We start from the raw sequence: 576,716 nt of genomic DNA on the forward strand, positions 1-576,716 counted from the left end.
ACACAAAACACATCAAATAACACTTATTGTAAACTCACAGTATCAGCTTGGGAATCGTAAATAAACTGTCGCAACGCAGCAAGCCGTAATGGAGAGCTTATCGTCTTAACATTTAGGGTAAGAAAGGTATAGACTTGCATTAATTAATACATGAAAGTAGAACTAGAAAAAACTGTCCGTATCACGTGCTGTTTTTCACAGCAGCGGCAAACGGCAGAGACGAAGGTACAAGATTTGAATTCTCTCCACCCGGAAGGTGCAGATACCACGCTCCTATTTTATTTATTTATTTACGCGACGCTGCACGCTTACGTTGAAAACGTTGTTTCACACCAAAGTGACAACATAACTTCTTGACGCGGAAGGTTAGGGGGCACATCAAGCTCCGTTGCGGGAAGGGAGGCTTCCACATTCCACTCAACGGAATGCGAGAAACACAACCGAGAGCGATGAACGTCATCATCAGATAAATAAGAGACAGGCAATGCAGCCACGGAGGCCGTCTGCATCGTCTGACTACCTGGAAGAGAATGCGCAGTAACCCGTTGCTCCATCTTATCAGATAGAGGAAGGGATGGCATTTCAATAGAAAACAGAAAAGGCAGAGCAGCAGACGATGTTTGTCTTAAATCGTCGGAACCCACTCGAACAGATGTTCCTACGGGTGGAGGAGAGGACACACATGAAACATTCATTTCAACAGCAACAGAACCATCCACGTCAACCCTGGCGAAACGGAATTATCGTCGGCATTCAAAGAATCACCATAGAAAGAAGCACCTTCCACCACCACCTTGTCAGAGAGCCGAGATTGGGGAGATATGACTTCAAACTATTCGCCATACTGAGTCCGCTGGTGTTTAAATTGTGCTACCGGTGCCGGCGCGTTAACGACAATAGGGACCGCATCTGAACGGCCGAAACTCGGGCGAAGTGGTGGACAATGTCCCCCCCCCCCCCCCCCCATAAAGTCCTCTTAAGTTGGAGAAATACTAACATCAGACTGCGAAGACACTAATTCAGGGGACGCCGTTCTTCGTAGAACGAGTTTAAAAACGTAACACGGCGCGTTCAATTGGATCTGAGATGGACACTTTTCATTACAAAGAAAGCGGCCTCCTCCTTGCCCTGCATACGGAACATGAATCCGGTAACTGCAGAGTTTCAGATGTGAGGGAATTTTCTTTTGAACGCACATTTCTACGGTTCGGATACCAACTGTAACATTGCAAGCGATATTAAGCAGACCAGCATTTTCGCCGAATATGCCGAACAACTGCATAAGAATGAGATTTCCACTCTGCAGCGGAGTGAGCGCTGATATGAAAATTCCTGGCAGATTAATACTGTGCGCCGGACCAAGACGCGAACTCGGGACCTTTGCCTTTCGCGGCCAAGTGCTCTGCCAACTGAGCTACCCAAGCACGACTCGCGCCCCATCCTCACAACTTTATTTCTGCCAGTACCTCGCCTCCTACCTTCCAAAGTTTCATATCAGCGCACACCCCGCTGCAGAGTGAAAATCTCATTCTGGAAACATCCCCCAGGCTGTGGCTAAGCCATGATTCAGCAATATCCTTTCTTTCAGTAGTGCTAGTTCTGCAAGGTTCGCAGGAGAGCTTCTGTAAAGTTTGGAAGGGAGGAGGCGAGGTACTGGCTGAAGTAAAGCTGTGAAGAGGGGGCGTGAGTCGTGCTTGGGTTGCTCAGTTGGTAGAGCACTTGCCCACGAAAGGCAAAGGTCCCGAGTTCGAATCTCGGTCCGGCACATAGTTTTAATCTGCCAGGAAGTTTCAACTGCATAAGAAGCAACGCCGCCTTAAGAAATGAATCGTCCAATTCATGATTGTGAACTCTAACCGGAATAAAGTCCATCGCTGTATTTGAAAGAAAAACTGGACGTCACGACGTGTAAACATCACCTGAGAACCAACGCGAGAGAGAAGCCGGTCTACTTGCAAAGGATCTTGAAAATTCACAAAAAATGCGTACAAATCGGAATCAAAATAAGCAGTAACTACCTGATCATATGTAACTCGATTCGTATCGACCAACCAGTCGTGAATTTCTAGAGAGCTTGGTTGCAAATGAAGCGCACTCTTGTCAAAATCGAAACGAACGGTACCCCGACGAAGAACTTTCTTGGAGGACTCAACAGACATCATGGCGCGGGCTGAGAACGCCACCGCCAGAGAACAAACCAACAACAAATTCCGCTAGGCAAGAGCAATGTGACACCTGCCGATATACGCAAACAAAACTGAGTACACAGCAGTTCGACATACGCGGCGCTGGCATGCAGGCGAAAGTAAGAACAACCTGCTCGCTCGATGCTCGAGGTGGAACTGCCGAACCGCTTCGGCTATCCGTGCACAACTCATGACTCAGGGCCAGATGCAAACTTCCATATGTCGTCGTTCCTGCGTCGCAACCTGTGTTCGTAGACGCATTATGTAGTTCCCATACAGGGAGAGGCGGTGTGGCGTTGCTGGGTTAAAATTCGCGTAACTGCTTACTGCTTCTTTAGTCGTGCTGTCAACCACTGAAGTACCACCTACGTCAGTAAGGCGGCTGGTCACCAACCCGCTTCTCTGCAACGTAGATACTGTTCTGACGATGTTAAAAGCAGCGTTGACGAAAAACATCTTCAATACTTACGTTAGCACAGTCCGCATTATCTCTGTAGCTAAATGTCATGTAAATATACTTCTGCCCATCAAAATTGCTACACCACGAAGATTGACGTGCTACAGACGCGAAATTTAACCGACAGGAGGAGGATGCTGTGATATGCAAATGATTAGCTTTTCGGAGCATTCACTCAAGGTTGGCGCTGGTGGCGACACCTACAACGTGCTGACATGAGGAAAGTTTCCAACCGATTTCTCATACACAAACAGCAGTTGACCGGCGTTTCCGGGTGAAACGTTGTTGTGATGCCTCGTGTAAGGAGGAGAAATGCGTACCATCACGTTTCCGACTTTGTTGAAGGTCGGATTGTAGCCTATTGCGATTACGGTTTATAGTATCGCGACATTGCTGCTCCCGTTGGTCGAGATCCAACGACTGTTAGCAGAATATGGAATCGGTAGGTTCAGGAGGGTAATACGGAACGCCGTGCTGGATCCCAACGGCCTCGTATCACTAGCAGTCAAGATGACAGGCATCTTATCCGCCTGGCTGTAACGGATCGTGCAGCCACGACTCGATCCATGAGTCAACAGATGGGGACGTTTGCAAGACAACAACCATCTCCACGAGCAGTTCGACGACATTTGCAGCAGCATGGATTATCAGCTCGGAGACCATGGCTGCGGTTACCCTTGGCGCAGCATCACAGATAGGAGTGCCTGCGATGGTGTACTCAACGACGAACCTGGGTGCTCGAATGGCAAAATGTCATTTTTTCGGATGAATCCAGGTTCTGTTTACAGCATCCTGATGGTCGCATCCGTGTTTGGCGACATCGCGGTGAACGCACATCGGAAGCATGTATACGTCATTGCCATACTGGCGTATTACCCGGCGTGATGGTATGGGGTGCCATTGGTTACACGTCTCGGTCACCTCTTGTTCGCATTGACGGCACGTTGAACAGTGGACGTTACATTTCAGATGTGTTACGACCCGTGGCTCTACCCTACATTCGATCCCTGCGAAACCCTACATTTCAGCAGTATAACGCACGATCACATGTTGAAGGTCCTGTACGGGCCTTTCTGGATACAGAAAATGTTCGACTGCTGCCCTGGCCAGCACAATCTCCAGATCTCTCACCAACTGAAAACGTCTGGTAAATGGTGGCCGAACAACTGGGTCGTCACAAAACGCCAGTCACTACTCTTGATGAACTGTGGTATCGTGTTGAAGCTGCATGGGCAGCTGTACCTGTACACGCCATCCAAGCTCTGTTTGATTCAATGCTCAGGCGTATCAACGCCGTTATTACGGCCAGAGGTGGTTATTCTGGGTACTGATTTTTCACGATCTATGCACCCAAATTGCGTGAAAATGGAACATGTCAGTTCTAGTATAACATATTGGTCCAATGAATACCCGTTTGTCGCTCCATTTCTTCTTGGTGTAGAAATTTTAATGGCCAGTAGTGTATCTTATAACAATTTTCGGGTGGAGGGCGATTGTTTCATCTCTTAGAAAAATGTCAAAATTCGGCAAATAGTTCTTTATTTGCTTTAGATGCCAAATCAAATAGGTGCCATCAGCCCACATTTAAAACTAACAGCTAATATCATTGTTCTCATCTCACAGCTCATACCATCTAGTACACACGCAAGACAGCCAGAAATGTACCAAAATTCAACCCGAACTGTTACGCGATTTTCACAGTTTATACTCGGCTACAACATGAGATTTACATTCGGTCCATTTCACTGGATTTCTTTAAAAGAAGTTGCTCGCCAACTATTCCGTACACGATTACGAAATATGCCACCCGGAAATCTTCACAAAAGCCGAGAGTTCACACGCATTTATCTCTGCAACTAATTCCTTCACGAAGCTCAAATTTTCAGTCTGCCCGTAAATCATCTGCTTTCACGGAAATATAAGCCGGACGCGAAATAACAGTACCTTCTTTCTTCATTTTACGTATAACTTTTTCGGATACATACAATATGGCTTGGGCGTCCGACAGCGAGACTACGACTACTTTAATGCCGTTGCTCACAGCGTATATACTACTTGATAGAGCGCGGGAAAGACTTCACTCTGATTGGTTGATCAAATGAACAGCCAATTAGACCAATATTTCAAGATCATATTCGTTCCAAAACTGTTTTACTCCAGTTAACATTCATAGATGCATTTACGTCATTTTATGTTGCAAATATTTATAAAATGTTCCACCAAACCATACCAAACGAAAACTAATCTTGAAATAACTTTAGAAAGACATAAGATTACAAATAACTATTCTGGCTGCCTTCTTACGAAAACAAGCACACTCGGACATACGTCATCAGCAAGTAAGGGAAATTACAGCTTGTTGCACACTTTCCCATGATCAGGTTACATAACGTTTAACAGGAGATAATATTGAATATTTACGTATGTCCTGCATACACACTCTCATTTACTCTCATTTATTTACACAACAAAACAAATAGTTATTAAATGAATATTATTTTTTACTGAATTCTGTATTACGAAAACGAAAAGTAGTGAACGTTATTTAAGTATAAAAATTCGAACATACTGACCTAACATTTTGTAAACTTCAATAATGATTCCAACTGATAGCAAAGGACAAACTGTTATGCATCCGAACTGACTTTAACCTTACTAGTGTCGGTTTTTGGTAATTTTCTCTAACTTTGAAAGCATCCCAGCCAGGAAGCTGAGATTTTGCAACCACATTTTTTTGTAAGAAAAGGCTAAATATAATTTCTTTTTCGAAATTGAATAAGATTTAGTATAATTTATTTAGATTCTTAAGGGTTTGAATATTCTGTCGTTGGAACTGACACAAGTAACGCTTCCCACGGTCGCGCTTGCGACAGGTGCGAGAGAATCACGCCGAGATACAAGCGGCTGTCACCGCCACCGACTCCAAAGCTACGAGCCCGTACTGCAAGGTAGGTTACTTCAGTAAAATGCTATTGCGGTTTGACTCGCGACGTTACAGGGGGAATTTTCAATTGAAAGTCGCTGTCTGGTATCGGCGGATAAATACAATATCTACATCTACATCTAAATGGATACTCTGCAAATCAAACTTAAGTGCCTGGCAGAGGTTTCATCGAACCACCTTCACCATAATTCTCTAGTATTTCACTCTGGAACATAGCCGGAGAAAACCAACACCAATATCTTTCCGTGTGAGCTCTGATTTCCGATATTTCATTACAATGATCGTTGCTCCCTATATAGGTCGGCGTCAACAAAATATTTTCGCATGCAGAGGAGAAAGTTGGTGATTAAAATTTCGTGATAAGATCCCGACGTAACGAGAAACGCCTGTGTTTTAATGATTTCCACCCCAATACTGTATCATGTCTGCGATACTCTTTCCACTATATCTCGATAATACGAAACGTGCTGCCCTTCTATGAACTTTCTCCATGTACTCCGCCAATAATGTCTGGTAAGGATGCCACACCGCGCAGCAGTACTGCAGAAAAGGAACGACAAGCATAGTGTAGGTACTCTCTTTAGTAGATTTGTTGCATCGTCTAAGTGTTCCGTCAATAAAACGCAGGCTTTGGCACGTCTTCCTCACAACATTTTCTACGTGTTCTTTCCAGTATAAGTTTTTCGCAGTTGCAATGTTTGTGTTGTTAAGAAGAACGATGCATACGTGTCCGAAGGAACATTACACAGTTCTTCTAAACAACACAAGCACTGCAGTATCACAGCTAGCACAAAGGTTATGTGTAGGGAGTTAAAAAGGACTGGGTACAGTAGTCGATCAGCTCCTCATAAGGCACACATTTATAAGCCACCCATTTATAAGCCACACATTTATAAGCCACACATTTCCGTACTCATTGCTAAGCGACACATGAGAAGGCACAAAAAGCGAAGCCACTGCACAGTGAATGATTGGAAACCAGTAATTTGGAGTGGTGAACCACGCTATACCCTGTGGCAGTCCTATGGAGTGATTCTGTTTTGGGGAATTTCTGAAGAACGTTACCTGCCATCAGCTGCTGTGCCAGCAGTGAAGTACTGAGGTGGTGGTGTTTGGTACGAGGATGGTTTTCGCAGTTAGAATACGGTTCTCTTATTGTGTTTAAGAAAATGCCAAATGCGCAAAAGCATGAAGTCGTTTACTGCATTGTGTACTGTGCACATTAGGAGAATAGTTTGGAGGCAATGATGGTTTGTAGCAGCAAGATAATGCACCCACCCATTAAGGAGCATCTGCGATGCAATGGTTTGTGGACGGTAAAATTCCTAAAACGGACTGGCAGACTGACCTGTCCAGAGACTCGACCTGAACTCATTGGAACACCTTTGATATGAGTTAGAACATCGATTTTGCTGCAGTTCCCAGCGTCCAACATCATTACTTTCCCTGACTGCGGCTCTTGATAATGGATTGCTCCACAGACGTTTAAACACATCCCCAGCAGAGTTAAACTTTCATAAAGCGAAGGGTGGACACATCCCATATTACTGTTCATTAGTAAGTGCCTGGATTCTTTTGATGAGATAGCATATTTGTATGAAGTCTATCGTCGTACATAGTTGTAATGTGAACTATAAGCAGTTCAGAGAAGAACCGAATAGAGGCTTTTGAAATTTAGTTGTACAGAAGAATACTGAAGATTAGATGTCATGATTGAATAGTTATGGGAAAAGGGAAATTTACGACACAAGTTGACTAAAAGAAGAGAAAGGTTGATAATACACAGCCAGAGGAATGTACACAGCCAGATAACAGAAGCAATCATGAAAGACAGATTAATGAATTATCTCAATAAATACAATCTTTTAAGCGAATCACAGTTTGGTTTCCGAAGTTGCAAAAATACGGAGTAAGCCATGGCAGAATTCACAAAAGTTGTACTTGATGCTCTTGATAAAGATGAGTGTGTCACAGGCATACTTTTGGATCTTTCTAAGGCGTTTGATACAGAAGACCACAAGATTCTACTAAATAAGTTAGAAGCATAAGGAAGAGGAGGGGTAGCTAATGACTAGTTTCGATCATACCTAGCAGATAGGGTACAAAGAGTAGAGATAACACATACTTCAAATAGATCTAAACGTTTTGTAAAACACTTATCAGAAGCAAAATACATTAATATAGAGGTTCCGCAAGGTAGCATATTAGGATCAATACCCAGAATGAGATTTTCACTCTGCAGCGGAGTGGGCGCTGATATGAAACTTTCCTGGCAGATTAAAACTGTGTGCCCGACCGAGACTCGAACTCGGGACCTTTGCCTTTCGCGGGCAAGAGCTCTGCCATCTGAGCTACCGAAGCACGACTCACGCCCGGTACTCACAGCTTTACTTTCTGCCAGTATCTCGTCTCCTACCTTCCAAACTTTGCAGAAGCTCTCCTGCAAACCTTGCAGGACTAGCACTCCCCTAGGCTGTGGCTAAGCCATGTCTCCGCAGTATCCTTTCTTTCAGGAGTGCTAGTTCTGCAAGGTTCGAAGGAGAGCTTCTGTAAAGTTTGGAAGGAGACGAGATACTGGCAGAAAGTAAAGCTGTGAGTAACGGGCGTGAGTCGTGCTTCGGTAGCTCAGATGGTAGAGCACTTGCCCGCGAAAGGCAAAGGTCCCGACTTCGAGTCTCGGTCGGGCACACAGTTTCAATCTGCCAGGAAAGTTTCAGGATCAATACCATTCCTGATATACATCAATGACTTTCGCAGTAGTGTTGTTGTTGTTGTTGTCTTCAGTCTTGAGACTGGTTTGATGCAGCTCTCCATGCTACTCTATCCTGTGCAAGTTTCATCTCCCAGTACTTACTGTAACCAACATCCTTCTGAATCTGCTTAGTGTATTGATCTCTTGGTCTCCCTCTACGATTTTTACCCTCCACGCTGCCCTCCAATGCTAAATTTGTGATCCCTTGATGCCTCAGAACATGTCCTACCAACCGGTCCCTTCTTCTCGTCAAGTTGTGCCACAAACTCCTCTTCTCCCCAATTCTATTCAATACCTCCTCATTAGTTGTGTGATCTACCCATCTAATCTTCAGCATTCTTCTGTATCACCACATTTCGAAAGCTTCTATTCTCTTCTTGTCCAAACTATTTATCGTCCATGTTTCACTTCCATACTGATGACAGCAATACTATAGTCACTGAGAAAACAAGAGAACTCCTTACCGAGAAAGCAAATGAAACTGTCAAGGAAGTTTAAAATTAGTCAATAAGCGATAAAGTGACTTTGAACATAAAGAAAACTAATGCCATGAATTTCAGTTTGAAGAGGAAAAATGACAATGTTAAATTAAATGTAGATGGCACCTCTATAGACTGTGTAACAGATGCAAAATTTCTTGGAATGAAAATTGATTCTCAGTTGAAGTGGTGTGAACACACGAAGGTACTTGCAAACGGAATGTCATCAGCATGTTATGCCCGTAGAAACCTATCATCAGTGTGTAAAATGCAGTGTCTTTAATTACATATTATACATATGTACACTCAATTCTTAGCTATGGCATTCTTTTTTGTGGAACAAACGCACAAAATATGAACACAATTTTCGAACTATCAAAAATAACGTTGGTAATTACTGCACGAGCAACTCTGTCTATGACCATGCAACAAGAGATAGACTCAACTTACATTTACCAAGAAAAAATACACATAAAACTGAAAACAGCATTTTCTGCTAAGGAATAAAACTGTACAATAAATTACCAAAAGAGATTAAAGAAATTGCAAAAATACACTTATTTAAAAAGGCAGCTAAGAAGTACCTGTTATGCAATACATTTTATGCATTGAAGGATTACTTTGATAAAACAGAGTAGGGGTTTGATAAAAAAAATTTTATACAAATAAATAATAATAATAATGATTATAAAACATCCAACATTCCACATAACACATTCACTTTATGTTTTTTTTCTTCTTTTTTCCTTTCTAGAATACTTATCCCCAAGCTATGCATAGCACAGTACTAACACCTCTTCCTCTTTCTGAGCTCAACATCTCACTCATTATGGAGGGATGGTGACTCAGTTTTTGAGGATAGCAAATGGGAAGTTGCGGTACAGGAAATGGCCCAGAGATCACGAGTGTGTGTGTGTGTGTGTGTGTGTGTGTGTGTGTGTGTGTGTGTGTGTGTGGGTGTGGTGAGTGAAGTGTTATGAAACAATGTGTGAGTAGTGTGTGCAGTGAATGATAGTGAGATATGAGTGAACAGTGTGGTATTACATTATTTAATAAGTTAGTTGTAAAAAATGTATTGCATACCAGGAGTAATTCTAATTATTGTCTCTAACTAGAAGGCTGTAAATATATGTGTATACGAATTAGCTTATTTTAAATTGGTCTAAACTTGTAAATACTTTGACATGTCCTATATCCTTGTAAAAAGAGATCTACGGATGAATGAAGCTACTACTACTACAGAAGAAAAGTAGAATTGGTCTAAACTTGTAAATACTTCGACATGTGCTATATCCTTGAAAAAAGAGATCTATGGATGAATAAAGCTAGTACTACTACAGAAAAAAGTAGTAAAGACAACGTCGATTTGGATCCGATGACAGCAAATGCAATCTGGTGGATAGCAGATGACAGAAGTAGTGACAGTGATTTCAACGTCGTCCACCAACAGATAGCGTAGTGGCATAGATACCGGAGCATCATCTGTGTTTGGCATGTGACAGGGAATTCTCGCAAACAGAAGGCTTAGTGTGGTGTAAACGTGTGAAGCAAGCAGGAAAACCTGCCAGGGAGGCGCACTCGTGCTACTTACAGCCAGCTGAGTGAGTTTGAAGGGGTTACTCTTGTGGCCTTCCTAGTGGCGGCATAGTCCTATTGGAGAACCGTCACACGAGTTGGACGCGCTGCGTGAGTTGTGCAACGATGCTGGTATCAGTCGTCATCTGAACATTCTTACACCCGTAGACCAGGTTCTGGACGTCCACGCGGCACAGATGACCCCACCGGACTGTCGTACTGTAAGGACAGCAGTGGCAGACCGTACAGCTACCACAACACAGAAAAGAGGGCTTGTGAGTCGTGTCAACACGAACTGTTGCGAACTGTTTATTAGAAGTGGGAATACGGGCACGCACACCTCTAGCCCATCTTCCACTCACGCCTCGGCATCGATGTGTACGGCTCGACAGGTGCCGTCAGAGGATCACTTGGAAGATGGAATGGCGCGAGCGATGAAAGTAGATTCTGGCTTCACGCAAGTAATGGTGGTTTGCGCTTAGGACGCAGACCTGGTGAACGCTGTCTCGTAGAGTGCATCCGTTCAAGACACACTGCCCCAATCCCAGGTGTTCGGTCTGGAATGCATAAGCTAGAACTCTCGTTAACCTTTGGTATTTCTGGAGGGGACGCTAACCAGTGCTCGGTACGAAACTTCTTGGCAGGTTGAAACTGCGTGCCAGGCCGAGACTCGAACTCGGAACCTTTGCCTTTCGTGGGTAAGTGCTCTACCAACTGAGCTACCCAAGCATGACTCTAGACCCGTCCACACAGCTTCTATTCTGCCTGTACCTCGTCTCGAGCCTTCCACGGTTCACAGAAGCTCTTCTGCGAACCTTGCAGAGCTAGTACTCCTAGATATTGCGGAGACATGACTTAGCCACAACCTGGGGGATGTTTCCAGCATGAAATTTTCACTCCGCAGCGGAATGTGCGCTGATATGAAACTTCCTGGCAGATTAAAACTGCGTGCCAGGCCGAGACTCGAACTCGGAACCTTTGCCTTTGCTGCCCGAGCTCAGTTGGTAGAACACTTCCCTGCGAAAGGCAAAGGTCCCCAGTTCGAATCTCGGTCCGGCAGGCAGTTTTAATCTGCCAGCAAGTTTCATATCAGCGCATACTCCGCTGCAGAGTGCAAATTTCACTCTGGAGTGCCCGGTACGTATTGAATGTTCTTAGACCCGTTCTTTTGCCGTTCTTACAACAGGTAGATCATGTGTTGTTCCAACACCATAATGCTCGACCATACACTGACCGTGAAACTCAGTGTGCTCTGCAAGACCTGCAGCAACTTACATGGAAGCACGATCTTTGGACTTGCCTACAATCGAGCACGTTTGGGATATGTTGGGACGAGAAGTGACTAGTGTGACTCGTCAAGCAACAACTCTTGCAGAACTACGTGAACAGGTCGAGCAGCCGTGGCATAACGTATCCCAGGAAATTGTTCGCCATCTATACGATCGACTTGATGCCAGAGTCAGCGCCAGCACTGCCGCCCGTGGAGGTTACACCACGTACTGATGTGGCTGTTTCAGCATAGGTCGATACCAAGTACCTCAGAACCGCTCTTGCTATTGATGTTGTTGTTGTTTGTTGTTTTGGTCTTCAGTCCTGAGACTGGATTGATGCAGCTCCATGCAACTCTATCCTGTGCAAGCTTCTTCATCTCCCAGTACCTACTGCAACCTACACCCTTCTGAATCTGTTTAGTGTATTCATCTCTTGGTCTCCCTCTACGACTTTTACCCTACACGCTGCCCTCCATCACTACATTGGTGATCCCTTGATGCCTCAGAACATGTCCTACCAACCGATCCCTTCTTCTTGTCAAGTCGTGCCACAAATTCCTCTTATCCCCAATTCTATTCAATACCTCCTCATTAGTTATGTGATCTACCCATCTAATCTTCAGCATTCTTCTGTATCACCACATTTCGAAAGCTTCTATTCTCTTCTTGTCCAAACTATTTATCGTCCATATTTCACTTCCATACATGGCTACACTCCATACAAATACTTTCAGAAACGACTTCCTGATACTTCAATCTATACTTGATGTTAACAAATTTATCTTCTTCAGGAACGCTTTCCTTGCCATTGCCAGTCTACATTTTACATCCTCTCTAATTCGACCATCATCAGTTATTTTGCTCCACAAATAGCAAAACTCCTTTACTACTTTAAGGGTCTCATTTCCTAATCTAATTCCCTCAGCATCACCCAACTTAATTCGACTATATTCCATTATCCCCGTTTTGCTTTTGTTGATGTTCATCTTATATCCTCCTTTCAAGACACTGTCCATTCCGTTCAAATGATCGTCCAAGTCCTTTGCTGTCTTTGACAGAATTACAATGTCATCGGCGAACTTCAACGTTTTTATTTCTTCTCCATGTATTTTAATACCTACTCCGAATTTTTCTTTTGTTTCCTTTACTGCTTGCTCAATATACAGATTGAATAACATCGGGGAGAGGCTACAACCCTGTCTCACTCCCTCCCGAACCACTGCTTCCCTTTCATGTCCCTCGACTCTTATAACTGCCATCTGGTTTCTGTACAAATTGTAAATAGCCTTTCGCTCCCTGTATTTTACCCCTGCCATCTTTAGAATTTGAAAGACAGTATTCCAGTCAACATTGTCAAAAGCTTTCTCTAAGTCTACAAATGCTAGAAACGTAGGTTTGCCTTTCCTCAACCTGTCTTCTAAGAGAAGTTGTAAGGTCAGTATTGCCTCACGTGTTCCAACATTTCTACGGAATCCAAACTGATCTTCCCCGAGGTCGGCTTCTACCAGTTTTTTCCATTCGTTTGTAAAGAATTCGCGTTAGTATGTTGCAGCTGTGACTTATTAAACTGATAGTTCGGTAATTTTCACATCTGTCAACACCTGCTTTCTTTGGGATTGGAATTATTATATTCTTCTTGAAGTCTGAGGGTATTTCGCCTGTCCCATACATCTTGCTCACCAGATGGTAGAGTTTTGTCAGGACTGGCTCTCCCAAGGCCGTCAGTAGTTCTAATAGAATGTTGTCTACTACCAGGGCCTTGTTGCGACTCAGGTCTTTCAGTGCTCTGTCAAACTCTTCACGCAGTATCGTATCTCCCACTTCATCTTCATCTACATCGTCTTCCATTTCCATAATATTGTCCTCAAGTACATCGCTCTTGTATAGGCCCTCTATATACTCCTTCCACCTTTCTGCCTTCCCTTCTTTGCTTAGAACTGGGTTTCCATCTGAGCTCTTGATATTCATACAAGTGGCTCTCTTTTCTCGAAAGGTCTCTTTAATTTTCCTGTAGTCAGTATCTATCTTACCCCTAGTGAGATAAGCCTCTACATCCTTACATTTGTCCTCTAGCCATCCCTGCTTAGCCATTTTGCATTTCCTGTCGATCTCATTTTTGAGACGTTTGTATTCCTTTTTGTCTCCTTCATTTACTGCATTTTTATATTTTCTCCTTTCATCAATTAAATTCAGTATTTCTTCTGTTAACCAAGGATTTCTACTAGCCCTCGTCTTTTTACCTACTTGATCCTCTGCTGCCTTCACTACTTCATCAATCAGAGCTACCCATTCTTCTTCTACTGTATTTCTTTCCCCCATTCCTGTCAATTGTTCCCTTATGCTCTCCTGGATACTCTGCACAACCTGTGGCTTGGTCAGTTTATCCAGGTCCCATCTCCTTAAATTCCAACCTTTCTGCAGTTTCTTTAGTTTTGATCTACAGTTCATAACCAATTGATTGTGGTCAGAGTCCACATCTGCCCCTGGAAATGTCTTACAATTTAAAACCTGGTTCCTAAATCTCTGTCTTACCATTATATAATCTATCTGAGACCTTCCAGTATCTCCAGGATTCTTCCATGTATACAACCTTCTTTTATGACTCTTGAACCAAGTGTTAGCTATGAGTAAGTTATGCTCTCCCTTTTCCTACTCTCGAATTCCAATTACCCATGACTATTAAATTTTCGTCTCCCTCCACCAGCTGAATAATTTCTTTTATCTCATCATACATTTCATCAATTTCTTCATCATCTGCAGAGCTAGTTGGCATATAAACTTGTACTACTGTAGTAGGCATGGGCTTCGCGTCTATCTTGACCACAATAATGCGTTCACTATGCTGTTTGTAGTAGCTTACCCGCACTCCTATTTTTTTTATTCATTATTAAACCTACTCCTGCATTACCCCTATTTGATTTTGTATTTATAACCATGTATTCACCTGACCAAAAGTCTTGTTCCTCCTGCCACCGAACTTCACTAATTCCCACTATATTTAACTTTAACCTAACCATTTCTCTTTTTAAATTTTCTAAACTACCTGCCCGATTAAGGGATCTGACATTCCACGCTCCGATCCGTAGAACGCCAGTTTTCTTTCCCCTGATAACGACGTCCTCTTGAGTAGTCCCCGCCCGGAGATCCGAATGGGGGACTATTTTACCTCCGGAATATTTTACCCAAGAAGACGCCATTATCATTTAACCATACAGTAAAGCTACATGCCCTCGGGAAAAATTACGGCCGTAGTTTCCCCTTGCTTTCAGCCGTTCGCAGTACCAGCAAAGCAAGGCCGTTTTGGTTAATGTTACAAAGCCAGATCAGTCAGTCATCCAGACTGTTGCCCCTGCAACTACTGAAAAGGCTGCTGCCCCTCTTCTGGAACCACACGTTTGTCTGGCCTCTCAACAGATACCCCTCCGTTGTGGTTGCACCTACGGTACGGCCATCTGTATCGCTGAGGCACGCAAGACTCCGCACCAACGGCAAGGTCCATGGTTCGTGGGGGGTTGCTATTGATATGTAAATGTAATCACATCAAGTACTCCATAAAGACTGTTGCAATCTTGAGTGAATTGGAAACCTTTGAAATATTAGCAATAGTCTGTTTTATGATGGAAGAAAGCTTGGAGAGCTGAACCAAACCAGTCTTAGGACTGAAGACCATAACAACATGTTTCCATTTTTTCACCGTGAGATAAAAACTGGCACCTAGACGCTACGGCTGGACCCGCAGCTAGCACTGTACGACAGTAGTGCGCAGGCTTCGGCTCGGCCATCGGCGGCAGTGCAGACGAGCCCCGGAGAGAGCGACCGCGCTACGCCGGCTCGGGAGCCGTGGCGGCGTATAACGCGGCGGCGGCGGCGGCGCTCCTCCAGTGCCGGCCGCGCAGCCGCCACGAGCAGACGCGACCGCCGCCACCGCCGCCGCCGCCAGCGCTACGACGCCGACATGCCTTCCGCGGGAGCCGCTTCCACGCACCTGCTGCTTCTGCTGCTGCTGACGTCCGGCGTCTCAGCAAGGCCCTCGACAGGTAGGCCTCCGGCGGCTCTGTCTTTCCCAAGTCTGCTCACCGCGAGGGCTGATCAATCAATCTCTCTTCTCATACGACTGATCTGATCGCCGAATAATACAGTGACGTGATCCCACACAAATAATACTGCTGCAAAACTCATCGTGGGCGTGTTTTGAACTCACACTGTCATTTTCTCCGTGACTGCGAATTAAGTTCAGTTTTCAAGAAATACTTGCCGGCCGCGGTAGCCGGTGAGCCACAAATTAATGTTACAGATCTTTGCTAAATCAGCTACATTTCATTTCGCATCACCCTCACTGTGACAATGGTTTCGTGTATAGCTGTCAGCACGAAATAGTTTTCGTTGGTTGTGTTTCACAGCTCTGATAAATCTTAGAAATAGCATACTGTAACACGTGGAGCTGTTGAATAATTCATTTTTATCTGTGCGACCGCTTTCAGTCAGTGGCGATTTACCAGTACCTGTTTTACAACGTTATGGATACGGGACAAGTTTCACGCAAAAAGCATCTTTGATAATTATAGTAAGATATACACAATACTTAAATACTTTGTTAAGAATGTACAACATTTTTGCCGGCCGCTGTGGCCGAGCGGTTCTAGGCGCTTCAGTCCGGAACCGAGCAACTGCTACGGTCGCAGGTTCGAATCCTGCCTCGAGCATGGATGTGTGTGATGTCCTTAGATTAGTGAGGTTTAAGTAGTTCTAAGTTCTAGGGGACTGATGACCTCAGCTGTTAAGTCCCATAGTGCTCAGAGCCATTTGAACCATTTTTTAAAATACTCCGCCCTTAGAGATAGTTGGTGGAGAAGGCAACCAGCCACGCGAACATTTAAAAAGCTCTATTTTGGTGCCATTACCGGTTTCGCGCTCTCTTGCCCATATTCAGATGGCTAACTCGTCTAACTACATTAATATATTCATCAACAGCATGCTCTACGCTCCTGCGCTGCATTACATTATAGTGGACTTCGGTTTAATGGGAGAGTTCTAGGAAAGTGTGATTCACCTGTAAAGGAGACCACATGTAGACCGTTAGTGCGACCTATTCTTGAATATTGCTCGAGTGTTTGGGATCCGTGCCAGGTCTAATTAAAGTAAATCAGTTCAGAAGTGGGCTGCTAGATTTGTTACCGGTAGGTTCGAACGACACACAAGAGTTGCGGACATGCTTCGGGAACTCAAATGGGAATCCCTGTAGGGAAGGCGACGTTGGCTCTGAGCACTATGGGACTTAACATCTGAGGTCATCAGTCCCCTAGAACTTAGAACTACTTAAACCTAACTAACCTAAGGACATCACACACATTCATGGCCGAGGCAGGATTCGAACCTGCCACCGTAGCGGTCGCGCGATTCCAGACTGAAGCGCCTAGAACCGCTTGGCCACACCGGCCGGCGAAGACGATGTTCTTTTCGAGGAACGCTACTGAGAAAATTTAGAGAGCCGACATTTGAAACTGACTGCAGAACGATCCTACTGCCTCCAGCATACATTTCGCGCAAGGGCTACGATATAAGATACGAGAAATTAGAGTTCATACAGAGGCGCACAGCCTGTCGTTTTTCCCTCACTCTGTCCCCGAGTGTAACAGGAAAAGAAACGTCTAGTAGTGGTGCAAGGTACGCTCCACCGGTGGCTTGCGCAGTAGCTTTGTAGATAACAATTACTGACAAGTTAGCGCCACTTGATCCATTGTATGGATGAGTTAAATAATTCCGAAAAACATGACAAGGTGGCAGCAACTGATAAAATTTGAGTGCTGTATTTCGTGACGTTTTGGTCCTTGTGTTGTTCAGAACACTGCCCTAAGTCAGGATGAGATTTTCACTCTGCAGCGTAGTGTGCGCTGATATGAAACTTCCTGACAGATTAAAACTGTTTGCCGGACTGAGACTCGAACTCCTTTCGTCCAGGAGCGCTAGTTCTGCAAGGTTCGCAGAAGAGCTTCTGTGAAGTTTGAAAGCTAGGAGACGAGGTACTGGCAGAATTTAAGCTGTGAGGACGGGGCGTGAGTCGTGCTTGGGTAGCTCAGATGGTAGAGCACTTGCCCGCGAAAGGCAAAGGTCCCGAGTTCGAGTCTCGGTCCGGCACACAGTTTTAATCTGTCAGGAAGTTTCACTGCACTAAGAGTTTACGTGTAAACAACTCACACATATACTACACAAATCACTGTGGCACACAATATTCCTTGTTTCAGTTGCAGCCTCAGACATCTCTTCAGATGTAATATTTTATTTTACAATCCAAAGGTTATTAGAACCAGCGTGGATAAAATGCCTTTTAAATTCTGTCTTCAGCATAACACAAAGATTTCCTTGTTATTTACCCATACGTGTTCAGACATCTTAAGTGTCACCGTTCGTAGGTCTCGTTTCTATTTCTGGAACATATTATACGAACATTTTGTCATACTTTGTTTTTTACATTTTTCTGCCTTTAACATATTTGGCATTGGATAAGTTATCTAACGACGAAGTTCACACCAACGTATTTTAAGACTCACCAATTACTAACAACATGTGATACAAAGCTTGAATATGCCACTCTTTACGTCCGCTCACGTACATTTCAACCAAGAGAAGCCAAGTTACATCTGCATTTTTCATTCATTTTTAGACAACTGAAGATGGGACGGTAGCAGAGAGAAAACTGCTCAAGTGAACGTCTAATCGACAATAAACGATACTTTACGATGAAAGCGAACGTGAAAAAGTTTATAAAAGCACGGCACTAAACGAAAAGAGGAATGTCGCAACAATGGGAGGTGCGATGTATTACAATCAGACGATCTGTTTTGTAAGAAAGAAAAGGGGAGGGGAGGAGTAAAACGTAACACACTAATTGCAAAATAAAACTAACTTCTACACACGACTATACGCTCTTGAAGTTAATTAGATACTTTAATTTAGTTTCTTAATATATTACTATCCCACTTTTTCTTTGTTTTTAATCAGATTATCTGATGGTGACTCGTTAAAAAGTCCAAACCAATAACGATACTATTTGTGTGAACTCAGAAATTTCGTAAAACGTTTGCACTTATTTTGTTGTTATTGCGTCCCTTAAGCTGCATTAACTAAAGAAGGCGATTGCACTGGATGGCCTTTTGTTATGGGTTTTGCGGCTTGTCACCATGCCGCCTGCAAGTACTCGAAAGAAAGACTCTTTGCTCAAAAAGTAGTGGTCTCTGTTCCCAAGAGTAAGTGTAGTGACAAACAAAAATATAAGTACAGAACACTCACTATTTGGGTTTTCGTTCTTTGTATACGATGTGCGTAGCCCAGTACCTTCAACGATTTCTTGACGCAATTCAATCTGTATCTTGGTTGTGTCGCTGTAACCGTCGGTCTTGCCATATTATCTGTAAATGCCCAGTCGCTTATTATTTCAGATATGCGTAATGTTTACCCAGATTTAATTTACATAATTTTAATTATTTATTTCAAGTAGTGTAAAGCGTATGTGTCCTTCAACATCACGTCTGCATGTGTGTTGTTCTGTATGTTAGTGCAGTCATTCTCCACATTTGCACAGAAACCATATAATTCATATAATTCGCGAAATTCTTACTGTAACAGAAAGCTTGCTATGTGACACAGACTGCATGATACCTTGCAACTACATACAGATCGTGTGCCTCTTTACGAGCAAGGAACTCAAGCACCACACAGGTCTCTAATTTATGGCGTACTTTATGCAAAAAAGTTATATAAGTATTCTTATATACACACAACTATCTCAAACTGCTTCAACATGAGTTACGCTGAATACTTTACACACGCCGTTATTTCACAAAGTCAGTCATATCGACACATATACAAATCGCTGAACACAGGCTAAGCAGCCTTCATTTAAGTAAGAACTCGTTTCATTTGATCTATGAGGGTATAAGAAATATATAAATTCTAAAGCACACTTAATCTCTGGTCGGCGATGTTGTCCTAGCACCTTTTTATTGTGGTTGTCATCTCTTTACAAATTATTGTTAATATTCGTATTGTGTCAACTTCTGTGTAAGGAAGGACCAAGAATATCTGTAAGTAGATGTAAAATACGTTGCAATTTAGGTTACACTCTAAGCTTACCGATATATTTAATTTTCTGGGTCGTTTGCGACAACTGCACACAAGACGTACAGAGCCACAAGTACGTATATGGTATTTTTAGAACGTGTAGTTTCTACAGAACTTAAAATTTGAAAAAGTTTAACAACGTGTTATATTTCGTACAAGAAAACGTGTAAATAATTTAGGAATTTAGATCTTATAAATTTACATCTACACAATTGTATAGTTTCAACTTCATTTATGGTGGATAAACGGAAGATAAATACGACTACGTCCAGTTCTTATGAATTAAGAGACCCTATTTCAGTTTCGTATTTGTGAGCTAGAAGTTTCGATGTTAAGTCCTCTCTAGTGGCATTAAATGCGCTAGCTTTACGTTGGTACGCACACTATTTGTGTCGTATTTTGTGTTAAACTATATCATTTGTTCTTCAGTCGGCGTATTCTCTATTTGGCCGAATCTTGGGTCATGTCAACGCTGACTTTGCACGCAAGTGCTCCACAGCCGAGCTGACAGTGCCGACTGGCTTCTGAGTTGACACGAAGAATCGAAATTATGAGATTCATTTCAGGGAATCTCGTAACTAGATTTGTTGGAACCGCTAAAGATGTGTGCAGAAGATGTCACTTCGTAAGGTGAACTTTACCTTGGTGGAAAAAATTCCAAAAACTACTTCGACGAAATGCTGTATACGCAACAGTATTATTAATTTCAGTGATATTTGTCTGTGCCTGCATATAGTCTCACCTGGATGAGTACTGCCCGCGAAATGCGAGTGACTGTATTCGAGACGTATTCCTACTCAACAAGTTTTTTTTACTTTCTGTTACAAAAATTAAGTTAGAAGTTGGTTAACTGATTAATTTTTCCTGGCGATCTATCAGTACCAACCTATCTAGTCCTGAGATTTAATACATACCTAACACGTCGACTTCAAAGTACTTAACCTATTGATCTGATACGATTTAATTTTCCACGAGTTATTTCAGTCTCACCTTTATCTGCTACAGTGATGGAAGCTGAAGAAGTGAATGAGACTCAAATATCTCGAGGAAGATTTAATTGTTGCAGATTTATAGATCACCTACACCTGAAGTACTGGCAGGGTTTCCGCATGTCCAACACTGGGGTGCTATTCCAGTACCAGAGAGCCGTAGTGATGATCTAACACCGCGGGACTGCTACGGTCTCAGGTTCGAATCCTGCCTCGGGCATGGGTGTGTGTGATGTCCTTAGGTTAGTTAGGTTTAAGTAGTTTTAAGTTCTAGGGGACTTATGACCTAAGATGTTGAGTCCCATAGTGCTCAGAGCCATTTGAACCATTTTGATGATCTAACAAGGGGAAAATAAGCTGAATGTGTGAACTGAAGTTCGTGTTAGGGAGGGCGCTGGACTAGGATGGTCCATGCAGGCGTTTTAAGTATAACGCTGCAGTGGTATAATGGCTGGCATACCTACCTAGTAAGCAAGGAGACCAGGGTTTAAGTCCTGGCCTTGGCACAAATTTTAATTCATTACTTCAGCTTCTATCACTTAACCTATTGCTGACAATGGATTACTTATGTCGGAACACACTTCTGAAGAGATACCAAGTATACAGGCATGACTACTTTCGCTTAGAAAGCGATTTCCATGATGGCTCTCTCCAGAATCCTCGGCGCTAGAGTTCTTTTAAAGATGGTTATTTCAAGTATAAGTCCAAGTTTTAGCATATTCTGCAGTCAGTATAATTACGTTGCCCCACTATGCGAGGGACACGAGCATCAGGAATGAATTTAAAGGCCGCATGCACGTTGAACGAAGTTAGCCAAGGGGAACGGAGCGGAACTCGTTCGTGTGACATTGGGAGCTTGAAGTGCCAAACTCGCCTTGCAGGTTTCGGTGTCCGTCAACCACAGTGTAGTGGTCACAGTGCAGTAACTCCGACCAGCGTTTGCGACTGTTGCTGAAATACTGTCTGCGGCGCTGCTTTATAAAAACTGAAAGTAAGGTTAGAGTTTAATGTCCTGTCGACGGTGTGGTCATTAGAGGCGGAGCGAAAGCTCGTATTACGAAAGGATGGGCTGTGTCCTCTCCGAAGGAACCATCACGGCATTTGACTGGAACGATTTAGGAAAACCTCGGAAAACCTACGTTTGGACGGTCGGACGTGGATTTGAACCGTCTTCCTCCCGAATGCGAGTCTTCTGTGCTAACCACCGCTTGGTTTGTACTGCTTAGGACTGAAATGCTACTACTGCGACGTTTATTACGATAGTTAAATTCCGGAATGGACAGTAGGACCTCCAGCACCATTTCTTGAGTTTTTCCAAAGTTTTGTCGCCGTAACGATTCCAGATGCTATTCTTTTCTGTTGCTAACGTTGCACTAAATACCAGAAGTTGTCAAGCATATTCAATCGTCCTCCCACAGTAACCTGTGCAGAAACTGTAATTAATGGCCTAATAGCCTCTATCAAAAATGTATTTTAACTCAGTTAAACCAAGTAATGCTCGGTGATTGGCTTTAGATTAGCACATTCCAATGTAATTATTTTTCACGGTTTCTATTTGAAGTTTAATAGCTGAAGTAATGTTACAGTTGTTCCCGTTGCTTACTTAAATCGATTAAGCCAAACGCCAGGATGGTTCCTTTGGAAACTACAGCGCTAAACTCCTTCCTCATACTTGTCCAGTTTGAGATTGCCCTTGCCTCTGATGACCCGGGGCGTTAAACATTAATCTCCGTGTTTTCGTTTGGTAGCACCGAGTAGTCACGCAGGGTGTTTGTAAATTGCCATTACAAACATCTAAAATATGTAGATGGTAAATTGTATTAGTCGTATTCCACGGATCCTACAGAGAGAGGTCTATGAGGTGTGGTCAGAAGTAAAATATGTACATTTTATTTAAGGGCAATACAATGAAATGTCTTAGGTTTACGAAAGAATATTGTACTACTATGTTATTATTGGTTACAAAATGACCTAAGGTGTTAATCCGCAAAGTTCGTTAAAAATTCTTCAGTAGTGTTAAGGAGCTGCCCGAAAGAGACTTCATTAATTCTGCCGTAAGCTCCTCCACACTGCCCATAAGACATTTCATATGTACGCTCTGACAGCTTGTTAAATAGATGTGTTATCATGTACCTGACTCCTTTGTGTACTAATGTTAGTAAGTATCTGAAGTTGGTTTCAGCGGTAGCATTAGATAGATAGTGTGCACTATTTTTTTAAAACGTCATTGAACATAACAAATATAACCGTTGTGAAGCAGCTGTCAAGATATTGTGTTTTTTGAAGCGGTCTTTTCAGAATGTTCTAGATCTAAGAAAAGATACAATTCGTATATTAAAGTGCTAAATTCTGAAATATTGTCCCTGCACGTTCCCCAAAAAGTTACTGCGCAACTCATTAATGAGTACAAACATCCATTAAAAACTAGTTTTACAGTTTTTAAATCTCCTATAGCAGTAGGGGCCTAATACATGACGCATTTATGCGTAAACAAAGGGGCTTTATCAAAGTTTAAAGATAATTTTCTCTTACTCAACTGTTAATATTTTTACATTTCCATTAGCTGCCTTTTCATTAAGAGGGCTAGTATTCTTTCTTACTCTTATACTTGTAACATCGGCAAAAATAGAAAAAATCCCTATCTTCGGTCAAGGCAAACTAGTGTAAATCAGAAACTACGGAGTACTCAAAAAATAACCCTTTTTGATTGCTTCAAATTCGGAGTGTGTTTTTCTATCAGTGTTACATGGAACTCGTGCACTTTGCATTCTGTCAAGCAGCTAAGAAAAATACCATTCATCTACTGTTCCTTAATATCTTACCTTTTGCACGAGGAAATAATTGTCCTCACAATCCAAAGCCTTGCAACTGACAAAATATTTCCAATGGTAATAATTTCTGATTTATTATTTAGGATATAGCCTATCCCAAATTAAATAAAATCTTTTCAGCATCTGATCTGACAGTAAAACTGTTTGTAAGTGAGTATATTTTTCTGTAGTATGTGTTTATAACTTATGGAGTACACGGCATCGAATTTTTTTGAAAATAGAGGTAAAATGAGATTGCCCCCTAATGCTTTACTACTTTTTTATCTCCGTTTTTGTGAAGTGGTTTGACGACAGCATATTTACGTTTGTCTTGGAAAATAATTCTATGAAAAATTAATTAAACAAATAACTTAATACATTGACAAGACCTGCTAAATATCGTTTTATTATTTTACCACTGATTTCATCACAACCACTTGAACATTTACGAGTATGAATACCGAAGAAAATGGCTCGAGTAAAACCAGCATGGGGAGACGAAAAGTTCCCTAGCTATAGGGAGAGGCATATGACGTGTTTCTCTGTCCCATTTACAGCGGGTCACAGAGCGCTATTAATTATGATGATGATTATAGTTTTAGGGCGCTAAATTGCAGTGTCCAGTAGTAATTTACTGTGAGCCCGGTAACTGCGGCATTTGTAAGCATCGTAATTACAATGGCTCACACTAATAGCTGTTGTAATGGTGGAGTGGCATGCAGACCGGCAGCTAAAGAACACACAAAAGAGTTTCCACCCTTGCAGGGTGAAAGAACTACTTAAACCTGACTAACCTAAGGACATCACACACATCCAAGCCAGAGGCAGGATTCGAACCTGCGACCGTAGCAGCAGCGCGGTTCCGGACTGAAGCGCCTAGAACCGCTCGGCCACAGAGGCCGGCTGACTGCAAACCAATACTGGTAAAGTAAAATGATTTGACTAGTTGTAGGACAATATTTGGCAAAAGAAATAGGGGAGACTCTAGAAGTAGGATAAAGCATTGTATGTCTGTCTGGTCTAACACTAAAATTGCAAAAGGAGACAGAAACGTTAGTAGTGGGGGAAGCAACCACAAGACGGCCATAACAAGACAAATATGCATATGTTCACATCATTTGCGGAAAGCACGGTTACGCTTATAGGTCAGATGTGTGAAAATTAGGTGGAAAATTAAAATGTTGAATGTTACAGTACAAAGAAGAGATCCTAGAGGTGATTTGACGGCGGTACACTACATTATAATATAATATAATAATATCGGAAGAAAAAATATGGTATCAAGATGGCGCATGTCTAGTCACTTAGAAGAATCAGTTATCAGTGTTACCTGAAGAAAAAGTCCCACAAAGAGCTTACTGCTTGAGCCTCGAAAACGTAAGAAATCCTGAAGAAACCTTTTGATAGGGCGGAAAAAGAATTATGGATGCTTGAGGCCTACAAGAATAGGAATACAATAATTAACAGTTTATTGTATCTTTACTCAATAGTCACATCACCTGAAGGTAACGAGAAGTTTCTTCGTCTAAACAATTGAGTGTTTTAGCCATATCATTTGATTCAACGCCGAGAACCGCAGCAACATTTATTAATTCGAGACAGACTGAAACAGCATCGGATGGGAAGGTACTATCCTAGAACAACGCTGTGCAGCTATGGAAAGGTGGTCAAGTATGTGTGTTTATACGAATTTCGCGTCCAAACTTTTGATAATCTTTCCGTTTTAAGTACCTGACAAATTAGCGACCTAGCTTGTGGGAGCAATTGAAAGCGAGAGTATTTCGCTACGAATTATTGAGAACGTGAAATACGAGTCTCAGTCTTTAAGGAAGAAATATAGAATTATTGTACCACAAGTTTGACTTACTTGCGATTCAGAGTGGGCGGGAACTCTGGCGATGCGTACGTTAATGGTACGGCGGCTGTGTGTCTGCGGGGCAGCTGCAGCGCGACCAGAAGGAATGCGCCCGACTGACACTGACCTTGGATACGGATGCTGCTAAGTGGAGCTCAGACCAGCCGTTTCAAAGTGATCGTCGCTCCTTTTGCTTCCCCCCAGAAGCGTTTTAACAAGCATCATCAGTACCTGTATGGCTCGAAACTACTAGAAGATCGTGAGTTCTGCAACCAATCCTGTAAGGTATCTGCTCAGTGACGACTCTTGAAATCTCTCTGTTGCTTTACATCGCTACTGACATACATGCCTTCGTAAGTTCTTTGATAGCCCGGACGGGCCTGAGGCACGAAACATCTCTTCAGTCAGAGTATCTTCGCCTGTAAAGACCGCGAAAAATGTGTATGCACCAGTTTCGACAGAGAGTTGAGTCCGAACTGGAGTGTTCGATCATTTTCCTAAATAGCATGTGGCAAATGATTCACCCATCCCGTCCTGTCCCAACTTGCATCTCGTCTCTAATGACGATGTGTGTCGGTACGATATTAAATCGCCACTGTCCTTCCTCCTTCTAGAGCTATGGTGTGCTAAAGCTAGTGAGATTGTGGAAATCAGATATGTGTTAGTGGTAGTTATGTGTTTCACAAGAAAACTTACATTGGAGACGGAGATGGAAAAAACATTACGGCAAGGAAACACAATTTAAAATTTACAGAACGATGGCACTTCCATGTCTCTTGCATGGGAATGAAATGTGACTATCAAAGACAAAAATGAGTTCCAGATGCAGGCTGATGAGATTTCTACATTCTGTACAAGGTTATTCCAAAATATATCACACAAGAAATGGTGCCATTAGAAGATAATTGCTCACCGGTTATCGAGCCTCCGCTCTCACATGATGTAGTTGCTGAACAGTTCAAAATAGACTTAAGTCTCATTTCAAATAGGTACCCCACTCATACAGTTATAGTTCGTGGTGACTTCAGTCTACCCTCGACCTTGTTCGCCCACTGCCTGAATACTGCTCAGCAGTGTGGGATCCGTACCAGATAGGGTTGATAGAAGATATAGAAAAGATCCAACGGAGAGCAGCGCGCTTCGTTACAGGATCATTTAGTAATCGCGAAAGCGTTACGGAGATGATAGATAAACTTCAGTGGAAGACTCTGCAGGAGAGACGCTCAGTAGCTCGGTACGGGCTTTTGTCAAAGTTTCGAGAACATACCTTCACCGAAGAGTCAAGCAGTATAATGCTCCCTCCTACGTATATCTCGCGAAGAGACCATGAGGATAAAATCGGAGAGATTAGAGCCGACACAGAGGCATACCGACAATCCTTCTTTCCACGAACAATACGAGACTGGAATAGAAGGGAGAACCGGTAGAGGTACTCAAGGTACCCTCCACCACACACCGTCAGGTGGCTTGAGGAGTATGGATGTAGATGTAGATGTAGATGTAGATGTAGATGTTGGCGAAAATACATGTTTAAAGTTGAAAGTGGGCATCAAACGTCGTCCGAAATCGTTCTGAATGCGTTCTCAGAAAATTATTTTGAACGGTTAGTTCAGGAGCGCACTCGAAGTGGAAATGGTTGCAAAAACATACGTGAACTTTTAACAACAAATAATCGTGAGCAGATTTGGATCATCGTGATGGATACAGAGATCAGTGACCATAAGGTTGTTGTAGTGAGACTGAACACCGTAAAATCCAAAAAAAGCAGATAAAAATTCGCTTGAGGGCTTCCCAAGAGGCAGTCTCCACTCCTTCCAATCTGAATACATAATCGTACGCCAGATGTGGTTTAAATTCCAAGAAATACGAGTATTATCGACGGTTGTTGAGAGACACATACCAAATAAATTAATCGGAGGTGGTACTGATACTCCATGTTACACTAAACACGTCAGAACACTGTTGCAGAAGCAACGAAAAAACCGTGCGAAATTTAAAAGAACGCAAAATCCTGAAGATTGGCGAAGCTATACAGAAGCTCGAAATGCAGTACGAATTTCAATACAAGATGCTTTTAATACTTTCCACAACGAAAATCTTTCTAAATCTGGCAGCAAATCCAAAGACATTCTAGTCGTATATAAGGCACACCAGCGTAAAGAAACGATCTATACCTTCCCTGAGCCAGCGACAATAATGGCAATGTTACTGATGACAGTGCCACTGAAGAAAAGTTATTAAACGTGGTTTTCCGAAATTCCTTCATCAAGAAGATCAACTAAATATTCCGGAATTCTAACCAAGAACAAATACCACCATGAGTAACTTAGAAGTTGTAAAGCAGCTTAAATCACTTAATAAAAGCAAGGCCTCCCGTCCTGATTGTATACCAGACAGGTTCGTCTCAGAGTACAATAATTCCATATTTAGCAATCGTATACAACCGATCGCTCGTTGAAAGATCCGCTCCAAAAGACTGGAAAGTTGCGCAAGCCACACAAAATGGAAAACGAGCGTACGGCGTGGTGGGCCGGGAGTACCCCATTCTGGGAACTTCGGCCGCCGAGGGCAAGTACTTATTGCATTCGACACCACATTGGGCGACTTGCGCGTTGGAGATGAGGATGAAATGATCATGAGGATAACACAACACCCAGTCCTTGTGCGGCGAAAATCTCCTGCCCCAGCCGGGAATCGAATCCGGGCCCCTTGGCGTAGCATTCCGCGGCGCTGACCACTCTGCTAACGGGGGCAGACGCGCCAGTCACACGAATACCTAAGATAAAAAGCAGGAGTAATCCGCTAAATTACAGGCTCATATTGCTAACGTCATTTTGAAGTAGGATTTTGGAACATACAGGGTGTTACAAAAAGGTACGGCCAAACTTTCAGGAAACATTCCTCACACACATGTGTCCGGAAACGCTTGCTTTCCATGTTAGAGCTCATTTTATTACTTCTCTTCAAATCACATTAATCATCGAATGGAAACACACAGCAACAGAACGTACCAGATACATGCATCCACCCTCCGTCGCATGGAATCCCTGATGCGCTGATGCAGCCCCGGAGAATGGCGTATTGTATCACAGCCGTCCACAATACGAGCACGAAGAGTCTCTACATTTGGTACCGGGGTTGCGTAGACACGAGCTTTCAAATGCCCCCATAAATGAAAGTCAAGAGGGTTGAGGTCAGGAGAGCATGGAGGCCATGGAATTGGTCCGCCTCTACCAATCCATCGGTCACCGAATGTGTTGTTGAGAAGCGTACGAACACTTCGACTGAAATGTGCAGGAGCTCCATCGTGCATGAACCACATGTTGTGTCGTACTTGTAAAGGTACATGTTCTAGCAGCACAGGTAGAGTATCCCGTATGAAATCATGACAACGTGCTCCATTGAGCGTAGGTGGAAGAACATGGGGCCCAATCAAGACATCACCAACAATGCCTGCCCAAACGTTCACAGAAAATCTGTGTTGATGACGTGATTGCACAATTGCGTGCGGATTCTCGCCAGGCCACACATGTTGATTGTGAAAATTTACAATTTGATCACGTTGGAATGAAGCCTCATCCGTAAAGAGAACATTTGCACTGAAATGAGGATTGACACATTGTTGGATGAACCATTCGCAGCAGTGTACCAGTGAAGGCCAATCAGCTGCTGATAGTGCCTGCACACGCTGTACATGATACAGAAACAACTGGTTCTCCCGTAGCACTCTCCATACAGTGACGTGGTCAACGTTACCTTGTACAGCAGCAACTTCTCTGACGCTGACATTAGGGTTATCGTCAACTGCACGAAGAATTGCCTCGTCCATTGCAGGTGTCCTCGTCGTTCTAGGTCTTACCCAGTCGCGAGTCATAGGCTGGAATGTTCCGTGCTCCCTAATTCGCCGATCAATTGCTTCGAACGTCTTCCTGTCGGGACACCTTCGTTCTGGAAATCTGTCTCGATACAAACGTACCGCGCCACGGCTATTGCCCCGTGCTAATCCATACATCAAATGGGCATCTGCCAACTCCACATTTGTAAACATTGCACTGACTGCAAAACCACGTTCGTGATGAACACTAACCTGTTGATGCTACGTACTGATGTGCTTGATGCTAGTACTGTAGAGCAATGAGTCGCATGTCAACACAAGCACCGAAGTCAACATTACCTTCCTCCAATTGGGCCAACTGGCGGTGAATCGAGGAAGTACAGTACATACTGACGAAACTAAAATGAGCTCTAACATGGAAATTAAGCGTTTCCGGACACATGTCCACATAGCATCTTTGCTTTATTTGTGTGTGAGGAATGTTTCCTGAAAGTTTGGCCGTACCTTTTTGTAACACCCTGTATACTGTGTTCGAAAATCATGTGTTACCTCGAAGAAAACTATTTGTTCACAAACTGGCAACAAAGGTTCAGAAAGTATCGTTCTTTTGAAACACAGCTAGCGCTTCATTCTCGCGAAATAATGTGTGCTTTTGACGAGGGATGTCAAATTGATTCAGTACTTTCACATTTCCAAAAGGCTTTTGCCACTTTACCTCACAAGCGACTTCTAAGCAAAACGCGTGCCTATGCACTATCGTCTCAGCTGTGCGACTGGATTCACCATGGTGACAGAGCTGTCATCACTTCTGTCTCTAAGCTGGTCGTAGGTTGTGTTCCAAAAATGAACAACATAGAGAAAGAAGTGATGACACATTCTGCAGTACCTGACCATCATTTTGCAGGACAATGCTCAAGCACGTACAGTGCAAGGTGTTACTGATTTGTTTGTCTGATGAGGCTGCTAAGTGCTATACCACCTCCTGCACTCCCCTGACTTAAGCCCTCGTGAGTCCAACTCGATTTTAAACTGAAGGAAACACTTCGTGGCATTCGCTTAGTATTGCTACAAATTCGTCGGGCAATAGACCGCGCCGCTCGAATTGTCAACACAACTGGCACTGCTAAGAGTATCCTACGACTTCGACATCGCTGGCAACGGATTATACACAATGCTGGTGACTACTCTGAAGGTCAGTAAAACTTTGAAACGTATCTATTTTGTACGAGCTGTAAATAAATAGTTGCCACTATTAAAGTTCCAACCCTCGTACGAGGCTACTAGATCCAGGAAACTCTCTCTCGCACTTCTGTGCAGATTAGCCTAACGATATACGTAATATCGAGAACGAGACGCAAAAATACGTAAACCTGATGTTGCATAGTATTTTATGTGTGGCTGCTTTCTTATAACAACCAGAAGAACACGTTTTTATGGTGCTCCCCAGATGGCAGAAAGGTAACTAGAACATCGACTACAGCTGCGCTTACATCGTACAAATAGCAGAGATACCAAATACACTAGAGGAAAATGAAAATTTAATAATCTAAGGCAACAGTCGCCCTAAGTGAAGATCTGCTATTATATCATATAACTTGTAAAACAGTATATTCCCATACTCACACGACCATACACTTATGGAGGAAATTACATTGAAAAAGATTTTGAGTATCTTGTATTTTCACCTCTGAGTCATTTAACCGTGTGTTGAAGCGAGCAAACAGGGACTGGATGTCATCTGGGAAGTTAAATGAAACGATTATGTCGATAATGTAGACGGGAGTGGCTGCTGCCGTATCATAACATTCGCATGCCCTATGGAGGACAGTAGTGGTAAATATTCCGGTTGGCGGAACAGACAGGCATCGCGGAAGGAGCGTTGCATAAAGCGAGATGAGTGCACTCGGGCCTTGCTCCAGCGGATGAGCACATTTCCCTTTCAACAAACAACCCGTGCACATCCAGGCTAACTTTCACTCACTTTTGTTAGGAGCAAAGTAACAATCTACGCGTCGTCCTGATTTTGTGGAACAGAATGGTCTGGATTGCTGCACTGCCCAGTCTTCACAGTTTTTTTGTTATTATTTATTTATTGGTGTTTATGTACATACAATAAAGCTAGCATCACATTACATAAGTGTCCCACCGATGATTATATCATGTTTGTGTAAAACAAGTATGGAAAAAAATACTAAACCAAGATCTTAAATTTTCTTTATTGATTAACGGTTTCTGCTCATTAACAAGCCATCTTCAGATGTAAAATGCCGAAAATTTCATACAAAAAGTGAACAACAAAAATAAATTCATACCTTCCATTATTCAATACATACCAATCTAAAATGTTGTTCATTACACACCGTCGTATTCTTAGATCCAAGTCACCCTAGTTAAATAAAAAATCATATAGGCTTAACGGGAAAAACATTAAAACACGACACAATAAAAACATTAAAACATGACACAATAAAAACATGCAGAGACATATGGTGTGCAATATGAAGAAAACCTAACCTAAAATTTTAAAAAAACCGTAGTATCCTATGTAAAATTGACGACGTTAATCACTAATCAAATATTGTTACAGTACCTATATTGCCACAAATCTGTACAAACGATCTACAGCAATGATAATTGCATCGCCCCTGAGTGGATGTAAACGAGACATCACTTCTAATATTGATAACAGGAGAAGGATGTCTCTGTGTGACAGCTGCTAGCAATTGATTGTCTCACGTTTTAATATTTTTGCCGTACCTTATTACCAATTCGAAGTAGTTGTGGTATAATACTTTCTTTATGTTCATGTTGGTAGCAATATATAAAATCATCATTGTAAATTCCAGGCTATTAAATGCATTTGCAAGATACTGTATTGCAGGTTACAGTTTCTTAAAAATTCGTGGTGATTTTGTAAACTAATTCCCTCTTAGCTTCTGCCTCGGGTTCTTCGGCCGACGTTTGTTTGATGGTTTTTATGACGCTTCGCCAAAAGGAGTGATTGGCATTTTCAAAGCTTCAGCCTGCACTGCTGGTGGCGAAGGTGATATAGGTTGAAACTTTATCAATACCAGCCACTCATGTTGGCGAAACGTCAGAAAAATAATCAAACGTCTGCGGAAGAACTCGAAGCACAAGCTACGAGGTAATTTGTCAGCAAGTGGCCACAATGATGTTGTAAGTTGTAGTTTTAGATAGGAGAGTAGTGGCCACATTATTGGGAACTAAGCGTATCAGTTTCCTAAGTATATTTCTCGGAATTACTTACTGATCGCAAAGTACATACAGACGAAAATAGTACATGTTGTTATCACATTCACGTCCATATTTCAGTTTTATAAAGTTTAGCTGCATATTTCACTGTTACGATGTGCACTCTTGAAATACACTGTGTTTACAAAAGTGCAACTAAGTGGAAAAACTGTCACCACAGCGTAATTATAATAATGATGCTTCATCTTTATACATCTCCAGCAATATAAATATGTACATGAATGTATAAACACCCGAGGATGGGCACAAGCCCGAAACCGGCCGTGTGACGATTAAATAATCTTTTATTGTGACTGGTTGCGGAAATTTTTTACACACTATAAAGGAACAGTCACAGAGTTCATCATGGTCCACTGTGGATAAAATTAACTTCACACGTTTTTTCAAATGTTTAAATAACTGTTTATTCCTGACTATCCCACACAAAACGAGAAAAGCTTGTCGCTTACTATATTTCGCTGTTCATGTAGTAAAACTGACGCACGAAGCGTGACTTTTTACGTTTTTTACCTCTTTACTACTGACTGTATTCGTGACACATTTTACAGACGGTATTCGTATATACCACTAAATGCACTATAAAAGTTACATCATTGTATGGCACTTAGTTCAGGAGATATGACGTCATAAACACTGAGAAGTGCGTAAAACTACCGCATAATACAAGACATTTCAGCTTATTACTTCGTTGCTACTAACTCTATTCATAGCACATTCAGACAGTAGCCATATATAACACTGGACGTGCCTGCAAAATTATGTCATTGTACAGGACATAGCAAAGGAGATACGATGTCGTAAACGTTGAGCTACCTGAAAATGAAACTGCAGGGCTAAATTCTCTGGACATGCAGATGAAGTATGTGTACAGATACGTGTTGAATTTATTTGAAATGTGCGTATGCGGGCAAAGTCACGGGTAAAAAGTTCATTCTTAACCAGTGGGATCATTCGAATTTGGTACACATAGTATTTACAGTCTGTAAAGAAATACTGTAGGGGTAAGAAACACCAGCCTCCTATTGGGATGAGCGTGATAATGAGGAGAGAGAAGTGAGGAGGAGGAGATAGATAGCGAGGAGGAAGGGGGAGATATAGATAGGAGAAGGAGGAGATCGAAAGAGATAGGGGAGGGGGAAATGTAGGGTGAAAGAGGAGAGGAGGAGATTGACAGTTAAGGGGAGATCAGGAGATGGACAGATAGAATGGAGAGGAGGAGACGAACGGATAGAAGGGGGAGAAAGAAACTAACAAAGATAGTAGGAGGAGGAAGTGGAATTAGAGGGGGAGGAGAAGATGGACAGAGCAGATAGGAACAGTTTGACAGAGGAGGGAGGAGCAGATTGACAGAGACTAAGGGAGGAGGAGATGGAAAGAGAAACAGGAGTAGAGAGAGAAGAAGGAGGAGATGGAGAGAGAGAGGGAGAAGGAAGAGATGGCCTAATAGAAGAATGGAATAAACACATGCCCGGGCAATGTCGGGTACTCATCTAGTAAATGTCGTGTGACTAGGGCCTCCCGTCGGGTAGACAGTTCGCCGGGTGCAAGTCTATCGAGTTGACGCCACTTCGGCGACTTGCACGTCGATGGGGATGAAATGATGATGATCAGGACAACACAACACCCAGTCCCTGAGCGGAGAAAAACTCCGTCCCAGCCGGGAATCGAACGCAGGCCCTTAGGACGGACATTCTGTCACGCTGACCACTCAACTAGCGGGGGCGGACACTCATGAAGTGTACTCATGCAGTACGATACTCGCCACTACAGAGCACTTTCGTGTCAGGTCAGATAACATTGTTGTGGGCTCTACGATAATATGCTCATTACATGGTTTCAGCGACAGACTTTGTACCATAGCCTTTGGGAGGTTTTACCGGACCCCAATGTAAATATGATACACTACTGGCCATTAAAATTGCTACACCACGAAGATGATGTGCTACAGACGCGAAATTAAACCGACAGGAAGAAGATGCTGTGATACGCAACTGATTAGCTTTTCAGAGCATTCACACAAGGTTGGCGCCGGTGGCGACACCTACAACGTGCTGACAAGAGGAACGTTTCCAACCGATTTCCCATACACGAACAGCAGTTGGACCGGCGTTGCCTGGTGAAATGTTGTTGAGAGGGCTCATGTAAGGAGGAGAAATGCGTAAAATCTCGTTTCCGACTTTGATAAAGGTCGTATTGTAGCCTATCGCAATTGCGGTTTATCGTATCGCGACATTGCTGCTCGCGTTGGTCGACATCCAATGACTGTTAGCAGAATATGGAAGGGGTGGGTTCAGGAGGGTAATACCGAACGCCGTGCTGGATCCCAACGGCCTCGCATCAGTAGCAGTCGAGATGACAGGCATCATATCCGCCTGGCTGTAACGGATCGTGCAGCCACGTCTCGATCCCTGAGTCAACAGATGGGGACGTTTGCAAGACAACAACCATCTGCACGAACAGTTCGACCACGTTTGCAGCAGTATGGACTATCAGCTCGGAGACCATGGCTGCGGCGGTTACCCTTGACGCAGCATCACAGACAGGAGCGCCTCCGATGGTGTACTCAACGGCGAACCTGGGTACACGAATGGCAAAACGTCATTTTTTCGGATGAATCCAGGTTCTGTTTACCGCATCATGATGGTCGCATCCGTGTTTGGCGACATCACGGTGAACGCACATTGGAAGCGTGTATTCGTCATCACCATACTGGCGTATCACCCGGCGTGATGGTATGGGGTGCCATTGGTTTCACGTCTCGGTCACCTCTTGTTCGCATTGACGGCACTTTGAACAGTGGACGATACATTTCAGATGTGTTACGACCAGTGGCTCTACCCATCATTCGATCCCTGAGAAATCCTACATTTCAGCAGGATAATGCCCTACCGCATGTTGCATGTCCTGTACGGGCCTTTCTGGATACAGATAATGTTAGACTGCTGCCCTGGCCAGCACATTCTCCAGATCTCTCACCAACTGAAAACGTCTGGTCAATGGTGGCCGAGTAACTGGCTCGTCACAATACGCCAGTCACTACTCTTGATGAACTGTGGTATCGTGTTGAAGCTGTATGGGCAGCTGTACCTGTACACGCCATCCAAGCTCTGTTTGACTCAATGCCCAGGCGTATCAAGGCCGTTATTACGGCCAGAGGTGGTTGTTTTGGGTACTTATTTCTCTGGATCTATGCACCCATATTGCGGGAAAATGTAATCACATGTCATTTCTAGTTTAATATATTTGTCCAATGAATATCCGTGTATCATCTGCATTTTTTCTTGGTGTAGCAATTTTAATGGCCGGTAGTGTAGTCCTAGGTATAGATTTTATAGGGATATATTTTTCATTTTCCCCTTGATACGTCAAGATACGTCGGTGCAGCTCAGATATGCTGAAATTTTTTCTGCTGGTCGCAGCACTGACGCCTCTCTAGAAACTGGACCTTCTCTCTAGGGAACTGACGTAAATTAGACGGCCTGGGAAACGGAATGCAGTAGTGAAGGTCCGGCAGGAACAGGCGGCGGCCGGAGAAGCAGCGGTGAAGGGCAGCGTTCCCCCGTAGGTTCGTCGGCGCGAGACCGCTGCTCCACTTGGTTCCAGTGAAAGCAGAGTGACAGCAAGCCCAAGAAGAGACAGACAGGATCCGCAGTTTCGTGAAATGTGCTCCATCTACACTGGTATAAGTTAGCTTAAATATGAGGGACAAAATGCAAATGGTGAGTTAATAATTGGTCAGTCACTGTAAGTAGCATTCAACAGCTTCTCACAAGCCAGACTTGTGCTACCTCAATACGGCAGGTGTAATCTATGCATCGAATAATGAGTGCGCCAAAGATCACTAAAAGCGGTGTTTTAGACTATTGTCCTAGTCGTGTTTGTGCTTTCACTGTGAGCCGAGTGTAGTCTTACGTTTACGACTTAATATCACGACGCCATATTGACAGTTCGATCTCTGCAAAACCCCAGGAAGCCTATACATAGGTCTGATATAGAGAGGATTCTCAACAGCGCTGAAATTGTCACAGAGTGGTATCTCAGAACCCTTGGTCTGTGGATCCTTTAAGAATATAGAATTGGGTTGCACCTAATTTTACAAAAACACATATTCTTCTAAATTATCTTGTACCAACATGTTTCAAGCACACTAGTACGATCAACAGTGGGTCCTTATTTTATTCAGTATGTTAATTAATAGATCGTTAGCTTTTGTAGCATTCATTAGATTACTGGATAGAAAACTCCGACCGTACAGGCCTCGGACAGCCCGACTGTACCGACCGACCGCCGTGTCATCCTCACCCGACAGGCATCCCTGGATGCTGATATGGAGGGGCATGTGGTCAGCGCACCGCTCTCCCCGCCGTTGTTAGTTTTCGTTACCGGTGGCGCTACATTCCAATCGAATGGTTCCTCAATGGGCATCGCAAGGGGTGAGTGCTCCACGCTTACCAACAGCGCTCGGCAGACCAGATGGTCACCCATCCAAGTGCTAGCCGAGACCGACAGCGCTTAACTTCGGTGATCTAACTGGGAACCGGTATTACTACTGCGGCAAGGCAGTTGGCCGTTTACTGGAGAGCTAGACTTTTTTTAGATGGTGTGAGTGTTCCTCACGTGAAGACGGAGAGTTAAAAATACTGCGCACGCTATTTATTTATGATATCAAGTTCGTTAAGCACAAGCTTCAAAACGAGTACCCGAAGCGTGATTAACATTCGCATTAAAATAAAGATCTCCTAATGATGGTACTACTGTGCATATTTAGGCACCGAAAAAGAAAATATTATGTTTTTGCAGGCCGTATCGAGCTCTATAGCCTGTGTGGCCGAGCGGTTCTAGGCGCTTCAGTCTGGAACCGTGCGACCGCTACGGTCGTAGGTTCGAATCCTGCCTCGGGCATGGATGTGTGTGATGTCCTTAGGTTAGTTAGGTTTAAGTAGTTCTAAGTTCTAGGGGACTGATGACCTCAGATGTTAAGTCCCATAGTGCTCAGAGCCATTTGAACCATTTTCGATTTCTATAATATGTCAAGGTTTTGTCTGCCGGTTCTCAGACAGGAAATCTTCGTCATAAGCAATACATAGTGGACCAAAAGTAAACACTCCACAGCAGAGACGATAAATGGTCTCTGACGAAAGTCAACCATTTCCACAAGACAGGATGTACCCATAAACCAGAATCACGTTATCTGTATGGATAAAATGTTCAGTCGTCGAATAGGGACGACGTTCAAGACTGCAATAGACAGCTGTCTTAGTAATTTCCTAGCATACTTTCGGAGGCTCTGACCAGTTTTTTATAAACCAGAAGATCCGTTTATCGAAGAATCATTAACATAAAGATAGTACTATGAATGAGTAAAGGAATTTGTTCCTCTCAAATAATGAAAATGATACTCATTCCACATTCTTCTGGTTGGAAAATCTTAGCGCGTACAATTAGGAGCAGTTCGGTAGCGATAGTATTGTGCTGTGGCATCAGGCTACATCAGGCGGTGATTGGGTGCTGATGTAGGATAACGTCACCTTAGATCATCGTACGTTGCGACATATCTTCGGATATACAGCGACGAGCTGCTACAACCACAGGCCTTAAACATCATCGCAGCTATTGCCGTTCGCAAAGGGTTGCTCTGGTGGATTAATTTCTTGCAAGAGCAGTAATCCACTATATGGAGAGGTTAACTCATTCTCTGAATACATCTATTGGCACTAAGTACTCTTCCAGAACTCCAAATAGCTCTTGGTAATGTCGATTGGCTATAAAAGTATTGCACTACCTCACATATTTGTGGTATTTTTCGAAAATCATATTCTCGTTACTTATTACAAAGAGAATTCCCCGTGTTGTTACACTTTCGTGAGGTTTGTATTTTCACCTTGGTAAAATTTCTAATTTTCTAGAATGAGATTTTCACTCTGCAGCGGAGTGTGCGCTGATATGAAACTTCCTGGCAGATTAAAACTGTGTGCCCGACCGAGACTCGAACTCGGGACCTTTGCCTTTCGCGGGCAAGTGCTCTACCAACTGAGCTACCGAAGCACGACTCACGCCCAGTCTCACAGCTTTACTTCTGCCAGTATCTCGTCTCCTACCTTCCAAACTTTACAGAAGCTCTCCTGCGAACCATGCAGAACTAGCACTCCTGAAAGAAAGGATATAGCGGAGACATGACTTAGCCACAGCCAGGCTGTGGCTAAGTCATGTCTCCGCTATATCCTTTCTTTCAGGAGTGCTAGTTCTGCATGGTTCGCAGGAGAGCTTCTGTAAAGTTTGGAAGGTAGGAGACGAGATACTGGCAGAAGTAAAGCTGTGAGACCGGGCGTGAGTCGTGCTTCGGTAGCTCAGTTGGTAGAGCACTTGCCCGCGAAAGGCAAAGGTCCCGAGTTCGAGTCTCGGTCGGGCACACAGTTTTAATCTGCCAGGATGTTTCACATCAGCGCACACTCCGCTGCAGAGTGAAAATCTCATTCTGGAAACATCCCCAAGGCTGTGGCTAAGTCATGTCTCCGCTATATCCTTTCTTTCAGGAGTGCTAGTTCTGCATGGTTCGCAGGAGAGCTTCTGTAAAGTTTGGAAGGTAGGAGACGAGATACTGGCAGAAGTAAAGCTGTGAGACCGGGCGTGAGTCGTGCTTCGGTAGCTCAGTTGGTAGAGCACTTGCCCGCGAAAGGCAAAGGTCCCGAGTTCGAGTCTCGGTCGGGCACACAGTTTTAATCTGCCAGGAAGTTTCTAATTTTCTGTTTACCAAATATTTGTAATTAGAGTTTATCCTATTACGTAACGTTCCCCATATTCTGTTCAGGATATCTTCTCCTATTCAGTGATTGTACTTGGCGTTTTTGCTCAAATGTTTCCATTGAACCAAGTCTGGGGTAGCTCATACGAAGTCGATAATTAGCTGAGAGAAAGGAAATGAATTACGCAGGGCCTTACAAATCTGAATCTAAATACTGAGAACGCAGAATCGTTTCGAAAAAATTTATTGACTTGCTTCCTTTACTGATAATATAGCTGCAATCTTCATTCTAAGAAAGCAAAGATCAGAAAAGAAGAACATTATTATTTCGTATCACAAGTCCCAATTTAAAGGCTCTTCTGTTGTTTTCTTGCATTGAACGAGTCAGAAAAAAGGACTTGACTAGTATATTAAACTAGCGATCCGCCTTGGCCTTACACGCGTAGCTCTAAGTATCTACGGCCAAATGATTTGTTTATAATTCACTCGGAAACATTGAAATAGCGCACCAAAAGGATAGCATGGGATTAAAATGAAATTTATTAGACGTAATGATACAAATGAGAGATTTACTCGATCCCAAAATAAAGACAAATAAACAGGCACAGAGGGTGCAACATCAGTAGCACGATGGACCACCTTCTGCTACAGTACACGCCTCAACATGATACGGTATCGAGTTGATTAGACATCTAATTGGCCCACAGCCATCTCAGAATCATGTAAAGAGTGGCACGGTGGCATCTGTCGTTTCAGCTGGTCCCACACGTAGGGAACAGGTCCAGGGAGCACGCTGACCATGGAAAAGTCGGAACTTGACGCAGGAAGTCTTGAGCAACTCGAGCTGTATGCGGAAGAGCATTATCATGCTGTGAAACTGCCACTGGTAGACTATGTACACTACTGGCCATTAAAATTGCTTCACCAAGAAAAAAATGCAGATGATACACGGATATTCATTGGACAAATATATTAAACTAGAAATGACATGTGATTACATTTTCCCGCAATATGAGTGCATAGATCCAGAGAAATCAGTACCCAAAACAACCACCTCTGGCCGTAATAACGGCCTTGATACGCCTGGGCATTGACTCAAACAGAGCTTGGATGGCGTGTACAGGTACAGCTGCCCATACAGCTTCAACACGATACCACAGTTTATCAAGAGTAGTGACTGGCGTATTTTGACGAGCCAGTTGCTCGTCCACCATTGACCAGACGTTTTCAGTTGGTGAGAGATCCGGAGAATGTGCTGGCCAGGGCAGCAGTCTAACATTATCTGTATCCAGAAAGGCCCGTACAGGACCTGCAACATGCGGTCGTGCATTATCCTGCTGAAATGTAGGATTTCTCAGGGATCGAATGATGGGTAGAGCCACGGGTCGTAACACATCTGAAATGTAACGTCCACTGTTCAAAGTGCCGTCAATGTGAACAAGAGGTGACCGAGACGTGAAACCAATGGCACCCCATACCATCACACCAGGTGATACGCCAGTATGGGGATGCCGAATACACGCTTCCAATGTGGGTTCACCACGATGTCGCCAAACACGGATGCGACCATCATGATGCTGTAAACAGAACCTGGATTCATCCGAAAAAATGACGTTTTGCAATTCGTGCACCCAGGTTATTCGTTGAGTACACCATCACAGGTGCTCCTGTCTGTGATGCAGCGTCAAGGGTAACCGCAGCCATGGTCTCCGAGCTGCTAGTCCATGCAGCTGCTAACGTCGTCGATCTGTTCGTGCACATGGTTGTTGTCTTGCAAACGTCCCCATCTGTTGACTCAGGGATCGAGCTGTGGCTGCACGATCCGTTACAGCCATGCGGATAAGATGGCTGTCATCTCGACAGCTAGTGATACGAGGCCGTTGGGATCCAGCACGGCGTTCGGTATTACCCTCCTGAACCCACCCCTTCCATATTCTGCTAACAGTCATTGGAACTCGACCAACGCGAGCAGCAATGCCGCGATACAATAAACCGCAATCGCAATGGGCTACAATCCGACCTTTATCAAAGTCGGAAACGTGATGGTACGCATTTCTCCTCCTTACACGAGGCATCACAACAACGTTTCACCAGGCAACGCCGGTCAACTGCTGTTTGTGTATGAGAAATCGGTTGGAAACTTTCCTCATGTTAGCCGGGCGGATGGCCGTGCAGTTCTAGGCGCTACAGTCTGGAGCCGAGCGACCGCTGCGGTCGCAGGTTCGAATCCTGCCTCGGGCATGGATGTGTGTGATGTCCTTAGGTTAGTTAGGTTTAATGAGTTCTATGCGACTGATGACCTCAGAAGTTAAGTCGCATAGTGCTCAGAGCTATTTGAACCATTTCCTCATATTAGCACGATGTAGGTGTCGCCACCGGCGCCAACCTGGTGTGAATGCTCTGAAAAGATAATCAGTTGCATATCCCAGCTGCTTCTTCCCGTCGGTTAAATTTCGCGTCTGTAGCACGTCATCTTCGTGGTGTAGCAATTTTAATGTCCAGTTGCGTAGTAAAAGTCCGTCTTGGGGTGGAGGAATGTCATCAGTATAACGCCGACCCGTTTAAATTAGACTTACCACAATCAGAAGGGGCCGTCTATCGTAGCCTATGCTCCGCAGATCATTACGCCTATTGTGCGGACGGTGTGGCGCACGACAGCGTGGGCTGAACTGTACCGTTCACATGGCTGCCTCCACACCCGTATGTGATTATCATCCGTCCCCAAAACGAATCGGTACCCGTCACTGAATACCACGTTTTGCCATATGTGGCAGTCCACGTCGTTCTAGCTTGACACCACAGTAGACGGGGTTGCCGATGTCTCGGTGCTAACGGCCGTCCGTTGTGGCCGAGCGGTTCTAGGCGCTTCAGTCCGGACCCGCGCTGCTGCTACGGTCGCAGGTTCGAATCCCGCCTCGGGCATGTATGTGTGTGATGTATTTAGGTTAGTTTGGTTTAAGTAGTTTTAAGTCTAGGGGACTGATCACCTCGGATGTTAAGTCCCATAGTGCTCAGAGCCATTTGAACCATTTTCGGTAGTAACGGCAGTACACGAACGGGCGCCTGGATTACAAATTCGAGCCCCCAAGGCGTCTTGATATGGTTTGTGGGACACCTGCACCCGTATATCTGCTTGTGTCGTGGAGCGAGTCACTGTAGAATCCCTCATCGCTTGCCTCACAACCCTTCGATCCTCTCGCCTCGGCGTCTTCCTCGTCGCTCCAGACCCTGTAGGTCACATGTGGGTGCCATCTCGTGTCCACTGCACCCAACATCGTCCAACGGAACACTCCGAAAGACCGACCTGGCGAGCCACACAGTGTGTCGACTAGCCTGCGGTTTTCATGCCGATCATTAGGCTCCTCTCAAACTGGCTTAGCTGAGTGAAAAGTCATCTAATACCTGCCATTCTGCGCCTACTAACGCCCTCCGCGAGTCGGGATATGATCTTCACGTGTATGAACCGTCTACTAAACGCCGTTTAAACAGGATCTCCTGTTCGATTGCAGCGCCACTGTACGGTCTATGGGCATGTGTATTGACGCCAAACTTGGATCTCGCTGTACTTATTTTCGAAATTTCACGTTTGTACCTTTCTTCCCTCCGGGTGCTCTATTTCCAGTGTCGCTGAGTGTACATAGTGACATACACGAACCATCCTAGTGGTGAATACCGCGTCGAAATCCCTACGCCGGCCGTGGTGGCCGAGCGGTTCTAGGCGCTACAGTCTGGAACCGCGCGACCGCTACAGTCGCAGGTTCGAATCCTGCCTCGGGCTTGGATGTGTGTGATGTCCTTAGGGTAGTTAGGTTTAAGTAGTTCTAAGTTCTAGGGGACTGATGACCTCAGAAGTTTAGTTCCATAGTGTTCAGAGTCATTTGAACTTTTTCAAAACCCAATAGTCGCGGCCTATTTCCTGCCTATCCCTTGTCCAGCGGAGCGTACGTTGAAACATAATAAACGTGACGCCGACGTGACACTCAGCTGTTTTCGCTTTCCTTTACCGCTTCTCCATTCTACTTCTTCAGTTTTCTTCCTCTTAAGGGTTTCGGTGTCAAAACATTTCTTCACTAATTGTTCACTAGTTATGCTTTCTAGAGAGGAAGTGGATTCAAAATCGAACAGGAAAAGATGTAGTGAACTAATATTTACTACCAAGGGCTCTTTCATTTAAAGTATCCAGATAGATGTGTATTTATTCTGGTTCACGTGTTTGTCATACCTACTGTTTAATGTTGAGTTCAACGATTTCCGGAAAAACTAACTAGAAGTAGAAATATACGTGGCATAGCAGCAGTCTGAAATAATTAGGATGTCGAGTACTTTACGCTGCTCATACAAAAGGTAGAATTAACAAACGTCACGATATTCGTTATTTTCTTTTGTTATCAACATGATTTTCTGTTTAATCCAGAAGTTTAGTACATAAAATTCTTACCGAACGACGTTAACACCTAAGCTAGCCGGACTTGCAACAGACATGGCATGACAAATATTTTGATTTGCCTCCTTCGGGAAGAAAGAAGATGTAGATCGCAAGAACTCATTCGGTAAGCAACAGATAATGAGATAAACAGCCCAGTAAATCGATTAGCCACTTTCACTGATGGTACTCTGTTCAATGCCGCTGATGTCAGCTATTCTGAAATGCTAGTACCTACCGCGAAGTTGACCAGTTTCCTCTCCCTCGTTCCACGCGGACACAATATGGTGCAACGCACAGGATTCCGCCACGCCAGCTAAATACCCCAACATAAGAGTCAAAAAATTTTGTTGGTGAACCACAATCGGCCTCCCTCTCGTGTATATTAAATGAAAGATAACATTAACGTTTCCTAAAGGACCTGCGGTACCTTGCGATTTCAACTTCCCTGATGTAGCGATGCCTGTACAGATTTCTCTGAGCATGTGTGGATTGATATCGAATTTGTACCGAATGGCATCAAAATTAGCGTTTGTCCACCATGCCACTGAAGAGTGCAGACTGCCATACTGCGGCACTAAGTATGCACCCATCGCTCTTGGAGCATACCTAATGATTTGATGCTACATATCCGGCGCACAAATTAGCATTTGCACTCAAAAACTGGCCAAAATTATTTTCGCAATAGGATAAAATAAAATACATTTTTATCTTAATTAACTTAACGTGCATACTACTCTTGATCACCTTTATTCAGTGTCAAACTGTTGGACATCATTTCCTCCGTCATCTTCGCCTTTGTCTATAATTTCGTCTCTATCATTTTCGTCTAGAGATAAAGACGGTGTGCTTGCAACATTGGACTGATTGCGTCCTGCGAAAATGGGACGCTTTTCTTATGATACTTTGGTCTGCTACAGCTTAAATAGGGGTATAAATTTAGTACAATCGGCGAAGTACATCTCTTTTACATCGCACACATGAAAATTTACGAATAAAATTTATTCTGTATTGTCGTATGTGCTTGTTGCGTGTCTCATCAGCTTCCTCCGACAACTGGCCTGTAGGTAAAATTGCTTTAGATATAACTTCGGCACCACACATTAAAACTTTGTGAAGACTTAATCCATTGATCGTTTATTTGCAAGAGGTATTCGTGTTTGTAACTAGCAGTCCACATTTTTTATGTCACTTTTGAAGTATCTCAAAGCACATCTTGAAACAGTTGTTTGATCAACTGGATCTTTTAACATTTCTGCTAGTTTTTCTTCCATGAACGAAAGCTTCTCACCAATTGTATTCTCTTTAAACTGCCTCGAAATGTCTCTCAAAGCTCTTCTGGTAAATTTCTTGACTTTTCCCAAAGAGTCTGCAACAGAAAGAAGAAAAATTTCTATGTTTCAATAGTTTAACTAATTTAACATTTCACTTTGAATGATAAGAAACTAGATGGTAGATGAGGGCGGACAGTATTACGTGTCAAACAATTGTCGTCAGTCTAAATTTCGTACCATAACAAGAAATATAGCTCGACAAGATCCGACAGGTAACAAAAACCACTGGAATTTCAAGATTTTGAAGTAACAAAAATACCCATAGAAATAATATCTATAAAGGTAAAATTGAAAGAATGAAGGAACGATCTAAGATAAAGTACATACCTTCGATTTCCAAATTCAGTAGCTGTTTTTATTTAAACTTAACCGCAAAAAGCGAGAGAAACAAATGTCACAAACCAGAGCGCACGGACGAACACATGTATTTTCCATGCTGTCTGATATGGGACTAACTTTGAAATAGGTGACGTGAGCGTGGAGGAAGGTTCAGGCTGTCGAGAGACGGGCATGTTATCGACCTTGAAGAGCAACACGTTTGAAAGGATTTTAAAGTAACATGGCGACTGCGATCTTTGGCCAGTGCAAATAGTCCTACATGCGGTGTAAGAAGACCCCTAACAGCTAGCAGCGCTGCTGCCAGCTTCCAGTTGCGAGACAATATAGCCTTCCACACCTGTCAACACTCGAGGCTCTGCTATAGAGAAGTTCACAGAATCGCATTACGCGATTGGTTGAGGCAGGTGCGCGAACCTGCCGTGCACAGCCCACTGCAAATGTCAGGGGTCTTTTATAAATGAATGAGTGATGTCCGCCGGCCGTTGTGGCCGAGCGGTTCAGGTGCTTCAGTCCGGAACCGCGCTGCTGCTACGGTCGCAGGTTAGAATCCTGCCTCGGGTGTGGATGTGTGTGATGTCCTTAGGTTAGATAGGTTTAAGGGGACTAATGACCTCAGATGTTATGTCCCATAGTGCTCAGAGCCATTTGAACCAATCCACCACCTTCAGTGCGGATGCACAGTTACGTTCGGCCTCCGGTGGGAATTTCAAAGTAGGGATCATGGAGGACCTGAACAGGGACTGCAGATGGATGGTGCTAGGTCGGAATGTGGGTCGGCCAAGAGACGTGTCGAGGTAGTCCGCGCAACTGAGATCAACACTGAGTCTGGATGGCGCAGTGATTAACGTAACTGCCCAGTAAGGAGGAGATCCTGGGTTCGAATCTCAGTCCGGCACACACCTTCACTCGTCGCCGCTGATTCCGCATGCTGACTTCAACAGTTCATCGCCTTTCCTTTCCTTGCTCTGCTTTCCACCTTTCATTTGCATAAAACGCCAGGGATCTCCTTGACTTGGCTTCCTCATACCACTCAGCCTAGCGTAGACGTGACGCGGACATTCCCACTTGTGCTGGATGTCTGCACCACCAGACAGTTCCCACGGGGCAGAGACGACACGAGAGCCACAATAGCCGCGGTGTCAGCACGCCACGTGTCGTAAGCCACGCTATTGTTCGCCCTGGCGGGCCTGCATGTGTAGTGTCGTATCGTGTTGTGTGAGAATACGTTACGTATGGCGTGACTCGCTAAAGCGCCACAAGTAGGCCATCGCGGATGAGCCGCGCAGTGTGAGAAGCGAGCAGGGAAAGCCCGCCCCGAGTTCTGCTCCGCCGCTGGAGCGTCCTAAGGCTGTCAGCACACGGACCGCGCTTTCGAACGTCAACGTTTTGCGTGCCGAGTTCAACGTGCGGCTGAACACTCCGAAACGATGCGGCTTGTGCGTACTGTATGTGTGCCGCAACGTGGGATGCGCGATGGCAACACGCTTCATCATTTAGCTACAATATAGCAGGTCAGCAACTGGAAGCAGTTAATTCCATAAATTATCTAGGAGTACGCATTAGGAGTGATTTAAAATGGAATGATCATATAAAGTTGATCGTCGGTAAAGCAGATGCCAGACTGAGATTCATTGGAAGAATCCTATGGAAATGCAATCCGAAAACAAAGGAAGTAGGTTACAGTACACTCGTTCGCCCACTGCTTGAATACTGCTCAGCAGTATGGGATCCGTACCAGATAGGGTTGATAGAAGAGATAAGATACAACGGAGAGCAGCGCGCTTCGTTACAGGATCATTTAGTAATCGCGAAAGCGTTACGGAGATGATAAATAAACTCCAGTGGAAGACTCTGCAGGAAAGACGCTCATTAGCTCGGTACGGGCTTTTGTTGAAGTTTCGAGAACATACCTTCACCGAAGAGTCAAGCAGTATAATGCTCCCCCCTATTTATATCTCGCGAAGAGACCATGAGGATAAAATCAGAGAGATTAGAGCCCACACAGAGGCATACCGACAATCCTTCGTTCCACGAACAATACGAGACTGCAACAGAAGGGAGAACCGATAGAGGTACTCAAGGTACCCTCCGCCACGCTTATCTGGCTCACAAATCACACTGTTTACGATATGGACGTTAGTTCTGTTAAAACACACATTTCCTCCCTTCTCCATTTGCTAGTCATGTTCTTCCGTCTGTAGTACACGTAAGTAAAAGCTTCAATATCCGTGAAAATATTATAAGTCCAAAAGGAAAGTACCGTGCCGTGTCAGTGACATCGGCTTAAAAAAGTTTCATTATAAATAGCTACAAACATACAGTAGCTCATCATTCTCACTTTTTGGTGCAACCATTAGATCAATCCTACCTGATCATTCATTCCTATTCCGTAGCAAAATCCTCACAACTTGAGAAATACAAAACTTTAAATATCTTCCTGCAAGTAGTGCAACATTACGTGTAGATTCAGCCAGTCGAGCGAACTCACTCCCCAGAATGAGCGCACTTACACACTACTAGCCATTAAAATTGCTACACCAAGAACAAATGATGATGATAAAGTGGTATTCATTGGACAAATATATTATACTACACTCCTGGAAATTGAAATAAGAACACCGTGAATTCATTGTCCCAGGAAGGGGAAACTTTATTGACACATTCCTGGGGTCAGATACATCACATGATCACACTGACAGAACCACAGGCACATAGACACAGGCAACAGAGCATGCACAATGTCGGAACTAGTACAGTGTATATCCACCTTTCGCAGCAATGCAGGCTGCTATTCTCCCATAGAGACGATCGTAGAGATGCTGGATGTAGTCCTGTGGAACGGCTTGCCATGCCATTTCCACCTGGCGCCTCAGTTGGACCAGCGTTCGTGCTGGACGTGCAGACCGCGTGAGACGACGCTTCATCCAGTCCCAAACATGCTCAATGGGGGACAGATCCGGAGATCTTGCTGGCCAGGGTAGTTGACTTACACCTTCTAGAGCGCGTTGGGTGGCACGGGATACATGCGGACGTGCATTGTCCTGTTGGAACAGCAAGTTCCCTTGCCGGTCTAGGAATGGTAGAACGATGGGTTCGATGACGGTTTGGATGTACCGTGCACTATTCAGTGTCCCCTCGACGATCACCAGTGGTGTACGGCCAGTGTAGGAGATCGCTCCCCACACCATGATGCCGGGTGTTGGCCCTGTGTGCCTCGGTCGTATGCAGTCCTGATTGTGGCGCTCACCTGCACGGCGCCAAACACGCATACGACCATCATTGGCACCAAGGCAGAAGCGACTCTCATCGCTGAAGACGACACGTCTCCATTCGTCCCTCCATTCACGCCTGTCGCGACACCACTGGAGGCGGGCTGCACGATGTTGGGGCGTGAGCGGAAGACGGCCTAACGGTGTGCGGGACCGTAGCCCAGCTTCATGGAGACGGTTGCGAATGGTCCTCGCCGATACCCCAAGAGCAACAGTGTCCCTAATTTGCTGGGAAGTGGCGGTGCGGTCTCCTACGGCACTGCGTAGGATCCTACGGTCTTGGCGTGCATCCGTGCGTCGCTGCGGTTCGGTCCCAGGTCGACGGGCACGTGCACCTTCCGCCGACCACTGGCGACAACATCGATGTACTGTGGAGACCTCACGCCCCACGTGTTGAGCAATTCGGCGGTACGTCCACCCGGCCTCCCGCATGCCCACTATACGCCCTCGCTCAAAGTCCGTCAAGTGCACATACGGTTCACGTCCACGCTGTCGCGGCATGTTACCAGTGTTAAAGACTGCGATGGAGCTCCGTATGCCACGGCAAACTGGCTGACACTGACGGCGGCGGTGCACAAATGCTGCGCAGCTAGCGCCATTCGACGGCCAACACCGCGGTTCCTGGTGTGTCCGCTGTGCCGTGCGTGTGATCATTGCTTGTACAGCCCTCTCGCAGTGTCCGGAGCAAGTATGGTGGGTCTGACACACCGGTGTCAATGTGTTCTTTTTTCCATTTCCAGGATTGTAGAACTGACGTGTGATTACATTTTCACGCAATTTGGGTGCATAGATCTTGACAAATCAGTACCCAGAACAACCACCTCTGGCCGTAATAACGACCTTGATACACCTGGGCATTGAGTCAAACAGAGCTTGGATGGCGTGTACAGGTACAGCTGCCCATGCAGCTTCAACACGATACCACAGTTCATCAAGAGTAGTGACTGGTATATTGTGACCATCCAGTTGCTCGGCCACCATTGACCAGACGTTTTCAATTGTTGAGAGATCTGGAGAATGTGCTGACCAGGGCAGCAGTCGAACATTTTCGTTATCCAGAAAGGTCCGTACAGGACCTGCTACATACGCTCGCGCATTATCCTGTTGAAATGTAGGGTATCGCAGGGATCGAATAAATGGTAGAGCCACGGGTCGTAACACATCTGAAATGTAACGTCCACTGTTCAAAGTGCCGTCAATGCGAACAAGAGGTGACCGAGACGTGTAACCGGTGGCACCCCACACCATCACGCTGGGTGATACGCCAGTATGGCGATGACGAATACACGCTTTCAATGTACGTTCACCGCGATGTCGCCAAACACGGATGCGAACATCATAATGCTGTAAACAGAACCTGGGTTCATCCGAAAAAATGTCGTTTTGCCATTCGTGCACCCGGGTTCGTCGTTGAGTACACCATGACAGGCGCTCCTGTCTGTGATGCAGCGTCAAGGGTAACCGCAGCCATGGTCTCCGAGCTGATAGTCCATGCTGCAGCAAACGTCGTCGAACAGTTCGTGCAGATGGTTGTTGTCTTGCAAACGTCCCCATCTGTTGACTCAAGGATCGAGACGTGGCTGCACGATCTGTTAGAGCCATGCGGATAAGATGCCTGTCATCTCGACTGCTAGTGATACGAGGTCGTTGGGATCCAGCACGGCGTTTCGTATTACCCTGCTGAACCCACCGATTCCATATTCTGCTAACAGTCATTGGATCTCGACCATCGCGAGCAGCAATGTCGCGATACGATAAACCGTAATCGCGATAGGCTACAATTCGACCTTTATCAAAGTCGGAAACGTGATGATACGCATTTCTCCTCCTTACACGAGGCATCACGACAATGTTTCACCAGGCAACGCCGGTCAACTGCTGTTTGTGTATGAGAAATCGTTTGGAAACTTCCCTCATGTCAGCACGTTGTAGGTGTCGCCACCGGCGCCACCCTTGTGTGAATGCTCTGAAAAGCTAATCATTTGCATATCACAGCATCTTCTTCCTGTCGGTTAAATTCCGCGTCGGTAGCACGTAATCTTCGTGGTGTAGCAATTTTAATGGCCAGTAGTGTATTTACATAACATCGAAAATTACATAGTATGGATTTGTTAAACAGGTAAGGAAGTATCAGAACCTATTAGAAAACGCGAAGGTTAGTAAAAAATGTTTGGATCCAGTGAGACGCGAATCAGTAACACATCACATATTTCAGCACCTCACATGCTTCACAATTCTGAACCTCTACTCTTTACACCACTGCTACCATGAGCGATTTGTGACCAATCTTTGCACCTAACTTCTTCTAATAGCTTTAAGCAGAGATATGTTATCAATTGCCGTTTAATTATAACAATTTGTTCCACGAAAAAATCATTTTCGATTGATCCTCAGTGTGCTGTTGGCTTCAAACTGCATACTTTTATAACACGCAAATTAGCAAATTACAATAATTCTTTAACCACCAACATAAGATCCCTGGTCATTTTCTTAGTACGAATCACACAGTTAACGACACAAGCGAGTTGGTGCAGTGGTTAACACACTGGACTCGCATTCGGGAGGACGACGGTTCAAACTCCCGTCCTTATTTAGGTTTACCGTGATTTCCCTAAATCACTTCAGGCAAATGCCGGGATGGTTCCTTTGAAAGGGCACGGCCACTTACTTCTCCATCCTCCCCTAATCTGATGGGACCGATGACCTCGCTGTTTTGTCCCCTCCCGCGAATGAACCAACCAACCAACAATGAACGACTGATTTTCGGGAGTCCTCCGTTTGCTGGTGTCTAGAAACTGCGGATATACACTCCTGGAAATGGAAAAAAGAACACATTGACACCGGTGTTTCAGACCCACCATACTTGCTCCGGACACTGCGAGAGGGCTGTACAAGCAATGATCACACGCACGGCACAGCGGACACACCAGGAACCGCGGTGTTGGCCGTCGAATGGCGCTAGCTGCGCAGCATTTGTGCACCGCCGCCGTCAGTGTCAGCCAGTTTGCCGTGGCATACGGAGCTCCATCGCAGTCTTTAACACTGGTAGCATGCCGCGACAGCGTGGACGTGAACCGTATGTGCAGTTGACGGACTTTGAGCGAGGGCGTATAGTGGGCATGCGGGAGGCCGGGTGGACGTACCGCCGAATTGCTCAACACGTGGGGCGTGAGGTCTCCACAGTACATCGATGTTGTCGCCAGTGGTCGGCGGAAGGTGCACGTGCCCGTCGACCTGGGACCGGACCGCAGCGACGCACGGATGCACGCCAAGACCGTAGGATCCTACGCAGTGCCGTAGGGGACCGCACCGCCACTTCCCAGCAAATTAGGGACACTGTTGCTCCTGGGGTATCGGCGAGGACCATTCGCAACCGTCTCCATGAAGCTGGGCTACGGTCCCGCACACCGTTAGGCCGTCTTCCGCTCACGCCCCAACATCGTGCAGCCCGCCTCCAGTGGTGTCGCGACAGGCGTGAATGGAGGGACGAATGGAGACGTGTCGTCTTCAGCGATGAGAGTCGCTTCTGCCTTGGTGCCAATGATGGTCGTATGCGTGTTTGGCGCCGTGCAGGTGAGCGCCACAATCAGGACTGCATACGACCGAGGCACACAGGGCCAACACCCGGCATCATGGTGTGGGGAGCGATCTCCTACACTGGCCGTACACCACTGGTGATCGTCGAGGGGACACTGAATAGTGCACGGTACATCCAAACCGTCATCGAACCCATCGTTCTACCATTCCTAGACCGGCAAGGGAACTTGCTGTTCCAACAGGACAATGCACGTCCGCATGTATCCCGTGCCACCCAACGTGCTCTAGAAGGTGTAAGTCAACTACCCTGGCCAGCAAGATCTCCGGATCTGTCCCCCATTGAGCATGTTTGGGACTGGATGAAGCGTCGTCTCACGCGGTCTGCACGTCCAGCACGAACGCTGGTCCAACTGAGGCGCCAGGTGGAAATGGCATGGCAAGCCGTTCCACAGGACTACATCCAGCATCTCTACGATCGTCTCCATGGGAGAATAGCAGCCTGCATTGCTGCGAAAGGTGGATATACACTGTACTAGTGCCGACATTGTGCATGCTCTGTTGCCTGTGTCTATGTGCCTGTGGTTCTGTCAGTGTGATCATGTGATGTATCTGACCCCAGGAATGTGTCAATAAAGTTTCCCCTTCCTGGGACAATGAATTCACGGTGTTCTTATTTCAATTTCCAGGAGTGTAGATGTGGGCATCAAATGAAAGCATGTGACCACGCGGCGCTGTTCCATCTCATTGGTCTTCGTTCAAACGACGTTCAGAATATCTGACATGCTAGATATTGTTCTGCGCATTCGAAAAGACTCCCCAAAGTGCTTTTACCAGATTATGACTTCGGAAACTCGTCACGCTTAACGCTCAAAGTTCGAATGGACATTCCGTGTACCGACAGCTTGACATAACGCACCTGGAGCTACCAGGCAGCCGTAATTTCATCAAAATTGACCCATACTTCGTACTTGATTTGTGATGCCTTGTCTTTCTTTCAAACAATCGAGTAGACATCTTGCAATGTTTTCTTTTTCACTTCTTTAGGCGCCACAATAGTACTGTATTTATGAAATGACAACATTTGCTGCCAGTCGACTATTTGTGGAATGATATTCAATTTGTTCCACTATCGATATCGGCCTGCATCATTTTCAGGTGGTTTTGAATCGCCGTAGCGCATGTCACTAAGTAAAACGGAACAGCCGATGTGTCAAATACTTGACATCATCAGCGCTCATAGTGCTACAGAGCGGAAACAGTTTGCTGAGCTTACCGTCAAATGATTCTGTGTCCTCGCTTGTAACTTTGTGCATACCATCCCGTAAGCACATAACTCTACCGCTAGCGCCATTGTCAGAATACTGTATAAAATGCGTAACACACAAATGCTGACTTTATTTATATGTTATTCCGACCGGTCTCCGTCATAAACAATGCTCACGGCCCTGTACGAAATTCAAAACAAAAAGCATGTCAAAATGCGGATAAGAAATGACCTACAGGGCCACAAGATTATTTCGAATGTAACAATAGAAAAAACAGTTACGTCGAAAAATTAATATGCAGCCAACATTAGATATCAAAACCAAAAGTATTGTTCGTTTTGAACATTACAAATGTGAAGAGCAGCTAACTGAGGAGAACGGACATGAGACATGCACTGGCAGTACAGGGTCACAACTCATAGCAAACAATTCAAAGGTCAAGGACTTCCAAGATATTACATTCGTAACCAGTATGAAGATAATACTATCCACACATCTCGTTCTCTCAGTTAGTCGCTCTTGACACAGATATCACAAAAAAAAAATGGCTCTGAGCACTATGGGACTCAATTTCTGAGGTCATTAGTCCCCTAGAACTTAGAACTAGTTAAACCTAACTAACCTAAGGACATCACAAACATCCATGCCCGAGGCAGGATTCGAACCTGCGACCGTAGCGGTCTTGCGGTTCCAGACTGCAGCGCCTTTAACCGCACGGCTACTTCGGCCGGCTATAGATATCACACTTGTAATGTTCGAAATGAGCGATACTTTTTGCTTTCATATGTAATGTTGGTGCCGGCCGCGGTGGTCTAGCGGTTCTGGCGCTGCAGTCCGGAACCGCGGGACTGCTACGGTCGCAGGTTCGAATCCTGCCTCGGGCATGGGTGTGTGTAATGTCCTTAGGTTAGTTAGGTTTAAGTAGTTCTAAGTTCTAGGGGACTGATGACATCAGTTGTTGAGTCCCATAGTGCTCAGAGCCATTTGAACTCTCGCCTCCGTCTCGTCCAAGTATTTTAATCCTATTGTATATATTTTGGATCTCATAGAGGGAGATGTGCATGCTTTGGGCCCAGTTTTTTCCAGTCCCAGTGAGTTGTGGGCGGAAGTCGAGCTGTCGTGGAGCAGGATGGCTCCCCAGAAGTTTTCGGTGTCTCCCAGTGTCCATGTCACGACGCTTTGCCACCTTTACCCGCGCGAATGAGACAGCTACAAGTTACTTAGTTTGTGCCATTCAGTTGCTCAGATGCGCATTTCAGTTGCCCTTTGGTAATGGATAATAATGAGCGTATGGCATTGGTGGTCGGGGACCCCTCGCGGGGCGGTTCACTACTATGGCGAGTGAATAAGGATGAAATGATGATGAAAGACACACAACACCCAGTCATCTCGAGGTAGAGAAAATCCCTGACCCCACCGCGAATCGAACCCGGGATCCCGTGCGCGGGAAGCGAGTACGCTACCGCAAGACCACGAGCCGTGGACGGTAATGGATGATGTTACGTGGATAACGGACTCCACTCTGCAGGGGCGAATCACTCAGGCGAAGCCGCAGCAGGAAAGGAACTCCTCAGCAAGGCGTTCCCATGGCGACGAAACGGGAGACCAGGGTTGCGCGGAGGCGTCGCCACAATGGGGCGTGTTGGTGTCGGGGTGTAGCTGCCGTCGTGATATGTCAAGGATGAGCAGGCCGGCCAAGGGCGGCGGGAGGGGCCCATGTGTTCTGTAGCACGGGTTCCGTCGTGAATACCAGCAATACAACCAGACGCTACACAAACCGAGAACAATGTGCTTCTACCTAGGAATACCACATGTGTTCTGTCACACTCATATGTGTTTTACGAATACTTAGTATATTTTTTAGACAGCATGACCTCATCTTCAGCTGTTTTAATTCAGCAGTCATGAAACGGATGTTGTCTTCAGCGAGTGAATCTATCTGAGTATATTCGCGTAACACGATCGCAGACTCGCTAATCTACTGACACATGCCACTAAAATTGCTACACCAAGAAGAAATGCAGGTGATAAACGGGTATTCATTACACAAATATATTATACTAGAACTGACATGTGATTACATTTTCACGCAATTTGGGTGCATAGATCCTGAGAAGTCAGTACCCAGAACAACAACCTCTGGCCGTAATAACGACCTTGATACGCCTGGGCATTGGGTCAAACAGAGCTTGAATGGCGTGTACAGGTATAGTTCCCCATGCAGCTTCAACACGATACCACAGTTCATCATGAGTAGTGATTGGCGTATTGCGACGAGCCAGTTGCTCGGTCACCATTGATCAGACGTTTTCAATTGGTGAGCCGGCCGCGGTGGTCTCGCGGTTCTAGGCGTGCAGTCCGGAACCGCGCGACTGCTACGGTCGCAGGTTCGAATCCTGCCTCGGGCATGGATGTATGTGATGTCCTTAGGTTGGTTAGGTTTAAGTAGTTCTAAGTTCTAGGGGACTGATGACCACAGCAGTTGCGTCCCATAGTGCTCAGAGCCATTTGAACCATTTTTTTTTTTCAATTGGTGAGAGATCTGGAGAATGTACTGGCCAGGGCAGCAGTCGAACATTTTCCGTATCCAGAAAGGCCCGTACAGGACCTGCAACATGCGGTCGTGCATTATCCTGCTGAAATGTATGGTTTCGCAGGGATCGAATGAAGCGTAGAGCCACGGGTCGTAACACATCTGAAATGTAACATCCACTGTTCAAAATGTCGTCAGTGCGAACAAGAGGTGACCGAGACGTGTAACCAATGGCCCTCCATACCATCACGCCGGGTGATACGCCAGTATGGCGATGACGAATACAGGCTTCCAATGTGCATTCACCGCGTTGTCGCCAAACACGGATGTGACCATCATGATACTGTACACAAAACCTGGATTCATCCGAAAAATGCCGTTTTGCCTTTCGTGCACCCAGGTTCGTCTTTGAGTACACCATCGCAGCGTCAATGGTAACCGGAGCCATGGTCTCCGAGCTGATAGTCCATGCTGCTGCAAGCGTCGTCGAACTATTCGTGCAGATGGTTGTTGTCTTGCAAACGTCCCCATCTGTTGACTCAGGGACAGAGACGTGGCTGCCCGATCCGTTACAGCCATGTGGATAAGATGCCTGTCATCTCGACTGCTAGTGATACGAGGCGGTTGGGATCCAGCACGGCGTTTCGTATTACCCTCCTGAACCCACCGATTCTATATTCTGCTAACAGTCATTGGATCTCGACCAACGCGAGTAGCAATGTCACGATACGATAAACCGCAATCGCGATAGGCTACAATCCGACATTTATCAAAGTCGGAAACGTGATGGTTCGCATTTCTCCTCCTCACATGTGGCATCACAACAACGTTTCACCAGGCAACTCCGGTCAACTGCTGTTTGTGTACGAGAAATCAGTTGGAAACTTTCCTCACGTCAGCACGTTGTAGGTGTCGCCACCGGCGCCAACCTTGTGTGAATGCTCTGAAAAGCTAATCATTTGCATATCACAGCATCGTCTTCCTGTCGGTTAAATTTCGCGTCTGTAGCACTTCATCTTCGTAGGGTAGCAATTTTAATGGCCAGTAGCGTATTTATGGAGTAACGGAAACATGGGAATGATAATAATGTAAGTGAGACACTTCCACTGTTATTTAGCTACTTCCTAGAACAGTCTCCGGCATACAGAGCCATCATCATGCAGTCACTGATTATTACTGTCAAAGGCAGAGAAAGGAGCTTTGAATTTTGGAAATTAGCAGGAGCATTTATAATGCTATAGGAAGAGAAGCTCCTAACTTGAACATCGAGATTTACAAAAATAGAAAAGAAACAAATCTCTCTCGGTATTCGGAACCGGCTCTGGTTACAGTGTAGAGTCCCGACAGAATTGGCTGCAGCTCTATTTATTCGTTCTTTAAGACAAGATGCATGATACTTAAAAATACACTGATGACCCAAAACATTATGACCACATGCTTAATAGCTTGTCTGTCCGTCTTTGGAACGAAATATATCACTGACTCCGCGTATCAGGAATCCGAAAGTTTGTTCGTACGTTTGTGGAGGTATGTGGCATTAGATGTCTACGCACAGATCATGTAATTCGCCTAAATAACGGGCCGCTGATTTACGTACGCGTTGATCGCGCCCGATAGCGATCCAGATGGGTTCCATCGGAGTTACATCAGGCGAATCTGATCGCCAAGACATTAACGTGAGTCCACTATAATGCTCCTCAAACCACTGTAGTATGGTTCTGGCTCCGAGACACGGACAGCTATTCTGCTGAATGATGACATCGCTGTCTTGAAAGACATCAAGCATGAAGGCTCTGGCTCTGAGCACTATGGGACTTAACTTCTGAGGTCATCAGTCCCCTAGAACTTAGAACTACTTAAACCGAACTAACCTAAGGACACCACACACATCCATGCCCGAGGCAGGATTCGAACCTGCGCGGGTCCAGACTGTAGCGCCTAGAACCAACGGCCACCAGGCCGGCCAAGCATGAAGGGATGCAGATGATTCGCAGCTGTCAGCGTGTCTTCGATTACTACCACAGGTTCCATGCAAGCACAGAATGTCTCCCATAGCATGATGCTGTTCCCGCCGCCGTTCACCTCCGTGACAGCGTTTATGGAGACGACCATCGACCTAGTGTACCAAAAATGCAATCCCCCCGAAAAGCCGACGCGTTTACATTGGTCTATGGTCGAGTCCCGATACTAATGTAATCACTGCAATCGCAATTGACGATGTCGGTGGGTCAACATTTGAACACATAGGGGTGGTCTGCGGCGGAGCTCCACGTTCATCAATGTAAGATGAAGGATGAGCTCCGAAACACTTGTGCGTGCACCATAATTGTGCTCTTTCGACAGAGGTGTCACAGATCACCATCAATCCTACTTTGCAGAGCAGACAAGCTTCCAATCCCCACGTTCTGTGAAGAGTTGTGAACGTCCGACCATTTAGCGCCTAGTGGTAGTTCCACTGTTCTACTTCTTACCGTAGATGCTCACGACAGTAACACGCGAACATTCGACCAGTTTCGCCGTTTTCGAGATACCCGTTCACAGGTTCTACATAATAATAATCTTTCCTTTGTTAAAGTCGCTTATCTCAATGGATTTCTCCATTTGCTGTTCATATCTTCGCAAGTGTGATCCCCGGCCGTGTCTGCTCCGCTTACACACTTTTGTTACCGCGTCACACGCCCGCAACGCCACCAGGTGGCATCCAACGTCGAAGGTGGGCCTTAGTCATAATGTTTTGGCTTATCAGCGTAATGGTACAGGAATAAGTCTCTTAAATATGGGTTATTTATTATGTGGCAGGAGTGCCTAATTTCTAATACACTACTGGCCATTAAAATTGGTACACCAAGAAGAAATGCAGATGATACACGGATATTCATTGGACAAATATATTATACTAGAATTGACATGTGATTACATTTCCACGCAATGTGGGTGCATAGATCCAGAGAAATCAGTACCCAGAACAACCCCTCTTGCCGTAATAACGGCCTTGATACGACATAGATCCTGAGAAATCAGTACCCAGAACAACCACCTCTGGCCGTAATAACGGCCTTGATACGTCTGGGCATTGAGTCAAACAGAGCTTGCATGGCGTGTACAGGTACAGCTGCCCATACAGCTTCAACACGATACCACAGTTCATCAAGAGTAGTGACTGGCGTATTGTGACGAACCAGTTGGTCGGCCACCATTGATCAGATGTTTTCAATTGGTGAGAGATCTGGAGAATATGCTGTCCAGGACAGCAGTCGAACATTTTCTGTATCCAGAAAGACCCATACAGGACCTGCAACATGCAGTCGTGCATTATCCTGCTGAAATGTAGGGTTTCGCAGGGATCGAATGAAGGGTAGAGCCACGGGTCGTAACACATCTAAAATGTAACGTCCACTGTTCAAAGTGCCGTCAATGCCAACAAGCGGTGACCGAGACGTGTAACCAATGGCACCCCATACCATCACGCCGGGTGATACGCCAGTATGGCGATGACGAATACGCGCTTCCAAACTGCGCCAAACACGGATGCGACCATCATGATGCTGTAAACAGAACCTCGATTCATCTGAAAAAAAAACGACGTTTTGCCATTCGTGCACCCAGGTTCGTCGTTGAGTACACCATCGCAGGCACTCCTGTCTGTGATGCAGCGTCAAAGGTAACCGCAGTCATGGTCTCCGAGCTGATAGTCCATACTGCTGCAAACGTCGTCGAACTGTTCGTACATATGGTTGTCTTGCAAACGTCCCCATCTGTTGACTCAGGGATCGAGACGTGGCTACACGATCCGTTACAACCATGCGGATAAGATACCTGTCATCTCGACTGTTATTGATACGAGGTCGTTGGAATCCAGCACGGCGTTCCGTATTACCCTCCTGAACCCACCGTTTCCATATTCTGCTAACAGTCATTGGATCTCGACCAATGCGAGCAGCAATGTCACGATACGATAAACCGCAATCGCGAGAGGCTACAATCCGTCCTTTATCAAAGTCGGAAACGTGATGGTACGCATTTCTCCTCCTTACACGAGGCATCACAACAACGTTTCACCAGACAACGCCGGTCAACTGCTGTTTGTGTATGAGAAATTGGTTGGAAACTCCTCATGTCAGCAGGTTGTAGGTGTCGCCACCGGCGCCAGCCTTGTGTGAATGGTCTGAAAAGCTAATCATTTGCATATCACAGCATCTTCTTCCTGTCGCTTAAATTTCGCGTCTGTAGCACGTCATCTTCGTAGGGTAGCAATTTCAATGGCTAGTAGTGTAGTTTAGATGCTGAAACGCACCTCTTCAACCATAGAAGACCCCCTTCCCACCTCCCACTCCCTCCAGCGATAAAAATCACTGGTTCCAGTTCTTGAAAACTGGCGATAAAACTTACATCGAGAAGCCATTTCTTACAAAATACTTTTCTGAAACTGAGGTTTTTAAAGTATAATTTCTTACAATCAAAACAATAAAACTACCAGATTTCATACAAAGAACAGGAGCTACCGCCTGTCCCAGCAGCAGTGTTACTTTTGGCTCTGAGCACTATGGGACTTAACATCTGTGGTCATCAGTCCCCTAGAACTTAGAACTACTTAAACCTAACTAACCTAAGGACATCACACAACACCCAGTCATCACGAGGCGGAGAAAATCCCTGACCCCGCCGGGAATCGGACCCGGGAACCCGGGCGTGCAGTGTTACTGTGCTATCTAGTTCTGCTCAATACATATAGAATCAAAAGGCTGCCAACTTTTAGCCATGCGTGCGCCGTGCGCTCAGTTAATCAGCAGCTATGGCATAAATTAAGACATAAGAAACAAGATTTCGTGGAAGCACATTATACAGACTCTCATTTCAAACACTGCTTACGTTATTTATTTGTCATTGACATAGACAATCCGAGACATCTACACGCTGCTAGATCGCTAAGGTTGGCGTCCGTCGTAAACAAAAGACAGTCGACACGAATGTTACCGATACGTTCCGATCACAGCTTCGGAACAATTTCACTAGCCAGCGAAGGGGGAAATTATTGTTACGTTGCGATTTAATAACGTGTACTACTTTAAATCTCCGATACCGACTTGTTTCAGTGAGTCCAAAACAAAAACAAAAAAAGCAGAAACTCGCCTCGTACTGGAGCTTTTCTGGCGACGTCGACTGGCCTTTGTTTCAAGCCCCGGCGGCTGCGATCGGCCGGGGAAGGCGTGACGTCCGCCACCCGCCGTGGCAGCCATTTCCTGCCGGAAGCAATTGCCTGGGAAATCGCCATTTCCCGTCTCCACCTGGCTGCTGCAGCCCGATCGAGCTCTCTCTGCGTACCGTCTCCGCCTCTCCCCTTCTCGCTGGCGCGATCACTCATTACGAGCCTAATTACGTTCATTCGCAATATTATGCGCTATCACCGCTTCCGTAATTCCGTTCCGTTGCCTCACGCCGCAAGCGAAATGCCGCTGAGGTATTTCTGTGTTTAGAGATTCGTCTTCTTCATCGTCATCATTAGCTATTGGACACCCACAGCTACATAAAGGCCTGCTCTAAACGCGTCCATACATCGCGGTGTTAATCAGTATGCAGCTCTATCATTCTTGTATGTCTTCCGACGTCATGTATCCACCCCCAATAGGTCACCGTCTCGGTTCTTTCCTCTCTCTCGGAATCCAGCAAACAACTTCCCTGGAGCATCCATCATCCTTTCCTCCTTCCCAACACCATTACATTTTCACTGATATGCCAATCAAAAACCGTGAAACACCCAGAAGGGAAAGGGGAAACGGATTAAGACTTTGTGGGTTGAGATGATATGTGATGTTGTACATCTACAACTTCATATATACTCCGCTAGCCACCAAGCGGTGTGTGGCGGAGGGCGCAATTCGCGCCAAAGTCATATTTCCCCCCATCTGTTCAACTCGCGGATCGCGCAAGGGAAATACGACTGTCTGAACGCCTCAGTACGAGCTCTTATTTCCCTTTTCTTTGAATGGTGATCATTGCGCGATTTGAAAGTTGGTGGTAATAATACATGCTCTACATCCTCGGCGAAGATCGGATTTCGGAATTTAGTGAGCAGCCCCTTCCACTTAGCGCGCCGTCTATCTGCAAGTGTGTCTCACTTCAAACTTTCTATGGGGTTTGTAACGCTCTCGCGATGGCTAAATGTACCAGTCACGAATCTTGCCGTTCTTCTTTGGACCTTCTCAATCTCTTGAATCAGACCAAACTGGCAAGGGTCCCATACAGACGAACAATACTCTAAGACTGGACGAAGTAACGTATTGTAAGCTATTTCCTTTGTTGAAGAACTGCATCGCTTCAGGATTCTACCAATAAACCGCAATATAGAGTTCGTCTTGCCCGTTACTTGTGTAATCTGATAATTCCTTTTGAGATCATTTCGAATGTTAATTCAGCGATTGCAAAAACGAATCAAATGTACAAAGGACATGGCAGTATGAGTCCACTTATCATTAGGACGTTCCAACCCCGCTCCCCTGGATGCCTGCACTGATTCGGTTGCGAAGGGTGTCATGAAGCCATTGTATCCTCTGCTGAGGCAAGTTGACCCATTTTTGTTGTAAATGGTCCTTGAAATTCTGGATATTGGTACTGGGAGGGATTTGACGTCCGAGTTTGTTCCACACGTGTTCTATTGGGGACAGATCTGGGGATCTTGCTGGTCACTGGAGTACCGCAACATTACACAGACAGTTCCTAGAGATAAGTGACTTGTGCGGACGAGCGTTGTCCTGTTGGAGAATGGCACAACGATACTGTCACATGGGAGGTAACGCCTTAGGACGCAGCATGTTCGTGTCATACCGCTGTGTCGTCAAAGGTCTCTCAATGACCTGAAGTCATAGCTTATGTAGCTTGTAGCTACCTGCACCATGACACGTGGAGTGACATCGCTGTGCCTCACCAAAACATGCGAGGAGTGGGGCATCTCCGCAGTTCGCCTCTATACTCCCCGACCACAGTCCACTGAGATAGTACAGTACAGTGATTCATCGATGAACACAACGCAACTCCATTCATCAGCAGTCCATGCTTCCCCCTCACGGCCCCACTCCGAACGCAGCCGTTTGTGTTGTGGTGTTACCGGCAGCCCACACACGGGGCGGTAATTCCGTAGTCGACTCTGCTAATCTCCGAGCAATGATGTGGGATGACACAGAATGGTGCAGGCATTTCATTACTTGTTCTAGGATGTGTGTCAGATGAGAAAGCGTTACGATGCGTTTGGTGCATAGTACGGAGATACTCTCTTGTAATGATCAGACGTGATAAACTGGGACCGTGACAATGAGAATTTCTGCCCCTCAAGTTCCCATTCAGTCCATCATCGCATCCGAATGCCCAACAAATCTGGATGTTGTACGAGTCGACCAACCGGCCACATGGAGATTCACAACGAGGCCCCTTTCAAAGTCCGTCAGTTGCTGATAACGCTGTCTCACGTGGGATCTTTGTGATCACTCTACATCCGACGATCTCTATGTCGCTTGAATACCCGACCAGGACTGGTAACAAAACTGACATGAACACCACTAATGCGCTCTGGAGGCCGTTCTGCCTGTCACAGAGAGTTGCAACTGTAATAGTTTATACGCATCTGCCAAGGGTGCGTATGTGTACGGAATTACACATCCGATCACGTCCTCTGGGTATCTCACATTTTTTCTCTTGCAGTATAATTACGACTTCTGTTCCAGCCTGTTCCCCTCGCCATTCGTTTTCCTTCCCTAGTAATTACAACGTGCATCATTTCATAAACTGCTAAGCTGTCATCAAGTTCTGGATGGTTTTCACATTAAAAGATCATGTTACTTTGCTACGAGTGAAAACTGGGAACGCACACTGTTTGTCAACTATTTATTTGATACAAATGGGAAACTTAATTTTAAAAACCCTGTTCACCTTATGAAGCCAACGGCCTTGCCGCGGTAGTAACACCGGTTCCCGTCAAATCACCGGGCCTACCGAGTACTGTTGGCAAGCGGGGTGCACTCAGCCCTTGTGAGGCGAAGTGAGGAGTTGCCTTATGGAGAAGTAGTGGCTCCAGTCATGAAAACTGACAACAGCTGGTAGAATGGTTTGCTGACAACATGCCCCTCCCTATCTGCACCCAGTGACGCCTAGCGCCTGAGGAAGACACGGCGGTCGGTCGGTCCATTGGACGTTCCGCGGCCTGGTCGGATCGAGTTTTATTCTTCTTACGAAAAGCACTTCAGGGCATTTTTACTCCCCTGTTTTTTTCTTGTCCTAGAGAAGATCGATAGAGAATTTTCTAAACCCAGTCCACAATGGATCCAGCTACAGGATGTCAACATTACAAGACTTGCCTATGCAGATGATGTAGCACTAATAAGTAGTTCCAAAAGATAATTAATTAATCAGAATGATGCAAAATTACTACAAAATTGCTGAGAAAACAGGATTACATGTTAATGAAGAAAAAACAGAATACCTGCCCATAAGTAAGAAATCCAGAAAAGATGCACCTGTGACTGTAGATGGATTCAATTTCAAGACTGTTGACAACTTCAAGTACCTAGTAAGTCTTTTTAGTAATACCAACAGAACAGATATAGAAATAGATGCCCGTTTATCAACAGCAAACAAGACACTTTTTAGTTTCATCAAAATTCTAAGAAAAAGATCACTTATCAGAAACTTCAAAATCCGCTTACATCAATCGACCATTATACCTGTGATGTTATATGGATGTGAAACATTAATTTTTAGAAAGAAAGGTGAAGAAAAACTGTTAATATTCGAAAGAAAAGTACTAAGGAAAATTTTTGAACCTGTATACGACGAAAATAACATGAAATAGAGAATAAGAAGAAATGAAGAATTAAGAGGGCTGTACAGTCACCGTAACGTCGTCGAAGTGCTCAAGAGGAGAAGGTTGAATTGGGCAGGCCATATAGCAAGAATGACAGGAAATAGACTACCTAGAATGGCATTCAGCAGAACAATAGATGGAACGAGAGGAAGAGGGAGACCCAGAATCAGATGGCGGGATAACATTCTGGAGGACACAACTAGGATGAACAGCAACAGCAACTGGACAAACAGCGCATTGGACAGGCAGAAGTGGAAGAGGCTCATAGAGCAGGCGTATGGTCGATAAGGCCCTTCCCACATGTAAAGTAAAGTAAAAAGCTTGTTTCTTTTGCTGTCCGCCTTATCACTGTCTTCTGCTGCCCCGTCAACAGTTTCTGTGGGCTCAAGTTAGTTTCCGTCGTATTCTCTGTAAGTTATTTTAGTCTTGTTTTAGTTGATTTTCAGGCCTATTTGCGAGTTTACTGTTGTACGGTCTTCCATTCAGCGTTAAAATTTATCTCCTTTAGAGAAATGGAGGTGCAAAGACATTTCCAGAATGAATTTTCACTTCGTGCTAAGATGAAACTTCCAGTAAGATGAAAACTGTGTGACGGACCAAGACTTGAACCTGAGGCCATTGCCTTTCGCAGGTAAGTGCTCTAGGCTATCAACTCAGCTACCCAAGTACGACTCATGACATCTGTGACGTTTGGAAGGTAGGAGATGAGGTACTAGCAGCAGTAAACCTTTGACGACGGGTTGTGAGTTGTGCTCGGGTAGCTCTGTTGGCAGAGCACTTGCCCTCAAAACGTAAAGGTTGCAGATTCGAGTCTTGATCCGGCACACTGTTTTTATCAGCCAGGTAGCCCCGGAAACACATATGCCTTCTTTTTACCAGTTTAAGGAGTGCAGAGACGTGAATTATTATTTTTTTTTAACCCTAGAAGTAGAGTGGGCTGTTCCAACTCTGACCCGTTGTGAGTTCTGATCTTTTCAGCCAAATACCAGGCGAGCGGTTAGTGGAATAGAAGAAACCCCAATTGCGGGAGTCGATTTCAGGTTTCGGTATTTGCATTACAACCAAGAGAAAGCCAGGGTGTTGGACCGTTCCTTTCAATCCAACACCCTGGCCACCACACTCTCCAGACATTACGTCCCTTGACTTTTTTTCTGTGCCTATATCAAGGACATTGCCTTTATCATACCAGTTGCTGACGTCGACGAACTGAGGGCTAGGATACAAGCTACTGTGGGCACTGTGACAGAACACATGTTACGAAACACCTGGCGGGAACTGGAATACCGCCCCGACATTCCCCGCGCTAACACGGAAACACCCTTTCAGGTTTACTAACGTAAGTGGTCTTAAAAATAAAAGTAGTATCACTGACCTATGTAACGACATCAAATTTAACTTATTATATCAAACGGTTATTCTGTTATAAATTTTTATAATCAGGGCAAGACTTTGTGCTCACCCCGTGTATAAAAAAAACTCTCTCATAATAAAATTAGCTGTATCCTCAATCCGGTGGTTGATTTGAACACGGTGCTGCTTTACTAGGCACGCTTCTATTGGAACAGGAAACGATAAATGAGTTCTCCTAAATTACACCCCAGAATGAATTATGACAACATGATAGAAGAGTGAACGTACGGGCGTGAACGAACTTTCTGCCTTTACTCAGCAATCGAATGGAACGGGACAGAAACTCGCTAACACTGCTAAGAAGACCGTGGCTTGTGGAGTGTATGCGTTGCTTTAAATGTACGGCTGTTATATATTCATCTGAAATTAAGGAGGAAATGCCTTGAAGTGCGCGTCTGGAGCACAGCCCTAGACAGAAGTGAAACATGGATCATCGAAAACCAGAGACGAAGAGAATGCTAATATTTGCAGTGTGCCGCTATATAAAACGGTAATAATTAACTGGACAGACTAAGCACGAAATGGCAAAGAACTAAAAAGACTAGGTGAGGAAAGTAATCTAAAATTGTCAGAAAACGGAACAAGTTTGTAGCTGATCCGCTACAACGTTCATGAATAGTTAAATTGGCAGTGAAAGGAGCAGTAAGGGGCAAATGTCGTAGCACCTGAAGAACACTAAATTATGCAGAACAGACTACGGGGGATGTAGTAGTTACGTAGAGATGACGAACAAGAGAGGAAAAAAGGAGAACAGTATCAAACCAATCAAAATCAGATCGACGTTTCTCGCGACTACATTCTGTGTAAATGATTCTCAGTTTACTTGTCCCTTCAAATCAGGATAAAATCTCGAGCGTTCGACGAAATCATCCATTGTCAAGACTGCTGTTGTGGTAACCATTTGCAGTTCACAGACGCTTTGTGACTGATCGGCGTACCTCAGCATTACGTCATGCTACCAATCACCGGTGTCACCAGCGCCCTCGTAGCTACCTCAATAAGTCAGCTGATTTCTCCGTGTCTTCTCAGCGTAGAGAGCTCGCTTCCACGCACCACTAACAAGTAAACAGGTCCAAGGGAGACACTTCGATTTTGAACGGCTTTGAATATGTTTTAATGTAGAAATCATATGATCGTTAAAGGGGTGAAATACTCCTCTTGAAAAAATTTTAGTTTAATATTTCTGAATGAGTACCGTTGAAACGGTTGTTGTTGTTGTGGTCTTCAGTCCTGAGACTGGTTTGATGCAGCTCTCCACGCTACTCTATCCTGTGCAAGCTTCATCATCTCCCAGTACCTACTGCAACCTACATCCTTCTGAATCTGTTTCGTCTATTCATCTCTTGGTCTCCCTCTACGATTTTTACCCTCCACGCTGCCCTCCAATACTAAATTGGTGATACCTTGATGCCTTAGAACACGTCCTACCAACCGATCCCTTCTTCTAGTCAAGTTGTGCCACAAACTTCTCCCCAATCCTTTTCAATACCTCCTCATTAGTTATGTGATCTACCCATCTAATCTTCAGCATAATTCCTACTATATCTAACTTTAACCTATCCATTTCCCTTTTTAAGTTTTCTAACCTACCTGCTCGATTAAGGGATCTGACATTCCACGCTCCGATCCGTAGAACGCCAGTTTTCTTTCTCCTGATAACGACGTTCTCCTGAGTAGTCCCCACCCGGAATATTTTACCCAAGAGGGCGCCATCATCATTAAACCATACGGTAAAGCTGCATGCCCTCGGGAAAAATTACGGCCGTAGTTTCCCCTTGCTTTCAGCCATCAGATATTACAATATCTTCAAATAAAAGTTCTATGTTTCTTAATGTATTCGTAAATTTTACAACAGTGCACCCGTATTTGTCGAAAAAGTCGTTTTTTTGAAATCCCCTCACCCACTACTCCATTTTTCATATCGACATTTGACTAATAGCAAAACGTACAGCATCGTTAATACCAAGTCAAATATTATGTAGTTTCATTACAAAGAGGCATTTGCCAGAACATTACAAAAATTGGCTTGCCGTATATGGTCTCCTTGTGAGATTATCACACTTGAAACTGTTCTCGCACTTTCTGATTTCTACAGCTTCTTTAATAACAGAATACTAGTATGCAGAGTGTGAGACAAAAGTTTAGTCCCAAGAAACATTATTATGTGTTTATTTGTTATTAAAGAAGCAGTAGAAATTACAATGCGCGAGAACAGCTTCAACTGCAATAATCTTACAAGAAAACCACACGGCAATCGGATTTTTGTAATTTTTTGTATTTATGATACGTGAAGTTAGGACTCAAATATCAGTTCTACAAAGCATGTAAATGCAATTCTAAAAAATCTCCATAAAATCTACGTCGAAGTTTTCCAGGCGTCTTTAAAATCCTAAAGCAAGGCCAAATAGGCAACATGGCTCTCCGCTAGAACGCTCGCCTACCACTGGTGTGGCTCGGGTTCGATTCTTGGCTGTGGCTGTGCGGCTGGTCCCGGCGGACTTTCGAGTCCTCCCTCGGGCATGGGTGTGTGTGTGTTTATCCTTAGGATAATTTAGGTTAAGTAGTGTGTAAGCTTAGGGGCTGATGACCTTAGCAGTTACGTCCCATAAGATTTCACACACATTTGAACATTTTTTTCTAGGCTGTGGTAAATTTTTAAGCAAAGTTGTATTTTCCACTTATATTTCCGTACAGAGTAAATTACATAGTAATGGGGAAAAATCTTAATCTCTAATGTTTTATCTTTTAACGTAAGCGACTTTGATAATCTTTTATAAAAAACCGGTAATTAAGAATTTATATTTGCAATGAAAATTGGATTTTTGTGTACAATATACACTCCTGGAAATTGAAATAAGAACACCGTGAATTCATTGTCCCAGGAAGGGGAAACTTTATTGACACATTCCTGGGGTCAGATACATCACATGATCACACTGACAGAACCACAGGCACATAGACACAGGCAACAGAGCATGCACAATGTCGGCACTAGTACAGTGTATATCCACCTTTCGCAGCAATGCAGGCTGCTATTCTCCCATGGAGACGATCGTAGAGATGCTGGATGTAGTCCTGTGGAACGGCTTGCCATGCCATTTCCACCTGGCGCCTCAGTTGGACCAGCGTTCGTGCTGGACGTGCAGACCGCGTGAGACGACGCTTCATCCAGTCCCAAACATGCTCAATGGGGGACAGATCCGGAGATCTTGCTGGCCAGGGTAGTTGACTTACACCTTCTAGAGCACGTTGGGTGGCACAGGATACATGCGGACGTGCATTGTCCTGTTGGAACAGCAAGTTCCCTTGCCGGTCTAGGAATGGTAGAACGATGGGTTCGATGACGGTTTGGATGTACCGTGCACTATTCAGTGTCCCCTCGACGATCACCAGTGGTGTACGGCCAGTGTAGGAGATCGCTCCCCACACCATGATGCCGGGTGTTCGCCCTGTGTGCCTCGGTCGTATGCAGTCCTGATTGTGGCGCTCACCTGCACGGCGCCAAACACGCATACGACCATCATTGGCACCAAGGCAGAAGCGACTCTCATCGCTGAAGACGACACGTCTCCATTCGTCCCTCCATTCACGCCTGTCGCGACACCACTGGAGGCGGGCTGCACGATGTTGGGGCGTGAGCGGAAGACGGCCTAACGGTGTGCGGGACCGTAGCCCAGCTTCATGGAGACGGTTGCGAATGGTCCTCGCCGATACCCCAGGAGCAACAGTGTCCCTAATTTGCTGGGAAGTGGCGGTGCGGTCCCCTACGGCACTGCGTAGGATCCTACGGTCTTGGCGTGCATCCGTGCGTCGCTGCGGTCCGGTCCCAGGTCGACGGGCACGTGCACCTTCCGCCGACCACTGGCGACAACATCGAGGTACTGTGGAGACCTCACGCCCCACGTGTTGAGCAATTCGGCGGTACGTCCATCCGGCCTCCCGCATGCCCACTATACGCCCTCGCTCAAAGTCCGTCAACTGCACATACGGTTCACGTCCACGCTGTCGCGGCATGCTACCAGTGTTAAAGACTGCGATGGAGCTCCGTATGCCACGGCAAACTGGCTGACACTGACGGCGGCGGTGCACAAATGCTGCGCAGCTAGCGCCATTCGACGGCCACCACCGCGGTTCCTGGTGTGTCCGCTGTGCCGTGCGTGTGATCATTGCTTGTACAGCCCTCTCGCAGTGTCCGGAGCAAGTATGGCGGGTCTGACACACCGGTGTCAATGTGTTCTTTTTTCCATTTCCGGGAGTGTATAATTGGAACTAAGAAGACGTGCATTTTACACAAAAATGAGAGTTATATATGTGTTAACTGGCATATTTGACGATTTTTACAGTTAAATGAGGTTGGTATTAGGAATGAACGGAAAGCAACAGAAGAAAACAATGGTCGGAACAAAACTGGAACGAGCGATCCAACGATTTCAGTCTCGAGCGCTACAGTTTTCTCCCCATCTTCATATATTTCACGCTTCACGTAAATGCTCGGAGAACATCTACCTTCGGCTAAAATTTGCACCTGTCAGGAATCAATCCCAGGCCACCCATTTGGCAAGCGAGCACTCCACAACATAGCCACGGTGCCTTATTTTAGGTTATTTAAGACGCTCGGAAAATTTCGAAGCTGATTTTCTCGATTTTTTTTAAAGATAAGTCAAAGAGCTTTGTGGGATTGATAATTGAGTTCTGAACTCCAAGTACCATAAACATAAAACAATTATTTAAATAAAAATCTTTTTACTATAACACGTTTTTAAATCGAACTAAAAGGCAAAATGCAATTTCTCATAACCCCATACAGATTCACAACCCCATGCAGATAGTCTTGAAAATTTGTCTGTGTAAATTTTTTGTAGGCGTCACAATTCTTTTCAAATTTAGAATAAGAAACGTGCGGCGCATGCAGTGGGTGACTGATGCATGAGTAGTTCAACGAAGTCACTAACAGTCTTATTGCGCTGCAAATGATATTTACTGTTCTCCGATTTTCCTCAATGACAGCTACTCTCTACATTCGTTACTATTACTATGCGCCCCAGGTTTCTCCTTTAAAATTTTACGTGTATTTTCGCAGCTTTTAAAAAGTCACAAGCACACATTTTTAGGACCACCTGTATCATGTCAGGAATCTGTATGGGGTACGAGAAATTATTTGTTACTCTCGAGTCCGTTCTAAAAACGTCTTATGTTAAAAAGTATTTTGTTTCAAGAACTATTTTTTTATTTCTAGTCTTGTGTATATGAAATTTTTTCAATAATTTCCACAGTTATGAGGAGATTACATTTGAGATTTATTCCAGTTCCTCTTGACCTGAGTATTGCTTCCTCCTAGGTATATCTCGCGAAAAGACCGTGAAGACAGAAGTCACAAGTATTCGAGCTCACACGGAGGCTTATCAGTAATCGTTGTTACCAAGCAACATTTGCGACTGAAACAGGAACAGGGCAAAATAGCGATGGTACACGAAGCACCCGCGGCCACACATCTGACCAGAAAGGGGATTAATATTGCATTGTCACACACTTCTGAGGTATGTTGAGGGTCTCAAGTCTCTAGCTTACCAAGAAGTTAGAATGATATCAGTTGTAAAACTTGTACCAAACAGACAGACAGACAGGAAAACAGAAGTACCTTTCGCCACACACCAGTTATGAAAACTAGTTAATACTGCAATGTCATCCAGTTCTCAGCTGTGGTGAAATTTTCAGGTCTGTATCTCATCTGGAACTTAGCTTGAAATCAATTGAAAAATTCCTATCGAAGAAACAGAAACGGAAGCGACTTAATAAAAACGTGTTAAAATGGCAGAAGTCCTGTTGCCATGCGGTCTACTCGTTAGTGGTGAGTGGAAGCGATCTCTCGACGCTGAGAAGACACAGAGAAATGCGATGAACTGTTAACGTTCCTTCGAGAGCATTGAACCATAGATGCAGACATGAATAACATTCTGGCAGCATAACATAATGACTACGTACTTCGTTCAGTGCTAAGTAGAGCTGTAAAACATTCGTAGGGTACCGTAGACTACCGTAAGTAAGCCTAGATTAAGGTAGTTTTCCCAGTAGTTTTGGTCAGTTAAAGTCTTACCTGCGTTACCTGTACATTGTTTTGCATGTCTGTCGGGTGTTACCGCATAGCGATCGCTTTCGTTACGTATGCGATCAGTGTTTTACTAGATTCCCTTAAAAACCAGAAGATGTGAACTGTCTAGAAACTGAGTGAGGATATATAAAGGACCAGGATCACCTACGCCACATTTTTGTTGTGTACAGTCGCCCTGTTACTTAAAAGTATTTATAGCATAATGGAAATTGTCAGTGTTTAATTGAGGTTTTATACAGCGCTAGGAAACAGAGTTTCCTCAACAAAAAGAGAAATAAAAAATAACACAAAACAAAAATATATCAAACATCGCTTCAATACTTCGTCGAACTTATATAAAAAACGTTTCTGTTATTCATAAACAATTTTCGCATTTATCAGTAACTATGAAACTCTTCTCTTTGATCGTTATGCGCAACGTTCTAAAATTGTTGTTATTTTGTACTCATAAGAACGTTGTTCATCACTATCGAAGGGAAGAGTTTCCTGCAGTTATTGATAAATGCGAAAATTGTTTATGGATAACAGAATCGTTTCTCATATAAGTTCGACGAAGTATTGAAGAGATGTTTGATATATTTTTGTTTTTAGTTATTTTTTATTACTGTTTTTGTTGAGGAAATTCTGTTTCCTAGCGCTATATGATAAATTTATATTATTTTCTTCATTTTACTACTACAACCCCTTGTTTTATGTTACAGATCAACAATTTTCTAATAAAACCTCAATTAAATACTGACAATTTCCATTACGCTATAAATACTTTTAAGTAACAGGGCGACTATACAGATTAAAAATGTGCCGTAGGTTGATGATGATGATGATGATGAGCCCCCATAGTCCGAGGAACGTAGGGGACGATGCGGGAGACCCGCACCGCCGTACTAGGCAAGGTCGTAGTGGAGGTGTTCAAATGGCTCTGAGCACTATGGGACTCAACTGCTGAGGTCATTAGTCCCCTAGAACTTAGAACTAGTTAAACCTAACTAACCTAAGGACATCACACACATCCATGCCCGAGGCAGGATTAGAACCTGCGACCGTAGCGGTCTCGCGGTTCCAGACTGCAGCGCCAGAACCGCGCGGCCACTTCGGCCGGCCTTAGTAGTGGAGGTGGTTTGCCATTGCCTTCCTCCGACCGTAACGGGGATGGATGATGATGATGAAGACGACACAACGACACCCAGTCACCTGGCCCATAAATATATGTATTGCAGTACTGATCAGCACCCTGAAACCTTCCCCGTTTTGTATGGTGTTTTCTGCGACGTTAAGTTTTCTCACGTCCTTACTTGTCTCTTCCAGCCATCTCGTAGAGTTCTTTAATTTGGAAATTAAGTTAAAAATTTTCTTCGTTAGCCTATTGTCATTCATACTGTACATATGATCGTAAAATTTTAATCTCCTCTTTTTTATTGTGTCAGTGCTTGTTCCTATGTTTCTATACAGATCTTTATTTCTTCTCTTTGCCCAGTTGTTATCCTTGTTCTTTTGTGCTCCTAAAAAATTTCTGAGTATTTTCCTTTCCTTCTTTTCCAGTTCTTCTTTTTCACTTCTTTTATTCATTGTTACGCATTCGGATCCGTGGAGTGCTTCCGGTTTAATTATTCTTGCGTAGAGTAAGTTTTTTGCCTGCAATGATACTGATATTTTATTATATCTGTTGTGGGTGAGTTTGTATGCCAGTTCCATATGCTTCGATAATTCCTTATTTGTTGTGTTGTCTAACGCATTTGATTGTATTCATTCTCCTAAATACTTAAACTTATCGATTCTTTTGATGTTTCCGTGTTGCGTTTGTATAAATTTTTCTCTGTAATGTTTATGTTGAATATATTCCGTTTTCTCATGTGATATTAGTAATCCTGTATTAGGTGCAGTATTGCGAAGTGTTTCTATCATTATTTTTGCATCTGTTTTGTCGTTAGAAATTAGAGCAATATCGTCAGCAAAAGCGAGACATTTCACCTCAAATCTTCCTCTTCCTTATCCTAGATGGATTCTTTCGATGTTTCTCTTTTGTAGTTCTTTATCCCACTCTCTCATGATATTGGCTAAAGCCAGACTAAAGAGAATCGGTGAGAGCATATATATACGGGATGGAGAAAAATTGTGACACGAAATTGTAACCCTGTATAGCTGATGCCAATAGGAACCAAAATTACTATGTTGTGTAGCTTGACAACGCACCATTTTTAAGCTACGGAAACTTGGCGCCACGCGCTCCGATTGGCCGTGGGATTACCCTGTTGCCGTCCATCTGTTGACGGGCAGTGCTATGGTTGTCGGTTCACAGATACAAACGTCCCTCGCCCCGTCACTACCCGCAACGTGATACGCGCACGTGTCGAATAGGTAGGCTTTGCTTCGGAGCACACATACGTGACCCGCGATTTGTTCACACAGGAAGCATGGCGCCACAGTATTCGTTTTAAGAACAACGAGATATTTCTTTTTCTATGGACTAGCCGACGGTAATGCACATGAATCTCGAGAGTTGTAGGAGGAACGGTACCCAGCAAGACGTCACCCACACCCGCAAACGTTTACAGCAATTCATCGGCGACATGGCAAAACAGGCTCGTTAGCGGGATACCATGGTGATGCTGGAAGACCTCGAACACGACGGGGTGCTGCATTTGAAGAGACTGTTCTCGAGCTTTACGGTAAGCACCTACGACAAGTACTCGAGCGGTTGGACGCGACATGGGGGTTACTCATCGGTTAGTCTGGGAGGTTTTGAGGGATGACGGCCAGCTTCCATAGAGTTTCCACCCTGTTCAAGACCTAAATCCTGTGGCGGACTATGAACACAGACAAGGGTTTTGCCGGTGGTTTCTGCGACGTATTGCACGCGATACCGACTTCCCCGCCATTGTGTTGTTTACCGAAGAGTGCACCTTCCATCGGGATGACCTTTACAACACTCGAAACGTTTATTACTGGGCAAGGGGAAACCCTCACGTCACGTACGTCCATGGACACCAGCAACGACTTTCGGTCAACATTTGGGCGGGCATTGAGGGTAACCAGCTGACTGGGCCGGTCCGTCTAGCTCCTCGACTTACCGGGGCAGATTACCTTCACCTTTTGCAAGAAACTCTACCCGGCTTGCTGGAAGATGTTCCCCTGGACATACGGCTAAGCATGTGGTTGCAGCATGGATGTTTAAATGAACTGTTCGATGGCCGCGTAATTGGCAGAGGTGTTCGTAAGACATGGGCCCCGCGATCGCCAGACCTCATGCCACCGGACTTGTCCTGTGGGGATTCATCAAGGTCCTAGTTCACCCATCCGGACGCGAATCACCTACCTAGAAACATGCCGCCAATCATATCAGGACGATGCCACGAATCTTTTAAAGAGTTCGGCAACACACCGTTCGACGTTACCAAGATTTTGTCGTTTCAGAACGTCGCCAATTCTAGCACCTGCTTTAAGTAAATAACGTCGTAGCTACAAAAAAGGCCCTTTTCAGGGCCGACACAATTTGTAAAGGACTTTCTGTACGCGGACTAAGAGCAGTTGACGGGTTTGTTCCCGGTACGTCTTATCATGAAACTACAGTGGATGAGGCGGGACCCCGGCGGATTCGCCACCAGAGTGAAAGGCTGGCTCGCTACCACCCAGTGTGGGGGCAGCCTTAGGTACATCGCCATCTCCGGCAGGCAAAGCATTCGCGGTCATGCGTTGTCCAGAGCATCCGGCAACAGGGGAATCCCGCGGCCAATCGGAGAGCGTGGCGCCAGGTTTCCGTAGTTTAAAAATTGTGTTCTGTCGACCTACACAACATCAGTAATTTTGGTTTCTGCTGGCATCAGCTATCCAGGGTAAAAATTTCGTGACACAGCTTTTCTCCACCCTGATGTGAGGTAACAAGGTGAAGGGCACGCTGCGCGCTCACGTGGACGTAGTGGCGCTGGGGCCAAGTTGCCGCTGCGACGGGCGTTAGCGGTGGAGGGAGGGGAGCCGGGCTGACAGCGCGTGTGGTGAGTGTCGGCGGCGCGGCTGTAGGTCAGTGTGCGCCTGGCGTGCCGGCCGGCCTTGGCTGGAGACAGCACAGTGTGGTGTGGCTGTACCTGGTCTCCCCTAAGGCTGTAGGCTGTCCGCACAGCGAGGGCCCCAAGGCCCTCCGCCGGCTCGCCTTGCAGCGCCGGAAGAGCCGCCCATCCGTCACCAATTGTCCCACCTCCGTCCTTCACTATCAATCACCAACCGCACCACCGCACGGCGTGCGGACGTTGGGCGACTTAGGGGTTTTTTCGCTGTTTCTTCTCTGCAATGGCGTTGCACCGTCCACTTGGACTTTATCCAGCCAAGTTCGCAGCTCGTGGTCGTGCGGTAGCGTTCTCGCTTCCCACGCCCGGGTTCCCGGGTTCGATTCCCGGCAGGGTAAGGGATTTTCTCTGCCTCGTGATGACTGGGTGTTGTGTGATGTCCTTAGGTTCGTTAGGTTTATGTAGTTCTAAGTTCTAGGGGACTGATGACCATAGATGTTAAGTCCCATAGTGCTCAGAGCCATTTTATCCAGCCAAAAGGAAGGCCTCTCTGTAAACTTTTTTTTAAAAAATTATGTCATCTTGAATGAGATTTTCACTCTGCAGCGGAATGTGCGCTGATATGAAACTTCCTGGCATATTAAAACTGTGTGCCGGACCGAAACTCGAACTCGGGACCTTCGCCTTTCGCGAGCAAGTGCTCTATCATCTCAGCTACCCAAGCACGACTCACGCCCCGTCCTCACAGCTTTACTTCCGCCAGTACCTCATATCCTACCTTCCAAACTTTACAGAAGCTCTCCTGCGAACCTTGCAGGACTAGCACTCCCCCGGGCTATGGCTAAGCAATGTCTCCGCAATATCTTTTCTTCCAGGAGTGCTAGTTCTGCAAGGTTCGCAGGAGAGCTTCTGTAAAGTTTGGAAGGTAGGAGGCGAGGTACTGGCGGAAGTAAAGCTGTGAGGACGGGGCGTGAGTCGTGCTTGGGTAGCTCAGATGGTAGAGCACTTTCTCGACAAAGGCAAAGGTCCCGATTTCGAGTCTCGGTCCGGTACACAGTTTTAATCTGCCAGGAAGTTTCATATCAGCGCACACTCCGCTGCAGAGTGAAAATCTCATCCTGGAAACATCCCCCAGGCTGTGGCTAAGCCATGTCTAAGCAATATCCTTTATTTCAGAAGTGCTAGTTCTGCAAGGTTCGCAGGACAGCTTCTGTAAAGTTTGGAAGGTAGGAGACGAGGTACTGGCAGAAGTAAAGCTATGAGGACGGGGCGTGAGTCGTGCTTGGGTAGCTCAGATGGTAGAGCACTTTCTCGACAAAGGCAAAGGTCCCGATTTCGAGTCTTGGTCCGGCACACAGTTTTAATCTGCCAGGAAGTTTGATGTCATCTTGCTTAGTGTTTTATTTTACGATTGCAGTTTCCGCGGTGTGCCATTTTCAACCATCTACAAAACAATGTAGAGCGCGATTGCCACACAGACGTATATTACTAGACTGGCAAAGGCCCATCTTTTACTGAAGCATAGCGTTTGCTGAGGTGAGATGGCGGCGTTAGGAAGTTTGTGTATGGTATACTACGATTTTCTGAAAAAAAAATACATTGTAAGCTTTACCTCCTGGTCTGAACAAGTTCTGCAGCTGGGTAAATATTTGCGTACTAGCTAAGTTTAGCACAGAAATTGTAGAATCGTGTTATGAGAAGAATATCAGGTTGATGGTGATCATGATAAAGTCCCGTACTCCTTGACAGAGCGTAGGGGAACGTTGCGGGGGGACCCGCACCGCCGTACTAGGCAGGGTCCTAGTGAAGGTGGTCTGCATTGCCTTCCTCCTACCGTAATGGGGGTGAATGATGATGATGAAGACGGCACAACAACACCCAGTCATCTCGAGGCAGGTGAAAATGCCTGACCCCGCCGGGAATCGAACTCGGGACCCCGTGCTCGGGAAGCGAGAACGCTACCGCGAGACCACGAGCTGCGGACATATGAGGTAATGAGAAGAAAATCAGGTAACATATACACACATCTGTATATTGAGCAAGCAGTGATGGAATCAAAAGAAAAATTCGAAGTAGGAATTAAAATCCATGGAGAAGAAATAAAAGATTTGCGGTTCGCCCGTGACATTGTCATTCTGTCAGAGACAGCAAGGGGATAGTGTCTTGAAAGGATGATGTAAGATGATGGAATGTAGTCGAATGAAATCGGTTGATGCTGAGGGAATTAGATTAGGAAATGAGACGCTTAAAGTAGTACATGAGCTTTCCTATTTGGCGAGCAAAATAACTGATGATGGTCGAAGTAGAGAGGATATAAAATGTAGACTGGCAATGGCAAGGAAAGCGTTTCTGAAGAAGAGAAATTTGTTAACATCGAGTATATATTTAAGTGTCAGGAAGTCGTTTCTGAAAGTATTTGTATGGAGTGTAGCCATGTATGGAAGTGAAACATGGACGATAAATAGTTTGGACAAGAAGAGAATAGAAGCTTTCGAAATGTGGTGCAACAGAAGAATGCTGAAGATTAGATGGGTAGACCACATAACTAATGAGGAGGTATTGAATAGAATTGGGGAGAAGAGAAATTTGTGGCACCTCTTGACTAGAAGAAGGGATCGCTTGGTTGGACATGTTCTGAGGCATCAAGGGATCACCAATTTAGAACTGGAAGGCAGAGTGGAGGGTGAAAATCGTAGAGGGAGACCAAGAAATGAATGCACTAAGCAGATCCAGAAGAATGTAGGTAGCAGTAGGTACTGGGAGATGAAGAAGCTTGCACAGGATAAAGTAGCATGGAGAGCTGCATCAAACCAGTCTCTGAACTGAAGACCACAACAGCAACATACACACTTTTGAAGAAGACTGTACTTTTCGTAAAAAAACTCAAATGAATAAACACACTTGGTATCAATAAAAAAACTGCACGTTCTACTTACAGGAGCACTTCCATATCGAGCTTACTATTCGAAAAAACGGAATCTGATCAGAATTGCTTAAAACGCATCATTAAGCTAAATCTGTTAGTAGTAGACTTAACAAACCCCTCAGAACATACAGGAACTTTTTAAACGCTAGAGGCATTTCAGATAATACAAACTGTAAAATAACTATTTAGGCTTACGTGCAGTACAAATGCAAAAATATGTAAGATGCTCCTGCCTGTGCTTGCACTGAGACATGTTCCTGTCCTTGTTTCTTCCATTTGCTGTACGAAAAATTACAGCCAAACACGTTGCATGTATTGACCATAATGTCAAAACTCTAAAGGCAAAGCAATTATATCAGTATATCCCATTTCATTACGTCTGTTTTATTAGTAAATAACAGCTGTTTACACGTCCTTTGCGCTCGCCACCATATTGCGATTCTAAGGTGCTGGCTTCAGTGACACCAATGATACTGTATAGCTTATTGCCAATCTAGTAATGTATGCTGTGGTTTCACAGTACGTACAACCAATTTTGTAGTTTGTTGACATTAAAATGCTTGACATGCAGGTTTACGTCAGGCAGAGATAACAATGTAATACGCACATTAAACAACAACTAGTCAGTGATACTAGTCTATATTCCATTTCATGAAATTTTGAGTGAATTGTATACGTCAGGTTGACACGTCTAAAAGTCTGCAGTTATAATATAGTAGAGGAAATGTCTAAAAGAATAGCGAAAATTTTTATTTTTGGCGTTCGCTTGTTCATTGAGTATGTATTGTGATTCTTCTTTGAAGGCACTATAAATTTCAAGTTCTTCTACAGCGTTCATTAATTTACCTTCCTCTTCCCTATGTAGTATTTTTAAGTATTCCTCGATGCTCGATGATGATATAATTGTAGCTTCTTAGATTATTTATAGTGCCTCCAAAGAACAACCACAGTACATACTCAAACAGACCTCAAAAATAAAAATTTTCTCCATTCTTTTAGACATTTATTCTAATATATGTTGTAAGTGTACTACTTTAGATGTGTCAATCTGATATATGTATACAGTCCACTCAAAATTTCAGTAAATGAAAGGTTAAATGGGATATTGACACTGACTACTTGTTCTTTGAAGTGCATATTACGTTGTTACATCTGTCTAACCTAAACCTATACATCAAGATCTTGCAAGTATGTGAATGACAACAAACTACAAACTTGGTTGTACGTCAACTTAATTCTGCTTTACATTGTTCTCATTATGCTGTATTATGTTTTGTAGATGCTTGTAGTTTCCTAGGTGAGCACTAAATGCAATCGTAAAATAAAACACTCCAGCTGAAAGTAAGGTGGCATCATTTAACAAAATTTATAGCAGTTATGGATCCATATTAAAAGAAAGTACTTGTAAACAGTCCAACCTGTGCCCAAACGTACTTACTTGTAGGTTTATCCGCTCCCGCTCATAAATTTAAGATTTAGTGTTATCTGCTGTCTCATTTCTCCGGTGTCCGCCTGTCTGCGTTTCCAGTACCACACAGTCGTGCTACGGGGTTTACACGAAGAACACAAAATTGAGAGTTAACTGTCATTTTAATATTTTTCGTCGTTATTACTGAATTCGTCTGACTGAAGCGTTCACATAAATTCGAAAGAAAAAGGAAACGCTACCCCTATACCTCGCATCACCACAAACGTGCACATCCACTTTCACTTCCTGCTGCACTATCCGCTTATGCACGACACTACTCGGCACCATCCCAACGTCCAAAGATATTCTTGCGAGTTCTCGACTGGCTGAGAGTGGGAAGTATGAATGGCGCATACTGCCTCTATGGTTGTCGTCCATCCGGATTTTACTGGACAAGCCTGGCATTTTGAACGCATCTTTTCACGCCCAGCAGCCATTTTCGTTTTTCAAGAAACGTTAGAAATTTTTCTCCGTTACTGCCTTGAAAGTGACATGTAAATTTTCTACTCATAGGACCCTAGTTAGATTCTCACACCACTACAACTAAGTGTGGAAGCGATTGTTACGTATCAATGATTGATAGTTAAACGGTTTCCATTTTTGTCAAGGTGTTAGTTCTGTTTTGGTAATCGATAGCTCTTCGTGACGTCATGGTTTCGCAATGAAGCTGCGCCTTTGCTCAATGACTTTGAAAAACCACTTCGTTTTGAGTTTGCAATGACGTAAACATCTTATTTATTTTATTAATAATCTGTTGATGTCCAATTAAATATGTCATTTTCAAAATTGCATCATTCGTTTGTAAAGGAGTGTGTGCTGTAACTGAAACCTACTGGCAGCTTAGAACTGTGTGCCTAGCCCGGACGCGATTCCGTCACCTTGTTTCTCTGCTGACTATCCAGGCACCAGCGTTCACAGCCTTAATTTCGCAAGTACCTCTACCCCAGCTACCAAACTTAAAATCTGTGAGTCGCGCCTGGATAGCTCAGTCGGTAAAAGCATAGACTGCCAAAGGCGAGGTTCTGCATAAAAGTCCAACGAAGAAGGAAGGATACATTCTTTGCATTAATTGCGCTAGAAATAAACGTATTTTAAAAGCGAACGGAGGAAGTAGAAGGAGAAATGCATGATTTGTGGTTCTTACATTACTGTAGCCCAGAATGCTGCCAGGTGTTTCAGTAAGCAATGGAAAACAAGAACGATCTAAGAAGTAGCTCAAGTGAGAGTAATATAGAATCTTTTTTTAAGCATATCCAAAACAACTTTGCATCGTAATTCACAATAACACAGGCATTGCAATATCGTATTTATCCGCCGACACCGGGCAATCGACTTTCAAATAAAATGTTTCGCCTGTACAGGAACATACATGATGGATGTAAGAGTACAGGTTGTAGGCGCATGGTTGACGTCATATGGGAGTTTGGTTGTGGCCGTGAGTCGTGCACGAATAGTCAATAAGGCGACCGTTCGCGATTAGCGGGAAATCCGGGTTCCAGTCTCGATCCGAGACAAGTTTACACTGTCGTCATTCCATTCTACAGCTGGTTTTTGTCCATATTTGCGATTGCGAACACATTTAATGTAGTCTGTTTCATAACGGCTGTAGTCGCCGCACTGGCTGTAACTTTGGACATGCATGCATGTCCAAAGGAACTTTGCATCGTAATTCAGAATAACGCAGGCACTGCAATATCGTATAGAAAACAACACTTCGCACATTTGAGAAAGCCTAGTGTACCATTTTCGACAAGTTTTACTGATCTTATACTAAGTTCTTAGATGTCTGACTAAAGGTGTCGTCACCAATTTCAGATTAATTAAAAATATTTATATCTCAAAGAGTATTGATTTTACAAACCTATTTGTAAACATTTTTGCAAAGAAGTATTCAATTATTAATTCTGTGTTTAGAAATTAAGAAATTTTACATTTTTACTAATAGTGAAAAAATAATGTTTAGCTATTATAAAGCGGGAAAGGTGAGCTAGTAATATGTATGACATTTGATGCCCCAACCGATATTGAGAACGGAATAAAAAATTCGGAAGCATTACTTTTCAGCACGGCCTCGTATAGTGAATATTTTTTTAAAAATAAAAGTAAATTATTTTCATTTCAACTACAATCTGGTTGGATTCCTTATCTGTCTACTGGAACACAAGGATAAATGAACAGCCGCTGAATACTCAACCCGCTATGCAGAGTTCGATCAGCACTATGGAAATTAAAAAAAAATTACGACTAATGTTTATTTTCTGCCTGACGTTTGGTGCGGGCGAGTACTCGACTTGTACGAATACTGGACTGTACGTCTTTGCCAGGTGTACAGACGACTTGGCTGCTACTGTGGCGAGACTACAGCTGGCCTTGTATGGTAACAACGTATTTCCTGTAAACACCTCTCCTGCCCCGGAAATCTGTTTTCTTTCGTATAGCCCTCGGATCAATGACCTTCTAACATACTGCTCTAGTTAATAATCGAGCTGGCGTTTTCCGTTTTTTGAATCTTCAGGATACTTTTGTCGGTGTTCGACATTCGAGACTGTATAGTCTGTATGAGATACCTTACACATTCTATGCCTATACTTCTTGCTCTTTTCGCATTCATCACTTCACGTCGTTCCTACTACTTTCGCTAGCCGCAGAAAGGACGGCGACCATCGGTGTGGTCACGTGACTCCGCAGTGAATGGAGCGTCGCTGTGTGCAGGCAGCGCTGACCTTGGCGACGAGTACAGTGCCGCTCCCCGACCCTGCGTAGAGCGCACACGTCCTCCTGACCACGGCGTAAGCTACTGGCCTCTGCCTTCTACAACTTGTCTTCCCTAACGGAGAGCCGCCGTTCTCTGCTATAAATCTTACCTTCATTACAACTGTCAGTGTGCTGCAGTGAGAACGAACATATTACTTACAAATTCACGAGCTCAAGTTCGATAACTCGTTTCGCTTTAATCCATATATATTGTAAAAATAGATACATGTATGTTTGCATGTAAGTACCAGCTGATCAAAAAGTCAGTATAAATTTGAAAACTTAATAAACCACGGAATAATGTAGATAGAGAGGTAAAAATTGACACACATGCTTGGAATGACATGGAGTTTAATTAAAAGAAATAAAATAAAATAAAATAAAAAAACAAAGTTCACAAAATTTCCGACAGGCGGCGCTGGACAGCAAAACGTCAGTGACTGCGCATGACAATCGTGTATAAAAGCATCTGTAGTGAGAGAGAGAGAGAATCAGATGCACCAGCAGTCGCAGCATGTTGACGTTACCTGAAAAGGCGCTTTTAGTGAAGCTGTATTATCAGAATGGGGAATGCGCTATTTCAGCGTTACGATCCTATCGCCATAGGAAGGGGATTCGAACGGGTAAAAGTCCGTTGACAAATGCAGCTGTGGCGAGAATGATTTCGAAGTTCGAAGTCACGGGTTGTTTAGACGATAGACCCCGTAGTGGCCGACCGAGCACAAGAGGTAATGCTGCTGAGACAGTTCAGGAAGAAATGGAGACTGTAGCGGGTTCGTCTATGCACGGGGAAGTCAGCGCTCGTGCAGTCGCACGTCGCACCGCGGCATTCCATACACTACAGTTTGGTTGGCACTTAGGCGTACCCTCCGATGCTATCCGTACAAAATCCATCGGCATCAAGAACTGTTACCTAGCGATTTAGTGAAGCGGAGGGTATTTGCGGTGTGGGCGTTTCAAAAGATGGCGGAAGATGACGATTGGTTGAGTGACGTGTTGTGGACCGACGAAGCTCATTTCACACTCCGAGGGTCTGTCAACGTCCACAACTGGACAATTTGGGCTACCGAAAATCCTAGAACTGTCGTGGAAACTCCATTGCACGACGAGAAAGTCACGGTATGGGTTGGATTTACCACATCTAACGTTATCGGGCCCTTTTTCTTCGAGGAAATGCGTGATTCTAGTTTTGTAACTGCTACCGTGAAGGGTGAGAGGTACGCCGGTATGTTACAGAATCGCATCATCCCCAGCCTGGCTGATAAACACCTGCTGGAACGTACGATGTTTATGCAGGATGGCGCTCCACCCCATATTGCTAGACGCGTGAAAGATCTCTTGCGCGCGTCGTTTGGTGATGATCGTGTGCTCAGCCGCCACTTTCGACATGCTTGGCCTCTCAGGTCCCCAGACCTCAGTCCGTACGATTATTGGCTTTGGAGTTACCTGAAGTCATAAGTGTATCGTGATCGACCGACATCTCTAGGGATGCTGAAAGACAACATCCGACGCCAATGCCTCACCGTAACTCCGGACATGCTTTACAGTGCTGTTCACAACATTATTCTTCGAGTACAGCTATTGTTGAGGACTGATGGTGGACATATTGATCATTTCCTGTAAAGAACATCATCTTTGCTTTGTCTTACTTTGTTATGCTAATTATTGCTATTCTGATCAGATGAAGCACCATCTGTCGAACATTTTTGGAACTTTGGTTTTTTTTTTTTTGTTCTAATAAAACCCCATGTCATTCCAAACACGTGTGTCAATTTGTACATCTCTGTCTAGATTATTCCGTGATTTATTCAGTTTTCAAATTTATACTGACTTTTTGGTCACCCGGTATATACACGGCTTTCCGGGCGGGAACGAGCACCTGGTCCCCGGCACGAATCCGCCCGGCAGATTTGTGTCGAGGTCCTGTGAGCCGGTCAGTCTGTGGTTGGTTTTTAGGCGGTTTTCCATCTACCTCGGCAAATGCGGGCTGGTTCTCCTTATTCCACCTCAGCTACACTATGTCGCCGATTGCTGCGCAAACAAGTTCTCCACGTACGCGTACACCACCATTATTCTACCACGCAAACATAGGAGTTACACTCGTCTGGTGTGAGACGTTCCCTGGGGGGTCCACCGGGGGCCGAACCGCACAATAACCCTGGGTTCGGTGTGGGGCAGCGGAGGGGTGAAGTGCCGGCCGGTGTGGCCGAGTGGTTCTAGGCCATGTAGTCTGGAACCGCGTGACCGCTACGGTCGCAGGTTCAAATCCCACCTCCGGTATGGATGTGTGTGATGTCCTTAGGTTAGTAAGGTTTAAGTAGTTCTAAGTTCTAGGGGACTGATGACCACAGATGTTAAGTCCAATAGTGCTCAGAGCCATTTGAACCATTTTGGTTTGGCGGGGTGAAGTGGTCTGCGGTAGTCGTCGTGGGTTGCAGACCACTGCGGCTGCGGTGGGGACGGAGCCTCTCCGTCGTTTCTAGGTCCCCGGTAAACATAACATAACATAACATAAAGTATATACGCTGCCAGAAAAAAAATTAGCACACCTGGAAACATGACGTCGATTTTGATCCGAGGACGGCATATATCACCCGGGGGGATAGCAGATGTACAAATAACGGCTTCAGCATCGTTCGCTAACAGACAGCGTAGTGGCACAGTTACCAGAGCGCCATCTGTGTCTACCGTTTAATAGGAAAAGCTCACAGTCAGAAGGCTCTGTGTGGTGCAGACGTGTGAAGCAAGCAGGCAATCATGCCACAGAGATGCATTCGTGCTTCCTTCAGCCAACTGAGCGAGTACGGAAGGGATCAAATTGAGGCCTTCCGAGTACCGGGATGGTCCTTGCTCCGGCGTAAAGTCAAGCGCCGGCACGCCGGTTAGGAACGTCACAGCAGAGAGGGCTGCGGAGAAGACGTCAACCAATAGTACGCTGACCGAGCCTTCTCCAAGACGACAACGAGACAGCAGCGGCCTCTACACGAAGAGGACGTAAGCACCGCGCCGCCTGACCGCGGCCCAGTTGAACACTAGCCGTTCTACGGCGGCGACTTAGGAGCTGTATTATTTCACTTGTATTACGAATTGTACGAGGATAATCCCAAAAGTAAGGTCTCCTATTATTTTATAAGTACATAGACCTGTTTATTTCTACAAAGGTGTACATCAGTTTACAGCTTGAACATTTAGCTATTTTTCGACATAATTACCATTTCTGTCGATGCATTTTTGTAAATGCTGTATGCCCATGTCATGCCAGCTCGCCGCCATGTCGTTCAGAAAGTTACGAACCTCTTCTTTCACCTCGCCGTCGGAGCTGAATCGCTTTCCGGCCAAATGTTCTTTTAACCTAGGGAACAGGTGATAGTCACTGGGCGCCAAGTCAGGACTATAGGGTGTGTGGGTGATTATGTTCCACTGAAACTGCAGCAGGAGAGCAACGGTTTGCCGAGCGATATGTGGACGAGCGTTGTCATGGAAAATTTGTACGCCCTTGCTCAACATTCCTCTTCTCCGGTTCTGAATTGTCCGTTTGAGTTTCTTCAGAGTCTCACAGTACCTGTCAGCGTTAATTGTGGTCCCAGTGGGCATAAAGTCGTCCAACAATACCCCTTTCCGATCCCAAAACACGTTTGTCATGACTTTACCGGCAGACTGTGTTTGTTTGAATTTCCGCGGCTTTGGCGAAGAAAGATGCCGCAACTGGCGTGATTGTTGCTTGGTCTCAGGTTAAAGTGGTATGCCCAGGTTTCGTTAACCGTGACAATTGAGTCCATAAATAGCATGGCGGCGAGCTGGTGTGACATGGGCATACAGCATTTACAAAAATGCATCGACAGAAATGGTGATTATGTCGAAAAATAGCTAAATGTTCAGGCTGTAAACTGATGTAAACCATAGTAGAAATTAACAGGTCTACGTACTTATAAAAATAGGCGACTTACTTTTGGGATTACCCTCGTATAATACTGAAGAGACTTCTTATTTGTCTGTCAACCAATGCTTGGGACACATCTGCTTTTCCCAAAGTTAAGTATTGTAATCATTTCCTTTTGTAATAAACTTCATTAATACGATTTGCTTGAATTGTTGTCTAGCGATCTGAGGAAGCACGTTTGCTAGGTGCCTCATATTTGACGAGTAGACAGGACACAACAGTCGGTTCGGAGAACTGACACACATGTTGAACGTTCTGCGTCAGTTGTGCAACGACGCTAGTATCAGTGGTCATGTAAACATTAGCCGGCCGCTGTGGCCGAGCGGTTCTAGGCGCTTCAATCCGGAACCGTGCTGCTGCTACGGTCGCGGGTTCGAATCCTGCCTCGGGCATGGATGTGTGTGATGTCCTTAGGTTAGTTAGGTTTGAGTAGTTTTAAGTCTAGGGGACTGATGACCTCACGTGTTAAGTTCAAAAAATGGTTCAAATGGCTCTGAGCACTATGGGACTTAACAGCTGAGGTCATCAGTCCCCTAGAACTTAGAACTACTTAAACCTAACTAACCTAAGGACATCACACACATCCATGCGGTCGCTCGGCTCCAGACTGTAGCGCCTAGAACCGCACGGCCTCTCCGGCCGGCACGTGTTAAGTTCCATAGTGCTTAGAGCCATTTGAACTATGTAAACATTCTCACACCTGTAGACAAGGTCCTGGACGTCCATGCAGCACAGATGGCGGCAAGAATCGTTGTGTTATGGTCAGCAGTGGCAGATCGTACAGCTATCCTAGCGCAGATAAGAGGGCTTGTGGGATCAGACGTGTCAACGAACTGTTGCGAACCGGTTATTAGTATTGGGACTATGGGCACGCACACCTCTAGCCTCACGCCACAACGTCAAAGTGCACGACTCCACTGCTGCCGTCAGAGTATCACTTGGAAGAGGGAGTGGTGCACCGTAGTCTTCAGTGACAGAAGCACACTCTGTCTTCAAACAAGTGTTTGTTGTGAACGTGCACAAGGTAGACCTGATGTGCACTGCCTTGTGTAGTGCATTCGTCCGAGGCACACTGCCTCCACTCCAGGCCTTATGGTCAGGGGTGCGATAAGCTACAACTCTCGTTCACCTTGGTTGTTTCTGGAGAGAACGATAACCAGCACTCTATACGTGCAAAATGTTGTTAGACCCATTCTTTTGCTATTCTTGCAACAGGAAGGTCATGTGTTGTTCCCAACAGCATAAAGCTCGCCCACAAACTGCCCTTAAAACTCAACGAGAGCTGCAAGACATACAGCAGCTTCCCTGGCAAGGATGGTCTGCGAACTTTTCTCCAACCGACCACGTGTGAGGTATGATGCGACGAGAAGTGACAAATACGACTCGTCAGGCAGCAACTCTTACAGAACTAGGTGAGCAGGTCGAGCAGGCGTGGCACGATGTATCCCAGAACAGTATTCGCCATCTGTACTATCGACTCGATGCCGGAGTCAGTGTGTGCATTCCTGCCGTGGAGGCTACACCACGTACTAATATGGTTGTTTCAGCATTGGTCGGTACCTGGTACCTCAGAACCCCTTGTGCTATTGATCTACAATCACTTTATGTATTCCATAAGCACTGTTGCACTATGAAGGAGGTGGGAGTGAGCGTGGAAAAGCAGTATAACCCATGACGCGCGAATATCCATAACTTAGTCATCCAGTATTTGACAGTGAGAGCATTTAGTGACTAGCAGCAAACATTACGTATGATTTCATACCATTAAGAAAATTTTCCTCGCTGGAAACCCCCACAGTCTTACCGACTCAGCTATTCAGGCACATTAACGACCTGTCCTACTTCTACTAGGAAGTCTTTTACTGGCATACACTCCGCTGTGCCTGAAGAATCTGTATTGAGCTGACCAGAATGATGTCAGACACATAGCAAACTAGAATATCCAGAGAACTTCAAAGCAGTGGCATTCACTTGAAGATGTTAAGCAGGTGACTCGATGAAACATTGATGAATCAGCAAAATCTGATCCGCAGCTACTAGACAATCCTCTATTTAATAGATTTGCCGAGAAAACATGAATTCTATTTGCTTATTTGACTGTTGCTATATGGTCTACTGACGCATTATGCCCTTGTGCTCACTATGTGTTAGGTTTTACAGTCATTTCAGTGCAAAGTAGTTATGCAGAACGTATAATCTTAAATTTGTAACACTTATTCACCCGGTTTCGTCTCCTTCACTAGCAATGAAAAGACTCTTCTCAGAAGGAGATATTTCAGCTTATGTGACTGCTCATACTGCACGGGACGTTTAAAAGTACGGAATAGCTGTCTATGTAATATAAGAGGCACAGAAATTCCAAGAACATTGTCTTTTACGATTGAGTAGCTCCATTTCGGCCTCTCTGCAACGAGACAGTGTTACTGATTCGGTGAAGAGTCGATCTGGATAGGCTAAATACAGTGTATTTGAGAGTTGATCGAACTTGTGATTTTACTCCCGTACATCTATACTTCAGCCTACTAATACACAGGGTGCGAGACAAACAATGGTTCATGCTTCGAAGAGGTGTCTCTGGTACCAACAGCTCAAAGGAATCTGTACAAAAATTTGCTGCAATACCCCAGTATTTCGATATGATAGTTTCTATATGCTTCATTATATTCTGTTTCCATGCTTCTTTCACGGTCACAGTTTTGAAGTTGCGTTAAGAATGCATTTTATCCGTTCCAATACATGTTTAGTCGTGGTACTGCATTGACTTATTTACTCTTTCCAGTTTTCCATATTCATAACGAATCCCTTTAAACACATGACTAGGGCGATCTTGCAGACCACTCGCATTGCCCACGGAAGCAGCACAAACCAAACACCCGTAAGCCCCCACAAAAAAAGGTCTTGTGGACTGAGCTCCGGTTAGCGCGGTGAACATGCTCAACTTATCCACAGCTCACTGAGAGTACCACCTAGCTGTGGTTGTACATTATACATGAAATTGGCTTGACGTACTCCACAGTGCATGAACTTCGTCACATCAGTTTTGCGATATATTTGCGTATGGTTCAACTGTTATCAAAATTAACTACATACGTCGATCATACTTGGCATGTGATCGCAGATGGTTTGCTACCTGACTCATTCTGACTGATTCAGGAGCTTGTTCATAGTCAAATTGCACACATTTATAACATTTTCTCAAATAAAGTTCAGTTATGGTACAATGGTCACATAACTATACTTTGTAAATTGAAGAATTTTGGACCATGTGTTTACTGATAATTTTCTTCTCGGATTCGAGGAAAACCCAACCAAAGCTTATATGTATGATGCTCGTTCTCTCGGACATGTCAGAAGGGATAGACATCATTCGTGATCCTGCAGCTATGTACATACATGACGAAACTGAAATTCCGAGATCAGCCAAGATCGGCCATTAAAATAAATTAAGTGGCGAGAAGTGACGATTTGTGACTTACTGGAACTCGAACCCGAGTTTCCAAATGTACACGAGTTGTGGCCTCAATCACGTCGCCTATCCGAGCACGCTTCCCATCTAATCCAAATTTCCAGCTTGTCGCACCTTACATATGTTGCGTCCCTTGTCCATTATCCTCATTGCTCGCAGCCTCACGCTGACAGGGGCGCTACTTACACAGGGTGGTCCATTGATCGTAACCGGGCCAAATATCTCACGAAATAAGCATCAAACGAAAAAGCTACAATGAACGAAACTCGTCTAGCTTGAAGGGGGAAACCAGATGGCGCTATGGTTGGCCCGCTAGATGGCGCTGCCATAGGTCAAACGGATATCAACTGCGTTTTTTTAAATAGGAACTCCCATTTTTTATTACATATTCGTGTAGTATGTAAAGCAATATGAATGTTTTGGTTGGACCACGTTTTTCGCTTTGTGATAGATGGCGCTGTAATGGTCACAAACATATGGCTCACAATTTTAGACGAACAGTTGGTAACAGGTAGGTTTTTTAAATTAAAATACAGAACGTAGGTACGTTTTAATATTTTATTTCATTTGTTCCAATGTGATACATATACCTTTGTAAACTTATCATAACTGAGAACGCATGCTGTTGCAACGTGATTACCTGTAAATACCAAATTAAAGCAATAAATGCTCAAAATGATGTCCGTCAACCTCAATGCATTTGGCAATACGTGTAACTACATTGCTCTCAACAGCGAGTAGTTCGCCTTTCGTAATGTTCACACATGCATTGACAATGCGCTGACGCATGTTGTCAGGCGTTGTCGGTGGGATCACGATAACAAATATCATTCAACGTTCCCCACAGAAAGAGATCCGGGGACGTCAGATCCGGTGAACGTGTGGGCCATGGTATGGTGCTTCGACGACCAATTCACCTGTCATGAAATATGCCATTCAATACCGCTTCAACCGCACGCGAGCTATGTACCGGACATCCATCATGTTGGAAATACATCGACATTCTGTCATGCAGTGAAACATCTTGTAGTAACATCGGTAGAACATTACGTAGGAAATCAGCATACATTGAACCATTTAGATTGCCATCGATAAAATGGGGCCAATTACCCTTCTTCCCATAATGCCGCACCATACATTAACCCGCTAAGGTCGCTGATGTTCCACTTGTCGCAGCCATCGTTGATTTTCCGTTGCCCAATAGTGCATAGTATGCCGGTTTACGTTACCGCTGTTGGTGAATGACGCTTCGTCACTAAATAGAACGCGTGCGAAAAATCTGTCACTGTCCCGTAATTTCTCTTGTGCCCGGTGACAGAACTATACACGACGTTCAAAGTCGTCGCCATCCAATTCCTGGTGCATAGAAATATGGTACGGGTGCAATCGGTGTTGATGTAGCATTCTCAACACCGTCGTTTTTGAGATTCCCGATTCTCGCGCAATTTGTCTGCTACTGATGTGCGGATTAGCCGCGACAGCAGCTAAAACACCTACTTGGGCATCATCATTTGTTGCAGGTCGTGGTTGACGTTTCACATGTGGCTGACCACTTCCTGCTTCCTTAAATAACGTAACTATGCGGCGAACGGTCCGGACACTTGGATGATGTCGTCCAGGATACCGAGCAGCATAAATACCACACGCCCGTTGGTCATTTTGATCACAATAGCCATACATAAACACGATATCGACCTTTACCGTAATTGATAAACGGTCCATTTTAACACGGGTAATGTATCACGAAGCAAATACCGTCCGCATTGGCGGAATGTTACGTGATACCACGTACTTATACGATTGTGACTATTACAGCGCCATCTATCACAAAGCGAAAAAAGTGGTCCAACTAAAATATTCATATTTCTTTACGTTCTAGACGAATATGTAATAAAGAATGGGAGTTCCAATTTAAAAAAAAAGAAAACGCAGTTGATATCCGTTTGACCTATGGCAGCGCCATATAGCGGGCCAACCATAGCGCCATCTGGTTTCCCCCTTCAAGCTAGACAAGTTTTGTTCTTTGTAGTTTTTTCGTTTGACGCTTATTTCGTAAGATATTTGGCCCGGTCACGATCAATGGACCACCCTGTATAGTGTGCGATAAGTTGGTAACTTGGAATGGACGAGAAGCGTGATCAGACAGCTGAAGTTGTTAAGTCGACCACTCGCGAAAAGCGGGAAATCCGGGTTTGAATCCCTGTCCAACATAAATTTTCACTCGCCATTGAATTAGTTCAGTGCACGATAGCAGCCAATGATAAAGTTTGTACCATCATTTATATGACATCTAGTATATTATGTGGCAATTTTTTGTCGCTGTCTGATAGTTCCCAACAAGACGCAACAGAAGGCCGCTGCGAGCTGAGATCACTTGGAAGTGGAGAATGAGGGTTTCGCGGTGTCGTCTCGACCGCCCAACGTTCCAGACGTTTTTTCTGGAGTCAGCCTTGTTCCAGTTCGTCAGCGTCTTACGATGACAGTCTGTGAGAGCGGACCTTGATATGTTCCCACCTCAACTAGGTTCAGTTCAACGCGCTTATGTAACATCGCGTCAATATAAACACGAGCACGTGGTAGCGCAGCTGGCAAGGTCACTTCCCAGGCTTCTATGACTCGAGGTCTGACCCTGACAGCTGTCGTATTGTGGAGACACGAGGTCACCGTCTAAAGTTATAAGCTGAAAGGTGCAGGGCAATAGTAAATTGACGCGATAAGATCTGTCACTATTTTAACTCCGTTGTCATGGAGCTGGTTCGAGGCTGCAAGGACAAGTAATAGTCGCAATTACCGCCTTCGTTCGTATTTACACACGGCTAATTAAATGCCTTCGAGAATGTGCTTACACTGAAAGTTTATTACTACATTCCTCATCATGAAATGGCGACGTTTTTACTATCCGAAAAAAATCCAGAACGTGGTAAGAGTAAAAAAATCGTAGAAAATTTGGAAACCCAAACGAAATATAGCTTTGTTCGTACCCTCTTTATAATTCTGTTGCCACTAAATCATTCGTGACATAACACAAAAGGGCGAGACAGAACATGAGAACAGAGGTGCGAATTTTTATCGTGACTGTGCAAAAAGATCTGTGAAGCAACAAATGAGTGAAGATCGCCAAGTTAGCTTGTAATGGGAAGAAGGACTGGTAATGGGTACATGAACGAGGCTGTGTACGAGGCATTGATCGAACATTTGACGATTTCCGTTGTTTTCTTGGTTGCTGTCATAGAGAATGACACATAAGGACAGGTATACGACTAATACGCAAGTTGTGTCTGAAAGATGTATTCACACAAAGAGAAAGTTGCAGCCTCATCCTTAATTCATTGCAAAGGTCGAACATTGATAACAGTAATGGCTTTTTATTCGGTAGTCGTCAAGTGTGATAGTCTGACGTTTATTACGACGAGGTCAAAGTTCACCAAGGGAATGAAGGAAGACTGCCAGGTGGTATTTATACGGCCACGGTCATGTTCAGTAGACAGAGGCTGCTGAGACGTTTAAAACATACACGTCATTCACGGTACTTTCATTGTGCCTACGGATACGTACTACAATAACACCAAGGTTGTGGTGGAGGTCCCACATCTGTTTCAGTTATACACGTTCAAAAAACGACAGGTATCTCTGCGAAGTCTACAAAGTCTCTCCATCGTCTTTTGTTTGTGTTTGCATTACATCCCTTCAATCTGCGTTGTCTTGAGTAGCGTTATCCGAGTTGTGTATTATCTTTCAGATACTTCCACAATATACTTATCTGTCTCCTTTTTACCCAAGTTATAGTATACTACACTTCGTTCTACTAAACCCTTTGTACTTCAGTGAAGTTCTTTTTAATATTCCCGTTATAGGTCTGTCCTGTTTTGATTGTATTTTCTTTGTTTCCTTTCTGACTTTAGTTGTCTGGCATCTCAGTTACGATTCTTCCTCGTGAATGGCTGCTGTGCATCTTCCGATCGAGTGCAAAATACAAAAACAAAAAAATCTTTAATACCAGGGCATACAAAACATTCCTCTTACCGTTTCCATGTAACAGATTTCTGTTATACGCTGTTTTCGAGATGTTGCTTGTCGAGTCTCCTTTTAATATATGTAAGCGTTTTGTATTTTTATCCGGAGTAATATGACGTTCTCAGATATTCTTCTGTAAATTCGGTTCTTCATTTGTGCTTGAACAAGATTATCCAGCAATGTTTTGTTTGTTACAATATGTAAGTGGGGTGCTTCTGTGTTGGCAGCGCTGTGTACCGCTTTGCATTGGATCTCTGACTGCACTTTGTAAGAGTCTCTGTGGCTGGTCGATCTCGTTGTTGGAAGTAAATCACCAGTACTGCTGGGCAGTTGGAAGTTAGTCGTCAGCAGTGACGGAAATACTGTTGGGCAGCTGGAGCTGAACAGCCAGCAGTGATGGATGTTAAATGTGAGGAGTTAGAATTGATGGAGGGTAGAGGTCTGAAGTAGGCTAACGATCTGGAACTATCCGATTTGGAGATTGAAAATTATTCATGATTATATACACTCCAGGAAATGGAAAAAAGAACACATTGACACCGGTGTGTCAGACCCACCATACTTGCTCCGGACACTGCGAGAGGGCTGTACAAGCAATGATCACACGCACGGCACAGCGGACACACCAGGAACCGCGGTGTTGGCCGTCGAATGGCACTAGCTGCGCAGCATTTGTGCACCGCCGCCGTCAGTGTCAGCCAGTTTGCCGTGGCATACGGAGCTCCATCGCAGTCTTTAACACTGGTAGCATGCCGCGACAGCGTGGACGTGAACCGTATGTGCAGTTGACGGACTTTGAGCGAGGGCGTATAGTGGGCATGCGGGAGGCCGGGTGGACGTACCGCCGAATTGCTCAACACGTGGGGCGTGAGGTCTCCACAGTACATCGATGTTGTCGCCAGTGGTCGGCGGAAGGTGCACGTGCCCGTCGACCTGGGACCGGACCGCAGCGACGCACGGATGCACGCCTAGACCGTAGGATCCTACGCAGTGCCGTAGGGGACCGCACCGCCACTTCCCAGCAAATTAGGGACACTGTTGCTCCTGGGGTATCGGCGAGGACCATTCGCAACCGTCTCCATGAAGCTGGGCTACGGTCCCGCACACCGTTAGGCCGTCTTCCGCTCACGCCCCAACATCGTGCAGCCCGCCTCCAGTGGTGTCGCGACAGGCGTGAATGGAGGGACGAATGGAGACATGTCGTCTTCAGCGATGAGAGTCGCTTCTGCCTTGGCGCCAATGATGGACGTACAGTATGCGTGTTTGGCGCCGTGCAGGTGAGCGCCACAATCAGGACTGCATACGACCGAGGCACACAGGGCCAACACCCGGCATCATGGTGTGGGGAGCGATCTGCTACACTGGCCGTACACCACTGGTGATCGTCGAGGGAACACTGAATAGTGCACGGTACATCCAAACCGTCATCGAACCCATCGTTCTACCATTCCTAGACCGGCAAGGGAACTTGCTGTTCCAACAGGACAATGCACGTCCGCATGTATCCCGTGCCACCCAACGTGCTCTAGAAGGTGTAAGTCAACTACCCTGGCCAGCAAGATCTCCGGATCTGTCCCCCATTGAGCATGTTTGGGACTGGATGAAGCGTCGTCTCACGCGGTCTGCACGTCCAGCACGAACGCTGGTCCAACTGAGGCGCCAAGTGGAAATGGCATGGCAAGCTGTTCCACAGGACTACATCCAGCATCTCTACGATCGTCTCCATGGGAGAATAGCAGCCTGCATTGCTGCGAAAGGTGGATATACACTGTACTAGTGCTGACATTGTGCATGCTCTGTTGCCTGTGTCTATGTGCCTGTGGTTCTGTCAGTGTGATCATGTGATGTATCTGACCCCAGGAATGTGTCAATAAAGTTTCCCCTTCCTGGGACAATGAATTCACGGTGTTCTTATTTCAATTTCCAGGAGTGTATCTTTGTACTAGACGTGAATCACGATTTATATTAGTGTATGAACTGGATGTCACATTATTAAGGTAAAAAATCATTTTTTGGTTTGCAATAAAATCTTTCATTTGCTAACCACATGCCTATTAGTAGTTAATTGCTTTAGTAGTTACAATCTTTTACTTAGCTGGTAGTATTGACGCTCGCTGTTAAAAAAAAATGGCTCTGAGCACTATGAGACTCAACTGCTGTGGTCATCAGTCCCCTAGAATTTAGAACTACTTAAACCTAACTAATCTAAGGACATCACACACACCCATGCCCGAGGCAGGATTCGAACCTGCGACCGTAGCAGCAGCGCGGCTCCGGACTGGAGCGCCTAGAACCGCACGGCCACCGCTGCCGGCCGATGCTCGCTGTATTGCATAATTTCACGTAATGAAGATTTTTGTGAGGTAAGTGATTAATGAAATGAATAGGCTATTGTTAAGATTTCTTTTTAGTCAGGGCCATTCTTTTGAATTAATTATTTGAAGTCAGGTTGTAATTTTTTTGAGCAGTCAGATTGCGTTGCGCTAGAATGTTGTGGGTCAGTGTTGACACGATAAGAAAAAGTAAAGAGAGAGTAGGCTCAGTACGTTCAGTTTCACTCAGCTGTTTAAGAATCAAATAACGTAGAAGTTTCATCTTCTCAGTCATTCCGCATTTAAGTACAGACATACACATTTAAATAAAGAAGTTTCGAATTCTTTTCGTATGTTAAGCACATCCGCAATAGCGAAACAGGGAAGTTAATAATCTCCCAAGATTTCTTCACGTACTGGCATTCTGTTAACTGTGTAGGAAAGCTGTACATCGCTCTGTGAATAGGCATGTGACGCAAAACTAAAGGAAGTCAGTGTTTAAGGCTCATAATGTCTCACTACTGTTTGTTATTTCCGTTGTGAACAGAACGTACTCTGGATCGATTTTTAACGTAAGGCTATCATCGGTCTTTTAACTCGGTGTTTTACAGTTGGATCTTCGGATTCCTTGAGTCAAATGAGACATAGCAGAAAACTCAGCAACATGGTATGTGCCAAAAATCGAAATCTGAACGCCTCTCGAGGAAACCACCAACGGACACTTCGTCCAATAATATCATCACTTTGACCACCAAGCGACTGATCGATATAGTGATTTCAGTTCTACAGCAATGCATCGCGGTTAATACCTAGCTCCGTACCTTTTATGACATCCTCTGTAGAAAATGTACTCCCAGTTTTTGATTGTGGTTAATACACTAGTGCTGTAGTACGTTCCATATTGACAATAACCTAAAGCACAAAGAGCTGTACACGAAAGTTTATTTGTTTTCATTTTCGTGACCGATTCTCTGCGTCCGGTTGGCACACCTTGTATAGCTTTTTTGGGATATTTCCTATTTTAAACTTAATTTTCTATTTCTGCACAATGTGACGTCATATTTTGTTGTTTACTCTCGAACCATTGCAAAGACGTAGAGCAGCCAAATCACGTAGACTGGAGCAACGTGATATCACAGATCGATAGCGGCTTTTGTCTTAAGATTTTTCGAAACCGCATCAAGGTAAGCAGTTTTCTCTGCTCTCCACTTCCTCCGATAAAATGAGAGCAAACATTCTTCAATGTTTGCGAGGACAGATCTGTGTTAATGTTCAGTGCTATTCGACTAGGTACAGGGAAAAGGAGTACAGCAATTGGAAATGAGATATTTTAGGAGGATATTAAAAATTAATTGGTCATTTGGAGTAATAAATGAAGAGGTTCTAGAAAGAGTAATGAAGAAAAGAATCTCTTGGAACTTCCTAGTGAGAACTAGGCACAAGTGAATCTGAAATGTACTTGGACCTCTAGGAATAGTTAACATGGTACAGGATGAAACAGTAGAGGGAGAAAAGTGTATGTTCAGAGTAAGATTAGAAAACATACAACAGGTTATCGAGGATGTTGAGTATGGTAGATAAGCAGAGAAAAAAGTCTGGAAGTGATAAGAAAAGGAGAGTGACGTCGGACCTGTCTACAAAGCAAAAATTGTGGTGTGATTAGTGTATCCTTCCTACTGTTGTTTCTCCGTGGCAGCGAGGATTGTTGGCCCTCTTTGCCTGTTTCTAATAGTCTACACCTTCCGCACCAGGAGTGTTGCCTAACTTTCAAGTCGCAGTAATAATGACTGCCCCTTCAGGAAGCGCAATTCGTGTGTTTTCTCTCCGTAGCCATTACCTCCTCTCGCATGGTACGGATAGCAGCTTTCTGACGCCGCCATTCTCACGTGTGCTTATTAAGACGCACGTGCCTCGCAGTGATCTCACCAAACGATACTTCGCAGCCTGTGATGACTAATGCAATGACACCACTCGTGAGATCATAATTATTGGACAGAAAACGAATATCATGGAAGGATCATGAGACTGGCCATTACGAAATATTCGTACAAGATTTCTGAAGGCATATGAATCACTGACAGGTGAATGAAGTACGCACTAAAGCCTGAAGGCCTTCGTAAACGATTAAACTTGTTTGTCAAATTGGCTTTTATCTAGCCATGGATTTGTCAAACAAGCCCGCATACGTACCAACAAAGTTTTTCAATTGAAACTCACTTTTGAAGCAGATGCCGTTCGTGTGCGCTGTATTTTGACTCTAGTTGAAATGGCAACAAATATAGATAAAACATTTTCTAACATTGACTCTGGCACTGTGTATAAAGAATAAGTAGAAAATAACACGCTGCTTGTCCAGTGAACTGTTTGAAATAAGAGAGAATTATACACAGGAAAACCTGCGAAAAGATATGTTACACTCTGTACCTGATTACATCAACTTTCTGCGAATGGACAGTGAAATTATTAATAACTAGTTGAGAGTTATTTTACCCTCAAATTGAAAAAGAAGGCACAAGCAAGCGAAAATTTATGCTCTTATATCAGATCGCCAATCCGTTCTGAAGCAAGCTTGGCGATTATGCTTCCCACGTTCGGGTCATGCTGTGTGGCAGTAGCGTAAAATGTTTTGGAGTTACATCGGCGCCGCATTTGGATCTTCGGGTCGAGATGCTTTAGTGTCACAAAATCCTAAGTCTACAAAACGAGAGAAGCTTTTAAATATGCACATATAACTGTCGTTCACTAGCTGGAGACGACAAATGGACAGAAACGGAAGAGGAATTAGAAAAAATTAACTGGAGCATTGTTGAAGTACGTCGTAAAGGAGAGAACTGTCTTCGACTGAATTCGGGAAATCTCCTCTTCTGATGCTGTGGAGAACCAAATGAAAAACTAAAAGGAATCGGATGTTTAGTAAACAAAACCGTAGTAGACAAGATAGCAGTATTAGAAGGAAAGTCAAGTAGAATTGCACCTTTGGTCAGAAAGGTGTAAAATCCAAATAGTTCAAGCATGTGCACCTACTTCTAATCACTCGGATCGGGATATACTATTCTTCTACGAGTGTCTGAAAGTAGGGAAAGACTGCCTTTTATAAACTTATAACTGTTGACTTTAATGCCAAAGCTGGAACGTGCAAGGAAGCTGATTCAGTTATTGGCAAACATGGATTAGATAAAAGAAATAACAGAGGTGAGAAACTAGCTAGATTTGCAGAATGTATGAAGACACCTATTACGAATAAGTTCTTCAAGAAGCATCCTAGTCGCAGATGGAATTGGAGGGGTCCTAACTTTAAGTGAAAAATGAAGTACATTTTATTCTTACCAAAACGTTAAAGATGTCTCTGTGCTGAACAGATTCAACATAAACAGTGATCATGGATTAATAGGAGAGAGGTAATAATTTTAGTACAAAAGATGAAAGTTCGAAACTAATTAAAGGAGAAAGAAAATTTTTAAATTTGAAAAAATCTCGAAGGCCAGAAAGAGGAATTTCAAGAAAGAACTGAGAGAAAATTAAAATAGTGTGAAGCAGAAGCAGTAACAAAGATACCAATCACAACAGCTGAAGAAATGGGTGACTTGTGTTAATCTCAAAACCGACCAAAGAAACTGACAAACAAAATGATAATGTGTTGGACAAGAGAAGAAAAATGGAAGTAGAAACAGATGAAGATACGAGGGAATATTTAGAACTGTGCAGGGCTCGGAGAAATAGCATGAAAGATAATATCAAAATTATGAAAAAGATATGCTAAAAGCCAATCTTGAAAATAAATCTAGTTAAAGATAGCCATGCAAAAGCTTGTGGTTGGAAGGAATCTGCTAATGGCGAAACTTCCTGGAAGATTAAAACTGTGTGCCGGACCGAGACTCGAACTCGGGACCTTTGCCTTTCGCGGGCAAGTGCTCTACAAACTGAGCTACCCAAGCACGACTCACGCCCTGTCCTCACAGCTTTACTTCTGCCAGTACCTCGTCTCCTACCTTCCAAACTTAACAGAAGCTCTCCTGCGAACCTTGCAGAACTAGCACTCCTGAAAGAAAGGATATTGCGGAGACATGGCTTAGCCACAGCCTGGGGGACGTTTCCAGAATGAAATTTTCACTCTGCAGCGGAGTGTGCGCTGATATGAAACTTCCTGGCAGATTAAAACTGTGTGCCGGACCGAGACTCGAACTCGGGTGACGTGGACTGGTGCGCCATGGTCTTCAGAGATGAATGCAGATTCTGCTTGCAGGCAATTGATGCTCGCTTACGTGATGAGGTAGACCTGGCGAGCGCTGTCTTGAAGAGTGCATCCGTCCAAGGCACACTTGCCCCACCACAGGCGTTGTGGTATGGGATGCGATATGCTACATCTCTCGTTCACCTTTGGCGTTTCTGGAGACGACACTAACCAGCACTTGTTACATGTAGAATGTTGTTAGACCTGTGCATTTGCCGTTCTTGTAACACGGAGATGATGCTCGCCCACACATTGCCTGTGGAACTCAACATGCTCTGCTAGATGTGCACTAACTTCTCAGGCCAGTACCATATCTGGAGTTGTCTCCAATCGAGCATGTATGGGGTATTATGGGACGAGAAGTAGCTAGTGTGACTCCTCTACCAACAGCTCTTACAGAACTACGTGAATAGATCGAGAAGGCGGGACAGAACGTATCCTAGGATAGTATTCGCCATCTGTACGATCGACTAGATGCCAGAGGCAGCACCTGTATTGCCGTCTGCGAAGCAGGAGGAGGAGGAGGAGGAGGAGATTAGTATTTAACGTCCCGTCGATATCGAGGTCATTAGAGAGGGAGTACAAGTTCGGAGTATGGAAGGCTGGAGAAGGAAAGTGGCCTTGCCCTTTCGAAGGAACCATCCTGGCATCTGTCTAAAGCGATTTAGGGATATCACAGAAAACCTAAATCAGGATGCTGGACGTGGGTTTGAGCCGTTGTCCTCCCGAATACACCCGTGGAGGCTACATGACTTACTAATACACTGAGAGCTAAAGAAACTGGTACACCTGGCTAATGTCATGTAGTGCCCCCGCGAGCACGCAGAAGTGCCGCAACACGACGTGGCTTGGACTCGACTAATGTCTGAAGTATTGCCAGAGGAGATTGACAATGAATCCTGCAGGCTGTCCATAAATTCGTAAGAGTACGAGGGAATGGAGATTTCTTCTGAACAGCACATTATAAGGCATCCCAGATATGATCAATAATATTCATGTCTGGGGAGTTCGGTGGCCAGCGGAAGTGTTTAAACTCAGAACAGTGTTCCTGGAGCCACTCTGTACCAATTCTGGACGTGTGGGGTGTTATATTGTCCTGCTGGAATTGACCACTTCCGACGAAATGCACAATGGACATGAATGAATGTAGGTGATCAGACAGGATGTTTACATACATGTCAGAGTCATACCCAGACATATCAAGGGTCCCATATCACTCCATCTGCACACGCCCCACACAATTACAGAGCCTCCACCAGCTTGAATAGTCCCCTGCTAATATGCAGGTCCGTGGATTCATGAGGTTGTCTCCGAACAAATACATGTCCATCCACTCGATACAATTTGAAACGAGACTCGTCCGACCGGGCAACAAGTTTCCGGTCATAAACAGTCCAATGTCGGTGTTCACGGGCACAGGCGAGGTCTAAAGCTTTGTGTCATGCAATCATCAAGGGTACATATCGATGATGTTTCGTTGAATGGTTCGCACGCTGTCACTTGTTGATGGCCCAGCATTGGAATCTGCAGCAATTTGTGGAAGGGTTGCACTTCTGTCACGTTAAATGATTCTCTTCAGTCGTCGTTTATCCCGTTATTGCAGGATCTTTTTCCGGCCGCAGCGATGTCGGAGATCTGATGTTTTACCGGATTCCTGATACGCAGTGTACACTCCTGAAAGGATCGTACGGGAAAATACCCACTTCATTGCTACCTCGGAGATGCTGTGTCCCATCGCTCGTGCGCCGACTATAACACCACGTTCAAACTCACTCAAATCTTGATAACCTGCCATTGTGGCAGCAGTAACCGATATAACAACTGCGCCAGACTCTTCTCTTATATAGGCGTTGCCGACGGCAGCGCCGTTTTCTGCCTGTTTACATATCTCTGTATTTGAAAACGCATGGCTATACCAGTTTCTTTGGCGCTTCAGTGTACGTGTGTTTCAGCATAGGTCGATAGGTACTTCAGAACCGCTTGTGCTATTGATCTGCAAATGAAATCATTTCATGTACTCTATATGCACTGTTGCAACACTGGATCTTGAGTGAACTGGAAACTTCTAAAAGTTCAAAAAATGGCTCTGAGCACTATGGGACTTAACATCTTAGGTCATCAGTCCCCTAGAACTTAGAACTACTTAAACCTAACTAACCTAAAGACATCACACACATCCATGCCCCAGGCAGGATTCGAACCTGCGACCGTAGCGGTCGCCCAGTTCCAGACTGTAGCGCCTAGAACAGCTCGGCCCCTTCGGCCGGCTAGGACTGTTGATATGTTCAGAAATATCTGGGACCCGATATATCGATATTTAAAAACCACATACACGGCTCTCAGTATATCGTGAGGGAGTGTCGATATATAAGTATATAGACGGAAGAAATCAACGTACCAGCCCATACAAATATCGGCCTTACATTGTAAACATATTGCCGGTTCTATAGCTGTAGATAAGTATTAATTTATCATTAGATATTCTGTACCTCAACGAACTAGCAGCCTGCTTATCCCCCTTACAGCAAGAATTGAAAGGAAAACGATGCACGTTCACGCCTGGCGATAACCACTTTGCTAACAATAGTAACTGTATGTAAGTGGCCCAATAAAAGGTGTCCGACGCGGCCATCGCCCTGTTTTTTCACATATTAAATTCTTGTCGACTTCCCTGTTTTCTCGTCTCTGCCAGTGCCAGAGACCTAACAGTTGTAGTGTCAAAATTGCGCGGTGAAGTTAAACGTTGCTGCAGTATACAGTAGGACTGTTGAAAATGGATCAAATGGCTCTGAGCACTATGGGACTAACTACTGAGGTCATCAGTCCCCTAGAACTTAGAACTACTTAAACCTAACTAACCTAAGGACATCACACACATCCATGCCCGAGGCAGGATTCGAACCTGCGACCGTAGCAGTCCCGCGGTTCCGGACTGAAGCGCCTAGAACCGCACGGCCACCACGGCCGGCCTTCTAAAAGTGTGTACTATTTTTTCCCAGTTATTATTATTATAATTAAAGTGCAGTTAATCACGGTGGTCCAGTGTGGGCTGTAATTGCTGTACAGTAGCGAAACTTGGCACATGTTCTAATGCGTTAATGTGGAACCGATATACGCTGGAAAAAAAATTTACTCCAATTTTGGCCACCTGATGCAAATCTGTCGCTGTGAATACAAGAAAAACATTGTCTTCAATGTAATGGATTAGGAATGGGAAGTGGGTAGAAAACGTTTAAAGTAGTGAGAAAGGCATAATGTTGATTGTATTATTAACCGTCACTTACACAACGTATTCAGTATGAGCACTGAAGACGTCGACGTGATGCTGTTCTGCACCAGGAGACCAAAATTGGAACTAATTTTCCAGCATAAATCGGGCACTGAAGACGTCGACGTGATGCTGTTCTGCACCAGGAGACCAAAATTGGAACTAATTTTCCAGCATAAATCGGTACCGCATTTACGCAATGGCGTATATAACAGGTTTCGATATCATACAGTAATGACAATCTACACTGGAAATGCAGTTTAATTGTAACTAAACGGTTCAACATGCAGCTCCTTCGCCAATACTACGTGGTCTTATTTCATTATTGCCGTATATTGCAGCTACAATGCAGCAGTGTTGAAGGCAATGCCATTTGCGACGATACATTGGCGTGAAGCATGGCTCGTGTACACACATCTTTCGAAGAAGACAGATGCTTCTTCGAGCGAAATAATCGTTTCTGTTTGGTTTGTTTCCCGCTGCTCTCGTCTGCAGCAGCGAGAAACCTTGGTACACGCAGCAGACGGCACGCTTCCCACTGAGTCGTGTCGCGTACCGGCGACAGCGGCGTGCCCTTGGGCTGACCTTGAACCTGCCGCCTCCGCGAATGCCGCAGATGGGCGCGGCGCAGATCTGCCGGTGGTCACGCGGCCCCAAAACCCGACTGCGTCATTAACGCCTCTGTAACTAACTAGCTGAATTACGTTCGCTGCGACACTCCTCTGCACCACTCTGGGAAACGCTATGTCGCTGCGAACAGACTCACACTCCAAACGAAATCCGATTTGCAGATGCTGTGATGCTGACAGAGACTGTTCCGCATCTGATTTTCGTGTCAGATAAACAAAACGCTCTGCAGACACAATCTAAATTTTCAACGACGAGCACTACGCACGGACGCTAAGAAAAATCTAAATGGAAATAATAAAGGAGAAAGTATTGGACATCTAAATGACGTAGAAGTAGTTAGAGACATTATATATACTTCTACATATATACTCCGCTAGCCACCAAGCGGTGCATGGCGGAGGACACAATTCGCGCCAAAGTCAGATTTCCCCCCTCTGTTCCACTCGCGGGTCGCGCGACGGAAAAACGACTGTCTGAACGCCTCAGTACGAGCTCTAATTTCCCTTATCTTTGAATGGTGATCATTGCGCGATTTCAAAGTTGGTGGTAATAATATATGCTCTACATCCTCGGCGAAGATCGGGTTTTGGAAATTACTGAGCAGCCCCTTCCGTTTAGCGTGTCTTCTATCTGCAAGTGTGTCCCACTTCAACCTTTGTATAAGATTTGTAACGTTCTCGCGATGGCTAAATGTACCAGTCACTAATGTTGCTGCTCTTCTTTGGACCTTCTCAATCTCTTGAATCAGACCCAACTGGCAAGGGTCCCATAGAGACAAACAATACTCTAAGACTGGACGAATTTACGTATTGTAAGCAATTTATTTTATTGAAGGACTGCATCGCTTCAGGATTATGCCAATAAACCGCAATCTAGAGTATTCCTTACCCGTTGCTTGTGTAATCTGATCGTTCCATTTATCATTTCGAATGGTCACACCCAGATACTTGACGGATGTTACCGCTTCCAAAGACTGGTCATTTATTTTGTACTCGAACATTAAGGGGGATTTTCGTCTTGTTATACGCAGTAGGTTACACTTATTAATATGGAAAGATAACTACCAGTCATTACACCACGCATTTATTTTCTGCAAATCCTCATTGATTTGTTCTCAACTTTAGTATGATACTACTTTCCTGTGGACTACATCATCGGCAAACAGTGTAATGCCGCTTCAATACCATCAACCAGATCGTTTATGTAAATCGTAAAAAGCAGCGGACCTATTACACCTGAAGTTGCGCTTGTTTCTGTTGGAGTCACCCCATTCAGGACGACATTCTACTCTCTGTCTGTTAGAAAACTTTCTATCCAACCGCATATCTCATTGGATAGACCGTAAGCGCGCACTTTTTGGAGCAAGCGACAGCACGGAACTGAGTCGAACGCCTTTCGAAAGTCGAGAAGTATGGCATCAACCTGAGAGCCGGTATCTAGAGCCTGTTGTATATCATGCACAAAGAGGGCCAGCTGTGTCTCGCACGACCGCTGCTTCCTAAAACCGTGCTGGTTTCTGCAGATAAGCTTCTCAGAGTCTAGCAAGGTCATTATTTCTGAGCACGAAATATGTTCCATGATTCTACAACAAATCGATGTCAGTGAAACTGGCCGGTAATTATGTGCATCCGATTTTCTCCCCTTTTTATAGATTGCTATGACCTGGGCCTTCTTACAGTCCTTTAGAACTTTCCGCTGTACGATTTTCAGAAGAAAACTGTATTGGTCAGTTTCATTTTATTTTTTCGAAGCTTTTCTCTAAAATATGTCTATTTTCAGTTACGAATACCTAGTACGTTCACCAGGTGGAAGCAGATGTCTCCCTTGTACGAACTGTGATACTTTGGCGTTAGATTTACTGTAAGTAGACGAAATGAGAATCGCAGATGCAGATCCAAGAGGGAAGGGGGTGTGAGGGAATTATGACGGGACCCCCGTCCCCCAACAATATTTTAGTACAAGTAATTTCTAAACTTAACAGCTAACTTTTGGAGAATTAAGGAGCGTGAAATCTAAAATGGCAAGATATTTTGGGGTATCGTCCAGAGATCGCGGTGCCACACCAAAGTCGGAACACGAGTCGATCCCATATTCATTAGTGACGGCTCGCTGCAATCCGCAACGACCAATGGGAGACACTGTCTCAGTATAGCAGTGTCATCGCACTGGGGTCAATACAGTGTCGATCACGCAGGACCTCACGCCAATTAGAGACCTCAGCACAACAGTCAATGTTATGGAGTAGGACGAGAGAGTAGGTAAAGTGTCAGATGACTTAGTACTGTTATAAAATGTTGCATTTTCTACTGCAAGAGAATGGGTTGTTAATCAGTGCATCATATGATGCTTTCATACTCGATGACGGTTGTAAATTATCAAGCAATTCTGCATGCAAAGACCAGTGTCATTATTAAGAAACTCTTTTATTCTTTTTTGTAGTAAAGTGAATTAATATGTTATGTGTTCTAGTTTGATGAGTCTTCTCCCAGAGCAATGAAAGAACCCACAGTCACGGCCAGACGATAGTAGTTTTGACTGGTCAGAGCAGTACTACATAAATTATAGGTTACGTTCGACACTGCATACTTTTCTGTTGCCTGAGTGAGTTCTTGTCCACGTGGATGGGCCTGCTCAGTATAATTTCAGCCAGGCAAGGCATATATTTACCAGCTGACCGTACCTCCTGTAAACAACAACTCTTATACTGCTTATGAGTCTAAATGTAGAGTCTGTAAACCACAGTAAGTTGAGTAGTGGTACACAGAAAGGAAAGACGTTCCACGAAGGAAAAAAGGAAAATATCCCAGGTAGACTGATTTCCCAAATGTAGGTGGAGACGACTGAAATGGATGCCATTCTCCTCATTTCCACTGCCGCTTGTCCGCAGTCTGTTCACAATCATAGTGTGAAGTGAATTACTCACATGGGTGAGTGGACTCTTCCATTATATATTCGTAAATTACGACATCGTCATTATTGTGATCATTTATTACTATCATAATTCTTAAATCAACTGCGTGAAACATGTAGGGTATGTGGCGTTAAAACAACAAATTTTTGGTTTTACTAAATATTTAGAAAATTTTTGTAGCAATATTATACCAATTACGCATGCAGCACCTAGTTTGACAATTTGGAAACATTGTGTAAAACTTTCATTGTTATCCATTTATTATTAGAGAAGTAAGAAAAGTTTTGCTAAAGAACAACTTTGCGTACTTTTAAACCATGCTGTGGGGAAAGAGTATAAAAATGATGACAAATTAACACATGGAAAATACAAATCAGAAACTCTTTATTTTTCGGCGAAATCAGTAAGTAAGTGTTGTAATGATCTGAGAGCAAGACCGAAAAAACTTTTATCAGGGGAAATGTAGTACTGCACCATTGCAAGTTTCTCTACCAATGGAAAAGTTTTTATGTACTTTTTTTACGGATAAATAAAAAACTCTAATTCCTCTCTCAAACACCACCCTATGGGGAGAGAGGGAGAGTTTTAGTTTTAGCAAATCAAAATTTACGAAGTAAATAAGTATTTTTTATTTATCCGTAACCAATTTCCACGCAAAAATGAGAACATGGATTTTCTTGAATTACAGCGCCAACTACCAAGAACCAAAACAAATGTTTAAGACAAAATGTGCGTAGTTTTTCATGTAGAATCTGATTCTGCAATAAAAAATGGGGGTTCCCATTTCAAATTTTAAAGTTGCCTCCCGCCCCATCCCCGGGGGCTGGGGTGGCGGTCTAATTTTAGCGCCATAAGATATCCCTCTCGAAAATAATCAACTTTGGATTCTACACATTTTTTCGCGTGAATCTTGTTTTTCGAGTTATTCTGGTTTGTCAACTTAAAATTTACACCCTGTATACCCTAGTCGTAGTCGAGCTGGGTTGCACGTACGCTGCGACAACGCCCTAAAACGGAAGCTTCTTGTTAATAAATAAAACTGCAAACAGTCACTTTTTTGAATAGCTATTTATTATTCTATGAACCGGTTTTTCGAACCTTTTCACGTTCATCTTCAGATGGTTTTCTGGATGTTAGATCATTATTTCTAGCATAATGCATAATTACCAGGGATGGAAGGAGCAAGGCAGAAGTGAGAAGTAGAATTGCTCAAGCAAAGGCTGCTTTTAACAAGAAGAAAAACATTTTAACATCTAAGAGCATCAGCCTTGAAATCAGGAAAAGATTTTTGAAATCATATGTGTGGAGTGTGGCATGCTATGAGTGTGAAACATGGACTCTCAAAAAATGGCTCTGAGCACTATGGGACTCAACTGCTGTGGTTATCAGTCCCCTAGAACTTAGAACTACTTAAACCTAACTAACCTAAGGACATCACACACATCCATGCCCGAGGCAGGATTCGAACCTGCGACCATAGCAGTCCCACGGTTCCGGACTGCGCGCCTAGAACCGCGAGACCACCGCGGCCGGCAAACATGGACTCTCGGGACAGAGGAAGACCAGAAGCTAAATTCTTTTTAAATGAGGTGCTATAGACGCATGCTCAAAATAAAATGTATCGACAAGGTTACAAACGAAGTGGTTCTGGAAAGAGCAGGTGACAAGAGAAGCTTCTGGAGTTTCATTGTTAAAAGAAGAGTGCAATTTACAGGCAATGTATTAAGACATAAAGGACACCTGATCACAATCATAGAGGGATATGTCGAGGGAAAAAGACCAAGAGCAAGACCACGACTGAGGTACATGGATCAAATCGTGAAAGATGTGGGATGTAACACCTATAAAGAAATGAACAGAAAAGCTGAAAGACGCACAGAATGGAGACAAGCTGCCACTGTAGCTGTTGCAAACCAATCCTTGGATTGACCACTACAGAAGAAGAATGCTGGGTGCTGGCTCGCGACAGTAAGATTCGAAACCCAGTTCATGGAATAATAAGTAACTATTCAAAAAGTGACTGGTTACAGTTTTATGTATTTACATTCAATTAACAGTCACGGGTTCTAAAATATCCGTACTGGATAAGCTTAATCGGAAACTCTTTGATCGCTCCTTTTGTAAATATGTCTGTGTAAACGTAAAAATGCATAATAAGACGTAATATCAGGGTTTGGATACATTTAGAAAGTCTTTACTCACTGATAACAATCGCTCTATAAACATAACCAAAAAATTTATTGTGGCCAGTGGCCTACCGAAGAACATAATAAACATATTTTCTTTGTGTCTTTAGTTTTCCTTGTTTTACCACGCCATTCATTGAACGTTTTAGACACACCGTGCCTATGCTCTCAGATATACGCTATTGGCCATTAAAATAGCTATATCACCAAGAAGAAATGCAGATGATAAACGGGTATTCATTGGACAAATATATTATACTAGGACTGACATGTGATTACATTTTCATGCAATTTGGGTGCATAGATCCTGAGAAATCAGTACCCATAACAACCACCTCTGGCCGTAATAACGGCCTTGATACGCCTGGGCATTGAGTCAAACAGAGCTTGGATGGCGGGTACAGGTACAGCTGCCCATACAGCTTCAACACGATACCACAGTTTTCTGTATCTAGAAAGGCCCGTACAGGACCTGCAACATGCGTTCGTGCATTATCCTGCTGAAATGTAGGGTTTCGCAGGGATCAAATGAGGGGTAGAACCAAGGATAGTAACACATCTGAAATGTAACGTCCACTGTTCAAAGTGCCTTCAATGCGAACAAGGGGTGACCGAGATATGTAACCAATGACACCATACCATCACCGCTGGATGATACGTCAGTATGGCGATGACGAATACACGCTTCCAATGTTCTTTCACCGCGATGTCGCCAGACACGGATGCGACCATCATGATGCTGTAAACAGAACCTGGATTCATCGGAAAAAATGACGTCTTGCCATTCGTGCACCCAGGTTCGTCGTTGAGTACACCATCGCAGGCGCTCCTGTCTCTGATGCACCGTCAAGGGTAACCGCAGCCATGGTCTCCGAGCTGATAGTCCATGCTGCTGCAAACGTCATCGAACTGTTCGTGCAGGTGTTTGTCTCGCAAACGTCCCCATCTGTTGACTGAGGGATCGAGACATGGCTGCACGATCCGTTACAGCCATGCGGATAAGATGCCTGTCATTTCGACTGCTAGTGATACGAGGCCGTTGGGATCTAGCACGGCGTTCCGTATCACCCTCCTGAACCCAATGATTCCATATTCTGCTAACAGTCATTGGATCTCGACCAATGCCAGCAGCAATTTCACGATACGATAAACCGCAATCGCGATAGGCTACAATCCGACCTTCATCAAAGTCGGAAACGTGATGGTACACATTTCTCCTCCTTACACGAGGCATCACAACAACGTTTCACCAGGCAACGCTGATCAACTGCTGTTTGTGTATGAGAAATCGGTTGGAAACTTTCCTCACGTCAGCACGTTGTAGGTGTCGCCACCGGCGCCCACCTTGTGTGAATGCTCTGAAAAGCTAATCATTTGCATATCACAGCATCTTCTTCCTATCGGTTAAATTTCGCGTCTGTAGCACGTCATCTTCGTGTTGTAGCAATTTTGATGGCCAGTAGTGTATTTTCTCGCCACAGGATGTCGCCGCCTTTGTTTCGTGGTATTCTGAGTTGGCGCCTCACCGCGTACCTGGTACCTGCTAGGAGAGTACTTGGTTGCTGTGCCGTTAGCTCGTGCCACCGCCCCCTGGAGGGATGAGTTAGCAATGCTCGCCTCCCAGGCCTTCAGCCACTTCTCCGTCAAGTTCATCCTTGGCATATTCTTCGTGCAAAAACCAGGCGCCGGCTGGCAGCGCCCAAGGTCTTGCAGACGACACCTGCAGAAACTTCCTGCTTCTTTACCGGATACGTCACGTCTCCCAGTTAGGCGCGTTCGCCTGTCACATTGTTCTCTGGTAACGCTATGTGAGTCATGTGAAAGTTCACATCATTGTACTATTAGTTATTTTCTGCATGGCTCGAAGTTCAGTGTACGCCTTTACGCATGACATCATTTTCGCCCGAGCGAGGTGGCGCAGTGGTTAGCACACTGGACGCGCATTCGGGAGGACGACGGTTCAATCCCGTCTCCGGCCATCCTGATTTAGGTTTTCCGTGATTTCCCTAAATCGTTTCAGGCAAATGCCGGGATGGTTCCTTGGAAAGGGCACGGCTGATTTCCTTCCCAATCCTTCCCTAACCCGAGCTTGCGCTCCGTCTCTAATGACCTCGTTGTCGACGGGACGTTAAACACTAACCACCATCATTTTCGCAGCCTGCATGTCGGATGCGTGACATCCGTTAATGTGAAGCGTCAATGGTCACGATGTGTGCTTGGAGAATGCAGCGACGAGTTCATGTTTCTGAAGATGATGAGAGTCAAGGGAGAGTCATAGATCTCCACCAGGTTAATGTCTCCAGCTCACGCGCAGACCACTATCGATAGCGTCACTAGCCGTTGTGGTGGGACGCCCAGCCTCAGCACAAGTCCACCTACCAAGTGTAATCCAAGGAGTGAAGTTCCGTTCAGTGCAGCAACAAAACGTCATACTACATCCTGTATACACACGTAACCCAAGCAGTGAAGTACCTCGAAGAAAACTATTTATTGACACGTAGTCAGCACGGACTCAGAAAATATCGTTCTTGCGAAATACAACTAGCTCTTTATTCTCATGAAGTAATGAGTGCTGTTGACAGGGGATGTCAAATTGACTCCATATTTTTAGATTTCCAGAAGGCTTCCGACACCGTTCCTCGCAAGCGTCTTCTAACCAAACTGGGTGCCTCAGTTGTGAGACTGGATTCGTGATTTCCTATCAGAATGGTCACAGTTCGTAGTAATAGACGGAAAGTCATCGAGTAAAACAGAAGTAATATCCGGCGTTCCCCAAGAAAGTGTTATAGGCCCTTTATTGTTCCGCATCTACATTAACGACATAGGAGACAATATCAGTAGCCGTCTCAGATTGTTTGCAGATGATGCTGTCATTTACCGTCTCGTAAAGTCATCACATGACCAAAACGAATTGCAAAATGTTTGAAATAAGATATCTGTACGGTGCGAAAAGTGGCAATTGACCCTGAATAAAGAAAAGTGTGGAGTTATTCACATGAGCACTAAAAGAAATCCGCTAAATTTCGATTACGCGATAAATCACACAAATCTGAAGACTGTAAATTCAACTAAATACTTAGGGATTACAATTACAAATACCCTAAATTGGAACGATCACATAGATAATGTTGTGGGTAGAGCAACCCAAAGACTGCGATTCATTGGCAGAACACTTAGAAGGTGCAACAGGTCTACTAAAGAGACTACTTGCACCACGCTTGTCCGCCCTATTCTGGAGTATTGCTGTGCGGTGTGGGATCCGCATCAGGTGGGACTAACGGATGACATCGAAAAAGTACAGAGAAGGGCAGCTCGTTTTGTATTATCGCGAAATAGGGGAGATAGTGCCACAGACGTGATACGTGAATTGGAGTGGCAATCATTAAAACAAAGGCGTTTTTCGTTGCGACGGGATCTTCTCATGAAATTTCAATCACCAGTTTTCTCCTCCGATTGCGAAAACATTCTGTTGGCACCCACGTACATAGGAAGAAATGATCATCACGATGAAATAAGAGAAATGGGGGCTCGCATAGAAAAATTTAAGTGCTCGTTTTTCCCGCGCGCCTTTCGAGAGTGGAACGGTAGAGAGACAGCTTGAAGGTGGTTCATTGATCCCTCTGCCAGGCACTTTATTGTGAATAGCAGAGTAATCACGTACATGTAGATCTAGATGAATTACTGCACTGATTAGTCAGTGTTATGCTTGATAATCTGTTTGGACAGTGTTTCATCTGAACTACAAACAGTGGCAACAGTCCAAATGTGACTAGATTATTGAAATATACTGTTCCTTAAGCAAACAAAGAGCTTCCACAGAAATCATACGAAAATAGTGAAGTTGCAGTGATCATCAGGTTAACACAGACATCAATCCACAAAAGTTGAAGAAAGGTGATACTGGATGGTTATACAGGGTGATCAAAAAGTAGTATAAATTTGAAAACTTAATAAACCTCGGAATAATGTAGATAGAGAGGTAACAATTGACACACATGCTTGGAATGACATGGGGTTTTATTAGAACCAAAAAAAAAAAGAAACAAAGTTCACAAAATGTCCGACAGATGGCGCTGGACAGCAAAACTGCTACCGTGACGGGTGAGAGGTACGCCGATATGTTACAGAATCGCATCATCCCCAGCCTGGCTGATAAACACCTGCTGTAACGTACGATGTTTATGCAGGATGGCGCTCCACCCCATATTGCTAGACGCGTGAAAGATCTCTTGCGAGCGTCGTTTGGTGATGGTCGTATGCTCAGCCGCCACTTTCGTCGTGCTTGGCCTCCCAGGTCCCCAGACCTCAGTCCGTGCGATTATTGGCGTCGGGGTTACCTGAAGTCGCAAGTGTATCGTGATCGACCGACATCTCTACGGATGCTGAAAGACAACATCCGACGCCAATGCTTCACCATAACTCCGGACATGCTTTACAGAGCTGTTCACAACATTATTCCTCGACTACAGCTATTGTTGACGAATGGTGGACATATTGAGCATTTCCTGTAAAGAACATCATCTTTACTTTGCCTTACTTTGCTATGCTAATTATTGCTATTCTGATCAGATGAAGCGGCATCTGTCGGACATTTTTTGAACGTTTGTATTTTTTTGGTTCCAATAACACCCTATGTCATTCCAAGCATGTGTGTCAATTTGTAGCTCTCTATCTACATTATTCCGTGATTTATTCAGTTTTCAAATTTATACTGACTTTTTGATCACCCGCTATTAGAAGTGCAGCTACTCACAGAGGTTTGGTGTGAACTGTAATTACCGTATGGTAGCGAAACTTTGTAGATATTCTAATGCGTTAATGCGAAACTGAATTTCGCTGGAGAAAAATTAGTGCTCATTTTTGCCGCCAGGTGCAATAAAAAACAAGACGTATAGAAATGTTTCCATATGTAATGGATCAGGAACGAGACGGGGAAGGAAAGGTCAAACAAGTGGGGAAAGGATAATGTTGATTCTATTATTAACCACCGCTAACAAAGTTTTATCAGTATGAGCACCAGGAACGTTGACAGATGCTGCATCCGTAAAATGACGTGATCAACGTTGCTCGCAGTAGTTGCTGCTGTATCTGAGCAACGTATTCCCGTATACTGACCTTCAGGTTAGGTAGAGACCGAATGTATCCCTGGTAAACGCGCCATTTTAGATATCCCCAAAGCCAAAAGCCACATGGTTTCAGATAAGTTGATCTTGGAGGTCATGTGCCTCGAAAACGTTCGTGGAAGGTTGTATTAAGTAGATCTTTCACTGGGCGAGCGATATCAGGCGTTGCCCCATCTTGCATGAAAACAGTGGTTTCCACACACTTCCGATCTTCCAAAACAGGGGCGCGCGGGATTAGCCGAGCGGTCTAAGGCGCTTCAGTCATGGACTGTGCGGCTGGTCCCGGCGGATGTTCGAGTCCTCCCTCAGGCATGGATGTGTGTGTTCGTCCTTAGGATAATTTAGGTTAAGTAGTGTGTAAGCTTAGGGACCGATGACCTCAGGAGTGAAGTCCCATAAGATTTCACGCACATTTGAACATTTTGAATATTCCAAAGCAGGAATCACAGACTGTATAAGGAAGCCTCTATAACGTGCAGACGTCACGATACATCTGACAGGCTCTCTGGGTGTATTCTCTTCAAAGATGAACGGACCGAGAGTAAATGTACTGGTGAATTCACACCACACAGCCACATGGCTCTTCGTACACAACACGCGGTTTAACAGTAGACCAAATTCGACAGTTCTGTGTATTCACTGCACCCTGTAATGTAAAATGTCCCTCGTCACTCCATAGAATATTGTCCGGCCAAATGTCATCAACTTCCATCCGTGCCAGAAACCGAAGGGCAAATTCAGAACGTTGCTGCTGATCGTGAGGTTTCAGTCGCTGCACCGTCTAGATATTGTACGGAGGCCGGTGTAAAATAGACCGCAAAACTTTTCGTACTGTTGACCATGGGACGGACAATTCTCGTAACACTGCACGAGAACTAGCGTTACCCAGACCACATGCCGCATGATCAGTTACAACAAGAACAATCTCCTCAATAACTTCCACGGCATAGGACGCCTTCCTCTCCCAAGGTGACACACCAAGCTCATCCGTATTTCCAAACTTCATTATCATCTTCTGTAAACCATTTAATAACATAGGGTCTCTCCTCCGACATTTCAGTTGGCGATACTCTCTTAAAACACCAGTGTAATTGCTGCCATTCACGTAAAACAATTTCACTAACAGTTCACGGTCTTTCTTCTCTACCGCCACACAGTTCACTGTTGTCAAATGACCGCGTGGGTGTTGTAACGTACAGCGCCAGATTTGCAACTGGTGGCCAAATTTGGAACTAATCTGTTTTCCAGCGTAAATTGTTTCCGCATTAACGCATTAGCATAACTACCTTATGATGATTACAGCTCACACCGCACCTCCGTGACTAGATGCACTTTAATTATAACCACCTGGTATTCTCTGGTATTTAGGAAGATCCTGTAGGGTTAAGGCGAGCGAAAGAGAACTCTCAGCACAATGCGAAGCGACAATGCAACACGACTGCGAGTTAGCTAGCCTGTAGGCGATAAAATCTCGACGTGTAACTGCAGATAGTTCATCTCTTACGAAGGTAATTTAATCCTCGTTAACGGTAAACGCTGTGACCTGTATTAGAGCCTCTTACTATTCCTCTAAGTGCGAGAAATCTTAGCGAAACGTTTTCACCAATATCTCACGTAGCACGACGTCCATTATAGCGAGGGGGGGGGGGGGGGGGGGAAGGGGAGACACTGATAGCACGACACGGACACTACTTGTTGCCTATTCCATAAAATAGACAACAAACATCCTGAATGACATTGCTGGCTCCTGTTCAAGGACTCGGTATTAGCAAGAAAGTAACATAGTGTCGTATATTTTGCAGTATATTCTATTGTTACTCTAAGTGGACGTTGCGAAAAGAAAGATCCGAAGAAACTCTACAGATCTTCCACGTGCTCACTATCTGTCTGGAGCTTACTCTCAGCTTTCGTCAGAGGTATCCTAGCGCTCTTGGTGTCTTCCTTCGAAACACTGAAATCCTCATATAAGTTAATAACTATAAATTAAAAGTACAAGCAAGAAAATTAAAATATCTCAAAATACACCAGTGCCTAATGAATCACATCTTACATTCGTCTCTCTCTCTCTCTCTCTCTCTCTCTCTCTCTCTCTCTCTCGCCTGCGGAACACAAAAAAATCCTTCGTTAATGAGTTAGCGACTAAACCAGATACAATACTTTAAATTTATCAAGTGTCCTTAGATTACAAACCATACAGCAACAAAAATCTACGCCCTTTCCTATGTCATTCTACATCACCTCCCCGTAAGATGCTACGGGGTAATTTGTTATTTAAAGCAGGACGTTTGCCTGCAGCCCGCTGATCAGGAACTACATGCCACTATTTCTTTCACATGTGATGAAGAGCCGGGCGTTGTGGCCGAGCGGTTCTAGGCGCTTCAGTCCGGAACCGGGCTGCTGCTACGGTCGCAGGTTCGAATCCAGCCTCGGGCATGAATGTGTGTGATGTCCTTCGGCTAGTCAGGTTTAAGTAGTTCTAAGTCTAGGGGACTGATGACCTCAGATGTAAAGTCCCATAGTGCTCAGAGCCATTTTTGTGATGAAAATGTCTTACGTTGATTACATCGGTTGTGGATAGCTTACTTAAAAATGAATTTCGCAAAGTGAAATGCGATGTCTTGGGAGCAAACATGATCATTTGGAATGTATTGGTGCGGTGACGACAAGAAACGGAATATATACACTGAAGCGCCAAAGAAACTGGTATAGGCATGCGTATTCAAATACAGAGATATGAAAACAGACAGAATACGCCGCTGCGATCGGCAACACCTGTTATAAGACAACAAGTGTCTGGTGCAGTTGTTAGATCGGTTACTGCTGCTATAATAGCAGATTATCAAGATTTAAGTGAGTTTGAACTTGGTGTTATAGTCGGCGCACGAGCGATGGGACATAGCATCTCCGAGGTAGCGATGAAGTGGAGATTTTCCCCTACGACCATTCCACGAGTGTACCGTGAATATCAGGAATCCGGTAAAACATCAAATCTCCGACATCGCAGCAGCCGGAAAAAGATCCTGCAAGAACGGGACCAACGACGACTGAAGAGAATCCTTCAACGTGACTGGAGTGCAACCCTTCCTCAAATTGCTGCAGTTTTCAGTGTTTGGCCATCAACAAGTGTCAGCGTGCGAACCATTCCACAAAACATTATCGATATGGGCTTTCGGAGCCGAAGGCTCACTCGTGTATCCTTGATGAGTATCGTTTCAAATTGTATCGAGCGGATGGACATTTACAGGTATGGAGACAACCTCATGAATCCATGGACCCTGCATTTGAGCAGGGGACTCTCAAAGCTGGTGGAGACTCTGTAATTGTGTGGGGAATGTGGAGTGATATGGGACCCCTGATACGTCCAGATACGACTCTGACAGGTGACGTGTACGTAAGCATCCTGTGTGGTCACTTGCATCCATTCATGTCCATTGTGCATTCCGACGGACTTGGGCAATTCTAGCAGAACAATGCGACACCCCACACTTCCAGAATTGCTACAGAGTGGCTCCAGGAACAGTCTTCTGAGTTTAAAGACTTCCGTTGGGCACCAGACTTCCCAGAGATGAACATTATTGATCATATCTGGCTGGTTCAAATGGCTCTGATCACTATGGGACTCAACTGCTGTGGGATCATATCTGGGATGCCTTATAATGTGCTGTTCAGAAGAAATCTCCATTCCCTCGTACTCTTACGAATTTATGGACAGCCGTGCAGGATTCATGGTGTCAGTTCCCTGTAGCACTACTTCAGACATTAGTCGAATCCATGCCACGTCGTGCTGCGGCACTTCTGCTTGCTCGCGGGTGCCCGACATGATATTAGGCAGGTGTACCAGTTTCTTTGGCTCTTCATTGTATATTTGTGGAAAAACATAGCTATCGTGTTACATAGAGTTAGACATATGCCTTTTACAGACATGATGTATGTTAAGATCTGTTGTGAAAGTAGCCGTAGTTATGATATTGGGCGAGCATTCAGGAGTAGCGAGAATCAAATCCCTGTCCCATCTTCCAGATGTAGGTTTCTGTGGTTCGCGTATTTCTCTGATTAGTTCACGGTCGCCGCCTTTCGCTATTCGTATCCACACTCTGTGAGTTGAAGCCGGTGTCGGCCAATGCTTTCGTCTTGTAACTCGTTGCCACTAGGGCAACGTTTATCTAACGACGCTCGCGTCTGACGAGCGACACCGATCAAAATAACTCACACCTATGACTGTGCTCTGTATTTTTATTCTCATCCAGTTCAGACAGTTCTCGGTCTATAAAGCTCGACCGCCAACTGTGGGTTATCTTCAACCTTCCTTTTCGAAAAAAAAAAAACCTTGTGTGATTCATGATAAACTGTTCTTTCAAGCCACTATTTTCGTCCACACGAACGGGGTTCCATTCATAAAGAGCATGGATTTCTATCAGACTGTGAAACCCATGTACACGGTGAACTGTTTTCAGTTCGACAGGTCCCGCTGGTCCCGTTCTAGTGTGGTCTGCGTAGTACCGTGACGCAGAAGTTCAGATGTCAAGCGCTGGAACGCGGGCCACTCCTGCTCGTGAGGCCATATGAGGAACTCTCTGTACAAAGGGGCGGCGACATTTACTAGCAAAATGCAGGTGGCATCAGATTGCAACTCCCACACAAGGACGTAGTTTCCCTCTTGTATCATGGTGGCTGAGTTTTGTAACAATATTATGAAAGGGATATCTGCTACTCAACATACAGCAGAGATGCTGAGTCGCAGATAGGTGCAACAAAAACACTGTGACAACATAAGCTATGGGCCAACAAGGCCTTCGTCAAAAATACATGAGCGACGCACACACACACACACACACACACACACACACACACACACACACTCATGCAGACACAACTCACACACACAAGACCACAGTCTGTGGCAGCTATTTGTGTGTGTGTCTGTGTGTGTGTGTGTGTGTGTGTGTGTGTGTGTGTCGGTCGGTCGGTCGTTTACTTTTGACAAAGGCCTTGTTGGCCGAAACCTTATGTTTTGACAGTCTGTTTGTTGTGCCTAAACTGCCACAGACTGAGGTCATGTGTGTGTAAGTTGCGTTTGGAGTGTGTGTGTGTGTGTGTTTGTGTGTGTGTGTGTGTGTGTGTGTGTGTGTGTGTGTGTGTGTCAGTCATCTATTTTTGGCAAAGGCCTTGTTTGCCGAAAGTTTATGGCGGGACAGTCTTTATTTGTGCCTATCTGCGACTCAGCACCTCCTCTATATGGTGAGTAGCAACTATCCCTTTCATAATATTTTTACAGTCCATCCTGGGTTTTCCAATGTGTAGTAGTTGAGCAAAACTGACGCACTCTAAAGTAGAGACTATCTAATCAAACGTTGATGTAGTTTGAAACTTCCTGGCAGATTAAAACTGAGTGCCGGACCAGTGCTCTAAACTGGGACCTTTGCCTTGTGTAGCCGGCCGCGGTGGCCGTGCGGTTCTAGGCGCTCCAGTCCGGATCCGCGCTGCTGCTACGGTCGCAGGTTCGAATCCTGCCTCGGGCATGGGTGTTTGTGATGTCCTTAGGTTAGTTAGGTTTAAGTAGTTCTAAGTTCTAGGAGACTGATGACCACAGCAGTTGAGTCCCATAGTGCTCAGAGCCATTTGAACCTTTTTTTTTTTTTTTTTTTTTTTTTTTTTTTTTTTTTTTTTTTTTTTTTTTTTTTTTTTTTTTGCGGGCAAGTGCCCCGCAGTCCGAGTTGTCCAAGCACGACTCACGGGCAGCTTGACTTCCATCAATACCCATCTCCTACCTTCCCAAATCAAGGCAAGGTTCCAGGTTCGAATCCCGGTCTGGCACGAAGTTTTAATCTGTCAGGAAGTTTCACATTCCGCAGCAGAGTGAAAATTCATTATGGTTGTAGTTATTTGCAGAAATTATTTACTTTGCATTTGATGTCCTTTGACAATCAATAGTACAGCAACAATTAAGACAAAAATGTAGATAAATAGTAAAATAACTAATTTAGACTGATGCTACTGTAGGAGTTACCACAATATATGCACTGCAGAAAATCCAGTCGCCAGACTTGGCAATACCTGTGGCAGTGGCGGCGAATAATTATGAGAGAATGTGTGCAGGCAGAACTAGACTTGGACCTAAAGTATGAAAACTAAACCAAATGTTTAGTGGCCACAGTAAGCAGTACTATTTGTTCCAAATTATTGCAGCGCCAATAATTTGCATATCACACTATTTGTCGCAAAACGAGAAAGTATTGCAATAAATTGGTTTGAGAGAAACAAATATCAAATACACAAAATATGATTATCTATTGACATAAAGCTATCTCTTATTGGCAGGACCATATTCATAGTAATCTTAAAACTTGACTAATTGCTATCATCCAACGATGACTAAAGTAGGAAAATAGATATTCCTTGACATCGCCAATAATCTCCGCATTTTTATACGAATTGTACTACATGCAGTGCTGTAATAGCAATCTATTAGTTAGCCAGATAACAAGCTACAATTCCTGATTTCTATTTTTACTTGTAATACTTAGTTAGTATTTATAACTCTGAAATATTTTTCTACGCTCAGCCATTGCTGTCCTGATTCATTCACTTATTCATTCCCTTCAGTCCGTTAGAAACCACACGCACGTGGACCTAGTTGTACTATACATTAGCAGATAGAAACAGTTCCCAGAAGCTGCTCCTGTTAGATGTACTACCAATTAACATCATTATAACATGATTTAATAGACAATATCTTCAGATAAATCCTTAATCAAGCGTCCGGTACGTGTCAAATCTACAGTGCTCGTAAGATCTATATTATTTATGGACTGCTTTGAGCGCTGATTTAGAGTCCCCATTAAAGTATCTCAACTCATTTCATGTTTGAGCAGCTGATCATTCCTTTAAATATTTTTAATCACTTCATAATATTCGTCCTTATCCATTTCTATGGAATGTGTGACTTAGATCGTCTAAGAAAAGTGCCAACAAAAACTGCACGCTATGTATCTTCGAAAGCTTGAAAAAACACTTTACACGATTCGTGCTCCGTAACAGGCACGCTACTTAGAAAGTTTCTCGCTATATTACAGATACTTCGAACAACAAAACCTATGTACGGTAGTTCTTTTCATCAAAATACACTTTAACAAGCAGTAAACAAAACTGACAAAAACTAATTCAGTGTTTCGTTTGTTTTGCAGGTAAGGACTCGCTGATTGTCGACTGTTTGGAACTGAAGATGCATGGGCAGTGAACTAACAGGTAGGAAAACCACCAGTAGGAAGCCACAGCCGAAGGAGATCAATCAGATCCGGTGTGGACGATACGGTCTGCTCACCTCAATGACCCGGATTCTGTTCCTGGTCGTTACCACACGTTCTCTTTTACTTTCAAAATGTGACAGCTCCATCACTTGGAAAATGGTAGCAAATAGGATAACGGACAACGTTAGCTCTTGCTTTACACAGAGCGCATTGTCATATAACTGCAACATATTCTGCTCACAGATTCTGATGCTAGCCTCAATCAAACTATTACAACTGGTGTGCAAGATTTATGTGACTGGCGAAATGCCGTCAGACTTCAAGGGGAATGTAATGATTTCAGTTCCAGACAAAGCAGCTGCTGACAGGTGTGAATATTACCGAACTATCACTTTAATAAATCATTGTTGTGAAATATTGACACCAATTATTTCCAGAAGAATTGAGAAATTGGTAGAAGTTGACCTCGGAGAAGATCATTCGGGGTTCCGAAGAAATGTAGGAATATTCGAGGCAATACTGACCTACAAGTTACCTCATAAGATGAATAAATAAAAGTGAAACTTACGTTTATAGCACTCTCATATTAAGAGAATCTTTTGACAATGTTGATTAGCATACCTCTTTGAAATTCTGAAGGTTGCAAGGATAAAGTACAGGAAGCGAAGGGTTGTCTACAACTAGTACAGAAACCGACTGCTGTTACAGGAGTCGAAGAAGATGAAAAGGTAGCAGTAATTGAGAAGGGTTAGCAGCAGGGCATCCACGATGTTAATCAGACTGTAAACTGAGCAAGTATTAAGGGTAATGAATGAGAAATATGGAATGGGAATTTCAGGTCAGTGATAAGAATTCAAAATGTTAAACTTTGCCGATGACACTTGAATTATCTCTGAGATGACATCGTACTTAGAAGAGCAGCAATTGACCCGGAATGTACTGTCTTGAAAAGAGGCTGTAAGAGGAATATAAACAAAAGTAACGCAACGGTAGTAGGATGTAGTCGAATGAAATCAGGCGATGCTGAGGGGATCAGATAACGAAATGTGACACTTAAAGTTCAGAGAAGGAGAGAATAGAAATGTGGCAACAGAAAAAAATTGAGGTCGGTAACAACTGAGGAGGTACTGAGTCGAATTGGGGCAAAAATTATTCCACAAACTGAGTAAATAAGAGGTCGGTTGATAGAAAACGTTCTGAGAAACCTAGCGATCGTTAATTTGGTACTGTAAGAAAGTGTATAGGGAACATATTAAGCAGGTTCATATGGATGTAGGTTACCGTAGTTATGCATAGATGAAGAGTCTTGCACGTGATAGACTGGCTTAGAGAGGTGTATCAAATCAGTCTACACATTGTAGACCAAAACAGCAACAAGACGTTTCTTCAAGTAAATAAACTGGACGAAGTTTCCTCAAAAAATTATAGTGTCCGTTCCCGCCCATCCTCCTTCTAAAAACAATGCTAAACATAACCTTTCACCCAAATTCTGTACCCGTCGGAATATTCTGGAGCAAATTGTGTGTGGGAAGCTCACGAAGGTTCTCTCTATGACTTCAAGTGTGTAGTATTAAAAGGTTTACTTTCACCTGTAGACACCGCATTCCTTGTTGCAGAAAAAGATGGGGGGTAATTCGAAGCGATATAAGCCACTGCATGCACGGTTCCATTCACTTACGCAACGAGTAAAAACGGTCTATCAGTGTGCCCCTGTGGGCTCCCTAATCTCAATTATCTTACTCCCGTGATCCCTACCCGATGTATACGATGAAAGAAGCAGACCTGTTGCATATTTTACTCAAAAGGGTTTCGTGATAACTTATCAATCTTTCCAGTGGTTACCTTATACGTTCCCAGAGTGCCACCACGCTCTGTATCGATCTGTTGTGATGCTGGACCGCATCTCTAGATTCCTGCGAAGTCCGCTGTCGTACTTAAATAAGGCTACAGCAGCACTTAAGAATGGTGGTTTCCCTAATAGATGATTTGCACATTCCCAGAACCCTCTCAACAAATCTGTGTTTTTCATTCGCATTTCCGATATGATTTTAATATTTTTGTTTAGTTTCATATCATTCCGTAGTATTGGCGATAGAACGTGAAATGATGTGAGGGTTCGAGGAACTAACGACATCTTCAGATGGCGATTGGCTATACTGAAATTCGATGTGGGCTGTAATTAACGTATGGCATCAAAACTTGGTAGATATACTAATGCGTTAATTTGGAACCGATTTACGCTGGGAAACAAATTAGTTCCAATTTTGACCAGCATTTGCAAATCTGTCATTCTACACTGTAGACGCAGTGACATCCACGCTGTCATTTGACAAGTTATTAGGTGAATGAACGGTATGGCTATCGAGAAGACAGATCCTACGCTGTTAGTAAAACTTTTTTACATGAATGGCAGCAATTACAGTGCTGTTTTGCGAGAGTATCGTCGATTGGAAGGTCGGAGAAGAGAACCGATGTCATTAAATGGTTTAAAGAAGATGATAATGAAATTGGGAAGTACGGTTGAGCTTGTTGTGGCACCTGGAAGAAGGCGTCCTATCCTGTGGAAGTTCTTGAGGAGATTGCTGTTGCTCTAACTGACCATGCAATCCATGCCCATGGTAGTGTCAGTGCAGACGCAGTGTCACGAGAATTGTCCGTCCCATACTCAGCAGCACGAAAAGTTTTGCTGTCTATTTTACAGTGGTACCCGTACGAGATGCAAAAGGTGCATTAACTGACATCTCACGATCAGCAGCAACATTCTGAATTTGCTCTTCGGTTTCTGCTATGGATCGAAGTTAATTACACGTGACAGAGCAAAATGGTTCAAATGGCTCTGAGCACTATGGGACTCAACTGCTGAGGTTATTAGTCCCCTAGAACTTAGAACTAGTTAAACCTAACTAACCTAAGGACATCACAAACATCCATGCCCGAGGCAGGATTCGAACCTGCGACCGTAGCGGTCTTGCGGTTCCAGACTGCAGCGCCTTTAACCGCACGGCCACTTCGGCCGGCGTGACAGAGCAACGTTATACGGAAGGACGAGGAATATTCTACACAACAAGATACAGTGAATACACAGAAATGCCGAATTTGGGGTACTGTTAAAGCGTGTATTGTCCACGAAGAGCCACCGCACTCGTTGATTGTGACTGTGTGGCTGGATTCGTAAGCACCTTTTCCCTCGGTCCGTTCTTCTTTGAAGAGAATAAGCTCAGAGGGCCTGTCAGCTGTAGTGTGAAGACTGTTTCTTATAGAGGCCTCCTCGTACAGCATGTGATTTCTGCCTTGGAAGATCGCAAGTTCGTGGAAACCATAGTTTTCATATAGTTGGGGCAAGATCTCATGTCGCTGCTTAACGCAAACTTTCACGAACGTGTTATCTCCAGTGGTTTCTCAGGTGCACGGGCAGCAAGATAACCTGATCTGAATTCATGCAACTTTTGGCTCTGGGGATATCTAAAAGAATGCGTTTACTAGGGACACGTTCGATGTCTACCTGATCCGAAGGCCAGTATATAGGAACACGTTGCTCAGATTCCACCGGGGCTTCTGCGTATAACTGTCGATCACATTGTTTTACCGATGCAGCATCTCGTCGACGTCTCCTATACTCATACTGAACAAATTGTGTTAGTGGTAATTAATAATAAAATCAACATTATGCCTTTCTCACCTGTTTGACCTTTTCTGCCCACACCCATTTCCTAATCCATTTTATACGGGAACATGACTATACCTCTTTCTTTCATTCGCATGGGCAACGGCCTTGCCGCAGTGGCTACACCGGTTCCCGTGAGATCACCGAAATTAAGCGCTGTCGGGCGTGGCCGGCGCTTGGATGGGTCACCATCCCGCCGCCATGTGCTGTTGCCATTTTTCGGGGTGCACTCAGCCTCGTGATGCCAATTGAGGAGCTACTCGACCGATTAGTAGCGGCTTCGGTCAAAGAATACCGTCCTAACGGTCGGGAGTGCGGTGTGCTGACCACACGCCCCTCCTTATCCGCATCCTCCTCGGAAGATGACACGGCGGCCGGACGGTCCCGGAAGGGCCACTTGTGGCCTAAAGACGGAGCTTTTCATTCGCATCACCAGTCATGCACCTGGTGCCCAAAACTGTAACTATTTTTTTCCAGCGTAAATCACTTTCGCATTAATGCACTAGAATATCTACAACGATTCCCAGCCATACGATAATTACAGATCACATTGGACCCCTGAGTAGCTAAACTTTACTTATAACCTTCCGGTACTATTCGCTTCTTTGCCTTATTCGTGGGTATTATGTATATTATTTGACAGTTAGGGACAGATGTTACTGAACACATCAAGTGTAAATAATATTAACTTTCCTTAAAATTACCTAATACCGTACTTTCCCATAGACATTTGTATCATCAACAAAAAATGTGAGATTGCTGTAGATCGTGTCTGATCAGTCGATTACATACGTTGGGAAACTTAAAGATTCAACTACACTTCCTTGGGAAATGAAATCACATAGATTGCTGAATGTTTCTTAGCAAATTTATGTAAACGATTTTTTTTAAAAATCTGATTTCCAAAGGAGTAGTTTGCTTCGCAGATTTATAATCGCCTAGATCCCTTCTACCATCGCGACATCGCAGGTTTTAATAAATCTGTGAAACTAGAAATATGTCCAGCGCAGGGAGATAAATGCAGCTATGCAGCTAAAAAGAAAAGAAGAATCGAGCTCAGAAACTTGCCTATTTTCATTAATACGCTTGTTGCTCTTTTCTGTAAGCTTATGATGAAACACAGTTTTTTAGTTTCATCCAAATACATTACTCCATATGACTCATCTTAGGATCCATTACTCTTGGCCCTGTCAGAGGTACGGTTCCATATGTCACAGCCGGTAGCTAACATCACGCTGTGCATCCTCGCTGCAGTGAAAGCGTCTTCCTCGGGCATGTTTCTTCACGGGAACAAAGAGATGGTAATCTCTTTGAACAAGGTCTTCGTCGTACGCAGGAGGCTGAAACTCATGCAACCCACATCTCGCCAGGACGCCAGGTGTGATGGCTGCCGTGTTTGGAGCCAGTAAGCCACGAAGCAGAAAGGTTCATTCCCTGTGAGAGGTGTCTCGCTATAGTTTGTGGCTAACGTTGCTTCTGTATTACTAAACGAATGAAACGGCCACACGGAGACTCAGTTGCAGGTTGCCTATCTAACTTACAGGGGCCGCAAAAATGCGATTTCGATATTTCGTATAATTATTGAACGAAAATACTGTTTCTCGCTGACACACCCCACAAAAAATGTAAGGAAAAGAGTTTATCGGTAATTACATTTTTGTTGTTCGTGTAATAAAACACCAGTATGAGGCATTAAGATTTAATTTATTACTCCCTCACTAATAACTCTATTCGCGACATACTCTGCAGGTGATATCCAACTATTCCACTGAATGTGTCTGCAAAATTTTATCATAGTTCAGGAGAAATGACGTCATAAAGTTTGAGATGCTTTATAAAAAATACGTGGATGTGCTGAAAAGTAATGCCTCCGAAGTTTAAAACGAAACTGACGTTATTATCATTCTACATCTTTATTCTTCATGTCTACATATTTGCAGCCCTCTGCCACTAGAGGGCTCAGAATAGCAGCATGTAACATGGCGGTGTGCACCGTAATTATGTCGGTTCGTGAGAAACAGCATGCTGTAATCGAGTTTCGAATTTGCTAAGCGTGATAGCGTTACGGAGATGTTTAGCAAACTCAAGTGGCAGACTCTGCGAGAGAAGCGCTCTGCATCGCGGTGTAGCTTGCTGTCCAGGTTTCTACAGGGTGCGTTTCATCGATGAGGCATCGAATATATTGCTTCCCCCTACTTATACCTCCAGAGGAGATCACGAATGTAAAATTAGAGAGATTCGAGCGCGCACGGGGGCTTTCGGGCAGTCGTTCTTCCCGCGAACCATACGCGACTGGAACAGGAAAGGGAGGTAATGACAGTGGCACGTAAGTTGCCCTCCGCCACACACCGTTGGGTGGCTTGCGGAGTATAAATGTAGATATAGATGGAGCACCCTGTCCTTCAGCATGAAATGCCAGACCACACAAGAGTGCTGAGACGTCTCCTACAAGCCGACTCCTTGGGTTCACTGTCATCTGCCATACTCCACACCGTCCGATTTTCATTTGTTTCCAAAATTTAAAGAATAGCTTCGAGGACATCACTTTGATAGCGATGAAGCGGTAGAATCAGAGGTGATATTGCGGCTCCGTCATTAAAGTCAAACATTCTACAGTGACGGTATCGACAAACTGGTCTCTCGGTGTGAGAAATGTATTCGATGCCAGGATGACAATGATGAGAAATAAATATGTAGATACGTACAATAAAGGTACAGAATGTTAATAACATCTATTTTATGTAAAAAGCTTTAAGAATTTTCACACAAAAATTCGGAAGTACTACTTTCAGCACGTCTTCGTACAGCGTCTTTAACATTAAGGTTTTGCATGCTTAATCTCAAGTATTTGACAAACCAATTCATTTGTAAAGTCATCATGCGTTTAAAGCTGTTTTATAGATTGGAGTTCGATGCTTTAAATAATTTGGGACGGAGACTTCCTGGTGGGCTACTAATAGGAAAGCTATAGGTGAAACTTATCAGGAGAAACTACCTTGGCGTCGAAAGATTCTAGAAAACGGTGAAAAAATTAAACCTGCATGGTTGAATGAGGACAACATGAACAGTTTGTTTACCTCTTTTTTATTCATTTACGGGCATTAAAATTAACAAACCCTAATCACACAGCAGATACCTAAAGAATTCAAACGTGAACTGCATTTTCCTACCTTCCAATTCATTTCGCTGCTCTACAAGACAGTTAAGCTGCCCTAACGTACGAAACATCTTGGCAGATTGAAGTTGTGTTCCGGGCCGGGACTCGAAACCGGGACTTTGACTTCGCAGTTCCAATTATGTATCACTTGCGAGCAGTTCTGCTAGTAGTTCTCGCCTAATTTCCAAATTTCGCAGAATCCTTCCTGTATTTCTTGCTGGACTAGCAATTTGGAAGAAAAGATACAGCGGGGATATAGTTTAGCTGGATGATGGAGGTTGTTTCCAGAAACTGCTTGGCAGAACGAAACTGTGTGTGCCGGAAAGAAACACTGTGCAGGACGGAGACTCTGACATTGACCACGAAAACGAGGCTCTAGGCTCGATTCCCGATCCGGCGCACAGTTTCAAAGTGCCAGGTTGTTCCAAATCAGCGCCTTCTCCGCTGCAACGTGAAAGATTCATTGTGGAGCCTCAAAGAATGCCTGCAGCGAACAGTAATTTGTGAAGAGAAAACTCTTCAAGTCGGATCTGAAAATCTGTCGTGAGTCACAAACGTCTTTCTACTCTTGTAGAAGCACCTTGAAAATGTATGATCCAGAATACTAAATTTGTTTTTTGAACAGTACGCCAAGATGGGCTCGTAACACAGTCATATTTTCTCTGTCTTGTGTTCACTGAATGTGTTGTACTGTCCCCTGCATAGAAATTTATCTATTGAACTACAAATCTCTAAAGATAGTAGATGAACTGTGATGTAACTGTGAGGATCATCACTTTTTAAAAGAGAGACCTGTACGAGCTTTCTGAATGAACATCAAGTATGGCTCTGATGGCACCCTCATGGATTCGATGCCTGCATACCATATTAAAAAATCAAGTTCCTCCTCTGGAGCTGTAGAGAATGCAGCGTACTGACTCCGACTGGTATGTCTCTGAAATTTCTATCGAACAGCAACATGTTTGTTAACAACTAGATTTTTGGTAAACATGACTCATTTAACGTTCGAACTTTAACTCAGATGTAATTCGCAATTCCTTTATCTTAAATGTTCGGGTGACAAGTAGCGTAAACAAAGAAGAAGCGACTATAAAGCACTAATATATTTAATATGACAACGCATGCAGGAACATTTTATCCGTAAATACCGCCAATGACGAACACAATACCCCCTTTTTCTGTCGCACTATAATTTCAGTTCAGAGGTGACACTCCGATGAATAGTGGATGTATTTCCCTCTTTAACACATTGACTCAATGGACTGGGGGTGGCACGGCCGTGGGAGGGACGGCCGCCTCCGTCGCATGCAGAAGCCTGAAGGACACAACAACCTACTGACCTGATTGTTTCTCTCATCTTGTTTCATTATTGTATGTCCAACTCAAGTCCTTCTTAGTCTTCTCTCTTTTACTATTACGAATATGCCGCCTAGAAGGCATTCTTTACTCTGTAGAGGAGAGTTGCCTAAATTGTACCACTTTTAACATTTTATTTGTTTGTTTAAACAGTCACTTACAAAATTATTTATACAATGCCATCCTCAACTGCAGGATGTTGTTCTTGGTACCTGATTTACAGAATGGAAATTCTGAGAAAAATAAACACATTACACCTAATTTTCTAAATATCTAGAAGTAGTAAAAATTGGTTATTTTGTTTCCTAACTTCTACCAGCGGGTGCATAAACTGTACCACTGTTGTAACTATGCCCCTGAGCTTGAAGATATGTACCAGTCTAAGTTTAAGGAAATTTTTAATATTTTAGTTCTTACATCACTATTTGTTGGTATTACATTATAACTTTTTTACTCCTTTCCCACCCCAGCACACATTGTACGAACGCACATTTTGCGTCTGATCGTTTCTTCCATTCAGTCTTCCTCGCACAGCTCTCAATACCACCATTTCCCCGCAGAGTCTCCAAAACACTTCCTTTTAGCAGGTTAAGCTGTAGCCCCAGATTTCTTCTATTTTTTATGCGTAGGTTATCTGACAGCTAACCGGCTCCTTGGGTAGGCCTTGGAAGCCTCGCTTGGAGCTTTCATCATTTCCATCGGATTCGGTGATAATTCCTGGACGGAGAACTTTAGCCCACTCTTTACCTATCATGACTTCTTCGGCATTGGGATTATGGGTCGATCTGTTTCGTTCTGCATCGTTGAAAGAAAGTTTTCTTACGTCCGACATGTAAGAATATGCTACTCCAATTCTATTCAACTTCGTTGGAAAACACTTTACAGAGGCCAAAATATTTTACTTCCACGTTTGCATTTTTATTTCTGTTTTCAGCAAGCTTTTTAATTGTTTTCTCAGGAACTTTTTATATGATTGCACATTCATTTATTTCATGATCCCCATTCACATATACTTTTACATCTAAACGCTGTTCACCTGTGCTCCACTTTCCATAACGCCTTTGTGTGGCGTGAATGTAATAGGCTACAAAAGAATTATTTAATTAATAATTCAGAACAAAGAAAGCGTTAGAAGATTCATCACATCCTTTACAAAAATTGTGTTGCACTAATAATGCTAGACTCATTTTTTTCGACGTTTCCTTATACGAGCAAGTTTCGTAAATTGTACCGGTCTAATATCAGAATCTTATAGCGATACGTTATAAGAAAGGTCGCCATTTTCTCTTTATCAATTTCCTACAAACGAATGACAATGAAAAGAAATTTGTTACTCTCTGAAAAGTAAGGTTATTGCGTTTATATTCACCATAACTAAAGCACTATGTTGAACATACCTTATAACAATAATTCACTTCGCCATGTACACAAAAAGTTACGTGAAAAAAATAACAACATCATGTTCAGACTATCTCTTGCTCAACACGCAGAACTCATAACTGGCAATATAGCTCCAAGACGCATGTAGTTCACGCGGCCCCTCTAAATGTCTGATAGTACAAGAGGTACGAATTTCATGATAGTGGTACAAATTAGAAGCTGGTAAATACAGGCAACCACCCCCTCTTTATCTTTGCACTTAATCGCGTTGGCGAAGGATCAGATGCGGATAGAATTTCACTCGCCACGGATGACTCCTAGCAAGCCTCTTGTATGCACTAACCTACATATCTGCCCGACCTCTAAATACACTTACTTCTCCTTAAATTGTCTCTCTCCTCTGGCATCAGTACTGCTTTCAATGCCTCGTTTTTACTACTCCTACGTACTTCCAGAATACGGTGAAATTTCTGGCGGACCTTACTAACTACAGATGCTCTTTGCCGAGGGACTGTTGACCTCGCTGTTTAGACCTGTAACCCCCAACCAAATAACCAACCAACCAACCAGCCAACCGAACAACGAATAGAATCGTAAGATGGTCAATGTATGATCGAATCCGGACATGATTATCACCATTTTTTGTGATTGTACCGAAAACAAAATGAAATGTATAACGTATTTTTATTGAAAAAAGCCTGCTGTATTCACTACCAGTACTGGATAGCTTAACTAAGACCATACGAGAACTACTGTCTTGTAGCGTTCCGGAACATTTGATATATCTTCTGAATAACAGAGGACATATTTGTATGAACAGATACGTAATATGTTGACGAAATTCTGCATCTAAAGAAGCTTAATAAGCAACAGGTGACACCTTTGTTGTGTCCAGCAGATAACAGCTGGAGGTAGGACGTTTTAAAATCGTGTTTCTAAAAGTTCAAGCATAATACGAACGCAACATGACTTAGCGATTACACCCAGGGACAAAACCGCTGTGAAAAGCAAGGGCTAGTGAAGGTGAAAGTACACTGAAAAGAATGGAAAAAATTATGACAGTTGGTTTTTTTGGAACTCGCTGGGCATCGTCAGGAAAGACTATCTGGAGACAGATAAAACAGTGATTGACGTTTCTTGCACTTCCTTTTTGTAGCGTTTCCGTCGTGATCTCTAACAAAGGCGATAAATATTCACGCTTAAAAAAGTGTTCTTGCTCAAAGAAGATATTTTCATGTAGGGAAAAGAATATGATCGAAGGACAAGAACTGAAATCTGTTTGGAAAAATGAGTTGAGCTTAATGAAGACTATGATAATAAATATTTTTCTATAAAAAGTTATCTACTGCGATTGCTACCAAATGTATCGCTCCACATTCGCGTACGTGGCAGTGCCGCTTCAGAAACAAGTATCACAACGCAAGAGAAATCGCAGGGAGCGACAAATAGCAGGATTCCGTAACTGTGAATTCGCAACAGTGCAGGTGAGTAAAACCGCTTTTCCGGCAGTTTTTCAGCGTAACGAGAAACTCGCCGCCGCGTTCTCCCCACCCCGGCCCCAGTTTCAGCGCCAGACTGTACGCCAGGCAGAGCGTCGTTGTAGACCGAGCAGTTGCTCAAAAATACTGTGACGTCACCTGCTGTCCTGACACGCGAGCGTCAGCAAATATTGCGAGAAATTACCTAACGTGTGAAGGGAGGCAGGCTCACACACATGTCTCAGAAACTGACTACCGGTACACGATTAACGAATAATAACCGCAGTCTGACATGTCATATAGATACCCTAGAGTGGCAATGTATACTGATCTGAAGTGTAATTATCACATAGGCACAATCATAGGCACAGCAGATTGCAGCTTCGAGGTATTGATAATGTAATGACAAATTACAGATTGTCTACAAAACAAATCGCTAATAACATCACTGATTCGGAGCATAGCAGAATATTAGTGTGGGGGATCGATTTTAGGTCGGGTTCATGGTGGAAGTGGAGTGTGTACTACGAAGAGCGGGAAGTATGGTCCCGGGCGCGAGAAGAAATACGCTGCATACCTCACGACAATCAGCTTCGAAATTACAAGGAGCGTATTTGACGTCGGAAACTACTAATATTATAAACATCGTAACTGGCCGGACCATAGAGATCGTAAAGGTAACATTAAACTTACAAATTACCTCACACAGATTTACATGCAATATTCCCATGATCCAGGAAGAACTAATATATGGTACAATAAAGAAAGTAGTACGAGGATGGAGAAAAAGAACGGAAGAAGAAGGAAAATAGTAAAGTGAAACTTGGAAGAAAGAGAGGGAGAACATTGAATCTGACTGCTTAGCCATTGCTGATTATTAAGCAACTTAGCAGAGAATCTAGATGATGCAACGAAACGGATAAACATTTTCAAAGCGATAGCGGAAAAAACTGGTTACAAACTTCGTCTGAGAAATCCATATGCGTGACTAACCTCAAAGATGCGCCAGCTTACTAGATGGGATCAAAACATAGAAAAATAACGAAAGGTTTAGAATTTTAATATTTGGAATAGCTAATTCAGCCAGTGCTGTGGACAAATCATCTAATATAATCATCATCATCATCAACAACAACACTCCGTGTTTCATAACTGAAAGTTAGTGACCCACCACACAATCCTCTTCACAGTGTGTCTCCATTTTCCTGGTCTTTTGCATCTCGGAGTAGCTGGCCCCTTATTTGATGTGTCTTCTCCTTTATCTGATCTATCCGTTGTCTCGGTGGTCTTCCCTTCAATATTCTCCCTTCGACTTTGCCTTGGATGACCATCTTTTCCAAGTTATCCTCCTGTCGTCGAATTACGTGATTAAAGAACTGCAAGATTCACTGGAAACAGATACTGGACAACGTCTTCTCCACCCTGAGTTCCTGAAAGATTGATTTGTTGCTCCGTTTGTCCATCCGCGATATTCTCAGCAACCTCCTACATGTCCACATTCCAGAAGATTCGGTTCTTTGGCGGACACCTTTTGTTATTGTCCGTGTTTCAACATCACACAGGAAAACTGAAAACACTAGATATTTCAGCAATGTAATTCAGTATGTCTGGTTAGGGTTCGGTCTATCCAAACCACTGTCAGCTTTAATGCAGCAACACTACGCAGAACAATCCTACGTTGTATTTCCCGTGCGGAGAAAGCTTCTTTCTCAACCACTGAGCCCAACTAGACAAAGTGATCTTCTTCGTATTCTGACAGTACATCAGTGCCTAGTAGTGACTCCCCTCTATCAGTTATCATGATCTTGGTCTTTTTCTTATTAACTGCCAATCCAAGTTTCTTGCTTTCTCTCTTAACTCTATCCAGTAGTTCCTTCATATCCACTTGTGATTCTGCGCACAGTATGCTGTCATCAGCAAATTTTAAATTATTGATTATTTGTCTTCCAAATTTTTCCCACCCAGCCCAACCATGAAGACTTTATCTCATAACATATTCTCCATAGACGTTAAATAGAACCGGCGATAGAATGCACTCCTGTCCAACTCCTATACTGCGTTGCTGTAGCCAAGAAACGAAAAAAATGGTTTACCTGAATTCCCTACATTTTCAATTTAGATGTCTGACATTGACAATCTGCTCTCGTGTTTCTTTATTGCGCACAAATCCAGATTGTTCTGGTGGTATTTCTTTATCTAAGTAGGTTCTCAGGTGTTCATGGATGACATTTAGAAGAATCTTGCTAGCATGTGAAATTCATGAATGGTTCTACAGTTTTCAAAACGCTGTACACTTCCATTCTTATGAAACGAAATCATTACCGACATGGTCCAGTCTTCTATCCATGTTCCGTTATTCCATGTGCTTTTACATATTTCATTCATGATTTTCAAACCAAAATCTCCAGATGCTTTGATCATTTCGGCAGTAATAAGGTCAGGTCCAGGTGCTTCGTTATTTTTCAATTTAGCTATAGCTTTTCGGAGTTCTCCTTTTAAGATATTAGGTTCCTTCTCTGCTGGAATGTTTGCACGACGAAGTTTTCCATTTCTGTCCAAACGTAACTTGTTGCTGTATGTCCTCCACCGATCAGCAGGTAGTTCTATGGTGATTAGATCTGTGCCATCTTCGTCTTCTATAACCCATGTTCTTAGTTTGAAGGATCTTGTTAGTTTCTTTACCTCACTGATCATGCACCTGGTCTCGTTGCAATCCCAGAGTTTCTCAGTTATCTCACATGTTTCATTGACGTAATTATTTTTGCCTCTTCGGCAGCTTCTCTGTATTAACGCCGATAACTTGCGATACTGCTGAGTTCCCTATAATTCTCTCATCTTCAGTGCTTTCCTGTCCTCATTAATTTGTATGGTTTCTTTTGTAAGCCAGCTATTTTTCTTCTTCGCCGTTTTGCTATCCTTGACTACTTCCTCATCCATTTTAACTAATTTCCCCTTCAACAAATTTCAGTTCTCTGCACGTGTAATGTTGTCTGACTGATCGGTCGAAAGTGCTTCTTGGACTCGATTCTTAAAAATTTCAGTTTCAGCATTTTCCTCTAAACTTCTTGCTTTTGGAGGTGCCACTTTACACTTCGACAGTTTCATTCTGCGTTCAGGACAAAGAAGCTGATGTTCAGAACAACAGTCGGCACCAGGAAGAGTCTTAATGTTTTTAACTGACGATCTCCATCTTAAGTCAGTCAGTGAATAGTCTATCTGATTACGGTATGTTCCACCTGGCGACGTCCAGGTGTATAGTCTTTGTGGTTCGTGTTGGAAGCAGGTATTCGTAATAACAAACTTATTTTCCTGACAAAACCGAATCAGTCGATCTCCACGATCACTTCTTTCAAATGGTTCAAATGGCTCTGAGCACTATGGGACTTAACTTCTGAGGTCATCAGCCCCCTAGAACTTAGAACTACTTAAATCTAACGAAACTAAGGACATCACACACATCCATGCCCGAGGCAGGATTCTAACCTGCGGCCGTAGCGGTCGAGCCGTTCCAGACTGTAGCGCCTAGAACCGCTCGGCCACCCCTGCTAGCGATCACTTCTTTTGCTTAAACTATGACAGGCAAGTGTTTCATTTCAGGAGTCCCACTTCCCTACCTCAGCATTAAAATCCTCTCGCACTATGGTAACTTCCTTTTTGGGTACTGACCGTAGGCAACTGGAAAGAGACTCCTCTTACTCTTCATCATCAGCTGTTGAAGCTGGTGCGTATGCCTGTATTAGATTTAGCTTTCAAGGTCTAGTGTTGAGTGTCAGCAGCATTATTCGTTCGGTGATGGGCTTATACTCGGTCACTGTGCCAATCTGTCCCTGGTGTACTAACATGGCAACTTCATTGATGGAGTTATCTGACCTACTAGAAAAATAGACTGAATTGCCGTTAGCTGTCTTGAAGTACCCAGTGCCTTTCCAACGAGTCTCTGCTAATTCTAATATACCGATTTATTTCGCTGGTATTCCCTTTCCACTATCTGTGGCTTTCCAGTTTGTCGTATTCCTTGAACATTCCAATTCGCAATTTTGTGTACATTCCTTTGGATGTTCATAGCTTTCCTAGCGGCTGTCCCCCCTTGAAATGCAACTGGGGAACTGTTTATATCTCCGGACTGTTTAACAGCAGGCAAATCCGTGATGAGTTTTCCTGGGAACATAACACTTGGGTGGTCTCCCCTTTGCCTTCCCCTGTCGGATGGAAACATAGAGGAAAATATAAAGGACTAGATAGAAGTGGTTAACACAAATCATGAATATTATTAGTTATCAAAGTGATAAAGATTTCCTTGAACTGACAGTTCTGACATGCGCGTGCATGGGCTATTTTCAAATATTTCTCCAAAAGTCTTCTCCATCAATACAATAAATAAAACACCTTCATAAAAAAGTTTCCATCTCCATAATAAATTATTCCAAGTAATTTCTTGCAGATTCACAAATATCAGATGTTCTTCTCTAAAACTAAACTGCTCGCTGTTGTACCTCTAACAAGAATGCCCCAGCACTGCACAACTGACAGGCGACCAATCGCACCACAGATTACGTTAAACACTGAGTCAAGAATATTATCCATTACTCATGCACAGTGCTCATGCATCTTTGTCCCAGTACAGTAAAGGTGAATTATTCCCAATGGCAAAAAACTTGTGAAACCTTTGCAAAGTCACAACGCACAGGTGTTGTTGCGAGTCTCACGACATTCGTACTGAATGGTGCCGCTCACCTCAATGCCAACAAACTTCACTCTCATGTCACTGTAGATAAGGCAAATTCAGAATAAAAATGTCATTTGCTTATATGTTTAGACGTACCGTCCAAAACTGATGGTGCGGGAAGATATGGTCCAGGACAGTCCTCCTTACACACATAGCTACCCGTATCATGGATAAGATTCGCATTTCTGTTGGAAACGTTACGTTCACCCACCCTGCAAGTCCGGGCCTTGCACTCAGCGACTATCACCAAATTTTTCACTTGAAATAATGACTTGGGGGACAACAACTTGAAGATGACGGTGAGCTCTAGATGAACCTAGTAAGAAAATGCTTAGAAGTGACTGGTAATTATGTGGAAATGCAAATTAGATCAGTGGGGCACTAACATCGCCAATAAAAGGTTTCTCTAAGGAATATTTTTAACGACTGAACGTTGATACCTTGTCGAAAACAACCCGTATTTTCCAGCGACGCTTTAAGAACTGTTGTCCTCAAGAAATTTGCCTTACATCTCCATGACCGTGGAGGACGACGGAGGCGTCAGGTTATGAAGGATTCACTGAAGAAACGCTGTTATTATTTCCCTCTTTCTCTTGTCTCACAAATAGGTGTAGAGGTCCACCACAGTTCGATTACGCTAATGACGGCAAATCACTCAAAACCAAACTACCGAAAAATATCTAGTAGTAACCGTCCGTGGCGACCTATAGTGGAATGTTCACATAACCTAAATAGCAGGAAAAGCTAATACCGGTCTCAGATACCTTGGGAGAACTGTAAGGTAATTTAATTTTTCTGCGAAAGAAGTGCCTTACAAAATGCTAGTTTGACCAGTTGTTGAATACTGTTTATCAATACCGTGTAGGATTAATTGAAGAGAGAAAGAAGATTCGTCGAAGACTGGAACGTTTCGTCATGAATTTGTTCAGGTGCCACGCGAGCGTTACAGAAATGTCAAAAACTTTCAGTGGCAGTTTACGGATTCTTCCGTCACTTCTTGGTAGAACAATTTCACATTTAAGTTTGAAAAGTAAACAGTGTTCTTGTTCTACTAATATTTGTTTATTTCAAACCACTCATCGGCTTACTAGACATCGTCAGAAAAGAACCTTATTTTATTTCCTTAGTAATGTTCTCCCGTGTCCACAAGAGACACTACTATACAGGAATCCAGAAATTAGATACCGAGATAGTGTAGACACATGAAACCAGTAGGAGACGTTGTACGCGAAGCGTTATGAATCACGGAGAGATTTGCAGTTGACATTTCGAGAGCTTATGTTCCAAGAAGAGTCGGGTAACGCATTACTTGCTCCCACATACGTCTCGCGAAATGACCACGACGAGAAAATCTGAGATATTAGAGCTTATACGGAGCTTTCACGGCATCTATTCTTCCCGCGCACCATTCTTAAGTGGAACAGGAAAGAGGGGAGAGAGCGATAGTACTACCACAATTGCCCTCCGCCTCACTCCGTAAGGTGTGTGACGTGTGTATAGGTGTGGATGGATACAACAGAAAGAGTGTCACAAGGAATCGTTTGTATTTATTAACCTAAATTTTATTTCTAATGAAAGGGTATTGAAAACAGAACCTACAGTCAGTTCCACAAGAAAGTGTGCGCCATAATGTTAAATGTAACGTTCGCAGAGACATCTCTGGTAATGGTCTCGAATCTGTACTCAAGGCGCTTCTGCACAGTGCATAGATAATAGTGTGAGAGTTGAATGTTGTGTTTTGTAGGTTGCAATTTTGGTTCAAATGGTTCAAATGGCTCTGAGCACTATAGGACTTCACTTCTGTGGTCATCAGTCACCTAGAACTAAGTTCTAACCTAACTAACGTAAGGACATCACACACATCCATTCCTGAGGCAGGATTCGAACCCGCGACCGTAGCGGTCGCGCGGTTCCAGACTGAAGCACCTAGAACCGCTCGGCCACTGCGGCTGGCCAGCAATTTTGGCTATTTGCACTTATTTACAACGAATTTGAACACTGAAAAAATGTGCAATGTTTATTAAAAAATATTGAGGTTTGTTAAGTTGTTTCGTTCGAACGAGTCAAACTGTGTGCTTCAAGAGGATAAGCTATTCTAATCTTTACAAAGGTCTCTGTACAGCGTGGAAACAAGACAATGGGGTGTCCACGATGGATTGGCCTGCAGTGCCTCCGGATACAAATCCGATCGAAATGTTTGGTCGTATATTAAGATGAAGCTTAAATCAAAACCAAGATATACTTTGAAGAAGCTGTCATATAAAATCAGGACGATATGGAGATCTTTACCGAGAGACTATGCAGAAAATCTCGTGAAAAGCATGCCAAAAAGGTGCCACGGTGTAATCCATAATGGCGGCGATTGGATTATCTATTGGGTAACTGTGTTATTAGTAATAACATGTATTTTCATATAAACATATATTTATACTAGTGTCTTTTACTTCATACACATAACGGCGTACACTTTCTTGTGGAACTGACTGTATGTAACAGTGGGGGCTTTCCTGTACAACTGTTATAAAAGTACGGGCGGAAAGCAAATTGGTTTGACGCCTAGTGTTCAGTGAATGAATATTGCAGTTCCTCATCAGTGGGCCCATATTATTAACAGCAAATCCTATGAGAGCATAGATGTATGTACGGTACGAGGGTCACTCCAAAAGAAATGCACACAATTTTTTTAAAATCCATCTTTTATTCTACATGTATGAAAGTTTTACAGTGTGTAGATACATCCTTTAGGAACAATATTTTCATTTCTCCACATAATTTCCATCCCACTCAACTGCCTTACGCCATCTTGGAACCAGCGCCTGTATACCCGCACGGTAAAATTCTGGACCAACCTGTTGGAGCCACTGTTTGGCAGCGTGCACAAGGGAGTCGTTATCTTCAAACCTTTCAGTTTCTCGAAAAGATGATAGTCACATGGAGCCAGGTCAGGACTGTAAGACGGCTGTTTCAGTGTTGTCCATCCGAGTTTTGTGATCGCTTCCATGGCTTTTTGACTGACATGTGGCCGTGAATTGTCGTGCAACAGCAAAACATCCTGCTTTTGCCTATGTGGTCGAACGCGACTCAGTCGAACTTGAAGTTTCTTCAGTGTCGTCACATATGCATCAGGAACTCTCTGCACATTGTCTGGAGTGTGTGCAGTACGAGACCTGCAGCTGCGAGCACAGTCCTCAATATTGCCGTGCCCGCTTTCATCACGTAACCTGCTCGCCCACCGACTAACTGTACTGCGATCGACAGAAGCATCTCCACACACCTTTTTCCACCTGTTGTGGATGTTCCCCACTGCCTCGTTTTCACAGCACAGGAATTCTATGCCAGCACGTTGCTTCTGACGAACGTCAAATGTAGCAGCCATCATGAAGACATGTTGTGACGGCGCCAATCACGGGAACGGGTTGAACTAAATTTGGAAACAAGTGGGAAGGATGTATCTACACACTGTAAAACTTTCACACATGCAGAATGAAAACTGTATTTTTACAAAAATAATGTGCATTTTTTTTTGGAGTGATCCTCGTATATTATTCTGACTTATTCGCATGGACGACGTTACGAGTGTCTCTAAACTGCCTAGTATGTAGTGCTGTTGTTGGTGAGAGACAGAAGGGAGGTAGTTAAATCAGTATGTAAACCTCTCCGCCCCCGGTCACTCTGGTGCTCATCAGCTAAATGTACCAGTCCAACGAACGGATCACACTCAACATTGCCAGTCCTTACGCTAGTAATTTAAGTCAGGGCATTGGTGCTTGCTCCAGTGATCAGCGACTGGCAATGAATATGGCTGCCGCCACTGGAGCTGGAGGTGGATACGTCCAGAACAGCGACCTCCACCGCAGAGACGGGACGTGGCTATTGGCGGCGCCGTCAGAGGATGATCGACGAGGAACGGAAACGGAAACTGGCTTAGAAAGCGGCGCCGCGACTCTCTCTGCCACCAGGCCGCGGTCCGGCCTTCTCTGCCAGGCGCAGCCTCCCACACAGAAAGTGAGAGGCGCGGGACGGGAACAATCACTATGACTCGCCTACTGCCTTCCCGGCTGACATTATCGGGAAATATATGTATATCTGCCGGCTGGTGGGGCCGAGCGGTTCTAAGCGCTTCAGTCTGGAACTGCACGACCACTACGGTCGCAGGTTCGAATCCTGCCTCGGGCTTGGATGTGTGTGATGTCCTTAGTTTAGTTAGGTTTAAGTAGTTCTAAGTTCTAGGGGACTGATGACCTCGGATGTTAAGTCCCATAGTGCTCAGAGCCATTTGAACCATATGTATATCTACGAGCGTCTCAGCTCAGGCTATCTTTTCTGTCGCCGATAGATACAAAGCGTTTCCATCATTTCACGTAGCGCTACCTCCAAGGTATCGTGCAAGTTACAAATTATGACTATTGGTATTTGAGTAGTGTTCTAGCACAGCAAAAATAACTACATCGACTGTCCACTCAATTTTGCCTACGAGTTTGCTTGTAAATTAATAATTTTGTGAAACATCCTGGCAGCTCACATTCCCCTGCTAAGTCCAAAATCATTCAGGAAATACAATAATTTTATTTTTGTTACATAGGACAAGGAAGTCTTTAAACTATATTTTGGTTGCTGCTATGTACAGCTGACTCTGTTTATTTTGATCACTTTTGCTGTCAGTATTTTTCGATGCCCAAAAAATACATGCAAAGAAGACTTTCCTACCTGATAACACGTGAAGGGCAGCAAGTGATTCTGCAATCTCGGTCTTCGCTTATTTTCTTTGTATGGCGAAGCGCCTTCTATTTGTTATGGGACAATGCACTAAAGTTATTATTGATGCTCTTGGTAGACAAAATTGCTTCGCTCAAACTGTTTTCTGAAAAGTATAAATAAATTCGAATCAGTACCCGTATATGAACAAATGGGTGGTACTAAATGTGGCAAAGATGCAGAACTTGAATCTAACTTCCTTTTATGCGTGCAAGCTAAGAGTTCTGTCTCACAAGAAACAATCCAATGATGGCGTTGCAAATGGCAAGAGTCTTAAACGTGCCACAAGGAGATTTCCGTGCGAGTAATTGTTGGTGTTGCCGCTTTATGCGGACAAATGGCCTTGTTCTCCGACGAAGTACTACACTAGCGCAGAGAATGCCAGCAGCTGTCGAGGGACCGAGTGAAGTGGCGCAGTGGCTAGAGTTTTGGACTCTCATTCGGGAGGACGACGGTTCAAAACCGCGTCCGACCGCCTTAATTTAGGTTTTCCGTGATTTCCCTAAACAGTTTCATGCAAATGCCGTAATAGTTACTATGAAAGGGCACGGCCGACTTCCATAATCCGATGGAACGGATGACCTCACTGTTTGGTTCCGTCCCCATACCAACCAACTAACCAGATTTCGAGGAGAAGCTGGTTAACTGCCAGCGTTACGTCGTCCAGTTGTGATAGAGTTTCTCGTACCCTTTTCATCAGATTGACATTGCTGACGAAACGACAGTATTTTTTGACATGCCGAACAATACACCAGTAGAGATGAAAGGGACAAAAATAACCCCATTAAGAGGAATCAGGAATAAAAAAAAGAATAACTGTGGTCTTAGCTGTTACAGCCAATGGTGGAAAGTTACTCACTTATGTCATTCTGAAGAGTAAAACTATACCGAAAGAAAACTTTCTTAAGGGCTTAGTGATTCGCTGCCAAGAAAACGGCTGGGTGACAACTCAAGTAATTGTTGACTGGCTGCCTACTGCTTGGAATCGCAGACCTGGAGCACTTCTTGCTAAGAGAGCCACGCTAGTTTTGGGTGCTTTTAAGGGATAACTGACTACTGAAATAAAGGATGAATTTGCCACACAGAAGACAGATCTTGTCACCTGACTTCAAAACTCCAGGTGCTAGAGTGATCATAAACAAGCCGCTCAAGGACAACCTCCGAAAAATGTATTCACATTGGCTCCTGGAAGAATATCAAGCCCTTACACCATCCGGTAAGACTAAAAAGCCATCAGTCACCCTTCTGTGCGAGATGATTCTTGCTCCGACTCGGACACCTGACGTAGCGTTGCACCAACTTTGCAATATCTTTGTCGTAGAAGGCAGCCGCCTATGCTTTCCTTCAATTCTCTACGCTGGTCTGCAGCTCGTTGTCTGTGCCAAAATGTTGTGTTCATAGCCAGCTGTTCATGTGAGCAGAGACGGAAACCACAGCCGTATGGTGGGGGATCAAACGCTTCCCATCGAGAAGGCTGCAGGAGCGTCCTCTTTGCCCCAGTAAGACCTCACAACCAGGGTTGAGATACACCATGTGATCCAAAGTATCCGGACATCCCCAACAACATACGTTTTTCATATTAGGGGCTTTGTGCTGCCACCTACTGTCAGGTACTGCATATCAGCGACCTCAGTAGTTAAGACATCATGAGAGAGCAGAACGGGGCGCTCTGCGGAACTCACGAACTTTGAACGTGGTCAGGTGATCGGGCGTCACTTGTGTCATACCTCTGTACGCGAGATTTCCATAATCTTAAGCATCCCTAGATCCACTGTTTCCGATGTGATACGAAAGTGGAAACGTGAAGGGACACGTACAGCACAAAAGCGTACACACCGACCTCGTCTGTTGACTGACAGAGACCGCCGACAGTTGAAAAGGGTCGTAATGTGTAATAGGCGGTCTTCTATGCAGGCCACCATACAGCAATTCAAAACTGTATCAGGATCCACTGCAAGTACTATGACAGGCGGGAAGTGAGAAAACTTGGATTTCATGGTCGAGCAGCTGCTCATAAGCCACACATCACGCCGATAAATGCCAAACGACACCACTCTTAGTGTAACGAGCGGAAACAGTGGACGATTGAACAGTAGAAAAACGTTGTGTGGAGTAACAAATCACGGTACACAATGTGGCGATGGCAGGGTATGGGTCTGGGTATGGCGAATGCCCGGTGAACGTCATCTGGCAGCGTGTGTAGTGCCAACAGTAAAATTCGGAGGCGGTGGTGTTATGGTGTGCTCGTGTTTTCTATGGCTTGCACCCCTTGTTGTTTTGCATGGCACTATCACAGCACAGGCCTACATTGATGTTTTAAGCACCTTCTTGCTTCCCAATGTTGAAGAGCAATTCGGGCATGGCGATTGCATCTTTCAACACGATCGAGCACCTGCTCATAATGCACGGGCTGTGGCGTAGTGGTTACACGACAATAACATCCCTGTAATGGACTGCCCTGCACAGAGTCCTGACCTGAATCCTATAGAACACCTTTGGGATGTTTTGGAACGCCGGATTCGTGCCAGGCCTCACCGACCTACATCGATACCTCTCCTAAGTGCAGCAGTCCGTGAAGAATGGGCTGCCACTCCCCAAGAAACCTTCCAGCAGATGATTGGACGTATGCCTGCGAGAGTGGGAGCTGTCATCAAGGCTAAGGGTGGACCAACACCATACTGAATTTCAGCATTACCGACTGAGGGCGCCACGAACTTGTAAGTCATTTTCAGGCACTTTTGGTCACATAGTGTAATTTTAAGGAAAAACTCATCGAAGGTGGACCCACATATTTCGTCATTTGTGATTTCATAGAATATATTTTATTGCTTAACAACAATTATTATGATTGCAAATTAAATATCTTGGAAAAACGGAGTAACAACGCTCACAATAATTTAAACAACTTGAACAGGACAAATTCATTAGTAACAAACTTTAACAATTTATACCATTAAAAACAGGGCTTGAAACCACGAATATACAGTCCCAAGTGCAAGTAAGAGTCACACCAACTATATGTGACTTCAAGCTAGTTCAACAAACTGAGTTTACCACTAAAATGAGTTACAAATGACTGTCACTAAAGGTACTACAAATTCCCAAGCATTCCACGGGAATGAACAGATGGACACTTTGAACAAATAGACAACGCCCACCCAAAATGCATATGGGGTTACAAGTCACGCCACTGACTGTGGCTGTTGGGAAGCCCTTAACAATCTATAAACCTTAATAAAGTAACTTAAGCAATAAAATATGCAATCCCTCAAAATACTAGATAAGCTGTAAAGGCATACAATTTAAATGTAGCTCGCAGATGGTACACAGCAGCAGAAACGTTAACAATGTTCCTTAAATAAATATGCAGTCCCCTTAAATACAAGAAAAGGTGGAAAATTACAGTAGACGGCTATCACAGTCAACAGGCAGCAAACAGGCAAGTTTTACAATGGATGTATTTAGCTAATGACTGTGAATAGAAAAGGAAAAACTCAAAAGTTCATGTTCGTAAGTAAGGGGCTTTAAAACTTAACACGCTCCAGATTTACCAACAAGGGTTCATGGTTTAAACAAGTAGTAAGAGAGTAAGTATAGTGACAAGGAACTTGGAAGTTGCAGAAAACGCTTCAAAGCTTATGTGCTTGCTGAGTTTACAGTATTGAACAGATCAAGAGTTTCGGAATTAATTTGCGACACTCCGCCGTAGAAATGATCAAACTATGAAATTTACTTAACCTGAGCCAACACAAGGTGGCTACTAGAGGCGTCAGATTACGGGGCAACCTAGACATCGTGCGGCAACGGAAGTATCGCCACAGCAGAAAGAAGACACGATTCTTCTCCGGACCCAAAAAACAGGAACGCGTAGTCCGCTGTCAAACCTGCCCTGCCAGTACGCATCAGAAGGGAACAGTAATCTCCCCAAATAAGGCTATAAACGATCATTTATAGGATGTAGGTAATATTAACGTATTCTGGAAGTGACTACTCATACAAGTTACGAGCTTAACACTTCTTAAAATTACTTGAAAATTAATAAGGTGAAATACTAGCGCCCGCAAATCCAATCACTAGGGCATACTCATCTATAAAAACATGCCTTGCCTTCGCCACAGACTATATTACAATCTCAATTTCATCAATTCAGTTTACAACAGAGAATGCCCGTACGCTTGCGCGGAATATGACCTGTAACAACTAATTATTATCTGTTACACCGACAGACGACAACGCAAACAATCACTCAGAGGCGCTTTATTATGACCGGTCTAATTCTACGAGGGTAAGTCAATCATTATCCGCAATTTAGTTATATTCTTGTTTATTTTGGTAGTACTGTCGTTTTACGTTGATGCTTTGTTAATTTGTTGTTATATCTTTGCAAGCTGGTAGGTTAGTTTCGTTCTCGCTGCCGTGCTGTTAATCATGGCTGCTCCACTGTCTCTTTGCACCAAAGAAGAGCATCGTTCAGTGATCCGCTTTTGTGGTCGGAAGGCGTATCAGAGGCCGAAATTCATCGAAGACTTTCGGTACAGTACGGGAACAGTGTTTTGCAACAGCGGAGTGTACGAATGGATTGAAAAATTCCGAAATGGTCGCAGAAGTGTTACGCACGATGAAGGAGCCGGACGACTGTTTACCGCCACGAACGAAGAAACCATTGAGCGTTCACGTGAAATGATTCTCTTAGACAGACGATTAACTATTGACGAAGTGGCACATCGGTCTGCAAATTAGTCTCGGTTCTACCTACGAAATCGTCCACAACAGACTTGGGTTTCATAAAGTTTGTGCAAGATGGGTCCCAAAACAACTCGCACAGTTGCATTTGGATCGTTATGGTAATGAAGGGGAAAACTTCTTTGACAGGATCGTTACTGGTAACGAAACATGGATCCTTCATTACGAGCCAGAGAGTAAACGGCAGAGTATGGAATGGAAACATCCAATTTTGCCGTGCAAGAAAAAGTTCAAGACCCAAGCGTCCGCAGGAAAACTGATGCTTACGGTTTTTTGGGACGCACAGGGTCCAGTACTGGAACATTATGGGGAAAGGGACACAACAATAAACAGTGCACGTTATAGTGAGATGCATACTGCCAATCTAAAGCCTGCAATTCGAAGCGAACGCCGAGGATTACTGTCAAAAGGTGTTGTGTTGTTGCACGACAATGACCGTCCGCATACTGCTGCCCAAACTGCTGAAACGCTACAGATACTCAAATTTGAAGTAATGAATCATCCTCCATATAGTCCCGATCTTGCCCCTTCTGACTATCACTTGTTTGGTCCACTCAAACAAGCATTAAAGGGTTGTCGATTTTCCTCGGTCGAAGCAGTGAAAGAAGCGGTGTATTCCTGGCTCGCACCTTAACCGAGAACCTTCTTCTATGAGGGCATCAGGAAGCTTGTACAACAATGGACCCAGTGCGTTGAAACGCAACAAGACTGTGTCGAAAAAGATGTTCTTGTAAGTTTCCTATTTGATTACAATAAAATTTTATAACTACTTTGCGGATAATAATTGACTTACCCTCGTACATCAACACAGACGTGGTCTTGCGACATCAAGTAACATTAAAAAACAACACTTAATTCCACTCAGGTATGAAGGAGCTGTGACTCCCAGGATTCCAAGCAGGGGTATTATTGCCTTCAATCCGTACAGGTGATCTCCAGGTGTCGTAAATTTACGCTTACAGTGTTGGCGCGGAAGTTGCTGACCAGGCTGCACGCGACGTCCGCTGTTCTTCCCGCAACTCGCCGTTATCAATCCTAACTCCATCCGGAAAAGCTTGCCTCTGAACGATTTAGTCACTTGTGGCTTCTCGAGGCCTGTACCGGACAGCATGAGTCCGCCAAAATCAACAACTTGTCAGCCACATGCCCTCCAGCTAACTTTCAGTACCAGATCTCGCCAAAAACAAAGCACACACGCCTCGACCAAAGACCCTAGCTCCCAACTTACGATTAGGATCGATATCGGCGGCCCAGGTACTTAGTGGTGCCAGTGGAGTGCCATTCCTGCCAAAATTAAAGCCGCCACGGCTCACCCGGCAGTGTGCGGGCGATAGCTGTCATGAAGAAGGAAATGCATGAGAGTTACGTTATGTGGGGTTGCATGAAATCAGGCGAAATATTTCGGCAGGCACCAATACTTGGCGGGATGCACTGTTTTCTAGGCATATTTACGTGTTCACTGTGCGCTCAGAACAGAAAACGCAAAGCTTCATTGGACTTTTCACCATTAGTTCCATTTCGCGACCGACCGAAACTTTCTTTCTGGACGTCTTTCGTACATCCTAATTAACAGAACTATTTCAAGTTTCCAAAATGAGATTTTCACTCTGCAGCGGAGTGTGCGCTGATATGAAACTTCCTGGCAGATTAGAACTGTGTGCCGGACCGAGACTCGAACTCGGGACCTTTGCCTTTCGCGGGCAAGTGCTCTACCAACTGAGCTACCCAAGCACGACTCACGCCTCGTCCTCACAGGTTCTTAAGGGAGGAGACGAGGTACTGACATAAGTAGAGCACTTGCCCGCGAAAGGAAAAGGTCCCGAGTTCGAGTCTCGGTTTGGCACACCGTTTTAATCTGCCACGAAGTGTCTTTCAAGTTTGTTTGCGTGGCCATCCTGTTTAACAATCTAAAACTAACAAAACTGTATCGTTATAGATCCCACTGATGATGCCTCGAAACAAGAAAAAGGCCAGGTTCGAATCCTGCCTCGGGCATGGATGTGAGTGATGTCCTTATGTTAGTTAGGTTTAAGTAGTTCTAAGTTCTAAGGGACTGATGACCTCAGATGTTAAGTCCCATAGTGCTCAGAGACATTTGAACCATTTGAACCAAGCCTGTGAAACAACAAAAGTGGAAAACATTTAACGTAATATCCTAAGATCTGCGAAACGCGTCTGGGATACATAAACTAAGTGGCAACAGGAAAAGGCGGTTTTATCTACAAAACAACTAGAACTCCTTCATTTTTATAAAAAATGCACGTTTTCGTACTTATCATACATATTGTATATAAAAATACAGATTTCATAGCAATATAAAAGAATGTAAATCTTAGTTACTAATGTTTTATAAAAGATTGTTTAAATTAGAAAAAGAATACAAAATAAATTTGTTTTCAACCTTATTCATTTTACGGTTCATAGAAATGCTCATGTAACATGTAGCTTTATCCAAAATTTTACCATAGCTGGGAATCGAACCCAGTCAACCCATGTGATACAGCACTACACGACCCATGGGAAACATGACATTTCTGTAGTGTGTTACACTGAGGTGGCCAAAGTCATGGAATACCGACATGCACATATAAAGTTGGCGGTAATATCGCATACACGAGGTATAAAAGAGCAGTGTATTGTCGAGCTGTTATTTGTACTCAGGTGATTCAAGTGAAAAGGTTTCCGATAGCCGCACGAGGGGAATTAACAGACATTTAACGCGAAACGGTAGTTGGAGCTAGACGCTTGGAACATTCCATTTCGGAAATCGTTACAGAATTCAATATCCCGATATCCATAGTGTCAAGAGTGTGCCGAGAATACCAACTTTCAAACATTACCTCTCACCACGGACAACGCAGTGGGCGGTAGCCTTCAATTAACGATCGAGAGCAATGCCATTTCCGTAGAGTTGTCACTGCTAACAGCCAAGCAACACTGCGTGAAATAACATCAAAATCCAATGAGGGACGTACGACGAATGTATCCATTAGGGTTGTGCGGCGGAATGTGGCGTTAATGGGTTTTGGCGGCAGACTACCGACACGAGTGCCTTTGCTAAGGCACGACATCGCCTCAAGCGCCTCTTCTGGGCTCGTGACCATTTCGTTTGGACCCTAGACCATTGGAAAGCCGTGACCTGGTGACATGAGTCCCGATTTCAGTTGGTAAGAGCTGATGGCAGGGTTCGAGTGTGGCGCAGACACCACGAAGCCATTGACCCAAATTGTAAACGAGACACTGTGCAAGCTAGTTGTGGTTCCATAATGGTGCAGGCTGTTTACATGAAACGGACTGGGTCCTCTGGTCCAAATGAACCGACAATTGACAGGAAATGTTTATGTTCGGCTACTGGGAGACCATTTGCAACCATTCATGGACTTCATGTTTCAAAACATGTCCCGGGGCAAGATTGTTCGAGACTGGTTTGAAGAGCTTTCTGGACAATTCGAACGAATGATTGGCCGCCCAATATCTGGGAGTATGCGTGTGGAACTATTTGAAGTGGAATGATCATATAAAATAAATTGTTGGTAAGGCGGGTGCCAGGTTGAGATTCATTGGGAGAGTCTTTAGAAAATGTAGTCCATCAACAAAGGAGGTGGCTTACAAAACACTCGTTCGACCTATACTTGAGTATTGCTCATTATTGTGGGATCCGTAACAGGTCGGGTTGGCAGAGGAGATAGAGAAGATCCAAAGAGCAGCGGCGGGTTTCGTCACAATGTTATTTGGTAAGCGTGATAGCGTTACGGAGATGTTAAGCAAACTCAAGTGGCAGACTCTGCAAGAGAGGCGCTCTGCATCGCGGTGTAGCTTGCTGTCCAGGTTTCGAGAGGGTGCGTTTCTGGATGAGGTATCGAATATATTGCTTCCCCCTACTTATACCTCCAGAGATGATTACGAATGTAAAATTAGAGACATTCGAGCCCGCACGGAGGCTTTCCAGCAGTCGTTCTTCCCGCGAACCATACGCGACTGGAACAGGAAAGGGAGGTAATGACAGTGGCACGTAAAGTTCCCTCCGCCACAGACCATTGGGTGGCTTCCGGGGTATAAATGTAGATGTAGACATCAGTCCCATCGAACATTTATGTGAGGCCAGTTCGTGCACAAAGTTCTGCACCGCCAACACTTTCGCAGCTGTGGACGACTGTAGTGAGAGCATGGCACAATATTTCTGGAGGGCACTTACAACAACTTGTTGAGCCCATGCCACGTCCATGCCACGCTGGGTAACAGGAGGTTCGACACGATATTAGGACGTATCATAAGACGTTTGCCACGTCATTCTAACGGTGCTCAGAAAACTTCAGAGTTTCTCGAGAATTTTTGAGAGTTGCATCGAACATTTTTGGCGGATGGATACTCGAGTTCTGAAGTTCACGTACCATATATATATATATATATATATATATATATATATATATATATATATATATATATATCCTATGGCCGTGTGGTCTCCACGTTAAGTGCCCTGTTGCTTCTCTTGGATCTTCGCATGTCCTCCAGTTCTGCAGCATCGTAGAGAGCCAGGGAGTGCGATGTATCGCGATCTGAAGTTCACGTACCATATATATACACTCCTGGAAATGGAAAAAAGAACACATTGACACCGGTGTGTCAGACCCACCATACTTGCTCCGGACACTGCGAGAGGGCTGTACAAGCAATGATCACACGCACGGCACAGCGGACACACCAGGAACCGCGGTGTTGGCCGTCGAATGGCGCTAGCTGCGCAGCATTTGTGCACCGCCGCCGTCAGTGTCAGCCAGTTTGCCGTGGCATACGGAGCTCCATCGCAGTCATTAACACTGGTAGCATGCCGCGACAGCGTGGACGTGAACCGTATGTGCAGTTGACGGACTTTGAGCGAGGGCGTATAGTGGGCGTGCGGGAGGCCAGGTGGACGTACCGCCGAATTGCTCAACACGTGGGGCGTGAGGTCTCCACAATACATCGATGTTGTCGCCAGTGGTCGGCGGAAGGTGCACGTGCCCGTCGACCTGGGACCGGACCGCAGCGACGCACGGATGCACGCCAAGACCGTAGGATCCTACGCAGTGCCGTAGGGGACCGCACCGCCACTTCCCAGCAAATTAGGGACACTGTTGCTCCTGGGGTATCGGCGAGGACCATTCGCAACCGTCTCCATGATGCTGGGCTACGGTCCCGCACACCGTTAGGCCGTCTTCCGCTCACGCCCCAACATCGTGCAGCCCGCCTCCAGTGGTGTCGCGACAGGCGTGAATGGAGGGACGAATGGAGGCGTGTCGTCTTCAGCGATGAGAGTCGCTTCTGCCTTGGTGCCAATGATGGTCGTATGCGTGTTTGGCGCCGTGCAGGTGAGCGCCACAATCAGGACTGCATACGACCGAGGCACACAGGGCCAACACCCGGCATCATGGTGTGGGGAGCGATCTCCTACACTGGCCGTACACCACTGGTGATCGTCGAGGGGACACTGAATAGTGCACGGTACATCCAAACCGTCATCGAACCCATCGTTCTACCATTTCTAGACCGGCAAGGGAACTTGCTGTTCCAACAGGACAATGCACGTCCGCATGTATCCCGTGCCACCCAACGTGCTCTAGAAGGTGTAAGTCAACTGCCCTGGCCAGCAAGATCTCCGGATCTGTCCCCCATTGAGCATGTTTGTGACTGGATGAAGCGTCGTCTCACGCGGTCTGCACGTCCAGCACGAACGCTGGTCCAACTGAGGCGCCAGGTGGAAATGGCATGGCAAGCCGTTCCACAGGACTACATCCAGCATCTCTACGATCGTCTCCATGGGAGAATAGCAGCCTGCATTGCTGCGAAAGGTGGATATACACTGTACTAGTGCCGACATTGTGCAAGCTCTGTTGCCTGTGTCTATGTGCCTGTGGTTCTGTCAGTGTGATCATGTGATGTATCTGACCCCAGGAATGTGTCAATAAAGTTTCCCCTTCCTGGGACAACGAATTCACGGTGTTCTTATTTCAATTTCCAGGAGTGTATATATATATATATATATATATATATATATATATATATATATATATATATATATATCCTATGGCCGTGTGGTCTCCACGTTAAGTGCCCTGTTGCTTCTCTTGGATCTTCGCATGTCCTCCAGTTCTGCAGCATCGTAGAGAGCCAGGGAGTGCGATGTATCGCGATGCGTGTCCGCTGCGGCAGCAGACGCCATACGGCTGGCCGCGGAGAAAGCGCATCCGGCGGCGAAAGCTCGGCCGCTGCCGATCGCGGGTCAGCAGTCAGCAGTCAGCAGCCGGCGCCAGAGATCCACACCTCAGTTTCCGCCCACTCACACTCTGTTCGTGTTCCCTTCGCGGCTTGGAGGTTGGTGTTGTTAAAGACAGCGGCGTGGAGTTCTTTGAACTGGTGAGCCTGTTTTCCCGATCTGAGACTCAACTGTCAAGTTCTCACGTGTCGTAACCAACTGGATGAACAACAAGTCTCCACGATGCATTTGACATGAAGAAAGCACTAATAAGAAAGAGTAAATGATCAATGCACCGGCTATTATTTCTGAAGCTGCCCAAACTACACTCCTGGAAATGGAAAAAAGAACACATTGACACCGGTGTGTCAGACCCACCATACTTGCTCCGGACACTGCGAGAGGGCTGTACAAACAATGATCACACGCACGGCACAGCGGACACACCAGGAACCGCGGTGTTGGCCGTCGAATGGCGCTAGCTGCGCAGCATTTGTGCACCGCCGCCGTCAGTGTCAGCCAGTTTGCCGTGGCATACGGAGCTCCATCGCAGTCATTAACACTGGTAGCATGCCGCGACAGCGTGGACGTGAACCGTATGTGCAGTTGACGGACTTTGAGCGAGGGCGTAAAGTGGGCATGCGGGAGGCCGGGTGGACGTACCGCCGAATTGCTCAACACGTGGGGCGGGAGGTCTCCACAGTACATCGATGTTGTCGCCAGTGGTCGGCGGAAGGTGCACGTGCCCGTCGACCTGGGACCGGACCGCAGCGACGCACGGATGCACACCAAGACCGTAGGATCCTACGCAGTGCCGTAGGGGACCGCACCGCCACTTCCCAGCAAATTAGGGACACTGTTGCTCCTGGGGTATCGGCGAGGACCATTCGCAACCGTCTCCATGAAGCTGGGCTACGGTCCCGCACACCGTTAGGCCGTCTTCCGCTCACGCCCCAACATCGTGCAGCCCGCCTCCAGTGGTGCCGCGACAGGCGTGAATGGAGGGACGAATGGAGACGTGTCGTCTTCAGCGATGAGAGTCGCTTCTGCCTTGGTGCCAATGATGGTCGTATGCGTGTTTGGCGCCGTGCAGGTGAGCGCCACAATCAGGACTGCATACGACCGAGGCACACAGGGCCAACACCCGGCATCATGGTGTGGGGAGCGATCTCCTACACTGGCCGTACACCACTGGTGATCGTCGAGGGGACACTGAATAGTGCACGGTACATCCAAACCGTCATCGAACCCATCGTTCTACCATTCCTAGACCGGCAAGGGAACTTGCTGTTCCAACAGGACAATGCACGTCCGCATGTATCCCGTGCCACCCAACGTGCTCTAGAAGGTGTAAGTCAACTACCCTGGCCAGCAAGATCTCCGGATCTGTCCCCTATTGAGCATGTTTGGGACTGGATGAAGCGTCGTCTCACGCGGTCTGCACGTCCAGCACGAACGCTGGTCCAACTGAGGCGCCAGGTGGAAATGGCATGGCAAGCCGTTCCACAGGACTACATCCAGCATCTCTACGATCGTCTCCATGGGAGAATAGCAGCCTGCATTGCTGCGAAAGGTGGATATACACTGTACTAGTGCCGACATTGTGCATGCTCTGTTGCCTGTGTCTATGTGCCTGTGGTTCTGTCAGTGTGATCATGTGATGTATCTGACCCCAGGAATGTGTCAATAAAGTTTCCCCTTCCTGGGACAATGAATTCACGGTGTTCTTATTTCAGTTTCCAGGAGAGTATATTCGTCATAACACATCCCGAAAACGAGGAGCTTCAAAAAAATTCAGTATAACTACTATCACAAAGTGTTGGACGATATAGGTCGGATAAGCTAATCTAGCAAAGGGTGGGTTCTCTCAGATGTGAATGGATACAGTAAATGCCGTGTGACTAGGGCCTCCCGTCTGGTAGACCTTTCGCCGGGTGCAAGTCTTTCGATTTGACGCCACTTCGGCGACTTGCGCGTCGATGGGGATGAAATGATGATGATTGGGACAACACAACACCTAGTCGCTGAGCGGAGAAAATCTCCGACCGAGCCGGGAATCGAACCTGGGCCGCTAGGACTGACATTCCGTTGCGCTGACCACTCAGCTACTCGGGGGCGGACAATGGATACAGTGAAAACCGTAGACACAGAGCCTAGTTAGTAGAATAAATTACTGTAGCGCAACGGACACTAGACAGTTAAGTTAACTGAACAAACATTGGATACATCTACATATATACTCCACTAGCCACCAAGCGGTGTGTGGCGGGGGGCACTATTCGCGCCAAAGTCATTTCCCCCCCCCCCCTCTCCACCACTCGCGGATCGCGCGAGGGAAAAACGACTGTCTGAACTCCTCAGTACGGACTCTGATTTCCTTTATCTTTGAATGGTGATCATTGCGCGATATGAAATTTGTTGGTAGTAATGTATGCTCTACATTCTCGGCGAAGATCGGATTTTGGTATTTAGTGAGCAGCCCCTTCCGTTTAGCGCGTCGTCTATCTGCAAGTGTGTCTCACTTCATACTTTCTATGAGATTTGTAACGCAAACAATGATTAACCTTGTGCAACGCAGTGTTTTCTGGCGAAGAATAAGTACAATCAAGGCTACAATTAGTAGTGCAGCGAAGAACTTCAGCTAAGTTAGTTAATAATACCTTAGATTAGTTAAAATAAGATTATTTCAAAATAATAAATAAATAAACAGTAATAGGACAGATCAACTGCAGTATAGCTCTTAAGAATACCCCGTTAGTCATAGACTATTCAGTAGGACAAAACTTAAAATCAGCGTTAAAATGGATTAGATAATCAGAGTAGATAAACACAATCCCAAACATTGTATGACTATTGTTGCATAACCTGAACTAAGCATTTTTAACCAGGAAGATTCTTCTTCATTTTAGTGTTAGGGTCAATAAAGAAATAGAAAAAATTAGAACAACATCTCCCTACCCAAAATTATGACAGACAAACATGTCTAAAAATAAAAACTGAGACCTAACTGAAAATAAAATGTGCAAAGCAGGAACAACGTCACCCATCAGTTAAGGGCCCAGACCTAATGCAGTCCTCGATATGCTTCAGGATCTGAGTAGAAATTCAAGGAAAGGTACAAAGGAGAAGAAGAATAGTCTCTCAATAAGAACAAGCGTGAGGTCACACACATGAGCACAAAAAAATTCTGTCAACTGTCAAATTCCAACTACACGATATATCACACAAATTTAAAGGCTATCAACTCGACTAAATACCCAGGAATTACATTTACGAACAACTTCATATTGGACGATAAATAGATAAAGTTGTCGGGAAGGCAAACCAAACATTACATTTTATTGGTAGAACACTTAGAAGGCGCAAGAAGTCTACTGAAGTGACTGCCTATATTACGCTTGTTCATCCTCTGCTTGAGTACTGCTGTTCTGTATGGGATCCTTTCCACACAGTATTGACAGAGGACGTTGAAAAAGTTCAACGATGGGCAGCTTGTAGTACATTATCGCTAAGTAGGAGAGAGAGAGTCACGGGTATGATAAACAAGATGGGATGGCAGTCATTAAAACAATGGAATTTTTCGTTGCGGCAAGATCTTTTCACGAAGTTTCAGTGACCAACTTCTTCTCTGAATGTGAAAATATTTTATTGCCTTCAATCTACAAAGGGAGAAACGATCATCATAATGAACTAAGAGAAGTCCTCGTACAGAAAGATTTAAGTATTCATCTTTCCCTTGTCCTTTTAGAAAGTGGAACGGTAGAGGAAGAGTGTGAAGGTGGTTCGAAGAACAGTCTGCCAAGCACTTCTGTATGAATTGCGGCGTAATCATGCAGGCGTAGAGGTAGAAAGGAAGACAGGTGTTTGTCGTGAATGAACCTTTCACTCTGCTTCGGAGTGTGTGCTGCGATGTAATTTCGTGGCAACTTAAAACTCTGTGCCGGACCAGAACTCGAATCCAGGACCTTTGCTTTTCATTGGCAAATGCTCTCCCCACTTAGCTGCCCAAGCACGACTTACGACAAGTCCTCACAGAGTTGGAGTCTCGGTGCGGCACATAGTTTTCATCCGCCAGGAAGTTTCATATCAACGCACACTCCGATGCAGAGTGAAAATTAATTTTGGAAACACCTCGCAGGCTGTGGCTAAGTCATGTCACCGCAGTACCTTTCTCCCAAGGGCACTAGTCCTGCAAGTTAGCAGAAGAACTTCTGTGAAGTCTGAAAAGTAGGATATGAGATACTGGTGGAAAAATCTGTGAGGAGGGGTCGTGAGTCGTGAGTCGTGAACGGATAGCTCAGTTGGTAGAGCATGTGCACTCGAAAGGCTAAAGTTCTGGGTTCAATTCCTGGTCCGGCAAACAGTTTTAATCTCCCAGGAAGTTCACAGTTTCTCGGGTCGCCGACGACGAGGTCAGCACAAGTCCGGATGGACAAGAATGTGGAAGGATATCAGCCGTGTCCTCTAAAAAGCAACGTAAGTTTGAGTCCTGGTAATTTGGTTTAGGGAAATCGCAGAACAATCTAAATCTGCATGACGTTACGGTAATTTGAAGCCCGTTCCTCCAGAGCGAAGTGGCGAATTCATGTTGCCAGTGTTTCCAGTGATGTGTGGTGCTACTGAGGTGCCCTGCAGTCACTGATGGCCTGGTGGTGTTATCAAAGTCCAATTTTGTTCTTACAGCCAGGTTTTACCAGTGACCCTTCGACAATCTCAGTGAGTGCAGCCACTGTACTTTTCCGGGTATCATTTTAACTGACACTTGTTGCATTAGCTAGTTGGAGTGGAAGTAATTTGAGGCAAATCTTGAGGCTATGCAGTCAGTAGATGCGGATCTTCTTACTTTCTTGAGGCCTGTGAAACGCCGGCCGTTGTGGCCGAGCGGTTCTAGGCGCTTTAGTCTGGAACCGCGCGAACGATACGGTCGCAGGTTCGAATCCTGCCTCGGGCATGAATGTGTGTGATGTCCTTAGGTTAGTTAGGTTTAAGTAGTTCTAAGTTCTAGGGGACTAATGACCTCAGCAGTTGAGTCCCATAGTGCTCAGAGCCATTTTTTAAGTTCTAGGGGACTGATGACCTCAGATGTTATGTCCCATAGTGCTCAGAGCCATTTGAACCAAGCCTGTGAACAACAAAAGTGGACCGGCCGAAGTGGCCGTGCGGTTAAAGGCGCTGCAGTCTGTAACCGCAAGACCGCTACGGTCGCAGGTTCGAATCCTGCCTCGGGCATGGATGTTTGTGATGTCCTTAGGTTAGTTAGGTTTAACTAGTTCTAAGTTCTAGGGGACTAATGACCTCAGCAGTTTAGTCCCATAGTGCTCAGAGCCATTTGAACCATTTTTGAACAACAAAAGTGGAAAACATTTAACGTAATATCCTAAGATGTGCGTCTAACGTTTACCTCCAAGGAATACCAAAGTAGACATCCCAACAGGTCACCATTCTGCAATCTGTAGCGTTTTTTTTTTGTTTTTTTGTATTTTTTAAAATCATTTTTCCGACCGATGTGATGCAAGCCTTCGTTATTTCCTTTTCTCTAGCGCTCTCTTCATCTCAGCTTAGTACTTACACTTAACATCCTCAGTCATTTGTTGCAAATATTCAAATCTTGCATTCCTCTGCTTTTCTCTTCGCATCTACAGCTCCGTCTCGTACAATGGAAGCTGTTATCTGACGTCTAAACGCAACCTTACAGCACAGTGGTATGTCGACAACATTCTACCCCCCGTTTTGTAGCCCTTCATGGCTAGCCAACCTGGGCTTGCATTTCAGCAAGATAATACCCGTCCGCACACGGTGACGGTTTGTACTGGTTATCTTCGTGCTTCCCAAACCCTGCGGTGGTCATCAAGTTCGCCGGATCTCTCCCCAACTGAGAACGTTTGGAACATTATGCGTATGACCTCCAACCATCTCGGGAGTTTGATGATCTGAAGCGCCAGTTGGACAGAATGTTGTTCTGTCCCTCAAGGACATCCAACAACTCGATCAATTCCATTTCGAATAGCAGTTTGCATAAGGACCAGGACTGGACCAAAGCGTTATTGACTTGCTCAATTTGTGATGCTCTTTCTCTTGAATAAATAAACCATTTTTTTCTGAAATTTTTTATCATTTGTTTGGCTGTCCACGTACATCAGGTCTACCGATTTCTGTACCATTCGGGAAATTCTTCCGTAGTGGTATGTTTCTTTTTTTTTTTTTTTGTTTTAAAGTGTATTCAACACTTCTGATTAACACCGCTAGCAACAACTATTTTATATAAAGAGAATAAAACAGTATTTCTATTTTACAAATGTTTGACTGTTATTATTAGCAAACAGGTCTATTAGACAAATCCAATATAACAAAATAAATGCAACAACCAACTAAAATTTACGATTGTCACTCCAAAAGAAATGCACACTGTTGAAAGTTTTACTGTGTGTAGATACATCCTTCCCGCTTGTTTTCAAACTTACTTCAACCTGTTCCCGTGAATGGCGTCGTCACAACATGTCTTCAAGATGGCTGCTACACTTAACGGTCGTCAGAACCAACGTGCTGTCATGGAATTCCTGTGCTGTGAAAACGAGACAGTGGGAAACATCCACAAGAGGTTGAAAGAGTTGTATGGAGATTCTGCTGTCGATCACAGTGCAGTTAGTCGGTGGGCAAGCAGGTTACGTGATGAAAGCGGGCACGGCAATATTGAGGATTGTCCTCGCAGCGGCAGGCCTCGTACTGCACACACTCCAGACAATGTGCAGAGAGTTAACGAATTGGTGACTGCAGACAGACGCATCACAGTGAACGAATTGTCACGCTACATTGGGATGGGGGAAGGAAGTGTTTGCAGAATACTGAAAGTGTTGTCTTTAAAAAAGGTTTGTGCCAGGTGGGTTCAGGATGTTGACAGTAGCTCGCAAAGAAACAAGAAAAACGGTATGCAGCGAACTTTTGGAACAGTACGAGAATGGTGGAGATGAATTTCTTGGAAATTGTGACAGGTGGTGAAACATGGCCCCATCATTTTTCACCAGAGACGAAGAGGCAATCAATGGAGTGGCATCATGCAAATTCACCCAAGAAAAAACAAATCAATACCACACTTTCTGCTGGAAATGTTATGGCTACGGTGTTTGTCGAGTTATGGCTACGGTGTTTGTCGATTCCGAAGGACTCTTGCTTGTGGACATCGTCTCAAGTGGAACCACCAGAAATTCTGATGCATATTTGACGACACTGAAGAAACTTCAAGCTCGACTGAGTCGCGTTCGACCACATCGGCAAAAGCAGGATGTTTTGCTGTTGCACGACAATGCACGGCCACATGTCAGTCAAAAAAACCATGGAAGCGACCACAAAACTCGGATGGACAACACTGAAACACCCGCCTTACTTTCCTGACCTGGCTCCATGTGACTATCATCTCATTGGGAAACTGAAAGACTCTCTTCGTGGGACAAGGTTTGAAGATGATGACTCCCTTGTGCACGCTGCCAAACAGTGGCTCCAACAGCTTGCTCCAGAATTTTGCCGTGCGGGTATACAGGCGCTGGTTCCGAGATGGCGTAAGGTAGTTGAGAGGAATAGAAATAATGTGGAGAAATGAAAATATTGTTCCTAAAGGATGTATCTATGTAAAACTTACAAACATGTAGAATAAAAGATGGGTTTTAAAAGAAATAGTGTGCATACCTTTTGGAGTGACCCTCGTATTTATATTTAATTTGAATACAACATTTTGCTGAAAACTTTTCGTTAAAATGACACTTTCAGATCATCTTATTCTCTGATCGGTTTGCGTGTACACTTCGTACTAGTGAAGCTGCTTCAAACTTACAGAATTTCATTAGCCATTATTTTCGAAGCCATAGCGATTTTTTCAACTGAAATTCTATGCGTCTCACCTCGCGCCGCCGGTAATTTAACGCGATGGAGTGCTGCGTTTGAGAGGTGAACACGTGCTAAATTCATATCAAATGTCCACTGAAAAATTCAGACGAAGAAACCCAGACAAATAGTAAGGCGTATGCTTTGTACGATTTTGCGCGCAGCACGGTACAAAAACTTTTTTTTATTTTTGTGGTGCAGTCCATTTTGCGGTGTGGGCTGCGGCTCTGCAGCCACTGGGTCCATCTTGCCTGCAAGCGACTCGGCGTCCTGCTTAAAGGCTACTTAACCGTCCCAGTAAGAGCGCCTAGCATGTTCTGTGCTGTACAAAATGAACCACTTTGGTGTACCGAGCCGGCCGCGGCTGGGAACACTTTGCCGGCTGTTCCCAGAGTCTAGTGCAAGTCGATCTCGCACCAGATACTCCGCTCGTTACCCTGAGCCTGCTCTTCCCACGACCACAACAACCTGATAGCCTCACAAAGGAACGGGCTGGGAAAGGCGTTTAGCATCGCCCTGTGGTGAGCGTAATGATTTCACGGTCACCACCGTGTTCCGCTTCTCAAGCAGCCAGTGTCGTCTCACGTAGCTTGTGTCGGGCACGGACTTTTATGGGTGGTGGATGGCTGTGCAGTTCTAAGTCATCATCTCACCAAATGGCAACTAAGTGTTAACCAGCACAGGAAAACAATTTTTATAGCTCTAACGATACCTACTTGCAGTGGCCAAGTAGGTCATGGCAAGTTGTTCACATCAGGAGAGACATTCTTCTAAGGAAAGTTCACAGCAACGCGTACTAACTGAGGAGAGGTAAGACATTCTCTAGCGCTGCACGTATTGTTTTTTCGTTTTCCTGGTTTCGTGTTCACCTTAGACTGCTGTAAGATACCACTGGCGTCTACAAAGATGCACTGTATTATGGCACATGTCAGACGCGTGATCAAAAAATCAGTATAAATTTGGAAACTGAATAAATCACGGAATAATGTAGATAGCGAGGTACAAATTGACACACGTGCTTGGAATGACATGGGGTTTTATTAGAACCAAAAAAATACAAACGTTCAAAAAATGTCCTACAGATGGCGCTTCATCTGATCATAATAGCAATAATTAGCACAACAAAGTAAGACAAAGCAAAGATGATGTTCTTTACAGGAAATGCTCAAGATGTCCACCATCATTCCTCAACAATAGCTGTAGTCGAGGAATAATGTTGTGAACAGCACTGTAAAGCATGTCCGGAGTTATGGTGAGGCATTGGCGTCGGATGTTGTCTTTCAGCATCCTTGGAAATGTCGGTCGATCATGATACACTTGCGACTTCAGGTAACCCCAAAGCCAATAATCGCACCGACTGAGGTCTGGGGACCTGGAAGGCCAAGCATGACGAAAGTGGCGGCTGAGCACACGATCATCACCAAACGACGCGCACAAGAGATCTTTCACGCGTCTAGCAATACTTTTTTTTTGGTTCTAATAAAACCCCATGTCATTCCAAGCATGTGTGTCAATTTTTACCTCTCTATCTACATTATTCCGTGGGTTATTAAGTTTTCAAATTTATACTGACTTTTTGATCACCCGGTACTTAACTCGCAAGCCGTCAGCTGGACTTCAGAAATTCAGGACGTATTTGACAAGTCTCAGAGTGGAGTGGATGTTGTTGATGCAGAAATGGTGCGATGATTCGAGGAAGGGAAACACAAGCTCACTTTCATTCAAAACAAGCTGACAGTAGCTGAACTTCCATCGCACGTATTGTAGGTGCCAAAATCGATAGCGCCAACGTGCACTGGTGATAAGTTAAAAATAAAACAAATCGTTTGACGCCATTGTCATAGTTTTTACTCTTATTTCGTCAGCCGTCCACATAAGAACCACGGTAAACTTAAAACCATCATGACAGTTGTTTATCCTTTTACGCCACAAGTTTTCCAATAATACACTGTGACTAAGGTGTCCTTCATCTGACAGTTTTACTACAACTGTTCGTTTTTCTTGCCGGACAGACCCAAAAGTCACTGCAACTTTTCTGAAGATGTTTCGGTTTTCTGTTTCTTTTGGCTGTACACCTATCTCCAGTAGATCTTTTTTAACGTGCATGTACCACAGTATTTAATATTCTGTTTCGAGTCAAACCTGCTGAAGATGAATTCCGTTCATCTGAGCTCATTTATTCTTGTTGCGTAGCTATAAAACCGAACTCTACGTCTGCCTACAATGTCTGTAATTTTTATTTCAGAATGTATTTCTCGTACCGCTTTTTTATTTGGGTGTCGTTTTTGTAATTTGAACCCAATCTATCGTATAACATCATTCTTTGTTCTTCTGTTTCCGCAAATAAACATCACTCACAGAGGATAAGACAGTCAGGTGCATGGGCTTGCAACAGGGTTGTAATGAGTAATTTTGGTACGTCTGGAAAAACTTGTTTCGTGTGCTTTAGAAAGATACTTACATTTTTCTGGGTCACGTTTCGTTACACGGACTATTGGCAGTAGGAGATTCATTCAGATATTTATAGCTATTCACGTGTTTCCCTTTCTGGTTTTCAAGTGTGTTGTGCACTGATGAGACAGAACATTACGACCATCTGCTTAGTTGCTCGTTTGTCCGTCTTTGGGAACGAAGTACATCACTGATTCCGCTTATCAGGGATCCGGCAGTTTCTTGTTAGATTTGTGGATGTCTGTGGCATTAGATGCCTACGCACAGGTCATGTAATTCCTGTAAATAACGGGCCGCTGATTTGCGTACGAGGTGATAGCGCCCGATAGCGACCCAAATGGGTTCCATAGGATGTACATCAGACTATTTACGTCACCGTGAATTCAACATAATGCTCCTATAACCACTGTAGCACGGTTTTGTCTCCAACACACGGACAATTATACTGCTGAAAGATGATATCGTCGTCAGGGAAGACATCAAGCATGATGGGATGCAGGTGGTTCGCAGGTGTCAGCGTGTCTTTGATTACTGCCATAGGTCCCATGCAAGCACAGGAGAATGTCTCCCACAGCATAATACTGCTCCCACCACCCTGCGTTCCGTGGCGCGCTGCACGCTCCGAGCCGCCGTTCACCTCGATGACGGCGTTTGTGGAGACGACCATCGACCACGTGTAGCAAAAATGTGAGTCACTCAAAAGCCGACACGTTTCCATTGATCGACGGTCGAATCCCGATGGTCTTCTGCTCACTGCAGTCGTAACTGACGATGTGGTTGCGTCAACATTTGAAAGCGTACGGATGATCTGCTGCGGAGCTCGATGTTCAACAATGTTCGAGGCCGGCCGGAGTGGCCGAGCGGTTCTAGGCGCTACAGTCTGGAACCGCGCGACCGCTACGGTCGCAGGTTCGAATCCTGCCTCGGGCATGGATGTGTGTGATGTCCTTAGCTTAGTTAGGTTTAAGTAGTTCTAAGTTCAAGGGGACTGATGACCTCAGCACTTAAGTCCCATAGTGCTCAGAGCCATTTGAACCATTTGAACAATGTTCGATGAACGGAGTACACCGAAACAAAAAAAAATGGTTCAAATGGTTCTGAACACTATGGGACTTAACATCTATGGTCATCAGTCCCCTAGAACTTAGAACTACTTAAACCTAACTAACCTAAGGACATCACACAACACCCAGCCATCACGAGGCAGAGAAAATCCCTGACCCCGCCGGGAATCGAACCCGGGAACCCGGGCGTGGGAAGCGAGTACGCTACCGCACGACCACGAACTGCGGGCTACACCGAAACACTTGTAAGTGCACCAGCATCGCACTCTTTCGGCAGAAATGCCACAGATCATCATCAATCCTACTTTACATAACAGACAACTCTCCGAACCCCCACGTTCTGTGAAGAGTCGTGGTCGTCCAACCCATTCGCGCCTAGTGGTAGCTCCCATTGCCCTTCTACCTCCTTCCGTAGATGCTCACGACAGTAGCACGTGAACAATCGACCAGTCTCGCCGTTTTCGAGATACTCGTTCACAGGCTTTGCGTAATAATAATCTGGGCTTTGTCAGAGTCGCGTGTCTCAATGTATTTCCCCATTTGCAGCCAATATCTTCACTAGGGTGATTCCCTCTCTGTGTCGGCTCCGCTTACATGTTTTTGTTACCGCGTCACGTGCCCGCAACGTCACCAGGTGGCATCCAGCGTCGAGGTGAGCAGTGATCATAATGTTTTGGCTAATCAGTGTACTGTCTCTATCGTTTCTATTTCTTTAGGATAGAATCTAAGTACCTCGCTTTTAATCGTGATTGGTTTCGGCCGTATATTGATCTTTTTTTTAAAAAAATCATAAATCTAAAACAGCACAAGGCGAACGGTGTGTACAGGACATATATGTCGTGATTATGACGAGTTTGCGGTTTGTGAAGATGGGCAGTGATCAACCAAAACCGGTCACGTTTAAAAGCCTGTTTCTATGATCGAGTTTAAAACAAATAAATACAGTTTTACGAGACAACCAATACAGTATCTCTACTAGCGTTCTGCAGTTGAAACACAAGCCTCTAAAAATGTATGTAGACAGTGGCTGTGGTGTTTCATGTCATCATCCACACAACTTCAACTTGTCGCAGAGCGACAAACAATGTTCCCAGTAATGCAAAGAGAAGCAGATGACGTCACTTAGTGCCACTGAAGCATAGTAGACTAGACGAACGTTTGTTTGCCCGTTGGTTGTCCTAAGCATGTGGCCACAGATTCGGCACCTGGCACTGAACTTAGCACATCGTGTCAGATTGGTTCGTCAAAAATGACGTAATCTAATAACGCGTATGATAGTTTCCAGAACACTTCAGGACGTTTCTGTCGTAGCGATAAAAACTTTCACTGTCCATGGAGCGCCGGCGGGTGTGGCCAAGCGGTTCTAGGCGCTACAGTCTGGAACTGCGCGACCGCTGCGGTCGCAGGTTCGAATCCTGCCTCGGACATGGATGTGTGCGATGTCCATAGGTTAGTTAGGTTTAAGTAGTTCTAAGTTCTAGGGGACTGATGACCTTAAAAGTTAAGTCCCATAGTGCTCAGAGCCATTTGAACCATTTGTCCATGGAGCAGGGCAACAGTATCAATATGAGGTAGAGCACCCCGGTGGGTAAAGGACTGAGTCAAAAGTTACAACAGTAAATGACAAAATCTCAAGTTTACCTATATCGTTCAGTGACATCCAGGGAGGATAATTCCATATTTAAGTTTGAAAAGCAATCAAACTGCATTTTATTCCACTAATATTTGTTTATTCTGAACCAGTTTTACGGTTTTTTAGGCCATTATGAGGTGGCAACTGACTAGCGACCACAAGACACGCTAGTGTGCGGTAGACAGAAACTTTAACTACAGATATTTCCAACGCACATAATCTTGAGTCATGACATTGGCCGTCGGTCATGGGTGTCTGTGTTGTTCTTAGCGTAAGTTAGATTAAGTAGCGTGTAAGCTTAGGGACCGATGACCTCAGCAGCTTGGTCCCATAGGCTCTTACCACAAATTTCCTATTTCTATGACATTAGCAGGAAATGACAAATTGTGTTCCCATCAACCACAGGCCTCTAATTTACGGGAATTGCGTCATTTGTGCGTAGATGTTTCGTGGCACATATATCCAGAAACCAACCTAGGACTTGACAAATCAGTGCTACGCACAATCGCTGGCGTACTGTATTCCAAAGGTGTACCAGTGCGCTGTTAAGCATGTCGTCATAATGTTTTAGTTCGTTAGTGTGCGATGCGATTGTCAGTTGTTACTGCAGAGGAGTAAGTTAGCGCGCTACACTGTATACGTAGTATGACGTAATCGTCCGTATAACTCGCCACACTTGGGTGGAGGCATGTAGCGTGGGAGATGGTTACAGCGTGGATAGCTGGGTTATGAATATTGAAGACTGAAATTGTGCTGCTACATAGAGAACAATACAATTCAGCATAATTAGGGCGTGCATTATTTCTGTTACGGCCGTCTAGATATGTGAAGACTCATAGAGAGGAGACGCGCATTAGCAAGACGTAACGTGTCAGGTAGTAGTGGCGCAATGAGACTTTTAGTGACGAAATCTTCCCGGGTTATCAACTGAATCGTGGTGTTATATTGTCGCAAAGCTTCGTCAAATTTCTTTCTCGTAATCTTCAGGCAATGTCTGAAGATGACAAGTACGAAAGTCGTCGAAACGTTGCGACGACTCGGCTGATAACCCGATAAGGTTTCGTCAATGAAATTCCCCGAGAATGTCTGCATTCCCATACTGAGATATCTGTCTGTCGTTTGCATTTCAGGGTGCGCGCCCAACATTTTCATGATAGTTTAATGTGATAAGCGCTATTTTGTCATCGTAGTGTTCATTGTGCCAAACAAAAAGGGGACACGCCACCAGTTTCAGAAACTGGAGAGGGAGAGAAACGTCATCATTATGTCGCTCCGACAGCTGAATGGTCAGCTTGACTAACTGCCGTCCTAAGGGGCCCGGGTTCGATTCCCGGCTGGATCGGGGATTTTCTCCACTCAGGGAATCGGTGTTGTGTTGTTTTCACCACCATGTCATCCCCATCCGGCGCGCAGGTCGCCCAATGTGGCGTCCAATGTAATAAGACCTGCACCAAGGCGGCCGGACCTGCACTGTAAGGGGCGTCCTGGCCAATGGCGCCAAACGCTCATTTCCATTTCCATTATTAGCTACCCTCTGTTCTTTGCTACAGCAAGACGGATATGGTTGTGTAAGACACTCTTCCAGGATTGCCTATCGATACAAAATGCTTGGCTTGGGACCAGCCCGGACAACCGTGCACGTTCACGCGCCCGCTTCCGGGACGGTGAGTCACACCGCCCCCGCCGCCCCCGGTTTGAATCCGCGACAAGCGCCGGTGTGTCGGCGAGCCTGGATGTGGTTCTTCAGCGGTTTCCCACATTCCACTAGGACTCACAGGTTCCCCATCTTGTTGAGATCATTACCCCTGCGTGCAATCAGATGTTGGCCATTACCCCCCCCCCTCCTCCCCTCGCCCCCCCCCCCCTTCAATTACTCCACCCATCATCAACGTCACTGTAGAATGAAAAGAATATTTTTTGAACACTTTTATTTTTAAGATGATAAATTATTAATAAAATTAGTTTTTGCAGGTGCTCTATTAAAGCACGAAGTAAAGAGTCATTGAAACAATTGGTACTTCTTATTCCTAACAACCGTTTTTTATAAAGTGCTGAAGCAAGTCGCAGCACATTGCGAGTGCTACGTACAATTCCTCCCCAGGAAAGAAAGCTAACTATGCATAATGACAGAGACATAGCGAAAAATCAGTTTAAAATCAACCAAGTGAAAATATGGGCACTATACTTACTGTTTGCAGGCCACTTTATTTATGGACTCCTTCCTCCTCAACCGGCAGAAATTGGTGACGGGTGACGGGGGACGCGGGGGGGCGGGGGGGGGGGGGGCGGGGGTTGGCCTCAGCCTACCAATGCTTAATATCTCAACAGTCCCCCCAATAATAATAATACTGTGTAGGCCTTGTTGCTGTGCAGTACCATTTCATGGTTATTGTTGTATCGAGTTGTGAATTAGTTCGTTTGTCATTGCGAAGTGAATAATGAAGTAATTTTTCTGGTGCGTTGCTGGAACTACCAACAACACCGAGTAGGCATTTTCATGTGATATTTAAGCGAATGTGATATTGTAACATTCTTTAAAACTTTATTGAATGAATCTATGACTGAGGAGGAGTGGTTACAAAACTGGAGTTATCGTGTAGCGTACTGTAACTGCAAGTGGTGTACTTACTCTATGTTATTGTTAGCGAAAACTTTATACGAACTGCTTGGGCAATGCAATAAAGAAATATAGTCACTGCAAAATACATTCAGCTCCTTAGACACTGAATCCTCTGGTCCTGTTCAAAACTGGTAACTTTGGTCCCTGTGCACATAACAAATAAATAAAACTGTCTTACGTCTAAAGCAGCAACGGAGGTGCGCGATATATTTTGGTCTCTCATGAAAAAATAAATAAATAAATAAATAAAATATACTAGCTACAGGCTCAGAGGTGTGCACTGCTGGCCGTAATACTTTGAAATGTACATGAAATTCTTTTGGCTGATAAATGAAAACATTTAGGAAATATTCAATGTCTTTGAAAAACATATGACCTGGACAAGGATGCGGTACTGATATGGGTGAGTTACTAACACTGACCTTTTCAATAATGAAATTCTATTCGAAGTTAAGTTTGGCTTTCCAAAACATCTGACAATTGAAATTACATTACTCAGAAAAATTACATGCTTTTTACTAACTGAATCATAAACCATGAGATTTATACAGCAAGGATTCTCTAACCTCATTAAAAAAAAGCATAAAGACAAATCATCTAATTCCGTGCACCTGTGTTAACAAATCTTAGAAACAGTACAAAAGGGAAATATCTAACTAGTCTTTACATCAAATGTGTTTACGTACATTCTGGGGATACTCAACAATTACAAATTGTCAGCCAACTTATTTACCCTAACGCGCTGGTAATACGAGAGTAATAAATATTTAACATCTTTAACTTAGTTGCGAGAAGATTTCCGCTAACATGTTCTCGTAATTCCTACATTAATCTAACACTTGGTGGCTTAACAGAGCACACCACAAAAACTGCCTACTCCATCCTCCTTCGCTCACAGACAGATACCCGCTGCTGCGCGCCAAGCGCTCTCTTACTTCAACACTACAATCTCAGACCAGAAGCACTATCTTTGGGTCTGCGGTCGTGCACAGTCAGTGATCCGCTTTATAAAGCCCATCAGAGACATACATCGTTTATAATATAATAGTTCCATTTTAGTTACATTAGTATTATTATCATATTTGGGTGCCACATACAAGTGTACCGCAGCAGACTACTTCCTGCGTATGTCTCTCTCCTAAAAGTCTCCAGGCACATTTTATTTGGTGTTTCAGGAAATATTTGCAATTTCGTTTTTGCATTGTGTGGCCGGAGTCAGCTTAAATAATTATGGCTCATCGCGTCTTTCATGCGAAAAGCGTTGGATTTGTTTCCCGTTGCAAACAAAGAGATTTTTAAAGCGGAATTTTACGTGCTTATTCATACAGCTGTCCCAGATTACTCGCATCCGATATTCGTTTTATCGACACATATTAACAGAGAGAGTAAAACACGAAGCCTAAGAGTACTCCAGCAGCGATAGCACTGCGCTGGCCCGCGATGACTGCTACCACCAAGCATTGCTGGATTGCAGGTTATTCTTCGAATTTTACGTTACTTGTTAATACATGTACATAAAACTAATATCGGGCTAGATTAATCTCAGAGAGCTCTATCGAATGCGCACGTAAAATTCAGGTTTAAAAATAGTTTTGTTTGTAATGGGAAACAAATCGATCTGTTCTGTTGGCGCTGACCGTCGCATGAAAGACATGATGAGCAATAATTTTTAGGGCTGACTCCAGCTTCACAATGCAGAACCAAAATTCCGTTTATGTGCTAGAACACCAGAGAAAATGAGCCTGGCGTCTCTTATGAGAGACATTCTGCGTATGTCATAATTCTACTATCATAAATGCACGTGCAATGTATACGACATGTGAATAAGATGTTCATACATTCGTTCCACAAGGTGTAACCCCCACCACAATATGTCAAGCATTATTGCTAGAATTTGAAGTAAAAAAGTAATTACTGGTAGCGTGTGTAATCAAACTACACTCTTACGAAATATTGATAATAGTAATAGAGCGAGTAAATAAATTTAAATATCTTGGAGAAACTATACAACAGAATGGACTAGAAAAATCTGCAATAGATGTAAGAATTAACAAAATGGAAGGAGCATATGGTTTGACCAAAAATATTTACAAGAAATGTATATCTAGAAAAACAAAACTAAAACACTACACCACAATGGTACGACCAGAATGTTTATATGGATCTGAATGCCTAACAATAAACTATAAGATGGACAAACTAGAGGTACTGGAAAGAAGGATTATTAGAAAAATAATGGGTGCAATGAAAACTGCAGATGATTGGAAAATAAGAAGTAATGAGGAGATCTACAGAAAATAGAGAAAATATCTGAAGTAATGGCCAAACGAATATTAACCTTTTTTGGACATCTCTACCGAATGGATGGAAACAGACTAACAAAACAAATACTCCTATATTTCTGGAAGAAGAAATCGACGATAGCATGGATTACAGAAGTAAGAAAATATCTTGAAAGAAACAACATCAAAGAATAAGAAATAGCAGAAAGAAACCGTTTTAAAAACAAAGTACTAAATTTAGAAGGCTTTCAAAGCAGAAGAAATAAAAAATCGGGAACAACATGGACAGAAGAAAGGAAGAGACTTCACGGGGAGAAAATGAGGGAAACAACAACAAAGGAAGAAGAGGAACTGAAGTTGTTAACGTGATCCTATTTGGGAAATACAATTGTAAAAAAAATGATCTTTTAAAATTAATTTTGTGTCGTGACTGAAACACACCTGACCCCTCAGGTTGGGAATCACTGCACTACTTGAATACTGGGTTGGCACCCACCAGCCTCAGATACCCGCTGGCCAAACATTTCTTGTGTTCTCGGAGTCTCTCGCGGCGGCATGCCTGAGTGAAACCTCGGGTTTCAAACCGCGTCATTTCGAATAACACACTCGAGCTCTCCGCCATCGTCGTCAAGAGTGAAAAGCACTGGCTATTGGGGCTGACACGGTTTTCCGCTTATTTGGGCACGATTGCAGTGTCTGGCACTAATCACAGGGGGCCGAAGTTATGCGGAAGGCGAGATGCGCCTCGCTGCACCTCAGGTCCGACCCGGTACCACTGACGTCACGCGGCGTGAGGGGCCGACACCCCGTTTGAATGTGCCGCTCCCACCTACCAGCAAGCGTGAAGTATGCATATTTGCTCCGGATATCGAATATCGATATATTACAACAAAACTCAGGGAAAAAATGAAGAGCTTCACCAGAAAGCTTTAGCAAAGAGTCCATATTTTTGGGTTTGACATGATGTTATTCTGCACGTGAATAACATTTACACCCCCTTTATGGTTGTTGGCAGCAAGATGACGTCTCTACGCGCCGGCAGCTCTCCTTGCTTGAGAGAGCTAGGCAGGACCCCAGGAGAAATACGCCCCCCCCCCCCCTCCCCGCCACCGCAACGAGGCTTGTTACGTCACATTATTCGCCTTGTTCGCTATAATTGGCGAAAGATCAGCTCCGTGCGGGGCCCACGGGAAACCAATACGTATTTGGAAAGGTACTCACTAAAGGTCTTAATTGTACCACGTGTTGTCGGGAGCTTGCACGCGTTTAGGCACACCGTTAACAATTATTAAACTCATTTCAAGTAGATACTCACTCCCTGTCGGAGACGGCTGCTGGCACTCGTAAGATCCGCTGTGTCACGTGCTGAGACTTAGGCGCCGATCTCCGACAGAGAGCGAGCATCTATTTCAGTACCTACTGCAACCTACATCCTTCTGAATCTATTTAGTCTATTCATCTCTTGGCCTCCCTCTACGATTTTTACCCTCCACGCTGCCCTCCAATACTCAATTGGTGATCCCTTGATGCCTCAGAATATGCGCTACCAACCGATCCCTTCTTCTAGTCAAGTTGTGCCACAAATTTCTCTTCTCTCCAATCCTATTCAATACCTCCTCATTAGTTATGAGATCTACCCACCTAATCGTCAGCTTTCTTCTGTAGCACCACATTTCGGAAGCTTCTTTTTTATTCTTGTCTAAACTATTTATCGTCCACGTTTCACTTTCATACAAATACTTTCAGAAACGACTTCCTGACACATAAGTCTATATTCGATGTTAACAAATTTCTCTTCTTCAGAAACGCTTTCCTTGCCATTGCCAGTCTACATTATATATCCTCTCTACTTCGACCATCATCAGTTATTTTGCTCCCCAAATGGCAAAACTCATTTACTACTTTAAGTGTCTCATTTCCTAATCTAATTCCGCAGCATCACCCGATTTAATTCAACTACATTTCAATATCCTCGTTTTGCTTTTGTTGATGTTCATCTTATACCCTCCTTTCATGACACTGTCCATTCCGTTCAACTGCTCTTCCAAGTCTTTTGCTGTCTCCGACAGAATTACAGTGTCATCGGCGAACCTCAAAGTTCTTATTTCTTCTCCATGGATTTTAGTTCCTACTCCAAATTTTTCTTTTGTTTCCTTTACTACTTGCTTAATATACAGATTGAATAACATCGGGGATAGGCTACAACCCTGTCTGACTCCCTTCCCAACCACCGCTTCCCTTTCTTGCCCCTCGACTCTTATATCTGCTATCTGGTTTCTGTCCAAACTGTAAATAGCCTTTCGCTCTCTGTATTTCACCCCTGTCACTTTCAGAATTTGAAAGAGAGTATTCCAGTCAACATTGTCAAATCTTTCTCTAAGTCTACAAATGCTAGAAACGTAGGTTTGCCTTTCCTTAATCTATTTTCTAAGATAAGTGTGGGTACTTCATCAATTACATATTGGTTTGCCGTGGCCCTGCACGGCGCTGAGTTTTCGCGACATGTGGCAGACAAGCAGACAAGTGTGACGTCACAAGTTCTCCGCGAGGCCCGTATTTCTCGTGGGCCCAGCCAGGGCGCTAAATAATTGACGCCAGCAGTAGCAGCAGCACATGACGTCACGCGCGGCCCGGCTGCACCGGAGCGTCAGCTGGCAGCCAACGCGGCTGACCCTGTGATCTGATTGGCCGGCGCCGGGCTCGCCGCTGCCGGAATGCGGCGCCGGAGAAAACCGCGAGAAAGCGCCGCGACGCCCACACGCCGGTGGACATGGCTACTCAATCCCTAAGATGGAAAACGGAAATAAAGCACTTCGACAAGTAAGTTTTCCTCACTGTCAGTGAGTCACTGTGTGACGCCGTGACGGCCAGTTTTCAGGGGAGCAACGGCGCTATCAAGCTCGGCTGCTCAAGCTGACCTTGAACGGACACCGTACGAAGCGCGTGTGAAAGACATCGTGCATTAGTATGTGTGTATATTGAATACAGACTTCACTGTTCTTATCTCATTTTTCTGTTCCATCCCTTGCTGTTCTTTATATTGATGACAGTTTTCTGTTACGTTGTCAATAGCAGAGTTGTACGAGAACCAGACTGCAGGTATGAATGAAAGAATATGAAAGGGAGGCCGTAGGAGAGAATATAGTGGAGTGAGATAAGGCTGTAGCCTATTCCCCATGTTTTCAGTCTTTCAGTGGGTAGGCAATAACAGAAACAAAAGAGAAATTTGGAAGGAGAACTTAAAGTCAGAGAAGAAATAAATTTTTTTAAGGTTTGACAACTACACTGACATTATTAGACAAAGTAAAGGACTTGCAACATGGGTTGAAGTGCATCGATAGTCGCTTGAAAAGATGTTATTTGTACTTGGAGAACGAAATAACTGACGATGAACAGAATTAAAGTGCGTTTACACCAGTGCAACTTTCGTGTAAACCTGAACTAAATAAAAGCGCCTTCGTTCGTACTTGCGACGAACAGATGTTGAAGAGCGCGAGTGATTCTGCGCGACGATTGAATCTCTGACACCGACCTGGTTCCTTTACGAGCCGCTTTGATTCAGAAATAGTTAGTGTTTTCGAGAGGAAATAAAACAACGCCAAAATCGTGTTCATAATTCAAATAATTGCTCCCATTGTTGTCTGGGTATAGCAGAACTATATGTGTGGTGTTCAAGCCCTCCCAACAATGTGGTAATTTCCACCTCAATTCAAAATCTGACGCCAAACACAACTACTCGCCTCTGGAGTTTGGAGGCAGAATACAAAAAAAATAAATTAAAGAAATTAAAAATAACCCCCCTCCCCCTCCCCCCCACAATCATGACGACAGGGTCGGTAAACGGCCCAAGGGACACAAGTCGCCGCTTGGGGAGCCAAGTTGAGAGGTGCAACGGATGCGCCACAACTGTAAGATTTGTTAAATAACACTATAGGAAATACTGCAACCAGACACAAGCCTTTTCGAAATGATTTAATTGTACCGTTACTAGTTTAGGACTGAGCGCATCGGGCCGGCCGCGGTGGCCGAGCGGTTCTAGGCGCTTCAGTCCGGGACCGCGCGACTGCTACGGTCGAAGGTGAAGGTTCGAATCTTGCCTCGGGCATGGATGTGTGTGATGTCCTTAGGTTAGTTAGGTTTCAGTAGTTCTGAATTCTAGGTGACTGATGACCTCCGCTGTTAAGTCCCATAGTGCTCAGAGCCATTTGATCCATTTTGAACTGAGCGCATCGACAGACGGTAGCGTTGATGTCATTCCAAGTTTTACCTTTGTGTCTTCACAAGACGCAAATTAATAAAAATATAAACTGATACATAATCTTGTGAAACACTTAACTTCGGAATATACGTATTTATAAAAATTTATTGCTTTTCGATAGCTCATATGTCAGTGAAAAACTTCAGGGACTTAATAACATAATGGACTTTAGATTAAGTCTAAATTATTGAGTCTAGATGAAAATCAAGTATTAAATACGCAAGTTAAGCTTCAAATGGAATTTTAAAAACACGCTTGAGTCACACAAATAATATTCATAACTTCTCTTTTGGAATTTTGTAACACTAAAGAGATATATAAAATTTTTAAGAAATCGTATTCATAAGAAAGACAACATTAAAATGTACAGTTGTCTTTAAGAGTATCAACATGAGTTATCCTGATTTAACTATCCGGTTTATTGGAAAGGAATGCTAAATTGTATTTGTATAGAAGCTGATTATTACACTAAGGTTAGCAACATTTGTTTGATATTTGATCTGCATTTAAATAAGTACCAGTGACCTTCTAAATAAATATATTGACTTTGGAAAAGGAGCATCTTCTTAGATATGGCACCGTAAAACTGAGTTAGGAGTTGCTTCTCAGACGTGTTATGAGAAAGCTGTATTTGTTTATTCTGGTTTGGTCAAAGTATCACACAATGTTGGCGCCAATGTTTAAACTGTAATGTGTATGAAACATAAATTGAACAACGCCTAACAGTAAACAATGAGGATATGCTCTACTGAAACTGACGGCCTTCGATTAATTATCTCGATTACTGACGCAAAATCCATTAGGTATTAGGGGTGTTCAAAAGAAAAGGTACGAAACAACACTGTGGGTATAATTGAAGCCTTTATTCAAAACATCTCACCAGATACCTAAGCACAATTATCCCATTGTTTCTCGAGCTAGTCCTCCACTGTGTCCTACAGTTCGTCGTCCGAGTTGAAGCCCTTCCCTTTGAGATGATTTTTTGGCAGACCAAAGGCATGGAACTCGCAGGGCGACGTGTCCGGGCTGTAGGGCGCATGCTCAAGTTACATCCACTTGAACTCGGCCATTACACTTTGTGTGACATTGGAGAACTGTGGACCCGTGTTCTCCTAGAGCAGAATCACTCCTTCCGTGAGTAACTCAGGCCGTTTACTCTTGATGGACTTGCGTAAGCTACGGAGTGTCTTCCAATACACGTCATTTTTCAATGATGGAGGAATTCAATGAGTATCTGACCTCGGACATCAAAAAAGACAGTGCACATCACATTGCCTGCTCTGAGGTCACTGCTTTCAATTTTGTAGCGGAGGGGCGAGGGTTGGCGACACTACAGTCATGTCCCTAGTGTCTCACTACGTTATCCCATAGTGGTATATGCAAATTTCAACTGGTTTGGTTGCTACGACGTTCCGTACCTTTTCATTTGAACACTGTTTATAAAAGTTTTGCAAAGATGCTTCAACGAACCTGGAGGTACGAACTACGCATTTTTGACTTCAACTAAACCACCAAGATAAAAGACAAGTATATTATGCCCCCCCCCCCTCCTAATTGTCTTGGAAACTCTAGTTCTAGAACCGCATAAAGCGTGACGGCACGTCTAAATTCCACCGACATTTCTAAGGGTGGTCGGTTTAAAACACGTTTCTGAGAAAACGCTGCAACAAGTACATTCACTAGAAAATTTTCTTTGTCGGAAACTGATGAATATAAAGAGATAAGAAAGAGCATCCAGTATCTCATAAGCCAAGAAAATCTCTAAACTCTAATAGTACACTGTGAAATTTCAAACGTTCTTCCATCTCATAAGGTATTCGTTGCTATTTACGATCTCTTGAAATCGTATTGTTTTCGTCTCCACTTGATTTTTATTTGCTACAGTATAGCAAACCTTAAACTCAAGATACCATCCACTAATTTTTGAACGTCTACCTTTTAGTCCATGGAGTGATGGTGTACATAGGTTTGAAGTTACTGGTCGTAATTATCGCTGGGAAGGTACGGGAGCTGAGCAATAAACGCTCCAGTTCCTAATGTTTATCCGTCGCAGAGTTTCCGTGTGTATTTTCCTGTTAGTCTTCGAGTGAAGTAAGCTACTATCAGTGTAGGGTGGTGACGTCTTTGTATTCCTGGAACGCGTCGCCAGTTCTCATCAGTGGCCGAAATTCTAACTTGTCATTTGTTTGGCATCGTAGCACCAACGTGGTATTTCGAGCGTTCATATTATTTCGTCCCACTGCATGACGTGCCGCGATGGCGTAGCTACTGTATTTGTATTTAATATACTGCTTGCGTCGTTATAAGATATGTTGTTGAATTTAGCTACTTTGTGCATTTATCTCCGTCTGCAACTTCGGTCTGAGGCCTGAATGATTTTCTTGGCAGTAGATACATATAACTGACTGAGTCGGATCTTGTTTGGTATGTATTGTCACAGGATCTTTCGCATCGTATTTAGCCATTGTATTGGTTGCTAATGTGATCGTAATGCAGACTTTTGAAACACTGTCGTAAAGGATGTACGTACGGTTCTGCACAGCATTTCAGTCCGTGAATATATAAAATACCGGAAATGTTTTTTTAACCAAACATCAACAAACGTGTGGATGTGGTGTGAAAAAACTCGCACCAGGCCAGTGGGTCATATGGCATTACGTTTTTATCTTAAGTGATGGAACTTGAAGAGTGTTTTGCTGTATCTCATCAATATATTGTTGTTAGATAGTCAACTCAGTTTATGGTATTTAATGCACAGGAACGATTTCGAAATTACTCAGTTTCACCTTCGGACGTGGCACCAGCCCCAAGGCCTTGCGTCTTACATTTATACTGCTGTGATTAATTTTCATGAAGATGAAATTGTCTAATTTCGAAATGGATCAACTGAATTAAATTCCATCAGTAAAACAGCTGATTGGACTATCCAACAATAGTTTAAGGAGACAGGAAACATGTTTGATGATGTGATGCCACTCAGTGTGAACTTCTTAGAAGATCCCCACAGTTTTGTAACATTCATTTACAATTACATCCACAATATACGGTCTATTTATTGAGCTTTGAAGTACGTAGACAGCTTGTTTGTCCACCACATGCTTGGAAGTATTAACCTCGTAAATACACTCCTGGAAATTGAAATAAGAACACCGTGAATTCATTGTCCCAGGAAGGGGAAACTTTATTGACACATTCCTGGGGTCAGATACATCACATGATCACACTGACAGAACCACAGGCACATAGACACAGGCAACAGAGCATGCACAATGTCGGCACTAGTACAGTGTATATCCACCTTTCGCAGCAATGCAGGCTGCTATTCTCCTATGGAGACGATCGTAGAGATGCTGGATGTAGTCCTGTGGAACGGCCTGCCATGCCATTTCCACCTGGCGCCTCAGTTGGAGCAGTGTTCGTGCTGGACGTGCAGACCGCGTGAGACGACGCTTCATCCAGTCCCAAACATGCTCAATGGGGGACAGATCCGGAGATCTTGCTGGCCAGGGTAGTTGTCTTACACCTTCTAGAGCACGTTGGGTGGCACGGGATACATGCGGACGTGCATTGTCCTGTTGGAACAGCAAGTTCCCTTGCCTGTCTAGGAATGGTAGAACGATGGGTTCGATGACGGTTTGGATGTACCGTGCACTATTCAGTGTCCCCTCGACGATCACCAGTGGTGTACAGCCAGTGTAGGAGATCGCTCCCCACACCATGATGCCGGGTGTTGGCCCTGTGTGCCTCGGTCGTATGCAGTCCTGATTGTGGCGCTCACCTGCACGGTGCCAAACACGCATACGACCATCATTGGCACCAAGGCAGAAGCGACTCTCATCGCTGAAGACGACACATCTCCATTCGTCCCTCCATTCACGCCTGTCGCGACACCACTGGAGGCGGGCTGCACGATGTTGGGGCGTGAGCGGAAGACGGCCTAACGGTGTGCGGGACCGTAGCCCAGCTTCATGGAGACGGTTGCGAATGGTCCTCGCCGATACCCCAGGAGCAACAGTGTCCCTAATTTGCTGGGAAGTGGCGGTGCGGTCCCCTACGGCACTGCGTAGGATCCTACGGTCTTGGCGTGCATCCGTGCGTCGCTGGGGTCCGGTCCCAGGTCGACGGGCACGTGCACCTTCCGCCGACCACTGGCGACAACATCGATGTACTGTGGAGACCTCACGCCCCACGTGTTGAGCAATTCGGCGGTACGTCCACCCGGCCTCCCGCATGCCCACTATACGCCCTCGCTCCAAGTCCGTCAACTGCACATACGGTTCACGTCCACGCTGTCGCGGCATGCTACCAGTGTTAAAGACTGCGATGGAGCTCCGTATGCCACGGCAAACTGGCTGACACTGACGGCGGCGGTGCACAAATGCTGCGCAGCTAGCGCCATTCGACGGCCAACACCGCGGTTCCTGGTGTGTCCGCTGTGCCGTGCGTGTGATCATTGCTTGTACAGCCCTCTCGCAGTGTCCGGAGCAAGTATGGTGGGTCTGACACACCGGTGTCAATGTGTTCTTTTTTCCATTTCCAGGAGTGTATTTCCTTTAAAGACATTTTCCTATACGAATATTATCCGTAAACTCGTCTTGCACAATATCAGTGCTCATAAATAAGTTTGCTTATCCGCAGCCATTGGATGGACTCTTTCAATGTTTCTACCAAGGTTTTCAACGTACACGAGGGAAGGACCTAGATCTGTCATCTTGCCACTGGTTTGAATTGTTCGTCGTCCCTTTGCCGAAGCTTCTTGGATACCTTCTACATGTTCTCTTGGTCCCCTCTCACACAGCTGTCGCTTGTTCTACGTTGTAGAGGCTTTTCTGTGTCTTCCTCTTATGTCGTCTTCACTGTAATTTTCCACTTGTCTTCTTTCCTCAGAGTCTCCACCAGGTCTTGTGTTCAATTGCCGTTTATCGGTATCTAGTTCAATTTCATAATCATCTCTCATCTCTTCAGAAGTCCCGGCTATACCATACAATTCAATGGTTAAGGCGAAGGTTATCGGCGTTCCTGACGTCCGGACACTATTCCTGGCAGATATAAACTGTTTTTATGATTCCCTACTTTCCACATATCTTACCTTCCCACAATGGCCAACAAACGTGCTAGGAATCTGGAGGAAGCAAACAGTTACATAACTTCTTGCCTCACTGTCACTATTGCTTCAAGCTACACCGCACTACCTCCAAAAACATTCTAAGCGGCGCAATGAATTTTCCACCTTCCTCGTTCACAAAGTTTCGTAATGCCTGCCGTTCATCAAAATTATCTTCCCGTAGTTGAGGTTTCAACTGGTACCAATGCACTCCCTAGTAACTGCTGTCCGATTATTTTAAATACCAGGACATTGCTTCCACATGTACAATGCAGATGCAGACGTTTTCAGTTGTGTTAATGGTGACTGTGTGTTGAAAATGGCTCAAAGAACACATATTGATGACGTTATGAGGGAAAGAATACTAGGGCAACTGGAGGCTGGTCAAACACAGCAGGTCGTACCACGGGCCCTACATGTGCCACAAAGTGTGATCTCAAGATTATGGCAACACGATTCCAGCAGACAGGAAACGTGTCCAGGCGCTGCAGTACGGGACGTCCACAGTGAACAACACCACAAGAAGACCGATATCTCACCATCAGTGCCCGCAGACGGCCACGGAGTACTGCAGGTAGCCTTGCTCGGGACTTAACCGCAGCCACTGTAACAGTTGTCTCCAGACACACAGTCTACAGGCGACTGAACAGACATGGTTTATTTGCCCGGAGACCTGCCAGGTGCATTCCAGTTACCCCTGGTCACAGGACAAACCCGTAAAGCCTGGTGTCAAGAACACAGTACATGGTCATTGGAACAGTGGTCCCAGATTATGTTCACGGACGAGTCCAGGTATAGCCTGAATAGTGATTCTCGCCGGGTTTTCATCTGGCGTGAAGCAGGAACCAGATACCAACCCCTTAATGTCCTTGAAAGGGACCTGTATGGAGGTCGTGGTTTGATGGTGTGGGGTGGGATTATGATTGGTGCACGTACACCCCTTCATGTCTTTGACAGAGGAACTGTAACAGGTCAGGTGTATCCGGACGTCATTTTGCACCAGTATGTCCGCCTTTTCAGGGGTGCAGTGGGACCACCTTCCTCCTGATGGACAAGAACGCACGGCCCCACCGAGCCGCCATCGTGGAGGAGTACCTTGAAACAGGAGATATCAGGTGAATGGAGTCGCCTGCCTGTTCTCCAGACCTAAACCACATCGAGCACGTCTGCGATGCTCTCGTTCGATGTATCGCTGCGCGTCTTAAACCCCTAGGACACTTCAGGAGCTCCGACAAGCATTGGTGAAAGAATGGGAGGCTATATCCCAGCAGCTGCCTGATCACCTGATCCAGAGTATGCGAACCCGTTGTGCGGCCGGTGCACGTGTACATGGTGATCACATCCCATATTGATTTCGGGGTACATGAGCAGGAAACAGTGGCGTTTTGTAGCACTTGTGTTTCGGGACGGTTTTCTCAACTTATCACCGATACCGTGGACTTACAGATCTGTGTCTTGTGTGTTCCCTATGTGCCTATGCTATTAGCGCCAGTTCTGTGTAGTGCCACGTTGTGTGGCACCACATTCTGCAATTATCCTTAATTTATGAGCATGGGTGTAGGTAAATTTATGTATGTTTCAGAATATGCAGCAATACGAAGTAATGATTACTGTTTCCTTGTTTTATAGAACTCAATAATGTAGTCCCGACGCTTGTTGTGGTAAATGAATTACTCATTTTCGGCATTTTGTTCCATGGCTTCACAACAGATGTTTGATGCGTCGTTGCGCTGATGCATGCTCTGAGACCGGATATAATAGCATTGAACAACTGCTGTGAACGTAAGTTGATGCTGTTAGGTGTAAGCTTTTGAGCCTGTAAAAGGCGTAAATATTCATTTTGGACAATTATTTATTTTTCTGAACGTAGTTTATGATTAGTTACCCTCTTATAATTTTGATCCTGAAGTTTATGGAGACCCTGTACATGAGATACTGAAAAGTACCCTCTACGATTATTTGTAGGGCATCGTTATAGATGTAGCCATAGACAGAGACAAACACCTACACTCACCTTGATTCCCACTTCTGAAAGTCCACCTCGCTGCTGGTCTGAGGGAGCGCAGCGGCTGTGAAGACTTGGTTGCGTCGTTTACATTCTGGATGTGTCGGAAACATTACTGCAGTGCGTCGCAGTAGGAGCAGATTTCTTTACGTTCTAGCGGTGTATACCATCGTGTAGTAGTCATATTGCAGGTCAGGCTCCTTTCAGAGTATGCTGATATAATAGCTCCATACTTAGCACTCGCTCGTAGAAATATCCGTACCCAGAGACTGGAAAGTTGCACAAATCACACCAGTGCCCAAGAAAGGAAATAGGAATAATTCGCTGAATTATAGGCCAGTATCACTAACGCCGATTTGCAGTAGGATTTTGAAACATACACTCCTGGAAATTGAAATAAGAACACCGTGAATTCATTGTCCCAGGAAGGGGAAACTTTATTGACACATTCCTGGGGTCAGATACATCACATGATCACACTGACAGAACCACAGGCACATAGACACAGGCAACATAGCATGCACAATGTCGGCACTAGTACAGTGTATATCCACCTTTCGCAGCAATGCAGGCTGCTATTCTCCCATGGAGACGATCGTAGAGATGCTGGATGTAGTCCTGTGGAACGGCTTGCTATGCCATTTCCACCTGGCGCCTCAGTTGGACCAGCGTTCGTGCCGGACGTGGAGACCGCGTGAGACGACGCTTCATCCAGTCCCAAACATGCTCAATGGGGGACAGATCCGGAGATCTTGCTGGCCAGGGTAGTTGACTTACACCTTCTAGAGCACGTTGGGTGGCACGGGATACATGCGGACGTGCATTGTCCTGTTGGAACAGCAAGTTCCCTTGCCGGTCTAGGAATGGTAGAACGATGGGTTCGATGACGGTTTGGATGTACCGTGCACTATTCAGTGTCCCCTCGACGATCACCAGTGGTGTACGGCCAGTGTAGGAGATCGCTCCCCACACCATGATGCCGGGTGTTGGCCCTGTGTGCCTCGGTCGTATGCAGTTCTGATTGTGGCGCTCACCTGCACGGCGCCAAACACGCATACGACCATCATTGGCACCAAGGCAGAAGCGACTCTCATCGCTGAAGACGACACGTCTCCATTCGTCCCTCCATTCACGCCTGTCGCGACACCACTGGAGGCGGGCTGCACGATGTTGGGGCGTGAGCGGAAGACGGCCTACCGGTGTGCGGGACCGTTGCCCAGCTTCATGGAGACGGTTGCGAATGGTCCTCGCCGATACCCCAGGAGCAACAGTGTCCCTAATTTGCTGGGAAGTGGCGGTGCGGTCCCCTACGGCACTGCGTAGGATCCTACGGTCTTGGCGTGCATCCGTGCATCGCTGCGGTCCGGTCCCAGGTCGACGGGCACGTGCACCTTCCGCCGACTACTGGCGACAACATCGATGTACTGTGGAGACCTCACGCCCCACGTGTTGAGCAATTCGGCGGTACGTCCACCCGGCCTCCCGCATGCCCACTGTACGCCCTCGCTCAAAGTCCGTCAACTGCACATACGGTTCACGTCCACGCTGTCGCGGCATGCTACCAGTGTTAAAGACTGCGATGGAGCTCCGTATGCCACGGCAAACTGGCTGACACTGACGGCGGCGGTGCACAAATGCTGCGCAGCTAGCGCCATTCGACGGCCAACACCGCGGTTCCTGGTGTGTCCGCTGTGCCGTGCGTGTGATCATTGCTTGTACAGCCCTCTCGCAGTGTCCGGAGCAAGTATGGTGGGTCTGACACACCGGTGTCAATGTGTTCTTTTTTCCATTTCCAGGAGTGTATATTGTACTTGAACGTTATGAATCATCTCGAAGTAAACGTAAATAGCCAATGCGGTTCAGAAAATATCGCTCTTGTGAAACACAACTAGCTCTTTATTCTCACGAAATAATGAGTGTTACCGACAGGGGGCAGCAGACTGAATCCATATGTTTAGCTTTCCAAACGGCTTTCCAGACTGATCCTCATAAGTGACTTCTAATTAAGATCTGTGCCTTTGGAGTGTCGTCTCAGTTGTGTGACTAGATTCGTGGTTTCCTATCAGAAACGGTACAGTTCGTAATAACTGATGGAAAGTCATCGAGTAAAATAAAAGTAATATCTGACATTTCCCAAGGAAGTGTTATGGGCCCGCTGTTGTTTCTGATCTACATAACCGAATTAGGAGACAATCCGAGCAGTCCTCTTAGATGGTTTGTAGATGATGCTGCTTGTTATCATCATGTAATGTCATAAGATTATCAAAAAGAATTGCATAATGATTTAGGCAAGAGTCTGCATGGAGTAAACAGTTGGAATTGACTCTAAATCACGAAAAGTCATCCATACGAGCACTGAAAAGAATCTGCTAAACATCAGTTACACGACAAAGCATACAAATCTTAAGTCCGTGAACTCAACTAAATACTTAGGGGTTACAGCTACGAATAACTTGAACAGGAACTATCACATAGGTAATATTGTGGGGAAAAGATATGATTTACTGGCAGAACACTTAGAAAAAGTGACAGGTCTACTAAAGAGACTGCTTACACTATGTTTGTCTTCCCTCTTATGAAGTACTGCTGTGCAGTGTAGGATCCACATCAGATAAGAATGACGGAGGACACTGAAATACACTCCTGGAAATTGAAATAAGAACACTGTGAATTCATTGTCCCAGGAAGGGGAAACTTTATTGACACATTCCTGGGGTCAGATACATCACATGATCACACTGACAGAACCACAGGCACATAGACACAGGCAACAGAGCATGCACAATGTCGGCACTAGTACAGTGTATATCCACCTTTCGCAGCAATGCAGGCTGCTATTCTCCCATGGAGACGATCGTAGAGATGCTGGATGTAGTCCTGTGGAACGGCTTGCCATGCCATTTCCACCTGGCGCCTCAGTTGGACCAGCGTTCGTGCTGGACGTGCAGACCGCGTGAGACGACGCTTCATCCAGTCCCAAACATGCTCAATGGGGGACAGATCCGGAGATCTTGCTGGCCAGGGTAGTTGACTTACACCTTCTAGAGCACGTTGGGTGGCACGGGATACATGCGGACGTGCATTGTCCTGTTGGAACAGCAAGTTCCCTTGCCGGTCTAGGAATGGTAGAACGATGGGTTCGATGACGGTTTGGATGTACCGTGCACTATTCAGTGTCCCCTCGACGATCACCAGTGGTGTACGGCCAGTGTAGGAGATCGCTCCCCACACCATGATGCCGGGTGTTGGCCCTGTGTGCCTCGGTCGTATGCAGTCCTGATGGTGGCGCTCACCTGCACGGCGCCAAACACGCATACGACCATCATTGGCACCAAGGCAGAAGCGACTCTCATCGCTGAAGACGACACGTCTCCATTCGTCCCTCCATTCACACCTGTCGCGACACCACTGGAGGCGGGCTGAACGATGTTGGGGCGTGAGCGGAAGACGGCCTAACGGTGTGCGGGACCGTAGCCCAGCTTCATGGAGACGGTTGCGAATGGTCCTCGCCGATACCCCAGGAGCAACAGTGTCCCTAATTTGCTGGGAAGTGGCGGTGCGGTCCCCTACGGCACTGCGTAGGATCCTACGGTCTTGGCGTGCATCCGTGCGTCGCTGCGGTCCGGTCCCAGGTCGACGGGCACGTGCACCTTCCGCCGACCACTGGCGACAACATCGATGTACTGTGGAGACCTCACGCCCCACGTGTTGAGCAATTCAGCGGTACGTCCACCCGGCCTCCCGCATGCCCACTATACGCCCTTGCTCAAAGTCCGTCAACTGCACATACGGTTCACGTCCACGCTGTCGCGGCATGCTACCAGTGTTAAAGACTGCGATGGAGCTCCGTATGCCACGGCAAACTGGCTGACACTGACGGCGGCGGTGCACAAATGCTGCGCAGCTAGCGCCATTCGACGGCCAACACCGCGGTTCCTGGTGTGTCCGCTGTGCCGTGCGTGTGATCATTGCTTGTACAGCCCTCTCGCAGTGTCCGGAGCAAGTATGGTGGGTCTGACACACCGGTGTCAATGTGTTCTTTTTTCCATTTCCAGGAGTGTAGTTCAAAGAAGACAGCTCAAGTTGTATTATCGCGAAATAAGGGAGAGAGTGCCATGGATATGATACACGAATTGAATGGAAGTCATTTAAACAAAGGCGTTTTCCACTACGGCAGGACTTTCTCACGAAATTTCAGTCACCAAAATTCTCCTCAGAGTATGAAAATATTTTGTTGGCATAGGGAGAAATGATCATCACAACAAAATAAGAGAAATCAGAGCTCGCACGGAAATATTTAAGTGTCAGTTTATGCCGTGTGCAGTTCGAAAGTGGACCGATAGATGGGTAACGTAAAGGTGGTTCTATGAACCCTCTGCCAACACTTAATTGGCTCAAATGGTTCAAATGGCTCTGAGCACTATGGGACTCAACTGCTGAGGTCATTAGTCCCCTAGAACTTAGAACTAGTTAAACCTAACTAACCTAAGGACATCACACACATCCATGCCCGAGGCAGGATTCGAACCTGCGACCGTAGCGGTCTCGCGGTTCCAGACTGCAGCGCCTATAACCGCACGGCCACTTCGGCTGGCCACTTAATTATGAATTGCACAGTAGTCATGTAGATGAACGCTTCTTACTAGCAGAGACCCGTCTTCCAGCAAGGGAGGCAGAGTCACCCGCAGGAACTGCAGATATGCCTCGCCTGTGGGGCGTTCTGGAAGGATGACTGGTCCCACGAGTAAGTCGCTAATAATCTCCCCCCCCACGCACTAGCACGCGCCACACCCATACACATTGAGGCTGAAACTGTAGGAAACTATCTAGGAGAGGATAAGACGCAAAAATGGTGATATGGACAGAAATGCGTTTGATAGGAGGTCCACAGCCACTTGAAGGTGGAGACAGATGACCTTTGACAGTGGTTCAAATGGCACTGAGCACTATGGGACTCAACATATGAGGCCATCAGTCCCCTAGAACTTAGAACTACTTAAACGCGGTTCCGGACTGAAGCGCCTAGAACCGCACGACCACCGCGGCCGGCCTTTGACAGTGACCCCAGTGTCAACACCAGGCAGGAGACCCATCAGCAAGGAGTAAGCCTGATGACAGTGGCGAACATTCTCCACAACTGTGCTGTCTATACCAGTATCACTTACAGTGCATACAGCCTTATTACCTACGGACTTACCTACGAGGCTACGGTTCGTCGTACAGGCCACTATTTCTTATTCATATATCAGGCTACCTTTACAACGGATGGTATTGTCAACCCGCACAACACCCACCTGACGGGCTACACAAAATCCCCGTGGTATGGTGGCAGCGAACGATTCGACCAGCCGGCCAAGTGGAGTCCCACATCAGGCCCCTTTCAAACTCTGTCAGGTGCTGATAACACTGTCTCTTAAGAGTACGTGGCATCTAGGTCTCCTTCGCAGTGATCAGCATCTGACGCAGTTCACGCCCCAAATATACCCTACCACGCTTGGGCACTACACTAAACACGAATAACACTAATGTTCTCTGTTGGCAGTTCTATCTATCACAGACAACTGCAACTCTATTACACTATTGGCCATTAAAATTGCTACACCACGAAGATGACGTGCTACAGACGAGAAATTTAACCGACAGGAGAGAACATGCTGTGATATTCAAATGATTAGTTTTTCAGAGCATTCACACAAGGTTGGCGCCGGCGACGACACCTACAACGTGCTGACATGAGGAAAGTTTCCAACCGATATCTCATACACAAACAGCAGTTGATCGGCATTTCCTGGTGAAACATTGTTGTGGTACCTCGTGTAAGAAGGAGAAATGCGTACCATCACGTTTCCGTCTTTGATAAAGGTCGGATTGTAGTCTATCGCGATTGCGATTTATCGTGTCGCGACATTGCTGCTCGCGTTGGTCGAGATCCAATGACTGTTACCAGAATATGGAATCGGTGGGTTCAGGAGGGTAATACGGAACGCCGTGCTGGATCCCAACGGCCTCGTATCACCAGCAGTCGAGATGACAGGCATCTTATCCGCATGGCTGTAACGGATCGTGCACCCACGTCTCGATCCCTGAATCAACAGATGGGGACTTTTGTAAGACAACAACCATCTGCGCGAACAGTTCGACGACATTTGCAGCGGCATGGACTATCAGCTCGGAGACCATGGCTGCTGTTACCCTTGACGCTGCATCACAGACAGGAGCGCCTGCGATGGTGTACTCAACGACGAACCTGGGTGCACGAGTTGCAAAACGTCATGTTTTCGGATGAATCCAGGTTCTGTTTACAGCATCATGATGGTCGCATCCGTGTTTGGCGACATCGTGGTGAACGCACATTGGAAGAGTGTATTCGTCATCGCCATACTGGCGTATCACCCGGCGTGATGGTATGGGGTGCCATTGGTTACACGTCTCGGTCACCTCTTGTTCACATTGACGCCACTTTGAACAGTGGACGTCACATTTCAGATGTGTTACGACCCGAGGCTCTACCCTTCATTCGATCCCTGCGAAATCCTACATTTCAGCAGGATAGCGAACGACCGCATGTTGTAGGTCCTGTACGGGCCTTTCTGGATACAGAAAATGTTCGACTGCTGCCCTGGCCAGCACATTCTCCAGATCTCTCACCAACTGAAAACGTCTGGTCAATGGTGGCCGAGCAACTGGCTCGTCACAATACGCCACTCACTACTCTTGATGAACTGTGGCATCGTGTTGAAGCTGCATGGGCAGCTGTACCTGTACACGCCATCCAAGCTCTGTTTGACTCAATGGCCAGGCGTATCAAGGCCGTTATTACGGCCAGAGGTGGTTATTCTGGGTATTGATTTTTCAGGATCTATGTACCCAAATAGCGTGAAAATGTAATCACATGTCAGTTCTAGTATAATATATTTGTCCAATGAATACCCGTTTATCATCTGCATTTCTTGTTGGTGTAGCAATTTTAATGGCCAGTAGTGTACTAAGCGAATAACCCGGAATACGAAACCCACTACTATATCTAGTTGAAGGTTGCCTATGTAACGCCTTTCCAGGGGCAACAAAAATTTGATTTTCAATATTGCATGTAATTGTTGACCGAATTTAAAAATTTAACATGCTGTCATCATCTACTCATTACGAGGTCTACTCTTATGCTACAAGTTTAACACAATAAGACAACCATTACAGATAGAAACTGTGTGTTCCTCTTGAGACAGCGTAACTGACAGTCACAAATACCCGGACATCATTCAGTATTATTTACTTAGTGACTTCCTACAAAGTTTCACACAATTTTAAACTTCTACGAAACTTTCTGTCTCGCTGAGATTCCTCGCAAAACGATGAAAAGAAAAAAGTTATCGGTTACTACATTTTCGTTCGCTCTTCATGCTGTAGAGCTTCAGAATCAGACATGACGTCCTAATTTATTTTTTCTTTACTACCGACTCTATTCCCAACACACTTTACAGACAGTGTTAACATACTCCACTGACATATCATTGTACGATATATAGTTCAGGAGATATGACGTCATAAACATTAAGATGCATCTGCCTAGACTGCATTCATTCAGTGCTTCATAATGAGAAAATTTACCGACTTAAGAAACATTAAACATAATTTCAAACCTTTTCCAAAATTTTTCTGACTTACATACTTAATGTTAAATATTTAACACATTAAATAAGATCTAAAGTAATCAGACGTTTGAGGCCGTTTTACACATTGGAGTTTATGGAGGTTTACGGATCATCTGTATAACTGCCGATGGTGTGTAGTTGTACCAACTTTCATTGACCTCGGACTATGGTTTTCGGGTGCTTCACTTTTTTTTAATCAAGCAGTGTATACTTCATTTAGTTCCTGACATTAATCTGTAATAACTATGCTTACAGTATTGCTGAAAAAACGCGGATATCTGTTGTAAATAATGCGGCAGGTCACTCAGAAACTGTTTCTCGATTTGTGTAAAACCTCGTACATTACCGAGTGAAAATGGTTTGCATGAGTAGGAATAGGAAGTGCTAACTCTACTTCGAGATCCGACAGCTCATCGTGCGTTGGTCTATGGATCATGACGGCGGACCAGGTCATGGATGAAGTTGTTTTGAACTTAGGGCGCGAGACAATCTGGCTTATTTACCTCTCGTTGATTTCCAACGAATGTGGTTATTGATGTCTGCTTTGAAGGTTGTTACAAGAAAGTAAGTTCAGTGAACAACTGGATTGAGGATTTGTAGTGGATATATCATCCCCTGCGGGAGAGGTGATCTGAAGTAAAGCAGTGGTGGCGAAATCGTCCTTGGCTGGTTAGCAGGGTCGTTAGTGGCACATGCACCGCTTGAGCGCCCGCCAGCGCTTTCAGGCGGTGGTAGCGACGTACTTGACCGGAATACACGACGTGGCGGGACAGCTAGAGTCAGTGAAGAGGTTGCGCAAGGGCGGCGGACGTGGGCATTTCTTCCTGAAGCGTCTGACAGCCTGCCAGCAATAATGACGTAACAGCAAGTGCACGCACAGCAACAGTAGGGCAAGTAGTTTTCGCGGCATAAGGTGCAACCACTGGTCCTGACAGTGGAAGGAGATGGAAGAGTCTTGAGAATCCCCGGCGGTGTTTGTATGCGACACTTGCAGATGCATATAATTGCTAATCACCGTCACGAATGGCAAGTCAGGTGGTGACAACATTGGAGAACAAGAGATTAACCTGATAGCCACTGAGACACATTCGGCTAGGAAACAGTTTCCCACAACGTAGTTCTGTTTACATGGTTACTTTTCTAGTCCATCAACGACCCAAGGAACTGATGCAGATTGTCTACAGTACTAGTCTGTAACTTTATTTAGTTCTTACAAGAGCCATTAATGCACAGATTCGCCGGCCGCTGTGGCCGAGCGGTTCTAGGCGCTTCAGTCCTGAACCGCACCTCTGCTACGGTCGCAGGTTCGAATCCTGTCTCGGGCATGGATGTGTGTGATGTACTTAGGTTAGTTAGGTTTACGTAGTTCTAAGTCTAGGGGACTGATGACCTCGGATGTTAAGTCTCATAGGGCTTAGAGCCATTTGAACCATTTTTGAATGCACAGATTCCACTTAGCAGGCAAGAGTACTATAGGAGTATGCTCTAATACTGCAGAGTCGTCTTTCTTCCCATTTGATAGACGTATCAGTCCGCATCTTCTACATCATTTGCACGAAACTGATATTTATCTTAGCCTGCACGGGAAGCAATAAGAACTTGCGTGTGACAAGATTTGGAGTAGTGAAAGCTGCTAAGGTATTTCTAGTGATCTGCCCACCGCACTGCTTCGACATCAGCTTGTCTCCCTTTGGCACTGTCTTCTGGAGGCCACGGCGTTCAGACTGTCCAACTGACGAGGGAACATTGCCAATAAACGATCTTGATGAAACTTGGCGAGTGGCTAGTGTTTCTCAGGTGGAAATTGGCATCATAATTCAACAGAACTAGATCAGAAATCATTCCACAAACTTCTTCCAACATCGAAAGCCGTATACATCTCACGTCTGTACCTGTGCAGTTGAGTCCTTTGGAATCACCAGACGAACAAGTTCCTTGTCCTTGGGTATGACGGTCAAAATGTGTTTTTCAGATTGGCCACCCGCCTTTCCATAGTTTAAAAAAATAATGGTGAGTCTGGACCGAGAATTCGAGAACCTCTTTTTTGAAGCTCCAAATATCCTTGTGACACCATCGACGTCCGATAAACAAACGTCTTGCAAGGCCAAAAAATATCTGAAGGGAACATAAACTGTGAACATCCAGTCATATGAAACGAACCTCGGTAAGTCGTTTTTATTGATGGACAAGGAAATAAATACATCCATAGCGATAACAAATTTGACAAAATGGAGAATTTATACAAGGACTACTTCAAAAAGTATCCATCCACTCATATATTTATTTTTATTTACAATCTCAGAATATGATTTCAATTACAAAACTTAATATTTAGTGGGGTTTTCCTTTGCAGCTATTACTGCTTGTAGTCGTCTGGGCATCGTCTTGAACAGGTTTGCCGTCAGAGAGGCTTGAATTCGTCCCATTCGTCTTTAAGTGCTTCTTTTAGGTGTCTCTTGCTATAAACGTGTCTTTTGCTGATGGTATCTTTCAGTACTTTCCAAAAGTGTTCAATGGGATTAATGCATGGGCTCTGAGGAGGGGTGTTATGTTGTTTTGGGGTATTGTACAGGAGCCACAGCCTTGTATTTAGAGCTATATCATTTGGGCCGTTATCTTGTTGAAAAATGTAATTTCCTTGCAGGCCCAATTTTTCGGCGCTAGAATTAAGATTGTCCTTTAAAATGTTGATACACATATGGTGATCCACTGTACCTTCTATGAAATGTAATTTTCCAACACCAGCAGCACTCATACACCATCAGGGAGCCGCCATTGAATTCAACCGTTGCTTGGCAACATCTCCGCACTCTTCTTACGCCACACCATTCGCCTGCCATCCTACCCGAATACGTTACATTTACTCTCATCAGAAATTATTACTCTATTCCAAAATTTTTGAATCTATGTTCCATTGCAAAATGAAGACGTTTCTTTCGATTCCGTTCACTGACCCAAAATTTCTTGCGCACTACCCGGCATTGGTACCTATACGTTTTTAAGGTATTTCTGATTGTGTTGGCACATACCTTCTTTCAAAAAAGTGGTTCAAATGCCTCTGAGCACTATGGGACTCAACTTCTGAGGTCATAAGTCCCCTAGAACTTAGAACTACTTAAACCTAACTAACCTTAGGACATCACACACATCCCTGCCCGAGGCAGGATTCGAACCTGCGTGGTTCCAGACTGAAGCGCTCGGCCACTCCAGCCGGCTTTCTTTCCCGTAGACTCTAACTCCCCAGCCAACTTAGAATTTTAGGTTTATTCTTTATTTCCATCATCATAAATCTCATGTCTGCATCAGTCAAAGTGTGCGGGCTTCCGGTGCATGGTTGGTTTTTTAATGATTTTGTTGCGCAAAATCGATCTATTAGCGACTGAACCGTCGATCGAGGTCTACCGACTACTTTAGCAATCTCGTAAGAAGATTTGCACTCATAATGTAAGCGCAGAATAAGTTTCGTTTCGACCAGCGTAGTCCCACTACCCCTACGACCCATGGCTCTAATTGCACTGCATCGGCAACGTTCAAACCATAACAGGAGAAATAGTAGAGCCACGCACGGTTGACTCCAGTGTGTGCCGTGGGTCAGCGTTATAGTTTCATCACTGCGCGCAGAATTTCGGCATGTTCATGTGGTCGACGAATCCTTTATGAACTAGCTCTTGTATTGCATTTTCTATTTTGTTAACCTTGCTGTCGATTTGGATGTACACTACTGGCCATTGAAATAGCTACGCCAAGAAGAAATGCAGATGATAAACGGGTATTCATTGGACAAATATATTATACTAGAACTGACAGGTGATTACATTTTCACGCAATTTGGGTGCATAGATCTTGAGAAATCAGTACCCAGAACAACCACCTCTGGCCGTAATAACGGTCTTGTTACGCCTGGGCATTGAGTCAAACAGAGCTTGGATGGCGTGTACAGGTACAGCTGCCCATGCAGCTCCAACACGTTACCACAGTTCATCTAGAGTAGTGAGTGGCGTATTGTGACGAGCCAGTTGCTCGGCCACCAGTCACCAGACGTTTTCAGTTGGTGAGAGATCTGGAGAATGTGCTGGCCAGGGCAGCAGTCGAAGATTTTCTGTATCTTGAAACGCCCATACAGGACCTGCAACATGCAGTCGTGCATTATCCTGCTGAAACGTAGGGTTTCGCAGGGATCGAATGAAGGGTGACGAATACACGCTTCCAATGTGCGTGCACCACGATGTCGCCAAACACGGATGTGACCATCATGATGCTGTAAACAGAACCTCGATTCATCTGAAAAAATTACGTTTTGCCATTCGTGCATCCAGTTTCGTCGTTGAGTACACCATCGCAGGCGCTCCTGTCTGTGATGCAGCGTCAAGGGTAACAGCAGCCATGGTCTCCGAGCTGATAGTCCATACTGCTGCAAACGTCGTCGAACTGTTCGTGCAGATGATTGTTGTGTTGCAAACGTTCCCATCTGTTGACTCAGGGATCGAGACGTGGCTGCACGATCCGTTACAGCCATGCAGATAAGATGCCTGTCATCTCGACTGCTAGTGATACAAGGCCGTTGGGATCCAGTTCGGCGTTCTGTATTACCCTCTTGAACCCACCGATTCCATATTCTGCTAACAGTCATTGGCTCTCGACCAACGCGAGCAGCAATGTCGCGATACGATAAACCGCAATCGCGATAGGCTACAATCCGACCTTTATCAAAGTCGGAAACGGGATGGTACGCATTTCTCCTCCTTACACGAGGCATCGCAACAACGTTTCACCAGGCAACGCCGGTCAACTGCTGTTTGTGTATGAGAAATCGGTTGGAAACTTTCCTCGTGTCAGCACGTTGTAGGTGTCACCAGCGGCGCCAACCTTGTGTGAATGCTCTGAAAATCTAATCATTTGCATATCACAGCATCTTCTTCCTGTCGGTTAAATTTTGCGTCTGTAGCACATCTTCGTGGTGTAGCAATTTTAATGGCCATTAGTGTATCTGTTTCCTTGCTTTTCAACAAAAATTACTTACCGAGGTACTTCTTACATGACTGGCTCTTTAGATTTCGTATGCATTTCTTTTCGTGTTACACAGACTTTGTTTGCTAAAAGATATGCACCTAGACGAATACTTCTTGGGCTCACTGTAGGTAATTGTGCGTGTTCCAGGATAAAATCTATGACTTGTCCGGTATGTGTTGCAGTTTTCCCGATACGTGTTGCAGTGTGTCTCATCCTCGTCGAATGCGTCCGGAATAGCATGGGGAGATGTGACGTAAGGCACTGTGGCTGCGAGTTATTCCCCCGACCTCCTGTAAAAGCGGGCGGGAACGTCGACGTCGCAGCAGGCTGGCACCGGCAGCCACGGCGCTCGGGTGAAACGCGCCGCCGGGTTCTTCAGCTTTTTGCGGAGTGCCGACTCCGGCCGCTGTTCTTTGGCCAAGGCCTGCCTGCCTGCCTGCCTGGCTGCGTAAACGATTCGTGACCGCGTTCCCTTCCGGAAGAAACTGCGAGTGGCGGCAGCCCGGAAGGGCCCTGCCGGCGTGACTGGGCAGGACGAAGAAGTGCCCTGGGAACACGACTGTACGACTGCATCCAGATCTGCAGCGCTCACACACTCGCCGGCAGCGTTTCGACATGAATAGGACAACGTGGCGTGGAAGCACACCCTGTCACAAGCACATTTTCGCTGTGAGGAGCATTCTGCTTGTATACTACGCGTTTCAAAATGCTACCCAAACAGATACCAGTATACAGTAGGACTGTTGATATTTTCAAAAATATCTGGAATCCGATATATCAATATGTAAAAACCTCATACCCGGCTCTCAATATATCGACAGAAAGTATCGATATATCGGTATACAACCGGAAGAAATCGACGTACCAACCCATACAAATATCGGCTTTACATTGCAAACATATTCCCGGTTGTAGAGCTGTAGATAAGTATTAATGTATTAAAATTATAAACAGCCGACCAGTTGCAATGGATAAAGAAATCCTTTACCTAGGTTTCGACAAATATAAATTTGTCTTCTTCGGAAGGTAGCCTAAGGACAATGAACATCATTTTTTTTTCTTTATTGTATGTCAATTCCCCATCGGGGTGGGCTGCCAGCAGCATATGCGCTGCTCTTCAGCCGAAAGACATAGAACAAACAATAGAAGACATTTAAAAATAACAAAGGGGAGAATATGGTGAACATAGATATAAAAAAAGGGGGAACATCATCGAAGGCAATAGACAAAAAAACGGGGTGACTGTAAAATGGAGATAAAAAACTGTTTAAAAGTAGCACACACAAAAAGCCACACGCTGCGACAATTAAAAGAACGCAAGGCACACTATGACTGGAGCATAAAAGTTATCGACGGATGGTGTAGCACATAACAAACACTGATGGCGAACCTCAAGGCAGTACACAATTTAAAAAAATGGCTCTCAGCACTATGGGACTCAACTGCTGAGGTCATTAGTCCCCTAGAACTTAGAACTAGTTAAACCTAACTAACCTAAGGACATCACAAACATCCATGCCCGAGGCAGGATTCGAACCTGCGACCAGAGCGGTCTTGCGGTTCCAGACTGCAGCGCCTTTAACCGCACGGCCACTTCGGCCGGCAGTACACAATTAAAATCACACCTCTTGACGCACAGGAGAAACAGCACGAAACACAACACTGATGTGGCACACTGACGATGATCAAAACAGAGGACCTGCCAGGCGCAAGGAGGTGAGGGAGACCGGAAGAAGGGAGGGAGGGGAAGGGATGGGGGAGATAAGCGGGGGGCGCGCTGAAGAGGACCAGGTAGGGAGGGATGTGGGAAGGAAAGAGGCAAGTATGGGGCGCAGGGTCTCAGGGGAGCGGGGGAAGGAGGAAAATCCGCTCAGGGAGAAGGAGGGAAGAGGAAAAAAGGGGGCCCTGGGGAGGGGGGGGGGGAACATGGCCAGGTTATAGTTGGAAAGAAGGGTAGATGTCACGGCGAAGTTCGTCATCCGAGAGGGGGAGGCGTTGGAAACTGCCCTGATGAATGAGATGGAGGGTGTGGAGGTGGAGAGAGGGAGGGATACAGCGATAGAGGCGCGGCAACGGGCGGGGAGTGGAGAGGAAGGAGGATACCAGAGGGTGGGGGGCATCAAGCCTATGAACATCATAGCTTACATTAGAAAAGTATGAAACTTAAGCCAAGAATAAATTTTAACACAAATTAGAGAACTCTTGCATTACAGAAGTATGATAACGACGACTGGTTGGTTCAAATGGCTCTGAGCACTATGGGACTCAACTGCTGAGGTCATTAGTCCCCTAGAACTTAGAACTAGTTAAACCTAACTAACCTAAGGACATCACAAACATCCATGCCCGAGGCAGGATTCGAACCTGCGACCGTAGCGGTCTTGCGGTTCCAGACTGCAGCGCCTTTAACCGCATGGCCACTTCGGCCGGCCAACGACAACTGGTACTTACTATTTTACATTAGTAAGAACTAATGTACCATCGCCGTTTTTACAATTGTCGGCATAGATCCATGTGTAAGAAATAAAATATAGCCCTAGAATTAGGGTTTCTCACGTAAATATAAAATAGTTCATGGATCTTGCAGAGCTCACAACCGACTGAGTGTGATCGGCGAGCGTAGTTACTCTGAAACAGGGCAGGTGGCGCTCGTGCCGAGAAACATGTGCCAATTGGTGTACAATGGCAACGTGTAAATTATCGGTATTAATAACGTCCTTAGGTAAAGTAACATTAAAAATGAAGGAAATTAACACTCCCATTATAACAGTATGGGAGCATTGGTACAAATAATGTAGTTATACACCAAAAAGCAGGTGGCGCTTACGCTGAGAAACTTACGCCCAGTGGCATATACAGCCAAAATATAAAAAAATTACATTACTATATTAGTGAAGACCACAAACGGTATACATGTCAAAACTTTAAAATTGACAATAATGGCTCTTGTCAAGAAAGAAATACGAACACAGGTATGCGATCCTGTTAATACACATTGACAGGGAAAATCAAAATTTTAGAGCCAGGTAAAATCACATAAGGGCCGATGTAGTAGCAAACATACATCGTGACAAAACCACCATTACATAAGGGGTAGTGAGCTTAAAGCACTGAAGGTGCATCATAGCTTCCTGAGGAAATAAACCTCTAAGGTTACCAGCATCAATGTTATACCGTATACCAGTACCAGAGTCCTAGCAGTTGTAGTGTCAAAATTGCGTGGTGAAGTTAAACGTTGTTGTTTCTGCTGGTAGCGCCGAACGCCGATTACGACAGCATTTCCCCTGATTACGGCGGCATTTCCCCTGATTACGATAGCGTTTCCCCTGATTACGATAGCGTTTCCCCTCACACGTCCCCACCCACTTCAAAGACCAGTTTTGTCATTTACATTTTTGTTCATCATTTTCAGCAACTGTTTTTGAAGAATGCTGTTGTGAAGAAATAGCACACTAGTTGCGTTAAAAATATAAGAAAAAATAATGACGCTCGATATTGCCATTTTGATATAGATATATCGAATTGGTGGGGGAAAATATATCGCCATTATAAACATATTTTGTGGAAGAAATACCGATTATCGATATTATATCAGCAGGCCACCCAAATTATATCCGGAACGAAAGAATATGTCGACGTGCGGTTTTGCCCAAGTTATAGCGGACAATATGTCGATATTCCTGACGTCTGCAAGTAATTTTAATCGTTTATAGTCGCCGAATTGCATCGAATTTTTTCTAATGGAACTATATACGTTTTTGAGTAGCGTGTGAAAGAAACTTCTAGCAGAACTTCAGCGACATAATAGGTGTGACACTCTATCAAATACCATTATTAGAGTGCCGCAGACCATTTTCATGCAATCAGGAGAAGAGGTTCCACAATCGTCTGCTCTATTACACCAAATGTCAGCAAACACTTAACTCAGTTACAGTTCTCGTGTTGACCTGTGCGCTTGATGCCCATCAGTCTGTGTTCTGCTGTTGTAGCAGTCAGATAACTAACTCGTTAAGCTACTGAGACATTCGCAATGTCTACGGCAGTCGAAAAGGGAATGTCGTTTGTGGCGAGGGTCGCCAAACTATCAGAGCAGCGGTGCGATTGTGTGCTGAAGAGTGTCCAGATAGTGCAAAGCACTCACGACCTGTCTTTGCAAACTTATAAACATGTTCTAGAAACTGTAAGCGTGGAGAATAAAATACGCCAAATAAAAAGAGGAACTCATTAAAGAGATGAAATTAACATTTTAGCCGCCGAAGTAAGAGAGAGATCAACCAAACGAGTGCTCTCCGAACACTACATACCATCGCATTTCATCGTCTTAACATTTCGCTGCGTCTACAACTTTATGTCAGTGACTTCAAAAATTGGTTTTAGTTCTCCAAATGTTAGCTACGAAAAGTGCAAAGTGATGCGTCATATCTATGCAAACCTTTAAGGAAGAAGCGTCGTTTACAAATTATGGGCGAGTCAGCCTTCGCAATACGCACTAATTGTCTGTTGAAAACCCAAACTGACTCAAAGAAGTGGACAAAAACAGCGATCTTGGTCTGTCGAGGTTTGGTGCGCGTCTTTGAACCCCGGCATAAATGGTCACTGTTTTGTTGATGGGGATCTAAATACACCCAAGTATTTTGAGTTCCTGGGCTATACTGCTGTCTCAGTTATTGGAAAATATGCCACTGGACATAAAGCATTCATTGTGGCACCAACATGACCGTTGTCCCTCTCATTACGCACATGTAATGACAGACTCTCTTAGGAGAACATTTGAAGAGCATTGCAACAGCCATTCAGCAAACGCAAAATGTTCTGCACACTTACCAAACTTAACACTTCTCTACTTTTATCTGTGGCGAAAATTAAAGCAACAGGACTATTAGAAAACAATGACGACTCCCGAAGGCATGAAATGCCTCATAACACGATCCTGTGCTGCCATTAACACCAGATTAAATTCAATGTGCAGTACCGTTCCTCCAGAAATGCGGTATAGTCTGTAGCGATGCTCAAGACCAACATTTTAAGCACTTGGTACGACAGCCGCGGTAAAAAACATACGAACGGTACCTGAGTTATATTTTACTTACACTTTGTGTAACAGGGCAGACGTTTGTGGAAACTCGTCTCCTGACGGCGGGACAGTGGTTTCGGCCTGCTATCTTATGTTGCTGAAATCTCTTAGATGCTTCTTTCAAATGCCACAGAGAAAAGTATATAGTTACATTAGAAAACCAAAATCGGTGTCGTAATTCGGCGACTACAGACGATAATAACTACTTGCCACCGTTAGGAAATGAACCGTATTGCCGGCCGGAGTGGCCGTGCGGTTCTAGGCGCTACAGTTTGGAACCGAGCGAAAGCTACGGTCGCAGGTTCGAATCCTGCCTCGGGCATGGATGTGTGTGATGTCCTTAGGTTAGTTAGGTTTAAGTAGTTCTAAGTTCTAGGCGACTCATGGCCTCAGAAGTTAAGTCGCATAGTGCTCAGAGCCATTTGAACCATTTTTTGAACCGTATTGTCCGCTATAACTTGGCGTTAGCCCCACCTTGGTGAGCGAGGTGGCGCAGTGGTAAGACACTGGACTCGCATTCGGGAGGACGACGGTTCAATCCCGCGTCCGGCCATCCTGATTTAGGTTTTCCGTGATTTCCCTAAATCACTCCAGGCAAATGCCGGGATGGTTAATCTGAAAGGGCACGGCCGACTTCCTTCCCCATCCTTCCCTAATCCGATGAGACCGATGACCACGCTGTCTGGTCTCCTTCCCCAAAACCAACCAACCAACCCACCTTGGTTTATTTATTCGTTCTGGATATATCTGTGGTAGTTTTTTTCGCTGTCTCAACCTTAATATTTGGATCTATCTGCAGTTCCAATTTTAGAGTAGGAACGCCTGTCCGGAAACGTATTAAATTGTGCTGATCAACCGAAGCATTATGACCGCTGCCGTAGCGAGTCTTCGAGCCACCTGGTGATGTTGTGTGCACGTCATGCGATAAGGAAAGTATATAAGCGGAGCAGAGACGAACTGAGAAATCATTGTCGCAGCTCGTGGTCGTGCGGTAGCGTTCTCGCTTCCCACGCCCGGGTTCCCGGGTTCGATTCCCGGCGGGGTCAGGGATTTTCTCTGCCCCGTGATGACTGGGTGTTGTGTGCTGTCCTTAGGTTAGTTAGGTTTAAGTAGTTCTAAGTTCTAGGGGACAGATGACCATAGATGTTAAGTCCCATTGTGCTCAGAGCCTTTTGAACCATTTGAGAAGTCATTCTAGGGACGATACGGGTTCTTAATGTAAAAATCCTTTTGACACAAGCGACTTTGACAAAGGGCGCACAGTTGTGGCCTAGAGTCTGGGATCGAGCATCTTGGTCAAGTTGGTCGGCTTTTCGTGTGCTACTGTCGTGAGCATGTGTGGAAAGTTTTTGAAGGATGGTGAAACCACCAGTACACCAAAAGGTGATGGAAATCCACATCTTACCACAGAACGTGGAGAGCGGAGGCTTTTCCGCTCCCGAAAGCAGGGTAGCTTGTGATCTATGGGACAGCTGACGGCAGAATACGACGATGGTGCGGTCATAGGTGGTTTGGAGCACATTGTTCACCACATAGTGTCGGATAGGAATCTCCACAGCAGACAACCCTTCGGTTTTCGCAGGTTCGTTGGTTGGTTGGTTTGGAGGAGTGGACCAAACAGGGAGATCATGGGACCCATCGGATTTTGTTCAAATGGTTCAAATGGCTCTAAGCACCATGGGACTTAACATCCGAGGTCATCAGTCCCCTAGACTTAGAACTTCTTAAACCTGCCTTAACCTAAGGATATCACACACATCCATGCGCGAGGCAGGATTCAAAACTGCGACCGTAGCAGCAGCGCGGTTCCGGACTGATGCACCTAGAACCGCTCGGCCACAGCCGCCGACTCGGATTAGGGAAGGAAGTCGGCAGTACGCTTACAAAGAAAGAATCTCGGCCTTTGCCTGAAGCGATTTTTAGGGAAATCACGGTAAACCTAAATCAGGATGGCCGGCTGCGTGTTTGAACTGTTGTACTGACAAATATGAGTCCAGTTAGCTAATCACTGCACCACCTCGCTGTGTTTTCCCAAGCCGGCCGGGGTGGCCGAGCGGTTCTAGGCGCTACAGTCTTGAAGAGCGACCGCTACGGTCGCAGGTTCGAATCCTGCCTCGGGCATGGATGTGTGTGATGTCCTTAGGTTAATTATGTTTAAGTAGTTCTAAGTTACAGGAGACTGATGACCTCAGAAGTTCAGTCCCATAGTGCTCAGAGACATTCTGTTTTCCCAAGATGATCCACTGGTATCGTCAGTTACTATTGCAGTGGGCATGGAATCTTTGAGAGTGGACCGTTCATCAAAGAAATGTGTCGCCGAGTCAGGCGAATCACATTTCATGTTACACCAGGTCGATTGTCGTGTCTAGATACGGCATCATCCAGGCAGAAGGCTGCTCGAAAAACGCGGACGCTGGACTGTGGGTACAGTATTATGTTGTGAGCGACATTCAGCGGCGTTTTCATGAGACCTGTGGCACCATAGCAGCTGTGGACTACGTGAAAATTATTGCGGACCACTAGAACCTACTCATGCCCCTGATGTCTCCCCGAAGGAGATGACACCGTTCAGCAGGATAAACGTCAAAGTAACGAGGCCAGAGTCGTACAATAGCGATTTGGTTAGCTCAATAGTGTAAACTTTGATATGTTGGCCACGAAATTCGCCTGATAGCCCAATATGACACATTTGGTGTGCATTCTGGTTCAACTCTGCGCCCGCAATCCCCGGGCCGTTACCTGCGCCTACAGATATCTGGTGCCATATGCCGGTACAAAGCTCCTGAAGGCTTGTCAAATCCATGCCACGGAGACTCGCTGCTTATTGCCTTCTAAAGGTGGACCAACAAGTTGTTAAGCAATTGCTCATAAGGTTTTGACTGATCATTGTACTTTATGTAATATCAAAAACACAGGGTTCTGTGCCTGTCGAGGGGCCAGTCGAGTAGTGCTAAAACCATCTTTGCTATTGGATATTGCAGCACTCAGTCAAGATGCATGTAAGTACAGCAAGGGTTTAAAATTTTGTTTCCTTCCTACGTATCTCTCAGGAGGAGGAGGAGATTAGTGTTTAACGTCCCGTCGACAACGAGGTCATTAGAGACGGAGCGCAAGCTCGGGTGAGGGAAGGATGGGGAAGGAAATCGGCCGTGCCCTTTCAAAGGCACCATCCCGGCATTTGCCTGAAGCGATTTAGGGAAATCACGGAAAACCTAAATCAGGATGGCCGGAGACGGGATTGAACCGTCGTCCTCCCGAATGCGAGTCCAGTGTGCTAACCACTGCGCCACCTCGCTCGGTACGTATCTCTCACATAGGGATCGTGAGGATGAGATTAGAATAATTACGGCACGCACAGAGGCATTCAAACCATCATTCTTCCTGCGCTCCATGCGTGAATGGAATTGGAACAAATCCTAATAACTGGTACAATGGGACGCACCCTCTGCTATGCACCTCACGGCGGTTTGCAGAGTATAGCTGTAGATGTATCTGTAGGAATGTGTCGTTTACGAGGAGCTGCTCGACCATCATACCGTATTGTTTATAACCCCCTACGCACACTCATTGTGCCAGCTGGACTGCTGGTAGCACTTGGAAACTCACGGAGGATTCCACTTCAGTCACATCACCAACAGGCGACTTGAGCAATTTAGAGGGGTTGAAATGTCCCTGATGAATTTGACTTCCGCAAGGTGTTCGATACAGTTCCACACAGTCGTCTAATGAACAAAGTAAGAGCATATGGACTATCAGACCAATTGTGTGATTGGATTGAAGAGTTCCTAGATAACAGAAAGCAGCATGTCATTCTCAATGGAGAGAAGTCTTCCGAAGTAAGAGTGATTTCAGGTGTGCCGCAGGGGAGTGTCGTAGGACCGTTGCTATTCGCATTATATATAAATGACCTTGTGGATAACATCGGAAGTTCACTGAGGTTTTTTGCGGATGATGCTGTGGTATATCGAGAGGTTGTAACAATGGAAAATTGTATTGAAATGCAGGAGGATCTGCAACGAATTGACGCATGGTGCTGGGAATGGCAATTGAATCTCAATGTAGACAAGTGTAATGTGCTGCGAATACACAGAAAGAAAGATCCTTTATCATTTAGCTATAACTGGAAGCAGTTAATTCCGTAAATTATCTGGGAATAGGCATTAGGAGTGATTTAAAATGGAATAATCATATAAAGTTGATCGTCGGTAAAGCAGATTCCAGACTGAGATTCATTGGAAGAGGCCTATGGAAATGCAATCCGAAAACAAACGAAGTAGGTTACAGTACACTTGTTCGCCCAGTGCTTGAATATTGCTCACCAGTGTGGGATCCGTACCAGATAGGGTTGATAGTGGAGATAGAGAAGATCCAACGGACAGCAGCGCGCTTCGTTACAGGATCATTTGGTAATTGGGAAAGCGTTACGGAGATGATAGATAAACTCCAGTGGAAGACTCTGCAGGAGAGACGCTCAGTAGCTCGGTACGGGCTTTTGTTGAAGTTTCGATAACATACCTTCACCGAGGAGTCAAGCAGTATATTGCTGCCTCCTACGTATATCTCGCGAAGAGACCATGAGGATAAAATCAGAGAGATTAGAGCCCACACAGAGGCATACCGATCATCTCACTTTCCACGAACAATACGAGACTGGAATAGAAGGGAGAACCGATAGAGGTACTCAAAGTACCCTCCGCCACACTCCGCCACGTGGCTTGCGGAGTATGGATGTAGATGCAGATGTAGAACTCATGTCAGGTGACACCCAGTGACCAGCCCTCGTTTGGAGTCACTGAGCTCTTCTGACTTACACATTCAGCTGCTACCGGTTCTCTACTGACAACACCGCACTCCCTGCCTCCTTTTAGATTGATGAGTCCGCCTCTCGTGACTTCTGGTGGTCAATTGCGCATTACATAGGTGTATCAGGATACTTCTGATCAGATAGTGTACACACACATAATATAAAGCCTACAGTAAATAATCTTGGAGCTACGGAATGCCTACCCGAATTCTGACTACAAATCTTACTCAGGCGCACGCATCCAGTGCCACTGTAGACGCGTTAAGTGTACATCCTTTATCAGGTGGCGCGTTGAACGCGCCGTACAGTGTTGTTGTGTAAACGAGAGCCGACACACACGCGCGCGGCGTGCAGCCATGCAGAAGAAAGCCTCGCGGGCGCCAAGTGTAACGGAAGCGACGCGGCGTCTCGTAACGTAAACGACGTTGTGTAACGCCGCGGCTCGCCAATTCATTGCCAGTTCCCTTTCGCGTCTAGCCGTGCTCTCCTCTCTTGACTGCTCTCATGCCTGCTGTATTTCCTCCATCTTTACTGATACAGGGCGCCAATTATTGAGCTATATGAAATAAAATCGTCATAACATCTGAACGGTTGACGACAGGACTTCAAACTGCACGGTTGGTCGCGGGGCATGATTGGAATTAGTCTGTGCACTATACTTTAGTTTAGCGACGAAGCCCACTTTCAGTTGGATGGGTTCGTCAATAAGGAAAATTAGCGCACTTTGGAGGACTGAGAATCCGCATTTAGCGATCGAGAAGTCTCTCCACTCTCAGCGGGTGACTATGTGGTGTGGTGCGGGGGAGGAATGTGGTGTCACCGCCAGACACCACACTTGCTAGGTGGTAGCCTTTAAATCGACCGCGGTCCGTTAGTATACGTCGGACCCGCGTGTCGCCACTATCAGTGGTTGCAGACCGAGCGCCGCCACACGGCAGGTCTAGTCTAGAGAGACTCCCTAGCACTCGCCTCAGTTGTACAGCCGACTTTGCTAGCGATGGTTCACCGTCTACATACGCTCTCATTTGCCGAGATGACAGTTTAGCATAGCCTTCAGCTACGTCATTTGCTACATCCTAGCAAGGTGCCATATTCAGTTACTTCCAGAATGTATTCTGAACAGATAATATTGTGAATCATGTACCGTCAAGAGCGACGTTTATCATTAATGGATTAAAGTTAAGTATCAAACTAATTATGTACGCTTTCTGAATTCTAATTCCTTGTCATGTTCCAGACCTCAAGTCAGCACAGTTCTTCCCTCCTCACGCCACCCTGCGTGAGCTAAAACGCGTGCATTTCGGCCTCCATTAGTAACACGGTGTTGGCTCTTCTGCAGTGGTGTGCAGTGTCCAGTCACGGAATAATCGGCGCAATATTTCTTGATGGTACGGTGACTACCGAACGGTACGTGAAGGTTTTGGAAGATGATTTCACCGCCATTATCCAAAGTGACTCTGATTTCGACAATATGTAGTTCATACAAGACGGAGCTTGACTGCATCGAAGCAGGAGAGTGTTTTATGTCCTGGAGGAGCACTTTGGGGCTATATTAAAGACAATGTGTACAGCAATAACCCCAAAACTACTGCTGAGTTGAAAAGAGCCATTCGTGCGGTCATCGGCAGCATCGACGTTCCGACACTTCAGCGGGTCATGCAGAATTTCGCTATTCGTCTGCACCACATCATCGCCAATGATGGCAGGCATATCGAATATGTCATAATCTAAATCTGAATACCTGTAGTGACGTTTACATGTTGAATACAGTGTATGCGCGCCGTAGTTTGTAATTAATTTAGGTTTATTTTTATATATTTCAATAATTGTCACCCTGTACATACCCCTCAGCCTCTGTTAACGTCTGCAGCTTCAATAACATTTCACTGATCAGAGTGACCTTCGAGGAGTTGCTTCCCCTTGGTCGTAAAGGCGACAGCTCTGTGTTCAAACGTCGTTTTTTATTTCAGATGTAGCGTGTAGGTACGACGTTTAAGCAAATGAGAAACCACCTAAATCCCAGAGAATTAGGGCAAGGATGACTACTGTAGGTAATTTTACTCAAAACCTGTCGTCAATTTGCCCAACATTATAACAATCGCCGTTGCCGAGTTGCGCAGAACTTCATTATAATGTTCAGAAATATTAATTCCCTCCTTTTTGCATAAAACCAAATTTGCACCCATTCAGTAATCTTCATTTCAACATAAATAGGCTGTAAATACCTTCAGTTTCCTCACTTAGTATAACATTTAACTGTATTTGTTGAAACACTCCACCTTCGGCGTTCTATTAAGTTGTAATATCATTTTTCATACGTATATCTTGGAAGCAAACTTCCTTACATCTCGAAAATATCTGAACAAAAACCACAGATCGTAACAAGATATAAAATTCAGTTAATAATTCATGTGGCGGCCGCTGTGGCCGAGCGGTTCTAGGCTCTTCGGTGCGGAACCGAGCTACGGTCGCAGGTTCGTATCCTCCCGTGGGCATGGATGTGTGTGATGTCCGTAGGTTAGTTAGGTTTAAGTAGTTCTAAGTTCTAGGGAACTGATGACCTCACATGTTAAGTCCCATAGTGCTTAGAGCCATTTGAACCATTTTTAATAATTACGTGGAGCAAACACTGGAAGCAAACGGGGAAAATGCGTGAACATTGCTGAGAGTGGGCGCACAGCGGCTTAGCGACCAGCAGCTATACAGCAGCGCGGGACGCCTTCAGAATCGTACATGTGGCCGCTTTCACCCGTAGCCTTTGATGTAGATTCTTTTACAGATAGGGAGTGAATATTTTCAACTTGCGTGTGTTCCATTTGTGGTCGTGGCGATTCTGCTTTCTGGCTTTTCATTTCAGCTGGTACTATAATTCGTTCGTTCTAGTTTTGCTCCACATATTATCACCAAATTAGCTATGTAAAAGATACATAATACACGAATTAGTGTCCGTCAATGACATCGTTATCAATAATTAACATTAATTACTCAGCATACTTTTCTTTTTGTGTAGTCCAGACTCAGCGCCCAGGTTATCAGTCACTGCCTGTCCGCCTTCGTCATAATATTGTAGTGTCCTAGCTACCATTCCCTTCTATAGTTATTTAATAATTATAGAAAATGTATTTTTAAGTGAAGGTTTAATAAAATAAATTCTAAATTTTCAGTAATTTTAGTATTTACAGAGTGACAATTATTGAACTATATGAAAAAAGTAAATTACACTCCTGGAAATGGAAAAAAGAACACATTGACACCGGTGTGTCAGACCCACCATATTTGCTCCGGACACTGCGAGAGGGCTGTACAAGCAATGATCACACGCACGGCACAGCGGACACACCAGGAACTGCGGTGTTGGCCGTCGAATGGCGCTAGCTGCGCAGCATTTGTGCACCGCCGCCGTCAGTGTCAGCCAGTTTGCCGTGGCATACGGAGCTCCATCGCAGTCTTTAACACTGGTAGCATGCCGCGACAGCGTGGACGTGAACCGTATGTGCAGTTGACGGACTTTGAGCAAGGGCGTATAGTGGGCATGCGGGAGGCCGGGTGGACGTACCGCCGAATTGCTCAACACGTGGGGTGTGAGGTCTCCACAGTACATCGATGTTGTCGCCAGTGGTCGGCGGAAGGTGCACATGCCCGTCGACCTGGGACCGGACCGCAGCGACGCACGGATGCACGCCAAGACCGTGGGATCCTACGCAGTGCCGTAGGGGACCGCAGCGCCACTTCCCAGCAAATTAGGGACACTGTTGCTCCTGGGGTATCGGCGAGGACCATTCGCAACCGTCTCCATGAAGCTGGGCTACGGTCCCGCACACCGTTAGGCCGTCTTCCGCTCACGCCCCAACATCGTGCAGCCCGCCTCCAGTGGTGTCGCGACAGGCGTGAATGGAGGGACGAATGGAGACGTGTCGTCTTCAGCGATGAGAGTCGCTTCTGCCTTGGTGCCAATGATGGTCGTATGCGTGTTTGGCGCCGTGCAGGTGAGCGCCACAATCAGGACTGCATACGACCGAGGCACACAGGGCCAACACCCGGCATCATGGTGTGGGGAGCGATCTCCTACACTGGCCGTACACCATTGGTGATCGTCGAGGGGACACTGAATAGTGCACGGTACATCCAAACCGTCATCGAACCCATCGTTCTACCATTCCTAGACCGGCAAGGGAACTTGCTGTTCCAACAGGACAATGCACGTCCGCATGTATCCCGTGCCACCCAACGTGCTCTAGAAGGTGTAAGTCAACTACCCTGGCCAGCAAGATCTCCGGATCTGTCCCCCATTGAGCATGTTTGGGACTGGATGAAGCATCGTCTCACGCGGTCTGCATGTCCAGCACGAACGCTGGTCCAACTGAGGCGCCAGGTGGAAATGGCATGGCAAGCCGTTCCACAGGACTACATCCAGCATCTCTACGATCGTCTCCATGGGAGAATAGCAGCCTGCATTGCTGCGAAAGGTGGATATACACTGTACTAGTGCCGGCATTGTGCATGCTCTGTTGCCTGTGTCTATGTGCCTGTGGTTCTGTCAGTGTGATCATGTGATGTATCTGACCCCAGGAATGTGTCAATAAAGTTTCCCCTTCCTGGGACAATGAATTCACGGTGTTCTTATTTCAATTTCCAGGAGTGTAGTTAGAATCTACGGCGTGCATACACTTTATTCAATATTTAAACGTCACTACAGACATTCGGATTTAGGTTATGATATGTTCGACATGCCTGCCATCGCTCGCGATGATGTGACGCAGACGAATAGCGAAATTTTGCATGGCCCGCTGAAGTGTCGGAACATCGATGTTGTCTATGACCTCCTGAATGACTGTTTACAGCTTAGTAGTGGTTTTGGGGTTATTGCTGTACACCTTGTCTTTAATATAGTCCCACGAAAAGGAGTCGCATGTGTTCACATCCGCAGAATATGGTGGCCAATCGAGGCCCATGCCAGTGGCCTCTGGGTACCCCAGATCCAGAATGCGGTCCCCAAAGTGCTCCTCCAGAACATCCTGCACTCTTCTGCTTCGATGCGGTCGAGCTCCGTCTTGCGTGAACCACATATTGCCGAAATCAGGATCATTTTGCATAATGGAGAGGAAATCATCTTCCAAAACCTTCACGTGCCGTTCAGTAGTCACCGTGCCGTCAAGAAATATCGGACCGATTATTCCGTGAGTGGACATCGCACACCGCACAGTCACCCGTTGGAGGTGAAGAGACTTCTCGATCGATGCACCAATTTTGCTTATTGATGAACCCATCCAAACGAAAGTAGGCTTCTTCGCTAAACCAAAGTAAATGCACATACTAATTCCCATCATGCCCCGTGGCCAACCATGCACTTTGAACGTCCTAACGCAAACTGTTCAGAAGTTATGACGATTCAATTTCATATAGTTCAGTAATTGTCACCCAGAAAGTAGACTACACAGGTGTACTGCATTCAGCACAATGAAACAGTACAATGGTATGTGTCACAGTGGCGGAAAGTACTGTGAGCAGATCAGGACGCCTATTCCGTACAAGTGTTAATATAGTCTTCCACAACGATCTGCTCATTTGTCTTCATCTTATGGATAGTTGAATGAATTGCAGCGAACAGATCTGTATACCTAGCAAACCATAGCAGCCAACATGTCACAACTCTGCGAGGTTTACGCAGTGTTTTCTTTTTTCCTTTTATTGTAACGATCATTAAACTACACAATCACGAGATGTCGTCGTAACTTTGATGTAGCATTTATTGTTCGTCTGCACCATAAAAAACATGAACAGTACATAACTCAAGTCTTACATCTACTATTAAAGTACCACTAAACTGTCAGAATGCATATTAACCACTCGAAAATTGCTTGCAGTTAAATATTCGAAGCAGACCACACGCGTCTACCTCACTGTTAAACCATGAACTAGTCGTTACAGGTATGACAATAATTAGCCATTAGCAATTTACACTGTTTAGGTTAGCTGGGGGATGTTAACAGTTTGGTTTAGTTTCAGTTTAGTTTTCAAGAACCTCTCTATTGCCAGTCGGAGTGGCCGAGCGGTTCTAGGCACTACAGTCTGGAACCGCGCGACCGCTACGGTCGTAGGTTCGAATCCTGCCACGGGCATTGAGGTATGTGATGTCCTTAGGTTAGTTACGTTTAAGTAGTTCTAAGTTCTAGGGGACTGATGACCTCAGAAGTTAAGTCCCATTGTGCTCAGAGCCATTGGAACCATTTTGAACCTCTTTATTACTTTATGCAAGGAAATGACAACAATACCCTTCGTAGTACCCCACGATGAGTTCGTTAGAGGCAGAACACAGCAGTAGTAGTATAGTGGAGTTACGGGTGCAATTTTGACGTCAAATTGATATGCAAATTTATTAAAATGATCAATTAATCACCCCCGTCCCCGACTAGCCCCGCCCAAACTCGCACCTGACCACGTCCACCCCCGTCCCTGGATGAAGTCATGTGTTTTTCTCAGCTGCACGTGTACCTCGGCCCCTCCCCCTCCCCTGTACCACCCTTCACCCTTCACCAACCTACTTTATGCAAAAATTTAGAATTTTGGAGGGATATTCGAATTTTGTTGGGAATTTCGAATTTTGGTGGGAATTTCTTTGTCCGACGGCTGTGCGGACACCACACCCCAACCCCCAACCCGGGAACTGACTGGAAATTAAAATTGGCGTTACCCTTCCCGGGACTTGAACCCTGAACCTCCTGAGTGGAAAGTCCAAGTGTACCCCCTAACACAATTAATCCACAAGGAGCCCTTGGAACTGATGGGAAATTAAAAATGACTGTGCCATTTCTGGGACTCAAACCCTGATTCTACTGGATGGAAAGCCCAAATGGACTCCCAAATACATGGAAACTGTCAAGATGCGGGAGTGGAAGGTCAGGTTAGTGTACTTTATTTATTTTGGTCGGGAAACTGACGCAAAGATCGATCCTAATTATAAAGTTAAATGGTTCAAATAGCTCTAAGCACTATGGGACTTAACATCTAAGGCCATCAGTCCCTTACACTCAGAACTAATTAAACCTAACTAACCTAAGGACATCACACACATCCGTGCCCGAGGCAGGATTCTAACCTGCGACCGTAGCAGCAGCTCGGTTCCGGACTGAAGCGCCTAGAACCGCTCAGTCACAGAGGTTAGCGCAATTACGTAATTAATCACAAATATTGGGCCTAATTACACAATTTCATGCATAGTGCTACATATGGACGGCACAAAAGCGCTATACAACAAAAAAATTGATGATACCACACAAATGGTGTTACCCTGCTGAGAGAAAAAAGAAATTTCGCAATAACACTCGAAACTAGCGACACACACGTTCAAACTCTACGCTACACCTACAAGTTGCCAAGAAAAAGGCAAGGGTGTAAGGTACTACCTTTATTCTTTTTAGATGGGAAATTCGTTCAACTGACAATATGCTGGTGTTGGACAGAGAGGAGTTTATTAAGTGTATTACCTGTAAGCATACAGCTGAGGCCAGTATTTATAGTTGTTTGACGTCAGAGTTCGCTACAGATGCTTTGTCAAAAACCATACTGCAGCCCAGGTAATCGAAGCCAATACACGATACCACAGATTTAATTACACTTCGAAATTATCGTGAAAAAACCAGCACTCACAATGAACGGGTCATAATGCATTACATGTAGTGGGGAAAATCGTCGTCCTAAAAGACTACAAAGGGGGAGGTAGTTGAACGTGCATTCTCCTCGACAGGCATCCGCATACTGCCGAAAATCGAGGCCCTCTTCCTCCTTCCCTCCGCCACCTATGGCGGGGGAGGGGGACATGCTTCTTGAAACAGCCAGCTGCTCCGCTTACCACCTCCCGGCACGGGAAGGCCCCTGTCTGCACTGTTTTCCACCATGTGGCCGCCGCCATAAGGCGACGGTCCTAGACGACACAAAATGGAAATTTAGTAGCAAAACCCCGCCCATCCGGAGAATGCTCCAGATGGCTATTTAAAAAGTCGGCTGCTTGTGAAACAGAAAGCCCCTTCCAACTAAAGCGAGCGGTGATTCACGTCAGCATCACTCAGAGCTGTGATAAACGACAGCTATCCCGACCGAGGGAGAGCTGCCTCTGTTAGCAAGCTCGCCCGCCGTTCTGCGCTGGACTATTTAACACAAACGCGACTCCTATAATGAAGCAACTATTACAAAAGGAAAACACATTTGCGACGATAGTAAATGTCCGCTTTCCACGAACATAGGCAAAGTCCATTTTCTTTTAGTTTCATGTGCAAACTCGGTATAGTTTTTACGTTGGATTACAGAAAAAAGTCTATATTTAGTAATTTCTTTCAGCTTGTTGAACAAATTACACGACCTGAGAGCGTCTCTCGCGTTCAGTGTCTGTAAATAAACTGTCATGCACATGTGTATTACAAACATTAGAGAATACAATCTTTCATACTATTGGCACACATGCCGGAAGATACACAATCATTTGACGTTTGACAACAAGAAGCTATAATTCAAGAGAACGTAGCTGGTTTGTACATGACAGTTCCCCTTTTACCAGTGCGATGCTATATCATTCTAGCGTTTCCGAAACAAATCGTGAGAGACTGTCTCGTCCTGTGTAGGTGGGAGACTGAGATTTCGTTGATATCAATTTGATAGGTTAATTAATTAAATTGATCTTGAGAGTCACTTTGCATGGCGAATCATTCTTTTTTTTCAGCAGTCGGACTACAGTCGCCAAGTAGAACAACTGGGAATCCATGGAGGGAACAAAATGTTCTTTTCTAGGAGTACTATTGAGAAATGACACCTAAAGCTGACCACAGAGGGATTCTACAGCCCACAACACACATTTCGCGTAAGGGCCGCACTATTAAAAACATGATCAGAGCGCCTATGTTACCATCAACCTGCATAAAAAGCGGATTTGAGTCTACAGTGGCACACACGGTCGCTGATGGTGTTACGCTTTCAGGCAGAAATGCTCTCCGAAATGCTGTCCGCAATTTGGAATCAAGTCTATCCATTCAACCACATATTTGATGTTCGATCCTGTAAAGACATCTTTTAATGATTACAGCCACTGGTGAATCATATTCGTGCCACTCTCGTATTTCGAAACGGGTCACCTTTTTTCGAACCTATCTGCTAAGGATCCCATACACCAAGAACTCCAGTGCTGTTTTTAGGTAGTCCCTCTGCATCTTGTAACTGCTCCTATGTCTCTGTCCTGCCCTCCCTGCAGCTTAGTTTATGTGATCGTCCCAATTTAAGTCTGACCTTTACGGAAGTCGGAGAGCGGTATATCTAAGACATTCTGCATGCTGTGAGGAAATGGGACAAGCTGAGTTAATGTGACAGGAGCGCGTTTTCACCACTCGGCGGAAATGGGAACATGGCTGTTTCAAGAAGCCTGCGTCCCCACCATAGGTGGATGGAGGGAGGGAGGAAGAAGGCCTCGATTTTCGGCAGTTTGCAGATGCCTATCGAGGAGAACGCACGTTCAACTACCTTCCCCTTTGTAGTCTTATAGGACGACGATTTTCCCCAGTACATGTGATGCATTATGACCCGTTCATTATGAGTGCTGGTTTTTTCACGACAATTTCGAAGTGTAATTAAATCTGTGGTATCGTGTATTGGCTTCGATTACCTGGACTGCGGTATGGTTTTTGACAAGGAATCTGTAGCGAATACAGGTAATACACTTCTTAAACTCCTCTCTATCCAACACCAGCATTCCATCAATTGAATGTATTTCCCACCAAAAAAGAATAAAGATAGCACATTACACCCCACCTTTTTCCCGCCAGCTTGTAGGTGTTGGGTAGAATTTGAATGCGCCTGTCGCTAGTTTCGAGTGTTATTGCGAAACTTTTTCTCAGCAGGATAACGTCAGTTGTATTGTATCGTCAGTTTTTGAGTAGTATTGTGCTTTTATGCTCTCCTTGTGTAGCGCTATGCATATGGTTGTGTAACTATGCCCGATCTTTGTGATTAATTACTTAATTAGGATCGATCTTTGTGTCAGTTTCCCAACCAAAACAAATACAGTACACTAACCTGACCTTCCTCTCCTGCATCTGGAGAGTTTCCATCCAGTAGAATCAGGTTTTGAGTCCCAGAAATGGCAACGCCAATTTTAATTTACGGTCAATTCCCAGGTGGAGAGGTGGGATGGGATGTCAGCACAGCCCTGGGACAAAGAAATTCCGATCAAAATTCTAAATTCCCGCCAATAGGGTAGGTTGTGGGAAGGGGAGGTTGGGAAGGGGTGAGGGGGACGAGGGGGATGTGGCACATGTTCAGGCTGAGAAAAACACATGACATCATCTGGGGGTAGGGGTGGGCATGGTATGGGGTGGTGGTCTGCAGGGAAGGGGTGATTAACTGATTAATTTAATTAAGTGGCATAACAATTTGATTTCAAAATTGCACCCATAACCCCACTATGTTCCTACTCGCAGCTTCAATAGGACAAGGATGGGGAAGGAAATTTACGTACTGTCCTGACAGGTGCATTAATTTAGGTAAACCGCAGTAAATCTAATTCTTGAGTCCTGGATGTGGGTTTGAACCCTGCTCCTCCAGAGTGCTTGATCAATATGGTCTTGAGTTATCCTAGCTATCTCGTAAAATTTATGTCGTTGATCCGACATTCAACTGGGGCATTGACTGGAATGACACACTTCACTGTTGGTAAAAGTTTTGCTTTTTTACGTAGAAAGCTGTGACTTGTGCACGAGTGTGTCGCGGATGTCGAACTACAGGGCAGCCCACAGCGCCAGAGACAGCAGGGCTACTACAGTGGGCTAGCCCGCTGAATTGTTCTCTCTGCTCGCGGTGTACGTTGATCAGCCAGACCATCATGACCACCTACCTAACAACTGGTATGTCCACCTTCGGCACAGATAACAACGACGATGCGTCGTGGCATGGAAGCAACGAGACACTGGTAGGTCGCTGGAGAGAATTGGCATCTCATCTGCACACACTAGTTACCTAATTTCCGTAAATTGCGGAGAGGGGGGCCTTGAGCTCTGACGCTACATTCAGTCATAACCCAGATATGTTCGATCGGTTTCATATTTGGCGAGTTGGGAGGGCCAGCACATCAACTGGAAGTCGCCACTGTGTTCCTCGAACCACTCCATAACGCTCCTGGCCTTGTGATATGTTGCGTTATCTTGCTGAAAAATGTCACTGCCGTCAGGAAACATGAGCGTCATAAAGGGGTGTACCTGACTGCAGCGAGTGTACGATACTCCTTGGCCGTTATGCTGCCTTGCGCGATCTCCACTAGATCCATGGATCCACACGCAGCACAATAAAGCCATCGCTAGCTTATCTCCATCCCACAGTACAGATGTCATGCTGCCGTTCCCATGGAAGAAGACGTATTTGCGCTCTCCCATCTGGCATGATGAAGAAGTTACGGCATTCATCAGTTCATGCAACACTCTAAAACTGTGCCACTATCCAGTGCCGATGGCCCCACATGCCCGTTTCAGTTGTTGGTGCCGATGTCGTGGAGTTAACATTGGGACATGCATGAGTCGTCGGCTGCAGAGCCCCATTGGTAGTAGTGTTCGGCGCACCGTGTGTTCGGACACACTTGTACTTTCACCAGCATTAACAGTGTGATGTTGGTTCCGCCACAGTTCTCCGTCTGTCCTGTTTTAACAGTGTTGCCAACCTACGACGTCCGACATTTGTAATGAGGAGTGCCCCCCACCCCCGACCCCTCCACCTCCACAACGTATGGAAGCCGTTTCACCCTGGTTCCGCTACGTTTTGAAGACACCCACCACAGCAGTCCCCGAATACTCTACAAGACGTGCAGTGTCTGCAATGCTCATGCCGAGGCTCCGCCCGATCATAATTTCCCATCGGCCAAACTCAGATAGATCGCGCGCCTTCTCCTTCCTGTACACGGACGCCGCGCTCACCAATACTTCATGCACCGTGCGTGTGTCTGAGTAGCAGTCGTTTCTCGCCAGGTGACTCTGCTATTGCCTGGTATATCAAATGGTTCAAATGGCTCTGAGCACTATGGGACTTAACTGCTGAGGTCATCAGTCCCCTAGAACGTAGAACTACTTAAACCTAACTAACCTAAGGACATCACACACATCCATTCCCGAGGCAGGATTCGAACCTGCGACCGTAGCGGTCGCGCGGTTCCAGACTGTAGCGCCTAGAACCGCTCGGCCACTTCGGCCGGCTACTGGTATATCGGCAGTGGGTAGGTGGTCATAATGTGGCAAGTTCTGGCTTATCAGCGTATATTGCCCCTGCCCGTTTCCGGTGCTACGTTCACATTTCATCTCTCTGCAACTAAAACTGCTCTTCCAAATTGTGTACTACATAACTCCTGCTAAGCGACTATGAGTTCTTGGGGCCCAGAACACAAGTGGCGGATCATAGCGATTTGCAGTGTCCGCAGATCACACATGTGTGGGCATATCCCAAAGCAGAGTGATCGATCGCTGATCGCTTAGAATTCCCATGCAATCTGATAAATCGCATGTGACGTTTGACAGTATGGCAGCCTGGCTACGATTGGTTTGTCTAGCTGTGCAACATGGCTATGTAATTTTCTTCCGTTTCACTTTGCCCCCATTGAGTAAGAACTTTAGAACTTAAAAGTTTTTCAGAGAGCACGAACCATTTTGAGAAGTGAATATAAGGCTGGACTTAACACTTACATTCAGTAGTAATACAAAATACGCCTTCTGATTTTGCAGTGATTACCACTTTGAAGCTTGTGCTGTTGAAGTAGAACTGACGGGAAATCCACACGAATAGTGACGATACACTTGGCTCCATCTGATGATTCTGAGTTATTTATAGAACAACTACACATATTATTAAGGTTTTTAACTTTATACAGACTGACGTACCGTAATATTAAGTGGACATTTTGACATATCATACAGCTATAAGCAAGTCCTTTGTCATTTCATATAACGGAACTCTCCCTCGTACAGTTTTTAGCTATAGTTGGAGTCACTAACGATGGCGGTCGAATTTAGGCTTGTTCTGCACACATACGTCACGTATACTCCGACAGCCAATGAACGCTCAGTAGCGTTCTGAGCGCTCTGCTGTGAATACTGTAGTTAATGTGAGAATTAAAACGAAATCGTAGGATATGGTTAACGTAAGGGGTGGCCAGGTGCCTTTCTGCTGCCATCCCATTACCCGCAAGACAAATATGCGTACCGCAACTGTGTGTGTGTAATATGATCCAAGTGAAAGCGAGCGAAAGTTTTTCTAAATGTTTGTGAATTGTGTAACTGAGGTGGAATTTGGGTATCAGACCGGTATTCACCTACTGGGATGTGGGTAACCGCCTAGAAACCACATCCAGGCTGGCCAGCACACTGATGGGCGTCGTTAATCCGCTAAGAGGATTCGATCTGTATCTGGCGCACATCCCAGTCAGCGTAGCACCTTATTAACATGGATGACTATCAAGGGGAGTGCAGTCAAACTATAGGTCTAATGAACGAAATGGCATTGGGAACTAATAAATGAAAAACAAATTGCATTAGCACACTGGAAAGTTGTACACAATCTACTTGGCGTTAGTAAAAACATAATATTTCCTACAACTAAAAATACAGTTGCCAAAAAAATTACAAAACAAGTTTGATGAATTACGATTCTCGTTTTATTAATTTACTTTTAGGAAATATTCGTGGAGATGCAAAGACCGATTGCCACTGGTGCCAAACACGGCATTTCATTTTCTGTGGCAGAACTTCTGCACACAGTGGCATTCGTAACCCTGGTTGAAACTCCTTTGTAAATCGCTCATGCATGGTGGGGTCAAACCGAGCAGAAGACTGGCAGCAATCTATCGCCAATGGAATCTTTTCCATTGGCAATATAAGTAATTCGATTCTGTAAAGATACAATGTCTTTAATTCTGTCGACATAAGTTTCGTTTGCCATATTCGGAAATTGACAACTACAACTAGAAGAAACTGTGCAACGTATAAATACACAGAATCGCCAAAGTAACTGGTATAGGCATGAGTATTCAAATACAGAGATATGTAAACAGGCAGAATGCGGCGCTGCGGTCGGCAACGCCTATATAAGACAAAACGTGTCTGGTGCAGTTGTTCGATCGGTTACTGCTATTACAATGACAGGCTATCAAGATTTAAGTGAGTTTGAACGTGGTGTTATAGTCGGTGCACGAGCGATGGGACACAGCGTGTCCGAGGTGTAATGGAGTGAGCATTTTCTCGTACGACAATTTCACGAGGGGACCGTGAATACCATAAATTCGGTAAAGCATGAAATAGTCGACAACGCTGCGGTCGGAGAAACATCCTGCAAGAACGGGACCAACTACGACTGAAGAGAATCGTTCAATGTGACAGAACTGTAACCCATCCGCAAATCGCTGCAGATTTCAATGCTGGGCCATCAACAAGAGTCAGTCTGCGAACCATTGAACGAAACATCATCCATATGGGCTTTCGGAGCCGAAGATCCACTAGTGTACTCTTGATGACTGCACGACGCAAAGCTTTACGTCTCGTCTGGGCACGTCAACACCGACATTGTACTGTTGATGAATGGAAACATGTTGCCTGGTCGGACGAGTCTCGTTTCAAATTGTATCGAGCAAATGGACGTGTACGGGGATGGAGACAACCTCATGAATCTATGGACCCTGCATGTCAGCAGAAGACTCTTCAAGCTCGTGGAGGGTCTGTAATGGTGTGGGGCGTCTGCAGTTGGAGTGATATGGGATCCCTGATACGTCTAGGTACGACTTTGACAGGTGGCATGTACGTAAGCATCCTGTCTGATCACCTGCATCCATTGATGTCCATTGTGCATTCCGACGGACTTGGGCAATTCCAGCAGGACAATGCGACACCCCACACGTCCGAAATTGCTACAGAGTGGCTCCATGAACACTCTTCTGAGTTTAAACACTTCCGCTGGCCACCAAACTCCCCAGACATGGACAATATTGAGCATATCTGGGATGCATTGCAGCGTCCTGTTCAGAAGGGACGTCCATCCGGTCGTACTCTTACTCATTTATGGACAGCCCTGCAGGATTCATGGTGTCTGTTCCCTCTAGCACTACTTCAGACATTAGTCGAGTCCATGCCACGTCGTGTTGCGAATCTGATGCTTGCTCGCGGGGGCCCTACACGATATTAGGCAGGTGTACCGGTTTCTTTCACTCTTCAGTGCATTCTACAATTGTTATTAGTGTCACATACACTCTTTTAATGTCAAAAAATACCCATTTGGATTTTGTAACTAGACGAAGCTAAGAAATGCCTGAACTGACACTACACTGAACACTCAAGTTCTAAGATCTTTTGAAACCGCAGCTAACATCTCCAGCATGGCTAAGTGAAATAACAGTAAGCGTAGATAAACGCGTTGCCTTACGCGGCAGAAGCGAAGGGCTGTCCCAGTGAGCAGTCAGCCCGCCGGGCTGCGGAAGCGGCGGACCGGCGAGGTGCGTCCACCCACCCAGCCGACCTGCTCCGGGCAGTCGCGCTCAGCTTGGCAGTCCAGCTAGGGAGCCAGCCCTGGACTGCACGTCATGCGGGCCAGGCCCGGCTGTAAGCCTGCAACGTGCAAGACTCCAGTTCTGCCCCTTCCTTAAATTCTACTTCTCGCGACTGTCTTCTCTTAGCATGAACAATATTGCACTGAATCAGACTAGCCCACACAATGTTTGATGCTCCTTAAGATAGCCAAACGAACTTACATCGTCCGCCCGAGCTGAAGGTGATGAAGCTGGTCCGCCTCTGTTAAGGTGCGTTAAATATACTGAAGAGCCAAAGAAACTGGTACACCTGCCTAATATAGTATAGGTCCCCCGCGAGCACGCGGAAAAGTCGCAACACGACTTGCCGTGGAATCAACTAATGTCTGAAGTAGTGCTAGAGGGAACAGACACAATGAATCCTGCAAGGCTGTCCATAAATCCGTAAGAGTACGGGGTGGTGGAGATCTCTTCTGAACAGCACGTTGCAAGGGATCCCAGATAAGCTCAATAATGTTCGTGTCTGGGAAGTTTGGTGGCCAGCGGAAGTGTTTAAACTCAGAAGATTGTTCCTGGATCCACTCTGTAGCAATTCTGGACGTGTGGGTGTTGCATTGTCCTGCTGGAATTGCCCAAGCCTGTTGGAATGAACAATAGACATGAATGGAAGCAGGTGATCGGACAGGATGCTTACGTAAGTTTCACCCGTCAAGAGTCGTATCTAGACGTATCAGGGGTCCCATATCACTCCAACTGCACACGCCCCACACCATTGCAGAGCCTCCACCAGTTTGAACAGTCCCCTGCTGACATGCAGGGTCCGTTGATTCATGAGGTTGTCCCCATCCCCGTACCCGTCCATCCGCTCGATACAATTCGAAACGAAACTCGTCCGACCAGGCAATATGTTTCCAGTCATCAACAGTACAATGTTGGTGTTGACGTGCCCAGACGAGACGTAAAGCATTGTGTCGTGCAGTCATCAAGAGTACACCAGTGGATCTTCGGCTCCGAAAGCCCATATGGATGATGTTTCGTTGAATGGTTCGCAGGCTGACACTTGTTGATGGCCCAGAATTGAAATCTGCAGCAGTTTGCATAAAGGTTGCACTTCTGTCACGTTGAAAGATTCTCTTCAGTCTTCGCGGTCCCGTTCTTTCAGGACCTTTCTCCACAGCGATGTCGGAGATTTGAAGTTTTACAGGATTCCTGATATTCAGGGTACACTCGTGAAATGGTAGTACGGGAAAATCCCCACTTCATCGCTACCTCGGAGACGCTGTGTCCCATCGTTCGTGCGCCGACTATAACACCACGTTCAAACTCACTTAAATTTTCATTACCTGCCATTGTAGCAGCAGTAACCGATCTAACATCTGGCGCCAGACACTTGTCTTACATGGGTGTTTCCGACCGCAGCGCCGTATTCCGCCTGTTTACATATCTCTTTCTTTGAAAACGTGTGCCTATACCAGTTTCTTTGGCCCTTCAGTTTATCGTCCGCCTGAGATGAAGATGGTTAATCTGGGCTGCCGCTGTTAAAGTGCATTAAAAATTTTCCTGGTCAGTTTTATTTTTCTTACCCTATCGTTTCTTCAAAATTTATGCGTTTGATTAATTTATGACCTAATTCATACGATTTCTGCTATTTAGTTAGTAATGATCTTTTTTTCCGTATTTTCATAGACGATGCACTCGATTTGCTGCACAGAAACTACGAATGTACTGGAACTGTTCACAGTATTGCCCCTAGTCAGTGAAATCGACGTAGCGAGGTGGTTAAGGCCTTAATCTCGCATCCCAAAGGTTTTGCGTGGACGCCCTGAAAAGTAACGCTTCGAAATTTTTTATGTAAAACTCTTAAAGATTTTTAAACAAAAGATACTTTATTAAAGTTCTACATCTTTATTCTTCATGTCTACATATTTATTTCTCACTCTCACCCTGGCGACTAGCACATTTCAGATCTCTCGACCAGTTTGTTGATACGGTCACTGTTGAATGTTTGACTCTGTTGACCGAGTCACAACCTCACCTCTGTTTGAATCCTTTCATCACTATCAGAGTGAAGGCCTCGAAAATGTTCTTAAAGTTTTGGAAACAGATGAAAATCGGAGGGGTCAGAGCTGATACTGTACAGAGGACGATCAATGACAGGCATCGGATTGTGGTGTGTGGTCTGGCATTGTCAGGCCGAAGAAGAGAATGCTCCATGTGTGGAAGAACTCTTCGAATACGAAAATCGATTATAGCACGCTTTTTCTCACGAACCGGCGTAGTTACGTTACACACTGCCATCTTACACGCTACAATTCTCAGCCCTCTAGCGGCAGAGGATTGCAGATGTATAGCCATCAAGAATAAATATGTAGATTGTTAATAACCTTTGTTTTACTTGAAAGGCTTTACGAGTTTTCACGTGAAAGCAAGCGCATTTATATTACTAAATAGGTAAATCGATCACCTAATCACAATTGCAGATGGCCTACCTAACCGCTTCCAGGGACTACAGATATTTGATTTTCGGTATTTCATATAAATACCAGTTGAATTGAGAAGTTTAAAATGCTGTCATAATCTTACATTAAAGATTTAATACAGTAAGTCAAGTATTAAAGTTACTATTTCAAAACATTCGTAGATTGCAGGTGGAATGGAATAATTTTTATGTATGAAATTTATAAACTGTATTCTTCTGTAGGCAGCGTAACTTACTGTGTGCAAATTACTCAAACTACATTCATCCAGAATACTACCAGACTGAGAGCACATAGTGACTTCCTATAAACCTTAAACATAACTTCAAACCTTTTCCAAATTTTTTCTCACTGAGAATCCCACAAAATAATGAAAGGAAAAACGTTTATTGGTACCTGGAGTAAAAGTTCAGCTGTAGGTATGAAACTGTAATTTACTACTTCTTTCTTTACTACTAACTTTATTCATAACACATTTTCCAGAGCCGGCCGAAGTGGCCGTGCGGCTAAAGGCGCTGCAGTCTGGAACCGCGAGACCGCTACGGTCGCAGGTTCGAATCCTGCCTCGGGCATGGATGTTTGTAATGTCCTTAGGTTAGTTAGGTTTAACTAGTTCTAAGTTCTAGGGGACTAATGACCTCAGCAGTTGAGTCCCATAGTGCTCAGAGCCATTTGAACATTTTCCAGACAGTATCCACGTACAGCACTTCATGTACTTCCAGAATTACGTCACTGCCTAACACATGGCGCAGGAGATAGGGGGTCATAAACATTTTCTTCTATTCAGACGTCTGCAGATGTTTCATACAAGTGAGCGCGATTCTTTAAAGAAACGGTGGTGTGGGGGGGGGGGGGGGGGGGAGCTATGGAGGGGAGGAGCTTACTGATTGGGATACAAACGCGTTTAGCTATACAGGTTTAGATATTCCGTGGTTTCATTAGATCAATTAAGGGGAATGTTGTGGCGGTTTCTTTGAAAAGGAAACGACCAAATTCTTTACCCTTCCTTTTTCATGTCTAAGCCTGTGCACCATCTCTAATGATATTCTCGTCGATGGGACGTGAAACTTTGATCTTCCTTTCTTCCCAGGCACCCGTTATAGAGAAAAATCTTTGCTGTTGTTGTTTTTCGACGGTCTGTAGCCAATAGTTATATTCACTTGTAAACAAAACTAATTCGATAATTCTTCACAATCCACACATGCTATAACCTAGGCATTAATTCTATAAACAGAACTTGAAGCACTCGTACATAATTGTTGATTCATCTATGGATGCTGTCCGGAGGCCAAATCAAGAAAATTCCTACGCTGATGACCAGCGTTAACATAGTTGTGTAGGATCCTCTACGTGCAGCAATGCCTTACGCAGACGCATCCGAATCAGCTGCGAGCGTTATTCTGACTCGGTGTTACGGCATCTCAGCTGACCGCTATCTCCGAATTCCCCGCAACAAGTACGATGGGAGTCGGAGACGGAACACCTCTTTCATAGTAGGGAACAAGAACACTCCCCTAAAGTCGACGTTACGTAAGTCAATTTTTGCTCCTCCAGCCCCACTTATTCGCAGTAAACACGCTGCCACAAAACTGTGCGCATGGCAGACTGCCGTTACTGTCCACAAGACTACGTAATGAGGTCGTCTGGGAATCCACAAGCCTGACAAAACATGGAGATCACATGACAGACGGGAGAAATTTGTCGATAGAAAGCGATCGCCGACTGCACAGACGCTCTGTGCTGAAACGCTGGAGTGTTTTGCAGTTCCGCGTGGTCGAAGAACATTGTCCGCAGTCGTTCAGGAGATTAACACCGCACGACGCAGTTTCGCAACAAGAGAAACTGACGGCACGGTAAGTAGAACAAAGATACTACTGACAGACCCTGCGCAACTCCATTTTCGCTACGATATGCACCAAATTGTTTTAATAAGAGTAGCCAGCCAGTATGTGACCTGCAAAACAAGGATAATTACTTTATACTCTGATTCCATATTTCTAGATTTCCGGAAAGCATACGACACGGTGCCCAACTGCAGGCTGTTAACGAAGGTACCAGCATATGGAGTAAGTTCACAGATATGTGAGTGACTTGAAGACTTCTTAACTAATGGAATCCAGTACGTTGTCCTCGAAGGTGAGTGTTCATCAGAGACAACGATATCGTCAGGAGTGCCCCAGAGACGTGTGATAGGATCTCTGTTGTTCTCTACACACATAAATGATTTGGTGGACAAGGTGGACAGCAGTCTGCGTTTTTTTTTTGCTAGTGATGCTGTGGTGTACGGAAAGGTGTCAAAGCTGACTGACTACAGGAAGATACAAGACGAGTTAGACAAAATTTCTATTTGGTGTGATGAAAGTGGATAAACGTAAGTTAATGCGGATGGGTATGAAGAACAAACCTGCAAAGTTCTAATGCAATATTAGTAGTGTCTTGCTTGACACAGTAAAGTCGTTTAAATATCTGGGAGTAACATTGCAAAGAGATATGAAACGGTACGAACATGTGAGAACTGTTTTAGAGGAGGCGAATTTCAGAAAAGAGTGGTTCACATGTATAGGATACCACAAATAAGACGCTGGTGCCACCTATTCTTGAGTACTGTTCGAGTGTTTGGGTTCCTTACCAGGTCGGATTGAGGGAGGACATTGAGGCAGTTCAGAGGCGGGCTGCTAGATTTGTTACCGGCAGGTTCGAGCAACACGTAAGTGCTACGGAGATGCTTCGGAACACAGATGGGAATCCCTGGAGAGAAGGGGACGTTCTTTTCGAGGAATACTATTAAAAAAATTTAGAGAACCGACATCTGAAGCCGACTGCCGAGCGATTCTGCTGCTACCAACATACAATGTACGTAAGGACCGCAAAGGTAAGATACGAGAAATTAGGGCAAATACGGAGGCTCTATTTGGGAGTGGAAAAGGGGAAGGAATGACTAGTAGTGGTACATGGTACCCTCCACCACACACTGTACGGTGACTTGCAGAGTATCTGTGTACTCCTGTTCCGTTGCCCTCAGCCACTTTGCAATGACTTGTGATTACAAAATTTCTGATCCGCCCACTGTGAACCATGATATGCACTGCACATCATATCTGCTTAACTTCACCTGGGTCATGATCAGTCATCGGATCTTAATAGAGAATCATGACGGTAGTAATAGTCACAGCTCTCAAAAACGTAAACCCTTTCGTTTGTATAGAAACAACACTATTTGTTTCCTACCTTAAACCGAATAGCTTGCTCTTAGAAATACTACCAAAAATTGCGGATACTTCACGTCCTCATCTAGTTCTTGAACCAGCGAAATTAATGCGCATGCTATCCCACCATCCAAGGTGCAGTAAGCAGTGACGTAGTTTGCGTCGTCAGCTGTACTTCTCAAACTAACTGTTTCATGTTAGTGAACCTAAGCTGCGTCTGTATCCGAAAGTTTACTTTTTTTAAATTTCGCGTTTCGAGCAGAATAGTCACATGCTTGAATCCCCCCCCTCCACCCCCACCCTCCCGATTCTTTAAAGAATCTAACTCCCACGTATAAAACCTCCTTTTAACGTATCTCATTGTTCATGATGTCATAGCTCCTGAACTATCCGTCGTACAATGATATTTTGACTCGCCCGGGTAGGCACGTGTGTTAACGCCACCGCTACTGGGACAGATGGAACCCGTCCGGCTGATTAATAACGAGGTATCGTTGTGACGGACAGACTGGATGTGGATTTTAGTTGGTTACCCACATCCCACTGGGTGTATTCAGGGCTGGTTCCCACGTTCCGCCTCAGAGACACGCTACGCCAACACTTAAAACACTTCGTTACTCATGCACACAGAATTCACTCTATGCAGAGAGTTTGAGCAAACTACTTCTGTTCTGGGTGCTGAATGGCAGTCTAATCACTTTAATTGTTTGGCCTCCTTAAACGCTTAGTCGGAATCAGCCTATAGTTTTGCATGTACATTCAGTGGCGTATTATGAACACTCTCCACAACCGTTGTTGCGAATGGAGCTAGTAGTAAAACCGAAATACGAGGACTATTCGGAAAGCAAGTTGCTATCTGTCGCGAAATGGATTCCACTGTGAAAATCAAAAACGTTTCATTTGCATCAGTTAGCTGCTGCTTCCAGCTGCTTATCTGCATAGCCGCGCTCCGACTTAGACATTTAACATAGCGCTGTACCAAATTTCCAGTACCCTCCTCATAGAAGGCAGCAACCTGTGTTTTCCGGCAATTCTCTACGCTGGCAAACAGCTCGTTGTCTGTGCCTCAATTTTGTCTTCATATTCAGTGGTTCATATGAGCAGAGATGAAATTCAGAGGGAGCCAGTTACGGGCTGTATTGTGGGTGATCAAACACTTCCCATCGAAAATGCTGCAGGAGCATCTCCATGGCCCCTGCAGCTGAGAATTGTCTTGAAGAAGGAAACACACGACAGTTATGTTATGTGGGCTGCAGAGCTTCAGACGAAAATTCTCACCAGGTCCTCGTACTTGGCGGGAGACATTACACTGAAGAGCCAAAGAAACTGGTATGGGCATGCGTATTCAGATATAAAGATATACAAGCAGGCAGAATACAGCACTCCGGTCGGCAACGCTTATATAAAATAGCAAGTGTATGACGCAGTTGTTAGATCGGTTACTGCTGCTACAATGGCATAGTATCAAGATTTAAGCGAGTTTGAACGTGGTGTTATAGTCGGCGCACGAGCGATGGGACATAACATTTGCGAGACAGCGATGAAGTGGAGATTTTCCCGTTCCAGTATTTCACGACTGTGCTGTGAGTATCAGGAACCCGGCAAGTCACAAATCTCCGACATCTCTGCGGGCAGTAAAAGATACTGCAACAACGGGACCAACGACGACAAAAGAGACGTGACAGAAGTGCAGCCCTTCCGCAGATTGCTGCAGATTTCAGTGCTAGGCCATCAACAAGGGTCAGCGTGCGAAACGTTCAACTAAACATCATCGATATGGAATTTCGGAGCCTTAGGCCCACTCTTGTACCCCTGACGACTGCACGACACAAAGCTTTACACCTCTCCTGGGCCCGTCAACCCACATTGGACTGTTGATGATTGGAAACATGTTGCCTGGTCTGACGAGTCTCGTTTCAAGGGTATGGCGACAACCTCATGAATCCGTGGACCCTGCATGTCAGCGGGGGACTGTTCAAGCTGGTGGAGGCTCTGTAATTATGTGGGGCCTGTGCAGTTAGTGTGATATGGGACCCCTGATACGTCTAGGTACGACTTTGACAGGCGACATGTACGTAAGCATCCTGTTTGCGCATTCCGACGGACTTGGTCAATTCCAGCAGGACAATGCGACACCCCACACGTCCAGAACTGCTGCAGAGTGGCTCCGGGAACACTCTTCTGAGTTTAAACACTTCCGATTTCCACCAGACTCCCCAGACATTAACATTATTGAGCATATCTGGGACACCTTGCAACGTGCTGTTCAGAAGAGATCTCCACCCTCCCCCCCCCCCCTCGTTCTCTTACGGATTTATGGACAGCCCAGTAGGATTCATTGTGTCAATTCCCTCCGGCACTACTTCAGACATTAGTCGAGTCCATGCCACGTCGTGTGGCGGCACTTCTTCGTGGTCGAGGGGGCCCTACACGATATTAGGCAGGTGTACCAGTTTCTTTGGCTCTTCAGTGTATTTTCTAGGCAACCTGACGTGCTCACTACGCGCTCAGAGCTGAGGAGAGCAATGTGATGCGACTGACAGACGTACTAGAGACACTGTCCGACACATCTGTGCCAAGCTTGATCGGATTTTCACAGTGGTTTGCATTCCGCGATCGATTGTAACATTGAAACGTCACTCCCTGATGCTGAAACGTCACCCCTTATGCTGAAACGTCACCCCTTATTCTGAAACGTCATCCCTGAAGCTGAAACGTCACCCTTGATACTGACGTTTTGCTGCATGAGCAGCGAAAAATGCAATAAGGGATAAACTTTGTTCCTTTTCGAAAAGGTTTGAATTTAGGTCGAAAGTTTGTTGGAAGCCGTTCTCAAATACTTGTCGAATATAGCTTGGGTAATTTGAGCGCCATATCTATATTTTGAATTTGGCCAGCTATGGACCGCATACAACTTAAGACTTATGGTGTTTCTTTTTCTTCCGTTCTTCCCAGTACTTCTTCATTTTCTCGCCAACTGCTCGTCTCTGCTCATCTGTCCACACTCTCTTGGGTCGAGGTTTTGGCTCATCTTCTTCATAGTTTGCGTTTTCTATAAGTAGCCTAAAGTTATTCCTGTCACGTATTATTTCTTCTGTAACACCTATTTTGTTGCCGTCTTTCTTTACTGCTTCTATCCATCCTACAGTGTTTTTCAGCTTACTAACGTAATTAAAAATTTTCTTTGTAATGCGTGTTTCTTCCATTCTTTTTAGATGTCCATAAAATTTTAGCCGTCTCTTCCTCATTGTATCTGTGATCTTTTCTGTATTTTTGTATAGGTCTTCATTTCTCCTTTTAATCCACCTATTTTCCTTGTTTTTCTCAGGACCTAGAATTTTTCTTAATATTAGAATATATATTCTCACTGTAATACTTGACCTATTCAGTTAAATCTCCAACATAAGACCGTAGCCCACAATGACTAGATTATGGTACCATTTGAAAATCTTAAATTCGGCCAATAACTGTATGGAATATTGAAAGTCAAATTTTCGTTGAACCTGGAAACCGTTAGGTAGGCAATCTGCAACTGCGAATAGGGACAGGGGTTGATGGTTTTAACCGTTTAGTATATAGGTAGCCGCGTTGGAATGTAATGGCACACCAAAATGCTTTTCAAAATATAAAGGAAAACAACTACCCTGCACCACTGTACAGTTAATGTATTAGGTTGGTGCATAAGTTCGTAGCGTTTTTGTTTTCCATATTAGTATTCCGGTCACTATGGGTTTATTTATCGATTTAAATTTCTTATTTTTAGTTCACTGTTGCTATCTCAGTTTACATATTGTCAATTTGTCATTTGGAGATAGTAAGTGCAGCCGTAGATGCTCGAAAAAGGTGTGCCCAGTGGTGAAATCGGAACATTTGCGACATATTCTTCTGTTAGAGTTTAGTAGAGGGATGACGGCAGCGGAGGTAGCCAGAAACATTTTCGGCGTGTATGCAGGTAATGCCATTGGACAGAGCACGGCAATAAAGTGGTTCTCTCGGTCTAAGGAGGATTGCCACGTTCAGGAAGACCTCCGGGATTTGATGAAGATTGTTTAAATGCATTAATTCACAATAATCCACGTCACTGGCGAATATGATGGACTGTGATCATTTCATCATAGTGCAACATTTTCATGTAACGGGGAAGGTTCAAAAATCAGGTGTATGGGTACCGCAGGCTCTAAGCCAAAATCACAAAAATTAGCGGGTGGCCATAGTGCATCTCTGCTTGCTCGTTGTCAACTTTCTCGTGAACAACACCGACCATTCCTGTACTGTATCGTTACTGGTGACGAAGAAACAGTGCCTTCGTGGTAATGTAAGGAAAAGAAAGGAATGGCTGAGCCCAAACAAAGCAGCAATTCCCCGTACAAAGACCTGCGCGCTTCCACAAAAGATAATGGTATGCGTCTGGTGAAACAGCGACGGTTTGGTGTACTGCGAATTGCTTCCTCCAGGTGTAACGATCACTGCTGACATTATGTATCAACAACTGAGACGTCTTGCAGACGCAATCCAAGAACAACGACCAGGAAGACTGCGTGAAGTGATGCTACTCCACGATAGGGCCCTCCCTCATTCTGCTAGACTGACAGAAAACACAGTACAGGAGTTGGATTGGGAACTCATTTCGCTCCCACTTTATTCACCTGACCTTGCGCCGTCAGATTTTCACCTTATCCTCCTTCTATCGAACGACCTTCATGGAACTTCCTTTTCGTATGAAAATGCACTCGTAACGTGGCTCGGCGAGTTCTTCGCCTCAAAACCAAGTGGTTTCTACAGTCGCTGAATGGAAAAGTTACCCCCGTGTCGGCAGACTGTTGCAAGTAGTGAAGGACCAATGTCTTTGTTATTTGTATCTGTTGTGTTTATTAAACTCATGAAAAATTGCTGCCGAGCGGTTCTAGGCGCTTCAGTCTGGAACCGCGCGACTGCTACGGTCGCAGGTTCGAATCCTGCCTCGGGTATGGATATGTGTGATGTCCTTAGGTTAGTTAGGTTTAAGTAGTTCTAAATCTACGGGACTGAAGACCTCAGATGTCAAGTCCCATAGTGCTCAGAGCCATTTGAACCATTTTAGGTTCGAATCATCCCTCGAGCATGGGTGTGTGTGTTGTCCTTAGTGTAAGTTAGATTAAGTAGTGCGTAAGCTTAGGGATCGACGACCTCAGCAGTTTGAAGCAGTTTGGTCCCGTAATACCTTACTACAAACTTAAAAAAAAACTTACCTTTACCTGCAAAACGTGCTGTAGAAGTAGACAAAGAATGTCCTACTGAGTTCACTAACATGGATAACTCGCGCAAATTCACAACGCTGGTGCTAATCTATCGTTGCCCGCGAAGTGTAGGCAGATAACCTGACATTTTTAGGAACGCGCCTTAAGGGTGCATTTCTTAACTAAATCTCTAATATGCCATTCCAGTGCCCCTTCTACATTCGATACCTGCGAGAGTAATAGGAATAGGTTCTTCTAGATTGCTCCGTCGCCTTCGAAATCACAAATCCAGAAATGCTATCACCGTCTCTCCCACAGGAAATCAGACCTATAGAGTAAAGGCTACTGAGGCACGCCAGAGCCCAAGATTTCTCAAGTAGCTCAAAATTTCAGTTACAGATCGAAAGACTTTCGCACTAGTGCTACCCCTTTCCGTTTAACTCACTTTAGTGCTACACCCTTGCAGGTGTCCAATTACTCCTAGTACTCGATCATATTTGACACGAGCTGTGTTTACGTCCTTATCAGGTCCATTACTTTTACGTTTTCTGTTGTTGCCGCAAGTCACTTACTGTTGCCAATGGGGTACTTAATCTGAAAGGCCACTGTGTTTCCCGCCATACTGTTCTGCAGTCTGATCCTACGACAATACTATTACGTACGTGTCGTCTACGTGATTTCAATTCACAACCTTCCTTCCTTCCTCTTACTAATACTTACCATGTTAATGTGATGAAAAGTATGTGTCGGCGTTATAGAAAACACTCAGAGGTCTTTGTTTGGCGACAAATTCCTGTAGAAAGCTATTGCAAGCACTAAAACCCTTCCAGAATTTACCTGCGCTTGGCTTGAAAACCATCTTCTGCTGATCATTGCTTAGCAACAAAAAGATTTGTTCCTAGAAGCAGATGCCATGGTAATATCAGTCTCAATAAAGGAGTTGCAGAGAAATGTTCTTCTACGCCAGATTCGGTGGAAGAACACCAAGTCGCGTTGCTGTGCGGGATAGCAAATGCAGATCTGAGGAAATTGTATGTTGCTATACCAGTCTCTCACGTCACACTTCCTCGAATTGAAATCAGATTCAGATCTTCAGTCCGCATAGAAAACACGTTTCCCGAGCCCATTAAAACATGACCATCCCATCAGCTTGAGCGAGAGCGGGAATGGGATCATTGTTTGTCTTAGAATGAAACTTTTATAGCTAGCACTAAACTTTAAAAGTTAGTGATTCTCCTTTGAAGCTTGCGGGGAACTGAATGCCTGTCCTCTTACGCTAAAACACACAAAAGAAACTGCTCCTCGTCGCCCTAAAATTAAAAGTGTTACATACACAACGGAAGATCTGCTCTGTTCTGCAACAGTACCCGAAATACAATCGTCTACAACTGCACCTGAAATAGATCACACAGCAGTTCAATACAAGTATGCTTATTTGTATGGGGTAATTTTTCTAATCGTAAATGGGAAGTGTGGACCCGCAACGCAGTGCAGATCAAAAATTTACTTATATTGAAGCTAGAAAAACAAACACATGGTTAAACGGCTCCATTTACATTTTAAGTTTAAAGTGACTTGTCAGTTACGACCAGGTGAAGGCAAGTCGAGGTTGTACCGAGTGCTGTTATTAAGTACCCTGGCAAACTTGTCCCAGTCGGTGAGGGTCACAGTGGAACGACCATCAAACGAAAGGGCAGCATCGGTGAGCTACAGAAGTAATGGGTCAGGGTCAGAGGCCAGTTCGTGGAGAACTTCTAGCGAAAACTGAGTGGCGATGTTTTTGAAGATGGCCACACCCAGAACGTCTGGTTGGCAGTTAGAACAGACTGGGATATGGGTAGGTTCGTGGGGGCCATAGACCGATAGCGCTAAAGTATCCTCCAGGTCAAGGAGGACCTGGCCTTCAGTGTTAAAGACCCAAGAATGCCATGCCGGGTGTTTGGCATTGAGATCCGCCCCAACGATGTGCCTGTCGAAGGACGTCAATGTGCAGAGGTCCGCTTCCAGCAGTGGCTTGTTTGGGCTCAAATACGCTGTTGCAAAGGTAATGGCACCAAGGCATGTGGAGATGGTAACCGCTGTGGCCTCTATGTGTTCCACTGGCTGGAGAGTCTTTTTGATATGGACAAGAGCTTTGTTGAGGAACGTTACCGTGCCTCCACCACGGCGATACCCCCCAGGGGGTCCACAACTCTTTTGTGGATATGTGCGTAGCGAGCACGAGACCCCGAGCTATTGTGGCTTTCCTTCCTTTCCGGGCTGCATACCTTCCCTTTCCACATCCTTCCCCATCCCCCATCTTCGCCCCCCCCCCTCACCTCCGCCTCTTTCCTACCCTTTCTCCCCCTCTGGGAGTATGTTTTGTGCCTACGTCCGGAGACGGACGCTCGAAAATGTAACACATTCTTTGCTTTCTCTGCTTGCAAGTCTTCGTCCTTCCTTTCTCCTTCTCTTTTCCTTACCTCTTCTCTTTGCCCTTTTCTCCGCTGCGACGCTTGAGACCTCTCTTCTTTCCTTTCCCTTTGTTTATTCCCTTTCTCTTTTTTCCTCCCTGTGCGTGTCTGAAGGCCGACCCACGTATTTCCATGCGTAGCCGGTGACGGGGTAACGCGTAATTCCCCGCCCTGGGTAGACAGGTAGGACACGTATGTACCCCCTGGTAATGGCCAGGCCCAGGGAGGGGTGATTACCCGAGCTGATACCTTCCGAAAGTGCCGATTGGTCCCTCCGTCCGTTTCTCGGGAGGTGTGACCTGAGGTTTGAACAATCACCTAAGGCGGGAGTGCCCTCAGAGAGGGCCCCCACAAGGAAGGAGCGCGCCATCGGAGACGCCGGTAATCATGGGGGATACTCATCTTCTACTAAGTCTGCTCACAAGCGTAAGTTCAATGAGTCTCAGCCACAGGCAGTCCTTCCATCGTTGCCACAGTTCCTTGTTATTTCTCGGTCTGACAAAGGTCACGACTTCTCCACGGTCAACCCTTTCATTATTCAGAAAGGTGTCGACGCAATTGCAGGTCCTGTAAAGTCTTGTTCCAAATTACGAAATGGCACCTTGTTGTTAGAAACAGTCAGTGCCCTCCAGGCACAAAAATTGCTGCATACTTCACTGCTACACACCTTCCCTGTCCGGGTGGAAGCGCACCGCACTTTAAACTCATCACGTAGGGTCGTTTATACACGCTCCCTCGATGGATTGTCCGACGAGGAAATTCAACACTACCTGTCTGACCAGTGCGTAATGGCTGTTCATAGAGTCATGAAAAGGGTTGACACGAACATCATTCCAACCCGTACTGTCTTGTTGACATTTGACAAAGTTCAACTCCCATCGAAAATCAAAGTGGGCTATGAGATAATTTCCATTCGCCATTACATCCCAAACCCTACGCGTTGCTATCGGTGTCAGCGGTTCAATCACACCAGCCAGTCCTGTTCCAACCCAGCCAAATGTGTTACGTGTGCCAAGAATGCCGGTGAGGGTGCTTGTCCACCTCCACCCCCTCATTGCATCAACTGTATGGGTGACCACGCTGCTTCCTCTCGACATTGCCCCATTTTTAAAGACCAAAAGCTCATTCAGGAAATCAGACTGAAGGAAAAGGTGTCTACCTTTGCTGCTCGAAAATTATTCGCCAGTCGAAAGCCTACTGTGCCTCAGACAGGAAAATACAGCACTGTCCTTGCCTCTCCTTGGCCAACAAAGGAGGCGGCCACGCAGACTTGTGATCTCACCTTTAGTGACATGGTCGTCAGATCGGCCAGCGCAAAGATCGCCCGTTCAACCTCACCACTTTCGCCTGCTCCCTCTATGGCTCACTCTTCATCGGGTTCTGCTGAATCTCGAGCCCAAAAGTCAGACACCAAGACTTCGAAAAAAGAGCATACTCGTGAAGATTTTTTACGTACACCAACTTAACAACCATCGGTTCCTCATTCATCTAAACATCATGTTTCCAAGAAGGCTAATAAGAAACCCAGTTCCTCTCCTCCGCCAAGGCGTGTCTCATCTACAGCACCACCTGGCGGTAACCACCCTCGGCCGTCTTCTGTGTCGCCGAGGCGCACTGCTGGCGGCCGATCAACCAGCCGATCGCTGGTGGCAGGAGCTGCTCCTGAACAACCTATGGATCAGGATCTTCTGCCTTCGGCTGAATGCCGTTCCATGCTGTCGGTCGCAAGCTCTGAGCTGTCGTTGAGTTGACGGCAACCTTGGTCACATTCCTCCATTTTCTGTTCACCTATGTCCATTATCCACTGGAATATCCGCGGCATTCGAGCCAATCGGGATGAATTGTCGATCCTCTTACGATCCTACTCGCTGGTCATCTTCTGTCTTCAGGAAACAAAGCTGCGTCCCCACGACCGCTTTGTTCTCCCCCATTTTCAGTCCATCCGATTTGATCTCCCCTCTGTCGAGGGCACTCCAGCACATGGAGGACTTATGATTCTTCTCCATGATACTCTCCATTATCACCCAATACCCTTAAACACTTCCTTCCAAGCTGTCGCTGTCCGTCTTTCCCTTTCTGGATACACCATCTCTCTTTGTACTGTATTCATTCCATCGTCCACACCAATGGCACGAGCTGATCTCCTTCATCTTCCTGGTCATCTTCCACCCCCCTATTTGCTGGTTGGGGACTTCAATGCCCACCACCCGCTTTGGGGATCTCCACATCCTTGTCCGCGTGGCTGACTATTGATAGACGTCTTCCACCAAGCGGATCTTGTTTGTCTCAACACTGGGGACCCTACATTTTTGTCTGCCTCCACGACAAGTTTCTCTCATTTGGACCTTTCGGTCGGTACTGTTCCGCTAGCTCGGCGCTTTGAATGGTTGGCCCTTGATGATAGACCCTCGAGTGACCACTTTCCATGTGTCCTTAGACTGCAGCCTCAACTGCCATATATGCGCCCGCGACGCTGGAAGTTTGCCCAAGCTGATTGGACACTTTTTTCGTCTCTAGCGACATTCGATGACCGTCACTTTCCTAGCGTCGACGATGAAGTCATACATATTACAGACGTTATTCTTACAGCTGCGGAACGTTCAATACCACGCACCTCCGAATTGCCCCGGCGCCCCCCAGTTTCTTGGTGGAACGAGGCATGCCGTGACGCAATACGTGAGCGGCGACGTGCTCTTCGCGTTTTCCGCCACCATCCTACTTTGGCCAACTGTATCCGCTATGAGCAGTTCTGTGCGCGATGCCGTCGCGTCATTCGCGATAGCAAGAAAGCAAGCTGGAACTTCTTTACTAGCTCATTTAACACCTTCACCCCCTCCTCGGAAGTTTGGAGTCGGATTCGACGGTTTCTCCCCGGTCTCTGGGCTCACTGTCGCGCATGATACGTTAGTGGACCCCGTCGCAATTTCTAACTCACTGGATCAACACTTTGCTGAGATTTCGAGCTCTTCAAATTACCCGCCAGCGTTTCTCCCGAAGAAACGTGCAGCGGAAATGCAACCTCTTGCTTTCTCCTCTCAAAATCGCGAAAGCTATAATACTGTTTTCTCCATGCGGGAACTCCAACATGCACTCTCTTCTTCTCGCTCCTCCGCCCCAGGACCGGATGGTATCCACATCCAAATGTCGTTGCATTTGTCAACCCATAGTCTGCGTTACCTCCTTCGGTTTATAATAGAATTTGGACCAACAGTACTTTTCCCAGACGATGGCGGGAAGCTATCGTCGTTCCTGTTCCGAAACCTGGAAAGGACAAACATCTCCCCTCTAGCTATCGCCCCATTTCTCTCACGAGTAGTGTATGTAAGGTTTTGGAGCGTATGGTGAATTACCGTTTAGCTTGGTGGCTGGAGTCCCGCAGTCTTTTAACAACTGCCCAATGCGGTTTCCAAAAGCATCGTTCTGCAGTTGACCATCTTGTTGCTCTCTCCACTTATATCATGAACAATTTTCTCCGGAAACGCCAAACAGTAGCAATATTTTTTTATCTGAACGAGCATACGATACCTGTTGGAGGACAGGCATCCTCCGCACACTGTTCTCTTGGGGCTTCCGAGGTCGGCTGCCCCTTTTTCTTCGCGAATTTATGGCAGAGCGCACATTTAGAGTGCGGGTGAACACTACTCTCTCCCGTACTTCTCCCAAGAAAAGGTGGTACCCCAGGGCTCCGTGCTAAATGTTGTACTGTTTGCCATTGCCATAAATCCAATTATGGACTGTCTCCTTCCCGATGTCTCAGGCTCCCTTTTTGTGGACGACTTTGCGATCTACTACAGCTCTCAACGGACCAGCCTTCTTGAACGACGTCTTCAAGGATGTCTCGATCGCCTCCACTCTTGGAGCATCGAAACCGGCTTCCGCTTTTCTCCCAGTAAGACCGTTTGTGTTAATTTTTGGCGTCGTAAGGAGTTTCTTCCACCTTCCTTACATCCAGGACCTGTCAACCTTCCGTTTTCGGACGTCGCTAAATTTTTGGGTCTTATGTTTGACAGAAAACTGTGCTGGTCCTCCCACGTTTCCTATCTTTCGGCTCGCTGTCTGCGATCCCTCAACACCCTCCGTGTCCTGAATGGTACCTCCTGGGGAGCGGGCCGAGTGGTCCTTCTCCGCCTCTATCGAGCCTTAGTGCGCTCGAAATTGGTCTATGGAAGCATAGTTTACTCCTCTGCTCGGCCGTCTATTCTTCGGCGTCTCGACTCTATCCACCACCGTGGATTACGTTTAGTGTCTGGAGCTTTTTACACCAGCCCTGTGGAAAGCCTTTATGCTGAGACTGCTGAACCTCCGCTGTCCAATCGGCGAGCAGTCCTTCTGAGTCGTTATGCTAGCCATCTGTCTTCCATGCCTGCTAATCCGGCCCATGACATTTTTTTCGACGCCTCCTTGGATGCAGGGTATGCAGGCCGCCCTTCCTCCCTACTACCACCGGGAGTCCGCTTCCATCAACTGTTCCATTCTCTTTCCTTCCGCTTTCCTAAAACCTTCTTGACAACTTGGGGTACAGCACCGCCTTGGCTTCGTCCCCGGACCTGCCTGCTCCGTGACCTTTGTCAAAGGATGGTACCCCTTCACTTGGTTATCGTCGGGCATTTTCTGCTCTATGTCCACAAATGAAGGAAGCCACATTTATTTACACTGATGGCTCAAAAACATCGTTTGGTGTAGGGAGTGCCTATATTGTTGGCGACACCCTAAATCGATTTCGGCTTCCCGACCAGTGTTCGGTTTATACTGCGGAGCTTTACGCTGTTCTCCAGGCTGTCCAATACATCCGTCGCCATCAGCGGATACAGTATGTTATCTGTTCAGATTCTCTCAGCTCCCTCCTCAGTCTCCAAGCTCTGTACCCTGTCCACCCTCTGGTCCACCAGATTCAGGACTGCCTCCACTTGCTCCACTTGGGGGGCGTCTCTGTGACGTTCCTCTGGATCCCAGTACACGTTGGTATCTGTGGAAATGAGGCGGCCGATATAGCGGCCAAGGCTGCAGTCTCTCTTCTTCAGCCAGCTATTCGCACGATTCCCTTCGCCGATCTACGGAGTGTTTTATGTCGTCGTGTTACTCTTTTATGGCACGCACATTGGTCGACACTACCCAATAATAAATTGCGGGACGTGAAAGTTCTTCCCTGTGCTTGGACCTCTTCCTCCCGAACGCCATCGACATCTTTTAAGTGGTGATCCTCCCCCACTCTGTCCCCACTGCTCTCAGCTGTGGACGGTAAGACACCTTTTACTTGAGTGCCCCCATTTTACTCCGTTACGCGTCCGCCTGTCGCCTGATATATCTTCCATTATAGCAGATGACACGCGCTCAGCTGATCGCGTTCTCGAGTTTATTAGTGCCAGTGAGATGACGTCAGTCATTTGAAGCTCTTTTTGTGGGCAACAACCCCCTTCTATAGTGGTTTTTTAAGCTTTCCCTCTATTTTTAGTTTCTCCAATTTTTTGAGTTTCGTTCCCATTCCTGCCTTTTCCTAAGTCACAGACTGCTCGCTAATGACCGTAGCAGTTTTGCGCCCTAAAACCATAACAAAAAAAAAAACGCGGCGATCGAGGCAGTCAGAGCGATGACACACCATGTTGCGAAGGCGGAAATCGTCCGCCGGTTTGAGGTGTGTTTCTGTGACCAGTGAAGCATCCACACGATGGTCATGGAGAAAGGCGTTCAAATCCGTCTACAACCGTTTTATGCCATGGGCTTTAAAAATGCAGGTGACAAGATCCCGAGGGGCTGGTGGTTGTGTGGTGGTCGATTCGCCATTACAACAATTTTTGACTAAGCCCTTCCACTAGGGCGATGACCTTGAAGAGCCCGTTCCCTGGCCGACGGATTTTGCGTGCAGTGTCACGAATAACAGCCCGGATGTGGGGTTTCATGAAGAAGGAGATGACCTGGAGGATTTCGCGCATGTCCTCCCAAAAGGAAACATCAGTCTTCACCACTGGGGGAGGGTCACGTGTTGGCTGTTTGAACACTCATTGCGACTGCGAGAGAGAGAGAGAGAGAGAGAGAGAGAGAGAGAGACAGATTATCTCTGGCTCGTGATACAAAACTCTGTGGATATAATGTGGAACATCTTTACTTCTGATTTGTCAGTTGCGGAGAGGAATCCGATAATGAGATCGCAGCTGAACTGTAATTAGCTGCATTGTTGGAAGCTGCCATTTTGAATACGGAATGTAATTTGATTAATTATGATAACATTTCATTTCGTACAAGAGGATGATGTGTCCTGAAATGTAGCTATAGATATCATTTATGAATAAATATAATTTCATGAATGGAAAAGGTACGTTTCGTTCTTTGGTTATTTTAACTTCTATCTTGTTTGTGGCTCGGAACATTATTAGGTGTGTCGTAACTCGTAGGGAACTTTGTGTCCTGAGGAAACAGTAAAGCCTGCACCACGCTCGTTTATGGTCTGTTTTGAGAGATTAATTTCTGGATTTTTATGTAAATTAATACACAACGTGGACACTGATTCCCATGCTGCAGAGTGAGTACGTCGTAGCACCCAAGACGGTTTACGATTGTGCCTTCGACCACTTTAAGAATTTTCAGAGTCGACGATCGCCGGAATTCTGCTGAGCCACAGAAATTTTATTCCAGGTGCTGACTCTGACATCGAGAGGCACGGAGCATGATTACGAACTGTAACTGCCCTTTACATACTTTAATAATTTTGCTTTATAGACTTGAGAATTCAAACAGGAATTACATTAATACCTGGAGTTTAGGAGGTATTTATGTTAAAATTATTGAGGAAGCAACTTCTCTCGCAAAAAGTTTCCGTTCAAGAAACCCGATATTATATAGTCAATTTAATGGGGAGACAAGTTAAAGCGTCTCGTTACTTCTGATCGGAAGTGTACTTTGTCCTCGTGGAGCAAGCAAATATTAGTATAATTGCGTTGGCTACGTAAAATAACGTTCAGTACGACTAAAGAGCGTTTACTTCCATCATTTTATAGCAATGATTACGAATAGCATATGATCTAGTAAGCCCGCATCTCGTGGTCGTGCGGTAGCGTTCTCGCTTCCCACGCCCGGGTTCCCGGGTTCGATTCCCGGCGGGGTCAGGGATTTTCTCTGCCTCGTGATGGCTGGGTGTTGTGTGCTGTCCTTAGGTTAGTTAGGTTTAAGTAGTTCTAAGTTCTAGGGGACTTATGACCACTGCAGTTGAGTCCCATAGTGCTCAGAGCCATTTGAACCATTTGATCTAGTAATGACTGTACTTGTGATCGCTCGCAAGGGAAAATCACGGTGTCAGGCGCAAATATCGTGTCAATACAACAGTTACGTCATCTCACAAATTCGCGAGCACACAGTCTTGCGGACCATCAGTGCTGGGGAGTGCACAATTACGTGCCGGTAAACACACTGCGTGGAAAGCCGGCGGTAGAGAAAGCAGCGGCATAATTGATGTGACGGTCGCGTCTGCGGGCACTCCACACACAGAGATAGTGCAGCGACGCCCACACTTGCCGATGGTCGCTTTCTCTATGAGCCGCTACGGGTCTGCCGCGAAACAATAAGGAACCTGAGTGTTAGGGCACATCACGTCTGCTTGACACCCGACTAGGTAAACCGCAATCCAAAACCATATTTCTTACGTCCAAAAGACACATAGGATGCGTAATCCAGCTAGATGCTAGTACCGTTAAAAGGAGAGAATGTTACACTCAAATGAATGCCAACTGTTGATCTACTGAAAAACTTCCTGCTGAACACTCTGTTATTGGTTGATGATGATGATGATGATAATGATCATGATGATGAACGTTATTGTGGAATTTGGTTACATTATACGTGATGGCAATGGAACTATACGTATTCGTTCAGAAACCGGTTTTCAGTAAAAGATCTGACAATAAAGGTAACTGAGTGGAAAATAGTTTCCCCATACACCTAAGTTTTTTCAACTGTGAGCACTTGCTGCTATACGTTATTCATAAAGAGGGAAAAACAGGAATAGTTCATTTTCTTCCCTCCTATCTACTTCCAAAGGAACATTTCCTTTCAGTACCCGTGTAATTAATTTCTACTACTAACTTCGTAAGTTGTCAGGTTAACCTTCTGACGAAAATTTCTTCCGAAAATGGTAATGAGAAGTGTTCTCTTGCGTACGTGGTATCTATTGCTGCGGCATTTTAAGCTCCATGGTCCGTTGGGGCGTTTGGAGCTACAGCTACAATTTAACGACTTTATTTTCTTCGGTGGTTTCACACGAATCTACGGAAGGTTCAAATGGTTCAAATGGCTCTGAGCACTATGGGATTTAACATCTTAGGTCATCAGTCCCCTAAAACTTAGAACTACCTAAACCTAACTAACCTAAGGACATCACACACATCCATGCCCGAGGCAGGATTCGAACCTGCGACCGTTGCGGTCGCGCGGTTCCAGACCGAAGCGTCTAGAACCGCTCGGCCACTTCGGACGGCTCTACGGAAGGAGTACATTTAAAAAGATAGTACATACAGAAATATGAGGTCCTGATGTTTATTGTCAACTCTCGAATCTCCTCCAATGTCCTTATTACTTAATATACAGCATCCTGTTAAAATTTCCCTAGCCAAACAGATGTGAAGAACGTACAAGATGCGAGTACTTAAGGTAATCACCAACACGTTTTATTTTATATAGGGTGATTTTTTCCACCGTGTGCAAACTCTAGGGCTTGATCGATGAGAGAATACGGAACAAATGCTAGACACCGTTTATTCAATCATACTTTGTTACAGTTTTCTACAGAGAGTACGGTCTCATACGCGCTTTACCATGCAGCCACAGTTACAGCATGCATGGTTTCCTCCTAGGGATTGGTACTGCTGCTCATACGTCATACCCTAGCGCCCTCTTCTGCCACGGTAATTGGTTAGTTCAAATGGCTCTGAGCACTATCGGACTTAACTTCTGAGGTCATCAGTCCCCTAAAACTTAGAACTACTTAAACCTAACTAACCTAAGGACGTCACACACATCCATGCCCGAGGCAGGATTCGAACCTGCGACCGTTGCGGTCGCGCGGTTCCAGACCGAAGCGTCTAGAACCGCTCGGCCACTTCGGACGGCTCTACGGAAGGAGTACATTTAAAAAGATAGTACATACAGAAATATGAGGTCCTGATGTTTATTGTCAACTCTCGAATCTCCTCCAATGTCCTTATTACTTAATATACAGCATCCTGTTAAAATTTCCCTAGCCAAACAGATGTGAAGAACGTACAAGATGCGAGTACTTAAGGTAATCACCAACACGTTTTATTTTATATAGGGTGATTTTTTCCACCGTGTGCAAACTCTAGGGCTTGATCGATGAGAGGATACGGAACAAATGCTAGACACCGTTTATTCAATCATACTTTGTTACAGTTTGCTACAGAGAGTACGGTCTCATACGCGCTTTACCATGCAGCCACAGTTACAGCATGCATGGTTTCCTCCTAGGGATTGGTACTGCTGCTCATACGTCATACCCTAGCGCCCTCTTCTGCCACGGTAATTGGTTAGTTCAAATGGCTCTGAGCACTATAGGACTTAACTTCTGAGGTCATCAGTCCCCTAGAACTTAGAACTACTGAAACCTGACTAACCTAAGGACATCACACACACCCATGCCCGAGGCGGGATTCGAACCTGCGACCGTGGCGGTCGCGCGGTGTCAGTCTGTAGCGACTAGAACCGCTCTGCCACCCAGGCCTGCCAGTAGTTGGTAATGTTGCGTCCGATTCACTTCTCTTGCTGACTCACCTTGTACACACTGGTCCCGTATTTGAATCGAGAGCTTGCCGATATGGTGTTTACTTACGGAAAGGCAAATAAACGGCAACGAACTGTGGGTTCAAATGGCTCTGAGCACTATGGGACTTAACATCGGAGGTCATCAGTCCCCAAGAACTTAGAACTACTTAAACCTAACTAACCTAAGGACATCACACACATCCATGCCCGAGGCAGAATTCGAACCGGCGACCGTAGCGGCCTAGAACCGCTCGGCCACACCGGCCGGCCGGGACGGTGGGCAACAAAGTTAAGAGACCTATTCCCGCTGACAACAGCCACAGCACTCAATGTTTGCAACAGGTTTCGTCGTTTGCCTGAGACAGGGTCGTTTCATGAAGCAGGAAATCATGAAGGACGCGCCCGAAATATGGAGGTGAATACACTACTAGCAATTAAAATTGCTACACCACGAAGATGACGTGCTACAGACGCAAAATTCAACAGACAGGAAGAAAACGCTGTGATATGCTAATGATTAGCTTTTCAGAGCATTCACACAAGGTTGGCGCCGGTGGCGACACCTACAACGTGCTGACGTGAGGAAAGTTTCCAACCGATTTCTCATACACAATCAGCAGTTGACCGGCGTTGCCTGGTGAAACGTTTTTGTGATGCCTCGTGTAAGGAGGAGAAATGCGTACCATCACGTTTCCGACTTTGATAAAGGTCGGATTGTAGCCTATCGCGATTGCCGTTTATCTTATCGCGACATTGCTGCTCGCGTTGGTCGAGATACAATGAATGTTAGCAGAATATGGAATCGGTGGGTTCAGGAGGGTAATATGGAACGCCGTGCTGGATCCCAACGGCCTCGTATCACTAGCAGTCGAGATGATAGGCATCTTATCCGCATGGCTGTAACGGATCGTGCAGCCACGTCTCGATCCCTGAGCCAAAAGACGGGGACGTTTTCAAGACAACAACCATCTGCTCGAACAGTTCGACGACGTATACAGCAGCATGGACTATCAGCTTGGAGACCATGGCTGCGGCTACCCTTTACGCTGCATCACAGGCAGGAGCGCCTGCGACGGTGTACTCCACGACGAACTTGGGTGCACGAATGGCTAAACGCCATTTTTTCAGATGAATCCAGGTTCTGTTTACAGCATCATTATGGTCGCATCCGTGTTTGGCGACTTCGCGATAAAAGCACATTGGAAGCGTGTATTCGTCATCGCCATACTGGCGTATCACCCGGCGTGACGGTATGGGGTGCCATTGGTTACACGTCTCGGTCACCTCTTGTTCGCATTGACGGCACTTTGAACGGTGGACGTTACATTTCAGATGTGTTACGGCCCGTGGCTTTACCCTTCATTCGATCCCTGCGAAACCCCACATTTCAGCAGGATAATGCACGACCGCATGTTGCAGGTCCTGTACGGGTCTTTCTGGATACAGAAAATGTTCGACTGCTGCCCTGGCCAGCACATGCTCCAGATGTCTCACCAACTGAAAACGTCTGGTCAATGGTGACCGAGCAACTGGCTCGTCACAATACGCCAGTCACTACTCTTGATGAACTGTGGTCGTGTTGAAGCTGCGTGGGCAGCTGTACCTGTACACGTCATCCAAGCTCTGTTTGACTCAATGCCCAGGCGTATCAAGGCCGTTATTACGTTCAGGGATGGTTGTTCCGGGTACTGATTTCTCAGGATCTATTCACCCAAATTGCGTGGAAATGTAATCACATGTCAGTTCTAGTATAATATATTTGTTCAATGAATACCCGTTTATCATCTGCATTTCTTCTTGGTGTAGCTATTTTAATGGCCAGTAGTGTATGATTAACATTGTGGAAGACGACGGCAACGTCAGTAACAGGCAGTTGGCCCGCCAGTATATGGTAAGCCAGACAACCGTGTGCAACATTCTCCATGACAACTGTTACTACCCTTATCACTTCAGTGTGTGCAGGAATTACTAGCGATAGACTTTTCACATTAGGAAGATTTTTGTCACTGGATTCTTCACCAGGCGACGACGATTCCGGGATTTGTGTCATACATTCTATTCACAGATGAGGCCACCTTTACGCGGAGTAGTATCTTCAACTGTCATAACAGTCATCTGTGGGATAGTAGGCAGGTCGCTTATGGTATGGTGACAGCGAATCATCAGTATCGGCGCAGTCGGAATGTATGGGCCACGACAATTGGCGACCGTGTTTTGGAACAAGTCTTCCTTCCACGTCACCTAACAGGCTGGAACTATCGGTCTTCTTTCGGATCATTTTGCCTCCCCTCTTGAAAAAAGTGCCATCGATCATTCGAAAGGTTATGTGGCTGCTATATGATGGTGCTCCAGCCCACTTCACCGTTAACGTCCGGACGCTTCTCAGTCGTGTCTTTCCTGGTCGACAGATCGGACGAAGGGGTCCAGTTGCATGGCCTGCTCGTTTACCGGATCTCAACCCCAGCTATTTCTGGTCACGGGCCATCTCAAACGTATCTTGTATGCAGAGCCCATTCCAGATGTGGAGCCGGCCGCTGTGACCGGGCGGTTCTAGGCGCTTCAGTCCGGAACCGCGCTGCTGCTGCGGTCGCAGGTTCGAATCCTGCCTCGGGCATGGATGTGTGTGGTGTCCTTAGCTTAGTTAGGTGTAAGTAGTTCTAAGTCTATGGGACTGATGACCTCAGATGTTAAGCCCCATAGTGCTTAGAGCCAGTGCAGATGTGGATACATGGAGCAGCGTATTCATGTTATCTTTAACAGTGTTCGGATGGAACCTGACCGATGTAAACTTATGATACAGTGCGTGCTAGACGCGTACAAGCATGCATGAAGCACATGGAAATCATTTTGAACACATACTCTAACTGCGGCTGAATGGCACAGCGCGTATTAGACCGCAGTCTCTGTAAAAATGTATTATTGAAAAAATGGTCTCTAGCATGGAAACCATTCATCTCCGGACGTAAGTTCATCAGACCTTTTTTGTTCCAGATCTTCTCATCGATCAGTCCCTAGAGTTTGCACACGGTAGAAAATATTATCCTGTATAGTCTAAAACGAAATCTGCATCTCCTGTAGATTTGTGAGGAAACGTCCGAAATCGGTAAAGGATTGCAAAATCAGTTAGGATACGTAAGCAGTAAGTGGCTGCCGCAAATCCTTCCTGAGGAACACACGTTACACTTGAAGTGTTCCTTCATCTATTTCCCTCTCTGTCTCTTAAGGTATCGAGACAGCACTAAACACAGTTTCTGCGCACAAAAAATGGTTCAAACGGCTCTGAGCACTATGGGACTTAACTTCTGAGGTCATCAGTCCCCTAGAACTTAGAACTACTAACCTAAGGACATCACACACATTCATACACGAGGCAGGATTCGAACCTGCGACCGTAACAGCAGCGCGCTTCCGGACTGAAGCGCGTAGAACCGCTCGGCCAGAGCGGCCGGCTGACAAAATCAATTAGGATACGTAAGCAATAACTGGCTACAGCAAATGCTTCCTGAGGTACATGCCTTACACTTGCAGTGTTTCTTCATCCATTTCTCTCTGTCACTTGAGGTATCGTAACAGCAGTAAGCGGAGTTTCTGCGCATAACTCTAGTTCCCAACAACTGCACTAACATTGCACCTCGCTTATGTCAAATCAGTCCTTTGTTAAGCCTCTGTAACTTCGTACCGGGGTAGGACTTAATGTCTATCATGGGTTGCCAAAACAAATTGTAATATAACATTTCTCCTGTTGAGATGGCTGTATGGGCACGTTATGAAAGCCACTGAATTTTAGAAGTGCAGTCCGCAGCTCGTGGTCGTGCGGTAGCGTTCTCGCTTCCCGCGCCTGGGTTCCCGGGTTCGATTCCCGGCGGGGTCAGGGATTTTCTCCGCCTCGTGATGACTGGGTGTTGTGTGATGTCCTTAGGTTAGTTAGGTTTAAGTAGTTCTAAGTTCTAGGGGACTGATGACCATAGATGTTAAGTCCCATATTGCTCAGAGCCATTTGAACCATTTTTAAAAGTGCACCTTTTTCCGTCTGCAATTTTTGCAGTTTGTAACAAACGTTGATGTGTGTGCGTTATTCCAGTGCTGTATGACACGACTCTTCACACTCTCTGCGTGTGAATGGCCACAGAACATAAATTTGTTTCAGATAAGTATCTTAGACGCGACGCGAATCTTCTGTCTATGTACCCGGTGATCAAAAAGTCAGTATAAATTTGAAAACTGAATAAGTCACGGAATAATGTAGATAGAGAGGTAAAAATTGACACACATGCCTGGAATGACATGGTGTTTTATTAAAACCTAAAAATACAAAAGTTCAAAAAATGTCCGACAGATGGCGCTTCATCTGATCAGAATAGCAATAATTAGCGTAACAAAGTTAGACAAAGCAAAGATGATGTTCTTTACAGGAAATGCTCAATATGACCACCATCATTCCTCAACAATAGCTGTAGTCGAGGAATAATGTTGTGAACAGCACTGTAAAGCATTTCCGGGGTTATGGTGAGGTCTTGGCGTCGGATGTCTCTCAGCATACCTAGAGATATCGGTCGATCACGATACACTTGCGACTTCAGGTAACCCCAAAGCCAATACTCGCACGGAATGAGGTCTGGGGACCTGGGAGGCCAAGCAAGACGAAAGTGGCGGCTGAGCACACGATCATCACCTAACGACGCGCGCAAGAGATCTTTCACGCGTCTAGCAATATGGGGTGGAGCGCCATCCTGCATTTTGGTTCTAATAAAACCCCACGTCATTCCAAACATGTGTGTCATTTTTTACCTCTCTATCTACATTATTCCGTGGTTTATTAAGTTTTCAAACTTACACTGACTTTTTGATCACCCGGTACCTACACACTACAAACTAGGCGATTTTAAAGCAAATTGCTACGTGGATCTCTGTGAATCTACCAAACAATTTAGACTGATCTTGTAACAGGACGGCACTATGATTAGTCCACTCTCGCGGCTAACAGTAAGAAAAACATGATCATTTTGCGCTGTCTTGCGTTATGTCGTAATAGGACGGAAGGTAGAGAGGGGCAAAAAATCTTCCACATCTGAGCGGAAACGGGCGTTATCCTGCCTCGTAAACAGGCAGAGAGAGAGAGAGAGAGAGACCTTCACGTTTTCCCTGGTGCTCGCGCCCGCCGTGTCGTATAAATCTTGTTACTGCGGCGGCCCTGGGCGGCGTCGGGACGCCTAGACTTCCGACAACATTAACGACGGCCGTATTAACGGCCCCGTTTGTCACCGCGCTGCGGTTATGAAGACATAGCGGGCAGGGCGGGTGTGGACGACTTGACTTCCCCCGGCGTGTCGTCTCCGCGGGAGAAAGCAGACGCTGCCGTATCTCCTAAGCAACTGGGCGTTCGGGCGGCAGCAGGAGGTGTGTCTACTACGCATGTGCGCGTGTCAGTTGCCGGATGCGGCAGCAGCGTGTCGACATCTCGGCGACGGGCTCCAGCAACACCGACTCAAAGGAAGGCCTCGGCGCTTGTTCGTGACGTCACGTCAGCTAGGCACGGCGAACGCCAGGTCTGTTGCAGGCACACTCATAATGGTGGTGTCTCCCTCTCTGACACAGGAAAATGTGAAACTATTGGCGGTAGTTGACCGACACACATTGTTCTGAGAGATTTCTGCAATCAATTAACTGTGCAATTCATTACACTTCTTAACAAATAGCGTACCCCTGAACTTAAATTTCCACCTGTTTTAAGGATTGACTTACAAAAACAACTTCATGGTCCAGCAGAAACAGAATTCGTGCTTCTTTATCTTATTTGTAAATCTGAGGAAGTTACGTTTGTACTGGGTTGCTTTTACAAGAAACTGTGAACATATTGGTGCTCTTCTTTAGGTATCTTGGTTGACAATGGGGTGAGGAGCGCTGAATGTTAATGAAATATCTTGCGATTGTACACGTTGGGGGAGGGGGTGGGGGACAGAAGAAGAGGCAAAAGAGAGATACTTGTTTTATCAAATAAATTTTTTTATCTTAAAAAGTTTCTCCTTTCAGTTGCAAGAGGGGAATATTTATCTTTTCTAATGTGCATGTTTAAAAAAGTTTAAGCTCCTCAGTATTTTCGATGTATGAAGCTATTTTGTTTCCTGTTTAGAATTCCTTTCGTTGAAAACGACTGTAATCTAATGACTGGCAACAGTTAGACATTTGCACATGTAAATTAGTTCACATTTCCAGTGACGATGTCAAACGAAGTAAATAAATAAATAAAAGAAACGAGTTAATTGTAAGGGGGTTGGGGTAAGTTTCGATAATAAAATGGATCAAGTAAATATAGTTACTTGAATGTAAAATTTCCGAAGCTTGCAATGGGGTAAAGCATCTTCTCATATTGATCTACGTTTGTTTCGACAGGATTCAGTAATACAGAACTATGATCTTCATTTGTAGCTTTACGATAGTAAGAAAATATTTCATCTAAATAAAACTGCAGAATCCAAAACAATACCAAACATTTTGTCCAAAAATAAAACATTTATAGTGATAAGCACGCCCAGGCGTTTCTGCCTTCAAGAGACCTGGCGTTCGCCGTGCCTAGCTGACGTGACGTCACCAACAAGCGCCGAGGCCTTCCTTTGAGTCGGTGTTGGCTCCAGGCGGGAAATGTCTAGCGACCCTCGCGTCTCAGTCTCACCTCGCAGACGACACCTGAAACAATGCGTTACATTTATATACACTTTGTGACTTTTCTGCTAGTTTAATCTTTGTGAAATGAACCTTAAGTAAACTGAACTCGTCTGTGTCTGTGTTGTATTGCTGAAAAACACAAGTGATGTAAAGCTACCCGATAAAAAAAATGAGTCACCAAAACCAAAGATGCATTACTGTATTTTAATTAACAAAGTAATTAAAAAACTGAAACTATAAACTAAATAAGCCATCCTGTGGAACTGTACGGCAAGAAAAAAGGAATAAAAGTGAGATAGTGTTAATAGTTTCATCCTTCTTTGCCTCCTCTGCATTACTGCAGATGACGTGTCACTGAGCACATTTGTACTGTGCATGCAGCACACATGAGGTGCCTAGTTGTTTCCACTGCCCTTTGTAGAATACATAAGTTCTTGTACACTTCACTAACCTGCTGTCTTCATGATGATGATGTCCCCAGCGCAGAAAACAGCACGCAGATCGTGGACTCTTTTTCTTGAGGCTGAAATGAACTTCGCAAGGAACTACTGCTACGAATAAACTATAACTCATTTGGGATGCCACTCGCGTTTTTATTGATATAGACACGAGAAACTATTCTTGACCACAACGTATTGAACATATCTTTCCAAAGTCATTATATCTGGCTAAAATAACATGAAATACATCCTGCCACTGACAACATGTCTGTCTACTGGAACAGTCAGAACTGGAGAATAAAATTACATGAATCAAATACTACTATTACAGACAACATCTCTGTACCTAGCGACGGTTGGAACTGTAGTAAATAAAATTGCATGAAACAAATACTGCTATAACAGACAACATGTCTGTCTACTGGAACGGTCAGAACTGCAGAGCCGGACTGCCCGAGACACTTCGCGCGCCAAGCCAGCGAGGCGTGACCCGACCGCCACCGAAGTGCATCGGCAGTAATATCGTCAGTCTTTTGTTTTAGTAATACTTTGATTTTTGTTGTGTCTAGCTCATAAAGCATAGACACAATGAGGTAGCTAGGTGCACGCTAAACTAACGCAGACGGGCTTGAAGTTCTGGAACATGAGACTTATTAATGAATAAGAGGAAAAGTACGTAGATGTTACTTAACTTTTATTCTCTTGTTGGAATACATCTCTTGAATAGTAGTAAGCTATAAACACTGATACAAATGGCGCCTTGCTAGGTAGTAGCTATGGACTAGCTGAAGGCTATTCAATCTGTCTCTCGGCAAATGAGAGGAAGGCGTCGTACTTCTGGTCGCAAGCAATGTCGTCCGTACAACTGGGGCGAGGTCTATTCCGTGTCTTGTGACCTGCCATGTGGTGGCGCTAGGTTTGCGATTACACAGTGGCGACACGCGGGTCCGACATGTACTACAGGACCGCGGCCGATTTAAGTTACCACCTAGCAAGTGTGGTGTCTGGCGGTGACACCACAATTTTAATAATTTTGAAATGACTGATTGATAGCTGGCTGTTGAGAGACGTTTATTTAAAAAAATGAAGTAATTTGGATGACAGGTTTAATTAATAATAGCAACTAAAGTTTAACGTTTTGGCGCCCTACCGCCGAACACAGCAGCCAATCACGGAGCAGCAGCATCATGCAGGTGGACTTTCTCACGGGAATGGTACCGAATCTAACATCTGTCACCGGTACCTCATCCCACATTGCGTCATCTCTATGCTTCTTGCATCTCCACTGCCCTGGGAATAGCTTCCCGGAGCCTAATATGATGGCTGAATGAGCCAGAAATATTACAACTGTACTGTGTAGTGCAATGAGCAGCGCTGTAATGCGTGGTGTCACTATCTACATCTACATCTACATGGTTACTCTGCAAGTCACACTTAAGTGCCTGGCAGAGGGCTCATCGAACCATTTTCATAATACTTCTCTACCATTCCACTCTCGAATGGCGCGCTTGTGGACTTAGAGAAAGCGTTTGACAATGTTGACTGGAATACTCTCTTTCAAATTCTAAAGGTGGCAGGGGTAAAATACAGGGAGCGAAAGGCTATTTACAATTTGTACAGAAACCAGATGTCAGTTATAAGATTCGAGGGGCATGAAATGGAAGCAGTGGTTGGCAAGGAGTGAGACAGGCTTGTAGCCTCTCTCCAATGTTATTCAATCTGTATATTGAGCAAACAGTAAAGGAAACAAAAGAAAAATTTGGAGTAGGTATTAAAATCCAGGGAGGAGAAATAAAAACTTTGAGGTTCGCCGATGACATTTTAATTCTGTGAGAGACAGCAAAGGACTTGGAAGAGCAGTTGAACAGAATGGACAGTGTCTTGAAAGGAGGATATAAGATGAACATCGACAAAAGCGAAACGAGGATAATGGAATGTAATCGAATTAAGTCGAGTGATACTGAGGGAATTAGAATAGGAAATGAGACACTTAAAGTAGTAAAGGACTTTTGCTATTTGGGGAGCAAAATAACTGATGATGGTCGAAGTAGAGAGGATATAAAATGTAGACTGGCAATAGCAAGGAAAGAGTTTTTGAAGAAGAGAAATTTGTTAACATCGAGTATAAAAAAATGGCTCTGAGCAGTATGGGACTTAACATCTATGGTCATCAGTCCCCTAGAACTACTTAAACCTACCTAACGTAAGGACATCACATAACACCTAGTCATCACGAGGCAGAGAAAATCCGTGACCCCGCCGGGTATCGAACCCGGGAACCCGGGCGTGGGAAGCAAGAACGCTACCGCACGACCACGAGCTGCGGACGACATCGAGTATAGATTTAAGTATCAGGAAGTCGTTTCTGAAAGTATTTGTATGGATTGTAGCCATGTATGGAAGTGAAACATGGACGATAAATAGTTTGGACAAGAAGAGTAAAGAAGCTTTCGAAATGTGGTGCTACAGATGAATGCTGAACATTAGATGGATAGATCACATAACTAATGAGGAGGTATTGAATAGAATTGGGGAGAAGAGGAGTTTGTGGCACAACTTGACAAGACGAAGGGACCGATTGGTAGGACATGTTATGAGGCATCAAGGGATCACAAATTTAGCATTCGATGGCAGCGTGGAGGGTAAGAATCGTAGAGGGAGACCAAGAGATGAATACACTAAGCAGATTCAGAAGGAAGTAGGTTGCAGTAAGTACTGGGAGACGAAAAAGCTTGCACAGGATAGAGTAGCATGGAGAGCTGCATCAAACCAGTCTCAGGACTGAAGACCACAACAACAACATTATTATGATCATTTCTACCCACGCAGGTAGGTGTCAAAAAATATTTTCGCATTCGGAAGAGAAAATTGGTGATTCAAATTTCGTAAATAAATCTCGCCGCAAAGAACACCGCCTTTGTTTCAGTGACTACGACCCCAACTCGCGTATGATATCAGTGACACTCTCACCCCTATTGCGTCTTGCAATTCTAACACACAAGCTAACGGAATGAAAAGCTATATAAAATTACTAATTTATTTTTGAAAGGATGAATCACTATAATCTCACTCTAAAAATTTCCTGTGAATTTAAGTATGCAATCTGACTGACAAAACTCTAAACGCAAATTAATGCACACGCAAATGTAACACAGGACTATGAAAATAAATTTGTCTGCATAAGAAATTAAATCTGAACTGAACTTTGCTAATATTGGCCTGATAATGAATATTGAAAACAAGCTAACTTAGTAATCAAACTGTTACCTAACTATACTGTGGAACTGGCCGTAAGCCGCGCGGGATTAGCCGAGCGGTTTAAGGCGCTGCAGTCATTGACTGCGCGGCTGGTCCCGACGGAGGTTCGAATCCTCCCTCGGGCATGAGTATGTATGTTTGTCCGTAGGATATTTAGGTTAAATAGTGTGTAAGCTTAGGGACTGATGACTTTAGCAGTTAAGTTCCATAATATTTCACACATACTTGAACATTTTTGAACTGGCCGTAAGGAATTTCGTATGGCCAACCTTCGGCAACGGAAATTTGATACTGCTCGAAGTGATGAACATAAAATACGTAACCCAACAGAAAGCAAGCTAAGAGGAAAGAAAACGCCTTGCGCAGTTCAGTGTGCAGCTGTTCTAAAGCAATCATGTCTCAGTTTTAACAATTGTATTCCGCAGAGTGCAACGCGGCGACACGTATAATCAGAAAAAAATTCTTTTGTGAAGAGACTGGTGGATTTTGGACTTGTTAAATGATTAAAGGAAGACTGAAATTGATTGTCTGACTATTATAATCATGACTATAAAAATTTATCTTTTCCAACAAATTTTACTCTACGAAGTTTAATTCCTGAAGATGGTAAAGAAGTGGTAAAATCTATAACGTCTAAGTACAAGCCATGTGAATAAAACACTTTACTTATTCTCATCTGAACAATGAAACCAACTAACCCCATGTTACTCGCTATTATGATTCGTGCTATTCTGATCGTAGTATGTTGCGATTTAGACGGTTTTCCAGCCCCTTCAACTCCGATTAGGGAATTTAATGTAAAAAAAGAACTGAAAAAGGTGCCACCAAAGAAATCTGTTAATATAAACTAATTAATACGGTACAAATAATTTGGAACATAACACCTTCTTTACAGAGGACTTAGAAACAAAGAACTTCGTAAAATCTTTAAGAAAACTGAAAGTACTGGTGTTAATCTTGTTTAAGTCTCTGTTATACTGTTCACCAAGAGTAACGTAAGGACGTTATGACTAACGTAGTTACGACGGCCATGTTATTTCAGTTGCTGTAACATCAACGAGACGCAACGTCACCTCTCTTTGTAGAGTTCAGCATGTGTTGCAGAGGGAACAGCGACATAAACAAACCTCGTCACTCTCTTGCAGACTCTTAGTAACAGCGAGTCTCCATATGTTAAAACGAAAGGTTGTTCGTCATTACTATCCTATGGCCGGTTAACGATACTTTAGATGCTAACGCCAAGGCACTTCAGTATGCGCTAACGTACGAACGTTGTGAAGAACGTTGACATTTCAATTCTGTACAGAAAATTTTATTTCGTGCCCTCTGCCTTGAAGAGCGTGCTCCATTTCACAAGCTCCGTTTCGGTCTTGTTAGAGTTGTCAAAATAATAGTTAGAAACTAGCGTTCTATCGCGATTCCATGCACTGAGATTGTATCTGTGCACTGGAAGCTGTTGTATTGTTTGCAAATCCACTGGTAACTCTTGTCAACACCGAGAATCAGAGGTCGAAGCGAAATGAAACTCCACATTTGAGGGGTTATGTAGTTTTATTTCCGTGATTACAAAATCAGGATAATGAATAAAGAAATTGACCATGCAAGCAAACTGCTGTTCTCTCTTAAGTAAAATGTTGCACCAACTTTGGGCCTGGATCATGCACTGATTTGGTCACGATGTGTCATACAATTACGGAATGATATCCTGAGGTAAGAGGGGCCCCAAATGCTGGGATATCCTGGGATGTTCTAGATATTGGTACACAGGCAGAGTTGACGTCCGAATCGGCCCCACAACAGATCTCCGGAGCCAAGTGGCTAATGGAGTACCTCAGCTTCACATAATCGTCTCACTGACACAAGTACGAGGAAGAGCATTGTCCTGTTGAATGATGGTACCAGTATAACATCTCACGAGAGCTATCATATGAGTTCTCAGGATGTCTTCGAAGTGCAGCTGTTCTGTCTACGCTCTCTGAATGATGTATGCCGTCAGTTACCAGGTGGTTGTAAGAAATTTGTGCAGTAATGCGACGGCTTGTCATACAGTCGAGCAGTACTAGTGTTTGTGCTTCCAAAACATTCGCATAACGCTTTCTCTCTCCTAAGCGCCGCCATACTTGCAAACGGTCATCTTCCAAGGTGGTACAGAACGGAGACCCATTACTGAAAATCGTGGGATACCATTCGTCGACAGTACATGCCTCCCCAAGCCTCGTGTCACCATTCCAAGGGCAGCCAACCGACAGTGTTGTGATGTTAATGGCAGTGTAGTCACTGGACGGTGATACAGAAGCCTAGCTTCTGCTAGTCTCCAACCAACATTGTGGAGTGACATGGGGTGCTCTATACTGAATCCTTTGGATGTGCTCCAATGGTAGGTGCATTTGTGAAGGGATTTAGATGTGCTTGGTGCACAGTAGGATAATCCTGCTAGGGTATGGTCAAACTTGGTCGACCATAACTCCGTTTAGGTGTCGGAAGTTGAGAGAAACAGAAAGTATTTTGGTACTGATGCCTATTAGGCACAAGCGACTATGGATGAGTGCAATGAAAATCTCTGAAGATATGAGGTAGTCTAATTCCGCTACGTTGTTGTGTCGAAGGAGAAAAAGTAGTGAGGCGATGGAATGCTTCCCTTTGCTTTGCTGAAAATACACCAGTCCGGGGATTCTTTGCTTGGTCCGGAGAGACTTGTGCAGACTACTGGCGAGTTTGTTACGCTGCAAAACGAAACGCATTTGGTGATGGAGAAGCACATATACTGTTAGCATTGACAGCATCGACATCAAAAAGTATTTATACAGCTAGAAATGTAATAGCCCACAAATGAAACTTTATAAACGATAGCAAAAGAGTGTCGTGACCAATGGGGACTACATCTGAAATCTTTTGTTTTTATTTACTATTTTCTTTGTTTTATGACACTGTTTATCGGCATTTTACATTTTTAGGGATCTACAGCCTCCAGATATTTAATAAACGTAAACATGGTCCACAACTTGTCATTGTCAAGCACCTGTAAAACCAACATGGAAAAGTACTAAATCGTCTCTAATCATTGCCATATATAAATAACACTTTAGACACCTCACATTAAGTTAAAACATTACTGCAGAAATCTCTTACAACCGCATGGTAAGTAATAGCAGCTGGTAATTTGTTGTCCTACACATTACCAGCTGCTGTCAGTTACCATGTGGTTGTAAGAAATTTGTGCAGTAATGTTGTAACCTCCCCGCAATAAAGTTTGTCTATATTAACGGAATAATAAAATGAGCCAAGCGTAACCTCCTTGCAAATTAAAGAATAATAATGATCATATGTAAACTTCCCACAAACATTAACTAATGAAGATTACTCATTAAACCCACAATAATATTAATTAAATAATGAACCATGAACTGAATGTAACATCTCAACACAAATAATTAAACCTGATAAATTTTATAAGGGCGGCTGCGCTGACCTTCGGCCCTGTGAAATAATTAAACCTGATAAATTCTTACCTCAGTAACACTGCATCTATATCTGCTCTTATTTTTCGACACAGCTCTGTGCAATGCTGGCGTATATTTAATTTTGATTCTTGGAGGAAATGCATAGGAAATATTCTTTAAATTGAAATGAATGCTTTTTCTTCAAAAGAGTGGAAAATTTCTTTAAATTGAAATGATTACTTTTCTTTAAAAGATTTACTTTATAGAAAAATTATTATTGGGGAATTTTTTGAACAAATTAATTACAATTAACATACGTTATTAGGTGAGCGCAAGGCTGCTTCATTACCTTCTACAATAATACACATCGTCCACCACAATCCTGACCAGATTCGGAAGAACAGCACGCCGTCGACGCATGCCGACTCCCGCAGACTAGCACCGACTACTACACCAGACTGCTACTACTCTCCAACAGACTACTCTCTCTGCCCACTCGCCACACACTACTGCCGACTGACTACTACTGCAGACAGAGTGCAACTCGCAACTGAACTCTCGCGCGGTCAAGCGCAGACTAGCAACAATAAATAACTCTCTGGTCAGAGATTCTGTCATGCCTCGCCATCGCTGGTAATGAATACATACGAAACGTACGCGTTTCAATGTTTTGTCTTAATGTGAAGCGTGTAAAGTGTTATTTGTACATAGCGATATATGCAGACAATGTAGTGCTTTTCCATTTTGGTTTTACAAGTAGTAAAAATCAGCTAATCGCACGATTAAATAAAAGTCACATTACAGTCCTCACCGTACCAAGTTTACGTTTATTAAACTATTCACTGGCTTATTTACATTCCTCTTTTACACGCTGGAAATGGCAGATGTGGTTGTAAAATGCCAAGATTGATTTGCTTCCTTTGTCATCCAGAAGGAAACGGCAGTTTCATCATGAACAATAGAAAACAGTGTGAGATGACGAAACGTAGATGGCGAAACTTTTCTCCAGTAGCCCACTGAAGCGTGTAACCGCTATCAGCGATAAAAATACAAGAATGAGTAAGCGACTCCTTCCTCCTGCCCCGCTGGCAGCAAAACAAGAACTGCGTCGCGCAGCACGATAATTGGTGTTTCTGGTTGTCTACCACATCTGACTTCTAGAGTGGATTGTGGCACTGTGACAAAACAGTGTGTCGAGAGGTATAGGCTACTCTAATGATAAATGACTGCAAGGGAACAAACTCTACATTTAAACCAACCTGTTGAAACTGTCTTCGTCCCTACCACCCAAAGTGCCGTTCTTCGACAGTTGTGAGAGGTCGGTTGTTACTAATACTGATGGTGGTGATGGTGACTTACATTAATTCACCTCCCTCCTCCGTCCGAACAAGCCATGGAAGGCACAACGGTAACAGCCGACTGCTGGATGCGGATATGGAGAGGCACGTGGTCAACACACTGCTCTCCAGGCCGTTGTGAGTCTTCGTGACCGGAGCCACTAGTTTTCTGTCAAGCAGCTCCTCACATTGCGTCGCAAGGGCTGAGTGCATCCCGCTCGCCAACAGCGCTCGGCAGAACCGGACCATCCAATTTCTAGCCAAGCCCGACAGCGCTTAATTTCGGTGACCTGACGGGAACGGGTGTTACTACTGCTGCAAGGCCGTTGGTGACTTTTAGATTAGGCTGGATTTATTGCTGCCTATACTGTTTTTGGTATGAGTATGGGTAAAATACATAAAAATGTATTGATGCTAATAGAGCAAATAGAAAAACGTAGTTTTTGTTACAACTTACCTTAAAAGGAAAGTGAGTAGAATGTAGAGATAAAGAAATGATTCAGATATCCGGGTTGGTTTATCACGCCACAAGGAATGGAGAGTGCCGAAGAAAAAAAAAAGTACTACAACAAGAAACTGAACGAACAACTCTTAGCCGCATTAAGCAGTCCTACTAAGTATGCATCGTGGACAAGGGATTGGGTAATACACTTAAAAACTTCCCCATTACTCCCTCATTGTGTAACCTCCCCCTCACTTATCGACCTTAATGACAGTGAAAAATTAAACCGCGTGTACCTAATGGAAATTTGGGAAAAGCAATCGTCACCGAAGTTAATCTGTCGGTAAAGAGGGAGGAAAGGGTTACATCTAAATGAAAGGAAAAATACAAATGAAACTGGTGGAAATTAATTTTGAAATAGGGGTAAAGTTAATAAAGAAAGTAAATGTGCGGCCATTACGTTAACAATTAACTAGCGGTAATTAGATATTTGAGATTTTGGGAAATTACGGTCGCCAGTCCTATGGACAATTACTATAGTAACTGAAAAAGAAAGGTTATTACACATATAATTAGCACTAGAAGCGTGGCAACTGAAGGTTGACACGTGTAGTGTGAAAACTGAAAGTTTGTCAGAAGTAATAAATTTCGCTACACTCTGACTTAATTTAGCAAAAGAATTAATAAAACCGGAAAATTGAAAGTTAATTTAGTGACTGAAATTAATAGTGAGCTTTCATTCTGAAGCACATCGAAATTCAGTAAAATACGGTTAGTCTTGGACTACCTCAACAATCATTTCAAAAGCTACTTGAATCTACGCAATTTAGAAATAAGAGATTTAACTTTGAACTTGAATTAAATGATTCTGAACAATTAACAATAGTAAAATTTAGTACGTACCAAGCTGAGCTGCAGTCACAGGTAAGCTAAAATACGGTAACAAAACTCGCACTCTTAATTTGTGCTTGTGTAATCTAAATATTGTAGCCAGCTATGAATACTTAAACTGAACTTTGAAATTAAAGCAGTGAAATGGAATGATTGTACTTTAATGCTGGCGTCTGAATTTCAACGACACTCGGGTTCATTTCGGAAAAGGAAGGTAACAAAACGGTAACAAAACTCGCACTCTTAATTTGTGCTTGTGTAATCTAAATATTGTAGCCAGCTATGAATACTTAAACTGAACTTTGAAATTAAAGCAGTGAAATGGAATGATTGTACTTTAATGCTGGCGTCTGAATTTCAACGACACTCGGGTTCATTTCGGAAAAGGAAGGGACCCTGCTTGGTAATGCAATTGGGACAATGCGAGGCAAGTGGAACAGTTTGAAAAGCTGAGGTCTGCCATACAGTTCTGAAACTTTACGTGCTTTTAGTCTTCCTTGTTGGTTGATTGAAGGTTTGAAGTCGTCGATCGAGGAGATGGCGACAGTCACTCATTGTCGGCCGTCGCTGTTGCAGAAGCTGGATGCTAGCGCGCCTTCTTCTCGACACGGTCACCAGACGAAACGGGCTCTTGATGTGCGCCAGCTAATGCTTCCCGTCCGCGACACCATGTCAGAAACTATCATCGCAAGTCGAGCGCAATTACATGCTGCCAAAGCCCGAAAGCGCGGCAACTCGCGGGAGCGTCACACAACACACCTGCTCCACTCGCTACTCCAGCCAGCCCCGCTGCTCTGCCCGCGCTCCACGCGACAGAGTTAACACTACCAAAGATCCTAAACACTTTCGTTCTCCACACGACCTATCGATGTATTCGTTCGATAGTATAGTTTTCCCTAGGCCAGACCCAGCGTATAAATACAAATAATCTTTACACAACAAATCAATTATACATCGACATAAATGCATAAATATATATATACAAATAGTAAAACAATTACAATATATAAAGGCACAGAAATGTCATATATTCAGGTAACAAAATAAGGAAAAAAATTTATAGTACAATAGATGGAAATAGAAGGATATGCATTTCCGGCGTTACAATTGTTGCTTAAGGTAACGAGCAGGTCGTTATCCAGGAAAACGGTCGCCCTCTATTCAACGGGCAAGGTTGAAACACATACACTTTCCATTATACTGATTTTATTTCTTCTTTTCACATTACTTCTAATTCTAATTCTTGTATAATTCCTTCCAAACACTTCGAACAAACGATCAACGAATCTTTTTGTTAGTCTTTTTGTTAGTCTTGTTCATTAAATGCTGAGCTGATTACTAGCTTACGATAACTAAAACAAAAAATGCATAAACCGTGTAGACTTCGAAACAGCGACATTTGTCTCAACTTGCAACTGTCCGTTATGGTTAGATAACAGTGTTACTATATATGACACATACAGGGTGTTTCAAAAATGACCGGTATATTTGAAACGGCAATACAAACTAAACGAGCAGCGATAGAAATACACCGTTTGTTGCAATATGCTTGGGACAACAGTACATTTTCAGGCAGACAAACTTTCGAAATTACAGTAGTTACAATTGTCAACAACAGATGGCGCTGCGGTCTGGGAAACTCTATAGTACGATATTTTCCACATATCCACCATGCGTAGCAATAATATGGCGTAGTCTCTGAATGAAATTACCCGAAACCTTTGACAACGTGTCTGGCGGAATGGCTTCACATGCAGATGAGATGTACTGCTTCAGCTGTTCAATTGTTTCTGGATTCTGGCGGTACACCTGGTCTTTCAAGTGTCCCCACAGAAAGAAGTCACAGGGGTTCATGTCTGGCGAATAGGGAGGCCAATCCACGCCGCCTCCTGTATGTTTCGCAATCACACGATCATCGAAATATTCATTCAGGAAATTAAAGACAGGGCCGTGCGATGTGGCCGGGCACCATCTTGCATAAACCACGAGGTGTTCGCAGTGTCGTCTAAGGCAGTTTGTACCGCCATAAATTCACGAAGAATATCCAGATAGCGTGATGCAGTAATCGTTTCGGATCTGAAAAATGGGCCAATGATTCCTTTGGAAGACATGGCGGCCCAGACCAGTACTTTTTGAGGATGCAGGGACGATGGGACTGCAACATGGGGCTTTTCGGTTCCCCATATGCGCCAGTTCTGTTTATTGACGAAGCCGTCCAGGTAAAAATAAGCTTCGTCAGTAAACCAAATGCTGCCCACATGCATATCGCCGTCATCAATCCTGTGCACTATATCGTTAGCGAATGTCTCTCGTGCAGCAATGGTAGCAGCGCTGAGGGGTTGCCGCGTTTGAATTTTGTATGGATAGAGGTGTAAACTCTGGCGCATGAGACGATACGTGGACGTTGGCGTCATTTGGACCGCAGCTGCAACACGGCGAACGGAAACCCGAGGCCGCTGTTGGATCACCTGCTGCACTAGCTGCGCGTTGCCCTCTGTGGTTGCCGTACGTGGTCGCCCTACCTTTCCAGCACGTTCATCCGTCACGTTCCGAGTCCGTTGAAATTTTTCAAACAGATCCTTTATTGTATCGCTTTTCGGTCCTTTGGTTACATTAAACCTCCGTTGAAAACTTCGTCTTGTTGCAACAACACTGTGTTCTAGGCGGTGGAATTCCAACACCAGAAAAATCCTCTGTTTTAAGGAATAAACCATGTTGTCTACAGCACACGTGGACGTTGTGAACAGCACACGCTTACAGCAGAAAGACGACGTACAGAATGGCGCACCCACAGACTGCGTTGTCTTCTATATCTTTCACATCACTTGCAGCGCCATCTGTTGTTGAAAATTGTAACTACTGTAATTTCGAAAGTTTGTCCGCCTGAAAATGTACTGTTGTCCCAAGCATATTGCAACAAACGGTGTATTTATATCGCTGCTCGTTTAGTTTTTATTGCCGTTTCAAATATACCGGTCACTTTTGAAACACCCTGTATGTAAAGTGAAACCTATGGGAACAGCACTGAATTTATAAATAGTTTGACTTATAAGTGTGAGGCTCACCAAAAAAATGACGTACAACTCACTGTAACTTGATAATAGTAAGTCCTAGGGAAATAATTTTTGCAAGTAGACACATTAATTTTCAATCACATTGCCTACGACTAAATTTTGTTTTCTTTTGTTTCAGGTAAGTCATCAAGACTGATCTAACGTAACGCCATATTACGCCACCGTGCAAAGAGCGAATCCTTTAGAAACATGAAGGTAACGCAGCAGCATCGAACCATAGTAATCCTGCGTTCGGTTTCTGAGAGCAACACAGTGAACGGTGAGTACTGATAGCCCTAAATGTTCATGCGTGGTGACCGTATCATCCAGGACCAGCCACACTCACGTAGATCCTCTAATATTTCAAACCATTCAGTATCCAGTAAAGTCAAACATCAAAGTGCATTTTGGATATAAATATTCACCATTCTTGCGCTACTTATTATCATTGGGAAGAATGATTGCAAACAAAATACGAGTATGTTTTACTTATCTTTCTTTCTTGCTTCCTGCTCGTTGTGTAAGGTCTGTTTTGTTACGTGATGACTGAAATAAATTTTTCAGCCTTTTTCGTTGCTTATTAACATCAGATTAGCTGTTCAGGACACAGTTTCTAAGACAAGTGAGACAAATACTTTCAGAAGAGTGGCATAGTATCTTTCAAGTAGCAGCTTGATCATAGACATGTATGGCAATCGTCTGTAACGTTTCTGTGGGGCCTTTACGCTGGATTTTACGGGAACATAACGTAATGCAAAATCGTTGTTGTGTTGTTACACTTTCATTCAGGGAGCAACAAGCAGTACTCAGTGCTACAGTATTGTACACTCCTGGAAATGGAAAAAAGAACACATTGACACCGGTGTGTCAGACCCACCATACTTGCTCCGGACACTGCGAGAGGGCTGTACAAGCAATGATCACACGCACGGCACAGCGGACACACCAGGAACCGCGGTGTTGGCCGTCGAATGGCGCTAGCTGCGCAGCATTTGTGCACCGCCGCCGTCAGTGTCAGCCAGTTTGCCGTGGCATACGGAGCTCCATCGCAGTCTTTAACACTGGTAGCATGCCGCGACAGCGTGGACGTGAGCCGTATGTGCAGTTGACGGACTTTGAGCGAGGGCGTATAGTGGGCATGCGGGAGGCCGGGTGGACGTACCGCCGAATTGCTCAACACGTGGGGCGTGAGGTCTCCACAGTACATCGATGTTGTCGCCAGTGGTCGGCGGAAGGTGCACGTGCCCGTCGACCTGGGACCGGACCGCAGCGACGCACGGATGCACGCCAAGACCGTAGGATCCTACGCAGTGCCGTAGGGGACCGCACCGCCACTTCCCAGCAAATTAGGGACACTGTTGCTCCTGGGGTATCGGCGAGGACCATTCGCAACCGTCTCCATGAGGCTGGGCTACGGTCCCGCACACCGTTAGGCCGTCTTCCGCTCACGCCCCAACATCGTGCAGCCCGCCTCCAGTGGTGTCGCGACAGGCGTGAATGGAGGGACGAATGGAGACGTGTCGTCTTCAGCGATGAGAGTCGCTTCTGCCTTGGTGCTATTGATGGTCGTATGCGTGTTTGGCTCCGTGCAGGTGAGCGCCACAATCAGGACTGCATACGACCGAGGCACACAGGTCCAACACCCGGCATCATGGTGTGGGGAGCGATCTCCTACACTGGCCGTACACCACTGGTGATCGTCGAGGGGACACTGAATAGTGCACGGTACATCCAAACCGTCATCGAACCCATCGTTCTACCATTCCTAGACCGGCAAAGGAACTTGCTGTTCCAACAGGACAATGCACGTCCGCATTTATCCCGTGCCACCCAACGTGCTCTAGAAGGTGTAAGTCAACTACCCTGGCCAGCAAGATCTCCGGATCTGTCCCCCATTGAGCATGTTTGGGACTGGATGAAGCATCGTCTCACGCGGTCTGCACGTCCAGCACGAACGCTGGTCCAACTGAGGCGCCAGTTGGAAATGGCATGGCAAGCCGTTCCACAGGACTACATCCAGCATCTCTACGATCGTCTCCATGGGAGAATAGCAGCCTGCATTGCTGCGAAAGGTGGATATACACTGTACTAGTGCCGACATTGTGCATGCTCTGTTGCCTGTGTCTATGTGCCTGTGGTTCTGTCAGTGTGATCATGTGATGTATCTGACCCCAGGAACGTGTCAATAAAGTTTCCCCTTCCTGGGACAATGAATTCACGGTGTTCTTATTTCAATTTCCAGGAGTGTATGTTCATGTTCCACTTCCGCCATGTCGGTATTGCTAACTTAGAGGTGCAGTGTTTCTATATGCACTGTATAAATTTGTATGCACCCACATGCATGTGTGTGTGTGTGTAGGTGGGTGAGTATGGCAAAGGGGGTGGGGGAGGGGGTGGATGGGTGTGTGTGTGTGTGTGTACGCTGAGGTTGTAGGGGCAGCGATAGGGAAAGAGAGGGGTAAAAAATGAAATGATCGTATGGCATTGTTGGCCAGGTGGGTTGCACGTCTTGTTTCAGGCGACGCCACACTGGGCGACTTGCGTTTCGGTGATGATGATGAGCCGGCCGCGGTGGTCTCGCGGTTCTAGGCGCGCAGTGCGGAACCGCGCGACTGCTACGGTCGCAGGTTCGAATCCTGCCTCGGGCATGGATGTGTGTGATGTCCTTAGGTTAGTTAGGTTTAAGTACACTCCTGGAAATTGAAATAAGAACACCGTGAATTCATTGTCCCAGGAAGGGGAAACCTTATTGACACATTCCTGGGGTCAGATACATCACATGATCACACTGACAGAACCACAGGCACATAGACACAGGCAACAGAGCATGCACAATGTCGGCACTAGTACAGTGTACATCCACCTTTCGCAGCAATGCAGGCTGCTATTCTCCCATGGAGACGATCGTAGAGATGCTGGATGTAGTCCTGTGGAACGGCTTGCCATGCCATTTCCACCTGGCGCCTCAGTTGGACCAGCGTTCGTGCTGGACGTGCAGACCGCGTGAGACGACGCTTCATCCAGTCCCAAACATGCTCAATGGGGGACAGATCCGGAGATCTTGCTGGCCAGGGCAGTTGACTTACACCTTCTAGAGCACGTTGGGTGGCACGGGATACATGCGGACGTGCATTGTCCTGTGGGAACAGCAAGTTCCCTTGCCGGTCTAGGAATGGTAGAACGATGGGTTCGATGACGGTTTGAATGTACCGTGCACTATTCAGTGTCCCCTCGACGATCACCAGTGGTGTACGGCAAGTGTAGGAGATCGCTCCCCACACCATGATGCCGGGTGTTGGCCCTGTGTGCCTCGGTCGTATGCAGTCCTGATTGTGGCGCTCACCTGCACAGCGCCAAACACGCATACGACCATCATTGGCACCAAGGCAGAAGCGACTCTCATCGCTGAAGACGACACGTCTCCATTCCTCCCTCCATTCACGCCTGTTGCGACACCACTGGAGGCGGGCTGCACGATGTTGGGGCGTGAGCGGAAGACGGCCTAACGGTGTGCGGGACCGTAGCCCAGCTTCATGGAGACGGTTGCGAATGGTCCTCGCCGATACCCCAAGAGCAACAGTGTCCCTAATTTGCTGGGAAGTGGCGGTGCGGTCCCCTACGGCACTGCGTAGGATCCTACGGTCTTGGCGTGCATCCGTGCGTCGCTGCGGTCCGGTCCCAGGTCGACGGGCACGTGCACCTTCCGCCGACCACTGGCGACAACATCGATGTACTGTGGAGACCTCACGCCCCACGTGTTGAGCAATTCGGCGGTACGTCCACCCGGCCTCCCGCATGCCCACTATACGCCCTCGCTCAAAGTCCGTCAACTGCACATACGGTTCACGTCCACGCTGTCGCGGCATGCTACCAGTGTTAAAGACTGCGATGGAGCTCCGTATGCCACGGCAAACTGGCTGACACTGACGGCGGCGGTGCACAAATGCTGCGCAGCTAGCGCCATTCGACGGCCAACACCGCGGTTCCTGGTGTGTCCGCTGTGCCGTGCGTGTGATCATTGCTTGTACAGCCCTCTCGCAGTGTCCGGAGCAAGTATGGTGGGTCTGACACACCGGTGTCAATGTGTTCTTTTTTCCATTTCCAGGAGTGTAGTTCTAAGTTCTAGGGGACTGATGACTACAGCTGTTAAGTCCCATAGTGCTCAGAGCCATTTGAACCATTTTTGATGATGATGAGGACAACACGACAGCCAGTCCACGAACGGAGAAAATCTCCAACACGGCCGGGTATCGAACCAGTGCCCGCTGCATGTTACGCAAACACGTTGCCACTCAACTAATCAGGCGGAAAAGAGAGTGGGTTCAAGAGGGAAAGGGGAGAATGTGAAATGAGAGGAATTTGTCAAGGTGGGGACTGGTTTCATCCAATATTATGCTTTGTTAATCAAGTGAAATGCATCACAAGATAAACTTTCTCAATCTCAAGTAGAACTCGCACTGAAAAAGCATTTAATAATTGTAACAACTGCTGCGAAACTGGTCACCCAAACAAACGGATATTATATTGTTAGACATTTCGAAATTTCCGGAAGTTCAAAACTTCTAGTACTTCATTTCACGGTTGCCTATTGTAACGTATCTACAACAGATTGACCTTTGCTGTCTTAATACTAACATAAGACCGTCAAAACAGGATAGTAAACACTAACCTATAAGTCGCGAGGCAACGACGGACATTGGTCCAATTAGAACGCAGACATTGAACAGTTATTTTCATAGTACAGCTTCGTTATCACGTACTCTGAAGTCCGAAGAACTAAGCTGATTTGGCAGTAGCATGGTTCACCGAACATATATGTCCTTTTATACGCGTCTCCTCATCATAGGTACACGTGTGTCACACTAGAGTAAAGCTCACCATGATTGTTCCTGGTTGCAACAAGGAATCAGTTACTGTGAATTGAAGTTCGCAGAAGGTGAGGTACGTAACCTGAGAGTCCATCCCTAGATACACTATGTGATCAAAAGTATCCGGACACACCTAAAAACATTAGTGTTTCATATTAGGTGCATTGTGCTGCCACCTACTGGCAGGTACTCCATATCAGCGACCTCAGTAGTCATTAGACATCATTAGAGAGCAGAATGGGGAGCTCCGGGGAACTCACGGACCTCGAACGTGGTCAGGTAATTGGGTTTCACTTGTGTCATAAGTGTGTACGTGAGATTTCCACACTCCTAAACATCACTAGGTCCACTGTTTCCGATGTGATTGTGAAGTGAAAACGTGAGGGAACACTTACAGCACAAAAACATACAGGCCGACATCGTCTGTTGACTGACAGAGACCACCGACAGTTGAAGAGGGTCGTAGTGTGTAATAGGCAGACATGTATCCAGACCAACACACAGGAATTCCAAACCGCATCAGGATCCACTGCAAGTACTATGACAGTTAGGTGGGACGTGAGAAAACTTGGATTTCATCGTCGAGCGGCTGCTCATAAGCCACACATCACGCCGGTAAATGCCAAACGACGCCTCGCTTGGTGTAAGGAGCGAAAACATTGGACGATTGAATAGTGGAAAAACGTTGTGTGGAGTGGCGAATGAAGGTACGCAATGTGGCGATCCGATGGCAGGGTGTGGGTATGGCGAATGCCCGGTGAACGTCATCTGCCATCGTTTGCATTACCAACAGTAAAATTCGTAGAGAGCGAGGTGGCGCAGTGGTTAGACACTGGACTCGCATTCGGGATTCTGGAGGACGACGCTTCAATCCCACGTCCGGCCATCCTGATTTAGGTTTTCCGTGATTTCCCTAAATCGCTCCAGGCAAATGCCGGGATGGTTCCTTTCAAAGGGCACGGACGATGTCCTTCCCCTTCCTTCCCTAATGCGATGAGACCGATGACCTCGCTGTCTGGTCTCCTTCCCCAAAACAACCCAACAACCCAAAATTCGTAGACGATGGTGTTAATTCGCAGACGATGGTGTTACGATGTGGCCGTGTTTTTCATGGAGGGGGCTTGCACCCCTTGTTGTTTTGCGTGGCACTATCACAGTACAGGCCTACATTGATGTTTTAAGCACCTTCTTGCTTCCCACTGTTGAAGAGCTATTCGGAGATGGAGATTGCATCTTTCGACACGATAGAGCATCTGTTCATAATGCACGGCCTGTGGTGGAGTGGCTACACCCAATAACATCCCTGTTATGGACTGGCCTGCCCAGAGTCCTGACCTGAATCCTATAGCACACCTTTGGGACGTTTTGGAACGCCGACTTCGTTCCAGGCCCCACCGACCGACATCGATACTTCTCCTCAGTGCAGCTCTCCGTGAAGAGTGGGCTGCCAGCACCTGAATGAACGTATGCCTGCGAGAGTGGAAGCTGTCATCAAGGCTAAGGATGGGCCAACACCATACTGAATTCCAGCATTGCCGATGGAGGGCGCCACGAACTTGTAAGTCAGTTTCAGCCCGGCGTCCGGATACTTTTGATCACATAGTGTAGTTAGCAGGGAAGAGAGCTATAGATGCAGCTAGGTGTGTTCATCTAGCCACCAAATGCAAGAAACAAACTGTTTTTCGATACCTGCGCGACATTATTTCCAAAAGGGGAGACATGCTATGGACCAGTTTTTACAGATGGATAAAATTATGAATGCGCGCCTTGAAGTAATGGTCCAAGGTGAATGAAGATTTATCTTTGTATTGACAATATGCACAACGATCATTATCACAAAGCTAGATATCCTCTGACGACAATTTCGGTATATCCTAAACGTATTATGAAAAATGTGTAAAATGATCTTCATTAGCATTCCAAGGCTGAATAATTGGTATGATGTTACGGGATACAGAGGGGCAAAGTTACGTAACAAATCCTTCTGCCCGTAGCTAGTGACGCCTTATTCTCGAGGACTGCGACAGATAAAGATACTGGGTACGGGACGGTTCGACCACCACGGGGAGCCACAACAGTTTGGGACAGCAGCTTTCTAACACGAAGGTCATCCATTCTCCCTTCGTGACCGAATCCATTACCCATTGCGACAAGAGGATGGAACTTGGTGCCTCCCAACCTCTCGGACGTTTTATAACCCGGAACAACAAGGGTCACGAATGTCAGTGCGTTAGCTGTACTCCTCGGGAATACTTAGTGCTGAGGAAAGCGGAACGTTCGATTAGAAGAGAAAACGCCAGCTGGTGGATTACGTGATCGGAGGTCACTAATATTTATGACACCTTTCAGAAAGCAGTCTCCCTGTAGGAGCATTACATACGATCGCGGTAGGTGGCTCATACTTTGGAGTTGGGATGAAGCGTCTGCATCAGTCACACAGACCTCCAGCATTGCAAGCTGTTCTATTCTTCCGCTTTATACTCTTTTGGTGACAATTATTTTGTGTATATAAAGTGGTTTACTTCTTATTTAGCTAAGGGAGAGCAGAAAGTCTTGTTAAGCATTTTAATTTTTAGAACATTGGATCATTTTCCTCGCAGGGTAAAAGCAACAGCAACAAGGTTCAAAATAAGTGAAATGTTAATCTCACTAGACTTTAGCCAACTCCTATTGTGTATCGCTAAACAGAGAATAATCATCTTCGGTGACAATGCAGTCATTAATGTTGACTCACACACACACACGTTGTGAAACAGAGTCGAGAAGGCCCCGTGCTTTTTGCGCCAGAGTTAAAAACGTTCTTCTTAGAGCGTGATTGGCCGTATTCGTACTCAGCGCATGACCACACCGGTGCCGACAGCGCAGTCACCGCCAGATTACAGTACCGTAGATGTGGATTTCTTGCCGACGACATCGTCTCCGTGACCATACCGAGATTTCCGTCACGTCCCTGCAACTCGTCAACTGTTGGATCTCCCCGATGTTTCATTTTGGAGTTTTTTCTTTCATTTATATCAGAACAAGAATGACGGAAAACTTATTAAGTCAGTGAGCAACTATAGAGTGTTGTTTGATCTTTCTAATCAAAAATACAGTTACACATAAGTCAGGAATACTATATGGAGTAAAACTGGAGTTTAAACGGAAACAAATGATACGAAATTAATGCTCATTTACGTTATTATTTATTATATTATTAAAAATCCACATTTTTTGCACTAAGAATATAAGCCTTTTTTTAAAAAAAATTGCACCTCTGATCCACGTAGTGTATTGAAAACTTTCATTTCCTCATATTTAGGTATTTCATTATTAAAGTAGAAAAACAAAAGCATTCCGTCTGCAGGCCACAAGTGGTCAATCGGGACCATCCGGCCGCCGTGTCATCCTCAGCTGAGGATGCGGATAGGAGGGCCGTGTGGTCAGCACACCGCTCTCCCGATCGTTACGATGGTTTTCTTTGATCGGAGCTGCTACTATTCGGTTGAGTAGCTCCTCAGTTGGCATCACGAGGCTGAGTGCTCCCCGAAAAATGGCAACAGTGCATGACGGCCCGGATGGTCACCCATCCAAGTGCCTAGCACGCCCGACAGCGCTTAACTTCGGTGATCTGACGGGATCAAAGTAGAAACCTTACACTATAAGCTTCTTCATATTTGAACAAAGACAGCAGTCAGCCCTAATAATCCGTAATTTGTTTAAGATCTAGATTTCAACCAAAACATAATCATCATCGGTGCATTTTACAGTCCAAATCTAAATCTGCAATAAATTACGAATGTTCGCGACTGACTGCTGTCCTTCTATAAATATAACTGTCGCTATGCACACAGGCATACAATGGATTCCAGTTTTACTAAATGTTTACGTCACTGCATTTCGTCCTTGCAGATGCAAATTTTTTAGTGTGTGACCCCCAGTCGAAAAATCCACTTGTCGGGTAATGTAATGTATCTATTTACATCGTATTTTTTTATAAAATTATCCAGTACCCGAGTGGTTAAAATTACGAAACTACGTGTTCTGGTAAGGCCTAAATGCGCCTTTTGCAAAATATAGATTTTTTTTAAATCATAATACCAAAGGCGTTTTGTGTCGTTCTCCTGGCACGACTCTAACCATACGTGTAGTGACGATTCTGATCGTCAGAATCACGCCCTGGATAATGTATGTTTATAAAGGCGGGTACACACTAGACCAACGACGGCCAACGAACGACAACCAACCGATTCGTTGGCCGAAGGCGGCCGTTGTGACCGAGCTGTTCTAGGTGCTTTAGTCCGTAACCGCGCTGGTGCTACGGCCACAGGTTCGAATCCTTATGTTAGTTAGGTTTAAGTAGTTCTGAGTTCTAGGGGACTGATGATCTCAGATGTTAAGTCCATAGTGCTCAGAGCCTTTTGAACCATTTGAATGAAAATTTATTGTTAGTATGCTTAGTTATTGTTGCGTGCCTGGCGCAGTTTCGTTATAGCACTTTTCTTAAGAAGGAATACCTTATGCCTAAGTGTAGAATAACACTAAGAATTCTGTACCATACAATACCCATAAACGGAAAGTAATTAAGCTTCTGATGACCTAACCATCAAAACAGTCTCAATAAGCGAAAAGCTGCTGAACTTTAGAGTGTAAGATATTTGAATCACAACTAAAATATTTACCTAGCATTGTGTCGCAGTGGTTGCAGCACTGGAGCTATATTTTTGGAGATCGATATTCAAATGTCCGTCCAACTTAGATTTTCCATTGTTTTACCTAATCTTTTAATTTTCAGATGGTTATTTATTTAATGTTAGTGACCGCAGTATTGCAAGTTGCGTTGTCTGTCTTCTTCAAGAGAATGTAGAGTCCTAGTTTTCTTTAAAGCTTTAATCAAGTCGAGTGAAGTTTTCAAAGAACTTGGCTCATCAACCACTTATCATTGGGAAGGTGCACCAATTCTGGCCTGGATGCATCCAGTGATTCTACTGGGAAGCGACCACAGTAGTATCTGGATACGTGAATATTGGGACTGGGGCAGAGTTTATGTTGAGGTTCTCCCGCACATGTTATATCGGGGGCAGACTGGGGATCTTCCTGGTCACGAGAGAACCTCAGGACTTCACACAGATCCATGCCCGAGACAGGATTCGAACCTGCTATCGTAGCAGTCGCGCGGTTCCGGACTGAAGCGCCTAGAACCGTTCGGCCACCGCGGCCGGCTAAATGACTGACAGATAGTTGTTTACAGGACAGCGACCATAGCAGCAGTCAACCAGAGCAGGAGTTTGGTCACATCTTCTGTCCTCTCCACAGCTGCCATACCGTTCTGCTGTTTCGACTGCGTGTTACCAGTCAGCTCCGAACGACAACTGCTGTCTTTAACATGAGTGTTGTGATTTGTTCTTATACGCTTCGTTTGTCTGTGCGGTATATTTCTTATTAATAATACGTAAAGACAGCTGTGAAATTGCACAGGAAAGTGATAACACTATTATTATCGTGCAAAACGAAAACGTTGTGGCATGGCCGTACTACGGACGGAACCTTACAGCTGATGGTACCGGAGCCATACTGCCCTTGCGGGAAACGACGAACCGACAACATTTCCAACATTTCTCTCTCCCACACTCAAGTCTCAATTACTTTGTTATTCTGATCCAGGTTTCTACTGTACAGACGTATCTGTTAATCCTAGCAATACCTACGCGTTTCCACAAATTAAAAAAAGAACAAAATTAGTTTATTGTTGTTGACTTATATTAACAACTTACTTTTCTAAGAGGTACTGGAGTATTAGCAGTATCCAGAACATGAAAATAACTTTTAGCACACTCTTAGCAATATCAACACACTTTGTCAATAACGTGTTCTACCAAGACAGTGGGTGAGGGGTATAGTTTATGTCCATCCTAAAAAATTAAAATATGCAAATTTAGTTAACTGTTGTTGACTTTTATTCACAGCATACTTTTTAAAGGGATATTGACGTGTAAGTAAGGTCCTGTACCTGATAATATTGAATATCAGATTTACTGGGGAAAGTGATAGCTACTACTAAGATGTAAATTTTTTGGGTTAATTTTAACTGAAAAAATTCTCAACAGTTATGGAATATGCTAGAAGAATTCATTAAAGAGCAATATTTTTATCAAAATTTTAAACTATAACTTAACTGACTAGATCACAATAATTTTAAGATGGTTCAGATGGCTCTGAGCACTATGGGACTTAACATCTATGGTCAACAGTCCCCTAGAACTTAGAACTACTTAAACCTAACTAACCTAAGGACAGCACACAACACCCAGCCATCACGAGGCAGAGAAAATCCCTGACCCCGCCGGGAATCGAACCCGGGAACCCGGGCGTGGGAAGCGAAAACGCTACCGCACGACCACGAGATGCGGGCAATACAATTTTAAAAGGTGAGTAATTTCCTTTACAATCTTTTGGTGGCATGGTCGCCATTCTACAACTGTATGTTTATAATAATCAAGTACGCTGTTATATAGATCAGTTGGAACTTGCGCTTCTCTTAACCTTGCGAATAGCATAGGCTACTAAAGGTTATAGAACACGACAACGATGTCAGCTAGTATTGCTACAGCATATTTGTCTCGTGCGTTTCAAATTACCTCTAATGCTCGTTTGACTGCGTCGTCTATTGATTTATGCGGACTGAAACCATACTGGTGTGGACTGAGAGCGAGCAGTTACCTTAGTGACCGTAGTCTGTCGGACGTGAGCTTCTCTTGCACCTCAGTCAGCATGTTTAGGGCCTGTATATCTTGTCCCTATCCCCTGATTTCTTAATGATCACTGTATTTGCTGACTTCCATATGGATGATATTCTTTCTTGTTGTAATGCGTCGTTAAGTAAGTCCGTCAAGAAAGGGATAATCTGAACCGCGACATTTTTTATGGTTTCAGAGTGTGCTCCATCTGCGCGCCGAGCCTTCCTGTTTTTAATTTGATCATTGTCAGAGCAACCTACTCCTGTCCTCGTGGTCCTTTCTTGTCTTGCGTGGTTCATTTTTGTGTAATTTTTTGGTATCACGGTACAGTTGCAGTCTGTATGTTTTTCTTCTGGCGCTGTCATTCCTCTTTGGTAGTATCGCGTCTTGTTAGGTGAGTCCTTTCTTAGTCTCGTCAGCGCTGTAGACCGCGATTAAAAATATTTTGCCAAATAATCAGCTACTCAGATGGGCGACCTTAGCTGTAAATCTAGTGGGGTACAGCTTGTGCTGAGGTTTGGTCACGTCAGTACATGGTCGCCCGTTTGGACATTCCCACATTCTCATAGAGGTTTCCTATCAAAGTAGCCCAGTAGGGCAAGGCTGTACTTGTACTCGTAGTTTGAGACCGTGGTATTCAGCCTGTGGAGAGCTTTCCAGGTTGTGAAGGATTTCTTACTCCCAGCGTCAAGTTCTTCCTTCAGCTCCAGGATAGGGTCTGATGTTGGCTCCTTCCATAGCCGAAGTCTCTTGTCTTCGGTGGTGATGTTGATTGGCTCTGACATGCAAAGGAAGCTCTTTCTTGAGCGATGCCACCTGGGCTGTTATTGGTACCCGTATAGAAGGTGACCATTATCTGTCATATGTTTCTTCCTCTCTATCTCGACAGCTACTTGCCGCCCTATACTGGGGGGAGATATCCATATGGGAGGGTGGATCCTCTCTGCCGCCGAGCACCTCCAACATCCTGATATGTTGCGGGTCGGCTCATTTGCGGTCGCATCAATGTGTTTCGTGGATCTTCCACACACAGCTGCCGACAAACTGAGTGCAGTGTGTGTGTGTGTGTATGTGTGTGTGTGTGTGTGTTGAAGCACAGGGTCAGCACCCCAGGTTCCGTTGGTCACTTTACGAATGATATGATTTCTAACACTGACCTTTTGGTTAGTGTCCAAACAGTGTATGACCTCTTTGTTAGTGTCCAGATGGTGCAGCTTAGATGGCACAGTAGTTTTCAACTTTAAGTCTAAATTTGGTAGTGTGGCAGTGCCCTTTCCATCTTACGTGGAGTTTTCTTTTGACTTCCTTATTCGTCAGGTGGAAACTGTAAACTTGCATCTTTGCTGAGTTTTGTTTCAGGTGGTATTGTTGATAGTCATTCTCCAGTCTTTCAAGGATGCTAGTTAATTTCTCCTCCACTTTCATGAAGGTCCTCCCATGGGCAGCCACAGCCGTGTCATCAGCATATATAAACTGCCTGCCATCGGGGTGCGCTGGCTGGTAGTTGGTGTATACATTGACTAGCAAAGGAGCCAATACACCTCCGTGAGAGTGACCATTTTTTTGGATTCTCCACCTACTATTTTTTCCCTGCATGCTAACATAGACGCACCTATTCTGTAGTCCACAATGCACAAATACTGAAAATCTAAAGTCCTTAAGTCAGCTGGTGAAACCTTATATATCAGTCTACTGTGGTTGATAGTATCATAGACTGCGCTCGATTTTCTTTCATATCCATCTTCAGTGTGCTGGGTGAAATTGAAAATTTTCCCAGTGCATGAGCGTCCTGGAACCGGCTTGTGCAGGCCTTTGGACCTCGTCTACAGATTGGGATATTCTATTTAGCACCATTCTCTCGAGGGCGTGAAACAGGTCGAACAGTAGAGACACTGGACAAAAGTTTTTAATATCTGTTGGATCGTTGCCTGGTTTTAATAGGGCTACCGCTTAAGCTTTCCCCATATCCTGCGGATCTTTATGGTGATGCTGCAGTTGTTCATTAGGTCCGTTAGCCACCTAAGAATTTCAGCCCCAAAGCGTTTAATGTGTTCAATCCTTAAACATTATTTTTCATTTCGTCCATTACCGTCCGCAATTGTGGAAAGGGCCTTCTGCTGATTTAATGCGATTTTTTACAACCATCCTTCGCAATATTGGACTGTCCTTGTCCATCAGTACATGAGGTCTGTTGGGTCTTGGTTTATCCGTGGTTGTTCTTTCCAGTTTCCATCACTGAACTCCCAGGTCAACTCATTCTGCTGCTACTGCGTCTCTGTTGACAACACAATGCTCCCGCCTCCTTTTTCTAGCGGGTCCCTCTTGTGACATCTAGCGCTCAATTGCACTTTTCAGAGTGGTGTCTACATCTACATCTACGTGGATACTCCGAAAATCACACTTAAGTCCCTGGTAGAGGTTTCATCGAACTACCTTCACAATAATTCTCTGCTGTTCCTATCTCGAAAAGCGCGCGGAAAAAACTAACGCCTACATCATTCCGTGCGAGCTCTAATTTCCCTTATTTTATCATGCTTCTCGCTTCTCGCTAAGCATGTCGGCGTCAACAAAATATTTTGGCATTGGGAGGAGAAAGTTGGGGATTGAATTTTCGTGAGAAGGTGCCGCCGCAGCGAAAAACGCCTTTGCTTTAACAGTGTCCACCCGAAATCCTGTATCATGTCAGTAACGCTCTCTCCCCTGTTTCAGGATAATACAAAAGTGCAGCTCTTCCACGATCTCTTCCGTTAAACCTATCTGGCAAGGATGCCACACCGCGCAGCAATACTCCAAAACACGACAGACAAACGCGGTGTAGGCAGTGTCATTAGTAGATCTGTAACATTTATTAAATGAAACTTCCTGCCGGACCGAGACTGGAACTCGGAACCTTTGCCTTTCGTGGGCAAGTGCTCTACCATCTGAGCTACCCAAGCACGACTGCCGCGCGAAATTAGCCGAGCGGTCTCAGGCGCTGCTGTCACGGACTGTGAGGCTGGTCCCGGCGGAGGTTCGAGTCGTCCCTCGGGCATGTGTGTGTGTGTTTGACCTTAGGATAATTTAGGTTAAGTAGTGTGTACGCTTAGCAGATAAGTCCCATAAGATTTCACACACATTTGAACAAGCACGTCTCACGCCCCCGTCCTCACAGCTTTACTTCTGTCAGTACCTCGTCTCCTACGTTCCAAACTGGTACTGGCAGAAGTAAAGCTGTGAGGACGTGCCGTGAGTCGTGCTTGGGTAGCTCAGATGCTAGAGCACTTGCCTGCGAAAGGTAAAGGTCCCGAGTTCGAGACCCGGTCCGGCACACAGTTTTAATCTACCAGGAAGTTTCATATCAGCGTACACTCCGTTGGGGAATGAAAATCTCACTCTGGATGTATTAAATGTTCTGCCAATAAAACGCAGTGTTTTAATTTGCCTTCTCCGCAACATTTTCTAGGTGTTCTTTCCAATTTAAGTTGTTTGTAAGTGTAGTTCCTAGGAATTTACGGCCTTTAGATTTGATTCATTTATCGTGTAACCGAAGTTTAACGGATATCTTTTAGCACTCATGTGTATGACCTCATACTTTTCATTACTTATGATCAATTGTAAATTTTCACACCAAACAGATATCTTCTCTAAATCGTTTTGCAATTTATTTTGATCTTCTGACGGCAGCATCATTTGCGAACAACCTAAGACGGCTGCTCAGATTGTCTCCTAAATAGTTTATACATATAAGGAACAGCAGACGGCCTATAACACTACCTTGGGGAATGCCAGAAATCACTTCTGTTTCGTTCGATAACTTCCCGTCAATTACTACGAACCGTGACGTCTCTGGCAGAAAATCACGAATCCAGTCACATAACTGACACAATATTCCATAAGCACGCAATTTCACTGTAAGCCGTTTGTATGGTACAGTGTCAAAAGCCTTATGGAAATCTGGAAATACGGAATAAATTTGATAATCGCTTGCCAGTAGCACTCAACACTTAGTGTGTGCAAATACAGGGTTATTACAAATGACTGAAGCGATTTCACAGCTCTACAATAACTTTATTATTTGAGATATTTTCACAATGCTTTGCACACACATACAAAAACTCAAAAAGTTTTTTTAGGTATTCACAAATGTTCGATATGTGCCCCTTTAGTGATTCGGCAGACATCTAGCCGATAATCAAGTTCCTCCCACACTCGGCGCAGCATGTCCCCATCGATGAGTTCGAAAGCATCGTTGATGCGAGCTCGCAGTTCTGGCACGTTTCTTGGTAGAGGAGGTTTAAACACTGAATCTTTCACATAACCCCACAGAAAGAAATCGCATGGGGTTAAGTCGGGAAAGCGTGGAGGCCATGACATGAATTGCTGATCATGATCTCCACCACGACCGATCCGTCGGTCTCCTGTTTAAGAAATGCCGAACATCATGATAGAAGTCCGGTGGAGCACCATCCTGGTGAAAGATGAAGTCGGCGCTGTCGGTCTCGAGTTGTGGCATGAGCCAATTTTGCAGCATGTCCAGATACACGTGTCCTGTAACGTTTTTTCCGCAGAAGAAAAACCGTGAGATTGCACAAAACACGTTAACTTTTGGTGAATTGCGAATTTGCTGCACGAATGCGTGAGGTTTCTCTACCGCCCAGATTCGCACATTGTGTCTGTTCACTTCACCATTAAGAAAAAATGTTGCTTCATCACTGAAAACAAGTTTCGCACTGAACGCATCCTCTTCCATGAGCTGTTGCAACCGCGCCGACAATTCAAAACGTTTGACTTTGTCATCTGGTGTCAGAGCTTGTAGCAATTGTAAACGGTAAGGCTTCTGCTTTAGCCTTTTCCGTAAGATTTTCCAAACCGTCGGCTGTGGTACGTTTAGCTCCCTGCTTGCTTTATTCGTCGACGTCCGCGGGCTACGCGTGAAACTTGCCCGCACGCGTTCAACCGTTTCTTCGCTCACTGCAGGCCGACCCGTTGATTTCCCCTTACAGAGGCATCCAGAAGCTTTAAACTGCGCATTCCATCGCCGAATGGAGTTAGCAGTTGGTGGATCTTTGTTGAACTTCGTCCTGAAGTGTCGTTGCACTGTTATGACTGACTGATGTGAGTGCATTTCAAGCACGACATACGCTTTCTCGGCTCCTGTCGCCATTTTGTCTCACTGCACTCTCGAGCGCTCTGGCAGCAGAAACCTGAAGTGTGGCTTCAGCCGAACAAAACTTTATGAGTTTTTCTACGTATCTGCAGTGTGTCGTGACCATATGTCAATGAATGGAGCTACAGTGAATTTATGAAATCGCTTCAATCATTTGTAATAGCCCTGTAGATAGTTGCGTTTCACAAGAACTCTGTACTCTGTGTTTAAAAAAAAAAAAAAAAAAAAAAACCATGTTGCCTGAGTGCCAATAGACTGTTCTCTTCGAAGTAATTCATAATGTTCGAGCACAATGTATGTTCCAAAATCCCACGACATACCGGCGTTAATGATGTGGCCCTGTAATTTAGCGTAATCCGCTACCTTTCTTGAGTATTGGTGTGACCAGTGCAACTTTCCATTCCTTGGGTACGGATCTTTTGTCGAATGAGCGATTGCATATGAACTGTGAGGATGCTTTTCTCCGGATAGTGTACAATCCGGCAAACAAGGCACAGTGTACAAGCCGCCGCCGAGGCAGCTTACGAGGCATCCCGTGGCTGTGCGGTTTCGAGTTGTGAGGAAAGTGTCTGACCGCCACAGGGTCAGGGGCCACGGGGGAAGAAAGCTGGAGGCTGCGTGTCTGAGGAAGCGATACGCCGCTCGTTTCCTTCGGCGCCGGAGGAACGGCCGGCAGGCGCCGGGGTCGCAGGGCGGCGGGAAAGTGGCCGCTCCAGGCTAGCGGGCCGCCATTGTCGCCTGGGATCGCGTGCCTGCTGGACCGGTCGCGGTCGCGGAGAAGCCCAGCGTGCGAACGACGCCCACTCAGCCGGCCGGGGGTGGCCGCTCTCTCCAGCGCTCGAACCCGGGCCGACCGGTTGCCCCCTGGTGGCGACCGTGACCGGGACTTGCTCTGGGAACCGCGGGCCCAAGACGAACGAGAAAAGCGGAAGATCCGCGGAATGCAATACACTGTGCAACTTCCCACATCCTGGCTGAAGATGACTTCGTTCGTAGTTTCAAGGCCGTTCGACTTGTGCCATCTGACACACACTACTAGCCATTAAAATTGCTACACCAAGAAGAAATGCAGGTGATAAATGGTTATTCATTAGACAAATATATTATACTAGAATCGACCTGTGATTACATTTTCACGCAATTTTGGTACGTAGACCCTGAGAAATCAGTACCTAGAACAACCACCTCAGGCCGTAATCACGGCCTTGATACGCCTGGGCATTGAGTCAAACAGAGCTTGGATGGCGTCTACAGGTACAGCTGCCCATGCAGCTTCAACACGATACCACAGTTCATCAAGAGTAATGACTGGCGTATTGTGACGAGCCAGTTGCTCGGCCACCATTGACCAGACGTTTTCAGTTGGTGAGAGATCTGGAGAATGTGCTGGCCAGGGCAGCAGTCGAACATCTTCTATGTACAGAAAGGCCCGTACAGGACCTGCAACATGCGGTCGTGCATTATCCTCCTGAAATGTAGGGTTTCGCGGGGATCGAATGAAGGGTAGAGCCACGGGACGTAACACATCTGAAATGTGACGTCCACTGTTCAAAGCAGCGTCAATGCAAACAAGAGGTGACCGAGACGTGTAAACAGTGGCACCCCATACCATCACGCCGGGTGATACGCCTGTATGGCGATGACGAATACACGCTTCCAATCTGCGTTCACCGTGATGTCGCCAAACACGGATGCGACTACCATGATGCTGTAAACAGAAACTGGATTCATCCGAAAAAATGACGTTTTGCCATTCGTGCACCCAGGCTTGTCGTTGAGTACACCATCGCACGCGCTCCTGTCTGTGATGCAGCGTCAAGGGTAACCGCAGCAATGGTCTCCGAGCTGATAGTCCATGCTGCAGCAAACGTCGTCGAACTGTTCGTGCAGATGGTTCTTGTCTTTCAAACGCCCCCATCTGTTGACTCAGGGATCGAGATGTGGCTGCACGATCCGTTACAGCCATGCGGATAAGATGCCTTGTCATCGCGACTGCTAGTGATACGAGGCCGTTGGGATCCAGCACGGCGTTCCGTATTACCCTCCTGAACGTACCGATTCCATATTCTGCTAACAGTCATTGGATCTCGACCAACGCGAGCAGCAATGTCGCGATAAGATAAACCGCAATCGCGATAGGCTACAATCCGACCTTTATCAAAGTCGGAAACGTGATGGTACGCATTTCTCCTCGTTACAAGAGGCATCACAACAACGTTTCACCAGGCAACGCCGGTCAACTGCTGTTTGTGTATAAGAAATCGGTTGGAAACTTTCCTCACGTCAGCACGTTGTAGGTGTCGCCACCGGCGCCAACCTTGTGTGAATGCTCTGAAAAGCTAATCATTTGCATATCACAGCATCTTCTTCCTGTCGGTTAAATTTCGCGTCTGTAGCACGTCATCTTCGTGGTGTAGCAATTTTAATTGCCAGTAGTGTAGATGTACCAGGTGTATAAGTATGAAACCGAAATTTCCCTATCGATGGTGCTAGCCGTCAGCGTAGGGTCCGTGAGAGCGCGTCTGCTGCGCCATCTGCTTCCTGTAACGGCTGACGACGAATATCAGCACACAGTAACTCGAGTTCTATACACCGGTATATGTTTCAAACCTGTAAAGATGTCGAGTTTTCTGCCTACGAATTACGATTTGCGGACAGAATTGGTTTTCTGTTATCATTTGAAGAAAACCGCTGCAGAATCGCTTTGAATGCTTGTCCAAGCTTTCGGCGAACATGATCTTGTGAAAACACAGTGTTTCGAATGGTTCAAAAAATTCAGAAGTGTTGATTTTGACGTGAGAAACGACGAGCGCGGGAAACCACCGTAAATGTTCGAAGACAACGAATTGCAGGCCTTATTGGATGAAGATCACAGTCAGACTCAACAGGAACCCGCAAAACAACTGAATGTGACGCAGAAAACGGGTTTCTCTTCGGTTGAAAGATATGGGAAAAGTGCAGAAAGTGGGAAAATGGGTTCCGCATGACCTGAAAGACAGACAGCAACTAACTCAAAAGACCACTTGTGGAATGCTGCTCGCCAGATACAAAAGAAAGTCGTTTCTCTATCCAATAGTGACAGGAGATGAAAAATGGATCCTAAACGTCGTAAATCATGGGAGAATCCAGGCAAACCATTGACACCCACTGCAAGACCAAATCGCTTTGGAAAGAAAACAAATGTTCTGTGTTTGGTCGGATCAGAAAGGTGTCCAATCGGTAAGATTGTCTGCAGCGAGTAATGAGTATAGTGGGCAGGGGCACTAAGAATGTAATGTGTGGACATTAAGTTGGGGACGTGGGTCTCACGGGGAGCGTGCAAGGGATAAATTCCTGCAGTCGCACTATCCTCTGTGCCCTCGGTGGCTCAGATGGATAGAGCGTCTGCCATGTAAGCAGTCTCCTCCAGCAGCTCAGCGAGAGAAACGCCCGCCCCACACATGCACAGGCCTGTCAGGATCCTGGGTTCGAGTCCCGGTCGGGGCACACATTTTCAACTGTCCTCGTTGATGTATATGAACGCTTGTCGACAGCTTAGGGTCTTGATTTAATTATCATTTCATTCTGAGAGAGCTGCATGGTCACCGATGGTATCTGTTCTTTTGGACATGTCTTCAACGTGGATCTTATTGTTCTGCGAACTTATCGAAAATGGAAATCAAGTCGTTCACTATTCGACCGCAGGCGGACGCAAAACGGCAGTGGAAACCACATCCAGGCTGGCCGCCCGGAACATCCGGCTAATCCGCCGAGCGGATTCAGTCCGGTGTCGACGCGCCTTCTTGTGTCCCGGAAGCGAGCGTTTAACGTGCCCGGATATCCGGCCGATTTTTCTTGTGAAATAAATTACTGTGACGGTAATAAAGTCAACTTGGGAAACGTAACCGTCTTTAAATAAATCTGTGGCTGGGGTATCCGATATGGAACAAACTTTGCACCGTGAGTGTGGCTCCACTTTTTTTTTTAAACACATTACCATCAAAACAATATGAAGATACAAAACAACCCACCACCTTAATAATTAGTGGGTCAACATATTATACTACATTTTACAGCATTGCTAGATTTCATTTTTTCTATAACTGGCATAACTATGAGCAAGGTTAATCTGTTAGGCTATCCTACTTCTACTAATGTATTCTGCAGCGATTACAAGTGTGCCAGTTGATGTACACTGCTCACTGAACTACACCCGTGTGAGCGTGCCCCTGGCACTGGACTGGCTAAGTCTGTATTGTCGCTGCAGTCCCTACTTGTTAGTGTTCTAATCTACTACTACTACTAACTATTAAGTTCCGTATCTTAGGTAGAGTGCAGGTGTCATTACCTGGTGGGTGATGCACCCGCTGGCCTGGTTCAGTAGTGCGGCGGATTCCAGTCATGAAGTGACTGGCCTGTTCCGCGCTCGGCGGTACGGCGAGTACATCTCATTCTATTCCGGGTTTGTTGTTATCCATCTTGGTTTCTTAGAAAGTCTCTCAAGATCTTTTGTGATACCTCGTTTGCCAGAATGTTAAGGATGCTGAAGGTATCGGCACGTCGTATTAGGGCATAGGTGTCATTGATGGGTAATTGTGCTCTTAGGTCATGCGCCACATCATCATATAATAAACAGTCATAGATGATCTACATCTACATCTACATTTATACTCCGCAAGCCACCCAACGGCGTGTGGCGGAGGGCACTTTACGTGCCACTGTCATTACCTCCCTTTCCGGTTCCAGTCGCGTATGGTTGGCGGGAAGAACGACTGCCGGAAAGCCTCCGTGCGCGCTCGAATCTCTCTAATTTTACATTCGTGATCTCCTCGGGAGGTATAAGTAGGGGGAAGCAATATATTCGATACCTCATCCAGAAACACGCCCTCTCGAAACCTGGCGAGCAAGCTACACCGCGATGCAGAGCGCCTCTCTTGCAGAGTCTGCCACTTGAGTTTGCTAAACATCTCCGTAACGCTATCACGGTTACCAAATAACCCTGTGACGTAACGCGCCGCTCTTCTTTGGATCTTCTCCATCTCCTCTGTCAACCCGACCTGGTACGGATCCCACACTAATGAGCAATACTCAAGTATTGGTCGAACGATTGTTCTCCTTTGTTGATGGACTACATTTTCTCAGCACTCTCCCAATGAATCTCAACCTGGTACCCGCCTTACCAACAATTAATTTTATATGATCATTCCACTTCAAATCGTTTCGCACGCATGCTCCCAGATATTTCTACAGAAGTAACTGCTACCAGTGTTTGTTCCGCTATCATATAAACATACAATAAAAGATCCTTCTTTCTATGTATTCGCAATACATTACATTTGTCTATGTTAAGGGTCAGTTGCCACTCCCTGCACCAAGTGCCTATCCGCTGCAGATCTTCCTGCATTTCGCTGCAATTTTCTAATGCTGCAACTTCTCTGTATACTACAGCATCATCCGCGAAAAGCCGCATGGAACTTCCGACACTATCTACTAGGTCATTTATATGTATTGTGAAAAGCAATGGTCCCATAACACTCCCCTGTGGCACGCCAGAGGTTACTTTAACGTCTGTAGTCGTCTCTCCATTGATAACAACATGCTGTGTTCTGTTTGCTAAAAACTCTTCAATCCAGCCACACAGCTGGTCTAATATTTCGTAGGCTCTTACTTTGTTTATCAGGAGACACTGCGGAACTGTATCGAACGCCTTCCGGAAGTCAAGGAAAATGGCATCTACCTGGGAGCCAGTATCTAATATTTTCTGGGTCTCATGAACAAATAAAGCGAGTTGGGTCTCACACGATCGCTGTTTCCGGAATCCGTGTTGATTCCTACAGAGTAGATTCTGGGTTTCCAGAAATGATATGATACGCGAGCAAAAACATGTTCCACAATTCTACAACAGACCGATGTCAGAGATATATAGGTCAATAGTTTTGCGCATCTGCTCGACGATCCTTCTTGAAGACTGGGACTACCCGTGCTCTTTTCCAATCATTTGGAACCTTCCGTTCCTCTAGAGACTTGCGGTACACGGCTGTTAGAAGGGGGGCAAGTTCCTTAGCGTACTCTGTGTAGAATCGAATTGGTATCCCGTCAGGTCCAGTGGACTTTCCTATGTTGGGTGATTTCAGTTGCTTTTCTATTCCTTGGACACATGTGCTCAGGTGTACCGTCTTGAGCGCCACAGTCACACGCTGGTGTAGCTCTTTACCCGAAACGACATAAGTATGTCGGGTATGGCCCATATCCCGTGAGAAAGTGCAGTAATCCTCTACTTGGATCGAAATAGGTCATCTCAAGCCGCTCTTTGATGTTAGGTAGCAGCTGAAAGACCCTTCTACCAGTTTCTTCGTTTTCCCATGATGTTTGCCACAACTCCTCCCCCCTTCTTTTGATAGCAAGTTTGTCTCCCAGCTGAGCCCCCAAGATGCCCCTGGTCTTGTCTACCTTTCCTTTAGAGACCCAGTACCATGCTGCCTGTCCTCTTATTTTTATGTCCAATCAGCACCAGTAGAGCCCCCTCCCCCCCCCCCCCCCCCCCCCAGGAGTCGTTCTGTAGGCCCCTACAGATCGCATTATCATGTTTCTCTGCACCCTTCTCACGGCCATGGCCGGCATCAATCTCGTGAGCCTGTGCGCCCAGACCCCACACGCATAACCTACTACCGATGATAGGATGCTGTTATGATATAGTTTGATCAGAGCGGATGGCAGATGAAATCTTTTATGACCTATGTTAATGAGATTGTTCAGAGTTTCTAGGGCACGTAATGTTATGGTTTCGATGTGAGATGTGTAGCTCCATTTTTCATCAATGATTGCTCCTAGATATCGTGCTTCGCGACGCCGGAGAACTGGTGTTTCATCTATTCTAACTGTGGGGTTTCTGACCAGACTGCCTTAGCTCTTTATTCGCACGAAGTAATGGCCGCTATCGACAGGGGATCTCAGGTTGATTCCGTATTCCTAGATTTCCGGAAAGCTTTTGACACCGTTTCTCAGAAGCGACTTCTAATCAAGCTGCGGGCTTATGGGATATCGTCTCAGTTGTGCGACTGGATTCGTGATTTCCTGTCAGGAAGGTCGCAGTTCGTGGTAATAGGCGGCAAATCATCGAGTAAAACTGAAGTGATATCAGGTGTTCCCCAGGGAAGCGTCCTGGGACCTCTGGTGTTCCTGATCTATATAAATGACCTGGGTGACAATCTGAGCAGTTCTCTTAGGTTGTTCGCAGATGTAATTTACCGTCTAGTAAGGTCATCCGAAGACCAGTACCAGTTGCAAAGCTATTTAGAAAAGATTGCTGTATGGTGTGGCAGGTGGCAGTTGACACTAAATAACGAAAAGTGTGAGGTGATCCACATGAGTTCCAAAAGAAATCCGTTGGAATTCGATTACTCGATAAATAGTACAATTCTCAAGGCTGTCAATTCAACTAAGTATCTGGGTGTTAAAATTACGAACAACTTCAGTTGGAAAGACCACATAGATAATATTGTGTGGAAGGCGAGCCAAAGGTTGCGTTTCATTGGCAGGACACTTAGAAGATGCAACAAGTCCACTAAAGAGACAGCTTACACTACACTCGTTCGTCCTCTGTTAGAATATTGCTGTGCGGTGTGGGATCCTTACCAGGTGGGATTGACGGAGGACATCGAAAGGGTGCAAAAAAGGGCATCTCGTTTTGTATTATCACGTAATAGGGGAGAGAGTGTGGCAGATATGATACGCGAGTTGGGATGGAAGTCATTAAAGCAAAGGCGTTTTTCGTCGCGGCGAGATCTATTTACGAAATTTCAGTCACCAACTTTCTCTTCCGAATGCGAAAATATTTTGTTGAGCCCAAACTACTTAGGTAGGAATGATCATCAAAATAAAATAAGAGAAATCAGAGCTCGAACAGAAAGGTTTAGGTGTTCGTTTTTCCCGCGCGCTGTTCGGGAGTGGAACGGTAGAGAGATAGTATGATTGTGTTTCGATGAACCCTCTGCCAAGCACTTAAATGTGAATTGCAGAGTAGTCGTGTGGATTTAGATGTAGATGTAGAAGAAGATATTTTGACTTGTTCGGTGCGACCTTCATTTTTGCTTGTTGGCACCAGTTAGTATTGTTATTGCCCTTTCTACCTTTGGCTCTAGGTCTTCTCGGCTACGACCGCCGACCAACAGGAGGAGGTCGTTGTGTCTCCACTTTGCACTCAGTGGCAGCCACGCCCCCACTAAGTCAGGACAGACCGGCGCCTCCTCCGCGGTCAGTGACCGCGGCGTCCGGTCCAGAAGAAAGTGGCGGAGCTCCGGTCGGAGGCGGTCGGTGCTTTCGCGGCTGCCCGCGGGCGCCGCTCAGCTGTTTCCCGCGAGAGAAACGCATCACACGTGCACACACATCCTCCGCCGCCATCCCGGCTCCCCCAGTTGCCCGCGGCCTGCTACACTTCCTGACTGCCGCTGCGGCGTACGGGTACGGCGGTGCACCAGCTCTCGCAAAAAGGAGAGAAATCACACCCAATGCGGGTGCAACGCCCGTGTCTCTACTAGCTACATCTGAAAAATTCGCTGAGTCAAAATGGCAACTTGCTGTAACAACCCGCGCATGAACAGACTTGACAACAAGCGCCATGGGGCGTCGAAAGGTTTGTCTGCTGCGACACTGTCGAATGCAGTGTATGTGAAGACCGGCCGGCTACTAGGAAGTCATGATGCAGGTTTTTTTTGGTGTCTCATGTTTCCTTTGTTTTCTGACACCATCAACCGAACTTTTTAAACACACATTATTGGTATATTAATGTCTTAGTGGTTTTCTATCAATAGTCGCTATTTCGCTAGTTCCTAAAGAAACCTGTTATTCAAAACTAGCTGTTTCCGGCCACTCGTTGCTGTGGCTCAGTCTGGTTAAATGTAAAAGAAAGAAAAGAGAAATCACGCCATTCCAAGATGCATGGAAAATGTATATGGGTTCTAATCTTATCCTCCTCTTATCTCTATACATCTCCTTTCCTCCGCTCTTTGTCCATTTCCTCCTCCTTCCCCCTCTTTCTGCCCATCACCTTCTCTTCTCTTTCTCTGTCCATCATCTCTGCTCTCCCTCTCCATTTCCTGCCGCTCCGTGTCCATCTCCTCCTTACAGCTTTCTGTCTTTATTACCTCCCACCCCTCTGTCCATCTCCTCTGCCCCCTCTCTCCGTTGCTGAGCCTTAATTATTGTTATTGCAATTCAGATTCTGTAGTAGTGATCTAATCATAAACCGATGGTAAGCCATAAATACAACTTCCTTGTTTGCTATCAATGTTGCACTATTACATATTTTATATTTATGTATTTTATATATTAAAATATACAGCCTTTGTCCGTCCAAATGAATGTGACAGTACTGTGTAAAAATTTTAAGTAAATTGGTCAAGAACTTTTCGAGATTTTTGGTATTAACGTTTAACCTTTATATATTACATATTTTATATTGTAACCTCCCCACAGAAATTATTTTTATATTTATAATATGAACCATGCGTAACCTCCCAACAAAATTATTATAATTAAATGAAAATGAACCAAGCGTAAACTCCCCACAAAAATAATAATTAAATGAATTTTAAATATTGTAACCTCTGAACAAAATTGGCTCCCATTTATAATCTGTGTGCAGAAATGGATTCACATTTAATGTTCCCACAAAATTCTTTTCTCATTTTAATGTTAAGTTCGAGACAGAAAAATTCCTAAACACCAAAATAATAAAAAAAATTAGTAACCTGGTAAATTTTATGACGACAGCCACGCTGCGCCTCGGCCCTGTATTCTGAATAAAAAAAAGGCAAAAATTCTTACCTCAATAAAAACTGCAAATATATCTGCTCTTACATAAAAAAATTTCGGCACAGCTCCGTGCAATGCTGGCCTATGCTTTGTGATTCGTGGAAGGAATAATTATTCATTGCAAAAAATCTTTAAAATTGAAATGAATGCTTTTTTTAAAAAAAATTACTTTATATTATAAAAATTATTATTGGGGCATTTTTTGAATGAAATTAAATGACAATTAATATACATTGCTAGACATGCGCAAGGCTGCTTCTTTACCTTCTACAACAATACTCATCCTCCAGAGTCCTGACCAGAGTCCCGAGCAGAGCAGACAGCCGACACGCGCCGACTACCGCCGACTCATGCAGACTACTCAAGACTACTGTCGACACGCGCAGACAAGCGCAGACTCGCGACAAGCAACAACTAACGACATACTGCTCTCTGAGCAGAGACTCTCCTATGCCTTGCCTATTGCAGGCAGCGCATATAGCGCATACCTCACCTCTTACATAACCCTCCACGGGGGGGGGGGGGGGGGGGGGGGGGCAAAATTTGGCAGCGATGGCGAGTCAATTAGACTTGCCATGAGCAACAAATTTTTCCTAATTAACTAAGTCTACAACCACAGAATACATACATATATATAAGTGGAGAACATAAAATATAGTGCACATGCACTGAGTACAGAACATATCAAGCAAGGACAAAATGTGTACACAATGAGTACAAAACATATTAACAAATGACAAAAAGTGCACGCGCACTGTAGTACAGAACATATCAGGAAATCACAAAATGTATAGGCAATGAATACAAATCATATTAACAAATGACATAAAGTGCACACGCACTGTAAAACTCTAGCATTTTTACATAACATATCATGGAGTGAAATAAAGTGCACACGCACTGTATAAGTCTTTAGCATATTTACATAAAATATCATGGAGTGAAATAAAGTGCACACACACTGTATAAGTCTTTAGCATATTTACATAACATATCATGGAGTGAAATAAAGTGCACACGCACTGTAGAAGTCTTTAGTATATTTAGGACAACTGATCATATTAACAAATGAAAATGAAGCGCACACGCACTGTATATGTCATTATCATTTTACAGGAACTAGGAAAGGAATGGGAAGGATTGCATCATGGTTGTAGCACATTAGGTTGCACGCAGCTGCACTGAAAGTCCATATCTTTCTACAGAAGCGCAACACCAAGTGAGACAATCTGAAGTTCTTTTCCCTGAAGTGGTAATCAGTGTAGCCAAGACACTGAAATGTCGTATTAATATTCCATGTTATCATTTTGGTAGTACATTAGGTACACCAAACAGTGGGACCATAATAATATCTCAATCGCTCAAGGTGGTGGACAGCATGTCGTGTCAACACCACGTTCTTGTAAGGTACACCAACGTAGAATTAGTGCAAAAACCAAATGTAGTGCTCCATGAGCATGAGGATAGACAGGACAAACGGATATTACAGTAATTTCTGGTAATTAGGTTAGAAGGTGAAGGACATTAAATTTTATGCCAGTCATCACTGATAATTACACTAGCCTATTAACTGATTTTAAGTAATTTGTGGCACTCATCGCCCAGTTACTGAACATTTCTGTACCATGTATGAAGTATTATAGAACAATGTTCATAAGTTATCTGTTTACAGAGAACATTGGCACTCATTGGCCAGTTACAAAACATCAGAAGTCATCATTCAAACAGGAGCTAATTCATATATATGGCATGAAAGTGAAATAATATAAATTTAAAGTATAAGAAACAGTGGCATTCGTTGGTCAGCAAGTATTGAATATTACAAAACTTTTTCATCATTCAAGTGACATATGACATATTTAAAAATAATTATTGGCACTCATTGGCCAGTTACTAAACATGTAGCAAGTATTGAATATTACAAAACACTATTCATAACTCATCTGATTGCAGTAATTGTTGACACTCATTGGTCAGTTACAAAGTATTCATATAGTTTTACAAAACATTATTCAGTATTATTCAGAAGTCATCATTCAAAACAAGAGTTAATTATTGGAATAGCATTAATGCATAAGTCATCATTCAGTATTACTCAGAACTCATCATTCAAGTGACATAGGACATATTAAAAATGTAACACACTGTAACTATTACTCAAGGTCTGTAGTCGACTAATACATAGACATAATAGATTCAATACAACAGAGAAATTTGTATTATATTTAGAACTAGAAATATATCTTAAACTGGTAGCATTATTTGGTTGTATACTGGTAATAGTTGGGACTGGTAATAATTTTTTTTTTTTTTTGCTGGCAATGCATTGTGTTGGGATCGATAATTAATTGCTGGGGCATGAAAATATTTGCTTTTGACTTATTGTTGGAAATAAGGATTAATAACGTCATTCGTCATGAGTCAGCTGTAGCAAGGTTATGAAACAAAGGCAGTATATGTGATCACATTTATAAATGATAGACACAACTGGGTAAAAAAAATGCAAGTACTAGAACAGGTTTAATAAGTAACAGGTTTAGTAAGTATCATGAAAAGCTTCTCCTGGAAAAAATACAAAATGGATTATTGAGCTGAAAGAAGAAATGCATGTTATGGTGAAAAGTAGTGAACTTCGAATTAACAGGTAATGAAACGTGTACTCAATATCTGTGTACTGTTGCTGTCTTTCCCAAAACATTCAGTCATTATACTATGCGACATAAGACATACTGTCAAAAGGAACTGCAACAAATACTTAAATAACTACATAGCATCTCTTAACTAATAGTAAATACATAAACTTCATCATTATTTTCATCTGCAAAGAAAAACTTCATTATCATTACTATCATCACCTGCAAAGAAAAACTTCATTATCCATATCACCATAGCTCCATTATTATCATCACCTGTAAAGAAAAACTTCATTATTCATATTCACTATTCATCATCATTCATCATCATTTGCAAAAAAGTCACTTCATTATTCATTATACAACTATTCATAGTATAGAATTTATTATTTCTAGCATATTTCATCACTAAAACTAAGATGTGTAGTTCTGTCTGACAGTCTGCATCAATCGCCTCGTATTCTGAAAGAAAAAATTTAGTTAAGACTGCTATCATACGATGTGTATAATATATTCTTGTTAATGCTTGTTAATTCTGATCCATTTACTCTTCGTCACGAGGTATTGCATCTTCTTTCGGTCATTCCGAAGGTGAAATTCCCATTTCTGTTTAATGTATTTCTTTTACACGTTATTTCTTTCTGAAAATGATGAATAAGGATTAATATCTTGCATTTAAATCACATACTCATTAAATAAAAGCTGGTTTCTAGTGATATAATTGAGCATACAGCGTAGCATGACAGAAAACGTAATATGTCAAAAAACATAGACAGTGTTCAGATGCAAAAATGTACACAGAATATCACAATGTAGCAGCAAAAAAAAATTGTAAAAATAGTCACGATGTTGAGATATCATAAGGCAAAAAGTCAAAGTCAACTAGTGTTTCTTACATCTTAAATATTTCATAACGCATACAAACAAACAGGAAAACAATCATACATACATGAAAAATGGAAAATGTGCACGGTCTGATGTGTAACGACAAGAAAAGCGACCTGCTAACCTTACCTTGCCGGGCACTTGCCAAGAAAAGTAAGATAATCATCAGTAAGTGTTCATGTGAATATAAATGCATAAGTGGTCATAAAAAAACCAGGAAATGGCTCTACAGTGTGATAAATCATAAAGTATGTTCATTCAATAAAAGGTTTGACGTTGGAGACGTGGTGGTTCCGTTTGGTTTTACTGGTTCTCAAAGTTTCGACGTGTACTACATTGGGGTGAGGAATGCTGCGAATTCGATATGGACCTGCATATAGAAGCTCAAATTTACTACATCTAGCTTTTCCTCTATTAGATAAATAATGTGTGCATACTAATATCTTCTGTCCAATATGAAAGTCACGGCGTGTACAAACCTGTTTTTGCTGTCTTCTCCGGCGCTCTGCGGCACGTTTGATGTTGTTCAGCGCAATGTCAATTATTTCATCGTGTCGTAGTTGACGAGATGTAGGAAAGGTTACTAATTCTTTAATTTTGTTAGGTGGTTCAACATTTTTCAGTATAACAGACGGAGATAGCATAGTAGATTCATTTGGTATGGAATTAATTACATCCTGGAAAGTATGTGTGTGTCCCAATCAATATGTTTTTTATGGCAGTATATTCTACACAGTTTACCAATTTGTTTCATTAATCGTTCACAAGGGTTCGAAGAAGCATGGTACATGGATATATAGATCGGAGAAATGTTTCTAGCTCGTAACATACGTGTCCATATAGCAGATCGAAACTGTGATCCATTGTCGGAAATTACTTTCAATACATGCCCTACATTAAATAGAAAATGTTTTAAAAATGCTTTCGAAACAGTTTTAGCAGTAGCTTTGCGTAACGGAGTGAAGGTAACAAATTTTGAGGTGAGTTCAACAGCGACAAAGATGTAGGACCAAAAATGTCTACAGCGGCCATGTGTCTCAATTTAACAGGTACAATGGGATGTAATGGAGGAATATGTGAAGTCGTATCTGACTTAGCTTTCTGGCAGATCTTAAACTGACGCTAAAACTCGTCGAATACGTTTCTCCATGTTGGTAAAATAACAGTTCTATCTCAGTATAAGAAAACATTTTCTGGCTCCGTAATGTGCGTAACTTAAATGAGTATACCAGATTAATTTGTTAACAAGTTCGTCAGGAATGCATAATAACCAATTGTTGCTGTCAGGGTGAGAGCGGCGAAACAGAATGTTATTGCGTACAGTGTAATGGTTTCTAATGGTAACATTATTCCTATCTTGCCAAAGGTGTTTAATTTCTTTTCATACGATGTCTTTACTCTGCTTTTGTGCTATGTCTCGTAATGACGACGAAATGAAATTCTCAAATGCAACTTGTTGAATGTACATGACGCTGAAATTTGCTTTGCAGAAGTTGGTTGCGATGTCTTGCTGATTGTTGCTGAGAGAACGGGATAGAGCGTCTGCTATAATATTTTGTGTACCGGGAATGTGAACAATTGTAAAATTAAATTCCTGCAAATAAAGTTTCCATCTACTTAATCTGTCGTGTGTAAATTTAGCCGAAAGTAAAAACTGTATCGCTCTATGACCTGTGTAAACGGTAGTGTGTCTTCCATAAAGAAAATGCCGAAATCTCGTAAATGCCCAAACAACCCATAATGTTTCAAGTTCTGTAACAGAAGAATTTCGTTCAGCAGGTGACAGAATGCGACTCGCAAAGACTATATTTTTAATTACTGTAGTGCCATCTTCTTCAATTTCCTGAAAAATGTGCACGCCTAATGCGGTGTTAGAACTGTCGGTAGCAATGGAAAATTTTCTAGTAAGATCTGGATGTGATAAGAGTGGTGCGTTCAACAAAGCTTGTTTCAGGTTCACAAATTCAGAATTTGCTTGCTTATCCCAGGACCAAATAGTGTTTTTACCTGTCAGTTGACATAATCTAGGGGTGTCTAAAGCAGAGTAATGAATAAATTTACGAAAAAAGGTAATTAAACCCAAAAAGCTACGTAGTTGTTTCTTCGTCGTAGGAACAGTAATGTCACGTAAAGCTTGAAGTTTTTCCGGGTCAGGCGCAATGCCTTCTGCTGAAATCACATGTCCAAGAAATTTTATAGAAGTTTTGCCAAAGTGCGATTTACTGAGATTAACTGTGAGTCCTTGTGCACAAAAAGTTTGTAACAGTTGTTCAAGAATCAGATTGTGTTCAGACCAGTTAGCTTCTGCAATAAGAATGTCGTCTACATACGTTGTGATTCTGTCTTTAAGTTCTGTCGGAAGTACTGTATTCAAACCGCGAATAAATGCTGCTGAAGAAATAGTTAAACCGAACGGTAATTTACAAAATTGATAACAGTCACCAAAACAGAGAAAAGCCGTGTACTTTCTGCGGTCTGGATGGAGTTGAATTTGCCAAAATCCCGATTTCAAATCTAATGTGGAATAAATAGCAGTACCACTAAATTTCTGTAGAAGTTCTTCTAGTGTTTGAGGGCGATCTGTTTCATTAATAATAATGTCATTGATGTGACGCGAATCAAGTACGAGGCGAAGTGAACCATCCTTTTTCTTAACAATATGGAGTGGATTTATGTACGGACTAACTGCCGGTTCAATAATTTCTTGGTCAAGCATAGCTTGCAATTCTTTCTTAACTTGTTCTGTGTGAATATACGGAATGGGATAATGTTTGGCTTTAAATGTGTCGTGCTGTTTAACTTGAAATTCATACATAAAGCCGGATATAGTACCAGGAACGTTGTCAAAAACTGGAGCTTGCTGTAAAAGAATTTTGCATAGTTGTGTGCGTTCGTCGTCTCTATTTGCACTACTCTGTTTAACTTTATCACAAATCATCTGTATAACGTCATAGTCGGCTTCGTCTGGAGTATTATAGTTGTGTACGTACGTATCTGTGAACAATTTGGAATGACAGTCTATGTTACGTGATGCGGAAATGACCTCTGTACGATTAATTGTTTGTTCTTCTGCAGATAAAGAATGCTGAAATTCTAAAGCCAGTTGTACATTTTCATCCTTTAACATTAAATAGGAGTTTTGAAAATCAGTGATTGCATCGTGTTGTACCAGAAAATTCGTACCTAAAATAACGTCTGTCGTCAATAAGGGAACAATCCAAAAATTTGAGTGAAATGTATGACCTGCAATACAAAATGATAAATGTGTCTGTAATTTTACAACTACTCCTTTACTAGATACTGCTCCTTTTACTTTCGTTTTGCCTAATGGTAACGTAGGATAGGTATTCTCTTTGTTACACTCGTTGAAAGTTTCCTCATTTATGACTGACAGAGGAGATCCAGAATCGATTACTGCTGAAAATTTCGATGATCCAATTTTTACTTCGATGACAGGGTGTGAAATGGTTTTTTGAATAACTGGTCTTTCCTGCAAAAGAGTGTCTCGGATGTCGTCAAAAGTAATAACATTTTCGTGAACATGATTCTCTGTGTCAAAAGTATTGCTGGCGTTACTGGAAGATGCAACCTGTACTGACTTTAGTCAAATTCTATCTGATGTGCTATTATTTTCGGGAGGATGCTGTGGCATTTCAACTATTTGTACTGTTCTGTTATTTCTTCCTGACGTATTACGTTCGGGATGATATCTACTGTCTGGTTCATTCATGATAATATGTTGTTGCGGATGATTTTGCTGCTGGTAAGACCGACTGTTATTAAATGTACGCTGAAAATTGTGCTCATTACTTTGACGTCTGTCATGATAGTCATTTCTATACGGTGCATTGCGATAGGAATTGAAATGTGTTTTCTGTACGTACTGGTTTCCTTGTTGCTGTGCATTACTATTTGTTGGGACCGACGCTATACGCGTACGCTGCGAAACATTAAAGCTTGGTTGACCTTGTGCATTACATTGTTGGTTAGGTATGCTAACCGGTTGGTTTTGTTGCTGTTGTAGAGAAAAACCTCTATTGTTACCAAAATGTGGGTCCTGTTGCTGATAATTTTGACGATACTGATAATTAAAATTTTGTCTGTTATTAAAGTTCTGGTGGTTGTCGTTCCTGAAGCGTCTATTACCTTTGCTATTGAAATTGCGTGGCTGATCGTAATTGCTGTATGTTTGTTGACCTTGGTTATTATATGAAAAATTTTTGTTTATAAAGGAATAATCCGATTGCTGCACTTCCAAAAGCTGTAACAGATCTCTGAATGCCGAAATATTTTCTTTTTGCTGACCCGTTAAAAGTGACACTCTTAATGATCGTGGTAATTTAGAAATACATAATTGAATAAGTGCAGATTCACTGTATGATTCACTTAAGTACTGGTTTTGTTGGACCATGTGCTCAAAAAATTGCGTGACAGTGGAAAAATTTGAGTTCTCATAATTCGGTAAACTAATTAATTGATCCTTAATTCCGCGCTGTGTCGTCTTCGACCAATACGCTGACAGAAAAGTATTCTGAAATTCTTCTACCGAGTAGCATTGTCTCGCGATCGGTCTCATACGAGTTGCCGGTTCGCCTTCCAGAAAACTGCAAATAAATTCAAGTTTGTGCGTTACAGGCCAAGTCGGTGGAAAAGCAAAGCTAAATTGTTGTATCCAATCCAAGAGGTGAATCTGTGTTCTGTCATTTTTAAATACTTTAAATTTTCTCACTGACAGAAAATGTTTGTAATGAAAATTATCGTCTCTGTACGTCTGAATAGGTTCAGGATTGTATGAGAATCTATTTGTCTGTGATTGTTCGGAATCTAAGTCACGTACTCTCTGTAAATTACCTAAATTATACTGGCTGTGTGAGTGTGAGAAATGTTCGGAATGTGCCGTATGCTGTGACGTGTTATTGACTGAAATATTTTTTATCTCTGTCACTTCTTGCTGTAAATTTGACAATTTTCTACTAATGTATTATTGGACGAATATATCTCACTGATCGTCTGCTGTAAATTTTGAACTTCAGGTGTTTGATTAAACGAAATCGGTGAAGTATCGTCCTATTTGCTGTCATTATTACTTTCGATAACATCAATACGACTGGCCAATTCATCATATTTTTCAGTCAGTATTTTTACCTGTTCATCGTTTCTAGTGTCACAAGCATTAATTTGTTTTTGTATTTTACGTGTGGTTTCGTTCAATTTTTTAACGTCAGCTTTGATGACATCGGGATCCTAAATTAGTTCTAATTGTTCAAGTCTGTCGGTCACTGTCTGAAAGTCTACTGTGTGTGTGTGTGTGTGTGTTTTTGTTTTAAGATCGGAAATTTCATCACGCAATTCGGTGTTCAACTGTTTGATAGTATTAATTTCGTCCGCTACTGTAGCAATATTGTTGTCTACGTATGTTTTTGATTTCGTAAACAATTTACGTTTATCTTCCTGTCTCTGTGCGGTAATTGTTTCCATGACTTGTAGTTTTACTTTATTCTGTTCCTGTATGAATTTACGGAAACGCGTTTCACTGTTTTGTAGGTGATGATTAAAACGTTCGTCAATTTGACTGTTCTGTTGGTCGAATTTCGCGTCTACTTTTGCATCCAGTGTGCGCGAAAGTTCTGCTGTCATTAATTTAAACTCGTCGCGTAACTGTGTTGCGCTTTCAGAGCATTGTTTACCGACTGCACTAATTTCGTCTCTAAGTAATTCAGTTGTATCTGCATGTCTATTATTTAATTCTTGTGCCACAGATCTAATTTCTTCACTACTTTTCCTAGCACAAGCCTTAATTTCCTCACGTAATTGTTCTTTAGTATCATGACATTGCGCGGCAACGGCTGTAATTTGTTCATTAAGTTGTTTGAAATTTTCATTAAGGTTGTCTTGTTTTTCATTCAACTGTTTGTAATTGTTGTCTAGTTTTTCATTAAGTTGTTGTTTGAGATTTTCATTATTTTCATTAAGTTGTTGTTTGAGATTTTCACTATTTTCATTAATTTGTTCTTTGAGATTTTCATTAAGTTGTTTGCGATTGTTGTCATGTCTTTCATTCTGTTGTTTGGAATTTTCATTAATTAGTTGTTTAACATTTTCATCAAACTGTACCAATAATGCCATAACTTGATCCATCCCAATATTAGCCGCTGTATTCTCTGTACTGTGTGATGGTGTATGTGCACTTGTCACGCTGCGCCTCGGCCCTGTATTCTGAATAAAAAAAAAAGGCAAAAATTCTTACCTCAATAAAAACTGCAAATATATCTACTCTTACATAAAAAATTATCGGCACAGCTCCGTGCAATGCTGGCCTATGCTTTGTGATTCGTGAAAGGAATAATTATTCATTGAAAAAAAATCTTTAAAATTGAAATGAATGCTTTTTTTAAAAAAAATTACTTTATATTATAAAAATTATTATTGGGGCATTTTTTTGAAAGAAATTAAATGACAATTAATATACATTACTAGATATGCGCAAGGCTGCTTCTTTACCTTCTACAACAATACTCATCCTCCAGAGTCCCGAGCAGAGCAGACAGCCGACACGCGCCGACTACCGCCGATTCACGCAGACTACTCAAGACTACTGTCGACACGCGCAGACAAGCGCAGACTCGCGACAAGCAACAACTGACGACATACTGCTCTCTGGTCAGAGACTCTCCTATGCCTTGCCTATTGCAGGCAGCGCATACCTCACCTCTTACAATAAACTATATACATCAAAAACTAATCATGTAAAAACGCACTTAAGCGAATGCAACTTTTTTTCATAATTGCAAAGCAATCGGTGAAGAACTTTTTGAGATTTAAGATTATTAGTAATCGAATATTTAAATATTTATGTAGATTACCCTTATAAACCGGATGATCAAAAAGTAAGTATAAATTTGAAAACTTAATAAACCACGGAATAATGATGATAGAGAGGTAAAAATTGATACACATGCTTGGAATGACATGGGGTTTTATTAGAACCAAAAAAAAAACACTCCATATTGCTTAACTCATGAAAGATCTCTTGCGCGCGTCGTTTGGTGATGATCGTGTGCTCAGCCGCCAGTTTCGTCATGCTTGGCCTCCCAGGTCCCCAGACCTCAGCCCGTGCGATTATTGGCTTTGGGGTTACCTGAAGTCGCAAGTGCATCGTGATCGACCGACATCTCCAGGGATGCTGAAAGACAACATCCGACGCCAATGCCTCACCATAACTCCGGACATGCTTTACAGTGCTGTTCACAACATTATTTCTCGACTACAGCTATTGTTCAGGAATGATGGTGGACATATTGAGCATTTCCTGTAAAGAACATCATCTTTGCTTTGTCATACTTTGTTATGCTAATTATTGCTATTCTGATCAGATGAAGCACCATCTGTCGGACATTTTTTAATCGTTTGTATTTTTTGGTTCTAATAAAACCCCATGTCATTCCAAGCATGTGTGTCAATTTGTGCCTCTCTATCTACATTATTCCGTGATTTATTCGGTTTTCAAATTTATACTGACTTTCTGATCATCCGGTATATTATGGTGCCTTGTTGGGTATATAAAAAACACGCAGGTATTCAAATGCAACGTTGTGCCAAAATTTCAAAGCAATCAGTGAAAAACTTCCGAAGATTTACGATTTTGTACAAACGAACATTTACTTTTTTATTTACGTAGGTATATAATTAGATGGAAACTGAGCCAACTCTGGCCACTATTATACTGCAGTGCTCAAACACTGTTGCCAAATACTGCATTTTCTGCCGATGTGAATGAAAGCTCTTTACGATAACACGTAGTTCCCAGGTAGCTTCTAATAAGCAACCACATTCTGCACCGTCACTTGCCCTCTTCTCTAAATACGTATAACTTTGGAAACTAACACTTATAACGTGCAGTGAATCAAAACATTGTGACCACTACGATGGAAGACATGAAACATGAAGGGATGCAGGTGTTCCGCAATAATTTTACCATAGTCCACAGCTGCCATGGTGCCTTCGATTATTACCACAGGTCCCACGGGAACCCACATAAATTCCCACCACAGTAAAACACCCTCCTGGTCTGAGGGGCGATGTACGTTTCGAGCAGTCATTCGCTTGGATGACATCATATACAGACACGCCCATCGACCTGGTGTGACAAGAACTGCGATGTATCCAGTCAGACGACACCTTTCCCTTGATGCACGGCCCAGTCTCAATGGTCCCGTCCCCACTTCAGTTATAATTGACGATGTCAGTGTGTCAATATGCGAATACGTAAGGATCGTCTTCTGCGGAGTTCCATGTTCATCAATGTGCGCCGAATGGTGTGCTCCGAAGAAACTGCGCCTCCACCAGCAGTGTCCTCTGTCGTCAACCGAGCGAGGTGGCGCAGTGGTTAGCACACTGGACTCGCATTCGGGAGGACGACGGTTCAATCCCGCGTCCGGCCATCCTGATTAGGGTTTTCCGTGATTTCCCTAAATCGCTTCAGTTAAATGGTGGGATGGTTCCTTAGACAGGGCCGACTTCCTTTTCCAATCTTCCATAACGCAATGAGACCGATGACCGCGCTATTTGGTCTCTTCTCCCCAAATCAACCCAAACCTCCTCTGTCGTCAGATCAGCCACAGATCTCCACCTACTCTGCTTCACAGTGCGAGGAAGCCTTCGATCTCCACGTTCCGTGATTAGCCCTGAATTTCCAACACTGTCAGCCGCGTATGGTTTCACCATCTCCAACCACTTTCCATACATGCTACGGAAACTAGAACGCTAGCAACCGTCCATTTACGTTGTTTCCGAGAAGCTCGTTCATAGGTGCCGAGCCATATCAATCTGCCCTTTACGAACGTCGCTTATGCCAGCGGAATTTCCTGATTGCTATACGCATCATCGCTGGAATGATTTGCTATTCCTCTCTGCACCGATTGCGTACGAGGGGCGTTTGATAAGTAATGAAACGCATTTTTACCGGCCAACTTCGGCTGAAAAAATTCAGAATTTTTTGTGGGACTCTGTGGAATATTCCAGCTACAGACCCTACAGTTTCATGAAGTTCCAATAGGTGGCGACGGTATGCGTAGCCTTCAAAATGACGTCAGTAAGGGAGGTGTGTTCCAAGCAGAAGACTGTCGTTAAGTTTCTTTTGATGGAAAACAAAAGCATCGTTGCTTTTCATAGGCGCTTGGAGATTGTCTACGGAGACCTGGCAGTGAACAAAAGCATGGTGAGTCGTTGGGCGAGGCGTCTGTCATCATCACAACAAGGACGCGTAAACCTATCTCCGGCGTGCCGGCCGACCGCACACAGTTGTGACTCACGCATTTTTGGAACGTGCGGACACTCTCATTCGAGGTGATCGATGGATCACAATCAAATGCCTTGCTGCTCAGCTGGATGTCTCTGTTGGCAGTGCTCACACACTCATCCACAAAACTCCATTCAACTGTTCTTCCTTGTCCACCCTACAGCCCGGATCTCGCACCTTCCGACTTCCATATTTTGGCCCAATTAAGGATGCAATGAGCGGGAATCAGTACGTGGATGATGGGGAGATTACTGATGCAGTAAGACGTTGGCTCGAGCGTCGACCAGTGGAGTGGTACCATGTAGGCACTCGGGCCCTCCCAGTAAGGTGGCGTAAGGTCGTCACAATGAACACAGATTATGCTGAAAAATAGGGTTTTGTAGCCAAAATAGTGGGGAATAATATGAATAATATGATTATCGGAATCCTGCATAAAACCAACCTGCTTTCAGAAGAGAAAGCGTTGCATTACTTGTTGAACATCCCTCCTACTCTCCTTATGGGAACCTCACCAAGCGGCATTCAGTATAGCGGTGGACAGTGGTCATAATGTTTTGACTGACTAGTGTATGGAACGCACTGGCGCGTAACATTAGAAACACGAGGGATAAACGCGAGAGTTTAACGTCCCATCGCCCAGGAGGTCATTGAGAGACTGAGCACGAAGCTGGAAGTAGGGAAGGATCGGGAAGGAAATCGGCCATGCTCTTTACAATGGAACCATCTCGGCATTTGACTGGAGCGATTTAGGTGAATCGCGGAAAACCTAAATCTGGATGACCGTATTGTGACTTTCTATTTTTTTTTAACTTATTGGTCTTTGGGATTAACCAATTAGCCATAGAACTGAGTAATTACAGATTTGATATACAATATCATATATACAACACGGGAATTAATAATTACATTAATACCAGGGAAATCAAATGGTACACTTTGTACATTCACGCACTCAATAGAGTCCTATTACAACTTCTCACGCTGGATCACTTGTGTCTGACTCATAACTTGATATCCGCTTCTTGCAGTAACGGAGTAGTACTGACATACTCCGTTGTGGATAGCTGCCGCCACAGATCCGTCACGGATGTATGTTGGGAAATTCCTGCTCCGTTCAAGGTCCTGAGAAAGTTGTGGCGTTGTCTGACACAATGTGAACACACTCGTAGCACATGTCTAACGACTGCAGTCTTCAGTTGTGTGGACTTCGCATTACGGAGATGCCCGAACTTCCATCTTATAAAGACGTGCAGGATAAAAGCCGTGACCCAGTGTGTTATAGTAGTGGTATGACGTCTAGATAGCTTGCTTTAGGAGGACTAGGTTCTTGACAGAATGCTCGGCCGTACTGCGGCATAATATCTACCTCTGGGATATTGTGAGATCTCCCACGTCTCTACGGTGATTTGAACCGTGGTCCAGTGTACTAACCACTTCGCCACCTCGCTCGATAACCACGTGGAACAGACTACCTCTTGTACCTAGTGGTGCTCTTGGGTCACTACCGTATTTCCCAAAATTCCTCTTATTAAAATTTAATACGGCTTGTGTCACGTTGTGCCAAAATACATCTTTCTTTTTGATCAACTAGATGGTTCAAATGGCTCTGAGCACTATGCGACTTAACTTCTGAGGTCATCAGTCGCCTAGAACTTAGAACTAATGAAACCTAACTAACCTAAGAACATCACACACATCCAAGCCCGAGGCAGGATTCGAACCTGCGACCGTAGCGGTCGCCCGGTTCCAGACTGTAGCGCCTAGAACCGCACGACCACTCCGGCCGGCTTGATCAACTAATTTCGTGTGAAAAATCGTCAATAGTACAATAGTGAAAGGTGTATCCGTGACGCTCCATAGTAAGTGAAAGGGCGCTGAAAGGTTTAATGTGTGCTATTTACTGTTTGCAGTGTCTATGTTTATGGTGTACCATGCTGAGGCTGCTACGATTTGCAGGTGTATGAAATAGAAGAAACGTATTCGTAATGTCGAATACGATTTGACTTCAGCTGCACAATTTATTGTAACACATCAAAATTTGTTCTAGGTCGGAACTCGAACCTGGATTTTCCGCTTTATGTCATTTTATTGCTCTCATACGTCACCGTGTGTCCACGTCCGGCATTCACACATGCGTGCATCTCTGAAGGAGACTGAAAGGTAGAGCAGAAAACACAGAGACAGCAAAATAGTATTATGTGTCTAGACAGGCAGTTTCTTCCTGCGCAGGAACCATAGCAACTGTGCGAGTGTAGGTTGTGTACACGGTGACATATGGGGCTTTGCATCGGTCCGCCAGACATGATCGGATAGTCGAAGTGGTCAAGTCGATCGCTCATGACAAGCGGGAAATCCGGGTTCGCTTCCTGGTTCAGCAGAATTATTTTTATGCCAATAATAAATTGCGCAGTTGAAGTCTAATTTTACTCGCAATTGCGAATACATTGCTTCTATTTCTTGTAATGCATGATGAGGAACAGAGACTTCGGGTTTACAAACATCAAACCGTTTTATTTCGCTCTGCTGTACGCACTGCTGTGTCTAATGAAATACGGTTCCTCACAGAAGAAGAGTTGTTAGGTAAAGATTGTCAAATTGGGTTGATGAACTGGTCCAGGCAAACAACGTAAATCAATTTTGAATGCAGATTTTTGTGATGATATGATTACTAATTAAATTAGTCAAATCAGTAGGTGGATTGGTATTCACAATTCACTAGAGTGATGGCTGAGCAACTCAAAGTACGATGGCATGCGTAAAAGTAATGCCTCCGAACTTCTTAAGTGGGAACTCTTGAAGCTTTAACTCGTATGGAGCACCGCCTCGTTCAGCATGAAAATGTTAGATAACTCACGAGCGCTGAGTCATCTGCAACAGTACAACACCTTGGGTTCACTGTCATCTATCATCCTCTATACAGTCACAGCTTGGCCCCATCCGATTTTCATCTGTTTCCAGAACTTACTTTGATAGTGATAAAGCGGTGCAGACAGAGGTGAGATTGTGGCTCCGTCAACTAAGTTAAACATTTTACAGTGGCTGTACCAACAAACGGGTCTCTGGTTGGGAGAAATGTCTTCGTCACCATGGTGACTATGTTGAGAAATAAATATCTAGGCACGAAAAATAAAGATGTAAAAGGTTAATAACGTGAAAAGCATACAAAAAATTTGAAGGCAGCACTTTCAAGCTCGCTCTCGTAATATGCTTATTTTTCTTTCATTCACGTCAATGAATCTGTTAAGAGAACTGATCTCTGCTGAAAATAAAATAAAAACTGTCTAAATTGGGGATTCGGATGCAGAATTTCAATTATAAATAAATATGCTGGATTGCATCATTTAATGGAATTTTACCTGTGTTGCAGAACATGCTAATGTACACTCATGTGGCTGGTCCCGGCGGAGGTTAGAGTGTGTTTGTCCTTAGGATAATTTAGGTTAAATAGTGTGTAAGCTTAGGGACTGATGACCTTAGCAGTTAAGTCCCATAAGAATTCACACACATTTGAACATTTTTGTACACTCATTCTCAAAAATTAAGGATAATGCTGATGGTTAAACAACGCTCTGGTGGGCGGTTTGCGGGTTTAAATCTCCTCGGGGTATGACCATGCGGTGCATCTGACCTGCGGTCGACGCACGGTGGCGCTGACAGCAGTCCATATACGCAGAGGTGTGTTGGTGCATGTCAGAGTACGGTGCAGCGAGTAAGTGTGCAGACGTTTTCAGACGTCCTAACGATGTGTGTTGAAAATGGCTCAAAGAACACATATTGATGACGTTATGAGGGAAAGAATACTAGGGCGACTGAAAGCTGGTCAAACACATCAGGTCGTAGCACGGGCCCTCCGTGTGCCACAAAGTGTGATCTCAAGATTATGGCAACGATTCCAGCAGACAGGAAACGTATCCAGGCACTACACTGCGGGACGTCCACAGTGTACAACACCACAAGAAGACCGGTATCTCACCATCAGTGCCAGCAGACGGCCACAGAGTACTGCAGGTAGCCTTGCTCGGGACCTTACCTCAGCCACTGGAACAGTTGTCTCCAGACACACAGTCTACAGACGACTGAACAGACATGGTTTATTCGCCCAGAGACCTGCAAGGTGCATTCCACTGATCCCTGGTCACAGTAGAGCCCGTAAAGCCTGGTGTCAAGAACACAGTACATGGTCATTGGAACAGTGGTCCCAGGTTATGTTCACGGACGATCCAGGTATAGTCTGAACAGTGATTCTCGCCGAGTTTTCATCTGGCGTGAACCAGGAAGCAGGTACCAACTCCTCAATGTCCTTGAAAGGGACCTGTATGGAGGTCGTGGTTTGAGTGTGTAGGGTGGGATTATGATTGGTGCACATACACCCCTGCATGTCTTTGACAGAGGAACTGTAACAGATCAGGTGTATCGGGACGTCATTTTGTACCAGTATTTCCGCCTTTTCAGGGGTGCAGTGCGTCCCACCTTCCACCTGATGGATGATAACGCACGGCCCCACCGAGCTGCCATCGTGGAGGAGTACCTTGAAACAGAAGATATCAGGCGAATGGAGTGGCCTGCCTGTTCTGCAGACCTAAATCCCATCGAGCACGCCCGGGATGCTCTCAGTAGACGTATCGCTGCACGTCTTCAAAGCCCTACGACACTTCAGGAGCTCCGACAGGCACTGGTGCAAGAATGGGAGGTTACACCCCAGCAGCTGCTCGACCACCTGATCCACAGTATGCCAATCCGTTGTGCTGCCTGTGTACATGTGCATGGTGATCATATCTCATATTGATGTCGGGGTATATGCGCAGGAAACAGTGGCGTCTTGTGGCACATGTGTTTCGAGACGGTTTTCTCTACTAATCACCAATACCGTGAACTTACAGATCTGTGTCGTGTGTGATCCCTACGTGCCTATAGTATTAGCGCTAGTTTTGTGTAGTGCCACGTTGTGTGGCACCACATTCTGCAATTATCCTTAATTTATTAGCATAAGTGTACAAAGGAAAGAAAAGAAAAGATATGCACTGCAGGACAGCAGCGAAATCTGCCGAATATGGATGTGACGATCATTAACAGCAACCCGCCAATAAGAACGCGATTCGCTCCAGCCCAGATGTCAGCAGCTCTCGAGTAATTTAGAGTTGTTGCACGAAGTATCCATATGGCCAGGGGACTGTAATTACGTGCTCTTTCCCGTGGCTGAGAGCTGCTAGAGTGTTGCTCACCACACTTTCAGCGATGGGGCTCGTCAGCAGAGTTCGTGAATCCTGACCGCGACGCGGAATGGCCGGTCACGACCTCTGGAGAAAGTCACGTTCCTATTTCCGCCCACATATAAACCCCCACGCGCACCGCTTCTCCGTATCTCTTGTTTACGTTTTGCACTCCTCGGCTCACTGTATGCTCGGGTCGGCCCCCATCTGCAGACAGCCGCAGTGAAAATCTCGCCTAGTTAAATATTTCACCAGCGTTTTCCCCGAACAGATTTATGTACAGCCGTGAGATGTTCGTGGCTTTTCATTTAACCGTGTCTTCCAGTCAACATGCTTAAAATAGCTTTCCATTTGTGCAGGGCAAACAACAATCGCATTCAACAGGGTGCGATATTTTCGCTGCAGAACTAGGCACAACACTGAAAGCTGCTCGAACAATAAAGTGAGATTTCACTCGCGCGGCGCGATGCAAGTAATATGCGAAAAACTACGAAGTAGCCGCAACAGGCTATAGCACTGCTTAAAATTTGACAATGTCGTAAAAAACACAGAAGGAACGGGTATTTAATCCTATCTATTGTATTTGATTAAACTGATAATCAGTTTTCATACAGTTTGTAAGAATATATAAACAATTATGGTCGTTTTTAAGTGAAGTTAACAGTCTAAGGCGAGAATAATTTGCTTCAAAAATAATATAGCCTTTTGTTTGGTTGGCAACGGCCTTGCCGCAGTTGGATACACCGGTTCGCGTGAGATCACCGAAGTTAAGCACTGTTGGGCGTGGCCGGCACTTGGATGGGTGACCATCCAGTCGCCATGCGCTGTTGGCATTTTTCGGGGTGCACTCAGCCTCGTGATGCAAAATGAGGAGCTACTCGACCGAATAGTAGCGGCTCCGGTCAAAGACAACCATCATAACGACCAGGAGAGCAGTGTACTGACCACACGCCCCTCCTATCCGCATCCTCAACCGAGGATGACACGGCGGTCGGATGGTCCCGATGGGCCACTTGAGGCCTGAAGACGGAGTGCTTTTATTTGGTTATTAGAGACTATAATGATTTAGCAGGTGGGAGACAAATGAAAATTTTGATCTTCTTCACATATTAGGTTAGTGAGTAAAAAGTTTACTATCTTTTAATCAGCTCGAAAACAAGATGCCAACATTCAGAAGAAAAAGAAAAAAATTAATTTGAAATTAAATACCTAACACACGACATCAATCATATAAAATAACTGGTGTAACTGTAATTGCGAGAAGAAATTACAACAGCAAGACCCGTAATAGAAATACTACCAAAGCACGTCACTAGATCAAGGGACGAGCGAAATCTCGATAACTGTACTGGATCGTGATTGTATTCTTTTTGTTTCCCAAAATACGAGGTCTGTTCAAAAAATTCCAGAAATATGTCCAAAAATTTTCCTACACTTACCTTTTACTTTTTGACATGGTCTCCTTCAAAATACTCTCCTCCACAATTGAGACACTGCTCCCAACGTCGTTTCCCCATGCAGTTATCGCACCTTAGATTGCTTAAAAAATGCCTTCAAGGGTCGTTACACAGACATTAAGCCATCATAGTTTTGTCTAGGAAGTATCGTACAAGAATCTGCCGTGGAGCTTGCTCCTTACTGTGTCTTTTAAGAGGCAACCCCAACGCCAGAAGAATGAATATATACGTAAATAAGCGCCGTTTCATTCATTTTTGGGTGAATTGAGGTTCTGTTTACAGCATTGTGATAGTCGCATCCGTGTTTGGCGACATCGCGGTGAACGCACATTGGAAGCGTGTATTCGTCATCGCCATACTGGCGTATCACCGGGCGTGATGGTATGGGGTGCCATTGGTTACACGTCTCGGTAACCTCTTGTTCGCAATGATGGCACTTTGAACTGTGGACAGAGCCGGTGGTGACGTATCTGCACTTTACTTACAACTGAGAATGTACCCTTTGTTCCCGTTATACGGTTAACATAACAGTAATCTATCTGATCGAACATTGCACTGTTTTCGAGTCGACAATAGAGAATAACGTTTTGTATACAAATATAGCGGTTTTCTTGTAGGTGGGACAGGAGTTGACCTTCTGCGTAGATTTTCCTTGACGACGTATTTGAGTAGGTAAGCGAGCAGTAATAGTGAACACAGAATAAACAATTCGTACGCTTCATCTGTTTTATGCGAATATTGCAGGAACGGAATATAAAGCGAGATTCTAATCTCCTTTCCGTAAATTAAATGTGGAATGTTAGGAAACAACGGTATAGCATGCATGAAAGGAAAAATAGCAGCCTTGTCGTAGTAAAATCAACACTAAAAACCGGGGAAGTACTGTATACGCCCTTCCTAGAGCTACATTACAAAATAAATGTTATGTTTCAATAACAATGTTAGCAAGGGGCGGGACTACTTTCATATTTTCCACTTATAGACTTTATTATTTATTTTCCACACACTATCTACTTTTGACTACATATGTATCTGACGCAAACACCTGTGATCAACTGTCCGGACTTACAGTGCGAACCATGCAGCACCGCTCGCTACTAATTTTTATCTGTTTAGCACTGCCTCAGGCGTCGTTTACGTAGATAAATCATGAACATAAATGTGTTAGTAATCTCCTAAAATCCTGAATTTTGTTTTTCATGTTTTCTCTGTTGTGGATATCTTCTTCAGAAACATTCATTTCTTCCAGCACTAAGTTTCATTGACCTTGGATTTCGCCTCTTTATGTTGAAGTATTGGACTATTTGTTTAACGAATCTACCTTCAACCGTCCTTTTTACATACCGAAAGAAATTATTACTTTTTTCTGAATTGTATTTGAAAGATTTTATTGCTCTTTAGAGTATCTTTCTGATTTTCATCTGTTTTCAGCCTCATCCGTATTATCTGTACTTTTCCTACTTTGAGTCAGTCAATGCATTCTGTTGCTTCAGTTCTTATAACAGCAGCATAATACCTGATTTTTGTGTTTTGTTGCAGATGTCCTCGCAGAGTTGACAAGCATTCTCAGTCATCCGGGCTTTGATATAGTTTATTTATTTGTTGAATCGCTTTATTTGAATAATTTCTCCAAGATAATTTTTGCAATGTTTTTGTCCCTTTTGAAGTCTGTTTCTAATGATTTTGGAGCATCCAAGATGTCAGTCACGCATTTCTCTTTGGGTGTAGATATCTTTTGGCCAAATTTATCAACAAATTTTCCGATCTGATTTATCTAAGTCTCGGCTGAATGTATGTCTTTGCGAAAGATCATTAGGACGTCTATGAAAGCAAGACAGCTTATTTTGACTCCTTTATTTTTTGGTCCTAGTTTTACAGGGTAATTGATTCTAGCTTCTTGTAGTGCCTTTTTTTGTTTCCAGACTCTTTTTTCTCGAAGACAGACATTGAGATTTGCAGTGAAAACCCGTCCGGATTCACTCTGATCCGATGCCAGTAAGAACCGTTGTATGTATATTTTTTGCTGAAACAAGGTGTGCCATCATGCTGTCTTACATATTCATATATGGCACGTCGCTGGCCTATTGTTCCGTGACAGACTTGGCATTATAATCTACATGTTCCTTTGTTTAAGGTCCGTAAGACACGTATTTCCCCATACTTAGGCTTGAGAGTGAGCCTTGGATGGAAAAATGTGGGTTTTTCAGTTCTGCACCAAGCATTAAAACACCAAATTATGAAACTTCTAGTGTAATTTTAGATATTCGTTTCGACCTAATTTCATCTTTAATACTTAAATTTGATGTTTTACGTCAACTACAAGGGTTGAAACAGTTGTACCTTCAATTGCCTAGCTTCAGATAACCCTACGTTTATTACTAGCCTTACTGTGAGTACTCACTGAACTACAGGATTTCTTTTATTCACCTATCAAGTTCATATTTTCATTTAGAATTAGTTCCTTCCAGAATCCAAGTGCCACTGTACCTCGCAGCAAGGTGCCTCTTAAACTTTAGAGATGGTTTTATGCCCCATAAAAGTTTTAATGAATACTCCCTTATGTTTTATTTCATTTGCTTTTATTAGATGATACTATTGCGGTGTTTTCATTGCTAGTAGATGGCCAGCCTGTCTTAACGTTGCATACGCGTTAATCTATTATTTAAATCGGTTTTATACATTTTTAATGAATTTATTCGACCGAGACTTGTGAAGTTTAGGAGAAATGGCTTTGAGTGTTGATACTGGATGAAACGGATCTTCAAAATACTCAGTTAACTTTTGGGCTAATTCCGTCAATATTTGATCAAATGCACGCTTGTGCACGGATTTTAAGCCAGGCGTATTTTCAGTAAAGATACAGGCATTGAAATACGTACGTGTGTTACGATTTGAGCCGATCTGTCCTGAGGTACTTACATACTTGTGTTTCTCTGGATTTGAAATATCCACAAAACGGAGAAATGTGAAAAGAAATTTTCTCTTACGCATCTTACGTTTACTGCCTATTTGTGTTTAATTCCGACTTTGCACATTTTATGAGTTTCGTAACAAAAACTAAGTATGTACGGCTTGGAACAACAACTATTGTGTTCTACCAAGCAGTCAAAGTGATGTAAATGTCAATACTTTGATGTTTTTCGTCCGATACATCATATTCATGTTTCATTATTTTTCTCCCTTACATGAATTTCAGGAACTTTAAAACGTGTATCGCATTTATACACAAGATGTGGAACAAGGAGAGTAAATCTGCATGAGGCCTTGGTCGAAACATTCCAGAATATAATTAAGGAGATGAAGTATGTCACAAACAGGGGAAGGTCGGGTAGTACCTGACAAGTAAGCCTCTTCGAAGTTATGATATTCTCCGAATTTCCTATTGGGACATTATTCATACTGAACAACACTAAAATACGTTACCTAATTAAAGAATAAAACTTTATCCCATAAGATTATATGTTTGTTGATGTTTAATATTTTTTCCACCATCAGCATTTTGGTAGTTTAAGTTTCTTGAGATTGTACTGAACATGAAACTGTAATATGTAATAAAAGTCATTTTGCTGGTAAAGAAATTTTAATTGGGTTGCAAATGATTATAAACTCGAACCTCGACAGTCACCTAGTTTGTCAGAGAATCTGACAACTTGTTTCTTGCCGAAACCTGCTGCTCGCTTCAAACTCCGTTATTCAGATGTCCTCAGGTCTAGGTCTTCATCTCTTTTTACGACATACTAATAAAAGCCTTTACCGGTTTTCATTTTTGTCTTATTGAACCGATGCTTCATTTTCAGTTGCTCCACATTGAAATTCACTAGGTTAAAGAAATCGTCATTACTCAGTGACACAGGCTGACTAGTTAAATTTTTGCTATGGTCGCAGGGTACTGTTTCCTGTATGTCACTGAATGCTCTCGGAAAAACTTACAATTTTCATGGCCACCTCTTTGTTTTTCCGTAAAGTATTTAAGTCTATCATCTAATGAACTTCTTGCAACTGAATGTTTCTCACTCGCTTCTCTGACAGTCATTTCAAGAAATCTTACTTTTGCTACGATTTCCTTCATGTTATTTTGGTCTCGTTTGTGTTCTGAATTCTCCACCTTCGCCCGTTAAAAAAAGTCGTCAAAATTTTAAGTTTTTGTGATATTTGTTTTGTCCGGTACAACCTGTAATCGCTCTCCCCGGTACAACGCAAATGTACTGCTGTACTTGTTTAACACTCGCACAATTATTATTTGGGCTAGACATTATCACTGCCACCAATATAAACAATACATTGAGTTGTATCTAAATATACAACAAAAATGTAATATTACTTACTTCCAAACAAAACACAATACTCCGAAGCTAAATCTGTGCACTGAAAAACTTACTAAAGGAACAGATACTGTAACTTGTTGACAGCTCGAAACGAATTGTTGTTTTGATTAAAAATCGCGGTACACTCTTTTTCTTCCGTAGTTCTCACTGCAGCAGCACGACGGGTGCTATCACTAGCGCTAGAGTATACAGTACAGACAGCTCTTGTACAATACAACCCGCTTTCCCTTACGTGCACATTTCATTTTAATTGAACGGGAATGGTCCATTAAGGCTGAGCGCGAGTTGGAATGAACAGGATGCAAATCATTGTCTAGCAACCCTCGCCCCTCTCCCCATCCACGTTTAGGTTTTCCGCGTTCTCCTATATCACTTTAGGTGAATTACAGTCTGATTTCTTCGAAAAGGCTTTCCAATCTGAGATTTTGCCATTTCTCTGACATCCTTATCGTCGAGAGGTACTTCAATTCTAATATCGTTTCCTTGCCTTTTTCGGCAACCCATACAGATTTGAATTATGTTTGAGTTTGATGTCCGATGACCTTCGTAGATGACAAACCCCTTAATGGCTTGATGGTAAGCAGTGTTCAGAAATTTATAACATATATGCTTGAGAAACAAGTATTTCCTAAACTGCAGTATTGCAATTTCACTTCATGTAGGTGCGTTTTAGAATTTTCTTTTTGTTTTCTTGGTGTAAACAGAAACATTTGATAAACTTAGAGAATGTGAACTTTCACACGGTTAATTCCGAAAGCGGGTACAACAAAAGGAAAGCTAAAATTTAGTGTTGAGATCATTACAGAGTAACTCAGCGGGGTAAGGAAAAATGGCAATGGTCATGTTGGAGGAACCATCCCGACTTGCACATGATGTGATTTATGGAAACTTCAGACAGTCTAAATCAGATTGGCCTAACATGGAGTTGAACCCCGCTTCTCTAAAAACTAGCTCTGTCCCTCAACCATTGCTGAGAGAGTAGCGGAAGAACCAGAGCAAATTAGCTTTGGAAGAGAATATATCACATCTTGAGCCGTCAGAGCTAGTAATTGCAGCTGCAGTTAGGGATGCGGTACGCAGATAAAATCAGAGGAGAAATCCGTACCCAGTGTGCACGTGATGCTATTCAGCATACCGCTGTCAAGCGCGTTATGGTAAGATGCTGACACAGACCAGCTGTGGGCATGTTACGTGCGCTGCTGGGAGTGAAAGTAACTAACTGCTCCCACATTTTCATTTTATGCAGGCGGCGTATCAGGGCCTTCTGTATCTCTTCTTCTTATTCCAACCTGGCCATCTGACTACTAAGCTGACATAATGCATTTTCATCTATTCTCCACTTTCCCCATCCTTTTCCGGTAGCCCTTCATTCTGCCACTTCTATCTCTTGTTACTCATCCACTAATCGTTTTAATTTTCATACAGCTAGAAAGACAGAATGCTTTGTGTAAAGTCACATATTCAAGGTTTCTATTATACCACGTCTTCTGCTATATCTCTGTGATATCTTTCATTGTTTCTTAGATCTATTTTATGTCTTGTAAACACGACTGAAATTCGCTTAATGAATGCACCGTTGTCCAACCTCAGCACATAGCCAGAGTCCTACCATAACATTTTTCTTACAGTAACAATCAATTTCTTTTAAATTTTTGGTTCGCAGAAAAGTTTTAACACTTCTGTATTTAAACCTAATTTTCCTGTTCTCACTGAACCAAAGATTTATCGTAAGATCTTTCTTTTCTATTTCTAATGATATGTTGAGAATATATAATTAGCTGACTTAAGACGTGCTAACAGTGTATGATAACGGCATTACAAAGTCTGATTTAGGAGGTTATTGAAGAATTATAGTCAATATAGATTTATTTAATCACTTCGTATGCCACTTTTGTCTCTCCATTCCGTTTTATTGCCTTCTTTACCTAATCGCTATTCCTGTAATTTCGCCGTAGAGTTTACACTTATGAATATTACCATTTTTTTTTCATATTCTGTTAGTAACGATTTCTGAGAGGCTTCTATATTGCTGAAGAATTGGATTTTTTTTTCGGAACATATTTGTAGTCTAACTTTTCTCAGACATGTTTTGTAGTTTTTTTTTTATTTTACTAGTTGTCATTATACTGTCGTGAAACATAGCATCACATAAGATCAAACAATTTGTGTGTACACCGCTTTTTTACCACAGTCCGATCTCGTGATACGACATGTTTTATGAAATTTCTCTACAGATATTCTTAGTATATCGTCCAGAACACACTTAAAGAGGGTCAGGAATAACACGTCCCCTTGTCTGGATAAGCGCCAAATTCTTCAGAGACCATTCCAATGAATCCCATTTTTAACGTTGTGTTTACACCAGTTTCTTGAATTTCATTTAAGAAAGGAAGGAAGATTAGCTTTAACGTCCCGTCGACATCGATGTCATTAGGGACGGAGCACAAGCTCGGATTGTGAGGATGCGGAAGGAAACTGGCCGTGCCCTTTTACAGGGACCATCCTGTCATTTGCGTGGAGTGATTTAGGGAAATCACGGAAAAGCTAAATCTGGATGGCCGGACGAGGGTTTGAACTGTCATCCTCCCAAATGCGAGACCCGTGTGTTAATCATTGCGCCACCTCACTCGGTTTTGATTTAAGAATGAGTTTCGTGTGGTGTGTTGTTATGCTCTGTTCCTGTATGTTTCCCATGATTAATGTACTATGAAGAGGTACAGAAAATTTGTTCTGACATTGAAATGAAGCGTTTCCGCACCCGTGTGTATATAACATATCGTCTTCTTCTACGTGTCATGGAAATTTGGTCACACCTTTCTTTACACGGTCTCTAGGCAAACTTTCTTCCCATAACGCATCCCCGAATGAAACGGAAAGAGATCGTAATATGAGGTAAAATAAAAAGTACCCTCTGTACAAAATTTATATAGTGTTTCGTAAATGTATCCATACTGTTTTCATTTACTACTACACGTTGTGTCATGTTCTGCAGACTGAAACTTTAAAATAAGTCACAGCGGCATCTGCTATACAGAGTATTACAGAAGGGATTATCAGTATTCAGGGAAATGACAGAGACGATCAATCGAAGCAAAAGTGTCTAATGAACGTGGGCTCTAAAATTCCTACCTTGAGAATATTTCTTCATTTTAGATACTGTGAAACAAATCTCTTACATCACAAGTTTTTTGCTTTCCACATTTTGAGTGGTGGTAGTCTGGACCAAAACAATGATAAAATGTCCAGTAAACATGGGCTATAAATTGCATACCTTCTGGCTATGAGCACTTTTACATCTTCGTTACTATGAAACACAACTCTTCTACTGAGCAAATGCTCAGAGCTCTTAAGGTAAACATTTCACAGCCTTTGTTTACTAGACTGTTTTCCCATGAATTATCAATCTTGCCATATCCCTAAAGATTGATCATTCGTCCTTGGACACCCTATGTAATACAATAACAATTTGACATACTTTCACAGCTGTCCATACATCACATTAAATACTAGAAACGTAGATTTCCCGAGCTCCTGTAGCGGTTGGGTATGAGACTGTTTCTCGCGAGAATTAAATTTCGAGTATTTGTCTGAGCATCCTGAGAACACGTTCTTCGCCTTTTTAAAGCAAGATATGTTTCTGTAGAGGCTGTAACTTCACGCATTACTTTTATTTGCTATTGGCCAAACTCAACCTTATGGTCAATATCAAGCACCTGCATGTAAGTGGTCATACAGTTTGTAGATCACATACAAAGTCAAAAACGAAGTATTGGAAAGAATGTCAAGGCACGTTGCAGCCAATGTTGTCCAACCTGTTTATAGCGCAGTTACGATTAATGTTTGGCCTAAATAGCCTCAGATTCCACACATCAGTATTATCTTTTCGAGAGAGAACACAGGCAGTGTCTTTTCTTGTAGTCGTCCAAAAGTCATGTAAAGAGAAAAGCGTTAAATGTCTTATGTCCATCGGAAATTAGTTGAAACAGCCTTTCTTGCCCTTCCGCTTTCCTACCAGGAAACCGAACGCTCTAGTCGAATACCTGCCAAGCATTCAAAATTTAGTGAAGGGTCTGTTCAGGTAAAAGAAGTGGCTGGGCAGAAGGAAGCTGAAGGGACTGAAGTAGTATCTGCGGCAGACTACGGTGAAAAGCCATGTTCCGTTAATCAAGAGAACGCTCTCTCCAGGATGACATTGTTAACTGAAGGGCCGCGACGGATCGGTAATCTTGTTAGTAACACGGCACCTCGGCTATGTCCGGCTCGGGGGACAATGGGCGGAGAAACTTCGAGGAACAGCAGTGGACGAAAATCCCGGGCTAAGCAAATTTCAGATTCGGCGGTAATGTCTGGAAACACAGTTTCTGACATCAGAGTTTTGTGAAGACTGATACCATTGAGTATGTTGTCTTTTGACGCTGTTTTGCGCAATGAAACAAGCAACCGTGCAAAAATAAGATTTTCTCCTGATGTACATATCCAGCTACACCTATACTTGGGTATGTAGCGAGGACGCCGCGCGGGATAGCTGCGCGCACTAGGACGCCTTGGTTCAAATGGCTCTGAGCACTACGGGACTTAACTTCTTAGGTCATCAGTCCGCTAGAACATAGAACTACTTAAACCTAACTAACCTAAGGACATCACACACGTCCATGCCCGAGGCAGGATTCGAATCTGCGACCGTAGCGGTCGCGCGGTTCCAGACTGTAGCTCCTAGAACCGCTCGGCCATTCCGGCCGGCTAGGACGCCTTGTCACGGTCCGTGCGGCTCCCCCCGCCGGAGGTTCGAGTCCTCCCTCGGGCATGGGTGTGTATGTTGTCCATAGCGTAAGTTAGTTTAAGTAGTGTGTAGGCTTAAGGACCGATGACCTGAACGGTTTGGTCCCTTAAGACCTTACCACAAATTTCCAATGTAGCGAGGACAACGTAATACAATATGCCTTATCCCCCCTCCCCTCCAATTCCCAGTTCCATTCTCGAATGGCGCTCTGGAAGAATGATTGTTGGAAAACCTCCCCACTGGCTATATTTTCTCGACTTCTTCCGTTGTGGTCATACCATGAGAAGTGTGTGGGAGGAAGTAATATGTTGCGTGAGGCGTCCCGCAACGTGGTCAGGTGATTGGGTTTCACTTGTGCCATACGTCTGAACGCGAGATTTTAAAACTCCTAAACATCCCTAGGTCCACTGTTTCCGATGTGGTAGTGAAGTGGAAACGTGAAGGAACACGTACAGCACAAAAGCGTACAGGCCGACCTCGTCTGTTGAGTGACAGAGACCGCCGACAGTTGAAGAGGATCGTAATCCTGACCCGTTTCCTTTTCACTACTAACCCCTGAATCGATTTTCATCAGTTTTGTTATGGACATTGCTTGAACGCTCAGGAGGAAAACAGGCTACTTCAGAAAGTGTGTAGTACGCGATATTTATGATCTTAAGAATAATACGTGAATTAAGGAAAAATATTTTCTCTTTGAAAAAGCTAAGTATTCTTTGACTTTTGAACTTGATCATATTTCTGAAAATGCTTTTATTGATTGACTTGTTCTACCTAATACAATCCAGCATAATGAATACAATGTTTATACAACCCTCAACGTGTTTAATTCATGCTCCCATAATATAATACATGTGAAAGTAAGTCCGTTACATTTTACCGACTAAACCGCTGAATCAGTTTCGACGTAATTTGGTATGGGAATGGCCTGATTCCAGAGGAAGGATGTAGTCTACTTTATAAAGTAAAAAAAGGAAAGTCGGCACGGAAAAGTGTGGAGTAGGGGAACTAAAACCACTTTAAAAATTATGAAATTTCTTGCACAATGAAAACACCGTATAAGATACAGCTGCTTTAATAGCACAGTGCGTAGATGCGTGCACTTGTCCACGTCCGTCTGCAAGCACCACTCGGCAGTATAGCTGTATGCGTGCCACGTCATCATGAGCTGAATTATTTGGAGGGCGAGAAGGTCTTGGGAGAGGGGGGGGGGGGGGGGGAGCAGCTTCTACGCATCATGCTAGGCTTACCTGATTTACCTGAACAGGCAGACACATGAGCGCAGCTGACGTTATTGCACATACAATAGTTCACTTACTCACCATCACTCATCATAACAAAGCTGCTGATAAGCGAGCGTAGCCACAAGTAAAGCTAGTTTTATCTGTAGCAGCTGTCTACGTTTACTGGTAATTTACTTACACTGCGACTTTCTGTCTTTGCAGGTAACTGCACAGGAAGAGGACAAATGTGAAATGCTGTTCTGCACCACAACACTTTCTGAAGGTCAGCTGCAGCCTGTCTAAATATGAGGGCAGACTGCGGCCCTTTCGTCCACCGTCTCAGTCAGGCTCTTCCGCTAAGTGGAAGCAACGTTCCATTGTAGACTAGTATGGAGAGAGACGGGAGCAAAATTGTCATAAATCAACTTTCCCAGCGTTTCATTGTCGTCGAACAAATGCACACAGCCAAAGGCCTGTATCAAAGCTGTCAATGTGTTGCAGGTGTGTGAGAAAAGTAATGGGACTAATATTTTATCTACCAATTTGTTTTAGTTTTTTTCTTTTTTTCAAAAAACAATATTGTCCCCTTCAATGTAGTGCCCTTCGCAGCTGTACACCGCCAAAGTCGTTGTAAACAGTCTTGGTAGCAGCGCTGAAAGGCTTCAACTGGTAGGGCCTTTAACATGTCGGTCACATTATTTTTTAAATGTTCTCCAGAGCGCCAAAATGACGTTCTTTTAAGGCACTTTCCAATTTCAGGAAAAGAAAGAAGTCGCAAGTACTCAGATCAGGTGAATAGGTGGGCTGTGGAACAACAGGAATGCCTTTTGAGGTCCAAAATTCTGTGATCGATGTGACAGTGTGACGTGGGAAGTTGTAATAATGCAGCATCCAATTGCCTGCAAAGTCCAGTCTCACCAGTTTCACTCCTTTCCTGAGACTTTCAAGGACAGTATTTGTAAAACACTTGGTTGACCTGGAGGAACAAATTCTATATTCACAATACTCCTACTGTCAAAATGCAAATCAACATCGTTTTGATCTTTGAATTGCTCATTCAAGCTATTTTCAGTTGAGATGATGTCCTAGTGTGCAACTCCTCGTTTGCTGCTTTGTCTCAGGATTGCAGTAAAAAATCCAGGATTCATGACTTGAGGTCACATGAATGATGCATTCGTGGTCATTGGCAGTTCGCTCAAGAAGGTCAACGCACACGTTTCTTCCATTTGTGAAGTTTTTCGGTACCATTTTGGCATAAACCTTTTGCATGTGCTAAACTATGGTCAAAATTCGATGTACAGTGAAATTGTTTAATTATATGAATGCGAGGTCTCTGTTCTTTCGGATACACTTCTGGCCATTAAAACTGCTACACCACGAAGATGGCGTCCTACAGAAGCGAAATTTAACCGACAGGAAGAAGATGCTGTGATATGCAAATGATTAGCTTTTCAGAGCATTCACACAAGGTTGGCGCCGGTGGCGACACCTACAACGTGCTGACATGAGGAAAGTCTCCAACCGATTTCTCATACACAAACAGCAGTTGACCGGCGTTGCCTGGTGAAACGTTGTTGTGATGCCTCGTGTAAGGACGAGAAATGCGTACCATCACGTTTCCGACTTTGATAAAGGTCGGATTGGAGCCTATCGCGATTGCGGTTTATCGTATCGCTACATTGCTGCTCGCGTTGGTCGAGATCCAATGACTGTTAGTAGAATATGGAATCGGTGGGTTCGGGACGGTAATACGGAACGCCGTGCTGGATCCCAACAGCCTCGTATCACTAGCAGTCGAGATGACAGGCATCTTATGCGCATGGCTGTAACGGATCGTGCAGCCACGTCTCGATCCCTGAGTCAACAGATGAGGACTTTTGCAAGAAAACAATCATCTGCACGAACAGTTCGACGACGTTTGCAGCAGCATGGACTATCAGCTCGGAGACCATGGCTGCGGTTACTCTTGACGCAGGATCAACAGACAGGAGCTCCTGCGATGGTGTACTCAACGACGAACCTGGGTGCACGAATGGCAAAACGTCATTTTTTCGGATGAATCCAGGTTCTGTTTACAACATCATTATGGTCTCATCCGTGTTTGGCGACATCGCGGTGAACGCACATTGGAAGCATGTATTCGTCATCGCCATACTGGCGTATCACGCGGCGTGATGGTATGGGGTGCCATTGGTTGGTTACACGTCTGGGTCACCTCTTGTTCGCATTGACGGCACTTTGAACAGTGGACGCTACATTTCAGATGTGTTACGACCCGTGGCTCTACCCTTCATTCGATCCCTGTGAAACCCTACATTTTAGCAGGATAATGCACGGCCGAATGTTGCAGGTCCTTTACGGGCCTTTCTGGATACAGAAAATGTTCGACTGCTGCCCTGGCCAGCACATTCTCCAGATCTCTCAGCAATTGAAAACGTCTGGTTAATGGTGGCCGAGCAATTGGCTCGTCACAATACGCCAGTCACTACTCTTGATGAACTGTCGTATCGTGTGGAAGCTGCATGGGCAGCTGTACCTGTACACGCCATCCAAGCTCTGTTTGACTCAATGCCCAGGCGTATTAAGGCCGTTGTTACGGCCAGAGGTGGTTGTTCTGGGTACTGATTTCTCAGGATCTATACGCCCAAATTGCATGAAAATGTAATCACATGTCACTTCTAGTACAATATATTTGTCCAATGAATACCCGTTTATCATCTGCATTTCTTCTTGGTGTAGCAATTCTAACGGCCAGTAGTGTATGTCGGAAAGAGCAGACACCACAATTCATGTAATTGATTCTTTCAGTGGACATTAAATCCACAACCTTCAGTGCTGGTGCACATTTCGTTCGACCGCCGGTAGGAATCTAAAAATTAGCGACCATGAAGGACATGGACCTGGACAGTGGATCGATGGCGCTAGTTGGGAATGTGGGTCAGCTGTGGAGCATGCAGAGATAGTCAGCGCATTTGCCATAAACACTGTGTGTGGGTGGTGCAGTAGTTAACGCAGCTGCCTAGTATGGAGGAGATCCAGGGTTCGAGTCCCAGTCTGACACACATTTTCACTCTTCGTCGTTGATTCCGCACAATGTTCCGATCATCAGTTCCTTTCCTTCCTTTCTCTTTCTCCTCTCACCCCCTCCACCTTCAACAGGATGTATTCAAGTGTAATAGGTCACCCACCATCCGTATTGCAAAACGTCACTCTGATCTCACAAGAGCATCCACACATTCGATGTTTTCGTCGGTTTTTGAAGCTGATGTTCTCCTTGAGCGAGGTTCATCCTCAACTTTTCTCGGTCTTCCAGAAGTGATATATACATGCAAAGAACTTGTGCTCTTAATAAAGAATATTCTCCATATGCCTGTTTCAACTTTTGAAAGGTCACAGTCGCGGATTCCTCAAGTTTAACAGAAAATATAATGACATAACGTTGCTGTAAATTCCGCTGTTCCATTTTTGTAAAACACAACTTCACTAATGGTGGTCTGAAAAAATCACATGATGGCTGTACAATGTTGAAACTTTGACTGAGAGTGTGGAAGGGACGAACACAGCGGCCTACGCAAGTAGAAGAGCACAGTGTTGCCACGCAAGTAGAAGAGCACAGTGTTGCCACATTGCTCGCAGTGTTGCCAGTCCTATTACTTTTCTGGCACACCTTGTTTGCTCCCTTCAGGAATGAACATGGATTACGCAAACAACTATCTTGTGAAACCAACCATACTTACTCGTCCATAAGTCCCAGGTAGCAGTAGACATCAGCACCCAGGTCGATTCAACATTCCCTGGTATTTGGAAGGCAGTTGACACAGTTCCGCAATATTGTGTAGATACTTACAGAACCGTCGTTCGACCAGTACTTGAGATTTGTACCTCAGTACGGGACCCTTAGCAAATAGGATTGACTGAGGAAACAGGGAACAGTCAAAGAACAGCAGAATGTTTCGCCATGAGCTCGTTTACCAAACGTGAATGATTCCTGCCCGTTTTCAACTGCGCATCCTACTCGATGGTAAGACTAAAAGCAAGCACATTTGTATGGAGTAAGTCTCAATCAATTAAAATTATGAGTTGATGAGTACCGGTAATTAAATTAGTTAAGACTACAATGAATCATTTCAAATCAAATTTGCCTCTCTGATTTGATTAAATTCAGATTAAAAATTCTCAGATCAACACATAAAATATAAAATATTAAAAAATCAAATCGCCGTTGGTAATCACATGGCTTTGAAACAGCCAGAGTGAAAGGTTGGGTGGTTTGCACTAAATAACGTTACTATCACAACTGAGAAACTAATGAACATTTGTTCATGGATTTAATTCACAAAGATAGCATTAACTAAAATCATAATCGTAAGAAATGCTCATATTCATTACATTATCTGCTTCGTAAACGACATCTCAACACCTCAACACATGGGACGATATAGGGTAAGTAAGAAGGAAAGGATTCGTAAAACTACACGCTCAAGCTAATTAGTACCAACAATCCACAAATAGGTTGAAGGAATCAAAATGATGATACTGTACACAAAACTAATGCACAATGGGCCAGAGAGCATTCAGTTTTACCTGTCAACCGCATGGTCAGTAACTCCCATAGACATTAACCGTTTCGAAAGTATTAAACACGAAGAAATAAAAGCAAGTTGGCATACGATTTGAAATAAAAGTTCAACAGTGAACCTGAACAAACAATTTTGTTGAGCTGAGGGCTGTACACGTGCTCGAAATGCATATATTGTTTTCGTATATAAACAGCAGTGGGAAAAGGAAATTTCCAAAACTGAAGTGATCGAACACAGGCTTGGAACCATCGTGTCATAAAACAAGCCTCAACGTTTTGAGTTTGCACAGTACTGAAAGTGATATTTTAATACAACTAAATTATGAAAATATTATAAGTAGCTTCATTAGTATGAAATGTTGGCACAAATTAATTAACAGATAAGATTATTTAAAACTTGCATGTTAAGGGTGATTATTTGGGAAGGTAGTGTATTTCAATTCTCTATAGGTAAAATTTGCTTGGTTTCATGCATTCGTTTTCTTACCTTGCATTTGCTTATAGTTGCAAAGTGTTATTTATAAGACTGAAATACTGATTTTGCTTTTACATGGATCTTAACACTTCTTGTTTTTTTAAAAAATATGATTGGTCATAGCGATGTTCAAATATCCTGTGGAATACCTTAATGATTTAAGTTCTTTTCAATTTCTTGACTTCATAAATTGAATAAATTATGAATAGTATTTTGAAATTTTGTTCAAGTAAGTAATAAACCTTAAATGTTGCGTTGCAGGCTTTTAATTCCAAAAAGACTGTAAAATATACACTCCTGGAAATTGAAATAAGAACACCGTGAATTCATTGTCCCAGGAAGGGGAAACTTTATTGACACATTCCTGGGGTCAGATACATCACATGATCACACTGACAGAACCACAGGCACATAGACACAGGCAACAGAGCATGCACAATGTCGGCACTAGTACAGTGTATATCCACCTTTCGCAGCAATGCAGGCTGCTATCCTCCCATGGAGACGATCGTAGAGATGCTGGATGTAGTCCTGTGGAACGGCTTGCCATGCCATTTCCACCTGGCGCCTCAGTTGGACCAGCGTTCGTGCTGGACGTGCAGACCGCGTGAGACGACGCTTCATCCAGTCCCAAACATGCTCAATGGGGGACAGATCCAGAGATCTTGCTGGCCAGGGTAGTTGACTTACACCTTCTAGAGCACGTTGGGTGGCACGGGATACATGCGGACGTGCATTGTCCTGTTGGAACAGCAAGTTCCCTTGCCGGTCTAGGAATGGTAGAACGATGGGTTCGATGACGGTTTGGATGTACCGTGCACTATTCAGTGTCCCCTCGACAATCACCAGTGGTGTACGGCCAGTGTAGGAGATCGCTCCCCACACCATGATGCCGGGTGTTGGCCCTGTGTGCCTCGGTCGTATGCAGTCCTGATTGTGGCGCTCACCTGCACGGCGCCAAACACGCATACGACCATCATTGGCACCAAGGCAGAAGCGACTCTCATCGCTGAAGACGACACGTCTCCATTCGTCCCTCCATTCACGCCTGTCGCGACACCACTGGAGGCGGGCTGCACGATGTTGGGGCGTGAGCGGAAGACGGCCTAACGGTGTGCGGGACCGTAGCCCAGCTTCATGGAGACGGTTGCGAATGGTCCTCGCCGATACCCCAGGAGCAACAGTGTCCCTAATTTGCTGGGAAGTGGCGGTGCGGTCCCCTACGGCACTGCGTAGGATCCTACGGTCTTGGCGTGCATCCGTGCGTCGCTGCGGTCCGGTCCCAGGTCGACGGGCACGTGCACCTTCCGCCGACCACTGGCGACAACATCGATGTACTGTGGAGACCTCACGCCCCACGTGTTGAGCAATTCGGCGGTACGTCCACCCGGCCTCCCGCATGCCCACTATACGCCCTCGCTCAAAGTCCGTCAACTGCACATACGGTTCACGTCCACGCTGTCGTGGCATGCTACCAGTGTTAAAGACTGCGATGGAGCTCCGTATGCCACGGCAAACTGGCTGACACTGACGGCGGCGGTGCACAAAGGCTGCGCAGCTAGCGCCATTCGACGGCCAACACCGCGGTTCCTGGTGTGTCCGCTGTGCCGTGCGTGTGATCATTGCTTGTACAGCCCTCTCGCAGTGTCCGGAGCAAGTATGGTGGGTCTGACACACCGGTGTCAATGTGTTCTTTTTTCCATTTCCAGGAGTGTAGTTCTTGCGATCTGGTTTTCAAACAGTTTCCCCTTGGATGATCCGCGCCTTCTATATATCTATAGATCCTTAATACTGACGTCTCAAAAGGACTTTGGCAGTCTGAGCCCACTTAAAAGTATGAACTTACTTCACCCCCGTTGGCCCGTATGCATGCACTGGTTCGGTTGGGAATGGCGTCATAAAGTCGTTGTATCCTCTCTTGTGGCAATGTGGCCAACAACTGCTGTAATTGCTCCTTCATATCATGGACACTGCTGAGCCGGTCGCACACATGCTCTGTTGTGCACAGATATGGGAATCTTGCTGGCTACGGAAGTTAACTCAACATTACTCACAAGGGAAACTTCCCTTCGCAACCCCGATAGATTTAGTGGTAAGAGGGCTCATTGGGCAGCCCGTGAAAACTTGAACACAGACCAAGCATGAAAACAGGAAGGAGGTGTACTGACTGTGAAAAAAAGCAAAGTAGAAACAGAGAACTGTCCAAGGACAAGAAGTGCAATATAGAGCAAGCAGAAACACCTCTCAAACCGTAGTTCAATGGTCACAGCCGGCTCAGTAGTTCAGCGTATTCGGTCAGTGTGACAGCTGCCCTCTGTATTACAAAAACTGAGTGAACGGATCAACGATGTACTTGAACAGGTGTCACGGGACGTCCGCCACGAACAAATGTAACGAAAATAATGAGATCAGCAAAAAAAAGTACTATGACTATTGACGAACAAAATGAGACAGAGAAAAAAATGAAACCTCCCTCGTACCAATTTTTTTTCTTTCGTTGTATTCAAATTTTTGTGTGTGTCGTGGATAACGTCTTCCGTCTGCAATAGCGAGGTGTAAGGAAGGGATTCTGCACTACTACTCTGTTAGCAGACGAAAGAAGGTGGCTCCCGAATGGTAACCGCAAACGTTTGATGACAAGGCGACAAGGCTACCGAATCCTCCACCGGTAAACACGTCTTGTGTGTTATGTACGGCGCTAGTGACAGTACGTGTATCATGTGAAAGAAATCTCTTACCAGCAGTCCTAATTTGTACGCCAGGTGAGTGAGTGAGATACGGCTCCTTGTCCGATTTAGGCGATCGTATGAATGTGAATGTGAGTACCCCCAAGGAAATGATGAAAGCACAATAGTTTGTCACATAAGCTGCAACGAATGAACGCAATAGTTTCATAATAACACAGTTTCTCTGTGCTCTGTCAAAACATGTGTTTTTAATGTTTTTGAAGTTGCGTTGCTTTATGATAGTTTTTACTCTCGAATTCCTTGGTTGTAACATAGTTACCACCCGTTTAACTGTTGTTTTCATTTCTGTGGGACGTCTACGTGGTATGTCGCCTGCTTTCACTATTCATCACGTTTACTTGCGACGGTAACGTATTCTTACCACATGACGCATATTCCATAACCAATGTATAGTACAGCATCTGCCAAGACTACAGAAAGAGAACATGCATTTCAATGACCGGACGGACAGTTCATAATGTTGTGAAAAAAAAAAAGAAATATGGCGCAAGGGAGCTTTGAACACGATTCGTTCACTTTGCAGTTCAGCACCGTGGAGACTTCACGATGCCGCGACTGTTCATCTCCGTTCAATACTCCACTTGTTAAGCTTGGGCTGTTCACTGTTTCTATTTTCATTTTTTTCGGTACAGTTTCTTCTGTTTTCATTCTTGATCTGTGTTCAGTTTTTGGCGGACTATACACTGGGACATCTTAACACCGAATCTAAGAAGGGTCCGATGGGGAGTTTCCGTTGTCAGACAGTTTATAGAGACACGTGTCATTTGTGGTCGATCGTTATCCTGTTGAAAAATGGCTCCACGATACTGCCGCATGAGAGGTAACGCACGAGGACGCAGGATGTCCTTGACGTACCGTTTTGCCGTTACAGTTCCCTCAATCACTATCAGCCATAACCTGAAGAAATAGCCGATGGCTCCCACATACACCACTATGCCTCTCCAAAACATTGGAGAAATGGGACTATTTCTCCACGTCGCTGTGATCCCCGCCGTCGATGGTCATCTCTGGCATCGCAGAAGCGTGACTCATAGCTGAACACATCGCGACGTGATTCATCAAGAGAATACGCTCCCCGATCACAGCACGACTCCAAACGTAGCTCTTTGTGCTGTGGTGTTAACGCTGCCGACCCATGGGAGAGTAATTATGTAGTCTGGCTGCCCTCTGACAATGGCGTGGAACGAAACAGAATATTTCAGAGAGTACATTACTTTCTCCAGGGTGGCAGGCGCAGAACGTTGGCATCAATTATGCCTGCTTCGCTTCCCTGTACAATCTAACATCGCCACTGCCACATATGAATGCCCTAAAAATCTGGATATTTCGCGATCCGGCCAAATGGTGACCCATACCGAGACCAGTTTTTAAACTTTATCAGGTGCTGATAACGCTGTCAGACATGATACACGGCGTATCAGAGTCCTTCACAAGATCGCTCAACATCCTCGGCTGTTCGCGCACCGTATACACTGAAGCGCCAAAGAAACTGGTATAGGCATACGCGTTCAAATACTGAGACAAGTTAACAGGCAGAATACCGCGCTGCGGTCGGCAACATAAGAAAAGTGCCTGGCTCAGTTGTCATATCGGTTACTGCTGCTACAATGGCAGGTTACCAAGATTTAAGTGAGTTTGAACGTTGTGCTGTAGTCGGCGCACGAGCGATGGGACACAGGATCTCCGAGCGAGCATTTCACGAGTGCACTGTGAATATCAGGAATCCGGTAAAGCATCAAATCTCCGAGATCGGTGCTGCCGGGAAAAAAATACCGCAAGAACGGGGCGAACGACGACTGAAGACAATCGTTCAACGTGACAGAAGTTCAACCCTTGTGCAACTTGATGCAGATTTCAGTACTGGATCATCAACAACTGCCAGCGTGCGAACTGTTCAACGAAACATCGCCGATATGAGCTTTCGGAGCAGAAGGCCCACTCGTGTAATCTTGGTGACTTCACGACACAAAGGTTTACGGATCGCCTGGGCCCGTCGACACCGACATTGGACTGTTGATGACTGGAAACTTGTTGCCCGATCGGACGAGTTTCTTTTAAAATTGTATCGAGCAGATGGACGTGTACGGGTATGGAGACAACCTCATGAATCCATGTCCCCTGCACGTCAGCAGGCGACGATTCAAGATGGTAGAGGTTCTGTAATGGTGTGGGACGTGTGCAATCGGAGTGATAGATACGACTCTGACAGGTGACACATACGTAAGGATCCTGTCTGATCACATGCATCCATTCACGTCCATTTTGCATTCCGTCGGAGGTGGACAATTCCAGCAGGACAATGCGATATCCCACTCGTTCAGAATTGCTTCAGAATGGCTCCTGGACCACTCTTCTGAGTTTAAACGCTTCCGCTGACCACCAAACACTATTGAGCATATCAGAGATGCCTAGCAACGTGCTGTTCAGAAGAGATCTCCATCCACTCGTACTCTTACGGATTTATGGACAGCCCTGCGGGATTCATGGTGTCAGCTCCCTCCAGCACTACTTCAGACATCAGTCGAGCCCACGCCAAGTCGTGTTGGGCACTTCTGCATGCTCGTGGGGGTCCTACACGATATTAGACAGGTGTACCAGTTTCTTTGGATCTTCAAAATTGGTTCAAATGCCTCTGAGCACTATGGGACTTAACATCTGAGGTCATCAGTCCCCTTGAACTTAGAACTACTTAAACCTAACCAACCTAAGGACATCACACACATCTATGCCCGATGCAGGATTCGAACCTGCGACCGTAGTGGTCGCGCGGTTCCAGACTGAAGCGCCTAGAACCGCTCGGCCACAGCGGACGGCTTTGGCTCTTGAGTGTAGGCTGCATTCACATTAGACCGTTTCTTCTGCGTGGTTCACTGTTTTTGTCAGGCAGTGTATATCTCGCGATTAGACAATGGAGATAAAATTAGTTATTTGATCTCACTCGGAAGCTTATTAACACACCTTCTTCTTGCGCACCATTCGAGACAGGAATCGGAAGAAATTATTGGGGAGTGATAACGGTACCAGAAGCACCCTCTAACACACACCGTAAGGTAACATGCGGATTATAAATGTAAATGCATTCAGCTTCAGTTTGAAAGTAGCTACGTGGCAGTCCCATTGGCACAATCGGCTGCATTGTAGTCTCTTGGAGAGCAAAATAGACGCAAGTCAGTATTCACAGTGCTTTTGCAATCGGCTGTATTGTGGCTTCTTGGAGAGCAAAACAGATGCTTATCGACGTTCCCGGCGCTTCACATGTTACACCAAGGCGTGTACACCTCTCTTGCTAGGTCTTCTCGTCCTGTGATCTCGTGTAGCAGGTACCTGTCGCTCTGCCCTTGACCACGAGACTGTGTCCTTTAGGTGTCTCCGCTTTCTCCGGCTCGCGGTCGCGCACCCACCACTGCCCTGCCCGCAAACTCGATTCTGTTCGGCAGGTCAGACCTGTTTGAGCCGTCGTCTGTTTCTTTCTGTCCTGCAGGCGTGGAAGCGATGCGGCTGGGCGTCTCTAGAGCTCCGACACTTTGTCGAGCGTCTCATTCTCGGGAGAATTATCGACCCTGCAGCGAATTTGGGACATCACACTATACTCCGATCATCATAAGAATGAACCTCATCTAAAAATTACACTATGTATTCCTCCGCTTTTTCTGGAACCTCGTTGGACTTTTTTTCACGTGGAGCGGAAGCCAAGCTGTCTCGAGTACAGTGAAGTACGATAATGAGGATACGTTTTATCCTGCGCTTTAAGGGTGCATCGACTCAGCGGTGATATGGGGCAACAGCTTTACCGGAGCATTTAACTTGAAACAGCACTAATCAGGCATGTGGTCCAACTAACCGTCAATGATGTGAACAGTCCCAGTAAAGACGTAAAACGAGATGAGCAGAGAACAATATAGCTTTGAATGTCGTTTAATTTACATACAGAAGGAAATTATATATGGCAAAACTCAGGCGATACGCTTGTTAGGTGACTTGATGGGAAACATAACATGCCCTCGATCTTAGCTAACATAGTATTCTAACTAAAAACAAGAGTGGTAAAAATTTCCGACTTTAACAAGGATAATTTTTCTGCATGAGCTATACGTGGCGCAAAAGCGCGCTGCTGATTTCCCATCTAGTTAAATATTGAAGCAAATGAGATATTGCAGTCAGTCGTCTAGTAATCTCTGAATTCCTTCCATATCGGACCCCTAGGAATAGATTTCAGTACTGATACGTTGATAAAGAGGCGGTCAGCAACAGAATCCTAAGCAAGCAAAAAGTCCACATTTCCTCCTCCTTTTTTGTGGCGTGCTGTTCTGCATTTCGCCACTGTTCGGCAGTGATGTGTCACAAAGCTTCGTGCATTAGTTTCAGTATTTTTCTAGCTTAAATGTCTTGTTATTTCTCGCCACAAATTCCTTAACTTAGCTCTAGATCAGCTCTATTGGGTTCAGATAACAGTGGTACGGTGACAACTGTAAAAATACGGCGTTTCTACTATGTGCTCGACGTCGTGAAAATTACTGTTTTCCATGTTTCGACGACATTTATCACTTTGGCTCGTGAGGGACCACGCCTCTCCTACTAAACAATGGGCATACTCAAATTCGATTTGATGAATTTCATATTTAAATAATGTAGGTATTCAAACCGAAGAAGACTTACAGACCACAAAGAGATTGAACTGCCGTCCCAAAGCATGCATGATTAACGTGGTACGACGTTACCGATTACGCCACGCATATAGTTTGAATGGCATGTTCAATTTATTAAATAGCGTTTCTCGGGAAACGTCAGAGGTGATTTTCCTCTGTAAGCTTGTGAAAAATATTAAGAACAACTTGTTTCTCGCCATTAACCGTGTTCCGCGCACATGCTTCACTACGAAGCAGAAGCAGTGTAATCCAGTTATTAACAGCGAGACAGTCAGAACACTAGTAGCGTTTAAGGAGACTGTGACTGTACACAATTTTTGAATTAAAAATACGTAGGTGAAGTATGATTAAGAAAAACGTTGGTGGCTGTCAGTGCATCAGAATGTCTTGAAGTTTCATTTACAGTGACGTAGTACGTAATAAATATCTAATACATAAGTTGGACCTGCTTCCATGAGCGGAGCAACACCAGTGTAAGAGAGTTACGATTTCTGACGAATCATGGCACTTGTGTGTGTTTACATCAGGTTTCTTCTTACGATGAACGAAGTATAGTCGGCTTGTTCACCACACTTTGCGAGCGCTCGGCTCAGTATATAATTGAAAACGTACTCACTGCCGGCCGGGGTGGCCGTGCGGTTCTAGGCGCTACAGTCTGGGGGCCGAGCTTCCGCTACGGTCGCAGGTTCGAATCCTGCCTCGGGCATGGATGTGTGTGATGTCCTTAGGTTAGTTAGGTTTAATTAGTTCTAAGTTCTAGGCGACTGATGACCTCAGAAGTTAAGTCGCATAGTGCTCAGAGCCGTACTCACTAAAGGGCTTAACTTTGTCGTGTGCTACCGAGAGCTTGTATGCATTTAAACGCGCAGTCAAGAATTATTAAACTCGTCTGAAATAATTACCCGCTCCCCACCGCAGACGGCTCCTGGCACTCGTAAGACCTGCAGTGTCACTTGCTTTGTCGTAAGCGCCAAGGGCTGTATTTCTCGTGGGCGTCGCACTACACTGATTAAAATACTTGTTACTTGATCGTTGTCACGTTGCGCTACTGCTCTACCACATCGTGTGTCAAGTGTACCTCGGCCTGCCAAAAAAGGCTGGAACACGTATTTAATTGCTGCCGACAACAGTTGAATGAGCTGCCGAGAGGGTTCGATAATGGGTATGTTCATCCATTTCCTCGAAAACTCGAATCTGAATCTTTTTTGTGGCGTTTTAGAAACATTGACCATTTTACGAGTGACGGTGACATCTCTGAAGGCAGTACTGTCCGAGTCGTGAAGTGTTAACTAACAAGTACTGTAATTTTAATCAGACTATAGACGGAATGGGTCACTCTAAGATCAACACGATGTTGACCTTTTTTTGCGCCACCTCGGTGTGCTGTGGTCGTCTTTATTTTTTCGGGTTCGGAGCACCTCTTTGTTACCTAGGGTAGAGGAGCTTTGTTATTGGCTGTTACGGATTAGAACGCGTTCTTTAATTCCAGTCTGTAATTATTCTTAGACTATCGATTTCGGTCTGCTTGAAACATATCTTATTAAGGACATGTCTTAAACAGATCTGAAGATGGCCACTCCGGACCGAAATCTATAGTCTGAGGACAGTTTTTGTGATAGTAGAAACAGATTCTATACACTTTTCTCGGTTACATTTTTTTCTTATTAGCAACCATGTTGCAGCTTGTAAAACTAGACACCTTTGTCCTCACAAACACCGAAATTACTGGTTCAGAACTTTTGTTTTCAAATGTCTGGCTGAGATAAAAAGTTTCTATTATCATTGTGACCTTATTCGCAAATTAAACATGGTATACTGCAGTTAAATTCAATAAAAGAACAATGTGGCCTGGTAATATTTTGATTTAATTTTCACGCTAGATTTAGCATGCAAAAGTACAACAATCAGCTTTAAATCTCCTATTTGCAGTATATGTTAGATGTGTAGAAATTTTCGATTGATTTCCGAGTAAATAGTTAACAAATGTATATACGTATTTATTGCATGAATATAACTGAACAACATTACGAAAGCGCAAAATTTATAGAGAAATTCATGTCCTTTTCTAAACCTTCGAACATTATAAAATTGTTCGCGAGTGCAGTGCAATGTATTTGTTTTGCTTAGCGTGTAGTCATACATATTGACTGAAATAAAGTACCATCTTCGTAAACCGTACAACATGTTCCACACCAAAGCGAAATACTGTGAGCATGGTGCGCAGAACATAAAAATTAAGGAAATTTAGTGTTTCTCCTACGTGATCATTTATGCCCTGGGCGTAGACCAATGCCAGAAGCATGATGATGTAATATAGTGTACGTTCTGCAGTCCCATAATGCGGATCTGTCTACAAGGAAATATGCATCTTTACTTCACGTAAATAGAGTACTGAAATGAAACTTCCTGGCCGATTAAAACTGTGTGCCGGACCGATACTCGAACTAAGGATCTTTGTCTTTCGCGGGCAAGTGCTCTAATGGTGGAGCACTTGCCCGCGGAAGGCAAAGGTCCTGAGTTCGAGGCTCAGTTCGGCACACAGTTTTACTCTGTCAGGAAGTTTCAAGTCAGCGCACACTCCGCTGCAGAGTGAAAATCTCATTCTAGAGTACTGAAATGCACAGCATTCGATTCTCAAAAGCGTTGATTGGGCAGTTGCACGTCAAACGATGTCTGTCCTCCTTCGCAGAGGTGTTTTCTAACCACTGTCCAGATCGAGACATGATGGTTGTTTACTTCTTCACAACAATGTCCCAAGACGTGATTGAAAAGTACGTGTTACTCAGGCACGAATGAAGGATTCGGATACCGGTACGGGAGAGACCGGGGGGGGGGGGGGGGGGCAATTTGTTGCCAGCCTTACCCCCAGCTCCCCCCAAATACAAATTGCTGTCACCCTCACTTTTAACTTCTGTGATTTTAATAACACAACAGTAAAAAAATATATAAATGTAATAATAATTTGTTTAGATCAGTTCTTAGTACATCGCTGTAAGACCACTTCCAAGTAATTGCAATACAAATAAATACATGATTTGGAAAGCATTCGTGCAATCAATTGAAATTCACATGTCATGCAATAGATTTAAGAAGTGGGACAGCAACAAGTTCATACAAATCTGAGAATGTCATAATTTACACGATGTAAATTCCAAGTGCGCACTCGGTATCATCAGTATATAGGGCTATGAGACCGTGTAATCGGGTAACGAACGCTGTTTCTTCCAGTTGTTCCCGCCTAAAAATGAATGGCCTTTTTGGTAAAATAAATTACAGTGTCATACGATCATTTCATTTTCACAGTACGAAAATCGTTTTTTGCTCCTCAGCATTTCTAACTCGCCTTTTTAATCCTAAGTCACTCCATCGGGCCTCCTAGGCTGGACAGAATTTTTATCGATCATCCGGAGCAAACTTTGAGTTAAGAAAAGAATTTGGAAAAAGCATAACAGCATAAAAATTATTTCGCTGTCCGGAAAAGGGAAAAGGGATGATTTACCGGTATGGGGAACACAGTCACAAAAGTCTTGTTATTTGATGCCCTGTGGCAAATATTACTTTCTATCCTACCATATACACCGAGGTACCAAAAGTCGTTGAATAGCGATATGCGCATATACAAATGGTGGTAGTATCGCATACGCAAGGTATAAAATGGCAGCGCATTGTCAAAGCTGTCATTTGCGCTCAGGACTTTGAACGCGGATTGGTAGTTGCAGCTAGGCGCAAGGGACATTCCATTTCAGAAATCGTTAGGGAATTCGATATTCTGAAATCCACAGTGTCACGAGCGTGCCGAGAATACCAAACTTCAGGAATTAACCTCTCACCACGGACAACGCAGTGGCCGACGGCCTTCACCTAGCAACCGAGAGCAGATGCTTTTACGTTGAGTTGTCAGTGCTAACAGACAAGCAAAAATAACCGCATAAATCAAAGTGGGAGGTACGACGAATGTATCAGTTAGGACAGTGCGGTGAAAACTGGCTTTAATAGGCTATGACAACGGACGACCGAGGCGAGTGCGTTTTGCTAACAGCACAACCAACACTGCCTGCAGCGCTTCTCCTGAGCTCGTGACCATATCGGTTAGACCCTAGACCAGGTCTTAACAACTGGCCGGATTTGAGCGCGAGTACTCGCGTCTGCTCAGGCACGTGCTCGCGAGCAGGTGCAAGATCGCTGAGTAGGGTGGGAGGGGACGGAGGGGAAATGCGCGCGCACGTTTGAATGTGATCTCGCGTTCTTAGCAGATTTAACTAGTCATCTGAATGCTTTGAACATTTTACTACAAGGTAAAGATCTGCTAATTACTCATTTCATAGATCGAATACGAGCTTTTAAAATGAAATTGACACTTTGGGGGAGTCAGCTGGAAACAGGAAACCTAGCACATTTTCCTAAATTATCATCCATGCAAGATGTTCACAAAGAATGTGAACGTTATTCACATAGTTTAGTTGATCAGCGCTTTCAAGATCTGACAGCACTAGACAGTGATTTTGATCTGTTCTCTCCATATTCAGCGAATATTTAAGAGATTCGTCCTGAGCTGCAGCAAGAAATTATTGACCTGCAGTGTGACAGAGAATACAGAGACAAATTTCAGAACAAGAAAAACATTTTGGAATTCTACATACACTTCCCTCAGGATAGATTTCCTCGTTGGCACAAACTGGCGGCTACAAAAATATCAATGTTCGGTTCCACGTATGTTTGTGAACAACTGTTCTCTGCAATGAAATGTAACAAGACGCGCCTGAAAAACGCATTGTCTAATCGAAATTTAAACTGCATGCTGCGCCTAAAATGCACAAGAACAATTACTCCGAACATAGACGCAATTGTAAAGGGCAAAAAGTACAAGATAACCGAGAATCCCACACTTCAGTGACACCTTTTACTGTGTAAAAGTTCACAAATTAATGCGAATGTAGAGGCATACACTAAGCTAATAAAATTATGTGGCACGTGTACATTCTCCTTTATTTGTTTCATTTGTCGCAGTATAATTCGTGAGTGATATCCCTGAAGGTGGCCGCGGATTTACACTGACTGGCGGCAGCTGTTGTGTGCCCCACGTGACTCTCCCCACTCCCCTCTCTGGTCCGGTAGTTGGGGTAGCGTGCTCGCGCTGCTCCGTGCTCGCGCCTTGCTGCTCACAGCTTGCTCCGCGAGCACGTATGTTGTGAAGCCCTGCCCTAGACGATTGGAAAAGTGTAGCCTGGACGGATGAGTCCCGATTTCAGTTGGTAAGATCTGATGGTAGGTTTCGAGCGTGGCGCAGACCACGCGAAGCCATGGACCCAAGTTGTCAACGAGGCTCTGGTGCAAGCTGGTGGTGGCTCCATAATGGTGTGGGCTGTGTTTACATCGAATGGACTGGGTCCTCGGCTCCAAATGAACCCGTCATTGACCCTAAATAGTTATGTTTGGCTACCTGGATACCACTTGCACCCATTCGTGGACTTCAAGTTCCCAAACAACAACGGAATTTTTGGGATGTCATCGGGCCACAGTTGTTCGTAATTGGTTTGAAGAACATTCTGGACAATTCGAGCAAATTTTTATGAGAAATAATCGAGAGGTCAGTTCGTGCAATACTTCCGGAATGATGGACGGCTGTAGAGGTAGCATGGTTAATTATTTCTGCGTGGGACTTCCAACGACTAGTTGAATCCATGCTATGTCGAGTTGATGTACTAAATCGGGCAAAAGAAAGTCCGATACGATATTAGGAGGTATACCATGACTTTTGTCACCTCAGTGAATTAACGCTTCCTTCTGTCCCGCCGGCCGGGGTGACCGAGCGGTTCTAGGCGATTCAGTCTGCAACTGCGCGACCGCTACAGTCGCAGGTTCGAATCCTGCCTCTGGCATGGATGTGTGTGATGTCCTTAGGTTAGTTAGGTTTAAGTAGTTCTAAGTGCTAGGGGACTGATGACCTCAGTAGTTAAGTCCCATAGTGCTCAGAGCCATTTGAACCTTCGGTCCCACTGACGAGTGAAAAAGCAAATATATGCATTCCTATGTAAAAACTTTTATTTTCGTAATTTTAGTTTCAAAGTCAATTTAAGTCGACAGCATTCGACTGGTTTTATGTTGTCCTCATCTTTTACAATGGGCTGCTAATCTTTACATCTGCATGTAGCCACTACGTCCAACATCGTCTACAATCTCTTTTGCGTATTCTCGTATTTGTCTACTATTATTTTTGTCCTCTTCAGCGCCTAACTAATGCTTCGTAAGTGTCGTAGTTGGTGTCCCATTATTTCATCTGGTAATTTCCGTATACTTCTTAACTCATTTCGTAGTTTTAGTAGTACTTCATCTCGTCCTCTGACTACTCATTCAATTTTTAACATTTTTCTTTATAACAACCATTCTAAGGGTTTAAGTATATTATTGTCCAAATTTCGGATGATCCACATTTTACTCGTTCTTCTCTACAATCCTATGGTCCAGACGTACTTTGAAGAACTTCTCCCCTATTTGCATACCAATATCCAGCAATATCTTGCTTCCTAGATAGATTTGTGTCAAAAATATAATCTTCTCGACATAGAACTTTTATTTGCCCAGATCGCAATCAATACATATATAGATAATTAGTTTCGGCAATTTGAGTTGACGTCTTCAGATCTTCTACGTACATCAACCATTGTGCAACTGTATAATAGCGCACTGACACCTAGCCCTAAATGTATTTGCAACCAACTTGAAGAAGTCGCATCAGTGTAACGTTGTATATCATATAATAAAACCATGCTTGTGATAAACACTCACGTAAGTTTCTGGTATTGACAGCTTCCGTCAGTGCGGTGCGTGTTGTTCAACGAATTGAACTGAAATGTGATTCTGACTAGAAGACGGCGTACTGCGTAGAGGGGAACAACGGTACATGTACATGATCTGAAGAGGGCAATTTAAACTGCCGATATTAGTTGTTTAAATACATATCTGTTGCGATATGAACAAATAAAACTACTGTAGTAAGAAGATTACATTTTTCAAATCCAGAGATCGCTCTCCTGATGACAATGTCCGGTAGCCACAATTGTTTCATTTCTTCCACTTCTGTGTCGTTCTCAGGTTTGATATTAAGCAACTCATTGTTCTACATCTGCTACTCTTCATCACTTTCATCTTTGCTTTGCTGATCCTGAAGCCATACAGTGAACTCAGTATATTGTTATCCCGCGCAGGAGAGAGATATATTTTATAAATCTGTTTTACGCCGTCTCAACACAGTCCACCATCGAGGCATATGTTTGGCCTCTGGAGCTTTCTACCCTATCTCAGTTACGAGTCTCTAAGCAGACGCTGCCGAACTACGGTTGTCATATTGGAGTGATGTTCACCTCAATAGATACGCGTGCCGTCTGTCTTCTATGCCCATCCATCCATCCATCCTACGCGTCCTTTTCTGATGACTGTCTTGACTTTCAGTATGGGGTAAGCGTAACTTCTTTGGTGCCTCCCGGAGTTCGCTTTCGTATACTGCGTCGTAACGTTAATCTTACATCACCTGCCACGTTGAACGCCTTGGCTTCGTGAAGAGGTCTGCGTTCACCTTGGACTTAGTTTGCTCCCCAAAGACACTATTCTGGATTCGACCTATCTCTGTAAGTTTCTCGAATCATGCAAGGGGCCTGAAGAAAGCACGTTCGTCTACAATGACGTCTCTAAGACCGACAGTGGTGTGGTATGGGCCTCTGTCATTGGCAACAAACGTCTTACATACCGGTTTCTAGACCAGTGCTCGATTCTTCTGCAGAGTTCTCTGCCCTCTATCAGCGCATCCATTACATCCGACGACACAGGCTTCTCAGTTATGTATTATGTTCCGATTCACCTGGTGCTCTCCAGAACCTCTGTCTGCTATACACATACTTACGCATAATGCAATTTTGTCATATGATGACATGTTGGAGACCGTGGCTGTTTTTGAAGACAAATGTTGATGTTTTTAGGGCAGCAACCAGCCACAAATTTACTTTGAGTTCCTTTATTCAAAGGAAACCGTTACCGGTTTCGAATCGTTGCGATTCATCATCAGACGGATTTACACGCTTTTTTTCTACATTTGGTGTGTTTTTATAGATAAATTGTCCTAAAATATAAATAAAACATAATTACTAACCATCTGTGTGTGGCGTGTTTGTAATTATGTTTTATTTATATTTTAGGACAATTTATCTATAAAAACACACCAAATGTAGAAAAAAAGCGTGTAAATCCGTCTGATGATGAATCGCAACGATTCGAAACCGGTAACGGTTTCCTTTGAATAAAGGAACTCAAAGTAAATTTGTGGCTGGTTGCTGCCCTAAAAACATCAACATTTACTTACGCATAGTACAACGAATCCAATAATGCCTCCACTCGCTCGCTTATAACGGAGCCAACATGGTGTTAACGTGGATTCTTGGTCACGTCGGAGTGTCGGGGAACGAAACTGCCGATGCTGCTGCCAAGGCTGCAGTCCGAACGCCTAGACCTTTTAGCTATTCTGTCCTTTGAGTTGATCTCTGTGTTGTCGCACGCAAGAACTTTGTGTCACTCTGGTCTTCTCTTTGTGGGAGAAAACTCCGGGAAATTAAACACCTCCCAAAGGCTTGGACGCCTTCCTCCCGCCCCTCTCATCACGAGGAGATACTTTTAGTTAAGCTGCGTATTGGGCACTGTTAAGTGGGTACCCCGCACCATTGTGTGCCTACTGCAACCAACCATTGACAGAGCGCCATTTTCTGACCGAATGCCGATTTGTTACCGTTTAGTTTTAATGTATAATTGCCATTTGGATTATTAGATATCTTAGCAGATACAGCACGAGCTGCAGATCGCGTTTTACTTTCTATTCGCCATTGTAACATTGCGAAGTAAATTTAATTTTCAATCGTTTGAGCACAGCTCGTGGTCTAGTGGATGAGGGTTAGCTACCCTCTGTAATAAAAAAATCTGAGTGAACGGATCAACGAACAACCTAAACGGGTGTCGTGAGAGGTCCGTCCCGAACATATACAACGAACAGAATAGAACAAAATGAGATTAAAAAAGTGGCTAGCGTTGCTGACTCAGGATCTCAGGGTCACGGGTTCGATTCCCGGCTGGGCTGGGGATTTTCTTTGCCTGGGGACTGGGTGTTTGTGTTGTCCTCATCATTTCATCATCATCATCATTCGTGACAAAGGCTAGATTAGATTGTGTATAAAATTGGACTATGTCAAAATTGGGACTTTGTATTGGCGGTGGTGACCGCGTAGTTGAGCGCTCCGCAAACCAAACATCATCATCAAGCGTCTGAGCAACCACTTCAAAGTGAAATTGATCGTTTTTAGCTCTCTCTCTACTCCAGTGGATTGGGCTCTGAATATTCTCGACTTCAAATTCATTCGATAATGGACCATTTTAAGTTATCCCACGGGCGCTTATGACCTTATCTGTTTTGCACCCCATAAGAAGCCCCGGGAGTAGACAACATTCCATTAGAACTACTGACAGCCTTGGGAGAGCCAGCCCTGACAAAACTCTACCATCTGGTGAGCAAAATGTATGAGACAGGCGAAATACCCTCAGACTTCAAGAAGAATATAATAATTCCAATCCCAAAGAAAGCAGGCGTTGACAGATGTGAAAATTATCGAACATTCAGTTTAAAAAGTCACAGCTGCAAAATACTAACGCGAATTATTTACAGACGAATGGAAAAACTGGTAGATGCCGATCTCGGGGAAGATCAGTTTGGATTCCGTAGAAATGTTGGAACACGTGAAGCAATACTGACCCTACGACTTACCTTAGAAAATAGATTAAGGAAAGGCAAACCTACGTTTCTAGCATTTGTAGACTTAGAGAAAGCTTTTGACAATTTGACTAGAATACTCTCTTTCAAATTGTGAAGGTGGCAGGGGTAAAATACAGGGAGCGAAAGGCTATTTACAATTTGTACAGAAACCAGATGGCAGTTCTAGGACATGAAAGGGAAGCAGTGGTTGGGAAGGGAGTGAGACACGGTTGTAGCCTCTCCCCGATGCTATTCCATCTGTATATTGACAAGCGGTAAAGGAAACAAAAGAAAAATTCGGAGTAGGTATTAAAAACCATAGTGAATAAATAAAAACTTTGAGGTTCGCCGATGACATTGTAATTCTGTCAGAGATAGCAAAGGACTTGGAAGAGCACTGAACGGAATGGACAGTGTCTTGAAAGGAGGATATAAGATGAACATCAACAAAAGCAAAACGAGGATAATGGAATGTAGTGAAATGAAATCAGGTGATGCTGAAGGAATTAGATTAGGAAATGAGACACTTAAAGTAGTAAAGGAGTTTTGCTATTTGGGGAGCAAAATAACTGATGATGGTCGAAGTAGAGAGGATATAAAATGTAGATTTGCAATGGCAAGGAAAGCGTTTCTGAAGAAGAGAAATTTGTTAACACCGAGTACAGATTTAAGTGTCAGGAAGTCGTTTCTGAAAGTATTTGTATGGAGTGTAGTCATGTATGGAAGTGAAAGGTGGACGATAAATATTTTAGACAAGAAGAGAATAGAAGCTTTCGAAACGTGGTGCTACAGAAGAATGCTGAAGATTAGATGGGTGGATCACATAACTAGTGAGGAGGTATTGAATATGATTGGGGAGAAGAGGAGTTTGTGGCACAACTTGACTAGAAGAAGGGATCGGTTGGTAGGACATGTTCTGAGGCATCAAGAGATCACCAACTTAGTATTGGAGAGCAGCGTGGAGGGTAAAAATCGTAGAGGGAGACCAAGAGATGAATACACTAAGCAGATTCATAAGGATGTAGGCTGCGGTAGGTACTGGGAGATGAAGATGCTTGTACAGGATTGAGTAGCATGGAGAGCTGCATCAAACCAGTCTCAGGACTGAAGACCACAACAACAACAACAACAACAAGCAGCAACAAACAAACAAGTGCAAGATTTCGCGAAATAATTAACGTAAACGTTCCAGAGACTGTCAGATCTGTTTCTCCGGCATTTATGCGACCCTCGTTCAGACAGTAATGTATTTCCACGGGAAGTCAGTACGAGCGACTTTGCGTCAGTTCGCATTAGGCTGACCGCGATCAGGCTGACTGATCAGCAGCCGGACGCTGACGAGGTCAGCACAGAAGGGAAGGCAGGGCGGCGCAGGCTTCCGGCACACAGCTACTCGCACCAAGGCCTGCCCGGCCAGGCCTGCACCAGTTTACGGAAAGAGTCCACGTCACCACCGTCCACTCTTTCCAGCGTCATCAAGTCGTGCATCGTTGTATTCTACCGCTGCAGAAAGGCCGGCCCCAGACTTTACATTACGACATTCAATGGGACATCCATGCTGCGGCTGTTCCACTGTAACCTTTGTAAAATAATTACTTTTGAATACATTATGAGAGTGACAGTGATGAATGTGTTACAAATATTTACTACCAAAAACAGTCTTGATCACAATTTATTTATTACGGTGACCGGCTTCGACCAATACTGTGATCATCTTCAGACCAATGAGTAATAACCTCCTTCTGCTGGAGAATCAGTAGTGGTAAGGTCTTCGAGCGATCTGGAAATGAACTTACGTGAGGAGATTTTTGCTCAGTGGGTGATTCTGGATGCATTAAATGTGCCGTGTGAAAACTTAGCAGCGTGTTATTGACAAGCTGTTCGCGATGGTTGTAAAGAAAGCTTTCGACTAATTTCGAATGGTAGAATGACCCATTTGGCTCCCAACATTTGTGGACGAGGGGGATTTCCGAATGATAATGGGTCTGGTTCCCAGGAAGGGTTCAAAATGGCTCTGAGCACTATGGAACTTAACTTCTGAGGTCATCAGTCCCCTAGAACTTAGAACTACTTAAACCTAACTAACATAAGGACATCACACACATCCAAGCCCGCGGGGTTCCAGACGGTAGCGCCTAGCACCGCTCGGCCACTCCGGCCGGCTCCCAGGAAGGGTACAAATGTCCAGAGAGTACGTGGACTAATAGTTCTGGGCTGACCTCTATGCCACGTGGTTTCTCAAGACTTCGATGGCACATTCACGGATGCTGCGATGTAGGTTCACGGTAACATTTTTGAACTATGCGAAAAAGAAACATAAATTAGTTACGTACTAAGTCGCGCTCACACTTCATTCAACATCTGAACGACTCTACAGGTATTCGGATTTATGTTATGACATGTTCGATATGCCTCCCATCAGTGGCAATGATGAGACGTTTTGCATCCCACCTGGAAGCCGGCGCGTGGGTCTGCTCGTGTAAACTGAAGGGTAGGCCGAATGTAGGAAGTGAGTAGGAGCAGGAAAAGGTGAAATGCTTCGGTACTGCGTATAGGTTATAGTTCTTTTATTGGTGTATGAACATATACAACTGATAATACTTAACTTTGCACGGAGAAGCACGCAGGTGCTAAGCCAGATGTATCAAAGCTCACAAAAGTTACACAGGCAAAATCTGTAGTCGCTCGCCCACCGTGAAATAGAGACAATGTTGCTTGGTCGTCTCAAGTAGACAACCAAGCAACATTGTTTCTATTTCAAATGGGCTGAATCTGGAGCGACGCTCCTAGAGCTGCACAGCGCCGGCTAGAGGGCGCTGTAGTCTATGGGTGTCGTAGTGCCAACCTACGAACTTGCACCTACGCCGTGGCATCGTAGCTATCGATACCATAAGGCGCACACAAACAGCGAAATTCCGCATGAACCGCTAAAGTGTCGGAACATCGATGCTGTCGATGACCTCCTCAATGGCTGTTCTCAGCTCAGCAATGATTTTGAGGTTATTGCTGTACACCTTGTATTTAATATAGCCCCACAAAAAGGAGTCTCATGTGTTCAGATCCGGTGAATATGGCGGCCAATCGAGGCTCATGCCAGTGGCGTCTGAGTACCCTAGAGCCAGAATGCGATCCACAGACCTCATTCTCATTATTTGCTGTACGTATTCGAACCTCGACGACATCAAACACTCTCCTGCTTCGATGGGATCGAGCTCCGTCTTGTATGAACCGAATATTGTCGAAATCAGGGTCACTTTGGAAAATGGGGATGAAATCATCTTCCTAAACCTTCACGTACCGTCCGGTAGTCACCGTCCCATCAACGAATATCGCACCGGTTATTCCATGACTGGACATTGCATGCCACACAGTCACCCGTTGAGGGTGAAGAGACTTCTCGATCCCAAATTGCGGATTCTCAGTTCTCCAAATGCGCCAGTTTTGCTTACTGATGAACCCATTCAAATGAAAGTGGGCTTCGTCGCTAAACCAAGCCATGGATGCTCATACTAATTCCCATCATGCCCCACGTTCAACCGTGCCGTGCCTCCTAACACAAAATGCTCAGAAGTTATGACGATTTTATTTCGTACAGTTCGATACTTGTCACCCTGTAGTAGTAACGACAGGTATTGGGAGGAGACACCACCGAGGAATTAGCTCACAGAGGAGCAGCGTCAATAGGAATTTTCGTTAGAGAGACAAACTCCAGTCACTCTGTAAATATTATTTGGATTGGGCGAAATGCTAAACACTGAATCGATTTTGGTTCCTGCTGAGACTGAGGATCTCATTCGTGGACCTCCACGGGGTAGCACGGGGTGTTGTGCTGTTCTTCGGGGAATGGAGCGTGTGTTTTCAGCAACGGCGCATGGTGAACCTCGCCTGCATCCTCTGTAAGGCCCACCACGATTTCCCCCTCTCCTTTACCAACAACTTCATTTCAGTGTAGCACTTAAATGCAACGTCCTCATTATTTGCTGTGTATATTCTAACCTCTGTCCTCCCTTACAAATTTTTTTTCTTTGCGGCTCTTCTTAGAGCCAAGAGGGCTATTCCTTAACGTCTTAAAACACATCTCTTTTCGCCTGTCCTTCTTTGTAATCAGTGTTCTCCGCATACGCCTTCTCTAGCCGATTCTATGAAGAACCTCATTTCTTATCTTACTAGCCTTTTTAATTTTCAACATTCTTCTGTAACACCACATCTCAAACGCTCCGATTCTCTGCTTCTCTGGTGATATCGACAGTAATAATTAAAGGAAAGTGTCAGTATTGCTGTTTTAGTTTTTTTTTTCATGCGATAGATTACAATATTAGCTCACTTGGTAGAGCAGATGCTCGCGAAACGTAATGGTCCCGGTTTCGAGTCCTGGTTCGGCATACAGTTTTAATCTGCCACGAAGTTTCATGTCAACGCACACTCCGCTGCAGAATGAAAATTCGCTCGCGATAACAATACTTATTTTTAATTCGAGCCACTATTTGGTGACACTACATTAGTTTGAATCTGTAGTGTTCTGGAGAGGGTAGATGCTTTGTTGGCAGCTAAAATACAAAGGCTTAGCAGATGGCGACATGCTCTTCTTCCTGGTTTTTTAAGCACAGCTATACGTGCGTTCTGTTTCTATTCTACTAACAGCTGGCTTACCTCTGAGTCATTCCTGTTTCCTTTACATTAGCCTAGGTCGCTTATTCAGCTACCGAAAGCAGCCAGAAAGTTACCTGAATGGTGTTCTAGGACACTCCATCCATTAGAATCTTCGCTTCATTGTCTGACTGATGTTTGTTTATCACACATGTATCACAATGTTTGGCCTAATTACAGGGTATCCCAGAAAAACACGGACAACCTTCACGGGCAGGTTCCTTACACCAAACACAAGAAAAAACTCCAGTAAACGTGGGCTCTTAAATTTATACCTTAAGAACTATGAGCACTTACTTGCTCGTCTTCGAAACTATGAAACAGATCTCTTCTACCGCAAGAACTTTTCTCTCTATATTTTGGGAGGAGATAGTATAAACCCAAAACAAGATAAAATTGTCGAGTAAACATGGGCTCCTAAATGCATACCTTTAGACGTATGAGCTCTTGTTCATCTTCGCTATTATGAAACACTTCTCTTCGACCGAACAAGTGTTCATAGCTCTTAAGGTACACATTTTGGAGCCCAAGTTTACTAGACGTTTTTTCTGTTTTTTGGTAAGGAACCTGTCCCTAAAGCTTGTCAGTGTTTTTTGGGACACACTGTATATTTGAAAGTACTGAATGCATTCCTCATTTCACTGGGAAGTGTGGCACGTTAACATGATATAATATTGTGATGAACAAACGTAAATTTTATGAAAGAAGGACATTAGTAACTTCAAACAGAACACAGTAAGTGTTGGGAAAATGTTCCGCAGGAACATTCATAAAATGAGTTTTATTAATTACCACAAAAAGTTGTGACTTAGAGGACTTGTCAAGAATACGACAGGATTTGCTGCACGATATTAAAATGTGGTCACATTCGGCCTCCACGTTTTTAGTCTATTGAATGTAAAGTACTGTACTAGGTTCGACTTAAGGAGGCGAAAATTCTACCATCAGGGTTAAAATGGTTCACAATATTTTAACATATGCGAATTTGGAAAAAGAATTGCGTATTCGGGTGGTGTAACGTCCCGTTTTCTTTCTGTTTAAAGGAAGCACTTCCAGTATTTTTGTTCGTGCTACCAACGGTAAGCATCGAGACGTGAAGTCATAAAAAGTGGTAATGTACTGAATTGTTTTTGCATACTTGTAATCCTTTCTGCTTTATTATGTTACATGTTTTCTTAATGGTAAGCTTCAGAAGCAAAGGCAGACGTTTCGATGACCTAACGCGCCCACCATCGGAAATGAAAGTGCAGGTCGCGACACTTGGTAACAACTCAAAAATCAACGGTGCCAATAAAACAAACTATTAAGTGTACTGCTAAAAGGTCAGCGCCGGTGATTACTGCAAAGAGAACATTAAACGAACTGAGAGAAAGTAAGTTTCTATCGTCCAGGTCGGACGTGTTTGTTGGTAGGTTCCACTTATTGCTGTATCCCTGAAAAGTACAGGCAAGCAGCAGCTCTTGTCCTGCACTACATTTTGTGTGGATAGCTGTTCAGGTCACGTTATAAATATTGTTTATTTTTTTTTAAAAAAATCCAAGTTTTATTCTTTGTTTCAGTTCGTTCGTCATGCTGTGATACTATCAGTATGTACTCTTTCTTCTGCAGAACAAAAATTATATCCACAATAATTAGATTTCTACCAGTACACTCTAAATTATTTTCAGATTTATCATTTTTTAGCGGTTTGCCTTTTATCAGTCAGATACGTTCAGTTTAGGCTAATTCGGTTTGAATTCACAAATTAATATTACGCAACAGGAACAGACTGCTGGATTTTTTTAGTGCGTGCCTTTACAACCGTCTCAACGCTGTAAATATGATTCTACAGTTTGTTTTGAAAATTCAGAGTGCACATTAGTTCGAGTCATAAGCGGGTACCTAGGCCCCCGACATAGAAAGAACGTGGCGCGGACGTCACAGCCCGTAACACTGCAGGTCTTACGAGTGCCAGAAGCCGTCTCCGGTTTGTTGACTGCGTGCTTAAATGCATGAAGTTCTCAATAGCACACTACAAATTAAGATCTTCAGTGGGTACATTTTCAATTACGTATTGATTTCCTGTGGGCCCTGCACGGAGCCGAGCGCTCGCGAAGTGTAGCCGACAAGCCGACTGGTCTGACGTCACAAGTTCGTTGTAGCGCCCGTATTTCTCGCGGGCCCCGCCTGGTATGTAGTTACATAGGATTAAGAAAGGACACATTTCAACATAAAACAAACTTTACATCCACAGTATACCGAATCGAGTAAACAAGACGAAAATGTAACACAGGATCCACAGAGGTACTATGCTATAAAAATCCTATTGGTAACACACTAAAAAAACGATAAAATGCCGTTGGTATACGTTTAGGATAATCCCAATTCAAGCCATATTAATGACTACGTTTCTAAATTAACAATAAAATGTTCTTTTGATGTCCTGTAAGAATTGTTTTAAAAGCTACGGACAGATAATTGAATATTTGTGCAGGTCTATCAGTACCATATTCATAGAACATGAGAACAGTATACAATAATCAGTTTTGAAAATTACAGCCATACGTAGAGATACATCAGTATTCAGGCACATACATATAGAATGAACTGACATATATTTATAGGCTGAGAGTTCAGCATCCTACTGAATAGCAACAGGAACCTTTCATTAGCAGCGATAGTTGCAGCTCATAAAGAGGATCTATGCCGAGCACAGACGTCAATTGAAGCGTGTCCACCATCTTGGGGAGTCTTAGCAGACTGTTTCTCCGTCGAAGCCCGCTGTTAAACACATTCTCTTAATGTTAATGTGTTGAATTGAGAGTCTGTTCTGACTACGTACTTTGAAAAAATATATTTTCGTACACGAATACTGATTTTTAGACAGTTGAAAGCTTAGTTTTTAAAGCTAATTACCACTCTTCGAGCTTGCTGTACATCGCGAAAAAACAGCCGAACGCTTTATTCCTGGTTTAAGCGAGACCGAAGAGCAACAGTGCAATGCGAACACTTCACCAAGACTCACCAATATGGCGTAGACAGGTTTCATTTGTTCAGCATAAAGGCGTCTCCCTACATCACAAACTCCTTGCTATACAGAGTCTCTCGCAATACTGCTATCATATTACTGTAGTCACGAATAATATCTTGGCTTTCTAGTAATACCAAGAAACGATCGAGATACGAAAGCTATTCGGAAAGTATGTTCCGATCGGTTGCGAAACGGAAACCACTGTAAAAATCAAAAATATTTAATCTGCAGTACTTAGCTAACTCTTGCAGTCACTTCTCTACATAGTCGCCGCACCGTCTTAGACATTTGTCACAGCATTGTATCAATTTTTCAAGACCCTTGTCGTAGAAGGCAGCGGCCTGTGCTTTCCGCCAATTCTCTATGCTCTTCTACAACTCGTCTGTGCCAAAATGTTGTCTTCATAGCCAGCGGTTCATGTGAGCAGAGATGAAACTCAAGACGAGCCAACTACGGACTGTGTTGTGGGCGATCAAACACTTCAAATCGAAAATGCTGCAGGAACATCTTCATTGCCCATGCAGAGTGCGGCCGAGCATTGCCACGAAGAACGAAACGCATGACAGTTGTTTTATGTAGGCTGCACGACATCGGGCGAAATCTCTCGCCAGGCCCCATACTTGGCGGGAGACACTATTGTTTTAAGCGTCTTACTTGCTCTCTGTGCGCTCAAAATTGAAAAAAGCGACGTTCTCCCATCTATAGACATACTAGAGACACTACCCAACACATACACTCCTGGAAATTGAAATAAGAACACCGTGAATTCATTGTCCCAGGAAGGGGAAACTTTATTGACACATTCCTGGGGTCAGATACATCACATGATCACACTGACAGAACCACAGGCACATAGACACAGGCAACAGAGCATGCACAATGTCGGCACTAGTACAGTGTATATCCACCTTTCGCAGCAATGCAGGCTGCTATTCTCCCATGGACACGATCGTAGAGATGCTGGATGTAGTCCTGTGGAACGGCTTGCCATGCCATTTCCACCTGGCGCCTCAGTTGGACCAGCGTTCGTGCTGGACGTGCAGACCGCGTGAGACGACGCTTCATTCAGTCCCAAACATGCTCAATGGGGGACAGATCCGGAGATCTTGCTGGCCAGGGTAGTTGACTTACACCTTCTAGAGCACGTTGGGTGGCACGGGATACATGCGGACGTGCATTGTCCTGTTGGAACAGCAAGTTCCCTTGCCGGTCTAGGAATGGTAGAACGATGGGTTCGATGACGGTTTGGATGTACCGTGCACTATTCAGTGTCCCCTCGACGATCACCAGTGGTGTACGGCCAGTGTAGGAGATCGCTCCCCACACCATGATGCCGGGTGTTGGCCCTGTGTGCCTCGGTCGTATGCAGTCCTGATTGTGGCGCTCACCTGCACGGCGCGAAACACGCATACGACCATCATTGGCACCAAGGCAGAAGCGACTCTCATCGCTGAAGACGACACGTATCCATTCGTCCCTCCATTCACGCCTGTCGCGACACCACTGGAGGCGGGCTGCACGATGTTGGGGCGTGAGCGGAAGACGGCCTAACGGTGTGCGGGACCGTAGCCCAGCTTCATGGAGACGGTTGCGAATGGTCCTCGCCGATACCCCAGGAGCAACAGTGTCCCTAATTTGCTGGGAAGTGGCGGTGCGGTCCCCTACGGCACTGCGTAGGATCCTACGGTCTTGGCGTGCATCCGTGCGTCGCTGCGGTCCGGTCCCAGGTCGACGGGCACGTGCACCTTCCGCCGACCACTGGCGACAACATCGATGTACTGTGGAGACCTCACGCCCCACGTGTTGAGCAATTCGGTGGTACGTCCACCCGGCCTCCCGCATGCCCACTATTCGCCCTCGCTCAAAGTCCGTCAACTGCACATACGGTTCACGTCCACGCTGTCGCGGCATGCTACCAGTGTTAAAGACTGCGATGGAGCTCCGTATGCCACGGCAAACTGGCTGACACTGACGGCGGCGGTGCACAAATGCTGCGCAGCTAGCGCCATTCGACGGCCAACACCGCGGTTCCTGGTGTGTCCGCTGTGCCGTGCGTGTGATCATTGCTTGTACAGCCCTCTCGCAGTGTCCGGAGCAAGTATGGTGGGTCTGACACACCGGTGTCAATGTGTTCTTTTTTCCATTTCCAGGAGTGTATGTGAAAAACTTCATCGGATTTTCACAGAAGTTTCCATTTCGCGACCGATCGCAACTTACTTTCCGAATATTATTATTTATTTAGCGTATGGCTAATACAGACATATCATAACATTAAACATTAAATTACATATACATATATACATATTGACACACAAGAAACTTAAGTTTGTCTTTACAACTGAATATCCAGTCCTTCAATCCAGCGCACTGCATCTGGAGTTGCTAGCAGGAAATCCTTTTCAGCACCGTGATAGGCTCGAATCCTGCATTCATTGACAATGTGGTGAACAGTCTGGTATGGAGCACCGCAGTCACAGGCTGGATTAGGCAGCTTCTTCCACTTAAAGAGAGCATCCCTGCATCGGCTATGGCCGGTACGGATTCTGTGGAGAGAAGTCCAGGTCTTGCGTGGTAGGTCGAATCCACTTGGAAGTTTAGCACCATAGAAGATGTTATGCAGGCGCACATCTGTCACTTCTTCCCACCGACCTTTCCATTTTTCAAGAGGTTTGAAATCCTTAGCAATCATGTCAGCAGCATGGCACCGAGTTGGATGCCGTGATTTCACTCTCTTACGATTTAAAAGTGGCAGGTCGCTATGCACGGGTAGGTTAGAATTCCTGGAGATCTTGTGGAATTCTCTCATAAGGGCAGTTCATCTGCGTAGATCAGGAGGCATTATACCGGTTAACAGTGGAAGCCAATAAACTGGAGTACATCTGTTTGTGCCAGATATTATGCGCATTGTCGTATTCAGCTGGGTGTCAACAAGCCTTGTATGATGACTGTTCATCCAAACAGGTGCACAATACTCAGCACTTGAGTGCAGCCAGACCAGAGCTGAAGATCGCAGGGTGGTTGCTGAAGATCCCCTGGTAGTTCCGCCTAACTTATGGAGGATGTTGTTTCGAGTCCTCAACTTTTGAGCTAAGTTAAGAAGGTGTTGTTTGAAGCATAGAGTACGGTCCACGATGACACCAAGATATTTTGGCTAAGTATGGCAATGGGGCGATAACTTTCTACCATGTTGCTGGGTTTGCCAGGTTTCAGAACAGGTATTGTCTTCGCCTTTTTAAACTCCAATGGAAGTTGATTAGTGAGCAGCATATCAGTGAAGAATTCTTTGTTAGCTGCAACTTTCCTAATAGCTCTCGTATTAATAAACAAATTTTATTATTTCTGCTACGTCACAGCTGCAAAATACCAACGCGAATTCTTTACAGACGAATGGAAAAACTGGTCGACCTCGGGGAAGATCAGTTTGGATTCCGTAGAAATGTTGGAACACGTGAGGCAATACTAACCTTACGACTTATCTTAGAAGAAAGATTAAGAAAAGGCAAACCTACGTTTCTAGCATTTGTAGACTTAGAGAAAGCTTTTGACAATGTTTACTGGAATACTCTCTTTCAAATTCTGAAGGTGGCAGGGGTAAAATACAGGGAACGAAAGGCTATTTACAATTTGGACAGAAACCAGATGGCAGTTATAAGAGTCGAGGGGCATGAAAGGGAAGCAGCGGTTGGGAAGGGAGTGAGACAGGGTTGTAGTCCTTCCCCGATGTTATTCAATCTGTATATTGAGCAAGCAGTAAAGGAAACAAAAGAAAAATTCGGAGTAGGTATTAAAATCCATGGAGAAGAAATAAAAACTTTGAGGTTCGCCGATGACATTGTAATCCTGTCAGAGACAGTAAAGGACTTGGAAGAGCATTGAACGGAATGGACAGTGTCTTGAAAGGAGGGTATAAGATGAACATCAACAAAAGCAAAAGGAGGATCATGGAATGTAGTCGAATTAAGTCGGGTGATGCTGAGGGAATTAGATTAGGAAATGAGACACTTAAAGTAGTTTTGCTATTTGGGGAGCAAAATGTCTGATGATGGTCGAAGTAGAGAGGATATAAAATGTACACTGGCAATGGCAAGGAAAGCGTTTCTGAAGAAGAGGAATTTGTAACATCGAATATAGATTTAAGTGTCAGGAAGTCTTTTCTGAAAGTATTTGTATGGAGTGTAGCCATGTATGGAAGTGAAACATGGACGATAAATTATTTGGACAAGAAGAGAATAGAAGCTTTCGAAATGTGGTGCAACAGAAGAATGCTGAAGATTAGATGGGTAGATCACATAACTAATGAGGAGGTACTGAAAAGGATTGGGGAGAAGAGGAGTTTGTGGCACAACTTGACAAGAAGAAGGGACAGGTTTTTAGGGCATGTTCTGAGGCATCAAGGGATCACAAATTTAGTATTGGAGGGCAGCGTGCAGGGTAAAAATCGTAGAGGGAGACCAAGAGATGAATACAATAAGCAGATTCAGAAGGATGTAGGTTGCAGTAGGTAATGGGAGATGAAGATGCTTGCACAGGATAGAGTAGCATTGAGAGCTGCATCTAACCAGTCTCAGGACTGAAGGCCACAACAACAACAACGTCCAGAAATGTTTTCAGTGGTTAAGCATCTTCTGTTCTTATCTTAGTTTTATGTTCTTCGAACTTGTCATCTGTGTGTTACAGCAAGATAGTGATTGGTGCATAATTATTGATTTGCAGGAAAAATGGTACACAAATTTTTGATACCTTCCAGCTTTGCCTGCACCTTTGATGCTCTACATGCGGCGAGAAGTAGCTGCATATTAAATGGCCTTAGTAACGGAGAAAATTGGTTCAAGTGCTTTGTTTTCCATTTGTGGAGTAATGTTGTTGGTTACGGGCTGCGTGGACAACGGTAGCGAGTGTTCTTTATTCGACCACGCTGGGTGGGGGGGGGAGGAGGGGGGGGAGCGCGGAAGTTTCACCACCTGAGAAGGCAGCCGGCCCTGGACTCGGTGTGGGGAAACGGCGGGTAACCACAGGCGGAGAGAAACACGTCGGCCACGGTGTCCGCGGATTAGGAGAAAACGGCGAAGAGGCGCGAGCGGTCCTCCCGTGTCGCAACATCCGCGGACCAGAGAGAAACCGCCGGCGCGCCGTCCGGTCCATAACATTCCGGGGACTGAGGCCGCAGCGTCTGGCCGCGGGCATCACCCCGCCATACGCTGCTGCGTGGGCCGACCACAGCCACAGAAACTCTCGTCCCTAACAAACAGATTGGAAGAGTGGCTATGTGGCACTAGGAGGCGCGTGTGCATAATGTGCCCGACCTAGCGCACCGGACAAGAAATGTCAACCCCAGGACATATCACGTAAATGCTGAATAGCACCATCTGTAGCCTTAATTCATACAAACTATAAAAATGAATGTACGTGTGTACAATATTTATGTACACTACTGGCCATTAAAATTGCTACACCAAGAAGAAATGCAGATGATAAACGGGTATTCATTGGACAAATATATTACACTAGAACTGACATGTGATTACATTTTGACGCAATTTGGGTGCATAGATCATGAGAAATCAGCTCCCAGAACAACCACCTCTGGCCGTTATAACGGCCTTGACACGCCTGGGCATTGTGTCAAACAGAGTTTGGATGGCGTGTACAGGTACAGCTGCCCATGCAGCTTCAACACGATACCACAGTTCATCAAGAGTAGTGACTGGCGCATTGTGTCGAGCCAGTTGCGCGGCCACCATTGACCACACGTTTTGAATTGGTGAGAGATCTGGAGAATGTGCTGGCCAGGGCAGCAGTCGAACATTTTCTGTATCCAGAAAGGCCCGTACAGGACCTGCAACATGCGGTCGTGCATTATCCTGCTGAAATGTAGGGTTTCGCAGGGATGGAATGAAGCCGGCCGCGGTGGTCTAGCGGTTCAGGCGCTCAGTCCGGAACCGCGGGACTGCTACGGTCGCAGGTTCGAATCCTGCCTCGGGCATGGATGTGTGTGATGTCCTTAGGTTAGTTAGGTTTAAGTAGTTCTAAGTTCTAGGGGACTGATGACACAGATGTTAAGTCCCATAGTGCTCAGAGCCTTACACGAGGCATCACAACAACGTTTCACCAGGCAACGCCGGTCAACTGCTGTTTGTGTATGAGAAATCGGCTGGAAACTTTCCTCATGTCAGCACGTTGTAGGTGTCGCCACCGGCGCCAACCTTGTGTGAATGCTCTGAAAAGCTAATCATTTGCATATCACAGCATCTTCTTCCTGTCGGTTAAATTTCGCGTCTGTAGCACGTCATCTTCGTGGCGTAGCAATTTTAATGGCCTGTAGTGTATATTCAACATCTCCTAAACCACTGGACAAGTTTCGACGAAACGTGCTACACCCAACACATCCTGTCGGGAAAAAATCGTTGTAGGGGTAGAACGTAGTGGAGCCCACGACGCAGGAATACCCACACTTAAATTATCCAGTGAGGGGTAATAAGAGCACTTGGGAGACTTGAAACAAACTTTACACATAGTTTCAAACTTGTACGAAACTTTTTCTCGCTGATGACCATCAGAAAATGATGAAAGGAAAGAAAATTTGTCGCTTACTGCATTTTCGCTGTTCGTGCAGTACAACTGCGACTTAAAAAATGACGTTTTATTAATTCTTTATTACTAACTATATTCGCGACATTTTTCAGACAGTACTCACATATGCCGGCCGAGTGGTTCTAGGCGCTTCAGTCTGGAACCGCGCGTCCGCTACGGTCGCAGGTTCGAATCCTGCCTCGGAAATGGATGTGTGTGATGTCCTTAGGTTAGTTAGCTTTAAGTAGTTCTACGTTCTAGGGGACTACTGACCTCAGAAGTAGTCCCACAGTGCTCAGAGCCATTTGAACCATTTTTTTACTCACATATGCCGTTGAATGTACAAATGGCTCTGAGCATTATGGGACTTAACTTCTGACGTCATCAGTCCCCTAGAACTTAGAACTACTTAAACTTAGCTAACCTAAGGACATCACACACATCCATGCCCGAGGCAGGATTCGAACCAGCGACCGTTGCGGTCGCGCGGTTACAGACTGTAGCGCCTAGAGCCGTGGAATGTACCTAACAAAATATATCATTGTACGATACATGCTTCAGGAGACATGACGTCATACACACTGACATGCGTCAAAAATTGCCGCATCGTACATGATGATTTAATTTATTACTGTTTTACTACTAACTGTTCACAACACGTTACTTAGTAGCCACATGTACCACTGGATGTACCTGCAAAATTATATCGTTTTACCGCTCATAGTTCAATAGAATGATGTCATAAACGTCATAACCTACGTGAAAATGAAACTGCAGAGCGAATTTGCTAGACATACAGCTAAAATATGGTTATGCTGACTCTCTTTTGGGACGAAAAAGCGTCATTTTGGAGCATTACATGCCTAGAGGGACCTCTGTCACCAGTGCATCATACACAGATCTCCTAAAAAATCATCTGCGGCCTACAATCAAATCAAAGCGACCTGGATTGCTGTCAGCAGGTGTCCTTTTGCGACATAACAATGCAAGGCCCCACACTGCCCATACAACAGTTGTAACAATCACAGACCTGCATTTTGAGTATCTTCCTCACCAGACCTTGCCCCAAGTGCTTTCCATATGTTTGGACCACTCAAAGACGCAATGGGAGGAAAGAAGTTCCATTCTGATGAAGAGGTACGCCACGCAGTGCATGAGTGGTTGCGCGGACTACCAAAAGAATTATTTTGTAAAGGAATTTATGCACTTTGTAAGCGCTGGAGGACTTTCATTGAGCGTGGAGAAGATTATGTTGAAAAGTGATACAGCTTTCTACCACTTCTGCACAATAAACAATATTTAAGGTTTTCATTTGACTCACCCTCGTATATGAACAAATACGGGTGGTTCAAATGGTTCAAATGGCTCTGAGCACTATGAGACTCAACATCCGAGGTCATCAGTCTCCTAGAACTTAGAACTACTTAAACCTAACTAACCTAAAGACATCACACACATCCATGCCCGTAGCGGTCGCGCGGTTCCAGACTGAAGCGCCTAGAACCGCTCGGCCACCTCAGCCGGCAATACGGGTGGAATATGTTAGATATGTAGGAGATGTATCTGACATGTCTGTGTGTGAGCAGAATCACGGGTATACAGCTAACCCTTAAACCCTGGCAAGATTACAATCAAATTTCGTATGCCTATTAGTTACAATCTTCAGAGAAATACTGTAGGGGTAAGAACCACCAGCCTCCTATTGGGGTGAGTGTGATAACATGGGGAGAGATTAGGAAGGACGAAGAGATGGGCAGACAGCGATGGGAAAGACGGAAATAGGCACGAATAGTAGGAGGAGATGGACAGAGAGATAGGGAAGGGGGAAGTGGTCTGAGAGGGGAGAGGGAGACATCGACAGAGAAAGGAAAGAGGAGGAGACGGATAGAGACAGGGGGAGGAAGAAGCAGGCAGAGACGTGGGGGAGGAGAAGATGAACAGAGTGGGAGGAGGAAATGGACAGTGAAAGGGAAGAGGAGTTGGACAGAGTGAGGGGAAAGGAGGAGGTCGGTAGGGAAAGAAAATTGGAGAAGATGAACCGGAAGAAGGGAAGGAGGAGATGGACAGAGGGAGAGAGGTGGAGGAGATGGACAGAGAGAAAGAGAGGAAGAGATTGACAAAGAGAGGAGGAGAATATGGAATTGGGGGGGGGGGGAGATGAGATGGACAGAGGGGGAAAGAGATGTGCAGAGGGGGAAGAAGCAGATTGATAGAGATAGGAGGGAAGAGATGATGGGCAGCGAGAATGACAGGAGATGGACAGAGTGTGGAGGCAAATGTAGGAGGTGTGCAGAGAGAGGGAGTGGTGGAGGTGGACAGAGACAGAAAGGTATGGAGGTGATCGAAAGGGACAGGAGTGTGGATAGAGAGGAGGGAAGGAGGAGATGGGGAGATGGGCAGAAGAGGGGACAAGAGGAGATGAACAAGGAGAAGGAGAGGAGGGAGGAGGAGATTGGCTAATAGAAGATTGGGATAAATTAATACCTGAGCAATGCTGGGTTTCCCAGCTAAATAATTACTAATAATCTCTTAGCCTCCACAATTTGGCAAGGAAGTAAGTAAGTTTCGTTAAGTATCCCATATAGAGGAGACTTACCTAAATTTCCGGCCGGAGTGGCCGAGCGGTTCTAGGCGCTACAGTGTGGAACCGCACAACCGCTACGGTCGCTGGTTCGAATACTGCCTCGGGCATGGATGTGTGTGATGTCCTTAGGTTAGTTAGGTTTAAGTAGTTCTAAGTTCTAGGGGACTGATGACCTTAGCTGTTAAGTCCCATAGTGCTCAGAGCCATTTGAACCCTATCTGACTCCATCTGCTTTGAATACTTTCAGCAAAATTCATTGCGAATAGTGTTAGTAGTAATGACGTAATAAATAAGGACGCCATGCATGATATGGCATTTTTTCACGCATCTCAGTGTTTATGACGCCGTATCTCCTGATCTATGTGTCATACAATGATATAATTTTGTAGATTCATTCACCGACTTTCTGTAAAATGTGTTGCGAATAGAATAGGTAGCAAAGAAGTAATAAACTTTAACGTCATGCACAATGCGAAAGTTTTTCACCCAACTCAATGTTTACGACGTCATATCTCCTGAACTGTGAGAGAGAGTATTTTTACACACACAGTGATTCTTGCCTAACAGCGAGAGATATTTGTACCAAGTTTGGTTAAAATCGGTCCAGTACTGTACGAGGAGATGTGGAACATCCACACATACGTACATCTAGTTTTATATCACGTGTGGATGTCTTGAGCTTGAAGGAAGAGTTGCAATCCTGTCACATTGAAGGATTCTCTTCCAGTCGTCATTGGTCCCGTTCTTGCAGGCTCTTTTTTTGGGCGCAGCGATGTCGGAGATTTAATGTTTTACTGGATTCCCGATATTCACGGAACACTCCTGAAATGGTCGTGAGCGAAAATCTCCACTTCATCGCTACCTCGGAGATGCTGTGTCCCATCGCTCATGCGCCGACGATAACACCACGTTCAAACTCACTCAAATCTTGATAACGTGCCATTGTAGCAGCAGTAACCGATCTAAAAACTGCCCAAGACACTTGTTATATAGGCGTTACCGACCGAAGCGCGGTATTCTGCCTGCTTACTTATCTCTGTATTTGAATACGCATGCCTATACCAGTCTCTTTGGCGCTTCAGTGTAAGTGCATCATACTGTGTGCAAGTAGGTCATGAGATCCGTTACTGTTTGATTACGCTTTTGATGAAGACTCACTGGAAACAGTAACAAATGTAAAATATTTAGGAGTAACCTTTCAGTGCGACCTAAGATGGAATGCCCAAATGAAACTAGTTTTAGAAAATACAGATGTCAGGCTGCGATTCAGTGGAAGAATCTTAAGGAAATGGAAGTTATTCAGGAAAGAAGTGGCTTTCAGGATACTTTTTTGACCGAGTCTAGAGCACAGCTCATCGGTCTGAGATCCTTGGCATTTTGGATTTATAGAATAGACAGACAAAATCCAACGAAGAGCGACGCGTTTCGTCTCGAGATAGTTTCGTCGGCGCGAGAGCGTTACGGAGATGGCCAACAAATTCAAGAGGCAGACGCTGCGAGAGAGACATTGTGCTTCACGGAGTGGTTCATTATTGAAATTGCGAGAGAGCACTTTAGAAGGGCGGGCAGCATATTAGTTCCTTCCACGTACGTCTCCAGAAATGACCACGACAGTGAAATCAGGGAAATAAGATCTCATACAGAAGTTTGACAGTCGTACTTTCCACGCTCCATTCTCGAGTAATTGTACTACGATACCGTCCTCGGCACATTGTAATTAAAGATCAGAAACGGAGCAAGTACAAGTGTACTGTTTCGAGTTGCAAAATTCAGAAACCAAGGCGTCACTGTTACAGCAATGCTAACGGGCTTACTTCGCTCACGTAGTTTCGCGAGCGTGAGGAGTCTCAGAGCTGTGGCGTTACTGTCGACTCTTTCGTCGACTCTTTCTTATACTCGTCGACTCTTTCTCATTTACTGAAGCAACCAGGAGTGTAAGGCTAGTCAGGACTTATTATTACTACGGAAGGTGAGTACCTGATGACGCTGCTGTACAATAGCACTGACAAGGCAAAATGACCTATTGTCGGAATGTGTAAGACGAAAATTAATTGCTGCATAGTACACAGTTGCAAATGTATGCCTTTAGAGGAGGAGTCACACCTTGAAATATAGTCCACACTTCAAACGAAAAACACACAAATTTCGCCCAGTACAAAAAAATAGTGTATTCTTGTTCGTTCCACCTCCACCACCAGAAAATATGCATTGATCAGCCAGAACATTATGACCAGCGACCTACTATCGATATAAACCCGTCCACGCGATAGCAGCATCACTTGGCGAGGAATGACTGCTAGTCAGACACACGCACGGTGCATCTTGTATCAGTGAGCGTGCCATCCTTGTATGGAATAGGGCAGGCTCGCAATCTATCTGAGTTTGACCAAGGGCAGATTGTGACGGCCCGGAGGCCCGGCACAAACATTTCGGAAACTACTGACTTTTCGGGTGTTTGAGGAGTGTTGTGGTGAGTGCCTTCAACACGCTGTGAAACCAAAATGAAACCACGACGAGTCGTCGTGGGATTGAACGGCCACATCTCATTATATACGTCGGACGTCGTAGGCTGGGCAGACTAGTAAAACAGGACAGCGGGCGAACTGTGGTGTATGTAGCATCCGACTTTAATGCTGGCCAGAGTACAAGTGTGTCTGAACGCACAGTGCACCGAACACTACTAACGATGGGCCTCCACAGCCGGCGACCCATGCATACCACGACGTCGGCAACTACGACTGAAATGGGCACGTAACCATCGGAACTGGACGTTGGCGCAGTGGCAGAGCGTTACATGGTCTGATGAACCCAGATATTTTCTTCAACATGCCGATGGGAGGGCGCGAATCCGTCGTCTTCCAGGGAATAGCTCCTTGACAACTATACTGAGGAACGAGACAAGCTGGCGGCGGCTCCATTATGCACTGGGGAATATTCACGTGGGCACCCAGGAGTTCGGTGGAGCTCGTGCAAGGCGCTATAGCGTCCAAGGACTATCAAAATGGTTCAAATGTCTCTAAGCACTATGGGACTTAACATCTGAGGTCATCAGTCTCCTAGACTTAGAACTATTTAAACCTAACTAACCTGAGGACATCACACACACCCATGCCCGAGGAAGGATTCGAACCTGCGACCGTAGCAGCAGCACGGTTCCGGACTGAAGCGCCTAGAACCGCTTGGCCACAGCGGCCGGCTCAAGGAGTATCGTACATCGGTTGCAGACCACGTACACCCCTTCATGACGATCATGTTTCCCGACGACAGCGGCAGTTTCCAACAAGATAATGCGTCATGTCACAAGGCCAGGAGTGTGATGCGTGGTTCGAGGAACACAGTGGCGAGTTACAATTGATGTGCTGGCGTCAACTTTGCCAGATCTGGACCCGTTCGAATACATCTCGGATGTGACTGAACATGGCGTCAGAGCTCATCGTCCCCCTCCTCAGAATTTACGGGTATTAGGTGACCTGTAGATGCAGATCTGACGGCAACTCCCTCCAGTGACCCACCAAGGTCTCATTGTTCCCATGCCACAACACGTCGCCGCTGTTACCCGAGCCAAAAGTGGACTTATCGCCTACTAGGTAGGTGGTCAAAATGTTCAGGCTGATCAAGGTGTGTGCTACGTCAAACAAATACTGGACGCATAGTAACGTGATTGTTATATCTCTGCGACAAAAAAACGCGCTATTTCTGTATTCATTTGAGCCGGCCAGTGTGGCCGAGCGGCTCTAGGCGCTTCAGTCTGGAACCGCGCGACCGCTACGGTCGCAGGTTCGAATCCTGCCTCGGGCATGGGTGTGTGTGATGTCCTTAGGTTAGTTAGGTTTAAGTAGTTCTAAGTTATAGGGGACTGATGACCTCCGATGTTAAGTCCCATAGTGCTCAGAGCCATTTGAACCATCTGTATTCATTTGGGCGTAACAACTTGCGTTTACGGGCTAACAGTGGGTTGCGTAGCTTATCATTAATTTCTATAATTTGTTTTAATAATTAACCAAAATTTAGAGATTGCACTTCATCCTCGTGTCACGTTATCTGGTACTGTCGTTACAGACCCGTTAAGGCCAGGCCTCGAATGGTGCATATGTCAACGTAATTATTAGGCGTTATCTGAATAGGTATTAAATATTAAAGTAAATTTACAGCAGTCTAAGAAAACGTTTTATGAATATCAATGTATGTACAAACAAAAGAATATTCACTGCTGACCGATTAGTCGTTATATTGGTATATAACTTGCTTCTGTCATTTAGGGAGGTCGGACATTTTGTGACGTTTCAACTTGCACTTGAGAATAGCTACAAAGCCGAAATCATGATTGTGTGAAATAAATGCATAGTAATTTACACTTTAATAGCGGAAATTCCTATCACAACTGTTGCGTATGTAGTGGGAATTACTTGAGTCCGCTCTCCTTTCTGAGCGAGTCGATTCCACTTATGACCGATAACAACAGACTCAGGTGACGTGTAGACTGCGGCCGAGATTCACGCATCGAGTTAGTTCTGAGATAACGTCACATGAGTTGCTGGCGAATTTAAAGACAGTATACGGATCTCATTTCTGATCCTTTGCTGTAATATGGCTTGCGGAGTATAAATGTATATCTCTGACCAGCTGGACGCGTTGTGTTGCTGTACACAGTCGAATACACTCATGCTTCGCAAGTCGTATGTTGCGTGACACCTGTTCAAGAAATGAATGTATGTATAAACAAAATAATATTCACTGCTGACCGATTATTCATTGTATTTGTATGTAAGCTTCTGTCTTTTAGGGAGGTCGGACATTCTATTTCAAAAGCCGGCAATGTTGTAAAGCATTTTATTACATGATGTTACCCTCTATCACAGTCCGTCCACTTTTTGGCTCTATTTGTGTCGTTTGCATCACACCATAGCATTTTTAACGTTGTAAGACCAATGCAAGATTTCACTGTAACCCATGTGACCATTAGAGGATTTAATATACGTAAGTTTTCTCGTATATCCATTTAGTTTCAATTTTTAATCTGTCAATCAAAGAACAAACGGTTGTTTTATATTTGTATTTTCACAATGTTTCCACCTAGTGTGGCCGAGCGAGGTAGAGCAGAGGTTAGCTCCCTGGACTCGTATGCGGGTGGACGACGGTCCAGACCGCCGTCCGGCCACCCAAGGTTTTCCATGATTGTCTTACACTGTTTAAGGCAAATGCCGGGATGGTCCTTTTGAAAAGTGCGCGATGGGTTTCCTTCCTCATCCCTCCCTAATCCGAGCTTGTGTGTCTGTAAAGGCCTCGTTGCCATCTTCATTCCTATTTGCTACGTATTTCATACGTTAGATAATGGCAACAAAGCCGAAACTTTGCAGTAGTAAGGAACACAAAACAAAATCTGATTTTGTCCGTTATAAATGTTTTTGAAAAGAAAATTGTGACTGGTAGTAGAAAAATTATTTGCAAACAAATCTGCAAAATAAAATATTTTAATAAAACATGCGACAATCAGTGCGAAAGGTTACTGTCGTTTAGAAAAAAGCACAGAATTGGTGGCGAAAAATGTGTTCGCTGACTGGTTAGAATCTTAACCGTGGATTTAACAGAGTACCAGTAAATAGTGATACTGCTGACAGAAATCTGGTGGAAAATACTTTCAAAGTGAAAAGTTAGAACCAGATCGGTGGTGGTATTATTGTGGAAAGACAGTCACTCCACTACGTCTCTCGAAGAGAAATTCTTGTACACGCCCCTATGAATAAAACAAAAAAAAAGCTACTAGGTCTACAACTTTGCCTCCGCCGTTTTTTCTCGAAGTTCGGGGCTTTATTTGAAAAATTATGATTCATAGTATTGCCCATCGCTGGCCACTACCTTCTCCAGTCTTTCGGATAGCATACGAATCCCGTGGCAGAAGAACTGGGCGTCTTTTGTGGGGATCCATGAATCGATTCAATTTTGCACTTGTTCATATGATTGGAAGTGCTGGTCAACCAGGCTGTATGCCACTGATCGAAAACGGTGGTAGACAGAGAGAGCAATGTATGGAGAATACGGCGGGAGGGATAGGACTTCTCATTTCAACGTTTCCATGTACATTTTGACGGGTTTTGCGACATGGGGTCGAGCACTGACCTGCCGCAAAATTACCTTTACATGTCTATCGCTGTATTGTGGCCGTTTGTGTTTCAGGGCTGGGCTCTAACGCACCAGTTGCTTTCGATAATGATGTCCTGTGACTGTCTTCGTCTGTTTCAGTAGCTACGAAAACGTTCTGTCTTCCCCCGCCATGCCGGTATTCGACATGAAAATCAGCGTTCTTAAGGCGTTGACAACATTCTCTGCACGTTCTTCCACTAACAGCTACCTCACCATTGGTCTTACCCAGCATTTTAACAGCCACAGCCGCAGATTTCTTCATGTTAACGCAGAAAATTAAAACTCCTCTCAAATGGTGAGAAATGGATACGTAAGTTGACGTATTTAATCGAGGATAACCTTATGATGCAATCACAAATCGACTAATATTTTTATGGCATTATGTTTACAGATGCCTAAGCTTATTGTATTACACCTATGACCGACCACCTAAACCTCACTTCCCGCTACTGCCGTCTGTTGCAAAACGGCGGAAGCAAAATTGTAGGCCTAATAGCTTCTCACAAGAAGCTTCCCGTGAACGGTATGTGTAAATGTGTCATTAGAGAGCAGTTTCTGTTACACTACAGAGAAGATGAGGGGACTCCAACTCTGAAAATTTAACAGCTTTTTTAGCACACGACTAGATTTCAAGGTTAGGAATAACACAATCAGAAAAATTATTCTCTCTATCTGATTCCGTTGTAAAAAGAGCTACGTTTAGCGAGTAATTGTGTCTCAAACATAAAATATAACATATGACAAAAACAATTAACCAACGAAGGTGAAAGAACTGGTGTTTTGTTTACACGAGACATAAATTCATACGCTCCACACCGTAAATAAATGATGGAAAAGAGAGAGTGTACAAAGAGCATTGTGCAGCAAAACTGAAAATCAGCATTTGTCTCTCACTACGCCGGTTAGTGCTAGGACTTACACTGTAACTCTCGCTTATCTCTTCTTTCATTTGTGGCAGTGCATTTGAATGTGAATAATGCCGAAATGCGCCGTGGTTCGAAGTCATCTTTAAACTGCACGTCCTCCTGTAACTATATGGGTAAGGCAGTTCAAAGTCGGAAAAAGGTAAAGGCGTAAAACTTCCAACAGGACCATGCCTAGTAAAGTACCAAATTTTGATCCGACCACAGCTTGACGTTGTCTGAATACACAGCATTAAACAGGGCGACTATAGTGTCTGGCCTGTTGCGCACTGTATCATTTGATCGCCAAAGATGGTAGCGAGGAGAATCAGTACATTAGCAGCTCGAATTCAAGTAATCTATAGATTCAAAGACGAAATGCTAAGATAATGTGGGCGTTCTATAGTGTGCTTGAGAATACGAACTACACTGATCGCCAAAGATGGTAGCGAGGAGAATCAGTACATTAGCAGCTCGAATTCAAGTAATCTATAGATTCAAAGACGAAATGCTAAGATAATGTGGGCGTTCTATAGTGTGCTTGAGAATACGAACTACACTGATACAAAGACGAAAGCTGACATACTTAATTTATTTATCGTAAGTAGAGACAAAAATTTCAAATCGCATTTCATTACGTTTACAAGACACCGATCATTTAAAGAGCAAATTAGTTCTCTTGCAAAAACAGTATTCATGTCTGTATTCGTCTATAAACGTTGTAAATTCTTAAAGGTCAGTATTATTTCTTATTATATGTGCATGGAAAACATTGTTTCAAGACACCACGGCGGCACTATCGAAAAATATCTACAGGGTGTTACAAAAAGGTACGGCCAAACTTTCAGGAAACATTCCTCACACACAAAGAAAGAAAATATGTTATGTGGACATGTGTACGGAAACGCTTATTTTCCATGTTAGAGCTCATTTTATTACTTCTCTTCAGATCACATTAATCATGGAATGGAAACACACAGCAACAGAACGTACCAGCGTGACTTCAAACACTTTGTTACAGGAAATGTTCAAAATGTCCTCCGTTAGTGAGGATACATGCATCCACCCTCCGTCGCATGGAATCCCTGATGCGCTGATGCAGCCCTGGAGAATGGCGTATTGTATCACAGCCGTCCACAATACGAGCACGAAGAGTCTCTACATTTGGTACCGGGGTTTCGTAGACAAGTTCTTTCAAACGCCCCCATAAATGAAAGTCAAGAGGGTTGAGGTCAGGAGAGCGTGGAGTCCATGGAATTGGTCCGCCTCTACCAATCCATCGGTCACCGAATCTGTTGTTGAGAAGCGTACGAACACTTTGACTGAAATGTGCAGGAGCTCCATCGTGCATGAACCACATCTTGTGTCGTACTTGTAAAGGCACATGTTCTAGCAGCAAAGGTAGAGTATCGCGTATGAAATCATGGCGGTGAATCGAGGAAGTACAGTACGTACTGACGAAACTAAAATGAGCTCTAACATGGAAATTAAGCGTTCCGGACACATGTCCACATAACATCTTTTCTTTATTTGTGTGTGAGGAATGTTTCCTGAAAGTTTGGCCGTACCTCTTTGTATCACCCTGTATACTAGCGAATGCAGAGGTGAATTGGCACGGAAAATGTGTAGGAGGATGTATAATTTGTAGTACTCCGATTTTCCTGAAGTTACAAGATTTGTGAAATTCATGCTTTTCCAAAGCAAATTGCGTTAGATAAACCTATATAAATAGTTTGGAGGACTGGTTTGCAAAATCACATTACTCTGAATGTAAATGCAGTGTCTAAGATGCCCATGTACATTAAATATACACGCCTTTGAAAAGTTACGTTGTGTGTCCGCGGAGAGGTGGAATAAATTTTGTTGCCACGTTTTGGTGGAACTCAGATGTTTATTGATAGGTTACCTTATATGACTGCTGTCGCTGCTCCGTGTTATTGCTGCATTTCCCCGTTTTCTTGAGATACTGCTGACTGGGGACTGAGTCATCCACGTTCCTCGCCAGTCACCTGTCTCAGACTGGTGCTAAGCAACGGCGGGAGCCGCTGCACGGACCACTTTATTGTTGAGATGTGCGTCACGTCGTCCTAAGAGAATATGCGGGAAATAATGTCAGAATTAAGAAAACGATCCGTGCGATAATATCGGGTGCATAATTATTCTGGGATGATGGGCCCAATCTTCCCGAGGACGATGTGCCACTGTAAAGACGGAAAAATAAGAAAAAAGAGCAAAAATTAAAGCGAAAAGTGGAGTAATTTGTAAAATCGATCAGTCAAGACGTGTAAAAAAAATGAAACATTTTTTGAAAATGGTTCTGACCTAAAGGCGTGTGAATCATTTACCTCCCTGATCCTGTTGAAAGATCAATCTGCATTTGGATTCCGCCATCAGTTAACTGAATATAAAGAACGAAAGGGAGCCGGCCGAAGTGGCCGTGCGGTTAAAGGCGCTGCAGTCTGGAACTGCAAAACCGCTACGGTCGCAGGTTCGAATCCTGCCTCGGGCATGGATGTTTGTGATGTCCTTAGGATAGTTAGGTTTAACTAGTTCTAAGTTCTAGGGGACTAATGACCACAGCAGTTGAGTCCCATAGTGCTCAGAGCCATTTGAATTTGAATGAAAGGGACTAAGTGTTAGCAAGGGTATGACAGTGGATCTGTCAATAATTATGTGCAAGAAGTAAGTCACAATTTAAATATAGTCATTGAAGAGCTGTAGAGGGTAAGCGGCTAGTCAAAAAACAATTCTGGATTTGGGAACAGCTGAGAAAACCTACAAATAATTTGGTCTCTGCATGCTACAGTGGTACGATTTTAAAATTTGTTCTGTGAGCACTTCCACAGTAATACTAAAGACACTATATTCAAAGCGTTGCGCTGGCAAATAAGAAACAAGCACTTTAAGATAGATTCACTGACGTTGTTTTGTCTCCGGCAAACATAATTGGTAAGAGCAAGAATGGTAACGAACGAAATATAGTAACAGAGCTTAAAAACATAATCTTACCCTTTTGAGATTCAGTATAAGGCACTTCAAAGAATTAGCACACTAACTAAGATCTTGAAGTCTGAGACTCTGAACGTTGGAGCTGCATTTGTGTTCTTAGGATGGCCGCTGTGAAGGAGGAAAAAACAGAACAAGTGGGAAGATTGGGCATAACGTCGCGTCGATGACGATCTTATCAGAGACAGACCGCAAACATGGGGAGGGGAAGAATGGGTGGGGAAATCGACATTTGTCTCATGAGGTTTCGAGATGAGGGTCGGGATTGGAAATCGTGGGAGACTTCAATCTCGATGAACAGACTTCTTCCAGCATGCGTGTCCAGTGTCTTCCCACTGCGACGTTTCCGCTAGCTTGCTTTCAGAAACAGGATCACGCGCAGACTACTTGACGAAATTTTCAACATCTGTGAAATATGGGTAACTGACTGCACATTGCCCAAAAAACAAATTAAAACAGTATAGAAGCAATTCGACGAGCCATGCGTGGGAGGAGGCTGACAGAGCCCATAACTGGACTTACAGTGATTAACAACATTTGTTCGCAATTAAAAACTTGCTTCTAAGGAACGATATATATTACAGATCAGTGGTTGCCAACCTTTCCGAGATCAATACCTCTGAGTGCAATAAGAAATTAGCTAGTACCCCCCCCCCCTTTCCCTCTCCCACCAAACATCGTCAACGTTTGCATCTAACTAAACACTTTTATTTTTTGGAATGATGAAAGACAAATCAAATTCAGGTCTTATAGGTGTTTCATTAAACCACAAACTAATGACTGAATGAGACATTTGGTACTGTTTTTTAATAACCTTCTTTTTTTAGAACGATGAAGCAATTCTCAGTCCATCGCTTTTTTTACACGTCGGAGTTAGTCTCAGGAACTACCGTAAAGATTTTGACACGGTCTCGGAATTCTCGAGACCGATATCTTACCAGTATTTACGAGGCCTGTTCAGAAAGTAAGCTCCGATTGATTGCCAAATTGAAACCACAGTGAACATCAGAAATTTTTTACTTGTAACAATTAGCTACACCTTTCAGCTACTTCTCTACGTAGTCGCCGTTCTGACTTAGACTTTTGTCATAGCGTTGTACCAACTTTTCAATAGCCTCATCATAGAAGGCAGCCGCCAGTGCTTTCCGCCAATTCTCCACGCTGGCCTACACCTCGTTGTCTGTGTCAAAATGTTGTCTTCAAAGACAGCGGTTCATGTGACCAGAGATGAAACTCAGGGGGAGACAATTGCGGACTGTATTGTGGGTAATCTCACATTTCCATTTGAAAACGATGCAGGAGCATCTTCATTGCCTCTGCAGAATGCGGCTGAGAATTGTCTTGAAGAAGAAACAGCACGACAGTTATGTAATGTTAGCTGCATACCTTCAGGCGAAATTTCTCACCAGGCCCTCGTACTTGGCGGCAGACACTATTTTCTAGACATCTTTACGCACTCACTGCGAGCTCAGAAATGAGAAGAGCGACGTGATGCTAACTGGGGTTATACTAGAGACACTACCCAACACATCTGTGCAAAGCTTTATCGGATTTTCATAGTCGTTTCCATTTCGCGACCGATCGGAGCTTACTTTCTGAACGCCCCTCGTATATCGATATCAGGCAAATATCTTCGAGATTCTCCGTTTCCGGGATGGATGAGCTATCTATATGCATAAGTAAATTTGTACAGAATGTTCACTGCGCGACTCCTACTCACACTTGGTCGTTTTTTTTTAAAGTTTTCCTTCCTTATTTCACCTTTTTTATTCATATGGAGAGAGAGTAGCTGGAGAATGGTATAATGAAGTGTGTGTGTGTGTGTGTGTGTGTGTGTGTGTGAGGGGACAGGAGGAGGCGGCGGCTGGCTGTGAGAGACGATGTGTGGAGGGGGGAGGGCCTCCCAGTTTATGTACTTTCCCTGGAGCCCCGTGATTCTACGGATTGTTCAAAAAGTCTTTCCCCAGTGCCGTATGATTGTTAGCGGGCGTGCCTTATGATTTTTCGCCTGCCTGGGTAATTATCCTTCAAGTGGACTCTCCCAACATTCCACTGTTTGGTTTATCTCAGCCAGCGTCAGTAGTATCGTTGGTGTGTGTCGTTACGTGTTGACGTGAACGTTTAAGTTTAGTTCCTTTGTTCGTTTGATTCGTTTTCGTCACTTGTTAAAATGCTAACCATTGAAGAACGTGTGCTTTTAGTCGGACAAGTGTTCAAAGCTAACGGTAAATACACAGTGTCAGTTCGTCAAACATTTAATTCAGTTTTCCCGGAGACAACACTCCCACATCGCGATACTGTGCGAGATTTGACTAACAAATTTCGAAGAACGGGTTCAGTGACAGATGCACCGAGAAGTGGTCGTCCTAGCGTTTTGTCTGGGGATAAACTATTCGATATTTCCGATAAAATGACCATGAGTCTGAACAAGTCAGTAAAAAAACTCGCCCAGGAAATCGATGTTAGTGTCGGAACGGCCCCCACAGCTGTAAGGAAGAAATTAGAACTTTTCCCATACAAAGTGACAGTCGTGCAAGAACTGAAAAATACTGATCATGGCAACAGCTGCATCATTGTCAATGGTTCAAAAATTTCGTCCAACAAAATGGAAAGAATATTCTTAATGAAACGTTTTTCACTGATGAGGCGTGATTTCATTTATCCGGGTACATGAACTCGCAAAATTCTCGTATGCGGAGTACTGCAAATCCATTGAGTGTTCATGAGGGACCACTTCATTCTGTGAAAATAGGAGTTTGGATTGAAATTTCTAGACGTCGTATTGTGGGTCCCATATTTTTCAACGAAACAATTAACGCAAAACGATACTGCACTGATATTCTCTACTCATTCATAGGAGAACTTGTGTTAAGTGAAATACTGAACGGTTATTTTCAACAAGATGTGCAACTGCACATACAGCTCGCGTTTCAATTTCGATGTTTTTGGTGATCGTATAATTTCACAGGGACTTTGGTATCCACGATTGCCTGACATAATACCACTTGACTTTTTCTTCTGGGTGAAACGAAAGCAACTGTCTATAAAAACCGTCCAAAATCCATCGATGAATTGAAAACTGCAATATCCACTTTCACTGCTTCTGTTACAGAAGAAACGTTACAGCTTGTGTTTGGAAACATGATTATACGAACTGAGTTGTGTATTCAACAACAAGGGGGACACTTTCAACGTTTAATGTGAAAATTTGTAAGTAAAAATGAATATTCAATAAATTAATAACTTGTATTTCACTGATTTTAATTTCGGTATATTCACTGCGGCATACGGCACGCGCGGCTAACAATCATACGGCACTGCGTAGAGGCTTTTTGAACACCCCGTATATACACCTGTGACTGCTGGGTGATGATTTAGTATATCCGCCTATACCGGGCATCGGTAGTTGTGGCGACGCAGAGATGCTGCAGGTAGCCAGGAGGAGAGTCAGCAGCAAGTCCCGGTATCAATTAGCGGGATCGGCGAGTCACGTGAGTGGTGCCGCTAACCCGGCTAAACAGTGTGATTCCGTGACATTTCAAACTTTCAAGAGTGATGGAGAAGGATAAACGTGTCAGTCTGAGGTAAGGGCCCCTCGTCCGAAAACGGCCAAATCGAAAACTGTAAATCGTTCTGATATCTCTGACCGTGGAATAGAAGCACCGGTACTGCCGTTGCTATGATTGTAGGGTAGGCAGTCCCGACGAACACTTAGGAGTAGACGATAAGATAATAAGCCGGCCGTTGTGACCGAGCGGTTCTAGGCGCTTCAGTCCGGAACCGCGCTGCTGCTACGGTCGCAGCTTCGAATCCTTCCTCGGGCATGGATGTGTGCGATGTCCTTAGTTTAGTTAGGTTTTGTGGTTCTAAGTCGAGGGGACTGATGACCTCAGATGTTAAGTCCCATAGTGCTCAGAGCCATTTGAACCTGGTGAAACGTTGTTGTGATGCCTCGTGTAAGGAGGAGAAATGCATACCATCACGTTTCCGACTTAAATAAAGTCCGGATTATAGCCTATTGCGATTGCGGTTTATCGTATCGCGACATTGCTGCTCGCGTTGGTCGAGATCCAATGACTGTTAGCAGAATATGGAATAGGTGGGTTCAGGAGGGTAATACTGAACGCCGTGCTGGATCCCAACGGCCTCGTGTCACTAGCAGTCGAGATGACAGACATCTTATCCGCATGGCTGTAACGGATCGTGCAGCCACGTCTCGATCCCTGAGTCAACAGATGGGGACGTTTGCAAGACAACCATCTGCACGAACAGTTCGACGACATTTGCAGCAGCATGGAGTATCAGCTCGGAGACCATGGCTGCGGTTACCCTTGACGCTGCATCACAGACAGGAGCGCCTGCGATGGTGTACTCGACGACGAACCTGGCTGCACGAATGGCGAAACGTCATTTTTTCGGATGAATCCAGGTTGTCTTTACAGCATCATGATGGTCGCATCCGTCTTTGGTGACATCGCGATGATCGCACATTGGAAGCGTTTATTAGTCATCGCCATACTGCCGTTTCACCCGGCGTGATGGTATGGCGTGCCACTTGTTACAAGTCCCGGGCACCTGTTGTCCGCATTGACGGCATTTTGAACAGTGGACGTTACATTTCAGATGTGTTACGACCCGTGGCTCTACCCTTCATTCGATCCCTTCGAAACCTTACATTTCAGCAGGATAATGCACGACCGCATGTTGCAGGTCCTGTACGGGCCTTTCTAAATACAGAAAATGTTCGACTGCTGCCCTGGCCAGCACATTCTCCAAATCTCTCACCAATTGAAAACGTTTGGTCAATGGTGGCCGAGAAACTGGCTCGTCACAATACGCCAGTCACTACTCTTGATGAACTGTGGTATCGTGTTGAAGCTGCATGGGCAGCTGTACCTGTACACGCCATCCAAACTCTGTTTGACTCAATGCCCAGGCGTATCAAGGCCGTTATTACGGCCAGAGGTGGTTGTTCTGGGTACTGATTTCTCAGGATCTATGCACCCAAATTGCGTGAAAATGTAATCACATGTCAGTTCTAGTATAATATATTTGTCCAATGAATACCCGTTCATCATCTGCATTTCTTCTTGGTGTAGCAATTTTTGTGGCCAGTAGTGTACTTTTCGCGGATGTAGCCTGTATCACCAGAGACGGAATGCTGAATAGCCGAAATAGTCATGTTTGGAGCGATGAAAACCCTCACTCTACGGTTGCGAAGTATCATCAGTAGAGATTATCAGTCGTATCTTCTTCCTCCCGAATTAAATGCATCAGTGTACGTAGTGTTTATCGGAGATAACCAACCCAGGTTCCCAGAACATATCCCACTTGTTATTCGTCAACAGGCGTGTTTCCAATATGATGGAGCCCCAGGTCACTTCGGACTGAGGGTTTGTGAACTCCTGGTCAGACATTTCCTATAAAGAGGATAGGCAGGGGAGAGGTGGTCCTATTTCGTAGCCAGCATGTTCACCACACTTCACCCCTGTTGTTTTTTTATTGTGGGGCCATCTCAGAAGTCCTGTATACGAAAGGCCTGTCGAGACTGAAGAACATCTCATGGCAAGAATTCTAGCTGCCAGCGGCAGTGTTCAGACGACACCGAGGATATTAGAATGCATGCGACAAAACTTTGTGCGACGATACAAAAGTGCCTGCACTGACGCTGGCAGATGCAATTTTGTTGTAAATGTAGCAGCCTGTGAAACTTGTGCAGAATGCAATTCGGTATTACTGTAGCGTACATTTAGGAATTTCGGCGCCGTTAGGAGTCCGTCAATAGGGCAAATTACCGAGTATATTGCAGAGTACTCATCGGGAGCTCTATACACCACGATCAGCGTCCTGAAGTTGGAGCCCTTAACTTGAGCGCTACTCGAAGATAAGGCGAAGGTTTTCGTTTATACCTTGCGACTCGGCAGTTTCCGGACTGGGACCGAGCGAGATGGCGCAGTGGTTAGCACACTGGACTTCTGAAGGACGACGGTTCAATCCCGCGTCCGGCAATCCTGATTTAGGTTTTCCGTGATTTCCATAAATCGCTCCAGGAAAATGCCGGAATGGTTCCTTTGAAAGGGCACGGCCGACTTCCTTCCCCGTCCTTCCCTAATCCGATGAGACCGATGACCTCGGTGTTTGGTCTCTTCCCCCAAACAATCCAAGCCAATCCGGGCTGGGGTCCGTTACCGAAAATTGATACATTCACTCTTCTTTATCACCCATGGAAGTTTGAAACGCCATTATGGAATCACTCCCGGTATATGTTGAGGCAGCGCAACGCGCGGCGGACAAATTATAGTTCCGCACTGGCAGAAAAAAAAGCGGGATTACCGAGTACTGGAGCAGATTTGTGCGGGATTCTGGACTTCCCTGCAGATATACAGGGGTTGGACAAAAATATCGCAACTCCACGAGAAATGCGTGCTTGAAGATAAATTTAGATGTTTGCCAAGCCTGCACGTTGCACTGTGATATTTGGCCACGAGCAGCACATCTGAAATGACCTCAATGCGTTGCAAGTTTAAGTTTGTTGTAAGAGCTGTGAGTGCATTATGTCTAACTAAGTGAATCCGAACGTGGGCAAGTTGTTGGTTCTCATATCGCTTCCATAACCAAGGGAAGCGATGTGTTTGGTGTTTCAAGAGGAACAGTATCAAAGATCTATAACGCATATAGGGAAAGTGGGAAAAACAAGCCGGCCGTGGTGGCCGAGCGGTTCTAGGCGCTACAGTCTGGAACCGCGCGACCGCTCCGGTCGCAGGTTCGAATCCTGCCTCGGGCATGGATGTGTGTGATGTCCTTAGGTTAGTTAGATCTAAGTAGTTCTAAGTTCTAGGGGACTGATGACCGTAGAAGTTAAGTCCCATAGTGCTCAGAGCCATTTGAACCATTTTTGGGAAAAAAAAATCATCCGCTATGTCACAACGCGGACGAAAGTGTGTGTTGAGTGGTCGTGATACGCGGTCATTCAAGATGGTTGTTATGCAAAATAAGAGTACGTACAGCAGTTGCCGAGCGTGATTAGCCGAGCGGTCTAAGTCGCTGCAGTCATGGACTGTGCGGCTGGTCCCGGCGGAGGTTCGAGTCCTCCCTCGGGCATAGGTGTGTGTGTTTGTCCTTAGGATAATTTAGGTTAAGTAGTGTGTAAGCTTAGGGACTGATGACCTTAGCAGTTAAGTCCCATAAGATTTCACATATTCGAACATTTTTACAGCAGTTGCAAAAATCGATACGGAACCGACTGTCATTTGGTTTGATCAGTCTTCTTCAAACTGTTCCATCTTCTGGCTGAGTTTGTGTCCCAAGAGTGAAACATGTGGGATGTTCGATGATGATTTGGGCATCCATATTACGGTATTCCTTGGGTCCCATATTTAGTCTTCAAGATGGTATCATTGACGAGGATTATAAGCTCATTTTGGCTGATCATGTCCATCCCATGGCACAATTTTAGTCCTCCAATTATTAGGATGCTGTGTTCCAAGATGACAGGGACATAGCTCACATCGTCCAGGACTGGTTTTGTGACCAAGAAGGTCAACTATCAACTATCGCATCTCCCTAGGCCGCTACATACACCAGAGCTCAATATTATTGAGCCTTTGCGCTCTGCGTTAGAGAGAAACATACGTAGTCACTGTCCACCTCCATCATCGTTACCAGAACACGGCACTATTTTACGAGTAGACTGTTATAATACTACTTTCAAAACCGTAGAGGACCTGTATTTATCTATTCTGACACGACTGGATGCTGTCTGGAATGCCAACGGGATTCCTGCACCATATTAGGCATGATAATGTGTTTTTAGTGTTTCCATATTTTTGTCCAATCCCCGTACATTACTGTTTTAATGTTCGAAGTACCCGCAAAATCGTAAAATACGTTATAGTTAATATTCTGTATAGAAACTGTAGCTGTCATACAAATCGAAAAAGTGAGCGAAACCGACAGTATGCCTGTGATGCAACAATCGATTTAGCTTTCTGTTTCATTTCACACTTACCATATTGTTTCTGCAAGATAAATGGTTCTTGAAATCTTCCGTGCAGACAACCAGTCATCGTCGAAAGAGCTTGAATACGTATGTGACGTATTGATACAGCTCGATAAAGACATGCCTTTAGCAGACAGGGTGAGTAATCATTTCGTAATGCACTCTCTAATCATGTAATTTTCGTTTTCGTTTCGTCCTTTCTCTTTCTGTTGAGACACGCTCGCTTTCATAAAAGGCAGCAGAACAGCACTCGAATGTTTTCATAACTAAGGAGCAGCCGGAGTCACCACATTGTGTCGTTATCGACGCACAGTTTTGTGTTCGAACTGACTATGCGAGCAGGTTTACGGGTCCCTGAACGAACCTGCTACACGCTTGACGTCGATGAAAGAGGTGTTGCGCGCTTCGTTTGCGGATACCTTCTCGTCATACATTGACAGACCGTAAATTGTCAATTACGTTAATATCCCTTCCTTGGTGCGAGTATTCCAAAGATCGGTGCTCATTTGTATGGCTGATACACAGAAGGTCTTTTTCAATTAATTACGACATTGTGTCTCGATTGGAGGCCGCAGCTGTGGTTCGGTTCGTTTTTAAAAATGTAGCATGAATATACGACATCACTCGATCTGAGCTTCGAGTTCACTAGAATTACGTGCGGGCAAGCTGCAGCAAAGCAAATACGACCTTCATACACGACGTGTTTCTTTTTCTTAAAAAAAAAAAACTCTTTTAAATTTTGTGCAAATAATTTAAAGCTTAAATATGCCTCACAGCAAAATCAAAGAGTATGGTCATCAGTGCAAGACGCAGACTGTCCAATATTGAAATAGGACAACCTACCATTAGCCAAGTAAGTGCATTTAAATATCTTGGAAGCATAATAACTGAAGACTTGAGATGTCACCATGAGGTGAAAACTCGAATTGCCATAGCGAAGGAGGCATTCAACAGAAAGAGGAGACTCTTATGTGGCAAATTATATAAAGGTCTAAGGAAAAGGCTTGGCAAATGTTTTGTCTGGAGTGTGGCAGTATATGGGGCAGAAACATGGACGCTAAGACGAGAGGATGAAAAAAGGTTAGAAGCATTTGAGATGTGGATGTGGAGGAGAATGGAGAGAACAAACTGTATGGAAAGAGTGAGTAATGAAAGATTACTGGAAAGGGTTGGTAAGAGAAGATGTCTGCTGAAGGTTGTAAGAGAAAGGAAAAAGAACTGGTTGGGACATTCATTGAGAAGGGAGTGCTTGCTAGCAGATGCTTTGGAAGAATTGGTTTGTGGGAGAAGACTGAGAGGAAGAAGGAGATACAAGATGATAGACGACATAAAGGGAAAAGGAAATTATGCAGACCTGAAGAGGATGGCAGAAGACCGGACATCCTGGAGAACTACCATGTTAAAACCTGCCTTTTGGCAGAACACTGATGATGATGATAATTATGCCTATCAAGTATATGGAAAATACAGAGCGGCCATGCATACGAAATATTCAAATGCCTCCTCGTATATTTTCTGACATTTCTGGCTGATTCCGAAAAACAATGAAAATGTCATTTAACTTGCAAACTGACAAGCCTACCACATTTCAATGTGTTATAACAATCCTCCCCTCGGGTATTGCGATTTGTCATCATAGCTTTTGTATAATTGTTTACTAAAATAGCTGACTGATTATGAGTTGGCTGTAAAACATCGGCGTATCCCTGCGCCACTTCCCTGAATGCCAGGTTCCTTTCTCGGGCTTCTGAGTAGCCCACCCCGTTTTGAGTGATAAATGATCTGTCCCAGCTGTGTCCCGCCGACAAGTGGAAACTCCAGTGTGTCCATGATTAGAAAACTCTGCCTACTTGACAGCAATATAAAAAAAAATTGAAGAAAAGGTCAAACGTTTTCTGAAATGATTTGTCTGAAAGTAAGAAATAAAACGGATTACAGAAACGTTTGATACGCTCTTAAACATACTCGAAATCATGTACAGCAAATGGGACCTCACGGTCCACATAGTCCATCAGATATATATCCTTTGCTACTCTATATTTCTAAACTAAACTCTGAACTTTAAATTCTCGATTGGCACCTTATTTGTGGTACATAATTTCGAGCATCATTCAAAAATCGCGTTAACTGTTTCTACAATCTATTTTATTTCTTACTTTTAGACTGCTCATTTCACAAAACGTATGACCTCTTTTTTCAGAAATTTTTTATCTCAACTTTTTTTATTGACACTTAAATATCACCCATTGTAACTTCTTATACAAAAATAGCTGGAACTTGAAGAGATAAACTTTTTTGACACTTCTTTAAACAGTTAGCACCATCTGTTCGTGAAATACACTCTAAGACAAAGGAAGGACGCACTAAGAAGGAGTTCCGCAAATAGGTCACAAATTGACATTCATAAAGGTATCGACGAAAAATGCAAAATTACAAATTCTGGCGGCCAATGGATGACAGTGTGACGCTGTTGTGCAATCTCACGGCGCTACTGGCAAAGATGGTAAACAGAGGACATGTCGATTCCAGGGCATAAAATCTTTGTGAATTTCATTCCGCGTACTCAGTTGGACAGTAAGTACACTTCGCAGACAGGCGCGTCAACGTTATACGTAGATGTCAGCGTTTTGGACAGAACGTGTACCTGAGCTCAAAGAAGGCTCTAGAGTAATCGGCGAATCGCTCGCCATTTGAATAGGAGTGATGGTACTCGACAATGTTCCAGGAATCGGTGAACCATAGTCGAACACAGCTTCAAGAAGGAAGCAGCCTACCTAGAGAGACGACAGAACGGGAGGACCGAGCAAACGTCAGAAAGGCACTCAGAGCCCCTGATTCATCATTATTATCGATCAGAAGTGCAACTGGTGCTTCATTGACCATAGGGACCATTAATAGGCAGCTCACAGAATGAGGGCTGAGCCCACGGCGCACCTTGCGCCGACAACCAGTGACCTCTGTACCCCGACTAACGTGTTTATAGTGGTGTCTGGCACATTCGTTCTAGGATCACATTGGCTGGAGTAGAATCGTCTTCCGTGATGAGTCCCGCGTCGAACTGAGTCCATATGACCAGCGAAGATGTGTCTCGAAACACCCCGGCAAGGGTGGGACACCAACGTGATTGTGGGGGCCGTACAGTCCGACAACCAGGCACGATAATCTGGGGCGCCATTTCATTTCATATCAGGACCTCTTTGGTTGTTATCCGCAGCACCCTTACACCACAGCGGTACGTTTGCGATATTCTACGCCCTGTTTTGTTGCCCTTCGTGGCAAGCCATCCTGGAGTTACATTTCAGCAAGATAACGGCTGCCCACATACGATGAGAGTTTCTACTGCTTGTCTTCGTGCTTACTAAATCCTACCTTGGCCAACAAGGTCGCCGTATCTCTCACCAACTGAGAAAGTTTCGAGCATCATGAGCAGGGCCTTCCATTAAGCTCGGGGTTTTGGCGCTCTAACGCGCCAATTGGGCAGAATTTGGCACGATGTCTCTCATGAGGACATCCAACAACTCTGTCCATCACTTCAAAGCCGAATAACTGCTTGCGTGAGGGTTAGAGGTGGACCAATGCGTTCCTGACTTGTTCAATTTGTCAAGCTATTTATCTTAAATAAATCATTCAAATTTTCTGATATTTTAATCATTCCTTTGTCTGTACATGCACATCACGCCTATCGATTTTCGTCCCATTCGGATAATTCCTTCGTGGTGCGTCGGCTTTTTTTTTTTTTATTTTTGTCTTAGAGTGTATTTTAATTTCACCTATGACAAATAATTAAGTTGCTCTTAGTTGCCTCGCTCTCTATCAAGCAATTAAATCTTTTTTTGCAAACCTAGACCTGATGCTGATCAATTTGTTTCCCCCATTTGTTCAGTTCTCACTCTTGGTTGTGACTATGAAAATTCGTGCAAAAACATAATGTGTAATTTCTGGGGAGGCTTGTTTTGGCTCCGCGCAAACATTTGACGAAAATCGTCCCACGTTTCTGTTTATTTTTTACGTAAAACAAGAAGAGACAATCGCGCTGTGACCAGAAATGATCCTCTAGGTGAGTGCCGAGGCCTGGCGGGGTGAAACACAGGAAATAAGAGATGATTGTTCGTGATGAACCATCAAGAGACAGGTTAGTAGGGTCAATCAGAAGTCTTTGTAACACTTTCGTTTCGGAAATCTGAGACAGAGCAAGTCTGGATGGTAACAGAAGAATGACACTAATGAACAAAATATGGTAACTAAAACGGAATAATGCTGGAAGAGACAACTAAGGGAGTGTGATGAACACATTTTTGTAATCGACCAAGCAAGTCGCTCAGTGGCAACAGACACTTGGACTGATGAGACTAACCATACAAACTGACGGTCAGAACAAGATAGGTCCAAAGGAATTGTTAACTAGACATTGATAGAAACTTGGAAAGAGCTCTGCACTTTCAAACTTACGTTATGGACGTTAATTTATGGACGTTAATTAGGCACTATTGATGGAGATACTCTGAAGAACTCAACTGAAAATCACATCACTCCGTCATTCGGCTAATGGTACAGCAACCTCCTGAGATGATCAAGAAAGAATGGGCAGTCTCGGTTGCAAAATGGTTTTTCACTTACTTAATTTGTGACGTGTTTCACTCTCACAGGAGCATCATCAGACATCTGGGAACAAAACAAGTATCCTCAGTACAAACCTATAAACCAGGAATCAGCTATAAAGCTGCATTGTTGGTTAATTAAATCAACTGGAAGCCGCGACCTCAGTTGTGAAAAGCTTTTACGCGGTGAGTTTGTCTCTTTTCACAACTCGGATCGTGATTTCCAAGTTGCTTTACTTAACTGACAGTGTAGCTTTATAGCCGATTCCTGGCTCATAAATTTGTACTGAGGAAACTTGTTTTTCTCCCAGAAGTCTGATGATGCTTCTGTGAGAGTGTAAAGCGTTACAAATTAAATAAAAACCGTTTTGCAACCAAGACTGTCTACTCTTTCTTCAACAACTAAAGTTGCTACTGTGCTGAGGCTACACGATCGCTGAAGATAACTACCGCTGCCTCACGGAAACAACGTCAGAGGAAGTGAACGAGCTCACCTTCCATGTTCTCACCGAATGTCTCGATGCCACAGATAACTGATGTTCGTCCCCCATGCTATGCTGAGAATTTCAAGTAACATAGAAAATTTAGTTAAATGTTAATTCGATTAAAAAAATAATTTCCTTAGAATGCTACTAAATTACGTGTACCTTGAAATATTAGAGACTAGCAGACCTGGTAATTGTAACAAAAATGTGAACATTTGTTTATTTGGCAGTCCGAAATACGCACAATCAAGGTAACAGGGTGCATGGCAAATACAGGATCAAGGAACAGTCGGAATTGTAGTTGTAAATTGTTGTAGTTGTGCTGGGAAAGTCCCTGAGCTTCAAGCGCTAATAGAAAGCACAGAAGCTGAAATCGTTATAGGTACAGAAAGCTGGCTAAAGCCTGAAATAAGTTCTGCAGAAATTTTTACGAAGTCTCAGACGGTGTTCAGGAAAGACAGATTAGGCAGAATTGGTGGTGGAGTGTTTGTGTCTGTCAGTAGTGGTTTATCTCGTAGTGAAGTCGAAGTAGATACTCCGTGCGAATTGGTATGCGTGGAGGTTATACTTAACAGCCGAACTAAGTTAATAATTGGCTCCTTCTATCGACCCCCAGACTCCGATGATATAGTTGCTGAACAATTCAGAGAAAATTTGAGTCTCGTAACAAATAAATACCCCACTCATACGGTTATAGTTGGTGGGGACTTCAACCTTCCCTCGATATGTTAGCAAAAATACTTGTTCAAACATCTTCCGAGATTGTCCTAAATGCTTTCTCCGAAAATTCAGTTCAGAAGATCGCGAAATCCCGAGATTGGCAAAAATTTACAGACCCGCGAAATTTGGCACGGACTTCAATGCGAGATGCCTTTAATAGGTTCCACAACGAAACATTGTCTCGAAATTTGGTAGAAAATCCGAAGAAATTCTGGTCGTATGTCAAGTACACAAGCGGCAAGACGCAGTCAATACCTTCGCTGCGCAGTGCCGATGGTACTGTTACCGACGACTGTGCCGCTAAAGCGGAGTTATTGAACTCAGTTTTCCGAAATTCCTTCACCAGGGAAGACGAATGGAATATTCCAGAATTTGAAACACGAACAGCTGCTAGCAAGAGTTTCTTAGAAGTAGATACCTTAGGGGTTGCGAAGCAACTCAAATCGCTTGATACGGGAAAGTCTTCAGGTCCAGATTGTATACCGATTAGGTTCCTTTCAGATTACGCTGATACAATAGTTCCCTACTTAGCGATCATATACAACCGCTCGCTCACCGATAGATCTGTACCTACAGATTGGAAAATTGCGCAGGTCGCACCAGTGTTTAAGAAGGGTAGTTGGAGTAATCCATCGAACTACAGACCTATATCATTGACGTCGGTTTGCAGTAGGGTTTTGGAGCATATACTGTATTCAGACATTACGAATCACCTCGAAGGGAACGATCTATTGATACGTAATCAGCATGGCTTCAGAAAACATCATTCTTGTGCAACGCAGCTAGCTCTTTATTCGCACGAAGTAATGGCCGCTAGCGACAGGGGATCTCAAGTTGATTCAGTATTTCTAGATTTCCGGAAAGCTTTTGACACCGTTCCTCACAAGCGACTTCTAATCAAGCTGCGGTCCTACGGGGTATCGTCTCAGTTGTGCGACTGGATTCGTGATTTCCTGTCAGGAAGGTCGCAGTTCGTAGTAATAGACTGCAAATCATCGAGTAAAACTGAAGTGATATCAGGTGTTCCCCAGGGAAGCGTCCTGGGACCTCTGCTGTACCTGATCTATATAAATGACCTGGGTGACAATCTGAGCAGTTCTCTTAGGTTGTTCGCAGATGATGCTGTAATTTACCGTCTAGTAAGGTCATCCGAACACCAGTATCAGTTGCAAAGCGATTTAGAAAAGATTGCTGTATGGTGTGGCAGGTGGCAGTTGACGCTAAATAACGAAAAGTATGAGGTGATCCACATGAGTTCCAAAAGAAATCCGTTGGAATTCGATTACTCGATAAATAGTACAATCCTCAAGGCTGTCAATTCAACTAAGTACCTGGGTGTTAAAATTACGAACAACTTCAGTTGGAAAGACCACATAGATAATATTGTGGGGAAGGCGAGCCAAAGGTTGCGTTTCATAAGGCACGACACTTAGAAGATGCAACAAGTCCACTAAAGAGACAGCTTACACTACACTCGTTCGTCCTCTGTTAGAATATTGCTGCGCGGTGTGGGATCCTTACCAGGTGGGATTGACGGAGGACATCGAAAGGGTGCAAAAAAGGGCATCTCGTTTTGTATTATCACGTAATAGGGGAGAGAGTGTGGCAGATATGATACGCGAGTTGGGATGGAAGTCATTAAAGCAAAGACGTTTTTCGTCGCGGCGAGATCTATTTACGAAATTTCAGTCACCAACTTTCTCTTCCGAATGCGAAAATATTTTGTTGAGGCCAACTTACATAGGTAGGAATGATTATCAAAATAAAATAAGAGAAATCAGAGCTCGAACAGAAAGGTTTAGGTGTTCGTTTTTCCCGCTCGCTGTTCGGTAGTGGAATGGTAGAGAGATAGTATGATTGTGGTTCGATGAACCCTCTGCCAAGCACTTAAATGTTAATTGCAGAGTAATCATGTAGATGTAGATGTAACAGTAAAAACTGTTTCTGATGTATGGTGTATTTGAATTCCTTACTACTGCCACGACTAATTAGATTTTACTGTATATTCTATTGCTGATGCTACACTCAAACTTACATTTTAATTATTACATTAACTTGTAATGGGGTTCAACGTGTCACATTGTTGTCATGAGAGTACTTTACAATATCTTCATCTGAGAGGGAAGAAACTGTAACTGACATTCCACAGGGGTCAACGACGGGACTTTTCCTATTCTTGATGCATATAAACTAACTTTTAATGGGGATCAACATCTAAAATTATAGTGATCGTAGCTTAAAATGTCATCATCCGAGATGAAACAAATTATAACTGATATTACACAGGGCTCAACAACGGAACTGCTCCTATTCTTGCCGCGTATAAATGACACTCCATCTCACACTGGCAAAGCAGAATGACTGCTCTGTGATAATGATGATGCAGTGGACATAATAAAGCCCAATAGAGGTGTAACAGTGGGAGGACCAACAAATGAAATTTACAGAAAAATATCGATCGTTTCTCAATAAATGACCTATTACCTAACTTTAAAAACGCACAATTCATTCATTGCTATACAAGACAGGAAGTAGCACTGTCAGTAACAACAGAACGTATGGAAAAGGAAACAAGTAAATCTGTTTGTTGAAAATTTTAGATATGCATACTGATCAGAAGTTGAACTAGAAATCACATGTTATAGATTTATTATTTTCAAATACCTGAGTCCAACATTTTCTCTTCGTTTAATTGGTGATTTTAGTATTGAAAGTATCAGAGTGATGGCTTACTTTATATACATCCCTTCATTAAAGCCATTTGTAATAATTTTGAGTGGTACACTTCTACACATAGACACAGAGAATTCGTTGCAAAGAAAAATGCTATAAGGATGTTTTCAAAGTGTGATTGGTACTTCACAATAAACTTCAGTAGAGAGTCAGTGTATTGTGGAGCTTTTCATAGTGTGCCCATTTTGTAAAATAGTTGCTTACGTGGCGATAGATTATCTGGTGACCATAATCGATCGCCGCGTAAGCAACTATTGTAAAAAATAGGCACACTATCAACAGCCTCACAATACACTTACTCCCTCCTGAAGTTTATTCTGAAGTGCCAGTCACAATTTGAAAATAATTGTAATATTCATAAAGAAAACCTAGTTATAAAAATGACTCTCCTGTATACAACATTACACTACTTCTGCACAGATTTTATTGTACCACGTTTTTTTGTGAATTAAATACACTGGCGAAAATGAAAGTCTTAAAAAATACAGTGAAACCAATTGTGTTTCTGCTCCGTCTATGAACTTTTGCATAAATCATATTTTTATGTGATTTTGCTGTATTTATGACATTTTATTATGGATTAAGATTATAGGTAAAAATCCAAATGGCAGCTATGTTTCCACTGCAAAAAAGTATATTATTCGTAAACTCACTGATATGCTCCATATCACTGTGACTTGTTGCAAATACACTGGTGTCCAAAATTAAAGCAACAAAAGGAAATTTTGAAAGGTTCCGTTTATTTTGCCACAAAACAGTATAAACAGATGATGGTAAAGAAGAAACAATGTAAAAAATACAGAACGCAAACAACTGCAACATGCATAACGGTAGACAAACATGTTCTTCGTTTTCTTCCAACTTAACGGATTTGCACACACATTCCGACAACTGTTTAATGTGATCAGTATGGGTTGTGACGACCTCTGGCAGCAAGGCAGCAACACAAGCCTGAAAACAACGGGGCATGCTGCGAATGATGTCATCAGTCTCATGTTGAGGCAATAACGCCCATTCTTCCTGCAGAGCTGCTCGCAGTCTTGGAGAGTGGTTAGTGAATGCTGACGTGATACAAGCCGTCTCCCTAGTGAATCCCAGACATGTTCTATTGGACTGAAATCTGGAGTGCGAGCAAGCCACGCCATGCGTGCAGTATCTTCCGTTTCCAAGAAAACGTCATCACCCGTGCTCTATGAGTTCGAGCATTATAGTCCATGAATACGACGTCTGGGCCCACAGCACCTCGTACCAACCGCAAATGAGGTCCCAAGATTTCGTCACGATAGCTGACAGCAGTTAAACCTTGCCGATTCACCTGTACAATTTCATGAAGAGGGGCTCGAGTGGTAAACATAATCTCTGCCCACACCATTATGGATCCACATCGATCTCCGTCTCTTTCCACAATGTTTGGGCCCCGAAATTTTGTTCCACGTTCCCTCCAGATGCAAATCCATCGAGAATCACCTTCCAGATTAAATCGTGCCTCATCTGTGAAAACAACAGTGGTCCACTCTTCGACCGTGCAGATGGCATGTTGATGGTTCCACTCTAGACGTTCCCTTCTGTGAAGACGTGTCAGAGGTAGACATACAGCATGTCTCTGACAATAAAGGCCACTCTGCCGACGCCCTCTGCACCGAGCTCACATGCCAGTTGCCGTGCACTACTAAGGCGGTACTGTCGTGACCTTCAGGCAAATAACGGTCCTCTCTTCTGAAGCCACACGTGGCCGGCCCCGACCTGGTCTTCGGGATACAGTTTCGGTCTCTATAAACTGTCGCCACATCTGTGAAACAACAGAACAATTCACATTAAGCCATTGGGCCAAATCAGTTTGGTACTGACCTGCTTGATTGCTTTCTATGGCCCTCCATCTTCTCTGTGTCATACTGCACCATCTGAGACTGTGTACACAGCGATTGTGGATGTGGGGCTACCCAGCGAACACTCCCTCGTTTCATAGGTGCCCTGACGTCAACGTTGGCATGGCTGTCCGTTGACCTGAATGCCATCTTCTGTGCATAACACGGTCATACGGACATCTGGTTGACAGTTCGTGTGATTATATCGTGAATTAGACATAGTACGTGGAAAAAGTGATTTACTTCTGGGCAGTAGTGTATGAAACACAGAACAAGCAAATAAAAAAGTACTTAACCTGGTGGAACCAACTAAAATATAATTCGTTCTTTCGGACATTATAACATTTTGTAATTCGAACAATAGAGCTTTCATTCATTCGAAAAGTCGAAAATACGATCGTGTTTTCGAACATTCATTTGTTCTAACGTTCCTTCATTAGCTTAAACATCTTTTAACGTTTGCTCGTTTGAACACTTACTCATTTAATTGTCAATCAAATCTCTATTTGTTCGTGCTTTCAGGCGTTTATCCATTCGAGCATTAGAGTTTCAACTGTGACAACGTTCCTTCACTCGTATATTTTGATGATTGTTCATTCAAATTTTCCGTCATTAGATCGATATTCACAAATCCCTTCGTTCAAACATTAGAATTATAGTTCGTTATTTTGAACATTCTGTCAACTATTCCTAATGTTCCATTGTTCATTCGCTCTATCGACGTTCGAACTTTTGTTTCTTTGAACATCTGAATCATCGTTTGTTCCAATCTTCGAGTGTTCGCTCGTTCGAAAATTGGAATAGTCTCCGTTCGTTCAAAAATTTGAACTTTCTACCATTCCAAAATTCCTTCATTTTTCCCAAAATTCAATGGAATTAACATCTGAATGTTGTCTTGGTTTGATATTTAAACATTTGCTAATTTCAGGTTCTAACTTTCCTATGTCCGTTAGATAGCTTAATGGTTCCTTCGGACGTTCGTCATTTATTTCAAAGTTTTTTTTTCGTTTTAACGTTCTAAATTTCTTTTATTCGATCGTACATTCGTATTTTTAAATGTCCCATTCAATATTAAACATTAAATACCTAGGTCGCTGTTTCAGCCTATAAAATTTACGCTAAGACAAAAAAAGGCTCATTACGGAGGAGTTATCTGAATGGGACGGAAATCGGTAGATATGATATACAGGGTGGCACAGACAAAAGTAGTTTGTGTAAGTTAAAGGAAATGTAGTGAAACGACAGAAACAATGTGCTTAAATGGACTTACCGTTTACTTAAAACGAAAAATATAATTAAAAATACATTTATAGAAAATGTTCAAAGTAATCCCCCCACAATATCAATGTCAATACACAGCTGTGCACGCCTAAGCATATTCAGATATACCGGCGTAAAGTTCGGATAAAGATGGCGGCAACTTCACGGCTGTTATTGTCTTTCAGTTCCTGTCTTGTGCGTGGATTGGTTATGTGTGTGGATCTGTTTCGTAGGCTTTGCTCTTAAAATGTCCCCACAGCAAAACAAAATCGCATTCTGTTACATCCGGCGAACGAGGTGGCTATAAATGTTAGCTGCCGGTTCGCGTCTCAGTGAAGACATGATGGACTCAGTCCAGGAATACCTTAGCTTTTGCTGGAAGAAGCAGTGTTGACTTTCATATTCAGTGTGTTGGGCATACAATTTATCAAAAATTTCCAAATATGCCACAGTGTTGAGGAGTAGCGTCAAAAAATATCGGTCGAATGATGCGCGTTCCTGTTACACCGCACCAAACGACGATTTTTAATCATGGAGTGGTTGCTGGCACACAATGTTAGAGTTCTCCGTCGCCCTGTACATCGTGTTCTCTGAAATCACATGACAGGAAAGATGAAACCATGCTTCATTACTCATGATGTAAACGAAAGACTCTAACAAACCTTCGTTGATATTATCCAGAAGCAACTATCAGTAATATACACGACTGTCCTCCCGTATTTGCTGCACAACCATCACATGATATAGCTTCAAATTAAAGCTTTTCAATATGTGTTGGTAACTCCTCCTACTTTCTTGCGCCTGTTGGGCCAGTTTACGTGTAGACTTTTTGGGCCCTGAATAATTTTTCGGCGAATGTCTGCAATAATTTCTGATATGCGAACTGAAGGAATTCATTGTCATTTTACGTTTTGCAAAGATGCGTAAGTGCACGAATATTTATTCAGACTCTTTACTGCTCTCTTTCCTGGTAGCCCTCTATCCAGATACTTGACCCCGAATATTTCACGAGTTTCCTTAATCGAACCTATTTTCACATATTCTACCTCAGTTTTAATTCCTTCTTCTATCTAGAAAGTTACTTTGTAGACCGCATAGAGAAACACCTAACTTCAAGATAAAATAAAAGGAAATGCTGACAGAATAATGCCAACAATCGATTACTGCATAAAGCAGCCCATTGTTATAGCAGTTATTGTACTTCATAAGTCGAATAAATACGTTCGCATCGAAAGGGGAGGCAGGCTACTTTTAACTGAAGCACCCTACATATATACAGAGAAATAAATGATAACAGTTTCAGACAGACTGAATGTTTTATTCAAGAGCAAGAGCTTCACAAACTGAGCAACTGAACAACACGGCGGTCGACATCGGACCCTCATGTAAGCAGTTATTCGGCTTGGCATTGATTGATAGGATTGTTGTATGTCCTCTAGAGGGATATCGTGATAAATTCTGTCCAATTGGCGCGTTGGATCTTCAAAATCCCGAGCTAGTTGGACGGCCCTGCCCATAATGCTCCAAACGTGTTCAACTGGGGAAAGATCCGGTGACCACGATGGTCAAGGTAGGGGTTAGCAAGCACTAAGACGAGCAGCAGAAACTCTTGCCATGTGCTGACGAGCATTATGTTGCTGAATGTAAGCCCAGAATGGTTTGCCACGAAGGGCAGATTAAATGGGGCGTAGAATACGCTGCGCTGTAGGATGCCACGGATGACAACCAGAGGGGTCCTGCTATGAAAAGAAAGGGCACCCCAGACCATAACTCCTGGCTGTCGGGCCGTATGGCGGGCAACAATCTAGGGCGTCTCCAGACACGTCGTCGGCCTGGAATCTCCTTGACTGGGGTAGAATTGTCTTCAGTGATGAGTCCTGCTTCTAAATGAGCATGGTACTGAAACAGAGGATGACAGACTAAAGGCCGATATACTACATGTCTTTTTCCAAAGCTGTTTCACAGAGGAAGACTGCACTGTAGTTCCTTCTCTAGATTGTCGCACAGATGATAAAATGGTAGATATCGAAATAGACGACAGAGGGATAGAGAAACAATTAAAATCGCTCAAAAGAGGAAAGGCCGCTGGACCTTATGGGATACCAGTTCGATTTTACACACAGTACGCGAAGGAACTTGCCCCCCTTCTTGCAGCGGTGTACCGTAGGTCTCTAGAAGAGCGTAGCGTTCCAAAGGACTCGAAAAGGGCACAGGTCATCCCCGTTTTCAAGAAGGGACGTCGAACAGATGTGTAACGTCGATCAGTTGTTGAATTTTGGAACACGTATTATGTTCGAGTATAATGACTTTTCTGGAGACTAGAAATCTGCTCTGTAGGAATCAGCATGGGTTTCGAAAAAGACGATCGTGTGAAACCCAGCTCGCGCTATTTGTCCACGAGACTCAGAGGGCCATAGACACGGGTTCCCAGGTAGATGCCGTGTTTCTTGACTTCCGCAAGGTTCAAAATGGCTCTGAGCACTATGGGACTTAACATCTGAGGCCATTAGTCCCCTAGACTTAGAACTACTTAAACCTAACTAACCTAAGGACATAACTTACAGCCATTCCCGAGGCAGGATTCTAACCTGCGACCGTAGCAGTCGCGCGGTTCAGGACTGAAGCGCCTAGAACCGCTCGGCCACACACGGCCGACCTTGCGCAAGGCGTTCGATACAGTTCCCCGCAGTCGTTTAATGAACAAAGTAAGAGCATATGGACTATCAGACCAATTGTGTGATTGGATCGAAGAGTTCCTAGATAACGCAGCATGTCATTCTCAATGGAGAGAAGTCTTCCGAAGTAAGAGTGATTTCAGGTGTGCCGCAGGGGAGTGTCGTAGGACCGTTGCTATTCACAATATACGTAAATGACCTTTTGCGGATGATACTGTAGTATATCGAGTGGTTTTAGCAATGGAAAATTGTACTGAAATGCAGGAGGATCTGCAACGAATTGACGCATGGTGCAGGGAATGGCAATTGAATCTCAATGTAGACAAGTGTAATGTGCTGCGAATACATAGAAAGAAAGATCCTTTATCATTTAGCTACAATATAGCAGGTCAGCAACTGGAAACAGTTAATTCCATAAATTATCTGGGAGTAGGCATTAGGAGTGATTTAAAATGGAATGATCATATAAAGTTGATTGTCGGTAAAGCAGATGCCAGACTGAGATTCATTGGAAGAATCCTAAGGAAATGCAATCCGAAAACAAAGGAAGTAGGTTACAGTACATTTATTCGTTCACTGCTTGAATATTGCTCACCAGTGTGGGATCCGTATCAGATAGGGTTGATAGAAGAGATAGAGAAGATCCAACGGAGAGCAGCGCGCTTCATTACAGAATCATTTAGTAATCGCGAAAGCGTTACGGAGATGATAGATAAACTCCAATGGAAGACTCTGCAGGAGAGACGCTCAGTAGCTCGGTACTGGCTTTTGTTGAAGTTTCGAGAACATACCTTCACCGATGAGTCAAGTAGTATATTGCTCCCTCCTACGTATATCTCGCGAAGAGACCATCAGGATAAAATCAGAGAGATCAGAGCCCACACAGAGGCATACCGACAATCTTTCTTTCCACGAACAATATGAGACTGGAATAGAAGGGAGAACCGATAGAGGTACTCAAAGTACCCTCCGCCACACACCGTCAGGTGGCTTGCGGAGTATGGATGTAGATGTAGATGACCAGCAAACCCTACCTTGGCCAACAAGGTCGCCAGATCTCTCCCCAATTGAGTACGTTTGGAGCATTACGAGCAGGGCCTTCCAACCACCTCGGCATTTTGACGATCTAACGAGCCAATTGGACTAAAGTTGACATAAAATCCCTCAGGAGGACATCCAGCAACTCAATTAGTGCCAAGCCGAATAACTGCTTGCATAAGCGGCAGAGGCCGACCAAGGCGTTATTGACTTCCTCAATTTGTGAAGCTCTTTCCCTTGAGTAAATCATCCAGTCTTTCTGAAATTGTAATAGTTTGTTTGCCAGTGCATGTAGATCACATATACCGATTTCCATCCCATTCGGATGATTCCACGTGGTGCGTGATCTTTCTTTTTTTTGTTTTTGTTTTTTATTTTTCCTTAGATTGTACTTAGTGAAATAACTTAGAGTGATGAAGTGGAGGCGAGTAACTATTCTCAGTGACCGTGGCACCGCCATCTGTTGCAGACGCAGCGCTTGGCGAGAAGAGTGGCGAACAGGGAGGCGAGCATCTGACGCTGCTGCCGCCGGCGTCGCAGGCGGATGGGGCCGACGCCGAGCAGGTAGGCAACACGCAGCGCGCTCAGCTTCTAGCGCACCCCTCCACTACTTTTAAAAGTACTGTGCATAGACTGGAGCGCAAAACTTAAGCACGAAGGTAACCTTCGCATGACGCATCATTGCCAGTAACATAGCTCGATGAAACTTGGATCGCACAGAGAAACGACTGCTACAGCAAATAGTACAGAAGGTAACTGAAAGAGATACAGACATTTGTACTGAGGTGAACAGAAATGACACGTCTATTCAAAGACAGTAATTATACTAAAGTCACCGCGATTTAGATTGTTCCCCAGACATTGCAAAAGGCGAGACATGGTGCTTAATGGGAGACAGAAGGCAAGTGGGCTTCAAAAATTCGATTTTTAGATTTTAGCATATTTGAAATGCCTGGTCTTTCCTGCGTGAAACAGTTTTTGTTTTATACAAATACGACAATTTTTTCGTGAGCTATGATGGTTTTCCTGACGCTCTGTGCAATCTGGCATTTAAATGCCACACCTTCCTTTTTGCACGATGCAGAGATAATGCACAGCATTTAATTAAATTAAAAGAAATTAAACCTATACTTAGAGATCTTCGTAAAGATACCTTGTAGAAGAAATGTCTTCAAGGGAAAACCCAAAATTTAAATGAATGTGTGAATTCTGTCATTTGGAACAGGTTACCGAAAACTATTTGTTCATCCTACAAATTTGGTGTTTATGATGCTATTTTATGCTTCATTGATAGTGTAATTAGAAATCTGGAAGTTTTTCAATTATCGGGCATAAAATCTAGTGGAAATACTACAAAATCCTTGGTGCAAACAGATAAAGAGAGAGTCTGCAAAGCAGATTTTGCTAATTTAAAATGCACAAAAAGAAGCCAGACAGAAAAGAATGGGGATCAAGAGAAGAAAAGAAGATCAGTATGATTCAGATGATGCTCAGTATGGTGCAGGAAAATATTACTGGTAAGTAATTCTCATCAATAACTATACTAGAATTGCAATATTAAACTTTAAATAGATTTTTCTCAAAACTACCTTTTTTTCCTTTCAGGTACCCGTATTTGATAAACTAATGGGGTTAGAAACACGAAATTTGGTCAATTTTTACTGCAGATGGTAATAAGTAATTACAAGTAAATTGAGAACCACCAAACAATCAGCAACTGTTTTATAATAATTAATGTACAAAAAAAGTTAAATTTTACTAGTGAAAGAATAATTTTTTTTCTTCAACACCATAAGAGGTATTATGTTCATTTTACTTGTAACTGAGGCACATACGTTATACGTATGCACTAAAAATTTCATTGTTTTATCGCTTATAGTTCTTTTGAAAAGTTCACCTATTCAAAGGGTAAAATAGCATTGGCAGGATAGGGATAAAAATTGGCTTCCGTGTAGGGTGAGTGTGATCACCACCGACGACAATACACGGTATCCGATGTTGCCCACGAGGTTGGTAAGGAGTTCTTGTGGTGGGGGATTTCATTTGTCCACCAGCACAGTTGACAACTGCTGGAAGGCTATTGGTGCATGTAGAGGCGCTGCAATACGTATCAACGCATCCCCCTTGTGCTCTATGGGATTTAAGTCGGGGTAACGGGCAGGACAGCCCATTCGCCGAAAAGCCTCTCGTTCCAAGAGTTCCTCCAATTGCCGCCCGTGTGCAGGTGTCAACGGAACGGAGATAACTGGTCGTCGGGCAAAGAGACTACCCCCATTCAGCCGCCATGCCACTGTGTAGCGTGAGATTGGTTATCTTACAGTCCTGTTAAATGTGGTTGCAGTTCCACCTGCTACATGACGTGGATCCCTTCTTGCCTGTTGCACAGTTTAGCGGTCATCCGCTGTTGTAGATGCCCGTGGTCGACCACCTGCTGTCTTTTTGACAGCAGTGCCTGAGCTTCAGAATGCTGATCGTGTACGTGAAGCAATGCTATGAGCAGTACCAAACGCGTGGGCTACCCTCGTCACACTTCAATCTTCTTCCAGTTTCCCGATGATTCTTCACCGTGTGAAGTGTATAAACAGATTTTGTTGCTCGTTTCAGTTTCATAGGGTCGTGAAACTACAACAGTTACTATGTGGTTTCACTTAAATACGTTCTTTCACTGAACAATACAAAAAACTAACTCATTTCGAGGTTAGGAAACGACTAACGGTTGCCAACAATGATATAAACGTTTATACATTCTTAATTGAAAGCAAATATATTTACTTGTATAATAATCTTTGCTTCTATGAATGTTCTGGAAAACTACTGCAGATTCACGTCTGAGACATGTGATGTGTTGGCAGAAGAGCCAACACCGTGTAGCTAGAGGAGGCCGAAATGCACGCGTTTAAGCTCACGCAAACTGGCGTGAGGTCTGGAACAGGACAATGTAATTAATATAGCCAATACGGTACGTTGCTGCTGGAATACTTAACTTTAATCCATAATTGGTGTACATCGCTCTTGACGGTACATAATTACAATCTCAATATTAACTGGTAATGGCGCCTTGCTAGGTTGTAGCAAATGACGTAGCTGAAGGCTGTCGTCTCTGCAAACGAGAGCGTATTTGTCAGTGTAGCATCGCTAGCAAAGTCGTCTGTACAACTGGGGCAAGTGCTAGGACGTCTCTCTAGACCTGCCGTGTGGTGGCGCTCGGTCTGCAATCACTGACAGTGGCGACACGCGGGTCCGACGTATACTAACGGACCGCGGCCGATTTAAAGGCTACCACCTAGCAAGTGTGGTGTCTGGCGGTGACACCACAACATGTTTTATTAGATTCACCAGACCAATAACAACATAATAATTGGAAATCGTGCTTTACTTTAACCTCGTACAGTTTTGCGATGGCTTCATATTAACGAAGCTGCTAAATTTCAGGCAAAATCTTTTATTAGCGGTAACTCCGTAACTAAACATTTGCGGACGTACGATTATATGAAATTTTTCTTTAGTTTTACTTGTACAATAACAAATAAAATTTTTACGTATCTTCGTGAATCACTCTGTATATACAGGGTGGTCCGTTGATAGTGACCCGGCCAAATATCTCACGAAATAAGTATCGAACGAAAAAATTACAAAGAACGAAACTCGTCTAGCTTGAAGGGGGAAACCAGATGGCCCTATGGTTGGCCTGCTAGATGCGCTGCCATAGGTCAAACGAATATCAACTGCCTTTTTTTTTAAAATAGGAACCCCCATTTTTATTACATATTCGTGCAGTATGTAAAGAAATATGAATGTTTTGGTTGCACCACTTTTTTCGCTTTGTGATAGATGGCGCTGTAATAGTCACAAACGTATAAGTACGTGGTATCACGTAACATTCCGCCAGTGCGGACGACGTCATCCAAGTGTCCGGACCGTTCGCCCGATAGTTACGTTATTTAAGGAAACAGAAGTCTTCAGCCACATGTGAAACGTCATCCACGACCTGCAACAAATGATGATGCCCAAGTAGGTGTTTTAGCTGCTGTCGCGGCTAACCCGCACATCAGTAGCAGACAAATTGCGCGAGAATCGGGAATCTCAAAAACGTCAGTGTTGAGAATGCTACATCAACATGGATTGCACCCGTACCACATTTCTATGCACCAGGAATTGCATGGCGACTGCTTTGAACGTCGTGTACAATTCTGCCACTGGGCACAAGAGAAATTACGGGACGATGACAAATTTTTTGAACGCGTTCTATTTAACGACGAAGCGTCATTCACCAACAGCGGTAACGTAAACCGGCATAATATGCACTATTGGGCATCGGAAAATCCACGATGGCTGCAGCAAGTGGAACATCAGCGACTTTGGCGGGTTAATGTATGGTGCGGCATTATGGGAGCAAGGATAATTGGCCCCCATTTTATCGATGGGAATCTAATTGGTGCAATGTATGCTGATTTCCTACGTAATGTTCTACCGATGGTAGTACAAGATGTTTCACTGCATGACAGATGGCGATGTACTTTCAACATGATGGATGTCCGGCACATGGCTCGCGTGCGGTTGAAGCGGTATTTAATAGCATATTTCATGACAGGTGGATTGGTCGTCGAAGCCCGCACGTTCACCGGATCTGACGTGCCCGGATTTCTTTCTGTGGGGAAAGTTGAAGGATATTTCCTATCGTGATCCACCGACAACGCCTGACAACATACGTCAGCGCATTGTCAATGCATGTGCGAACATTACGGAAGGCGAACTACTCGCTGTTGAGAGGAATGTCGTTACACGTATTGCCAAATGCATTGAGCTTGACGGACATAATTTTGAGGATTTATTGCATTAATGTGGTATTTACAGGTAATCACGCTGTAACACCGTGCGTTCTCAGAAATGATAGGTTCACAACCGAAATAAAATGTTCAAATGTACCTACGTTCTGTATTTTAATTTAGAAAACCTACCTGTTACCAACCGTTCGTCTAAAATTGTGAGCCATATGTTTGTGACTATTACAGCGCCATCTATCACAAAGCGAAAAAAGTGGTCCAACTAAAACATTCATATTTCTTTACGTACTACACGAATATGTAATAAAGAATGGGGGTTCCTATTTAAAAAAACGCAGTTGATATCCGTTTGACCTATGGCAGCGCCATCTAGCGGGCCAACCATAGCGCCATCTGGTTTCCCCCTTCAAGCTAGACAAGTTTCGTTGTTTGCAGTTTTTTCGTTTGACGCTTATTTCGTGAGATATTTGGGCCGCTCATGATCAGTGGACCACACTGTATATAAAGAATTTGGGAGACAATCTGAGCAGTGGTCTACGGTTGTTTGCAGATAATGCCGGCGTTATCGTCAAGTAAAGTCATCATAAGATCAAAACAAACTTTTTATAAAGGATATCAGTGTGGTGCGAAAACTGGAAATTGACCCTAAATAATGAAAAGTGTTACGTCATCCGCATGAGTGTTAAAACAAATGCGTTAAACTTCGGTTACACAATAAATCAATCAAATCTGAAGGCCGTAAATGCAACTAAACACCTAGAAATTACAATTACGAACAACTTAAATTGGAAATGTTGTGGGGAAGGCAGATCAAAAGACTGCGTTTTATTGGTGGAACACTTAGAAAATGTAAGAGATCTGCTAAAGAGACTGCCTACACTACACCTGTCCGTCCTCTTTAGGAGTACTGCTGCGCGGTCTGGGATCCTTACCAGATAGGATTAACGGAGTACATCGAAAAAGTTCAAAGAAGAGCAGCGCGTTTTTCATTACTGCGAAATAGGAGAGAAAGTGTTACGGACATGATACAAGATTTTGTTTGGACACCATTAACACAACGCCGACGTTGCAGCGGAATCTTCTCACGAAATTTCAATCACCAACTTTCACCTCTGAATGAGAAAATATTTTCACATTAACAGAATCTTCCGTCGGTTTTTGGTAGAACAACATTATAATAATGAATGAAAAGCACCAGTTTGCTTTTGTTCCACAATATTACTTTTATTGTTAACCGGTTTTCGGCTTACAAGGCCATCTTCAGACATTTACTGAATATTATCACCAAAGAAGTTAAATGTTAGCAGACAACATTGGAAGAGAAGTAACACCTCTAGACTGAAGTAGAAACATACAGTAAGTAACATCTTTGCAATGAAAAAGTAAAACTACACAGTACATAAATAACAGTGGAGTAGACAGGAAAACCTTTAGCACAAAATAGGAATAGCATGCCTACATAACAGTTTCTATTAATAAATAAAACTAATAAAATAAAATAAAATTATTACTAGACAAGGCTGCATCAGGAGGTATGAAACAGAGTGATACACAACCAATTAAAAGAAGAGACAGTTATCAATGTACATACAGAATACATAAGGAACTTCAGCAATATCAATAAGATAAACAGAAATTCCTGCATTTCTTTATTTCTGTTTTCCTGTCTACTCCACTGTTATTTATGTACTGTGCAGTTTTACTTTATCATTGCGAAGATGTTACTTTCTGTATGTTTCTACTTCAGTCTAGAGGTGTTACTTCTCTTCCAATGTTGTCTGCTAACATTTAACTTATTTGGTGATAATACTCAGTAAATGTCTGAAGTTGGCCTTGTAAGCCGAAAACCGGTTAACAATAAAAGTAATATTGTAGAAAAAAACCAAACTGGTGCTTTTCATTCAATAGAAAATATTTTGTTGACGCCGACGTACAAAGGGAGAAACGATCATTATAATAAAATAAGGGAAATCAGAGCTCGCACGGATAGGCATAGGCTTTCGTTTTTTTCGCGCTCTGTTCGAGAATGGAATAATAGAGAATTACTGAGAAGGTCATTCGATGAACGCTCCGCCAGGCACTTAAGTGTGATTTGCTGAGTATCCTTGTAGATGCAGGTTTACAGGCATAGTTTTCGTGATGTGTCCGCTTGATACGACTGTCCTTGCGGCAGGTGGCGGCGCTAACTTCCGACGACTCCCTGGAGGGCGCCGGAGCCGGCGACGGGCCGGACCCGCAGCAAAACGACCCCGAAGCGTCCGACCAGCAGTTCTTCCCGTCGTTCGCGCCGCTCTTCCAGCCGCTGGGACACTCCAGGCCGCAGCTGCTCTTCCAGGTTAGACACTCATTCACTCGCTTGCTGCTGTATGACCTGTTATGGTGATTCTTACATGTATCGGTATTTATGTGTTATGAAACGTTGGAGTTAGAGGTATTCTGGTTACTTCACATACTGGAAAATTATTTTTGTCAGTGACTCAGTTGTGGTACTTCTCGCAGTTAGGTTGACCAACACGATGTTAGTATATTAAAAGCACTCACCAACACAATAAATATTGAGCTATAGGACCGTATTTATGTTGAAAAAGATTTGCGGCTGAACAACTGCCAGCCATCTTCTACAGACGCGAAATTTAACCGACAGGAAGAAGATGCTGTGATATGCAAATGATTAGCTTTTCAGAGCATTCACACAAGGTTGGCGCCGGTGGCGACACCTACAACGTGCTGACATGAGGAAAGTTTCCAGCCGATTTCTCATACACAAACAGCAGTTGACCGGCGTTGCCTGGTGAAACGTTGTTGTGATGCCTCGTGTAAGGAGGAGAAATGCGTACCATCACGTTTCCGACTTTGATAAAGGTCGGATTGTAACCTATCGCGATTCCGGTTTATCGTATCGCCACATTACTGCTCGCGTTGGTCGAGGTCCAATAACTGTTAGCAGAATATGGAATCGGTGGGTTCAGGAGGGTAATACGGAACGCCGTACTGGATCCCAACGGCCTCGTATCACTAGCAGTCGAGATGACAGACATCTTATCCCCATGGCTGTAATGGATCGTGCCACCACGTCTCGATCCCTGAGTCAACAGATGGAGACGTTTGCAAGACAACAACCATCTCCACGAACAGTTCGACGACGGACTATCAGCTCGGAGTCCATGGCTGCGGTTACCCTTGACGCAGCATCACAGACAGGAGCGCCTGCGATGGTGTACTCAACGACGAACCTGGGTGCACGAATGGCAAAACGTCACTTTTTCGGATGAATCCAGGTTCTGTTTACAGCATCATGATGGTCGCATCCGTGTTTGGCGACATCGCGGTGAACGCATATTAGAAGCGTGTATTCATCATTGCCATACTGGCGTATCACGCGGCGTGATGGTATGGGGTACCATTGGTTAAAAGTCTCGGTCACCTCTTGTTCGCATTGACGGTACTTTGGACAGTGGACATTACATTTCAGATGTGTTACGACCCGTGGCTCTACCCTTCATTCGATCCCTGCGGAACCCTACATTTCAGCAGGATAATGCAAGACCGCATGTTGAAGGTCCTGTACGGGCCTTTCTAAATACAGAAAATGTTCGACTGCTGCCCTGGCCAGCACATTCTGCAGAGCTCTCACCAATCGAAAACGTCTGGTCAATGGTGGCCGAGCAACTGGATCGTCACAATACGCAGTCACTACTCTTGATGAACTGTGGTATCGTATTGAAGCTGTATGGGCAGCTGTACCTGTACACGCCATCCAAGCTCTGTTTGACTCAATGCCCAGGCGTATTAAGGCCGTTATTAAGGGCAGAGGTGGTTGTTCTGGGTACTGATCTCTCAGGATCTATGCATCCAAATTGCGTGAATATGTAATCATATTTCAGTTCTAGTACAATAAATTTGTCCAATGAATACCTGTTTATCATCTGCATTTCTTCTTAGTGTAGCAATTTTAATGGCCAGTAGTGTATATAAGACGAAGCGGAGAACGTCTTCGTCAGTCCTTATTCGGCTCACGTGAAGATGGCTGGCAGTTGTCCAGCCGAAATATCGTGCAATGAAGTTTATGACGACCAACTGCAAGCCGAAATTTTTTGAACTGTTGATTGGCCGGGAAAATTTCAAATTTTACGTATTTGTGTTTCTAAACAAAATTGGTTTTTATAAATTATTTTGTACTTTTGTGGTATGTAATGCTAATGAGATTCTCGGGATTTTATTAAGCGGGGATCAAAACAATTTCCTAAACTCAGTCTACTCAAACATGATTTAATATTGGAAATACTGATTACTCTTATTGTTTCAAAGGGAGAATCGCTAATCAAGAGACATTTATATTTATTTGTCAAAATTAGCAAATATTAAGACATCATGTGATCATTTAGAACAATGGCGCTGACCTCTGTACCAATGTTCCCCTATAAAATTAGCATAAAGACATTAATTTTGTCGCTTCATGAATATAGGAGCTCGTACATATAAAATTTTACACATTTTTAAGTAATATTTGATTATATTTAGACTAAGTATTACATGAAACTCACACGTTTTCGTGCCTCGTTACAAAATGGCTTCTTACACTACGAAGAACCAATAGGGAAGAGAGAGCGATTCTTTTGCAAAAGAACAGAGATTGCAATTACATTCGCAGGATCATATTAATTGATTACAGAGTCTTTGTGATTTTTCTGCGATAATATTTATTTCGTTACGACGTAAGTTTTGGTATATCTGCGAAGTAGTTCAGTATCATTTTTATCACGTTATGTGACGTACCGCCACACTGTTATCTAATGGCTAAGTCCGCCCCGATGGCTGAGTGGTCAGCGTAACGGACTGCCGTCCTGAGGTCCCGGATTCGATTCCCCGCTGGGTCATGGATTTTCTCCGCTCAGGGACTGGGTGTTGTGCTGTCTTCATCATCATTTCATCCCCAGCCGGCGTGCAGGTCGCCCAACGTAGTGTCAAATGTAATAAGACCTGCACCAAGGCGGCCGGACCTGCCCCGCAAGGGGCCTCCCGGCCAATGACGCCAAACTCTCATTTCTATTTCCATCTAGTGGCTAAGACAGACCGTTTTTGTCTACGTTTCCAGTCGCACATTTTGTAAGAGTACCGCGTGGTTGCGACTTAGCAGAATCACAAAAGTCGCCAGAGGTGGTGTACCCTTTCTTTCCCCTTTGGTTCACTTTGAACTGCAGCACGGCGAGCAGCGGCCGATAGGCATAGTTTGAATCAATAGCGTGCAGTCTGGCGCCGGAGTATGGACACGAGGCACGGGCCGAGTTACAGATATGAAAGTGGATACCGGTATAAGAAGCTGATTAACAGGGGAGAGACGAAACGATATTGCGAGAGATTTACGCAGGATTCAGAACAAAATGTACGAAAACCAACAACGATTGGTCATCCTGCAGTTTTAACCAGATGGAAAATCAACAGATACTTGGGTAAGTGAAGAAAAATTCAAAACTAAGCGCTCCATAACTTGATACTCAATTTCAAATGCCGCGCTAGGAAAGACAGAAAGATTTTAAACATGGCTGAAACAGCAACTGTTGAAATTCTTCACGGTAAATGATGACAACTGAAACTGTTGCAGGAGAAGATTTATTAAAATTCTTGACCAAGGTTTCGGTATATATATAAATATACTTTCATCAGAAGTAAAATATCTAAAATCACATCCTGCTTTGGACATTAATAAAACAATTGTGCCTTAACTACTGACGACACCTTTGTCACAATTGTTTTATTAATCTCCATTGCAAGATGTAATTTTAGATATTTTACTTCTGATGAAGGTATATTTATATATATCGGAACCTTGGTCAAGAATTTTAATAAATCTTCTCATGCAAGTGTTTTGGCTGTCATCATTTACCATGAAAAAAGACAGAAATTTTATCCTAGTGCAGCAAACCAGTAACGGTTACTAGACGAGGCCCCAGCAAGAAAACAAAACGAAACATGTAACAAGTACCTGAAGATGGACTTGTAAGAAATCCGAAACGAGTCATGGTTTGAGCCAAATAAACCTTCTTAAACTATACTTGTGGCTGGTTACTGTTTCACTTATAACCCTCATAGTAAAGCCAGGGTTCTGAACATGTCACTTTTCGACAAAATAGCGATAAACCCGATAGACTTGATTTCAGGAAGGAGGTCGTACATACTGACGATAGCCCATTCGAGCTGTTTGTCTAACGGGAGAGTAACGGTGCGGAGAAGAGTTTTGAAGTTCGGGAGAGAAATATAACCGTTTCAGTTAAATATGGAGGAGATTCTTATCTGGGGCTACACGAGTGCGATTGGTGTGGAGCATTTTTGTTTTATCGGTGGAATTGTGGACCACATGGTTTACATAAAGAGCCTAAAAACACATATATCCAGAAGTGTGAATAATATGGGCCTTTCTGGAGATTAGATTTTCGCACATCATAATGATCCAAAACATACAGCTCTAGATGCGAGACTGTTGACACTTCCCGCTTGATGCCGAGACCACCGCAATCCTCTGACATTAATCCCATTCAGAATTTGTGAAACATTCTCGAAAAAAATATAAGGAATCATATGTCCAATAGAAATGATCTAAAGAACGTTCTCGTAAAGGAATGGTGTAAAGTTACGGTGCAGACAACAGTATCTCCGGAGAAATCCATGCTAAGGAGAATGAAACAGATTATGAAGAGGAAAGGAGGGGCTACTAAGTACAAACCGTAACATTCGATGATCAGGGTGACATTTGCAGTGTTGCCGACGAATATTTATTTTGCATTCTATCCTTAGTTTTCAATGTTTAACTACGTTTATGTAAACAGGTATGTGTTTCTTTACCGTATCCTGCTTTTCAGTGATCAATAAACCAGTCTATGTCGTGCTGTACTTCACTCTGACAATTTTCCAACCTCTATACACCGTGAGACATATACAGAATCATGTTGTAGGCCAGGGCCGGCCACGGCGTGCCAAATTTCGTGCGTGCCGTGTGTGCGGACCGCAGGCTGTATCGGCTTCGCTCGGTGCTTCTCGGAAGCATTCGGAACAGCATGATATTTCATTGAGCAATGCGGTGTGGCATTTTTCAGTCGGCACAACACTCTCCAGTTCGGCAGAATCGTAGTGTCAACGCTGTGTACCCTTCCCTATTTGTTCGTGCTATGGAGTGGCTGTTTGTACAGAAAGTGTCAATCTAATAATCTATTGCCACAAGCTTTTAAAAATGAATGGGTATGACAGAAGAGAGGGGTGAGAATTTTCAGTAAATATTATCTAGGCATATACGCGACGCCGCCCGTAGTGACCGAGCGGTTCTAGGCGCTACAGTCTGGAACCGCGTGACCGCTACGGTCACAGGTTCGAATCCTGCCTCGGGCATGGCTGTGTGTGATGTCCTTAGGTTAGTTAGGTTTAAGTAGTTCTAAGTTCTAGGGGACTGATGACCTCCGAAGTTAAGTCCCATTGTGCTCAGAGACATTTGAACCATATACGCGACGTGTACTGTAACTCTGCTGTGAAACAACATTACAATGTCACGCAGAAAGAATTTAAAGATTGAGTTGACAGTGAAAGAGCAAAAAATTACACCGATCGACAGACGGGATTCATTGTTCTGTACATCAAGAAGCTCCTTATGCTAAATTTGCAGGCATGGAGCACTTGAAGAAATTGATGGTACGAACAGTAAAATTTCTGAAGTCACATGCTTTATTACGCTGTCAGTTGTGACAGTTTTCGACGGGACTGAACGAAGAGTGTGGAGACTTTATTTATTACTGCAAAGTACGTTGGATTTGTCATGGGGCATTGCTAGAACGATTTTTCGATTTAAAACTCGCTATTATTGAATTTATGAAGGAAAAAGAAGAGCAGGTCGAAAATTAGAACATCCGGAATGGATTGCAGACCTTGTATTTCAAGTGGACTTCACTGCACACTGGCCAGAGTAAGACACCTGCAAGGAGAGAAACAACTCATTTCCGATTTTCTGGGGATCCATTTAAAAATACACTCCTGGAAATTGAAATAAGAACACCGTGAATTCATTGTCCCAGGAAGGGGAAACTTTATTGACACATTCCTGGGGTCAGATACATCACATGATCACACTGACAGAACCACAGGCACATAGACACAGGCAACAGAGCATGCACAATGTCGGCACTAGTACAGTGTATATCCACCTTTCGCAGCAATGCAGGCTGCTATTCTCCCATGGAGACGATCGTAGAGATGCTGGATGTGGTCCTGTGGAACGGCTTGCCATGCCATTTCCACCTGGCGCCTCAGTTGGACCAGCGTTCGTGCTGGACGTGCAGATCGCGTGAGACGACGCTTCATCCAGTCCCAAACATGCTCAATGGGGGACAGATCCGGAGATCTTGCTGGCCAGGGTAGTTGACTTACACCTTCTAGAGCACGTTGGGTGGCACGGGATACATGCGGACGTGCATTGTCCTGTTGGAACAGCAAGTTCCCTTGCCGGTCTAGGAATGGTAGAACGATGGGTTCGATGACGGTTTGGATGTACCGTGCACTATTCAGTGTCCCCTCGACGATCACCAGTGGTGTACGGCCAGTGTAGGAGATCGCTCCCCACACCATGATGCCGGGTGTTGGCCCTGTGTGCCTCGGTCGTATGCAGTCCTGATTGTGGCGCTCACCTGCACGGCTCCAAACACGCATACGACCATCATTGGCACCAAGGCAGAAGCGACTCTCATCGCTGAAGACGACACGTCTCCATTCGTCCCTCCATTCACGCCTGTCGCGACACCACTGGAGGCGGGCTGCACGATGTTGGGGCGTGCGCGGAAGACGGCCTAACGGTGTGCGGGACCGTAGCCCAGCTTCATGGAGACGGTTGCGAATTGTCCTCGCCGATACCCCAGGAGCAACAGTGTCCCTAATTTGCTGGGAAGTGGCGGTGCGGTCCCCTACGGCACTGCGTAGGATCCTACGGTCTTGGCGTGCATCCGTGCGTCGCTGCGGTCCGGTCCCAGGTCGACGGGCACGTGCACCTTCCGCCGACCACTGGCGACAACATCGATTTACTGTGGAGACCTCACGCCCCACGTGTTGAGCAATTCGGCGGTACGTCCACCCGGCCTCCCGCATGCCCACTATACGCCCTCGCTCAAAGTCCGTTAACTGCACATACGGTTCACGTCCACGCTGTCGCGGCATGCTACCAGTGTTAAAGACTGCGATGGAGCTCCGTATGCCACGGCAAACTGGCTGACACTGACGGCGGCGGTGCACAAATGCTGCGCAAATAGCGCCATTCGGCGGCCAACACCGCGGTCCCTGGTGTGTCCGCTGTGCCGTGCGTGTGATCATTGCTTGTACAGCCCTCTCGCAGTGTCCGGAGCAAGTATGGTGGGTCTGACACACCGGTGTCAATGTGTTCTTTTTTCCATTTCCAGGAGTGTAAAATCGCGTTGTAGAAGGTACACATACTGACAAACACAGTTCAGTTCCCCAAGATCACTAGTGTGAAAGAAAACACGAGGTTTGAAAAATTCATTGTAGCCTTGAAAGAATTACGAGAATAGTTTACTAAACGATTTGAGGACAATGCCAATCTTATATCTTTTTTCCAACTGTTTTCGAGACTGTTTGCCGTTTCAGTTGAAAGTACCGCTGTGCGTGTGCAGATATAACTGACTGATCTGCGCTGTAATTTCCTTTTTCAAGACGAATCCCTGTAACGTTAAAACTGTCCAGCTCGTGTACATTGCTTTCCTCACGTAGAGTTTCCACGTCTCCATAATGAGGTTGCAAGAGTGCTGCAAAATTTCAAACAACGTGTGTGTGTGGAAAGGCGATTTCCGATTATGAAATTAAATAAGTCCCAACTATATGGCAACATGAGAGCAGAAATGTGTGAAATTCTCTGCAGCTGCCCGTGTGCCGACAATTTGAACTAGATAAAAATTATGTGTCTTCAGCGCACCAAAAATAATTATACAATATTGAGACGTTATTTTGTTTTTTGTTTTTCTATGTTGCTGAGAAATGTGCAACATAAAACCAAGTCGTACACAATCCGACTGCACTATAATTTACATGCGGCTCATTCGTAGCTTCTCCGGCCGCTGTGGTCAAGCGGTTCTAGGCGCTTCAGTCCGGGACCACGCGGCTGCTACGGTCGTAGGTTCGAATCCTGCCTCGGGAATGGATGTGTGTGATGTCCTTAGGATAGTTAGGTTTAAGTAGTTCTAAGTATAGAGAACTGATGACCCCTGATGTTAAGTCCCATAGTGCTTAGAGCCATTTTTGCTTTCGTAGCTTCCCCCTCATTTTCAGACAGCGTGGCGTGGTGGTGGGGGACATGCTTGCAGTCTTATCCTCCCACACATCATTATTAAAATTCTCTGTCTTAGCACAAATTTTGAAAGCTTCGAAAGGCGTAAGATATACAAAAGAATAACTCGTTACTTATCTTCATTATCTCGTTGTTGTTGTCGATGGCTCAAAGTCTTGTTTAGGGGTATATTCTAGCAGCTGAAATTTCCATTTTGTAGGTTCTTGAAGACTAAATAACTGATGAAGATTTGCCTGCATTATTCTCGAATTTTATTCTTTTTCACGCCTTTCAACATCACCCCGTTTTTACATTTTTCTCATAAAAAAACAATAATTACATTGACAAACTTAGAAAACGACTGCTTCCATCAGAGGCATGCCCACACTTCTTACTTTCTGCGGTACTCACATTATTCCGAAGAGTTTACAAACTTTCTTTACCAAAGAAGAATCCTCACCAAATTATATCATTATTTTATAAGTAAATCCAGAAATAAATTTAATATTAGAGTTACATTGTAAAATTAATCATATGAATTTTAAGTATGCCAGGAATTTCGTGATTTCAAATATTTTTAAAAGAAGTGTAATTTTAATTGTTGAACATACCGACTGTAACATATTAATTTCTTTTTTATACATTTTAGCCCGAAATATAATACATCGTATACAAGATCGTATGAATTCTTTTAACGAAACTTTTGTGTTGGCAGAAGAGCCAACACCGTGTTACGAATGGAGGCCGAAATGCACGCGTTTTAGGTCACGCAGTCTGGCGTGAAGAGGGAAGAACTATACTAACGTGAGGTCTGGAACATGACAAGGAAGGAGAATTTGGAAGCGGACGTAATTGGTTTCATACTTAACTTTAATCCATTAATGATGAACGTCGCTCTTGACGGTACATGATTTACAATATTATCTGTTCAGATCTTGAAGTAATTGTAGTAACTGAATATGGCGCCTTGCTATGTCATAGCAAATGACGTATTATAAGGCTATGCTAAACTGTCGTCTCTGCAAATGAGAGCGTATGTAGACAGTGAACCATCGCTAGCAAAGTCGGCTGTACAACTGGGGCGAGTGCTAGGGAGTCTCTCTAGTCTAGACCTGCCGTGTGGCGGCGCTCGGTCTACAGTCGCTGATAGTGGCGACACGTGGGTCCCACGTATACTAACGGACCGCAGCCGAATTAAAGGCTACCACCTAGCAAGTGTGGTGTCTGGCGGTGACACCACTGAAAAGTAAAGTGAAGTAAAGTAAAGTAAAGTAAGGAGGGGAAAGCAGAAAGGTGGAAGGAGTATATAGAGGGTCTATACAAGGGCGATGTACTTGAGGACAATATTATGGAAATGGAAGAGGATGTAGATGAAGATGAAATGGGGGATACGATACTGCGTGAAGAGTTTGACAGAGCACTGAAAGACCTGAGTCGAAACAAGGCCCCGAGAGTAGACAACATTCCATTAGAACTACTGACCGCCTTGGGAGAGCCAGTCCTGACACAACTCTACCATCTGGTGAGCAAGATGTACGAGACAGCCGAAATACCCTCAGACTTCAAGAAGAATATAATAATTCCAATTCCAAAGAAAGCAGGTGCTGACAGATGTGAAAATTACCGAACTATCAGTTTAATAAGTCACAGCTGCAAAATACTAACGCGAATTATTTACAGACGAATGGAAAAACTGGTAGAAGCCGACCTCGGGGAAGATCAGTTTGGATTCCGTAGAAATGTTGGAACACGTGAGGCAATACTGACCTTACGACTTATCTTAGAAGGAAGATTAAGGAAAGGCAAACCTACGTTTCTAGCATTTGTAGACTTAGACAAAACTTTTGACAATGTTGACTGGAATACTCTCTTTCAAATTCTAAAGGTGGCAGGGGTAAAATACAGGGAGCGAAAGGCTATTTACAATTTGTACAGAAACCAGATGTCAGTTATAAGATTCGAGGGGCATGAAAGGGAAGCAGTGGTTGGCAAGGAGTGAGACAAGCTTGTAGCCTCTCTCCAATGTTATTCAATCTGTATATTGAGCAAACAGTAAAGGAAACAAAAGAAAAATTTGGAGTAGGTATTAAAATCCAGGTAGAAGAAATAAAAACTTTGAGGTTCGCCGATGACATTGTAATTCTGTCAGAGACAGCAAAGGACTTGGAAGAGCAGTTGAACAGAATGGACAGTGTCTTGAAAGGAGGATATAAGATGAACATCGACAAAAGCAAAACGAGGATAATGGAATGTAATCGAATTAAGTCTAGTGATGCTGAGGGAATTAGAATAGGAAATGAAACACTGAAAGTAGTAAAAGACTTTTGCTATTTGGGGAGCAAAATAACTGATGATGGTCGAAGTAGAGAGGATATAAAATGTAGACTGGCAATGGCAAGGAAAGCGTTTCTGTAGAAGAGAAATTTGTTAACATCGAGTATAGATGTAAGTGTCAGAAAGTCGTTTCTGAAAGTATTTGTATGGAGTGTAGCCATGTACGGAAGTGAAACATGGACAATAAATAGTTTGGACAAGAAGAGAATAGAAGCTTTTGAAATGTGGTGCTACAGAAGAATGTTGAAGATTAGGTGGGTAGATCACGTAACTAATGAGCAGGTATTGAATAGGATTGGGGAGAAGAGAAGGTTGTGGCACAACTTGACTAGAAGAAGGGATCGGTTGGTAGGACATGTCCTGGGGCATCATGGGATCACAAATTCAGCATTGGAGGGCCGTGTGGAGGATAAAAATCGTTGAGGGAGACCAATAGATGAATACACTAAGCAGATTCAGAAGGATGTAGGTTGCAGAAGGTACTGGGAGATGAAGGAGCTTGCACAGGATAGATTAGCATGGAGAGCTGCATCAAACCAGTCTCAGGACTGAAGACCACAACAACAACAACAACAACCTAGCAAGTGTGGTGTCTGGCGGTGACACCACATACCTCCCCCGCGAATTGGCGAATGGTTGTGGTATAAGGCCTTCGCCCGCCGTGGGGAGGACCCCATGTTGACGTATGCGACGAGGTGGGGGGCCTAACAACAGGCGTGGCTGTGCCACCCGCACTCTGCCGTTCGGACTGCGGGGAGCTAGGGAACGCCTGAAAACCTACTCCAGGGTGCACGGCAACATGCGGTGTATGCGCCCGTAGAGAGACAGGAGGGGCCGAAGGGTCGACCTCCAAAACTGGTCCAAATGGCTCCAAGCACTATGGGACTTAACATCTGAGGTCATCAGTCCCCTAGAACTTAGAACTACTTAAACCTAACTAACCTAACGACATCACACACATCCATGCCCGAGGCAGGATTCGAACTTGCGACCGTAGCGGTCGCGCTCGACCTCCATCTGGCCGGGGCACCCGACGCGAGTAGACGACATATGGTCCGGAGCGGGCAAGAGTTCCATGTCGGAGGACAACTGGTCACAGGAAGCGACCGGCGGCGCGTGACCCAGGGAGGCGCCCGACGGCTGCAGCGACGCGTCCACTGTGGGCGTCGCCGGCGGGAGAACAGGCGGCGGCGGCGGCGCGTCGCCATGGGGCAAAATGAAAGGCAGCCTCGGTAACACCTGGGGCTGAGGCGAGCCAGTAGATGGGTCCCCGGGGCGCTGACTGGACTGCACCGTCGCTGAAAGCAGACGGCGAGCGGCAGATCCCGTGCGACGACAGAGGCGCAGCTGATTGAGATGCCGGCGTAAAAATTAGATACATAGCGCGTCCGAGGCAGCGAAGAATGCGTCCTTCGAGCCAACGCCGTGAACCTCGATAATGGCAGTAGTAGACAATGTCGCCTGGGGCAAAAGCAGGTGTCTGCCGCCGCACAGGAAGCTGATGCGGCGGATGTAGCAAAGACATCAAGGTTCGATGATGGCGACCGTGGAGCAACTCAGCCGGCGAGCGACCATCTCGGGGCTGAGAGCGATACAAGGACAAAAAGAGCAATAACGCGTCCTCCTGAGAATGCGACTCTTTCAACTTCAACATCTGTGACTTGAAAGTCCTGACCAATCGTTCAGCGGCACCGTTGGACTGTGGCGAAAACGGCGCGGACGTCAGATGTTGAATACCATTGGCCTTGCAGAATGACTGAAATTCAGCGGACATGAATTGTGGGCCATTGTCGGAAACAGTTGTCTGTGGAAGACCTCCAATGCAAAAGATAGCAGATAACGCTTGGAAGGTGGCAGATGATGTCGTGGAAGACATCCTGACAACAAAAGGAAAATTACTGAACGAATCTATCACAACCAACCATCGAGCATTCCAGAATGGACCAGCAAAATCGATGTGTAAGCGTTGCCAAGGAAAAGTGGCTTTTGGCCATGCAAAGAATTTCCGCGGTGGTACTGATTGTTGTTCGGCACACACCATGCAAGAAGAGCACATTTTCGTAATCGCGGCATCGATTCCAAACCAAGTACAGTGCTGACGAGCAAGTTGTTTCGTTCTCACTATACCCCAATGTCCTTGGTGGAGAAGCTTTAAGACAGAGGACTGTAACGAACGTGGGACCACGACCCTGGACTGATCATTATCAGAACGCAAAAGCAAAACACCACGCCAAACAAAAAGTCGCTCCTTGTGAGCAAAAAATCGGCGAACCAACGTGTCCCCGATCTGTGACTTTGACAAGGGCCATTGTGTAGCAACAAAACGCAGAACGGTAGCAAGGACAGGGTCGGCAGTTGTGGCTGTAGCGACACGACGAAAATCAATCGGAAACGAGTCGACCACGTCAACGGTTTCCGAATCAATGAACATGCAAGCAAGTTCGGAGGAATCGAATGTCCTATCCTCAGCAACAGGCAAATGGGACAACGCATTGGCGTTTCCGTGCTTAGCAGTGGACCGATACAAGATATCGTAGCAGTACTGCAAGAGGAAAATAGACCAGCGAACGAATTTCTGCACTGTACATGGAGGTTCAGGCTTGTTCGGATGAAAAAGCAATGTCAAAGGTTTATGGTCTGTGATTATGGTAAAGTGATGACCATAAAAGAAGTCATGAAACTTTGTAAGACCAAATACGAGAGCCAATGCTTCTTTCTCGATCTGTGAATAATTTCTTTGCGCAGACGAGAGCAATTTGGACGCAAAGGCAATAGGGCGATCGTGCGAGCCATCTTTGTGCGCAAGCACAGCACCGATCCCGAAATTCGATGCATCCACCATCAATAAAAGTGGCTTCCGGGGATCGAACGGCGTAAGGCAAGTATTGGAAAGCACCGCCGATTTCAACCGGCGAAAGGCGCGTTCGCATTCCGTCGTCCAGACGAACAGAACACCTTTACGGCGTAAGCGATGAAGCGGAGTTGAAATGGAAGAGGCATGCGGCACATATTGGTGATAATAGTTGATTTTTCCCAGCACACTCTGAAGCTGCTTCAAATTCTGCGGCGAAGACAAGTCTTGTATGGCATGGAGGTGCGTGGGACTGGGATGTATGCCTTGGGCATTGAGTACATGGCCCAGGTGTGGCAAGTCACGAGAAAAGAACACACATTTGTCCTTCCGTAAGCGAAGACCATTTTGTCGCAAGACCTGAAATAATGTTCTGAGATTGGCTAAATGTTCTTCTTCCGTCTTTCCGGAGATCACAATATTGTCCAGATAGTTTGCTGCAGTAGGGACCGACGCACAAACAGTTTGTCGATATTGCTGAAATAATGCAGGGGCGGATGCACACCCCAATGGCAGTCGTTTGAATCGATACAAACCAAGATGCGTGTTAACCACCAAAACGCACTGGGATTCTTCGTCCACCGGTATTTGCAAGTACGCATCTGCTAGGTCCAACTTCGAAAAATATGTGCCTGGGCACAGTTTGTCAAAAAGATCTTCCGGTAGGGGTAAAGGAAAAGTTGTAATCACTAGTTGTGGATTCACTGTTGCCTTGAAGTCCACACAAAGTCTCAATTTTCCCGAAGGTTTTGGCAAAATTTCTAAGGGTGATGCCCAGAGAGAAGCCTGCACACGTTCAATTATACCTTGTGATTCCAAATCGTATAATGTTTTGCCAACATCATCACGCAATGCGTGGGGAATATTGCGCACTCTGAAAAACTTGGGTTGCGTGTTTACTTTCAGTTCCAAATGTGATTTATAGTCCTTAGCGCAACCGAGGCCCGGTGCAAAAATGTCTGCAAATTCTTCACATAGACGAGAAACACTGTCTGAAGGCACAGTCTGGTTCACTGATAGGACCTGATTTACTATAGACAAGTTAAACAACTGAAATGAATCGAAACCAAACAAGTTCACTGCAGAAGAACGAAGGACGTAAAATGACACAAGTTTTATTTGTCCTTTGTATGTTGCAAGAAGGCTGCACTGTCCTAACACAGGTATCTCTTGACCTGAATAGCTAGTTAACTTAACATTTGCGGCACGTAACGGAGGTGTGCCCAGCAGTTTGTAAGTGTCTTGATTCATCAGTGAAACTGCAGCTCCGATATCGAGCTGGAATGGCATCACTTTGCCATTAATGTCCAAGTCTACAAAAAGTTTATTGTCCTGCTGACAACAAGAGACAGACGGGAGTTCCAGCGATGTCGATGCACACTATTTGTGGGACAAACACAATCACTGTTAGAGAGAGTGGCACTGGGCGGAGTGGTATTAACTACATGAATTTCCATGGGCGAAGTTCCGCGAGCCTGAGTACCCTTGGTTCGATTCCGATTCCGGCGCGAAGCAAAGGGCCGGGAATGGGTTTGAGTTTCCAATCTGAGCTTTTTCTGGCAAACACTCTGAACATGTCCTTTTTTATTACAGTCAAAGCAAATAGCTTGGCGTGACGGGCAATTCTCACGCCAGTCTGGTCCCTTTAATCCCTCAAGCCAACCAATTCTCACGCGAATGTTTAGTAGCGTACCGCGGGCATGATTAGAGCACTGCATTTGCTTGCCGGCGCGGCACACGTGGCTGAGAGCCTGGCGGCAGCGGCGCGGCCGGGCGCGATGGCTGTTTACTGCTCTGTGCAGCTCGCCCGGCGGGCCAGTTAACCTGGCACATGGCTGGCGAGGTTTCAAATGATTCCTGAGCAAAGTCAAGTGTGTCCTGCCGATCCAATATGTCCATCACTTGCTGAAGGGAGGGATTGACTAGTTTCAAAATCTGTTCCCTTATACGAACATCAGAAACGTTCTGTGCAATTGCATCACGTACCATAGTATCTGAATATGGGAGTCCACATTGACACTCAAAAGCACAATCCCTAGTAAGGTCCTTCAAGGTTGCAACTCACTCCCGATTAGTCTGACCTGCCGTGCGTTTTGTACGAAAGAAGGTATATCGTTTCGCAACTACATTGACTGATTGTTTGAAGTATGCATCTAATGCAGACAAAATTTCTTTGTAGGACAGAGTTGCTACGTCGCGTCGGGGAAATAATTTGACCATCACACGGTAGGTTTTGCACACCGACGGACGACAAAAGAAGAAGCTGCCGCTCATTACCTTGAGTTCTGTAGGCGGCGAGATGGAATCCAAATTGGAGTGACCACTCCGTCCAGCTTTCCAGTGCAGCATCAAAAGGTCTGAAGGTCGGTGCAACTGCGTGTTGTGGCTGTGTTAGCGGTGGAACAGCGGCTGCCGCATCGTTTTGCATTGCACATTGACCCTGGACGAGCTGTCCAAGGGCATTCAGTAATGCCCGAGTCTGCTGTTTCTGTAAGCGATAAAATTCGGACAGTTCATATGGAGATTGTGGCGAAGCCATTACACAGTGAAATCAGGGCAGTCAGAACGACATATGGTTCAAATGGCTCTGAGCACTATGGGACTTAACATCTATGGTCATCAGTCCCGTAGAACTTAGAACTACTTAAACCTAACTAACCTAAGGACATCACACAACACCCAGTCATCACGAGGCAGAGAAAATCCCTGACCCCGCCGGGAATCGAACCCGGGAACCCGGGCACGGGAAGCGAGAACGCTACCGCACGACCACGAGCTGCGGACACACAACGACGTATGTCAGTATAGATAAGAACACCGTTTTTACTTCTCGTCGCCAATTTTGTGTTGGCAGAAGAGCCAACACCGTGTTACGAGTGGAGGCATGCATGCGTTTTAGCTCACGCAGGCTGGCGTGAGGAGGGAAGAACTATACTGACGTGAGGTCTGGAACATGACAAGGAATGAGAATTTAGAAAGCGGACGTAACTAGTTTCATACTTAACTTTAATCCATTAATGATGAATGTCGCTCTTGACGGTACATGATTCACAATATTATCTGTTCAGATCTTGAAGTAATTATAGTAACTGAATATAGCGCCTTGCTAGATTGTAGCAAATGACGTATTATAAGGCTATGCTAAACTGTCGTCTCTGCAAATGAGAGCGTATGTAGACAGTGAACCATCGCTAGCAAAGTCGGCTGTACAACTGGGGCGAGTGCTAGGGAGTCTCTCTAGACTAGACCTGCCGTGTGGCGGCGCTCGGTGTGCAATCACTGATAGTGGCGACACGTGGGTCCCACGTATACTAACGGACCGCAGCCGATTTAAAGGCTACCACCTAGCAAGTGTGGTGTCTGGTGGTGACACCACTGAAACAGCTGAGATAATTTTAACCTAAGCGAGAATTAATGGTATACGTAGTGTCGGTTATCTCTATAAAAAATGAAGGTAACGCTAGAGGAGGGTGATTCATTATATGCTCCAGCTGGGTGAGCACTGTCGCACTCGTGCCAGGGCGAACCGAATTCTTGGCCACCCCTGTAGTAGACGAATACTCTTTGGGGTACCTGTACAGCTACAAGGCGGCGCTTCTTTCGCCTACTGTCGGGAGTTCCCGCCAGGCCTCGGTTGTACAGAATCGTCCTCTCTCTCTCTCTCTCTCTCTCTCTCTCTCTCTCTAATGGAGTTCTGGGCGCCCACACGGCCCCGCACACACACACACACACACACACACACAATGCGTAGCCACTTATACGTAAGGTTAACTAGGGAACCGCTGAAGGATTATGAACTACTACATGTCTGCTCTTTTAGTCTGTCTTACACTTCAGTTATGTTTTGTTTACTCTTACTAAATATTTGATACTGAATGGAATTGAGTGCGAGGAATACAGAATGTGTCATGTGATAACAAACATAATGAATTTCGTACTGTATCTAATACGCATAATACAAAATATTTCAGAAACTATCATGGTGGAAAGAACGTAGCATATCTGTAACAAAATCTGCCATTACTTTCTTGTAATTTAAGTATAATCGAAGCGCTTCGAAAATCGCAAATGACAAAAGCATTACGATGAATGGAAGCTAGCTATTAGATATGAACGCTTTTGATTAACAAAAATAATGCTTTGTACTTTTCTTAACTGAGCAGTTGCCTCAACAGAACGCATACCAGAGAAAGCTGGCACAAAGTATCGCACCTATCGCAGCTTGTGCGTGGTGGAACTAGGGTTGCCATATCTAGCCGGGACATCGTCGGGACACTCTGAGATGGTCGTCTAGAAATTAAGTACAAATTTATTTAATATGACTATTTTTCGTTTAGAACACATTTACACGACGCTGCTTAAATAGTTCCAGCGCCGTATTACTGGAGTAGTCTGGATTTTTTTGAATAATTGCACTAGATCTGGAAGGTGCTTGCATCATCGATACAGGATACGAAACATGCAACGTCATCTTGTGAGACGACCTTGTCAATTTTTTTTTATTTTTTTATTTATTATTCCGTGGGACCAAATTAAGAAGTCTCCGTGGTCATGGAACGAGTCAATACATGAAATTATAACACGGTAGTAGAAACAGATAAAATGAAATATAAAAAACATATTCAGGCGACAAGTCGTAAGTTTACATAAAGAAAATCAACAATGTAACACTGGAATTTGCTTAATTTTTTAGCTCTTCCAGGAGCTCCTCGACAGAATAGAAGGAGTGAGCCATGAGGAAACTCTTCAGTTTGGACTTAAAGAGTTTGGGCTACTGCTAAGATTTTTGAGTTCTTGTGGTAGCTTATTGAAAATGGATGCAGCAGAATACTGCACTCCTTTCTGCACAAGAGTCAAGGAGGTGCATTCCACATGCAGATTTGATTTCTGCCTAGTATTGACTGAGTGAAAGCTGCTAACTCTTGGGAGTAGGCTAATATTGCTAACAACAAACGACATTAAAGAAAATATATACTGTGAGGGCAATGTCAAAATTCCCAGACTATTGAATAGGGGTCGACAAGAGGTTCTCGAACTTACACCACATATAGCTCGACCAGCCCGTTTTTGAGCCAAAGTCACCCTTTTTGAATCAGAAGAATTACCCCAAAAAATAATACCATACGACATAAGCGTATGAAAATATGCGGAGTAGACTACTTTTCGTGTTGAACTGTCACTTATTCCCGATACTGTTCTAATGGTAAATAAAGCAGCATTTAGTTTCTGAACAAGATCCTGGACATGGGCTTTCCACAACAGCTTACTATCTATCCGAATGCCTAGGAACTTGAACTGTTCTCTGTCGCTTATAATATGCCCATTCTGTCTGATCAAAATATCGGTTCTCGTTGAATTGTGAGTTAGAAACTGTAAAAACTGAGTCTTACTGTGATTTAGCATCAAATTATTTTCCACAAGCCATGAACTTATTTCATGAACTACATTATTTGATACTGTTTCAATATTACACACAAGATCCTTCAGTACCAAGCTGGTGTCATCAGCAAACAGAAATATTTTTGAATCACCTGTAATACTAGAAGGCATATCATTTATATAAATAAGAAACAGCAGTGGCCCCAGCACCGACCCTTGGGGAACGCCCCACTTAACAGTGCCCCATTAAGACTGAACATCACTACCACTCTCAATATTGCGGAGAATTACCTTCTGCTTTCTGTTCTTAAAGTAAGAGGCGAACCAATTGTAAGCTACTCCCCTTACTCCATAATGGTCCAACTTCTGCAGTAATATTTTGTGGTCAACACAGTCAAAAGCCTTCGTTAAATCAAAGAAAACACCAAGCGTTCGCAACCTTTTATTTAATCCGTCCAAAACCTCACAGAGAAAAGAGAATATAGCATTTTCAGTTGTTAAACCATTTCTTAAACCAAACTGTACATTTGACAGCAAATTATGTGAATTTAAATGCTCCAGTAACCTTGTATATACAACCTTCTCGATAACTTTAGCAAACACCGATGGCATAGAAATAGGTCTAAAATTGTCAACATTATCCCTGTCTCCCTTTTTATGAAGTGGCTTTACTACCGAGTACTTTAAGCGGTCTGGAAACCGACCACTCCTAAAGGAAAAGTTACAGATATGACTAAGTACTGGGCTAACATACATAGAACAACATTAAATTGTTGACATAAATAAAGCTAACTGAGACTGCATTTACACGTTGCTCTAACAGATGGCGTTACTTCAGTACTTGAGGCAAATCGTAACAGTATTTTGCAAAGTCGGCACTAAATTGGGTCTTCTCGGAATGTCGGAACAAGAAGATTCATAACGGTGACGGTCCCGATGGGTCGAGGCGGGCGGAAGCCCTAGGTGGAACAGCCTCGATTTAAAGTGCCGGCAGCACATGGCGCTTAAAATAAACCGTCCACCGCCCCTTCCCACCCTCTCACCCCCCACCACGGGACGAATTCGCGCGGCAGCAATGTGGCTGCAAGTGCAGTGACGCAATCCGGACACAGGACAATATGCGCTGCTCTACAAACATTTTCATGAATGACACTACTTGAATAATGTAGCTGTTATTGACTGGAGTAAGTTCGAATGATGTAAATAAATTAAATCACATCGCGTCTTCAGTGCACCGATACTTCTGAGCTAGTTCCACAAGTTATGACATGGTAGCGGATTAAAACAGTGTTCCAGGTAGAGTATAATGAATCTCTTTTATTTCTGCCAATCATCAGAAAACATTTGGTCCTCCCTGACCGAAACCGCTAGTCTAAGGACCAAAAGTTTTCTGATCGCTGGCAGAAATAAACTCCACTCCTGCTACCATTTCGTTTATTCGAGGATAAACAGTCCTGCGCACGGTTACTGAAGAAATGGGAACATCGTCGGTTGAGACTGACTCTATTGTGTTAGTAGGGAGAAAACTTAGTTTATGACAAACTAACGTTTTGTTTTGCCTTCTATTACTTTTCATGAGTTTTCACATTACTACGAAGAAAGGAAAAATTTGTATGTCTTAACTTTTTTTAAATAAAGCTGTAATATAAGTAACTCACAAATGTTTATGCAACAACGGCTAAGAGATTCAATTTAAAGAAGAAGAACAGAATACACGTATAAACTGTTGCTCTATTTCACTCTTTTCAGTCGTTCAATAGGTCCTTGATTTTAAATTAGTTTACGACCATTGACGAAGAAGACCAACAACAGCAAAAACAACTTTCACACGGCGTTTACGCTTGTGCTCAGGTGACGAATCCCAGTGGCCGTTACAAAAACATTACCTCCCACTACATGGACATTGAATCTGCTAACTAATCTGCTGAAGCTCATACTACTTTCAAAAGATACTCTGGAAGGTTCCATTTCCCCTCCTTCATCCTTAGCACTCCACAAAAGAAAAAAAGAAACGCCTCTGCTTTTTGTCAGGAACCATGCCACAGTACTTCCGATGCGAAGATTCTTTGGAGGTCGCGTCCATCGATTGTGACCTCTCGCGTTCCTTCGCAATAAAAGGATATCCTTTCGCGTTCTTCCATTCCTGAGGCTCTTTCTCCAGGTACGCTATTCTGAAATTTTTATTTCTCGACTCACGAGAGAGCTACGTCCCGCTAACCCCTAGTTCACTCCCAGACTTGCAGTACCACAGAAATGGTTAGTGTGTGGTATTAGCCATTAACTGCCAATGAAATTATTAGTAATCCGGTTACACATCATAATTATAATCTAATGTAAAAATCAGTGTACAACGATATTAAATGTAGTGGCAAAATCTTGTTGCTTTGCAAAGTATACGGTAGTAGAAGCTAAAACGTTCCTGTAAACGTGGCTCCACATACGTGCCGTTTATGTACACTCCTGGAAATGGAAAAAAGAACACATTGACACCGGTGTGTCAGACCCACCATACTTGCTCCGGACACTGCGAGAGGGCTGTACAAGCAATGATCACACGCACGGCACAGCGGACACACCAGGAACCGCGGTGTTGGCCGTCGAATGGCGCTAGCTGCGCAGCATTTGTGCACCGCCGCCGTCAGTGTCAGCCAGTTTGCCGTGGCATACGGAGCTCCATCGCAGTCTTTAACACTGGTAGCATGCCGCGACAGCGCGGACGTGAACCGTATGTGCAGTTGACGGACTTTGAGCGAGGGCGTATAGTGGGCATGCGGGAGGCCGGGTGGACGTACCGCCGAATTGCTCAACACGTGGGGCGTGAGGTCTCCACAGTACATCGATGTTGTCGCCAGTGGTCGGCGGAAGGTGCACGTGCCCGTCGACCTGGGACCGGACCACAGCGACGCACGGATGCACGCCAAGACCGTAGGATCCTACGCAGTGCCGTAGGGGACCGCACCGCCACTTCCCAGCAAATTAGGGACACTGTTGCTCCTGGGGTATCGGCGAGGACCATTCGCAACCGTCTCCATGAAGCTGGGCTACGGTCCCGCACACCGTTAGGCCGTCTTCCGCTCACGCCCCAACATCGTGCAGCCCGCCTCCAGTGATGTCGCGAGAGGCGTGAATGGAGGGACGAATGGAGACGTGTCGTCTTCAGCGATGAGAGTCGCTTCTGCCTTGGTGCCAATGATGGTCGTATGCGTGTTTGGCGCCGTGCAGGTGAGCGCCACAATCAGGACTGCATACGACCGAGGCACACAGGGCCAACACCCGGCATCATGGTGTGGGGAGCGATCTCCTACACTGGCCGTACACCACTGGTGATCGTCGAGGGGACACTGAATAGTGCACGGTACATCCAAACCGTCATCGAACCCATCGTTCTACCATTCCTAGACCGGCAAGGGAACTTGCTGTTCCAACAGGACAATGCACGTCCGCATGTATCCCGTGCCACCCAACGTGCTCTAGAAGGTGTAAGTCAACCACCCTGGCCAGCAAGATCTCCGGATCTGTCCCCCATTGAGCATGTTTGGGACTGGATGAATCGTCGTCTCACGCGGTCTGCACGTCCAGCACGAACGCTGGTCCAACTGAGGCGCCAGGTGGAAATGGCATGGCAAGCCGTTCCACAGGACTACATCCAGCATCTCTACGATCGTCTCCATGGGAGAATAGCAGCCTGCATTGCTGGAAAGGTGGATATACACTGTACTAGTGCCGACATTGTGCATGCTCTGTTGCCTGTGTCTATGTGCCTGTGGTTCTGTCAGTGTGATCATGTGATGTATCTGACCCCAGGAATGTGTCAATAAAGTTTCCCCTTCCTGGGACAATGAATTCACGGTGTTCTTATTTCAATTTCCAGGAGTGTATGTATGGTTACGAGCCATCTCTCACTTCAAGACGAAGTGTTGTCACAGTATCATTGTATTCGATCACATCTCCATCTTATCAGGCCCAAATTTCACCCACAACCTATCTTACCTTGCGCAACGTTGGGAAATGTGGTACACACACGACGGGGCACTGGCTCATTTTACTGCTGGTGTAAAACATCTAACGCACCAAAATGGGCCAAGGTGGACCGACGGAGCGCAGGCTGTACTTCCAGATTCACCTGACCTCAGTCCTCTGAATTTTTCTGTCTGTGGTCATCTCAAAATGAAGTGTACAGCACTCCCATTTATACAGTTGAAGAACTGGAACGGCGAATTGGACAATCTTGTTAAGATTTACGAGATGGTCTGCAGGTATTTGATAAAATTTGTAACTCACTACAAAGACGAGTGCAGTCTGTGTGTCCAAATTTGAGGACGGCACGAGGAACACTTCCGTTGAAAAGTGCGAGTGTGCAGTAAACTGTGGCTCATAACATGCTGAATCAATTGTACGAGGTGTGGCTATAAAAAAACCGGACTAGTACTGGTGAAACAATAAAACGAATGCAATAAGGCTGAAAGTCGCGTGGCCTGTCACGTGACTCTCGCTCCGCCTACTGCTCGAGTTTCATCTGCCTCCTGCACTCAGTCTGCCCGTGGCGTCTGTTTTAAGTAGTTGACGTTTTGTCTGTGCGTCGGAAAATGTTGAGTGTACAGAAAGAACAGCGTGTTAACATCAAATTTTGTTTCAAACTAGGAAAATCTGCAAGTGAAACGTTTGTAATGTTACAACAAGTGTACGGCGATGATTGTTTATCGCGAACACAAGTGTTTGAGTGGTTTAAACGATTTAAAGATGGCCGCGAAGACACCAGTGATGACACTCGCACTGGCAGACCATTGTCAGCAAAAACTGATGCAAACATTGAAAAAATCGGTAAACTTGTTCGACAAGATCGCCTTTTAACAATCAGAGCAGTGTCTGAGTTAACAGGAGTTGACAAGGAAAGTGTCGAACAAGTTTACCGATTTTTTCAATGTTTGCATCAGTTTTTGCTGACAATGGTCTGCCAGTGCGAGTGTCATCACTGGTGTCTTCGCGGCCATCTTTAAATCGTTTAAAACACTCAAACACTTGTGTTCGCGATAAACAATCATCGTCGTACACTTGTTGTAACATTACAAACGTTTCACTTGCAGATTTTCCTAGTTTGAAACAAAATTTGATGTTAACATGCTGTTCTTTCTGTACACTCAGCATTTTCAGACGCACAGACAAAACGTCAACTACTTAAAACAGACGCCACGGGCAGACTGAGTGCAGGAGGCAGATGAAACTCGAGCAGTAGGCGGAGCGAGAGTCACGTGACAGGCCACGCGACTTTCAGCCTTATTGCATTCGTTTTATTGTTTCACCAGTACTAGTCCGGTTTTTTTCTAGCCACACCTCGTATTGCTTGTTATGGTAGGGGGTGAGTGAAAACTGAATCGAATTAGTTGGGGAATTGATCGAAGAGTCTACATTTTGAACACATTCACTCTAACGAGAACAATACTTCACAATGAAGTCAGTGACGTCTCATAACTACATTGTCGCAATTTTTTCGCTGACTTTAGAACCTATGTTTACTGGAAAATTTTTGCTTCTGTCATCGAATACTTTCCCACATGTCGGTTTTCACTACTAAGTGTGATTATGTATTATTTTTCGTATGATGACAGAGAAATATAGCCAGATATTTACAACAAATACATACATGTCTTTACAGATACACAAAATCTGACATTCGTAATGTTTTCATAGACATAAGTCCAGATTGTAAATCCAATCAAAAGCTTCTCCAGACAAACTGTGAAGGTCTTCCACTGTCCCTCTGAAAGCTCTGAGGGAACATTCAAATATTATGTGATGTACTCTTCGCTGCTCTTCACTGCAGTCACGTTCGGGGGAGGACTTCCATACCCACTGGGGCAGCAGATCTGCCCCGGTCAGTTCTGATCCGATTCAGCATGCACCAGCGTCATCGGGATGGTTGGAAACCTGCTGGTCGCTCCTGGAGAGTTTAGATTAGCTGGTGATGTTTATGGAAGATTGGTCTTCCCATTGACTGTTCAAGGTTTCTTGCATGTTGATGTTGCTGTCCTGAAGGATGATTAGACCCTACTGTGTGCCATGATGGGTTTCTACATGTCAGTCTCTGGAGTTCTGATAGTGAAATTTCTGAATGAACTGGTAGTTCCGAGTTATTTTTTATTCTTGTCCACAAGTTCCAGCAATCACCGTGACCTTCATAAGGATGATCGTGGGATATTACTAAGTACTGGTAGCCAGTGCGTCTTTGTGGGACACATTCATCCTGTGATGAGGCACATTGTTTGATTGAGCTGTGTGTCAAATATTTTAGTGCGAGCATTGCCTAGCCAAGTGGAACAGGAAGGTCGTATGTATATAAATTAAAAAGGAGCGGGGCCAAACCAGAACCTAGAGGCATACCATCATTTATTTTGTGAACTTTGCTTTTAGAATTGTCTGAGAACATCTGGAAATATCTATTATTCAGCATGTTACCAATTAGAGTGATTAGTTTCCGACGTGGGATGACACTGGTGAATTTGAGAAGGAGTTCGTCGTGCCAGACAGTATCATAGGCTGCAGTTGAATCTAAAAAGTACCCCACGTTTCTCCTCTGTTTCTCAAAGCCGTTTTCGATGTGAGTTGCAATTGCTTGCACCTGTTCCTGGCATCCCCTTCCTGGTCTAAACCCACCTTGCTCTTGGGTCGTGTTTGTTGACGACCTGAGCACACTGCTGTGAATGAGCCTCTATAACAGCTTGAACGTGTCTCTAAGAAGCGCAATGGGAATATAGTTTTCAACTTTGGATGGACCTTTGCTTGGCTTTAGTACAATAATAATCTTAGTTTTCTTGAAGAGAGGTGACAGATGGCCTGACTCCGGCGTATTTGAAAAGAAGCTGTTCAGCCATTTGACAGTAACAGGTTGAAAATGCAACAGAATAAATGATGATCAGTTGAAACCCTCAGCTGCCGACAGGTGTTGTTGATATACCTCGATGGGGACAGCTGAAAATGTGTGCCCCGACCGGGACTCGAACCCGGGATCTCCTGCTTACATGACATACGCTCTATCCATCTTTTTTTTTGCGTTTTGTTCGTTGTTGATCGTTGTGTTTGGTCGTTGCGGACGTCACATGACATCCGTTCAAGTTCGTTTGTTGATCCTTCCACTCAGTTTTTTATTACAGAGGTAAACCAGCTCTCTGACCGAACACGCTGAGCTACCGTGCCGACATCCAGCTGAGCCACCGAGGACACAGATGAATAGCGCGATTGCAGGAACTTACCCCCTTGCACGCTTCCCGTGAGACCGACATTCCCAACTGTCCAAAATCTACATACGTAATGTACCTAATAGATATTTGCCCATCCACTCTTTACTCGCGCACACTAAGGTGACGATTCCCGTAAAAGTTTAGGCAACCTGTGCGCATTCGCACAGACGAAGGTCAGTGGCTGGGTAGCCTTTAACTACATATATATTCGAGAACAGTTACTATCTTCAGAAATGCAACAGAAACTCAGGATAAATATGATCAACGCCTGCTGCCTCCCTAGGTTTCATGTTATTTATAACTTCTATGGTGTCTTCGAATTGAAATGGGGACGAAAACTCAGATGTTCGTGGAACCGACCGTATCGTTATTTTTAAGAGATGTATAACTTCTCTTTTGATGTGTTTATCTCTTCTTGACTTGGAGGTGGAGGTCATGTAATCGACCGTATTATTTAAATTCATACTCCCTGCTGCCAGCACTCCTATCTCAAATCTGTCTGTTCAATAATGTCTAATTATAACAGTACTTGTGATCTAAGAATATAAACTCTATATGTATGTATTTTTCCAGGTGTATCTTTCAAATTGTTTATTTCACTTTTTGTACTAGATGTAGTTTAACATGCCTACTAAAACATATGAATGTAAAATAAGTAGAATGCCTGGTTAGATGTAAGAGAGGGCCTGATGGCCCTAATCTTGCCAGGTTAAATAAATAAATAAATAAATAAATAAATTCATGCCACGTTTTTGTCAGATGTGGGGGACTGATGACCTTAGCTGTTTAGTCCCCCTTAAACATCCCAACAACCACCACTTTGTCAGATGGTGGTGTTTGGTGTTGTCCAGCTTTCTGATTAAAGACCAGGCCTACCTCCTGCAGTGAGTGTGATCCAAGGAAGCTATGATCTCTTCCTGTTTTGCCTGCTTCAACTGTATTGGTTTGGTGCATAAGTTCGCAGCGTTTTTGTTTTGCGTGTTGGTATTTTGGTTACTAAGGGTTTATTTATCGATTGTCATTTGTAGTTCACTGTTGCTATTCAAGTATACATATTGTCTTATCATTTGGAGGTAGGGAGTGGAGCTGTGGTCGTTGGAAAATGGAGAAATCGGAACATTTCTGATATATTCTCCGTTTAGTGTTCAGTAGAGGGGTGACTGCAGCGGAGGCAACCAGAAACATTTGCCCCGTGTGGAGGGATAATGCCGCTGGACAGAGCACAGCAAAAAAAATAGTTTTTTCTTGTTTTAAGGAGGATCGTTTTGACATGGGTGAACTTCCATATTTGGAACGACCTACTGGATTTGATGAAGATCGTTTAAATGCATTAATCCACAATGATCCACGTCAGTATACTGAAGAACTGGAAATAGTGATGAACTGTCATCATTCCAAACAACCCTATTGGCAGAACATCCGCAACTGAGCCTCATAGCAGAGGTTTAAAATACCGCTTCAGTTGTAAATTACTTTATTTTCACACGACCGGTTTCAGACCAACCTCAGGTGTCGTAGCTGTGCTGTGGTCCTCGAGCGCCGCGCCTACCAGACGCGGTGTGCTGCCTATGAGCGCAGAACCCCCTGTTCTGCGCTCATAGGTAGCACACGGCGCCCGGTACACGTTGATTAGGAAAGTGGAGTCATGAATAATTAAGAACGTCTTCAGTTAACATTTTGTTTCACTGACTCGCTTCTCCAAGAAGTGCCGATCGCAAGTGGGAAGCGGAAATGTTGAACTCAATTTCATTCATCATAATCGATGGAAAGCATGCAACTGCCATTCATTCAACTGCACCATTTACGTATTTTTTGATACTTACAAGGGAACCTCCCCATCGCACCCCTCTCAGATTTAGTTATAAGTTGGCACAGTGGATAGACCTTGAAAAACTGAACACAGATCAATCGAGAAAACAGGAAGAAGTTGTGTGGAACTATGAAAAAAATTAGTAAAATATACAAACTGAGTAGTCCATGCGAAGATAGGTAACATCAAGGACACTGGGAGGCCAGGTGTGCCGTGGTCCTGTGGTTAGCGAGAGCAGCTACGGAACGAGAGGACCTAGGTTCAAGTCTTTCTTCGAGTGAAAAGTTTAATTTTTTATTTTCAGTTTATGTGACAAACTCTTATGTTTTCATCACTATTTTGGGAGTGATTATCACATCTACAAGAAAACCTAAATCGGGCAAGGTAGAGGAATCTTTTTACCCATTCGCTAAGTGTACAAGTTAGGTGGGTCGACAACATATTCCTGTCATGTGACGCACATGCCGTCACCAGGGTCGTATAGAATATATCAGACGTGTTTTCCCGTGGAGGAATCGGTTGACCTATGACCTTGCGATCAAATGTTTTCGGTTCCCATTGGAGATGCACGTCCTTTCGTCTACTAATCGCACGGTTTTGCGGTGCGGTCGCAAAATACAGACACTAAACTTATTGCACTGAACAGAAACGTCAATGAACGAACGGATAGATCATAACTTTGCGAAAATAAAGAAAGTAAAATTCTCAGTCGAGGGAAGACTTGAACCCAGGACCTCTCGTTCTGCAGCTACTCACGCTAACCACGGGACCACAGTTCTGCTTAGCTCGCATTCGCATTGATATTGCCTATCTTGCATATGGACTACTCAGTTTGTATATTTAACTAATTTTTTTTCACGGTTCCACATAACTTCTTCCTGTTTTCTCGATTGATCTGTGTTCAGTTTTTCAAGGCCTATCCACTGTGCCACATTATAACTAAATCTGAGGGGGGTGCGATGGGGAGGTTCCCTTGTTAGCACTACGCGTTTCGAGAATTTCTCTTTGTCATGATCAAATATTTACATTAGTATTTTGTGTGTTGTGCTGACTGTCTTGCACTGTAGTCCTCTTTTAGGGGTGATAAGATACTATACCTCCTCCATTGTGCAGAAAACCACACACATGCAAACCATCACTCATTCAGTTTATGAAATTTCACATTGTATGTGTGTTTTTCTGTATAATGTAGTCCACCCCCGGTAGCTGAGTGGTCCAGGAGCGCCGTGGTCCCGTGGTTAGCGCGATTAGCTGCGGAACGAGAGGTCCTTGGTTCAAGTCTTCCCTCGAGTGAAAATTATACTTTCTTTACGGCACGGTAACTCAGCGTGTTCGGTCAGAGAGTTAGCTGCCCTCTATAATAAAAAAAAAACTGAATTAATGGATCAACGACGAACTGAAACGGATGTCTTGTGACATCCGCCCCGAGCAGATGCAACGAACGATAACGAACAAAATGAGATCTAAAAAAAAAAAAAAAAAAAATGTGGTCGGCGCGACACTGTCAATCCAAAGGGCCCGGGTTCGATTCCCGGCTGGCTCGGAGATTTTTCTCCACTAAGGGACTGGGTGTTGTGTTGTCGAATCATCATTTCATCCCCATCGACGCGCAAGTCGCCGAAGTGGCGTCAAATCGAAAGACTTGCACCAGGCGAGCGGTCTACCCGACGGGAGTCCCTCGTCACACGACATCTCTGGGAGGCAGAGAATGGTACCTTACAATCTCAAAATCACGAAACTGCCCTGTGCAAGAGAGCCGCAACACACAAATAAACAGCACACAAAATATTTATGTAAATATTTGCATTCGACAATGAGCATAAATTCTCGAAACGCTTAAAGCTAAGCATGAAAAAAAATGTACCAGATGTACTGTTTCATTATTTAGACAAGAAATATCAGAGCAACGCGAAGAGAGCAAAGAAATCAACTAGCTCTACAGGTGGTGAAACAACGAAACACTTGAAGTATGCATCCGAGTAAACCCAAAGGCTCCTGACGGTCGAAACAAACGAACGCGAAGCTGTGCATGCGCAGTAGAGACAGTTTGAAAACGGTTTCATTCGGTTGTGATACGAAACGTTAGCGACAGCCCCGGACATTCGCACAAGCCCCGCCCATTTACCCCCCTCCACACCTACCCCCCCCCCCCCGCCCCGGCACACCATTCAAGAGCACATCAATATGATCTTTGGTAGTCCTCGTCGCTGTCGTGTTTTTGTTCGTCGTTTTTTTTTACCGGTTTAACCGCGGTTGTTCATACTAGCAGTGTTGTGCTGTTAGTACTTCTTAGCAGTTAGTGTAATACTGTCAAAATGAAACATAGATATGCACTCTCAATAAAGTTATCATACACAAGGTACCTAATCTTGACTGCTGTGGTCAACTGCTGTCAAAAATGATATCTAACAGACATTAAAGTACAATAAGATGTGTTGGAATGACACTGACGAAATTATGTACATATGTTTAACAATAGGCAGCTCTAAAGCTCTCAAACACTGAAGAAGAACTCAAAGTAATCTCGTGTCTGCTATAAGCAAGCAGTCATAAGAGTTCACAAGTAAAAATTTACCCATTACACAGGCAAATATTAATGAAGAATGTCGCTGTATAAATATCTGACTGCTTGCATTACGCATTTCTACATTATCCCACTCATATTCTTTAGTCTTAATGAGGTAATCAGAAACAAACCAAGACATCGACTTTGCCTTGTTTATGCACAACATTGACTTTAGACAACCGAGATAATGGACAGCATCCTTGGCGATACTACCAATTAATGTTTCCCAACAGAATTTGTTACATTACGCGAGGTGACGGAAATTTGCGCTCACTGCAGTTAACAAATATCAGATGTTTGATATAGTGCAGATGAAAGCTCATGAAATAAAAAAGACAGTGTGGATACCATTTTTATTTTTCATTCTTATTGATGATTTTCAACTCGCATATTCAATGAACATATTTCTAATTCTTTTCACAATGGTACCGGAAAAACTGTATTTCGTACTAACTGCTGATTTTCTCCCTTGTTATGACTGGCATATCTGTGATAGGAACAACTTTGATGTTGTAACATGCGGCAGACCATGGGCGGAGCTTAGGATATGGATTGGTGTGGAGGGTGGTGATTGGGTGGGACTTGTGCACCGTCCGGGGCTGTCGCTAACGTTACGTCATTCGAGTAAACCCAAAGGCTCCTGACAGTCAAAACAAACGAACGCGAAGCTGCGCATGCGCAATAGAGACAGTGTACCAGATGCACTGCTTCATTATTTAGACAAGAAATATCTGAGCAACGCGAAGAGAGCAAAGAAATCACCTAGCGCTACAGGTGGTGAAACAACGGAACACTCGAAGTATGCATCCGAGTAAACCCAAAGGTTCCTGACGGTCGAAACAAACGAACGCGAAGCTGCGCACGCGCAGTAGTAGTTGTTGTTGTTGTGGTCTTTAGTCCTGAAACTGGTTTGATGCAGCTCTCCATGCTACTCTATCCTGTGCAAGCTTCTTCATCTCCCAGTACCTACTGCAACCTACATCCTTCTGAATCTGCTTAGTGTATTGATCTCTTGGTCTCCCTCTACGATTTTTACCCTCCACGCTGCCCTGCAATGCTAAATTTGTCCCTTGATGCCTCAAAACATGTCCTACCAACCGATCCCTTCTTCTAGTCAAGTTGTGCCACAAACTTCTCTTCTCCTCAATCCTATTCAATACCTCCTCATTAGTTACGTGATCTACCCACCTTATCTTCAGCATTCTTCTGTAGCACCACATTTCGAAAGCTTCTATTCTCTTCTTGTCCAAACTGGTTATCGTCCATGTTTCACTTCCATACATGGCTACACTCCATACAAATACTTTCAGAAACGACTTCCTGACACTTAAATCTATACTCGATGTTAACAAATTTCTCTTCTTCAGAAACGATTTCCTTGCCATTGCCAGTCTACATTTTATATCCTCTCTACTTCGACCATCATCAGTTATTTTACTCCCTAAATAGCAAAACTCCTTTACTACTTTAAGTGTCTCATTTCCTAATCTAATACCCCTCAGCATCACCCGATTTAATTTGACTACATTCCATTATCCTCGTTTTGCTTTTGTTGATGTTCATCTTATATCCTCCTTTCAAGACACTGTCCATTCCGTTCAACTGCTCTTCCAAGTCCTTTGCTGTCTCTGACAGAATTACAATGTCATCGGCGAACCTCAAAGTTTTTACTTCTTCTCCATGAATTTTAATACCTACTCCAAATTTTTCTGTTTCCTTTACTGCTTGCTCAATATACAGATTGAATAACATCGGGGAGAGGCTACAACCCTGTCTCACTCCTTTCCCAACCACTGCTTCCCTTTCATGCCCCTCGACTCTTATAACTGCCATCTGGTTTCTGTACAAATTGTAAATAGCCTTTCGCTCCCTGTATTTTACCCCTGCCACCTTCAGAATTTGAAAGAGAGTATTCCAGTTAACGTTGTCAAAAGCTTTCTCTAAGTCTAATGCGCAGTAGAGACAGTTTGTAAACGGTTTCATTCGGTTGTGATAGCTTTACCCGACCTAACCTAATTTCCGCAGGAGCCGGCGCACAGCCAGCGGCCGTCGTCGCTGCTGCGGCCGCAGCACAACAGCTTCCTGGGCTACCACCCGCACGCGCACGCCCACCACCAGCAGCAGCAGCCGCCGACCGCGTTCGGCGCGGGTTACCTGCGCGCCACGGCCACAGGGCCCGCCTCTGGCCCCGGGCCTGGCGTCGGCGTGGGGGCCGGACCCACGGCGGCGGCAGCGGGCGCGGCGCCCGCCTCCAACCTGCTCGGCTCCGGAAACTTCGGCGTCATCCGCGGCGGCACCTTCTACAACAAGTCAGTACCCCAGCTCGCCTACAATGTGTCTCTCACACATTGAACAGTGTTGCCAAACAGTCAGTACAAGGTTATTACAGGGTAGCGCACGAAATGTGTTACCAATTGTTTCGTCCGCAGCTCGTGGTCGTGCGGTAGCGTTCTCGCTTCCCACGCCCGGGTTCCCGGGTTCGATTCCCGGCGGGGTCAGGGATTTTCTCTGCCTCGTGATGACTGGGTGTTGTGTGATGTCCTTAGGTTAGTTAGGTTTAAGTAGTTCTAAGTTCTAGGGGACTGATGACTATAGATGTTAAGTCCCATAGTTCTCAGAGCCATTTGAACCAATTGTTTCTTTCACAATTTACGAGACACATTAGATATCCCGCTGGGATCTCTACAGCAGTACCAGCAGAGCTTGGAAAGACAAATGAGTTACGAAATGACGTGTAATTCACGATACTACCGCTAGGAGACTAGTAAGCAGCAATGGTTGACAATGGAAGACTGACGACACAGCAATTGTGTTACTTTTTCATGAAACGAAAAGCCTTGTTGTGACTCAGACGCGTTTTCGACAATAGTTTAACACACGATGGGTCCCTTGCAAGAAGACCATCCACAGGTTGTACGATTAATTTGTACAGGAAGGAACAGTATTGGAAGCGAAGCGACCTCGGCCTAAGCCTGTTTGTTCGCCGGAGAATATTGAAGCGGTACGAGTTGCTGTACAGAGAAGTCCCGGGAAATCGTGTAGAAAGGCAGCGGTGCAACTGGGAATATCCAGACGCTCCGTTCAACGCATTCTTAAAAGTGGCCTCCATATGTACCCATACAAGATGACCTGTGCACAGAAGCTCACTGAAGTACACAAGCAGCAGAGACTACTGTTTGCTCAGTGGGCGGAGGATAGGGAAGAAACTCTCAACAACGTTTGGTTTTCAGACGATGCGCATTTTCATTTAGACGGTGTGGTTAACAAACAAAATGTATGCTTTTGGGCCACTGAAAACCCACAAGTGCTTCATAAACGACAACATTATGCTCCGAGGATTACAGTGTGGGCAGCAACTTATTGGACCCTTTTTCTTTGAAAAAACTGTGAACAGCGAGCGCTATTTGAGCATGCTTCGCAATAGCTTCATTCCACAGCTTCTTGCTACTGCCTTGCCCTTCAACACGCAATGGTTCATGCAAGATGGAGCAAGGCCACATACTACACACACGGTGTTGAAGTTTTTACACGAGCATTTCGACAAGGATCATTTCACTCGGGTTTCCAGGTCGCTTCAATGACGGACAAAATTGGACCCCCAATATTCCAGACCTCAACCCACTTGACTTTTTTCTTTGGGGTACCTAAAGGAAAAAATTTTCCCGTAAGGTCCACGTGATTTAATGGAGCTCAGAAGACTTATTCTTCAAGCTTGCAGTGAAATTACGGAAGACATGTGCTCGTAGGGTAATCACTTACTTCAGTGTTCGTTTGAAGGAAGTTAGGAAACGAAATGGTGGACATATTGGGCATGTGCTGAGTTAGAACAAATCTCCATGTATGGCTCTTCATTGTAGTATATGTTCCTTTCAGATTGTATTGACAATAAAGTTTATATTCAAAAAGAAAATGGTAACACATTTCGTGCGCCACCCTGTATATACTGAGCTTATGAGTCTCTCGTGTGTGGAAGCCCTAGCTCCTAGGCGATGAACAATATTGGATAATATTGCCTGATGCGCAATAATATTGAACATGTAGGGGTGAGATTGAGAGGTTGCGATATACACTAAGGCGATAAAAGTCATTGGATACCATAAGCACATATAGAGATGGCGGTAGTATCACGTGCACAAGATCTAAAACGGCAGTCCACTGGCGGAGCTGTCAACTGTAACCAGAAGATTCATGTGCATAGGTTTCCGACGTGATTATGGGCACAGGGGGAAAATAACGGACTTTGAATGCAGGATGGTGGTTGGAGCTAAACGCAGGGGACATTCCATTTCGGAAATCATTAGGGAATTCACTATTCTAAGATCCACAGTGACAGGAGACAGGAGTATGACAAGAATACAAAAAGGCGTTACTTCTCACCACGGACAACGCAGTGGCCGACAGCCTTCACTTAACGACCGGCAGCAGTGACGCGTAAGTAGAGTTGTCAGTGCTAACAGACAAGCAATAGTGCGTGAAATAACCGCAGAAATCGATGTGGGACGTAAGGTGAATATATTCGTTAGAACAGTACGGCGGTATTTGACGTTAATGGGCTATGGCAGCAGACAACTAATGAGAGTGCCTTTGCTAACAGCACATCATCACTTGCAGTGCCTCTCCTGAGCTTGTGACCGCATCGTTTGGACCCTAGACGACTGGAAAATTGTGGCCTGGTCAGATGAGTCCAGATTTCGGTTGATAAGAGCTGATGGTAGGGTTCGTGTGTGGCGCAGACCACACAAAGCGATGGACTCAAGTAATCAACAAGCCGCTGTTCAAGCTGGTGGAGGCTCCGTAATGGTGTGGGCTGTGTTTACATCGAATGGACTGGGTCCTCCGGATGTCATTTGCAGTCATTCAAGGACATCATGTTCCCAAACAACGGCGGAAATTTTATGGACGACAATGTGGCATGTCACCGGGCCACAGTTCTTTACTATTTCTTCGAAGAACATCATGGACTTTTTAAATAAAAGAAACGCTTTTAAAATTCTATGTGTTAATTCTTCTTGTCTACATATTTGCAGCCCTCTGCCGCTAAAGGACTCCGAACATGGCACTGTGTAACATAACTATCTCGGTGTGTGAGAAACAGTGGGCAGTAATCGAGTTTCGGATTCGAAGAGTTTCTCCACATAAGGCGCGCCCTCTCCTGCAGCATGACAACGCTAGACCAGACACGAGCTCTGGATGCTAGTGGGTGGAGCTGTGGGTGCTACAAAATAGTGCTAGTTGGATAAATTGGAACATTTCCAGTTTGAGTTTGGAAGATGGTTGACAGCACATGAGGCAGGCAGAAACATTTGCGCCTTGCGGGGGGTAATGCCATTGGACGCAGTGCAGCAAGAAAAAACCTGTTTTTCATTTTAAGGGCTGTGATTTTGACATTATTCTCCACATTCAGGAAGACCTTTGGGGTTTGAGAAGATCATTTAAAAGCGTTAATCGACAACCATCCACATCAGTGTACTCGAGAACTGGCAAATGCGATTAACTGCGATCATCCCACCATCGTGCCACATTTGCATGCAATGAGGAAGATTCAAAAATCGAGTATCACATGCTCTAAGCCAAAATCACAAAAATCAGTGGGTGACCATATGTGCATCTCTTCTTGTTCCTCATCACTTGACTCATGAGCAACACTGATCATTCCTATCCTGTATCATTACTGGCGACGAGAAGTGGTACCTTTATGCTACCATAAGGAAACGAAAAGAGTGGTGGAGCCCAAACAGAGCAGGAACTCCCCATACAAACAAAGACTTCCATGCATCCAAAAATTATGTTATGCACCTGGTGGAACACGGAAGGTGTGGTTTTTCAACAAATTGCTCCGCTAAGGTGTAACCATCCGTGCTGACGTACCGTACAAACAAGTGTCAAATTATTATTCGCAGATGGTTGTGTGACATGGCATCCAACTTACATTATTCATTATACTCCCTCAGTGTGCGCCCACACGTTGCCGTTGTTGTTTCGAGTAGGGTGCAGAAGTTCCGCTGAGAAGCCCTTACATATCCCATATATATTATAAACGTGAAATTTTGTGTGTAAGCATGTTTCTTACACCTTCAAGCTAAAACAATTGGATGGATTTGGGAGAAATTTTAAAATAGATTATATCGTGAATGGGCTACTTTTAAATGTGTGTGGTAAAAAATATTTATCAATTTGAAGAACACAATGAGAAATGTGGAACAATAATTACTCTCAGAAAAAGCTATCTATTCTGACTTTCGAACCGCATCCTATTTGTGAAAATGCTTTTATTGTTTAGTATGTCTTCGATATTACGATTCAACGTAATGAATATAATGGTTGTACAATCCTCAAACTGTTTAATCCATACTTCTATACAATCCCAATGCATTTTAGCCGCTGAGCATCAGGCATATCTTACAGCTTCCGAGACCCTTGAAGACACGACAGTCTCATTTAAATGCTGTACAACACAGACACGTAGTGGCTTTACACGTACAGCGTAGTAGGCTTTTAGTAAAGCTGAATCTGATTATGATATGTGAGCGCATCTGCTGGTAACAGGCATACACGAAAAAAAATTGCGCTGCACCGAAATAGCAATTGCTTATTTTCTTTCTTCGTCGAGTTAGTTTGCTTGTTTCTCTGTCAGCGTCTCCAGTTGTTTCAAAACTTGGTGTTTTTTCCCCTACTTATTCTGTCAAATACTTTGAAGCACTCTAGTTTAGTGACGCTGCAGTCCTCAATAGGTAACAAACGCGAAACATCGAAATCCTTCGATCAAATAGTGTATTTTGTTCAGAAACAGCCAGCCAACGTTCGAGGTCCCACAATACCATAGTAAAGTAGCAGCAAGAACTCCACTGCTGAAAATGAGTGAACTGCGTAGGCGGCATGTATGTGAACCAAACACTGTTGCTACATAAACCATGTTACAGCCAGACATTTGTTTGGAGCAGTCATTTCTTTATATGCTACATGGGCGAAATGACTGTAGAAATGACACCCTGATAACAGCGTGCATTTACAGTGATAGGCTGGAGGAAACGCGTCTCCTCATAGGCTGAAGATAGGAGCACGAGGATTAGGTGAACTTATGCACCACTCCCAGTTAATTCCTGAACCGCCCTTTCTGGTTTTTTTCTTTTCTCTTTCTGGTCAGTTTTTGTACCTTGTGCCTTGCACACATCAGTCTCACCACAAGCTCAATGCAGTCCTGTGTTCAGCTCGTGGCATTGACTTGCAGTGGCAATGGGTGATTTAGACTTTTTTGTTGCAGCGATGATGACCGCGGAGTGTTCGGTGGTGGTGGCAGTGGGGACGTGGGCCTCCTGGGCAGTTCCTACTACAGCAACGGTCACGGCCGGCCCTCCTACTACAACCCACGCCCCCAGCCACACCACCACGACTTCTTTGCCAACTTCCGCGACTTTGCAGACATCAACACCCCCACCAAGTCATCCTATTCGCAGTACGTTGTCGTCTACGCCAACAAGAACGCGACAGGAGCAGCTTCTGCAGGCCGGCCCAAGAATATCATTGAGCAGCTGGCGCTGCTGGACAGTGAGCCAGCGTCCACACCTACATCGGCGTCCTCTGCAGTGTCTGCACCCCAGAAAATCAAGAAGAAGCCCCTAAAGCCAGCCAAGGGCAAGGGCACAGTCCAGCGGCACGCTGACAAGGACGGTAAGCCGGGCCGCAAGAAGACTCCGGCGGAAGCGCCCAGCTACCAGAAGGACACCTACGAGCCTCTACTCGCACTCAGCTGAGTACCCACTCTGACGGCACCGTCACAACTGCCACAGTGTCCACTGCACGTAGTGGGCAGTCGCCATCACACGTCCGATGGACAGATTTTCCTCCAGGTGCAGGCAATGTTACAGTGGACAATTTACTTGCATGAATGGTGCTCTGTCTTGCCAGACTTGAGTTTGACAACTGTTGTACCTGAAACACACTGTACAGAGTGTGCAAGTCATAATGCCATAAATTCATTACGCTGAAGAGTCAAATTAATAAAGATGTAGGCACATAACCCTCTCACACAACTGATACAGATCAAAAGTTTTCCAACAACTGTACAGTTTCAATATGGGCCTCCTTAATGGCACATAGAAAAGCCTGTCTGCAGCCCTACTCAGTTTTTTCCTCAGCCCGTGCTAACAATCCTAAAGTGATGGTACAGATGTTGTCAGCTATTTGAAACTTGGTTCACATCTTCAATGCCGTGAGCTTTACTGGAAAAAACACATACCCTAGTGTAGCCTAAAAGAAGGTACTCTGAGACATTACACTTCAGGAACATGTTGGCTGCAGTATAAGATCCACCATCCCTATTTGTTGTCCTGCAGAAATTTCATCTTTCAGTGGTCAGTGTTGTGGGATACTATTCTGCTCAGACCAGAATTGCATGTGTGCAAGCCCATTTGAGTAGTCTTTCTAGGTCCACTAATGCTGATGTATTCTCTGCAGGTGACTGTGGTGCAATTACCTGCCTATACACCCATTGTCTTCCTTGCATGGTTTATACATGGCTCCAGTGGCCACAAGCGTCTATGCCATGCTTTTATCCATTCTATCTGTTGTTGATTTGTGGTGCATGTGATGAAACTTCTTTTGTACCAAACCCGTGGATGAAATCAAGCATATCACACCACAACATGTTTGTTCTCCTCATGAATATTGTTCTAGTAACACACGAACCTGATTTATCCTAAAGAGCAGACTTTAAACAAACCAACCATAAAATAATCTTTTAAGACCCTCCGAGTTATGTGAGAGTTGCATATCCGTACCTTTATTACTTTTGATCCTAGATCACAGTGAAATTATGGCATTATGAGTCAGACACCCTGTATAAAGATTAGTATGCAAAGAGCATTTGAGGCTATTGAAGTGACGAGCAGGAGACAAGTCTCAGCCTGAAATTTTAGCAGCATTTCACCATTTCTGTACTCCAAGCACTAGAGTGGTCCTCTATGTTCTTTTATGAGCACTGAAAACAACAGTGAGCATGTTCCACAAATCACCTTCATTCACCAGCAATTTTTTTCACTCATTTTTTGTGGAATTAAAATGCTCAAGATATGGAATGCTATTTATATTTTATTCATCAACATTAGTCATGTATTTCTTATTCTCAGTAAAGTGACAGAACTTTTGTCAGGGTAAGATGCTCTCCATTTAGATGATGGCTCAAAAACTTATGAAATATACACATTTATAGTTTTCTTTTTTGTACATATGAGAATGTTTCAGAAGAGAATCAAACTGGATACATTAGATTTTCTCCAAAGATTCTGTGCATTAGGCACCGCATGGCATATGTAAATCGAAAATCAAGCGATGGAACTGCACTGTACAAAATATCAACAGTCACAGTAGAAACAAAAGCCCCAGAATGGATCATATTATGAACACAACATTTATTTTGTGTGAGGAAAGCGAGGACACTGTAACTGAAATTGATCATCAGCTCACTTTCTAAGTGACTCTGGCATGCAGGAATGGAGTGAATGAAGAAATGGCATTTAGGTTACTGAATTAATCCAGTTGGCATTTTCCTGGAGTGGTTTTATAGAAAATGCAATAGGGGAAACCAGAATGACCTGATAAGATTTAAATAAAGCTCCTTCAATTTTTTTTTTACTTTTCCCTCATATCAAGCAATATATAAACGCATTAGAAGGTTATTATTCTCTGACTAAGCAAAGTAAATTACTCCGCATGCATTAATAGCTGCAAACTTCAATCACATAATATCAACCTTCACAGCAACTGGCCCACAGGACTCTCAAAACAATGATAGTATCTTTCTTCATTTCAATCCAGAACCATTGCAAAACAAAATGAAAGGAAATGCAAAAACATTTTGTGCAGCAATTCAGTGGTATGACCTAGTCAAAAGAATGAGTATAACAAGATTCACATGATCGGATTAAAGGAGTTATTTATGCATTACTGATAATCAGTTAAGTGTCTTCTGTGTCCCATTGTTTCAGAAAGGTTTATCTGCAAAGTATTTCAGTTTGCAGCAGTTGCTAGAATCATTCACTGTAAATTATAGACTCTTACAATCTCATTTCAAGATAATGTGAGTGTAATTCTGATTTTCATTCACTCATTCATTCATACACTTCACTAAAATTGTTCAATTTAAGCTCTTGGTGAAAGAGTTAATGCAATTCTCTCTTTTCATGGTGCAGCAATAAAATTGAGGCAGTGTTTGTCATAGTTTCCTTTCCTCAAATAAAGAAACATCCAAGATGACTTGAGAGGTTAAATAAATATGCATCAGATAGCATAAAAATATTTCACACATTGTGTATTTGCTCATATGTGAATTTTTAATTATTTATTATGATTTTGTTGCACCCAATTTCAAAGCACATGCTTTCAAATACACACACCACACCTCCGCAACTCACATGCTTACACTGGACACACTTTACCACAAAACTGAAAATATTGCTGTTAGTCCTATCCACACTGAAAAATGAAAATCAATGTATATGCATTTTATATGATGATCATTACCATAAGACATGGAACGAAATAGCTAGTGGGAATACAGTCAAGAGTATTTCAACCATGTCTACAGCATATTTTCTTTAATTCCACGGTTGTTATGAGGACAACAAAATATGTTGAGTCATACTTTGTAGTTTTTATTCAGTGCACTGAGATTTAATCATCTGCAAATATTGTTATTCTTTATTGTTGATTTTTGTAATTAAACAGTCAAATTTCATAAAAATACATATAAATTAAAGTAAGAGAAAGTGTGTTTCATTTGTTCACTTATACCTTTGTTATTACTTCAAATAATGGAAACTCCAGGTTGGAATATCAAAAATATAAGGAAAAGATGTATTGCTACTTACCATACAGATGACACGTTAAGTTGCAGACAGGCACTTAGAATTATCATGATATGTACAAACTATTTTTGACGGATGGACACTGATTTGATAATGTCAAGTTTTGGATTGATACAGATGTGTGGAAATATGTGGAACAGCCAACTACTAATCTCCAAGATGAAGTTTTTATAAGTCATCATGGCCCCTAAATCCCTTCATGTAGGAAAGACTTCAGGGACATGGAACAAGTCAAGTTATACATTACCAGCCAGAAACAACCACTCCAGTAAAGTATACAAAAAAACAAATTATGGCTACCATTAATCTACTGAAACTGATAGTTTTGGTAATTACTTCAAGATTACTTTACGTATGCGTGTTTGGAGAAAAACACCTACCTTGTGGGGGAGAGGGGAGCGGGGGTGGAGAGAAGTCATCCCTTCTCCTACTATACTACTCAGCTGCTGTTTTCATCTAAAACTTTCAACAAAGCAATTCTGTAACATTACATGGGCCACTGTCAACTGCCAATGTAATGGCAAAGTTACAATCAGAGTAATACAAATATTAGGTTTACACAAAATTTACATTCCTGAGACCATGAATTCTGATAATTGTAGAAGGGATAGATAAAGAGACATTCTTTTACTTTGTTTTTAAATACAGGGTTATTCAAAATCATCTAGACACACTGAAGTGACAGTAAAAATGTTTGTATTGAGGTAACGTATTATATGATTGAATGTAGGGAAACAGCAAATCAGTTATGGTGACTTCCATCAGCATGGCTACTAGACCAATGGTGAAGGTATTCTGCATAATGGAGATGTGCGAGATTCAGTCCATAACTGCACTGTACCAGAAATTCTGGAGCTCATTTAACAAGGCTCCACCTATGAAAGAATCCATTTACGAGTGGGAATATAACTTTAAGGAAACAAGAAGTCTCTGTAAAGACACAAGCACACAGCAAGCAATTGGCATCTAAGGAACTGATTGAAGGGATCAAGGAAATATTCCTCAGAAATCCACAAAAGTCAATGTCTCATGCCAATCATGACCTAGGAAATCCAAAGCCAATTATTTGGAGTGTGCTCACCAATACCTGAAAATGAAATCATTTTGGATTCAGCTGCTCCAAGTCATTACACAGAACATGAAATATTTGCAGAAATAGCTTTTCACTGAAATGCAGTTGTGGACTCACTCTTGCACAACTTAATCAAGCAAAATGCCTTCTCTGTTGCTGGTTATCACTGTCAAAAAAGCTTCTTGTTACTGTTTCCATACATATCATATAATAGCTTACCTCCATGCAAACAGTTTTTACAAATACTCAACAGTGTCTAGATCATCTGAATAACCCTGCAATGGGGATTTTCAGTTTCACATCTAACATGCACTGGCAACCTGTTGTAGACTTGAGCTCCCAAATGTAAAACTCTATTCTCAACCATAGAGTAGTCTATACGATAATTATTTCTACTTCAGTAGTTGTGTATTCATCAATTCACTCTTGGTGTATGGTCATTTAAGTGGAAGAATCCCTAGATCTCTGAAAGAGTTAACTTTACACCATACTCTTATATCACACTTTTGAAGAATAAATACTTTTTCACCTTAATTAATATGCACAAAATTATGCCTTAGGACAGAATGGAGTGAAAGAATGCTTGCAATCCTGTCTGAAGGATGGCACAATGATATATATATATATATATATATATATATCAAACAAAAGCGCTGGCAGGTCGATAGACACACAAACAAACACAAATATACACACAAAATTCAAGCTTTCGCAACAAACTGTTGCCTCATCAGGAAAGAGGGAAGGAGAGGGAAAGACGAAAGGATGTGGGTTTTAAGGGAGAGGGGGAGTCATTCCAATCCCGGGAGCGGAAAGACTTACCTTAGGGGGAAAAAAGGACGGGTATACACTCGCACACACACACATATCCATACACACATATCCATCCACACATATACACACACAAGCAGACATCTCACAAGCAGACATATATTGGTCTTTAAATATGTCTGCTTGTGAGATGTCTGCTTGTGTGTGTATATGTGTGGATGGATGTGTGTGTGTGCGAGTGTATACCCGTCCTTTTTTCCCCCTAAGGTAAGTCGTTCCGCTCCCGGGATTGGAATGACTCCTTACCCTCTCCCTTAAAACCCACATCCTTTCGTCTTTCCCTCTCCTTCCATCTTTCCTGATGAGGCAACAGTTTGTTGCGAAAGCTTGAATTCTGTGTGTATGTTTGTGTGTCTGTCGACGTAAAGCAGGCAGAACTGGCTCCATTCCTTACCCATCTGGATGCCCAGGAACTTCCCACATGAAGCCTCATCCAATATGTACTGACTGCTCTTTACATCTGGTACCTGAGAGTCATTTTTATTTGTTTGAGACTGCTTAATATTAGTTTATGTAATGGTTAGGTTGTTGGCTGTTGACCCACTGTAAGCATCTTCCATTAGTCTTCAGGCTGTGTCTGGTGCAGATGTGTTCGATCCCTTCATCAATTTAATTGTGCCAGCAGTAAATGCTACTGTTCTTGAAGGATCCTTCAAATTCCCAGGTAAATCATTTATGTAGACCAACAGCAAGAGTGGGCTAAACACACTACGACACCAGTCTAACATTTCCACCATTTGAATTTAAACTTATTACTGTTGCACGATTTGCTAATGTGATCCTTTATTCTCTACCATAGGGATAAAATTCCATCCACACAAGCAGAAGACTTTTAATGGCGTAACATTTTAATATCTCCAGCATAATTTTATAAACAATGCTATCAAATGCCTTGTCAAGATCACAAAAAATGCCAATAGGACAATTTTTATTGCGTAGATCTACTAGAATTAAGTTTATGAGACCATATATTCTTTCTCAGTGGGAGGGAGCTTTTACAGAATGCTAACTGAGCAGTTGTTAAGAGATCATTCTCAGAAAGATGATTCAGTGTTCTGCTTCTCACTTTTAACACCCTAACGATTCCTGTAATTCTCTCTAACAAATGAGCTGGAAAAACAGATGTCTCACGATGCCATGTGTATTGCCAGTCTAAATAAATTTACTGGATCTGCTCTCAATGGAACATTTCTCATCCACATGTTTTCAGATACTGCTCCAAAAAATTCATTGTCTTTAGTAGCCAGTGATTTGAAATTCATATCACCTGCCTCACTGCTACCGTCATATGGAAGTTCAGTATAATTTGCCTTGCAGAGTTCGTTCATTTTCCGTCTATTAATACATCTCTAACTGTTCTTGTCTTGTTCTTGCCTTTTGCTGGTACACTTAAGATATTTGCAATACTGCTTGTAGTGCATCCAAGTCTTGATTAGATCTAATCTTTTGCACCAAACAAAACCCTGTCCTGTTGTAAAGGAAAAGCTCAATTCACAATGTTGTAATAGTATTTTTAGAAAAGCAATTTCTCTTGGAATTTCTGTTCTTGGTAAACTTTCTCCAGTGTTTCGTCCTGTAAATTCTCTATGAATAGTAAACCCGATCAGCATTTACAGTTCTGGGAAAGTTTCCTTTTCCTTTCCTAGTTAAACCTGACTGATGGGGTACTTGCTTGTTGAACTGATATAAACATTATTAACATTCTACACCTTTATTCTCCACGTCTACATTTTTGCAGCTCTCTGCCACAAGAAGGGTCTTAACTGTAACACGTAATATGGCATTGTGCAATGTAACTATGTCAGTGCATGAGAAAGAGTGTGCTGTAATTGAGTTTAGAATCTGAAGAGTTCATCCACACATGGAGCACCCTCTCCTTCAGCATGACAATAGCAGAGCACACACGAGCAATGTGACATCTGTAACAATCGGACATGCTGGGATCACCATCATCAATCATCCTCCATACAGTCCAGACTTAGCCACATCTGATTTTCATCTATTTCCAAAACTTACAGAACACCTTCGAGGACTTCACTTTGCTAAGGGTGAAGCAATGCATGCAGTGGTGTGGTTGCAGCTCTGTCAACAAAGTCAAACATTCTACAGTGACGGTATCAACAAATTAGTGTTTCGTTGGGAGAAATGTGTTTATCACAAGGAGGACTACGTTGAGAAATAAATATGTGGACATGAAGAATAAAGATCTAGAATGTTTTATTTAAAAAGCATGAAGAGTTTTCACACAAAAATGCGGATGCATTACTTTTCACCACATCCCTTCAGATATTAGAAAATGAATAAATAAATATGAAACAGAATAAGAATAAAGGAAAAATTACAAGTTCCTGAATACAGGAAAAAAGGGAATCTGAACTGTAACAGTACATGATGAAAACTAATGATAGTAAAGTGGAAAGGAGAAAACTAGAAGACATGGACCCAAATAATATGTATTCAGCCGTTTGTGTGCCATACCAATGGGAGCTTTGAATCATGAGTACAATTTATAGAGGGTAGCATTGTTGCTGTTGTTGTTGTTGAGGCAGTGACGGAGAAAGGAGGAGGAGGAGTATCCAATAGGCAGTTCCAAAGCCACTGTTGAGCTTGACCGAGCATGCTATTCAGCTCACTGGACAATCCTGTGACAGACCTCTCATGTAAATAGACAGCCAGTACTGTGATAGATTTTCATGGCAGCAAGTCAGAAGCAGGGATTGTCAAAGCTACCTGCAACAAGGGATAATGCTCATAGATCATATGACTGCATGCAGTAATGGTGTAGGGATGAAACAGCATATTAAACAGAATGACATGAGTTAGAAAAAGGGAGGAAGTATTTTGGTTAACTTACCATCAAGAACAACATCATTAAAGATAGAGAGACTGTTCAGCTCAGGGTAAGAAATTGGATGTGTACATTTCAAGGGAACCATCCTAGCATCTGCCTTAAATTATTTGTAGTAACTATGGAAAACCTAGATTTCAATGGCCGAATGGGAATTTGAACTGTTATCCTCTTTAACACAAGTCTAGTATGCTATGCACAGCACCAGCTCAATCTCACATTTGAGAATACAGGAACTTGGATTCTTCTAAGCAATGGAAAATCCAAGTTGGAATGTAACAATATTATAAGAAGGAAAGTTGCTACTCACCATATAGCAGAGACGCTGAGTCGCAGATAGGCACAACAAAATATTTTCACACTTAAAGCTTTCACCCAAGTGCCTTTGTCAACAATAGACACACATACGGACGCACACACACAACTGCAGTCTTAGGCAACTGAAACCACACTGCTTATGGTTTCAGTTGCCTGAGACTGCAGTTGTGTGTGAGAGTTGTGTTTGAATGAGTGTGTTTGCTTGCATGTGTCTATTGTTGACAAAGGCCATTGGCTGAAAGCTTTAAGTGTGAAAATATTTTTGTTGTGCCTATCTGCGACTCAGCATCTCTACTATATGGCGAGTAGCAACATTCCTTCTCATAATATTGAACTTTAGAAGAATATTTTTGAAAGGGACACTGACAACTAATACAAACCTCGAAACTGATCGAAGTTCTTAATGTTCTTTTTCTTCCTTCCAAGCAATATTTAGTGTGTATGGAAAGTTACCATTTTTATAATTTAATTTTGTCCCAATCCACTCGCCATATATTGCTAAACAGTACTGGTTTCTACATGATTTAATCTGTTTATAGATAGTGTAAAGGTCTGACAACTCTTAATATTTTAAAGCCAACACTTTCTCTCTTACTGCATACTGACATACATAGTACCTCCTACCTTATTTTTTGAGTTGCTTCATATTTATGACACAAACTTTTAATTCTATGATCCTGTACCTGATTATCTCAGTCAATCCTAGTAACACAGTTTAACTATGTTTCATGGCCCATTGTGATATCAACCTTCACAAGATGATACATCGTCTATTACCCCGCGTGAGTAGACAGAGCCCTAATACCTATATAGGATTCAAAACATATCCTGTGATCATACAATGCAATCATCTATGACCAACATTTCTTCCTTGATGTCAGGAGGCTTGGGACTTTGTTGCTTTAGTAATATGTTCTTTCCTGTCTAAATTACTGGTGCAGAGGACATAAGAAGCTATGAAGGTACGCAGTAAAACATTGTGTCCACTGCATCAGAAAACAAATATTTTGAACACCTTTCTGGTAGGTGGAAAACATCTGGCTCGGGCAACATGAACAACTGTCATCTAGGTAATACTGATAAAACAGAAATAGTAGATCATGTTGTTTGGTGCCAGTGAATCAGCAAATACAACTTTCCAAAAATTTATGTTTTTCAATTTTTATGGCCACTATGAGCTAACACAGTAATGACTAGACATAGACAAAATTCAAGAACTACATCAACAGGAAGCAACATACAAGTTATTAGACATGAGACTTAATTCAGTAAAGCAAACAACATCAGTTCCTTCATCAAATGAGCCTGAGGACTAACGTAAGCTTTACTTAATATCATTTGGATGACATGAAGATATGTATAATGTATACACAGGTATGTATAATATAAACAGTTCAAATCTTTAGTATATATGTACCAACACATGGTCTAAAGTGTAACTTATTTAAGCAGTAGAGGATGGCAATGAATCTAACCATGTATCTCCTCAGACTTAAATGACGTCTTCTGCAGAAGGAAATACAATTTTAGTCAAAAAATACACTTAAGACTTTGGCCTAAACCACAAAAACATCATATCAAGAATTCAGCTACTCTGCAAAGAAATAGTTTTATATCTATTACATTGCACTAAATAATTAAGACAAAAGTGTGATAATAGCTTCCAGAAATATGTATCATGAGCAGAGTGATGCACTTAAGGCTATGAACACCCACTGAAGAATGTGACCCACAAATACAAACAATAAAGAAATGAAAACAAATTACTGGATTGGGGCTGACATAATATATAAATCCAAAAACAAAAGAGATGGATTTCTAAAGGTTTCAGGATTTTATATAGTCCTGTTAAATGGATAAGAAGAAAACAAAGGTATAATGGACAATGCTTTAGGAGTGAGTGAAAACTTTAAATCTGATAAGAGATGGGATGCATCACCAGTGCATATTTCATTCCCTCTCTTTAAGCTAGTGTGTGTGTGTGTGTGTGGTGTGAGCTAAAACCATTCCAATTTTGGTGGGTAGTTACACACTTTTCTTCTTTGATATATTTAGTTATTTTGATATATTCTAGGTCTTTCAGCTGGCTACCATCACCCAAATGGTGCCGTATTTAAGCTAACTGAATAGTTGGTATCTTTAGGCGGTTCTGATGACCATTCTCTGTTGGGCACCATCAAGAGATGTGCAAAATAGTTTGATAGAATTTAAATACAAAATGCAAAATAAATTTTCAAAACACGTACATTGAAACAAATACCTCTGGTCAGTGAATACATTATATGCCATCTCTTTTACTGATTTTAACACGAATATTTGTTCAAATATTTCATCTTCCATGTACCACCTATGTGGCCTATTATTATTGGTAAACAAGTATTATATGTAAGGATTTTTTTTTCAGCTGGATATCTGTTCAAGGAATCAAAACTAATTGTCATTATCTCTTAAGTAATGTAGTGTTTCCAGATCTACTGCAGTGTGAGCACTGCCACTGGGTACAGAAGAATCAGTCATCAACAGACATGTAAGATTCCACCCCCTTTTTCTAATCAGAATGTTGTTAAGTTCTTCCAATTTTCTTCTTGTTTCATCTTCCACACTTCTTAAACAGTTCTTTAATGTAGTCTCTGCTACTGTTTGGTACCCATTTCAGCTTTAAGAAAGTATACGATATGGATAGTAACACACATCCTCTGCTTTTGGTTCCTCTAATTTACAGAATCTCTCAAAACACCTATCAAGACTTCCTTTAATAAATCCTATGAACACACAACAATATGTAGGGTTATACATTTGTAAGCTTCTTAGCACTCTCATCAGTTTTGGCAGAAGACATCCATAGTAGGTACCTTAATCCCTTCTAAATTTCAGATGCTTTCAGTTGTAGGTTTTGAACAGACTACGTATTCATTAAGAAATTATATTTCAGTATCATTAAAAGCTGCTGATTCGAGTTTCCTTAAAGTTTCATTATGAGTATCCTCGACTGTGGGTAGATCTTGTATGCAATTATATGAACTCAGCTGATGTCTATTTTGCATTTAATTAATACACCTTAAATAATACATTTTAACCTGATTACATTTCATTGTGGTGTTTCTGTGTGGGTTAATCTTTGTGTCAGATGCAGCCTAATAGTGACATCTCCCACACACAAGAAGGACTACAGTGTGTCCAATCCTCAGCGAACTTTATTTAGTGGGACTTGCAGAAAGGAGGGTGGGTGAGAGCACAGCGACATCTGCTGGATGGGCGGGGGGGGGACTTGTGGTGTGAGAAACAGCAGCTTGTGAAACTCTCAGGCAGAACACCTGCTATGACAGAAATATCACGAGACATGAAATCACAGGCAACTTCCAAGCGAACTTTGGTGCTCGAGCTCAATATGGATTACAGTTCGCATGTGGAAAGAAGTCCCCCTCAGGCTGATAGGCAGATGCAGGGTGAAGGGAAGTGTGAGGAAGCACGTTTACTCATGTACTGCCAACTTACATATGCATGTGCCTCATAGTGATCAACAGCTGTGGTATATATTAGACATGGAAGCAACAACTGTCCATGAAAGCACTTTATTCAACTGTTGTCTTCAAATGTGGTACTAATTTGTAGCACAGACTGTAAAACTAAATTAAAGCTGCTGTAATTCAACACAATGAGTAGAAGAAGAGCTGCTATTAAAGGGCCACTACCATCAGTCTGACTTCAGCATCACTTGAAAACCAAAGACAATCAACACCAAATGTTCCACACTGAGCCAACAGGGCACGCTAAGAACTAGGGGGCAAGGTGATTTCTTTTCGTGTATGAGCTGTAGACAGACAATACCCAAGAGTGCTATAATACTGAGCTTCAGAAACTCTTATGGTACATTAAGCAGTCCATAAAATGTAGACTTCCAAGCAACAACAGGTACTCCAGCTAATGTAAATTAAAATTTTTAATATCACTTTACAAGTTACCAAACAAAAGTCGATTATGTTGGAATTTTATTTTAGATTAGATTAACAGATGTAAGTATATAATGTTGTTTAACAAGCTGACATTTACTTAAAAACAACATAACAATAATGTTTTAATTATATTTCATTTATTTAGATCCAGCAAATAAAGAAAACTGAACAAAATCACTTAGGAAACAAACTATCTCCACAGTCAAATCATCATCTGTGCTTACAATGTAGTGTTGGATAGACATTTTTAGTACAACAAAAGCAGCAAAATGATCAATAGCCAATAAAAGCTATCAATAACAATCTTACCGAAGAACAGAAAAAGCAACTTTACAAGTACATAGATATAGACACTGTTTACGAAGGTATAATTGTCACTGTCACATTTAATGAAGTTTGTGTTGACCTTTAGTAAACTCATGATCTCACAAATATGCAATAGTGATCCCACTCCCTCCTTCCTTCCTTCCTTCCTTCCTTCCTTCACTTTATTTTGAGACCACTAGTCATTGTCAGATGATTTAGGTATGTTTTAAATTAAACAAACAATAATGATAAATGTATACTGTGTACTCAAGTCTTACTGCCATTTCTAACAGTTACAGTCATGGTCTCATTCAACAGACAGGTGCATAATACACCATCTGTATTTGCTGTGGAACTATTTTTGTTCAAACAAATGACTCATTAAATGGGAAATATGAAATTTAAAAAAAAATCAACAAGAGTAGCATTTTATATTTTACAAATACAAAATATCTATAGTTTAAGCATTTTAAATAAAATAGAAAATGCTTTTTGCAAAATAGAGACAGGTATTTTGCATTTTGTAACTGCATTTCAAATATACATGTTTCACATAATTCACATCTCTGGCACCATCTTATACATTTCCTCCTTCCTACTGTTCACCTTGAGCCCTTGGTGCCAGAGCATAGTCCACTTGTGAAGTGGAGAGGTAAGTACACAGCCAGGAACTGAACCAGTATACACTCGTCAAGCCAAGATTGGATGCCACATTAGGCCGCAGCATTTGCTGTAAATGAATGCACAGAGATTTATACTTGCTGGTCTCCAGCTGTTAAACCCTCTCACAACAAGACAGCTCCCCCACCAGAGTAGTCACAGAGCTCATGAACACTCACCAAGAGAGTTGGTCAGTGGAGATGCCAAACCTACAGTTTTCTTTGAACTGCTACAACCGCCACTAGATCATCTGGAATCTATAAAGAAAAGTGGGACTGCAGCCAGACATGGTACTTGAATAAAGATAACAAAACCAGCGACTTTATTTGAGTCTACCAGCATTTATTCTTTTTAATACATGCTACCAGTTTCAACACCACATGGTATCATCTTCAGGCTCTAGATTAACCTACTATGTACAACCATTTTCATATGCATTGAACAGAATTGTACGCAGTGGGCTTGTCATTGCCAGGGAAGATATGGAATCCAGTTAATTTTGGCCCACTGCATTCAGAAATACTCATGTGCTATTGTTTATGGTGCTTAACCAGTGAAGATAACATTACAATAAATAACTAACAAGAGAAACAAGAATGCTTCTGTCTCCATTTTCTCTACAGGAGAAATAACAGGAGATCCAGGAACTGGAGCTTACATGATAGAAATACAAAACACCAACTGCTCATGAGGTAATTGTCCCCCTTTCAAAACTCTGGCATACATTAACAACTTAGTAATGACCCCACATACAATTTCAAAATGTTTCCTGTGTGTTAGTAACCAGGCCACAGGATGTCTACATGAATTTGAAACTTTTTTCATTGGTATACAAATTCAATATCGGACTGACTCTGCTTTCTGTTTTTCTTGCAGTCACACTGCACATTAAATCATACAAGCCGATTCTATCAAAACCCCCTTATTAAGTCCATATAATTCCAAATAATTTTACCACATCTCTCCAGAAATTTACAGATTATTCTTATTCCTGAGGCCATGTTGTATACAAATTGTAGTTTCATAAACCTTGAGGATTGTTAAGGAATACACTTTTTGTTGAGGAAGACATTTTATTTTCAATTTTAAAAGCAAAATCTTTAACTAACACAAACTAATAAACACAGGAGATTGAGAATCAGTTGTTTTTCTCATTAGATTGTTTATTGGAATGAGCACCAAGGTGTTGCAGGACTTATTAGTGGATTACAAAAGAATCAGTGCCATACCTCGCACACCTCTCAGTACAAAATACAAAAACAGTCTTGACACTACACATATCACCACAATAATTTCACGAGCAAAATTATTACGTAACATTACATTCAATGTTTTAGATTTGAGGATACCATTCACTTCTTAATTAATGACAGTAACTTTTGAATCATGACACCAATTCCATCATGTATTTCATGGAATTTTCCATTGTACATAAAAGCAGGCGTTGTTACTATCAAATTCTTCTCATCAACACAGGCATCAGTAACATTCTGAAACAGAAGGATTCAAGTATGCCACATGACAAATTTTAAATTGAGTGTAGTTAGCAATACAAAATACAAAATGAATCGCAATGCAAGCACTGCATAAAATTTTTAAAAATAAATATGAGGGGGGGAGAGAGATAGATAGATAGATAGATAGATAGATAGATAGAGAGAGAGAGAGAGAGAGAGAGAGAGAGAGAGAGGAGTAGGAGGAGAAGAAGAAGATAGGGTTATCAACATGTTACCAGTTGCCTCTCCTTTTGTAGTTGGCAATGCATAGCTCATTTAATTCATGGTCAATTTTGGATTTTCTGCATTTTGTGTAGTTTGCAAAGATGGCTACTTTTGTGCTGCGCACAAGCAAGATGAAAACAAGAAATAGTGGACTGTTTTGGTTTGAAGTATCCATCTTGTCATTTTAGTAACACAACAATTAGTACTAGTCAGTTTATGCTAATTATTCAGTGTGTGGGCAAGAGATTTTATTTCAAAGTATATTTTCAATTTGTGTTATGACAAAGATAAATAAACATGGAAACATGGATTCCACACATGATAGTGTTTTTGAACATAAGATCAATTGCAGTACCCATAGTACTGATCTGACTGTGGCAGAATCCAATGCTCAAAAAGCTAATATGCAGGCACAATCAATTGAAAGTGTTGAGCAAATACCTCCTCCTGTCGTAGAGCCCTTTTCTGTATTATTCAATAAAATTAATTGCTTCACACAAATACAATTCTTGATGAGAGAGATGCAGTGCTGACATCTCAAATAAATAATACCTTGACTGAACATGACAAGTAGTTGGTCACACAAATGTCCACTCATCTAAATGAGGAATTAGTGAAAAGTAATTAAACACTGGTTTAGGAACAACAGCATCCGAAATTACCAGCCTAAAGAAGACATAAAAGGATTTACCTGATTCCATTTCCAAATGTGGAAACAATACAATCAGCACAGAAGACAATGGAAGATATGATGCGCGAATTAACGCAATGTGTCTACAGCCTGTCCATAGAAACCGAAGTAGTAGTGTTGAAAACCAGGCTAGATGAGCAAAGTTAAAAATTAAATACTGAATTCGCCCAGTGTCTTGAGCAGAAAAACAAAATGCTCACCGATAAAATAAATTTAGAGTGGAAAGGCCCAATACAACGACGTGCTGGGACTACCAAAGCCACAGAGAACTGTATACATTATGAACAATTTGAAAAGGTTTTTCTTGCTAAGTACTAGTCAGTGGGCATATAAGAACACCTTAGAAAACTGGTCTTCAGCCCATAAATTCACAACCCAAAACAGGATGGACTTCAAAAAATACATTAATTTAATGAGATATTGGGACAAGCTGGTTGCACACGAAGATATATTACACGTCTTGAAGGCAAAGTTGCCTGTGCACATAAAGGAAAGTTAATAACAGTCCCTGATTTTGACATTTAAAACTTTTTGTGACTGCTCGATACCACAGACCTAATGTAAGAAGATGAGAAAAGCAGCACTGGCAACATTGGCTCATAGTCAGCAAATAAGAATGGACACTGCCACAATAATAGCTATAACGGGAGGTCACGGAGTAACGGCAGCACATTGCAAACCAGTCACAAAAATCAGAATGGCAACAATGGTAGTCCACAAAGTGGGCATGCATTCTTTCAGAGGCAGAGACAAAATAATAAGCAGCACCATCCCTGTTATCACAATAATCAAAATGGGAACTGACAAAACAACAATAGGAATTAAGGCCACAATAATCAGTGGTCACAAAATAATCAAGAGCGAGGTATGCCGGGAAACCAAAATAGGAATAACTATAAACAGAATGTCCGGATAGTTGAGATGGTTGAAGCGCCACAGACGACAACATCCGGGGCGTGAAACTAAATGTGAGTGTATCAAGTTCCCTGATGCCAGTCGTGGGATGGAAAGGGGAGGGGGGGGGGGGGGCATAGTTTGAAATAATGGATAAACATGCTCCAATATAACAATGAAACTGACATCCATCAAGAGTTATTTAATGAGGTAGACAATAGTACGAGGTGTTCAAAAAGTCTCTCCACAGTGCCGTATGATTGTTCACCTGCCTGGGTTACTTCCCTTCAAGTGGACTCTCCCAGCATTTCATTGTTTCATTTATCTCAGCCATAAATGAATATTCAATAAATTAATAACTTTTATTTCACCGAGTTTCATTTCGGTATATTCACTGTAGCATCCGGCACACACAGCTACCAATCATACGGCACTACGGAGAAACTTTTTGAACACCCCATAGTAAAAGTCCCTCAGAATACATACAAGCAGTTGTGGGGGGGTATTCTCACGACATTGATTTTAGACTCTGGTGCAAGCGTAAACATGATAGAAGCTAATTTCTTTAGAAAAATATAAAAGTCTATATAGATTCCGACTTTGCCAGTTCAAAACTGTGTGGTATCTGGTGCTATTGGTGCCAGAAGCCAGACTGTTACATTGCAGGAACGGATAGGTGTAGAATTCGAGAACGGAGCGGATCAATGCATGTTTCTCATCGTAAAAAATTTAACTGTGTCCTGTCTCGTAGCCACGGAATACATGTGGGAACAAGACGCAAAGATCGACTTCCCGCATGGGAAATGCCATGTAAAGGTAGGAGGTAAGGAGTTTGTTTTGAATCTGATAAAGACAAAAGCAAAACACAGCAGACTATGCCCAGGAATACAAGTTAAAATTATTAAGAATAGAGTACTCTGAGTGCAAGACCATTCACAGTACATGAAGCTTGCTTCTGAACTAAAGAACAGCGGGTAGAACGAAACAGATTCTTCACTCATACGATGCAAATCCAATGAAGTGAAACTTTATCAGATGAACAGAAAATGTAATTATGTACGTTACTGGAGAAATACATCCAGGTATTTTCATTAAAGCCTGGCGTGATTACCGTATTTACTCGAATCCAAGCCGCACTCGAATCTAAGCCGCACCTGAAAAATGAGACTCGAAATCAACGAAAAAAAATTTCCCCGAATCTAAGCCGCACCTGAAATTTGAGACTCGAAATTCAAGGGGAGAGAAAAGTTTTAGGCCGCACCTCCAAATCGAAAGAAAGTTGGTCCGTTGTAATATGAGACAATTTAGGTCGAATGAATGACAATCCAGCTACAGTAGTTTGGTTCGAGTCGTAAGCTTACCAGGTAGCCATTGCTATGCGTCACGTGCTTCATATGTATTTATACGGGTACCCTTCCTTTTTCACGTGCTTCCTCTGGTTTGAATTGATTGCTTATTTTTCTTTGATCTGATAAGTGCCGTTCTCTTTGTTATAGGTGTTTACGTCACTCTAAGCTGAAAATGCATTACTGTACTGTGTCGTGCATTGTTTGTCGCATTCTGATTATGAATGTTTACGACCTGTCGCCGCTCGCTGCACGGCTTGCTTTTGTGCGCGCTACCGCTGCTTACAATTAAGGAAAAAAAAAAAAAAAAGAGGAATCGTCTCATTAGCGAAACAATGGCAAGAGACTGCTATTTGTTGTTACTTGCACTGATGCTTTCTTTGATAATGATCAACAGCACCAAATAACAGACTGCGTATGATAGATGTTCTGAACGAGAGATTAGCGAAAATTTTTCTCTGTTTGAAAATCTTTGCAGACGCCTCTTTAGTACATCACATACTGCACAGAAATTAAGTCATCTTAGATTTAAAAATCTAGTCAATTGCCGTGCTTCATTTCTGACTGTATCACTATTAGGCATAAGAATAATACGAATATAAACATGACATGCTATGTATATTCTTCCGCGTTTGCTGTTGTCTCACTCTAGTTTTGTAGTTTATTAGGCAGACAGGATTTAAATGAGATAGCAGCAGCAAAGAATACATGGCAAAATGTTTATATTCATATTATTCTTATGGTGAAGAGAATACTGCATGTGATTCACAGTTCATAAAAGTTCCTATTAGCAACCATCTCTTCTCACAGGTAGGAAAAAGTTCAGAATGTAGAGTTGGCCATATTGACAAACATTCCAAACAGTCTTGCCAGTTGGATTTTTGTAGTACATTGAAATGCTGCTACTTTCAAAGATGAACAATACGGAATTTGTATTTACTTCATTGGATAATGTATGAAAATGCAGTGGTCGAAACTCGGGGCGGAGAAAAAAATCTCGTCTTCCACTTTTTTTTTAAATTTATTTACTGACGCAGCGGTTTTGGCGCCAGTATTTATCTTTGTGCCTGCAAAGCATGCCTGTGTAGTGCTACATATATTCGACAGCAGAAGTTAGTTGTGGCGGCACCTACCAACATTTTTCAGAATTTCCACTTACTTTGCACTCTATTCTAAGCCGCAGGCGGTTTTTTGGATTACAAAAACCGGAAAAAAAGTGCGGCTTAGATTCGAGTAAATACAGTATGGATTATGTTTACCAGATGGAATTCGTACCACATAAAACTTACTGTCAAGCAACCTATTCAGTGCCGTAGTCCAAAAACGAGGCTGTCAAACAGGAGCTCCAGAAGATGATACAGTGTCGTGTTATGGAGCCTTCACTTTTGACATAGAGCAGCCCATTATTAGCTGTGGGTAAGGCAGGCAGAGGGCTGCGCCTTGTTCTTGATGAACGATCTATCAACAAAATAACTGTTCTGGCAAGAACCAGGCCAGACGTTTTCGAGGAGCAGCTACAGGAATTCCACAGAGTTTGGTATCTGTCATCGATAGACCTCTGCTATTCATACTGGCAAATGGCCCTCTCAGAAGAGTCGCAGAAATACACCGCTTTTATCTTTGCCAGAAGATCTTATCAATTTCGAGTGCTTTCCTTCAATCTGAATGTCAGTGCCAGAGTATTTATTTCAGCACTAGAGACAGTTTAGGACCCGAAATGTTAGACCAGGTCACGCTACATGTGGACGACTTGCTAATCACAACAGCTACCTCGCAGGTACACCTGTGTTTGTTAGACAGGGTGCTCAGTAAGTTCTCAGAGTACAGAGTTACTGCCAACTTGGACAAATCTAAATTCGCAAGGAACCAGATCACATTCCTTGGGCACATCATTTCACAGTCAGGAATTTTGCGTGACCCTGAAATGATTAGGGCCATAGAAAATTTTCCGCCTTGTTTAACTAAGAAGCAGTTAAAGACGTTTATCGGCCACGCTTCTTTCTTCAGAAAGCTCATTCCTGATTAGTCTACAAACAATACTGATTAGCTGAAATTATGGAGAAAGAATGTGGTATGGCACTGGTCTGACAAATGTCTGGAGGCATTTAACCGAATTAAAAAGGCACTGGTAAAGTAGAATATCTTTCACAACCCAAACATGCAGAAGAACTTCTGCACTGTGACAAACGCGTCATTCCGGTTTGGGGGTGTGCCTGTTTCAGGAAGACGATGGTGAGGGGAAATACAAAATTAACATGATTAGTTTTGCAAGCCACGTACTCATGGAATGTGAAAGATCATATTCAGCCACCAAATTAGAGGCATTAGCCATGATTTGGTTCTTTAAAAAGTTCAACTACTATATTCATGGTAAACATATCAAAGTGTATTGTGACCGTCAAGCCTTGAGCTTTCTGCTGACGTGTAAGTTGTTACACCAGCGACTGGCCAAATGGACTCTCCTGTTACAGGAGTATGATTATGAAGTAGTCCATGTCAGTGACAAGGACAATGTGGTATTGGAAGCTCTATGCAGAATTCTGCAAGACCTGCCAGAGTATTCAGATCTTATAAAACAGATGTCACATTGCAAAGTACCTTTAATGAGAGATCCACTGCATAAACAGTATTATCTAGAAATGTGCAGAAATATATACACTACAGGATGCAGATACAAAATGGGCAAAAGTAAAGCACATGCTCACAGAACAGCCTACTCATTAGTTGTCACAGTACTATCAGGTGTGCAATAATGTATTGTTTCATAGGCAAAGAAATCAACCTGATTTCTTGTGTGTTTGCATTCCAGACAGATTTAAAGAATATGTTATATCGCATACACATATAACATGGGGACACTTTGGTGTTGAGAAATGCAGATGCAAGATTGCACCATACGCTTACATTCCAATACTGCACTGGTGTGCGCATCATTTGTTACACATGTGTACAGTGTGTCAGAAAAGTAAACCTTCTGACCTTTCAAGAAAAGTAGCTCTGCATCCTATACTGACTCACAAACCCGGATAAATTATTTCAATCAACATATCTGGTCCACATTCACAAGGAAGAGATGGAGTAAAATACTCAGTCGGATGACTTATTTTCAAAATATGTGCGATTGTATGCCACCTAAATCTGCCACTGCAGCACCCATAACCAAACATATCAAGGAAGAGTATATTCCGAGATCCAGAGAACCGGATGCCATATTATCCGATAACACACTACATTTCACTGGCAGAAAATGGGAAAGATGCAAGAATTCAAAATTGGAAATAAAAATCTTGTTGAGAACACAACCTAAATCTTCTCTTTTATTAAGAAAAAACAAGAAATGGCAACTAATGTACACTGGTCCAGATAAGATTATCCAAATACCTCATGAAGGAAGTTACCTATTGGCCTATCCTGAATCACTGAAAGTTAAAGGACTTTATCACCAAAAGAATCTGAAGAAATATGTTCAGTAAGGATATTTGCACAGACGCCAAAGTATTTTGTCTTTCATATTTTTTCTACCACTGTGTATGGAAGTTTTATGCTGAATCTGTCATACTATTAAAATCTATTGAACAAGGAAGAACATATACTAGTGTACCAAAACTAACTTACATAAATATTAACAATGATATGAAGTCTAGAAGTTCGGCAAGTTTATAATGGAAGATGATTGTGTATAGATCATTTAAAGTATAGGATAAGGGAAAGTGATAAACAAAAGCCAAATGAGAACTGAAGTTATGTTCTTATAATCTGCTGCCCAGTACAAACATAAACAGATTAACTGTTACACGCTACTGACTGTATAGTGTCCAGTGTAACTAGTTATCTTGTGGTAAGCATTTTTATCAAATTTAATTTCTATATAATAAATATGTGATAAGCTTGTACACTGAATACTACCAAGTAAAGGGCAATTGGTTAAACCTGGTGGTGAACTGTATGAAAACAGTACATTCTCTGGTCACACACGTGCCTATATAGGGTGACACTAAATTGAGCTGATCATTTATTGAAAGGAAGATATACAAGCCATGCAATAAATATAATCAAACTGTAAATGTTAGTACAAAAGTAGCATGACAGATGGCATTTCTAGTTGATAAGTCATGCAGAAGCTAGTACAAGATGCTACTGGATTGATATTTTATTTTGTATGTGAATATTTACGTGTATGTCAATCTCTTACTTATCTATTTCATGTGAGTTGATATGAATTCTACTTTAAATTAGATAATTGCTATGCAAAGGTATACTGGCACAATTTGCTCTTTGCTGATCCGTATCTAGAATTATTTCATGGGTATATGGTAACATGATGATAATATAGGTAATGATACTCAACCTGTGAAATATAAAAATAGGGAAGTAGAATTTTCTGACAAACAAAGCTAACATACCAAAAACACATGAGTGACACATTATTCGCGTAAAGTACGCCACTTGTTAATTAATTTGTATAAGAAGTAAATGCGATCCAGGGAATGAATAAACTTGTGTGATTAAGAGTGTTTTTATGATTGAAGAGTGCGATGTGAACAGTTTATATGTCAAAGTCACCGTTGCAAACTGCCCACCAGCCTGTGCAGTGAGAAGTCCTGTGCACATAATTTGTCTTCGATGTGTACATGCACACTGACACATTTATCTGCACACAAAAGTTGCTTAGTGAACTTAAAGATATTACTGCACTGGCGAGTTAATGAATAAGTAAACAACCATCTCATCAATAAACAAACACCGTGTGAAAGCACGAATAAAATTGCTGCCGCACACAAACTTTGCAATTATACACTGAGTGAATCTTTTTTTTATGTAACAAATCTAAGCAGTGACTCTGCAGAGACGTTCTCGAAATGCCTGTGGTGAACACTAAAAAGCATAAACGAGTACTGTTTGTTGTTGAACTCAGCGGACAAGAATTCGACTGTTTGTTTTAAAGCATGCCATGATCTATAGACAGTGGTGCCAAATACAAACTAGTGCACAATAAAGTTCCCTAAATATACACTCCTGGAAATGGAAAAAAGAACACATTGACACCGGTATGTCAGACCCACCATACTTGCTCCGGACACTGCGAGAGGGCTGTACAAGCAATGATCACACGCACGGCACAGCGGACACACCAGGAACCGCGGTGTTGGCCGTCGAATGGCGCTAGCTGCGCAGCATTTGTGCACCGCCGCCGTCAGTGTCAGCCAGTTTGCCGTGGCATACGGAGCTCCATCGCAGTCTTTAACACTGGTAGCATGCCGCGACAGCGTGGACGTGAACCGTATGTGCAGTTGACGGACTTTGAGCGAGGGCGTATAGTGGGCATGCGGGAGGCCGGGTGGACGTACCGCCGAATTGCTCAACACGTGGGGCGTGAGGTCTCCACAGTACATCGATGTTGTCGCCAGTGGTCGGCGGAAGGTGCACGTGCCCGTCGACCTGGGACCGGACCGCAGCGACGCACGGATGCACGCCAAGACTGTAGGATCCTACGCAGTGCCGTAGGGGACCGCACCGCCACTTCCCAGCAAATTAGGGACACTGTTGCTCCTGGGGTATCGGCGAGGACCATTCGCAACCGTCTCCATGAAGCTGGGCTACGGTCCCGCACACCGTTAGGCCGTCTTCCGCTCACGCCCCAACATCGTGCAGCCCGCCTCCAGTGGTGTCGCGACAGGCGTGAATGGAGGGACGAATGGAGACGTGTCGTCTTCAGCGATGAGAGTCGCTTCTGCCTTGGTGCCAATGATGGTCGTATGCGTGTTTGGCGCCGTGCAGGTGAGCGCCACAATCAGGACTGCATACGACCGAGGCACACAGGGCCAACACCCGGCATCATGGTGTGGGGAGTGATCTCCTACACTGGCCGTACACCACTGGTGATCGTCGAGGGGACACTGAATAGTGCACGGTACATCCAAACCGTCATCGAACCCATCGTTCTACCATTCCTAGACCGGCAATGGAACTTGCTGTTCCAACAGGACAATGCACGTCCGCATGTATCCCGTGCCACCCAACGTGCTCTAGAAGGTGTAAGTCAACTACCCTGGCCAGCAAGATCTCTGGATCTGTCCCCCATTGAGCATGTTTGGGACTGGATGAAGCGTCGTCTCACGCGGTCTGCACGTCCAGCACGAACGCTGGTCCAACTGAGGCGCCAGGTGGAAATGGCATGGCAAGCCGTTCCACAGGACTACATCCAGCATCTCTACGATCGTCTCCATGGGAGAATAGCAGCCTGCATTGCTGCGAAAGGTGGATATACACTGTACTAGTGCCGACATTGTGCATGCTCTGTTGCCTGTGTCTATGTGCCTGTGGTTCTGTCAGTGTGATCATGTGATGTATCTGACCCCAGGAATGTGTCAATAAAGTTTCCCCTTCCTGGGACAATGAATTCACGGTGTTCTTATTTCAATTTCCAGGAGTGTAGATCTGGATCACAAGAACAATACACACGAAAGACAAGAATGAAAGTGAACTCTGCTGTACTAATCAAATTTTTCCCTAGGGCAGCTCTGCGATATTTAACTAATTTTTGTAGAGCTGATAGAGTTTTGCTTTGATTTTCGTGTGTCAACGGCCACAGCCGGTTGTCATGTATGGAGCAAGCAGGGACGAGGCTGTGGTCAACTGCCAGAGCCATTTGCATGCGTTCCAGCTACAATGGGTGTGCACCTGGGCAGCAGGTTCCCTGGAACCTGCCGCCAGAGGTCACCGCGGGAGCCAACAGTTCTGCTCCTCAATAGAGTGCACCAAATTGGGAAAGTGTTGTGATGTATCAATCAGACGCGGTACGCATCAAACTCAGAAAGAACTTATGTCGGTAATATTGTATTTCTGTATATTTACTGAAAGTTTATAAACATTTTCTACAAAGATAAATGTTGCTGTTGTTGTGGTCTTCAGTCCTGAGACTGGTTTGATGCGGCTCCATGCTACTCTATCCTGTGCAAGCTTCTTCATCTCCCAGTACCTACTGCAACCTACATCCTTCTGAATCTGCTTAGTGTATTCATCTCTTGGTCTCCCTCTACGATTTTTACCCTCCACGCTGCCCTCCAATACTAAATTGGTGATCCCTTGATGCCTCAGAACATGTCCTACCAACCGATCCCTTCTTCTGGCCAAGTTGTGCCACAAACTTCTCTTCTCCCCAATCCTATTCAATACTTCCTCGTTAGTTATGTGATCTACCCATCTAATCTTCAGCATTCTTCTGTAGCACCACATTTCGAAAGCTTCTATTCTCTTCTTGTCCAAACTATTTATCGTCCATATTTCACTTCCATACAAGGCTACACTCCATACAAATACTTTCAGAAATGACTTCCTGACACTTAAATCTATACTCGATGTTAACAAATTTCTCTTCTTCAGAAACGCTTTCCTTGCCATTGCCAGTCTACATTTTATATCCTCTCTACTTCGACCATCATCAGTTATTTTGCTCCCCAAATAGCAAAACTCCTTTACTACTTTAAGTGTCTCATTTCCTAATCTAATTCCTCATCATCACCCAACTTAATATGACTACATTCCATTATCCTCGTTTTGCTTTCCTTGATGTTCATCTTATATCCTCCTTTCAAGACACTGTCCATTCCATTCGACTGCTCTTCCAAGTCCTTTGCTGTCTCTCACAGAATTACGATCTCATCAGCGAACCTCAAAGTTTTTATTTCTTCTCCGTGGATTTTAATACCTACTCCGAATTTTTCTTTTGTTTCCTTTACTGATTGCTCAATATACAGATTGAATAACATCTGGGAGAGGCTACAACTCTGTCTTACTCCCTTCCCAACCACTGCTTCCCTTTCATGTCCCTCGACTCTTATAACTGACATCTGGTTTCTGTACAAATTGTAAATAGCATTTTGCTCCCTGTATTTTACCCCTGCCACCTTCAGAATTTGAAAGAAATTATTCCAGTCAACACTGTCAAAAGCTTTCTCTAAGTCTACAAATGCTAGAAACGTAGGTTTGCCTTTTCTTAATGTAGCTTCTAAGATAAGCCTTAGGGCCAGTATTGCCTCACGTGTTCCAACATTTCTACGGAATCCTAACTGATCTTCCCCGAGGTCGGCTTCTACTAGTTTTTCCACTCATCTGTAAAGAATTTGTGTTAGTATTTTGCAGCTGTGACTTATTAAACTGATAGTTCGGTAAGTTTTACATCTGTCAACACCTGCTTTCTTTGGGATTGGAATTATTATATTCTTCTTGAAGTCTGAGGGTATTTCGCCTGATTCATACATCTTGCTCACCAGATGGTAGAGTTTTGTCAGGACTGGCTCTCCCAAGGCCGTCAGTAGTTCCAATGGAATGTTGTCTACTCCAGGGGCCTTGTTTCGACTCAGGTCTTTTAGTGCTCTGTCAAACTCTTCACGCAGTATCGTATCTCCCATTTCATCTTCGTCTACGTCCCCTACCATTTCCATAATATTGTCCTCAAGTACATCACCCTTGTATAGACCCTCTATATACTCCTTCCACCTTTCTGCTTTCCCTTCTTTGCTTAGAACTGGGTTTCCATCTGAGCTCTTGATGTTCATACAAGTGGTTTTCTGATCTCCAAAGGTCTCTTTAATTTTCCTGTAGGCAGTATCTATCTTACCCCTAGTAAGATAAGCCTCTACATCCTTACATTTGTCCTCTAGCCATCCCTGCTTAGCCATTTTGCACTTCCTGTCGATCTCATTTTTGAGACGTTTGTATTCCTTTTTGCCTGCTTCATTTACTGCATTTTTATATTTTCTTCTTTCATCAATTAAATTCAATATTTCTTCTGTTACCCAAGGATTTCTACTAGCCCTCGTCTTTTTACCTACTTGATCCTCTGCTGCCTTCACTACTTCATCCCTCAGAGCTACCCTTTCTTCTTCTACTGTATTTCTTTCCCCCATTCCTGTCAGATAAATGGATTTAAACAAATTTTAAGAAACAAGTACACAAAGACAGTAAAGTGTAAAGTGTATGTAATGAAAATTTTGCTCTAAAGGAACTGCCAAGTGGACAGTGTATTCTGTTTATGATTCTGTTGGAACATGATGTTTTTATTTACTCCTCTGTAACACAATGATACTAACCTTACCACAGCTGAACCCCCTGTTCTGTATTTCTAGAGATAAAGTAAGAAACAGGTGTTCAATTTTAATTTTAATAGCGAACAGCCTCTGTTGCACCGTTTACCTAGAATTTACCTAGGTTTCAGTCGGGATACTGGAACAGTACAGCACTCGTGGCTGCCGCATCGCGGTCGTGAAGTGGGGCTGAGGCAGTGCCAGATAAGTTTTACTATCTGACGATAATTTATAGATTTGTAGTTTTAGCTTGATGATGTCCACTATGGAAAAATAATAGATAGTGTTATTCTGAAGAAGGTTGGGTTAAACCAACTGAAACCTAGGTAAAACCTAGGTAAATTCTAGGTAAACAGTGCAACTGAAGCTGTTCATTATTAAAATTAATATTTATACAGTTGCTGACAGGGCTGCGAAATGTTGAACTTATTTAAACAAGTGTTCAACGAGGCACTGAAATGTTGCTTTTTGATTAATAAACAGAATATGCCCCAATCGTTTGATTACGGCTAAAATACATTAAGACTAAATTTTCTCTATGTAAATAAATCTGTAAAATAAGGAGAACAGGTCATGATTTAATGTAGGAAATGCATTTTTGTGCTGTTCCAATAAAGAATATTCCACAAACATTGCCCTGTAAAACAAGTTGAAGACAGCTGCTAATTACAATTGCCTTGTTTGAATTAAGAACCTACTTTCCTTTTCCATTAATGCCACATCTCAATTTATTATGTTGCATTTTAGAACTTTAGGAATTTTGTCCATTTCCACATCATTCCTCTTTCCCTTATGCCATGCCTGCCACAATGGACCCATGCCCCATCTTCCTGCACCAGTTCAGGAAAGTATTCCTTTCTCTAGCTAGAACCTAGTCTCACATCATGTTTCTTAAATGCTGCCTAAATCATTTAATCACCCCAATGACTAAACGTAAAAATTCCTTTCTCTGTTTTCCACCCCTCCTTCCAAAATGGCCTTCACCTTTTCAGATTCTGCCACTCCCTGGCCCTCAGAAATCTGGTTTGCAAAAACACATCTTCATGGCACCTCTGTTCCCTCTGTGAGCTACAACAACTGTGCAATCCCTACTACACATATCACATCTCTGAAACTGAATCCCTTGCTCTCCAGCATTCCAGATACTACTTCCATACATAATCCAACCTGATGACATTCTACTGCAACCTCAGGGCATCACTATCCTACCCACAGTATTTCTCCTTGTCAACCCCTCATTGTATCCAGACCATACCTAGCTGACCTTTTCGGCTTGCCACATCCCCCAAAACTCCCTACCAACTCCCCACCAAGTCCAGAGCCAAAACATTCCCACAACACTATTAACCAAAACCTTCAGCCCACAGAAGTCTTAGTCCTATCCAAAGGCCTCACCTTTAGCCATACACCCAAATTAAACCACGCTTGACTTGACAAAAACCTACTCCCCGTTCCCTGCAATGGGAACACTTCTTTGAAACCAATCTCTCCAACCAAAGCCAACCTAATCCCAATACTGAACACCAAGTCTCCTAGTTCATGCCACCATCCAACTGTTAACCACCTCCCCCTCTCCCTGCCAACTAACCACCCACTGGGTCACCCTCCAGGAATTCCTTACCTCCATCCTCAGAACTTCAACTTTTCAGCAGAAGGAAGGACACCGTATACAACCTCAAAACAAATCCTGACATAACCATCCTACCTACAAAGGTTCCACCACTGTTGTTATGAATCCCAGCGACTGCCTGGCAGAAGGCCTCTACCAATTACCTGACTACTCCATATATAAACTCTGCCAGAATGATCCCATCCCACAAGTCCAACATAACCTCGAATCCCTGCTGAAAGCCTTAGGCTGTCTCCAAAACCTCTCCCCTGAATCCATTTCCCTCCTCACCCTTATAACATCTCACATCCCACCTTTTACAAGTGCCCCAAAATCCACAAACCCAACAATTCTGGACACCATCGTGACTGGTTATTGTGCACTCACTGCAAGAATTTTGGCCCTCACTGACCAACAACTCCAATCAACTGCCCATAAACTAGCCTTCCACATCAAAGACACCACCAACCTCTTCCTTCACCAACCCTCCACCATGCCCACCCATTTAACTCCTGGACCCCTGCTCATCACTGTTGGTGCCATCGCCCTACACACCAACATCCCTCATGCCCATGGTCTTACCACTATTGAATGCTAACTTCCCCAACATCCTTCAGACTACGCACCTACTACTTCATTCCTCATACACCTTAATAACTTTATCCTAACTCACAACTACTTTTCCTTTGAGGGGAGGTATACTAACAAATCTACAGCAGACCCATGGGCACCCACCTGGCACCCTCCTATGTCAACCTCTTTATTGGCCATTTAGAGAAGACATTCCTAGCCTCCCAAATCACCAAATCCGTAGTCTGTTTTGGGTTCCTTGATGAAATCATGATCTGGACTCAGGGCCAGCACATCCTACCTTCATTCCTTCTCTCCCATCCACTTCACCTTGTCCTCCTCAACCCAGCATGTCACCTTCCTGGACGTTGACCACCTCTTCTCTGATGGCTCCATTCACACCTTTGTCCATATTAAACCTACCAACCACCAAAAGTATCTGCATTTTGACAGCTGTCATCCCTTCCACGCCAAAAAATCCCTCCCATATCGCCTGGCCAGGAGGTGGGTTTTTTGTCTGTGACTTAGGAAAAGGTAAAGAACGAAAATGGAAACCAGCAGCAATGGGAACGAAACTCAAAAAATTGGAGAAACTAAAAGCAGAAGGAAAGCTTCAAAAACCACTACAGAAAGGGGTTGGTTGTCCCCAAAAAGAGCTTCAAATGACTGACGTCATCTCACTGGCACTAATAAACTCGAGAACGCGATCGGCTGAGCATGTGTCATCTGCTAAAATGGACGATATTTCAGGCGACAGCTGTAGACGGGCGCGTAACGGAGTAAAATAGGGGCACTCAAGTAAAAGGTGTCTTACCGTCCACAGCTGAGAGCAGTGGGGACAGAGTGGGGGAGGATCGTCGCTTAAAAGATGTCGGTGTGTAACGACAACTGTATCTATAATAATTTTTTCCTCTATGAATTTAGATAAGTTAATGTTGGCAGGGTTTTGAACTTCTTTTTCGGCTCGTATAGTGATGTTAAAGAAACTGCGAGTAACTTTTGTAATGAATATTATTATTTATGTTAGATTTCAGAGAATGTGATAATCAAAAGAAAGTGTACTTAATGTTAAAATTATTGTAAAATGTGGAAATTGTAATTTAAACACTTGGTCCATACGTAGGTAATGCATTAGAATATGTGTAATAGAAAACCTGTGGTGAATACCCTACCTGTAGGGGAGCGGGAAAAGGTGGAGGCAGGCGAGCGCGGGAAAACGCACACTGGGCGCGGTTTGGCGCAACGGGCACAGCAGTCAGTCGGAGGCGAGAGTCAGTAAGAGTCGGAGTGGTAAATTGATCTGAGGAACAAGTACTGTACCGAGGAGGCTACCTAGGAAAAGTGGATTACAGTGAGCCTCGGGTACACCGATTCCGACGACTACCTGGCATGGCTATATTCTGAGGCACAATATTGGAAAGATTACGACGCTAAGAAGATGGAAAGTGCCTATGTAGCGTGAGCCTTAGCCGCGCTTGTATGTGTGCCGTGCTGCCCGCTATCTCGCTGCCCGCCAACCGCCGCACCGACTTGCACAGGTCAAACCTTTATTTCATCTTTAGAAGTGTAAATGTGTGGACCAGTGTCGAAACTGTTTCTAATTGTGTAATAATAACGTGAGTTTTACCAGCATTGCTTTAGCCATGACTTATCCTGATCACTGACCTAGACAGGATCCTTACCTCGTATTGTGCAACCCGAGTATCCTGAACTGAAAGTTTATAATTAGTGCAAATGAGAATTATCAGCAATCAAACTTTTGTTATAAAGAAATGCAATAGTTCTGTGAACTATTGCAAATGTTGGTAGAAGTATAAATAAACTGAAAGATAGTCTTTTGAATTGAGTTATCGATGCTATTTAATTAACTTGAGACAGAACTAATGACAGTTAAATTATTCAGAAGTAAAACAAAAGATTAGTTATCCATTGATTGAGAAATTTGAGTGTCAATTTGACCTTTTAGTAATTAACAGTTTCAGTATAACGACCATAACAGTTTCAGGGCCCCCCCCCCTTTTTCTTGTTCATTCTTTCAAACCTTGAAATGTGTTGATCAGATTTGACCAGTAAAGTCAAGTTCTATATTAATCCTAAGTGTATTAGTGTTGTTTTCCAATTTTAATAGTGACATTGTATGTGTGCTTTCAAAACTGCTTATCCTAGGGCAATCTATGCCCGATTTCAGTCTGATCAATATACTAAATACAGTTCGTAGTAATCATTGCAGTGTGGTGTTGTGTGAATTTAGCTCGTCCAAATTAGTACAAAAAGAGAAAGCTTTAGTTCAGTGGATTTTTCTGGTTCCAAACTTTGCCATATAACAAATCATTACTACAGGTTACTATGCTTGTACATGCACCCAATTGTACAAGGAAAAACTCACTCATTGCCTAAGTAGGCTGGCGACCGAATTATTAATTAACGGTAGCATCTACTGTGTGTACTTCTTGTCCATGCGAACGCGCAATTATACTATACATTTGCTTGATGCATCACTGTAGTTATTTACTGATTACAAGTCCGATTTTGCTTCTATTAGGTACACGCGGTCAATTTATGTACTAAAATCCTTGTTTATAAGGTGAAGCCCGTGAACTTATTACAGTACAGGCTTTATATAGCTAACGCACGTCCGTTAAAGGGCGGTAGCGTTACATATGGCGACCGTGACAGGACATCCAGTTGTAGTCGATTACAAATTAATGTAAAGATCGAACAGTGGATGTCCAGTGGCACGAATAGCAATAACGTTCAGTAAAATAAACTGCAGTGAGCGTCAAGTATAATAGTGTGGTGTAGTTGGTATTTAGTATGGATAGAAATGTAGGCAGGGTAGATGCGCCAAGCGAAATGGAGAATGCGACTGGCAGTAGCAGGAGTTTACGCGGCCAGATAACAGATGGCGTTAGCGGAAGACAATTAGCATACATACAGTACCATGAACACGTCAACGAGCAGATTGAAATGTCGAGATCGTATCGAACACAGCAAGGGACAAAACAGGAAGTAGAGGGTGACTTTGTAGATGATAGTGGGTACGTCAACGAATCCACTGACATGTTTGATTCACCACAGATAAAAAAAGAACCGAAAGAAACTTCTGAAGTAGAACCGGAACACACGGATTCCGTAGAACAAAACAGTATAAAAATTTTAAGTATGAACGACTTATTTGAACAATTAACCAAACAAATCGCAGGACAGAGTGAGCAGCTCAAAATACAGAACGAGCAGCTTAAAACACACGTTGACGAACAACTCAAAACACAAAATGAGCAACTTCAAAAACAAGTCGGCAATCAGGTTAATCAGCTTAAAACACACGTTGACGAGCAACTCAAAACACAGGGACGTCAGCTCAAAACACAGAATGAACAGCTTAAAACACAGGTGGATCAAATTAAAGCACAGGTCGAAGGACAGGGAATTAAAATTAGTAAACAAATAGAACAAGTAGAACTGAAAGTGGATAATTTAAGTTCTGTGGTAAATACTCTGAAATTTGAAATTGATACCATTAACAAGAATATGGATACTATGCAGGAGGAAATTGGAAACATTAATAGTAGATTCGATGTTGAAATTCTCAACATCCAAGAGAAAGTAGAACCTCTGGTTGAAACTAAGGTAGATGAAAAAGTTTTCGGTCTTAAAACTGAGATCGTAAACGAATGTCAACACGGGATATCACGGTTGGAAAAAGTAGTTTTAGAAACTGAAAGGGATTTAGATAAAAAAGTAACCCGATGTGTTCAAAACTGTGAACAAAATACTACGAAAATTCAAGGCAGAATTTTCGATCTGGAGAGCAAAATTAAAGATAGGCCTGGTGTTGTCTGTAATGGCACACCGATTACGAAGCTGTTAGAAGGCGAGGAACGCTTCGATCCAGCCAAGAAACATAACGGGTGGCATCCGTTAGATTTCATCAAAAATTGCGAGAGAATATTTCCTGAACACTTGTCTAATCAGGAAAAGATAAACGTTGTAATTAGCGCCTTAGCAGGTGACGCTAAGCGCTGGGGAATTAATTTGGACACCGAACGAATGACGTTCGAAGAATTTAGGCAAAGATTTACGGAAGAATATTGGTCTGAACAAAAGCAGGACCATTTATGGCGAGAGTTCATTATGGCTAAACAGCATGATAATAGGGGCAGGAATTCTTTGAAAGATTTCTGCGAGTATTGGTACAGGAAACTGACGCATTTGAGAGGCCGAAGATCAGATTCGGAAATTATCTGGGAGCTATATAAAAAGCTTCCGGAGGATTCAAAGAGGTATGTAGGAAGCAATCATCGTAGCTTCCAAGCATTTCTAGAAAGGGTCGAAGACGAAGACCATTGGCGCGAAAGTCGTGCCAATTATCAAAATTTTGGTCATCATAATAATCGTAATAATGACGAACGAAATGACGGCGAAGGATTTCGCGTTAAAATGATACAAAGAGGTAGAGGCAGAGGTAGAGGAAGAGGAAATTATTCAGGTCGCGGTAGAGGGTATACCGCGCAAAGTAACAACGACGCGGGAAACTAATTTCCGCGAACGTTGCGGGCCAAACGGAAGCGGACAATACATACCGGCCCCGATTTGAAAAAAGATACTGGACCGACCGTAATGTAATGAGACAGGCTAGGGACAGGAATGGAACGCTGCGGCGTGTGGTGGCGAAACAAGCGTCAGCTGCGAGCCAGAATGAGTCATTTCTGCCGCACAGAACGCTACAGGTTAACAGGCGAGTGGAGCATCAGAGGGCAACGGCCCAGCCTAGCAAAACATCTGTTAGGAAAGAAGCCGCTGGAAATACGGCAGCAGTAGATACGAACATAGCCGTCAGAGCTAATGAAAAATTTACGAGTGATAATTCCGTGGCAAAGGAAACGATAAAGGAAACTGTGAATACACAGAGAGGTGCGGTTAGCAGTGTTTGCAATGAGATAAAAGGCGATGATGAATTAGCAGAAGTAACTGATTGGCGTGTGCTGATCGATGATCTGTACAAGGGCCTGAAGCAATGTGAGTGGGAGGATTTTAAGAAGGAATATGAGTCAAAGAAATTAGTTAGTGGAAAAGGAGATAGTAGGGACGTCGATAAGGTGACGTGGCCCGAATTGGAAGAGGAGAGAATAAATAGCGCCGCGCAAAGTACGCGTGCCGTCAATAAGAGGCAGATTAAGAATGGGAAGGATTTGGAGGATGAAATCCTCAGCATTGACGAAGAAATAACTTCTGCTAACAGTCCGCCAATAGTACAAGCTGCTACCGGGAGGCACCGCGGAGAAGGGGCAGATGATTACCTGAAAGTAATCCAAGTCCACGAGGATTACACCGAATATGAAGTCACAGTGGATGTGAATAAAGCTGAGGATGAAGCCGTATTGCCAAAAGAGGAAATTGAATTGAAATCCAAGCCTGACGACAATACAGAGGAGGAACTTAGTGCCTGTCTCAGAAAAGCTTTTATGTTAGAACCTGAAAGCGATCCGGAATGGTCGGATTCCGACGATAGTTCAGATGATGAAAGGTACGCAAATACAGACGAAAATGAATATACTAACGTTCCCTATTGTTCAAAAGTAGCGTACTTAAGTGAATTTGATGGTGAGGAAGAGAGTAATGATGACTCTAGTGACGATGAATTTGCAGGTGTAAACGAAAGTGAATATACTTTTACTGAAAGAGGGTATGAGAAAATTAGTGACATTTTTCCAAAGAAAGATACAGAAAGTAGAACTGGGCCAAAACCGAATGAATTATTTAGTAATGTAAAACAGGGGCATAATTTGCAGGAACCTCCAGATGATTCTATACTGGGGCACGCCTTAATAAATGTTTTGAAGGAGTGCGAATTACAGGAGCAGAAAGAACCACCTGATAAAATGATGGTAGAACAGGGAATGTTGTACCTTGCTAAAGACTTTGAAATTCCAAAACTTAAAAAGTCGCCTGATGAAACGAAACGTTGGCAAGATTTGAATGAATTAGTGAAAGATGTAGAAAATAGGAGGCCTAAAAAACCGCCAGACTTAAGTGACTGTTTTATGAACCCTAAATGACTACCTTGTTAATAAAGAGACTGGGGGCAGGATACTGTATTTGTATATATTATTAGTATTATGCATGACTTTATTATTACTTTATTTCAGTGTTACCTGAAAGTGAATTATTGTTTTGTTAATTTAGAGTCTGGGGCAGATTTATATCGGATTTTGAGAATGTCATGAATACATTACATCATGAAACTACAGGATTTCCACCGGAAGAAATTTTGTTAGACAGAAGTAGTAAAAGTTTAATTGAAGAAAAACTAGAGTTTCCACCTTGTACAAGTTTGGGGTTGGATCAAAAGAAAGAATTGGTGATAAAAAGGGCAAAGCAAAAAGCTGAAGCTAGATCTAAAAGACACAATAAAAATTTAAAAGTTTCAAAATTTAAAATTGGAGATTATGTTCTTTTAAAAACCCACGAAAAGTCTAGTGAACTAAACCATGAAATTTCAAAATTTAAATATATTTATAATGGACCATATATAATACAGAATGTTCCACACGACAATGCTTACTACCTGATCTACCCAAAATCCAAAAGACCTTTAGGTGTAAGAAATATTGTGGACCTGAAACTGTATGTTCCTAGAAATGAGTGATATAAGAATAATCAGAAAACGACTGGCAATAAATGTGCTGTATCTTATGCTGAACCCAAGTTATTCTAAAAGTAACTAATCTTTGTAAATGTCTGTATACCCTTGAAAGTGTGCTAATGTAGTTATGTAAGTTTCAGATTACCACTTGTACCGTAACTGTAAAAATGTATGGAGAAAGGATAAAGGCTATAAGCCAGATAAAAGATGGGACTGTCAAAAAGGAAAATGGGCAGTGTATGAACCATGATATGAAGGACTGCCAAATACTAATGAGGGCAGATAAATAGTCGATGGAAAATTGTAAATATGATCCAGAAGAAGTGACAATATGAAGTGAAAAGGACTGCCCAAATCCGCATAATAGGCAGCAAATAAGTGTATTTAAATTTTTTCAATATGTGTGTGTGTACTTTGTTTAGCAAGTAAGGAAATGGACTGCTATTCAAAACAAGCAGCGACAAATTATTTTATAGTGTGTACAAAATATGCAATTGTTTTGTAATTAAATGTTTGTATTCCATAATTTTAAATTATTTCTTTGATAAATTTAGGAAAAATAATTAAATTACTATTTTAGTAATGTTATGATGATAAGTTGGACTGTGCAAAAGGCACTTGAGTAAATGACAAGTAAATGTTTTTGGTATGTTAAAAAAATATAGACCTATATAATGTGAGTGAAAGGAAGTAGGTGGTATAAAATTTTGGACATTTACGTAAAAGGATTCAGAACAACTGTATAAATGTAATATTTAGTGTTCCCATTAAATTTACACGTTGTGAAAATTACTGGAAACAGGGGCATGTGTAACGACAACTGTATCTATAATAATTTTTTCCTCTATGAATTTAGATAAGTTAATGTTGGCAGGGTTTTGAACTTCTTTTTCGGCTCGTATAGTGATGTTAAAGAAACTGCGAGTAACTTTTGTAATGAATATTATTATTTATGTTAGATTTCAGAGAATGTGATAATCAAAAGAAAGTGTACTTAATGTTAAAATTATTGTAAAATGTGGAAATTGTAATTTAAACACTTGGTCCATACGTAGGTAATGCATTAGAATATGTGTAATAGAAAACCTGTGGTGAATACCCTACCTGTAGGGGAGCGGGAAAAGGTGGAGGCAGGCGAGCGCGGGAAAACGCACACTGGGCGCGGTTTGGCGCAACGGGCACAGCAGTCAGTCGGAGGCGAGAGTCAGTAAGAGTCGGAGTGGTAAATTGATCTGAGGAACAAGTACTGTACCGAGGAGGCTACCTAGGAAAAGTGGATTACAGTGAGCCTCGGGTACACCGATTCCGACGACTACCTGGCATGGCTATATTCTGAGGCACAATATTGGAAAGATTACGACGCTAAGAAGATGGAAAGTGCCTATGTAGCGTGAGCCTTAGCCGCGCTTGTATGTGTGCCGTGCTGCCCGCTATCTCGCTGCCCGCCAACCGCCGCACCGACTTGCACAGGTCAAACCTTTATTTCATCTTTAGAAGTGTAAATGTGTGGACCAGTGTCGAAACTGTTTCTAATTGTGTAATAATAACGTGAGTTTTACCAGCATTGCTTTAGCCATGACTTATCCTGATCACTGACCTAGACAGGATCCTTACCTCGTATTGTGCAACCCGAGTATCCTGAACTGAAAGTTTATAATTAGTGCAAATGAGAATTATCAGCAATCAAACTTTTGCTATAAAGAAATGCAATAGTTCTGTGAACTATTGCAAATGTTGGTAGAAGTATAAATAAACTGAAAGATAGTCTTTTGAATTGAGTTATCGATGCTATTTAATTAACTTGAGACAGAACTAATGACAGTTAAATTATTCAGAAGTAAAACAAAAGATTAGTTATCCATTGATTGAGAAATTTGAGTGTCAATTTGACCTTTTAGTAATTAACAGTTTCAGTATAACGACCATAACAGTTTCAGGCCCCCCCCCCTTTTTCTTGTTCATTCTTTCAAACCTTGAAATGTGTTGATCAGATTTGACCAGTAAAGTCAAGTTCTATATTAATCCTAAGTGTATTAGTGTTGTTTTCCAATTTTAATAGTGACATTGTATGTGTGCTTTCAAAACTGCTTATCCTAGGGCAATCTATGCCCGATTTCAGTCTGATCAATATACTAAATACAGTTCGTAGTAATCATTGCAGTGTGGTGTTGTGTGAATTTAGCTCATCCAAATTAGTACAAAAAGAGAAAGCTTTAGTTCAGTGGATTTTTCTGGTTCCAAACTTTGCCATATAACAAATCATTACTACAGGTTACTATGCTTGTACATGCACCCAATTGTACAAGGAAAAACTCACTCATTGCCTAAGTAGGCTGGCGACCGAATTATTAATTAACGGTAGCATCTACTGTGTGTACTTCTTGTCCATGCGAACGCGCAATTATACTATACATTTGCTTGATGCATCACTGTAGTTATTTACTGATTACAAGTCCGATTTTGCTTCTATTAGGTACACGCGGTCAATTTATGTACTAAAATCCTTGTTTATAAGGTGAAGCCCGTGAACTTATTACAGTACAGGCTTTATATAGCTAACGCACGTCCGTTAAAGGGCGGTAGCGTTACAGGTGGCTAAAAAGATAGTGCCCTATCCGGAGTGTAGTTAAAATTACCTCCTCCTGACGACGCGTTCGGGAGGAAGAGGTCCAAGCACAGGGAAGAGCTTTCACGTCCCGCAATTTATTATGGGGAAGTGTCAACCATTGTGCATGCCATAAAAGAATGACACGACGACATAAAACACTCCGTAGATCGGCGAAGGGAATCGTGCGAATAGCTGGCCGAAGAAGAGAGACTGCAGCCTTGGCCGCTATATCGGCCGCCTCATTTCCACAGATACCAACGTGTCCTGGGATCAAGATGAACGCCACCGAGATGCCCCCCAAGTGGAGCAAGTGTAGGCAGTCCTGAATCCAGTGGACCAGAGGGTGTACAATGTAGAGAGCTTGGAGACTGAGGAGAGAGCTGAGAAAATCTGAACAGATAACATACTGTATCCGCTGATGGTGACGGATGTATTGGACAGCCTGGAGAACAGCGTAAAGCTCCGCAGTATAAACCGAACACTGGTCGGGAAGCCGAAATCGATTTGGGGTGTCGCCAACAATATAGGCACTCCCTACACCAAATGATGTTTTTGAGCCATCAGTGTAAATAAATGTGGCTTCCTTCATTTGTGGACATAGAGCAGAAAATGCCCGATGATAAACAAGTCAAGGGGTACCATCCTTGGGAAACTGACAAAGGTCACGGAGCAGGCAGGTACGGGGACGGAGCCAAGGCGGTGCTGTACCCCAATTTGTCAAGAAAGTTTTAGGAAAGCGGAAGGAAAGAGAATGGAGCAGTTGACAGAAGCGGACTCCCGGTGGTAGTAGGGAGGAAGGGCGGCCTGCATACCCTAAATCCAAGGAGGTGTCGAAAAAATGTCAAGGGCCGGATTAGCAGGCATGGAAGACAAATGGCTAGCGTAACGACTTAGAAGGACAGCTCGCCGACTGGACAGTGGAGGTTCAGCAGTCTCAGCATAAAGGCTTTCCACAGGGCTGGTGTAAAAAGCTCCAGACACTAAACGTAATCCACGGTGGTGGATAGAGTCGAGACGCCGAAGAACAGACTGCCGAGCAGAGGAGTAAACTATGCTGCCATAGTCCAATTTCGATCGCACTAAGGCGCGATAGAGGCGGAGAAAGACCACTCGGTCCGCTCCCCAGGAGGTACCATTCAGGACACGGAGAGTGTTGAGGGATCGTAGACAGCGAGCCGAAAGATAGGAAACATGGGAGGACCAGCACAGTTTTCTGTCAAACATAAGACCCAAGAATTTAGCGACGTCCAAAAACGGAAGGTTGACAGGCCCTAGATGTAAGGAAGGTGGAAGAAACTCCGTACGACGCCAAAAATTAACACAAACGGTCTTACTGGGAGAAAAGCGGAAGCCTGTTTCGATGCTCCAAGAGTGGAGGCGATCGAGACAGCCTTGAAGACGTCGTTCAAGAAGGCTGGTCCGTTGAGAGCTGTAGTAGATCGCAAAATCGTCCACAAAGAAGGAGCCCGAGACATTAGGAAGGAGACAATCCATAATTGGATTTATGGCAATGGCAAACAATACAACACTTAGCACGGAGCCCTGGGGTACCCCGTTTTCTTGGGAGAAAGTACGGGAGAGATTAGTGTTCACCCGCACTTTAAATGTGCGCTCTGCCATAAATTTGCGAAGAAAAAGGGGCAACCGTCTGCGAAAGCCCCAAGAGAACAGTGTGCAGAGGATGCCTGTCCTCCAACAGGTATCGTATGCTCTCTCCAGATCAAAAATATTGCTACTCTCTGGCGTTTCGGGAGAAAATTGTTCATGATATAAGTGGAGAGAGCAACAAGATGGTCAACTGCAGAACGATACTTTCGGAAACCGCATTGGGCAGGTGTTAAGAGACTGCGGGACTCCAGCCACCAAGCTACACGGCAATTCACCATACGCTCCAAAACCTTACATACACTAATCATGAGAGAAATGGGGCGATAGCTAGAGGGGAGATGTTTGTCCTTTCCAGGTTTCGGAACAGGAACGACGATAGCTTCCCGCCATCATCTGGGAAAAGTACTGTCGGTCCAAATTCGATTATAAAGGCGAGGGAGGTAACGCAGACTATGGTATGATAAATGCAGCAACATTTGGATGTGGATACCATCCCGTCCCGGGGCGGAGGAGCGAGAAGAAGAGAGTGCACGTTGGAGTTCCCGCATGGAGAAAACAGTATTGTAGCTTTCGCGATTTTGAGCGGAGAAAGAAAGAGGTTGCACTTCCGCTGCACGTTTCTTCGGGAGAAACGCTGGCGAGTAATTTGAAGAGCTCGAAATCTCAGCAAAGTGTTGACCCAGTGAGTTAGAAATTGCGACGGGGTCCACTAACGTATCATGCGTGACAGTGAGCCCAGAGACCGGGGAGAAACAGTCGAATCCGACTCCAAACTTCCGAGGAGGGGGTGAAGGTGTTAAATGAGCTAGTAAAGAAGTTCCAGCTTGCCTTCTTGCTATCGCGAATGACGCGACGGCATCGCGCACGGAACTGCTTATAGCGGATACAGTTGGCCGAAGTAGGATGGTGGCGGAAAACGCGAAGAGCACGTCGCCGCTCACGTATTGCGTCACGGCATGCCTCGTTCCACCAAGAAACTGGGGGGCGCCGGGGCAATTCGGAGGTGCGTGGTATTGAACGTTCCACAGCTGTAAGAATAACGTCTGTAATATGTGTGACTTCATCGTCGATGCTAGGAAAGTGACGGTCATCGAATTTCGCTAGAGACGAAAAAAGTGTCCAATCGGCTTGGGCAAACTTCCAGCGTCGCGGGCGCATATATGGCAGTTGAGGCTGCAGCCTAAGGACACATGGAAAGTGGTCACTCGAGGGTGTATCATCAAGGGCCAACCATTCGAAGCGCCGAGCTAGCGGAACAGTACCGACCGAAAGGTCCAAATGAGAGAAATTTCTCATGGAGGCAGACAAAAATGTAGGGTCCCCAGTGTTGAGGCAAACAAGATCCGTTTGATGGAAGACGTCTAGCAATAGTGAGCCACGCGGACAAGGATGTGGAGATCCCCAAAGTGGGGGGTGGGCATTGAAGTCCCCAACCAGCAAATAGGGGGGTGGAAGCTAACCAAGAAGATGAAGGAGATCAGCTCGTGCCATTGGTGTGGACGATGGAATGTATACAGTACAAAGAGAGAAGGTGTATCCAGAAAGGGAAAGACGGACAGCGACTGTTTGGAAGGAAGTGTTTAAGGGGATTGGGTGATAATGGAGAGTATTATGGAGAAGAATCATGAGTCCTCCATGTGCTGGAGTGCCTTCAACAGAGGGGAGATCAAATCGTACTGACTGAAAATGGGGGAAAACAAAGCGGTCGTGGGGACACAGCTTTGTTTCCTGAAGACAGAAGATGACCGGCGAGTAGGATCGTAAGAGGTTTGTCAATTCATCCCGATCGGCTCGAATTCCAATGGATAATGGACATAGGGTGGACAGAAAATGGAAGAATGTGATCAAGGTTGCCGTCAACTCAACGACTGCTCAGAGCTTGCGACCGACAGCGTGGAACGGCACTCAGCCGAAGGCAGAAGCTCCTGATCCATAGGTTGTTCAGGAGCAGCTCCTGCCACCAGTGATCGACCGGTTGATCGGCCGCCAGAAGTGCGCCTCGGCGACACAGAAGACGGCCGAGGGCGGTTACCGGCAGGTGGTGCTGTAGATGAGACACGCCGTGGCGGAGAAGGAGAGGAACTGGGTTTCTTATTAGCCTTCTTGGAAACATGATGTTTAGATGCAGGAGGAACCGATGGTTGTGAAGTTGGGGTACATAAAAAATCTTCACGAGTATGCTCTTTTTTGGAAGTCCGGGTGTCTGACTTTTGGGATCGAGATTTAGCAGAACCCGATGAAGGGTGAGCCATTGAGTTAGCAGGCGAAAGTGTGGAGGTTGAACAGGCGATCTTTGCCCTGGCCGATCTGACGATCATGTCACTAAAGGTGAGATCACAAGTCTGCATGGCCGCCTCCTTTGTTGGCCGAGGAGAGGCACGGACAGTGCTGTATTTTCCTGTCTGAGGCACAGTGGGCTTTCGACTGGCGAATAATTTTCGAGCAGCAAAGGTCAATACCTTTTCCTTCACTCTGATTTCCTGAATGAGCTTTTCGTCTTTAAAAATGGGGCAATCTCTAGAGGAGGCAGCGTGGTCACCCATACAGTTGAGGCAACGAGGGGATGGAGGTGGACAAGCACCCTCATGGGCATCCTTGCCACACGTAACACATTTGGCTGGGTTGGAACAGGACTGGCTGGTATGACTGAACCACTGACACCAATAGCAACGCGCAGGGTTTGGGATGTAAGGGCGAACGGAAATTATCTCATAGCTCGCTTTTACGTTTGATGGGAGTTGAACTCTGTCAAATGTCAAGAAGACAGTACGGGCTGGAACGATGTTCGTGTCAACCCTTTTCATGACTATGAACAGCCGTTACGCCCTGGTCAGACAGGTAGTGTTGAATTTCCTCGTCGGACAATCCGTCGAGGGAGCGTGTATAAACGACTCCACGTGAGGAATTTAAAGTGCGGTGCGCTTCCACCCGGACAGGGAAGGTGTGGAGCAGTGAAGTACGCAGCAATTTTTGTGCCTGGAGGGCACTGACTGTTTCTAACAACAAGGTGCCATTTCTTAATCAGGAACAAGACTTTACAGGACCTGCAATTGCGTCGACACCTTTCTGAATAACAAAAGGGTTGACCTTAAAGAAGTCGTGACCTACGTCAGACCGAGAAACAACAAGGAACTGTGGCAACGATGGAAGAACTGTCTGCGGCTGAGACTCAGTGAACTTACGCTTGTGAGTAGACATAGTGGAAGGTGAGGAAACCATTGCGGAAGAATCCCCCATGATTACCGGCGTCTCCGATGGCGCGCTCCTCCCTTGTGGGGGCCCTCTCTGAGGGCACTCCCGCCTTAGGTGATTGTTCACACCTCCCGAGAAACGGACGGAGGGACCAATCGGCACTTTCGGAAGGTATCAGCTCGGGTAATCACCCCTCCCTGGGTCTGGCCGTTACCAGGGGGTACGTACGTGTCCTACCTGTCTACCCGGGGCGGGGAATTACGCGTTACCCCATCACCGGCTATGCATGAAAATGCGTGGGTCGGTCTTCAGACACGCACAGGGAGGAAAAAAGAGGAAGGGAAAAACAAAGAAAGGGAAAGGAAAGAAGAGAGGTCTCAAACGCCACAGCGGAGAAAAGGGTAAGGAAAAGAGGTAAGGAAAAGAGAAGGACAAAGGAAGGATGAAGACGTGCAAGCAGAGAAAGCGAAGAATGTGTTACATTTTCGAGCGTCCGTCTCCGGACGTAGGCACAAAACATACTCCCAGAGGGGGAGAAAGGGAAGGAAAGAGCTGGAGGTGAGGGGAGGGGGGGCGAAGATGGGGGATAGTGAAGGATGCGGAAAAGGAAGGTATGCAGCCCGGAAAGGAAGGAGGGCCACATTAGCTCGGGGTCCCGTGCTCGCTACGCATGTATCCACAAAAGAGTTGCGGACCCCCTGGGGAGAGGCCAGGAGGTGATGGTGTATCTCCAGTGACAAGAACTTCCTTGCCCAGTATGCTAAGGGTCTCACTTAATCCTTCACTGGGACACTATCCCCAGACCTATTCCACAAACAGATGCCTTGTGCCATTTCTCCTCACACTCCCTATCCTTTCAACACCCCCAAGAACCCACCACACAGGAGTGCCCCTTCTTTCTTCCAATACCACCCTGGACTGGAACAACTGAACCACATTCTTCACCAGGGCTTTGTTATGTATCATGCCATGAAATGAGGGACCTCCTGCCCAATGTCCTACCCATACGTGGTCTTCTGTCACCCAACCAACCTCCACAACACCCTAGTCCATCCCTATGACACTCCCAATCCCAAACATTGGTCGCAATGATCATATCCCTGTGGAAGACCCAGGTGCAAGACCTGCCCAATCCACCCACCCAGCCTTTCCTATCCCAGTCCTGCAGTATGCTTATCATACCCCCATCAGAGGCCAGACCACCTGTAAAAGCAGCCATGTCATTTACCAGCTCTGCTGCACTCATTGTACAGCTTTTTATATTGATGTGACTAGCAACCAGCTGTTCACCAGGATGAATGGCCACTGACAATGGTGGCCAAGAGCAAAGTAGACAGCCCTACAGCACAACATGCAACTGAATATAACATGCTTAATTTCAATGACTGCTTCACTACCCAAGCCATATGGATCCTCCCATTGACCACCAGCTTTTCTGGACTGTGCAGATAGGACTTATCCTTACAATGCATTCTCCACTCCAAAAATTATTCAGGCATCAATCTATTTTAACATAAAAACCCCATACCCTCCACCCAACAGTTTCCATCCCCTTCTATCCTAGAACCACCTCCCTATTCTCATTTCCCACCACTTTGTGTGCCGCCCTCTGCCTATGCACCTGCCCATCTTCCCTACATCTACATTTATATTCTGAAAACCACCATGAGGTGCATGGCAGAGGGTACCAGTTATTAAGGTTTCTTCCCATACCATTCACATATGGAGCGTGGGAAGAATGATTGATTTAATGCCTCTGTGTGTGTGTGTGGGGGGGGGGGGGGGGGGGAGGTAATTATTCTAATGTTATCCTCATGATCCACATGTGAGTGATACTTAGGGGGCTGTAGTACATCCCTGGAGTAACCACTTAAAGCCAGTTCTTGAAACATTGTTCAAAGACTTTCTCAGGATAGTTTACGTCTGTCTTCAAGAGACTGCCAGTTCATTTCCTTCGGTATCTATGTGACACACTCTCATGGAGTAAACAAATCTCTGACCATTCACGCTGCCTTTCTCTGTATGAGTTCAACATCCTCTTTTACTCCTAGCTGGTGCAGGCTCGACACACTTGAGCAATATTCTAGGACCAGTCACACGAGTGATTTGTAAGCAATCTCTTTTGTAGAATGATTGCACTTCTCCAGTATTCTACCAATAAGCCAAAGTGTACCACCTGCTTACCCTTGAGTGAGCTTATGTGATCATTCCATTTCATTCCCCTACAAAGTGTTACACCTAGGTATTTGTATGAGTTGGCCAATCCCAACAGCAACTCTCTGATGATATACTCACTACGTTTTTTCATTTTGTGAAGTGCAAAATTTTACATTTCTGAACATTTAGAGCAAGTTGCCAATCTCTGCACCATGTTGAAATCCTATCAAGATCTGACTAAATATTTATCAGCTTCCCTCACATAGTAAATCATTACAGACATTTGCATTATCTGCAAAAAGCCTGATTTGATGATTAGTGTAGTCTGCAAGGTCATTAATGTACAACATGAATAGTAAGGATCCCACCACACTTCCCTGGGGCAAACCCAAGTCACTTCTACATCTGACCATGACTCTCCATTCAAGATAACATGCTGTGTCCTCCCTACCAAAAAGTCCTCAATCCAGTCACAAATTTCACTTGATACCCCATATGAATGTTCTTTTGACGATAAGCATAGGTGCGTTACTGAGTCGAATGCTTTTCAGAAATCAAGAAACACCTGGTTGACTTGATCCAAAGCATTCAGTATGTCATGTAAGAAAAGTGCAAGTTGGGTTTCACATTATCGATGTTTTCAAAATCAATCCTGGCTGGCACTGAGGAAGTCACTATGCTCAAGATATCTCATTGTGCTTGAGCTCAGAACGTGTTCTAAAATCCTGCAACAAATTGATGTCAAGGATACTGGATGGTAATTCTGTGGATCACTTCCACTACCCTTCTTGTAGACAGGTGTGACTGACTTTTTCCAAGAACTGGCCATAGTGTTTTATTCAAGGAATCTAACATAGGTTATGGTTAGAACGGGCTAACTCAGCTGCAAATTGGGGCCTGGAGCTTCTCTCTTCCTCTGTCCACTTCCCCCTCCCCCTTCCTCATCTTCCTGCCCTACAGCCTCCCGATGCTGGGTCTGTTGGCAGTCTAATCCCTGCACACTCCACAAGAAAGCTCTCTTCTCTCCAAGATATAGTACCCAAAAAATTCATTATAATCTAGTTCTTGGTAGATCGAACAATCCAAGGGTTACTGCTGATTCATAGTGTCTGACAGGCACAATGCTTCGGCAATCAGTTATGTCCCATCAGCAAGTGTGCTGATGAGCTGATCTCCTGGGGGCACAGGGAATGGCTGTCTTCCTTCTGTCTGAGTCTCCATAGTTAGTTTTATGTTGAAATGAATGGAATTAAGATGTGTGAGGAAGTAATGAAGTTTGTCCCTTTAATGAGGTAAGCTGATGAATGTGTCCACATAATGGAAAAAAAACAAGTGGGTTTCCATTTGGATGATGTCAGGGCTTCAAGGAAAAACTGCTCCATATATAAATTTGCAACTATAGTCAAGAATGGGCTGCCAGTTGGGATTTCCCTGCACGGAAGGGACAAACTCCACGACTTTTTTGCGTATCTGAATTCCATTCATTCTAACACCAAATAACTATGGAGACAGGGGTAGAAGGGAGACTACCGTTCCTTGACATTATGGCCAGGACAGGAGCTGACAGCACCCCGGGCCATGGTGTTCTTTGGAAGAAAATGCACAGTGACCTACACTCTCAAGAGACAGATGCCACCAGGCTGTGCAGAGAATGGGATACTAAAAGCTCTACTACACAAAGAAAGCATCATCTTACATGCAGAGAATCTACCCCAGGATTTTATTTATTTATTATTTTTTTTTTTTTTTTAGGGCACAAGACAACTAGGGTGATACGCATCCATGTCAGAACCGCCGAACACGAAGATGAAAAAGGAGTTAAAAATGACTACACATTAAGCCCAATCGACAGAAGGAAAGAGAGCTATAAACATGGACATGGAGGAAGGACAATAAAATACTCCATAGAGACAATGGACATCCTGAACTAAAGAATAAATGTTCTTCACCATATTGCTACAAAGGATAAAAAGTAAAATGTGGTTAACAGCCCAAGTGTCATTCGCTAAACTGGCCAATAACTCAGACGGCAAACATAAATGAGACCATAATTGGTTAAATAAAGGCATTCCATCACAAAATGGCGAACTATCAACGGTTGAGGGCCATTAGCACAAAGTCGTGGGAGATCACCACTTAACAAACAGTGATGGCTAAAAAGACAGTATCTAATACGCAACCTAGCTACAATGATCTTGCGGCGAGAAGGCCGAGAGGGGGTCGGCCAAGCCACTGGGAGAGATTTATTTCTGCAGAACTTGTTCCCATGAAGGAAAAACCAGTGGTGATGCCAAAGTGATGCCACCTGCTGATGGAGGGCAACACAGATCATCTGAGGGAATGAAAGAACTAACGTGCTAAGGTTCAAGGACTGCAGCCTTGGCATCAGCGGCCTCATTGCCCATCAGACCAGCGTGACCAGGGACCCATACAAATATCACAGTGACTCCATCCAGAGTGAGCAAGTGAAAGCTTTCCTGGACCCATTGGGTTAAGGTATGGACAGTGTACAGCACACAGGCTCTGAAGGGAACTGAGAGATTCGGAGCAAATGACACAATTTAAAACCCTGTGTCACTGGATGTACTGCATGGTCTGATACAGGGCAACGAGATCTGCTGTAAATACTGAACAGTGATCCGGAAGCCGATACCGAAAAGTGTCGGAATCAATTATGAAGGCACACCCAACACCACAGTTAGTCCATGAGCCATCAGTGTACACAAAGGCAAAATCGCGAAGTACCCTAGGAAGGTTGAGAAATCCCAGAAATTGGAACACCTTGGAATTAGTTACTTGACAGGGTACATTAGGAACTCTCTGCACCTCTCTGCTACAGCACAACCTGTGGAGATGGATGAAAGCACAGAACGAGTCAGCCACTGCTTTTCTACCGTACTCTGGCACACTATTGGGAAAAATTGGGTGCATACTGAAAAACCACCAGTAACAACTGCCTTTGGCCTAGCCAATAAAACAAGGGCAGTATTTAAGAATGTCAAAGATGATCTTGGTTTACAGAGGGCTGGGGTATATCAGATTAAGTGCCAATGTGGCAAGACATTGAACAAACAGTGTACACCATCTCAGATTGATTCTGAGATACCAGTAGCATACTTGAGTAATGTGTCTCAACAAGTCAGTAGTTGCAGAGCAGTATTTGTCCGAGACTCATGCAATGGAATACGAATATACCAGGATTCTAGCAAAAACTTAGAAATACTGGGACAGCATCATTACAGCATCTATAATCTCAACAAGGCCTGGAAACCAGCATTGAGTCTAATTAAGAAGATACTAAGCAAACAACTTTCCATTGGCCATGACACACGGAACAACTACACCAATGCCACTACAAATGGGGCACATCACTGGGCTTTGCCGCCACAAGTGTAGATACATGTCCTCAGTTGTGGACCACCTACAGAAAGACTCAGGGGACATTAAAGAGGTCGTTTCATCAGTGCATCTGATGATGGAGACCAATCACTGAAATATTGTGGCGGTTTGGCACTATGAACCAGCAGTAACCTGCGGACTGTTCGCTCAACACATACACTGGGAGAAACTGAGAAATTAATCTTCGGTGATTTAAAGAACAGGTTGCGCATTGCAGAGAACCTTAAAATTTGTACCATATTCATCTCATTGTCTCCAAAACTATAGGTCAGTTCTGCAGATAATAAGACCTGCACGTAATAACTCTTCTCTGCCCTCTTCTCTGAAAAGAGAACACTATCAGCTGAATTGTAGCTTACTGCGGTCTGTACACCCTACCACAGCACAATGGAGTGTCCTCTCACCAGAACAAGAAGCTAAGCATTATCCAACTTTATCTCATCAACAGATGATTGAGAGAGACTATTTCATGTTTCAAAGTAGGTATGACATGATCAAGTAATTGACTTTACCAGTCATCATTAATTTTGTCACTTCCAACCACTTTGCTCCCTCCAAATGGATTTTTATGTATCTTAACAGACATGAGTGATCGTGTAAGGGACAGAGCCAGGGGATTTTCTGAACACTTTCCTTGGCTGTCACATCCACTAATTTGTTTCCATGGAATCCCATAAGCTCCAATGCCCAACAGAGTGATACATTATTCTCCAACCTTCAATGGTGAAAAAGGCTGTTCTGGGTGTTCTGACTGGGTACAACTATACATTGAACTGCACTTTGTCAGGGCAGATGAAAACTCTCTCAGTACACATGTCATATCTGTCCCAGTGTTCTTGAGACAGCATGTAACTTTGAACCAAACACTAGATGTTTAGTTGGCTCCATAAGTAAATCCTGCAGGCACATTCAGCCACTGGAATCCCACAAATAATGATCACTGCATGGAACTCCTTACTGTGGATGTTATACTACTAATGCCAATGGCAAATATATTAACACTTCCTCGAAGGACATCTTACATGTTTAGAGTTAAAAGCAAGACCAACAATCTCCACAACATTTTTCACAACATGTGTTTATCTCAAGCCTCAAACAAAAACAATGACACTTTACTGATACATCAAAATACATACTGCAAATTTTAAGAAAGACATGCTCATAGAGGACTATATACTAAAGTTAAGAGCTATATTCCTCAGATCACATGGATAATAACCTCAACTTCGCTCACAAAATCATCATCATGAAATTACATACCTTAAATTCGATATTGGCACCCATTGCCTTTGCAGCATCAATTGCTCCAGCATGTGGCCAGCTGCCCTTGCCGTCATCTGATCACAGAAAATAAGAGAGGCAAACATTCACAATTAGTACTGATGATTCTAAGCAACCCGCAACTGTTTCATAACATTGCAGTTTTATCAGCGTATCGACTGAAAAGAAAACTGTGAAGGTATGGCACAATGTTTTGCAGCTAAAAGTTTAAATGCACACTAGCAAATCGAACACACTTGCTTCTTCACAGGGCTTCATTGGCATAAAAATACATAAATAAAATGATGATCTGTAACAAGTTAAATGGAATTAACATATGCAAATTTTGGAAAATGGGGCACTTACCTTGTTTTCCTAATGTTACTGTAACACCTTTCAGAACTTTTGCAGCAAGGACAGGAGCTATGCAGCACAAAGCAATTGGCTTCTTTGCCTTGTGGAAATCCTGAAGTACTCTTGCCACATCTGGATTTACACTGCAATCTGCTCCTTTCACAGCAAAATCACATCTGGGTAAGAAGTGAAGAACCGATTTATAACACTGCACTAAAATTGAACTCACCTCTAGAAAATTTACAAAACAATGAACATTAAAAGAAACATGTGAACTGTGTTGCAAACACTCCCATTATGATGGCACAGATACACAAGACTGAGCACATGAAAAATTCAAACATAACTGCTAACACACAGCATGAGAAGGAATAAAATACACAAATAAATAACAGAGTGAACATCAAACTGCTTCCTTGTGACTTGCTACTGTGAAATCAGGTATTAATATCAACTATGCAGAGCAGACATAATCAATCTTTTTTAGAGGTGGAACCCTTTTGGAACACTTAGTATGTTACAGATCCCTGAAATAAACAAAACCTAGTTTTATGTTCATAACACATTATACCCTACTGACATCTACAACAATATACAAAACTACACAATACACAAAATAACAATGTACTGATTTCACTGTAGATTGATAAAATTGCTTTTCTTTAATGAGAAGAGCTAAGATTCATTTTTTTTATTTTTTAACCAATTGTTTAATGTCAGGCTCGAAAGAAGAGAGGTGAAGATACATGTAAGGTTCACCATCCTGTCTACTGCGTCATTTTGTTTTGCAGATGCACATGCTGAGAATCCTGTTTCAAGCAAGATGTTGTTGGAAACAGTAGAAGAACAGTCACAGCCTGTGTGACAAATTGTGAACATTCACCACAAATCCTGTACCAGAAATCATCAAGTGATATTGTTTTTAACAATGATCCCATGCTTGAATCTGATGCTATTTCTACAAATTATTGATAAGTTTGACATATTTTCTGATTTCTGTGAATTTGACACAAAATGGTTCTGAACCCATGCCTTCATTTTCAGTTTTGTATTCTGATCTTCAAGAAAACATGTCTCAAAAGTTGTGTACAGATCACAGAGACACTGGACCAATTATTCAAATATTTCATTTAGTATTTCTGCTGTCTCACCCATCAACCTTTCAGTGTTAAAAAGTTTTCTAGTTCTCTCTTGCCAACACAAACGATCCAAAAAATTAATTTTGTTAAGGTTGTTAATTTGTTATTAGTATTGAAAACTGCTGTTTATTCCTATTAAAGATAGATTTACCTCATTAATTTTTCCAAATGTTGTGGTTGTTGTGGTCTTCAGTCCTGAGACTGGTTTGATGCAGCTCTCCATGCTACTCTATGCTGGGCAAGCTGCTTCATCTCCCAGTACCTACTGCAGCCTACATCCTTCCAAATCTGCTTAGTGTATTCATCTCTTGGTCTCCCTCTACGATTTTTACCCTCCACACTACCCTCCTATACTAAATTGGTGATCCCTTGATGCCTCAGAACATGTCCTACCAACCGATCCCTTCTTCTAGTCAAGTTGTGCCACAAACTTCTCTTCTCCCAATTCTATTCAATACCTCCTCATTAGTTATGTGACCTACCCATCTAATCTTCAGCATTCATCTGTAGCACCACATTTCGAAAGCTTCTATTCTCTTCTTGTCCAAACTATTTATCGTCCATGTTTCACTTCCATACATGGCTACACTCCATACAAATACTTTCAGAAACTACTTCCTGACACTCAAATCTATACTTGATGTTAACAAATTCCTCTTATTCAAAAACGCTTTCCTTGCCATTGCCAGTCTACATTTTATATCCTCTCTACTTCGACCATCATCAGTTATTTTGCTCCCCAAATAGCAAAACTCCTTTACTACTTTAAGTGTCTCATTTCCTAATCTAATTCCCACAGCACCACCCGACTTAATTCGACTACATTCCATTATCCTCGTTTTGCTTTTCTTGATGTTCATCTTATATCCTCCTTTCAAGACACTGTCCATTCCATTCGACTGCTCTTCCAAGTCCTTTGCTGTCTCTCACAGAATTACAATCCCATCGGCGAACCTCAAAGTTTTTATTTCTTCTCCATGGATTTTAATACCTACTCCAAATTTTTCTTTTGTTCCCTTTACTGCTTGCTCAATATACAGATTGAATAACATTGGAGAGAGGCTACAACCCTGTCTCACTCCCTTCCCAACCACCGCTTCCTTTCATGTCCCTCGGCTCTTGTAACTGACATCTGGTTTCTGTACAAATTGTAAATAGCATTTCGCTCCCTGTATTTTACCCCTGCCACCTTCAGAATTTGAAAGAGATTATTCCAGTCAACATTGTCAAAAGCTTTCTCTAAGTCTACAAATGCTAGAAACGTAGGTTTGCCTTTTCTTAATGTAGCTTCTAAGATAAGCCTTAGGGCCAGTATTGCCTCACGTGTTCCAACATTTCTACGGAATCCTAACTGATCTTCCCCGAGGTCGGCTTCTACCAGTTTTTCCATTCGTCTCTAAAGAATTTGCGTTAGTATTTTGCAGCCGTGACTTATTAAACTGATAGTTCGGTATTTTTCACATCTATCAACACCTGCTTTCTTTGGGATTGGAATTATTATATTCTTCTTGAAGTCTGAGGGTATTTCGCCTGTCTCATACATTTTACTCACCAGATGGTAGAGTTTTGTCAGGACTGGCTCTCCCAAGGCTGTCAGTAGTTCCAATGGAATGTTGTCTACTCCCGTCGCCTTGTTTCGACTTAAGTCTATCAGTGCTCTGTCAAACTCTTCACGCAGTATCGTATCTCCCATTTCATCTTCATCTACATCTTCTTCCATTCCCATAATATTGCCCTCAAGTATATGGCCCTTGTATAGACCCTCTATATACTCCTCCTACCTTTCTGCTTTCCCTTCTTTGCTTAGAACTGGGTTTCCATCTGAGCTCTTGATATTCATACGAGTGGTTCTCTTTTCTCCAAAGGTCTATTTAATTTTCCTGTAGGCAGTATCTATCTTACTCCTAGTGATATACACCTCTACATCCTTACATTTGTCCTCTAGCCATCCTTGTTTAGCCAGTTTGCACTTCCTGTCAATCTCATTTTTGAGACGTTTGTATTCCTTTTTGCCTGCCTCATTTACTGCATTTTTATTTTTTCTCCTTTCATCATTTAAATTCAATATTTCTTCTGTTACCCAAGGATTTCTACTAGACCTCGTCTTTTTATCTACTTGATCCTCTGCTGCCTTCACTGCTTCATCCCTCAAAGCTACCCATTCTTCTTCTACTGTATTTCTTTCCCCCATTCCTGTCAATTGTTCCCTTATGCTCTCCCTGAAACTCTGTACAACCTGTGGTTTAGACAGTTTATCCAGTCCCCATCTCCTTACATTGCCACCTTTCTGCGGTTTCTTCATTTTTTATCTACAGTTATTTTTCCAAATATATATATGTGAAAAAGCTAGTCTAAGCAACCAAGCCACATTGTTCACATAGTCTTCTACATTAAAAGAAATTCAATCATAAAAAATTTTAATTCAACTCTTGGTTTAAACTGTCTTGTTAAAGTGTTACCTCAAGACAAACATCTAAGCTGTGTAGAGCAGACATGCTTTATGCCTGCTCCCATAATCTTCACACAATAACAAAAATAATCAGCACTGAGGAGGGCAAGAATTAACGTAACTGATTTTTTTTACAGCTTCATTAAGAACACATTTAGATTTGGCAGAATCATCTTTATTGCTCAAGTGCTTATCTATGGCTGGAACTACAGTTTGGTATTTTATTTTTTATTAGTGACACTATTCCTACTGTTTTACCAGTCATTGTCTTGGCCCCACCTGTACCAATACCAATGCAATCATTTCAGTTGAGATGATTTATTTCAAAAAATGGTTTATCATGTTAATTTCTTTTCAGTGGTGGTAGTTGGCTGTGATGGACACATGTGCAAACAAGTAAGTCATTTGTACTCACCTTTAGGTAAAGCACGTGACAGACTTAGGTTATTTGGAATCTAGCTAAAGTGCATGTCATTTATGACAGTGGTCGAGTTTAGGTTCGTTCTGCGCATCTGACATCACAAAACACAGTCAGCCAATGAACAGAGAACGACGTTGCCAGAGCTCGACTGCAGTGCTGAGCACGGACGAGTGTCTTCCGTTTTAGAAACGTTCAGTCATAAATAAAGTAACTGAACAAAAGCAATGTCTTGATAGCAGACTTTCTTTTATAGAAAGTTTGGAAAAAGCATTCTTTATACCAACTGCTTCATATTCTATTAATTAATTAAACCAAACAAGCAATAAGCCTCCTAATTCAGGCGATAGCAAGGAAAGGTGTTTGTATCATTCTCACTAACTGCTTTTCGCAATAAAGAACAGCGGTAATTGTTATTTCCTATTGTATTTCGACAAAACGTGAGTAATTCATAGTCATACCAACAGTGTTTGTCGGTATTTTGCGCGATATTTTAAAGTCCTCCAGGAGATGCATTGAATGAAGAGCTGCGTTAGTGTAATGGTTAAAGTATATGGCTCCTAAACGAAAGGTGCCGAGTTCAAACCTTGTTCGGTGCTTAATATTTTCTTTATTTAAAAACAATATTGTAAGTGTCTTACTTCATGAATTTTATTCGTTTGAAAGTAATTTTTTGAAATTTCTAGTGGCAACTAAACTCGACCATATGCAAACTCTTCAAAACTTCATGCAACGGTTTACTACATCTAATGCTGCACAATAACTGCGTTGAACATCAAAACAAAATTAAGTCATTTATGGGGGAAGGTATCAGTAAAGAAGATGTGTAAAAATCAAATTTTTTGGGCCAAATAGTTTTTATGAAATCGAATGATAAAGTGTGTCAAAGCAGTCGAAACACCATGTGTCTGCACAGGCGAGCAATGCAATGATAACAAAATCATGCACATCGCGGAATGCGGCGAGCACGTCTCTGTAGCAGCAAAAGGGTGCGGCTGTGGTGGCTTTACTTCATAAACTGCGTACTTCCCCCTAAATGTAAGTTTGCGAACTATACTATGGTGCTGCTTCTCTTAGCGCGTACAACTGGCAACGCAGCAATCTCCCGCGCCTGGGTGGGCATGCGCGAACCGCCAAGATAAAAGGATTGAACTATAGTCTACTAGGAAATTGTGAACCAAACTTTTGGGCAACCCATATTAGAATGTTGCTCAAGTGTGGAGAACCGATACCAAATAGGACTGACAGGAGATATTTAACATATACTAAACAGAATAGCTCTCAATGGTGGCAGGTTTTTCTGATCCAGACTAGCAATTTTTGTGAATAGAGGCCTGCAATCCTGATAAAGTTTTCTTAGAAAATCTCAGTCACCATAATTAAGTAAGGAATCTAAGAATATGCTATTGCCACCTGTCTATCATACCCCCTGGGACTACAAAGACCGAGATCAGACAAATTACCATGTAGTGGTATTGTGTTTTAAGAGGTTTAATCTCACCTCAGCTACAAATAGGCCAGACCTTATCAACAATGTCAGTATAGGAACCGGTATTAGCAATTGTGATGTCGTAGCAACTATGATCAGACAAGAAGGCTTGGAGAGTGTTTCTGCTAGACAGAGCAGATAATCAGTTATTAGCATCTCGCTTAGAAAGTGGATCAGCAGTCAATCAGTTCCAGTATGATGGATGACAGGAATTGTGAGCAAATCTGAAGCAGATTGTAAATCGTGGTCTGGCGAGTTGTGTGTCTAGGAAGTGGACACAGGAAGAAAAAGACCCACTACGGTTTAATAATGAAATTCAAAGGATGCTGAGGAAGCACAGGTTGTTGTCCTCTCTGGTCAAAAGGGAATGCACAAATAATGACAAGCAAAGTTTAGTAGAGATTCGTGCATCTATCTAAAGATCTACGCATGAAGCATAGTCACACCTTACGAAAAGATTTGGCAGAGAACCTGAGAAAATTCGGTGTTACGTAAAATTGCTATATGGGTCTAAGGATTCCATTCAGTCAATTGTTGACCAATCTCGTGTGGCAGTTGAAGACAGCAAAACAAATGTCAAAGTATTAGATTTAAATGAGTGCCAAAAGTATTAAATTTTACGTTCAAGAAATTGTTCACATGGGAGAATCATACAAACATACCATCATTTGACCATTGGACAGACTCTCATACGGACGATATAGTAATAAGTGTCCCTAGCATAGAGAAACAACTGAAAGAGTTGAAAGCAAATAAATCGGCAGGTCCGGATGGAATCCCAGTTTGATATTACGAAGAGTACTCCACGGCTTTGGCCTCTTACCTAGCCTGCTGTTATCCTGAATCTCTTGCCTAGCACAAAATCCTGAGTGATTGGAAAAAAGCACAGGTGACTCCAGTATATAAGAAGGGTAAAACCACAGATTCCCAAAGTTTTAGATCAATATTCCTAATTTCTGTTTTCTGCCAAATCCTTGAACCTATTCTCAATTTGAAGAAAATAAACTTTCTTGAGACTGAAAAGCTTATATCCATGAATCAATATGGTTTTAGAAACCTTTGCTCATGCGAAACTCAGCTTGCTCTTTTCTCACATGATATACTGAGAACAATGGATGATGGGCAGCAGGCAGATTCCATATTTTTAGATTTCCAGAAAGCATTTGACATGGTGCCTTATTGCAGGCTGTTAATAAAGGTACACACATATGGAATAAGTTCACAAATACACAAGTGGCTCGAAGACTTCTTAAATAATGGAACCCAGTATGCTGTCATCGACAGTGAGTGTTTATCATAGACAAGGGTCTCATCAAGAGTGCCCCGGGGAAGTGTGATAGGGCTGTTGCTGTTTACTATATACAGAAATGATTTGGCGGACTTGCTGGGCAGCAGTCTGCAGTTGTTTTGCTGATGAGGCCATGGTGTACAGTACAGTATCAAAGTTGAGTGACTTTAGGAAGATACCAGATGACAGGCAAAAATTTCCAGTTGGCCTGATGAATCACAGCTAGCCCAAAATATGGAAAAATGTAAATGTGGATGAGGAGGAGGATCGAACCTGTAGTGTTCAGATACAGTATTAATAGTATCCTGCTTGACACAGTCAAGCTGTTTGAATATCTGGGCATAAAGTTGCAAAGCAATATAAGATGGAACAAGCATGTGAGAATTATGGTAGGGTAGGCGAATGGTTGACTTCAGTTCATTGGAAGAATTTTAGGGAAGAGTGGTTCACCTGTAAGGGAGACCACTGGTGTGACCTATTCATGAGTACTGCTCAAGTGTTTGGGGTCTGTACCAGGTCGCATTGAAGGCAGACAACAAAGCAATTCAAAAGCGGGCTGCTAGATTTGTTACCAGTAAGTTTGAACAACACGTGAATGTTATGGAGATGCTTCATGAACTCAAATGAGAATCCCTGGAGGGAAGGCGACATTCTTTTCAAGATACACTTTTGATAAAATTTAGAAAACCAGTATTCGAAGCTGACTGCCGAACAATTCTACTGCTGCCAACATACATTGCACGTAAAGACCACAAACATAAGATACGAGAAATTAGGGGTTGGGTTGATTTGGAGGAAGAAACCAAACTGCAAGGTCATCAGTCTCATCTGATTAGGAACGGATGGGGAAGGAAGTCGGCCATGCCCTTTCAAAGGAACCGTCCTGGCATTTGCCTGAAGCGATTTAGGGAAATCATGGAAAACCTAAATCAGGATGGCCGGAGGTGGGATTGAATCGTCATCATCCTGAATGTGAGTCCAGTGAGCTAACCACTGTGGCACCTCGCTCGGTGAGAAATTAGGGCTCACATGGAGGCATACGGACACACACTTTCCCTCACTCTATTTGCAAGTGGAACAGGAAAGGGAATGACTAGTAATGGTAGAGGGTATCCCCAACCATATACCACACAGTGGCTCGTGGAGTATCGATGTAGATGATGTGTACAAAGCCATTCGAGCAGTCCTCCTTTAAACACCCCATTTGCTAATGGCATGGAAAGGAACACTAATACATGGTACTATGGAAGATTCCTTCTATCATGAACTTCACAGTGGTTTGCAGAGTATGGGTGTAGATATAAAATGTGTGAAATCTTACTCTAAGTTGCTTTCCTGTGAAGAGAGAGATCTAACGGTGATTCACAGAAGATCACTAAATAGCACTATGAGAAATGCTCACGCAATACAGAGCACAAGAGAGACAATTTTTTCTTGTTTTCAGAAAAAACATTTTTGCCAAACAATTTTAACAAGTGGCAGATGCTTACTGGCTTCACAGCCACATCATTTATCTGCAAATATGCTTCTCAGATCTCTAACTGTAATGCACCCTACAGTCAATCTGGAGACAAAGTGGATACAAATTAGTAAAAATTTTTCAGATCCTTGTACCTGAAGTGGAATTAATGTCTGTTTGCTAGAGAGAGACCCATGAATATAAGACAGTGCCAAATATTCTCAGCTTTCTGGGAAAACACTCAGTAACTAGTCGTAGACACAGATTTCATTTCACTCAAGAGAAGCTTTGTTTGGATTTCTGTTCTAAGCTGACATAGCTTTGAACTTTTTAACCACCCTCAACCGAAGTGTCAAACATTATTTACTTACAAGTTCTTTGCTGCACCAAATCCACCAGGGAAGACTACAGCTGATGCAGAATCTACAGTAAGTTCTGACAATGGCTTAACAGGGCCACGGGCAATTCTGGCCGATTCACTCAGAACACTCCTGTTCTCTCCATCAACTGGAGACCCCTGAAGAAGATAAAATGTTCACAAAAAATAATAGTAGCCTACTTCATATTTGGAGGTTGTCACAAAATATAATCACAAATTCATATCAGCACTGTTCTGAAGAGAATTACACTAGCACAGAAAAAAAAACCTGAAGAAAAACGACTATTTGCAACTAAATTGACCACACAGATCACAAAAACAAATCCAAAAATTTCTAACTTTCAATATGTATGCGTGTGTGCGTGTGTGTGTGTGTGTGTGTGTGTGTGTGTGTGTGTGTGTGTGTGAGGTGGCAGAAGTAGGTGTATTGCTAAGGCATCTTCAAATCACTGGAAGATTACCACTTATGGTGAAATGAGACAGCTAAACAACAGAGAATTAAAAAAGGGAAAAATTAAGCTTAAAATTTGTCTGCCTAGGCACTGCAAACTCATTTTTGATCCATTATGCAGTCTGTATGAAGTAAGTGTTATGCAGTGTAAATTCTGACAAGTTTAATACACATATTTCCTAGGAATTCAAATTTGTTGCCATGATACTTGGTTTGCAACCAAGATGACACAAAATACTGTTGCTTCTTGCGTCCAGACAGTTTTGCCACTGTTTTTTATCCCTACAAACAGAAAGATTAGAATACATTTCAGTCAACTTTGAACATACAACAAAATCAATGAACCACTTGTAGAGCCTAGTGGTTTTATTCCTGGTCTTTACATAAAATAAGACAAAGCCACTGAGGCTGATTAATAATTATTTTTGAGAGAGCGTAATCTGTTGAAGAATATAACTTTATTTTTCCATGTTGTTGAACACAGGAGCAATACCAAAGCCAATATTTATAAAAAGAGATGGCATAGCACTAGAACAAAACCAAAGAATAAACACATCGTAAATAACATTCTTCACAGAACAAACACCAAAGTCCACTGTGTGATTTCGTTGTGTCACATGGTGGTTCCTACACAGTCCCCCCTTTGTAGAGTGGAGCTCCGGGCACAAGGATACTTTTATTTTATAATTCTGCCTGCCCTAGAGTGCTTCTCTGAGAACGGTGGGTCTTTCGGTGTGGTTTCCTGCTTCTGGCTTGGCGTGATGCCCTCTGTGGGCAACACCTCTTCCTCATATTGTGTAGGTGGCGGTTCTTCACTGGTGTCTTGATTTTGTTCTTCAGCTGGTGGCCACATGTGCGCCGGTTTAACTATCTCAATGGAAACTGTTTGTTGTTTCCCATCATGATTTGTCTGCAGCGTATGTTCATCTCTCCCATGTAATTTATACGGCCCAGTATATGGTGGCTGAAGAGGTGTTTGTACAGCGTCTGTCCTCAGCCACACATAAGGGTAATCACTAAGCTGCTTGTGAACAAATAGCGTGTCGGTCCCATGTCGAGAACCAGGTGTTGGTCTGCTGTGCCACGTGGTTGCGGACTGGTTGTAAGATGTAAGGCATGTCACCGACTGTCGATTCCGTCAGTTCAACGAAAAATTCTGCCGGTAGCCTGAGGTTCTCTCCGTAAACCAGTTCGGCCATGGATGCACCTAGGTCTGATTTGCAGGCAGTTCGGAGACCTAGCAGCACCACTGGCAACGATGAAGTCCAGCTGTCCTTATGGCATAACAATGCTGTCTTTAATGTCCTGTGCCACCGCTCAACCACGCCATTGCTCACTGGGTGATAAGTGGTGGTGTGGCGATGGTGAAATCACAGAGCTTGGCTAATTGTTGGAATAAAGTGGATTCAAACTGTTATCCTTGATTAGTTGTCACGAATAGTGAACATCCAAAATGGGAGATCCAAGAAGCCAAAAATACTTGAGCTACCGTCTCTGCTGAAATGTCCAATAGTGGAGAAGCTTCTGCCCATCTTGTATACCGATCCACCGATGTCAACAAATACTCGTAGCCTTCCGAAAGTGGTAGATGGCCCACAATGTCCAAATGAACGTGGGAGAACCTCTTTGTTACTGGGGGAAAATCTCCAACTGCTTTACGTACATGCTGTCCAATCTTGTTCCTTTGGCACAGCATGCATGTTGTTACCCAACCATGGCAATCCTTCCTTATACCTGGCCAGACAAAACATTCCATGAGTCGTTTGATAGCTGCTCTGCTACCCAGATGACTGAGTCCATGTATGCTGTCGAAAACCTCTTTTCGCAGTTGCCTTGGGACGAAAGGCCTGGGTTTGTTTGTAGCTATGTCGCACCATATCTTCACATTCGCATCCACCGGCTGGATTAATTTTAACTGAAGTCTGGTTGTTACGTCCTGTAAGTACTATTGGAGTTCTGCGTCATTAGCTTATGCTGCAGCTAATTTATCATAGTCTATGGTTTGTGAAATAACTGAGACCCACGACAGTAAATCAGCGACTATGTTTTCGACTCCCTTGATATGCTTGATATCTGTAGTAAATTGATTGATGTGTTCTAAGTGGCGAAATTGACGTGGAGAACAGTTATCCTGCGACTTACTGAATGCAATTTATGGTCAGTGTATACAGTAAATGCTCTTGCCTCTACATACGGTCTAAAGTACTGGATAGCTTCATATATCGGTAACTGTTCTCTGTCGTATGTGCTCCATTTCCTTTGTGGTTCTGTAATTTTTCGTGAAGAAAAGCCCAAAGGCTGCCATTTGTCGTTTACTTTCTGGTGCAGTGCGGCTCCCAACGTGTCTTGGCTGGCATTGACTACTACTGACAGAGGTGCTTTTGGTACCGGATGAGGAATGAGTGTGGCTTTTCGTTAAGTCTGCCTTTGTGTGTTGAAATGCTCTCTCCATGTCCACGTTCCATTGGTCATTTTCCATTTGCATTTTTACCTACAAGAGTGTCTGTCAAGGGCACTTGTACCGGTGCAGCTCACAGCAAATGCTGTCTATAGAAATTTACCACGCCTAAAAATTTTCTGAGTTGATAGTAAGTCTCAGGGTGGATCATGGTCTCTATTACTGCTACCTTGTCCTCTCACGGGCGTATGCCCTCCATCGAAACTTCATACCCTAGGAAAGTCATTTGCCATTTTCGCAGTTCACATTTTGCTTTGTTAACTATTACTCTGTACTGGTTTATGCGGGTAAACACTGTGGACAGTTGCTTCTTGTGTGCTTCTGCCGTAGATGAGATTAATATGTCATCAAGATACGTGAAGCATCCTATCAACCCGCGCAACACTTCATCAATAAATCGCTGCCATGTTTGAGCTGCGTTCTTTAACCCAAAAGGGCATTTGTTTGTTGACGCCCGTATGCTGAGTCTTCGGTACTGCTGCTATCACTTCTGATGCTTCTTCCCCATTAAAGATTGCCATGCAAGCCATCTGTGGATTGCCTAGGGCCGCATGGACTTTGTCTGCTACCTCCAAGAGGTTCTGCATGTTGTCTTTCCCACGAATTACTAGTGCGGCTTTTACTGTGCTTAATAATTGATCTAGCTAAATGTGTTTTGAGCGTCACATCTGACAATTCTACTGCACTGACGATATCACGCAAATGCTTCAAAAATTCTGATGGTGTGCTGTCCCCTCCATCTTCTTGTTTAAGCACCTGGCATATGCGTTGATTTAACAGTTTATGCATTCTGGTGAGTAAAACATTTTTCAATGTTGTGTACGGTCATTGTGCTGGAGGTCGGAGTACTACATCTTCTGCTGCAGTTGCTGCTCTAGCATCCAGCACATTCACCGTTATCGCTAACTTCGTCTGCTCATCATGGATCTTGCTTTGGACAAACGTGAGCTCAATCATTGCAGACCATAGCAGCAGTTTGTCCGGTAGGAACTTCGGTGTTCAAATTTTTACGTGCTGCATATTTGCCATCGGGCTGTTGGTTTGTATGGCCGCACATGTGTTTGACATTGCAGTAATAGGCGTCTTCAGTGCTTCAAGTGGTTCATGTATCTGTTCTTGAAGGTTCACGAGCTGCATCTCTTCATTCCTCCATGAACTTTCTGAAGTTGCTGAATTCTCTTGTTTGTACATCGTAATTTTCTTTATGTTCAGTGTTTTGGGTCACCAGTAAAGCCACTGAGGCTAATTAATAATTATTTTCGAGAGAGTACTGCATTCAAGAATATAACTATTTTTGCATGTCATTGAACACAGGAACAATACCAAAGCCAATATATACAAAAAGAGATGACATAGTGCTAGAACAAAACCAGAGAATAAACACATCGTAAATAACATTCTTCACAGAATAAACGCCAAAGTCCACTGTGTGATTTCGTTTTCACCAGGAGGTTCCTACAAGACCTTATGAAAAGTTTTGGAAAGGTTGTGAATATGATTAGGAATGTAATTTTGTATCTATGTACAAACCTTGTACATCTAAATGTATGAAAAATAAACAAGTAAAGGAGGGGGGACAGTTAGTGATTTTCAGATAAGCAAGCTGTTCAAGGATAAAAATCTCTATGACCCTGTTGTAAGTGGTTAAGTTAGCTTGTATGTCTTTTTTTCCAGTTTTCACCAGTTTCCTTCGATTCATGATAGCAAGAAACTTAAGACATAATGGAAATTATTATTCTGTAATTTGAGAGACTGAGATGTACCTTGTACTCTAAGTTGCACTTCTTAGACAGTAAAAATGTTGGTTGTCAGTCTCTCATTATGCGAGAAATACACCTAAAAATGTGAAATGAGAAAATGGGAATTGTCACTTCCAGGGTCTGTGACCACCTTGTTGTGGTTAAAAATTTGGATGACTGACATCTGACTTAGATGATTAAAACTGAGATAAAACCTAGGCAGCTAAAAAACTATCTGGTCGTTGAAGGATGCGCCAAGAAGGTTATCACTGCCAGTACTACTAAGATGGGATAAGAAAATGAAGACTACATGGACTAGAGTGTCAATTATCTTCTATCAATGTAATTGGATAGATAAAAATTCTACTCAACAGGAAGTGGTGGGAGAACACACATAAAAAAAATGCTTCTTGTATGCAAGTTTTCAGAGCCAGTGTTGCCTCCTTCCAGCAGAAGGGTTGAAGGAGAAGGAAGAGGGGTGAAGGAAAAGGACTGGAGACTTTTGGTAAGACTCCCTTAACCCGGGGTTCCGGGTAACTTTTCCACACTCTACCCCTTTTCCTAAACATCTCCAGTCCTTTTTCTTCACCCCTCTTCCTTCCCCTTCAGCCTTTCTGCTGCAAGAATGAGCCAATGGCTCCAAAAGCTTGCAAATGAGAACCTTTTTTTATATGTGTGTTCTCCTGCCGCCACTTGGTGAGTAGATTTTTTATCTACCCAATTACATTACATCGTCAAAAATTGTGTATTTTCATAATTATCTTAAACTATTCGATAAATAAAATATATACATAAAAATTTAAAAATGAACAACAGTTCAGAGGGAGAAAGTAGCTGGAAACCACTAACGGCACATACCACAGTGCGAGGTACTCCCCCCACTTCCATTCCAATGCAAAACATTGAGGTGAATTAAATTTTATTATAAAACGCACTTTTCTCCCAAAAAGTATGACTCTGTTACCGTATTTACTCGAATCTAAGCCGCACTCGAATCTAAGCCGCACGTGAAAAATGAGACTCGAAATAAAGGAAAAAAAAAATTCCCGAATCTAAGCCGCACCTGAATTTTGAGACTCTAAATTCAAGGGGAGAGAAAAGTTTTAGGCCGCATATCCAAATCGAAACAAAGTTGGTCCATTGTAATACGAGACACAATTTAGGTAGAATGAAAGACGATACAGCTACAGTAGTTAGGTTCGAGTCGTAAGCTTAGCAGTTAAGCTTTACCGGGTAGCCATTGCTATGCATCAGGCGCTCCGTCCGTATTTATACGTACCCTTCCTTTTTCACGTGTTTCGTCTGGTTTGAATCGATTGCTTATTTTGCTTTGATGTGATAAGTGCCGTTTTCTTTGTTATAGTGTTTACGTCACTAAGCTGAAATGCATTATTGTACTGTGTCATGCATTGTTTGTCGCACTCTGATAGTGCATGTTTGCGGCCTGTCGCCGCTCACGGCATGGCTTGCGTTTGTGCGTGCTACCGCCACTTACAATTTTTTAAAAAAAAAAGAGGAATCGTCTCATTAGCGAAACAATGGCAAGGGACTGCTATTTGTTGTTACTTACACTGCTGCTTTCTTTGATAATGATCAACAAGAACCAAATAACAGACTGTGTATGATAGAACATGTTCTGAACGAGAGTTAGGCGAAAATTTTGGTTGGTTGAGTGAGGTTTAAGGGACCAAACAGCTAGGTCATCAGTCCCTTGTTTCAAATATACTCCATTCCGCTAACGGGACATCTCAGAAAAGTCAGAACAATAAAACGGAAAAAGGGAAAAACGTAAAAGGGCAGTCACGTTGTCATTGGTAAAAACAAATGAGGGAAGTCGGCAAGAGAACGAACCCAACACTATGCTGAAGCAGCATAGGCAAGACCACCTGTGACTTAAAAGGTACAACTGCTATAATGCAGAAAATACGTATGGGAATAAAAAGACTAACCAAGCCTTAAAAAAGGGTAAAAAGAGTAAAAGGGGAAGAAAAGAGGATTCCGGTCAGGGAGGTGAATCGGGAATCTCTAAACACTGCCTACAGTGGGAGACACCCAAACACTCACCGCCCTGCCCCAACACCAGGGAGATTAAAAACCTTAAAACTGAGAATAAAAACCACTCTCCCGGAGGAAACCGAGAACCAGAGAGACCATCCGGGAATCGTCAGCCAACATCAAAGGTAAAGTGTGGGGGAGTCTGTACTTAGTACGCAGAGCCAAAAGAAGGGGGCATTCAACCAAAATGTGGGCCACTGACTGGAAGGCTCCACAACCACATAGCGGGGGTGGCTCATCACGCAAAAGAAAACCATGGGTCAGCCTGGTATGACCAATGCGGACACGACACAGTGTGGTCGAGTCCTTTCGGGAGAGGCGAAAGGAAGAACGCCATGGGCCTGGTGTCACCTTAATTGCACGAAGTTTATTAGACAGTGGAGTAGCCTCCCAAGAATTGGCCCATGACTGCGCGAAGTGGGATTTGATGTGAAGCCGTAAATCCGCTGCAGGAGGGGTTACAGGAAACGGGGGGTAAGTAACTGCTCCCCCAGCCAAACGATCAGCGAGCTCATTTCCCGGGATACCCACATGGCCAGGGACCCATAGGAAGTCAATGGAACAAGCAGCACGGTGAATATCAGCGAGATGGTCATGGATGGCAGAGACCAAGGGATGGCGCGAAAAACACCGGTCAATAGCAAGAAGGCCACTCATCGAGTCCGTACATAACAAAACGCGGTTGTGTTGGGATTGTTTAATAAAGGTAAGGGCCCGGGAAATTGCCATCAATTCCGCAGTAAACACCCCACATGTAGGTGGCAGCAGATGATTTTCCGTTCCAACAGAGGACGTGAAGGCATACCCAACATGATCAGCAGATTTAGAGCCATCAGTGTAAAAAACAACAGCATCCCGAAACTCCCATAAAATTTTGCGGAAAAAGGAACGAAACACCACCGGGGGGATGGAATCTTTCGGACTGCGGCGGAGATCCATCCGAATTCGAGGCCGAGGAACTAACCAAGGAGGGGTGGAGGGGAGGGAGCGAGGAAGACAGGACAAAGAAGGAAGTTGAAAATCACGGTAAAGAGACGCAAGGCGCAGCCCAACCGGTAAACCCGCCCGAGGGCGGGAGTCGGGTGGGCGACGTCCATGGTCTGGGAACAGGATAGAATAGGAAGGATGAGAGGGAGAAGAACGGATAGTGAGGGCATAAGACACCAGAAGCTGGGACCGCCGAACAGAAAGGGGTGGGATCCCAGCTTCAACCAGGAGACTATCAACAGGGCTAGTAGGGAAGGCACCGGTGGCCAAACGGATACCACGATGGTGGACTGGATCCAGCACGTGCAGTGTGGAAGGAGCAGCTGAACCATAAACTTGACAACCATAGTCCAAACGAGACAGAACTAGAGCACGATAAAGACGGAGGAGGAGAGAACGGTCCGCACCCCAAGAGGAGTGGGCAAGGAAGCGAAGGACATTGAGTTTACGGAAACATCCTACCTTCAGGAGTCTGATATGGGGCAACCAAGTGAGCTTGTTGTCGAAAAGAAGACCCAGGAAACGAAACTGTGAAACCACAGGCAATCGTTGTGCAGCGAGATAGAGCTCTGGATCAGGGTGGACCGTAGTACGGCGACAGAAGTGGACCACCCGCGATTTTAAAGGAGAGAATTGAAACCCGTGTGAGAGGGTCCATGCAGAGGCACGCCGTATAGCCACCTGGAGCTGCCGTTCTGCAGATGCCATCGAGGAGGAACTAACCCAAATGCAGAAATCATCCACATACAGGGCAGGGGCGACCAAGGGACCGACAGAGGCCACAAGTCCATTGATAGCAATGAGGAAAAGAAGGACACTCAAGACAGAACCCTGTGGGATGCCCGTCTCCTGGGTCCGCGGAGAACTAAAAGCAGTACCAACTCTAACTCTGAATGACCGATGGATCAGGAACTGGCGGATAAAATTCGGGAGTGGGCCCCGAAGACCCCACTGATGAAGGGTTAGTAAGATGTGATAGCGCCAGGCCGTGTCATAGGCCTTGCGAAGGTCAAAAAACACTGCAACCAAATGGCGGCGCTGGGAAAAAGCCTGCCGAACTGCGGATTCCAAGCGAAGTAAATGATCGATTGGAGATCGTCCCTCTCGAAAGCCACACTGGTAAGGGGACAATAGATCCCGAGATTCGAGGACCCAAGTGAGCCGACGGGCTACCATCCGTTCAAGTAACTTACAAACAACATTGGTCAAACTAATTGGCCGATAGCTGTCAACAGATAGGGGGTTCTTACCAGGCTTAAGGACAGGAACCACAATGCTATCCCTCCACTGAGAAGGGAAGTCACCCTGGAGCCAGATACGGTTAAACACCCGAAGAAGATGTTGCCGTTGTGGAGCACTGAGATGTTGAAGCAGTTGGTTATGAATGGAATCTGGGCCAGGGGCCGTATCATGAGAAGAAGATAGAGCAGAAAGAAATTCCCATTCAGTAAAAGGTTCGTTATAAGATTCTGACTCACAAGTGGTGAAACATAAGGTGAGAGCTTCAGCCTGCTGTTTGTGATGAAGGAAAGCAGCGGGATAGGAGGCTGACGCCGATGCCACTGCAAAATGGGTCGCAAGATGTTCGGCGATAACTAATGGGTCCGTACAAATGCCATCTGGGAGGTGAAGGCCTGGTAGGGTGGACTGCCGATGGCAACCTTGGAGAGAACGAAGTGTAGCCCATACCCGTGACAGAGGGACAGTGGAACCAAGGGAAGAAACGAATCGTTCCCAACATATCCGCTTGCTCTGTTTGATTAAATAACGGGCTTTAGCGCGAAGGCGTTTAAAAGTAGTAAGGCTGGCTACGGATGGGTGCCTCTTTAAGTGTTGCAAAGCTCAACGGCGATCACGGATGGCAATGGCAATGGCCGGACTCCACCACGGGACGTGCCGGTGACGAAATAGTCCAGATGAGCGCGGGACAGCAACGTTAGCAGCGCGAACAATCGCGTCAGACACGTCACGTAGGACGTCATCAATACAACCCGACAAAGAGGGAGAAAACTCGACCTGTGCAGTGTATAGAGGCCAATCGGCGCGGTGGAAAGACCAACGAGGTAACCTGTCCATCGGGGAGCGCGAAGGGAGCGTGAGAATCAACGGGAAATGGTCACTATCACAAAGGTCGTCGTGTGGCGACCAGTGTAGTGAAGGGAGGAGAGAGGGAGACGAAAGAGAAAGATCAATGGCAGAAAAGGTACCATGACCAGCACTGAAATGAGTAGGGGAGCCATCATTAAGAAGGCACAGGTCGTGGTCTGCAATAAATTGGTCTATAAGAAGACCTCGTCTAGATGGAAAGGCACTGCCCCACAAAGGATGATGAGCATTAAAATCCCCAAGGAGGAGGAAGGGAGGAGGAAGTTGCTGAAGAAGGGTGGTTAAGGCAGCAGGTGTAAGAGCCCTGTCAGGAGGGAGATAAAGATTGCAAACGGTGACTGCAGAGTCTAAGTGGACCCTAACAGCAACCGCTTCCAATGTAGTTTGGAGAGGAATCCACGTGCAAGCAATGTCGGTACGGACCAACGTACAAACGCCACCAGAAGCCCGCAAGGGTCCGACCCGATTGCGACAGAAAACACGGAACCCACGGAGGGTCGGTGAGTGAGCATCAGTAAAATGTGATTCCTGGAGAACCACACAAGCTGCAGAGTAGGACGAAAGAAGGGATTTCAATTCCGGAAGGTGTCGATAGTAGCCATTACAATTCCATTGGAGAACCACAGAACGATGGTTTAAATGAGGGCTGAACACGCTAAATCCAGTCATACTGCCGGGTCCCCACCCGTCACAGACAAGGAGGGGGCGACATCCATAAACGACAGGTCAGAATCCAGTTGTGAAGTCGGGGAAGGGACCTCCGGTGACACCAGAGGCTCTTTGTCCCGGGACTTATGTTTCTTCTTCTTTTCAGGCTGAGATCGAGGAGGGCTGTGTGGCATAAAGGAGCCAGCTGCAGCAAGATCAGGAACAGAAAGAGACCGGGCGACGTGGGGGCCGACAGACCGCGGCTCTCGCGGTCGCCGCGCGGCAGCAGACCTTTGACCTGGAAGGTGCCGGGAAGGGGCATCCCGGGAGAGGCGCCCTTGACCGGCAGACGCCGAAGGAGTGGGACACTTCTCCGGCTGGGGAGGGGGAGCAGCACCCAGAGGAGAAGGTGTGGGAGCCGCAGGGGAGAGGGGGAGGAGTGGGGTCCGGGATGGGGGTAAGGAAGGGGGGGGAAGGGGGGAAGATGTAACCAAGGCGTAACTTGATGTCATAGACACAGGGTGCAGTCGTGCATATTTCTTACGGGCCTCTGTGTAGCTTAAACGATCGAGGGACTTATACTCTTGTATCTTTTTTTCTTTCTTATAAACTGGGCAATCTGGTGAACGTGGAGAATGACTACCACGACAATTTACACATACAGGAGGGGGAACACAGGGACTCCCCTCATGGAGTGGACGTCCACAGTCACCACAGAGAGGGTCCTGGGAACAGCGAGAAGACATGTGGCCAAAACGCAAGCACTTAAAACACCGCATAGGAGGTGGGATGTACGGCTTCACATCACAGCGATAGACCATAATCTTAACTTTCTCAGGAAGGGTATCCCCTTCAAAGGCCAGGATAAAGGCACCAGTATCAATACGGTTATCTTTAGGACCCTTCTGAACACGCCGAACAAAGTGAACACCCCGCCGTGCGAGATTGTCCCGAAGTTCCTCATCAGTTTGAAGGATGAGGTCCCTGTGGAAAATCACACCTTGTACCATATTTAGAGACTGGTGAGGGGTAATAGACACAGGAATTGTGCCAAGATGGGTACAGGCACGAAGGGCCGCAGATTGGGCAGCTGAAGTAGTTTTAATCAGCAACGAACCCGACCGCATCTTGCTCAGGGAGTCCACTTCGCCAAACTTGTCTTCAATGTGTTCCACAAAGAATAAAGGCTTGACACTGGTGAAAGTATCTCCATCAGTCCTGGTGCAAACTAGATAACGGGGGAAAGGTTTTGCCCCTAGACGACGGGCCTGACCCTCTTCCCAGGGGGTAGCCATGGAAGGGAAGGCCGAAGGGGCAAGAGAAGCAGCACTTGAGGAATCAGTACCACGCAGAGAGACGGCCGCAGAACGGCCAGAGTTTTGGACCCTTATGCGTTTCATCTGCATAGCGTCCGCCCTGATACCACCCACTCCGATCAGGGGCTCTCCTCACGGGCGCCACCCAGCCACAGCAAGGGCCGTCTGGCACGGCGGCCATTGCCGGGAGTTCCGATGCTCCAGGATGACGAGCAACCACTCCAAGGCATGCATGAGGAGGTCACAGCTCAGGTATCAGAAGTGTGATCCCTGTGTGTTCAGGGGGCTCAACCAAAAGGGTACATAGCGACCCCACCACACGGGCTGGCTACCGTGCTGGCTATGCACCCTAGCATCAGACCACGACGTGAAAGAAAAGGTGGAATGTACTAGGAGGGCGCACGTCGGAGACACTAGGTAAGGTGCTCTTCCCCAAATGGCTCACACTACGGAAGAGAAATTTTGGAATGGAGGTCAAACCCCAGAGGGGGACCAAGGAATGCCAAAAAGAGGAGATAAGTACGCAACAAAGCCAGAGAGTTAAACCAACAGAACCAGGAGGATAGCGGGGCCAACATAAGCAAGGACACCAATAGTGGGAGAGGAGAGGGCGAGGGGAAAGGAGCATGGAGGGGAAAGGAGGGGAAGGAAAAGGAAATGCAGCCCGGGAGAGAAAGAAGGCTGCAATGGCTCGGGGCCCCGTGCTCGCCACGCACGTATCCACAAAAGAGTTGTGGACCCCCCTGGGGGGGCGAAAATTTTTCTCCGTTTGAAAATCTTTGCGGCGGCTTCTGTAGTACATCAAATTCTGCACAAAAATTAGTCATCTTAGATTTAAAAATCTAGTCAGTTGTCGTGCTTCATTTCTGACTGTATCACTATTAGGCATAAGAATAATACGAATATAAACATGACACGATACGTACATTCTTCCGCGTTTGCTGTCGTCTCACTCTAGTTTCGTAGTTTAATAGGCAGACAGGATTTAAATGAGATAGCAGCAAACACGAAGGAATACATGGCAAAATGTTTATATTCATATTATTCTTATGGTGAAGAGAATGCTGCATGTGATTCACATTTCATCAGGTTCCTATTAGCAACCATCTCTTCTCACAGGTAGGAAAAAATTCAGAACGTAGAGTTGGCCATTTGACAAACATCCCTAACAGTCTTGCCAGTCGGATTTTCGTAGTACACTGAAATTCTGCTACATTCGAAGATGAACAATACGGAATTTGTATTTACTTCGTTGGATAATGTATGAAAATTCAGTGATCGAAACTCGGGGCGGAGAAAAAAAAGCTCATCTTCCACCTTTTATTTAAATTTATTTACTGAGGCAGATGTTTTGGCACCAGTACTTACCTTCGTGCCTACAAAGCATGCCTGTGTAGCGCTACATATATTCGACGGCAGAAGTTAGTTGTGGCGGCACCTACGAACATTTTTGCTGAACTTCCACGTGCTTTGCACTCGATTCTAAGCCGCAGGCAGATTTTTGGATTACAAAAAACGGAAAAAAGTGCGGCTTAGATTCGAGTAAATACAGTAGCTGCTATCCCATCATCTACAAGTATATGGGGTAGGGAGGGAGACAAGGCAACAGCTCGTCTCAGATCACCCAGCGGGGCACTCGCTGTGAAAATGTGGGCGAGCCTAAGGAAGACTACCACAGCTGTATTAGGGAAGTCTTCTTGATATAAAAGGAACTCGTAGTTAAATCTGATGTACATAGCTGCCACAACATGGTGGCATCTTTCCAAGAGGCTTGGAGAAAAGTATTCCATGCCTCGGTGGTCGCCTTGAGTGTCCTCAGCTTGTTGAGATAATGGTAGCCTGCCATTTCAAATCACAGGTTTTCAAAACCTGACGTCACAGTAGAAATCGTAGGACTGACACCAGTACTCCAAGTTAGTCCCATGTGGTCAGTTTTTTAGCTAATTTGTCAGGGAGTTCATTTCTTAAAATGCCCATGTGTCTCAGTGTTCAGAGGAATGTTACAGTGGAGTCAGAACTGTGAAGGTCAACTAACAGGTCTTGAATGTTAGTGGCCAATACGTTTATGGGTTAGCACTAAGATATCCTTTTAAGTAGCTCATGGAGTTTCTGTAAACCATGAAGTCAGTGGTGAGAGTTTTAATGTACTGCAAAGCCCATGACATGGTGACCAACTCTGCAGGGTATACACTGCATGCACTTGGCAGAAAATACTTCTTGTGGCCCATTGTGTGCACAAAAGCTTAGTCAAAAATATCTACTTTCAATTCATCTTTGTAGATGAACGTCGAATTTGGCTAGTCATGTATAACTGAATGGAATAGGTGTTTGAGAACGGTGGAATCAGAATTTTCCTCGGTGCTACAGGCGAGGTCCAACCAAATTATAGGACTGGGTAGACACCAGGACAGCATGCTGAGAGGAAACTACATACCCAGACTGGAAGGGACAGCTGGGCTTCTGACTGGTTCGATGCAGCCAACCACGAGTTCCTCTCCTGCACTAACCTTTTTATCTCTCAGTAGCAATGGCAATATACGTCCTCAATTATTTGCTGGATGTATTACAGTCTCTGTCTTCACCTACACTTTTCACCCTCTTACAGCTCCCTCTAGTACCATGAAAGTTATTCCGTGATATCTGAACAGATACCCCATCATCCCTGTCCCCCCTCCATGTCAGTGTTTTCTATATATTCCACTCCTTGCCAATTCTGCAGAGAACCTCCTCACATCTTACATTATCAGTCCACCTAATGCTCAAGAGTCTTCTGTAGCACCACATCCCAAATGCTTCAAATCTCTTCTGTTGAAGTTTTTCCACACCTCATCTTCGACTACCAATACAATGCTGTGCTCTAAGGATACACAATCTCAGAAATTTCTCCCTCAAATTAAAGCCTATGATTGATACTAGTAGACTTCTTTTGGCCAGGAATTGGTTTCTGCCAGTGCTAGTCTGCTTATGTCCTCCTAGCTCCATCCGTCATGGGTTACTTTGCTTTCTAGGTGGCAGAATTCTTTAACTTCATTTACTTCCTGATCAATTTTGACATTTAGTTTTTGCTGTTCTCACTTCTGGTACTTCTTATTACTTTCGTCTTTCTTTCATTTACTCTCAATCCTTATTCTGTACTCACTAGACTGTTCATTCCATTCAAGAGAGACTATTATTCTTCTTCATTGTCACTAAAGATAGCAACATAAGCAGCAAATATCATTGGCATCCTTTCACCTCCCATTTAAATCCCACTTTTGAACCTTTCTTTTATTTCTTTCATTGCTTGTTTGATGTACAGATTGAACAGTAATGGCGGAAGACTGCATCCCTGTCTTACTCCATTTTTAATCCAAACACTTTGTTCTTGGTCTTGCACTCTTATTGTCCCCACTTGGTTCTTGTACATATTGTACATTGCCTATCTTTCCGTATTACTTGCTACTATTTTTCTCAGAATTGCAAACATCCTGCACCATTTTACACTGTTAAGCACTTTTTCCAGGTCAACAAATCCTACAAATGTGTCTTGATATTTCTTCAGTCTTACTTTCATCATCAACAGCAACGTCAGAACGGTCTCTCTTGTGCCTTCACCTTACCTAAAGTAAAAAGTAAAACTGATCGCCTAACAGATCCTCAGTTGTCTTTTCCATTCTTCTGCATATTAATCTTGTCAGCAACTTTGATGCATGAGAGATTAAACTGATTGTGCAATAATTGTTGCTTTGTCGTTTCTTGCAATCTTTGAAATTGTGAGGATAGCATTTTTCTGAAAGTCTGATGGTATATTACCCATCTCATACATAGTTCGCTAAGAGTTACTAGCATCTGGCCCTCAGTGGGGGGATATCAGCTTCTGTCAGGAAGTTGTCTACAGGGCTCACATGAAAGGCTCCATCTGCCAATCATACACCACTGTGGTGGAGAGTCTAACAAGCTCAGTACCAATGGTGCTGCAGGCCCTTAGGCAACATACACAGTCCTGGAGGGATAGATTCAAAGCTTTGTAGAATCACTGAAGGACTCTGCTGTCTGTACAGCAGGAGGTGCTGCTGACAAATCTGAGGGTATCAAGTTTCCTCAAGCAGTTTGCTTTGAGCTGGCATACAATTGGTAACCACGTAACTTAGTGTCAAGTAAGAGGGCCAAAACTTTGAAAGTTTCAACAACTAGTTGCTGAAGTAAAGTTCTGGGTGTGAATGCATACTCCTGAGTTGACAAAAGTGTGCGACATGAATTTTAATGGGAGAAAACTGATATCCATGATCCAGGGTCCTGTTGTGCACCTTCTTTGTGGTCTTCTGAAGTAGGCTCTCTGTGATTCACAATGGTTTGGTTTGTTTTGTTTTAAGGTGCAAAAACAACTAGGCTCATACATGCCCATGTCAGAATTGTAGAACATGAAGACGAAGAAAGGAGTTAAAAATGACTACACGTTAATCCCATGTGACGGGACAGAAGACAGCTAAAAACAGGGATGTAGAGATGGTCTATAAAATACGGAGGTCATGAACTAAAAATTAGATGGCCTTCACAGCATATTGATATGACAGATACAAAGTAAAATGCTGTCGACAGCCCACGTATCATTTGCTAAAACGGCCGATAAGGAAATAGTGGGCTGTCAAAGGTTCAGCACAATGAGCACAAAGTGGTGGGGGAACAGCACTTAACAAATGGTGATGGCTAGAAAGACAGTGTCTGATACACAACCTAGCTAAAATGATGATCTCACAGTGAGAGGGACAAGAGGAGGTCCTGCAAGATGCTGGGAGAGGCTTAATAACCCAGATCTTGTTCTCTAGAAGGGAGGTCCTCAGGTGATGCCAAAGTGACTCCTCCTGCTGACAGAAGGCAACATAGAGATCATTGGGAGGGAATGTAAGAACATGCAGGCTGAGGTACGAGGACTGCAGCCTTGGCACACTGTCAGCGGCCTCATTTTCTGTCACACAGACATGACCAGGAACACACACAAAACGTCACAGTGGCTCCATCAAGAGTGAGCAAGTGACAATTTTCCTGGACCTGTTGCACTAAGGGATGGGCGGTGTACAGCACACAGAGGCTTTGAAGGGCACTGAGAGAGTCAGAGTAGATGATGCAATTGAAAATCCTGTGTTGCTGGATGTATTGCCTGGTAATACAGGGCAAAGAACTCTGCTGTAAATTCTGAGCAGTGTCCCGGAAGTCAATACTGAAAAACATCGGTGCTAATGATGATGGCACACCCAACACCATGGTCAGTCCGAGAGCCATCAGTGTACACAAAGGTACTATCGCAAAGTTCCGTGCAAAGTTCGTGAAAATGAAGGTGATAGAGCGAGGCTGGAGTAGTGTCCTTAGGAAGCAAATGAAGGTCAAGATGAGCATGGTCACCACACGAAACTAAGGTGGTGAAGGGTTCACACCCACCAGGGAAGTTGCAGGTAGTGTGAAGTTAAGCTGCTAGAGCAAGAGCTGAAAGCGAACTCCAGGAGGTGACAGAAGAGGGACACACACCCCATACTGTCAATCAAAGGAGTCATCGAAGAAGGAGGCATAGGATGGGTGGACATGTATGGCAGACAAACGGCATGCATATCTGCTGAGGAAAAAGTCCCTGTGATAGGACAGCAGTGGTTTGGCAGTTTCTGCATACAGACTCTCAACTAGGGTAGTGTGAAAGGAATCAGTGGCCAAGCATATGCTGTGATGGTGGATAGTATTGAGACAGCATAGGAGTGTCTGATGTGCAGATGCATAAACAAATCACCCGTAGTCTAGTTTCGAATAGACAAGGGACCAGTACAAATGGAGGAAGGTGGTTCGGTCTGCTCCCCAGGAAGTAGGATTGTGGACATGTAAGACACTGAGGGACCACATACAGCGGGCTGCCAGATAAGACGCATGGGAGGATCAAGAAAATTTCTTATTGGGCATGAGCCCCAGAAATTTTGCAGTTTCAATGAATGGGAGAGCAACAGGCCCAAGATGTCAATGTGGTGAAAGAAAACAATTGCTCCCTCAGATATCCATACAAGAGTTTTGTCAATGGAAAAACGAAAGCCACTGTTGATGCTCCATGAGTGAAGACAATCGAGACATCACTGAAGACGCCACTCAATGTGACAAATCCATGGAGAACTGCAACAGATGGCTAAATTGTCAATGAAAAGAGAGCCAGAGATGCCCCGGGGGAGACAAGCCATTATAGGGCTAATGGCGATAGCAAAGAGGATGACGCTCAGGACGGAACCCTGAAGCACAGTTTTCCTACAAAGGGTGTCCGACAAGGCAGAACTCACACATACCTTGAAAACTCGTTCTTTTAAAAATTCCTGAAGGAAATGGGGCATGTGGCCATGGAAGCCTCACGTGTAGAAGTACGGAGAATACCAGTCCCCCCAGTGTCATAGGCTTTCTCCAACTCTAAAGACATGGCCACAGTTTGGGATTTCTGCAAGAAGCCATTCATGACATGGGTGGACAAATTGCAGCGATGTGTTGGGGGAGAGAGGGGGGAGTCAAAACAGACCAAGAAGAAATGCGAGAGCTCGAAGTGGCTGCGAGAACGCAATTTTGTTTCTGGGAAGCAGAGAACAAGAAGACGCTGTGATTTGAGGAGCGGCCGTAAGGCCATGAACGTTCCATCGGAGGAGAGTTATAACGAGGTAGGGGGATGAAGGAAAAAAATGAAGGCTTGTCACCTCAGCGGCCGCTGAGTGCTGGCCTTCGAAGACTCACTGCAACAGGGCACAGAGACTTTAGGGTCTTGCTTCATGAGATCTACAGAGGCATCAGCATTCCGTTTCTGTTGATCTGCGGAGTCCAAGGCAGAAACACAGCTGGCGGTGTGCATCGGTGACATGGAGGTTGGCTGGCTGAAGATATCACGGGGCGACACCGTCGAAGATAATTTCCAAGTCAGCGAAGGAAAAGTCCATTTGCCTTTGTTTGACTTCTTGGAGACTTTTCTGTTGGCAAAGGGAGACTCAGATGTTTGTTGGCTGGAGGGATGTATGAACTTTTTGTGGAAGAATTCCTTCTGTCCTTTCTGGCCTGCCAGTTGTGTAGTAGGTGACTACACCCTGGGAGGCACATGTTTGGTAGCTTGTTGCACAGCTAGACGAGGAAACGACTATACTACCATGACACTGGGCAATTTCACAACCGCAGTGCTGAATTTGAGATCACGTGTCTGTGTGGCCATGTCCTTCATGGAATGAGATGTAGCAAGAACAGTAAAGTAAATGCCAGACAGTAGAATGCAGGGTTTGCGACTAGCCAATAACTTGTGAGCAACTGGGTAAGGTACTTTGTCCTTTACCTTTGCCCTGGACAGCCCGCTCATCAAGATACAAAGGACAATCTCAAGAGGAGATGACATGGTCGCCATTGCAGCTCATACAGCAGGGAGGAGGAGGAGGAGGCGGCAGACAATCGCCCTTGTGCAATGACATCCTGGTCAGAGAGTTACATTAGGATCTCTGCCTCAATCAGACCATCGAGCAGCCTAGTGTAAATAACATCACGGGAAGAATTCAGAGCAGGATTTCACAGGGCCAGCAATTACATCAATTTCTCAATAAGAAATAGATTTACTGTTGCAAAGGATTGACTGTCTTCAGTAAGTGAAACTACAAGGAACTGTGGTGCAGCTGGGAGGGTCTTTGAATCGGGACCTTCATTCCGTTTACACTTGGTAGACAATGACTGCCAACAGAATGATTGGCTCATTGCAAGAAAATCCCCATGATTGCCAGTGTCTCTGATGGTGCACTCCTTTCAATTGCCCTCCCCCCTCTGAGGGGTGCTCACCCGCCTTAGGTGATTGTTCACACCTCAGGTCACACCTCAGGTCACACCTCCAAAACACCTGACAGAGGGTCCAATTGGCAGTTTTGGAAGGTGGCAGCTCAGGCAATTACCCCTCCCTGAGCCTGGCCTGCACCAGGGGGTACATGCAAACCCTACCTGTCAACCCGGGACTGGGAATTACACGTTACCCAGTCAACTGTTATGCATCAGACACATGAGCCAGCCTTCAAGAGTGCACAGGGAGGAAGAAGAAAAAGAGGAACCTCAAGCGCCAACATGTAGGAAGGATAGGAGAAGGTGAACAAAGAAAGAAAAAGTAACAAAAAATAATGGTGAGACTGTTCTGATTTCAGCAACTGAAAATGCAGAACACATTCCGAAAAACACCCAGGCATGTTCCCCGAGGGGAGGGAAAAAGAATAGCAAGAGGATAGACATGCAGCACAGAAGGGAAGAGATGCTGCAAAGGTTGGAGCCCCATGGTAGCCAAGCACGAACCTGCCAAAGAGCGGCAAGCTTCCTGGGGGGAAAGCGGGGGGAGGGTTCACAATGGTGGAGAACTGAAATACAGGTGAATATTATTATCTACATCAATGACAGTTAGACCACCATGGGTCAAACTGCAGTCATTGTGCAACTGACAGCAGTTATGCTAAGAACCAATCCCTGACCCACCCCAGATACCTGTACTGTTAGTTGCTGAGGGTTGAACCTATCCAGACCTAGACTCACAGGGATATGAAATTCTGGATAAAAGTGGGTAGAGAGCAGAAGCTCCACTCGTGCAGTGTATCCAAGATGTGAGGGAGTCAAGTCATACCATATGCCTTCTGTAGGACAAAGAACACAGCAATCAATTGTCAGTGATTCACAAAACCATCACACACTGCAGATTACAGACTAATCAGTTGGTCTATGAAGAACTGGAATGGCAAAAAGTCACTTTGAAATTGCAATATATATTCTCTGGTTTTCATGACCAACACAGTTATTGGTTGAAAACTCCTCTGAATAATTTGCACAGCCTCTTTATTAAAGAGATTGGTCAATAATTATTCAAAATTTGAGGGTCTTTTCCCCATTTTAGGATACAAATAATAATACCATCCCGCCAGACGGAGGGACCCCCCCCCCCTTTCCCCACCATATATGATTGATAAACCAGAGGATGTTTGTCATCCGGAGATTGATAAGATGCTTATGCATTTGGTTGTGGATTTCGGCAAACTCTGCCACAAAAGATTCAGCAATGCCCGCATGAACAGTACAGATGTTGACATTGAGGAAGATGCCAGGAACTACAGTTGATAGTTGGTGGCCCAAATGCGGTGGAGTTACGTCCATCCTTGACACAGTGGAGTGTATAATCCCATAGATGATACATACTGTTCCCAACACTCCTCCTCTCTCTTTCTTATTAAATATTGTGCCCTCGTTCAAAGTCTCTTGAATGCTTTTAAATGTACTGTAGCAGGATGGCACTTATGTTGGTGAAATGCTCTGCGACACTGACAGCTATAGCTAATTCTTCAGACCACCTTGGCACCGATGCTCATCAGAAAGAGCCTAACAATAGTGTTTCACTGCTTCGGCAACATATATAATTGTGTGTATAGCATCTTTTACAACTTGTTCTGTATCCTTCTCTTGAATGCTTTCAAAAGTTACTTTGGAGGTGAAAGCTTGCCAGTTGGATTTCCAAATAGACCAACATGGTGCATGTTCCATTTGTCAATTGTCTGCTACATGGTGCCTACTGGTTGAATGCCCGCCAGAGGAGATAGACCTCTATAGCTAACAGAGAACGCTGCGACCACACTGCGCTCACATGACAAGTGCGCCACCATCTCACCACGCGAGTGCACTGGCCAACACTGTTCCACGCACGGCAGCCACATGGTGCACAGCCAGTCAGTTCAATGCTCACACCTGATACCTATGGATCAACCTTCACTGTAGTATAAGTGTAGGATAACTACCTAGCATGTTACCTAGTTACTCTCTCTCTGGTTGCATCTTTGATTTGTCTATCTGATGCTCTTGATTTTGTTGTCATTGTTGTGGTGACTGCTTTACATGGAGCCTCATTGTCCTAGGATTGTTTGTCCTTGTCCTGGTCTGTTGTCCTGTCTACAGTCCACCTGTCACATTTCATTCTCAGTATTGTTGGCTTGGGTTACTCTTTCACAGCAGCTCTCCCACCTGGCGACTCCCTCTGTTTCTGCATTCATCGATGTGCGCACCAACATCTGGCTACCGCAGATATAGCAGATGGGTCACAAAAGAGAGTGATAGGAAGGTGGTCACTGTCACAGAGGTCATCATGGATGGACCACTGGATTAAGGGTGAAATGCTTGGGCTGCAGACTGTAGTATCTATGGCCGAGTATGCTCCATGGGCCATAATCAATTGTGTTGCAGCCCCAGTGTTAAGGAGGCAGACTTCCAGTTCTGAAATTAACTGCACTATTACTTGCTGCCTGCTAGATGTGGTTTGACTGCCCTGCAGAGGGTTGTGGGCACTGATGAGATCCCCAGTGGGAGCAAGTGTGGAGGCAGCTGTTCCACAAGCTGCACGAGCTAATGATATGGAATAGATCTGCCTTGAGTGGGCAGATATTACATACTCTTACCCAAACTGACTGGTTGTCTTGAATTGCCACAGTTTCTAATGCAATGGTTAACAACACATGCTCACTTAAAGTGTAAGAGCTTGTGAGTGTGCTCATAAAAATTACTGCCAACAAAGATGGATTTTGATGTAAACTGGATACATAACAGGTATCTTGTTCATACTTAAAGATGACAAAATAGAACATTTACGAAAATAACAAATGTTATCCACATCAAATGCACCAACCAGTAACAGCACATAGCTTATAAAGATAATAGTGGAAAAACTGTGGCATTTGCATGTGCTTTTCAGCAGATACTGGTAACAGTGTCATGTGGGTGTTTGAGTTGGATACTACACTTGCCACGACCTCTGTGATTCCGTAATTTACTTGCCCGTGTACCAAAATTACTTTGCACGGTTTATATTTCTTACGCCATTTAAGATGTTATATCTAAAAACACAGATGATGTGACTTACTGAACGAAAGTGCTGGCAGATCGATAGACACACAAACATACACACGAAATTCAAGCTTTCGCAACAAACTGTTGCCTCATCAGGAAAGAGGGAAGGAGAGGGAAAGACGAAAGGATGTGGGTTTTAAGGGAGTGTCTGTGTATGTGCGGATAGGGGGTGTGTGTGTGTGTGTGTGTGTGTGTGTGTGTGTGTGTGTGTGTGTGTGTGTGTGTGTGTGTGTGCGCGCGCGCGCGCGCGTGTATACCTGTCCTTTTCCCCCACTAAGGTAAGTCTTTCCGCTCCCGGGATTGGAATGACTCCTTACCCTCTCCCTTAAAACCTACATCCTTTCGTCTTTCCCTCTCCTTCCCTCTTTCCTGATGAAGCAACAGTTTGTTGCGAAAGCTTGAATTTCGTGTGTATGTTTGTGTTTGTTTGTGTGTCTATCGACCTGCCAGCACTTTCGTTCGGTATGCCACAATATCTGTGTTTTTAGATACATTTTTCCCACGTGGAATGTTTCCCTCTATTATATTCATATCATTAATTTAAGATGTTATGTTAGATAATAATTCATTGAAAGTGTAGGGTTGAAGAAAATTAAAGCAATTGGTTCTGTACAGTTTATTTGGATAGAACATGAACTAAAAATAATACAATGATACGTAACATGACCTCTAAGCCTATACATGTACGCACTTCCCCATGAGCATTTAGGCTTATTTGTGAGTTACTTTAAGTAGCTTAAGACTATTCTTTCTGATTAATGAGAAAGAGGTATCATTTTTCCTATGTACAAATAAATGCTTTGGATTTTTTGCAAACAAAAAGCAACAACTCTTACACATTACTAATTTGGCACAGTCATTCATGAGCAAGCAAACCATGTTGCTTCTCACCCCGTATGTGCTTTCAATAACACACTTACCAAAATTATGTCTAAAACTCTAAGCACAAACATTGGGGAAAAGCATTTTGTTTGAGTCATATCTCTTCCACTGTAAATGTAAGTTGACAACTTCATGCTCATTATTATATGTTGCCAGAGCCAATTCACATTTTTTATGTTCCAACCCACTGAATGCCCAGCCCATAATATAATTCCTGGCATTTGTTTCAACAGGTCTACCTTCATTGATACTGTTATCAGCATATAGAGATAAATAAACATTGTCTTCAGCAGGCAAATCACACACAGACGCAATGAAAGGCAGTTTTTTCAGTTCATTAATTTTACTAGGAATGCTGCTGCTTCTACCTCCTATTTACTGTTTTGAGGAGGAGTTGCTGTTTGTAGTAATAATAGCCATATATAGCACATGTACTCCGCTTCCAACCATTTCATAGTTCTATAAAGTAAGGGGACGCATCGGATAAGCCTTCTGAGTCTCAATGTAAATCAGCTGTTCACTCCCAGTTTTATTTTCCAGCTCAAGCTGCTAGAAGATGCTTGGGATAACTGTCATACATTTTAGGGAAGAGTTTCCACAGTTAAGTTTATAAGCTATTTGGTAACAGTACCTTCATTTTCAGAAGTGTCAGCCATTTCCATAAAAAATAGGTCCTCACCTATAGCCCTTAGAAGCAGGAGTTAAAGAATGTGCTGATATACCGGCTACAACCTCTATGAACAGGAAATTTCCTGTCTGCTTAATCCACAAGCAGACTCCACTGTTTCTTCTTCAAGTAACCTCCCTGTATCCAGAGATGAGGTACATCCAATGCAGAATCCTATCCTAAGCTCTCAAAGCGCTATTGTGTTGCCCACCCAAACTATATAACATCCTAGCCTGTCTATCAGTCCTGCTCCCAATTCCTTACACCTCAAACATCAATCTCTTGTTCCATTTAAACTTTTAGTCATCTATTAATTACAACACTTATGTAAGTAACTTCGTGAATTCTGCTGGGTCTTAAATCACAACTGCTGAAATAACATGACCACCAGCCTTGGCCACAGGAAGCTCTACAGTTCTCTCACTTTTAATTAAAACATCTAAATTCATATGTAACCAAGACTCTGGCACCTGACTGCTTGGTATTAGTTCTGAGAAACAATGAAATAGTGAAACTAACTCGGTATACATGCCAATAGAAATAAGGTATTTGGTAAATAAGCAGACCCTGACTACATTTAAGGTTCATTTAGATGATGGCGACTAGTTTGAGAATATTCAATTGACAAGAAAGTTTATGACTTCTAGTTACTCTCTCCACTATTTTTAATAAGCCCAGAGAAAACTACAACTAGATTCAATGAAGTGTGTGACTGAGAGATGGTGATAAGAGTGTTTGATTAGTGTTTCATTTCTGCTGCAGAAGTCAGGCTCTGATATAATAAAAAAATGTTCAACAATGTAGGAAAAGGTAGACTGCTACTTACTGTAAAGACGACATGTTAAGTTGCAGATGGTCACAATTTTGACACTTCATAAGTGAAAAGCGATTCAGCCAGGTCTTAAAAGAAATGTAAAGTAAAAAGAATGATTCTACAATAATCACATCTGAAAACAAGATTAAGCCATGCAGAAGACATAATAGTGTGTGTAACAGCAACAAACAGGATGTAGTCACCTGCATGATACACAGTGCGACACTTTCCTTAATGGTAAGGTACAGGAAATAAAGAGGACCAATACTCATAACATAGCCACTGGTAATAAGTATTTTGTGCAAAATATTACAGAGACAGTAAGTCCATTCAGTTTTAGACTGATTAAAGTGCTAGATGAATCTAATATGTTGAAAGATATTTACAGCTTCAGTAGTAATATTTATGGATTGAATACACCAATGTTAAAATCATTTCATCTAGCAGGACTAATGACACATGTAGGCCCTACATGGTTGACTTACCTTCTGATGGTCAATGACATGCATCTGCTTTACATCAGGAGCATACATGACAGGTTCAGCCCCTTTCCTTGTAATATGGGCCAGTACAGCAGTTGCTTCATGGATTTCTGAGCCATCATAGACACCACAACCAGACAAGACCTGCACAAAAGTTCACCACAGTGCTGATCTAGTTTGTACAACAGAACCTCTTAAAGATAAATAAAAGGAATGTAAACTGTGTTCCAGAATTTACAATACAAAATTCAGATTTTTTTTTTTTTTTTAATTACTGCCCCGAGGGTGGTAACTTTTTAGGGGCTGACGATTTGCTTGAAATGGACAGGTACTAAGACAGAAAGCAAACAAATGGTAAATTTCAGGACAAATATAAATCAAGATTTTAAAACCATTACATTAAAATAAAAATACAACTAATTATGACTGTGGTATATAAATTTTTATTTGCAGCTTTTCTTCCCAGAAACAAACACAGAAAGGAAAATATATTGACAGAGGTATATTTTCAGGCATTTACTGATTATCCTCCACATAAATAAAGCAAATGATATGTTGAGAGCACAGCAATTACGTACATGTAGTTCATGAATTGTGAAAAGCACCTGGCTCTGTACTATGCCAAACACTAATTAACGAGAGTACAATCACATGGGGTTTCAAACAGAATTTATGACTGGACCGAGGAATTTTTGACAAGTAGAATGCAGCATAAGTTGGATGTAAAATTATCGGCAGACATAGAAGTAAATTCAGACGTGCCTCTGGGTAATATATGGAAACACTTGCTATTCATGGTGTCTATTACTGCCCTTGGCAAGAATATTAATAACAACTTCAGACTGTTTGCAGATGCAGTTATTGCTAACAAAGTGCTACCAAAAAAAGCTACACGAATATTCAGTCCAATCTTGATAAGATTAAGTGGTGCAAAGATTGAGAATTTGCTTTGTATGTCAAGAAATTTAAAACTTTGCACTTACCAAAATGAAAAAAAAATGGTATCCTATGACTACAACAATATCTATGAGCCACAGCTGGAATCAGTCAACAAATACCTGGTATAACAATCTGAGGACATGGAATAGAACAAAAACATAGGCTCAATTGTAAGTGAATCAGGTGCCGCACTTCAGTATATAGGGAGATTGCTTAGGAAACACTTGTCCAGCTCATCCTATAATATTCCTCAATATTCAAGTGTGGGGAACCCATACAAAAACAGGACTACTAATGGGTACTGACTCAGCTAATACAGATATGTCAGCATGTTTTCAAATGGTGAGAAGTGGCATAATCACTGTTCCAAAAATGGATGATGATGATGATATAATAATAATAATAATAATAATAATAATAATAATAACAATAATTTGCAATGCAACTATGGAGTAAATCACTACCACAAAACAAAATGGTAATTAGTTTGAATGAGTGAAGTGACTCAGTGGTTAACACACTGCACTCTCATTCTGGAGGGCAACTGTTCAAATTCCCGTCTGGCCTTCAAGATTACAATGGTTTCCCTAAACTGCTTAAATCAAATGCAGGGATAGTTTCTGCTGCCAATATCCTTCCCCCAATTCAAGCATTTGTTACATCTCTAACCACCACGTCACTAGGATGTTAAACCCTAATCTTCCTTTTAATTTGTTTAGTACTTATCTAATTCACGCCAGAAAATTGACGGCATCTGCTTCACTATTCCACTCCAGAATTTGAATCAGATTTATGAAGATTTGTAATGATAGCACCCATAAGAGTGCCCCTGCTAATTTCTCATCGTTTATCTTCTGCTTTATGTCCCTTCAGTTTGTCCTTGCAGAGACTGAGAATTTGCTTTAAATGTTAAGAAATGTACAAATTTGCACTAACAAAATGAGAATGTGTCTATGATGTTCCTGATTGCTTTGTAGGATCAGCTGAACTTACTTGGCTTTGTCTCACAACATAATAGTGTGGAATGTGATATCACACAAGCACTAACAGAAATCAACAACAACACTGACAATATTTCTCTTGTGAGTGTATTAGTTCTTTTGAAATGTTTGTTACTGTGACAAGACTGATCTGTTGTACACACTGAGGTCTAGGGTAAGCCGGACTGTGACACTTTGGTTGAACGCTGGTGAAGCCTTATCATAAACTTAAGTTAATCCACTATTTTAAACGTGTTTTTCTCCATTACATAATTTTACCTTTACCCATGTCAATTCAAGTGAGACTGTAATGACATATGACATGTCATATGGTATAATATTCTGCAGCATTGCAACAAAGGCGAAAAAAGTATTTATTCTACAGAAGCAAGCAATATGACTATTCTACATTTAATTTACATCCAAACTCCTGAAACCACAAAAGTGCATGGCAGAGGGTGTTTTATATCAAATACCATGCATTGGGGTTTCCTCCTGTTCCATTCAAAGTATGGAACCTCCATGCACAACATAAATATAGAGGAGCACTTGTCACACCAAATAGAAGTTTATTGTATAGATACAACTGAAAACAGATGTCCAGCACTCCTTGTTTCCTCAGTCCAGTCACAAAAATATATTTTAATATTCTAGATGAACTTATTATCATCAAAAAGCATCAGTGTCAAATGTTTTTTGAAAGTAAAGAAATAGTGCCTCTACCTGACTGTCTTGATACACGTCTTTCCGGATACTGTGTGTGGAAAGAGAGTTGGGCTTTGCCTGACAAGATTACAATCCATGCTGGTTGACATGGAGAAGACAAATTCTGTTTGAGATGTCATGTTTTAGGTCAGAATATGTTATAAGAACCCACAAAAGACTGATGTCTTTGCAATTTTATGAGAGCTTTTTTGAGTCACTTCTGCTACCCTTCTTGTAGATGGATGTGATCTGTGCTTTCTTCAAGCAATTGAATACACATTTTTTGGGTGATCTATGTTATATTATGACCTAAAGAGGGGCTAACTCAGTTTCAAATTTTGTATTACTTCTGACGGTCATTCAATTGATCCACGTGCAGTTTCAGTTTCACTACCACTAACATCAATGTCTATATCATACACCTTTGCATGGTGTGAGAATTAGAGTTGGGTAGTACTTTCCTTATCTTTCTTTGTGAAGGAAGATTTCGAAAGAGAGTTTAGATATTTTTGCATTTGATTTGATACATTAACTTTCAATTTCTGTTTCACGCATGACTGTAAATTATGTGTCCAATTAATGTATCTTCGACTTACTGATAGCATAGCTTGCCACCACATTCTTCTTAAAAAAAACACATTGTTTTACCTATAATAACTGAGGTTGAGCTCTTTGGCTATAGATTAAATTACTGGAAGGGATACAGGACTCAGATGCTTCAGATAGCTTTATTCATGGAAAGACAGGTTTTGGATTTTCATTGATCAATTGTATTCGCTAACTGATGCCGGGTGAAAACCAGAAATACATCTCAGCCTAAATAAAAGCTAAATAAACAGTGGTTGGTGGCTATATTTCTTCAAGTAATAAAAAATATTACTGATGATGATGTCACTGGTTAAAAAGTGAATCAGCTTTATCATTTATGTATTTATTTATTTAGCTTTATTCATCCAATGCTCATCTCACAATGATATAGGACTTGTGAAGCTCATCATGCTTTATGAGAATAGAAAAAGGTATCAAGTGATGTCATGAATTATAGTTTAAGTGTTATGTAGTTGTCTCAATTCATATAATCATTTTGTGAGTAATTCTCAAGATCACATAGGAGAGACTGGAATTGCATCTGTTGGGTCATGTTATGAAGATCTTGGTAAATCATTTTCATAAATGGTTTCAAATTTTGAGTAAGAAGATATTGCTGGGTTAGCCACAAACACAAGGGTTGTGGGTCTAAAAAATTAATTTTGGGACTCATTTTTCTGTGAGCCAAATTACAAGGAATCTGCCACCTACACGCAGAGGCTTGTCTGCATTCTGGCAACAGTGCTCCCAACCCCTTATACCCCTGGTCACAGCGATTTGTCAATAGGCAAGATGGTTTACTCAACATATATAGTGCAATTTTTCCAAATGAATAAAAACCTTAGTACTTACCACAGCAATGGTCTTGGATGAAGCAGCAGATGAAAACGCTGCAGTACATCCGTACTGCTGGAAAACTAGCTTACTGATGTTTGGTACTATGAAACGCAGCATGTTTTTCCCGTGTCCTACAAATGCGATCTTGTGTAAATACAGTATCATATGAAAATGTATGAATGCTTCACATTTAAATATACTGTTTTAATGATCACCATCCACACACATCTGTCTTAACATTTTAAGATAATATTTACATAAGGCATGTAAACTATGATGTGCAATTTAATGAGTGGTTATCACATTATGTTAATCCTTTTTCCGTAGATCATGAATATGACATTTCGTATTGATGGGTATGTGTTTAACATAAAGTTATACTTCTTATCTAAAAATTCATGAATTGAGTAGGAGTAGTTGTCATTCATAAATTCTTTTAATTTGATTTTAAATGACGATTGGCTGTCTGTCAGATTTTTAATGCTATTTGGTAAATGACCAAAGACTTTTGTGGCAGCATAATTCACCCCATTCTGTGCCAAAGTCAGATTTAATCCAGAATAGTCAAGATCATCCTTTGTTCCAAGTGTTTTACTGTTGTTTTTGAACTGGGATGGGTTATTAATAACAAATTTCATAAGTGAATGTATGTATTGCAAAGATACTGTGAATAACCCAGGTTCTTTAAACTGATGTCTGCAAGGTGTTCTCAGGTGGACTCCAGCTATTGTTCTGATTACATGCTTCTGTGCAATGAATACTTTCTCTCTTCATGATGAATTACCCCAAATAAGATGCCATATGAATGCAGTGAATGAAAAATAGGCATAGTAGGGTAATTTACTGATATCTGTAACACCAAAGTTTGCAACAACACTAACAGTGTAAGTAGCTGAACCTAACCGTTTCAGCAGTCATCAGTGTGTTCCTTTCAGTTCAGTTTCTCATCAATGCATACACCCAAAAATTTTGAATATTCTGCCTTAGCAACAGACTTCTGTTTACACTTTAATGTCCGTATTTATAAATGGTGGTGGGCCACTTACTGTACAGACCTGTATATACTGTGTTTTCTCCAAATTTAGTGAAAGTCCATCTGCAAACAACTACTTAAGAATTTTCTGAAAGATATTATTTAAAATTTCCTCAGTTAATTCTTGTTTTTGTTGGGTGTGATTGCTATACTTGTATCATCAGCAAAAAGCATTAGCTTTTTATCTGTGTTAAAAAAAAATGAACCGGAGGCATAATTACAGAAACCAATACCTGTATGTAACACGTATTGACCCTGGCTGTTGAGACACTTGTCCCACTGTGTCACAACACAGTGAATCCCTGTCTCATAAAATCGCTGGGGCTGCAGTGTTAACCAGTTCTGCACGTACAGCTGGATGTTGTCACCTGATGTGAATCATTTGCCCCTCACAACCTTTTTAAGAGGGCCAAAAGTGGCGTAATCACAGGGAGAGAGGTCCAGACTCTATGGAGGGTAGCTGAGAACCTTCCATTTGAATTTCTGCAGGAGTGCCGTGACTCTGTTGGCCATATGAGGTGTTGCATTGTTGCAGAGCAAAATGACCCAACGGGTGAGATTGCCTGGTCGTTTTGATTTGATCACTCGGTGACGGGTGGTCAAGGTTTGCGAGTAATGCTAGGCATTCACTGTTGTCCTGTGCTGCAGGACGTCAGCATAACCTTTCCTGCACTCATGTGGATGACGACGTCTAGCAGTACAGGCGGAACTGGTTAACGTCGCAGCCTAGGGAATTTTATGAGACAGCCATTCACCGCCTTGTGTCACAGTGGGACAAGTGTCTCCACAGCCATGTCAAAACTTCTAACGTACAGGTACTGGTTTCTGTAATTATGCCTCTGGCTCATTTCCTTTTGAACATCCCTTATATTAAGGACAATATGGGACCCAAGATTGAACCCTGTGGGACACCATTCTTGATACCTCCCAATTAGAGAATTCCAATTTCTTTGCAGACCATCTGCACTGTTCATTTCAACTTTGTCCGTTCTTCCAATTAAATATGAATTAAGCCATTTGTGCACTGCCCCATTCATACCACAATACTTATCTAGAAGAATTTCATGAGACAGTCAAAAGCCTTTGAAAACCCACAAAATATTGCAATGGGTGATGTTTGGTTATTCAGAGCATTTAATATTTTTATAGGTGACAGTCTTTTCTATTAAAAAGCCTTTCTGAAAATCAAACTGACATTTTGTTAATACTTTCTTTTTCCAAATATGTGAAGCTACTTCTTAATGCATTACTTTTTAAATAATTTTGGATAAAGCTGTCAGAAATAAGATTGGGTGGTAGTTGCTAGCATCAGATCCATTCCCTTTTTTATACAATGGTTTTAATAATAGAACATTTCAGTTTATCTGGAAAAATGCACTGTTTCAGTGAGCTACTGTATATGTGGGTGAGAATCATCCTTACCTGTTGTGAACAAGCTTTTATTACTCTGTTGGAAATGCCATCTATTCCATGTGAGCTTTTGCTTTTGAGTGAATATTATTCTCCTAATTCACTAGAAGAGGTGGGGGTGAGTTTCTGTTGTATTTTCTCTACAACACTTAAAAAATGATTATTAAAATATTTTATATTTCTCATTTTTTGTTAGTAAATTTTTCATTGAGTTTGATAAAATACAGTCTTCCTGTGCTCTGGGTTGCCCTGTTTCCCTTTTAAAGATACACCAAATTCTTTTAATTTCACTGTCAAGAGATGCTAATTTCAGACATAATACACATACTTCTGGATTTTAACTTTTCTTACTACATTGCAGCAGTTATTGTAATGCTTGACTGTTTCTGGATTATTACTCCTTGTAGCTATAAGATAAATTTCCCTTTTCTGTTTACAAGATACTTTCATCCCTTTAGCAAGCCACAGCTTCTTATATGGTTTCTTACAATTATGCTACACTGTTTTTTTTTATTTTTTTTATTTTTTAAGGAATCTTTTTTTTCAAATATATTCGCAAAAGTATCATGAAATTAGTTAAATTTGAAATTAGCATCAGGTTCACTGTACACCTCATCCCAATCTACCTGTTGCAAGCTTTTCCTAAAATTTTCAATTGTTAATTGTATGCACTACTTTGGAAGACTGTTTTGCATTATTGTATGGCACTATGTCATATACTGTGACCAGTTGTGCATCATGATCAGACTGACCATTCTTAACAGGGAAAGTTTAAATTTGGTTAAATTTATCTTGGTCTATAAAAACTACCAGTGTGCTGCTTTCCCGTACAAGCCAAGTAGGAAAATCAACAACTGACATGAAATTGAAAGAAATAAGTAATTTTCCGAGCTCAAGCTTTCTATCAGACTCTTTCACAAAATCTGGATTGAAATCCCCACAAACAAAGATTTGCTCCCCATGTCTGACAGATTGCACAACAAAGATTACAAGTTTTCTCAAAAATTGCTGAAAATTTCCCAATGGGGAATACACAGCTACAATTAAAGTAGGCCTACCATTATTTAGGATAAGCTCACACACAACGTCTTCTCTAAGTTGCTCTACACAAAAACTTTTAGATTCTAAATTTTTCGCACTATGATAACATGTATGACAACTCCTCCTCCTCCTCCCGGGTGCTGAAAGCTTATATCCACCTACATTTATCTTTTCCTTTGCCGTGACTATACGATGTTAAGACAGGAATGGTACATCTATTCCACTCTCAATTTCTACGTCTTCAAAACAAACAAGATGCTCGCCTACCTTTTTTAATCCCCTGATATTCGGATGCAATATACTAACATTTTTTGCACTTTGTTTTTAGGAGAATCTTCTGATATTTTAACGTCTCTAGTACCTGCCCGTCTGAGCGTCTCATTAAGCTTAATTTCATTCGATGTTGAATCACTGGACACCGATAAACGTTTAAAAACGTAGTAAAATCATGCGAGGTATCATAAACCACGTAGATGTTGCACAAGTCATCCAAAACATCAACAACTGAGAACACACTAGTATTTCGCGATCCAAGGACGTGTAATACAGTTCTGAAATATCGGGCAAAACTGGCCTTACTGAGTCAATACTCGCCAATTTTAGGCGAATCCTGGGAAGCCTTGGCAGTCCAAATCGACAGCACTGGGCCCTAAATCGCAGTCGACGATTAGTGTCACACATGACATTAGGGCAGATACGATCTCAGTTTAGAAAATGGATATTCAGTTTTTAAAGTCAAGGGACATTACTTGTGTTGTCACAGAGCTCGCTAGCTGGTGCTACGTTTTAGGTTGTTTTCGAATGTAGAATGTCATAATCTCACGCTATATCCATATGCTCAAACTAAAACAATAACAAACGCCTTTTAAATATGCGTATATATCTCAGGTTTTCAAAGGAATGTCAACACCTAATTTTCTCACCTGTCAATTACCTTGTCCTTGAAGACTTAAGAGATACTACTGTGCAGCTAGTACAATCCACACATATCACACGCCGGTAATTACGCAATGTCAACAAATCAGTACTACCCCCACCCACTGTACATTGGCGTTCCAGTTGCACAGTCGTCTTATGCTACCGATTGATCGAAAGATATATCGAAATTGAGCTTGCCTTCCTGTATCGTTCAAGATAGCGCGAGAGTTTGAAACAGGATTAGTCAACTTATTTTACCTAAAGCCTAGTTTTATACCTCTATCAATAGTAAAATTTTGTAAACGCCCATCGTTTCCACAGTAATGGTGATTTATTAAGTCTGAAAGTAACTTTACTTCCTAAAATTTATAATGCGGAGTCACAGCAGTTTAGTTATATTATAACAACAATTACTTACCAACATTTACGAATACCTGACGATGTTTTTAAAATTCCTATCGCCTGCCGCCGACTATGAACGCTGGAGAGTCCTCTAGTAGGAGGTGCCGACCAGGTTGACTTCCACTGACCAAAAAGTTTAGCGCGAAGCTTTGAACGTTCTATAAATATGTTAGCACAAAGCTCTAAAATAGTTGATTACTTTTCATAAGGCTTCAGCCTCTCGTGATGGTAATATCTGAACGAGTCTCTTTTTCATATACTACGTTCACTGAACAGTAGAGTACAAATAGTAATAATAATGATTACATAAGGAGCTAAGGCCTTGATGTTATTATCGTCCATAGAACGTTATCACTTAAGACCCCTTCATACCTAACATAAGCGAATTAGCATTCGCGAACAATGCGTAGGGGAAATTGCTTTTGCGCCTTGCAACTTGTACTTGTGACTTTTGCAATGGACCGAAAAGAAGAGAAAATGATGGAGGGAACACCGAAGCATAAGCATGATAAGCTGTGTATTGTTTTTTCTACATCTACATCTATACTCCGCGAGCCACCTTACAGTGTGTGGCGGAGGGTACTTATTGTACCACTATCTGATCCCCCCTTCCCTGTTCCACTCACGAATTGTGCGTGGGAAGAACGACTGCTTGTAAGTCTCCGTATTTGCTCTAATTTCTCGGATCTTTTCGTTGTGATCATTACGCGAGATATATGTGGGCGGTAGTAATATGTTGCCCATCTCTTCCCGGAATGTGCTCTCTCGTAATTTCGATAATAAACCTCTCCGTATTGCGTAACGCCTTTCTTGAAGTGTCCGCCACTGGAGCTTGTTCAGCATCTCCGTAACGCTCTCGCGCTGACTAAATGTCCCCATGACGAATCGCGCTGCTTTTCGCTGGATCATGTCTATCTCTTCTATTAATCCAACCTGGTAAGGGTCCCATACTGATGAGCAATACTCAAGAATCGGACGAACAAGCGTTTTGTAAGCTACTTCTTTCGTCGATGAGTCACATTTTCTTAGAATTCTTCCTATGAATCTCAACCTGGCGCCTGCTTTTCCCACTATTTGTTTTATGTGATCATTCCACTTCAGATCGCTCCGGATAGTAACTCCTAAGTATTTTACGGTCGTTACCGCTTCCAATGATTTACCACCTATGGCATAATCGTACTGGAATGGATTTCTGCCCCTATGTATGCGCATTATATTACATTTATCTACGTTTAGGGAAAGCTGCCAGCTGTCGCACCATTCATTAATCCTCTGCAGGTCTTCCTGGAGTACGTACGAGTCTTCTGATGTTGCTACTTTCTTGTAGACAACCGTGTCATCTGCAAATAGCCTCACGGAGCTACCGATGTTGTCAACTAAGTCATTTATGTATATTGTAAACAATAAAGGTCCTATCACGCTTCCTTGCGGTACTCCCGAAATTACCTCTACATCTGCAGATTTTGAACCGTTAAGAATGACATGTTGTGTTCTTTCTTCTAGGAAATCCTGAATCCAATCACAAACCTGGTCCGATATTCCGTAAGCTCGTATTTTTTTCACTAAACGTAAGTGCGGAACCGTATCAAATGCCTTCCTGAAGTCCAGGAATACGGCATCAATCTGCTCGCCAGTGTCTACGGCACTGTGAATTTCTTGGGCAAATAGGGCGAGCTGAGTTTCACATGATCTCTGTTTGCGGAATCCATGTTGGTTATGATGAAGGAGATTTGTATTATCTAAGAACGTCATAATACGAGAACACAAAACATGTTCCATTATTCTACAACAGATTGACGTAAGCGAAATAGGCCTATAATTATTCGCATCTGATTTATGACCCTTCTTGAAAATGGGAACGAACTGCGCTTTCTTCCAGTCGCTAGGTACTTTACGTTCTTCCAGAGATCTACGATAAATTGCTGATAGAAAGGGGGCAAGTTCTTTAGCATAATCACTGTAGAATCTTAAGGGTATCTCGTCTGGTCCGGATGCTTTTCCGCTACTAAGTGATAGCAGTTGTTTTTCAATTCCGATATCGTTTATTTCAATATTTTCCATTTTGGCGTCCGTGCGACGGCTGAAGTCAGGGACCGTGTTACGATTTTCCGCAGTGAAACAGTTTCGGAACACTGAATTCAGTATTTCTGCCTTTCTTCGGTCGTCCTCTGTTTCGGTGCCATCGTGGTCAACGAGTGACTGAATAGGGGATTTAGATCCGCTTACCGATTTTACATATGACCAAAACTTTTTAGGGTTCTTGTTTAGATTGTTTGCCAATGTTTTATGTTCGAATTCGTTGAATGCTTTTCTCATTGCTCTCTTTACGCTCTTTTTCGCTTCGTTCAGCTTTTCCTTATCAGCTATGATTCGACTACTCTTAAACCTATGATGAAGCTTTCTTTGTTTCCGTAGTACCTTTCGTACATGATTGTTATACCACGGTGGATCTTTCCCCTCGCTTTGGACCTTAGTCGGTACGAACGTATCTAAGGCGTACTGGACGATGTTTCTGAATTTTTTCCATTTTTGTTCCACATCCTCTTCCTCAGAAATGAACGTTTGATGGTGGTCACTCAGATATTCTGCGATTTGTGCCCTATCACTCTTGTTAAGCAAATATATTTTCCTTCCTTTCTTGGCATTTCTTATTACACTTGTAGTCATTGATGCAACCACTGACTTATGATCACTGATACCCTCTTCTACATTCACGGAGTCGAAAAGTTCCGGTCTATTTGTTGCTATGAGGTCTAAAACGTTAGCTTCACGAGTTGGTTCTCTAACTATCTGCTCGAAGTAATTCTCGGACAAGGCAGTCAGGATAATGTCACAAGAGTCTCTGTCCCTGGCTCCAGTTCTGATTGTGTGACTATCCCATTCTATACCTGGTAGATTGAAGTCTCCCCCTATTACAATAGTATGATCACGAAACTTCTTCACGACGTTCTGCAGGTTCTCTCTGAGGCGCTCAACTACTACGGTTGCTGATGCAGGTGGTCTATAGAAGCATCCGACTATCATATCTGACCCACCTTTGATACTTAACTTAACCCAGATTATTTCACATTCGCATTCGCTAATAACTTCACTGGATATTATTGAATTCTTTACTGCTATAAATACTCCTCCACCATTGGCGTTTATCCTATCCTTGCGGTATATATTCCATTCTGTGTCTAGGATTTCGTTACTGTTCACTTCCGGTTTTAACCAACTTTCCGTTCCTAATACTATATGCGCACTATTTCCTTCAATAAGAGATACTAATTCAGGAACCTTGCCCTGGATACTCCTGCAGTTTACCAATATTACGTTAACTTTTCCTGTTTTTGGTCTCTGAGGACGGACGTTCTTTATCAACGATGATAATGTTCTCTCTGGTAAGCCGTCAGGTATTTTATCGTTTCGCCCAAGGGGGGGTCCCTCTAACCTAAAAAACCCCCGTGTGCACGCCACACGTACTCTGCTACCCTAGTAGCTGCTTCCGGTGTGTAGTGCACGCCTGACCTGTCTAGGGGGGCCCTACAGTTCTCCACCCAATAACGGAGGTCGATGAATTTGCAACCATTATAGTCGCAGAGTCGTCTGAGCCTCTGGTTTAGACCCTCCACACGGCTCCAAACCAGAGGACCGCGATCGACTCTGGGCACTATGCTGCAGATATTAAGCTCAGCTTGCACTCCGCGTGCGATGCTGGTTGTCTTCACCAAATCAGCCAGCCGCCGGAAGGAACCAAGGATGGCCTCAGAACCCAAGCGGCAGGCGTCATTCGTTCCGACATGTGCTACTATCTGCAGCCGGTCACACCCAGTGCGTTCAATAGCTGCCGGAAGGGCCTCCTCCACATTACGGACGAGACCCCCCGGCAAGCACACCGAGTGCACACTGGCATTCTTCCCCGACCTACCCGCTATTTTCCTGAGGGGCTCGATAACCCGCCTAACGTTGGAGCTCCCTATAACTAATAGGCCCGCCCTCTGTGACTGTCGGGACCTTGCCGGAGAATCGGCCACTGGCCCAACAGGCGAGGCATCCTGTGGTGGCTCGGAAACGATGTCATCACCACTAGGAAGCACCCCGTACCTGTTGGAAAGGGGTAAGGCAGCTGCCACGCGGCCAGATCCCACCTTCGCCTTTCGGCCAGGCTCGCGCGAGCCCACCACTGTCCGCCATTCACCCTGGAGTGATGGCTGACCGGTAAGATGCTCACTGCCGGAAGACGCAGCGACATCAGGGGTTCCATGTGATTCCAAGGCCACCGAAGTAGGCATAGGTCTCACCACAGTTGCCCCAACGCCACTACTAGCCGACGCCTGCGCCTCGAGCTCGATGAGCCTAACAGACAGAGCCTCCACCTGCCCCCGAAGAGTGGCCAATTCTCCTTGCGTCCGCTCACAACAACCACAGTCCCTACACATGACTATGTTTACCCTACTCTATACGGTGACAAATTCCCAAGATAATCTTCTGTTGAGCTACTCTGATAATCAAGAAACACTCACTGAAATACGAGACGCGAAAACTACGCTAGGTTTTCCCAGAAAAACTATTTAAAAGCTAAGCGCAGCAAATAATTACAAAATAAATTTCTCTCCTAACGATCAAGAACTGTTAGTTTCTATGCAGAGCAGATAAACACAAATAGAGTCCCTTCCTTAGTGGAAGGTCGTAAACAAAATGCAAAATAAACGCTTTATACAAACAGTACTCGCTGCTGCTGGTGCTATAGTACACAAATAGAATCCCTCCCTTAGTGGAAGGTCGTAAACAAAATGCAAAATAAACGCTTTATACAAACAGTACTCGCTGCTGCTGGTGCTCTCGCTCAGGCTGTCACAAGACAACTGCTTATTCAAGTGACTAGTGGCTAACGGCCGCGAAACAAACAAAAGACGGTTTTAGGGCGCTTTCTGTTCTAAATGATCAAGAAAACACTAAGAAATCTAACACGAAAACTACGTAAAGTTTTATCAAGAACTGTTAGTTACTATGCAGAGCAGATAAACACTAATAGAATCCCTTCCTTAGTGGAAGGTCGTAAACAAAATGCAAAATAAACGCTTTATACAAACAGTACTCGCTGCTGCTGGTGCTCTCGCTCTGGCTGTCTGCTTTTAAGTTCAAAAAATGGCTCTGAGCACTATGGGACTTAACTGCTGTGGTCATCAGTCCCCTAGAACTTAGAGCTACTTAAACCTAACTATCCTAAGGACATCACACACATCCATGCCCGAGGCAGAATTCGAACCTGCGACCGTAGCGGTCGCGCGGTTCCAGACTGTAGCGCCTAGAACCGCTCGGTCACTTAGGCCGGCGCTGTTAAGTTGCTTCCTCATTCCGTTCAGTGCATTATACTCGCGATGGAGAACAGAAATGTAAGCCTTGCAACTTGGCGTAGGAAAGGAAGAATTTAGGTTCTCAGTTTGCGCGCAAACTTGAAATGCATGAAGGTAAAATATTTAACATTGTATTGCAACTCCGGCTTTCCTTAGAATTAGTTCAACACTTTGCACGTATGTCGGTTGACACTTTTCGCTAGCTTTACAATGAGACTAGGAAAGAAATTTACAAGCAAAACTCTTATTACCTACGACGAACATAACCGAAGAAAGACTACACTCTAGTTATTAGCAACTGGAGACATATTTCAGTAGCTGCTTATCAGACAGTTTCTGATCTCTGCAGTGACATATGCAAGGCACTTCAAAGATTTCACTGAAGTACCTATGGAGAGAAAAAAACATGGTTAATGAAAAGTGAAACATACATACGACCTGTTACAAGCGAAATCTGCTATACCGGTATTGTTTGTTAAAGGGCAGATCGTGATCCCGGGCAAACAGTTTTTAACTACCAATGTGTTGTTCCGTTTCATATAAAGATTTACCAAGCTTAAGCTTATTCGCTCTGTTCCCACCTATTGGAAGCACCTAAAAAAAGTTGGGACCGAGCCGAAGAAGAAGTTCTGAACGGCGTGGTGCCGCCTTTGTGGACATCAAACGGCGCCGCTTTGCGCCGCGCAACAACTAACAGTTACTGCGCTGTGTCGATGCATCAGAGGAAACGGTTCGTTTATACGAGGTCGGTCTCGACGACGTCTCCTATTTTCCATGTTTATATTCACACACACACACACACACACACACACATACTGGAACATTGCTGCACACCTACAAACACTGTGTTCCATTTTCACAGTTCTGCCTGTTATCCGCGCGAAGGTGCGCCGTGCGGCGACTCCGGTGTGTACCCCGCATAACATTCCTGAGCCACACAAAGTCAGCTGACTTCCACGGATCACAGAGGGGCCAAGTAAGAGTGTAGTATGTCAATCATGCACTTATGTACAATTAAATGACATATATGTATTTCATATGACGCACAGAATTGCCAGTTGCAGGGTAATGAGATAGCCTCTTTAATACATGCTTTGTTGGAAATATATAGAAGAGAAAGGGAAATAATGCCTATATAACACGTCTGAATTAACGTAGATTGACATGGGCATTTTTAGGCCGACCTTTGTCTAAAAGTAACCTACTTTTGTGGATGGTTTATCAGTAGGTGCTTAGTTAACCGTACAGAACAAATTGGATTATTTCCAGAGATGCTTCACTAGTAAGTAAAAACGTTAAAATACAGTTCAAATCGTTTTACAGCACGCTAAAATTAAAAACATTTTTGACGCTATGTGAAGTGCTGGTCTTTTGTTCGATGGACTTAATTCTCACATGTTAATAGAAACAGGCATTAGTAACAGCTGTCATAAAAGATGTGTAGGGGAGAGTGGAGATAGTGTGGACGTGGGATAAGAGTGGACACAGAATTATTTAGTGAAATAATCTTTGAAATTTTTGTATGTTCACGTTGGTAGTTCTGTAGGATGTAGCAAACAATCAAACAAAGTTTGGTGCCCGACTGGTCATTGTTGCAAGCAAGAGAAGTGAAAATTCGATTTCAGTCCTTTCTATTCGATTTTTGTCATCAACAAATTTCAAGATTACTGCAAGAGGTTAGTACGCTATTGAACATACATCAGTTGTGGTTTATAAATTTATAAAGATTTTCCTAACTTTTGCTTGTGTAATGTTTCATCTAAAGACAAAACACATTTGCTGCAATTTGTTTTCGTATCCAAAATGACCCCTTGGGGCAAGTGTGGACACTTGAAGAGGAGCAAGTGTTACCCCAGTCCTGCTTTAGAACAGAGGCCAACTTTTAGTTCCATAATTTCATGTTTATAAATGATTTTAGTAAATTATCCGGAAAACTGACAGGGTTAATATTGACGAAGAAAAAGTTCAGAAAGCGGTACAAGAAGTTTTGTTCAAAAAGGGGAGTATTCGACAAACTGCAGAGAAATTTGGATGAAGAAGTCAATGCTACAGAAGCACGTCACCACACTTAAGAAATATACTGCTGAAAGCATTCAGATCCGTCCAGGTGAGTTTCCAAACAACTACGCCACCATACAATAATTCTATTGTTCTTTGTAAACCAACTTTCTTAGACAAGTAACAGATACAGTTGTGTAATTGCAAAAATGTTTTTCTATTCCGTACATTGTGGCTGACTACATCATACACTTTTTTTCAGATCCATGTGATGGAAGTGATTCTGGAAATTCAGATGAAGAAATCCAAACACTTAATACGACAGAGTCCAAATACAGAGTGTGCAAGGTTTTTGCAGATCCTCAAGAGAAATTACTTGTTCAGTACTTCATGAAGGCATCAAATTATCATTATGGACTGACATACAACCAAGCACGTGAATTGGGGTATATGTATGCTAAAACAAACTGCATAGGCAACAGAAGTTATCTCTTCATAGAAAATACGAGCTTCGCAAGGGATGCAGCATTAACTAAGTAAATGTTAACCTCTTCTTTGACAAGTTTTTGATCGTATTGGAGAAATTTAAGTTCACTGCCGGCAGGATACTGAACTTGGACGAGTGTGGTATTCCTACCACTATACAGCCTCCTAAAGTTATTGCAGAACGTGGTAAGAAGCAAGTGGGAATGGTAGCATCACAAAGAGATAGGGGAAACTGTCACCACGCGTGCTTTCTGTTCAGCCTCAGGGATGGCCACACCGCCGGTGTTTAATTTTCCACGAGTTCATATGAAAGACAAATTTCTGGTTGGTGCGCCAATTGGTAGTATTGGATACACCAACAAATCTGGATACATGACAACTGGATTGTTCCTCGGAGTTTTGAAGCATGTAGGTTAGCAGATGAGTTGTTCAAAGGACAATCGCCCACTCATACTTCTGGACAATCATGCAAGTCACATCAGCATTGATGTTTTCAGTATGGCCAGAGACGCTGGAAAATCACTCTACTGACATTCCCACCACATTTTTCCCACAATGTAGCCACTAGATATCACTGTGTTCGGGCCTTTTAAGGGATATCTAAGAATAGCATTGGCTGACTGGATGAGAATGCATCCTGGTCGCCCAGTCACTATTTCTGAGATCTCTATGTTTTGTTGGATAGCATTTCCATTTTCATTTGCAAAAAAATCACATCTGGCTTCAAGATGCCTGGATTGCGGCCACTTAATAGGTTGGCATTCACTGAAGACGATTTTAGGTCATCAGAAGTAACTGAGCAGCCAGCAGCCCCTTCGTCAAGTTATGACACACCTTCTCCTGTGGAACCTACAAGTTTGTGTGATGCTTCACCTTCCACTTCAGGTGCAGTCCTAACTGAAATTCCAACTCCTGAAGACTGTCGACCTTTCCCAAAAGCCGCAAGGCGAGAAGGAAAATCGAGGCAAAGGAAATACACAGTTTACACTAGTACTCCAACAAAAGACGAATTGGAAGCAGCAGTGATGGGTAAAATGAGATCAGCTTTAAAGAAGACTTTGTTCCAGAGCAAGAAGGACCCGAAGAAATGAAATCAGTGATGACACAAACAGTGAATTGCTGGAATCTGAGGATGAGGGATGTTGTGAAAGAGATGACGATAAAGTCCAAACCTTACAAATCTTCACAGATGATGAAGAAGTGAGGTCTGGTGATTTTGTTTTGGTTCGTTTTGCCATCAAGAAGACTTTTAAATATTACATTGGGCAAGTTGTGAATACCATTGGGAAAGAGGAAGTGTATGTTTCCTATTTGCGTAAAAAAGGGTCTTGATTTGTATTCCCTTTTGTCCCAGATGAGTCAATAGTGGAGAGGTCTGATATTATTTGTCTCCTGCCTTCTACAAAAAGACACGGGAGGATGCTGCAGTTTAATGTTAATTTTCAAAAGTACAATATCGGTTTAAAAAAAAAAAAAAGCAAAAAAAATCTTCAGGTTAATATTGATGTTTCACGTTTATCAAGGAATAAATAAAACTTTTTTGGAAACTTGGCTTTATTTATATCAAGAACATACTGTCCACTTTTACCCTATACAATTCCAGTCAATGACCATGTTTCTCCCACCATGGGGCAAATGTGGACAGATTGCAGACATCTTGTTTTTTTTATTTTATTTTATTTATTTATTTATTTATTTTTTTTTTTTTTTTTTAGCTTGTGGTCAAAATGTCGAAGATACAAAGAATTGCTTTAATGATTCTGGTAGTGTTAAAATTGGTGAATCCAATGATACTGAATTTAAAAAATTTGCCTCAAATGGTTTTAGGATAAAGCATGAAACATAAAAAATGTTCACACTAGCCCCACCCTCCCCATCTTTCTCACAGAGGATTCAAGTAGCATCATGCAGGCACTTTCGTTGGTGACTCAAAAGTCTAATGCAAGAGCTCAAGTGTATATCAGCCTGAAAGAGTGGTCGTCAGTGGCGCTTCTCCAGATGCTTGTTATCCAGCAGAATTGTTGAGACAGGTGCCATCTAGGAACTTGTTGCCATCCTTGATGAGTTTTCTCCATCTGCTGCTGTCTTCACCAAGCTGCTCCCTTTTATCACAGTTAATATTAAATGCTTCCATTTTGTGCTTGACTCAATCTTTAAAGCACAGTGCAGGTCTTCCAGGTGGTCTCTTGGCACCAAGCAGTGTGCATCAGGGAAGATGGAAGTGGTCCATGCGATGTAAGTTTTCTAGCTGCCACAGGTGATGTTCTTTGAGAGCAGGGGCAGTATTCATAATCATCTCATCTGTCACATGATCTCTCTGTGTTATGCCTAGATTGTTTGTAAGCACTGCAGATGAAAGGTGTTGAGCTAAAGTTCGTATTTAGCACCATACAGTAAGGGTGTTTGAGACAAATGCTTGGTAGATGTGTATATAAGGGGTGTACCAACAGCCCACTGGCATTCATATCACTCAACAGTGAGCAAGGAATGCTTGGCCAGAAGCTCATGTAATTTTAATCACTTGGCATGGCTGGAAACCTGAGAATTTTTTATTCAATGTCATCACCATGAGATTATTTTTGTAGTCACAGTAAGGTGATTGTTGTTCCATACTCTTGTGCAGACCTTTCAGTAAGTATTCGCCATTTCGCCAGTTCTTGCATTTGTTTCATGATCCAGAGAAAGATCTTGCGATATTTGTGAGCCAAGGAAGCAGAATGTGTTGACTACATTCAACAATGAGCCATCTAATCCTATGGCAGGCATATTTGTGTGTCCTTGTGCCATAACTACATTCTTCTTTACATTCACAGACATAGAGAAGAGCTTGCATGGAGCAGCAGATCTGTACCTAAGTTCATTTTGAATGTGCTGTAAATGCTGCATCATTAGTGCGTAATAGGTTGCTGACAAGTGAGACCTCATGATAGCAAATGGACCAGAGTAGTAAAATGTTGTAAAGTTTCCTGTTAGCCCTGGTATGTAGGTGGATGCCAAAGTTTGTTTCACTGAAAGCAGCTGTGAGAAGTAACGAGAAGAAAATACTAAACAAGGTGTTTCCCAGTACACTGTATTGATGAACTCCTCACTTTTTCACAGCACCTCCATGCCATCGTGAAAAGCCCTGATTATTTTCAAAGGTTTTAGAGGACACACTATCTTCTATAGTAAAGTGTACAGTCCCTTCCTGCTGATTGTGCCAAATGCCTTCTTTACATCATTGAAAGCAATGAACAAGGGTATCTGCCATGCACACAATTTTTCCTGGATTTGCTGGAGCAAGAAGGTTATATCAGTAGTTAATTGCTGAGTTCAAAACCCGCACTGAGATTCAGGGTACACATGCTTGGTAAGTTTCTCCAGTCTGCCCAGCATCATACAGATAAACGCTTTTCTGATGATACTCACCAGTGAAATTCCATGGCAGCAACTCCAATCACCTTTGCCATTGTACAGAGTGATGATGTTGGCATCACACATATTGTGTGGCACAGTACATTCAGCACTTTTGAATACAAGGTTGTAGAGTGATTGGAGGAGTGAAGACAGTTTGATAACTTCTGTATGAATGTTCTCTTTACTAGGAAATTTCCCACATGTACATGGTGCAACAACTCTCTGAAGCTTCTCCTTAGCAGACATGGAATCCAGTTAGTGGCTAGCTGACAACTGAGAATTTTTTCCAATTGCTTTTGGGCTGATGTTGACCAGATGCAAGAAGAGGTTGGAATAGTGTTCCACCCATTTCAGAAGTCGTTGATTACAATCTGTGACGACTGTTCCATTGATCTCCGTAAGTGGGGCATTCTTCTTACAAGGGAAACTCCCCATCGTACACCCCTCAGATTTAGTGGTAAGAATGCCCAGTGGAAGCCCAGCCAAAAACTGAACACTTATAAAGCATGAAAACAAGAAGAAGGTATACTGAATTGCGAAAAAAGAAGCAAAATCAAAACAATGAATGATCCACACTCAAGATGTGCAGCAGCAAGTGAATTTGTACAGCCACTGCCTCGTACTTATGTGGTCATGCTGCTGGATAGTGAAAGGAGAGGTTCACATTCAAATCTCCCTCGTGCCCCATCCCCCCCCCCCTCCCCAAAATTATGAACTGAACATCCAGTCACTTACATGTGGGTTCACTGTATTCAAATCTGTGTCTGCATCATGGTGTAATACCCTTTTGCAACAGCGAGGTGTAAGAAAGGGATCTCCAGACGTTTGTACCTCCTATTTGTTCTAGACAAGTACCTCATGTTATGACTCCTGTGTTCCATTTTGGAAGATTTGACGCCTGAATTCCATTGTTGCTACATAGTTCATACCCGTTTGTTTGTTATTTTCATTTCTACAATGCAGGAAAAGAAAGATCGCTACTTACTGGGCAGGAGACACATCAATTTGTATACAGGCACAATTAAAAGACACTCACATATAGCTTCAGCCATAGCCTTCATCAGTAAAACACACACACACACACATACACACACACACACACACAAAAAAAAGCAAGAATAGCTCATGCACATACAATCGCCAACTCCAGCATCTTTGGCCAGAATGCAACATCATGTGGGATGCAAGTAGTAATCTGGAGAGGTGGGGAAAAGGAAGAGGATAAGTGTGGGGACAGAGATGAACACTGTCTGGTGGAGTGTGGACGGACTAGACTGTCAACAGGCACAGCATCAGTAGGTTGTGGGTCAAGGAGGTGGGGAAAAAAGAGCAACAAAAGACAGGAGTGGGGAAAGACGAGCAGATATGTTGGCAGAGGGCTGCAAATAAACAGGGTCGAAGATTGGAATGAGGAGGAAATGACAGGACAGATGAGGGTAGGAGATGATGTCCTATCATCTTCTCATTCTCATCTCCCACCCTGTTTATTTGCAGCCCTCTGTCAACACATCTGCCCGTCTTTCCCTGCCCTTTTTTACCCACCTCTTTTACTTTCAACGCTATGTCTGTTGGCACTCTATCCCTGCACACACCACCAAACAGTGTTCGTCTCTCTCCCACCCGTTCATTACTATACCTTCCCTGCCACACGCCCTCCAGATTGCTGCTTGCATCCCAATGAAGTTGCATTCGAGCCCGAGATGCTGTGGTTGTAATTGTGCCTATCTGCAACTTGACATGTCTTATTTAGGGTAAGTAGCAATCTGTCTTTTCCTACATTGTTGATATTCCTACCTGGAGTTTTCGTTTTTTTATTTTATTTTCATTTCTGTGAGAGATCTATGCGGCATCTCGCCTGCTCTCATTATTCATCACATTTGTTTATGACGGTAATATATTCTTACCGCATGACTGTTGTCCTGTAACCAATGTATAGTATGATAATTTCCAAGACTACAGAAGCAAAACAGACATATCAATGACTATATGGACAGTTCATAATTATGGATGGTCCATTTATAGTGACAGGGCCAAATAGCTCATGAAATAAGCATCAAATGGAAATACTACAAAGACCAAAACTCGTCTAGCTTGAAGGGGGAAACCAGATGGCGCTATGGTTGGTCCGCTATATGGCACTGCCATAGGTCAAACAGATATCAACTGCATTTTTTTAAAATGGGAAACCCCATTTTTTATTACATATTCATGTAGTACATAAAGAAATATGAATGTTTTAGCTGGACCACTTTTTTTGCTTTGTGATAGATGGCGCTGTAATAGTCACAAACATATAAGTATGTGGAATTACGTAACATTCTGCCAGTGTGGACGGTATTTGGTTCGTGATACATTACCCGTGTTAAAATGGGCCGGTCATGATCAATCAACCACCCTGTGTGTGTGTGTGTGTGTGTGTGTGTGTGTGTGTGTGTGTGTGTGTGTGTGTGTGTGTGTGTGTGTGTGTGTGTGTGATATATATGGGACACAAGGGAGGTTTGAGCATGGACCCTCTCCCTGGGTGGTCCAACACCATGACCACATAACCATGAAACTGAGTTTACTCAAACCCACTTGATGTTGCCCGCCTTGAGCTTGGACCATTCAGTGTTTCAATTTTGCTTCCTTTTTCACAGTTCAGACAACTTCTTTCTGTTTTCATGCTCGATCTGCAATTAGCTTTTTACAGGCTATCCATTGGGCCATTTTGCCACTAAATCTGAGAGGGGTACAATGAGGAGTTTCCCCTATTAGAGTTGGGTCCAACAACCATTTTGATACCTAAATATTCCATCAATTGATACACTCCTGTATACTTGCTCAAAGTTCCTCCCAGTATGTGTTAACATATTCATATGTGGTGCACTTTGCTTTGCTTAGATCCCTGTGGGTAGCACTGCAGGGTGTTGAGTGCCAGTTGATAGCTGCCTGATGCTTAGAATCAAGGAGGGTTTTCAAGATGTCAATATTTTTGAAGAACCAATTCTGTGATTTCAGTTTCAAAGTACATAATGTACTGCCAGCTGTAATGATAAGAAGTGACTCAGTTTTCAGCTAGTCTTCAGCAATGGGTGCATTTAGGTACCAGGTGTCAACTTCTTTCTGAACTCTACCACCAAATATTTGTATTGTTGCAGTGTCTTTAATTTTGTAAAGATTGATCTTGATTCTGCTAGGTGTTTTAGAAACATGTGGAGAAAATGGCAGAGATATTTCCTCTTGAAACTTCCTGGTGGATTAAAACTGTGTGCCAGACCGAGACTCAAACTCAGGACCTTTGCCTTTCACATGCAAGTGCTCTACCAACTGAGCTACCCGAGCAAGACTCACACCCCGTCCTCACAACTTTAATTCCGCCAGTACCTCATCTCCTACGTTCCAAACTTCACAGAAGCTCTCCTGTGAACCTTGTAGAATTAGCACTACGGGAAGAAAGGATATTGCGGAAACATGGCTTAGCCACAGCCTGGGGGATGTTTCTAGAATGAAATTTTCACTCTACAGCAGAGTGTGCACTGATATGAAACACAGTTTTAATCTGCCAGGAAGTTTCATATCAGTGCACACTCTGCTGTAGAGTTAAAATTTCATTCTAGAAATATTACCTCTTAGTTAAAATAAAATCTGGTTGAAGCTAGTGTTTGGAGCAAGCAGGCACCCAGGAAACCTTGTGCCTCATCTTGCATTTTAAGTATGTGTCAGTGATGAACACTTGGTACTTGACACAAAATTCAAGCAGCTGTAAACTTGTCTTCTTCATCTTACCGACTCCATGAGTGCCTAGGCAGTCTGGCCAAACATCATAATCACATTCAATAGTGGCACTGAATGCACCTAGAATGCACAAACAATCCACAGGTTACACTTCCTGCACCAACTTGCTGAGATTTTCGTAAAATTGATCCTTTAAATGCACATTTGAGGTCATACTTGGCATGTATACAGCTATCAGTGTCACTGGTCTGCTGCTAGTTGACAGATGCAAAGTCTTAATGCCTTCTGAGACACCGATTGGACTTTCAGTGGTACGTTCATATATCATTACAAATGGCTAAGTCAACACAGCATTGCCTGGGACTGGCAGTGTTCTTCTTCAAAGAATGGAGGAAGCAATTCATGCGAATAGACGTATCACATTGCAAGAATTGCATCAGATCACACCAACGTGTCAATGACAACTCTTTATGACGTTGTGACTGTCAAGTTAGGGTACAGGAAATTGTGTGTGTGCTGGGTTCCAAAACTGTTAATGGAAGAACACAAAAAGAAAAGGATGGGCTTTGCACTCGACTTCCTCACACACTATGCTGAAGCAGGTGATGAGTTCCTTGATCACATTGTGACAGGTGACGAGACATGGGTTTATCACCATACACCTGAATCCAAGCAACAATCAATGTAATGGCGCCATTCGAATTCACCAAAAGCCAATAAATCCGAAACGTCAATTTCAGTGAAGAAAATCATGGCTTCTGTTTTTTGGGACAGACAAGGCATTCTTCTGTTGGAATTTATGCCTCCTGAAACGACAATTAATGCTGCTGCATATTGCCAGACTTTGAAACGTCTTTAAAGGGCAATTCAAAACAAACACAGGGGAATGCTGACAAGTGGAGTCCGCTTGCTTCATGACAATGCTCGGCCTCACACAGCGCTCATAACCAAATCACTACTCAAACAATCCAATGGGACGTATTGGACCATCCACCGTACAGCCCGGACCTTGCGCCCACCGACTTCCACGTCTTCCATTACCTGAAGCCACATCTTGGTGGAAAATCATTCCACAACGATGAAGAGATCAAAGATGAAGTTGAAATGTGGTTCCGACAACAGGCGACAACCTTCTATGACTGTGGGATACAAAATCTTGTGCACCGACTTAACAAATGTTTGGATAATGGGGGTGATTATGTCAAAAAATAAAAAATAATCCAGTTTATAAGATGTAACTGACGTTTTTTAAATAAATGTTCTATTTAAGGACTGCGAGCCATTGTATCTTCACTTTTCGAAATGCCCTCGTATTTAGCAATTTCCATGTAATCAAAGTCATTTAAACAGCTAGGAGTTATACTGAATAGTGATCTGCTTACTCTTTATGAGTATTATACCAAGTGGCACTTAAAACCAAATCATTCCAAATCTGGAAGTATCACAATAAATCTCAACGGTAAATAAGCTAACAGGAAGTTGAGCCTTAAACTCAACAGAGAGCCAATTAAGTATAGAAACTTACAACAAAGAGTTAAACTTGAACTTACACTTCGTATAGGCACCAATTAGAAGAAGTGAAGCAAAAACTGAAATTCAGAAACAGTATACTAGCCAAACTATTAGGCAGCTCCTGGGGAAGCAACGCAAACACATAGCACACATCAGCATTGGCACTAGAATAGTACTGCAGAATACTGTCCAGTATGGGCAACGAGTGTCCACAGAAAAAAAGATTTATGTGGAGCTCAATGAATTGATGGGTTGATGGGGATCACCTGGCTCACTGACACTGAGCCCCACAAATTGTCTACCAGTGTTAGCCAATATCCAACCATCAAACATCAGATGCAAAACTGCAATAAAAAAGGAATGGAAGAAGATGTAAAACCAATGCAGTCCCCAAATTCATCATCATTTACGCACAAGGGACTGACTTAAGTTGTAGATGCCTCTCTGGAAAGCCATCCAAAGATTTGAAGTTTTTGAGGAAGAAACAATCTGGCAGAAACACGTGAAGGAACACCCCACAAAATGGATCCCTTATTGCTGAAGTGACCAAACAGTTCCTGATTTTTACCTTCCAAGAAGACTCTGGACAAGCTTAAACAGAATAAGGAATGGAACAGGTCACTGTGAAGCTCAGCCGCAAAGTGAGATCTCGCAAATGATCCTTTCTCTGAGTGCAGTGAACTTCAAACTATGGACCATATTTTAAATTGTGTAATTTAGTTTCAAAGGAGGAGCACTTAAAAACATCCAAAATATCTCCAGAGAATCCCTCCAGTGGCGGAGCCACCTTCAGGGAACTATTTGAGTATAATCTACATCTTACCACATTAATAGACTTTTATATGTTATCTGGTTTATAATGATTCATGCTTTTTTATATTATGTATTATTGTGATGTATGTTGGGTATTGTGTATTAAACCAGGGACTTAGAAACGACAGTGAGGCTTTGTCCTGCTGTAGCCCTCAGTGGTTCACAACCTCACAACAGGCCACAGCAGTCCACCCACCTCACCACTGCCCCACACCAAACCCAGGGTTCAGACCCCAGTGGACAGCCCCCCCCCCCCCCCTCCCGTCCACCTGGGAACATCTCATACCAGACAAGTGTAACCCCAAATGTTTGCATGGTAAAGTAATGATGGTGTACGCAGTACGCATACATGGAGACAGTGTTTGCGCAGCAATCGCCGACATAGTGTAACTGAGGCGGAATAAGGGGAACCAGCCCGCATTCACCAAGGTAGATGGAAAACCACCTTAAAAACCATCCACAGGCTGGCCGGCACACCAGACCTCGACACTAATCCACCAGGCAGATTTGTGCCGGGGACTGGCACACCTTCCCACTCAGGAAGCAGCATGTTAATCTGCGTGTCTAGCTGGGTGGGCTTCATGTATCTTCACTTTGTGATGTATTATTGTGATGTATCTTTACTTTGTGATGTATTTCTTTGACGTATCTTTACTTCATGATGTATTATTGTCTTCACCATGTCGAATGAATACATACAGTTGCTACTTGCCAGCAGTAACAAACAGCCACTCTGGTATTGACAGCATTTCCATCAACCATACTCTGGGCAGTGCTCACAGCTATGAGAGAAGACACTTTTAACCCCCTGTCAGCATGCCACAGGCGAGCTCACTTTTCTTTTGCTCACCATTACCTGAGGATTGGCTACCCACAATACATCACACCAGAGAATGCAAAAATGACATGACCACACTGCATGAAGCTCTGATTGTCCAGCCTGCAATTTTAAGCAATTGGAACTCAAAGCACAGCCTCAGATCGAGAGCATCTGTAGATCTGTCAATGTTAGTGTGGAAGATTGCAATGAGGAACATTACACTGAAGTAGCATGGTGCTACTAAGTATTACTAATAGTCTGTCAAATATATAACTGTATCAGCATTGGAGACTATTAGTTATTAAGAACATTACTCTAATTATATTTAATCAGCACCACAGAAGAACCTCCAGCACTAAAAGTTTTGTATAATTCAGTCATTACTTGTACACAGTACAAATACATCTATTAATTTTTTTTTTCTTCCAGGTGTTCGCTTGTATTTAACTGCCACCTCAGTACCAGTATAACAGCCACCATCTGGCAATGTCAAGCAGTTGCAGTGATCAGAATGCAGTAACATTAGTCAGTATGTGTGTGTGTGTGTGTGTGTGTGTGTGTGTGTGTGTGTGTGTGTGTGTGTGTGTGTGTGTGTGAACACAGATCTCTATAATTCAATAATATAATTCTTTAGTTTGTGGATACAATGGCAGCTTGAGGAGAGCAACCCCTCAATTCACTTGTTCAGTTTCAGAGTCAACAAATTACCTCCTAGCTCACTGCTGTTGGAAGACTGGTGGATGCACAAGATTCAGCCAACTACAGTGACTGAAGAACAAAACTCCAGGGCCCAGGTGCCGCCTTCTCCACTTTTCCACTCTTTTGATGCACAGTTGGAGCAATGGATGGAATACTGCCACCAGTTGGAGTTGCATTTTCAAGCCTACAACATGTCAGGCAAATCACAATGCTCATTCTTTTTTCATGTGTGGGTAAGTATGCATGTTTTCAGGTTGTGTCAAAAGCTGTTCTTTCAGTTGGAGCCCCACATTCTACCCATTTGAAACATTATTTGAGCATTAGATGACTATTTTGAAGCACAAATTTATGTCATTGCTGTTAGTTTAAGATTTTTTATACACTTCATCAAGATATTCAGTTTTACAAGGAATGGATCCTTGAACTCGAGGGATTGACTAGGAATTGTAAATTTAATTGTGCTCATGGAGCCTCATTTTGATACAATATGCTTCATGGTACAATAATTCAAAACCTTGCTGAATGTGACTTTAATGTGCCTGTTGTAGCAATGCTGAGTGTGGACGTCTTGAAGCAGCCCAGTTTGATAGGGTACATTACAGCTACCATCATGAGCAACAGTGTAAACACAACATGAAGTGCTCAGCCATTTCCTCTACATCTACATTTACATCTACGTCTGTATCAACACACTGCAAGCTACATGACAGTGCCTGGCGGAGGGTACTTCTGGTGTCAGTAACTGATCCCCCCCCCCCCCCCTTCCCTGCTCCATTTGTGAATAGCATGTGAGAAGAATGATAGTCAAAAGCCTCTGTATTAGGTACTAATTTTTAAAATTTTCTTATTGGAGTCATTTCATGAGATGTATATGGGAGAACGTAATAAGTTGGCTGACTCTTCCTGGAAAGTACTCTCAGTAGCGAGTCTCTCCATGATGCACTCTCTCTCTCTCTTGTAGCATATGCCACTACAGTTCGCTGAGCATCTCTATAACACTTTCACACTGGCTAAACGATCCCTTGAAGAAACATGCTGCTCTTCATGGGACCTTCTCTGTTTCTTCTATCAGTTCTACCTGGTTAGAGTCCCAGATTAATGAACAGTGCTCAAGAAATGGTTGAACAAGCACCTTGTAAGCTACTTCTTTAGTGGATGAATTAAATTCATTAAGATTCTTCTTGTGAATCTCTGTCTCACATCTGCTGTTCCTACCATTTATTTTATATGATCATTCCAGATAGATATTCCTACATATTTTATTGTGGTTAGCATTTTCAGCACATTGTTATCAATAGTACAGTTGTACAGTAGTGGATTTCTTTTCCTATGTATAGGCAGTATGTTACATTTATTTACATTCAGGATCAATTGCCAGTCCATTACTGTCTTCTGGCACTGCCACCTTCTTAAAGACAATTGCATCATCTGCAAACAGCCTCAAAGAGCTTCTGATGCATTCTATTGGAACATTTGTAAACACTGTAAACAGTAACAGTCCTATCACATTTCCTTGTGGTGCCCATGAAATTACCTTTGCAACTACATCTACACTCTCATCTATACTCTGCAAACCATTGTGAAGTGTATGGCAGAGGGTACATCCCATTGTACATGTTGTTAGGGTTTTTTCCCATTCCATTCACTTATGGAGCATGGGAAGAATAATTGTTTGAATGACTCTGTGCTCACATTAATTATTGTAATCTTATCCTCATGACCCTTATGTGAGCAATACAAAGGGGGTTGTAGTATATTTCTAGAGTCGTCATTGAAAGCTAGTGCTTGAAACTTTGTTGGTAGACTTTATAGGCATAGTTTACGTCTATCTTCAAGAATCTGCTGGTTCAGTTTCTTCAGTATCTCTGTTACACTCACACATGTATCAAACAAACCTGTGATCATTCATGCTGTGCTTCTCTGTATACATTCAATATACCCTGTTAGTCCTGTTTGGTATGGGGCCCAAACACTTGAGTAATATTCTACAACTGGTTGCACAAGTGATTTGTAAGCAATTTTCTTTGTAGGATGTTTGCACTTCACCTGTATTTACCAATAAACTGAAGTTTATCACCTACTTTACCCACAACTGAGCATTCGTAATCATTCCATTCTGTATCCCTACAAAGTGTTACAGCCAGGTATTTGCATAAGTTGGCTGACTCTGACAGTGATTCATTGATATTATTGTCATAGGGTACTACATTTTTTTCATTTTGTAAAGTGCACAGATTTAATTTTTGAACATTGAACATCATTAAGAGTGATGTGTTGTGTTCTGTCTACAAGGAAGTCTTGAATCCAGTTACAAATCTGATCTGATGCTCAGTAAGCTCATATTTTTTTCACTAAATGGCAGTCCAGGACAGAGTCTGAAGTCTAGGACGATGGCATTAACTTGAAAGATGATATCTGCAACTCTATGGATCTCACTGAGGAACAGAGCAAGCTGCATTTTACAAGATCTCTGTTTGCAGAATCCATATTGATTTTTGTAGATGATATTTTTGTTCTTCAATAACATCATAATATATGAGCATAAAACATGTTCCACAATTCTACAACAGATTGACATCAACGATATAAGCCTATAATTATGTGCATCTGTCCTATGATTCTTCTTGAAAATGGTAACTAATCACATTTATTTTCAGTCACAATGGACCCTTCGTTGCTCCAGTGACCTACTATGAACTGCTGCTAGAAGGGGAGCAAGTTCTTTCAAAGAATCTCTCCGGCATCTTACAGGTATCTCACTTGGTCCTGATGCCTTCCACTACAAAGTGATTGTAGTTATTTTTCTATTCATTTCTCCAAATCTTCCAAAGTCTTGTGTGAAATTTTATGTAATGCATGACTGCGAAAACTATTTTCTCCACCATGTGGAATGCCAATAGTGCCGTACATAGCACACACAAAACAAGTGTGCTTGCAAAAGAAACAAAAAATAAATTCTGTCCCACACAAATTTTGATCTGAGAAAATGAAAATAAATATGATCTTCCATTCTGAATCTTTACCCCTCTCCTGGCAATCCATACAGGAACTGTGAACAAAAGTGACATAATCACCCAGTAAAACATTCAGTGCAAAACATGCCTCATTCTAACTAGTTCTCCTCTAATAGACATAAAGCTAAAAGCTTTATCAACCACAATTCAGACAAAGATAGTGTGCTGCAAGTCAGAACAGATAGTGACAGTGAGAGAATGAACCACAAGCTGTTCATCTCTATGCAGATTTACAATCACTTTGTACCATTTCAGTTAGATACTGATACTTCAGTCACTCTGATTAATCAAAATACTTATGAGCAATTGGGACACACTCAACTCCAAAAATCCCAACTGCAGCTCACAGCCTACAACAGCAAAAGTATCTCTGTTCTTGGATTGTGCACTTTGCAGTCAAAATATATAAATATGACTATATCTGTGATTTTCATGGTAGTTCAGTCACATTCTGGCCCCAAAATTGTTTGCATGGGTGCTTCCAGTTTATTTGGTTTAGATATTCAGGATAAGGGGCAAGCTATTGAAATGCAACTTTCCCATGCCGGCATTACCCAGTTGTGTGAAAAGTATGGACATTTGTTCGATGGTACACTGGGACATCCAAAGACTTTTCACTTGCATATTAAACTCAAGTGCAATCCAAAACCTAAGTTTTACCATACTCATCTGTAAGTCAATGGGCATCTTCCCTTCTGATCACAAGAAAAGTGAATGGAAAGATCAGACTCTGTGATGGCTTTAAGGCCACTGTTAACACTCAGAGAGTGACTGATTCATTCCCACTTTCATGAATTGATGAGCTTATGGATTGTCTAGAAGGTGGATGATTCCTTTCAGAAATTGATCTAATCGGTGCTTATCTTCAACTTCTCTTGGGTGAGGAAACAAAAAAATTATGATGATTAACATGCACATTGGCTTGTATCAGTACTAGCACCTTCTCTTCAGAAGTGCCTCTGTTCCTGGATTATTTCAATGCTTTCTTGAACAAGTGATATTGAAAGTTACATCCTGTTCTTGATTAGATAATACAATTGTCTTCAGACAAACGCTGGAACAGTATCTCGAAAATTTGGAGTATCTTTTTCACATTTTAACTGACACAGTATTCAAGTGTATTTGACGGAAATGTTTATTTTTGAATACTAAAATTCAGTATTTGGTTCATGTCATTGACACCTGCAGAACTTGTTACTTGGCTAAGCTTTTAGAGGCCATGTAGGGATTACCTTCTCTCGAAAATGTATGAGAACGTCAAGCTGTTCTTGGCAGCTGATGTACTGCTTCAAATTCATTCTGAAAGCAACGCAAATGGGAACTCTTTTGCTTTGTCCATAGTATATAAATGTTTCCTTTAAATGGACTGGAGAATGTGCACAATCTTTTCAGAAACTAGTTGCCCATGACCTGCGTATTTCGAAACACAAAAACCAGTAACACCTGCAGTTGATGCATCATCACATGGAATAGGCGCCGTTTTATCTAACAAGGTTGGCAACATGAAACACCCTATAGAATTTGCATCTACAATGTTGAACAAGGTACAAGTCAACTACAGTCAGTTGGAAAAGCAAGCTTAACTTATAATTTCTGGTGTCTCAAAATTTCATAAATACCTGTATGATAGAAATTTTTTCCTTGTGATTGATTATAAGCCAGTGACTGCCCTTTTTCATTCAATGAAAGCTGTACCTTACTGTACAGCAGAGAAGCTACAACATTGGTCACTGCTTCTTTCCAATTATCAGTACCTCATTCTTTATCACCCTATCACACTGCAAGCAAACACACTTGCCTTTGGGAAACAATCCAGGTTTCAATGCAGCTGAGGTATCTTGTCTTCACATTAATTGTTCTGATTTACAAGTACTGCAAGCTTTTCCCATTGATTCTCGGCAGAACACACAAGCTACTGAACACAATCAGTCACTATGATTGCTCAAGTACTACATTCAGATAGGTTGGCCTCATATTCCTAAATCACTCTCAGATACGAAACTTCCTGGCAGATTAAAACTGTGTGCCGGACCGAGACTCGAACTTGGAACCTTTGCCTTTCGCGGGTACATGCTCTACCATCTGAGCTACCCAAGCATGACTTAAGACCCGTCCTCACAGTTTCAATTCTGCCAGTACCTCGTCTCCTACTTCCCAAACTTCACAGAAGCTCTTCTGCGAACCTTGCAGAACTAGTGCTCCTGGAAGAAAGGATATTTTGTAGACATGGCTTAGCCACAGCCTGGGGGATGTTTCCAGAATGAGATTTTCACTCTGCAGCAGTGTGTGCGCTGATGTGAAACTTCCTCAGATACAGTAGTTCACAAGTATGCTGTACAATGCAACAGTCTTTCTCTACAGAAAGGTGTAGTTTTATTGCATATTACTAACGAAGAAATGCAAGTTCTGATGCCTGCATCTTTGCACCAACTGTGTTGAATCTATTACATAGAGACCAATGGGAATCATTAGAATGAACCCAGCTGGTGTTCCAACATTGTACATGGATTGGGCTTAATAAACAAATAAAAGAATGACCACCACACAATGCCATGCATCCTCGGATAACCAGGCAACACCATGACAAAAATTGTTCAATTATCTTTGACCTGATGGGCCAATGTATTCGTATTGATTTTGCTCATTCTTTCTGGATCATAAGGTGGCTCATTATCATCAATGCATACAGTAAATATCCTTTTGTCATTCTTATGCAAGTGACTACAAGCATTAGCACTATCAAAGCATTCACTTCTCTCTTTCACTTAGAAAATTTGCCACAAACAATTGTTTCAGACAATGGTCTGTAACTTTATTCATTGGAATTTCAACAATTTTACCAACAAAATGCTATTCATTGTATCAGAATGGCACCATTCTCTCCTCAATTGAATGATGATGTCAAATATTTCATTCGCACTTTCTAGGTTCAGATGCCCATACTTAGTGCTTAATCAAACAATGGAAAATTCAGGATGGAATAATAATAATATTATGAAAAGGATAGACCACAACTCACCATACAATGGAGATGTTCAGTTACAGATAGGCACAATGAAAAGACTGTTAGACAAGTAAGTTTTTGACTAAAAGGCCTTCTTCTAAATTAGACAAAAAACACACACACAAATGCAACACATACACACATTACCACTGTCTCTGGCTGCTGAAGCCAGTTGTGCTACAGTGGGAACAGGGAAGGGCAAGGTGGGTGGGAGACAATGACTAATGAACGTTAAGGCCACGAATGTTATGGGAACAAAGCAAATATTTCAGGGAGAGTTCCCAACTATGCAGTTCAGAAAAGCTGGTGTAGGTAGGAAGACTCCAGGTGGCACAGACTGTGAAGCAATCATTAAAATGAAAAAAGTTGTTTTGGGAAGCATGTTCAGCAAATGGATGGTCCAGCTGTTTCTTGGCCTCAGTTTGTTAGTAGCCATTCATGCAGACAGGCAGCTTAAAACACAGCACAGTGGTTGCAGGGACGTTTTCCCTCTAAGTGCCCTACCAGTACTCTGTGCGCTGCCCTGCCCTCATCCATTCGAGCTGCGTGACCCGCCCATCGCAGCCTACGTGATTTACTAATACTGATTATGTCAGGGCTTGAACAGAGTTTGTGAACCTCTTCGTTATGCAGTTTTTGCCACTCTCCGCTAATGTCATCCCTTTTTGCTCCAAAAATTTTCCTCCAAATTTTGTTTTCAAATACTCGAAACGGCTTTTCATTTTGCACAGTGAGAGACCAAGTCTCACACCCATACAGCATAACTGGTAGAATAATAGTTTTGTATATTCTAATCTTTAAATTCCTAGACAATATCCATGATGAAAGTAATCTATTCAGTGAGAAGTAGCACGCATTTCCCGCCCGTAATCACTTCTTCAGTTCGGATTCAATCTCATTTCTCGAAGTGATGTCCACACCTAGATACTTAAATGTGTTCACTTTTTCAAACTGCATGTCTCCAACTCTTAACATTTCCTGATCTACTGCTGTTGGCATTCTAGTAGTAACCAGGTATTTAGTTTTGTCTTCACTTATCCTTAGACCTAGTGGAGCCAGCTTGGTAATCCCCCAAAATTTCATCTGCATATAGTGTAAGCCTGCTTAGCAGAATATTCGAGAAAATTTTGGAACATACTGGTAATAGCGATATCGCTCTATAATTACTACAATTCATTTTGTCTACTGCTATTGGCATTCTAGTAGTAACCAGGTATTTAGTTTTGTCTTCACTTATCCTTAGACCTACATCTTCACTAGCCTTGATTAACGCATTCGCATTTGCTGTTACAGATTCTTTCCTATCGCTAATGATGTTTAGATCATCTGCGTATCCTAATGTCTTAATATTTCCATTTAACTCCACACACTGAATTATCTGCTGCCAATTGTACAATATATTCTAGGACTAAATAAAAAAGTAGCTGAGACAGGGCATCTCCCTGCTTAAGTCCATTCCTTATTACAAATTCTTCTGACTCCAATTTCCCCACGCATACTCTACCTTTTGTGTTTTTCAAACTCGCTTCTATAAGTCTAACATACTTCTTTGGTATTCCAAGTTCCAAAAGAATCCTGTACAATTTTGATTGCAACATTGAATCATATGCTTTTGTAAAATCTATGAAAAGATTATAAACTGGTTTATTGTATTCCCATTTCTTTTCCAAAATTTGACGCAGGGTGAATATTTAGTCTATAGTTGATCTGTTCCTCTGAAAGCCAGCTTGCTAATCCCCCACAAGTTCATCTGCATATGGTGTAAGCCTTATTAGCAGAATATTCGAGAAAATTTTGGAACATACTGGTAATAGTGAATCCCTCTATAATTACTACAATCCATTTTGTCGCCCTTCTTAAAAATTGGGATCAGAATCGACTCCTGTACAAGACTGAAGCCTCAGTGAGACCCTTGGTATATTTCAAGAGGGACTGCTCGTAACTGCAGATGCAAAAGCCACAGGTGGCTAAGCTATATGGAAGGGCCTTCTTGGTAGGGAATGAGAGGCAGCTATCAAAGTGGAGGTATTGTTGGTGATATGGATGGAGGTACTGATGTTGACATCTTTGAGGTGGAGGTCAACATCATGGAAGGTGGCTTGTCAGGTTTGGGAGGATGAAGGTGTTGAGATTCTGGAGGAATGTGAGTAGGGAATCCTCACCCTCAATCCAGATCACGAAGATATCAATGAAACTGAACCAGGTGAGGGGTTTGGGATTCTGGGAGGTTAGAAAGGATTCCTCCAGATGGTCCATGAATAGGTTGGTATAGGATGGTGCCATATAGGTACCCACTGCCGTACCCCATATTTCTTTGGAGGCGATGCTGTCAAAGGAGAAGTAATTGTGGTCGAGGATATAGTTGATCATGGTGACCAGGAAGGAGGACGTAGCTTTGTAATTTGTTAGTTATAGGGAAAGGTAGTATTCAATAGCACAAAGGCCATGGGGAGGGATGTTAGTGGATCTATAGTGATGAGCAGGGCACCATGTGGTAAAGGAACAGGAACTGTGGTGACTGGGTGAAGGAAATGGTTGTTTCTTTTATATAGGAGTGTTGGTTGGGGGTAATAGGCTGAAGTTGTCAAGTCTATGAGAGCAGAGATTCTCTTAGTGGGGCACAGTAACCGGCCACAATAGGGCATCCTGGGTGTTTGGATTTGTGGATTTCAGGAAGCATGTAGAAGGTACGAGTAAGGGGAGTGGCAGGGGTGAGGAGAGAGATAGAATCTGGGGAGAGATTCAGGAATGGACATGAGGATTCAAGGAGAGACTGGAAATCCTGCTGGATTTCTGGAATGAGGTAACTGTGGCAGGGCTTGTAGTGGATGAATCTGACAACTGGCAGAATCCTTCTGCCAGGAATCCTTGCAGTTCAAAACAACAATGGTGGATCCTTTGTCAGTAGGTAGGCCTATAAAGCTGGGATCAGTTTTTAGGTAGTGGGTTGTGGTTCTTTCTGCGGATGTAAGGTTATCTTGCACATTGAGGGATTTGGGGAATGATGGTGAGGCAAAGTTCAAGGTTATGCAATTCTAGAAAGTTAACAGGGGGCAATCTGGGGGTGTGGGGGTGGATCAGGGTTGGATGGAGGAGTGAACATAGTCAGGCAGGGTTCAACATTGGTCTTTGCTTGAGTCTGATTGGTAGGGTTGGTGGCAAAAAAGTGTTTCCACTGTAGGGACTGAGAGAAAGAGAGAACGTCTTTAACAAGTCCTGCACGACTCAATTTAGGAGTGAGGCAAAAGGTGAGCCCTTCAAAAAGGACTGATACCTCTGTGGGGCTAAAGGTTTTGGAAGAAAGGTTCATGACTGTTTTGGGTCTGTTTAGGTTCTGAATTCTGTGTGGTGGTGGGGGGGAGGGCGGGGTTTGATGGTGGGGTAAATGTAGCAGGTCTGGGAGGTAGAGTTCTTCAGCTATGAGGGGATGTAGTAGAGGTTTTGAGACTGTTGTAGAAGTGGTGGATGTCGGTAGTCCAAGGCAGGAGTAGGAGGTGAACAGGTTGGAGAGTTTTTTGAGGTGGCATTTTAAATGCTGCTCTAGTTTCTGGAGGGCAAGAGTTTCAATGTGTGATGGGATCCAGGAATTTGGGATTGCAAAGCAGGAGAATTTTACAGATGTAAGGAGATCTGGGCCTGACTGACATGGTTTTGCAGGACTTTATTGGTGAGGTTTAAGGACTGGTGGACTCTGAACAAATGGAGGTTATTGTGGAAGGAGGAGTTGCAGCTGCAGATGGGTAATTTGATGGTAAGGCCATTTGGAGGGATTCCATGAGCCAAGCAACAACACAGGAACAGTATGTGGGACTGGGTTCTGGCTAGCGATAAGAAAACACTTCTGTATTAGTGAAGATGGAAGGTGCAAGGATCCATTGTTGTTTGTTGTTGTGGTCTTCAGTCCTGAGACTGGTTTGATGCAGCTCTCCATGCTACTCTATCCTGTGCAAGCTTCTTCATCTCCCAGTACCTACTGCAACCTACATCCTTCTGAATCTGCTTAGTGTATTCATCTCTTGGTCTCCCTCTACGATTTTTACCCTCCACGCTGCCCTCCAATGCTAAATTGGTGATCCCTTGATGCCTCAAAACATGTCCTACCAACCGATCCCTTCTTCTAGTCAAGTTGTGTCACAAACTTCTCTTCTCCGCAATCCTAATCAATATCTCCCCATTAGTTACGTGATCTACCCACCTTATCTTCAGCATTCTTCTGTAGCACCACATTTCGAAAGCTTCTATTCTCTTCTTGTCTAAACTATTTATCGTCCATGTTTCACTTCCATACATGGCTACACTCCATACAAATACTTTCAGAAACGACTTCCTGACACTTAAATCTATACTCGATGTTAACAAATTTCTCTTCTTCAGAAACGATTTCCTTGCCATTGCCAGTCTACATTTTATATCCTCTCTACTTCGACCATCATCAGTTATTTTACTCCCTAAATAGCAAAACTCCTTTACTACTTTAAGTGTCTCATTTCCTAATCTAATCCCCTCAGCATCACCCGATTTAATTTGACTACATTCCATTATCCTCGTTTTGCTTTTGTTGATGTTCATCTTGTATCCTCCTTTCAAGACACTGTCCATTCCGTTCAACTGCTCTTCCAAGTCCTTTTCTGTCTCTGACAGAATTACAATGTCATCGGCGAACCTCAAAGTTTTTATTTCTTCTCCTTGGATTTTAATACCTACTCCGAATTTTTCTTTTATTTCCTTTACTGCTTGCTCAATATACAGATTGAATAGCATCGGGGAGAGGCTACAACCCTGTCTCACTCCTTTCCCAACCACTGCTTCCCTTTCATGCCCCTCGACTCTTATAACTGCCATCTGGTTTCTGTACACATTGTAAATAGCCTTTCGCTCCCTGTATTTTACCCCTGCCACCTTCAGAATTTGAAAGAGAGTATTCCAGTTAACGTTGTCAAAAGCTTTCTCTAAGTCTACAAATGCTAGAAACGTAGGTTTGCCTTTTCTTAATCTTTCTTCTAAGATAAGTCGTAAGGTTAGTATTGCCTCACGTGTTCCAACATTTCTACGGAATCCAAACAAATCTTCCCCGAGGTCCGCTTCTACTAGTTTTTCCATTCGTCTGTAAAGAATTCGCGTTAGTATTTTGCAGCTGTGACTTATTAAACTGATAGTTCGGTAATTTTCACATCTGTCAACACCCGATTTCTTTGGGATTGGAATTATTATATTCTTCTTGAAGTCTGTGGGTATTTCGCCTGTCTCATACATCTTGCTCACCAGATGGTAGAGTTTTGTCAGGACTGGCTCTCCCAAGGCCATCAGTAGTTCTAATGGAATGTTGTCTACTCCCGGGGCCTTGTTTCGACTCAGGTCTTTCAGTGCTCTATCAAACTCTTCACGCAGTATCGTATCTCCCATTTCATCTACATCTACATCCTCTTCCATTTCCATAATATTGTCCTCAAGTACATCGCCCTTGTATAAACCCTCTATATACTCTTTCCACCTTTCTGCCTTCCCTTCTTTGCTTAGAACTGGGTTTCCATCTGAGCTCTTGATATTCATACAAGTGGTTCTCTTCTCTCCAAAGGTCTCTTTAATTTTCCTGTAGGCAGTATCTATCTTACCCCTAGTGAGACAAGCCTCTACATCCTTACATTTGTCCTCTAGCCATCCCTGCTTAGCCATTTTGCACTTCCTGTCAATCTCATTTTTTAGACGTTTGTATTCCTTTTTGCCTGCTTCATTTACTGCATTTTTATATTTTCTCCTTTCATCAATTAAATTCAATATTTCTTCTGTTACCCAAGGATTTATATTAGCCCTCATCTTTTTACCTACTCGATCCTCTGCTGCCTTCACTACTTCATCCCTCAGAGCTACCCATTCTTCTTCTACTGTATTTCTTTCCCCCATTTCTGTCAATTGTTCCCTTATGCTCTCCCTGAAACTCTCTACAACCTCTGGTTCTTTCAGTTTATCCAGGTCCCATCTCCTTAAATTCCCACCTTTTTGCAGTTTCTTCAGTTTCAATCTGCAGTTCATAACCAATATATTGTGGTCAGAATCCACATCTGCCCCTGGAAATGTCTTACAATTTAAAACCTGGTTCCTAAATCTCTGTCTTACCATTATATAATCTATCTGATACCTTTTAGTATCTCCAGGATTCTTCCAGGTATACAACCTTCTTTTATGATTCTTGAACCAAGTGTTAGCTATGATTAAGTTATGCTCTGTGCAAAATTCTACAAGGCGGCTTCCTCTTTCATTTCTTCCCCCCAATCCATATTCACCTACTATGTTTCCTTCTCTCCCTTTTCCTACTGACGAATTCCAGTCACCCATGACTATTAAATTTTCGTCTCCCTTCACTACCTGAATAATTTCTTTTATCTCGTCATACATTTCATCAATTTCTTCATCATGTGCAGAGCTAGTTGGCATATAAACTTGTACTACTGTAGTAGGCGTGGGCTTTGTGTCTATCTTGGCCACAATAATGCGTTCACTATGCTGTTTGTAGTAGCTAACCCGCACTCCTATTTTTTTATTCATTATTAAACCTACTCCTGCATTACCCCTATTTGATTTTGTATTTATAACCCTGTAATCACCTGACCAAAAGTCTTGTTCCTCCTGCCACCGAACTTCACTAATTCCCACTATATCTAACTTTAACCTATCCATTTCCCTTTTTAAATTTTCTAACCTACCTGCCGGATTAAGGGATCTGACATTCCACGCTCCGATCCGTAGAACGCCAGTTTTCTTTCTCCTGATAACGACGTCCTCTTGAGTAGTCCCCGCCCGGAGATCCGAATGGGGGACTATTTTACCTCCGGAATATTTTACCCAAGAGGACGCCATCATCATTTAATCATACAGTAAAGCTGCATGTCCTCGGGAAAAATTACGGCTGTAGTTTCCCCTTGCTTTCAGCCGTTCGCAGTACCAGCACAGCAAGGCCGTTTTGGTTAATGTTACAAGGCCAGATCAGTCAATCATCCAGACTGTTGCCCCTGCAACTACTGAAAAGGCTGCTGCCCCTCTTCAGGAACCACATGTTTGTCTGGCCTCTCAACAGATACCCCTCCGTTGTGGTTGCACCTACGGTACGGCCATCTGTATCGCTGAGGCGCGCAAGCCTCCCCACCAACGGCAAGGTCCATGGTTCATGGGGGGGCAAGGATCCATGTTGGAGGATAAAAACACGTAAAAATATGCAAATAACACAGAAATATGTGTGAAAAAATTTGCTAAAATATACGAAAATACATTGGAAAAATCACAAAAAGGACAGAACAGATGAAGTATAAGGAAACAAGATGAAGTCTGAGGAAGCAGGCTGATAGTGAGAGGAAAAAGTCAACTGAAATCGATGTGAAAACACAATGATAAAAGAAAATATAAATAAAAAGATTGTGTTTTGGGTTGCAGGTCTCTTGGCGAATATGTATAAAGAAGGAGGGCAGCAGATGTGGCTAGATTAGGTGAGTTAAGTATGTGCGAACTAGAATATGAGAAGAGAAGGAGTAGAGGGGTTAGCCCTGGCCAAAGCTTACTTGTCTAACAGTCTTTTTCTTGTGCCTATCTGTGACCCATCATCTCGACTACATGGTGAGTAGCAATCTATCCTTTTCATATAATTGCCATAATTAGTGCTCCACATTCAAGGGAAGGTGTTTTGATGTTATTTCTGAGCACCGGCCACATTACATCTGCTCATGATTCTTCACCAACAGAACTCTTACATGATCATTGCCACCACACTCTGCTGCATCTTTTTCACCCTCTCCACCCTGTTCCCAAAGTGAACTTCACAACAAAGTTCTGCACAAAGGACAAAATTTTCTATAAAGTCTTCAACAAGCCTCATAGGGCTAAATCAGGTATCTGTCTGTACTCATTATACCATTCACAGCATATCTGGCACCCGCAGACAGCACCAAAATCAACTTCATTTCCAGGGTTATAGTGATCCTGCCGTAGAAAACTGCCTGCAATCTAGCCTGCTGCCTCTGTCTCCTAGCAGCCCTTGCTGCAGCCTGGCATATGGGTGCATGGGTCTTCCAATGACAGCCGCTGCTGCCATTGCATCCGCTGCCCAGACGATACACCTCTCGCCATTTGCTGTTGCAGACATCATGGAGATTAAGCCTGCATAAGCTGACAATTGCTGCACCCACCCGTGCCATTGGGTGGAAGTTCTACCTCTGGTTTCTTGGCAAATGTTCTTCGTGTGGTCTGCAGGACCATGGCACAGACCCCATCCCACCCCCCTCCCCCACTAGCCATTTCCCATACCCACATTATGTCAGCACGATCATGCGCAATTTCTTTCTTCTTTTTTAGGGGGAGGGGGAGGGTGGAATGACAGCATGCCATGTCACCAGAGGACATGGAAATGACATGACCTCACTGCCTACAACTCTGATTGGCTGGCGCATAATTTTAAGCAGCGGGAATTCAGAGCTTGGCCCTGGATCAAGTGTGTCTATAGACATGAACATTAGTGTAGAAGACTGCAGTGAGGAATATTACATCAAAGTAGCATGACACTGCTACATATTACTAATAGTCAAACAATGGAAAATGGGCTAATAGTCAGTGACTCATATAACTGTATCAGCATTCCAGACTGCTCGTTGTTATCAAGAATATTACTCTGGATATAACACAGCACCACAGAAGAACATACAGCATACAAAGTTATGTATAACTGAATTGTTATGTGTACATGGAAAATGGGAATGAAGTCCCATGCTTCTTGACAGAGCATAGACGAATGATGTGGGAGACCCGCACCACAGTACTAGGCGAGGTCCTAATGGAGGTGGTTTGCCATTGGCTTCCTTCCACCATAATGGAGATGAATGACGATGATGAAGACGACACAACACCCAGTCATCCCAGGGCAGGCGAAAATCCCTGACCCCACTGGGAAACAAACCCGGGATCCTGCACTAGGGAAGCAAGAACACTTCCACGACACCATGAGCTGTGGTCTTGTGTGTTGGTTGGTTGGTTGTGGGTGTTGAAGGGACCAGACGACTTATGTGTACATAGTATAAATAAACATATTAATATGTAGCATTTTTGCAGATGTCTGATTGTATTTAACTGCCACCACACTACTGAAACAACAGCCACCATTTGACAATGCTGAGGTGTTTCCTCAAGAAAATATTTTAGGATTCACAAAACATGATCTGGCGGAAGACCCAGGAGCCATATTTTTAATGGTAATAGTTGATAGAATGAAAACTATTTTTTGTACCACTGTTTTGGGCTTTCTGTCCCATTTGTGATGTTTCAACATATTGAACAATGTTGATTGATGTTCTTATGGTGTCTCTTTCAACTTTGCAAATTAAAGTGCAGCACAAAATCATTTTTGAGGAAGATTTCACACACTTGTGCAAAAGCAAAACCATGTCCAATGAAAAGTTCGATAATTTCAGTGTCATAACTTATTATCTGGAGTGAAGCAGACTACATTATGATGAATTAACAACTGTGTGTCCAAACACACACTGTTTACATTTTTCAAATTGAAATTTGCAACAATGCCACAGGCTTTTGAGATCTGCAAGCTTCCTACACATCAAAAATTCTAAGTGAGAAGCTAATGCAAGTCTCTCTTTAAAGAAATGCTCAGACAAGCTACTGTAGATACACACACAATTTAACTTGTTGGAATCACTTAGCTGATTCTACTTACAAACAAAATCAAACATTTTCAGATTATAAGATGAATGAAATCATGTAGTTCATCAGAGGGAGAAATATTATGGGCTAGGAAATGCATTTACAGTCACAACATGTTTGTTTGTGTGGCCATCCTCTGCAGCAAGCACAGAAATACTTGTTTTGTAAATACACTACTGGCCATTAAAATTGCTACACCAAGAAGAAATGCAGATGATAAATGGGTATTCATTGGGCAAATATATTACACTAGAACTGACATGTGATTACATTTTCATGCAATTTGGGTGCATATATCCTGAGAAATCAGTACCCAGAACAACCACCTCCGGCCGTAATAACGGCCTTGATACGCCTGGGCATCGAGTCAAACAGAGCTTGGATGACGTGTACAGGTACAGCTGCCCATGCAGCTTCAAGAGTAGTGACTGGCGTATTGTGACGAACCAATTGCTCGGCCACCATTGACCAGACGTTTTCAATTGGTGAGAGATCTGGAGAATGTGCTGGCCAGGGCAGCAGTCGAACATTTTCTGTATCCAGGAACGCCCATACAGGACCTGCAACATGCGGTCGTGCATTATCCTGCTGAAATGTAGGGTTTCGCAGGGATTGAATGAAGTGTAGAGCCACGGGTCGTAACACATCTGAAATGTAACGTCCACTGTTCAAAGTGCCGTCAGTGTGAACAAGAGGTGACCGAGACGTGTAACCAATGGCACCCCATACCATCACGCTGGGTGATACACTGGTATGACGATGATGAATACACACTTCCAATGTGCGTTCACCGCGATGTCGCCAAACACGGATGCAACCATCATGATGCTGCAAACAGAACCTGGATTCATCCAAAAACATGACGTTTTGCCATTCGTGCACCCAGGTTCGTCGTAGAGTACACCATCGCAGGCGCTCCTGTCTGTGATGCAGCATCAAGGGTAACCACAGCCATGGTCTCCAAGCTGATAGTCCATGCTGCTGCAAACGTCGTCGAACTGTTCATGCAGATGGTTGTTGTCTTTCAAACGTCCCCGTCTGTTGACTCAGGGATCGATACGTGGTGGCACGATCCGTTACAGCCATGCGGATAAGATGCCTGTCATCTTGACTGCTAGTGATACAAGGCCATTGGGATCCAGCACGGCGTTCTGTATTACCCTCCTGAATCCACCGATTCCATATTCTGCTAACAGTTATTGGATCTCGACCAACGCGGGCAGCAATGTCGCGATACAATAAACCGCATTCGCGATAGGCTACTATCCGACCTTTATCAAAGTCGGCAATGTGATGGTAAGCATTTCTCCTCCTTACACGAGGCATCACAACAACGTTTCACCAGGCCACCCCGGTCAACTGCTGTTTGGAAACTTTCCTCCAGTCAGCACGTTGTAGCCGTCGCCAACCTTGTGTGAATGCTCTGAAAAGCTAATCATTTGCATATCACAGCATCTTCTTCCTGTCAGTTAAATTTCACGTCTGTAGCATGTCATCATCATGGTGTAGCAACTTTAATGGCCAGCAGTGTAAAACCACCTTTTCCTGTAGCCACTTAATTTATTTTTCCCAGACACATTTCGCCTTTTTCTTGTTCTAAGGCCTCATCTGCGGGATCTGTAACGATGCAGTTTTGTTACTTTTAGGTTATCAAACAGTGCACATCATGATTTTTTTGTGTAAAAGAGTAATTATGTATGATTTGCTGTGATCTGCATTTCCTCTCATTTGGTCTGGAGGTCGCACTACCACTTTATTATTGACATATAAGCAGAATTTTGAGTTCTGACCTTTTTCACACTGTTCACGATGTCTATCCTTCTTTTTTGTGGTGTACTATTGTTCTATTGCCACTCAATATAACTATTTATCCAAAGACTGTGCTTTAAACAATGTAAATAATGCTACTCCATTATGTGTTTCCTCCTATTTGGTGCGTTTACCCACTTGTTGCCAATGGATAAATGAGTGTAAAGATGTTGGATGGTATTATTCTTTTATTTTATCTATTAGTGTAAACAATGAATTGCTTGGCATTTGCACCTGATCATTCAACAGGGTTTTCCTTTCTGCTTTGGTTTTCTGTATGTGGTAATTTTCTTGCAAGATTAGGAGATGTTTTTTTATTGATTCTAATTATTTTCATGGCTCCTTCTATATCTGATGTCAGATAAAAAGAACACACGATAACCTGGAAATATGGGACAAACCGCTCCACACTTGCAGAACACCTAAGAGAACATGACCATAAACCAATCACTAGAGAAGAAGACATGAAAATAATTAGAATCAACAATAAAAAAACCTTCTAACCCTTCCACTCCAAAGAGGTCTAATATAATACCACTATCCAGTATAATAATAATATCACCCAACATCTTTACACTCACAAAATTTTTCCACTGTTCAATCATCCAATGTTTATGCTCCTTACACCAAGTGAGGTGTCATTTGGCGTTTACTGGCATGATATGTGGCTTGTGAGCAGCCACTCGACAATGAAATCCAAGTTTTCTCACCTCCCACCTAACTGTCATAGTACTTGCAGTGGATCCTGATGCAGTTTGGAATTCCTGTGTGATGGTCTGGATAGATGACTGCCTATCACACATTATGACCCTCTTCAACTGTCGGTGGTCTCTGTCAGTCAACAGACGAGGTGCTTTTGTGCTGTACGCGTCCCTTCATGTTTCCACTGCTATATGACATCAGACACAGTAGACTTTGGGATGTTTAGGAGTGTGGAAATCTTGTGTACAGACATATAACACAAGTGACACCCAATCACCTGACCACGTTCGAAGTCCGTGAGTTCCACAGAGTGCCCCATTCTGCTCTCTCACGATGTCTAATGACTACTGAGGTTGCTGATATGGAATACCTGGCAGTAGGTGGCAGCACAATGAACCTAATATGAAAAACACGTGTTTTTGGGGGTGTCTGGATACTTTTGACCACATTGCGTATACTTCCTTATCTTGGCAAGAAGTAGGTAAACACACCAAAGAGGAGGAAACATGTAATGGAGTTGCAATATTTACATCGTTAAAAGAACAATGTCCAAAGAAATAGTTATATTGAGTGGCAAAAGAACAATAATAGGCTACAAAAAAAGAAGGATAAACATCGTGAAAAAGGTCAGCACTCAAAATTGTGCTTATCTGTCAGTAATAAAGTGGTAGTGCAATCTCCAGATCAGATGAGAGGAAATGCAGATCATAGCAAATCACAAGTAATTACTTTTTTACATACAAAACAGTGACACGAACTGTTTGATACTTTAAAAATAACAAAACTATATCATACAGGAGCCCACTGATGATGCCTTAGAACAAGTAAAAGCAAAACGTGTCTGGGAGAAAGAAATTAAGTGGCAACAGGAAAAGTCAGTTTTATTTACAAAACAAGCATTTTTTGGTAAATTACCCACTTTTTCAAATGCATATCAAATGATATACCAACCAACATGGGCAGTGGAAAAAATGCTGGATTGGAGCCCTGTAGCAAAAGCTGAAGCTGTTGTTCTTGTTCTGCCAGCAGGACCATTTGCTACTGCTGCTACTGATTCTGTTATGTCAGTTGCAGCTGCTGGAAGTTTATCCCCATTAGGATGATTGTCAGTCAGTGGTACATGTGCTTTTGACGGGAGAGGGCAATTAAGCTGTGGACAGGGCTAAATACAGTGAGCTGAAGGCTGTGGGAATTTGTATAGGGGTGGCACGCTATTACATGTATATTTGTTAAGTTCCTTGAAGAGCCCAGCCGTTGAAATTGGTATAGCATCTGGTCACCACACAACCTCCTTTGCTAGTTGCTGTATGCAAACTGCAGAATATTGACTGTAAAAATTATCACCATGTTCCCACCAACAAACAGTAAAACAAAGTACCACAAACTCTTTGTGTTGAAGAGATGAATTATAGTGAGAAACAGCTATGGGTATCTGGCATGATTTTTACTTTTTCTAATGCAGTTTTTTATGCTGATTTCACATCTGAAGACCATTTTGCTCTGTCACATCAGGCTTTGAAGATATTGACAAAAATTGATTTTCATGGAGCATCTGCCATCACTTATTTACCTCCACGTTTTTAGTAATTTTTCATGTAATGCTATATAGTATCTTCATCATCAGTGAAAATTATATTTGAGGTAATAATTCAAAACATTTGTGATATTGCATTACTAAACTTTCATTTTTTCTTTTTTATTTTCAGTTTAAATTGATATTATGGCATCCAGAGGTTGCGTAAATTTACACAATCTTTTTACAGCATAGACTTTTATTTCCATTTGGGATCTGTAAAGTACGCAGATGTTCCCTAGTTTCTAAACCAATTCAACATTATCCCATTGCTTGTTTAATACAGATAGCACCTACAAAATATACATTTGAAGAAACTCGAGAAGAAAGTTCTTTTTCATCTTCCAACAATTATCAGACCTCGACTACCAGTATGGAGAAGATATTCATTTAATGAACAATGCTGATATTTGTTACCATGGATGAGACCTGACACTAACAAAAGGTCAAGCTGAACTGCTTAGTTCATACCTTAAAATATTTAATTTGCTTGCATCAGGTACAACTTCACATTTTCACTACAGACGCAAAGAATATGTGAAATTCTTTGGAGGGAGTGACATTATCTCATATCAAGCCTAGGGGTGGAACACAACATTGAAGCTTGGCAATTGGTTATTGAGTAATGCAGTATTATTACACAATGGAAATAAGCATGCATCAGTACTAGTTAAATATTCTACCCACCTGAAACAGACATATGAAGCTATGTCACTACTTCTTGGAAAAATTCATTATCACAAGTATAAATGGTTTATCTGAGTGATTTAAGAGTTATCGCCATTCTCATGGGAATGCAGGCAGTATACACAAATTACTGCTGTTTTATCTGCAAGTGGGACAGTAGAGATAGAAAGCACCACAGCATAAAGAGAAGTTGGTCAATTGGAAACAGAATGCAGCCAATAAAAAAAAATGTCCTTCATGTACCATTGATTGACTATGACAAAGTTATCATGCCACCACTTCACATCAAGCCGGGACTTATGAAGAATTTCAAGAAGGCGCTAACCGATGACTCAGATGCTTCTCAGTACATGTGCAACAAGTTTCCATAGATGAGTTATGCAAAAGTGAAAGAAGATGCAGTCATATATCCACAAACAAGAAAGGTAATTTCTGACACCCACATCCAAGACTTATTGAAGGATACTGAAAGAAATGCATGGGTGGAATTTGAATCAGTTGTAGCCAATTTCCTTGAAAATTATAAATCTGCTGACTGTGTAAATATTGTGAAGATGGGCATCATTGCGTACAAGCAATTGGAGGCCACCATGCCCTTCAAACTTCATCTCCTCAACTCACAACTTGACTTCTTCCCTGAAAACCCAGGTATTGTAATTAATGAACATATGAATGTTTTCACTGGAACATCTTAGTAATGGAGTCACAGTATCAGGGTCAGTGGAGTGTTGACTATTGCTAGACACTTCAACATGTCAGCACAAACGCAAGTTTACAGCCAAGAAGTTCAAGCCAAACCTGCCCCAGATTAAGGAAAAAAATAAATTTTTTGATAATGTAACTGGCTAGATTAAAAAAATCTACTCACCAAGCAGCAGCAAGACACGCACATAAAAGAAGGTTATAATTAGGCAAAGTTTCGGAGCCAGTGGCTCCTTCTTACGGCAGAAGTACTGAAGGGGAAGGAAAAGGACTGGAGTGGGGAAGGAAGAGCGATGAAGGAAAAGGACTGGAGTGTTCAAGGAAACGGGGTAGATTTCAGAGAAGTCACCAGAACTGCAGGTCAGGGGAGACTTACCAGGCAGGATGAGAAGGAAAGACAGTGTTCTTATTTGTGGCCATGGACAAAACTTGGCACTAACAGAAAGTCAAGGAGGTATCAAGGAAGTATTTTCACGGTGTATGGATTTTGTGTGTGTATTACATCTTGAACAAGATATTATTGTGTAGTATATGTGCTGTGTGACTCAATCTCACTATTTTCTTAGCTAATGCCATGTTCATTAGTGCTCCATGTAACAACAATCATTCTAGTGAAATATAAATGGGTGAATGAGTATATCTAAAAAGTGGTGATTGACAGAGATGAACAGTTTACATATTTTAAATTAGCATGTGTCACTTGTCTTAGAACAAGTGTTGGAGACCAAGATATCCTGCAATTTTTAAAATTTATTTTTCAATGTTATTGCATCTTCTAATTCAACCATAAGACCAGATTGCTGAACCTGGGCTATGTTTATGATACAAAAGTTATCCAAAAATACTGTACAAGCACATGCAGCTACAGCCAAGATCCAAATGGCGATTGGTCAGGTAGTTGCAGCAGAGCTTACGTGAAGCTGCATGTTTCTACAATGTCTAGTTCTGATGTAAAAGTCATTTTAATTAGCATGAATCAATTAACTATGCCAGAAAAAATACATACATTAATCAACACATATTATGGAAGTAGGTCTGTAATAACCTATGCTCCTGCAAGTTCAGACATTACAAAACTTGATTTTTTTCTGTGCAGGTTTATCAATGATCTACCAGATCAGCACTACCATGTTAGTGTAGCTATCAGAAATATGTCTGCGATGCTACAAAACTTTTGGACAGAAGTGGAAAACAGATAAGATGTCCATCAAACAACTAATGGCACAAATCTCAGAGTGTATTCGGTGCATAAAAAAAAATTACCATACTTGTAGAAACGTACTGCAATTAATATCTCAATTAAGTACTTCTCAAATTATTACATTTTATATTATTTTTGTATCCTGGACACCCTGTATTTTTGTGTGTTTCAGACTTTGCTGAATTCACAGGTCAACTGAACCTACCAATACTTGATATTGGCTTTGTCCTGTAATATAATGGTGATGTAGCATGTAACACCGTATGGGTACAAACAAAGTGAGAACAGAACACCAGTAATACTTCTTTTACAGTCTGTATTAGTTTTTAGGATGTAGGTTGTGATGACAGACTGATCTGTAACATTACCAAAGCTCTGGGTTAACTTGGAAGGTGCTAATTTGGTTGTGAGATGGTGAAGTCAATGAATGTAAATATAAAATCTTAGAAGAATATGTCAACAATTTGACTTCACATTTTGAGGTGAAAAGAGTGCACTTGTGAGATATTAGCCCCAGGTATTGATCTCGCATGAAAATTTGGGCCATAATTCTGATAGTACACAGCTATGACCTTCTGAAAGTACAGCTTTTAACATTTTGTGGGCGCTGCTTGTTTGTCACTTCAACCACCCCACTGCAGCCGCTTAATGCCCGTGTGTGACTGTGGGGACAACCGGAGCTTTCTTATTCATGTAATGTTGAAGATGAGTGAAGAGGAGAGAGGTACACACATCTGCCCAACGTGAATTGAAATCTTGTCCAAGAACTGATATTCTATACAAAAAATTGTAAGTAGTGTGAATGTGTATTGTGTTAGTCTCACTCAAATACACAGTCAATATTATTTTAACAATAGTCTCATATTGATATTCTGCAGCTATATATGTGCCTCCAAATCAATATTAATAAATCTAAGCAACTTAAGAATTATTATGAAATGAGCTTAATTATTTTGGATTTGTAATTTAATCATGCCAACTATGTTTAAGAATAGCACATCTCTTGCAAATGTATTTTACTTTAACACTATCAGCTTTAAAATTCACAGAAAATAATGCAAAACAGCGATGTTTGTAACCACGCTACTTCTGTAATGATGCACTAATTTGTTTACTTCATTCAGACTGCATTTGTGAATCACAACATATGTATGTTCAAAGCAGAGACCTTTAGAGCCAGCTACAGTTTAGGAACTGCACACTTTAACACAACAAACAATGCATATTACCAATGTCAAAAGAGCAATTCAATTCACAACCTTTTACTCGCTTTATTATATAGTGCTTTGTGCTTGGGCATTATTGGTAGCAGTGGGGCAGAACAAGTGACAAATGGCAGGTGCATGCAAAAATTCAATAGCTGTACTTTCAAATGGTCATAACCGCACACTGTCACAATTATGACCCAAATTTTCACACAGGATCGATTTCTAGGGCTGATCTCTTGGAAGTGGGCTTTTTTTCTTCTTAAAATATAAGGTCAGATTGGTGATGTTTCCTTGTTAGATGTAGTGATACACTGATCTGTAGCATAGCTTAAGGTCTAGTTTGGTCAGAAGGTGACAGTGTGGTTCTGAATTGGAAATTTGGTATCATGTACTTCAGTTAATCTGAACTTACTTCTGGTTTTCGTGACTGAAAATCCTGCCTGCAATTTGGACTGTTAACTTTGGAAGACTATTAGGCAAGCACTTGAACTTTTATCTCATTTGATTACATGACTGCATGCCTTACCATAATTGGCAATATTTCATTGTGTTTAATTATGTTGAGTTAAGGCCCATCAGCATTTTGTATTTATGTGCACATCCTATTAATTAAGGAGAGAGGTTCTACACATGTTCTGAAATACTTAACACCCCTACACGCAAATTCAGTTCTGGCAATATATAGTTCAATTCTCATCCACTAATAATTTAATTTTTTATGCTTACCAAATAAACAGCATGTTATAATTTAATTTTGCATTACCTTTCATTCAATAAACATTTTTATATTTTTACTAAAAGCAATTATTAAATTTCACGCCCTATCTCTGTGCAATTATTTGGTGCCAAACAGGGTCTCACATTTCCCCAGTTCCTTGTGGAAGCTGTTAGAGGATTTCTGTCTCAACAATTTCACCTTGTAAGGATGTGGCTCAAATCACATTTAGAACACAAAAGGCAGAAGGTAGTATTGAATAGATTTGCAATGGTATCTGCCTGCGGCACAGTAAAATGTGGAGGGCCACAGGGCTCAGTGCTTGGTCCCTTACTTTTCCTCATCTTTATCAATGATCTGCCATGCTGTATGACACAAAAAGCACGCTTCACCCTGTTTGCAGGTGACACAACCATTACGATTGACAAATTATCACACTGCAATCTTGAGAAAACTGACTACTGTATTCAAAGCAGTTCTAGATTGGTTCACTTCAAATGGTCTGACGTGACTGAATTTTCATGCACGGGGGGTGGGGGGAAGTGTGGTGACAAAGAACTGTTGAGATTTGAGTTTCCAGTTTCCTAGGATTACACATAAACAACTATGTAAACTGGTCACTTCATATCAACAGCCCATGTAAAAGACTGAATTCAGCAGCATTTGCCATTTGCTCAATTTCATCTGTTTGTGGCTTGGAAACAATTAAAGCTGCATATCTAGGGTATTTCCATTCACTTATGACATATCGAATCATATTTTGGGGTAGCCAGTCAACAGCAAACAAAGCCTTTATTGCACAGAAAAGAGTCCTCAGAATTATGGCTATAGTGCACCCCAGATGCTCTAGCAGAAACTTATTCAAACAGCTCAGGATCCTCACCATGCCATCTCAGTACATTTTTTTCACTAACGTGCTTTATGAACAATAATCATATAATTTACAAAACAAACACTGAACATCACGATCATGATACAAGAAATAAATGTGATCTTCACAAAGATATTAAAATCTCTGTATGGAACAGAAAGGAGTACATTATTCAAGCATAAAAGTGTATAATAAACTACTTCTTCATGTTAAATCAGACATTGGGGATATGACTAAGTTAAAAGAGAAACAGCTGAAAAGTTATCTTTTGAATAGTTTGAATGTTCTTTACACGAATTTTTTGACAGTGTGTAACAATTAATACATTTTGTGTAATTTTAAGCTTCCCTATAACAACTGACTATGTAGCATTGGCACATCAATTGATGACAATACTTTTTATACAGATTACAATGTATAATCATTATTACTACTGTAATCTGTGTTGTTTAAACACTTGAACCCCGTGCATCTGTTTATATGTGAAAAAAAGCAAAGTAAAAACTCTCTCACATAAAACAAAAATCAGATGAGGGAAATTTGGGATTTCAAGCTGGAAATCTCAAGGAAATATTTTAATGAAACAAAGTCACTACCCTGTTGATTAATGATTCGATAGTCTACTACATAATTATGCCTGTATTAATGTAACTTTATTTAACTTTCAAACTACTAGCAGAAAGAGGTTATTAAATATTTTATATAATACTAGTAAATGAATAACAGATTCATTTTATAACTGAAGTTTTGTACTATTCTGAGCTTCTGCATGTATACTTCTTTTACAACAGAATAAAGGTCTTCATTTTACACATGGAGCCCCTTATTTTCTAATGGGTAATATCTAGTTTTAGCCCGACTGATGACATTCGTCAGCATTAGTTGTAGTTAGTGCCTGTAACTGAGCCATAAATTTCAATATTATGGCACAGCTACAGTTTTCTTCGACATAACATTCTAATGGTATTAATTAAAAATATGGTTCCTTATTAGTATGGCATTTCTGTTTAAAATATACCAATGTAAAAGAACTTTCAAAGAAAGCAATGGTCTGCTGAATTGTCATTATTATGTCATTCATGTTGTCAATATTCTAGAATCCTTCAAGGTGTGTCTTCAAATGTCTCCATTCCAAACTGACATCCAATTTGGTAAATAATTAGGATATCATTACGCCTTTATAACTTTCAGTGCTAAAAATTAAAGTCATAGTCATACAGGCCCTTTTGTCCACAGTGTACCTCTGAACTGAAACTAAGAATGTATGTATTACTGTTGCTGTACTGCTTCAGTGTGTTCCACTTCAGAAGTATGGTGTCAGATATCAAAATTTAAGACTGAAGGCAATGAAGCATTTTTTTTTTTTTCCTCTGATAAAACAGTCAAAAGGTAATTTTGAGATCCTTGAAGAAAATAAA

General features: G+C 43.6%; 2 protein-coding genes across 3 annotated transcripts; one reads left to right on the top strand and one right to left on the bottom strand.

Annotated features, from left to right (window-relative positions):
* The first annotated feature begins 15,568 nt into the window (after positions 1-15,568).
* On the top strand, positions 15,569-441,136 carry LOC126260313 (uncharacterized). The gene is made up of 5 exons (XM_049957638.1): positions 15,569-15,701; positions 393,590-393,684; positions 400,078-400,239; positions 432,414-432,697; positions 437,650-441,136. The coding sequence occupies exons 1-5, from the start codon at positions 15,620-15,622 to the stop codon at positions 438,137-438,139; spliced, it is 1,113 nt and encodes a 370-aa protein (XP_049813595.1). The 5' UTR covers positions 15,569-15,619; the 3' UTR covers positions 438,140-441,136.
* An 11,244-nt stretch (positions 441,137-452,380) lies between these two features.
* Positions 452,381-531,094, bottom strand: LOC126259668 (ES1 protein homolog, mitochondrial-like). 2 transcript variants are annotated; one of them, XM_049956610.1, is made up of 7 exons: positions 530,943-531,094; positions 526,551-526,666; positions 522,490-522,630; positions 496,993-497,138; positions 488,392-488,555; positions 488,026-488,102; positions 452,381-452,728 (listed from the first exon to the last, which is right to left on the bottom strand). In XM_049956610.1, exons 2-7 carry the CDS (start codon positions 526,650-526,652, stop codon positions 452,591-452,593), a joined length of 768 nt encoding a protein of 255 aa, XP_049812567.1. In that variant the 5' UTR covers positions 526,653-526,666; positions 530,943-531,094; the 3' UTR covers positions 452,381-452,590. The 2 variants fall into 2 exon arrangements, with proteins under 2 accessions (XP_049812567.1, XP_049812568.1); XM_049956611.1 differs by having other exon boundaries at positions 530,954-531,072.
* Between the last annotated feature and the right edge of the window lie 45,622 nt (positions 531,095-576,716).

Source organism: Schistocerca nitens, chromosome 5 (assembly GCF_023898315.1).
Source record: "Schistocerca nitens isolate TAMUIC-IGC-003100 chromosome 5, iqSchNite1.1, whole genome shotgun sequence".
NCBI classification, from domain to species: domain Eukaryota; kingdom Metazoa; phylum Arthropoda; class Insecta; order Orthoptera; family Acrididae; genus Schistocerca; species Schistocerca nitens.

Coding starts and splice junctions, on each gene's coding strand:
- LOC126260313 (XM_049957638.1), top strand. CDS start 15,620: ATGCCTTCCGCGGGAGCCGCTTCCACGCACCTGCTGCTTCTGCTGCTG. Junction 15,702..393,589: donor CTCAGCAAGGCCCTCGACAG/GTAGGCCTCCGG, acceptor CATCTGTTGCAG/ACGCAGCGCTTGGCGAGAAG. Junction 400,240..432,413: donor GGCCGCAGCTGCTCTTCCAG/GTTAGACACTCA, acceptor TAATTTCCGCAG/GAGCCGGCGCACAGCCAGCG.
- LOC126259668 (XM_049956610.1), bottom strand. CDS start 526,652: ATGCTGCGTTTCATAGTACCAAACATCAGTAAGCTAGTTTTCCAGCAG. Junction 497,139..522,489: donor ATGTCATTGACCATCAGAAG/GTAAGTCAACCA, acceptor TATCTTCTTCAG/GGGTCTCCAGTTGATGGAGA. Junction 452,729..488,025: donor GTGCCAATATCGAATTTAAG/GTATGTAATTTC, acceptor CTTCTGTTTCAG/AATGTTACTGATGCCTGTGT.